The following is a 554,861-nucleotide window of genomic DNA, read 5'->3' as shown; positions in this document are numbered from 1 at the left end:
TGTTAGCCATTATGACTCTCCTCCCCTTCCTCGCCTTCATCAGGGATGTCTGGCAGCTGGCAGGAAGCAGGGCGAGAGCCCTTAGCAGGCAAGGACTCTGTTTTACTCATGTCTATAGCCCAAGGCTTAGCACAGGACATGGCACACAGTTGTTGCCCAATAAATGTTTGCTGAGTCAGTGATTAAATGAAAGATGTCACATAAAAGAGTGGTGTGGCAGGGAGTGTTTCTCGTCAAGGTTTTGCATGAACCTGCTATATGACTCTAGGAGAGTCTCTTCTCCTTTCTGGGCTGCCTTTTCTCACCCATAAAATGAGGGGTTGAACTGGTTGTTCTCTAAAGGCTCTGCCAACACCAGTATGCTAGGGCTTTGGGGACACCTGTGTTACGTACGATCTTTAGTCAGGACCCTTGTCCTTCATACCCAAGAGCACTGTCTTAGGGCCAAACCCAGTTCTGTCACCTACAAGCTGTGTCCTCAGACAAGTTACTCCACCTCTATGAGCTTCAATCTCCTTATCTGTAAAGTGAGGTAATAGCATCTATATCACATTTTGATGCCAGAATGAGCATATACACCTACTCTTGCTTCCTCCCAAAGGAATTTTTTTAAAAGGAGAACCTACAGGGATGGGGAGAACAGGAGAGGAAACAAAAGCCTCACATTTTGGAAGCTGGAAAACAAGTGAGCAAATAGTAAAAGACTTAGCAGGGGGAAAAAAGTCTTCTTAAGATGGCCTTGGGATAGACCAAAACTATTTGATTTATAAGACAATTTCTAAAGTTCATGAATTAGTGGCCTTCATCACCTCTGGAAGTGGGGTAAAAGGGGGCTGAATAAAGAGAATTGTTTGAAAAATCTGTTTAAAAAGCAGGCAGGTCTCCTCCCAGCTCCATGCTCCTGAGTGACTGTCCCTTCCATGCCCTGGTCCAAGACTGGAGGTTTGTTCTCTGGAGAGGGTAAGACAGAGGGTCTCTGGATGGAGGACAGCAGGCACAGTTGAAGAGGGACACCACCATGAAAGCAGGGGAGTAAATAGGCACAGTACAGGCTGATACCCTTCCCCACACCAACCATCTTCCCCAAGGCTCCCTGACACCAGGAACCAGACCATCTTCCTCAAAGCAGAAGACCAGAAGAGCCTGCTCGGGGAACACTGACTAGAGGTCCCAGAGGAAAGACTTAAAGATACTAGCATTGAAGGTCCCCAACAAAATAGCCCAGCTAGACCATCCTCAGAGGAGCTACGATGGCGCTCAAGTTGCCAAGTCATACCCATGGGCACAGAGTTTCCAAACAGCTTCATGGTCCCCCGCTCTTAAATATAAGTAGATAGCCAAGGATTACCAGACATGTGAGTGAAACCATGATCATGAAAGAGACCAAAGCAAACAAATGGAAAAAATGAACAAACAAAAACCTAAGAGGAAACAGAAATGATTCAGAGAAAAGAAAACTTCACACCAAAGTATCATTACTATCTTGAGAAATAAGTGAAGATAGTATACTCATGAAACAAGAACATAATGCTACAAAAAAGGAGATCTTACTTCAAGAGGACAGCCAAACATTGCATACGTCTTGAAGGAAGGACACACTACCATGACGAAGTAGTCTTGCCACCCACCCCCCCAATCAAACTTTAATCTGATCAAGTCTCTAGATCCAACCACCAATTTATAGGAAATACTTAAATTCGGACACCAAGAAGCAAAATCATCAAAATCCTGACTATGGAAGATTCTACATGACAAATAAATTACAAGAGAAAAAAAGAAGATAGAAAGGGAACATCTAGATTAAAAGAGACTTAAAAGAACCACCAACCCAAATTTATAGATCTTATTTAGATTTTCACTTAAATGAACAAATTCTATTTTACAATACTTTTCTGCCCTAGCCGGTTTGGCTCAGTGGTTAGAGTTTCGGCCCACAGACTGAAGGGTCCAGGGTCTGATTCTGGCCAAAGGCACGTACCTCGGTTGCCGGCTCGATCCCTGGCCCTGGACAGTGTGCGAATGGGAGGCAACCAATCGATGTGTCTCTCTCCCATCAATATTTCTCTCTCTTTCCCTTCCACTCTCTATGAAAAGCAATGGAAAAAATATCCTCAAGTGAGGACTTAAAAAAAATAATAAAATAAAATATTTTTCTGACATCTATGAGACTATCAGAAATTTGAACACGAAGTGCATATTATATTAAGAAGTTACTAATTTTTCTGGTGTAATAATGGTACTATGGGTACTTTTTAAAGCCCTATCTTTTGGAGGTACATACTAAAATATTTATAGATGATGTAGTAGGTTGAATGATGCCCCTCCCCTAAATATACCCCTAAAATATGGCCATCTAAAAGCTGGGAATGTATGATTGTCCAAGTCCAGCTCTCAGGTCAGTTGGAAGTCACGTCTTCTCGGGGTCCTCCTCTGACACTGTGATCGCTGCTTATGCTCAGAGATGACCTATCTGTGGAATTCCTGGATACCGTTCATACATTGTGGGAGGCCATGCTGGCCAAAGGCGAGTTCAGAGTGAAGGAAATGCCTACAGTCTTATTGTGTTCCATTCTTTATCGTCACACAATCTCTGCTTCTGCTTCTATCACATCATCAAAATTTAGGTAAGAAGAAGAGACACCATCAGCTCCTGTAACTACCAGTGGCCTGAGTTCCCACTACCTGAGTTATCAAGTTGAAGGGAAGTCTTCAGTGTGGCAAAAGGCCCCAGGGGGCCTGGCCCCTGCTCCTCCCTCCAGCTTCATTCACAGTTATACGGCAGCTGGAAGAGTGGAAGCAGCCATCTGTGTACCCACAGTACTCCAAGAAGTCCACCGAGATTCCCAGTTTGTCCACTCCTTCTCCAATCTTCCATCTCTCCCTCAAGAGTGCCGTGAAGCCCCCTGAGGAGCCCTAACCTGCAGCTCCCCTGTCATCTTGCTCTAGTAAAGTGGTGCCACGTAGGTGATCTCTTGCATGTCAGTCATTTTTACAAAATCTGATAAAATGTCTGCTTCTTATCCAAGAGAACAAATGTTGTCTCCTACACAGACCAAATAAATATATGAAACTAAAACAGGTGTCAAAATTACATCTTTAAGTGTTCATACAGTTGCTAAAAATGACCTCTCCCTAAAATCTCTGTGTATGAATAACAACTAAAGCCATAGGTAACCTAAATAAATATCTAAGCTTTTTGTTAAATAAATAAGTAAAACCTGTGAGTCTGACTTTACTTGCAAAAAAAGGTCCTTGTAGATATCATTTAAAATCTCAAGATGAGCTCAGTCTGGATTATGATGGGTTCTAAATCAAATGACAAGTGTCCTTATAAGAGAAATGGAGGAGACACAAAGAGGAGAAGGCGAAGCGATGACAGAGGCAGAGACCGGAGTGATGTGCCTGCAAGCCAGGAACACCAAGGATTGCCGGCAGCCAAGCGGAAGCGGGGAGAGAGGCATGAAGAGACTCTCCCTCAGATCCTCCAGAAGGAACAAACCCAGCTCACACCTTGATTTTGAACTCCTGGCCTCCAGAACTGTGAGAAAATAAATTTCTGTTGTGTTCAGCCACCAAAATTGTGGTAATTCATTATGGCAACCATAAGAAATTACAGATGAAATGACATGATGTCCAGAATTTGCTTCAAAATAATAAGGGAGGAAGTGGGTGAAGTAGAGATGAAACAAGTTTGATTCGCTATGAGCTGAAGCTGACTGATGGGCATAGGGAAGTCCAGCACACTATTCTGTCTGCTTTGGGTATGTTTAAAATTCTCCATAATAGAACATTTTTTATTAAAAAAAAAAAATCCTTAGGGCTCAAAAAATCTAGGAAATTATATATTTTAGCAGAAATTAAAAATCTGGTAGAAGGATCAGAAGATAAAATTGAGACACTCTCCCAAAAAGTAGAACAAAACTAAAGCCTTGGAAAATAGGAAAGGGTTTTAAAGGCTAGGAGACCAGTCCAGGAGGTCCAGAAAGAAGAGAAAAAACATGCTACCATTAGAATATCAGCTCCATGAGGGAAGGGACTGGTTTTTATTCCCTGCTGTATCCCCAGTGCCTAGAACAGTGGCATGCGGCTTCAAAAATATTTGTTGAATGAAATAGGAGGAAAGAGCTCAAGAAAACTTCTTAGAACTGAAGGAACTAAATTTCCAGGCTGAAGGGGCAAAATGAATGTCCAGCACAATAAATGAAAAAAAGAAAAGAAAAAAAAAAAGAGTAAATAAATAGAGTCTCACCAAAGCACAATATTGTGAAGTTTCAGAACAGCCAGGGACAAAGAACAGACCCTGCAAGATTCCAGTGAAGAAAAACTAGGTGACTTTCAAAGAGTTAGGGATCAGAATAGCTTTGGACTTCTCAACAGCAGCCCTGGAAGCTAGAAGAACATAGAGCAAGCCTTCAAAGTTGTTAAGGGAGATTCTAGTCTCGACTTACATGTACCTACCCATACTGTCAAATGTGGAAGTAGAATAAAGACATTTTCAGACATTCAAGGCCTCAAAAGATTTTACAGCCATGCATCCCTATCCAGGAATCTACAGAGACTATCCCCCACTAAAATAAGAGAAAAAAGAAGCCATGAGATGCAAGAAATATGAGATCATCACAAGAAAGAGGCAAAGGGAATGCCTGGAATGAGGAGGAAGGGAGATTCCAGGATGGCAGCGGTGCCCGAATGTAGGGGCCCTCCAGTCCAGACTGCAGCAGACAGGACGGAGCTCCAGGAAGATGAAACTGTTAGAACTCCTAACTGCCTGTCTTCAGAAGAGATTCAGATAATTGAGTAAGAGTTTGAGGCTGGCTGCTCTGTCTGTGGAGGAGCCACTCTGTCTCACTGCTTCACTAATAAACTCTCTTTTCCTTAAAAAAAAAAAGAAAAAAATTTGAGGTTAAATTAAAGACAAGAGCTTAGAAAATAAAGCAAGCAAAGAAACATCAAAATAATTACTAACCCCAGGGAAAATAAAAAATTATGCAAAGGGGAAAGTAATCAGGGCTCACTACTTGGCTGATCTGTGAATAATAAGACTCTTAATATAAATATTGATCTAACCAAAATTGCTATAAAACTGTGGGAAGATGAGAGTTAGGTGCGCTGGTGTGTTGGTAAGGCAGCTCTGGAGCAAGGGGTGGGGGAGCCCTGATTTGTAGTGCTCATTGATTCCCGTGGTTTATACTCCCACATGGTTGATTTCGAGTTACCAATGTAATATCATTGGACACAAATTTGGAAAGAGATGTGCAAAGAGAGTCCTTGCTGGTTGCTGTAAGCCAGCTTCAGCACACCACTGGGTATGGGAACACAGTTAAATCCTCACTTCCTAGAATGGGAATGCAACAGATACTGCCTGAAACTGAAACATCGAGACGTAACAATAAAAGTATATTATTTAGAGATTTGGAGATAAATACCAAAAGAATCAATTGAAAGAATTGAAGCTGGTTTGCTCTAGGAAGGGAAATAGAGCTGTTTTTGTAACTAATCATGTAAACCTATATGATTTTTTAAATGGTGTGCATATACAACTCTGATTAAAAAACAAAGTTAAATAAGAAATGCAGGTGAAGATGCCCAACACAGTCCTTGGCACAGCCCATGCTCCCTTGTTTCCTCAGTGAGATACCAGGTATTTGGCGTGTACTTAGCTGGGGTAGAAGGGGCTGCTCTATGTGTAGGATGGGGCTGGACACCTGTGGAATGTGGGCAGCTGGACCAGGTGTATATCTGAGCAGAAAGGACTGGTGGTGGTCAAGAGGAGAATTGACATTTATTATGTCATGATAGGTACTTTGGTAAGTGCATTATGTGTGTGTCTCTGTGGCAGAGATGGGGCTTTGGTCAGTATGGGGGCTGTTACTCACGCTGCCTGGTCGAGGACTGATATCATCAGGGACCTCATGAGTAGTCCATCGTGAAGTCTCTTTGTTCAATGCCTTGTACTTGCCCTCAAAGACACGGTTGATGTCCTTGAGAGAGAAGGCACAGACGGCTGAGCTCCTGGTCCCGCTGATTTGCCTGGAGACAGCCAGAGGGGGCATTGTCTGTGATCTCAGCTATATGGGGAAGCTCTCCCTCAGCTGGTGAGAAACCCCAGGAGGGCAGGAATGTGGAGGGCTGGGCCAGCCTCTAGCCGCCTCTCCTTCCCCTAGTTGTGGTGATAAGGGCTGGGAGGGCCCCTAGCTCTGGCCCCAGCCTCTAGCCACTTTGAAGCCCTCCTCCTTAGGCCCCATGGTTTCCTGGTCCTCAGAGAATGAACCAGAGGCTGGATACAGACTATTTTTATTCCTTCAGCCCTGGTCCGTGGAGACAGGTCTGTCTTTCTTGTTCTCTTTAACTTGACTGTGGCACACATCGTGTTCTAAGTTCTGGATGCCATAGATACCAGGCCCTGCTTACACCAGACATCTCTGGTCCCGGACACACTGTCAGCAGATATTTAAAACACTGTGGGACCAGCCCACAATGCATCGCTTAACCTTTCTTAGCCTCCAAGCAGTGGCTGGTGGTGCTTCCCTCCTTGCTCTGGCCATTAGGAAGCTCAGAGCTGTTATGTGACTGGCATCCGGGGACTGTATAAATGCCAAACATTTGTAATGTGTTGATACTATCCTTGGCTTCTCTTATTCTCCTTTTATTCCCATTTCCTTATTGGATATTTTAGTTTAGTTTAGTTTAGTTTAGTTTAGTTTAGTTGATTTTTTGGAACCAGCCAGGATATAAGCTAATAAGAACCTCTGGGAGCTTTATTCTCCCCATCTACATGAAGGGCATAAATCAAATTTCTGGGAGGTGGGTGACGATCTGCACTCGGCTCACGTCAGTTCCTACCCCCCACCCCCACCCCCACCCCCCGCCGGAGAGCCCCGACGTTGCGCCCCGGGCTCACCACTGAGAGGTGAAGACTGCGTAGACCTGGAGATCGGTGGGGAAATTGCCCGGCAGCAGGACGGCGTGGCGGATGACGTTGAAGGGCAGCTGCCCGGGCTGGGCACAGAGCAGCGGGGCCTTCAGGAACGTGGTCCACTTCTTCTGCAGCACCTTTTCACCGCCCACGTCGTTCTAGGGACAGGGCCGGATAAGGGGCGCCCCTTGCCCCACGTGTCTCCGCCCCTGGCCCGCCTTTCCCCTCTCCCATTGGGCTCTGGGCCCTCAGTCCCCGCCTCTGCCGCCTCCCCATTGGCTCGTCCACGGCAGCCCCGCCTCCCGCCCAGGCAGACCTTGCAGACTCTGGCCACTCGGGACGTGTTGAGCTTGTGAAAGAATTCAAACTCGCTGGCTGTCTCCTCGAAGAAGAAGTAGACGACCTGAGTAGAAGGGATGGCTGCCACAAAGGAGGCGTCCGCTGCGGCAGGGGCGGGGGGGAGAGGGAGGGGAGGCAGATAGGCTTAGGGATGAGCCCTGGAGGCCCTGGGATCCCCGTGGAGAAAACCCTGGGATGGGCTCGGGGGGCCAGGGGACTGGATGCCTCGGGCCCCATGGCTGACCGAGGGTAGCCACAGGGGCGGAAGGGAGGCCTGCTGCTTCTTTCTTTATGTAGGATGAACGCTTCATGAGGCCCGGAGCTTTGTCTCCTTCCTGCTGTACCCCCAGCACCTAACAGTACTGCCTTGAACGTCGTATGCCCTCAACAAATGAGAGCTGAGGGAATCGCCAGGTCTCCGGGACTCGGGGGAAGGGGACCAGGCCTGTGCTGAGTGGGGCTCAGGTTCTTACGTTGCAGCCAACGGAGGAAATTGTCCGTCTTGAGTACAGGCTGGGGTCCCAGCGTTCGGATCAGGATGGGCTCACTGCCTAGGAAGTTGTTCATGGTGCCCGAATAGAGCATCCCGTCTGGGGGGGGGGGGAGGCATTATTAGTTTGAAGGTGTCCTGCCCCTTCAGACCTGCCTCTGTCTGGGGCCAGCGTTCACATCAGTGTCATTCGTTCAACACCTTGCTGTGGAGCCCCAGCTCCAGCTCACAGCCCCCCCCCCCCCATGAGCACCTTCTTAGATCCTTCTGACCATAGGAAATGGCCAACTCTGTTGGCCTTCTGTGTTTTGGCACTTTCCCAGGCTTTTTCCTGCTACTCCCCAACACACCCAGCTAAACCACCTGCCAAGTAGGATCACTCATTGTTCCCAGAAGGTGGCTGTGTTCTCTGCTTCCACACCTTGTGTCCTGCCCTTCTCTTCCTGGAACACCTTCCCCACCCATCTACCTATCATTCAAGGTCCCACTCAAAAGCCAAAGGCCACCTCCTCCAAGAAGCCAGGTTGGGAAGTCTGTAATGGTTTGTGTCTGGCAGGGCACAGAGCCATGATTTCTTCTCTGAAACCCCTATAGTTGTTAGCACAATGCCTGGCACACCAGAGGAGGTGTTCACACAGTGCCTATTTGTTGAACAATTGACTGAATCTCAGACCTTCCTTCCTCTACTTATCTCTCCTCAATCATCTTTCTTCACTTCCTTTGTAGCAGCTTCAGCAGGAGCTGGCGGTTGGGGTGCCCAATTCTCCCTCTGATCTTGTGCTTTCTCTCCCTCTGTCCCCTGCCTGTCAGATTCCATATGTCACAGAGTGGCCTGGGGAAGCAGATGTTGGGATGGACCAAAGAACCTGACACTCACCTACAAAGACAGCTGTGTGCTTATGGGCAGGGTCAAAGGGGCTTTGCCCTTTCCCCTCCATAACCTTGTCCTCCAAGATGGGCTTCAGGTAGGAATTTTGGTGTTCCTAGAGAGGGGGAGAGGATGGGAGACTGGAATGCCAGAGACTCACATCTGGAAAATGAGGGATGTGACGGAGGAACGGAAAGGGACAGAGAGGGAAATTGGTGTGGGGCCAGGGAGCTCATGAGGGTTCTGATCTGGAAGACCAGAGGTTTCCAGAGGCACAGAGGATGGGAGTAGATGTGAGGAGATAGGCTTGGGGCCTGAGAGGTGGGTGCCAGGTAACTCACAATGAAGGTACAGGCAGGACTGAAGGCGAAGGTGCCGCAGGCGTAGAGGTGGGTGGCATTGAAAGAGACCAGGACACGAATAAAGTTGAAACACTCTGTCTGGAGGAGATAGAGAATTCAGGCCTCCAGGACATTTGCCCCAAACTCCTGGGCCCCCGAACTCCAATGCTCCCTCACTTCCTAGTGGGGAGAAGGGCTGGGCAATGCCGAAGCAGTTTGTGTGTGTCTTCATAGGCCATGATGCAGGCAATAATATGCAAACAAGCAGCCTCTGCTGCCTGCCCCACCCGAGATGATGATCTAGGGACACTTGGGTTCTCTACTCCGAGCCCCTATAATCCCATCTCTGCTTACCTCATTGCTCTTCCTCTTAAAGACACAATCACTCTTCTTTCTGTCACTGGCTGGCCAGGATATCTGAAGTGGGGAGTTGGGAGGGGGGAGGTGAAGGGACATGAGATATTCATTTCTAGCTTTGACTTGTCACCCCCTCCTTGGCTCTGGTGTGACATCACCAGCAGGCATGGTGGTTAGTGACCTGCTGGCGGGCTATAATAACATCGGTTGGTGACCAGAACTATTACCCTGAAGATGCTGCTATGCATTAGGATACAGCTCCATGCTAGACCACGGCCTGCGGAATCAGACCTGAGTTTGAATCTAGGCCCAGCCATTTACTGGTCGAGTGATCTTGGTCAATTTCACAGGCTTCCGGAGGGCACAACTAGGTGGCATATGCAAAGCCCCTAAGACAATGTGTGATGTACAGAGCAGCAGTTGTGAAACCACACATTTCCTAGGGAAACTGTTTAAAGTGTCAGTTCCTAGGTCACACCTTAGAAAATCTGCATTTTTAAATCTGCATGTGTGCAGTGACCTACAGACCACTCTAAGGAACACAAACCATGGAGATGCTCCATAATTGCTAGCTCCCTCCTCCCCTTCCTCCCTCCTTCTCCTTTTCTCCTTCACATTATTGCCATTAGTAGGGTGACTAAAATTTAACACAGAGGCACGCTCTCCCTCCCCCTGGGAGTACTCCCATGCCTTTCTTCCCTCTCAGGTGTGTATCTCCTAAACTCTAAGGTCCCCAGGAGACTTGCAACCGGGGGAGCAGTGGGCAGCAGCAGCTTGTCCCAGGCTAACCCCCTGAACCTGTCCCTAAGGCCTCCTTTTCTCTGACTTCCCAGAGATCCAAAGCAGCCCTGCCAGGCTCTCCTGTTGCTTCTTCTATCCTAAGCCCTTAATTGTGTCACTGTTCTCAGCTTCAATAAACATACTCTCAAAAAAAAAATTTAACACAGAAGCTTCAGTGATTTCTAACAATGGGTGAATAACACGTTATTGATACAGTCTGAGTCAGTGTTTCTCTCGTGTGTCAATGATTTCCATCTCAGCCATTTTAGCAATTAATATTATTCAACCAGTAATTACGATACCAATAAGTAGTGAGGCCACTATAGTATTTCTTGTCTGTGGTACAGACCAGATATACGTAACAAGAGTTGCTGATTATTACTGAGTACAGTAGACCCTTGAACAACACGGGGTTAGGAGCACCAACCCCTTACACAGTAGAAAGTCTTCATGTAAGTTTTGACTCCCCAAAACTTAACTACAGTAGTCTCTTGGTATCCATGGGGGGTTGGTTCCAGGACCCTCATGGATGCTCAAGTTCCTTATATAAAATGGGGTAGAACAATGCATACAGTGCATTCTCCACATCCATGGATTCCCAACCACAGATCAAAAATGCTGGTTGAGCCTGGCTGAGCATGGCTCACCTATTGAGCATCGACCTAGGATCCAGGAGATCGTGGTTTGATTCCCGGTCAGGGCACATGCCCGGGTTGTGGGCTCAATCCCCAGTCGGGGGCGTGCAGGAGACAGCTGATCAATGACTCTCTCATCATTGATGTTTCTGTCTCTCTCCCTCTCCCTTCCTCTCTCTGAAATCAATAAAGATATATTAAAAAACAAAAAACAAAAACGCTGGTTGAATTCACCGATGGGAAATCCGAGGATACAGAGGGCCAATTGTACATTTATTGAAAAATATCTGCATATAAGTGGGCCTGCATAGTTCAAACCCATCTTGTTCAAAGGTCAACTGTATAGATAGAAGAAATTGGGTGATTATCACCCATAGACCTGGCAGGCACAGAGCAGCTGCTGGCCCCCTCCTCACCCCTGGCCCACACCCTTTATCCCTGGCCTCCTCACCATGTTCTTTAGCTTTGGCACACCAGGATCTTGGATATTCAAGGCCAGAATGGCCTCTCGGGCTCCCACATAGAGAGTGTCTCCATCACCACTCAAGAGCAGAGTGTCAAAATCCCGGAGGTTCTTCTGGTGGAAGAGGCTAAGAACCCTGCGTCCGTCCCCTGTTAGGAGGTGGTGAGAAGGGTGATGAGTGATGAGGAGCTGGTGGACACGCAGCTGATTGCTGAGATAAAAGTGGGGGGGGTTGGCAGAGCATGCTCCCCAGGCCTTGGCAGCTGGACCCATTCTTCATCAGCAGCTCCCCCCTCTTTACCCCACCCTGCTGGCAGCCGTAGGAACTTTGTGTGTTGAGTCCACAACAGAGAGGAGAGGAAGCCAAAGGCTGGGTAATGACAGCCTTGGACTAGGAGAGAGTGGCCCACACCAAGAGACAGACAAAGGGACAGGAAATAAAGTGAGGCACAAGGATTGCTCTTCCAGGCCCTGGGGGCTGCAGTGGGAGAGGACACATTGCCCTCACTGGCAGGGGGAGCAGAAGGCAGATAAACAGACAGGAAGGTGTTGGCAGCCACAGGCAGGAAGCTAGACATAGACAGGACTGTGTGTCAGAGTAGCTACGGGTTGTTGGGTCCCACTCACCAACCCCATTTCCTTCTCCTCTACTGCAGGAAATTTCCACCACTAGAATGACTGCCATAGGCTGAACAGAAAGAAAACATCTTTCTTCAAAGGTCCCATGGGCATGCCTGAATGTCACCTGGACAGGGGAGGTGAGCCGAGGTGGCTCATCTAGGTCTTCTCTATCGCCTTGATGTAGTGATGGGGTATGTGTGTTCCTGTCCCACTGGCCATCAGCAAGGGGAAGGAGCTCCTCAAGTCCTCTCTCATGGGCACATTTGCACTTTTGCATTAGTTAGAGGACTGACTAGCTAATTGCTACCTTTAAAGGCTCAGAGTCTCAGACAGGACCAATAGGAGGAGTTGGGGAATAGTGCGTGGCAAGGTGCTGGAAGGGCTGGCCTCCATCAGAACCAGACAAACCCCTCCCCCTCCGTTACAGAACTGATCGCCCTGTAGCGTGGCTGGCTGCTCATTTGCTTCCCCTTGGGAATAGAGCACCTTGAGGGCAGGGGCTGAGTCTTGTTTATGCTGTTAATCCCAGCACCCAACACAGAGGAGGCCCTTCCATTAATGAGCAACATGCATTTTCTTTACTACATCGCCCCACAAAGACGCTAAGTGCCCAGAATCCCCTACCCCTACTATTTCTACAGGACCCATGTCCTTCCCTGAATCTTCTCCCTGGAGGTGAGAGTGCCAGCAGCCCCACAGCCTCAGTAAGAAAGCAGCCAAGCTGTGCCTCCAGGGTTCCAGGGCCTGTACCCCAGCTGGGCCACCCTAAATGCTCGTATCCCTGGTGTCCATGGTACTAGACACGCCATAGTCCAGCCTGGTCTGTGTGGTTGGCATGGGCCTGAAGTATCCTGAGTCACCAGGATGGGCCTTGGCTTTGGGGGTAACTGGGGATGTGAAAGCAGTTTTGGGTTTGAGGTGCCCAGCTTGAGGATGGGGATATTTAAGGAGGGAAAGAAAAATAACCAGTTTTGCAGAACCCGAAGGAGTGATTCCCCAGCCACCTGACCATTCTCTTTCCTCAGTCTTCACCCCACAGACAGAAGTGAGAGATGGTTTCATCTCACTTCTGTCTCAATCTGAATTTCTAGTTCGGCTCTCAGTTTCTCTCTGAGGCCCTCTGTCTCTCCCTGGCATATCTCTCTCTGTCTCTCTGTGTCTGTTTTTCTCCCCCTCCCTCCACTCCCCTCTCCTTCCTCCAGGCCCCTCCAGTTCTCTGGGCCATCCCCACACTCCCTGGTCCCTGGCCGTCAAACTCTTACCTGCATAGTATTTGACCCTGGGCACGGGATCCTGCCCACTGCTCCCCGTAGTCGTTGTGGGCAGCAGCAGCAGGAGCAGCTGGAAGAGGAAAAGGCCCAGGAGGCTCCATGGGTCCAGGCCCAGGGCTGGTAGGGCCATGCTCAGCCACAGGGCGTCACCAGATGGCTCTGGGGAAACAGGCACAGGGCACTCTCTGGGTTAGCAGTCCTCACCACATCCCCCCCAGGGGGCCAATCAGAGAGCCCCAGGCAGCAGAAGTGTGTGTGGGGGGGGTTAGGGGAGGGGACAGTTCCAGAGGGCCCTCAGGGAGTCTCACTTCCATCACCCTCACAGGCCTCGGCCTGCTGCCTCACTCTGCCCTCTGGATAGGAGTCCAGTTGTTCCCCATCCTGCCCTTCTGATCTCTTTTCACCAACAGCCTCCCTCTGGGTTTTCTCACCTTACTCTCAGGGAAGTCCTTCTTGCTATCTACTCTTTGCCTTCCTCCCTCCCATAGCCCAGAGCCCAAGCCATTGCCTTGCTCCAGGCAGGGGACATTTGGGGAACAGATTCCTATGCTCAATAAAAATTCCTCAGACCTTCCTCCTTGGCTCTTTCAGGTCTGGTGATGCCCCGTCTCTGAGACTTACCCCTGCCCTCTGATGACCCAAGTGGAGAGACTAGGTCTGAATCAGCTGCTCTGACCTGCCCCAGCCCCAGCTCCCTGGGCCTCCCCTTGCAGGGTGGCAATGAGAGTACATACAGCGCAGCGGGCTGGCTCACAGCATTTCCAGGCTAGAGGCCCGAGGCAGGAAGTGGCTGCCTGTCTCCTGCCTCTGCAGCCGCCCACCCCCTCCGGAGACTGTGCCGCCGTCTGTCTCCCCGGGTCTCCGCGCAAACTCCTCCTCAGGACCGCCAACCCCTAGCCACCCACCTCATCGCACCTACCCTTGAGCCAGCCACAGTGTAGACCCCAGGTGTCTGGACTCTCGGGTGGAGGTGCCATCCAAAAGAAAGGCGGCAAGCGGGGGTTCCAGGCCCGAGAGGCAGGGGGCAGAGGCTCAGCCCGGCTGGGCCGGGACTGAGACCCTCCAGGTATACATCACGCCAAAGCCAGCACTGGCTGCTCTGGGCAAGGGAAACCAGAATTTCTACCTCTCGAGTTGTGACAGATCCCAGGCTTGGGCGGAAGTTGGTGGATTGGGAGGGAAATAAAAGGAGACACACCTCTCTCTTTCCCCCTCCTCTCGCCTCCGTCTATCCAGAAAGTTTAAAAGACCAGAAAGTTTCTAGATCATTTCAGCCATCTTCTTGTCCCTCTGTCACATCACATCTAGTCTAAACAATCTAGCAGTGGTTTCTCCTCTTGCTCAAGATTTCCGAGGTAGGAGACATGACTCGGTCTTTCATATTCCTTTTTTCACCTACCCACAAGACGGGGTCTCTCCCCGCCCACCTACTGGGAAGTCCCTGCGGTGGTCTGAACTTTAAACTTCCCACTTCCAGCTGAGCCAGGTCATCTTTTTAAAATAAGGCAATTGCATTCGGCTCTTATTCTTGTGGCTTTGCTGAGGGAATCCCTCCTGAAGTCTAATTTGCATCACTCTTAGGGCAGCAGCAGGTCAGTGGGAGGCCCAGAAAATTTCCTATCTGAGCTCATACTTCTGGAACACACTGCCGAGGCACCCAGCCCCCCACGGTGGCTGCTCAGTCTTCCCTGATGGCTCCAGGGGGAACCTCATAATGCTGGGCTAATGAGGCATCCAGCACCAAGAGCTCCGTGACCTACAAAGGGGGTAGTTTCCTGCCCACTCAGCCCGAGACTGCTGGTTATAAAGCGTACAGCCATCCCAGGGCAAATCTGACTCCAATAAACAGCCCACCTTCCTCTTAAGTGCTCATTCCTCGCTGTCAGGGAGTCCTTCCAGCACCAGCCTGCAGGGCAATTGTACAGCCCGAGCTATTCCTTAGAAGAATTCCTTGTCAAAGGCTGCTCAGCCTTCTTTCCTTCTCCCTCTGCTCCCATTTTCCCTCAATTTTCCTGAGGGTTGGTCTTAGCCAGACCCCTCCTGACACCTGTTTCTGTCAAGACTTGCCTAAGACTCCCTCAGGCTCTCATGGAGGCTGGTTGCCAGGTTCTTGGGAGAAGCCATGGACCAAGCCCCCCAGAGAAAGTCTTCCTGACACTCAGAATCAAGGGAAACTCCCAACCCCAGCTCAAATTTGGGAACCTACCCTGCCCCTGGGCCTCTCTGCTTGAACAAATTGGTTTATCTGGGTCGCTGGGAGGAGTTCTGTTGGGGGGGGAGTAAAGTAGGGGGAAAGTTCCAGCCCCACCCCTCCCAGCTTGATGCCCTGTTCTGGCCTCTCTAGGTGTGTTAGATTAATGCCCTGCCCCTAGTTCCTTCTCCAGAGACCTAGGAATTCTCCTTCTAGCCCCAGGCCTTTTCCCCAGCCCCTCTAGCCAATATGATTCAGGCCATAGCCTACCCAACATCTTTAGCAGATAGGTACCCCCAGGATCCCATTTTACAGATGAAGAAGGTGATTCAGGAAGGTTATACAGCTAAAAGCCAAGTTAAATAACCCACGGACACAGACAATAGTATGGGGAAGGCCTGGGGGGGTGGTGGATGCGGGGTGGAGGGGATCAATGGGGGGGAGGGAAAGGGGACATCTGTAATACTTTCAACAATAAAGATAAATTTTTAAAAAAACATTAACTGAAAAAAATAAAATAAAATCCCCATAGGATAATAAATAAATGAGCCAAGTTAAACTCAGATAGGCCTCATTCAAAGCTAATCCCTTAGCTACACTGTTTCTCTGGAGTCCTACTCCTGCCCTAGTCCAGGAAACTCAGCCTCTTGGATGGAGGAGGCAAGTGGGTGGGGGTGGCAAGCTCTAGCTCCTTTAGGATAAGAAACAGTATCTCTGGGGTGATTCCTGAAACCTCTGTGAAGAAAGGCCATCAGGTACTACTTCCTGCCTCCACAGGGCCTCCTGGTCCAGCTCCACGGAAGAGTCTGAGGGAGAGGCAGGACCACCTGCCCCCTGCCCACTGTCCCTCTTGCACTAGAGCCTCTGGAGTCAGATTCAAAGCCACACTGTCTGTCTTGTTGCAGTTGGCAGAGCCCACAGCCAGGGTTGGTTTCATAGACACATGACCTGAGCCAGTCATACAGGGCCCCAAGCTCAGAAGGGCCCATGCTTCATTGAATGCTCTACTGCAGCTGTCTTGAAAGTCTTGATCATTTCTGAACAGGAGGCCTCACATTTTTATTTTGCACTGGACACCACAAATGATGTGGAGGTCCTGCCTACAGTATCAAAGAAGCTCTGAGCTGACAGGGTCCCACCCCCTCACTACACAAATGAGGAAACCAAGGCCAGGGAGCAGAAGTGTCTTGGCTGGATTGGAGTCATTGTGCTAAAAAAAGGTCAGATGTTCAGGAACCACTCTGAAGGGACCATGCCATTTCAGAGCCCTAATGTGGGGTTCTCCAGCTCCTTCCTCCCCAAGCCCTGGAGCCCAGCATGGGGACCCTCATGACAACAATGCCAAATTCAACCCCACCCCCTTACCCCAGGGTCCAGCTTTTCCAGGGACTCCTCCTCCACAGCCCCTAGGCCGTATCAAACAGTGGGCCCTTCCTGCCAGGTTTCTGGCCCAGGGTAGAGATCCAGATGTATGGGTGGGGGTGAGGGTGGGAGGGGAGATAGCGATGTCACGCCTCACCCCTACCCCATGCTCACCCCAGGGCTCTGTCTCTTCTGTACCCCTGGAGCACGGGTACCTCACTGGGTGGGGTATCAGGAGAAAAGCCACTGGGGGCTTCACCCAGCAGGCCCAGTGCCCCCTACCCCCTTCTTCCTTCCAGCCTCTGGGGCAGACCCAGAAGAGTAGGCTCCTAGTAGGGAGCTCCCTGGCTCCCTTTCCTTAGCCCCCCTGCCTCACCCCCTCGCTGCCCTCCTTTTATTAAACAAGCAAGTCAAAGCAACTTACACTTATTAAGCGCCTACCGTGCGAAAAGCACTAGGGATGTCCCTAAGCCTCTACTCTCCCAGGATCCCCCCACCTCTTCCCCCCCCCCCCCCCCCCCCGCTGTCTCGCAGCTTTCTTGCCACCTGCCCAGCCCAATCCCGCCAACCCCTTACCCAGCGCCTCCTAGGCTCCCTCCTCCTCCAGCCTGACTAATGCTGGAAGGCTGAGCTGAAGATCGCAGACAATGGCCGGACCCCCTCTGTCTGCCCCCTGCTCAGGGCACAGCCCCAGACAATGGCCCACCGGCTCCTTTCAGAGCTGCCAGCTCCCCTGCTTCCTTACCTGGCGCTGGAGGCTGCTGCTGCGTCTCCCTCCCCCTGGAATGCCTGGCTCTCCGTCTCCCAGAGCTTAGTCCTGCCACACCCCCGCCCCCCATCCCCAACCCCATCCCACCTCTCTGGTCCTCAGTCACCATGGCGACCGCATCTCTAAGTGGGAGGGACTAGAATCTCCCCATATTCTTCCTCCTCCTACCCGTGTCCCCCTGCACCCCACCTTCTGCGGCTCCTGGATCCACATGTAGAGGAGGCAGGCTTCCAGATGTGGCGGGAGGGGGCACACTAGGCCCTGGGGGTCACTGTTCAGCTCCCTTGCTCACTGTCAGGCAGGCACCGGCAGCACAGATGTCCCCAGGCTGGGTTCAGGGTCAGCTGGGGCCAATTCTCCTCCCTTACGGCCGGCCCCTCTGGGCTTCCCTCTTCCTGCTGTGTATATGCAAGGTGCTCACACTTGGATGCCAGCCAGCCTGACCCCATGCAAACTGAGTTTGCCAATCAGGAAGCAAATAAACACCCAAATATCTATGCAAACAAGCCAAGAGATGGGGTCTCTCCTCTGTCAAGAAGCCTAAGAAGCCTAAAAAGCCCTGGCCCGGTGGCTCAGTTGGTTGGCTCTTCCTCCCATACACCAAAAGGTTGTGGGTTCTATTCCCAGTCAGGTTACACACCAGGTTTTGGGTTCCATCCCCCCTCAGGGTGGGTACAGAGGCAGCCCATCGATGCCTCTCTCTCTCTCTCCCCCACCCTCTCTCTTCTCAAATCAACAAAAAACAAACAAAAGGAAACCTAAGAAGCCCTCTTCTATTAATATTGTCCTGCCTTCTGTGGGAAGGGGGCCACCTCCAGGTTCTGGGCCTGCCATTCTTCCTCCGCCACCTTATCAAGATGACTTCTCCAGAAGTCTTGACTAACCCCTGAGACCTATTGGAAGGGGAAGGTTTGTGCTGTAAGAAGAGGGATGGAGGACATACTTCAGAATGGACTTTCCAAAGGTCTAGACCAGATAGGAATAAAAAACAGAGAAGCCTGAGCTAGGTCCTTTCCCATCTGTGAAGGAGCAGAGGCAAGCAGGGGTCCGGGTGGGAGCTTGGGAAGCTGCACCTTGTGTCTGCCCCCACTCCTGGTCCCAAGCAACCCTAGTTAACAGAGACCTCTCCTATCTTCACTGGACTTCTTCATTGGGAACACGAGGAACTGAAAAAAAAAATCGTTTCAGATTGACCTATCTCAGCTGCGGGAAGACTGAAAGAGGCACTATGGGGCTGGGGAGCAAGAGCCCTGGGTCCCAGGCCTGACTGCCTCTTACCTGCTGTGTGATCCTGGGCAGGGGGCTTGCCCTCTCTGATTTACATGGGTAAAATAATGGCTTTGCAGCCTTCCTGAGAAAAGCTTGGCTCATTTCTAGACTTAATAGTATTTTTCTAAGAAGAAGGAAGTGAACATGCTGGTGCCCCCCCTGGGCAGAGGGTTTTTCAGGCCATGTCTGGTTCCCTTTTAGGTCTGGGTTGGGTAGGGGGTGAGCATTTCTGCCTGGGACGGGGAGGACATGGCATGTTTTGAAAGCAGAAGTGAACTCTAAGCAGAGCTGCTGTCACGGCCCCCACCACTCCTGACTCCATCCTTGCTGCCCTCAGCTCACAGGCCTTGGGGACTCAGGGGGTACCTGCTTGTTTAGGCTCTTCTCCCCCAGGCCTGGGACACGTAGTGGGAGGGGAAGAAATCATTTGGAGTCAAGGTGGCAGGGACTAGATGAAACTGAACTACTGTTGTAACAGGAAGGAAGACATCACACCCAGGGGATGTTCTTGGGTCCCTGCCCCCAACCCTGTCTCCTTCCCTTTTGGGGAATTGAACCCAGTCTCTGTGGCAAGATTGGAAGGGGCCACATTTCTGAATAACCCCAGGGAGGAAAGTAAGGGGCCTACAAACTTCCCCTGGCTACCCTTCAGCCCAGGTCACCCAGCTGTGCCTCGGGGAGCCTCTCCTGGCCCTGGCATATGGAAATCAAAACCTCCAGAAAGGTGTTAAGTTGTCCTGATGAGGCAGCAGAGACCTAGTCTAGGTAGTGGCCATGGCTGTAGTTGGGAACTTGCTGGGGTAAGCTGGACACCCAGGTCCCCTGTGTCTGGTTCTCTGGGGTGGAGCCGGAGGGAGAAACTTTCCACAATCTAATCCCCGTTTCTCCTCTGCCTCACACATAGTTCCATTTCCCTTGGTTTGCTGAGCCTCAGTTTCCCCACCTGTGGGAAGATGGGGTGTCAGGGCCCTATGTCTTTTATTGCAGGAGAGACAGGGAGTGGCTGATGGAGTTTAGTTAACGAGAGTCCTGGGAAATGAGATGGGGAGTGGAGGGTGAGGAGACCCTCACATCCTGCCCCCTGGGCTCTGCCCCTCCAGATCCTCCGCCCTTCCCCCAGCCTGAGGCCAGAGGACCACCCAGCCAGGGCCCCCCACGTTATCCACTGAAGTTGGCACACAGACACTCCATGTCCACAGAGCTAGGAAACTGGCATCCCACACCCCCATCCCAGCCCAGGGACCACGGTCCCCCTTCCCCATCACTTTCAAACCTTACCCCCAGCCCAGAAGTGGAGACCCTAACCCAGGCGTCCAAGACTTCCAGCAGAGTCTCTACCAGTCAGGGGGAGGAGCAACGGCGGGCATGGCAGGGTAAGCAGTGGGGGCCCTGCCAGCCCCCTCCGGTGCCCCAGTTCCCAGGCAGCTCTTAAAGGGACCAAGACAAATTAGCTAGGGGGAGCTTAAGGAGGTAGGTGCAGAGGGGTGGGTGGTGGGAGATGATTAGGTTTTCCAGGGGCAGGAGGGCCAGAGTGGGGGGCCTGACACCTCCTCTACTCCCCTGGAAGCCCTCAGACTCCTCAGTCTAGCCTTTCCCTCATCCCATGTGGCCCCCAAGTTGGCCACCCAGCTTCTGACGGCCACCTCCTCTCCATCCTGGTCCCTTGGGCCCCTGCCCACTTCCCCCGCCTCCCCCATATTCGTGCCACCTCAGCCTCCAGCGAGAGCTGCCAGCTGGCACTGACTGGTACTAAGCATGGAGAATCAGCCCAAGGATTGTAAGGGTCTGAAGCCTGGCCCCAGAGCAGGAGGGGAGGCCAGCACCTCAGAGTCACTCAAGGGGAGTAAGAGCAAGAGGAACCTTCCTTTCCCAAGTGCCTTCCAAGTCTTGTTTTCTCTGCTCCTCCAGGGACAGAAAAAGGGTGGCACTGAGGCGCTGGGGCGGCTAAGAGACACAGGGTCCTGGCTCATATCCTCCCTCACCTACACCCTGATAGGTCGTCAGGGTAGTGACATGGAAAAGAAAAATAACTTAGCCAGTGCTCAGCCGGCGTGGCTCAGAGGTTGAGCATTGACCTATGATCCAGGTGATCACGGCTCGACTCCCCGGCAGGCCACATGCTAGGGTTGCAGGCTCCATCCCCAGTAGGCGGCCTGTAGGAGGCAGCGGATCAATGATTCATCATTGATGTTTCTGTCTCTCTCCCTCACCCTTCTCTCTGAAATCCATAAAGACATATTAAAAAAAACAAAAATTTAAAAAAAAACGACTTAGTAACTGCTGGCCATGGAGGGGCCGAGGACAGCCAAGAGAAATACACAGAAAAAGAGAGCAACAAAGAAATGGAAACTGAAAGACAGCAGATGGTCAGATAGTGAGCCAGCATGAAGCTTCAGTTCTCATGTAACTCCTTTGCTCAAAATCCCCCCTGGCTCCCAGTGCCCAGGGCATTCATTTAAACTCCTTGGCTGGTGTTCTTGGCCCCTCCCATCTCCTCAGTGTGAAAGGGTCTCCTGCAGTCCACCTGGACCCTGCTGTTCTCAAGTTTCAGTTTATAGTGTATCTCCTACCTGGAATGTGGCAATGTGGAAATACCTGGACTTTCTTCTCATTTCTACCTAGTAGAATTCTTCCCATTCTCCCATGCCTACCCCAAAAGAACCCCTTCCTCCGTAAAGCCCTCCCTTCCTGGCAGTCAGGAGGCCCGGGCTCCCCAGCAGCACACTCTGCTCCCTGGGTGTCAGTCGCCTCCCTTGGAGTGGGACTAGGGTGCAGATAGTCTGCCCACTAGTGGTGAGGGTGAGAATCGGTTCCATCTCTTCGGAAGCAGTTTGGCCGCAGGTCCCAGGTTCCATTTCTGAGGCTATGCTTTTACAATACTCATAAAGTCCCCACTATGTTGTCAGGTACTGCACTAGGTCCTTGGGACTCAACATGAATCAAACAGACAAAAATACAGCGGTACCTCGGTTTTCGAACGTCTCCGTTGACGACCATTTCCGGTTACGAAGGCCGGAAACCCGGCAGGAAATGCTTCCGTTTCCGAACCCGCCTGGAAGTGCAACATGGCCCGGCTTCCGCTGAGGGCACGATCCTGAGCCCCGCTGTCGGCTGTGGACCCCTCGGTTTTCCAACGTTTCAGAACTCGAAGGGGCTTCGGGAAACGGGTCACGTTCGAAAACCGAGGTGCCACCGAACCTGCCTCAGCCCTCGCTGGATAGCTCAGTTGGTGAGAGCGTTGTCCCCATATGTCCAGGTTGTGGGTTCGATCCCCGGTCATAACATATACAAGAATCAACCAATGAATGCATAAATAAGTGGAACAACAAATCGATCTTTCTCTCTCTCTTTCCCTTCCCCCCTCTCTAAAATCAACTAATCGATAAAGAAACCTGTCCTCAGTTGTATGTATTTTGGTACGGAGGACAAAGTGAACAAACACACAAATGAAATACGTGCAGTGGTAGTAAGTGCCCTGGAGAACAGCAAAGCAGGGAGGGTGGCTTGAGAGTGACAAGCCTCAGGGTGGGGAGGAGCATGCTATTTCCTAGCATTTGGTTGGGGAAGGCTTTTGGATAGAGACCTGACGAAAATGAGGGAACAAGCATGTAGATATTTGATGGGAAAAGTGGTCCAGGCAGAGGGAAGCACGAGTGCAAGTGTCCTGAGGCAGGTCTGTGCTCTGTATGCTCTGGGAATACTAAGGCGGTTGCCGGGGGTTGAGTGAGCGTGAGTGAGAGCGCTGAGACACGAGGTGAAGGGATGGATCGTCACGTCTGGCTTTGCCTGGCATTGTGAGGACTTCGGCTTTTACATTGAGGGCTTTGGGAAGGTTCTGGAAGGTTTTGAGCAGGAAAAAACAAGCTATCACAGGATCACTCTGCTGCTGTGTGGAGAATAAACTGCATGGAGCGAGAGCAGGAAGGAGACCACTTTGGAAACTAGTGCCATAATCCAGACAGGAGATGGCGGCGGTGGCGGTGGTGGTGGTAGGCATTCTTACTGGATTCCAGATATATTTTAAAGATGGAGCCGACAGGATTTGCTAATGGGGTGAATGTAGGGTGCGAGAGGACGAGAGGAGTTTAGGATGAACTGCAGGTCCTTTTGCCTGAACAGCTGGAAGGAAGGATGGTCACCAGCTGAGATGGGGAAGACTGTGGCCTAGCACATGGGGTGGGGGGAAGGGGGGGACGTGGGTAGACCTCAGGATATCAGTTTGGGGCGTGTTAACTTTGAGATGCCATTAGACCATGGAATGGATATTCATGACTGGAATTTAGGGCAAAGGAATGGGATAAACTGTAAACTTGGGAGTCACCAGTCATGAGGCTGGAGGGAGTCTCTTGGGGCCTAGCATAGGCAGAGAGGAGAAGAATTGAGCCCTGGGGCATGCCCTCTGTCAGAGGTCAGAGGTCAGAGGTCAGGGAGAAGAAGAACCAGCAGCGTAAGCTGAGGAGGACCAGAGAGTGATCATCGTGACAAAGAAGTTCAAGGCAGATGAGGACTGAGAAGTCACCACGGGGCAAGCAATGTGCAGGGCATGGGGACCTTGACAAGAGCAGTCTTTTTGGAAGAAAGAAGGAAACAGGTCAGCAGCTGAGAGTGAGGAGGGGAAGTTGGAAGAGAGAGGACCTGGAGAAAGGGGACACTGGGCTAGGGACAGGAGCAACGGGGGAGGCAGTACAGGGGGTGGGGGGTGGTCACAAATTTAGACCAGTCATCAGGGGAGTCATTAGGATTCCATCCTAAGAAATTACCTGAAATATTTATTTATTTATTTATTTATTTATTTATTTATTTATTTATTTATTTAAAATATATCTTTATCGATTTCAGAGAGAGGAAAGGAGAGGGAGAGAGAGAAATATCAATGATGACAGAGTCATTGATCGGCTGCCTCCTGCACGCCCCCGACTGGGGATCAAGCCCACAACCCGGGCATGTGCCCTGACCGGGAATCGATCCTTGATCTCCTAGATCATAGGCTGATGCTCAACCACTGAGCCATGCCAGCGGGGCACCTGAAATATTTAAAGAAAAAGCATTCGCTGTAGCATTCTTTACAATATAAAACTGGGAATTAATGAAATGTCCAGAGGGGAATTAAATGAAGTGTTGTATAAACATTGAAAAAGTCTGTTTATATAATAAACACCCTTTATAAAATATTTTCAAAACATGTAATCTTAAAAATCAACATGAAAAAGATAATCTTGGCAATAAAAAATTAAAAATGAGCAAAGGGTTTGGCTGGGCAGTTCAGTTAGTTAGAGCATCGTCCTGATACTCCCAGGTTTTGGGTTTGATCCCTGGGTCAGAGCACATACAAGAGTCAACGAATGATGCATAAAGAAGCGGAACAGCAAATCAATGTTTCTTTCTCTCTTTACAATCAATACATAAAAAGAAAAAAATGAGTAAAAGGTATAGAAACATGTTACACCAGAAGAAATGCAAGTAACCCATACATATTAATAAAAAAATTTCAACTTCTTTTCAAACAAATGTGATTTGAAACAATAATGAAAAATAATTGTTTTCCTATCAAGTTAGCAAAAATTAAAACTGACAAAACTTGTGGTGTTGGGGGGAGTATGAGGGGAAGTAAGCTCCGCTGCAGGTGAGAATGACAAAGGTCTAGTTTCTCTGGGTGACACTTGGAAATATTATCAATGGCCTTTATAATGTGGACACCTCTGAGTTAGCCAGTCTCCTTCTTGGAACTTATTTCATGGAAATTCCTAGAGATATGTGCAAAGATATACATTCCAGGAAGCATTATTTATAACAGCCAGTAAAAAAATTGTAAATGTTGTGTCTATTTCAAAATTGAAAAATAAAATGAAATAAAATGCTCAACGTCCTCCCACCATAATGTTCATGATGGTTTTGCTGAGATGATTTTTTTTCTCTTGCTCCTTTTCTGTCCTCTCTGCAATGGCAAAGTGTTACATGAAACAGACAGAAAAAGAATCAGTTATTTAAAAATAATGTTTATAAACTTTGAAAGTACATTGGAAATTGCTTATGCATTTTAACTGAGAAAAGAGCAGAATCGAATTTTAAGCCACAGTGAGATCTTAACTGTGTAAAGTACATGCTCAGGAAAAAACATCTTGAAGGAGATCCATCAGTGGTTGCCTCTGGGTGATTGAAAAGGGATGATTCCCCCCCCCCTTCTTCTTTGTACTTATCTGTGTTTTCAGTTTTACTACAGGTTATGTGTTACATTCTAACAACAACAAATATATATATATATAATGTATAATTACATGTGGCCTGCTGAGTGTTGTGTCCTGTCATGTGAGGTGACCAGCTTGCAGCAGTTTTCGCTGACTTGCCTTATCCCCTCAGCCCTCTGGCCTGCTGGTTCTGGTGTTCCCCAGCCCACAGTGTCCCCACAGCCCCTATAATTCAGAGCCAGATCCATCCACCAGGCTCAACTGAGCCCAAGGTGAGTGGACCCCTTGTTGGCCATGGGTGGGGCTCTGGCGCCCCCAGGTGCCCAGACTTGGAAGTGCATGTAGGCGCCCTCAGAGATGGGCCTCCTTCACTGATGTCCAAGGCCCACCAGGGCCCCTGGGGCCTTAGCCCAGGGCTGGGAGAGGGGTTTCCTTCTTTGAATTTGCCCACATGAGGCAGGGACCTCATTCTCTCAGAAGCCCTTTCAAAGCCCGTGGGGAAACAGGGGTTTCCAGAATGAATTCAGAGGCTCATTTCATTTTGCTTTTTCCAATGTTTTCTCATAATCCCACACATGCTTTTTCTCACTAATTTTTTTTAATATGTTTTAAAAAATTGATTTCAGAGAGAAGAAGGGAGAGGGAGAGAGAGAGATAGAAACATCAATGAGAAACTCATTGATCAGCTGCCTCCTGCACGCCCCCCACTTGGGGTTGAGCCCACAACCCATGTACATGCCCTGACTGGGAATCGAACCCCGATCTCCTGGATCCTAGGTTGATGCTCAACCGCTGAGCTATGCTGGCCAGGCTCTCACTGATTTGAAAGCAGGCTTAACTATTCTGCCCAGGGGATGTAAACGTATATTTTATCATCAGTATTTTTTGTTCAGATGGGGAGTATGATGTCACAGGAGCAAGGGTCTGCAGCCAGAGCCCTTGGCTGCAGAGCCCTTGGCTACTTGCCTAAAGCTGTGTGGCCTTGAGTCCCCATTTCTAGGGGCAAAGGGGACAATAACTACCTTTTGAGACAGTAAGAGGGTCAAATGAGACGGTGCAGAGATGCTTTAGGTTGTACAAAAAGCCACAGAAAGGCCGGTCACCATGACTCACTTTCCTATTTTGAGGTCCTTTCCATTAGTCTGGGTTCCTCATGCCTCCAGATTATAAAACCACCTCCCTCTCTGAGGCTCCTGCTCTGCCTGACACACCCCTTTGTCCTCAGCAATCCATGTTTCTTGACTATTGCTGGAGTGTAAGTTCCCTGAGGGCACTGAATTTGTTGCCTTATTTATTTCCTCTCCCCAAGCTGAGCAGAGTAAGGCATAAAGGGACATTATCTGTGTGTTTGCAGTCAGTCTACTACTTTCCTGTGGCCCTCACTTGCTTCTACTCCCTGAGATGTCACTACCCTGAGACTGGGTCCATATGTAGAAGGTCCCCAGTATGTAGAAGGTACTGGGTAAGTGCTGGTGGGGTGAAGGGAGAGCCCCCTGAGTGTTGCTTATGTCACAGCCTCTGCCCACAGCCACCACAAATGTGCACCTGGGGTGCTCTGAGGACTGCATCTTGCCCCCCCACCTAGAGCAGGGGTGAGGCTGGGCAACAGTGAGCATGAGGACGCTGGTGACAGTGCAACATTTGTGTGTCTGCCCCTCAGAACACACGGTGACGCCCACCAACAAAGACACCACAGCAGACAGGAATAGAAACAGCTAGTGTATTGACACAGGGAGGAGAGAAGGGGTGCAGATGGGGAATGGGGAGCCAAGGGGATCCTTAGTGTTTGTCAAAAACCACTGCCACACACCCTCCACCCCTTCTCGCCTTCCTCCTGGGGTGGGGCCCCACAGGCTCTCACCCTTTCTAGTAAGCCTCCTTTCCTGTCTCCCCTGTACCCACTTGACCTCGATCTCCAGTGACCGGGCAGACCCTGCTCCTGCTCTAAAGCTGGGTGAAAGCAGGTCCACACTGACCTTTCTTCCCCTTCCTTTACCGCTCACCTCATTCCCATCTCTTGTCTACATAAAATACAAAAAAGCAAGCGAAGCTAGTACGTGGGAGAATCATCACCCTGGGGCTAGGGACAGGGGTGGGACTGGGGGCGGGCAGGAAGAGGAGCCTCAGCCAGGTACACTGGACCGATGGGGGCCAGCCCAGCCCTCCTCCCTGGGAAGGTGGCAGAGAAGACTGCACCTGCCTCTCAGGCACCATGTTCATGGGGTCCCGGGGTGGGGCTGCAGGCAGGGCAGAAAAGCAGGAACTCAGCTCTGTAAAAGCACCCCCATCCCTTGGCTCCTAGAGGAGCTCTCTTTGGTTTTAAGGCAGATATGGAGTTTCCTGAAAGCTGGGGAAATGAAGGACAAACTGAGATATATGCTTTTTTTTTTTTTGCTTGTGTTCTTCCTTCAGTATAAAACCACTGTAGAAAATAATTTCTCTTAGAAAAAAACACATAGAAGAAAAAAACCAAAGGGGCATTTTTCTTTGGCTTCAAGCCCCATCCCATGAGGTGCAGGGATGGGATGGCCATGAGGTGAGGAGGAAGCAGGAGGCCTGCGTCCCCACCTCTGCCTGGCAGGTCCCAGATTACATGATGCTGCAGTTCTGGGGGTTCTAAGAGAGAAGAGAGAAGGAGAGAGGTATGAGGGCAGTGCCTGGCCCCCTACCCGCCCTCCCAACCCTCAGCCCTGCCCCTGCCCTCCAGTCTGGGGCTCAGACAGGAGGGGCAGAATGCAGGAGTGAACTGTCTAGGATCTTGGGTGGCAGTGGGGAGGCTCCCGCTCCCCCGGGCTGCGGGAGAGAAGGCTCTCCCCTCACAGGGCCACCTTGCTCTAACCCTTAAGGACCAGGGTCCTCTGCCTGTGGGGTGTGGAGGTAAAAAAACAACTCACCTGGGTTCGGCGACTGGAGTTGCCCAGGAGGTAGGAGCGGGTGACCAGGTTGTCCCCGAAGCTGCCACCCCCACTGCCCCCCACACTGCGGTAGCTGCGAGTGACTGTGACACTGGAGGCAGAAGAGCCAGAGGAGATGGATCCGCCCACCTGGGCTCCTGAGCCGCTGGCAGACGCCTTATCGGCGGGCTGCCCGCAAGTCCCGCACAGCACAGTGCGAGAGCGCAGGTTGTACTCAGCTGGGTCCCCCGAGCTGCTGCAGTGGGATCCCTGAGGAGGGAGACAAGGCTCAGGCGGGACGGCGAGTTTGGGACTGACTGCTTAGGCCTAACAGCCAGCTCCACGCTCCTGCAGGCTCCCCGCCATCACGCAGGTAGGTGGGGTTCTGTCCTCAAGGGACCAGAGCGCAGGCAATAGGGCTTGAGAGGCTGGGCTGGGAGGAGGGGGAGGGGAGATGTGAAAGGGAGAAGGGTCAGGAAGACTTGGGGACAGGGAATGGAGTTGTGGCTCTGACTCTGTCCTAGCTACCCTAAGCTTAAGTGGGGGGAGAGAGTGAGTAGGCTTGTAGGGCAGCAGGCATGCAAAATAAATCAGAGAGGGTGGGAATGAGAGAAGGATCTTGCAGGAAAATGGGGAAGAAAGGACATGCATGCAACAGAAATGGGGGGAGAGAGGCAGGGCTGGATGCCCCACGTCTGTCCTCCCGTCCCCTTCCCAGGAGACAAATCCGGACCCTTGTCCACTGCTCCCATGGGAATATTCCATGGCATCAGAGAGTTCCCACTCCCTTCCTTACCAGAGTAGGGCGCCCAGACACCTGGGTTCCCTGTTCAAGGTATAGGGAGGAGAGAGAAGAAAAGCCAGGGCAGCAAGTGAAGTTCCAAAACGTTCTTTAATGAAACGATTTTTGGCATGGGGAGGCCAGGGAGAGGCTGCCCCCAGTCCCGGCTGGCTGCCCAGTGTGGGCTCGGCCTCAGCGGCGGCTGCCACTCACGTGGTGGTGATGGATCAGGTCATCTCCGTCCTCATCGTCATCGTCATCGACCACAGTCACTGAGCGCACCAGCTTGCGCATGGCTACCTCCTGTCAGGGACATGGGACCAGGCCCAAGGGTTAGGGGTCAGGGCCAGGGAAGGGGTGCGCAGTGTAGCCACCCACAGTGACCACCTAAGAACCGTTCTTGTGGTCTGCCCTTTGTCCAGCCTGCTTCTTACTTGTCCTCCATGGAGCTGGAGCTAAGGAACTGGTTTCTACCCCAGAGGAACACTGTCAAACTGTCTGGGTAGGAGTGTGATTCTGCCTTTAACACTCGGCGCTGTCTAACTTCCACCACCCAGGCTGACGGAGGAGGCATCTTTTGGTTTGCCCACTGGGTGGAGAGTTTAGGGCCCAGGACTGCACCACAGAGATAAGTGGCCCTGAATTGGCTTCCTTGGGTTGGGGCAGCTGGCTCTCAACTGCCCCCAGGGGAGTCCCCTGGATTGTGGTCACTAGGGGAGCCTTGCCCAGGAAGAGGCCAGCCTGCAGCATACTCACCTCCCCAGTGGAGTTGATGAGAGCCGTGCGCAGGCTGTTTCCACAGCCCCAGGTGTTCTGTGCCTTCCAAACCAAGTCGGTAGGGGGGCTATGGGTGGCCCCCGCTCCTGCAGCCCAGATCTAGAGAGAGAGGATTAGGGAAGGGCGCTCACTCCAGCGCACCCGTCCTTAGGCCAGCCAGTCCCCACCCAATTCCAAACACCCTGCCACTCACCGTCACCACCTGCCCAGCCTTCAGGGTGAACTTTGGTGGGAAGCGGTAGGTCAGCAGGGGATCATCTCCATTCTGGCGCTTGATCTGCCAGTTGCCCATGGACTGGTCCTGCCAGGGAGGGGAGGGGAAGGTGGAGATGCTCATCAGGTTCCTGGATTTATAGCGCTCAAGGGCCCAGCAGGCACAATTGGAGGCCTCTCCCTCCATCCCTCCACCCACTACCCTACCCCTCAAGGGTAACAGCTGCGACCTGCGGGCACTTAGGCTATACCACACTCGATACTTTCACCTCCACAACTCAAAGAGTTAGGGACTACTGTTCATCCCCATTTTACACATGAGGAAACTGACGCTCGTGGGTTAAACAACTTGCCTAAGGCCTTATAGCCAACGATGAGTCCTGGAGCCAGGCCAGAACCAGAGTGTGGGGAGACACACACACTCACCGGGGCTGCCTCTCTCCGGACGTGGCCCCTTCGCCTTTCCGGGCCTGCCCTCACCCAGCGTATTCCCCCAGCCGGCCTGGCCGCCTACCTCATTGGACTTGTTGCGCAGCCGCACGAACTTGCCTTCCTCATCGACCTCCTCCACGGCCACGCGCCCGCTGGTGCGAGCGTGCTGCGAGAAGCTGCTGCGGCTCTCCGACGACTCCAGCTTGCGCTTCTTGGTGATGCTGCCCCCGCCCTGTGTCTGGGACGAGTGCGAGGAGGCGCGGCCGCGGCTGCGCTGCGAGGTGGGGCTGGGGGACAGGCGTAGCCTGGGGAGGGGGAGACAGAGTGGAGAGCCTTGTCAAGGCCAGTCACAGGCGAGGGCAGCTGCGAGCGCCTCCCAGCTCCTCCCCGACGCACCTCTCCTCCTCGCCCTCCAGGAGTTTGCGGTAGGCGTGGATCTCCATGTCCAGCGCCAGCTTGATGTCCAGCAGCTCCTGGTACTCGTCCAGCTGCTGCTGCATCCTTGCCCGCATATCTGCCATCTCCCGCTCCTTCTCGGCCAGTAGCCGCCGGCTGGTGTCCCGCTCACGGGACAGTGAATCCTCCAGGTCCCGCAGCTTCGCTTCCTTAGCTGTCAGCTGGGTGAGCAAGGCAGGGAGCCGGTGAGGTCCCAAGGACTCCGAGTTCAGATAGGTAAGGGGTGGGGGACACCCAGCCACACTCCCCAGGAACTCCAGGCTCCCACCAGAGACTATCATGGGCTCTAACATGGCCTGGGCTGGCGAGCCCGAAGCCCTTCCCAATATCTAACTGAAATCTCTCGTTCTGAGGCTAGAACCTACTTCCTCCTGTCACAAATGGCACAGCCAGCTAGAATAATATTGATGCTTTTAACACCTCACAGAATCTCCTGGCAGATCTGTAAGTTTGGGAAGGTAAGAATGATCTCCATTCTTATGGAGTGAAGGTCATACAGGTGAGATAAGAGGTAGTCCAGGTCATCTCACTCCAAATCCCAGGCCCTTTCTCAGTCTGTGGTCCTGGGAGCATGTTCTGTCCCTTACCTCTACCCCCTCCTTAGGAAGCCCCCCTGGACTTCCACCCTACATCCTGCCCAGACTATTGGCCTCTGGGGTAAGGGGTGAGGTGGGGGCATTACCTGCTTCTGCAGCTGGCTGAGCTGAGCTGAGAGGCTGTCGATGCGAATTCGGGACTGCTGCAGCTCCTCATGCGCGGCCCCCACCAGGTTGCTGTTCCTCTCGGCTGATTGCCTGGCATTATCCAGCTGGAAGGGAGGGAACAGGGTTAGGGCTACAGGGCATGGGAGGGAGAGAGGACCTGAGAAGGGCACTACTGCTGCAATCACAGGTCTGGGGCACCCTGAGCTTCCTGATCCCCTGTGGAACACTCCGGGGTGGGCAGGGGAGGGCTGCTGGGGCAGAGGAAGTACCTTAGCAGAATAGGTCTTCTCCAGCTCCTTCTTGTACTGTTCCACCTGGTCCTCATGTTGGGCCCGCAGCTCCTGCAGGGCATCTGACAGCCGGCTCTCAAACTCTCGCTGCTTCCCGTTATCAATCTCCACCAGCCGGGTCTCATGGCGGCGCTTGGTCTCACGCAGCTCCTGGAAGGGTTGGACACAGAAATCAAAATGAGAACTAGGTCCTTAGAGGCTAAGACCCAGGTGGCCAAGCTCCCTGCCTAATCCTAACCCCATGGGCCATTGTTAGCCCCACTTTAACCTGGGAGGTAGGTGCTGGTCACTCCCCGACCCCCACCCCATCCACTAGTGCAAGGGAGTCAAGCAGTTGAGCTCTGTACACAGCTGATTCTCCAGCCCCAACCCTGGTGTCTGAACCACCCAGCCCTGGTCCTCTGGCCTGCAAGGCACAGTGCCCACCTCGCTGTAGATATTCTTCTGGAAGTCCAGTTCCTCCTTCAGGGTCTGCAGCCTGTTCTCAGCATCTACCCGCCGCAGCATCTCATCCTGAAGTTGTTTCTTGGCCTCACCTAGGGCTGCCTCCAGCTGAGAGGAAGGGGGCAGAGGTCAGGGAGAGAGGTCACAGAATATCAGAGCTGGAAGGAGGCTGAGGGCTGGGCTGTTCCCAGTGCATCCCTTTATGTGTGTGAAACAGGTCCAGGGGAGTGAGAGCCTTGAAGGTTCACGGAGGTAATGATATATCCTGACTCAGAGTAACTACTCTGGGTAGGTACTTGCTAAGAAATAAGAGATAGCAACTACCGTCTCTCGCACAACACAGAAATTGCTATAAAAGAGGGATGCCCAAAGTCCAGCGGGAACACAAGAAAAGGAACCAAAGTGTGCCTGGGGTGGTAGACGAGGTCTGGGAAGGGCTCCAAGAGTCTGAGACCTGAAGGACAGGTTAGTGGAACATGGGGAGGGATGCTGCTGGACTGGAGAGCAGAGAAGAGCATGTACAAAGGCACAGGGGTATGAAGGTACACTTGCCTTCAGGATCTTCAGGAGGGTCAGTACTACTGAGCCTGAAGGATGGGGGTCAAGGGTGGAATGATGGAAGAGGTGGCTGAGCTGGAAGTTTGAGCAGGAAAGCACCTTTCTTAGATTTTCATCTCAGAAAGCACAGGCTGTCCAGTGCAGCTGGGAAGGGCTAGGGGGCAGGGTAGAGCTGGAAGCAAGAGACCCGGGAGGAGAACGGCCCAGGCTTGGTTTTGTAGTCAACCAGCATCTCCTGGTCTCTCCTTAGTGTATTTTGGTAGTAGGGCCTGGGAGGGGAGAGAGTCCAGGATAGAACCTTGGCAATTGACTAGTCCTAGCCTTGCTCTGAGCAGATGAGGCTGTGAAATTGAGAACAAGTCAGCTTTTTAAATTGTTTCCTAGCTTGAGAGATTAGAGGATGGGATAGACAGTGAAGTGTTTTGAAAGTAAAGACCACCAGCCCTGACCAGGTAGCTCAGTTGGTTAGAGCATTGTCTCGATACACCAAGGTTGCAGGTTCAATCCCTAGTCAGGGCACATACAAGAAACAACCAATGCCCGGCGTAGCTCAGCAGTTGAGCATTGACCTAGGATCCAGGAGATCGAGGTTCGATTCCTGGTCAGGGCACATGCCCGAGTTGCGGGCTCGATCCCCAGTTCGGGGGGGTGCAGGAGATCAATGACTCTCATCATTGATGTTTCTATCTCTCTCCCCCTCTCCCTGAAATCAATAAAGGTATATTTAACAACAACAAAAAAAGAAACAACCAATGAATACATAAATAAGCAGAATAACAAATCAATGTCGTTTGTTTTCTCTCTCTCTCTCTCAAATCAATAAATCAGAATTTTAAAAAAAAAAGTAGACCACCATATACACATGCCAATCATTAAGAACATGCATCCCATATGTGATTAACCATCAGCTCCCAACTATGAGTTCTCTCCTGTCTCTCAGAGAGGTTGCAACTCTCTATAAGAGGGCCAAAGCAGGAGGGAATCCAAGGCCAAGCACAGTTCATTGCAACATTAAACGGAAATGGCTTATGGATTATTTTAAATTCACTGTGCTAGACACCATGGGCAGTGAAGAAAGATGAAATATGGTCTGGATGGGGTGAAATGACGCTAGGACAGGTGAATGGCCCTGAGGCTGGGGGATAGGTCAGATCAGGCATCTCCTGAGAGCAACTGGGGTAGAAGAATGAGTGTTCATTTGTTTGGGGTGGGTGAAAGGCAGGTGGGTGTGTGGGGGGTGGTTCATGGGCAGGTGCTGGAGGGTGGTCTCACCTTGGCCACTTGACCCCGCAGGTCGTGCAGCTCACCCTCCAGCGTGCGCTTCTCACTGAGAGCAGTGCTCAGTGCAGCCTCTTTGGAGTTGAGCAGAGCCTCCAGGTCCTTGAGCCGGGCCTGGGCAGCCATCAAGTCTCCTTCCTTTTTGGTATTGCTAAAGAAGAAAGGAAGAATGGGTTTAAGGGGAGGAGTCTGTGTCCCTAGAGAGAGCCAGGTTCCCTAAGGAGAGAAGTCACTTCCCCAGAGGTCAGCTGTGGGGCCTGGTTCTGCTGTCCCTCCAATTGCCAGGAGAGGGCATGCTGGGATTTGGTTTCTTGGCATCTGCCAGCCCCCCAAACCCCTTTCCTGCTTCTCCACCCTTCCCATGACTCAGTGCTCAGGAACGTGCCTGGGGCCAAGGGCAAAGCTTGATCCCGTGAGATGAATGCTTATGTTTTTCCCCTCCCATGCCTTCCCAAAGAGACAGGGCCACCTTTGTCTCCCACCCCTTCCCACACCGGGGCTTAGCTTTCTCCTCCCTGACTCCACCCACCTTTCATTCAGCCAAGCCTTCCCTGCTGCAGGGACCCAGACAGCCAGACTCCCAGGCCTGAGTTCTATGCATCCCTAATGCTTCTCAGTTTGAGCCCTAAAGGTATTGGTCACCTCCTCTAGTCCCTTTTATACTCTGGGGACTGTGGATTGAGAAAGTCTGGATAGAACTTAGGAAGACCTGGGAGGATAACCAGGCGTGGTATGGACCATTCCCTCTCTCAGACACAGTCTGGGTCCCATGATCTGGGCAGAGCACGGGGTTTCCAGCTCCCTCCCTCTGGGCCTCCTCAGAGCCTGAGAGAATGCTGATCCCTATGTATCGATCATAAGCCTCAGCATCGGGCTCCAGATATGGCCTCCAGGCCCATCTGGGCTCCAGCCTTTAACTTCCCCACTCCTCAAACCAGGCAAAGCTTTAGCTAGAACCAAGCAAGCAGGGGTTGCCTCTGCTACTCCTCCCCTTTCTGGGCCCGTGATTATTTTTTGCTGGATAGTGAACTGGAGAAATAGAGGGGTCCTATTTTCTTAAAAAGCTCTGGGGAATCCAAGAACTCTACAGATGTTACGATCCTTTCACCAGTGTCTGGTGAACTGGTTAGACCCGGGGGGTGGGGGAGAGCCAAAGGGCCTGGTCCCAGCTGCCATCTGTAACACATCAGTCCTTCAGCACAAACCCACCACAGCAGATGGAGAAAAGGAAAACCAAACGTAGGAGGGGGAAAATATTCTATCCTGGAAAGGAAAAAAGTGGCCCTGCCAACATTTTTCTCCTGCCACAAAAGCGCTAAGCTCCAAGAGACCCAACAATTCACTGTGAAGCAGGAAGGAGAGGACAGACTTGAGGACACTCTGAGGGAGAGGCCAAGACTGAGGCAGTGTTCTGCCACCTTAGCAGATTCAAACAGGAGTCACTTCCACTTCAACTGGGCTCCGCCCGGAGGGGGACAGAGTGACGTCCAGACAGGCCCGGGAAGGATGTGAACAATTGGAGGGAGCACCCCCAACCTGCATGCTTGCTCCTGTTCAGCCTCTGGCCACACCTCAAAACAAGCTGTTTAATGCAACAGTGTCTGTCTCCTGTGAAAAGAGGCCCTTCCAGAACTGGAGGAGGTCTCCCCTCCTCCGTCTCAGCCTGAAAAGCTAAAAATAAAGTCAAAACCCAGCTCAGGTTTTGGCTGCCGTCCGGCCCAGCCCCTGGCTGGGAGCACAGCCCCAACTTTCCATGACTTCAGAACTTTTCCGAAGCTGAGGCAGCTGCAGGGGAGGAGGGAGGAAGAAGAAAAACCGCTGGTAAAGTGAAGACGCGGCAGGCATAGGCTCCGAGGGCCTTGAGTCGACTCCAAGGCTGGCGAGGGCTTCCCAGAAGCGGCTGCTCTACGCTGTAGGCCAACAGCCGCAGCTGGCAGCTGGCCGTACTGGGAGGCTCTTGGAATTTAGAGAACGAGAAGGAGCTTAGAGTGGGTTCAGCTCAACCCCCTCGTTTTACGGATAAGGAAACTGAGGCACAGAGGAGGAAGGTAAAGGGGCCCAGTGTCATGCTCTGCAAGCAGCAGCAGGAACAGGGTCACAGGACTGCTGCTCCTCCACCTCACTGCTTTCTAAGCCATAGGTCTAGAGAGCGTGGAGAGCTAACAGGAGGGGGAGGGCTCACGGCCCAGCTAGCCTGAGCTGGGAGAAGCAGGAAAGAACGATGCTTTCAGAAGACATCTCAAAGGCATCTCTTCCCTAGTCCTGCTCTCTGACCTCCTCAGACTCCAGAATAGGAACTCTAGGAGTTCTTGGAAATACCCTGCCTGTGGCACACCCTGACCCAGGAACACAGAGACACACAGTCCCTGCCCTCTGGCAGCTTACAGGTGGACAACTACAGGAATTTCCCCTTCAGTCTAACCTCTTCACTTCCTACTGCTCCCAAAGATGGGCTGGTTATAGTAACAATAATATAGTAACAGCGAACACATATAGGGCTGGTTATATACCAGGTGCTGCTCTAAATATCACACTGTTAACTCAATCTTTGCAGCTTCCCTATAAGAAAGATGCTATTACTATGTAACTGAGGAAACTGAGGCACAGAAAGCAGAGTCCAGGGTCCTGCAGCACATCCCGTCCGTGCACAGCTGATGGCTGTGCTGCTTTAGCATCTGCCAGGAGATAATGGCTCCAAAGAAATTAAGGGGCTATTTTCCTTTCCCCCTGGAGGCTTAGATTATTGCCTGAAAGATGCCACGAAAGGACTAAGACACAGCCTGCAGATGAGGAAAACCATGAGCAGAGGGGGAAGTGAGGAAGCGCCTTTGCGGTTTTCTCAGCCAGGCTTGGGGAGCTCCCATCTGTGGGGAAGAAGCCACTATCACTCATGGCTCGTGACTCAGACCTCGGGAGATCTGCGGCCAGGGAGCCACACGCACATGGCTCTCTTCCCTCCTACCTCCTCCCCAGGCTTGCCCACGCACCAGCCCCCAAAGCCACTTCCTAGCTAGTTGGGGTCTCCCAACCTAGCTCAAACCCCGAAGAGACACTGCCCAGGGGCTCAGCTCCAGAGCAGTGGTGCTACCTGTGCTGGAGTCCACTGGGGGGTGGCAGTGAGAAAACTGGGCACGTGTTGAATGTTGTCCCACACTGGGTTGGCAGGGGGGACAGGGTGGGGCAGGCAAGGGGAGCTGGGAAGGGTGGGAACCAGGGGCTCTGCAGCTGACTCATCCTCAGGCAGACAATACCCGGGCAGGGGTCGGGAAATCCTCTAGTGCTCACAGGGGAGACCCTGGTTTTGTCTGCGTCCTGCCCCAGGCCCCATGCCATGCCAGTGGAGGGGTGAGTCCCTCGCATCTGCCAGGTTCCTCAAGCACAGGAATGGCTCCATCCCAGGGGCCTCCTGAGGCAAGAAGGGCTGGGCAGCCTGTTGCTAACCCTTCCCACAGCTGGCAAATCTGGTCTCTGAAGGAGGGAACAGATGGGTGGAGAAGGGCAGAGGAACAGCGAGGAAAAGAAGGCAGAAAGGATGGCAGGGGGCTGGCTGGCCTGGCGCAAGGCTTGGGGCCTGCTAGGCTGAGGCTGGCCAGATGGGGAGCCCAGCTCCAGGCCTCTGCAGGTCAGGACTCTGGGACTGCTTTTGGGGAAGAAAGGCGCCCAGCATAGCAAAGGGGCTGGGTGGGCATGGGGCCCAGTGCTGACCCACCTGCTGAGTCACCCTCTTCAGCCCAGTTTGGATGCCAGATATGGAAGCCAGGGCCTGCTGCAGGCCTCTGTGGGCCTGGTTGCTGGGAGCAACTTGCTAGGCCCTGAGGAAGGACCCCTATTTCCTCCCCTGGGCTGAGGAAGAGACAAGGGGAGCAGAGACATGGGCTGGGCTAAAATAAGAAGTGGGAGGGAAACTGGGCAAGAGGGCTCCCTCACACCCACTCCAGGCCCCTTGTAGGCCCTATCTCAGCCCCTCAGCCTCACCAGCCAATGGAGTTCCCCATGGTTGAAGGGAGACCCTGGAGAAGTGGGGAGGGGAGAGGAAGGGTAGGAGAGCAAAGGTCTCTGAGCCCCTGGGCATTTCCTGCCTCCCACGAAAGAGCGCCCCCTGTGGCTGGGCAGGGCTGGGCAGAGAGTGCTGGCCCTCCTGGCTTAGGAACTGCTCTTTCCTGTCCTCCCAGGTGTCTAAACCCGTGGCCAGGCTGACTTCCTGCCAGTGATGGGGCAGCTCCTAGGGCCACCCCAAGCCTGCCTGCAGGTCCCTACTACTCCTCCCTTTGTTCCAGCAACCCCTCCCACTGCAGTATATTCCCCTTCCCCTCCTCCCTCCATCTATCCAAATCCACCCCAACCTTGAGCCCCACCTTAGCCCTGCACTCCAACCCCCCTCCTCTTCCCAAACGTGTTCAGTGTTGTTTAACCCACTGGTTTATTCTCTCTCCACTTACACCGAATCTCTGGGGCTTTTTTCTGTATGTCCCCTGATGCCTTGACACTAGGAGGATCATACATATGCTCAAGGCTTCTAGAGGGACCTCCTCCTGCGCTTTTACAGATGCAGAAACTAAGGCCTGGAAAAGGGTAGGCTCAGACACTAAAAACCTGTCCACCGGGTCACCTAAGGACACTAATAGCAGACAGGACAGAACACAGACAATGACACGATGCATGCAGGGGGCACTGAGAGTGGCACAGAGATACCCAGGAAGAGAATGCGGGAGACACCCTGGACAGAGAGGGATACAGAAGCCTAGTGAAACGGCCCTCAGACATCACACTCCCACACTGTGTGCAAGCCGAGGTTTGGCATCCTCCGTCTCCAGAAGGAACCACTGCTTGGTTTCTTGGCTGGTCTGTGGGTTTGGCCTCACTTTCAGGTAATGGCAGGGTGTGGGGAGGCTGGGACATCTGGCCTCCCCACTCTGGAGAGTAAAGAGAGGAACTGAGGGGGAGGTGTTCCAGGGTCCCTGTGAGTTCGAAATGTCTTTTAAACCCAGAAAGTATATGGTAGGCCCTCCAGGACGGACCCCCTCACTCCTGACCTCCCCATACAGGCACATGCACCCACAGCAGGCATAGCTCTGCTTCCACATGCCTCTCTCTTGGGTGTGACACCCGCCACACATGCTAAGTGTCTGAGGCCCATCAGATCTTCTTCCAGAGCCACCAGGATCTCAGCTGTCCTGCCCCCAAACAAAGCTGGATCTTAATTCCAAAGGGATGGCTGGGATGGGGGAACTAGTGCTGAGAAGGGGGACAGGAGGCCTGCTGACATGTTCAGACACTGGGCCTGGCAGGGGGCCCAGACTGAGTCACAGCTGCTGAGTATATCAACGTGGCATTGTACAGAGGCGAGAGAAGCCTGCAGCCACAGGCCAGGGCACTGGGGTCCTGGACAACAGGAGGCTGGCTTCCTAACTAACCGCTCCCTCAAGGTCCCCTGCCAAACTCCACTTTCCTTTCTTCCTGGCCTTTTTCTACAGAAATCATTCCTGTGTTATCACAAAAATGCAGAAGTGAGGCCTGGGAACAGACCAGAAGTGGAGGCATGGGGGAGAAAGGATGCCTAGGAAGAGATAGAACATCTTGTAGAGTGAGAGAGAGGCCACTGGCCAAAGGAAGGGACAGTTAGGAGATCCCCACAGGAAGGTGACTCAGCAGTCCCTTTTTAGGACATATTAACCCTCCACCTGCCCTGGCCGATTTGGTTTAGTTGGTTGGAGAGTCATCCAGTACATCGAAAGGTTGCTGGTTTGATTCCTGGTCAGGGCACATACCCAGGTTGTGGTTTGAACTCAGGTCAGGGCTCATACGGGAGGCAACCGATTGATGTTTCTCTCTTGTTTTTGTCTCACATTGATGTTTCTCTCTCTCTTCCCCTCTCATTCTCCCTAAAATCAATAAAAACATATCCTCAGGTGAGAATTTAAAAAATCCAAAAACCCTCCATCTGGTGGCTCATGGTTATTAACCCTGACAACAGTGGGAGGGGGTAGAAGCCACACCCCAAGATCAAGAAAGGAGATGGGGTAGGACCTAGGAGTTCTGGTCACACTGCATTCCAGCTCCAGTCTAGGGAGATGCAGCTCTCTCTCCATCCAGCAGAGGGTGGCAGCGTTAGTGCTTCCAGAGGAAGGGGGGACCTGGCAACCCTAAACTGCCTCCTCTCAACTTCCCAGAGCTGGGCCCCTCCAAAGGAAGGGTCTCTTGCTCCCCTGAGCCAGCCTGAAAAGAACTCATAGGTCCTGTTCCCTTCCATGTGTCTCTCTCATCTGATTCAGACTCACCCTTCTTGCTGCCACTCAGCAAAAACACCCATGGTAGTTCTCAAAAAAGGCTGTCCCTCAGCCTTTTTGACTGGAGAAGCTCAGGGTCTCCTGTCTACTCTCTACTCTGCCCTTTACTGTGACTCAGCTCCTATGCTGGGCCTGGGATCCCAGCCAGAATTATTCTTGGCTTCCATTGGCGGGATTCAGGCCTCCTCTCCCACTAAGGGACGGGGAGCACCCCCTTGAGCCTTGCCTCCTTCCCAAACTATACCTTCCCTTGAAGGATTGTTTAGGGCCAAGGCCTCACAGCCCAGCCTCAGGTTGGGGGAGCCAAAAATGGGTGCAGGAAAGGTAGAAGGTGGGCATCTCAAGGTCACCCTGCACCTCCCTCCAGCTCCAGACACACAATGTCTAATCCTGGCCAGCTCTAAGGTAACAGTCCTGCCTTTCCCAGGGCCACCCTCCTACCACCAACACAGGTCAATGGGGCTCTCCCTCTCCTTCTACATGATACAGCCCTTTCCACTGTCCTGAATGGAGAGGCACTGAAAACAAAGTATCCTTTCCTACTAGCAATAAAAACAAAGCATAAGCCAAGAGTGTAATGCCACAATTAAGTTTCTAACAAACTTTCTTTGAGAAAGAGAGTGTTAATACTTTTAATTTCACAGCTTGTAGGAAATATTTCTATTGAGAATAGCACTGGCTATGAATTATATAAATCACATTAATTATATTTGATTTTAATATTTAGCTTGCTATTTAGAAGGCTGTTTTCTCACTTTGTGGGTCATTGTACTACTTTGAAACCTGAGTGATCTCTGGAGACCTGCTCTAACCCCTTTCTTTTATAGCTAAGGAAATCCAGAGAAGGGAGGTGATTTACTCAAGGTCACACCGCAATTTAGTGCCAGGGGTAAGCCTAGAACTAAGAGCACCAAGGGCCAGGGCTGCTTCAACTCCCTCACACAATCTGTCATTTTGCTGGTGGACCACCATGCCTCTTGTGGTGAGACTGCAACCTCCCCAAAGATAGCTCCAAGAGTATCAGAGCTCAGCCTGCGTCGCCTTCAGTACACTGGGGTCCCAAGGAGGTAGGAATTGGATAAACTGCCCTAGTGTGTGGGCCTCTGAACCAGACCTGGTCTTGGCTGCTACAGCTGCTGGAGGTGGTAAGGGGCTGAGGAGGAGGGGTGTCAGGGGGAGGAGAGCAGAGAGCACAGTTGGTAGATGAGGTATCTCCTACCAGTTGTCCCCCAGCTGTCTCTGGCTTCAGCCCTGACACAGCTACTGAAACACTGGGGGTGGGACTGGGAGTGGGGACAATGGGCACATCCCAAACAAGACTAGGTCTGACTCCTGAAGGACAGGGGAAGTGCCAATCAAAGGCATCGATTGTAGAAAGGCGATCAGGGGCCCTAGTAGGGATTACTGTCTCTTGTTTTTCTTGGGCTCCTTAAGTACTGCTCAGCCCCAAGGTTTAGCTGTGCCGTCTTCTTTTCCTTTGAATCAGATGTGGACCAGAATGGGGGAGGGGCAGAAATAACATCAGGAGGCTCCCTCAAGTGAAGACTGGGGCCCAGGTATCCTCAAAGGCCTCCATGCAAAGGGCATATCCTTCTTTAGATCCAGGTAGTCCCAAGACAGCAATCACCAGCCTCCTGATCCATGGCCTGGCAGGGTTCTGGGTCTTTCGGGCTGGGGCAAAGGATGTTATTAAGTGTTAACAGGCCCTGGCAGAATAGCAAAGTATTGAAGTATCACTGGTCCCAGAGCAAAATCTCCAGACTCCACCCCATTCCACCCTCCTGACTCTCCAACCTGTTCCCTAAACTAGAGGAGTAAGGTGTAATGGTATAATCACTCAACTAGAAGTCAGAGCTGGACCTTGCTGTGTGACATGGAACCTCTCTGGCCTTTGCTGTTCTTATCCTGATGAGGGTTTGGATGAAACCCAGGCCTGCACCTCCCTGCCTGGTCCCCACCTGAGGCTGCATTAGGTGGGCAATCCAGGAAGTTGTCGAGTGCACAGGCTTCGTCCGGAGGGAAGAGGCGCTTCTGCTTTGTGGGTCTGGGATCTCCCCACTTCTGACTCAGCCTTCCTCTTCCAGTTCCGCTTGGGAAGGCACAGACCCTGACACTGTCCTGCAGCCCAAGCTGACTCTGGCCTCAACTCTAGAACCACTTGTGTACCCTGCCTGTCTGGAGCCCTGGTTCCAGACCACCACCAGAGGTCCTAAGGAAAAAGGCAAGAAAGGATCCCAGGATGTTGTAGGGAGTAGGGAGCAGAAGGTTGGAATGGAAATGCAGACAGTCGGGTCCCCATCCCTTCCTTTAAGACATCTGCTGTCTCCACCGTGTCTCCTGCTGTCTCTTGTAAAGCCACCAGGGTGGGAGGGAGGGGGGGCAGCCTATGAGTCATCTACCCAGCTGTCCTGCATGGGGTGGGGCCCAGCTCCAAGCCTGGACCCCAGGCAGGCCTTTCCTGGTGCTTTCAATTCTCCCTGCACTTAGGCTCCAGAATAGAAAGAATGTGTGTGCGACTCCGGCCGGGTGTGGCTCAGCAGTTGAGCGTTGACCTAGGATCCAGGCGATCGGGGTTCGATTCCTGGTCAGGGCACATGCCCGGGTTGCGGGCTAGGCAGCCGATCAATTACTCTCTCATCATTGATGTTTCTATCTCTCTCTCCCCCTCTCCTTTCCTCTCTCTGAAATCAATAAAGATATATATAAAAGAATGTGTATTCTAGTTGGAGGGGAAAGAGGGAGGCAGTGTTTCCGCTTGGAGCCTATAACCCAACTCAACAAGAGAGCCCCAAACCCCTGGGTGTGGTCCACAGGATCTTATGGGCAGCTCTGCATCCCAACCCAAAGCCTGGCCCTGAACTCTGAGCTCTAATTAAACATTAAACTAGACAGCACCTTCTCTTTAGGTTTTAGTGGGAGGAGTTAGGACAACGTTTTTCCTCCTCTCCCAAATTCATTCTACTCTTCTCCGCCTCACCCCGAGTACAGCACACGCAAAAGGGAGCACCAAATCCTAGCTCCTCCCACTGGGGACATAGAAAGGGATTGTCACCCCAGTCTGAACCCTCTTTGTCTCCACCCTGCTGTCCATCAGCCTGGGATCCAGATGTGCAAACCCACCTCCCTCTTCCGGAAGCCCAACCAGGATCAGTGGGGGAGAAGACAGTCAGGTGGCTAAATATAACAAGTACACACACCACCCCCACCCTTGCCCCACGTGTGCACACCCCCCTCTGGTGTCCCAGACCTGGACAGCTGCATCAGGAGGCAGAGGAAACAGACTGGTGTGGCTGGGTTAGCATGAGACCATAAGCCCCACTTGTCCCATTTCTTGATCAGTGTCTACCCCAGAAAAAGATTTGCTAAGAATGCCCTTCACAGGGGTCTGCAACAGGGGCTTTGGTGGTTGAGGGGACGAGTTTAGAACACTAACATTCCTGGGACTCCTCTAGCTTGCCTCTTGTCTGTCCTGCTAACTAAACTGTTCAAATCTCTAGTGAAAAAGACAGGAGTGATCCCTTCAACAGAAGTCAGCCTATCTTCCCACACAACTTCCATGTACTCTTCACAAGGGGATGGATCTGTCATACTCACCATGCCTGGGGCTGGGGCTAGTGAAGGGGTGGAAAGAATGCAGAATGGGCAGAAATTCTAAGAGCAAAAGTTTGGAGAAGATGCAGAGGGAGAGAAAGAGGGGAACTCAAACCATAGTCCCCCTTACCCCCCATGCCCAGGGATCTTCAAGCACCTTTAGAGCTCTTTTATTTTTTTAAAAAGATTTTTTAGAGAGAGAGGGAGGGAGAGGGAGAGAGAAACATCTATGTGAGAGGGAAACATCAATCAGCTGCCTCCTGCACACAGCCTACTAGGGATCGAGCCCACAACTCCGGCATGTGCCCTGATGGGGAATCTAACCTGCAACCTTTCAGTGCGCAGGACAACGCCCAACTAACTGAACCACACCGGCCAGGGCTCGTTAAAGCTCTTTAGCTTGGGTCTTTGTAGAGAAAGGGGCAATAGAGGAGGAAACCAAATTCTTGAGGGCTAAAAGAAGGCCCAAACTTCCAGGCTCCAAAGGCCTTTTTTGAAAAGAGGGTGGAGTCAAGTAGGGTGGGGTAGGGTAGGGCAGGGATGGGTAAGGTAGGAGTGGCCTAAAGCTTCCAACGGCTGGATTTCAAAAATGTCACTGTATTCCAGCAATTTATTACAGCAAAGATCAAAAAAGGCAGTGGCTGAAAGGCCTGGCCAGAGCAAAGACCGCTCGGCTTGGCTGGGAAAATGAAAGTGGCTCACTCCGAGGAGGGAAGCAGAGAGGGACACAGCCTTAAACCCTCCAAGACAGCAAGCAGAGAGGGTCCTGGAAGGTTGAGGGAGCCACCAGACCTAGGCATAACACAACTTCCTGAGGTGGAGCCTCTGCCCTCTGTCTCCCTCCCTCCCTTGCATTCCTGGGCCAAGCAGGCCAAGGGCTGTGGGAGCTGCGGGGGAGCCGCTCTCCTAGAGCTGTTTGGTGGGCCTGCCAGGGCCCAGGGAAGGTCCCAGATATTCATGGAGTGGATAGCTTCCCAGTTCTTAGAAAGAACCCCAGAAAGGGTCACACCAAGAGAGTCACCCTACGTGCCCCTGCAGGCAGAAAAGGGGTCCCTCTGCCTTGGTGACCTCTCCCCAGCACCACCGGACATCTGCCAGCTTGGGAGCTCTGTCTTAATAGACATCATGTGTTCAGAGCCAGTCTGGGCTAAATTGGCACTGTGCCAAGTCTGCGAAGAAAGTTATTACAGGACCCTTTCACCCACCCCAATGTGTCCTGGGGTGCCCAAATTTCTTAGAACAGGTAGGGTTAGTTCTGCTTTGCTCAAGCCCCTACCCCAGGCTCCAAATGGCTGGCATACCTTACCACGACCTAATGTGGGCCAGCCACCAGTCCCTACTTGGCCCTGAGGCCCCTACCATTCCTTACATACCCCACCCTCTCCCAGAGACCTCTCCCTTATCTGTCCTATCCAGATGATTTCCCTTGGTACTGCCAGTCACCCGCTGGGGGCAGTTCCGGGGAGGGAGGAGACTATATGGCAAAGTTAGTTATCAGGCGCCTGGGGCCGGGCAGGGGTGACCAGTCGGCCGCACGCCGCCACCTGGGCACGTCGCCACCTGGGCGCACTCACCGCGCTTTGAGCTCCTTAAACTCTTCTCGCACTTTGCTCAGCTCCAGCTGCAGGCGGGCACGCTCCTTGGCCACCGAGTCGAGGGTTTTGCGGGCATCGCCGAGCTCGGCCTCATAGGCGGCCTTGATGCCGGACACCTCGCGGCTGACCACCTCCTCAGACTCGGTGATGCGAAGGCGCAGACCTGCGTTCTCCGTCTCCAGCGAGCGCACCCGGTCGATGTAGACTGCCAAGCGGTCATTGAGCTCCTGCAGGTCCTCCTTCTCCTGCAGCCGGGTGATTCGGGTGGGCGACAGCGGAGTGGAGCTGGTCTGCGCCCCGCTGCGGGTGGCGCGCCGCTGGGACGGGGTCTCCATGGCCGGCAGGGTGGCAGCGCTGCCCGCAGGGCAGGGGTCCCGGGAAGGGCACGGAGCTCGGGCCGAAGGATAGAGACGGCGCGGGGTTGGAGCGCGCCGGCCCGCAGGCTCTCGGCTCGCTCCTGGCAGGCGTGGGGACCGCGGCCGGGCGCTGTCGGACCTGGGATCCGGGTTGGCTGGACAGGCTGCGGCGCTCCCGCGAACACTGAGTCACCGGCGTCCGGGGAAAGGCTCTAATAGGTCCTGGGAATGGGAGGAGGGGCCACTGCTCTTAAAGGGGCCGTCACAACCTAGAGGGGCGGGGGGGTGAACGGGAGAGAGGACCGCCCAGCCTCGGCGGAGTCGGGCCCCACCCTCTCCCTCGCACCCCACTCTGCCCGGAGCTTCGCTGTAGCTCCCATCTTGGTTCCTAGCAGCTCAGCCTTCCTACTCTCTCAGGCCTTAGGGGTAGAGGGCAGAGCCAAGGGGGGAGAGTGGGTGGGTGAAGGGCAGGGGGGAGAGGGAAAGTGGGTGTCAAGCAAAGGAGGGCGCCAGGCAGGCAGATCCAGGAAGGGGGGGAGGGGGACAGAGGCTGGTGCCCACCAGGGTGACTCATTCTTCTTCCACCACCGCTCCCCATAGTAATAGTGAGTCACCCCTCCCTCCCCCCCCCCCACGTGGGCAGTCCATTCAAAGCAGCATCTCAATATGCCAGGCTGGGGTGGAGAAGGAATGCCTGGGGGGAGTTGGGGAAAGCTGAACAAAGTTCTAGATTCTGAGTTCCTTTTACACCCTCAGTTTTGGGGTGGGGACCAGGAGTTTGGGGTCCCTCTTTTCCTATTTTCTGCCCCAATTAACCTCCAAAACCAACCACTTGGGTCTTAGACCTAAGTGACAAGCCACAGAACCCCCCTCCCCCCAAGGCGAAGAATAGGACCCAGGCACTGCCCCCTCCACCCCCTGCCCCTTTCCTTTGAATCCAAGCAATTGGAGAAAGAGGCTGCCTAGGTTCTTTCCCCCCTTCAGTCCCTTCCTACTGCTTACCCCACCCTGCCAACTGCAGGACTATACTGATTTTTTTCCCCCTAGGATTGTACTTATTTTAATGGATAATTTAAAACAGATACCAAAGCTGTGTGCACACTCATCATGTTGCCAGGACACCAGGGCCCAGATTTTTGTGATTCCCAAAGAGGCCTGAAATGGGGAGCAGGGCAGGGAGCTGGATAGCCCATGATAGGTCTCCATCCTGGCTGCATCCAGAAAGGGGTAGTGGGAGGCAGGGTCAGCAAAGCCCCCACTGCACTTATCTTTACATCCCTCCCTGGCCAGGCCTGCTTTGCAGCTGGCTCTGGGGAGGGGCCAGGCCCTCTCACAAAACAGGATTGTCCAGGTCCCCAGGCTTCCCACCGCAGGCTCTAGAGCCTCACCAAGGACCCCTTTGATCAGTCTTTCCACTCCTGTCCCCTAATTCTGGCCCTGGCCCCACCAGCCACCTCTTCTCTAAGAGATGGTAGAGCTAGGGATCTGGAACCCATGGGTGCCCTGCCTCTGCGCCTCCCACAGCTTCTTCTGATGAGGAACTTGAGAAATTAAATTATGTTGTTAACTCCCACAGCTCCAGGACATCAGGGTTTCTGTAATATGCAAGGGAAGCAAAGCTGGACAGACCCTCTGTCTTAGGTTCTGGAGCTGGCCTCAGATGGATAAGGGGTTGGAATGGGATTAAGGCGGGAGTGGGGCTAAGGGAGGGACTCTCTCGGTGCTCAGAGAGGAGCACCTGGGAGGTAGTAGCTTGGGTTCCCATCTCTAGGAGGGTACTGGGCAGTGTGGTGAACATCCAGGATGCATCCAGGTGAGGGACCCAGTATATGGCTTCCCCTCCCTGCAGCCCTCTCCTCCAGGGCTTCCCAGAGAAAACAAAAAGCCTTGTTCTGCTTCTCCCTCTTCTGTTCTCCAAACCAGGAGCAGAGAAGGGGTGGTGAGCTCGTGAAACATGAGGGACAGGGCTCCTGCTGTTCCCACTGCCTCAGCAGCCCCTGCCCCCCCACACCACACCACACCCAGTCCAGCCTGGTCCGCTTCTCCTCCTGGCTGGGGAAGCAAAATCACACTTAACTCTTCCTATCCTGGACCTCCCTAACTTTAGGGAAAGAGGCAGGAGAAAGGAGGGGGGAAATCTCACACCAAATTTCTTTATAGGCTCTTTCCGAAGAGTTCCCTGTTTTACCACCACCAAAATGGCCTCAATCTTAATCTGAACTTCAAAGTGGGTCTTCATCCTAAATATCCAATCCTAACTCTGGACACCAAGTGCCATCAGTCTGCTCTCCTCCTACCAGGGCATAGATCCCCAATCTCAGAAGAAGCAGGAGAAAGCAGGGGGGGCCAGCGGGTCCAGAGGAACAGAACCTGCTGGGGATGAGGGTGGTGGAAGTTGTGACTGGGTGGAGACCAGGTTCTAGTCCTGCCTCTCACTTGCTGTATGATGATAGATCTACTGAATTATCTGGGCTTCAGTTTCCTCATCTGAGCAGAGTGGCTATCAAGACATGGGGATTGAGCCCTGGCCAGGTGGCTCAGTTGGTTGCAGCATTGTCCCGTGTACCAAAAGGCTGCGGGTTCAGTTCCTGGCCAGGGCACACACCTAGGCTGCAGGTTCAATCCCCGGTCAGGGAGCATATGGGAGGCAATGGATCAATGTTTCTCTCTCACATCAGTGTTTCTACCTCTCTCTCTCTTTCCTTTCCATATCTTCAAGTGAGAATTAAAAGAAAAAAAAAGATATGGGGATTGAGCTACTATGCTTTCTCTCAAGGGAGCTGCTGACTGGTAGAGAAAATAGAGGGAGAAGCAAAACCAAGCACAGTGGTTAAAGAACAGCATAGGACCCTGAACTGGATGCATTCCAAATGGATTCCAGAAGCCTGGGAACAGGAGCATTAATGAGTGATATAAAAATATAGCGGTTATGTTTTATTTTTTGGTTGTATTGAAATATAATCATGTTCTGTTTTTAAAAAAAAAAGAAAGAAAGAAAGAAAGAATATAGTGGTTGAATCCAAGGGGTAGCTTGGGCAGTGAAAAGGCACCTGTCTTGAAGACCAGTGATTTTGGAGGGTTTGGGGGTGGGCCCTCCTCTGTTCCCATAGCATCCTGGGCCTCCCTCTATGACCCTTCCCCCACAAGTGCTGTGGGGGACAGGTAGGACCAAGTCTTGGTTATCTATGCTCCTAACACCAGGTCCAGTGCATGGCATACAGGAAGTGTTCAGTGTTTTAAAATGAACAAATATATCTGGCCCTGCCTCTTTCAGGTGAGTGACTGGGCAAGTTTCCTTACCTGTAAAATGGGGATGCTGCAGTGATTGAGTTACAAGCATTTGAAGGGAGGCTTCTTGGAGGAAGGAGAGTTAGGAGCTTTACAGAAGTGCCTTATACATAGGTAGTTAATTCACTCATCCAACAAATATTTATTAAACACCTACTATGTGCCAGGCACTGCTCTAGATACTAAGGATACAGCAGTGAATAAAATACAAAAACCTCTCCTCTACCCTCATGGAGCTGACATTCTAGTGGAGGGAGACAGTCAATAAATAAAAGGCAAAATTATAGCTTGTTGGAAGGTGGTAAATACTATGAAAATAAAAATATAGTGGAACACTCAACAAACTGAATAACTTACACTTTTAAGCTCTTTACAGTTGTATGTTTTCACCCACATTCTCAACTTGGTCCACAAAACCACCTCATGGGTTGGAGATTATTTCCCTTTCTCAAAACTGGAGAGTAAGTAATAGTCAAGCTCAGACTTGGACCAGGCATCCTGGTCCAAATCCAAGATGTGCTTCACTATCTTATGCCACTTTGGCTGGAGGTGTGGGAGTTGTTGGGGTAGACTGGGGCCAGGAGGAAGTCTGTGCAGAGGGAGCAGCCACCAGAGGTGAGGTGGGGAAAGTGTGGAAGGGGGAGCAGGCTGGGAGAAGTGGGAGAGGAGGCAGGAGCTGGTGCTGGGATGGGATCTGAGGGAGAGGATTCTGGCCGTTTGATAAGGCTGGGGTCAAGAAGGAGAGAAGGGAGGCATGGAGACCAGCAAGGAAGGAGTCAGAGGCACTGGCCTGGCAAGAGGCAAGCCAAACAGAGTGGGCTTAGCAGAAACATGAAACCAGGAGGGATTCCAGAGGCAGGCTAATAATGACTTGTATAGGGAGTATTCATGAGGACCTACTGTTATTAGGCACTAGGTGTTCACATTATCTTGTTGAACCTAGACAATGGCTCTATAAGGTAGATACTAATATTAGCCCTATTTTACAGATGAGAAAACAAAGCCCAGGGAGGTTAAGGCATTCATTTAAGGCAGGGTGTTTCTACTTTGGCTTTATTGACATTTTGGGCCAGATCATTCTTTGTTGTGGGGGGAAGGTCTGTGCATTGTGGGATGTTTTGCAGCATCCCTGGCCTTTACCCTCTAAATGCCAGTAACATCTCTGCCCCTAGGTTGTGACAATCCAAAAAGTCTTCACACATTGCCAAGTGTTCCCCGTGAGGCAAAATCTCCCCCAGTTGAGAACCACTCATCTAAGGTCACAGGGTTAATAGCAGAACTGGAATTTTAATACAGGCTGGCCTGACTGAATGCGAAGATCTTACCACCAGGCTATAATCCTGGACAGGTGGGGATGCGAGAGAGAAGTCAAATGCATCCTAGGCCATTGGGGAGACAGTTATACTCCCATAGGGGTGGGAAGGGATGACTCTTTGGAGGAGGGTCTAGGAAGTGGGGGTGATTTGGAGAGTCAAGGCCATGGCTTGGGAATCCCTTTTCAGTGAGTTCTTGAGGGAGGGTCCCTGTCTTGTTCATCCTCTGATCACAGGATCTGGTACTAAACAACTGTTAAACTGTTGAGTCAGTCATGCCTCAAGCACAGGTGATTGTTATAACCTTGAGAGGGTAAGGAGTTGCCTATTCTTTTAGTGGTTGTCATGTACTAGACAATGAGCTAGGGGCTGTCTGGAGGTCATCAGATTTAATCTTCACCTCAGCCTTATGAGGTAGGATTATCTGCATTTTGTGTGTCAAGAACCCAAAACTCCGAGAGGTTGGGTAATTGGCTTAAGGTAGCACAGCTGAGTAGACTGCCTTCTTTTTACCCATACTCAGCAAGGATAGAAATAATGCAGAAATAATTAAGAAATAAATTAGCTTAATTTAGTGGAGAAGGCTCTAAGGAGTGGTTGACAGCCATTTGTAAAGCCAGAGAACCCCTCATTTGAATGAATCTCACCCATAAAGCCCCATATACTAAATGACAGAGGCAAAGTCTCTCTAATAGGTTTGGGGGACCTTGCCTAGTGATCTTTTACCCTTCACCTAGGACACTCCCAGGACTCTGGGGATAAACCCTTCCCTCTTTTTACAAGTGAACTTCTGAGGCCAGAGGAGGAAAGATTTGCCTAAGGTCACACAGCCAGAACCCCCCAAATAGTGCTTTGACCCCATTCTCATGCTCCCACAAGAGACAGGACATCACTCTGGACAGATCTGAAAGAGCTAAATCATCGTGAGGGACCGGCATTAATGTTATGATGTGGGGAGGCTGGCTGCTCAGCCAGACCTGGCAGTCGTCCCTCACTGTTCCAGCCAGGCCGGAAATAGCTGGATAACACCTCACACCTGGGCAGGTCTCCCTGGCGACAGCCCTTTCACAATCAGGATCATTACCAGTCCTCTGCAGTGTCTTTGAGGTGCACAGAGCAAGCGCCATTACCCGGTCATCCAGATAGGAGGTCCACGTTCGGTCAGGTTAACTGATTAGCTCAAGGCCACACAGCTAAGTGACAGAAACAGGCCCCAAACTCCAGAATAACTACACCGCACCTCTCTCGCCGCCCAAGGAGACCAATCCAATAGCCAAACCCTGGAGTCTGCCCCAGGGCTCCTTCCCAACGTCCCAAACCACCTCCCGCATCCGCAGTTACTAGGTAATCGGTACCGCATCACGGGTTTGGGTCAAGACGGCGCCCTGCCCCCCCCACGCCTCGCAGGCCCGGAACTGTCACAGTGCACAGCACCGCCACCAGGCACACCCGGCTAGAGCCTGGAGAACAGAAACTCAGCAGTGACACCCCCCCGCTCCCCTTTCCATTCCCCAGCTTTGGCCCCGCCGCACCTGGGGGGGGGAGGGGAAGGAGCGGGGCCGCCGAGAGGTGGGCGTGGCCGTGCGGACAGCCCCGCCCCCGGCTCCTTAGGAGGAGTGAACTTCGGCCCGCAGCCGGGCGGGGTGGCCCCGCCCCCTCCAGCCGGGCGGGTGGCCCCGCCCCGCCCCCAAGGCGGAGGCCGCGGGTGGTGACGCAGGCGCCTGCGCGTGGGCGGCGGCCGGCGGGAGCCTGTGTGTCTGTGTGTGCGTGGTTGCTGGGGCCTCCCCGGCCTCCTAAATAGGGATTTCCTCTCCCTGTTGCCAAGGAAACAAACAGAAGCGCCACAACTCTAGGAAAGGGGCTGAAGGACCCGGCCCCCAAGTCCCACGCACCTGCACCCTTCCAGGAAGTGAGGCAGAGAGCGATTCCCTCCCCCCGCACCCCCCCCATCCAGATGCCGGCCCAGTTCTGTGGGCCTGAGACTGGAGCTGCCATCTGTCTCGGTTTGCTAGGTTTCAGCGCTAAAACCCGGACAATCCCTGGCAAACTAGCAGTTGGGCTCCCTACATGTTCTTCCAATTTTTGTGGGATGTCCCTCTTTGAAATATATGAGAATAGGCCTGGGCGGTGTGACTCAGTGGTTAGAGCGTCAGCCTGTGCACCGGAGGGTGGCGGGTTCGATTCCCCATCAAGGGCACACACCTGGGTTGGAGGTTCAATCCCCACTCCAGACCTGGCACCTGCAGGAGGCAACCAATTGATGTGTCTCTCTCACATCAATGTTTCTCTCTCTCTCCCCCTCCCTCCCTCCCTCCCTTCCACTCTCTCAAAATCAAGGGGGGGGGGAATATCCTCAGGTGAGGATTAACAACAAAAAAAATATGAGAATATCTTTTTACAAATTTTACATGGATATGTGACCACGTGGAAACACAGGCAGGCTCCTCAAGGTCTTGGAAGGGCCTGTGCAACTGAGGGGCTCTGAAGCTTTCCCTATGTTAGCTTCATGATAAACCTACCCGTCCCCAGCCCCTGCAGCCCCCAAGCTCCTCAGAGTCCCCCGGCACTCAGACCACTGAAGTCAACGGGGAATGTAAACTCTCACAAGGATGGTGAGAGTTTGTTGAACAGGTTAATCAACAAATGTCCAGATGGATGGGGTGGAGCAAGGGGCACTTTCTGGAGAAGTGGCAGGGGATGCCAGGTGGGGCAGGTAGATGGGCAGGGTCTCTGCCAGATCCGGAGCTCCTGGAGGGAGAGCCTGTGGGACAGGGGAGAAGGAACTGCCTTGGGCCAACGCTTCATCATCAACTGCCTAGAAGCCAGAACTTCAGAGCTAGGAGGAGACTTAGGGCATCATGCAGGCCCCTTCATTTCTAAACCTGCCTCGGTCTAACTCCCCAGATTCCTCTGTACCACTATCCCTAAGCCAGTCCGAAGACCTGCCCCAAAGCAGCACCCCATTAGCTATCTTTACCAAATAAGTCCAAAGCTTACAGGGCACCCAGAGAACCCACCTTACTTTAGCCCTCCACCCCTCAGGGGCTCTTCATCACAGTAACAGGTAATGGGGAAGCCACTGCAGGAGGGTGGGTCAGTGGGGGCCTGGCTGGGAGGTACAGGATGCACAGGCTGAGGCTGGCGGCTCTCAGGCTGCCCAGGGAGGGGCCAAGGGGGCATCTGTTTCCTCTTGGCCATGTTTCCCTCAATTCTAGCCCCAGAGGAGGGGAAAATGGTGCTGGCTTCCTGAGGCAGAGCTTCCTGGCCTGGGGATGGAGGATGGATAGGGTGTCCATCAAAACATCCCACATCCCCTCACCTCTCTCCCCCTGGAGCTTCAGGGAGCTGACTTAAAGCTTAGGTGGTTTTAATAGAGAGGTGAGGTCCTGGGGCTCACTGAGTACCAATGATTATCAAAAGCAATAGCCAAGCTGGGCTCCCCGTGGGATGTGGTCTGGAAGAGGTAGGGGGACCTGTCTGGCTCAGGAGTGGGGTCTCACTCAGGCAATTTAGTGGATCAGAGGTGGAAGATGGACCCAAAAGAGTTGAGTAAATTGGCACTGGGCAGGTAGCCCAGTTGGTTAGAGTGTCATCCTGATACGCCAAGGTGTCGGGTTGGATCCCCGGTCAGGGCACATACAAGAAACAACCAATGAATGCAGGAATAAGTGGAACAACAAAGCGATGTTTCTCTCTCTCTCTTTCTCTAAAATCAATAAATTTTAAAAAAGAAAGAAATTATTGAGCAAAAAGGGTTAAGAGGGGATGAAGGGAGAGATGAGTAGGTAAAGGGAGGACATTGGGGAGAAAGTCTACCATGAGGGAAGAACTGAGTTGGGAAGTGAGGGGGGTGGGAATCACATCTGGAGCTGAGGCCAGGGGGCCAGGGAGTGGGGAGCAGGGCAGAGGAGAGGCCCAGGAATTGAGGAGAGGGGCAGCTGCCTAGGCTGACGCCACAGCTTCAGCCCCAGGTCCTGGTGGGGCAAATATTTACCCAGCAACGGTTGCTAAGCAGGGAGGAAGGTGGAGGGAGGCCAGTAGCCAGAGGGCCTTTGAGGCTCCACCCCATCCCTCACAAAAGACTGCTTAGGGAGAATGAGCCACACAGTTCCCCCGCCCAGAAGGCTCAGCTCTATCCCTTCATGCACACATATCGTGGGGTCACCTCTACCCACCCCCAACCCCAACCTGGCAACAGGCCAGAGGGTCCAACTGGGGGAATTTCATTCCTGGGCTGCCAGGCCTTCCCCCCATTCCAGGACAGCTCTGGGGACTCAAATCTTACAAAATGCCCCCTTCCCAACCTGCTGTTCAGCGGGGGTTGGAAAGGAGGGGGGTCCAAGGAGTCAGGATACAGTGAGGAAAGAGATGCTGAAGGATGGAGACAGGATGTCCAGGGGATGGAGACTGGAAGAGAGAACAAGGACACTGACAAGAGGGAAAGGAGTAACTCCACTAGAGGCTGTGAAAGGGCAGGTGGGGGGTTGTTGATGGGCCCAGAGAAGAGGAATCCTCAGGGGCACTCCCAGCTCTAGCCCCTGGGCAGAGGAGAGGGAGGGACAGAAGACGGGAGGGTGTGCCCAAATGGAGCCAGATGTGGTCCATGTGATGTGGGCTGTCACTGGCATGGGCACAGTAGCCTGGGGAATTGCAACTGTTGCCAGGAAGGATTAGACAGAAGCTGGGAGGGGGCAGGGGAGAGGAACAGCGAGTCCAGGACCCCCAAGGAAGCAGATGGGACTTTGGGGGAGGGTAGAAAGGCTCACAGCCTGTGAGGAGGAGCCAGCTGGGGCGAGGGCTGCCCTCTTCGTCCCCTCCGCCATCCTGAAGGTTCCCATCCATTACCCTGACTGAGACTCAGCTTCTGTATGCAGAATGACACCCCTTCCCAGGGCCCAAGATGTGTCCAGCACGCAGGAGGGAGCTCTCTTTCTTACCTACCCCCTCAGGGTGAGGGCTTTGCTCTGCAGGGCATCTCCCTGGGGGTTGATAGGTTCTCACCCTCTGCCACAGGTCCTCTGGAATTGGGGTACAGAAATGGGAGGGAAGGGCACAGAGAGGAAGCTGCTGGAGCAGAAAGGAGGTTCCTGGAGTCCAGGCTCCCTGGTGCTGATGGAGGTTCTCAAAGTTTGAAGGGCTGGCCAGAGTGGCTGCAGGCCCCATGGGTCCACCCTGAAATGGGGGTAGATGGAGGGCTGTCACTGTGAAATGACCCCAGAGGAAAGACTGAAACTCTACCCCAGGAGGGAATTATCTAGGCCCCTACAATAGCGTGAGCTGGTCCAGACGGGTAGGGGATCCCAGGAAGCAAAGCAGACCTGAAGGGTGGGCCAGGATGCAGCAGTTAGGGCAAGACCTCCAGAAACAGGACAAGGGACCCCTGAAGAGCCAGGTCCAAGCTGGCAACAAAAAGGGTGTTGTTTTCCAAACTCCCATCGGAAAGTTTGAAAAATACACATGGAAACATGACTCACTGCCCCCTCCCCATGGCCCCCCTTTCCTGGTTTCTGTGATTTTTCTCCCAAGAGTTAATTCAAATCACATTCTCACAGAAACCAAGCTTAATGAGGGAGGGCAAAGAGCAGGGGAAGGAGGCAAGGAGGCGCCGAGGGAGGGGCTGGAGAAGTGCTGGGCTGGCCAGTCGAGGCTTCAGTGATTGTCTGCTGTGGTTACCTTAGGGGTGAGGGGGTTCATCACACCAGCACCCCTGAAACTGTGGTGTGGCCATCACACCCTGTTGCCCTGTGTACCCCAAGACCAGAGAGCTTGGCTTCTGGCCTCCTCTTTGGAACCCACCCCAGAGCCACAACTGAGACCAGAGGCTGGGAGGTGGGGAGGGGCTCCCTGAACTCACCTGTCTCCATTGCTCCTTCCCCCTGAAACGTGTCCTGGAGCAGGCAAGAGCACATCCCTCCCTTTGGGCTGGGGAGGGTTCCACCCTTGACAGGGTGCCTCTGAGCCTGTCCCAAAGATGGGGAGCCTGGAACTGGGCCAAGGGTGAGTGGCCCTTCCACTCCAGAGTTCTTGGAAGAGGACTCCAAGCATTCCCAGGTCAGGGGTGATCCCAGAACTCGCATACTTGCCATCCCTTCTTGGATGTCCCAGATGGAGTTCTCCACGTCTTCTCAACACCCCCAGCCCCACTCTGCTCTCCCTCCATTTCCCTTTGCCAGTGAGTCCCCAAGCCCTAAGGATCTTACCTCCAGAATCTGTCTCCATTCTGTGCACTGACCTCCTGCTCCCCATCCTGATCACCATCACCCCTGGCCTGGGAAACTGCAGGAGCCTCCCAGCCGACCTCCCTGCCTCCACCCTTGCCTCTGCTCTGATCCTTTCTCCTCCCTGAACCGCAGCCATCTTTCCAAAATGTCAACCTCGGCATGTTTCCACTAGACTTCAAACTAACCACGCATCCCACTGTGTTTGGGATAAAGTACAAATTCCTTGAGCGGGCTTATAAAGTTCTCCGTGACCCAGTTCTGCCTGTATCTCCAGCCTCCTCGTTTGCACTCTCAATTCCAATAATCCCGACCTCTCTTCTTACATCTAAGATAACCTGCTTGAACTTGACACATGCTTAGCCCTCTGACCAACTCCTACTCAACCTCCAGCTACCAGTGCCACTAAGACTGAGCTAGGTGTCACCACTAAGCTCCCAACATCTCTTGTCGTACACTAGTGACTGTCTGCATGCCACTGTCTTCCCCCATTAGGGGAAATCCTAGAGGGCAGAGGCCGGGGGAGCCTGGCCCTCTCCTGTGTTCCCAGCCTTCAGCATAGCGCCTGGAACATGGAAAGGCTCTTTTCGTGTTTGAGCTGACAGCTTCACCATACTTCCATCATGAACCAGCACCCTCAAAGTGCTCAACTCCTCCGTCTACTTTTCCCACACACCCCACTCTTCAATACCTAATTCTGGTCTCACCTTCCTCCCCCGGACCCCTTACTGCCTTCCTTCCTCGGGGCTCCATGCGTGCTCTGCACCTAGGCCTCTCTGCACACTAAGTCTGGAGCATAGTCACAATACCACCTGCAGTAATAAGAGCTGCTGTTTATAGAGCACTCACTATGTGTCAGGGCCTGTTCTAGGTTCTTTCCATCCATTGACTCATTTGATACCCAGATGGAGCTAAAAAAAAAAAAAAGCTGGCTCGAGAACTTGACTTGCCTGATGGGTCAAGACAGATCTCTCCAGGAGCTTATAACTCAATAGTCACCATGTGTAAAGGAGATAGGGTATATGCTAGACCCTTAATAAGTGTTTGTTGAGGGACGGAACACTATAATTGCCTAACGTTTATAGCAGGTCCTATCACTACGGAAACATTATCTCCAGGCAGCCCTGGGAGGTGAGCTTAGCAAGGTCATTACTCATTCTATAGAGGAAGACTCAGTCCAGGTGAGTGAGGAGGGACCTGCTTCTGGCCACATAGGTAGCACCTCCAGGGCAGTGCAGAGTCCAATGTGATACAGGACAGGGAGCCACTGTGCCGGGCGGGGGTGGCTTATTGGAGAGTTTTCAGGGGTCAGGGCTGGGGGAGCCTTGGAGACCACACATCCAGTGTTCTCAACCCTCAGTGGGTATCAAAATGGCTTGGGGGAGGGGTTTTCAAAACTGCCAATGCCCAAAGTCTCAGATATCTTGATTCATTAATTGGCCTGAGGTGGGACCTCAGCATTTTTCAGCATACACCCCTTCAATTTGTCACTTTTCAGATGAAAAAGCTGAGGTTTGGAGTGGGAATTTTAATAACAGCTAATACTTACTGAGTGCTTATGATGCCAGACACTGTTCTAAATAGTGCAGGTGTGATAGCCACCTGATCCATCCCACCATAACCCTGCACAGAAGGCACTGTTATTTACTTATTTTTATTATGTACTGATTTTAGAGAGAGAGGAAGGAGGGGAGAGAGAGAAACATCAATTTGTTGTTCTACTTACTTATGCATTCATTGGTTGAATCTTATATATGCCCTGTGGGGAGACTGAACCCGCAGCCTTGGTGTATTGGGACGATACTCTAAAGGAGCTACCCTGCCAGGGTGAAGGGACGGTAATTATAAGCTCCCTTTTGCAGTGAGAAAACAAAGCACAATGGAGCCAAGGTCACACAACCAATAAATGGTAGAGCTGGCTTTGAGGGCACACTCTCAACCTTGACCCCACAGCTGTCAACTCCAAAGTTGCAAAGAAGCCCATGGAAGAGCCAGGCCCAGATCCCACAAGTCTGGGCAGAAAAGTCTGGAAACGGGTGAAAGTGGATAAACCGAGGCCAGAAAAGCCACAGTCCAGGTGGAAGCTCCTGAAGCGGCTGAGCGGTGAGGGGCTGGGCAGCAGGGCAACTTCTCTATGGGGCCGCCCTCTACCTGCCTGCCTCCCCTCCTGAAGGGGAGCACTGACCAGCCCCAACTGTGCTGTCACCCTGCCTGTGCTAATTGATGCAGCCTCCTAATTGCTGATCTCAAGGAGGCAATGAAGTCCAGTTAGGGAGGGAGAGCTAATTAGTGTTCAGCTTCCCTGGCCTTTGGGCAGCCCCCTCCTCTCTGTTGAAAACTGCTGCCCACCTTCCCCACCCCAGGGGGAGAGGATTGTTGCTTATATCGAGCATGTCAGAAGTTCACATTCCTTCCCTGCTCTCCCAGAGATCAAGGGTCAAGCACTTTGGTCTGTTCCCACCTCTGCACTGCAAGACAGCTCTGTCTCCCAGTTTCACTAGACAAGGACATTGATGTCAACCCATAATTCACAAGCACTTGCCCACCACCCCAGCTCTCCTCTCCAAAACCCTGGAGATAGAATACCCCGCATTATCACTGGGGCTCAGAGGGGGTAAGTGATTTGCCAGGATCACACAGTCCGCTTTAGCCCAGATCTCATACCCCTGATGTACATATGAATAAGTCTTTCCGATGATCTCACCCCCATTATTCCTGATGTAACATGGCAGACAGGTGGAACATGAATTGCGAGCCTTCTTCCCACTGCTACACTATGCTAGGTTACCCCATTTGATTTGATTTTCTGTCTCCCTGTGTTCATTTGTCTGACTGTTCCCAATTACCCAGTGCCAAATTCCAGAGTCAGGACACAGGGATCAGTTCTCTCTTCCACCCATTCACCCTATAACCTTGGAGAAATTTTCCTTCTATGGGCCTCAGTTTCTTCACCTACAAAACAAGTAGACTGACCTGGAAGATTTCCAAGGCCCTCCATCCCTCCACTGCAGGGGAAGAGATGGTAAAGGGCTGGACTTCCCTCTCACAGGCCATCGGGGTCCAGGGGTGGGATGGGGATACCTCTTTCACACTGAAATTGGGGGGGCCACAACCAAACAAGAACGAAACTGTCCTGAAGGCAACTGAGGGAGGCTGGGAACTCCCAGGCTCCAAAAGGGACTGGGAGTGGGGAGCGTGTTGGGGGAGGTATACAGCAGACACAATGATCACATACACATGTGCACGCGCGCGCGCGCACACACACACACACACACACACACACACACACTCTTGTCCCCAGGGCCAGAACTGGAGGAGACGCCCTGGCTGGTGTGACTAAGTGGTTAGAGTGTCGCCTGCACACCTGAGGATTGAGAGTTCGATTCCTGGTCAAGAGCACGTACCTAGGTTGGATGTTCGATCCCCAGCACTGTCGGGGAAATATGCAGGAGGCAAGCAATCAATGTGTCTCCCTCACATCGATGTTTCTCTCTCTCCCCTTCTCTCCCTCCTTTCCACTCTTTCTAAAAATCAATGGAAAAAATATCCTTGGGTGGGGATTAAGCAAAAAAAAAAAAAAAAAGGAGAAGAGTGAGAAGCAGGGTGGGCCACATTTCCTGGCACACATCAGGCCGTGCATTTTACCAGCCTCCCTCCCAATCTGTGTTGGGCACATAGGTTAGGGCAGGCAGGGAGGCTGGGGAGATGGAGGGCCCCTTCCCATCTCCTCCAAAGTCTTAGCCACACTCTAACTTCCATGCCCCTGTTCTTACTTTGCTGCTTTCTGGGTCTTCACAAGCATAGTTAGAGTCAGACTAGCCTGGGTTCTAATTCTGGCTCTGACACTCATGTCCTATCCTATCTGTGTCATCCTGGGCAAGGGTGAAAGTTTCCTTTTCTATCAAATGGGGTAACATTAATTCCGCAAGGCTGCTGTGAGCAATAGTGAGATGTGCATGTACAGTGAGCAGAGAGCTCAGTTCCCCTCTTCGTATCTGGTAGAGCACAGGCCCAGGGGCTGAGGTTGGAGCGCATGCTGAGCACTGCGGAGAAGCCACAGGGCATCCGGTCCCCAGCACCCAGTCCCCCCACAACCTCCCCTTTCCTGTGGTGAATCACGATTCACAAGCCTTGGGGACCCAGGAGTCCCCAGCTTGCCACAAACACTACCATTGCCATAGAAACCGGGCCTCCCCTTCCTTTCTCGCTGATTGATTTCACCACATTGTCCCCCACGCTGTGTCTGGTTCCTAGATCTCAGCTTTTGACTCATTGATTCAACTACCTCTCATTTCATGTCCCCAAGATACTGTCAACCTACCCCCACTGCACCGTCTGTGCCCCCAGCCCCTCAGCCAGGGCCTTCTCCCAGTGGCCTCCCCACTCCCTTTCCTGCCAAGTTAGCTGTGCACTCGCTGGGAAACACCTGTCCATGAGCGGTGAGCGCGCATCAGCCCCTGCTGCCTGGGGCCTGGAGCCCCATCAGGCCTCAGGACTCCAGCTCTCTGGCCCAGTTGCTGCCTCAGCTGTGAGATGTGAGATCAGCAAGGGCAAGGGAGGTGGCCACCGGCTGAGACCAACAGGCACTGGCGCCATCTGCTGTCCTGGAGGGACCAGCCCCACCTTCTTATGGGTGGCTGTGTCCAGGCTAGTCCTGAGTGGCAGAAGGCCCTGGCTCTCTACCGTCTCAGGGGAGACAGTCATCCACACCATTTGTTCATTCATCCGCTCACAGATATTTACCATCTCATGGGCTCACAGATATTTACCATCTGTGTGCCCAAAATGGTTCTCGTCCTCATGGAGAAGCAATTAAATTACGATGAGTGCCTCAAAAGGAGCAGCTCAGGAGGCTAGGGGGCAGAGACCAGACACCGAACCCAGGCTCGGTGGTTTTGGAGCAGGCCTCCCTGAGAAAGGGATGACTAAGTCCTGAGTAATAAAAACAACATTTATTAAGCACCCTCTAGATGCTACATAGGTACTTTACATGCCTCTTTCTGCTAATCACACAACAATCCCATGAGGTAATTGCTACTATTATCTTCATTTTATTAATGGGAAAACAGGTTCAAGCATTAAGTAATTTGCACAGGCAGTAGGCAGCAGCTCCACCCGCCCACCGGTAGCCCAGGTTTGGAGGACATCCACACTGCTGCAGACAGGCAAAAGAAAGCATGTTCCAGGCAGAGTGAACTACAGGCCTGGGAACCACTGGCCATGTGGACAGAGACGGGCCGAGGAGACTGAAAAGGGGCACCCAGGGAGGTAGAAGAAATGCCGAGGGAATAGTTTAGAGAAGGAGGGTGGGACCAGCAGGGTCAGAGGTTAGAGGTCAAGAAAGATAAAAATTGAGACTGGACACAGCCCCTGCTCTGAAGAGCCCTGGTCAGTGTGGGAAGGAGAGGCAAAGAAACACAGGGAATAGTTAGTCCCTCTGCGCAGGTCTGATGTCAGGGCTTGGGCCAACCAATGGGCCTTTAGTAATCTGCGAAGGCTGCCTGGAAGAGATGTGTAGAGTTACCCACCTGGAAGAGCATGGAAGTACTTCTAGAAAATTGGCAATAAGGGGCACTGGGCAGCCAGGGCACCAGGCAGCCTGGTATACAGAGTTCCTCCTGTCCCTAGCATCTTCAATGCTCCTCCTGAGTCTGCTGTGGCATCCAGTACTTACCTTTTGCAAGTACTTAGACCACAGTGCTGTCAAAGCCAGTTTACATGTTCTGCAAGCTACACCAGACTGGAAGCTCCCCCAGGACAGGGGGAGTGTCTCTCCAAAACCTATCATAGGGGAGGCACTCAATAAATATTTTTGAGTGGATGATTAACTGAATAAATGAAAGGAAGAAAATGACTGTGTGATACTGAACAAGTCACTCCACATCTTTGGGCCTCAGTTTCCTCTTCTGTAAAGTGGGGGCGGGAGAGTGTACAACAGTGGCGTGCTTGTGCATGTTTAATAACCAGTGGGGGAAAGCCCTGATTTATGGCAATTGCCAATTGTCATGGTGTAAATTCTCTCACCATGGCTGATTTCAAGTTGAACAAGGGGGCTCTCACCAGCAGGTGCAAGGCACCTCCAGCTCACCACTGCGTGTGGGGTAGCTTGGGCCATAGGGCCTCCAGGGCACTTTCTAACTCCAGCATCCTTGCACAAGGCCCCTTCCCCAGAGCCTGAGGGTCAGAGGTTAGGCTTCTCCCCGCTCATCATCTCCCTAGCACCTCCAATTATCTCTTGTATCCAGTTCCAGGACCTGGTGCCCTTTATTCTCATGTTGTGCTCAAAGCACTGAAAGAAGATCCACGTGGCTGGAGTGGAGAATGGGAGGGAGGGCAGGGTCAGCTGGACAGCTGTGCAGGGGCCAGAACATGAAGGACGTTCTAAACCACACGAAGGCCCTGGCCAGGTAGCTCAGTAGGTTAGAGCATCGTCTAGATATGCCAAGTTTGCAGGTTTGATCCCTGGCAAGGGCACATGCAAGAATCAACCAATGAATGCATAAATAAGTAGAGGAGCAAATCGGTTTCTCTCTGTGTATCTCTCTCTCTCCCTTTCTCTCTAAAATTAATAAATAAAAAATAAATTTAAAAAAACCATGAAGGAGTTGGTCTTGCATCTAATGGCAATGGAGAGCTAATACAAGGTTTTAAAGAAGAGTTTCATGATCTCATATATATATATATATATATATATATATATATATATTTATTTAATGTATCTTTATTGATTTCAGAGAGAAGGGAGAGGGAGAGAGAGAGAGGGAAACATCAATGATGAGAGTCATTAATTGGCTGCCTCCTGCACACTCTCGACTGGGGACCGAGCCCACAACCTGGGCATGTGCTCTGACCGGGAATCGAACCACGATCACCTGGATCCTAGGTCAATGCTCAACCGCTGAGCCACGCCTGGCCAGGCTATTTATATTTTTTAATCCTCACCCAAGGATACTCTTCCCATTGCTTTTCAGAGAGAGTGGAAAGGAGAATGAAAGGGAGAGAAACATCGATGTGACAGAGACACATCAACTGGTTGCCTCCCGCACGCGCCCCCACCAGGGCTGGGGATCAAGCCTGAAACCGAGGTATGTGCCTTTGGCCAGAATTGAACCTGGGACCCTTCAGTCTGGCTCCAACCACTGAGCCAAACTGGCTAGGGCTCATGATCATATTTTTTTTAAAAAGTGATCTCTCTGCCAGTGTGTGGAGAATGGATTGGAGGGAGCAGAGGAGACAAGAGCAAAGGAGAGAGACCAGTTAGAGGCTACTGTAGGAAGGAGATGATGGTAGCTTGGATCAGGAGGGTAGCAGTGGAGGTGAAAGTTGATGGGTTTGGGAAATGTTTGAGGTGGAGTTAAGAGGACTGATTGATGGACTGGATGGGAAGAAGTTTGGGAAAAGGCAGGAATCACAGATGGCTCCAGATTTCTGGCCTGAGCAACCATGTGGATGCTGGTCCTTTACTGGAAGCAGAGAAAGCTGGGGGAGGAGACATCTGGACTGTTATGGTAGTGCCAGGACTAAAAACTCAGGGCTCCTGGTTCCAAGCCAGGAAAATGGAAGCACCTGCTTTTCCTGTCCCTTTGGGCCAAAGGGACAAAACATGGAGAAAATTGGGGAACATGGCAATGGAGAGGGGCAGAAGCCAAGGGCACAAAATAATAGTGACAATAGCCAACACAATGCCAAGCACTGTGCTTTATATATGTCCAGTTAAATTCTCACAATATGACCATCCTTTCTAAATTCATCACTTTATACCTTTCTATTCCCATACCCTGCTTTATTTTTCTTCAGAGCAATCACCACTACCAGAAATTACATGATCAATTCTTTACTGTCATCTGTCTCCCCTCCCCTCCCAGACTACCAGCTCTGGGACAGTAAAGACTTTATCTGTCTTGTTCAATGGTGTTATGTGCAGTGCTTAGAACAGTGCCTGACGCAGCAAGTGATCGATATAGGGTGTCACACAAAAATGCATACACACACTTTGAGTAATTATAAAGGCAGTATTTATTAAACTACATTTCATTTTCAAAATTGAGCTATCAGCTGTTATAGTGTGTATACATTTTTGGGGGTACACCCTGTATTTAACTGCTTATTAGGTATTATTATCATTCCCCTTCCAGACCCAAGTCAGTTGGACTCAGTGCTTGTTTCCTTAGCCTGTACCCTGAATAGTGTCTCCCCTGGATGTGAAGCCGATCTTAAGCAGCTGGAGAGGAATCAGGATAACCTGGACCATGGAGACAATCAGGTCTTAGCCACGTGACTCAAGAATAGACTGGTAGCCTCTTGCTCTCTCCCATGTGTTGGATACCCTTCCAGAAAAGGGCAAGGTGGGAGCTTCAGATGACACCTGAGGCAGGGCTGGGCATGGAGACGGAGCTGGACAGGAAAGAAACACCTGGTCCCTAGTGTCACAGCCCGGACTGGAGCCACTCCCAGTAGTTGGCCTGCAACGCCACCTTGTGGCCAAGATTCAAAAGTGCTTTTCCTCCCACTGTCCCCTGCCCCTCAGGATCCAGGCAAGCTGGCCACCTGCCCAACCAGCAAGTTTCCCTGGGAACCTCTGGCCCTAACTTCTAGCCATCCCTCCAATCCTTTCCCTTCCAATTAACTTCATTCATCCTTCAGGGACTCCAGATCTACTTCATCCAGGAGGCCTCTCCAAACTGCTCCAGCTTTAGTGATCACTCCCTTCTCGGCCTCCAGAAACTCGCTGGGTGTCACTGTTTACTTCTGGGGCCCTAGGCTCTGGGTCAGACAGATCTGGCTTTGAACACTGGAGTGTCCACTTACCAGCTGTGTGACCTGAGCAAGTTACTTAATCTTTTTGAGCTGTAGGTCCTCGAATGTTAAGCAGAGATGGCAATTCCAGCCTCACAGAGTTGTGAATAGGATCAAATGAAATCAAGTCTGTAAAGGCCAAGAGAGCCTCGAAATAAACAGGCACTCAGGAAATGGCAAGTCCCTCCCATCCCTCTCTCTGGTTTCCTCTTTCTTTTCCTGAAAAAGGAAACATGATGGAATAGGAGGCACAAGAGAGTCACAGGACCTGGGTTCTCTGGGCCTCAGTCTCCTCTGTAAAAAAAGGCCATTAGATAATTGATGAAATCATTCATTCACTCATTCAATTGCAGTTCCACCTATGAGTCTATACTTAATTCATCTGTGCCAGATTGTGTCTCATGTTTGAGTATCCCGTTAGTATCTAGCACAGTGCCTGGCCCACAGAGGGCACTGGAAAAATCCCTCAACAACCTACCAAGGGGATGTTTACTGCTTCCCCCTCCCTGCCCCAAGAGAGTACTCAGCCCTAGCTGGCACCAGGAACCCCCACCCCCACCCTAGCTCGAAACCAGAGCTGGCGCCACTGGGTGAGGAATCTGGGGACCAACTGTCACAGCTCCGGTATCACCCGCCTCCTGGACGCCTGGGTCCAGCCTGAGTCCCAGAGGGGCCCTGTCAGCCAGCTGTCCCTGGGGGAACCCCAGTTCTGCCCCAACCCCTCTGAGCTGCTCTCCCTGGGGAAATCAGAGAAGGCAGAAGACCTGGTAGGGGGAATGTTGGAGTGGTGGTCCCAGCAGAGGAGTGGAGGTGTTTTTCTGTCCAGGTCCAAACCTCAGGCTGGGCTTCAAAGCCCTTGGAGATCAGGTCCACAAAAACAGAAGGACCTACAGTGACCTCATTTCTCCTCCAATCCTGTAGCCCTCCAAGTCCCAAATACTGTTTTGCCCTCACATTTACTCGTATTTGTCCATGTTAACTGGGTCATGCAGACTAGTTTCTGTGTCCTGCTGAGGGCAGAGATCAAGTTTGATGTTTCTTTTGTATGTCCTGCAGGATTTTCCCCAATACATTCTCATTGATTGAAACTAATGAGTCGAGTGTATTCCAGCAACAGAGAGAAAACTGGCTGCATTCTGGCTGCATTCTCAGCAGGAAGGATGGTGTTTAGATAACAAGGTGGACTTCCCATAAGGGAGGGGCATTTAAAAAAAGAAAACAGAAGCCCCATAGGAGAAGAGGCCCACCTGACTAGGACAGATGGAGAAGGCATTCTGAGAAGACTACAGAGATGGGTGAGATAACTTCTATAAGGGCTAGCTAGCTAGGTGGGGCAGCCTTGCTAGGTAGGGAGGGAGGGAGTGGGTGTCTCCCTCCCTCGAGGCTTTGAGAATAGGATAGGGAGGGGCAGGTGTTAGGTGTGTGCCCCCTTCCCTTGGGACTTGGTGTGTAGACAGTGATAACAGGTGCCCAGGTTTGCTCAGAAAAAAAAGAGACACAGATCTATACACAGACAAGCACTCTTAATCACCCACCCAACCCCTGTCCTCCAGCCTCCTCATGAACCGTGGGTCACCCACTCTCAACTAGGTCACCTTTCCTGCCCTGCAGCCAGGCCTATCTACACATGCACACACACACACACACACACACACACACACACACACACACTTGCACGTGAACACACACTGCACATACAACCAACTCAACAGCTCCCACAGGGTTCTTTGTCCTCCGGCCTGAGGCCAGGAGCCTGGGGTGTGTGTGTGTGTGTGTGTTAGAGACAGAGTTCCCCTGCATTCCAGTGCTCAACAGAAAAAAATATTTTTGGAATTATCTGCTCTTTGGGATGATCTTATTTTTGCAAGTCTAGATCTAGAACTGACTTCAAGTGACTCTTGGTGGGTCAGGATCTCCTCCAGTGCCTGGCACATCCTAAGAGTTCATTAGGAAGTAGTTAGCTGAATAAATGAATTAATGAAGACCACAGTCTAGCCAAAGTCAACTGCAAGGGGAAAACATCTAGGAAACTAATACTGATTGAACACCTAAGAGGAGCCAGGCACTATGCAAGAAATTTGGCTTATTATTTCTATTTTAGAGATGAGGAAATTGAGGTTCAGCGGTAAATAAATGTCCAAAGGGTAGAACTAAGAGGCAACAGTTTGGCTCCAGAGGCCTGCTCCTTTCTCTTACACCATGAAGCTTCCAATATGCAGTTATACTCAACACACTCTTACTGAGCTTCTTCTGCTCTAGGCAGGGCCCTGAGCTGGCTGGGCACTGGGGGGCCAGGAGGGCTGACAATGACAAAGATAAGACACACAGTCCTATTCTCCAAGGTCCTGAAGGGGAGAGATATGCCACCTACACACCTTTCTGGTCATAAGGCAGAGTGTGAGGGTTGGGGTGGGTAAAGCCATCTATTTCCAAGCAAAATTGTTTAAGTAAGGCCTGGGGCCCTAATCGTCATAATTCTACGTTGGGCAGGCAGGGGGAAGGAGGAAAAGGAGGGCCTCAGAGAGAAACTTAGCTTGGCCAACAGTGTCAGTGGAGGAGGAGAGTCCCCTGAACAAAGGAGGCCACCAGCCTCTGGGAGCAAGGGAAGGACTCATCAAAACCCAGTCCTGGAGCTTGGCTCAAGGTGCCCACCCTCAGGCTCCTCTGCTTTGTGGACACTCTGGTGGTCCCCAGTGTGGATGGACATGCCCCATACCATCTGCAGGCACATGCTCGCTCCCATGTGTGTGCCCCTGCCACAGACCTAAGTGCATTCACACATGTCCTACCCTCCAGGGGCCAGGTTTACAATTGTCTCTCCCACCTTGGATAACTGCCTGGAGTCTCCAAAGGACACCCAAGCGTGGCCATATGGAGCATTAAAGCATCCAGGGGGTTGATTTGTCCTTGTTGGACTAGTGAGGTGGGTCCAGCAGGGACCACCGCCTCCCCTACCCCACCCCTTTATCTACCCTTTCCCATCCAGCAGCTGTACCCCTCCTCATTCATACACACAAGTTTCTGTCCTTTGTTTTCCTCCCTGGCCAAATCCCCAAGGCTTCTTTGGTCATTAACCTCCTGCTTTAATTAGCTTAGTGGGGAGGAAAGTGGAAGCAGGGCCAATTCAATAGTGGGTGTCTAGGGGGAAATCTCATTTGGGTGGGGACAGGAAGGCTCAGACCAGCTGGTGACAAAAATGCCTGGCACATAATAAGTCCTATGCAACTGTTTGCTATTCTATTAATGTGAAAAACAGTCACCTGGTCCACAGAGTAGGAACCTTCCACCCAATGAAAGCCCTATGGTCCCCAGTACCACTGCTCCTCCAATCCAGGGTCCTGGGGCAGAAAGAGAGGGGACAAGAGTAGAGAACAGCCAACTCCCACAGGGTCTTGTCTCTGCATTTCTTCCTCTCCCACTCTTTCTTGGAGGTGGTGGCACCCAATCCCTCAATAAGGTATGTTGTTAATTTATGTTAAGTGCCTGATCCAGGGGGCACCCCTCCCCAACTCCACGGTTTTCCAGTGGTTCCTGAGTCATGGCTCCCCTTCCAGAATCTTCTGCCTAGCAAAGAAGCAAGAGCCCCACAGAGTGCCAAACCCTAACCCCTCCAGAGATCCTCCAGTCTGACCCCCACCCTCTATTGGTGTGCAAATGTACTCTTTCCAAGAATCAATTTAGGGAACTGGGTTTGGCAGCTCAGCCCTCTCTCATGGCCTCATAGTACCAGGTCTATGAGGTCACTCATCTGTCCCCCAGCCTCCAGCAGGACTTTACCTCACAAACTAGCTCGGACTTTGGTTTCCAAGGCGCTCCAAAAAAAGACACCTTACTACTGTAGCTCACCCACCCATTCTTATCAAACACTTTTGGGAAGTTCTACTTAAAGTCTGACTTCAAGCTCTCATGCTGCAGGAGGTCTTTCCTTTGAGAAAGACCAGGCATAAAAAGAATGACAAAAGACATGCTGATGGTGTAGGGTAAGGGGAGAAGAGAAGATTGCATTATACTTCAACTTCCCCAAACTCGCTCTAAAAGTGCCCAAGTGCCCAATTCATGCCTTAAAAACTTATTTTTACTTTCACCAAATTTCGAGAGTCAAAGGAACTGAATTAATGAATTTTCAATGCGGGAGAGAGGGGTAGAGTGATGGTGGAGGGTAGCGAACAGATCTCCAAGCTGTATGCATGGCCAGGCCTGAAGGAAGTCTGGGTCCCCATTTCGGTAGCGTCTCTCCTCCCTCCTTCTGTGGCACCCAGAGCTCACGGCTCTCACCTGGAACTGTTCAGTCACACACCATGCCTTTAATACTACCTCTGCCTCCCACTCTCTGCCCCCCCCCCGTCTCTCCTCCCCTCCACCCCCTCAAGCTCCTCACCTCACTCCAAAGCCCTCCAGGCTCCCCTCCAATGAACAGAAGGCAGTGAACTAACTCACCTCCCAGTCGGTGCCCCTCAGATCTCCGAGACTGGGGGGCGGTTGGGTATGAGGGGAGATGGCTTGCCGCTTGGGAATGAGGGGACCCCGTCTTTTTCCTGGGGGTCCCACACTCCAGCCAGACACCCCATCCTGGCCCCCACTGCGCGCAGAGCCGGGCTCTCCCCGCATCGCGGCTGCGGGCTTTGTCTGCTCTGCGGAGAACCTCTCCCCGCGGCCCAGAGCTGGATCGACTCTGGCGGAGCGGGAGGGGGGCGGAGAGGGCGCGCGGCTGGGAGGAGTAGAGGGGAGAGGGAGGGAAAGCCGCAGTGACCTAGCCGGGACCGCTCCCCGCCCTCTCGTCCCCCCCACTCATTACCATGAGAAAGAGGGACCTGAGACCTGCTGGGACCGCGTGGGAGCCAATCTTGGGAGGGGGGCTCGCTCCATTAGCCTCTTTTCAACCGTTCCGTTTCTGTACACTGGCTCTTTTCCTCTTGCCCGCGAAAAAATTAGGGACTTCGACTTTCATCCCACCCCCAGCTTTGCCTCCGAGACGTGGGTAGACCCAAGGCACATCCCGATCCTCCTTGGGTCAAGGAATTCGTCCCTGCGCCCCCAAGGGTGGGAAACTACAACTCCCGGCATGCCCCCGGCGCCCCCGGCGCGCCCCCCTCCCGTCAGTTCCATGCTGCTCCATCCAGTTCATTTAAAACAAAAGAGTTTGAGCGCTGGAAGGGGCTGGTCTCTATTGGGGGCCACTGAGTGCTACTCCTGGACTGGGGCTCGGTGCGGGAGCCTAAGGGGGGCGTTTGGACGGCTGGGTCTAGAGACTCCGGGTCCGAGGAGGGAGGGGTAGGGGCAGAGATCCCGCAGCCCCCGGTCCCCCGTCACCCCGGGAGAGGAGAGGAGATCTGCTTTCTTGGTTTTGTTTCTCTTTCCCCCCACCCCCACCCCGGGGGCTGGGGCGAGGGGAGTCGGGTTACAGGGTGTTTGGGGAGGGGGGCTTAGGGGGAGGGTCTATCTTTCTATCTCGCCGTCTTTCCCCCTCCCCAGTTCTTTGTTCCCCCCTCCCCACACACCCCCTCCTCTCCTCTCCCCTCCCCTCCTCTCTCCTCTTTTCCCTTCCACCACCTCTCTCTCTCCCTCTCTCTCTCCCCCAGCTTTTGTTTCGCCATGCCTAGTCTAGTGGTATCTGGAATAATGGAAAGAAATGGGGGCTTTGGAGAACTAGGATGTTTCGGGGGAAGCGCTAAGGACCGAGGGCTGCTGGAAGACGAGCGCGCCCTTCAGCTGGCTCTTGATCAACTCTGCCTCCTGGGTTTGGGGGAGCCCCCCGCCCCCACGGCGGGCGAGGACGGGGGAGGTGGGGGGGGCGGCGCCCCTGCACAGCCGGCCGCTCCCCCGCAGCCGGCCCAGCCGCCGCCGCCCGCGGCGCCCCCAGCCGCCCCGACGGCGGCCCCCGCGGCGCAGACGCCTCAGCCCCCCACCGCCCCCAAAGGGGCCAGCGACGCCAAGCTCTGCGCTCTCTACAAAGAGGCCGAGCTGCGCCTGAAGGGCAGCAGCAACACCACCGAGTGTGTACCCGTGCCCACCTCGGAGCACGTGGCCGAGATCGTGGGCAGGCAAGGTAAGCGGGCGCCCGGATCGCGGAGAGAGACTGGATGGGGGGCACCCCATCCCTAGCGCGGAAAGTTCATTTCCTCTCTCGTCCACCTTTGGCTCTGTCCCTTCCCCACAAAGAGGGACCCTCCCCCTACCCTGATTTCCAAGTGCCACAAAGTTCCCTGCTACCCCAGTCGGGACTGTTCTCCAGATCCTTCCTCCCCCTGGGCCCTGCCCTTAGACAAAGAAATATCCTCTCTTGAGAGAGGGAAAAGGGAGGGGGATTGGTTTCCCAATCTAGAGAGGCTGTCTGTCCTGAGGGGGTGTCCACTCAAAGCCAGAAAAACTGGCAGAATGTGCAAAGAGTTACTCAGAAACCTCTACTCTGGTATCTGTTAGTGGATTGGGGAGGGGGTACTCCTGGGACCCCCAGCCGCCTGGAGTTACAGACTTTGGGGGAGACCTGGCCTGGGGAGCCAGTCTGAGTATCTGTCTCTTTGTTGGGCTGAGTGTTGGAATGGAAGGGGGTGTGGCTCATGGGAGGGTCCCAGCCTGGGGGAGAGATGGGGAGGGGGGCTCCTGGGAGGAGGGAGGCCTGTGGTCACCCACACACCAAAGTTGAACAGTCTGTGGGGTTTTGGAAGGGGCGCCTCCAAGGAAGTGCCACATCCTGGTGTGGACCTCTCTTCCTCCCTCTCAGGCTTTTGTTCTGGGCTGGCCAAGGCCAGGGGCCAGAGGCCTGGATAGGGGTCTCTGGTAGTGAAAGAGTAGGATAGGGTAGGAGGGGACATGCTGGGGGTTGGGGTGGTGAGAAAGCTTCACCTGGAGATTCGGTGCAGGGAGTGTGTCTGGGTGTGTTGGGGGAGGGATGTAGAATTAATACAGTGTAGTCTGTCTGATACCACACCCTCCTCCACTCCAGCATCCCTGGACGGGTGGGGGTCGGAGTGTTGGTGACTGTCCAGATTGAGCAGACGGGATCTTGGGGACCCTTCCCTCTCCTGGTTTCCCAAAGGGGAGTGTGTGTTTGGGGGGGGATTTGGAAATTGTAAGGCTGGGCTGGGGAGGTGGGGGTGGGGAAGGAGCAGGGGAGGAGCTGTCCCACAGTACGGAACAATAGAGGAGCTGCATTCCGGCTGGGGAGTGAGGGAGGAGGCCGGCTGCTGGCGGGGGGAGAGGGGAGGCGAAGCCAGGGGGCCTCCTCCTCATCCCACCTCATCCCCCTGTAACGCTGGGGGTTGGGGGGATTTTGCTGGGAGATCCAGAATGGAGGAGGGGAAGATGCCACTGGCCTGCACAACCCTCATTTCCACCCATCCCACTCCATCACTTGAGATTTCTGGTTTAAAAAGTTGGATTTCCTCTTGTCAGAAACAAGGGACCCAGAGCCCTGGAATTGGGTGGGGACATTAGTATCTTTTCTTGTGTGTGGGGGTGGTCTTGGGAGGCCCCGGAATTTTATGGAGTCATTCTTTCCTCTTCTGCCTCCGCATCAGATGGAGCTGTCTCTCATAAAAGTAGGGGGGATTTCTCTCTTCTCCCTCATTCCTTAAGTATATGGAAGTCCTCCTTCTTGTCTTACCTCCCTTCTCCTGCTGCAGTGTCAGTGCTCCTATAGTTGACCTTTAGGAAGGTGAAGCCCAGTGGGTCTTCCCTTCAAGAGATGCTTCTTGAGGCTTGCAAAACCTAGGGTCAGGTCCACCACCAGTTCTGCAACTCCAGGCCACTAGCTTTTCTACTTTTATGCCCAGGCCTGTCCTCCTCACCCCACCCCCAACCCCCAAAGCTCTCACTTAGCTCTCACTTAAGTTTATGGACCCAAAAGTTAGAGCCAGAACCCGGGTGCCTATCAGACACCATATGAGTAGACATAGAGAGGGGATGTCACTGTTCCTCCACACACCAGGCCTAGCAAATAGAACAATCATTTATTGGCATTAAAGCAGCAAGGATGTGAGCTTGACAACAGGTAGGACTTCTCAATTGCCAAGAGGTCTGAAGACAAACAGGGAGGGGCAAATTCTCCTTTCTAAGGTCTCTTGAAGGTAAGGAGAGCTGCCCCAACCCACTCTTTCTGCTAGGACTGGAGAAGCCATATGGAGTGGAGGAATGAGACAGAATAACAATAATAAGCTCACCTCAGGCCTGTGGATGGAGAGTTGGGGCAGAGAGAAAACTAGAACTACTAGTGTTGGTTTTGGGGGGATAGGTAGTGTGGTGGGAGTGAGAAAGGGAGCGGTGAATATTTACCCGAAGAGGGGCATGAATGTGTCTACGTGTGAGTGGGGTGAAAGTTGTAGGCGTCCGTAGGAATGTGCCGTTTGTCCTGGGATGATAGGGATGGAGGAAAGGCTGAGACAGGGAACCCCTGTGAGTGTGAAGGTGTATGAAAGTGCCCTTCCAGTATTGTTTACAGAAAGGCACCTAGTGCATCACGGCTCTCAGGTCCCTGTGTGTGCAAACTCACACATGTGGCATGTGTGCTTCGAGAAAGGATGAGTCTTTCTGAAGCTCGGTGCAGAGAGAGGGAACGCGGGAGAGGAGAGAGAGGCTTGTCCAGCCAGCCATTGAGGTCTAAAACCTTTTAGAGCCGGCGTTGCCATCCCACCCTCCCTCACTCTTCTCTTTCCACTTCTCCCTCTTTGTCTCTTTGTCTCCGATTTCTTCTTTCTCTTCCTGCCTCTCTTCCCAACCTCCCAGCTTTAACCCACTCCTACTTCAAAGTGGGAATATAGGTCCAGAATAGCTTCTCCCTCACCCTACTCATCCCCTCCCCCCACCTCAGCTCACCTGCTCCCAGGGGACAGGGTAGCAGGAATGTCCTTGGGGTCCAGTGCTGTCCCTCACATGTCATTATTTTTATCTTCATAGTCTTTTTTTCTCTCTTGAAACTGATTCTCAGACCCTTCCCAGTCTCCCACACTCCACTAGTTGCTGCAAACTTGCTATGAATTGGAGAAACTGAGAGACACTAATGGGTGGACGCATGGGGGGAGGGAATCATAGAACAGTGGTCCCTGAGTATACTGCTGGACACTTATAATTAATGGAAGTCAAGTGAGGAGTGGATTGTGGGGTTACTGAGTGCATTGGGGTTCTGTGGGAAGATCAGCCAGTGACAGATTTGGGGGTGGGGGGCAGTGTGATTAAGTGATTTGAAAGTTTGTGAGTAGCCAGGAATCAGCAGAGAAGTTGAGAGAACAGTACATGGTTGTGGAGGGATTAGTATGTACATCTAAGGTTAGCAGCTTGTCTGGGAGGGTCAGTAGTTATTTCAGGGTTTCAAGGAGTAAATGAATCGGAAGGGTCCTGAATGGAATTCGAGGGAAAGTTGTTACATTTTGAAAAATGTTGTGCCCTGCTTGTGTTACTTAGTGGTTGAGCATCGACCTATATGATCCAGGAGATTGCGGGCAAGGTCAGAGTTGCAGGCTCAGCCCCCAGTGGCAGGGGTGCAGGAGGCAGTTACTTTCATCACTGATGTTTCGTCTCTCTCTCTCTCTCTCTCTCTCTCTCTCTTCCTCTCCCTTCCTCTCTCTAAAAAAACAATAAAGACATACTTTTTAAAAAATGTGATTGATAGAGACTTTGGGTAGATCTCAGGTGAGTGGATTGTTCAAGTCAGGGTGGTTTGGAGGGCAGGGTTCAAAGGGTAGATTGAAAGGTTCCTGGGGACGGGGTATCTGAATAAGGATCTGGAGCTTATTGGTCCCAGCGCAAATATTCTTGACCAGTGAGTTTCTCTCTCTCTCCCCTTCCCTAACTATCCCAGGCTGCAAGATTAAGGCTCTGAGGGCCAAGACCAACACCTACATCAAGACCCCCGTGAGGGGCGAGGAGCCCGTGTTCATGGTGACTGGGCGGCGGGAGGACGTGGCCACAGCCCGAAGGGAAATCATTTCAGCAGCCGAACACTTCTCCATGATCCGAGCGTCACGCAACAAGTCGGGTGCTGCCTTTGGCGTGGCGCCTGCCCTGCCTGGCCAGGTGACCATTCGCGTGCGGGTGCCCTACCGCGTGGTGGGGCTGGTGGTGGGCCCCAAAGGGGCAACCATCAAGCGCATCCAGCAGCAGACCAACACGTACATTATCACGCCAAGCCGCGACCGCGACCCGGTGTTCGAGATTACGGGGGCCCCAGGCAACGTGGAGCGCGCGCGCGAGGAGATCGAGACGCACATCGCGGTGCGCACGGGCAAGATCCTCGAGTACAACAATGAGAATGACTTCCTGGCGGGGAGCCCCGACGCCGCGCTGGACAGCCGCTATTCCGAGGCCTGGCGGGTGCACCCGCCCGCCTGCAAGCCCCTCTCCACCTTCCGGCAGAACAGCCTGGGCTGCATCGGCGAGTGCGCCGTGGACTCCGGCTTTGAGACCCCACGCCTGGGTGAGCAGGGCGGGGACTTTGGCTACGGCGGGTACCTCTTTCCTGGCTACGGTGTGGGCAAGCAGGATGTGTACTATGGGGTGGCAGAGACCAGCCCCCCGCTATGGGCGGGCCAGGAGAATGCCACGCCCTCCTCGGTGCTCTTCTCTTCCGCCTCCTCCTCTTCCTCCTCTTCTGCCAAGACACGCGCTGGTCCCCCAGGAGTGCACCGCTCTCCTGCCCCCTCCTCAGAGCTGGCAGGACTCCCAAGACGCCCGCCTGGAGAGCCGCTTCAGGGCTTCTCCAAACTTGGGGGGGGAGGCCTGCGGAGCCCCGGTGGCGGGCGGGATTGCATGGTGTGCTTTGAGAGTGAGGTGACTGCCGCCCTGGTGCCCTGCGGACACAACCTGTTCTGCATGGAGTGTGCAGTACGCATCTGTGAGAGGACGGACCCCGAGTGTCCTGTCTGCCACATCACAGCCACGCAAGCCATCAGAATATTCTCCTAAGCCCCCTCCCCCGCCCCGCACCTCCTGGGGCCACTCCCCAGGGGCCTGCCCCTGGAGCTGTTTTCCACCAGAGCCTTTTGGAAATCAGTAATTTGAGGGGCAAGGTGATTAGAGATACCGGCTGGGGAGGGGGGAAGGGAGGTGATGGTGGCTGGAGGGTGGGCCACTTTTAGACCCTCTGGTCACCCTATCCTTGAAAGGTTGGGAGGGGGCCAGACCGGAATTTTACTAGAGTTACAACTCTGATACCTCAACACACCCTTCAATCTGAAAGCAGCTAAGAGAAACTTTTGTTTTGCCAGAGGTGGCAGCTAAGGCATCCTGACCCCCTTTGCCCACCTCCCCCTGTGTGTCACACAACCCCTTCCGCTATGGAGGGGAGGGGAAGGGAGAGGGAGAATTACCATCTGTACATAGAGGTGCTCTCTCCCATCCCCAAGTCCTCTGGTCCTGACCTCCGACCTCCTGACATGACCCTTTGGACCCTCCACTGCCATATCCTTTTTGGGAATCTGTTCCTGGGTTTCCAACGATGGGAGGGGCTTGGGGCCCTTTCAGAAATCTGCATAGATTGTAAGGGGTGGGGGGCATGTCAATCAATTAGGGCCTCAGACCTGCCTGTCCCCACAAAGCTGGGCTAGAAGAATCTAGATGAGGCTCCCTCTGCCCCCTTCAGCTCTTCCCTCCTCTCCACCCGCATTTCCTCCCCTTGGGTTCTCCTTTCTTCTTTGCTCTTTCCCCAGCACCTCTCTTTACTTCCTCTTGGGGGCTGTCACTCCCACCCTGTCTTGCTCATTCTGTTTCTTCCCTTTTTCCCCCTCCCTCCTGCCCCTTCTAGCCCAGCTTTGGGGAATACCATCCCCCTGGGGAGAAGTTGGGGGAAGGACATTTTGGTGGTTCCCCCTAATTCCTCTTCTGGCATCTAGAGGCCCTCTTTTCCCACTCCTCCAAAGAAGCACCTCAAATTCTCGATGGAATGTATCCCCATTCTCAGTGAAAATTTGAGGAGGGGACTAATACTGGGGTACTTAAAGGGCCAACCCTCTACCCTTATCATCTTTGGGCATTACATTTAGAGAGCAGTTCTTGGACTGGATTTCATGGCAGTGGTAGGAGCAGAGCCAGGTAGTGGGTCTGCTGTTTCAAGGAGCAGCAGAGGCTGCTCCTCTTCCCCTGCGGTACCCCCACTCCCTGTGCCCCTCTCTGGACCTCACACCAACCCTTATTAGGGAGCAAATCATTATGTCACTGTCCTACCCACTGTGGTTGAGAAGTCAGGTCTCTAGAGAGGGTCAGTCCAGGGCTAAGCAGGATTGGGGTGCGGATGTTCTGAATCATGTTACAGGCCTCACACCCCCTTTGCTGCTTCCCTACTGCTCACTTGGGGCTGCCACCAGCCTCCCACCCTCCTGGTTCCGCTGGCCGGGCCAGGAGAGGATGGGGGATTGGAGTCCCTGGGGGTCCCAGGAGATTCTTGTATATAGTGGGGTGGGACTATTGTAAGTGATCTCTGAGCACTTAAGCTCTGGAGTCCCATTCCTGGATGGAGAGAGGGTGCAGGGATGGAGGTACAGAGGGGATTTCCTCCTCTCCTTCCTCCTGTTGTGAATTAACTCGCCTCTCCTCAGCCTTCCCCTCCAGATCACCAGCCAGGGAGGGGAGAGGAAGGAGGTCACAGCCAGGAAAACTGGTCTGTGACAACTTCCCTCCTTCTAGCCAATGTGAGCCATCCTGAGATGTCTGTACAATAGAAACCAAACCAAATGGGTTGCCCAGGGGAGGCGGGGGCCAAGATGGGATGTCTGTCTGTCGATCCCCCTCCCCCTCTCCACTCCTTACCCATAAAGGCAGAAGACTGTTACACTAGGGGGCTCGGAAAATTCAATCCCACCCTTACTAATTGAGCCAAACCTAGAAACAAACGCAGAACACACATAGTGAGAGACAAAATAGAGGTGAGAAAGAGAGCGTGAGAGGGAGCGAGATAGGCGACCAACACAGAGAGAAAACAAAAATAGCAAAAAAAAAAAAAAGCAGTTCTTTATAATTTAATATTCTATTTTAATAAAGGCGTTTATTACCGTATAAATGTAGCAAAGAACCTGGGCTAATATGAAAAAAAAAAAGACTTTTTATTAGGTAATTTATTATATGAAAAGGATATTTTATTTTATGATAAAGTGATCCTTAAAAAAATAAAAAAAACTTTAGAAGGTTTAGAATATATGTAGGGAGAGAAGAAAAAAATACATTTGTATTCAGAGTTAAATCTTAAAAAAGTGTTTTTAATATATGTTCAGGTTTACGTTCCTTTTTCCCCCGCTTTTTTTTGGGGAGGAATGTCACTTGCTTTGGGGGAGGAGGAGCATCCTGGAATGGATGGTGGCTAGGGGAACCTGGTCCCTCTGGGGCCCTGCAAGTGGATTGGATTTCATTCCATGGGCTCCCTTCTCCTCTCCCCCTCCCCCTCGGGGGAGCTGGCAGAGCCAAACAAAGAAAGGAATTAACAAGAAAGGAAGGAGCTGGAGGATTGAGGATCCTGGGGTGCTCCCCTTCCCCTGCCCTGTCCCAGGGGCAAGTGAGGAGGGGAAGTCCAGAATTTAGGCTTAGCAGGCCTATGGGACCCTCAGAGAGGTGTGAGATTTAAGAGAAATAGTTTTTGTTTTTGTTTTTAACCAAAAATGAGAGAGAAGAAAAAGAGACTGAGGGGTTTAAAAGAAAATACTACAAAATAATAATTATTAATAATAATTCAAATTTATTTCATATAATCCTAGAGAAAAAGAGAATTACTAGTTACTTAGTAGACTATTCAGATAGCTTAAAGTTTAGTAGCATTGCGGGCCCCTGGGTCCAGTAGAATGTATAAAAGTCGTAACAAAAGGAAAATAGAGGAGGGAACTGGCAGAGTCACCCATCTTCAGATATCAGGGTGGAAGCAAATTGCTAGTTAAGGTTGGGAGCTTCTAGTCTGCTGGGGTTGATTCTGAGAATCCTTGGATTTTTAACTTGTAGGACAAATTGATGAGGGGCTCAGTTCCTAGTCTTTAAAAAGGATGGACATTGATCATTTCAACCAGGAGGGGGCAGCAGAGGAGGGCAGCACCCCTGCTCTGCATCCCAGCACCTGGGGGCCTGCCATCCTGGTCATTCCGTCTCTGTTGGGTAGTCCTTACTCCAAAGTGATTATGTCCATTCTTGGGGCTCTCAGTTAGGCTCCCAGGGCTAACTGAGGAAGTCCTTGAAGTGGAACCTCAAGTGGTACAGATTGATTCAAGAGCCTGGTAGGTCATTCCACAAACATGCATATGCACATACTTCTCACCTCAGCTTCAGGGGACTGAGGGGGTCCATACACCACCCCTGTTCCTACCCAATCTTCCACTTAGTTTTTGGCAGCAGAGGGAATAAGTCTCAGCTGTTCTTTAAAGCTGCACTGTGCTTTACAGGTTTGCAAAATGTTTGATTGTCCCATAGAAGTTAGATTCCAAGGACTTACCCACTGGAGTGGAGTGGAGTGGAGACACTGTCTTTGAAGGCCTGGGAAAAGGGGCTCCCAAAGGTGCAGAGTCAGGGGGTGGGAAGTAGAGACTTTGGGTGACCTTGACCCTAACCCTCTGCTCCAATCCACCTCCATCTGTCAAGAGTTCAGGTAGGGGTCATCTGCTGTGCTCTGGCCTGGGAGCACATCACCCTCCCCACTGAAAATTGGGGAGCTTGGCTTTTGCATGTGAGAAATCAATTTTTTAAGCACTTGCCTTCCATCAACCCCAGCTTGCGATCAGGTGAGGCCCCTTCCTCCAGGCTACCCAAGAGGGTGTGGGGGTCCCTTGGTTCTTTTGGCAAGAAGAGCCTGCTCCATTACACCAATGACTCTGTCATGACCCTCCTGGCCCTAGACCCCAAACATATCTCCCTCTCCCCAATTTACTCTTCTCGCCCCATCTAGGGACAGGTTACCCCCTGCTCTTTTTGTCCTAGAAACCCCCATAGTTTGGGAAGGTAGTGTCTGGGGTGGGGAAGGCTTCCTTCCCCCACCCAAGGGTGCGGGTAGGGTAGGGTGGGTGGGTGAAGACAGCCCTGGGGCAGGGGGGATGGTCTCTCCACTGTAGAAAGTAGAGTAGGATTGTGGTCAGACTTAATTTGAGGCATCTAGTGAGGACACATACAAATCCACCAAGGAAAATAGTTCAAAAGCAAAATAAAAGGCGGGAAACAAAACGGACCCATGAATAATTGAGTCAAAGTGATGTTGCACAAAACGCAGAGAAACCAAGAAGGGGGAGGGTTAATGTATTAAATGTGCTATTAAGAAGTTAATTTTATTAAAAGTATTATTACTTAAAGCTCTGGCTGCTTTCTCTGTGTGTGGGTCTGAACTACCTCGGGGTATGTGCCAAGGGGACCACTGTGGGGGCTGTAGCTGAGGGTTTTCTTTAGTGTAACTCTGGGTGCCCCTCCCTGCTCACCTTTGGGAAGTGAATGGCTCCTGTCTTCTCTCCACAGCTCCCAACTCCAGTGTCCAAGCACTCAATCCCCTCTTGTCTACCCATTTTACCCCTCCTGTTCCTTGGGGGTACAGTCAGAAGAGAAGACTAGAGGCTGCTTAGGCATCCAGCTCCTGGGCTGATGGAGACGGCAGAGAGCTGAGAGACCCTCCCCGCTAGACTCCACCTGTCCCTGTATACCACACCCCGTCTTCCCTGGGGTCAGGCAGAAAACTGGATGGAAAATGGACCTTCTACCTCCCAGTCTTAAGCCCCTTTCCCCAGCACACAGGGACAGGCTGGCCTGACTCCTCCTCCTTGCTAATATCCCCCCTGCCTCCTCCGTTCACCCCTGGCATTGGAGTGACCTCAGTTCTTGGCACCAGGGCCCTGGGCACCAGATGGTACCCGCCGATGGTCTCCTTTGTCTTGCCTTCCATGTACCCCCTCTCCTCCATGCTGTCCTCCCTCCCCCCTCCTGCCCTGGAGGTTAGCAGAGGGAAGGGTGGGCATCTCTCACCCCCTTGGCACTGTCCCCAGACCACAGGACTGCAGAGGCAGCTGGCCCTGGGGGGCAGTGGGGAGAATGGAGGGAGGGGGAAGGGAAGGGGAACAGGGACTCGGAGGAGGAGCCAGAGTGGAAGGGGAGGCAGCAGGATAGCCAGGCATTGATATAAAATAGCTTTATTTGATAGCTCTAGTCTGCGAGGGGGTAGCAGATAATAGAGATATTGGGGGGGGGTGAAGACCTTAGAGCTCTGCGAGGCTGTGAACAGGGAACAGGCCACTCTGACATGCGCAGCCACGGGGCAGGGAAAGGTCCTGGAGCGTGGGGTGGGGGAGCACCAGGGCAGGGTTGGTGCTGGCTAAGGTCAGAGGCTGATGCAACAGGCTTTCTTCTCACCAGGGCCAGGCTCCTGCCCAGCCTGGGCACTGCCCAGGGTGATGGCATTGGTCCGGGTACTGTTCTGCCTCTGCTTGGACACCTTTGCGAAAATCTCTGAGAGGGCAGAGGATAGTGGTCAGGTCAGAAGAAGCCCACGCTCCCCGTACTCACACCGTGTACCCTTTTCTGAGCACTGGGGGTGGTCGCACTCGCAGGAGGCTTCGCTGGAAGGAAGTGGAGTTCCTGGCCCTTCTACTTACCTGAGGACTAAGGCTCAGCTCCCTGAGAAGTGTGGCCTCTGGTTCCTTCCCAAGCTCCAGGCTGAGTGGGGAGTGGGGCAACACTAGGGAATGTCCAAGGGGGGTGGTGGGAGGCTCTGAGGTGCCTGGGGTCCCACAGAGGGGCTGAGGGACCAGCTGGGGTGGAGGGGGCTGGGTGTCTGCATTCCTATGGCTGCCCATGGTAGCCTCAGGGTTGGAATGGGGTGTCAGTTAGAGGCAGGGGCTCTAACCTTTGAGGACAGTCTCAAAGGCCAGCTCCACATTGGTAGAATCCAGGGCTGAGGTCTCCAGGAATAGCAGCCCATTGTTTTCTGACAGGAAAGAAAACACACCATTAATTGTGGGGTCAAAGGCAATAGTAACAATATTTACTTAATGTTTACTATGTGCTAAACCCTTGGCATGTGTAGCTCATTTAATTCTTAAAACAACCTGTGAGGTAGGTTTGAATACTCTCCCATTTTATAGAAGAGGAAACTGAAACCCAGAAACACAGAGAGAGTGAAAGAAAGTGTTCAGTGTCCCACATATAGTAACTGGTCAAGAGCCGTCAGGCTGGGCGGCTGGAACTCCTGAGCCTGCACTTTTAAACACTATATCTTGCTGCCTTTAAACCCGAGAACTGGGGAAAGTGAGACTGGAGATAGTCAAGGGGAGCCCACCCGCTACACTTAGGATCTTTGAGAACTGCAAGGCGAGGCTGTCTTAAAATCAACGGAAATAATTGCCCATAAAGACAAATCTCAGGGCAAGTGGTGGGACACCATGAGAAACACAGGGTGACAAGGGGGAAGGGATGGTCCTGAGGAAGAGGGGATGGAGGTAGGGGGCCCTGGGATGGGAGCAGTGTCTGGAACAGCGTGGGTGGGCAGAGGGGTCAGACTAGGTCTTGGTAGGCTCTTACCAGCGAACATGCGGGCCTCGTCACTGGGCACCTCCCGGGCCTGGCTGAGGTCACTCTTGTTGCCCACAAGCATGACGACGATAGTGGCCTCGGCATGGTCATAGAGCTCCTTCAGCCAACGCTCCACCACGGCATAGGTCTGGTGCTTGGTTAGGTCAAACACCAGTAGGGCTCCCACTGCACCACGATAGTACCTGGGTGGGGGTAGAAGGGGTGGACAGAGAGGCAAAGGTCAAGGTGATCAGGCCCAGCCTCAGAGCAGAGTCTCAAGCCAAAAAGCCAGAGATGAGTCCCAGCGATTGGGAAATATGAAAACTGGAGTCCAGGGACACAAACCCAAACAGAGCAGCCCAAAGCCCTGATGCCTGACACTGAGAGCCTTCAGGAATACTGGTCATGGAGCCTCTGAAGACTCCCCTCCCTGCTCTAAAACCACTGGCTCCCTCCTTCCTTCATAGCCCCTCTGCTTCCCCAGGTCCTTTGTTCTGATTTCAGCCCCTCCTATCTACCAGCGCATTCCTGGGCCCTGATCAAGTCTGTCTCCTGGGTGCCCCACCTCTGAGAGGTCTTCCTCACATGTCTCCTAGACCCACAACACCCTCTTCTCTCTTATGGCCATCTTTCTAGGACCAGCTAAATGTCCACCCCATCCAGCAGTCCCCGAGTTGACTATCTGATGCATCCTTGCAAGCATTTAGCCTTACTCCTGGTGCTGCTTCAGACTGGTGATCTATAACTACTCCCATTTTATTGATGAATCAACTGAGGCTCACGAGAGGTCAGGTGACCAGTCCAAGAGTGAAGAGTGTGTGTAACCAAAGCCCTTGCCTCCCACTTCCTGCCCCTGGCGGGTGCTGGCCCCCACCACACACACATAGACCACCTTTCTCACATGTGGCCTGACACTGTCTGGGAAACCCTCTGCTTGTGGTGTCTTCAGAGTCTTTGTAAAATGTAGTTGAGGGGTCCAGCCCTTCACCTTTGGGGTTAGACCGTAAAGGTTGCCACACACAAAGCACTGTGCAGAAGTGAGGGGCGCTCTCAGTCCTGGAGCCTGCCCCCATTCCCAGCTCTGCCTTGACTTCACGTCCTTGAGCCTCAAGCTTGTATTTAAACAGGGATTGAGGATAGCACCTCACTCGTATGGTACCTTGGAGATTGAACAAAATGCCCAATGTAAAGCGCCTGTACCTTCTTGGGCACACAGCAACTGGGACCCCTTAGAAAGTGGTGACAATGACTCCCGATTTCAGTCCTCATAGTCTGTATCACTTTATCCTGTCTCAGACTGTGTGTGGCTCATAGCATTTCTGTCTCCTCAACCGGGCCATGGCATCCTGTGATCCCACTAGGAAGCACACTCCTCCCCAGCTCCATCTCTACTCCAGAGGTGTTCCCTGACTTCCCCAGCACCCCCACACCCCAGCAATCCCCCAGCCCCGGGCTCACGCTGAGGTGATGGCTCGGTACCGCTCCAGGCCAGCCGTGTCCCAGATCTGAGCCTTGACAGCAGCGGTGCCCAGCATGACAGTGCGGGTGGAGAACTCCACGCCGATGGTGGTACGGCTATCGTGGCTGAATTCATTGCGCGTGAATCGGGACAGCAGATTGGTCTTCCCCACACCTGACTCACCGATCAGCACCACTGAAGGAGCGGAGAGATAAGGGATGAGCTGGGCAGAGCAGCCCCAGCCTACCTGAGCCTACTGCTGCTCATTAGCAAAAGGGAGCTGATCTCAGAAAACTGAGGAGCTGGGGCTCCTGGCAGAGACTGGGGTCTGCAGCTCCACATGCTGCGTTCATCCGGGGCAGAGGGGCCAAAAGCTGGACTCAGCTATGGGGCTTTAACGGTTCCTGGTCTGGTCTGATGAGAGAGGCCTGCAGAGTCAGCCTGCGGTTCTGGGGATGGGTGACGCCTGTGAGCTGCTCAGGGGCTGTGGGGAGAGGTCAGCAGGGGTGTGAACGTGGACAGAGATGGCAGGAGGTCTTGGGGAGGTGCACATTCCTGGAGTAGGGAATATGAGCACTGAGTTGGGAGGACAAGTGGAAGGGGTGGTGTGTTTGCACAGGAGCAGAGATGTGAATAGAAGTGTGGGTGCGGAGAAAGTTTGGCAGATGGCAGGTCTGGGGCAGTGACAGATACAGAGGGGTGTGTGTGTATGTGTAAGAAGTTAGGATCCAGTTGTCCCCAAGGAGGGTCAGTCTTGCATGGGGCTGGGAGTTAGACCCCCGTGTGTCCTCAGCAAGTTATTAACTTCTCTGACCTTTTTTTCACACAAAAAATGGGAGTAACACATAGTAACTCATTTAATCCTCACAACAGTACCATGAAGCAATTACCATTATTATTATCATCACATTTTTACAGATAAAGAAAGGAGGCACTTGGGGGGTTAAATAACTTGAGCAAGATAACACCACTAGTGTGGTAAACACAGGTGTGCTGCCCAGATGTGCCTTCGAGAGGACTTGCCCCTGCTACAGGGAGTGCAGTCAGCAGGCTGCAGCTGTCTGCTCCGTTAGCATCTGCCTCTGGTGCGGAGAGCAGGTTCACCTGAGGTCATGCCTCTCCTGGGCAGTCTGTATCCGGGGCCCAAACAAGGTGAGGGTATCACAGAGCTCCCCCCTTTGGCCAAAGCTTGGTGATCTTGCCTTGCAGTTTAACTTCTTTCTCTGTCCAATCCTGTTTCCTCCCCCTTCCTTCCAATGGTGTTGATACATAATAAATATCTTGCAGGGCAAACTTCTCAGTGTCTGCTTCTGAAGTCCCCAACCTGCAATAAGTAGTAAGTGGCAGGGCAGAGATCTGAATTCTCCGCCTGGCATCTGACCATTAAGCTTTCAAAATGAAAGAACTTTTTGGGGTTGTTATGGTGGTAAGCTAGTGGCTGGCACATAGTAAGGGCTAAATAAATGGTAGTTACTAGTAGTATTAGTGTCCCAAACTATTGCTAGCTCTCACCTGGTCTCCCCTTCCTGGGAAAGATGCTGGGAGTACAGGTTTCCCAACTGCTGGGAAAGAGGAAGCCTGGGAAAGACTCAGAAAGAGGCCAACAGAGGCAGTCCCTCCTTTTTGTTTGTTGTTTTTAAATCTCTTACCAGGACCCCCTAGCTCTTACCTAGTCTCCTTTTCCTGGAAAGATGCTGGGAATACAGGTTCACCTGAGTCCCAAGTGAGGGTGGGGCCGAGGCTAGGAGGGGCAGTAGGGTGGGGTGGCTGGACATGGAATCATTGCTCTGCCAGTTCACCCTGCCCAGAAGGAGGTAAGGTGAGGGTGGGGGTGGGGGTGGGGGACGTACAATAAGGGGGTCAAACACAGGAGTTTAGAATAAAGAACAGGAAAGATACTTGCACACTTCCAGGGATAGCCAAGTTGGACTCAGTGCCTGGTATTTGGGGCCACGGGGTCTGCCTGCCAAGGGACAGACAGAAGGCTATGGCCTTAGGAGCCCTCTGAGTCCTATTAGACCCTGCTCCCAACTCATTACATCTTCCCTATATCTTCACCCAGCCCTATGACAGGATAGATCTCTCCTCTCTCCTTTTCTGTACATCTGCCCAGAAAAATGACTTTTTTCCTCTTAGGTCTGCCTGTTTCTCCCTCCTCCCAGGAGGGAAGCCCTCTCAGAAGTCTGACCTCTATCTCTCATGCTGCAGCGGCTGACTATTCTTTGGGATTTGGCCTGCCATTAGGAATGGGGCAGAGGAGCTTAACTGGGCACTATTAGAGAGAGAGCAGCACCATTCATTATTTACAACAGCAGAGTATTCTGGCAGCCCCAAGACTTTTGCTTCAGTTACCAGACCCTCCCCCATCCTTGCAGCATTCTTTCTTATACAAAGGAATGATGCGCCCTAGGGGGTCCTGGTTAGAGATTAAAAAACATCAACAAACAGGAGGGGTTACCTCTGTTGGTCTCTTTCTGGGTCCTTCCCAGGTTTCTTCTTTCTCTATGAACCCCAACTTACCCTTGAAGACAAAGTTATAATCTTCCTCGGTTCTGTTCCCCATCTTGGCTCCGCATGGAGGGTGCAAGTGTCTTCGGGGACAGAGGTAACGGGTCTATGTGTTGGCTCAATGCTCCTAACCCTCAGCTCTTAAGAGACCTGGATCTACCCCTTCTCTCATTGGGGGTAACGAAACTTCTGCAACCAGAGGGACTGAGGGCCGGCTTAAGGCTAGACAAGGCCTGGGGAGGCTCACCTGTAGCAGGTGGAGGTGCTGTAAGGAAGCTGAGGACGGAACAGGAAGAGCAGGTCGGCTGGAGACCTGGGGCCCAGGTGGGTGGAGACGATGACGTCAGACAGGTTAGACAGGTTGGGTGTCTGCTCTCAGCCTGGACTCCCACAATTAGGTGAGCAGGCTCCAGAAGGTGATAGTGGGGGAAGCTGGGACAGGGTCTTCGGAGAGCCAGCTGACTGAGTGCATGTTGTTAGGCTTCTGGGACCTGTGGCCAAGATAGGCCCAGCTGCCAGTGAGAATCAGTCCTTCAGGGAGCAGAAACCTACTTGGCCTTCTGCTTTGCCTTTAGAGCCTCTGGTGGTAGTGGTGGGGTAACTGGGGGCACCAGAGGAAAGGCTGACAGGATGGTGATCACCCTGCTGCAGTGCAGAGCTCTGAGAGTTGCATCTTGGGTACAGCAATTTCTGCCCCTCCCTAACAGCCCAGGACCTGGGAGGGGCAGCATTTCTTACTCTGGGTGGAGCTGGAACTTGCAATCTATCCACTTTCCTAGGATGGGTCCCTTCCTAGAGCACTGGGAGAGGGGCAGGTAGCTCCTTGCCCAGACCTGCTCTAAGGATACTGGGTAGGGGAAGACCTGGGGCAGAAACAGCCAGATGGGGTGAGGGGTCTGAGAATAGGAGCAGAATCTGAAGATGAAAGCCTCTGAAAGGTCTTCTGAGTTTCTTCAGATCACTGCCCAGGAACTTTGGCCTCAAAGCAAAGCCATCCTATCTGCAAAGGGCTTTAGGATCTGGAGGTCTGGGTAAGCATGTGAGTGCCTGGGAGAAGAGAAACAGGATGGCCCCTCCCAACCCAAAGAGTAGAAAAGGCATCCCACCAGTCGGGACTGAAGGACACTGAACTCCTAGGCCCCATATTATTTTTGTTCAACATGACTCCCACTAGCCCCCTGCTTCTTGGAGCTCACTTCCAAGGTTTTGCCAATCAGGTAGGTGAAATTCTGCTCTGAGTGGTGGGGGCCAAGTGCGGTCACTCCACTGGAGCCGAGGTGCCACTGTCCAAAACCACTTGGCTGCGGGATGAGCAGGTGGAAATCTGTTCTTGCAGGACATGAAGAATGGTGTAAGCCGTCCCTGCTCCTTCTCATCTCCTCTGACTCCTCCCAGCCAAGAAAGCAGCCAAGATCCACACACCAAGGGGTCGCTGGTTCAATTCCTGGTCAGGGCATATGGCCAGGTTGCAGGTTCGATCCCCCAGTAGGGAACAGTGAAGGGAGACAACCAATCAGTGTTTTTCTTTCATCTATGTTTCTATCTCTCTCGCCCTCTGTCTCTAAAATCAATAAAAACATATTTTTTAAAAAAGACACAAGACAGGAGTGAAATTTATTCTTTGAAAAAACAAAGTCCCACCCTCCCCGTACAGTCCCGGAAGGGTTCCCCAGGGGGCCTTGCCCCTCCAAATGGTCATCTCTCTTGTCTGACCCCTACTTCCACCAGTGCCCATTATGATGCTGCTACTTGGGTGAGGGGCTCCTCCAGGTACTGCACCAAGGCCTGGGCCTGCGAGAAGGAGAAGAGAAATCAGTGACACACATGGCCTGCCATGAGAGGGACCCCAAATCTAGGTGGACTCCCAATGCTGAGCACCTAGCCTCGGGCCCCACCAGACATGGACTGGGTGACATGAGGACTCCAGGAAGGTGGGGATGGGAGTGGACAGAGGAATGAGCATATACACACCTTTGCCTTGAGCATTCCGAAGCCAACAGTCTCCTTGGCATACATACACAGCAGAAGGTTGGCCACTCGGGTGATGGCTACACGGCCCTCCTGGTGGGGTGATATCATAGACTGTTACCTTCTGCTTGGTACCCTTAGCTCCCTCTTTCCTCAAGGAGTCCTCTTGAGAAGGCTATATCTTCCCTCCATGCCCTGAGCATGGCAGGAGCTTCAGCTGGGGAGCTATGGCTATAGCCCTGGACATGGGGTCCTTATGCCCAGATTCTAGTCTCAGCACAGCTACCTACTAACCACGTTACCCTGGGAAAGTCAATCTCCCAGAAACTTAGTTTCTCTTTCTGTAACCTGTATCTCACCCCAGCTGGTGAGGGTATAGGTACACAGGAAGGAGTTTTGTATCTGCAAAGGGCTATCCAAATGGGTGATATTATTATTATGGGTTCCCCCAAAGACACCGTAAAGGGCTTGAGAGCAGTAACCCAACTTTTTCCCCCTCTTTTCTCATGGTAATGATTTTCCAACTGCAGGTTTGAGCCCAGGGTTACATCAGTTAAGAAGATTGATTAATATTAAAAGAAAAAGGAAATAAGAGAAATGAGGTGCATTGTATGTAGTAAGGGAAGTACTGTTTCACGAAACTTGTTTTTGTGGGCATATGTGTGTAGTGGGCTCTGACTTAAAATGTGTTTCTTATGGGCGGGCTGCGGTCAAAGTTTAAAAGCTCTTGCCTTATAGCACCAGCTCTAGGACGGGTACCCAGTAGGAGTCATTAGTTGAACTGAAATGTACCCTTGGTTGGGCAGAGGGTGAGAAAGAGGCAGGCAACTGCGTTACAGTGGAAATCTTTCACTCTTGGGGCCTTTTCAATTTGGTTCAGCAAACTTTCACTAGGTATCCACTGTGTGCTGGAAACCAGGTGCTGCACCCCCCTGCCTCTCAGGCTTCATCTCCTAATAACCTCTCCCACTCTCACACCACTCCACCCACATCAATCTTGTTGATCCTTGACCAGGCACCATTTTGCCTCGGGGCTTTTTCACCTGCTGTTCTATGAGAAATGTTTTCACCCGTCACCTATCTTGCAACTTCCTTCAATCTGTGATAAAATGTCACCTTGTCAGTGAGGTTGTCCCTGGCACATGCCCTCCTCTATCTCACTTCCTTGCTTCATTTTTCTCCATAGTATTTTCAATAACTAATGTACTATTTTTTAAACTTATATATTTTACAAAACATACATATTTTTCTTATTTTAAGACATGCAAGACTGTAAATTTCATTAGGGCTGCAGTTTTGTCTGTCCTGTTTGCTACTTTTCCCCCAGTCCTGAGAACACTGCAGGGACCTAAATATTTGTTGACTGAACCAAAGTGATTGACAGTTTCTGTTTCCAAGAAGTTTACAACCTAATGCCACTTCCCTTTTCTGAACTTCATCTCCTTTCTCTGTAAAATGAAAGATTTAGACAAGGGTTTGGAGACTGTCATGGTTCTGTAAGTCAATGAATCTGGGATGCCAACACTTTGTGCGAACCTCACTCTACAGTTTCTATTTACTCTTTTGTTTAATCTTCATAACAACTCTGTGGGGGAGGGAGGGCAATTATTGTTTACACCTGAGTTGAGATAAGGCCGCTCAGAGAGGTTAAGTAACTTATGCAAGGTTCCACAGATGGTAAGTGGGTGGCTGAGACCAGAACCCCAGGTAGATGCTGGATCCAGGGCTCTTTCCTCACCACCACTTGATGCATAAGATCCTGCCTATTGTAAATGCTGCTGTGGGCCAACTCTTAGCAATCTTCCATAGATCCCAACCATCCATGACAGGGTACAGGTCACTCCCTGGGGATCCCCTTTGGAGACAGAGGAAGTGGCTCCTCTCTTCATACCATGCAGTCCATGAGGATGAATTTGAGATTGTCTTCATTAAACGCTTGGTTCCCGTTCCTGTCGTAAGCGGCCCAGATGTTACTGGCGATGGCTGCGGTGACCCGGGCGTCTGTATCCCCGTAACCAGAGTAGGCCAGCAGCGATCCCTCGTTATTCAGCAGCCTGGCGAGGGACAGGGCAGAATAGCGACGTGCTCAGTAAGGGGAGTAAAAGGCTTGGGTTCCCATCACAGGCCCCGCCACTGACGCTTCTACAAAGCAAGGGTCTGGGCTGTGTCCTGGAAAGTGACCTGAGCACCCAGAACGTCAATTTCCCTTTTCCAAAGGGTCTCTCCATGCCGGTTGCCCCAGCTGCTGTCCCCTCCCTTCCCGGAGATCCTTCCCCACCCTTCCCTCAGAAAGCCACGCGCTGTCCCACTCCTGTGCTCGCCGCTCGGGTCCTCGGTCCGCACTCACAAGGTGCTCTGGACACCTCCAGTGTTGGCTTGGCTTAGCACCTGGGTCAAAGCCTTGGGACGCAGCATGCCTGCGAATCCTAACCCTAGGCTTTTGCACCCAGACCCTGGAATTGCTTCTTGCTCTGGATCCTCCAGCCACTTCCGGTGCTGCCTGCTCCGGGGCGCTCTGGGAATTGTAGTTTCTCCGGTCTGACTTTATAGTTCTGACTCAACCCTTCTCCTTCGCGGTGGCCACTGGGAATTGTAGTTCCTCGCGAGGCACCCTGGGAACTATAGTTCGCCTTTCCACTAAGGCCAAGCGGTTATGGGGGCGGGGTAGGGCGAGCGAGAGCGGGAGTAAAAGTACAGTGGCGGTGTGGGAAGAGCATTTAATTCCTTCATGGAGAGAAAAGTTATCATGTCCGTTTAACAATCCACGATTCAGTAATTTAAAAAAAAATCCCTGTATTTGTCAGACACACCTTTGGTTAACAGTAATTTTCTACATTACGCACAATTCTGTGAGATGGGATAGATGCTATTGAGGAAATCAAGGCTCGGGAAAGCCACGCAGGCAAAACCCACGTCTCTGAAACCGAACTTCGTGGAGTTCACTCAGGCCACGACCCTGAGGGAAGGAAGTCAATCCTAGAGATGAGATTTTAGATGGACGTCCCGAAGTGGAGAAGTTCAACCTCCCAGTAGGCAGAGGCCCCAGGCCTAGAGAGGATTTCGATTTCCAGAGAAAGACGAGCTATCGCAGGGAACAGAGAGAAAGTGGCGACACAGAGAATCCTTTGTCCCGCAGCGGGAGTGACCTGCGGAGGGGGCAGGGCCAGCTTTGGGCCGGAGGGGAAATCGGCTTTGCTCGGGCCCTCTCGGATGGGCCCTGGTCTCCCGCCGGGAGCTCGCCCCCCGCCCCACCAGAGAGCGACGCGTCCCGCCCCCTCCCGGAGCCCCCCAGGGGCCACCGCCCAGCTAGGCCCTGTCCGGACCGCGGGACCCCGGACTCGGCCCTGGGCGGACTCTGCTGCAGTGGTCCCCCCAGTCCGCCCGGGGCGCTGTGGCTGCGTCTGGTTCAAGGCGGGTGGCGAAGTCTTGGGCAGGGGAGGGGAGAGGGGAGTGTTGGAGGCGCCCGAGCCGAGCCAGGTCAGCCGGGCGGGCGGGGAGGAGGAGGAGCCGGGGCGTGCTGGCGGGCGGCCGGGTGGCGGCGGCGGCATGGCGGAGCCGAGTGGGGCCGAAACGAGGCCCCCCATTCGGGTCACCGTTAAGACCCCCAAGGACAAGGAGGAAATTGTGATCAGCGATAGAGCCTCGGTCAAGGAGGTAGTACGGGTGGGGGTGGGGCGGAGAGGAGGGGTCCACGAAGAGAGGGGGTGGTTCTGGACTGTCGGGCGTACGGGAGGGCCTGAGAGAGGAGGGCGGGGGCCCAGCGCGCACTCGGAGGAGCGGGAGCGGAGGAGAGGCGGGTAGGGGGCGTTCTGCGAGGGTAATTTGGGGGAGCGTAGCGCGTGTTGGAGAAGGGAGACCTAGGTTTGCCTTGTGGCCTGGACTGGGGGCGTGGTGGAGGGTGGGGTGGGGACACCTTGCGCAGGGAAAGGGGAAGTGTTTGAGGGGAGTGTGCGCCCCAGTTACTGGTAGGGGTTCGAGGCGCCGAGGCAGAGTGGGGGCCGGGCAAGGTCCCGAGCCCCGAGAGCGGGCGGGGGGCGCAGGGGAGAGCTCGCGGCCCCCGCCGGGCGCCGCTTTGAGAACGCCCAGCGTGCTCCGCCGCGGGGCCGGGGGAGGATTTCCCTCTGCCCAGGTCTTTCTTGCTGTTTCAAGTCCAGGCGGTTATGCTTGGTTCTCGGCCCCTTCGGGACTTACGCAGTGTGCAGTAGGTGTTCAATAAAATCGTATTGAATGAGGGAGTATTGCCTGTGCTCGCCACCTCCCTGTGGCTGCTCCAGAATTCACATAGGCGGGGCTTAAGAAAGGCCTTCGGGATGGAAGGGAGGATCTGGAAGCTGCCTTTGCTTAGCTAGTGCACTGTTTTTACTTAGAGTGTATGTTTGGTTTGGTTTGGTTTGTGAGGTGATAGATTTTGGAGTCTTAATTTCCCAAACCAGTCTTTAATATCATCACTGCCCCCCCCCCCTTATAAAAATGACTACTTTCCAGAATTTAAATCTTTTCCCCTGCAAAGCTGGATTGGAAATTGGCTCCAATTGAGAGGCAGTGTTTTGGTTAAAAGCCTGGGCTTTGGTCTGAAGACCTGAGTCCAGTCTGCCCTGGCAAGTTTCCTAACCACTCTGATCTCTTTTTTCTCATCTTTAAAATGGAGATAATTAATGTGTATCTCGTGGGACTTACTCTTAGCTCATGAATAGTTAGTGCCATTATAAATAGCTGGGATCTGTGTGTTGTAGTTGTCACAAGCACGCTGGATATAAAGAGGGGATAGAAACTTGGGGTCTGAGAAGAGAATGCTAAGGGAGACAGGGCCTGGGTCCAAGGCTGTTGAAGAAGCTGAGATGGAGAGTGATGTCCAGGCAGTAGCCTCACAGGGAACTGGGCAGAGGGACTGAAGAGGGAGGAGCAGATAGCAGCAAGGGCTTCCTGGGATGGGAGACCCTGGAGTAGAGTTGAGAGAGGAGCCTCTCATTGGTCCATCTCCTTGGTTAAGAAAGGAGCTGCTTATTGCAGCTGGAGTGATGGAGTCAAGACTCCAGACGGGAAGTCTCACAACTAGAGGTGGGAGCAAAAGAATGCAGAGGCTGTTGAATAAGAGTCCCTGGTGGATGGAGTCCAGGCAACATTTGCAGTGATCTCTGCCTTTCAATCACAGTTCAAAGAGGAAATCTCCCGGCGGTTTAAGGCTCAGCAGGATCAGCTGGTCCTGATCTTCGCAGGCAAGATCCTCAAGGATGGGGACACACTGAACCAGCATGGAATCAAGGATGGGCTTACTGTCCATCTGGTTATCAAGACCCCTCAGAAGTAAGTTCAGGAAAAAAGCTTCTGATTGGACCACTTTTCCCCATCTGATACTTTCTCACCCATCACTCAACTACACCTGGAGGGCCTGTGCCAAGACCCAGGAAAGTGGCTCTTGAATGGGTTGCTAGACAGGCTTATGATCTCACCTGCAGGGAAAGGGATCCTGACTTACGTCTCCAAGAACGCCCTAAAGACAGATGATACTAGCTCCTCCTTCCCTCTCTGATTTACTAACTACCTCTAGCATCACCCCTCCCCAGCCTCAGTGTTGCTTAGGATGCAGCCTGAGTTGGGACAATAGCTGCATAGCAAACATGGAGATGGTTGTCTCCCCTCTTCTTGTGTTCACATAAACTAGGATTTTCTTTCTCTGTCCTCAGGACTCAAGATCCGACTGCTGCCACTGCTTCTTCCCCATCTACTCCAGACCCTGCCTCAGCACCCTCCACCATGCCTGCTTCACCTGCCACCCCTGCCCAGCCCTCTACCTCTGGCAGTGCCACTTCGGATGCTGGCAGTGGAAGCCGGAGGAGCAGTGGGGGGGGTCCCTCCCCAGGGGCTGGGGAGGGCCCTCCCAATGCTACCACATCCATACTCTGTAAGCCCTTAGGGATTGGGGGTTGGGGGAGAGTCAAGAAAAGGGAGAAACTTGGTCCCCATTCATGGTCTGACGGGGATAGGGCACCCCTGGACGTAGGACTTCCCAGATAAGGGGAGCATGGGCAGATTTTACAGTGAGGGGGAAAATGGGGCTGGAGACATGGGGAACCCTGAGTGAGGATATTGTAGGTAGGGGCAAAAGTGGGTCCAACAGTAGCCAGCTGGGGAATATTGATTTACTCATTCACCAGGCCATCAGTGGTTGCCCTCTCTGTCCTCAGGACTGTGCCTAGCTCCCAGCCTCTACCACCGAAGGGCTTAGTCTAGCAGGCTGACATCTCTGTCAGCAGTGGATCAGGGCTGAGGCTGCGGGAATAACTGGAGAAGAGAGATGCGGGAAGCAGAGGGGGCCCATCCTGGACACCTGAACCTAGTGGCTCTGACCAGGTTGGGGAAAGGCGCCTGCAGCAGACTGTGACTCTGCCCCCTCCCCGCAGCTGGCTTTGGGGGCATCCTAGGCCTGGGCAGCCTGGGTCTGGGCTCTGCCAACTTCATGGAGCTGCAACAACAGATGCAGAGGCAGCTGATGTCCAATCCCGAGATGCTGTCGCAGATCATGGAGAACCCCCTGGTTCAGGACATGATGTCTAACCCTGACCTGATGCGCCACATGATCATGGCCAACCCCCAGATGCAGCAGCTGATGGAGCGGAACCCTGAGATCAGCCACATGCTCAACAACCCCGAGCTCATGAGGCAGGTGGGTGTGAGAGAGGTTGGGGCGGGGATGTGGAAGACACCTGGCAGCAACTGAGCCTGCCTGGCCTTTCCCCACCTTGTCCTACCTTGATTTGTTCATTCATTTGTTCAGCAGCTATGTTTTGCACACTTAGGGTATGGTGATGAAAAGACACATGCCTAGCTTTTCAGGAACTCCTGGTCTTAAAGGGAAATGGGACAAGTAAGCAGGAGATTATAATACAGTGTGGTCAGTACTATTCATACAGCTGGTTACAGGATCCCCCAGGAGCACAGAGGGTAGGTCTTGACCCTATCCTGGGACTCCAAGGAGGCCTCCTAGAGGAAATGTCACCCAAGCTGAGATCCAAGGGAGGAAGCATGAACTAGAAGGAAAAGAGAAGAGTGTTCAGGGCCGAGGGACAGCAAATGCAAAGGCCTGGGAGTAAAAGATAGTAGGATATTCGGAGAGCGTTGAGGCTGGGCGGGGCCAGGTGGGTAAGGGAGGCCCAGGTGAGGCAGTTTTTTGTTGGTCTCTGGGAGCTCCACCTCGTGGCCCATCTACCAGGGGACAAGGAAAGACGACCTCAGCAGAGCTGTGGACACCAGTGCTAGACTCACCAGAAGATAAGTTTTGTTAGGACAAGGATTTTTAAGTGTTTTGTTCACTGTCTAGAATTGTGCCTGATATATAGTAGTCACTCAGTAGGTACTAACTGAATTATGGGATAAGAGATCAGAGTCATGTCTTAGACATAAGGGTGTCTTAGAAGCAGCAAGAGTGGAGCAAATTTGGGAAAGACAGGCAAGGCATTGGATGGGAACTAGAAGTAGTCATACTCATTTTTTCTATCATGTACTGCTGTCACCTCAAGTTGACACAGGCTCCCCCTTATTGAGAGTGAGCCACTGGCTCTAAAGAGAAAGCCCCCATCCTGTTTCTCAAATTTAGTCAGGCCAGAGACCTGGGGATGGGGGTTAAAGGGGGTTGGTCACATTGTCCCAGCTTCAATCCTTTCCCTTGTCAACATATCATTTACCAGGAAGCAGAGTTTGGTGTTGGTCAGACAGACTAACCTGGCCTTGACACCTGATTTCACCACTAACTGGCTGTGTGTCCCCAGACAGTGAGTCTCTGAGCCTGTTTTTCCTTCTGCAAAAAGGGACAGAATTACCTGCTTGGGACTATTATTGTGGGGATTAAATGACTTGAATTCTATAAATTACTGAGTCCAGTGTCTGTATATAGTAGGTGCTCGATAGATGCTAATTTTCTCTTCTGCCTCCTCCCCTTTCTCATGTCCATTCTTACTCAATTTCCTTGTTCTCCCTGATCCCTGACACTTCTGTGGACCCCCTGAACCTGAGGGAGGGAAGCTGCTGCCCTCACTGCTTCTGAGATCATTGTACCTCACTAGAAAAAGCCAACCAGAATGCCCACAGGGAAGCATGGTTGGAACCAAGATAGCAGTACAGGAAGGAAGTCTAGTTTACCCTACTCTCTACCACGGTAGGGCAGATCCTGGACTCTGGACCCTGGTCCTGATGCAGGCCTTCTCCTCAGGGCCCACCCTTTGCCAGGCTTGGTGCTCCCCTGGTTCTAGGGCCCATTCTGTCTCTCTCCCTTCTCCACCAGACGATGGAGCTTGCTCGGAATCCAGCCATGATGCAGGAGATGATGCGGAACCAGGACCGGGCCCTTAGCAACCTGGAGAGCATCCCTGGAGGGTATAATGCCCTCCGCCGCATGTACACTGACATCCAGGAGCCCATGTTCAGTGCTGCCCGGGAACAGGTGGGGCCAGGGCCAGGGGCAGGGGCAGTGGGTGGGTTTTCTGGGCCAGAGATTCCCTACCTCCAGACCCAGGTGAGCCTAGGGTGCTGTCTGCTCCTCTTTCCAGCCTTGGCTTGAAAATGGTTTTCAGAGTGCATAGTCAGGGATGGTCCAGCTTGGCATGGGACTGAGGCACGAGGGCAGAATGTAGCAGAGTTCCCCAGGAAAGTAGGTGAGGTGTTGAGTCTCAGGGGTTTGACTTTCTGACAAACTTCTTGTACCAGGGGCTCAAAGGTTGTGGGGCAGGCCTGGGGTCAAACAGCTGATCCCAGCACAGTGTCTCAAGTATGGTCCATAGATTACCTATGGCAGAATCACCTGGGGATCTTGTTAATGGTGAGATTCCTGGTTCCCACCTTTGAGCTACTTATTGACTCAATCTCTGGAATCAGCCTCTGGGAATATGCACTTTTTAAAATGCTTTGAATTCTTTCCAAATATACGACAAATATAGATAAAAATAGAGCATTCTGTTGTATCCATGTTGCCCTAACATGTTACCATATATAGTTTCAGTGCCTTTTTTGGTTCTCTTTTTAAAGTTTAATTTGCATTAAATACATTACATATTTACATGTTTCAAAATTCAAAAGGTACACAAAATAAACAAAAGGGTTTTTAAAAAGCATGGAAAGGAATTTAAGCTCAATATGCAAAAGGGATCCTTCTATTTTCTTCTCCCAACCACTTCTTTCCTACTCCAGGTTAACGAAAGTTGTTAATATTTTGTATATTTTCCTATACATATTTAATATTTGCAAATAAGACCTCACAGATAGAATAGCAGCCTTCTCTTATGGCTTTCTTTCCTTCTCCAGAGCTAACTACCACCCTGAAGTTGGTGTTTGTCACTATAATTCTTTCATTACCTATATATGTATCCATAAATACTCTATAGTTTTGTTTTGCATACTTTTCAACCTTCTAGAAGTGGTGTCATGCTGTTCATATAATTTTTAACTTGCCTTTTAAACATTTAAAAAATGTTTTATTTAAGGACAGCATAGTGACAGAAAGGTGCATGTAAGGGTACAGCTTGATGGATTTTCATAAACTGAACACACATACAGCCCCCCAACCAGTGCTCAGGTGGTGGTGGGGGGTGTCTCACATTATTTTTTTCCTTGTGGAAAGGAAAAAGCACCCTATCCTGAGTGGCCCGTGATATCCCAACGGATTTCTTGTTCAGGCTGCCTCTGTCCTACACCAAGGCTCCACAAATGAGTGTATGTCTTTCTGACTCTACTTAGTTGCACTGGTCTGTCTGTCTGTCCCTGCAGTGATACCACATCGTCTTACTTAAGTCTGGGCCTCTGGTGGAGTGGAGCCCCCACCTAATTCAGCATCATCTTGGTTTATTTTGGGGATTGCTCCTTCAAATTTTAGAGACTGCTTGAGGGATCAACTGTGAATTTTTAAAGGAATTTGTTGATTTTAAATTTTAGTTAAGTATTTAATTTAAAATGTATATCAAAGTAATGCATTCACCTAGTAAAAAAAACCCAAGTAGTTGAGAAAGGCTTATAACAAACACTCCAGCTAATTCTGATGCACACTAAGGTGTGAGAGCCACTGGTTTAGCTAAAAGAACATAGCTTTTGGCACCAACAAACCTGGGTTCAAATACCTGCTTCACCATTTTCTAGTGATGTGATTTTGAGTTTCCTAACCTCTTGAAGCTTTAGCATCCTTATTTTCAAAATGGAAGCAATTATTATAGCAGTGGCTCTCAGTCATTTTAGTCTCAGGATCCCTATATACTCTTAAAAATTATTGAGGCCCTAGCCGGTTTGGCTCAGTGGTTATCGGCCCTCGGACTGAAGGGTATCGGGTTCGATTCTGGCCAGGGGCATGTACCTCTGTTGCAGGCTCTATCTCAGCCTGTCCGGCAAGTGCAGGAGGCAACCAATTGATGTATCTGTCTCACATTGATGTTTCTCTCTCTCTCCCTCTTTTTTTTTTCTCCCTCTCCTTCTCCCTCTCCCTCTCCCCCCCTCTCTCCCCCTCTCCCCCTCCCCCTTTCACCCTCTGAAAAGCAATGGAAAAAATATCCTTAGGTGAGGATTAAAAAAAAAAATTATTGAGGATCCCACAAAGCTTCTGTTTTCAAGGCTTAGACCTACTGATATTCACTGTATGTAAAATTAAAGCTAAGAAATTTAAAAAATACTAATTCATTTAAAAATAACAATAAATTCATTACACATTAACATAAATAGCATATTTTTTTGAAAACAACTTTTTATTTTCCAAATCAAAACTTTAGAGGAAAGAGTGGCCTTGTTTTACTTTTTTTTCTTTTTTAAAACAACGTGGTGGATTTGGGGTGGGGTTGTTTTTTGGTTCATTCCTGTATGTGCCCTGACTGGGGATCGAACCCAAAACCTTGGCATATTGGGATGATGCTCTAAGCAACTGTGCTATCTGGCCAGGGCCTTGTTTTACATTTTTACAGATGTCTTTAATGTCTGGCTACAAGACAGCTGGATTCTCAGATCTGCTTCTGCATTTGGTCCACTGTAGTGTCACATATTATGTATGTAGCCCTTGGAAAACTCCAATCAGTACTCACAAGAGAATGAAAATGAAAAATGCAAATAACACCCTGGAATTATAAAAATAGTTTTGAGCCTTGCAGGGGTCCTAGGACCACACTTTGAGAACTGGCGTATTGGAGGGATATTGTAAACATTACCATAAACGTAGGAAGCACATCGTAGGTGCTCAATAAATGGCAGCTGTTACCACTATAGGGAGTTCAGGAAAAGAGATTCCATCCTTAGGGTGTACCAGGAAGAACAAAGCAGGGCCCAGAACTAGGTGCAGTTGGGTGCTAGGCAAATTGCCAGAACAGGAAATCTGAAACGGACAGAGACTGAAACCATGGTGCACAAACTCTGGCCTGCAAGCCCTGTTATCTGAACAGGCATCTGGTAAGGTGAAGGAACCACAGCTCAGAGCAGGAGAGTCCTTGGTCAGCCCTGGTCCCCATGACCCACTTTGAATAAACAGGGTGACTGGATGTGAAACCACATGGTGGGGAGGGCCTGAGGCTGCTCAGAGATCTGCTTAGGTCAGGACTGCCTAGGAACTCAGGACACAGGCTGAGCAAGGGAGCGAGGGCCTGGGACTTCCTCAGCAAGCACACCCTTTGGACAGAGCTCTTCCCTAGGTGCTGGCGGGTCCAGAGGGAGGAGATTCAGGTGCGCCCTTGGGCAGCACACCATATGGTGGGTCCAGACCCTGAGATGATCCTGAGTGACATAGTGGGAGCCTGGTGCTGGGGGGGATTGTTGAGCTGAAGCAGCTGGTCTGAGGAGGTAGGTTGGGGAGGTGGAGGAGGGGAGATTGAGAACCTAGGGAGTATGTGCTGAGCCAGAGATGTGCTCCATTGTGGTGCACCTGGAGGGACAGAACCCACTTAGGGGACCCAGACAGTGAGGGAGAAGGCTCTGGGGGGTTAGTATTGGGCTAAGGTGGTCAGAAAGTGGAAGCAGGAGGCAAATCAGCATTGAAGTAAAAGTTAACAGTTACTTATTGAGCACCTACGAGTGTCAGGAACAAGGTGCGAAGGTGAGTCCAGTGTCTCTGCACTTGAGGAGCTAAGGAAAAGTGTCTCGCTGTACACTGGGAACGGTGTGTGTAAAGTACTGTGGAACACAGAGGAGACTTGAGACCAAATATTTAGAGCCACCAGGAGAGATGGGAAGTTTGCAGTTATCTGAGAGGTTCAGTTATCCAGTCACTAGCATCAGCCAGCTCCTACCCTGCAGGATGGGGGTGGAACTGCCCATTGTGGGGCTAAAAGTTGAGCTGAGAACTTTTAAGGTCTTAGAGCTCTCTCCCTTTCCTGGGGAAGGGGAGGCTACTAGGTGATAGGGAAGAAAGGGTGTAGCCCTTGTCCCTGATTTGTTTCAGTCCTTAACCCGAAACCTTTCCCTCCTCCCAGTTTGGCAACAATCCCTTCTCTTCCCTGGCCGGGAACTCCGACAGCTCGTCTTCCCAGCCTCTGCGGACTGAGAATCGAGAGCCCCTCCCTAATCCCTGGAGCCCCTCGCCCCCCACCTCCCAGGCCCCCGGGTCCGGTGGGGAGGGCACCGGAGGATCGGGGACCAGCCAGGTGCACCCGACAGTCTCGAACCCCTTTGGGATCAATGCGGCTAGCCTGGGGTCAGGTATGTCCTAGGGTGGAAGGAGCTTAGTGGGGTCACCAGGGCAGTTCCTCTGGCCCAGGACTGAATGGGGTTCATACTGTTCCAGAATATTGAAGACAGAGGTGAGACTATTGAAGCCACAGGGGGGGCTCTGCAGCCTGAGGTCATGGCTCCACCCCTCAGAGAGTGAGGGTTGGTTCTGACCATGCCCTGATATCACTGGGAGTCACCTAAGTGATGGCTCATGAATGAACCAAGCCCCACCTTCTAAGCTCTTTCAGCACGTGTGGTACTGTCCAATGTACATGGGTCAGACGGGGGCTGGGGGTGTGGGAGAGGAATCAGGGCAGACCTGGGGACAGGCAGGTGCGAGGCTGGGGAGAGGGATGTGCAGAGCTACCACACAGAGGTGCAGGTTGTGCACTGCACAGCCCTGGGGGTGCCCCATTTACCTGGACTCTGACTGCATATGACCCAGGGGATGTCGTTGGTAGATGCCCTGATTTTTCTGTACCCTGGGACCATCTTGATTGGGAAAGTCCCTTTCCCTCTATGTGTGCTTCAGCTCCCTTATTTATAAAATAAGGGACTTGAACCTGATTCATGGTTTTTAAAGTATGCTCCTGAATCCTGGGGGTTCTGGGCCATCTCTAGGATGAGGAAGGACCAAAGGGGAGAGGCTCCAGGCCTCCTGCTCCAGCACCAACCAGACTATTGACATGCTTGGTTTCTATGCGAGACTTGGTTTCAGGAAAGGTCTCTGCTGCTAAGACAAGTTTGAAAACCATTGATCTAGGTGATGTTTAGTCAAATCCTTTCCAACTCTGGCATTATCTGAGCTTGTGGAAGGAACAGGGCATGAATCAGACCCAGTTTCCAACCGGCTTGTCCTTAGCAGAGTGGATGGGAAAGGGGCCAGGCCAAAGCAGGAGTCAGGAGAGACTTGGACCACGCCCCAGTAACTGGGTGCCCATTTTACTGTTGCCATTCTGAGTTTTGTAACCACTCAGTGTCTAAAGTAAGGTGGATTGGTGTGAAACATCTGGTTTCCATCTGGACCCCTTTTCTCCTGTTTGGTTTTTTTTCCCCCCTCCTTACCTTAGGGATGTTCAACAGCCCGGAGATGCAGGCCCTGCTCCAGCAGATCTCAGAGAACCCCCAGCTGATGCAGAACGTGATCTCTGCCCCCTACATGCGTAGCATGATGCAGACGCTTGCCCAGAACCCTGACTTTGCCGCTCAGGTATGGAACTGGTTCCAGGGGAGTGCACTGGGGGCAGTTTCTTGCGGTCAAAACACTCTGGAGCCAGACTGCCTGGGTTTGCATCTCAAGCTTCACCACTTCCTAGCTGTGTAAGTTAAACAAGTAGTTTAACCTCCCGGTTTCCTCATCTGTACATGTAATAACAATAGTTCCTCATGACTTGTGAGGATTAAATGAGTTAATGCATATGAAGTGCTTTGAACTTGGCATGGCACACTGTGGGCACTGTGTAGGGAGTGTGAGCTCTCGTCAGCATCAGACGTAGGGCTGAGCAGCCTGGCTTCTGATACTCGTCACTGCCCGGGAGTATAGTTCCATTTCCTCTCACTGTCCCACTTAGGCCTTCAGGATACTTTGAGATCCTTGGAAAAGCTGGCCAGATTTCCTGCAGTGGTAGGGGTGCCGAGGGACACTGTGGCTGTGGGGGAATTCTTAGGATGGGTAGGCCCAGGCCTCCTCCTACTACCTTGACCCTGGCAGATGATGGTGAACGTGCCGCTCTTCGCGGGGAACCCCCAGCTTCAGGAGCAGCTCCGCCTGCAGCTCCCAGTCTTCCTGCAGCAGGTGAGTGAGAAGCCCAGAGAGGTGGAAGTTGGCAGGGGTTGGACCGTGAAGGCCAAGAGGTGGAACTTCAGGGACGGGCAGAGCTTGGCCCTGAACTTTGAGTTTAGGCTGCTTCCTGTCTCCTGCCACCTCCCATTGCCTTTCTCTGCTCATTTCCCACCAGATGCAGAACCCAGAGTCACTCTCCATCCTTACCAATCCCCGCGCCATGCAGGCGCTGCTGCAGATCCAGCAGGGATTGCAGACCTTGCAGACTGAAGCCCCCGGGCTGATACCCAGGTGAGGGGGGCCCAGGTGGACAGCAAGGTTCTGGCTACTTCTCCCCTTAGCCCGTCCCCCTGCCACTCTGAGCAGCCATTATGACTCTCAGTCTATTTTCCTGTTTCCTCCAATTGCTTTTCCTTCTGAATCTCATGTTCCCATCTCTTTCTCAGAGGCCCTCTCCCACCTTTTGGTCTCTCCTCTCTGCAGCCTTGGATCCTTTGGGATGTCCCGGACCCTTGCACCATCAGCAAGCAGCAACACCAGGCCTGCGCCCGAGGCCCCTGCCTCCTCACCAGCCCCACCAGCCACTTCTCCAACTGGGGCTTCCAATGCTCAGCAGCAGCTCATGCAGCAGATGATCCAGCTTTTGGCAGGAAGTGGAAACTCACAGGTACATGGGGCAGCGTGGCTGGGGCTGGAACCACCACTCCATGCTGGTGGTGTTAGGGGTCACAGTAGAATGAGACAGCAGAGCAGGCTTTGGAGTCAGTGAGACCTGGCTTTAGACCCTGGTCTGCCACTTTTTAGCCTTGGGCAAGTTACTGATCTTCCCTAAGTTCTGTTTCCACAGCTGTAAAATGGAGATGAGAATAGAATAGCACTTACCATGTGCTCCATACTGTTCCAAGTGCCTCATTTAATTTATTCCTCACAACAGCCTTGTGAGGGAGCTATTATTGTAATTTCTGTGTTACAAAAGGAGAAAACTGAAGCCCAGAGAGATTAAGTGGCTTGCTTAGTCAAAAGCTAGTAAGTAATGGAGCCAAGATTCAAACCGAGGCATGCTGGCTCTAGGATTTACACTTTAACTGTTGTCTTATACCACTTCTACTTATATCATGGGATTCTTTTGATGGTAAAAGCAGTCCTCCATCTCTTGAGACCTGAGAAGAGGATTATGGGAGGTGAGGTAACTAAAGCCCTGGGTTACAAAGTCAAGGCTAGGGGTTTAGGGCAGTGGGGATGACCTTAGGTAAGTCCATTAACCTTTCTCTGGCCTTTGTGACTCATCTGGGAAAAGCCTTTCAACAGAAATGTAAGTATGCCCAGCTTGGTGCAAAAGCTGAACCAAGTGATCGCCAAGGTTCAGCCCAGCTTAAATGCTGTGGATGGCATGCAGCACTGGACGGGGCTTTTGCACAGCAGCCAGGTGGCCTGTGATTGCTGGGTTTCTTCCAGCTCTGAGAGTCTTCTATTCATGATCTAGGCTAGTGCTTCTTAAACATTCCCTGGGAAAACACTTCCAGGAGATGTTTATGGGAGTGTCAAATATACAAAGCCTTCTCTTTTGTAAATAAGTGTGTTTGTTGATTGGTTAAAATTAAACAGGTTCTTTCTTCCCTGAGGTGATTCGCTGGCCTTTAATATGGCTGTATGTGTGATGGTGGCTAGGAGGGAGTTTAGAGGTGGTGTTTATCACGCATCTTACGGACCACAGAGCGTTTGGCATCTGGAGTACCTATTAACATCTCTAGACTGTTGATGGAAAGCAGTTAGGAATATAAGCTGACCAAAGCCTATCTGTTACTTTGAAATTTTAAGAAAGACCCCTCTACACACCTTATTATTACACAGTTGTTTAGTGGCTTGGGACCCAGGCTCCTTGGCCCCCATTTGCAGCTCACTGCACCCTGCTCCATTGGTTGATTCTGACGATGTTTGAGAAGACCTACAGGTTGTCTTCTCGTCATTATAAACCTCCAGCTTCTGAAGTTGGTCCTGTGCCCACTTCACAAGGCCTGTCCCCTGTAGGTGCAGACGCCGGAAGTGAGATTCCAGCAACAGCTAGAGCAGCTCAACGCCATGGGCTTCATCAACCGCGAGGCTAACCTGCAGGCCCTGATTGCCACAGGAGGGGACATCAATGCGGCTATTGAGAGACTCCTGGGATCTCAGCTCTCCTAATCCTGTGGCCTGTGTCTCCTGCTTCTCCCTTCCCTGGATACCAGCCTTTGGATCCTGTCAGCTCCTTTCCTCTGCAACTTGTCATCCCTCCTGTCTCCTTCCTGTCCTCTCCAGACAGCAGGGTGGCTTTAGAGGCATGGACCCCAACCCTGTAGCTCTGTCTGAGAATTTTGGTTCTACTTCTATGTCTCTTACAGAATCTTCTCTCCTGGTCCTGCTTGAGCAGAACTATTTAAACGGTTTTCACAGTTTTGCTGATGGGCCCCACAACCACCTTTGCAATCTTCAAATTTCTCAGTGGCAGTACAGAGTTGAAGGAGGAACCAACTCTCTGGTTTATTGAAACATGGTCTTTCACCTGTACCACTAGGGTTTTGCTTGTTTTTATGTTTGCTTTTGGTAACTCTCATCTTCTTTCTTTCCCCATCCCCTCTCACCTCCACCCTCACCAATGCTAAAACTTCACACTCTAAAGGAGAGGCGGGTGAAGCAGGCTGAGATTCTCCTTGCCTTCTAGTCCGGACACTTTATCCAGGACTTTTTAATGGGGTCTGTTGGGACGTCCAGGGGGAGGAAGATGCCTGTTCTTCCTGTCTGAAGGGGGAGATAAGACACAGCCCTCTGAACAAGGAATTAACAAGCCCTGGACCAACCCAATGGAGATTGGTGCCCGGGAGGAGGGCATGAGATTTTTAGAGGAAGGGAATGGGCAAAACAGCCTGAATAAAAGGCTTGGAAGTTGGAATTGACAGAGAAGTGGAAGCACTAATTACTCTTTTAGGCAGGGGAGTCCTGGCTCAGGCCTGGCAGAGGAGACTTAGAGATGCTAATAGAACTTGAGTTGAAAGGGGCTCAGTGGAGCTAAGCGATATGGCTCACAAGGGGCCATATTGGCTCCATTTCCTCAAATACACATGCTTATGTACACATACACACATTTCTGTGAACCCAGGACCTGCTTGTGTCCCCAGGTACCAGTGATTTGAGCCCCCCTCAAAAGACAGGAAGTGGATTGGGGTCTGCTTTAGCAGTGGGGGTGTGGGGGAGCTGGTGCGTGTGGATTGAGTAGAAGGTTGGATTCTTTGCTGATTTCTGGTTCAGAGCACCCCCCACCAGAGAAGGAGGCAAAAAGGGCTAGTCTAGGGCAGGAATACACACAGCCCAGGGAGCCAGGTCTCTTGGGCCTCTGGATGCTGGGTAGCCCCAGGGCAGTGTGGATACCCCTTCTGAAGCTCCCAGGGTTGTGAGCAGCACCCTTACACTCCTAATTGCTTTCAGGGAATGGTAGAGGGGTCCTTCCACCTAGAGCCCCTGCCCTTTGACTTCTCTGTTCCCTCCGGGCCAGAAAGTTCTGTTTGAGAAAGGAAAGGAGGGGTGCCACTGCTGCCTTTGATCTGGAAATGGACATTACTCGATTGGAGCACAGAGGAGGCTCACCTCAGCTCCTTTCTCTGCTATTTAGCCTGGCTGCTTGGGGGACCCATGGCTGAAAACATAGAGGCATGAGAAACAGAATCTTCTCCAAGTGGGAAAGGGTCCCAGGCAATCCAGAGAGGATGTGTGCGTGGCTTCCCTCCGTCCTTTCCTCAGCTCCCACACTGGCCTTTGTAAATAAATGGTGTGTGGTCTTTGTTGTGAGTGTGTCTTGGTGTTTGTTTTCTGCGGGGGAGGAGGCTAGCTGAAGACAACTTCTTGGTTTTAGAGGGTTTTTATAAAGTGGATCTAGAGGAATTTGAAGTTGGGTTCAGTTACCACAGATGTTAAGAAACATTGAAGGTTAAGGGTAACTGGTCTTGGGGAATATCTATAATCCATGGTTTAGGAATGGGAAAGATTGCATTCTTCCATTAACCATCCCCAGGAGAGGAATGTATGAAAGTGTTTGGAAGGTGGCTAGGTCATTACTTCTATCTGATCTTTTTGGCAAGACTGCTCTCTCCTTACCTCAGGTAAAAAGGTCAAAACAAAACAAACCCTTGCATCCAGATCTTATGCAGGTGGAGTTTAGTAGTTCTTAGTCTTGAGCTCTGAGACTAGACCTGGCTCTACTACTAATTGCGTGGACTTAAGTCTTTCCATGTCTGTGAGGATTTATCTTGTATAGTGAGGTTATAGCCCAGAGTTCTGTGATATATGAATGATCATGGTGAGAGGTTCCACTTCTGATCATGGTAGTCTGGATGTTTCAGACCAGTAGTGGGGTTTGATCCCTGGTCGAGGCACATACGGGAGGAAACCGATGATGTTTCTCACATTGATGTTTCTCTCTCTAAAAAATCAATAAAAAAAACTATCCTCTGGTAAGGATTAAAAAAGAGCAATGTAGTCTGGCAAAGCTGAGGAAGGCTAATCCGAGAGGATGGGGGTGGGTGGGATTTGCATAAGGAAAGAGGCATTTCAGGGAAGCCACACACAGAGACTTGGAGAAAAAGCACATGGTTATGTGTAGAGAAGTTGTTTTTCATACCTGGAGTACTTCTGTGTGCTCGGTCGTGACACTACGCAATGGAAAACAGACAACCTGTCGTCAGGGAGCTCTGGTCTGGGAGGTGGGGAATGGAGGGATTCCTAAAACAAATACAGGTGATAGGTATTACTGCACAAGATTGTAGCTCCCAGAAAGTAGAAATCCTATCCGTCATGCTCATGACTGTATCCTCAGTACCTAGAACAGTGCCAGGCACAAATTAGGTGCTCAATAAATTCAGATTGAATGAAGGACTGCTACAATGAAGATATTGAATAATAGTAATATTGATAGTTACCATTTATTGAGCACACACATGTCAGACAATATGCTAAAAGTTTTACATACATTATCCTTCAACATTTTGAGAGTATTATAATGATCTCATATTAAATATTTGGGAACCGAGACTTTATAGAAGTAACACTTTCAAGGTTACCTAATCATCAAGTGACAGACAGAGCTGGAACTTGATTTCATGACTGCCTAACTTCACATTCCAACCTCTGCACCCGGAGTCTCTTGTTCAAAATGCTATTTGGGAAAGTTTGTCTGATAGCTTATTGAAAAGTGCAGGGAAAGACCTAAGATAGGGAGACTACTGCAGTAAAAACAGCATGCAGTAACGGGTATGAACTAAAGTTACAGGGCGAATGGAGAAGAAAGAATTTACTTCCCTAGCACCTCAAAGGGCTTCTAAATAAAGCTCAGGGCTTGGTTACTTACTGGATGTAGGGGACGACTGAGTGTCTTGCCTGGAATTAGAAAGAATGCTGGTAACCCTCGGAGAAAGAGGTTTTCTCTAATTCCTAGTTCAACAGTATGTACATTCGACATTCTAGATATATGATCAAAACCTCTAGGTGCGGCAGTTCCACAAAGCACCTGATCAGGCGCTGGGCACGTACGGTAAGGGCTTGAAAAGCCACTGAACAGGGCAGAATAAGAAAAGCATGGTGTCCGCACAAGCGGACCCGCCTTTCTGAGGGGCCCGGCGTCGCCCAGATCCGCGGGCACTACAAAGGGAAAGGCGGGGCTTGTCGCGAGAACTGCAACTCCCAGAAGGCTTCGCAAGGAGCACTGGGGCTTCCGGTCCAATCTTATTTCCGGTCTTTCGGGTGCTGACGCTCTCTTCCGGTATTGGTCCCCCCTCTTCCCCCAAAGGCTTTCGTGGGGCGCACGGTGAGTCCCCGGCGGGAGCGCGAGCAGGACGGGGAGAGTCCCGTGTGCGCACCTCACCAGCGGCTGGGGGAGGGGCAGGGGCGAGGGCGCGCGGCCGGAGGACGTGTAATCTTGGCGAGAGTGGGGAGGGCGCAGAGCGGACTGAGCCCCTGGAGGCACCCACGAAAGGATGTGGGGCGAGGAGAATGGGATCTCGGGGGAAGGATGGAGGGTAGGATGCAGGGGTGGGTGGGAGGACCCCGCGAACGCGCAGTGGTCTCAGCGGAGCTGGGCGGTGGAGAGAGGGGCTGAGGGGCCTCATGTGTAAGGGAAAGCTGGAAGGCGCCGCAGGTCTGAGATCGGCCGAAATCGGGCACCCCAAGGAAAGCCCTGTTCTAGCCACAAGGTGTCATCTCAGAAGACCCTACCAGTTGGGAAGCACCCTGGGCCCCCGACAGAAAGAGGGTGGTGGATATGCTGGTGCTTAGACCGAGGGCTTGCAGGGCGGAGATGGCGGGAGAGTCGCGAATAAGTCAGTTCCAGTGGTTTATAGACTGCTCTGTGGAAAGGGCTGCTGCTTTGGTAAGGTCAAAGGGCTTTGATAGGCTTTGTCATGGAGGACTGCCAGTCAGATTTTGGTGATTTTACATGCTTGGGTTGACTGCTCACTTAGTCTCTTTTTCCACAGATGAGGCTGCTGGCATTTGTCGTGTTGGCTCTATCTGCTGCCACTCAAGCAGAGGAAGGAGCCAGGCTTTTGGCCTCTAAATCACTGCTGAACAGATATGCCGTGGAGGGGAGAGACCTGACCTTACAGTACAACATCTACAATGTTGGCTCAAGGTAAGGAGGCTCCGGAGCTGCAGGTTGGGCCCTTTTCAGGCTTTTTAGATTTCCCTGCTGGGAACAGGGACTAGTGGTGATTTATCTTTGGGAGACCTACAGCAACAGATGTTGTGAGTGAATGAATACACTGCTGGACCTGATTTTGGAAGAGGAGGACATTCTTACCTAAGCTGCAAAAAACCACCCCCACTTTTTTGATTTGGAAGAGTTTTAGAGTGGGAAAGAAGCAAGAATTGTGAAACAGGGAGAAGCAAATGAGAAAGCATAAAATGTATCATTCCTTCTCGCCTCAGGGCTTTAAAGTTTCAGCTTCCTTTGTTTCATTAGCCTACGTGCATTTTTGTTGCCTTTTTTTATTTTGTTCCCTTTAATTTGATCTTCCATAAGAGTCTTAAGAGCTCTTCTCCCCAACGCACACCCTTGGAGAAATTGAGGCAAGAAGGGGTTTGGGCCCATTCTTCCCAGATACTTGAGTATTTTGGTGCTTCTGAGCCACAGAATCCAGCCGTTGACCTGGATTCTTCAGTGCAACAAACCCAAGTTACTATATAGGTCAGTCGTATGTGTCTATTGTAGTTCTTAATTTTTAGGACAAGCAGGCAGATTTGATCACTGATTGCTTTAATTTTCATACTCATGACTTCCAAACCTTTTTTGTTGCCTCTGTTTTCTAGTGCTGCATTAGATGTGGAATTATCTGATGATTCCTTCCCTCCAGAAGACTTTGGCATTGTCTCTGGAATGCTCAACGTCAAATGGGACCGGATTGCCCCGTATCCTCTTGACACTGGGTGATGAAGGCTGGCGGTGAGGGTTGGGGGAACGTTGCTAGCAAAGCAGTCAGGTTACTTCAAACAGTCCAGGTGTGCATGGCCATTCTTCTGTCACCTCTCTGGATGATATGGGGCAAGAGATACTGGTGACAGTTATGTGAGTGTGATTTATGGTAGACCTGAGATTCTGAAGTTCAGGTTAGAAGGCCCTAAAACATACTCTGTGGGGAAGATGTAGCCACTTAAATGTTTGTGGCCCAGCAAAGATGAATAAGGTGCTTTTAAAAGAAATTCAGTTGGATGCTAACATGGAGGACCTGGGTGACTTTTCAAAGACTCTTCTTAGTTCAGTGAGTCTCTTATTCTGATCTACCAGTTATTTCCTGAGTGTTGTGAATTGGATTTCCCCCCCTTGTGAATTAAAGTATGTTTAGGTTTTCTGATGAGGATTAGTGTTCTCTTTGTGGTTTTTGTTTGTTTGTTTTTATTTCATCTTTTCAAGAACTTCCTTCAGTTATAGTCAATGAAAGATTTTTCTGTGAGCTTAAGTGACTAATATTTCATCCATAACATATATTGCTTTGAAAGTTTACTTCAAAAACCTCCATATTGAGTACATCCATATAGACTTAAAACTTGGCTAAAAAGGTATCATAGTATAACACACTTTAGGCTTACAAAAAGTGCATGTTCATTATTACTGCAGAGTATTGCAAGCATGAAATCAGCATGTGTTGGCATCCTTTTTTGTGAATGGGGCATTCAGTCCACAAGTTGAAAGGTTGTGAGAACTTTAGCTTCATCTTTTCCCTTCCTTAACTCTTGGGCCAGTGCCAGCAACGTCTCCCATACTGTTGTCCTGCGCCCTCTCAAGGCTGGTTATTTCAACTTCACCTCAGCGACCATTACTTACCTGGCCCAGGAGGATGGGCCCGTTGTGGTGAGTTTCCCAAACTCTTAGCTGGATGGGGCTTAAATCTGCTTTTGAAAACCCTTGCAGAAAATTTTCAAAGCAGCCACTAAATTCTGAGAAGGATAAGAAGGACCAGAAGTTTGGGATATTGTCCTTAGGAGGCGTGTTTCAAATTGTCAGGTTCCAGAATAAAGCAACTGAAGTGGGTGGGAGGGGAGCACCATGGCATTTCTTGCCTCACCATTCCTTCTGCTTGGCTTTTAATCCGAATGTGTCACTTTCTGCCCAGTGTATTGCTGTGCTTGCCCTTCCTATTCATCTTCTGTGCCGCTGTCAGATTGTTCCCTGTCTTCACGGTTTCTCCATCTTTCCCTTGCTGAGGGCGCTCCTGCGTGTCATAGCAAGGTCAGGCTTTTCTGCCTCTCATGGCTGTTCTCTGCCTCTCCAGCTTCTCTCTCGCTCAACCCACAAAGACCCTCCGTCCTAGTTAGGCCAGGCTTCTCCGTACATTCCCTTCTCCTCTCAGTGCTACTTTTTCCACATTGCCCTTCTCGGGTTGAAGTACTCTCTCCTCCACTTCATTATCCGAAGCTTTCCCAAGACCCAGCTTTGAGCCACGAGTCCTTGTTTCTGTCTTCTGCTTTTACAGTTCGCATTGCTCTTCCCTACTTATTCTTTCAATAAACATTCATTGACTGCAACTAAACATCTGTAGCTCTTGTGTTGTGTGCCATTTGGACATTTAATTATTTATTGTCTTCAGTAGTTCTCTTTCTTATGTGTAGGACCCACACACACACACTTCCCAATTTAATATAAACTCCTTGAAGCCAGGGACTTTGTCTTAGATTTCTCTCTGTTTCCCATATATAATAGAAACACAGTAGTAAACAATCTTTGATTGATTGGTGTAAAGGTCAACGGACATTTATTGAGCCCCTGCAATGTGCTAGACTCTAGGGACTCCCAAGAAGATTAAGACACTGTCCCAGCCCTCAAAAAGCTTAGGTCATGAATTTATAAAGGCCTCTGATAGGACCGTGTGGATAGGCTATTGGCTACTTAGTGCACAGTAGGGATGGGACTTTGTACGGAGACAATCATAGAACTAAAAGAAATCCAAGATTCTCTAAAATGCACTTTCTGAGTTTTTTGTTTCTTATAAACCATGCGGAACCCTATTTTTATAATCCTATTTACATTTTCACATCTTGTGTCATTTCTGCTTTCAGACCAACTTTAGAAATAGTCCTGGGGATGTAAAGTACAGCACAGGGAATATAGTCAATAGTATTGTAATAACTGTGTATGGTGCCAGGTGGGTACTGGAAATATCAGGGGGAACACTTTGTAAAGTATATGATTGTCTAATCACTATGCTGTCCACCTGAAACTAATATAAAATAATATTGAATGTAAACTATAATTGAAAAGAAATTAAAAATAACCCAGCCAGAGTTGTTCAGTTGATTGAGCGTCATCCTGTGCATCGAAAGGTTGTGGGTCCGATTCCTGGTCAGGGCACATACCTGGGTTGCAGTTTTGATCCCCACTCAGGGAGTGTGCGGAAGGCAACCGATTGATCTCTCTCACATCGATGCTTCTCCTTCTCTTCCTCTCCCTCTCTCTAAGCATGTCCTTGAGCGAGGATTAAAAACAACAAAAATCATAATAAGATACTACTTCACACCTATTATGATGGTTATAATAAAAAATAAAGATAGTAACAGATGTTGCAAGGATGTGAAAAAATAGAACGCTAGAACACAGCTGGTGAGAACAAAAAATGGCTGTTGCCACTTTGGGAAAACAGTTTGGCAGCTCCTCAAAAGAAAAATAAAATAAATAACCAACTTGAGGACTCTTTGGTTCTACCTGGCATTTGATGGGTTAAAAGACACAAAACCAAAGGCGCAGCTGCCAGTTTAGAACAAAGTTGTTTGCAGTGTGCTCCAAAGTCTTGGCCTCCTCTCCAAGACAGAGGAATGCACATTTGGGTAGGGCTGTATACTCCCAGCACCCTTCTCATTTCACCTGAGCCTCACGGCCCCCTGAGGTACAGAGAGGTATTTCCACTGGAGGAATAAGGAATGATTGGCAAGGGCAAGTCACTTCGTTACATGCTTGGCCCTGAGAGGGGCCAGTAGTGGTGAGCCGCTTGCTCCAGAGTCTGAGACAGATAGAAGGATTTGGTTTGAACTTCAGCTGCATACCCAACCTACTTATTTATTAAATGCTCATCATGTGTTTCTCAGTTCTCTTGGCTCCTAATTTACCCCTCTTTACAACACAGTAAGAATCATCCAGCTCTCTCTAGTTCAAAAGCTTTACCCCGACATGAAGCTCTGAGAATCTGACACTTAGAAGTAGGTTGGTTGGGACTGCCCTTTCTCAGGTGAGAAAGTGGAGGGCCTGCCTTAATGCCCTTCTTTTATTTTCAGATTGGCTTTACCAGTGCACCTGGACAGGGAGGAATCCTTGCTCAGCGGGAGTTTGATAGAAGATTCTCACCTCACTTTGTAAGCTGTACAGTGTTGTCTGGGATGAGACCACCCTTTTGGTACTGGGACCCCTTAGCCTCCTTAGGAGATTTGTTAAATTGGTTTGTTTTTGCCATACCTATTTTTTGGTGTCTGATGCAGCTGTCAAATATCCTGATTTAATCATGATTAGAGAGTTTTGGTAATGAGATCACAATAGTCAGAACCACAAAACTGCCCCTTTGCTCTACTCAGCCTTGAGTTGAAGTCCGGAGTCTGTTTTGAGATTTAAAAAGAGTATCTGCTTAGGTTCAAAGAGTTGTAGAGTGTTGAGACGGTGAAGTGGGAACTTAGCTGTGGTCTATTGGAGGAGAGAATTTTTTGAAGATTTGCGTAAAGTACTGGCTGAAGAAATTCATTTACTCATTTACTCAGTGGATAATTATGAAGTTCCTAATTATGTGCTCAGTTCGGTACTTTGCTATGGGAAACAATGGTGACCAAGAAACAGTCCCTTTCATAAAGATTTTAGGGACTCCTAGGGGACTCAGAACAAGTCACTGCGGGGGAAATGCTTTGATAGAGATTATAGACAAGTGCTGGAGGAGCAGGCAGCGGGAACATCAAACTTAGTCTCTCAGAGTCAGAGAGGGTTTTCTGGAGGAGGTGACGTTTAACCAGTCAGAGAGGGGGTTAGGAAGGATGGGCATCCTAGGAAGAGGGAGCAGCTCAGAGTGAGAAAGTGTGTGGTGCAGTCCAGGTGTGGCAGGTAGTCTAGCGAGGCTGGAGAGCAGACTGAGGCAGAGGAATAGGGGAGGGCCTGGAGACAAAGTGGGATTAGGTCACAGGAGGCTTGACTGTCAGGGCAATACCTGGCCATCTCCCTCCTCAGAGATTGTCTGGAAGAGAAAAGCTCTTCCAGTCTGGGTTGGGTCAGGTGAGGCTTTGGCTTCACAGCTTGAAAGATAGACTAGTCTTCAGAGAGCCATTTTCTATCAGGAGTGCTCAGAGAGGAGCCTTCTGCCAAGGTTCCGCTTAAAATTTGGGCTGGGCTGCTCCCTCTCATTGATCCCCTCCTTCCCAGTCCTCTCCTGCGCCCTGCTCCATATTTCTAAGCAAGGCCTGTGTTGTCTTCCACAGCTGGACTGGGCAGCCTTCGGGGTCATGACGCTCCCCTCCATCGGGATCCCCCTGCTGCTGTGGTACTCCAGCAAGAGGAAATACGACACTCCCAAAACCAAGAAGAATTGAGTGGGGTTTTCACAGCCCTCCCTTCCCAAGAAATCCAGGTGCTCTCCAGACTCCAAAGGGTATCTCAAATGCAGTCTCCTCCCTTAGCCTTGGCCACGGTCTCCTGGATCCTGCCCTGCTCTCAACCAGAGTGAAGGACTAGGCCGAGGAGTCGATGAGAGCCTCCTTGGTTCCCTCTTGAAGCCATACAAACAAGAATGCCTTGAGCCTAGAGGTGCTGTAGGGTATACTGCTGTGGTGGGAACTCTCAGAGGTGTGGGAGGGGGCATTTGGAGACTGCATGACACCACCCCCATCTCTTGCTCTCCCCTCGCAGAAGAGGACAGGAGATAACAGTGAAAACTATGGGACTCTTGGAGGTTCCCCAGCCCCTGTTCTGGGTTAGGGAAGTGCTTACTGAATGGGTTTTCTAATAAAAACAAATGCCACACTGACTTGTCCATTTTCTTATCAGCTGGGTGGTGCAGGTTGTTGAAGTTTAGGCCCTCGGGCCAAGGCTCCTAGGCAGGTGAGCTGAATCCTTGCCTCATTGCTGTGGGGGTTGTGGGTCCTGTTCCCATGGAGCTATCTGTCCCCTTTTGAGCACCTTTGCTTCCATCTCTTATTTCCCTCTCTGTTCTCACATCACCACATATTCCACTAAACCTTTCTTGACTGTTAGCTCCTCTCCATAGCTCAAGGAGAGGATGGGGAAGCTGTTCTCATGCCCAGGAGACATTCTGGTCTCATTTACTGACTTCTTGAAAAGCTATTTTTTTTTTTTTTTTAATATATATTTATTGATTTCAGAGAGAGGAAAGGAGAGGGAGAGAGACAGAAACATCAATGATGAGAGAGTCATTGATCGGCTGCAGCCTGCAACCCGGGCATGTGCCCTGACCGGGAATCGAACCTCGATCGCCTGTATCCTAGGTTGATGCTCAACCGCTGAGCCACGCCCGACTGGGCGAAAAGCTATTTCTTATACCTGCTTCTAGTCCTTCCTCTGTTTAAGAAATAGCGTTTCTTAAGCTGGAATTTACTTGTAATGCCTGCGCTTTGAGCTCTGGCCAGGCAGAAGCACCTGGATGCCCTGCGTTGTTCCCGAAGCATGGCCCATGGAAAGGCAGCGGTTTTTGCTGCAGCAGCAGTGGGGAGACTCCACTCTGAGCTGACTCTGTCCAACCCAGGAATGCCGTGGTCCGAGAGCAGCCTCCCAGGCAGGGGAGCAGCCCAACAAACACCCGCTTTGTTCCTGCCACCAAGTTTCCCAGTTTAGATTGTGTTGGGGATGGAGGGGGGGGTTGCTGCCCAACCGGTTTAACCTTTCCTCAGCCCAGTAGTGGAGCCTCGGCCCGGAAGGATGAAAAGGACATGGAGACAACGGGAAGCTCCAAATGGAGTAGCCCTCCATCAGCTCACAGCCCTCCTTCACGCGCTGTGGCTCGGACACCCCAGGCCTGGCCAGGTGAGAGGCAAAGGGTATATTTGCTGTTCCCGTTGTGTTCCTGGTGGGGACCTGGGACTTGCTCAGGAGAAAGGGGGAGAAAGCAATGGGTCAGCAGTTTGGGGTTGAGAACAGTGTGGGGAAGGAAAGGGAGCTAGTTTGATGCGTGGCATCTTGCTCTCAAGGACTATGAAGTATTACTAGTCTTTGGAGGAGGGAGCACACTGTTCCATCTGTGTGGTTGCCACTGGAAACAATGAGTTAGCCTGGAGGAGGAGGAGGTGTTCTGCTTTAGAGGTTGGGCGAAGCTTCACAACTGGAAGGCGATAGAAGAGCTTTCTTCCTCAGCCTCACTCAGGTGCTCCTTTCCCAAAAGCCGGGGCAATCTTCACCTTTCCCTGCAGAACTCAGCACTTTGTGTCCTGGCCCTTGTTAGGACGGAGGAGACTGGGGTTGGGTTGGGGGGGCTGACAGATAACAAGAGAAGCATTGTGAAGGCAGCTAGTGTCACAGGCACCTTGAAAAGGGGCCAAAACCCAGAAACTTCCTCTGAAGAGATCCGCTTCCACTGGAGTCGGATGGAATTTGAGCCTCCTGTAGTAGTGGGCTTGGAAAATGGAAGAGCCCCTAAAATCTATAGATAGACTTTTACCTGGAATAGTTGGCTCTGTGATCGAACCCTGTTAACTTCTTGAGGTAATTGAATGGGAGGAGTGGCAGACAGCAGTCCTTTGCTCTCATGGAAACCACCCTAGGAAGGTGGGAACCCTGATCTCTGGATTGCCTGCAGGTCTGCATGGGAGAGGGAAAGTAAGCCTCCTTCCTGGAGGTTGGATGTGGGGCTCCTTCCTAAAAGGCAATATAGAGAGTAATGTTGCCACCAACATGTTCCAGATCCCACCCTGGAAACTAGCCGTCTATTCCTCCCATGTCCAAACTTTCAGCAGGCACCTGCTCACCCACACACCCAGCCCTGGTACCAGGAGGAAACAGGTGCCTGGATTTCCACCTCCTTCACATACTAGGCTTGGGGACTCTACCTGAAGAAAGTCAATGGGAAACAGGTGTAAGAATTTCCAAGAAACGGAGTAATGCAGCAGCTGGAGTGGTGGAAGCAGGACTGGCCTCAGATGGGCAGCAGTGCTGGGCATCCCCCCACTGCCGTCCACCACTTGCTGGCTGCCTGACCTCAGGTAAATCACGTCTCTCCCGGAGCCTGTGTTCTCATCTGAACAACCATGCGACTGTTTAATTAGAGGATTTCTGAGGACCTCACACCAGTAAAATGAGGCAGGTGTTTCCCCTGTGTCCTTGTGAAGTGAGAAGCTATCCCTGTCGCCCATCATGTGGTTTGGGGCCGAGCCAGGTAGGAAACGGGGCAAAGTTTCCACATCTGGCAGCTACTGCTCTCTTCCTTTCATCCAGAGTAAGGATTTTAGAGCAAGCATAGACCATGGATCACGTAATTTAACCCTCTTATTTAATGGGTCAGGGAAGGCACAGGCAGAGTGAAGTGGGTTATCCGAGGTCACACAGAAAGTGGCAGCTAGCTTATTTATTGAATAACTAGGGTGGGCCCAGCATTTGTGTGTCAATATTTGCACATATCTCATTTAACACCCCCATTTTACAGGCTAACAGGCAACCACTTTTTCAAGGCCCCATAACTACTGAGTTGGCAGAGCCAGCTAAGGTCTTCCGACTCCAGCAGGGCCTTCCAGAGGAGGGCTCCACCTTACCTCAGGAAGCCCAATGCCTGCCCACGCTATCCTCTGCCCCAGGGAAGAAGTGAGGGTGAGTCAGGCCCCCCAAGCTGTTATCAGGGAAGAGGGTAGGGGAGCTGCTCAGATATCCTGCGCCTGGTATCCACAACAATGCGGGAGGGAACAGGAGCCAGGTGTATGCTGAGCTGCCTGGTCACCATGTTCCTGTGAGCTGAAGGGAGGGCCCTCCTCAGAGGTAGCTGCCCCTGTTAAGGCTCCTCCCTTCTCACAGAAAATGCAATCTTTCCTCCTCTACCCACTGCATAAACCTGCCTCTTAAAGGGACCAACAAGCAGGGGTTTTTTGTTATTATTTTTTTTAATGTATCTTTACTGATTTTTTAGACAAAGGAAGGGAGAGGGAGAGAGAGAGAGAGAAACATCAATGATGAGAGAGAGTCATTGATCAGCTGCCTCCTGCATGCCCCCAAATGGGGATGGAGCCCCAGCCAGGGCATGTGCTCTGACCAGGAATTGAACCGAGATCTCCTGGGTCCTAGGTCGATGCTCACCCACTGAGCCACGCCTGGCTGGGCCCAACAAACAGTTTTGAAGCCAAATTTGAGAGTGGGCAAAGGACCTCCCTGACCCCAATAGGACCTCACTATTAAGTAAGTTTCCAGCTGTGAGTCCTTCCTGAGATGTCCACTTTCTTCCCTTAGCTTCACCCTGTCCCCACTGGAGGGAGGGTGAAGGTTCCTTAGGATGTCAGGTTCCCATATACTCTCCCCTCAGGACGACCCCAACTTGGTTCCCTCTACCTGCTTCCACATGAACCTGAGATCCTGTGGCTGCCCTTTGTCCAGGGAATGCTGACGATGGGAGACCCAGGAATCCTCATGACCAGCAACAGCACCCAAGGGGTTAAAGGTCTGCACACAGCACTGTTTAGGGTGTTTGAATAGGGCGGGGAAGGAAAGTGCTAGAGTGACTGAAGAGGCAGCTGGTCTGGGCTGAAATGAGTGCCCCCCGTCTCCTATGCAAACGCCTGGATCATGAGCCCTTCCTTTAAAAGGACCAAGAGAGAGGCGCTTCCATTAAGGTGCTGGACTGGATTCTTAGAGAGGCAACCTGAAGCAGGACTTTTTCCTGTATTGAAGTCACCAACTGAGGGCAGGAACAGGTCCCCCATCTCTGGGATATCTCCCACGTCCGGTGAGTTTCCCTCTTCCCCCTTGCTGGGTCCTTCCCCGGGAGCAGAGATCTTCAAGCCCACCCTGCACTCCTGGAAGGGGCAGAACAGTTTGTAGCTTCTCTACCAGCCCCCTGCACTCAGCTCCCATTTTTAATTACGGGCAGTGTGTGTGTGTGTGTATGTGTGTGTGTGTGCGTGCACAAAAGGGAATCACAATTATGGCCAACGGTTAACACTTAACTACTTGTGTGACAAGTGATGCTAAACTCGTATATACATTCTTAATCTTCACAATGCTATGGGTTTTAAAACCTTGATCAGATTACGGGTTCCCTGCTCTGCCCACTACTTTTAGCTGTCTCCTGGGATCTGATGGGTTAATTCCCTAGGACGCAGAGTGGCCAAAGTCTTCTCAGGTGTGTCCCTCTGAACCTCAGACCCTCTCTTGCCCCACCTTCCTGGCACAGTGCCCATAACACATGCCAAGGAACTGGCAGGAGGAGGTAGGAGAGGATTGGTTCATCTCTCCCTCTCTTCCGTAGCCCCCACATGTCATGGGCTACCCTGGGTCCCGATAATCATTAAGGCCCAGCAGAAAGAAAGAAGGTGATTTTGTAGACCTAAATTTGGTTTATAAGCCAATTGGAAAAAAAAAAGTGGTCACACTTGGAAGCCCAAAGCAACAACGTTCCTGACTGGTTTGTGAGCCTAGTTTATCAAAGAGGTGGGGGTTATTTAGGGTGGTTGTTTGAGATGCCTGATTGCTGACTTAGTAGGAGGTGTTGTTAGGTCAGGGGCCTGGGGCTGCCTGACTTTAGCTTTGAACTTAGGAGTTAAGTAGCAACAGTAAAATCAATAGCTCTGCCCTGTGGGCCCTGGGAGCAGGTGTGTGCCTCTCAGAAGCCAACTTGGAAGCTGATGGGCATATGGCTTTAGCCTATAGTTACCCTGTCCCACTCAGAGATGGAACACGAGTCCCACCATTGTATTTGTACATAGACCCTTCTGGGTCCTCTTTTCCCTGCCTGACACCTGAATGAATGAATCCCTTCTCTCTATACCCTTTGCCTTTCCTTTGATTTTTGGCAGTTGACAGGAAAGTCAGAGAAGGGGAGTGAGTTCCAGGACACCAGTCTTCAGCTCATGTCAAAATCTCATGTGCCTCACACTGAGAAATAGAGTAGTGATGTGACCAAATCAGGGTGAGGAGAGGAGATATCAGAGACTCGGGTGCTATGACCTGCCATAGAATGGGGTTTCGGGGTGCAGGGTGGGAAGGAACTGTGGTTACTGGGGCCTTCTTTATCTGAGGCTAAGAGAAGCCCTGCTTTAGCCTCTTTGCAGACACTGTTGGATTAATGGATTAATGGTTTACTTTCTACAAGAGAAGATGCAGGTAGGTTAAATTTTGAACCATCAAAGGGTTTTCTGTGACCCTGTCCCCCCAGGCCTAGGAGATCTGAAGGAGAGCCAGCAGGCCTCTCCCTCCCATTCTTTATTATCTGCATCTTTGGGTCTTCCACATGAGTGCCCCCCTTCAGGAGATTTAGGACCTGAGAGCCAGACCCAGGAAGCCCCCCAGGTTTCGGAAGGGCTGTGTGGTTGCCGGCAGCAGTTACTATCCCCAGTGTTTGCTGGCAGCAAACATAGGCAGAGCCCTGCCTGCCCCCATAGCCTCATTCAGATTTCTAAGATAACAGAGGGAGTAGAAAGGACAAATTTAGCTTCTTTGGAGCCCCCATCTAAATTCTTTAGAAGTTTCTTTGACTGGGGTGGGGGTGGGGTGGGAATGGGGCACAACAATATTGCCAGATTCTTTCAAAGGTAGCCCCTTGCTCTCAGGTTGCATCTCTTCTGGTTTCAGAAAAGAGCTCAGGCCCTGGAGTGTGATGGATTTGCTTTGAAAACTCAGCTCCACCTCCTACAGCCCTGTGACCCTGAGCCAGTTATTTTACCCTTCTGTGTTTCCATTTCTTCAAATAGAAAATAGGGATAAAGTTGTATTGCAAGAAATGGCGAGGTTCTCAGAAGGTGATGCAGGCGCTCATGGGTTAACTTTCTTCCCCGTCTAGGCTCCAGAGGCGCTTTAGGAAACTATGTTGGGGTCTTCAGCATCCCTCCTCTCCCCAGCTTGGTGCAGAATGATTGGTCAGAGTGCAGTGAGCCTGGAGATCTTCCTTGGATCTCTTTTCCTCCCTCCTAAGATTTTGAGACCCAGTTGCTCTAAATCAGAAGTCGGCAAACTTTTTCTGTAAAGACCCAGATGATAAATGTGTTAGGCTTTGTGGGCCACGTGGTCTCTGCTGCAACTACCACTTTTGCTGTTGTAATGCAAAGACAGCGATAGACCATATATAAATGAACAAGGAGGGCTGTTTTCCAAAAAAACTTTATGACCACTGAAATTTTAATTTAATATAATTTTAATGTGTCACAAAGTAGTATTCTTCTTTTGATTTCCCCCCCAACCATTTAAAAAAAGATAGCAGGACAGATTTGGCCCACAGGCTACAGTTTGCCCACGCCTGCTTTCAAGTACAGGGGCCACTCTGTCCCCTCCCTCCTCTTTGAAGAGGACAGCTTCTTCAGGGTTCATCAGGGGTCCAAGGGACAGAAAGGCTATTTCTTGCTGTTCCTTCTTGTTCTGGTTGTGGACACTCGATTCCATCAGAAGTCATTTATGATAACTAGTCCCCACCACAATTGTGACTCATTGCCCATGGGTTATTTATTCTCTCTCTTTTTAAAAAGTTTTTTTTTAAATATATATGTTTTATTTACTTTAGAAAGAGAGGAAGGGAGAGAGAGAGAGATCCATCGATCAGCTGCCTCCTGAATGTCCCCCACCAGGGATCAAGCCTGCAACCTAGGCATATGTCTGGGCCTGGAATCGAACTGGCGACCTCGGTGCATGGGTCAATGCTCAACCAACTGAGCCACACTGGCCAGGGCTATTCTCTCTCTTTTTTTAAGAGAGGATGGTGGGGTAACCATCATATAATACCTGTTCTGCTTCTGTGTCGGGCCTTCCTCTCTCCAGCTCTCCATTTTTCTATGCCCTACCTTCTCTCTCTGCCTCTACATAATAAAAGCAACAACAATAATAGTAGCATTTATTAAGCACCTGAATATGGTCCAAGCACAATGTTAGTTGCATTACATACATTACCATTCAAGTCCGTCAACATTCTTACAACCTAGGTATTATCGTTCCCATTTTACAGATGATTCTGAAGCTCAAAAACACTAAGCAAGTTCCCAAGGTCCTATGGCTTTTGAAGGTGTCAGAACTAGTGAATCTGATAGACTGTAACTCCACTATAACACCGTAAATAAATTATGGTCTCCGAGTTTTGCATAATAGATGTGTCTATTAAAACATTATATGCTCTCATCTCACCACCCAGAATCACTGATGGCTAGTGCAATCCGTGGAGGTTACACACTCAGAGGAGGGGCAGGAGACACTGATGGTCTGTGCTGGTAGGAAAGCCATCTAATCCAGGAGCAGGAAGATAACTAAAACGACTTCCCAGAGCCCTTCTTGCTTTCCTCCCCTGCCCCCATCTCAGGCTTCTGATCTCAGATCTATTTCAGCATCTCCTATCTCTCTGCTCAGCAGAAGCAATGATGTGACATGATGTGATCACATCCGGGAGCTAAATAAAGCCATTGTGTGAGACCCAGCCCTGGCGACTCCCTTGCACCATTTCCTGAGCCTGGGAGGCTAGCATGGCTGGGGGAGAGCCAACAGGAGAGGGGGGAGGCGAACACAGCCATGGGGACCCCAGCTTGAATTTCAGAAAATGGAGGTGGGAATATCTCTGGGAGGGGGTTGAGAAAACCTAATTATTGCATGGATGGGTGGAATTTAGGAAACAGGAAAGACTTTCTGAGAGATGGAATGAAGATATGAAGAAGGAGCTCATTGGATTCCATTTTCCCGGAGGGCAGAGACCATGAATGAAATGACAGAGACGCTGGGGAAAGGGTAGATCCTTCAGAAGAGGTCAGAATCCAGTTGTTTGGAGGTAGAGGAAGAAGGATGAGATTTCAGGACATAAAAATCTCAGGATGCGATCTTCTTCCACCAGGCCAGGGTGATAGGGCACCATCTCCAGCAGGTGGCCTCTCCAGGAGTGGAGGGAGAGGAAAGGGCTCCTGTCCATTGCATTTCATTAATCTTGCCAAATCCAGCCTTTTGGGCAGAACTGGGGCAAGGATAGCAGATAGAGGCTGGGTACAGGGGGTGTACCTCAAGCAGTGTTTCCCCTTTCATGAGGTCACTGAACGTCAGATCCAAGATTCTCACAGTGCCCACTCAGTCCCCCTCAATTTCTGTCCTGTTCCCAGTCCCCATTCCTCTCTTCCTAGTGAGCACCTCCAGTTCCTACTCTTCCCTCCAGTCCTGCTTCTCACAATACTTTTTGTGAACCGCCCTCACCCCTAAATCTTAGATTTGGGAACCACTGGTTGGCAGGGTCTGTGCCCTGGCCCTTAGGCCCTGTCCTGCGCCCTGCAGATCTGCCCATCCTGTTTGCAGCAGCACATCCGATGGCAGGAGGCCCAAGTCTGTTAACAAGGAGAGAGGATCTCTCCCAGTGGCTGCGGAGGGGAGCCCTCTGCATTGCTTTTCAGATGTCATGATCATGGACGGCCACAAGGGTTTCCTAGGCCTCTCCTTTTTTCTTTTTTTTTCAGTCCTCACCCGAGGGTATTTTTCCATTGCTTTTCAGAGAGAGTGGAAGGGAGAGAAGAGAGAGTGAAACATTGATGTGAGAGAGACACATCGATTGGTTGCCTCCTTCATGGAGCCGGGGATCAAGCCTGCAACCGAGGTATGTGCCCTTGGCCAGAATCATACCCAGGACCCTTCAGTCTGTGGCCCAACGCTCTAAACACTGAGCCAAATAGGCTAGGGCTAGGCCTCTCCTTTTTTGTCCTTAGACCTACCCATCAGGGCAGCAGAATGCCACTGCAGGGGCCTGAGCACTTGTGGCCTTCCTTCCCTGTGGTAGACAGGCAGAAGTGCGTTCTCAGCGGTCCTGGAGAGTGTGGGGGCAGTGACGAGGTTGAAGTGAAAATTGTTGAAGGAACAATTTTCCAACAACTTTGACTCTCCTGGGTGGGGTAATCAGATAACTTGGAGTAGGCTTGACTCCCTCACAGAAAGCCTGGGAGGAACTTTCTGACTCACTGCTTCCTGGTCCTCCTGGGTACTCCCTGCACTTCAGTAGCTGGGGGTGGCCCTGGGAGAGGGGGAGCCTGGGAGACTCATTCTAGCAGGAGGTCCAAAGATACTAGGCCTGGAAGCGAGGTGTTCAGAGGTATGCAGTCAATGTGAGTTCCCTCCCTACCCCTTCACCACCTTGGTACTCTGGTATTTGGTACTTCTTCCTGGAATGGGCTTATCGTTTTCAACTTTAAGAACACCTGAGGGTTCTTATCTCTGAGACACACCGAGGCAAGCCCTGGTGGCAGCCAGAAGTGTTGGGCAGTGAGAGGAATGCCTACCTGGGAGAGAAAAGGAAATGCCACATGGTTGAGCCTGGAGCCCTTCTCTCTGCTCCGTGGGAGAGGTCATAATGGTGTTTTTCTCCCCATATGACCAGCCTTAGAAGAAATCATAACACTTTCTCACTCATGAACCTTTCCTCCCTGCAGCTTATCTGCCTAGACCCCTTCCTCTCCAACTTGGCCAAATCCTAACCATTTCACTCCTCCAGGCCCATCTCAAAGGCTACCTACTTCCTTCCATTTGCCTATTTTTTTGAGCCCCCTAATTGGTTATATGCACTCATTCCTTTGATAGCACAAAGCCTTTTGTTGAAACTTCTCTTGTGGCATTTAGCATGCTCTGGCCAGTTAGTTATCTGTGATTTGCGTTTTTGTCTATGTACATATACACGCACATGTGCACATGTGTCACTCACTAGATTGTAAATTCCTTGAGGACAAGAATAGTATCTGTTTCTCTTTGCTTGGCTTGGTTTCCTGCCACGTAGGTGCTCACTAAATGGAATAGCAATGAGTGACTGAGGTTGTCATTATGAACTGGAAAGAACACTGGACTGGGAGTCAGAACACCCAAGTCCTAGACTTGGCTCTGCGGTTAATTACTCGTGTGATCCTAAGCCAGCCATTCTCCAATTCTGTGCCTCAGTAAAGGGAGGGGTGACTCACTGCTTTAGGCCTGGCTGACTGTGACACCTTTCTAGTTCCAAGGCTCCAGAGTTCTAGAACTCTGCTCACCTTTCTCTGTCTTCTTGACTCAGACTGGCCTGCGTGTGCCTTCCATGAACAGAGACGGCCCAGAGGTGTCCCTCACAGGTGGAGACCTGGTGCCCCAAGACCACGCTCCCGGCTGCCTGTCTGCGGTGGAATCCAGAGAGCAGCTGGAGGAAGGGGAGGAAGAGGAGGGGAAAAAGAAGGAGAGAGATGGCTTCCACGCTGTACCCCTCCGAAGATCGAGGGCTTTCCGTGCCCAGAGCCACAGCTACGACCCCTTCAAAAGACATAGTTGGGGGCCAGACAGGGAGCACCAGGATCCACTGAACAGGTAGATCCCCAGGGGGCGTCCTGTCCCTACTTCCCTTAAGTCCTAGACCTGGTTCAAAAGGAATGACGGGAGTTAAAGAGACCTGGGTCCCTAGTTCCTTCTCTGGAGGGTTAGAACCCAGGTCTGTGGTGAGCCCTTGGGGAAGATGGGTCCTGCCTTTTAAGATGTGGCCCTCCCTAGTGTTTCTAGCTCTGCCTTTCTACCTGGTCTCAAAGGCAGGTGGGGGTGGGAATAGAGAAGGGGAAGAATGGAGTTGGGGCGAGTATCAGGACACTTGGGTCTTGTTGCTCTGCCTGCTTTGAGATTCAAAGAACCATGCAATGGTTCAGTGCTGGAAGGACTCAGGGATCATATGGTCCAATCTCTTCCTTTTACAGATGAGGAAACGGAGGCCCAGAGAACTGTGGGAGGTTTCTTGAAAGAAGTGGTCCTAGGTTGGGGCACTGAGCCAGCCCCTTTCCCAAACTGCTGCCTACTTGCTGGTTCCAGGCTGAGGCAGACCTGCGATGTCTTAGACATCATAGTGCAGGCCTGCAATGAGGGGAGAGGGGCTCTTGCTCAGACGTCTGCACATGCTTGGCAGACCAGATGAGAGGGACTCATCTCCCCCCTCTCCTGGAAAATCCCTGACCACTTCCCCAAAGACAGAGGAAGTCAGAAAGAGAAGCCCAGGGGTCAGCATGAAGAGTTCAGTGTGAGTGGTCATTGTGAGGACCTGCTAGCCATGGAAGGGCCCTGTCTCTCTGCTTTGGCAATGGTTCCCTTGCCCAAGTTCTCTTAGCTCCGGTGAGTAGACCAACCTCTTCTAGCTCTTGGGCAGCTGGCTGAACGAATGAGGGGAGAGGATCCTGTGCCTTGTCCATGAACTGGCTTGGGCCAGAACTTGAGTGAGAAGCTTTGCCCGCAGGGCTCATGGCACCTTCCTAAGAGCAGCCTGTTGAAGGCAGAGATGCTGTGGGTACCCCTTATGTGATGCCAGCTGTACCTCAGGTCTTCCAGGTGTCACCTTTCACTATCAGGCATTAATTCTGCCCCTGGAGTAGAGGGAGAAGGGATCTCTGGACATATCATTTAGATGAGTAGCGACAAAAGTTGTCTTTAGAAAGCAGGCAAGGAGTGAGAATCCAGCTTGCTCTTTGCCATGAACACTGGCTTTCTTCTGCAGGGCATTACTATCTTTTGACCACCAGGGGCCACCCTTGCCTGCAGCTAGCTCTGCAGCTCTGCCAAAGCACAGTTCCAAAGGGAGGGAGGCCAGTTTGAGTCTGGGCTGCTCCTAAGCCAACAGGAAGGGCTGGGCTGGGCTGGGCAGGGCTGGGGGCAAGCAACAGTGCTGGGCTGAGGCGGTGTTCCTCCCTTGTGCCAGTCACTGGCCATTGGATACAGAGGGCAGTGGTGGCAATGTGTGTTTCAGGAGCAAATTGCAGGCACTGGGATGCACGGGTCCCCAGGAGGCTCCCTTACTGCAGAGCCAAGAGGACCTGGACACATTTTTGGAACTGCAGCACCAAGGTGGCCAACCTTCCAGTGTGGTATGGATGGACAAATCCCCCGGGAGTCCTCCCCTCCTCCCCTTCCTGCCCCCTTGCCTTTCCAGCCATCACTCTGTGCCTCTTCTGTTCTGCCAGCTGCTGGGTCTCTCTTCTATGCCCAGGCATCACTCTGACTCCATCTGACTGAATCTGAATCTATTGTCTCTACCCCTCTGTCTGCTCCCTGGGTCTGCATGCTGAGTCCCCCACTCTTGGTCTCCTGCCTCTATCTTTTTTCTCTAAGACTCTGTTCCTTCCTTTCTGGGTCTGGGTCTCTGTGTTGATGCAGGAATCTCTGTTCCTCTCTCATTAAAAGACTCCTGTTTCCCTAATTGTTATAACCACTTCTCAGATTTGAAGCTGAACTTATTTATTTATTTATTTACTTACTTATTTTAAGTATGTCTTTATTGGTTTCAGAGAGAGGAAGGGAGAGGGAGAGAGAAAGATAGAAACATCAATGATGGGAGAGTCATCATTGATCGGTGCCTCCTGCACGCCCCCAACTGGGGATCAAGCTGCAACCCGGGCACGTGCCCTGACCAGGAATCGAACTGAGATCTCCTGGATCCTAGGTCGATGTTCAGCCACTGAGCCACACCCTGCCAGGCTGAACTTATTATTTGTGAGATGAGACTAGGTATTTGGTATCCTGAAAGAAAATAATTCCCTAGCAAGATAATCAGAGGATTATTAAATAAGAAATATAGAGATTGCCCAGCCTTCTGGCTTAAGGGAACACAACTGGGGGATCTCAAACCAGGACTCATGGACCACTGAGGGTACACGAGGGCTTTAGAGACACCACTTGGTTGGCCAGCTAAGAACCCCTTGGTACACAGAAATGTCTCAAGCCCCATGACTAAAAGGCTGCCTCCCTTGCAGCTCTTCCTCTAGCTCGCCAAGGGAACCTGCCCCAGCCTCATTTTCCTGGTGCCTGTGTTTGGGAGAGGGGCTGAGAGAAAGGGGCTATCACATATTACAGCCTGTCAGGGGAGCAGCAGGACCCATCTTACCTCTCACCCACTTTTCTCCATCAGCATCTCTGCATGTCTCCCTTACCCCCATTTCAGTGTGATATGATAGAAAGAACAGGATTTCAGAATCAAACTGACTCCTAGATCCTTCCTTCATTCACCAGCTGAACAATTTATTTCATCTTTCTGAAAATCAGGATAATAGTAACGATCTTTTAAAGTTGTGATTCTTGGCCCGGCCAGTGTGGCTCAATGGTTAGGGCAGGGGCCCTTGCACCAAAGGCTTGCAGGTTCATCCCCTGGCCAGGGTGTGTGCTGGAGGCAAGCAGTCAATGTGTCTTTCTCACATAGAAGTTTCTCTCTCCCTCCCTCTCTCTCTCCCTTTCACTCTCTCTGAAAAGCAATGGAAAAAATATCCTCAGGTGAGAATTTAAAAATGATAATAATAAATAAAAAATTAAAAAATCCAAATGCTGGCACTGTCCAGAAAAACTTAACAGGCTTATTTATAATTGTTATAAAGTTGAACTGCTGAAACTTGCTCACTGAAACATCCTGACTTGCATTAATGCTTTATGTCCCTGCATTTATATTTTTAAAATTCATGCAGAAATGAAAATGGAAAAACATCCAATACCTGATTTCTGTCCCCTATTTTCCACTTGTAATCATACACTTAGGAAACTTTGACCCCATGGGGAAAAATTTTTAACGTTCAAAACTACCAATAACGGGAAGAAGAGAAAAAAAAGTTTTAGAAAATGAAATGTTTCCCATCATAGTGGATTTTTAAAAAATCCTCATCTGAGAATATGCTTATTGATTTGCGAGAGAGACACTGATTGGCTGCCTCCCATAGATGTCCCAATGGGGGATCGAACTTGAAACCCAGGTATGTGGCCCAACTAGGAATCAAACCCACAATCCTTTTGTGTGTATGTGCACGTGAGGACACTCCAACCAACTGAGCCACCAGGGGCCCATTAAAATGGATTCTTAAGCACGTTTTCCATGTATGCAGGGTGCTAGCTGGATGTCTTTTGGCATAACTGTTACATGTTTGTCATGGGTAGCACACAGGTTGGTGTCTTCAAAAAGGCCAACCAGATAGGCCTCACTTGCCTCCTGCAAAGCACCAGTAGCTGCATTCTTGCAGCGCGGATCTGTTTTGAAGTCCTGAGCAATGTCTCGCACCAGAGGCTGGAAGGGAAGTTTGCAAAGCAGAAGTTCAGTTGTTTTCTGATAATGCCTAATTTCACCAAGTGCGATGGAACCAGGCCTGTAAGGATGAGGTTTCTTCGCCCCTCCAGTAGAGGGCGCTCTCTTTCGGGCAGCTTTGGTAGCCAGTTGCTTTCTTGGTGCTTTACTACCGGTTGGTCAATTTTGGTGAGCAGTCGTCTGTGTAGGAGCCATGGTATAGAGACCTCTTTACTTACCCCCTTCTTCCCTGGAAGTCCGTGGGCTAGGAGAGCCACAGCTATGAACATTTGCTTGTCTTTTTCTTATTAATTCTTAAAAGTTCTTTATATATGCAGGATTGGAGTCCTTTGTCAGATATGTGTATTGTGAATATTTTCCCCCCAGTCTTTGACTTGCATTTTTACTTTAATAGTGTATTTTGATAAGCATGAGTTTTTATTTAGATAAAGCCCAGTTTATCCATTTTTTTCATGGTTAGTGCTTTTGGCCATGTTTAAGAAATCTTGCCTGCCCTGGCTGGTTTGGCTCAGTGGTTAGAGTGTTGGCCGCAGACCAAAGGGCCCCAGGTTCAGTTCCAGCCAAGGACAGGTACCTCAGTTGCAGGCTCCATCCCCAGCCCTGGTAGGGGAGTGTGTGGGAGGCAACCAATCAGTGTGTCTCTCTCACATGGTATTTCTGTCTCTCTCTCCCTCTCTCCCTTCCACTCTCTCTGAAAAGCAATGGAAAAAATATCCTCGGGTAAGGATTAAAAGAAAAAAAGGAAATAGACTCCTTCATGATGGGAGGAGCTGCAAACAATGTGGCCATTTAAAATCTATTACAGCCCGGCTGGCTTGGCTCAGTGGTTGTGCATCGACCTAGGATCCACGAGATGGCAGTTCAATTCCTGCCAGGGCACATGCCCGGGTTCAGGGCTCAACCCTCAGTAAGGGGCGTGCAGAAGGCAGCTGATCAATAACTCTCTCTCATCATTGATGTTTCTATCTCCCTCTCCCTCTCCCTTCCTCTCTCTGAAAAAAGAAAAAATAAATAAATAAATAAATAAATAAATAAATAAATAAATAAATAAATAAATAAAATCTATTACGGTTTTCTATGAGCTATTTGTTATTTTGTTTGGGATTTTTGTGCTTATGTTCATAAGAGAGATTGGCCCATAATTTTCCTTTGTCATATTGTCTGTGTGTAGTTTAAGAATCAAGATTATACTCACCTTGAAGAGTTTTTGTTTTCTAGTTCTTGGAAGAGTTTGTATAAGATTTCAGTGACCTATTCCTTGAAAGATCTGTCCCTTGCCTATAAAAACTGTTCTGACCTGGTATGTTTTGTTTTATTTATAGAAATATTAACTACTGATTCCATTTCTTTAATAGGACCATTCAGACTTTCTATTTCATATATATGTGTGTGTATATATATCTATGTATCTATATATATCGTAAAGATTTTATCTTGTTTGCATTTTCAAAATCACTGGCATTAAGTTGGAGGTAGTGTTCGCTTATCTTTCTAATCACTGCTCTTTCTGGGGTGAGCGCCACTTCCATTTTACTTTTGTTTGCCTGCTCTCTCTTTATCATTCTTATCAGAAGTTTGTCTATTTTACTGGCCTAAAAAACAACTGGGCTCGCCTGGCCGGGCGTGGCTCAGCGGTTGAGCATCGACCTAGGATCCAGGCTATTGGGGTTCGATTCCCGGTCAGGGCACATGCCCGGGTTGCAGGCTCGATCAACGACTCTCTCATCATTGATGTTTCTATCTCTCTCTCTCTCTCAAATCAATAAAGATATATTTAAAAAAAAAAGAGAGAGAGAAAGCTTATTTAAAAAAATAACAACAACAACTGGGCTTTATTAATCCTATTTTATCTGTTTACTACTTCACTGATTTCTGCTTTTATCTTTATCATATCCATTCTTCTGTTTTCTTTGGGTTTGTCTTGTGTTATTTTTCTAACCTTTTAAGTTGGTATAGCTCATTAATTTCCAGCTTAAAAAATTTTTCATTATAAGCATTTTAAGGCTACAGATTACCCATGAAATACCACTTTGGCTATCTCCCACAAGTTTTGTTCTGTAGTATTTTCATTATTGTTGTTATGAAGTACCTTTAAATTTCCATTATGATTTCTTTGACCAGTAAGTTTACTTAAAATAAAAGGGTGTTTAAAAATTTCTAAATCATAGAAATTTTTTCAAAACTCAAAAATTTTTTGAAATGTTACACATATAAAGCATATAAAACTTATTCATTATATGTACAATGTAATGACTAATGAGGAAGCAAACACCCATGTAATCACCAGGTTTAAAAAAAAAAGAGTAACCCTCTTTATATAACCCTTTCTCCTGGCAGAGATGATCATTTTTTTTACTTTTGAGATAGATTTTTCTTGTAGATTTACCACCTTTTTATGCACCTCTCAACAATATCAATTAGTTTTGCCTGTTTTAATCTTTTGTGTTTTGATTCTTTCTCTCAGCATTATGTTGGTGAGATTCATTCATATTGTTGGGTGAGCTGTGGTTGGTTCATTTTTATTGTTGAATAGCATTTCAATGTATAAATTTATCACAGATTCATTATCTACTGGAAAGGGCCTTCTGGGTTGTTTCCTATGATCTCTATGACACAGATTATTTGAAATTAAAATTTGCCTTATGGCCTGATATTTGGTCAGTTTTATGATGTTCCAAGTAGGCTTGGAAAAAAGGTATTTTCTAATGGTTGGGTGTGTGGTTTATAAATATATATATGTATATATATATTTAAATATATCTTTATTGATTTCAGAGAGAGGGAGAGGGAGAGAGTTGAAATATCAATGATGAGAGAGTCATTGACGACTGCCTCCTGCACGCCCCCAACTGGGGATCGAGTCTGCAACCCGAGCATGTGCCCTGACCAGGAATCTAACCCCGATCTCCTGGGTCCTAAGTTGATGCTCAACCACTGATCCATGCCTGGCCAGGCAGTTTATAAATATTTTTATTCCTTATTGTCTTAAACCCAGAACACCTCAGTTTGTTTGTTTTTTTCGTTACCTGTCTGGCCTCCATAGGTTGAGTTGTCATCTCTGGAAACCACTCAGGGTAAATCTTTCTTAAGATGTTTTCTATATTAAAGAAGCCTGGGCTTGAATTGCACAGAGTGTTGACCGGTAACTAGCAGGAAGAACTTCCCAGCTGTTTCAAGTGGAATATCTCAGATATGGGTTGTGTTGGGGGTGGTGGTGAAAGGCCTGAGACCCTGAAGAAGGGCCATGCTATGTGGGGAAGTGAAGACCATGGGGATGGGGGAGATGGATGAAACCTAATCTTTGTGTGAGAATTCTTGACCTGATTCTAGGGTCAGGGTTCCTGTCATCCAGCTGCTGGCCCTTTGGACCACTCAACCACTGGCATGCTTTCGAAGTCTGTATCCATGAGTGGCATCAATTGCATCTTGGGTGGCTCGGATCCAGCTGGTGAGTCAAAGTGGGGAGCAAAGTAGTGGTAGCCACTTCCCCTGTCTGTCTTACCACCACTCCTCAGGGCGAGCTGTTTAGGGTTCAGATATATCTTGGGAAACCCCAAACTGCTTTTATTTGAATGAGAAATATGAATTCAGGACTGGCATTCTGACACTCTCCTACCAATGAATGAGAACATAGGACAGCCTGAGACTCTCCAGCTTCCCATATCACCAGAGATAGAGGGTAGTTAACTGCAATGTACCTTGTCCTCAAGATGAGGCACTGGGAGCTCACTGTGAAACCTCTGCCCTCCCCATTCACCAGAAACAGAACTGAGACACTGGGTCCCCAGCCCCCTTCTCTACATAACCCTGGTGCTCTGTTTCCCTGGCTCCCAAGTTCTTTAGCTCTGCTCAGACCCCGCCCTCCCTCCCTACTCCCCAGAGCTCGCCCTCCGGAATGGCGTCACATGCACCTGCAGCTTGGGAACCTGATCCAGGTGGAGGGGGTGGGGGAGGCAGCCCTGGACGCCTTTGTCTGGCTTCAGCTGGATACTTCTCGTCTCCTTTTGTGTTGGCAGGAAATTTATCCCAGTCCTCTGTTGCCAACTTCAGCCAAAGGTAAGTTTGGGGGGATTTGGAGTCCTTCAAAGGCCTAGATGGGGGAGGGGCAATGCTTTCTAAAACACTGATCCCCTTAACGTTTCTGATCAAAGACCTCCAAATATCCTTCTCCCTGAGCTGCATAGAATTGACCCTCTGGTCATTGGCCAGGGAGGGCTCTGGAAGGTTCCTGGTAGCCCATGGGATGGGGAGGAAATTAAAGAGAGAAAAGGAGTATTCAGACCCCAGGGTGTCAGTTAAATAAAAGAGAGTAGGAGCTGCTTGTTGTTGTCAGTGCTAGAAAGGTGAGCAGGCCGTTGGGCTGTTGGACAATCTTAAGGAGAGACAGTGACCAAGGACGGGGATCAGCTTTGGATGGCTCCGGTAATTGACCAATGGCGAGTGGCTCTAAGGAGAGCTGGGCAGCAGCCCTGAGGAGAACCCCAAGGGGAGAGGGCAGGGGCTGAAGGCATAGTTCAGGAATCTGGGTGGAGGCTGGGAGATTTCAATAACTATGTCAATAAGCATGCAAAATCAGCACCTGTTTATTTGGCTTCTACAGCCAAAGCCTGATTGGAATGGGTCAGCCCTCTAAGACAGTGTAGGCGTGGGAGCTACTAATGGGCCCTTTAAGATATCAGGCTCTGATTTGCAGTCCTGAAAATCTCTAGCTGACACATACTCCTGGCTCTGGCTTTGGGATTAGCTCATGGGATGGGGCTGATGAAATCCCAGGAAATTCAGTCCTATTGGCTTTAGGCCCAGAGGCCCTTTCCAAACAGCAGAGGGGGTCGTAACAAGGCTCTTGTTTTAGGAGGGGAAAATGTCACCCCAGAGAGCCCCCATCCCATATCACTTCCGTTGGGAGCAGCCTGAGAGAGGAGATTGGGCCTGCATTAAGTAGGAGGGGTGGGTCTGCATTTATCTGGGAGGAGCCTGGAGTTTTTCTCATAAATAGAGGGGCCTGGGAAACTGTAGTGTCCACATCTAGGAAGTCTGAGGAGGTGGGGGCTGGACTATTTTTGTCTGAGTCCTTTCTCTCTCTTCCTCACCCTTTCTCTGAATCTTTCCCCTTATATCTCTCCTCTCTCTCCTTATCGCGGCAGCTTCATCCACCATCTCTCCCTTCTCTTTCTGCAGCTGTAGCCAACTGGAACAGGGTTCAGCGACCTGGGTAGGCTCCTCCCTGCGAAGGACCTTCAGCTTCCTCTTGGGCATGACCGGAAAGGCCAAGGTAGGAGTCGGCTGGGGAAGGAGGAGGCCTGGGACCCACTGCCTCTCCAGTTCCTTTCCTCCTCACCCCACCGTCTGCTCCCTCTCCAGCTTCCCCTGGTAGACAGAGACTCAGGGCAATATTCAAGTTTTAAGGGAATACATGCTATCTCTCCCAGCCTTCCTCCCTATATTGCAGTAAATCACCTTTCCCCAGCTTTCCCCATGCTTGCAGCTTAGCAGCCGGCTGTGGACAGCTGGAAGAGACAGCTGGGAGCTTCAGTAGCTATAAGGTGGACTAGCCCTCCCTTTTCTTTAGACTTCACATAGTTGAGAGGTGAGCAGCAGCAGAAATCATACCCATACTTTTTACTTCTTCATAGAGTATTAGGGTTTATAAAATGCTTTTACGCTTATGATTTTATGGGTGGATACAGCAGCCACAGGAGTTGAAATTAGACTATAGGCAGAGTGGCAGCCAGGAACGTAGATGATTAGGAAGCACATGCATGTCGCCTGTGCAAGGCCATGTGCAGTTCGAACCCTGGGCAGGTGAAGGCATATTGCTCTCTTCCTTATGACCAACCCTGGGCTCTGGTGAAACTGGGAGCACTGCTTGCTGCTCAAATTCATATCCACTTTCTTCATTTACTGGCAGAACGAGCCACTCTCACCTTTTCCTCTGGTGGTCTCCCCGATTATGCATATACTTTCCAACCCAGGGCAGCTCCTGAGCATTGAGAGACAACCCAGAGCATCATCATTCACCTGGAAGAATCATGGGAGTCTCAGCCAGGAAGGTTGTCCAGGCTCCTCCTGGCCCCACCCACAGTGCCAGGGCTCTCTCCACTGCCAGCCTTTTAGCCGAGATTCCTCTTCCTCTGGGTGGACAGGAAAGGCAGAGATAGCACCTTCTCACTACAGGCCAAGGTGGGCAGTTGAGGCCTGAGACCAAGTAGCCTGAGAAGAGGAGGAGCAGCTGGAAAATCCTAAAACTGGAGGTAGCAGAGGGCAGATGGGGCAGTGAGGCCTCCCCTCTCTCATGGGGGAGCAGAGCTCTCTAAAGAACAAAGGAAACATGAGGACTTGGGTCTGAGTCCCAGCTCCCCACAGGCTTTCTGGCTCAGTTCAGGGTGGTAGAGTCTGTTGGCAGAATCACACTCTTTTCCTGCAGTGGAGATGTTAGGGGACCATACGGGTTATTTGCCCACCCTTGGCTTAACAGTTTGGTGAGGGGCTGAGTAACCCGGTAAGGAGGAATGCGGGCAGAGACCTTGGAGCCCAGACAGGCAGCAGGAAAGCTCCAGAGTAAGTCAGGACATTGACCCATTCAGCCTTTTCGCACCAGGGTCTCTGTCTTGTCTTCCTGTTCCCCCTTCCGTCACCTCCTGGTCCATTTTCCTTCCACCCTCAGGAATGTGTTCTCCCGCCTCACCAAATCTCTTCTTCCCCTTCCTCCCAGTGTAAGCAGGTAACTCAGGGGTGGGGCTGGAGAGAAGCCCAGTCAAGCAGTGAGAAGGAAGTGGCGTATTCCTTCCTATTTGACTAGCATTGTAGAGTTGACAAAAACACTTTTCCAGAGGTCATCTTATCTAATTCTTATAACACCCGGGGAAAGATAAATATTTTAATTTCCATTTTTAAGACAAGATAACTTAGAGGCTAAATTACTTGCCCAAGAACCCATAGTAAGAGGTGGAGCTGTATTGCAAACCTAGAGCTTTAACTATATAATGTTGCCTCTGCAGGTCAGTAAAGCTAACATAACAGTTTATCCCCCTCTTCCCTTCTTCCACCATCTTCTGATGGATGGCCACCAGAGTCAATTATGTCTTAATCATCTGCTCCCAGAATACATAAGGTCCAGAGTAATAAGAAAAGCAAGCTTCTTCCTGGGCCCAGGTATCCCTGTGGCTCCATCTGTTTACTTACTGTCCATGACTCTGATTCTAACAACCAGGTTCTTCTCTGGAATGGTCTCCCCACCCCTGAAATGTGGGGGACATATGTGTTAAGTTAAATGAGCTTAAGAAGATGGTGGACAGCAGGTAGGATGGAAAGTAGACTGAAGACTGAGGTGGGAGACAGGAAAGGGTTGGAGGGTTAGGTCCTCTTCTTTCACAGAGACTTCTTTTTTTTTTTTTTTTAAATATATCTTTATTGATTTCAGAGAGAGGAAGGAAGGGAGAGAGAGATAGAAACATAAATGATGAGAAAGTCGTCATTGATCGGCTGCCTCCTGCACGCCCCTGACTGGGAATCGAACCTCGATCTCCTAGATCCTAGTTCGATGCTCAACCGCTGAGCCACACCCGGCAGGGCTCATAGAAATCTTTTAAGTTGAGTTTGAGGACTGAGAGATCCCTCAGCAAACTTTGGGATTCAGGTCTCAGGTTTACTGGGTTCTCAGGCCAGAGTTTGGCCCTTGAAGATTTCATCCTTAGCTTGCAGAACCCTCCCACTGCAGGCCTGGGAGAAAAGCTGAGGTCCCGGCCCACTTCTTGTCCCTGGGCCTCTAGTGGGAGGAGCCATGAGGTCAGGGTCCTGACTTCTCGCTGTTTTTAAATTTAGTACATTCTTCAGCCTTGGCTGCTCACTGGGGTGGGGGGGTGCAAATAGGTAAATCTGGGATTCTGAGCCTGGGAGCCGCCTCTAGACCCACGGTTTGGGGGAGTTCTCAGGGCCTTCCAGGAGGCCTCTCCTGTGGGTGCACTCCTGGAGGAATCAGCATTTCTCATGGCCCTGGAAGAGCCCTTTCTGCATTCTGCTTTCCATTCAGCCTAGAACAAGCATGGTTCTTTCCTCTCCTTTTTTCTGGTCTTTGCTATATAAGGATCCTGACAGGGAAATGGGTGAAGGAGGAGGTGAAGGGGTTGCTACGCAGGAGGGGAAGCCAGAGGAGCAGCATGGGGGTGGTGCTGTGGGTGAGGAGCCCAACCAGCTCAGCCAGTGGTGAAGCAGTGGGGCCCAAAATAGTGGCAGAAGCTAAAATTGGCACCTACAAGAGTGTTGAGTTGGGCTTGAAACCTGCAGCCTGGCCCTGCTGCCCCACCAGCTGGGCGAGGGAGCCACTAGATCTGGGTTAGGGTTCCCCCCTCCTTCCTCTACACCTTTTGGGACCAGAATGGGGCAGGACTCAGCAAACATGCTCCGCGTCTCAGGGCATTCCATGCTTCTGGTTTCTCCAGAGAAATGGGAGACCCTAGAAGGCAGAAATGAGCTGCAGTGTGAGTGGGTATAGCTAGCCAGTGGAGGAAGAATTTTCCCAGTAGCAGGAAGCTGGCCAAAGCTGGAGGTGGCCTCGGGGCTGAGGCACAGGGTCCAGAAAGAGCAGCCTTCCTGCGGAGAGACTGACTGGCCTACCCCAGCCGCCCTGACTGGTGCAGGCTGGTTTCTGGTCTTTCAGTTCTGGCTTAACTTACAGAGAGAACTAGAGTTAGACACAAGAAAGGACTTCCTCAGCTCCTAAGCTTTCGTTAACGGTGGCAAATTCCTCCCCACCCCGCAGGTATTTGGCAGAGGCTGAGATAGGAGAGGTGACTGGACAGAGTGCGGTCGGAAGGTCCCCGAGGGGTGGGGCTGGCGGGAGAATTCTCTCCCCCTCCCGGTGTCGTCTGGAAGTGACTCCTGTCCTTCAGGCCTTCTAAAGACCCAGCCCTTAGCTCCCCTTTGGCTTCCCGCCCTGTGCCCACCCCTGCCCCGTCTAAAAGGAGTCTGTCATCTGCCGCCAGCTTCGACGGGCCCGAGGGCCAGGAAGGAACTGGCTGCGGGTTCCCTCGAGAACCGGGGGTGGCTGGAGCCCTCCGGCCAGCGGGTCTTTAAGTCCTGCCGACTGGGGGGGCGGCGGGAGGGGGACCTGGGGTGGGGTGAGGGCTGCGGGTCTGGGCAGGGGTGGCTTTCAGAAAGTCGAGAGCTCAGAGGCAGGTCCCCGGGGCTCAGGGAGGTTCCAGGCGCTGGAGGGGCCCTCAACCAGTCCACGACCCCGCTCACTCCTCCGAGCTGCCCCTGCCCAGCCCCAGCAGTCGGTCGGCTGGCACCCGCCCTGCTCCGCCCCGCCTCCCCTTCCTGCGCCGGGCGGGGGTGGAGACTCGGGTTTGAGGAACTGGCGCGGGTGCAGCGAGGGGAGTCCGACTTCCTGTCCCCCGAGCTACGCGTGCGGGGCAGCCCGTCCCCCACCGTCCCCACAATAGCTGGACGCCGGGGTCCCACAGCGTCCCTGCGGCTTCCCCCCATTGGGGGATTATGTCTCGGATCGAATCCCTCACGCGGGCGCGGATCGAGCGGAGCAAAGAGCTGGCGAGCAAGGTGGGCTTTCCAACCCCCCTCCCGCGTCCCCAGGGTGCCCTTCGACTCCCGCCCGCAGGCGCACCCCTCCCCCCAGTGTCCCCGCACCAAAACCCGGGGAGCATCCGCTGGGCGGGAGGCGGGCGGGGTGGGTGGGGACCGCGAGTACTTGGGGAGGGGGAGGGGGACGGTAGAGGGACCCACGCTCCAGCCCCACCTCCACCTCCACCTCCACCTCCTCGCTGGGGTCTGGGGGAGAGCGGACCTGGCGTTGGTGGCCTCCGATCCAGCGGCACCGGGTGTTTGGGGCCCTACGAAAGAAAGTTGCTCGGGTAAGGGACAGCGGGAGGGAGGGGAGTGTATCAGGGTGGGGGTGGCGACGGCTCTGTGGCACCCCCTTCGCCTGGCTCCCACCGCCTTGCCCTCAGCTGCGTCCCCACACCCCAGTCGCTGGCTCGGTTGTTCCCCCTTTGTCCCCGCCATCCGGAGGAGGGGGCGGGAGGGGGTAGTTTCCCGGCTTCCTCCCACCATCACCTCCAACGCCTCCCAGACAAAAGTCAGCCCCTCCTCGCAAATGGACTTTCCAGCTGTGATTCAGTTCTCCTCTCTGGTGGGAGGGTGATGGGGTCAGGGCCGGCTTAGTTGTCCCCTAGCAGTCACCCTCAGGTGGAGGGAGCAGAGGTCTTTGTGTAGCTGGGATCCTTTCCTCCATCCTTAGCGTCCCTGAGCACCCCTGTTCCTGCAACACAGGGTCCCCCATCCCTGTCCGCCTGGCCAGTTTCCAAACTCATTCTCACAACCTGAAACCCTTACTCTGACCCACTGGGCACTGTGCCTCCTCTGTCACTCCTCCCCGTCTCCCAGCTCCCTTATTTCTTCGTCTGGGGATGTTCACCTACCATTTTAAGAGTCTGGGTGTATAATTATCCTCTCCCCACTCGCATCATGACGTCTTGGCTACTCCTTTCCAAGTATCCTTTATCTCCCTGTCTTTGTACTCAGGCCCGCTCCCCAAAGGCCGAGACCTCTCCACAGCCAGACCCCAGGAAGTGGTGAAGCTGGTTTGTAGATGAATAAGTGAGGGCTTGGAGGAAGGTGGTGCATGCAGACAGCACCTCCCAGTCACTCGGGGTATACCCACACTGGAGCCATTCTCAGGGAGGCCAGGACGCAGCCCATAACTGGCTTAATCACTGGCTTCTCTCTCACCCCAAAACCCCAGTGCCCTGCCCCAGGCTCCCACCCTATGCTGATGACTACCACCATCTTCAGGCCAGGGAGCAGTACCCTTTCGGAGCCCTCAAGGATGGCCGAAATCCACCCACCCACTCCTAGTTCCTAGCCTACCTACCTGTCTTGGGGTTAACTTGGGAAAGATTCCATCCTGGAGCTTTTCCTTAACGGGTTGGGATAAGATTCTGCTAACAGGAAAACAACTGGGGATTTGAGTAGGGCCTAAGACAAACTGAGGGCTGGGAGAGGTGGCTGAAGTGTGGTGAAACAGTGGGGTGGCAGGAAGGCTCTTCTCAGCCCTGTGCCAGGCCAGGCTCCAGCTCTAAAAGTCTGTTTATTTTTCAACAGTTTGAGCTGAGACCCTGGAGTAGAGCCAAGGGGGGTGGAGAGGTTTTTGAAACCACGGAAATTTGGTTCCACCCTAAAAAGGAAAGCAATGGGAGAGGCAGTGGGGGGCAGACCTGGAGAGGGGGTATAGAGAGGAGTTCTGGGAGGGTAGATACTTGGGGTCCTTTTTGCATTATTGGGAGGAGCTAGGGGGTCAGATACCTGGGTTTGATGGTTTGTTTGTTTGTTTTTTGGTAGTGGGGAACTGGGAATCTAGACTCTTGGCTCTTTCAGTCCTGGGGTGGCCATGGTGGGGGTAGGTGTTGGGAATCTGGCTGGAAGGTGGGGGCTGAGTGGGTAGATTTTTGACGGCAAAGAGGCCACTGGAGGTTGTCAGTTTGGGCTGGTCGGAAGAGGAGGGCCACCTCCGGAAAGCTGTGGTTACAGAAGGGGGGAGTTGGTTCTTAGCCAACAAACCCTGGATCCCCTCTTCCCCCCTCCCCCAAGCACACCAGCTGTCTCTTTTCTTTTTATACTGTGGTGGGAAGTAGAGAGGGGCCTGTGGAAATGAGATTATTGGAGGAAGATGGTCTCTCTTGCTACCTATTGGGGGGATGGCTCAGAGCTAAGCCCTGACCCCCACCCCCCATTCCTTCCCTTACTTCCCAGGACCTCCTTGTAGAGGGAGAAATTTAAGTCAAACCTGCCCTTTTCGCTCTTCATCCTCATAGAGTCTTTCTGTGTGGCTTTCCCTCCCCATGCTTTTTTTTCCCCTTTTCAGTCCATTTTTGTTCTCTCAGGCTGTCTTCAGTCCTCCACCCCCTCAATTCTCTCTGCTCTACTTCCTACCTTCACGGGCCCCACACCCAGAGGTCCCCTTTCTCTCCTTAGCGCCCTCTTCTTCCCTTTCTGCTCCCCCAAACCCTGAGCTTTATACCTTCACGCCTCTCACAGAACAAAGGGTCTTTTCCTGCCTAGGAGCAAGCAGGGTCCAGGGGTGGCTGTAGAGGCTGGGGGGTCTCCTTGGAATCTCTAGGACCCCAGCATTGGAGTGTGAAGGGCAGGTGGGGTGGGGAGAAGGGAGAAAGGCTGTTTCTTTGTCCTGAATAATGGAGGGGTGGCTGGCTTTGTGTGCAGGACGTGGAATGGAGCCGCAGAGTAAGGGTGGGTGAGCCCAGGAGGCAGCTGAGAAGGGTGGCAGCTGGGGGGAAAAGTTGGGGAGTTGGGTCCCCAGGAGGTGGAAGCTTTTGGGGGCATAGGTAAAGATCCTAGGAGTCATGGAGGTTAGGGAAAGAGCTGAGGGGGAGGGGAGAAGCGAGGATGGGGGAAGGGAGCCAAAAGCTTAGGGAAGTCACTGAGTGACTGCAGAGGAATTGGATGAGCCTAGAGAAGAACCCGCTGGGGCTGACCTGAGGATTTAAGAGGCTCTGATCTCAGTCCCTCTCACTTCCCTGGATCCCTGACTTTGGAATCAGGGAAGGGACAGATCTGAATGTATGAGTTCTGTCCATGCACATGACCTGTGTTGGGGTATATGTATACATGTCTGTCTGACTGTCCCCAGATGCTCTGCGTTACTGCTTTAAATGGTGGTCACCAAAGTAGGAGGCTCGTACTCTGGACATGAGGAAGCTATTCCATTCTTAGCTTCAGTCTCTGGTTTGAAGTACCCTCCAAGAGCCTGAGAGAGCAGATTGGTCAGGGTTCATAGAGCCGATAAGAGAAATGACAGAGAGGAGCTGGCTGGACCTTTCTGGGTTTGTTTATATCTCCTTGGGGGAGGGGGCCTGCAGGCAGCAGCTGCCCCCTTCCCAGCTCCACCAGCCTGCCCTGTGCCAGGAGGGCAGGGAGTCCTGGCGCAGCTATTGTTCGCTTGCACAAATGCCCGTCTGTCTGCATCACTCCCCACTCCCTCTGCTGGTTTCTCTCTCTGACCCGACAGGTGTGGCCGGTTGGGGAGCAGGCTGGGGTCCAGGATGCCTGGGTCTCAGCCTGATTTTATTCCCGATGACCCTTAGCACCCCTCTTCTGCTCACCAGTGTGCCCACCCCCATTGTCCGATGTTTGAGCCTCTTCATCAAGCAAGCATTTATTAAGTGCCTTTGTGTACTCAGTGATATCTTTTTGTGTTATGTGTCCAGCTTTGGTGTTTCGATTGGCTGCCTTTTCTTCAGCCTCCTTTAGCTTGTCCCTGGAAGCTCATAAAGGGACAGAGCCCAACAGAGACCATCCCCAAACCCCCTTCTCAGTCTCATGGCCAGGAACCCTCTGTCTCATTTCCCAGCCCTATAGCTCATCCCCATGACTCAGTGTCCTTTGCAGCCTATGACTCTGTACCCCTGCTGGCCAGGGACTGAGCCCCAGATGACTAGAATCCTAGTGGCACCCTCCAGGGTCTTCTGGTCACCATACAGAGGGCCTGGAGAGAGGTCTCACCATCTTGAGGAGGGGGCTGCTGCCAGTTGCAGCTGGAGCAGAGGTGATTCCGAGTACCATGTGACTCCCCTAGAGCTCTTGGTTTGGATATACCTGACAGAGGAGCAGGGACATGAGAGCTTAGGCTTTGCCTTGGAGAGGCTCTGACTCCTGGATAAGCTCTGCCAGCCCCTGCTGCCCGCTGGGAGCACAGGAAGCCAAGGTCCAGGCTTTGACATTGCCTTGTCCTTCATGTATGTTACTGTTTTCCTCTTCTTTCAGCCCAGGAGACAAAGCCAGAGAAGTGGGGAGACAGCCTCTGCCTTTGAGTTTTTGGCCCTCCAGCCACAATGCCCCCTGCTATTCACCCCATCTTTTCCCCCCCAAAAAGTGACCAAGGTCTGGGATGACATTGAAGGAAGGTTTGGGTTGGCTTTCTGGCCTCCAGGTCTAAGCTCAAAGGAAGTAAGAGGAGAGAAGAGCTGGGAGCCCTCCAGGAGGAGAGAGAAAAGGAGAAATGAAGAGAGGGGACTGAATGCTCTGAATCTAAGAAATGAGGGCCCCTAGAGCAGGGGTGAGGGTGCTTCTGGGACCCTTTGTTTTGGTGTCCATCCATCCATCCATCCATTCACCTATTTTTGCTTGCTTCCTTTCCTTCTTTCCAAACATCTATTGAGTGCCTGTTGTATACAAACCATTGTGCTGGGTGCTTTCTTTGCTTTACCCTTGGTTTAGCAATGGTGTAGATGAAGGCTGTGCAGAAAGAGAGACTTCCCGTGAGGCTTTATGAGAAAGAATGACTCTAGACACTGGGCAGCAGAGTATTGAATCAAGCAGGAAGGGCCTCTGCGTGTTGGTGGTGGGTGCTGTAGATTGTGGAGGAATGGGCCCTTTTCTTGGTGGAGAGATTGGGGTGTGGAGGTGAAGGTTTGTCCTGCTGGTGGGTGGGTAAATGGGAGACCAATGTGATTATCTTAAGAATACCTGGAAAAGAGTAGGACAAAGAACCAAACAAACCCATTCACTGCTTTTCTGGAGCAGGCACCCCTGGTGAGCAGGCCCTGTGTTCTCCTGTTCACCAGCCTAAACCCTGGGGCGGGCATGGTCTGCCTCCAGGACAATAGCACTAGGCAGTGCCAGGGCTGCTTGCTGCTTGGCAGTGCCCGTGTTGGGATGTGCTGTTGCTGCGGCTGCTGCCCACTGCTGGCCCACCTAGAGAGGGGGTCACTTGGAGAGAGGGTGAGTATTAGGAGGTTGAGAAGCCTGGGAACAGAGTACCTGGGTGGTCTATGGGCCATTGATGCCAGAGAGGGTGGGCCACTAGAGACCCCATTCTCTGGCAGCCCCAGTCCTCTCTCTCCTTCCACCTTCTTCCCAGGTGCGTGCAGAGGTCTGGTTAGGGGGGGAGAGTGGTAGCGTCATTAGGGCAGATCTGTAGCATGGCCCATTCTGGAGTTGACCTTGATTTAGACATGTTGCTCTTTTTAATATGATTATTATATTAATATTCATGGTTTTGTTTGCTTGCTTTTGTATTTTAAAAAAATTTTCAATTATAATTGACATTCAATATTATTTGCTTGCTTTCAAGTCAAACATAATAAATGCTCTGACTTTGTGTCATAGAGAAGGCTGGGAGGGCGGGAGAGGAGGAGAGAACAGAGTGTGTATGGCAGTGAGAAAGAAATACTTGGACTTGGTCTTTGAGGTCCTATAAGGTTATTATTCAGAGCAGGATTTGATCTTCCAAAGAGCAAGACAGATGGAGGTTAGACCAAAGGGGGAATTTTCTAGTGGTCCAGTAGGTGGGCACTGGAACATTGGCGGCTAGAGTTAGAGGCTGGTCAGCTTCCTTAACCAGGCCTAGGTGGAGGAGGTGGGACGGAGAGGCCACGGTGAGAAAGGGGTGAGAAAGGGAAGGCAGAGGTGGAAGGTGGAAGGGTAGAGGAGGTAGGGAGTGACCTTAAGGCCTCTGGTCTCTGCTTATCACCATCAAACCTGGGACCTGTGAGCCGAGGCAGGAGAGAAAAGGATCCTGGGCCACCAGGAAGTCGTCTGGAGACATGTTAGGGCATTGTGACCCAGTGCCCTCTGGCCCCTGTAGTGTTGACTCAGCCCCTCCACACTTCCCTTTTCTACCCTAAGCACCAGACCTGTGTGTCTCTGCTCCTCCCCCACCTCTTAACTATTAGTGTGGCCGGAGCTGAGGGTCAGGGCTCGGCCCTAAGGTCCAGGGCTCTCCCCTGAGTTCTAATTCTCTGTCTCAGGGCCCCAGCCATTGTCCTCCAACTTGGGGTTCATACCCTCAGCTTCAGCAATTTGAGGCACTCCTTGGTTCTGAGAGGCTGGGAAACCTTAGAGGGTGGTCTTGTCGGCTCCCGCTCCTGCTTTCCTTCCTCTAAGAGTGGAGGGAAAATCCAGGATCTGAGGTGACCACTGCAAAAGGTCCTGGAATGGGTGGGAAGGATGGTATCCCACCTTCTCACCTTCTCCGGCTTTCAGGGAAGCCCAGGGGCTTGAGGAGGGACAGAAAAGAGGTAAAGAGGTTCAGAGGTCAGAGGGGAGCAGGAGAAGAGAGCAGAGACGGGAACAGCCAGCGTCTGAGGTTTTGAGGAAGGACACACAATATGCCCCATTTCAAGGGAGAGCAGAGCTGGAAGAATTGATGTTAGGGCTGGAGGATGGAAGGTAGATGTCAGAAGGGACTTCCTAGGGTGGGAGAGACTAATTGTGTGAGGAGGAATAGAGGGAGCTATCCTAGGCCTTGGAGGGTTGTTTGAGAGGGATAAAAGTTAGGTTGCAGGAGAGACTTCCTGCCAGGAATGACACCTAGCCAGCTGAGTTTCCTTCCTTAAAGAGCAAGAAGAGCGACCCAAGACCAAAACCAGGCTCCTCCTCCTTCAGGGTTAGTGGACAGTCCCTTTGTCCCTTGGCTGAGTGTGTGTAGAAGAGTCAGAAGTTTGGGATCCTGACTCTGGGTTGGGGGTGCCAATGGAGGCATTCTGCCCCCTTCAGCCAATCTAATAAGGGGATCTTCCCCTACCCCCCACTGTGACTGCCACAGAGACAGCGACTCCAGCACTGGTTGTCATGGTTATAAGAGGAGCTCACTCCCATAGATCTGAAAGCGCTGGTGAGCTGGCACCCTCTGCTTCGCCTGCTCTCCCCTCCTCTCTGCGCATATTCCTCTGGCACAGAGAGGAGAGCACAGCAGCTTGGGGGTGAGCAGAACTAGGGCTGGGAGGTGGAGTGAGGACGCCGAGGTCTAGAGCCGGGGAGATGAGTGGCAACCGGAGGCAGCCCAGCCGCAGAGGCCAGGTAGGTCAGGGGCCAGCTGGGTCCTCAGGGCTGGCCTGGTCATTCCTGGAGAGCTACGGCAGGCTCTGCGTTAGGCAGTGGGGTCTTTCCGGCATCCCTAGGCGGACATTCCTCCCTGGCCTGTCTCTCGGGACTCTCCAGGCACTCTGGCATTTTCCAGCCTCACTTACTGTTTCACCCCTTCCACAGGCCCGGGAAAAGGAGAAGATGAAGGAAGCCAAGGATGCCCGCTATACCAACGGGCACCTCTTCACCACCATCTCCGTGTCGGGCATGACCATGTGCTATGCCTGTAACAAGAGCATCACAGCCAAGGAGGCCCTTATCTGCCCAAGTAAGTTGGACCCTGAATGTCACTCTGACTCTAATCTTTCCATCTGCCCTTTCTGCACGGGGTCCATAGGAGTCACCCTCCACTCAGAGCCCCAGCTGGGTCCAAATGCCAAGGCCAGATGCTTGATCCCTTGCTCCCTTCCCTCCCGCCGAGGGGTGGTGGCAGTCGGAATATGGCATAAGCAGGACTAGCTGGGAATGTGGGGGAGGGGAGACTAGGATGGCTCCCAGTGCAGCTGTCGTCCTCTGGGTGTCCCTGGCTCCTGAACAGCTGGGGAACTGATTGGAGGAGCAGGAATGCATGTGAGGGCAGGTGCAGGGAGGATAGGGGAGCTGGGTGGCAAGCTCATGAACTCGCAGCTGACTCTGCCTATCTTCTGGGCAGAACTGGACATTCAGGCCTTCAGGGGCCCTTTGCTGCTCCCTTTCTATTGACTGTGGGTGGGGCTTGAAATCTCTCCATCTCTGCAGCTTGAAGCAGAAGATGTGTTTAGGACCCTCGGTCTCACGTTCTAGTCTGACTGGCTACACAATGGAAAGAGGGATCATAGCAAGGATGTGTGTGTTTTGGGGGGTGAGGTGTAGAACTCCTGACCTTGACCTGCATCTGCGGGTTGCCCAGTATTTAAGAAGTACAGTTCTTCTTTCTCCAAATGTCTATGTGCCTATTCAGAGGGCTCCTGCCCTGTCCCATACCCCCACCCACAATTTATGGCCAGCAGTTGCTTGTGATTAGAGCAGGCCTGAGGCATTGTGACCTGCTGCTGAATAGTGGGAGGACAGCCCTAGCCTCTAAATCCCTAAGGACCTGCAGAAGGAACCCCCAGGAAGAACCAGTGAGGGCTCCCTACTTCCTCGCTGCTTATCTTAGAGTTATGAGAATGAGGAGGGAACCCCAATCTAGATCCCTCTAGAGACCTGACAAAATTCCTAATCCAGAGCTTGTTGCCAGGGGAACTGGTGAGGCGGGCAGCCAGCAAGTGCTATTTTGAGAGCAGGTGGAAAGCGGAGGTTCACTCCAGAGACAAGGGGTGCTAGGGGTAGGAGAAGGGAGCTCCAGGAGGGTGGGGGCAGCTCCTGCCCTCACTTCTGTCTGCCCCTCTGCCCCACCCTACTTGCCTTGTATTTGTGGAAGTGAGCATGGTGCTGGGTATTGTCTGAAGGAGTTGGCAGAATTTCCGGTGTTATTGGATGGGGGAGGGGAAGCTGGAGAGGAACAAGGGCCGAGGACAAGTCAGGGGAAAGGGACAGCCAGTGGTTCCAGTGCCTAGGCTTGGCTCCTCTTCCTTTCCTCTCCTTCTACCCAATGGCAAGGTGTGTGGGGCGGGTGATGGGGGAGAAGCAGATGGAGTGTAAGTGCTGTAGGTTTGCCTTAGTTGGGGAACAGGACTCCGAGGCCTGGAAGAGACAAGGCAGGTTGACTGGAGGCAGAGCGAGCATAGCTGAGCAGGGCTGAAGGCAAGCAGTGGAGGGGAGGGGCAGGGCTGGGCCTGTCCCCACTCTACCCCTGGGCCCATCAGCCTTCACACTGCTTAGGCCCTGCTAGAGTTCATGGGCAGACGCGTGGTTCAATGGAAAGAGCACAGCCTTTGGGTTCAGGCGCTCCTGAGGTGAAATCCCAGCTCTGCCTCTAGCTGTGTGACCTCTGGCAGATAACCTAACCTCTCTAGGGCAGGTTCCCTATCTGTGAACCGAGGATAACTGAATCTACCTCAAAGGGTTGTTAGGACCAAGTAAATGTGGACCGTTTACTAGGTGCTCTGGGAATGTTAATTCCCCCCTCAGCCCCTAGTCCCCATCTCAGCTGCTCCTGTGCCATCTTCTGTTCTGTGGGCGTCTTCTCTTCCATCTGTCATTCTCAACCACCTTTGTGCTTCTTGAGCTCATCTCTGGCAGCCAGTAACCCATTCTTCCCTCCAGTCCACCCCTCAGGTCACCTTTGAGTCAGGATTGCCCACTGCCCTGATTGCTTAATTGCAGTCAACACCTGTACCCCCTAAATTTCTTTCCTGCTTGAAGGAAGGGGGAGGTGGGAGGAGAGGGGCTGGGGTGTGGTGATGGTTGAGAAGTCTGGGAAGGGGGGACAGTCTCTGAGACTGTGTGGCCAGGGGGAGATGGGTGCACCCTGTCCTGTACCATCCGGCCCTCCCTTCACCCTCTTTACCCCACCCTCCCAGCCTGCAATGTGACTATCCACAACCGCTGTAAAGACACCCTCGCCAACTGTACCAAGGTCAAGCAGAAGGTGAGATGGCAGGGAGGGCAGAGGGCTGGGGGAGAGGGTAGTGAGTGTGCGGTACCCTCATACCTTCTTCATTCACTCCCTACCCTGTGTTCCTTAATCCCTCTCCTGACCGTGGGCCAGCCCAGACCTGCAACCCTACTCAGGCCCCACGGGGGCCAGCCTGTTGCTATAGACCTATGTCACCAGCACTGGGCTCAGCCACCCTGATGTTTTTAGCCATCACGCCAGCTTTCTCCTGAGGGGGCCAGCTGCCCAGCTCTTGCCCTGTGCCTATGGGGTCACTCTTGGGTGACAGCTCTTCTTGGTATCTCTCTTGCTCTCTGTCTCACAGCAACAGAAAGCTGCGCTGCTGAAGAACAACACTGCCTTGCAGTCGGTTTCACTCCGCAGTAAGAGTGAGTAGTGAGGGAGTGCAGCCCCCTGGGCCCCTGGGCCCCAGGCCTTTCAGCCCATGGGCTCTGCTGCCCCCCCCCCCCGAAGTTGTTCCCTGGCACAGTTCCTTTCTCCCCTTAATTGGAAACAGGTGGTGAGATGTCCAGTCTCTCGGGCTTAGAGGCAGGACAGGGGACTCCAAGGGGTATGAGGACTTGGGATGGCTGGTCATCTGAGCCTGGCCACACCCTGTATTATTATTGTTATTTACACTGCACTTGGGTGTTGGCGGCAGCTGTCGAGTGTCAGTTCAGACAGCTTTGGTGGAACCGGAAGAGCACGGTGCTTAGTCAAATCTGAGTCCCTGCTCAGCCACTGGCTGAGTCACCCCAGACAAGTGTTGTCACCTTTTTGATCTTTAGTTTGCTCATAGGCATGTTGAGGTGAAAAGATAAGACAAAAGCTTTTAGTATATTAAAAGTGTTGCACAAATGTAAGGTAGCATTACTATTATCATCTTTCTTTGACTAGAGTGAGCTAAGGGGGGGGTGGGAGAGTATATTAAAAGTGTTGCACAAATGTAAGGTAGCATTACTATTATCATCTTTCTTTGACTAGAGTGAGCTAAGGGGGGGGTGGGAGAGGAGGCCTCACTTTTAGTCGAGGAGCCTAGGAGGCCTGACTCCTGGGAAGGCACCAGGGTTGACGTTTGCCTGCTCGGTCCCCCTCCACAGACACCATTCGGGAGCGGCCCAGCTCCGCCATCTACCCTTCCGACAGCTTCCGGCAGTCCCTGCTTGGCTCCCGCCGTGGCCGCTCCTCCTTGTCTTTGTCCAAGAGTGTTTCCACCACCAACATTGCTGGGTGAGCCTCTGCCGGGGGAAGGGAGAGCCAGGTAGACAGAGAATGTGGCAGTGGAGACCGGGGGCTGAGAGGTCCATGCTGTCCCTGGGTTCAGAACTATAGACAGACAGGTAAGGAGAACTTGGAGTGACTGCCTCTCGGATCCAGGCCTTGGTTCCGCACCTGGGACGGGCTCTCTTGCCAGAGTAGGGTGATGCAGCCGACCTCCACTTCCCTCAGACACTTCAATGATGAGTCTCCACTGGGGCTGCGCCGGATCCTCTCCCAGTCCACAGACTCCCTCAACGTGCGGAACCGAACCCTATCGGTGGAGTCCCTTATCGACGAAGGTGACCGTGCGCAGCCTGGGGGAGACCTGGAGATGATGGGCTGGTGGGCAGGCCTGGGAATGGTAGAGCCAGAAGGGGTCTAGAGAAGGACCCAGGACCTAGGGAATTGGCCCTGAGTTGTTTCCCTCACTGATGTCCAGGTGCAGAGGTGATCTACAATGAGCTGATGAGTGACTTTGAGATGGATGAGAAGGACTTTGCGGCTGATTCCTGGAGCCTTGCTGTGGATAGCAGCTTCCTGCAGCAGCATAAAAAGGAGGTGATGAAGCAACAGGATGTCATCTATGGTGAGCCAAGGCCACCCACCCCAAGACTTCTCTTCCTTCACTAACTAGGTCCTGTCTATTGGTGTCTTTTCTGTGCCAGCCCCCACCTCTAAGACTCTTCTGTCTTACCCCACTGGTCTCCAAGACCCTGCCTGGCATCCCACAAATTGCCACTGGGCCCCTGTCTTTTGGGACTGTGGTCTCTAAGGCTGTTTTTATCCCTTCATTCTAGTCAATTCTTAGTTTTTACTCTGTGCCTGTTTCATGCCCAACACCATGCTAGGGAAACCTAGACATGTAGGGGACACATGGTTCTTGTCCTAAAACAGCTTACAGCTTGAGATGACAATCATAAAGATAAAAAATGATTAGAAAATGCTCTAAGGTCATAATAATGCAGAATGTTAACCTGGCAGGGACCTTGAAAACCTCAAATAAAGCTCTGAGGTCCCCAGCCTACGTCCTACCAATTGTGGCCAAGCCAGGGTAGAGGCCAAATGTCCCATTGTCCACACAGAGCTGATCCAGACAGAGCTGCACCATGTGCGGACGTTGAAGATCATGACCCGCCTCTTCCGCACGGGAATGCTGGAAGAGCTGCAGCTGGAGCCGGGAGTGGTCCAGGGCCTGTTCCCCTGTGTGGACGAGCTCAGCGACATCCATACGCGCTTCCTCAGCCAGCTGTTGGAACGCCGACGTCAGGCCCTGTGCCCTGGCAGCACCCGGAACTTCATCATCCCTCGCTTGGGTGACCTGCTCATTAGCCAGGTGAGAAAAGGCAGTGTGACTGGAGTGGGCATTTCTTTTTTTAAAAAATATGTTTTTATTGATTTTAGAGAGAGAGGAAGGGAGAGGGAGGGAGATACATTGATGGGAGAGAGAAACATTGATCTGCTGCCTCCTGTACACACCCCAGCTGGGGATCAAACCCACAGCCTGGGTATGTGCCCTGACCAGGAATCCAAACATCAACCTTTCGGTGTGCAGGATGATGCTGAACCAACTGAGCCACACTGGCCAGGGCTAGGGTGGGTATTTCTTGCCTCCAAACTCTAGGGGCTGGAGCCAGGCAGAGCTGGAGATGCAGGAAGCCAGCCTGTTTGGCTGGATGCCAGAGGGTAGACAAGGGGTAAGGTGTGGCTTTGGGGGATATGTTGACCCAGCCTTGCTCCCCCGACTTATAGTTTTCAGGTCCCAGTGGTGAGCAGATGCGGAAGACCTATGCGGAGTTCTGTAGCCGCCACATTAAGGCCTTAAAGCTCTACAAGGAGCTATATGCCCGAGACAAACGCTTCCAGCAGTTCATCCGGGTGAGTGAACCTCTCCAGGACCCACACTCAGCCCCCTCTAGTGGCCCAAACCCAGCCTCCCCCATTCATGAGTGCATGTGTGTACTCCAGCCATGTGGAGATCAGGTGTTCCCCAGCCCTCATGGACCATCTTCCACTGGAGCCCCTCATGGAAAGCAAGAGCTTTCCCTGTTTGGTTTGATTGTCTTCACAGTAAATCCTCATTTTTCAGATGCACCCACCTAAGTCAGCCTGAGGTCAATGGCCAAGTTAGGGCCAACACCGGAGCATAGGCTCCAAGTCCAGTGTTCTCTGTGTTGCCCTCCCCTCTGGTCCCACTCTTGCCCTGAGCCCTGCCTCTGCCCTTGTAGAAAGTGACCCGCTTGGCTGTGCTGAAGCGGCATGGGGTACAGGAGTGCATCCTGCTGGTGACCCAGCGCATCACCAAGTACCCAGTGCTCATTGACCGGATCCTGCAGCATTCCCACGGTGAGAGGGAGGGCCCAGGGAGAGGAGGAGGGTGAGGCTTATCTGGGGTAACAAAAAGCTTGGGATAGGGTCAGGCTCTAAAAGTGGGATCAAGACTCGATGGGAATTGAGGCTGGGGTGAAGCTGGCTGAGCCATCCCTCATGCTGACCCCGGTGCCAGGGATTGAGGAGGAGCGCCAGGACCTGACAACAGCTCTGGGGATGGTGAAGGAGTTGCTGTCCAATGTGGACCAGGATGTGCATGAGCTGGAGAAGGGGGCCCGCCTGCAGGAGATCTACAACCGAATGGACCCTCGGGCCCAGACACCAGTGCCTGGCAAAGGCCCCTTTGGCCGAGAGGAGCTTCTGCGGCGCAAGCTTATCCATGATGGTTGCCTGCTCTGGAAGACAGCGACTGGCCGTTTCAAAGGTCAGTGGTCACCTTGGCAGACCAAGCAAGAGTTTGAAGTCAGAGATTGACACGGAGAAGCATCCAGCCCTTAGATCTCTATGCAGCCTTACACCCAGGAGTAAGTGGGAGGAATAAGCATGGTCTCTGTTGCAGCAAAAGTCTGCATCCTGGATCTAACTTTATGGACCACTCAGGGACTTCCTTATCAGTGTTTATTCATTTCTTTGGTCCTTGCATGCCAGAGAGCTTCCAATTTTGATGAGGAAGACAGAGAAACTCCAGGACCATAGGATAAGCTTGGGGCAGTTGGGTCTGCTCACCTCTACCCAGTGGAGTCCCAGCTACCAGGACAGGATCTTTGGGAACACAGCTGGGAAGGCCCACAGGTGGGGACTGAGACCAGCAAAGGATGGGCAGACTGGATACGACAGAAAAGAGCTGAGGGGCCGTTTTGGGGGTGGGGGCACACTCCCAGGCTCTCTTCCCAAACTGTACCCACCAAATCTAGTCTTTCCTACCTAAATCAGGGGAAGAGAGTAGCAGGCCTTGGCTTGGGGCAAGGAACAAGAGAGACAAGTAAGTTGTGCTGCCTGAGGCCAGAGCCTGGCTGAACCTCTGTCCATGTCAGAATCCTCATGCACTTGGGGATTGCAGTCTTCACCAGCCACTTTCCTTCATTCCTTTCTCTCCTTCCCATCCCTCCCACACAGCAGCTAAGAATATAGGCCATGGAGGGGGGTGGGGGAGAACTAGAAAGATGAGATCTTTATTTGTGAAGCATTTAGCAAAAGCCCTCCCCTTGTGTGTGCCCACAGTTCAGTAAGATCTCCAAGGGAAAAGGGTGAGTGTATGTTTTCTTGACCGTGACATCTGAGTTTTATGGACTTGACCTTTGTTTCCTCTGCAGTCTTAAAGTACAGGACTTCATAGGATCTGGGGGCCTGGAAGGCGGGGCAGACAAGGAGAGTGAAGGGAGGGGCTGCTGGGGTGGAAGGAGATGGCATTGTTCAACTGAGAGAGATGGATAAGGAACCCAACTTTCCCCCTCCTACCCAGCACAAAACGAGAAGTGGGAATATGCTGGGCACGGGGAATTTAGGTCCAATATCCCAAAAGGTCTTATGTTATTAGGTGTTAGACACAGAGCTGAAAGATTGAAAAAAGGTGGCCCCCTCCTGCTTTGGGAATCCTTTTCATTCTCACAAAACTTCTGGATCCTTTCACCCAGAAAAATACATGTTATATTAATATGCAAAGTTGCTTATGCAACCTCAGAGGGTTTGCAGATGGGTGAAGAAGGGTTTCTTCAAAGGCCTTGGGGAATCCCTTATGGTCTCTTCTAGCCCAATATGCTGTTTTACTTGATAGCACATGCATTTTCCCCCCCTCGCATTTCTGAGCTGTAAGAATGGGGAGGTGCTAGGTCTGCACAGGTGGAGGGAGCAACCACAGGGAAGAGAGTCCAGGAAGAGGGAGATCAAGAGCTCTAATGAGATGGGGTCAGCCTGGCCCTTGGGAAAGAGGAAACCGCTGCTAAGATCCTCTCATGCTGACTGCTCTCCTGCCTTTGTCCCCCTGCCAGATATGCTGATGCTGCTGATGACAGATGTGCTAGTGTTTCTCCAAGAGAAGGACCAGAAGTACATCTTTCCTACCCTGGTGAGACTTCCTCCACCTTTCTCAGCACAGACTAATGTTTGAGGCCCTTTTTGCTTTCCTGCCTGAGTCCAAAAGAACCCTGGAATCCTCTGGAGTCCTATGGCTATAATATAACCATTACCGCAATAAAATAAGAAGAAATAGGAATAACTAACATGTTACTGTGTGCACGCACTTTTACAATTGTGAGGAAGGCCCATTAATATCCCCTTTTTGTAGATGAGGAAAGTAAAGCTTTTAAAGTTAATTAAATTGCCAAGAGTCACATGTGCTACTAGGTCCTCTCTGGCTGGCACCAAAGCCAGGGCTCTTGACTTGTACTGTAGGGGGACTCTTCTATCCTTTGGCTATTCCGTGAGGGCTGAAGAGCATCCAAATATCCAAGGGTCAGGATTCCCAGGCTTAACCCTTCCTTTCCCTGACTGACAGGACAAGCCCTCGGTGGTATCACTGCAGAATCTCATTGTTCGGGACATTGCCAACCAGGAGAAAGGGATGTTTCTGATCAGTGCGGCGCCCCCTGAGATGTATGAGGTCCACACGGCATCCCGGGATGATCGGAGCACCTGGATCCGAGTCATTCAGCAGAGTGTGCGCAAGTGAGTGTGTGTGTGGCCTCAGGGTTCCTGCAGCTTCAGTGCCTCGTGCTTGCACCTAGGCCACAGCACTCGCTAGGATCAGAACCCAGGGTTCGGAGGCGGAGGCAGAGGCTGGGGGGAGACAAGATGGCCCAAGGCAGGAAAGGTCATCTTATGTTTTCAAATATGATGACAACCCTGATCACCTGTCAAATGCAACATGGCAGAGTACCTGCCAGCCTGACAGTCCAATTTCAGCTGCTTTAACATCTTGGTCTATTGGTAGTGGGCCATTATTTGGATTGGATTACATTTTACCTTTATTTTCTAAAGGGGAATGACAAAGAAGATAATAAAAGCATTGATAGTGGAGATAAGAAAAGCGAGTCTCATGAACCCCATACAATAGAGGCGAGAAGGAAATTGTTCGTGTGCTAAAGCAGCAAATATTTAGCCTCTGTTGGACACACATTAGATTTGAGGCAGTTGGTCGACTTTATGTCTGTTGTGACAAAAAAATGTCAAAGTGCATGTAAAGTGATGAAAATGGATTCTTGAAGATTATACTCAATGAGGATGTTTCTAATTTTTCTTTAGCTTTCAGAGAATGGATTCTTCTCCACTTTATAATATGTAAACCTACTTTTTTATTGTTGACACTATTACAGATGTCTCCCATTTCCCCACCCCTTTGTCCCCCCCAGCCCCCGCCCCCCTGTAAACCTATTTTTTTAACTTCTGCAATTTAGACTTTTGAACTAACTTTTTAGAAATGAATACAAAACTACGAGATTGCCTATTTTAGCAAAACAATGCAAAATTGACAGTAAATCCACAGTGGCCTCTTTATTAATAGTATTAATATTTACAATTGTGGAAAATTATAATTAATATTACTCATTGTAATTTATTTAGCCTTTGCCATTGTTAAAGCACTGTTACATTATTGCATTTAATCCTAATGAAAACCTATAAGGAAAATAGTATCCCCATTTTTCAGGATGTGGAAATAGAAAATTGATCACCTGGTAAATAGTGGAGCCAGGACTTGAGCCCAGTTTACTTGATGCCAAAGCGTATAGTTGTCCCTCTGCACTGTGCCGCCTCTCCAGGTGATCTTAGGGGAGGTATATACATACCACTAAATGCAGATGATCAGTGCTAAGAAAAGGGAAGGGTCAAGAGCGAAGAAAGCCAGGGCATGCAGCTGATGGGTTGGTCTTAACGTGGGAAGCATAGAATGTGTTTGAGGAGGAGGGGGAGTGAGTCCTGGTCTGTAGCCCAGCTTCCTCCCCTACCTTCACCGAACTGTTACCCTTCCAGATGCCCATCTAGGGAGGACTTCCCCCTGATTGAGACAGAGGATGAGGCTTATCTACGGCGAATCAAGAGTAAGTCCACCCACAGAATTCATTAAATAATTTATGATATGGTCAGTCACACAGTGGAATACTATGCAACTATTTTAAAAAAAGAGATGGCTGTCTGAGAGCTGATATAGATCCATAACTAAAGTGTATTGTTAAGTGAAAAGAGCAAGGTTTAAAACAATGTAAAGTGTATGCTACCATTGGGGTAAAAATAATGGGGATAAATATATGTCATGTATTGTTGAGACACTAACTTTTTTACTATAGGGCTTTATTTTAGTTAGGGTATGATCTGCATCCCAGCTAGCAGGGAGGAGTAAAGGAACAAGGAGACTTTACATCCATTTCTTTTTTAAAAAATACACTTTTATTGATGTTAGAGAGAGGAAGGGAGAGGGAAGAGAGAAATTTTAATCGGTTGCCTCCTGCTTGCACCCTGACCAGGGATCGAACCCACAGCCTGGGTATGTGCTCTGACTGGGAATGGAACCAGCAACTTTTTGGTGCACGGGATGATACTCAAGTAACTGAACCACACTGGCCAGGGAATATATCATTTCTTTTGAGGGCATATCCGGAAGACACGCCCGTGGGCCAGAACTTAGTCACGTGGCAATATCTAGCTGCAAATCAGGCTGGGAGATGCAGTCTAACTGGGCAGCAAGCGCCCAGATGAAACTTGAACACATTCTCTACCTAAAGCAGGATGGTGAGAGTGAAAACTTGGTGGACAACCTGCAGTCCTCCCACAAACCAGTTTTACTTTAAAAAATTTTTTTCTTAAATTTATTGATTTTAGAGAGAGAGGAAAGGGGAAAGGGAGAGAGAGGAGGGGCTGGAGAGAGAGGAAGAGAGGAAGAGAGAGCGAAACATTGGTTTGTTGTTCCACTTATTTGTGCATTCACTGGTTAATTCTTATATGTGCCCTGACCAGGGAACAAACCCAAAACCTTGGCAATTAGGACTATGTTCTAACCGACTGAGCTACCTGGCCAGGGCTATTACTTTTGTTTTTAAAACAAAAGTGAGTGTATTCCCCTGCCCCTCCCCAAAAAAGGTGGTTTGTGGGTTTTTTTCTTTTTCGTAAATGCCAAAAATCAAAATTAAGTCCTGCTACTCTGCCCATCCCTGACCCCTAATCCCTAGGGCGGCCCCTGGGAGGGCTGCCCCTCCACTACTGGCTCTTCTGGGTGCCCTCTAGGCCCTCCAGCGTGTTCACCTCTTCTTTATCCACAGTGGAGCTGCAGCAGAAAGACCGGGCACTGGTGGAGCTGTTGCAGGAGAAGGTCGGGCTTTTTGCAGAGATGACGCATTTCCAGGTGGAAGAAGATGGCACTGGGATGCCCATGCCCACCCTGCCCAGGGGCCTCTTCCGTTCTGAGTCCCTTGAGTCCCCTCGGGGCGAGCGGCTGCTGCAGGATGCCATCCGTGAGGGTGAGGGAGCGCCTAGGGGAGAGGCTGGGCTTGTCCACTCACTGGCACAGAATGTGGACACGTGGCTAGACCTGGACGCATGCAGACAAACGGGATGTTGGCCCCACAGCCCATCGACTCCCTTGAGTGTCTGCTATGTGCCAGGTGCCGGGAAAGGCAGGGGAAGAGATGTGCTTACTACTGTTGGACATCTGTCGCCCTGCGTACACTGGTGCTGCCCTTGGGCATCTGTAATGAACTTTGCCTTGTACGCGTGGTGTGAGGGCCCGCACGTGCGGGGCATTCCCCTAGGTGCCTGCGTAGGCCACGTGTATTGGGTAAGTAGCATCGCCTCCCATTCCTCACCTCCTCTTCTTCCCCTTCAGTGGAGGGCCTGAGAGACCTGCTGGTGGGGCCTGGAGTGGAGCTGCTCTTGATGCCCCGGGAACCAGCCCTGCCCATGGAAGCAGAAAGTGGTAACACAAGTCCTGGAATCACTGCCAGTGAGTGCCAGGGCAGGGGACCAGGGTGGTGGGTGGGAGGGCTTAAAGAGAATGGGGTGGTACCGTGGACCAAGTGCTGTCAGGGTCCTGGGGAAGTGAGCTCAGCCCATCCTTTCCTCCTCAGCAGATGGTGAGGCTAGAATCTTCAATGGCTCCATTGAGCTCTGCAGAGCCGACTCAGACTCCAGCCACAAGGTGAGTCCTCAGATGTCAGGACTTGGCTAGAGGATGGGAAGGGGACAGCTGGCCTATAGATTCTTGACATGGGACAGGCACCAGGGACTTGTGTGCTTGGTGACTCCCTATCTTTGCCCATTTCTGCAGGACCGAAATGGAAATCAGCTGAGATCTCCCCAGGAGGTGAGATGGGAATTTGATGGTATAGGAGACTGAAGGGAGGGTATTCTTAGTCTGAGAAATTGGAGCCCAGTTTGGAGGGGTGTGGGGCAGTGTACACCTCAAAGTTATCTGGAGTCTTACTGTCCCCATACCCATACCTATTCAACTTCTGGGCAGTTCTCCCATCCTGAAGCTTGAGCCTTGTTCCCACCCTCTCCTCTGTCCTCAGGAAGCGTTGCAGCGATTGGTCAATCTTTATGGACTACTGCATGGCCTACAGGTCAGTGGGCAAGGGCAGGAATGGGGAAGGGGAGGGCCCAGAGCAGAGCTGCCCATTTAGGTGAACAAAGTCATTCTAATAGGCCTTTTTTTTAAAAAAAATTTTTTTATTGATTTTAGAGAGAGGAAGGGAGAGGGGGAGGGAGAGAGAGAAACATTGATGAGAGAGAAACATTAATTGGTTGCCTCCCACACGCACCCCGACTGGGGATTGAATTCAAAACCTGGGTAAGTGCCCTGGCTGGGAATCGAACTGGCAACCCGTCAGCGCACAGGACGATACTCAATCAACTGAGCCACACTAGCCAGGGCCTACTAGGCCTTTCTAAGCCTTTTCCCAGTTGTAGCCCTCCAGGAATCCTGACCTGGCTCCTGGGGGTGAGAGCAAGGGGTAGAAGAAGCGGGGGGTTCTGATATACCCATCTGTTCCTATTCCACCCCAGGCGGCTGTGGCCCAGCAGGATACTCTGATGGAAGCCCGATTCCCTGAGGGCCCGGAGCGGCGGGAGAAGCTGACCCGAGCCAACTCTAGGGATGGGGAGGCTGGCAGAGCTGGGGCTACCCCTGCGGCTTCTGAAAAGCAGGCCACGGAACTGGCGTTACTGCAGCGGCAACACGCGCTGCTGCAGGAAGAGCTGCGGCGCTGCCGGCGCCTCGGTGAAGAGCGGGCGACAGAGGCCGGCAGCCTGGAAGCCCGGCTGCGGGAGAGCGAGCAGGCCCGCGCGCTGCTGGAGCGGGAGGCTGAAGAGGCGCGCAGGCAGCTGGCCGCCCTGGGCCAGGCCGACCCCATCCCCCCGGAGGCTCCCTGGGTCCGCAGGCCTCTGGATCCTCGGCGGCGGAGCCTCCCTGCAGGCGATGCCCTGTACTTGAGCTTCATCCCCCCACAGGTAAGGAAGCTTGGAGTAGGGAGCCGACCAGAGGTGGGCATTAGGGTCCATGGGAGAACCTGAAAGGAATTGGGGATTTGAGCCCAAATGAAATTGGGCAACAGGCTTTAAGGATATTAGGCTGTTAGGGAACTGAACACTTCAGGTGGGTGCAGAAAGAAATCAGTCAGTGGTGGATGTACTGAGAGAATTGAGTCTTGGGGCCTACGAGGGCCCAGTGCCCCCAGCTGAGCAGGGCCTGCAGTCTTCACACTGCTCATTCCCTGACCTGCTGCTTTTCCTACCCGCGGTCCATAGCCCAACCGAGGCCATGACCGCCTGGATTTGCCTGTGACTGTTCGCTCTGTCCATCGACCCTTTGAGGATCGAGAGAGGCAGGAACTGGGCAGCCCTGAGGAGCAGCTACAAGATAGCAGTGACCCTGACACTGGCAGCGAGGAGGAAGGTAGCAGCCGTCTGTCTCCGCCCCATAGTCCACGAGGTGAGATCCTGGCAGAGACATGGAATAGAAGTGGGGTACAACCTGGGTTCAGATCCTTGGGCTGTGCTTTCCAAATGGAGTCTGTGTCCTGGAGCACAGGAACATTAAGGAAGGTCCCTAACCACTGAGGTCCACAGTAACTCTTGGGAGGGACACAAGGATTTCCTGTTTTGTCAGATGGTGAATGAGTGGCGAAACTAGAAAGCAAAGAATATAGGGGCCACTCCTCCAGTAAGCCAGTGATTCCCAACCTTTTCAAGTAGAAATATATATATTTTTTAGAGAGAGAGAGAGGAGGAAGGGAGAGAGAAACATCCACTTACTTATGCATTCATTGGTTAATTCTTGTATGTGCCCTGACCGGGGATTGAGCCAGCAACCTTGGCGTTATCAGGACAACACTCTAACCAACTGAGCTACCCGGCCAGAGCTAGAAATAGACTTTTTAAAGTAAAAAAATGTCAAAGACCTCCAGGTTCCTATAGTTGGTTCAGGAAATACAAAATAACCAAAAGCTACTATAACTTAGTATCTTAAAATATTTTCTGTCTTATTAATCAAATTGTATCTTCATATACTTACCAGTATACAAAGTACCTAAGTGTGGGCACATTATTTATTTTGTTGTCGGAAGTTTTTCCCTCACCCAAGGATTCACGGACATTGGTCATCCCTCACAGCCCTCAGATGGGGAGACGTTAGTGTAGGGGTGCTCATGGAGCCTCTGCTCACTCACCAACTTTGTCCTGTCCCCTTCAGATTTCACCCGAATGCAGGATATACCAGAGGAGACCGAGAGCCGTGATGGGGAGCCTGTAGCTTCAGAAAGCTAAGGGGGCCCCTCCCTCCTTCCTGTGCCCCCTGAAGAACATTACTGAGGGAGGCAAACCTTGGGGACTCCAACCTGCCAATGACCAGGGAACACTTGAACTGCTGATTGTCCTTGCCAGCTCTTGGGATCCTTGGATACCTGGGGCCATTTAGGAAGCTGGGGGGAATTATACCACAGTGCCCCCTGGTGGCATCCAGAAGCTACACCACAGATGCCAATTTTTCATGCCTTCTTCCCTCTACTTTAGGAAAATTTATTTATTTATTATTAGTTATGGAGGGAGAGGGGAGTTTTAGAGGACCAGGGACATGGGAACCAAGCCATAGGGATAAAGGGGCCTTGTCCTTTAACACTACTGGGGTTTGTTCAGACTTAACCATGCAGCTGCTGGGTTCTAGCCCCAACACCCTCCCAGGAATACCGTCTTTGAGGAGAGGCTGCAGCTGTAGGACCCAACTGCCCCTTCAATAACGGCTGTGGGCAGGGCCATATCCCTCTCCCCTCAGCCTCTTACTGCTGTTCTCGCTTCTCTCTGTCCTCAGTGGAACCCCAGGGAGACAACCTGGCTTCCTAGAGTTGATGGAATAGAGGTTGAGGTGGCCATATGGTCTGTTGGGGGTGAGGGAAAAACCCACAGGGACCAGAATGTCTTTTTGTTGCTGTTTTATTTTTTTTGTACCAAAGCCAACTGCACGTGTTTTATATTTTTAAGAGAAGATTGTAGGCAATTAGAAATTGCAGCCTTCTATCTCCCCATTTCTGAAGAACTTGAGGGATGGGGGAAACAATGACTTTACTCCTCATCTGTAGTAACGGGGGACCTAGTCTGATCTCTTCCCCAGCCATTTGGAAACAAAGTTCTAGGATGAGCTGGGAAATCTCTATGAACCCTGACCTTATCCCCCACCTCACCAACCATGACCTGAAACCTCAGCCTGAATTGGGGGGGGATTTTCAATAGACCCTCAGTGCTCACCAGCCCCAGCCATTTTTCTGCCAATTTGGTTGTAAAAAAAAAAAAAGAAAAGAAAATTAAAGACCTGGAACCCCATGAAGTCCTGTGTCCAAATGTCTGCCGGTTCCAGTGGTGCTGTTGATGGGGAGCCAGGCAGTGACCTATGTTCCTCCGAAAGGGGTCTTTTTCACTCACAGGAAGGGCAAGATGGCCTCACTGAAGACAGGGGACCCTAACAAAAGAAACTACCAACTTTTTTTGTTATTGTTGATATTCACAAACACCAGGTTAGGTTCCAGAGGCTCTTGGGGATTCCAATATTAGAAAACTTGTTTTCATCTCATTTGCGTGCTGTGCTCAGAAACTGCACCAGTCTCTTGCCCTCTTCCCTCTCTTTTTGCACAGTTCCTCTGAGCCTTTCCTGGGTGTCATTTGTTTTCAGATTCAGCCACCACTCTGCCTTGGTTCTTCAGTGTCAGAGCCCTGGGGTAACCTCTTCAAGATGGTTCCCCTCAGGGGAGCTGCTCCTTCGCTCTTAAGCAGTGAGAGATTAGGTTAATTTCAGTTCTCATTTTCATGAACTTTACTTCCTGTTTCTGGTTAATGCCCTACTTGGGGGCTGTGGGGGAGGCTAGTCTAGAGTTGCAGAAATGCTGGCATATGTGCACCTATCTCTGGGAGCCAGTGGGGTGAGACGAGAACAGGGCTCAAGGCCTCAGAAAGAGGAATTGGAATCCCACCTTGGGGGCGGGCTTGGGGGAGCAGCCAGCACCCTCCACTCCTGTGATTCTCACCCACCAGTATCAGGCCTTTACAAGGTACTTGCTCATCTGTTACAGAATCTCAGGGCACCAGAGGCCACAGTGCTGGGCAGTGGAGCCAGCCAAGTGCCAGAATGGCAGGGGACACCTGGAGCTCTTAGCAGGAGGCTCCAGACCTCAGAGGGCAGGGGCTGTGGATGGGACAACCCACCCCATCCTTGTTCGTGGTGATTGGTGGTGGGTGGCGCAGGGTGAGAGAGGGCCGGACATTTGGTGTGTATGTGTGGTATGTGTTGGAAGGGCTCTCTGCAGTAGAGAGGGAAGAGGGAGGGGAATTACCCCATGAACAGCAGCCCCAAGTCTCCATCCCAGAAAGAGAAACAGAGATACCCCTTCTCAGGCATGACAGGAGCCACACTGCAGCCCCTCTTCCTACAAGTGTGCAGGGGCCCCCTTCTCTGCAGAAAATGTTCCCTTAGGGCCTGGGGGAAGGGGCCTGGGAGGGGGCATATGGCAGGGAATCAGAATGGGTGTCAGAGAGAGAAGAGGTTCTGCAGTCTCACTGGTATGACTTTGGGTGAGTTACTTTACTCCCCTAAGCCTCAGTTTTCTTGCTTGAAATTTTCAGATAACTCCCCTAAGCCTCAGTTTTCTTGCTTGAAATTTTCAGATAACTCCCCTAAGCCTCAGTTTTCTTGCTTGAAATTTTCAGATAAATGTCTGCTTCACAAGATTGGTGTGATAAATGAGATAATACATGTTAAAAACAAAGCACTTGGCATGTTGCTATTTGCCTGAATGATTACTATTTTAAAAGAAAAGTTTGGGGTATTTGTGGCAGAAGGGAGCAGGGTACTGAGCAATTATCACCAAGCCCAGGGAACAAGTGCCAACTAAAACAGGTTTAATTCACTGCAGCAGCAAGTGACCTTGAGGCTAAGGGCAGGGAGGGAAAGGGGAGAAGTCACAGCTTCCTGCTCCCTCCTTACTGGGAACAGAGCCAGAGAGGACCTGAATGGGCCTGGGCATGCCCTTACTTCTGTTCCTGCTCCTGAGTATTAAGTAGTCCCGCTAACCTCTATCACTCCACGGCTTTTGCACCTTTCCTGCTCTAGTCTATGCAGTCAGAAGTCCACAGCAGCCCCTCCTCTTCTCCAATCCCCAGACCCTATTTCAAGAGTTATGGATCCAGCCCGGCCGGGTGTGGCTCAGCGGTTAAGCATCAACCTAGGATCCAGGCGATCAGGGTTCGATTCCCGGTCAGGGCACATGCCCAGGTTGTGGGCTGCAGCTGATCAATGACTCTCTCATCATTGATGTTTCTAGCTCTCTCTCCCTCTCCTTTCCTCTCTCTGAAATCAATAAAGATATATTTAAAAAAAAAAAAAAAGAGTTACGGATCCTGAGATACACTCTCACCACACCTCATCCTGTCTCCCCATGATCTCAGTCCTAACAGGAAAAAATGCTTCATTGGGTCCTCCCCTTTTATGCCCATATCCCTACCCTTTGCAGAATTTGCTGTGATGGGGAAACAGGTGGGAGGTGGGTAAATAGAAGAGTGAGGTTTTTCAAGGATTCCAAAATAGTCAACACCTTCCTGCCCTCTGCCAACTAATTACAATGTTTGATGTTCAGTTTGCTTGAAGTGCTGGGGGAAGGGGTCCTTCAGGACAATAAGTCAGCAGTGGGTTTAACGAACCCTATAGAAGAGAGCCAGAGGTAAAGAGATCCAGACTGGGTGCCAGGATATTTGGGTTTTTCACAAGGAATGGGTGTGAAGGGGGTGGTAAAAGGGAATTGCCCAGCCCAAGTTCTGATGAGTCCCACGGGTTCCCTCCTGGCCTCACAAACTGACCATGTTTACTTTCCCACCCATCCAAGTGTCACCTTGCCAATCTAGCAGTGAAAGTGTCTGCTTAATGCATTAGACTTATTTTCCCTTGGCTTGGAGAAAAGAAGCTGGGTCAGAATTCTAGGGTTCTGCTATCCCATTTATAATATCTGGTCCTCTGATCAATTCTTTACCTTTATTCATTTCTAATCTAAATCCTTTTCCTTGCTCTAGCAATACTCCCTTGTGGATATGTAGAGAAATGATGCCACCAGCTGGCTGAGTCTAAGAACTTCACTTGGGGCCCTTTCACTTTTCTAGAATTTTGTTGGTTGATCCTTTCCTCCTTCCCTCCCTCCCTCCCTCCCTCCCTCCCTCCCTCCCTCCCTCCCTCCCTCCCTCCCTCCCTCCCTCCCTCCCTTCCTCTGCATTATTAATTCATTCATGCACTAATCACAGCATTTCCAAAGCTGTTACTATGTGCTAGGCACTGTGCTAGATGCTGGGAAGATAAAAATTAATAAAATAAGGTCCCTCACCTCTTAAAATATAATAAACTTTTTGAGATGGATGGGATCTTTAAGATAATCTAGTTCAATTTATCATTTTATAGGGAGTGGAAGTGACTTGCCCAAGGCCACCAAGGAGTGGTGGCAGAGCCAGAATTTGAGATAAAAGTCTTAACTCTTAGAATCTGGCTCTTTCCATTACATCACAAAACAATACCCTTTAGGTATTTATTTCCACCTATAATCTCATCCCCCTTTCTGTGTGCCAGAAGCACCAGTCCCTGCCCTTGGGAAGCTTCTAGGCTGCAGATGAAAACAGATGTGAACAAAGGGACAGTGACAGCTCCTCTCTAGATGTCCATCATTCACAGCTGCTGGGAGATGAGGAAGAAAGGGATTCAACAAGAATGACGTCACTGTCCCTCGAGTTCATATACTTTATCAGCCCCATTTTCTATCTCAGTAGAGTGCGAGGACCTGTAATGGTAGATTGTAGTGTCTGCCTGACATAAAAAGGACTTCTAATGACCAGGCCTTCCTTCGTCACTGAATATTTACTCCTCCCTCGGCCCACAAATCTCTCTACCCCACGTCCCTGTCCCTTCATTCCAGAGCCTAGGCAAAGAGGGTGAGGGGTGGGGAGGCAGGAGGGTCTGAGTTATCTTTCCACAGAACCAAAAGAGAAAAGCTCTGCATTTGTGGCAAAGGAGACAGAGACTAGCTGCTTGGGCAACTACAAGAGGCAGGAGTAGGAGAACTGCCCCTAACCCAAATCCCCAACCTCACATGAACCCCTCAGCCACCATTTCATACACCTTCACGTGTCTGATGAGATCTACCAAAGAAAATCCTCCAGTCCTGGTAAGGGAAAGGGCAGCTCCAATGCTCTAAGTAAATCTATCTCTGTCTTTCCCCTTTCCTCCCAATCTCTATCCCTCCCTCCCTCCTTTTCCCTCTCCCCTACTCTCAACTTTATATTTTGGAATACTTTTAGATTTACAGAAAAATTGCAAAGGCAATGAAAGTGATCACCTCTTATTTTCCATATTAAAATGGGCAGAGCATCAAAAATAAAAACCTTAGGATAAATCTGACAAAAGGTGTGCATTATTGGCACACTGAAAACCACAAAGCATTACTGAGAGAAAGAAGACTTAAATAAATGGAGAGGCATACAGTGTTCATGGGTTGGAAGACCCAATAACATGTCAATTTTCTCCATAATGGGCCTGTAGACTCAATGCAATCCTAATCAAAATTCTAGCAGACTTTTTTAAAAATAGAGATTGACAAGCTGATTCTGAAAATTCAGATGGAAATGCAAATAGCCAAACAATTTAGTAAAAAAGATAAACTTTGGCCCAGCCGGCATGGCTCAGTGGTTAAGCATCGACCTATGAACCAGGAGATCATGGTTGGATTCCTGGTCAGGGCACATGCCCGGGGTGTGGGCTCCATCCCTAGTTGTGGGGGTGCAGGAGGCAGCCAGTCAATCACAACTCATCATTGATATTTCTCTCCCCTCCCTTCCTCTCTCTGAAATCAATAAAGATATATTTAAAAAAAAAAAAAAGACATAGGGTAGCAGAGTGGATAAGAAACAAGACCAGGGGAGCATCTGGGCAGATAAATGGAAGTGTTGGTGATGGTCTGAGATATCACCTCCAAGCTGGGAACTGGGGAGATGGCCGAGACTGACCCCAAGACCATGCAAGATCTCACCTCAGTGGTGCAGACACCCCTGCAACAGATGCAAGATAAATTTCAGACCATGTCCGTGACCAGATCTTTGGAAGAACTGATGACATGAGTCACATTGATGACCTGGAGAAAACATTGTAGACCTCATGTCACAGGCTGGAAGAACTGGAAGGTGAAAACAAGATACCTGCTACACAGAAGAGTTGAAGATACCCCGTTACACTGGAATATGAAACATTGTTTTTACAAGCCAAGAGAAGACTGAATGGCTTTTTGCAACTAATTACTATGTGTAGAGAGGTTTTTGTTGTAAAGTGTGCATTCTTCTTATCACATACTATATAGTTAGTTGATAGAGTGATTCCCCCAGCCCCAGTTTCTTGAACATGGTAACTTCACATCTTAGATCGTAGTCAGTTGTGCTATTAAATATTAAACACTAAAATTTGGCAGTTCCTAAAAAAAAAAAAAAAGAAAAGAAAAGAAAAAGAAAACAAGACCAGCCTTGGCCAGTGTGACTGGGTTGGAGCATCATCCCGTACACCAAGGGGTGGCGGGTTCAATTCCTAGTCAGGGCACATACCCAGGTTGCAGGTTCAATCTCCAGTTGGGGTGAGTGCAGGAGGCAGCCAATGGTTTCTTTCTCACATCAATGTTTCTCTCTCTCTCTCTCCTTCCCTTCCTCTCCCTAAAATCAATTTAAAAAACAAGAAAGCAAGACCCATATATATGCTGTCTACAAGAGACCCACCTCAGAATGAAAGATACACACAGACTAAAAGTAAAGGGATGGAAAAAGATATTTCATGCAAATGGAAATTTTAAAAAAGCTGGGGTAGCAATGGTCATACCTGACAAAATAGTGTTTATTTTATTTTTTAAATATATTTTTATTGATTTCAGAGGAAGGAAGAGGGAGAGAGAGAAAGAAACATCAATGATGAGAGTCATTGATCAGCTGTCTGCCAAATGACCCCCACTGGGGATCAAGCCCACAACCTGAGCATGTGCCGTGAACCAGGAATGGCAATCTGGATCCTAGGTGGAGGCTCAACCGCTGAGCTACACCGGTCGGGCCTAACAAAATAGTTTTTAAAACAAAGGCTATAGTAAGAGACAAGGAAGGATACTACATAATAATAAAAGGAACAATCCAACAAGAGGATATAACTGGTAAACATTTATGCAGAGCACCTAAATATGTAAAGCAAATCTTGATGGACTTAAAGGGAGAGATAAACAGTAACAGGGGATTTTAACACCCCATTGACATCAATAAATCTTCCAGACAGAAAAGCCAATAGATGTGTCTCTCTCACATCGATGTTTCTTTCTCTCTCCCACCTTCACCCTTCCTTCTACTCTCTCTAAAAATCTATGGGAAAAAATATCCTCACTGCTTGGATGAGGACTGTAATAAAAACACTATAGCAAAACAGTAGATCAATGCAACAGAAAATGCATAAATATATATATTTCATTTATGATATAGGCGGCATTTGTGTGGAGGGGATATTTATCCAATGCTGAAGGGGAAACACTATAAATTTGACTTTCAAATGCATTGGTATTCTATTAGTCCTATCAGAATGTAAACTTATTTGAAAAATAGTGCTGTATTATATTTATTTGAGCTAGAGACTCCTTGTGGCTCCAAGAAACCCCAAATGTTGGGAATCTGGTTTCCAAAATCAACTCAGACTTCTCAGCGGGCATTCAAGGCCTTTCATGATCTGGCCCCACACTCCAGCCAGTTCAACGTCACGTACTAGATCGCAGAACAGGATTTCCTAACCTATGCTGGATCACTTCTCCGCGCTCGCTCAGATGTTCAGCTTCCGTTTCTTTCAAATACCTAAGTGTAAGTCCTACCAAGCTGAGCATTTCCTTGTCTTCGTCACTGCTCATGTCTTCCACAACCTTCCTATATGCGTCTGCCTGCATGCCCACCCCGCCACAATGTGACTACTAGGAAGGCAGGCCCCGTATCTTATTCATCTTTACGTCTTTATATACGTCCTCCTCTTAAAACACTGCTTGGCGCCCAGTCATGGAAAAAAAAACCCTAAACCATAAAAGGGGACGAGTCATTTTCCTTTTCCTAAATAGGTAACTGAAGCGTGAAACGGGCAAAAGTCGCGAGAAAGCTCTCTCCCCGCGTAGGGGCTGGGATTCCACGCGAGTACAGCTCGACGTGGGGAGAAACCCGCTGAACTCCGACTCATGCGCATCATCACGCAGGTTAGGAACTCGCCCGCAACAAAGACGGAGTCTCCCCGCCCCAATTTCGCTTTCACTGGAGGAGTAGTAACCATCTTTCTCAGGGGCAAGGCCCGAGCAGGAAGGTCGCACCCTACCGGCCTCAGACAACGCCAGACGCCTTGAAATCGACGAGAGTCCAATCGGAATAGACGTTTAACCGGAACCTCTTTGCCTCACGACCGGAAGAGGCTGTGCGTAAAGGCGTTGGGGGCGGAAGTGACGGGAAGGTGGTTGTGGGATAGTTGGCGGGTGGTTGAGCAGAGCCCGTCGCCATGTCCGCGGGGAGCGCGACACATCCTGGAGCGGGCGGGTAAAGCTCCGCGGGCGAGGGAATGGCGGCGAGCAGGGGGCCCAGGAGAGGCGGAGGGACCATGGGGAGCTGCGGACGGGGAGAGGGGCCCTTCGGTGGGAAGAGTAGTGTTGGAGGGCCGGGTTGTTGAGAAGGCTGCCGAGCAGGCCTGGGGCCCCTGGAAAAGGCCGGCGAGGACCGGAGCCGGGAGGAAAGCGGGGACTTTTGGAAGTACGAGCCAAGGGGAAGGCGAAAACGAGGTCATGTGGGACAGAGTGAAGTCTTTTGACAGGGATGACGGAAGAGAAAGGAAGCAGATTCTGGGAAAGGTTTGAAAGAAGTGAGGATTTGGGGAAATGCTACAGTAATTGTCTGTGTAAGATGGTAATTTTAAGCTCCGATAGGAGGTTGGAAGGTGTAAAAGGAACATGGTAGAGGGAAAGTGGGGTGCTAAGGCATAGTAAGGGGACAACTGTAAATGAAAGCTTTGAGGGGCCTGTTATTTTTCTTTTATTTATTGTAGGCGCCGCAGCAAATGGGACCAACCAGCTCCAGCCCCCCTTCTCTTCCTCCCGCCGGCGGCCCCCGGTGGGGAGGTTACCAGCAGTGGGGGGAGCCCTGGGGGTACCACAGCTGCTCCCTCTGGAGCCTTAGATGCTGCTGCTGCTGTGGCTGCCAAGATCAATGCCATGCTCATGGCCAAAGGGAAGCTGAAACCAACTCAGAATGCTGCTGAGAAGGTATTTGAAGTTGAAGGGACTCTACTAATTGCAGTTTCAATAGGGGTTATTTTGTAATCCTGTTATCTCACAATTGTATTAACAAAGGAGAAAACGGGCACAGTAATTTAAAGATCTTTTAGTTTTGGAATGTATCACATATTTTGTCATTTGTTTTTACGAGGCAGTTTTGATTGGATTGATTACATTTATGGACCAAATAGCTTGTTTTGTCCATGTTGATTAAGTTCAGCTTAAGTTTATATAATCATGTAAAGCGGTGATGTAATATGTTTTTTGATATGTGCATATTCCCCAAAGCCAAAAGAGTTCAAATCAAGTGAGCTTTCAAATGTCTCTAATTATATTCTATAGATTCAACTTTTTTTAAATTCTATTTTTCATTTATTGATTTTAGAGAGAGAGGAAGGGGGAGAGAGAGAAACATGTTGTTCCACCTACTTATGCACTCATTGGTTGATTCTTGTATGTGCCCTGACCCGGATGGAACCCACAATCTTAGCGTATCGCGATAGAGTCAACTTTTTAATGACTGCCTAACCAAAGTGCAATTTATGGATGGTTTTGTTGTTTTCACACAGATTGAGGAAATTCTTTGGTCATTTTATAAAATCCCTGCTATAATTGGAATCTTACAGCTAGAATGGATCTGAACTTAGAAACCTTTAACCTAATTGCATCTTCCTATAGGGTGATGAGTATATAGTGACTGTATTGCCAGAATGCATGCTTTGCACTTTAAAAAAAAAAATTCTTATAACAATTCTATTGAATAAATTATTGTCACCAGTTTACAGATGAGGAAAATTAGGCTCATGAATGTAAAGTAACTTGTTCAGAGTCTGTAAATGGTAGGCACAGATGTCTATTTCAGAGTCACCTCAGGCAATTGGATGAAAGCCTCTAGAGTTGTAGAGTTCAATGTGTTCCAAGGCAGCCCACTCCATTGTAATTATAATTTTAAAAAATTATTTTGGCTTAAACTTGCCATCCTTGATACCTGTGAAGAGATGAGTTCTGTATTTGAAAATGCAATGAATGTGAGGTGATGGATGTGTTAATTAGCATGTTTGTGGTGACTATTTCACAATGTATACATATAGTAAAACATCAAGTTGTACATCTTAAATATATGCAAGTTTTATTTTTTTAATTATACCTCAATAAAGCTGGTAAAAAATAAAATGATATTCTTTGTTAGCCTTCTAATTTATCAGTAGATAACATCAACAGAATGTTTATCAGTAGGCCATAACCTGCTGGATACTTAAATATTCAAGTTCTGCAGAATTGGTGAGAACCTTTAGTGACTTGGAAGTTTACCACCCATTGTATATTTATGGTTTGCAAAGATTATGTGAGTCAATTGTCCATTTCTGAGGTCTACAAGGAAATATTAAAAGGACACTGATGAAGAAATACTCCTTGAATATTAAAACTCTAAATACTGATATTAATCATTTAGACTCATTTTTTTCTCTAAAAAGTGATTTTTAAAATGGTAAATGAACTCAGCAGGAGGCAGCATGGTGCATGAATACTGGATTTGGAATCAGAATACCTAGGTTTAAAACCCAGAATCCCCAGTTACTGGTTGGGTGGCTTTGACAAATGCGCCTCAGTTTCCTCATCTGTAATGGGGTTGGTCATATATACCCATGCAGTCCAGTCCCATAGTCACTAGCCTCATGTGGCTATATAAATTAAAAATTGAATTAAAAATAAAATTTAAAGTTTAGTTTCTTGGTCACATTAGCCACATTTCAAGTGCTCAGTAGACATGTGGCTAGTGGCACCCATATTGGACTGCCAGGCAGGAAACACATCATCACAGAAAGTTCTGTTGGACAACACTGATATGTACCTTTAAAGGAGGCCATAAAGATTCAGTGAGATAAGATGTACTGAAGGGGACTAAACAAAGGTAAGGAGATACTGTGTCCATTTAGTTTGCTTTCAGATTTAATAAATGTATCTACTACACAAAGAAATAAACTGTATTTTACCTTCCTTGAACAGATTTGCTAGACATTGATCCAGGGCAGCTAAGGTTGGGGAAGGCTATCCTGATAATAAAATTTTTTCAAATAACACTCAAATCGCACCTATCTGGAGTTGCCTGTAATATAAATTGAGAGAAACCAGCTCAGATTTTAGGATCTTACTTGGCTTGTCACCCATTCTCTTTGTTCTTAAGAGAGAGTAATGGGGTAGAATGTGAATTAGATATAATTTAAGGGTGTGTGTTTTTTAAATTTATTTTAGGGAGAGGAAGGGAAAGAGAAACATTGATCGGTTGCCTCCTGCACTTGCCCTGGCCAGGGATTGAACCTACAATCTGGGTATGTTCCCTGACTGGGAATTGAACCCACGACCTTTTGGAGTTTGGGACAATGCTCCAACCAAATGAGCCACACCGACCAGGGCCAATTGAAGGGTTTTGACATTGCAAGGATGGAATTAGTTGACTTTGATATGTTGTGACTATAGTGTTGGCACAAAGGCAACTTCCCATTACACAGATGAGATGTATGAGTTATTGTGCTTTGTGGGTTAAGCTCTACCATGTATTTTACTACATGCATAGCTAGCTAATTGAGCTGTAAAGCATCATGACTTAGCCCTTTAGTTTTTCTTTTGGAGGTACCAGCTTCTAGTCCATAGAGTTTCTGTAATTATGTGGTCATAAAAATGCACACGTGGCCAAGGTAGAGAAATCTGATGGCAGCCTTCAAGTAAATTGATTGTACTTGGTATCATTTTAGTGAGGTTTTTTTTTTTTTTTGTTTCATTTATGAAGAATGACCAAGGAGTGTTTCCAAGTATGTTTGCAGGCAGGTAAAGGGAACCGTAAGGAGGTGGAGGGACTTGGGAAGATGTACTTGGAAATTGGGCATTGAAAAGATACTATTTTGTCATATAAACATTTAAATCTGATTTCTCTTTTTGTAGCTTCAGACCCCTGGAAAAGGCCTAACTAGCAGTAAAAGCAAGGATGACCTGGTGGTAGCTGAAGTAGAGATCAATGATGTGCCTCTCACATGTAGGAACTTGCTGACTCGAGGACAAACTCAAGACGAGGTGTGGAGATGTTGGACTTTGGGGAAGGTGGCGGGTGGGTGTGATTTCAGACAAATAAGACTGCTAAATACAGACAGACATGAGTCAGATACTCATTAGTGGATTTGGGTCATAGTCTCCAAAATCAGAGTTGGGTTTGACTTAACTGCAGAGTGACTTAGTGAAGGTAAAGAAAAAGGTAAGCATGTATTCCCTGGGTTGGTCTGAGGAAGAAACAATGGAACTAGATTTTCAGATATCAGAGAGAATTCATTTCTCCCTTATTGGTGGAATGGGTGGATGGGGAAAATCCTGCTGTCATTGAAATCTATCAATTGCCACATTTTAACAGAAAGTTTCCTTTTTAGATCAGCCGACTTAGTGGGGCTGCAGTGTCAACTCGAGGGAGGTTCATGACTACTGAGGAGAAGGCCAAAGTGGGACCAGGGTGTGTATGCATGTCCTGTACTTTGGGGAGGGGCTGGGTATACGACTCACACTAGCTTCATGTTTTTTATTCTTAGGGAGTATGTGTGTTTGATTAGTAGCTTATGCAGTAGCTACTTGGGCTAATAGATGTACATGTATGTATATGTATATATGCTTATTGTGAATTTGGGACATCTCCAACAGATAGAAGTGTTGCAGTTACTCTCTTTCCTATTGTGCTTTGACTTTTTTATTTCACAATGTTCCATGTTTTCTTAATCCTCACCTGAAGATATTTTTCCACTGCTTTTCAGAGAGAGTGAAGTGGGGGGAGAGAGAAACATTGATGTGAGAGAGACACATTGATTGGTTGCCTCCTGGATGCACCCTGACTGGTACTGGGGATTGAGCCTGCAACCGAGGTGCGTGCCCTTGGCCGGAATTGAACCCAGGACCCCTTAGTCCACGAGCTGACATTAACCACTGAGCCAAGCCAGCTAGGGCAATAAAAATGTATTTTAAAAAAATAAATAATTGTAGTTATTTTTTCACCTACAGCTTTTTATTAACTGTATGGTTATTAATCACTTTCTGCATTATTATAATCAAAATCTGAATCTAAGCCACTTTTACATTTGTAATCTAAAGAGTCTTGGTGTAGGCCTTCAAAGAAATTTATATATATGCCACCATAACTTTGTCCCCATTTAATTTGGATAGCCAAGAGCACATTTGCTTATAACCTATTAGACATCTTAACAGAAAGGAATTCTTTTCTCAAACATTGGGTTATCTCAATTACTGGATACTAATATTTATGAGCCCATTAGAACAGATTTGACCCCTATGTGAGCCAGTTAACTTTAAGCAACCAGAAAAGTTTAATCATTCCTCCACTGTTGAACCATGCTCTTAGAAATTAGCAATAGCCATTTCCATGTACTATGTATTACCTTTCACTTATTTGGAAGCTTTAAACGTTACAAATTAGTTTTGGTGACTCATTTAGCTCCTTTGGTTATGATCAGTTTGGTATCATCATTTTATATTTCTCTTTATAGGGATCGTCCATTATATCTTCATGTTCAGGGCCAGACACGGGAATTAGTGGACAGTAAGTACTATTTTTGGCTCATGTGTCACTTTTTGTGAAAGACAAAGTACAGGGCTAGTATAATTTATGAACTGCTCATGAATAGACATAGGGGTTTAGAGAGGTTGGGAACCAAACACTTGGGTCACCTATAAAATGGATTGATATGTTTATCACTGAGTACTAGTCAGTTCATTCACTTCTTTGGTATAGTATCTTACTCTCTGTGTTTTTCCCTAGGAGCTGTAAACCGAATCAAAGAAATTATTACCAATGGGGTGGTGAAGGCTGCCACAGGGACAAGTCCAACTTTTAATGGTGCGACTGTCACTGTCTATCATCAACCAGCGCCTATTACGCAGCTGTCTCCAGCTGTTAACCAGAAGCCTCCCTTCCAGTCAGGGGTATGTTTTGTGGAGAGATCATTAACAGCTTTATCATTTCTATAAAAATGATATATGCCAAATAATACAGAAAGTATGAAGAAACAAAATCCTGAAATTCCATCCTGTAAGTTACCCACTATTGATATCCTATTAATGGACCATTTAGGTTTTCAAGATGTAGTGAACATTTGAGCACACAGTTCTTCCAATGTATTCTAGAAAGGGGATTTTGGTAGCTCAAAGAGTGTGCGCGTTGTACATTTGAAGTTAGGGGTTTGAATTTATATTTGTAAACTTGATGGCGACTGGAGGACTAAGAAGGCTGAGTCCGGTGAAGTAGGACTCTGCTGATACAATCCTCCTAGAAAAAAGGGTTGGAGAGAGCAGCCCTTACTGGAGAACATCTCAGGGCTGACTGTACCACCCAACATTCTACTCCAGTTTTACAGGAAACTCTCTTTGCTATAGTTTCTTAACATTTATCAGTCAAGAGGAAGTGGGTATGCTTACTCAGTATTAGATTTTGGGTTTCCACCTCTTAGATAGATGTTGCTGAACAGAGAGGCATTCGTGTTGTAAGTAGGTATGTGGACTGTGGTTCTCATTTAAATTAAGCTACTTGATAGGGTTTACTTTTATGGCCTCTTGATAGAAATTATAGGGGATCCTTATTCTGGAAGTAATTAGAAGTATCTGGAGAATTAAATATTTTATATAATGATTTCCAAGATTAGGGTTTAATTCTCTATTCTCTGTTTAACCAGAGGTATTCTGTTCTTTTACAGATGCATTATGTTCAAGATAAATTATTCGTGGGTCTAGAACATGCTGTGCCCACTTTTAATGTCAAAGAGAAAGTGGAAGGTCCAGGCTGCTCTTACTTGCAGCACATTCAGATTGAAACGGGTGCCAAAGTCTTCCTACGAGGCAAGGGTTCGGGCTGCATTGAGCCAGCATCTGGCCGAGAAGCTTTTGAACCTATGTATATATACATCAGGTATGGATGGAGTCGAGAACGTTTGAGTCCTTGTCAGCTTAGCAGTACAGACAGCAGTGATTCAGAAGGAGTGAAAGAAAAATGGCCTTAATAAGTAGTAACATGAGGAACATAGGTAAACACTGGGAGTAATCACTTTATGGTTAGTTATAAAAAGTTTTAGATTAGGAGGTAGATAACCTTTATATTCAAATCCTTGAGTTTTATACAAGTCTGTAATCCTAAAATGAGCTGTTATGAGCCTACAATAATTTTGACTTAAACCTATCACAATATTTTTAAATATCTTTTCTTTATATCAAGAAGTGCTATTACTGAGAGAAAGACCAATGAAATAATACTATTTATACCTTAAAGGGCTTATAACATTATTTTGTGTCCCTATTTTGTGGTTTTCAGAAGCTTAGATTTGTGCTACATTGAATATATTAGGTTTAGAAAGCATCCTTTATTTTTCTTCCCTTTGAACCCTTGGTTCTTAATTCTTTGCAGTCATCCCAAACCAGAAGGCCTCGCTGCTGCCAAGAAGCTATGTGAGAATCTCTTGCAAACAGTGAGTTATATTTGTCTGATACTCAGAACAGCTACTGCTATTTTGGACTGTGTTTTAGCTGTTTTTCCTACCTGTATTAGTTTCCTAGGCTGCCACACAAAATTACCACAAACTGGGTGACTTAAAACAGCAGAAATTTATTCTCTTACAGTTCAGGAAGCCAGAAGTCCAGAATCAAGGTGTGGGCAGGGTTGGTTCCTTCTGAAAGTTCTGTGGGAGGATCCATCCCACGCCTGTCTCCTAGCTTCTTGTCATTGCTCATGTCCTTGGCTTGTTTGCCTTGTGTCAGCATACTCCAGTCTGTCTTGATCTTCACCTGACCTTTTTGCCTGTATCTCTGTGTCTATCTCTTCTTCTAAGGGTGTCAGTCTTTGGATTTAGGACCCAGTCTAGTCCAGTTTGACCTCATCTTAACCTACAAACAAAGACCTTATTTCCAAATAAAGCCATATTCTGAGGTTCCAGGCAGACATGAATTTGGGGGTGGGAGGAGCACTATTCAAACCACTACACCATTGTAGCAACTAACATTGTCTTTGAAGAAGTTACATTCCCATAGCCAGGGGCACAATTGTCATGGAGCTATTTCAGGAGCTATTTCAGTATGGAATTTTGAAATCCATAGTACATTGGTACCATAAAGCATCAGTGTTGTCAGTTATTTAGATTAATACTTTTAATTCCATTCAAGTAATTAGGATAAGCATTCCAAATTCTTCTTTTTTAAAAATTTATTTTAGATAGAAAAAAAACCACGTCGATTTGTTGTTCCACTTATTTATACATTCATTGGTTGCTGCTTGTATGTGCCCTGACCTCTGATCAAACCCACAACCTTGGCATATTGGAACAACGCTCTAGCCAGCTGGGCCATTACCAGGCCAGGGCCCCAAATTCTTTTTAATATTAGATTTAGCTAAAGTAAGTGTAGAGCTATAATAGTTTAAAACCATTAGCAATGCCTTTTGGATAATTGCTTATTTGATTATCTATTCTTTTTTTTTTTTTTAAATTTATCTTTATTGTTGAAAGTATTACAAATGTCCCTTTTTTCTCTCAATTCTTTCTATTTTGTAAACAAATAACCAAAAGTTAAACCATAGGGCTGTTTTTATAGCGCCTAAAAGAAATTAGGTTTGGGGGTTGAATATATTCAACCTTGTGTTATTTCATGTTTAAGGGTGCTCTTTGGGATGCTATTGTTTTCTTTGCCTTTGTGAAGTAACCTGACTGACCAATCCTGTTCCAGAGAACTTCCCTGACCATTCCCCTTATTTTTTCTTTGTTGTTACTTGAAGTTATGGACTTTAGTAAGATGCTTATAGTGAAAAACTGGAGGGAGGAAGTACTAAACATTTATTAAACATAAGCTCCTTGGGGACAGAGTCATTCACTCAGTAAATAAAAGAATAAAGAAGTCAAAATTTGATTGAAATATCAGTGGGAACACTTTAATTCCTAATTGTTTTGGTTTTCAAATTGTATAATTAGACCCCTTATAATAGTCAATAAATTAGGACTGTCCCATCTGTGTTTTTCCTTCTCTTACAGGTTCATGCTGAATACTCTAGATTTGTGAATCAGATTAATACTGCTGTACCTTTACCAGGTGTGTATGTCTTAAAGTGTTTAAAAAATACTTTGCTAGTGATATTTATGAATAAAATAATGATACTTGAGGCTAGACTGTGCCAGGGCACTAATAGTGTTCCCTTCAACTTGGTAATTTGGAAAGCCATTTGAAGCTCAGTAGTTTTCTTCCCTAGAGATTAAGTTTAATATTCAGCTAAAATGTCTCATTCTGCTGCAGCTGATTAAACACTTTTTTTCTTCCCCTTCAGGCTATACACAACCCTCTGCTATAAGTAGTGTCCCTCCTCAACCACCATATTATCCATCCAATGGCTATCAGTCTGGTTACCCTGTTGTTCCCCCTCCTCAGCAGCCAATTCAGCCTCCCTATGGAGTTCCAAGCATAGTGCCACCAGCTGTTTCATTGGCACCGGGAGTTTTGCCAGCATTACCTACTGGAGTCCCACCTGTGCCAACACAATACCCGATAACACAAGTGCAGCCTCCAGCTAGCACTGGACAGGTAAGATGCCAGAATATGAAACATGATACCATTGAATTAGGAAAAATGGGCCAGTGAAGGGGTGGAAAGATGGTGGTTTTATTTAGAAAATCATATGTAATGTGGGATACTGTTTTCCTGTTATCTTTTAAATTTTTTAAATTGATTTAGAGAGAGAGAAACATTGATCTTGTTGGTTGATTTTTTATTTTTATTTTTAATCTTTATTGATTTCAGAGAGAGGAAGGGGGGGCGATAGAAACATCAATGATGAGAAAGTCATCATTGATCACCTGCCTCCTGCATGCCCCCAACTGGGGATCGACCCTGCAACCTGGGCATGTGCCCTGACTGGGAATCGAACCTCGATCTCCTGGATCCTAGTTCGATGCTCAACTGATGAGCCATGCCCAGCCAGGCACATTGGTTGATTCTTGTATGTGCCTTAACCGGGGATCAAATCCACAACCTTGGCATATCGGGACAACACTCTAACCAATTCAGCTACCTGGCCAGGGCCCTGTTATCTTCTTGCCAACAAACTACCTGAATGCTTTTGAATAGTGTGTATGTGTGTGGATTCATCCTGAAGTTCACAGTTTCATGAATCTTGCCACTTTATAGTTGTTTAGAGCAGGAGTTGGCAAACTTTCTACAAAGGGCCTGATGGTAAATATATCTTAGGTTTTGTAGGCTAGTGGTCTCTGTCACAACTACTGCAACCCTGCTATTGTAGCTCAAAAGCAGCTGCAGACAATACCAAACAAACACACATGTAAACATGCATGTCTGTGTGCCAGTCACACCTAATTGACAAAAATAGGTAGCAGGCCAGAATCATAGTGTGCCATATTGTGGGCCATCATGTGCCTGCACCTGGCTTTACAGTGTTTAAAAAAGTCCAAGGAACAGGGGGCTGGCCTGTACTACACCTCTACATGATAGGAATGGGATTACTAACCTAAGAAATATACCACATACAGGTCTTTGTAAACCAAGATATATTCCGAACCTAAGGATTATAAGTGCTGATATCTATTTCTCAAACTGTAAGAAACCAGAATTTTAGGAAATGAGTAGGCAGCTAGCTAATTTAGATAAATTATATACAATCCTCCTTAAAGGCAGGGGAAAGACTAATGAGAGAGCATGGTATTGGATTTATGGTGGGCCCTTCTCTGTGGGCCCCTCATAGTGTACCCATGCTAGAGTAAATTGCTGCCTCGAACCATTGCCCAGCCTCCTTACCTGTGAGCTGGTAGCACTGAAGGGGGTTGTACAGTATGAGACAAAAAAGGACTTCTGGACTAAATTCTGTTGTGGTCCCTAGTCATAATTATTTTACTTTTTGTATTTAGGCAGGGAGAGCTTTATAGTTCTCCATCAGAAATAGGCAGGATTCATCATGCTTTCCCATTTTTGAGCTGTGTGATATTGGGATATAATATAACCTATCCAGGCTTTGGTTTTCTTTCTGTATAGAATGGGCATAGCTCTGGCCTGTGTGGCTCAGTTGGTTGGAGTGTCGTCCTGTGCACCAAAAGGTAGTTGGTGTGATTCCCAGTCAGGGTTCCTACGAGAGGCAGCCAATCAATGTTTCTCACATCGATGTTTCTTTCTCCCTCTCCCTTCCTCTCTCGCTTAAAAAGAAAATCAATAAAAATGAGCATAATGATAATATCTCGGGGGGGGGGGCAAGGATTAAGTAAGATGCTCCAAGCAGTCAGTAAATATTAGCCATTTGTTATTCATAAGTGTTTTCCTCTGATAAGTTCTTATTTAACATATACTATCTTTTGACGACACCTTAATCCTTTTTGGAACAGTCTCTCAAAAGATTAGACAGACTTGATCTGGACATAACAACAAATAAATGAAGTTGCCTTTGCCACAAGCATTAGCAAAATTTATGATCCAGAAAGAACTAGTCACATTGATCGAAGGGCTTTAAGTAAGAGTGTTCTTGCTTAATAACTTCTAAAACTAAGTAAATGGCTGGAGTCTTTTGTTTGTTAATTGTCCTGTTTGCTACTGATAGCTCAAATGCACAACAGGTTTTTCCTGAGAGTTCAAAGCTGTAGAGATGATCAATTTCATGTTTCCTTACCAGGAAGGTGGGAAGGCTAGGTGATACTAATTTGTTAGCAAATTATACGTGAAGGAAAGGAAACTAAAGACCAGAAGGTGAACGATTCATGTGCTACATATTGATCATTAAAGTATAGTTATTGTTTCATTGTTGGCTTCTTCATTAGTTGGGGATTCTCACACTTTTCCCCCTTGGTTTGTTTTGGTCCCAGAGTCCGATGAGTGGACCTTTTATTCCTGCTACTCCTGTCAAAACTGCCTTGCCTGCTGGGCCCCAGCCCCCACCCCAGCCCCAACCCCAGCCCCAGCCCCAGCCCCCACTCCCAACTCAACCCCAGGCACAGAAGAGGAGATTCACAGAGGAGCTGCCGGATGAACGAGAATCTGGACTTCTTGGATACCAGGTTAAATAAAATACCCTGTCTTACTTTCCTCATCTTACTCTATATTCTCCCTTTAAATAAAGATAAATTCACATCTATATCAACTGTCCTCCCAGTACTAGGATTTCTGCTTTCTGGAATCTATTTAGATTAGGTTTTTATCCTTGGGGGATTAATTTAAAGCAAGAGTGATTCCTTCTGAGTGGGTTTTGTTTTGGGGCATACAAAGCTTTCCACCTAGGGAGGTCTCTAAATAGCATCTGGAAGGAGTTCTGTAGATTTGTGGACTTCTCCTATTCATACTCTTGGAAGCCTCTGGTAGTTCTTACTTCCCTGTACATCTCACTGAGAGCTCATTCTACCAATATGTGGTTTATATTTAAAACCTTGGCTTTTGGTTTAGGATTCCCTTTTCCTCCCCCTAAAAAAGAAGATGATTTTTTTTCTCTCCAGTGCCCCCCCCAAAAAGTGTCAGAAATGCAGTGAATCTGTGCATACACATAATTATGAAGTCACTCACTAAAGAGGGTTTTTTTAAAGATTATTAAAATATGTGGTTTGGGTACATTTTTGTTTTATCAGGAGAAGCACCTTTACTTTTTGCCAGGATTCTTGAAGCATTCTTTTGAAACAAACTTTGAAGTATTTTTATAGTTTATAACTAGGTTTATACAAAGCAGTTAAGTTATGGATAGTTGAAAACAGACATAGCATAATGAACATAATGTCCCTGACCGGCCATTCCAACAGAGACAAATCTCTGCTTTGACTATAGTTATGCTCCAAATCCCAAGGAGCTTTGTAGTGCAGCTTACTGCAATTTATCAGAAAGATGAGGCACTTGACAGTTACATTAAGGAGCTAAAGTCAATACAGCAGTTGTAGATTTGCTAATGCCACTGTATTTTTCTGCTCATAGCATGGACCCATTCATATGACTAATTTAGGTACAGGCTTCTCCAGTCAGAATGAGATTGAAGGTGCAGGATCGAAGCCGGCAAGTTCCTCAGGCAAAGAGCGAGAGAGGGACAGGTAAGTTAGTTGGTAGTACGTAATTATATTAATATATTCATGTCATTTGTACCGTTAGTGTAAATAATGATCATTGCTACGAGCTTCCATGTTCTAAAACTGGAATTAGCCCGGCCAGGCGTGGCTCAGCAGTTGAGTGTTGACCTAGGATCTAGGCGATCGGGGTACGATTTCCGGTCTGGACACATGCCTGGGTTGCGGGCTCGATCCCCAGTCGGGGGCGTGCAGGGGCCAGCCGATCAATGACTCTCTCATTATTGATGTTTCTGTGTCTCTCTTTCCTTTCCTCTCTCTGAAATCAATAAAGATATATTTAAAAAACAAAACAAAACTGGAATTAAACCACTTGGATAAACAAGCTTCATGGAGAGTACAATGATATGACTTCCCCAATCTTAGTAGCAGTGGTACTTAGCTTTGAATAACTCAGTGCTTGCCTATTCAGGCATCTTCCTTTACTTTCATTGTCTGCATCTTACTGTTTTTTTTAAGAGGAGGCAGTAGTTATGTAGTCAAGCCATTTTTTCTACTTAAAATCATAGAGTACCATGGATGGAGGAACTTGAACCTGGGGCCCAGCCTGCTGTCCAGTGCTTGAATTCTCCCTATAATAATAATAATATAGGAGAAAGCTCACTTCCCACTACAGTTCCTTCTGTTTTTGGCATGGCCTGGCTATGTAGACAAAGCCTCATAATCGTACAACTTGAAAATAGCTTAAAGCTTGAAATTAATGGTGAATATGAACTTGAAAGATTATCTGCAGACTATATTGTTATTCCACTTACCTACTGGAGAATTTAAAATTGATTGTCTAAAAGAGTGTTTCTGTTTATTTAACAGGCAGTTGATGCCTCCACCAGCCTTTCCAGTGACTGGAATAAAAACGGAGTCTGATGAAAGGAATGGATCTGGGACCTTAACAGGGAGCCATGGTGAGTAAGGTATAACTGGGGGACTAAGGGAGTGGTTAAGACTGGTCTTGAGCTATTAGTTTTCTAACCTGATATTCATTCAGGTGTGATACATTTAGGTGTTTTATCCAGCCTCTATAATCTAATGAGAATACTTTTTTTTTTTATTCATACGGACAGCATATAGTTACACAACCTTTTATTTTCAACCGACGTGTGTCTAGAAAAAAAGAGTCAGTCGACTTATATTTTATACATAACATCAGTGACATTAAAACCCTAGGAAATACTAATGATTGGTAGGTCATTTCAAAATTTTGTTGCCTTATTGTCTTAAATACTTGGAGATAATCTGATACAGACTTAATTAAAGATTGATACTTTTTTGTTGGGAACTGAGCCGTCTCCCCTCTTAGCTCTGTTGGTTGGGAATGATCAGCCTGTGGCTGTTATAAAAAATGTTGCTTCTTAGTATCCCAGAACTCTCTAACTCCTGCAGAGGTACATGGGATCATTTTTGTTTCTTGCCTGTAGTCATCATAAAAATGAACAGAAGAAAATAAATTTTCTTCTTTTCTTCTTTTCTTTAAACTCTTTAAAAGGTGAAATGTCAGCCTCCAGAGACTCACTTGCTAACTCCTTTTTTCTTTTCTTTTTTTTTCTTTTTTTTTTTTGTGTGTGTGTGTTTCTTTTTTCTTTCTCTGTTTTCTTACATGGTTCTGGTGGATTCACATTTGCTGCTGCTGGTGCTGTTTTTCGTGTGACCTTCAACGCTTTTGGGTGACCACCGACCCTGTGACTTCAAAATGGTGTCCAACTAACCACTTAAAATTAACATCTTTTTTTTTTAATTAACGAATTTATGGTATTATCTTTTTTTCTTGTCGGGGAACGGGGTTTGGGTGGTTCTTCTCTGTTCTAGACTATCCAGCCAAGAAGATGAAAACTACGGAGAAGGGGTTCGGCCTAGTGGCTTACGCTGCAGATTCGTCGGATGAAGAGGAGGAACACGGAGGTCATAAAAATGCAAGTAGTTTTCCACAGGGCTGGAGTTTGGGATATCAATACCCATCATCGCAACCTCGAGCTAAACAACAGATGCCGTTCTGGATGGCCCCGTAGGAAACAGTGGAACAGAGTTTTGACCCTCGGTGACTCTTCTTTAGCAATAATGCATGCATTTGATTTAACAAGACTTTGGCCTGTACTGGGAACCATCATGGACCTTTGCAGAAGTTAGAGGTGCAGCATCTCCTTTCTTAAAAGGGTTTCATTCTTTTTTAAAATACCCTTTTTTCTTCAGTGGCATAGCATCTGTTAAAATTTACGTAGGATCACAAATTTGTCTCAGACCCTTTTTTTTAAACACTTGGTGAAATGTGCATCCCATTGGGGTCATTCCAGTGTACATTTGACCTGGTCTGGCCTTTCCAAATGAATAGCCCCTATTTGGACGTAGACAGTTTTATTTATATTTTACTACTGTTTGGTCAATTTTGATAATAACTTGTTACAAACCAAGCCTTACTGTTTATTAGTGGGAAAATGATTTTAAGACCATCCTTTCCTTTCAGTACTACATTTACGAATTCCTAATCCCTATTCCATTTTTGGATTCTTTCTGTTTTGGAAAGTGCGATTTTACTAATTTAAAATTGTAAGATATAGCTGGATCCTGGGTAGGAAAATGAAGTTATTTTTTTCATTGTGTCTTTTTTGGGGGATGATCCAAAGCTGGCACCTTCAGGCACACTTGTCTCAGATAGCCATTGCTGTTTTTATTGCTCTTCTAAGCTCTTGTCTTCAACTGGGTCAGAGAAAACTCATTGATCAAAAGCTGGTGCGAATTTATCATAGAAATGAAACACAGTGGTCTGTCTCTCTCAGAACTGGTTGCAGCTAAAATAGAGAGATTTGACTGCTCACAATAGGATGGTGGACTTAGTGACTGAAATTACAGCTGTCCTTTTTCTTGGCATTACAGGTTTTGCCAAAAGAACTTTTTTGTATCAAATACTGATGTGTGAAAGTGAAGGAGCTAGTCTGCTGAATCAGTAGTTTGAGATACTGAACTGTCATTTTTGCACATTTGAATACGTTGCAGGCTGGCTTTGTATAAACTTATCCTCTGGTTTCCTATATGTTGTAAATACTTAGACCATAATGTCATTATAAATAAATGTATAAATATTGTGCTTGTGGTTTCTCTGTTCTTTATTCCACAACCCATCCATACATTAAAATTCATAAACTTAACAACTCATAGCACAATGACATTCTAACCCCTCCAGAAAAATACATACATGGACCCAAAAGTTTGCATACAGTTCTATGAATTTTATGACTTTCCAAAGTAAACCCTTAGGAGTCCAGATGAAAATGTAAAGGGCTATATGCTGAATGTTTTTCATTTTCATATTTTAGCCCTCCTTTATTAAACCTGGTTAAAGGGACCGAGTGAATGAAACACTTTTTTATTTTTTTATTTTTATTGATTTCAGAGAGAGAGGAAGGGAGAAGGAAAGAGAGAGAGAAACATAAATGATGCCCGGCCGGGTGTGGCTCAGCGGTTGAGCATCGACCTAGGATCCAGGCGATAAGGGTTCGATTCCTGGTCAGGGCACATGCCCAGGTTGTGGGCTTGATCAATGACTCTCTCATCATTGATGTTTCTACCTCTCTCTCTCCCTCTCCTTTCCTCTCTCTGAACAGTCAATAAAGATATATTTTAAAAAAAAAGAAAAGAAGAAACATCAATGATGAGAGTCATTGATTGGCTGCCTCCCTGCGTCCCCCTGCTGATGATGGAGCCCTCAACCCAGGCATGTGCCCTAACCAGGAATTGAACCTCAATCTTTTGGACCTTAGTGCTGAACCCCTGAGCCAGGCTGGCCAGGCTGAATGAAACACTTTTAAAGAAAATGCAAATTATTCTTGGAAAAACACTAAAAAAGGAAGTAGGGTGAGCAGCAGTTTCAACAGAAAGATTTCCTGGTGCGAAGTTTCTCCAGTACCTGTACCTGAAGAGTATTAATGTCATTTATTTCCATATTCAATTCAAGGCGACCTGAAAATTCAAATTTGACTTCCTATTGGAGGGTAGTTCATTTGTTTAAACAAAAATTATTTTAATAGGTTTCATTTACATATGTAAATCCAGGAGATTGAGGTTTGATTCCCGATCAGGGCATATGCCTGGGTTGCAGGCTCGAGCCCCAGTAGGGGGTGTGCAGGAGGTGGCTGACCAATGACTCATCATTCATGTTTCTACCTCCGTCTCTCTTTGAAATCAATAGATATATTTAAAATGTGTGTGTGTAGAACTCAGGCCCTGGCCAGGTAGCTCAGTTACTTAGAATGTCCAGACATGCCAAGGTTGTGGATTCAACCTCCAGTCAGGGCACATACAAGAATCAACCAATGAATGCATAAATAAGTGAAACAATAAATCGACATTTCTCTATGTCCCTCTAAAATCAAAATACAGAACTCCAGCAATTGTCAACTGGTGTGCTAGTGTGCGGCAAGAATTTTTAAAACATGCAATAGCTCACTAATCAGAGGCACTGACCTCTTTTGCCTTAGATTGTCAAAATGGCAACAGCTAAGAATAGCCATGTGATGTGAACTTATCAAAATTAATACATATTTTGTCATTAGCAAAAATAGTTTTTGGTGTGCCGCAGAATTTCAGTAATTTAAGTGTGCCATGAGCTGAAAATTGCTTGAGTAGAACATCTGGTCTTTAAGACTTGATGCACTGTTTTCTGGAGCGAAAATCAGTTATTCCTCTGGGGAAATTTGCTTTTTCTGCTCTTACAGGGTAAGCTTGATCTCTGTTTCGGGGGAGGATTTGGTGGATGTCCATTTCCTGATAACCCTTACATTTGGCCAAACTAGTTTATCACAAGCAGCAGACAGCCCCTAATAGTTACTCACTTTAGAGGTCGTCTATGTGTCCCTTATCACGTCCAATATCCTTTTTTTCCTTCCTATGTGTGTGTTGATTGATTTTAGAGAAACAGATGAGAACCATCCATCAGCTGCCTCCTGCCCGCCCCCTACTGGGGGTCGAGCGCGCAACCCTCCATCTTCCTGGGACTTGCGTGAACTATTGTAAGCTTTTGTAGGTCCGTGCTTGATACTCTAGCCGGGGGCGCTGCGTCGCGGGATCTGGGTTAGAGACCCGAGGGCGCTCGTCCCTCCCCCGAGGGGGCGGGCCGCGGTGCGTCACGGGGCAGGGCCGTCCCTCTCCCACCCTCTGGCCGGTGGCGCCATCTTCCCGGGCTGTGGGAGGGGTCACAGGTCAGCGCCGGAGCGCAGCTGCGAGGGAAGGAAGACGGAAGGGTGGCTGGACCCGGGCGGCCTTCGCGACCTGAACGGTACCAGCGGCTGGGGTCCCGGAGTAGCGGAGCGGTGGGGGACGTGGTCGCGGCGGGGGGGGGGCGCCGTCCCCGAGAAGGACGCGTACGGAGCCGGGGAGGGGGCGGGCCCGGGGCCGGGCGGGGGGCCGGCGGGCGCGCGAGGCCCCCCGCGCCCGAGCCGCGCTGTGCCCGCGGCCCCCGGGCCGAGCCTCAGCGCTCAGCTCCGCCTCCCTCCCGCACGTTCCCCAGACCGGGAAGATTCTGAATTCCTTTGTGTGTTTTCTTTTTCCCTTTCTCTTGGAAAACCCGTGGTGGTCCTGGGACTGAACCGTCCTGGAGGGAAGGTGAGGGTGTGGGCTTTCCTGGGGCCCCCAGGGCGCTCCAGCAGGCGGCTGGAGTCACGGCCCAGAGTATGCCCGGGAAGGCCAGGCGCTGGCGGCGGCACTGTGGTCACGGTGTCGCCATCCTGGATTAACTGTTGTCTTCCTTCTCTGTAGGTGCCTTTTCCTTGGGGCAGCCAGGAGCCTCCAGGAAGTCGATGGATCCTGGAACCCGCCCAGTTGGGAGCTGCTGTAGCAGCCCTGCAGGGCTCTCTCGGGAATACAAACTAGTGATGCTGGGTGCTGGCGGCGTAGGGAAGAGTGGTAGGTGACATTTTCTTTCCATTATATAAAAACTAAGCTTGAAAATTTCGTAAAACGAGTGACTTCCACTCAAACTGAATGGGAGACTGGCTGTCACGCAGTTAACACAATTCTTTCTCTGTATCAGTCACCTTTGTGTGGGTTTTAACTTTCATTTCTTGTTTTGAAGCCATGACCATGCAGTTCATCAGCCACCGATTCCCAGAAGATCATGACCCCACCATCGGTAAGTCAGATTATCACTTAGATTTCTAAATAAACCCATAAAAGTGTCTTGGTGTCAATTTTTAAAACCGGGTTTTAACTGTTTATATTTTGAGCCTCTTTTGGTGTCCAATTCAGATTTATTTAACAAGAGTATCAGAGCAATTGGTAAGCAAATGAATTTTTCTTTTCCTCACTTAACTCTATTTGAACATAAGCCATCTTTAAGTTCTGTCTTTTATTCAGCATTAATGGGACACTTTCTTTGTCATATTTTTATGGTTATACTATATTGCTAGATTAAAGGAAAAGTTTAAAGGCCAATTAACAGGAACCTTTTGCTGTCACTTCTCTAAGGGTCTGACTTGAGGCTGACTGTAACTGTGAGTCAGCTGGTTTGAACTTCCACAAAAGGAAGCAGAAAAACAAGTAGAGCCAGCCTGCTGAACTCTTACAATCCAGATATCTAGAGCCTGGCCTTCCCCTCGAAAGCTCTTCATTTACTTCCTTATAGCTCAAGTTCACTAAATAGTAAGGTCTTCCTTCATTTCTTTTATAATCCTTAATGCTCTGTTGTTGGCAAAATGCTATAGAGTAAAAAAATAACTTCATTTTGCCCTTTAAAAAAAACTTGCCTTTCTTTACAAAGACTAAGAATATTACTGTCATTCCTAAACCATAAGGAAGCAGGTTTGATTCTAAGGGGTTATATCTCAGGATAAAAGGGGTAGGACTAGGGGAGAGCACAGGTCTGCCATAGTAATGGTATTCTCAGGATGTGATACTTCGTCATGGTCCTGGGTCTCTAGGAAGGACTTGCATTGAGTCAGGCCTCTGCTGCTCTGTTCTCCACAAAGCCAGTGAATGTGCTCACCCAGCTTTGGATGTGGTCATTTCATACAGAAGCTGTTGTGGACGGGGGGAAAGGGAGAAATAGGAAAAGTGTTTGCTTTTTCATGCACTCTGTTAAATTTAGAACATTGTTCAGAGATTCACACTCTGGTGGAAATTCAAGGAATAAAACCAAGTTAGGAATTAGGAGAATTTACTTAGAATTCCAAAAATATCTCTTTTTTTTCATTGAGTTCCCCCACCCCCCTCCAATCAGCTACTCTCCTGACAATATTAACTGATTCACCAGCAAATTCTTATGTTACTTGAGTTCCTATTATGTCCCAGCACTATGGTAGGCCCTGGAACTAGAGTGGTGAGCAAAAGGATGTGATGTCTGTTCCCATTGAGTTTATAAGTTAGTGCATTTTGTTTTAAACTTTGGCTGCTAACTCTAAGAAGAAAAAGTTTACCTCATAACTAGTACACATATGCACATGTAATTAAAATGTCATGAAACTGTACTTGCCTCACTATCTGTGGTGCACTCGGTATTTTCTCTTTTATTTAGAGTTTCTGCTTGTTTATTTTAATGCTGGTCCCAACTCTAATACTAAATTCATTCACAACTCACTGATTGTAATGGATCATGTCCTGCAGTTTGAGAAACATTGATTTAGGGGGCTCTTCACCTTTGAAGAAGAGTCAGAAGCAGGGGTTCGAGATAAAAATTTTTATATGAAAATACATCAAGATGTAAGCAGCAATTGTTTGAATGATGGACATGTCAAGTGGGTTTTTTCCTCTTCTTTTTTACTCTCCTGTATTTTCCAAGGTTACTATAATAATATGCATAAAGAAATTTGCTTTCATAAAGGAGAAATTATGACAATATGGATTATTTACAAAATAGTAAAGTTAGTTATGATTTTTTTTCTCTCTTTTCTATAGTATTAAGTGAGGAAGAACTATAACATATGGTTAAGTATATGGCTTTTGAGTCCAGCAGCCCTAGGTTTTAATTCTGGTTATATCATTAATTAATGTATAATGTGGGAAGATTTAATTTTTAGAGTTTAACTTTTTTTTTTTTAATATATCTTTATTGACTTCAGAGAGAGGAAAGGAGAGGGAGAGAGAGAGATAGAAACATCATTGATGAGTCATTGATTGAGCCCACAACCCCGGGCATGTGCCCTGACCGGGAATCGAACCCCGATCCCCTGGATCCTAGGTCGACTCTCAACTGCTGAGCCACGTCCAGCCGGGCTAGAGTTTAACTTTTTAAATATGTAAAATGGAGATAACAGTACCCCATATTATTATTGAGTTAATGTATATAAATTATTTAATGTAATGCCTGCATCTAATAACTATTTAATAGGTGGTAAAGTTACTTGTTGGCTTAATATGTTTTTAAAAAATGATCCCAGAACCCTTTTTAGCTTAGAAATGTAGGTGAAGTCCTATAAAGTGAGGCAATGAATAAACTTACATCATTGCTTAAGTGAAAAAACAACAACTTAGTTTATGTATTTCAGTGGATTTCGCGTACTTCCTAAGAAAATGTGGGAACTTAAAGAACTTGCATAATCTGCTTTTCCATAAGATGGATTTTAAAGTAGGGTTGCATATCCCTGCGTTTATGGGTTCATAGTACACCTTTCTTCCTTCCTGTAGAAGATGCTTACAAAATCCGGATCCGTATTGATGATGAGCCTGCCAATCTGGACATTTTGGATACTGCTGGACAGGTATCAAATCCCAGAATGATATGAACACAGACATTTTCACTCTAGTAAAGGGGAGGGGGAAGGCATATGCAGAGAATATCACTAGTTCATGTCTTTTAATCTTTCATGCACTCTGACTCAGGATAGCAGGTAATTGACATATCTCTTCTTTAATCTGAAATAAATAGCTATTACATATGTAGTTCTAGGTTGCATCATTACATTAATGACCCTTGTTTCCCTCTAGGCAGAGTTTACAGCCATGCGAGATCAGTATATGAGGGCAGGAGAAGGGTTTATCATCTGTTACTCTATCACCGACCGTCGAAGTTTTCATGAAGTTCGGGAGTTTAAACAGCTTATTTATAGAGTTCGACGTACTGATGATACACCTGTGGTTCTTGTAGGAAACAAGTCTGATCTAAAGCAACTAAGGCAGGTGAGGAGGGAGTTGAAGATGCTGTCTATAATTTAGAGGGATTAATCATTTTTGTTTTTCTGTTTACAGATTCCTCTGTCTGAAAGTAAAAATTCAAAATTATCTTCTCCTTGACCTTGAAAATTGCCTGGTATATTACTAATTTGCTGTCATTTGGGATAAAAATCTGGATTTTAGGAATCAATTTATAGGACAAAATCCACAGTATAGTAATCAGATGACACATAGACTATGCATTAATTAAAAGATCATGGAATGTTCAATTCCTAAAATATGGATATAAATCTGTTTATGCTGCATTAGGAGAAACTGAAATTCGACTTGAAGGTATACTTCCTGATGGTGAGGATTATGAGCCTGGGAAGGGAAGAATAAGAGAAATTGTAAAGGATTTTAGAATAAGTGATACCTTTCAAGTTAGCAATGATATTTATTATTATTATTTTATTTTTAAAAATATGTCTATTGATTTCAGAGAGAGGAAGGGAGAGAAAGAGATAGAAACATTAATGATGAGAGAGTCATTGATCGGCTGCTGCCTGCACGCTCCCACTGGGGATCGAGCCTGCAACCTCAGCATTTGCCCTGACGGGGAATCAAACCCTGATCACCTGGATCATAGGCCGATGATCAACCGCTGAGCCACGCCAGCCTGGTGGCAATGATGTTTAAAATTTTGCTCTTTGGTATAGAGTTTCTGGAGGTGTAGCGAAATGGGCGCACTCATGAGTACTACTGGAAGCAATGAATGGTCACACTACTTTTGGAAGTAGTTTCACTTTGAAAAATCTATTCAGGAATTTATATATAAAATGTTTATTGCCAAGCTATTTATGGTAGCGAAAAATTAGAAAAAGTCTAAATATCCAAAAGTAGGAGAAATGATAGTGTATCTACAATTGGATAGATCAATTTTGGGTTCCTTATAGTTTTCAGTATTGTAGTTTAAGTATACATCTGCTTGCCTCTTGTTTTACTTTTTTTAAATGAAAAGTATGAAGAAAATGCAGATTGCATGTTTGATATCTATAACTGTTCCCTGTTCCAAAAAGTTATTTTTAAAATAGAGTAGATACAGTTTTCACATAATTTGAAGGCAGAAGGAATCTTAGAACTCATGTAATTCAGCCTCCCAGCATTACAGAGATCACTGCACTCTGCTTGAACACCTCCGGAGTTGAGGAGCTCTCTTCCTGTTAAGGTAGCCCCTTCACTTTGGGGGTAGTTGTAATTGTTTTCCACTGCTACCATTATAAATTTTCTTGGTTTACATTTTTAAAGGTCACCAAGGAGGAAGGATTGGCTTTGGCCCGAGAATTCAGCTGTCCCTTTTTTGAGACATCTGCTGCATACCGCTACTACATTGATGATGTATTCCATGCCCTTGTCCGGGAAATCCGTAAGAAAGAAAAGGAGGCAGTACTGGCCATGGAGAAAAAGTCTAAACCCAAAAACAGTGTATGGAAGAGGCTAAAGTCACCATTCCGGAAGAAGAAAGATTCAGTAACTTGAAGTGGAGGAGGGTTTGTGTGTGAACTGCAGTGCTTGATCAGAGCAGTCCAGTAACCTGCATTAGTGAGCACGGTGCTTGCTCTTTCTCCCGTTATGACCGTTATTTTAAAAGTAACTGATGAAGGGGACACGCCTACTAGGAGTTTTCAATGATGTGGTATTTAATATATTATCTTTTAGCTAATTCTGATTTATTAACCCAGTGGAGCACTTTCTTCTTTTAAATTGTCACATTTGAATTTGATCTGCCATAGTTTTGGGTTCTGTTGCTGATTGATTAGTTCATGTAAATTGTTTCTTTCCGGGGGAATATGTATACTATGTATGTTTGACTAAGCTCATAAGAGGAATTTTTTGCCATGCACTACTCCACGTTATCTTCAGCTCCCTGGGACTGTCCCAGAGAGGGACCTCGGTCTTCTCTGTTCACACTGTGCTTCCTAGAGACAGAGCAAAAATCATATAGGGAAACCAGTGCTAAAGAGATTAATGCTGAAGTTCAGCAAATAGTTGTGGAACTGACTCCTGTTGCAGATTATGGAGTGGTGAGATTTGGGGAAATCTGGCCATATGTTGACAGGAACTAGGCCAGAAAAACGGTAGGGTCAGAACAGTGTTCCCAGTATGCACCTGGCTTTTCTAAGAAATGTACTGGGATGGGTGAGAACAAATGGAAGCATATAAAAGGTAATGAAGGGTTTCCCTTGAGGTTCTTTTACTCTTTCTTTCAGGGTTTGGACTTTCTTTACCTTCAGAGGTAATACTTTGGGAACCAATACTAGATTACTAAACTCTAATCTAAATCCTTAGTTGGGATAGCCGTTGCCTTGTTGAGGTTTATTTTTTCCCCCAGAGATGCACTCATCAATACATTTACATTAATTGTTTCCTAGTGTTTTCCCTTAGCTTCCCTGTGCTCTTTAGAAGATCCAGACTTGGCAAAATGTTTTTTGGCCCTTTGTCAGACTGACTGCATTTTCCATACAGAAGAGACATGAGTTTGAGTAAAATTGTGTATGTGCCTCCTTGACATTGACAATCATTAGACTCAGTGCTCTAAGAAAGCCTGTGGTATTTCTGTTGAATGAGCCAGTCTTGAAGCTTTAAAATTCCCATACGTTGAGTTTCTTATTGAAGATTTCTTTGCAAGGACTTTGCTAAGTTCAACTCAGGATGTCTGAGCCTTGACAAAGCTTAAGAGAATACCACTTTGATAATCTATTGTCCTGGGAAGAAGCAGCTTTAAATATTGGTGGAATTCTCGCTCAGAATCAGGATTATTTTGATAATCTGAACTGGTTATGTGTTGAGATTAAGTGCAAAAGTGCTAAGAGTAATGTAGCAAATATTGAACATTACATACCACAAACAGTGTTCCTGTCCCCTTCATATGCAGAACAGGACTTTGTGTAGTGCCTCTTAAACACACAGCTCCACTTCTGTGTCCTTTTCAATTACAGACAGGACAGGGTTGTTGTGTTTTTCCTTCTAATCAATGCTGTATGTCCTCAGTTTAAAGAAAAATGATGGTTGTAACTTTTTTAGCTGAGTAGTGGTTCCTTTTGAAACTCCTGGAAATGTTCTTGCTACCAAATAAGTCATGTTTTATGATACTCAAGCCATTCAAAGGTAGAAGACCCAGAATTTGAATTTTGCAGGACAATCTTACAGGAACCATAGAATGGTTCATGGAGAAGCATGAAGGTAGAAAATACAGACAGTGCAATTCTGTTTTAACAGTATTTCACCACATTTAAACTAGCCTAGAGCCTTTTAAGTTTAATGCCTTAGCTCTCATTACTAATGACCTAGGGAACTGTCAGTAGCATCAACTAAGAAGTTGGCAGGTATATAATTATTTGGGATAGACAAGGTAGCAGAGAACATTGCAATAAAGAAAGATCTGTACCACAGGAGGGAATTTGAGTTGTATAAAAGAAAAGTAACAAATTAGTGTTTTTAATACTATCATTGTCAGGGCTTTCCTTCTTGGGAGCACGCCCACACCTTTCCTCTCAGGCGTGCATCTCTTAAACTCTAAGAGTCCCCATGGGACTTGCAGCCAGGGGAGCAATGGGCAGCTGGAGCTTATCCCAGGCTAATCCAAACCTGTCTCCAAGGCCCCTTTTTCCCTGACTTCAATAAGCCAACAGCTCCTCCTTGGCTCAGTTCTGTCACTGTGACTTTTACTTCCCAGTGAGCCAACAGCAGCCCCGCCTTGGCTTCTTTTCTATAAAGTCTTGAGAGAGCCAAAGCAGCCTCGCCTAGGCTCTACCCTGTTGCTTCTATCCTAAGCCCTTCCTTGTTTCACTGTCCCCAGCTTTAATAAACATATTCTCAAAATAAAAATCAAAAAAGACTATCACTGTCATATATTTCATTGTTGGATTCATTAGCCCATCAATTAGTATTAAGAATTCTCTTCATGGTGCTAAGTAGTTTGAGGGACATAATACATGTAAGTCATTATCTCTCTTCTAAGTGATCATAGAGTATATGTAATTTATAAGATCTAAGTAGTCAGCTTTATCCAATTTGAGGGCATTAAAATCAATTACTGCCTGGAACTTTGAGGAGAGAAAAATTCAGGGACAAGTTGAAAAGCACTGGAACTATTCATGTCCATACCAGATTGGTAGGTTACAAAATTTAGAAGCTAGTGTCTAGAATTAACTGTTTAGAATTCAGAAAGAGATATATGTTTTAACTTCATCATATATTAGCAAAAATTGGTCTGCTGTGATGTTTGGGGAAAAGGGGGAGTCATTTTCCACTTATGCCCTTGTATACGAAGACAGTTTGTATGACACAAGACAAAAATTGTAAACAACGTATTGGGCTGTTCCTTTACGTACCTATGTATGGGTAGAAATGTTTGGAATCTTTGCAATGGGTCATTTTAAGAAAAAACTTAATGCTATGAGATTTTATATTCTGGAAAATATTGATTAAAAGAAATTTTAGTGCTCACCATGTACAGAACACCTGTGCCATGGAATGCTCCTTCATTCAGATTACCTCTTGGGTGGGGAGAAAGGAAAAACACATTGAAAGGGATAGCACCTTTGCCACCTGATCAAGGGTTAAAGTTGTTTCAAGTATGTATACTAAATGTGAGAGAACAAGAAATAAATTTTCATGTGAAGGCCACTGCTTTTATCTTGTCGAAATGGGCGTTAGTGTTGGTAGAGAGGATTTAGTTTGAACGTTAAAGGAATGAATTGAGATGGGTAATGACGGCACAGCATTCATTTTCTAATGCAAGGTCTGTTGGGAAAGGCAGTGGAATTACAGAGTATGTATAAGCCTCTTCTGTGCACTGCGCACTGTCCTAAGAGCTGTGAGGCCTCTTCCCCAGACATTTTAAATCCAGCTCCAAACAACGCCTGGCAGCACCGATCGCACGCCAGCCCCCCAGCGGCAACTCCGCCACCATGGAGGATGTGAATTGGTACAGCAACAGAGGGATTCGCAGAGGGGTCCAAGGTCAACGTGAGCAAGGTGACTGTCAAATGTTTATTGGAGGCTTAAGCTGAGATACAAGCAAGAAAGATCTGACTGAAGATTCGTCTCCATTTGGGGAAGTTGGAGACTGCACAATTAAAGCATCCAGTCACCAGACGATCAAGAGGATTTGAATTTGTGCTTTTCAAAGATGCTGCTAGTGTTGATAAGGTTTTGGAACTGAAGGAAGACAGACTGGATGGCAAATTGATAGATTCCCCCCAAAGGGCCAAAGCTTTAAAAGGGAAGGAGCCCCCCAAAAAAGGTTTTTGTGGGTGGATTGAGCCCAGATACTTCTTAAGAACAAATTAATATTTTGGAGCATTTGGAGAGATTGAAAATATTGAACTTCCCATGGATACAAAAACATGAAAAGAGTAGTTTTTGTTTTATCACATAATACAGATGAGCCAGTAAAGAAATTGTTAGAAAGCAGGTATCAAATTGGTTCTGGGAGCTGAAAGGTTAAAGTCAGTGGTGCGCAGGCAGGCTAAGTAGCAATCTCAGACAGTGAATAAAGACAAATTGCATTTATTTAAAGAAAAGGGGCTGGGGAATGGGGATGTCCAAAGGGTATTGCGTCCATGATGGCAGCAAAAATCTACTTAGGATGGTGAAACAAGGAAGGTGCATAGAAGAAATAACAGGAGAGCCTAGGCTGGGCTGCTCTGGTTCACCGAGAAGTCAGAGAGAAGAGGACCTTGGAGACAGGTTCGGGGGGGGGTTAGCCTGGGACGAGCTGCTGCTGCCCGTTGCTCCCCTGGTTGCAAGTCTCATGGGCTCCCTTAGAGGTTAGGAGTATGTTCTTGGGGGGGGGAAGGAGAAGGGGAAGGGAATGGCAGAGGCATATACCCGGGAGGGAGAGCTTGCATTGGGTCTTTATTTTTCTCTTACAGGTGGAAATCTGAGGGAGATCTCACAGGAGTGTCCCAGTAGAATATTCATCAGCTTCCCAGGTGTGCTCTTTCAGGATTGTGGTCTCCACTGATTGGTTGGTGCCAAGGGCTGTCATTAGTCAATGTAGCTGGTCCCGAGGCAGCCACAGCATCACTTGTCTGGTTTTGCTGCTTTTCTGGGCCTGGAGTTGAGATACACCTGAGGCCTAGATGTTATCTTTAGGGTAGAGAGGAGAAGGTCAGGGGGTCCAAACTTCATGACCAGCCATATGCTAGGGGAGGATAGGTTACCCTGGGGACAAGGTTCTTACTTTCCCAATTTTGCCCCTTGCTAGATACCCAGGGCTTTCTGCCCTGGAGGGTTTCTGTATCTGGCCTATCGCCCTGGCTCTGCTCATGTCTGTCTAACAGGAACTGTGAAAATCAAAGTTGTCCAACTCAAAGAGATATATAGACAGCAATAGCAACAACAAAAAGTGGAAGATGTGCTGCAGCTGATACGCAGGGTGATACTAGGGGGTCGGGGCGAGGCCAGCAGAGCCCTTAAGGCAAGCCTCTGGGGGAATGGCAATCACCTAAACGATGATCAGCCGTGCTAAAGGAGGACCTTGGACGGAGATTGCTCAAGTAACCCACCTGGCAGGACGACACTGAAGATGGATCTTCTGTTGCTCTAAGACTACCGGGGCTGGGGATTGACCCTGTAACGGAGGTACATGCCCTTGGCCGGAATCAAACCCAGGCCCCTTCCGTCTGCGGGCTGATGCTCTATGCACTGAGCCAAGTTGGCTAGGGCAATAAAAACATATTTTAAAAAGAATAAGAATAGTTTATTAAAACACACACAATACGTTGAAAGATCTAGGATTAAGTTGGTAGGTGGAGTTCGACCAGATTTCTTGAAGGGAGGAAAAGTGACTTGGAACAACAGAGAAGTCAAGAATTGTGTATATAGGACAACTCCAATGCAGAATTTTAGACTGTGTCATGTTACACACAGAATGGGCATCAAGAAGCATGTTTGGGGTTAAAGGGTAAGAGCTGGGATATAGCAAGAGACCAATAAGGCAAGGATAACTGGGTAGAAAGTCATGACCGGTCCGAAGTGTGCATGGGTCCCAAATACCTGGTTATTCTGGATCAGTAACAGCTAGAGAGCTGTTTGGGTTTTTTCTCGTTTTCTCAGCTTAGCCTCTGGAAATTTTGATTTGATTGATCTCTGATAGGACCCAGGAATCTATATTAAAACAAAAACATGATTTCAGCCATGCAGCCATTCCTAGATTAGGAATCACTGAGCTGGATGATGCGGAACTGTCTTGGAGGATCATTGGGGGACTGTAAAGCAGTGACAGGTTGTAGTTAACAGGTGTGGAAAATTTCAGTGAGTATATTTTACAGAATGGTGCAGTGGATGGGGAGCAGCTGGCAATAAGTCACCAGAAAGATGCTTTAATAGTTCACAGGTAGGGAAACAAGCAAGAGGACAAGCAAGAAAACTAAACTCATACGTTGTTATGAAGGAAACTACTGGATTGAACAAAGGACTGGTAGGTCTTCATGTTTGGGGTATTCTGAAATTTCTAATCAACTTTTCAACATGAGTTGGCCTTGACACAAAATTACTGAAAAATTTCAGCTTTGTCTAATAGTCCTCGCTTAAAACAAAACAACCCCAAAATCCCTGTTGAGCAGCTTTTGGTTCAGTGTGTACATTCCCCAGCACACATGATCATATCATTAACTCACCCAGTTTTTTTAACAAAAGCTGCTGGGGTGGGGACATGTGTCATTTCCTGCCCTTCCCAGAGCTGGGTACTGATAGAGTTTATTACAGTTTGCTCTGAGCCAGGAGAAAGTCTTTAGCTCCAGAAACATCCTCCACCAGATGCTTTCCTTGGTTTCCTTGCAGAGGAGCGTGCAGGTGAAGGAGTGGAGGCAGAAAAACTTAATGTTTTGCATGAAGGTCAGTGCAAATATGTGCTCAATTATAGGATAATCCAACATAAAATCTGCTGGCCGGGGAGGGATGCGTGAACATCGATTTAGTCGGAAATTACTTACACAGGCCCTGGCCAGGTAGCTCAGTTGTTTAGAGCATCGTCCCGATACTCCAAGGTTGCAGGTTTGATCCCCAGTCAGGGCACATACAAGAATCAACCAATGAATGCATGAGTAAGTGGAACAGCAAATGGATGTTTCTCTCTCAAAATCAATGAATTAAAAAAAAATTATAACTTACACAGTCCCAGCCAAAATTGTGGCTACTCTTCCTTTCATATCCTTAGACTCCTCAAGAGAATATGTGGGTCTAATTATAACTAATATACACTCACCACCAACAACAACAAAATAAACATTTATTTATTTTCGAGTTTGCTGTACGTCTGCCTCCAGGCCAGTGTTGTGTTGCCTGCCTGTCTGCTTGCATTCAACAAACCTTTAGTGAGTGCCTGCTGCCTGCCGGGCGTTGTGCTGGGTGTGGGGAACTTAACAGTGAATTAAAAACAAGCACCCAGTTCTTGGAGTCTCAGTTCTGTTCTTTGGGCACCTCTAATTAAATGTGCAAAATCTCATGTGTGGCATTTGGACCAAATGGTGGAAGAGGGAGAAGGGGTTAGGCACAAGTAGGAAATTCAGCTGCTTGGTAAAGAATAATTCAGTGTTAACTTGGAACTCGGCGTGAATGAGTGTACATCATGTAAATGTCCAGTTTCATACTGCCGCAGGTGACTCTCTAAAACATTCCTGAGGACATTGGCGTTAAGATCACGAGCATGTTCTAATCTTTGAGGCTCTTTTTTTAAAAAAAATATATCTTTATTGATTTCAGGGAGAGGAAAAGAGAGGGAGAGGAAGATAGAAACATCAATGATGAGAGAGAGTCATTGATCGGCTGCCTCCTGCACGCCCCCCACTGGGGATTGAGCCCACAACCCGGGCACGTGCCCTGACCGGGAATCGAATTCCGATCTCCTGGATCCTAGGTCGATGCTCAACTGCTGAGCCTCACCCGGCCAGGCAAGGCTCTTTTTGCATCTTTCTTTGAAGTCTCTCCATCACCAGTCCAGCAGTGATGGTAATAAAATACAGGTTCTGGCCCTGGCCGGTTTGGCTCAATCGTTAGAGCATCAGCCCGGGGACTGAAGGGTCCTGGGTTCGATTTCGGCCAAGGGAGCGCTTGATTGCAGGCTCAATCCCTGGCCCCGGTTGGGGCGAGTGCAGGGGGCAACCAATCGACGTGTCTCTCTCACATGATGTTTCTGTCTCTCTCTCTCTGCCTTCACTCTCTCTGAAAAAGCAATGAGAAAAATATCCTCGGGGGCAGATTAAAAAAAAAAAAGAAAAAAACAGGTTCTGGAGTCAGACTAAAACAGTGTCAATCCAGGCTCCATTTCTCATAATGAGCTGTGTAATTTGGAACAAGTTATTTAAAGTGTGGACTTCAGTTTTGACACCTGTTTGGAATAATAGCACATATCCAACAAGGTTGTTGGAAGGACTAAATGAATTTTAAATGTATAAAGTGCTTAAAACAGCCCCAGTATTGGTAAACATTCAATCATGTTAGCTATTTTTGCTCTTATTACTAGAGTCACTGTTTTATGGTTCTGTCAGAGCTTTTCAATTAGATTGAGGTTTAATGTAACTTTTAAGGTGAATTAGCAGCTTCCCAGGCTTGAACACAAAAGCAGTTAATGAGTTTCCAGGCTTTTATCCAGATTTTCCTGTTAGCACATCTATTCCCGGGCCTGTGCAGCCACAAGACCTCCTCTAGGAGTTTGTTCTCGAACACCAAGCAGAGTTTTGAGCATTTCTTAGAGGCGCTCAGAAGGCGGTGTTTAGCCTGTGGTATTAGGCAATTGGCATGCTCTCCAGTTTACTATCTTATAAAAGCTATAATGATTAAGAATAATGTTCTCAGCTTTCTTGAAAAATTTGCCCTATGGCCGAACTTATGTTGCTCTTGAATTATTTAAAGAGGACTCCAAGCAGCAGGCTGTTTGTCTTTTCAAACCACAAGGTATGGGGGGGTGGATAAAATTAATACGTGAGGCACTTAGTAGGCTGGCAACTCTTAGTGAGTTTGTTGTGACAGCGATTTTCAACTGTCGCACCGCAAGAGTTTGTAAACATGCGCTACCTGACTATCTAGTCAGGGCCACTGGCCTCTTTCCCCTCAGATTGTCAAATTTTAAAAAATGACAGCAGCCAACAAAATAATAGCCGTCCAGTGGGAATGAATCAAAATTATACCTATTTTTTTTGTCAGATCGGCAAAAAATATATTTTGGTGTGCCACAGAATCTTAGTAATTAGTTGATGTGTGCCATGAGATGAAAAGGGTGAAAACTGCTGTGTTATGAGATCACAGCAGAGAATACTTGGAGTGAGAGGTCCAACAGAATATGATGTGGTTGCCCACCCGAAATCCATTCCCCCTACCAAAGAAAATGACATTTTATTCAAGAATCCACCCATCTTCCATACTCAGATCCAGGGTAGCCCTAAAACAGCCTGCAGATAACCTCACCCCCCCTTGCCTGTGATTAGTTCAGAAACGCCCATGTGACACATATTGAACTGGCAAGACTAGAGGAAAGAATAGCCAGAGGTGTCCTATTTATATACATGCCACGACTGCAATTATCAGAGAGTTCAAACAAATAGAGAAGAGGTGTGCCAGAACAGTAATGTTTGTGTGTAGGTAGATTTTTTCCTATTTCTATCAACTTATACTTTATTTTACATGTTTTCTATTATGATCCTGAGTGATGTTATCAGAGAAAAAATGCACAGGAAATAAGACTGGAAGACAAGCCCTGGCTGGTTTGGCTCAGTGGTTAGAGCGTCGGCCTGTGGACTGAAGGGTTCCGGGTTCGATTCCAGCCAAGAGCATGTACCTCGGTTGTAGGCTCAATCCCAGGTCAGGGCACATGCCGGAGGCAACCAATCGATGTGTCCCTCTGACTTGGATGTCCCTCTCTCTCTCTCTCTCTCTCTCTCCCTGTCTCTCCCTCTCTCTTTCCCTCCCCCTTCCACTCTCTCTGAAAAGCAATGGAAAAAATATCCTCAGGTGAGGATTAAAAAGAAAAAAAGACTGGAAGACAAAATGGTTGTTAAGGTTTTGGGATCAATTGATTTTTTTCTCTCTTATTTTTCAATATTCTTATCATATGCTTATTATATTAGTTTTGTAATTTGAAAACTTTTTTAGTTCCTTCACTGAAACTTCAGAAGAGCAGGGACTTTCTCTCCTGCTTCCTTTCTCTCTCCCCCAAGCTTGTACACAGCGAGGATCACTTACACAGAACAGAAAATATGAAAACTGAATCATTCCAGACTTTAAGGCCAGCACAGAATCCACAAAGCTCACTTGTCGGGGTCATAGCACCCCAGTACATGACCCCAGAGTGCTGCGTTAACCTGTATTCTTTTTCTTTCAGAGCGTTTCTGTTTGTATTTGTACATTTATTCTTGTGATTATTTGGTTAATGTTTGTCCTCTGCTAAGCTCCACAAGAGTAGGACTCTTGCTTATCAATGTATTGTTTCCTCAGCACGTGGCATATGGTAGACACTCAATAAATAAATAGCCATTGATAATGAATGAGTGAACCGAATCGGTCAGTGTAGGTATTGCTTTTGGAATAAATCTTCCCAATGAAAGGGGCAGACTAATTCTCAGCACTCAAAACCAGCATCTCTCCCTCTGGTGGTTGTGGTCTTAGGAACTACATTTTGAAGGGAAAACAGAAAGAACAGCAAAAGAACTAAAACAAACAGCAAACCAAGTCACCTACTAAATGAGAGTCTCTAGGGCAGAAGCCTGGAATCTGCATTTTTTAACAAATGCCCCAGATGATTCTGAATCAGGTGGTCTGAGGCCCAGACTTTGAAAACATGCCCTAGAAAGTCCTAGTAGAGTCTGAGTGTTAACTTCATTCATAGTCACCCGGCTTCCAAGAGAATCATGCCGACGTCACTGTTTCTATTTAATGGGAATCAGTTTTTATTTTGCACTTGTGCGGTGCATTAACAAATTCAACATACAAGATAGCATTACATATTGTAAGTTAGCGTTACAGCATTATGCAATTTCACACAATTCATGTTAGCTTTTTCAGATTTTTCTTTTTTTTTTTTAATTTGACACGTTTATTTTATTCTTGAGTTTCATTTTTACAAGAGAAGACACAAGGTAAAGAAAGACAACCACACTGGAGAAGGATCATGGTGAGGGAAATGTCACTATCATGGCCATAATAAAGTCTTCCAAGAAAAAGGACTTGCATCGCTCCCTCTCCTGAGCAAGCTGCCCGTGTCCCACAAACCAGTTCTGTCTGTTTTCCTATCTAGAGCACTTGTTCATAAACACATACCTCTTGGCTGTGCTCCACTGAGAACCGAAAGAAAGAATAACTCATAAAGGGACTTTTATTATTAAGAAAAACTCTTGTCTTCCCAAAGGAATCAAGATATCAGCAGAGAAGGACTGACTCTTGGAAAATCAGAAGTGACCATTCCCTAACCTATTCCTGCCCATGAGTGCCTTGTGCAAAAGCTAGGATGTGACTCTCTTGTATTTCCACTGACTCTTAGGAGGAGGCATATTCCTTTTCCACCCTTATCAGTGAGCTCTGGGAGGAACAAATGTGAAAGCCAAATCCAGCTAAGAAACTTTGGGACAGCAAAGTCAAGGGCAGGATGGATCAGGCCTGAGGTAGGAGGGAGGAACCCTGTACCGCCTCTTGGCCTTTTTCTGAGAAAGACACCGAGGCAGCTCATAGGCTAAAGAACTCCTGGTTCCTCCCCTGTCACCTCACTACCCACTACTCAGTAGACCCAAAGAATGCAAGGACTAAAGCTACAAGGAGATGGGAAAGAGAAGAGTGGGGCGAGGCTGTTTTCCCAGACTTATGTCAGGAGGAGCTACAGAGGCACACACAGCAGGGCAAAGACCAGACTATCTCCACCTGTCGCTTTGCATTGTTTCCAAGAAGGAAACAAAAGTGGATTGCTCAGCAGTTTCTGATCTTTAGACATTAAGGCGATGAAGAGGAATCATTTAAATTTTTTCCTAATGGGGTTTCAGAATGCTCCTGGCAGATTTACATTAAACTATCTCAGAATGCCATTTTTAGAAAACAAAAATTATTTTCTTCTACGTATGATACAGTATTTACATTCCATGGAGTGTAGGACAGAGACGGGTGGTGTGAACCCAACTGATGGTGAGAGAGTGAGTCAGGGTGGGGGGTGGGGGTGGGAGCTGACAGGGACAAGAAGAGAAAGAGTGGGCTTTGTGCCTGCTCAGCAGTGCTCTGCCTTGTCAAGAATCCAGGTTTAAAAAAACAACTAAAGGACTGGGGAGGAGCAGACTGGTTTCAAATGCACAAGAGCTAAGGGACCATCAAAGGCAATATCGCCACTCTCCATGGAGACTCAGCTTTTTAACTCCCTTCTCAGAAGCAAGTTAGAAAGTGATGCTCCTGCATGGAGGTAGACCTTCAATTTTAGCTGATCCCTCAGGCCTTGCTTCAAGCTGCTGCTTATTAGAGTCCCTCTTCAGGCTGGCAAAAATACCTACTGCCTATCCAAGCATACTTATTGTCAGAGAAGCCTCTGCCACCTGAGAAGTCTCAACATTAGAAACGTGGCTGGACTAGGAGTAAGGAGACTTGAATTCTAATCCCAGCAGGATGCTGAATGTCTTTCAACCTGTTGCCCTCTGGCACAAGGAGGACTGAATTCTGTGGTTCCCCTCACCCCTCCACCTTGTGAGACTCATAAGTTCCAAGAATCAAGCACTTTGTTTTGAGGGAAAAGATACCCCAAGGAATCCAAGTTACCTTTATGACTCAGTCACACTGTTATTTTTAAGAGTCATCACTGAAAAATTTAAGGAGGCCCTTTGCCTTATGAAATAAAACTAACCACATCTAAGCTACTTGAGAAGACTCTACAGCTTCTCAAGGGCCAGCATTTCTGGAAAAACAAAGGCCAGTTTAATCCTTCAAACCTCTGATGATTTCTAACCCTTCAAGCAAGAAATGGCTGTCGCTTCCATATAGAGCTGCAAAGGGGGGTCACAGTCATCTCTCTCTCCTCTCCCTGTCCTCATGCCTAAGAACAGTGTTTGGGATCAGCAGGACGTGTTCACTGGTACCATCCTATAGCTGAATTTGAAGTCTCCAAAGCTGTTTTTAGAGACGCCACCTTGTTTTGTAAAGCCAGTTCTGCCTCATGAGTCGGATGTGTCCATGTGCTTCATCACAATCTAACCGTAGGCCGCCGCCTGCCCCTTCAGAGCAGGCGCACTGACAGCAAGAACACTCCACTTCTCAAGGAGTCTTCCTCCTGCAAACCTAGCTTAATCCACTCCACCTTTGTTTCTTGGCTTACTGCAGACCTCTGGACCTTGAGCTCAGTAAAAGAGCAGAGATGTAAGAGGTAATAGGAAGAATACAGGGGAATAATGGAAATAGATTTTGCAAGAGCAAAATATTCTTTGCAGAGGTGGGGAGAGTAACTGTCCAGAGAAGCCCAATAAAAAGAGGCCAATTTCAGGTAGTCAGCAAATACAGTTCGGCACAAAACACAATTTTCATGGATTAAAATCTGTAACTTGATATTGGCAGCTAGGCTAATTTCTTCAGTTTGTATTAGACATGCAAGTATAAGGTTACATTGTTATATATAAACTTGTAGAGGTCTTTCCCTCTCTCTTTTCCCCCATTTAAAAAAAAAAAAAGAGAGAGAGAATTTCTAAGTGCCTTGCAAAGGAGGAAAATCATCATCCCTAAGAACTGATCTGCAGCTGTGGTCATGTGGGGTGTTCTTTGTGGGGTTGATTTTGTAAGAAATTTTCTTCTACAACTAAAATGAGGTTTTTGAGTCCGCTTCTCTCTGTCACCTCTCTCCCCACCACGTCCCTGCCCAGCCCAGCCCTGGGGTGAGAGGTGAGGAGCGTGGGATTAGTACTCGCTCAGACTGTGCCACTTGGCCACAGGCTTGCGGGGGCTCTCGCACACCTCTCGCCAGTGTTCGGCACCACTGGCTGTGACACTGTGCGCCCCCAGGATCAGCCTCCCCACCACCTCGTTCTTGGTGGTGCGATCAAAGTCGATGACGAGGAACTCGATGCTGATGTCGGGCAGGAGGTCAGTGGGGATGTCGTAGATGAAAGACTCGTTGAAGACTGGGTTCAAAGTGCACTTCTTCACGTGGGTTTTCTTCTTGGCGATGCGCTTTCTGCCGTAGTAGACGTTCACCTTGACGTAAGGATCTGGGGCCCCCAGAGAGACAAGAAAAAGGGAGACAGGCCTATGACACAGTTCTCTCCTACATAATGGCGGTTTCATGCTGGGAGGGAGGGGGTTCTGTGGGCCCTTCTTTGGGGCCACCCCTACGTGGTCTTTAGTGATGACACGATGAATGCATCCTGACTGTACTTGAGCCTGCCTGCCTGCACCGGGGGCAAGGAAACCAAGCAGGAGAGAACAGGACAACTCCTCTCCGAAGAAACCCAATGACACCAAGAAGCGTTACGGGGCACAGACTAACAACGCCTGCAGTCTTTGTGACAGTCTCACCTGGAGCAAGCACTCAGCACCTGGCACCCCCCCCATACACTAGGGGACCTTGCCAAAGGTAAAGACCCCATTTGCTCACCCAAAGCACCTCCCCGGCTAGGAAAACCTACAACCTAGATATTCACCAGGGAGAGAAGGTGGACACAGAGAGGAACGGATGCAAAGTGACAGGTGTGAGGGTCCTGACGTGTGTGTGTGGGGGGGGTCTGGGTCACAGGCAAGAAGAGGGGGGTGTCATTCAGACATTTAGAAACAGGTTGAGCCTGGCTGGCGTGGCTCAGCGGTTGAGCATCGACTTAGGATCCAGGAGATCGGGGTTCGATTCCCAGATCAGGGCACATGCCCGGGTTCAGGGCTCAATTCGCCAGCAGAGGGTGTGCAGGAGGCAGCCGATCAATGACTCTCATCATTGATGTTTCTATCTCCCTCCCTCTCCCTTCCTCTCTCTGAAATCAATAAAAACATATTTAAAAAAACAGACATAGGTTGAAGTAAATAGCTGCTACCTGAGAGACCGGTGATATCCATCTTCGGCAAGTGTCTGGCTTTGAGGACCACCACTGTCATTCTCTGTGCCACAGGCTGATATGACAGAGATACCTGGAGCTCCCCTCTGCTAATGCACTTCTGTGAAGAAAAAACAGCTGATGAGAATCCCGGCAGGGGGGCAGGGTGTGGCACAGAAAGAGTGCAGAGGAGAGGGGAGAGGGGCGGGGAGGAAGCTCAGGAGGAGAGGGCTACCTGGAGGTGCCCATCCCCTGAAAAGATCTTACTGTCACATTGAACAGGGCAGGGGGAAAGGAACTCTTCTAATTATAATCCTGATACTAAGTAAAATCACTTGCATGGAGAGGCAGCACAGCCTAGTACTGAACTTAAGAGCCCAGACTCTGAAGCCAGCCTGGCCTGGATTCAAATCCTGACCGCTGCTTCTCATTGGGATGACCTGGGACCACCTACTTGGCATCTCTGCAGTACTCCAGTTTCCTCATCTATAAAATGGAGATAGAAACAGCACCTAATTCAGAGGATTATTAAAAGGATTAGATAATTAAATTTTGTAAAACGCCACAGTGCCTGGAGTATATTGTGCGCTATGGAAGTGTATCCTCTCATTTGGTTCTTGTGATAAAAATGTACAGTGGGAGGTAGGAAATTTGGGTTCGAGCCTTCACTTTGCCACTTAATCACTACCTGGCCTTGGGCAAGCCCCTGACCTTTCTGGAGCCTGTTCCTCCATATCGCAGGGTGAATATCCACGGCTGCTCCGCCTGCCTCAGTTGTGCACTTTTGAGTGTCTTCTCCAGCCAAGTCAGCTTTCTCCCCTGTGCCCACATCTTTATTTCCTCATCTTTTAAGTCTATTCTAGGCTCTGTTCTGAGCTTGGGCAAAAACCCTCTAGTCCTCCAAGAGCATTTTACACACATTTGGATACTCACTACATGCCAAGTGCTGGGGATACACAGCTGACAGGACTCAGTGGCTCCCAAGGAGCTTACCATGTAGTAGAAGAGACAGAGCTAGAAGTAAAGATGTACTTGTCAGAGAAGTAAGAAGCCTGTTCAAGTGCTGCTGCGAGATTCGGGAAGGCTTTGCCAGCTGACATTGGGCTGAGTTTCTGAAGGGGGAGTAAGAGGCCGTGAGACAATGGGCAGACGGCAGCTCACGTCAGGCAGAGTGGCAGGAGCGCCGTACAAAGGCATTGGGCCCTGAAAGGGGACATCTGTGTTCAGAGAATGGCGAGAGGCGCGCGTGCCTGCTGTTGGGGTGCCTGGCAGGAGGGATGAGTCAGGAACCTGGAGAGGTGGGTGAGGTGAGGGTAAGGAGCAGTGGGCACGCTAAACCAACAGCAGAGTCACCACTAGGCAGATGAGGGCTGTAAGTATAGGAGCGACAATGTTATTATGGTTGCTGTTAATATTTTATTAATAATATTATTATTCTGGTGAAAGCTGGACAATGAACTAAAGTGGAGAAAGACCAAAGTCAGAAAGCTCAGTTAAGGGGCTGCTGCAATAGGCTCAGGAGGAAATGAGGAGGCCTGGAAGCAGGGCTCTAGCAGAGGGCATGGACGTGGGGGTAAGAGATGCCTCGGGAAGAACTGTCAGGATTTTCCAGGTGTAGGTAGCTAACTGGATGTAAATGTAGGGGAGAGGGAAGAGATGGAGAAATATTTCCTTTTGCTTGTTGGTTTTTTCTTGTTGGAGGACTATTTCTTAAGTTTCTAGCTTAGAAAGTGGGGCTGAGGCCGAGATGAAAACAAAAGAAGGTAGAAGTTGAGGAATTTAAGACACTGGGCCCTGGTCAGGTAGTTCAGTTGGTTAGGGCGTCATCCCAATATGCCAAAGTTGCAAGCTCTATCTCCGGTAAGAACACATACAAGAAGCAACCAATGAATGCATAAATAAGTGAAACAACAAAATGGATGTTCCTCTCTCCAAAAATCAATCAAAAAACAACAACAACCCACTAAGTTCAAGATTATGGTTTAGGTTTCCTGATTATTTGTTTAAAACTGTTTCCTAAATCATTCATTATAGAAAATCTTCCTAATCTAAACCCCCAGGTCCCTTCCCTAGTTCTTTGAGAAAGTGGACAACTGCTGGTTACCCTTTTAATACTTTTCTCCCCTAAAATGACTCCTCAGGCAACCGTTTTCCTTCTGGCCCCCTTCACCTTTGGCATTTTACATGGGCCGAATGCCTGTCCCCATTCAGCTGTCCCTTTGTGTACCCAAGTCTGCTGCCACACCACCACCTGAATGCCATTCCCTTCTGCATTGAAGAATAGAGTTTCATGTCCCCTCACTCCCCTCCCCTTCTTTTGCCACCCAATCCCATTCCAAGTAGCACTGCCAAGGGCTCTTTCTCAAAGGCTCTTTGTCAAGGGCTGGGAGCGAGCTGTTTCCCAGTCCCTTGGCTTAATGAGGCAAAGACCCTGTTGTGGGGCAGACAAGCAGAAGGGCAAGGGGGAGGAAGGGTTTTATCCATGCCTGACCGAGCTGGGAGGCTTTGCCCGCCCTCAGTGGGAAAAGAGGAACAGGAGCATTGGTCCTAAAGAGGGCATCCAGACAAGGGACCACTCAGCCAAGGGAGAAGTCTATTTTCTCTAATTAGCAGCGCCCCTTCCAGAGTGATTTTCTAGCTGCAGAGTCATTGCTTTAGGTGGACCCACACATCCTCAATAAACCTTTATTGGGGTTGGAAGTGCCACCTCCACATAAATCACAGTCATGGGAAAACAAAAGAAACAAAAACCTTAATGTTCAACCACATCGCGGCCCCTTTTAACCTCCTCAAAACACACACAGCAACCTTCTTTATTGTTCCTGGAAAACTGGCATTCCTTTTTCTTTCTCTCTTTTCAGTCCCTTTGGCTAGAATGGGTGACCTCTAAGGTCCCTTGTGAATTTGAGATTTTAAGAATCCTTTTGTTAAGTGACCACTGTCCCAGGACATCAATACCAGATGGGACAATGGAAAGACAGGAAACGGTTTAGAAAACAATGACCTGAAGAAATTAGGAGCCTAAGAACTCTCTATTATCTACTTTGTAAATCTCTTCTTTCCCACGTCTCTTTTTTATTCCCCAGCCGGCTCTGTACTGCCTCCCTTCTCTTGGTGGGGAAGTTCTTATGGGAATGTAAATCCACTTTAATTTCTGTCTGGATAAAATACTAGGAAGAAAAGCTGCCTGCCACTAAAAAAAAAAAAAAAAAAATCGAGTCCCAAAATCCAATGCAGAGATTTTGAGTTTATACTGATCTTTCACTAATAGTCAAGAGTTATGTTTTCATGCTTCTTATATCTTTTTGCATATTCATGAGAGCCAAGAGTGCTCTCACAAAGTGGTCCCAGTGCCGTCACGATCCAGTCTAGAGGGAGACTGAGGCCCAGAGAGGATGACTACTTGCCCAGAGTAAGGTAGTGAAATGGAGAGCGTAAAAAATGATGACCAGACCTGTTTTTTTTCCAACTGGACTGCACTATATAATGGAAAGGACAAGAGATGAATTTTCTGCTAAAGGCCAGGAAATGCAGTTAATAGTGCGGAGTTACATAGAGAAATGCAATTCTCACCAGTTTCCGCCCAGGAATCTTTGGAGGAAGACAATTTGGCCCCATCTTACTGTGTAAGGCTTTGTAATATAGGTCCGAAGCCTCTGTGTAAGGCTTTCTCAGCAGAGAAAGCTCTTTACAGACAGTGTGGAATCACCCAGAGTGGCTCTAACTGATGGGCTAAGGGAAAATCCAGGAAGGACAGACCCCTGGCTACAGAGGTGACGTGACGGTCACGACTCAGGATGGAACACAGCCCTGCTCATAGGAATGGGTTGGGGAAAACACTCTTAGGAAGCCAGGAGGCTGGAAGGCTCTGGTGTGGGGCTGTGTACGCTCTGGGTGTCCTGTCTGAGACCTCTCCCAGGGAATGTGTTACTAAGAATCCCAGCCCTGGCTTATCCCTCCTGAGGAGAGTTAATAAAATAGAAATTTGGCTCATGCCAAGAGCCCCTGGCAGTTTAGCAAATGCTCCCTGCCCAGTGTCCTGGATTCGAGGCTAATTTGTCCCTACCCCGAATCAGTTGCTTTCCTTGCCAGTCTCTTCCCAGCTGCAGCTTGGCACAGAACCATCCTCCACTCTCAGCCTTGGGCTGCGAGTGCATTAGCTACCTGGAGGAATCCAGCTAGTTGGCGGCTTTACCAAAGCTGGGGCTACAGGGAAAGCTGAGCTGGAAAGGATCCTCCGGCGAAAAGAGCCGGATGAAGGCAGGCAGTGGAGCACTGCAGCTCTATAAAGGGGAGTCAGGACATGGGGAGGGGTTGGCAGAGCCTTGTGGAAAAGAGATGGCAGAAGAGGGAAAGGGACAGGAGGGGGATTAAACAGGAGAGGGGCTGCACCACACCCCCTGACTCCAGCTTCTGAGGCTATGAGAACCCCTGCTATGCTAAAATCTAAGCTATCTCATTAGGCCCGGCATTGGACATGTTTATGTCCTGACCAAAAGCCTTTATTATTATTCAAAATGTTTGGTCTTCTCTGGCCCTTATGAGGTAGGCTGAGTGTGCCATGTGGCAGCAGCAGTTCTTTGGGCAATTGCTTGACTGGGCTGGCTGCGGTGGGACAGACCAATGTTACACAGTGCAGAAGATAAAAACACCTCCGGGGGACTGCTCCCTGCCCCCAACCAGCTTGATGCAGGGCCCTCCTTCAGCCTACAAACCTTGTTCCCAGAAGCTCACTGCACATTCAGCTCCTGCTGGCCTGGAAGCCTCTTTTGTCCAATCCTGAGCCTCCTGCCTCCCCACTGAGTCCAGTGTGGGCTTGCAGGTGGAAAAGACATCAAGAGATAAGTGTGGCCCCTATTGCCAGGGCTCTTCCTGAGATGTGCAGTTTTTTATAAGTGACCCTGATATCCTTTCTAGACCTTCTACCTGTTTCTCCACTGATGCAAGTCTCCCTTTGTCAAAACAAAATACAAACATTTCCAAACCACATATATCTCCCAGGGACCAAACTTTATTAATAAAAGAAACAATAATAATAGCGGTTACAATTTATTGAAGGTTTACTATGTGCTAGGGACGATGTAAATCCATCACTTTACCTAATACCTATAAGAAACTGGGCTAAGCAGCTTGCCCAAGGTCAGTTGGCTGATGGCACTTGGATGAAAATTCAGGTCTGATTTCAAAGTCCTTGCTATTAACCACTTATATTTTATCCTGAAAAAAGAATGAAACTCTGAATTTAAAATAACAACTTCTTTCAAAGCTCCTACCACACTCACTGTATGGTAATTGCCAAGATTGTTTGTCTTTCCTCCACTAAAGTAAAAGCTCCTCCAGGGCACTAACATGCCAGGGGTATGATCTCATTTGCACCTCATAGCGCTGTAAGGAAGGTAATATCAGCTCCATTTTACATCTGAGGAAAGAGAAACTTAGAAGGGTTACTCACCCATGTCACACAGCTGGAAAAGGGTGAGCTGGAACATGAGCTCAGACAGTCCAACTCCAGAGCCTGAGGGCTTAACCATAGAACTACATTGCCTCCCCAATCATGGAAGAAATGAGTGAACTAACGGACGACAGGGGGCACATTTCTTGTACCCCTGAAATTACAACTCAGGTGGGAGAGAAGGCTCTCACTCCTCTTCTATTGCAAATAGAGAGGAGGAAGAGAGAGAGAAAGACCTGTGGCAAAGGTTTGGGCCTGGCTAAGGGGTTCAAAGGTGAAGCAATTCATTAAATTGCATTTATAAAATGGTTATTAAAAGGCATGATACTATTTACACCCCTAGGTTTGGGCTGGGAAAGGAAAGCTGAGGGGAAAATTACTGAACTACTTTCGTAGTTTCTTAGCTGTGAGAAATCAGTTCACTAGAGGAAGATCACACATTATTTCAAAGAAAAAACTTAGCCCCTAGATCCCAGCAGGCTAGGAAGTTGCTTCCTAGAGGAGACCCAGCCTGCCAGGCCCTCGGTCTTACTTGGATCACCGCTTGTTCTTGACAGCTGGGAGCTCCCCCCAGGCCTTCTTTGCCACCCATTTCATCTCCTTCCCCTCCCATTTGTCCTCTAAGATCTCGACTCCCCCAACCCACCATCCCTCCCCAACGCACACGTCCTCCTCACCTGGATGTTCCTTTTGATGATGTCCCTAGTCAGCTGTACCTTGCCTGTGCTGGGGTCCACCCCAGCCAGTGGCACCATGACCTCCCCAATCACGTCGTCCCGAGAGAAGCGGTCAAAGCTGAGAACGAGAAAGTGCAGCACCAGGTCCTGGAGCTGGCTGTAGGGGATGCCGTAGAAGGTGAAGGTCTCGTCAAACACAGGGTCCAGGGTCTTCCGCAGCACCCTGGTCTTCACCCGGTGCCGCTTGTCGGGAAGGATGGTCATTTTGATGTAGGGGTCAGAGCCCTGGGTCTGGTCATCCATCACGGGCAGCCCATGGGCCTCCTGGATTGTCACCACCAGGGCTTTTTTGGGGAAGTTATAGTCCACTGAGAAGGTGAGGGATCCCAGCATGACGTCCTCCTCTGGAGATGATGGAGAAGTAGTTTTGCTCTCCCCAGGGGTTAGGCTTGCAATGGGGCTTCTCAGCTCTTCCCCATAGTTCACTTTGATGGGTAACTGGTCTATACAAGACCCAGAGCTAGGTGCCCTGGGACTCTTGTCTCGGCCCAGCAGGCCAGCCTCTGCTGCGTCCACCAACAGGTTCCCATGTCCACCTTCCCTCCCAGGGCCATCTTTGTCTCTTCGCACTTTGATGATTTTCTTCTTGTTGCTGAGGGTCTCTGGGTATATACTGATGCCTTTGAGCATATGAATAAACTTGTATGGTGGGGTCTTGTGCTTCTTCTCTGCTTGCTGGTGGCAGCATGTCCAGACAAAGACGGTCACCGAGATGGACACCACCAGTAGAGAAGCCCCAATAAGGCCTGCCACCACTGGCGATACATCTGAAGGTGGAGACCAGAGATGCGATTATTATGTCCTTGCCAGGCATTGCGCTAAAGCTCTCTCTCTCTAAATGAAAGAACTCATTAAATAGGTACCATTAATATACTCACTTTACCATTGGGAAACCTGTGGACTCAAATCTGCCCTAGGCCAAGTGTAGCAAATGGCAGTGATGGGATTTTAACCCTGCTTTGCCTGATACCAAAGTGTTGCTGCATTATGGATAATCAGGACAGTAAAAGATCTGGAAACCATAGCTAGTGAAGGAAAATGGAAGGAACTGAAGGAGCTGAGGGGTCTAGGAATAATAACTTTCTTCAATTATTGAAGGCACTGTGATGGAAGAAGGTGTGATTTGACTTTACTTTGGAGGGCAAGTCCAGTACCAGCGCACACAGGCTACAGGAGGACAGATCTGACTCAATGAAAGGAGTCAAATTATTACTAGAACTGCCTCACAATGGCCCAGATTGCTTCATAAAGCAGTGAATCTACAACTGAAAACTTTTGGAGGTTGAATCGCCATTGTCAGGGATATTCTAAAAGGGATTTCTTCCACGGAGATTGCGTTAAATCTCTCTGAAGTTTTTCCTACTTCAAATGTCCCATGGTTCTATGAAAGTTGGGACCAGGTAAGAAAAGAAGGGGTCAACCCTGGCCGCGTAGCTCAGTTGGTTAGGGTGTCGTCCCGATACACCAAGGTTGTGGGTTTGATCCCTGGTCAGGGCACATACAGGAAGCAACCAGTGAGTGCAGAAATAAGTGGAGCAGCAAAATTGATGTTTCTCTCTCTCTTCTTCTCTCTCAAATCAATAAAAATAAAATTTTTTAAAGAAAAAGAGGGGTTACATTTTAAAATAATATAGATGAGGAATAAGGCCACTAACAAAATAAATCAAGGCGACCGTGTCCATACTGAATAATAGCAGCATTTATTCTCAGAGCAGTAAGTGAAATAATAGTTCTTATGGAGTTTTCACAAAATGGGGGCAGCCTGTGTTCAGCTCATTGAGAGCAAGCAAAAGTAACGTCCTGCTCACCTTTGAATGTCTGAGTCTCTTGCATCTAATACAAGTTCAGTGAATACTTATTTGAACAATTGATTGGTTTCAACTGTCAATCAAAATAAGCTGAAAAAATGGCTCTCTACTCACCAATCAGGGACTCTCCTGAAAATTGCTTGCTACTCATTAGTGAAACTGAACATTGATTGTCTCTGTGAGAAGAGGAAAGCAGGGAACCACCAAGACAGGTATATTTTTGAGAATGATTTGAAAGAGAGATCTAAAGGGCCATGTTGGGAGACATCTGGGTGACCCTTTTGGCTCTACCATAAATTTACTCTGTGATCTTGAGGGAACCCACTGCTGCTTACCATGCCTCAACATTTACTATTAGAAAATGCAGGTGGTGTGGGTAAGAGAGAAGATGAAGGATTCTTATCTTTTGGGAGGACAGAGAAGGAAGAGAAACAAAGTAATCCATTTATGAATCACCTAGGTGCTTTTCTCCACCTTATTTCCCACCTTTGCCCTGCTTTCTTCTTCATTGAGTATTTATTAACCTCTGCCTCTCCCCCCCATATTCAAGGCAGTTAACTAGAAAAATCAGAGATGTTGAAACTCAGAACCCTCTGTCTAGCTTTAGTCAAAAGGTTGGTGAGAAAAGGATGTTGGAACTAATATCTGAAATGAGTGTTTTATAGTAATTGTAAATTGCAGTCACCCATGCTGCTTGCTCCTTCTGTCCTCCAAGGTCATGGATAATTGAATGTTGGTTTGGTGTATCTCCCAAGGACTAAGGCATTTGAAATGCAGTACTCTATGAGACATGAAAAAGTCAGAAGTAACAGTTCTCTAAGTAGGAAACCCTCTGTAAGGGTTGAAAGACCTGCAAGACACATCTGGGCTATGCTCAACTCTGTCAGTCCCTGGTCAGATCTGCTTAGTGACCTCTTTTACTAAAACAGCTTTTCCCTGTCAAGTAGACCAGTGTGATACAGAAATGAGAATAAACTTCAGCATCAACTGGACATTGGCACTGCCCTCACTAGTTTGTGTAACTTTTATCTACTTTATCTCCCTGAGCCTCAGTTTCCTCATCTGGAAAATATATATAATAATTCCTACACCAGAGGGTATTTGTAAGGATTAAATAAAATGTAGTATGTAAAAGGCTGATAAAATTTCTTTTCTCTTTTCCACTAATATTCCTTCTAAAGGAAATCACTACATTATACTCCACACCATCTCATTTTCCAAGGAATCGGGAACTGCAGTTAGAAAAAAGAATATGTTGAAAAGAAGGCATAAGAAGAAAAAGAAAGAGCAGAAGAAAATCATAGGGTGCTCATGCAATCATCAAAGGGACATCTATTTTGGAAATTTAGGACTCAAAGAATAGCTATGCAGAAGGTGAAGTGGAAGAAAAAAATATCAAGATTTAGATTTGGGAATCAGTGGGAACCGTAGTTAATGGGTGTGATCTGTTGTCTGGGTACTTTCCCTGATCCTATGTCTTCTGATATTGAGAGAATGGAGTACATTGATTTCTGCTCATTCCCATAAACCTCTTACTGGGGAGAAAAGCCATTTCCTAGTTGGATTGTGGCCCCACCCTAAACATTGGATGCTCAAACCTTCTGGATTGTCTGAGGGTTAGGACCTCTTAAGGAATATGAAGGAAGCCTAGACTGACAGCAAGTCTCACTGGCTTCTACTATCCAAACTGGGGTTAAGTAGAACTGAGGGAGAAGCAGGGCAATTCTTTTTTTTTAATTTTTGCACCAGCAAAGCACAGCACAGGTAGTCTGTTACCCTAGTATATTTTGCAGGAATTCCCTAGGAGGAAAAAGCATCCTTCTTGAGCTTTTATTTTCCGTCTTTCCTATTTTCCACTCCACTCTCTGCTCCAAGTAATGTAACAGATCTTGGAGCCTCGCCGAGATGACGTAATGCTTTCTCTGGTACACAAAGCGGCCTCCCCCGGGCTTGGCCTCTCTCGCCCCTCCCCCTCCGGCCTGGATCGGGCCCCCACCAGCTCCACATCAGCGCAGACGAGTCCCCCTGTTTGAAAAGCCAGCCCAGGGAACGCGGAACAAAAGGCCTGGGAGCAAGCGCCTAGGCGCTGCCAGGAGGCCCAGAAATAGACATCACGTCATCCCCTAGCCCAGCAGCACCAAGCGCCATTTGGTAGCATCGGACGGACCCCACCATTACGATGCAGAATAGAACTTGCGGGGCTCACGTTTCCTCCTAGCTCCAGCATCCAGCTGACCGGCTTAAGGAGTGGCTTCCTTTTTGCTCCCCACCCCCGCACCTCTCTCCCCAGAGGCCGCTGCCTCCCTGGCTGCCAGCCACACAGCCCACGGTCTCCAAACTGCCATCTTGGTGCCCCATCCCCCTTGCCACCTCCCTCCCCCGCAGCCCTGAGGAGTAGGAGGGGGAGGAAGGGGCACCGCCCTGCGTGCCCCAAGGGGGAGGGCTCGGCCTACTTCACCTCTCCTCCCCCAGAAGGAGGGGTTCACATCCTCCGCAAGCTCGCCGTTTCTCACCTCCAGCGATGCTGACGATGCACCACACAAGGTTTTAGCATCCTGGACCTCCCAGCCCGTGTGTCTCTAGCCTTCCCAGTCTCTGCAGCTTAAGTTCAGGCTCTGTCCACTACCCGGTACCCACCACCCCAGGCCCGATTCTAGCGGGGCTGCCACTTAAAGACCCTGGTCTGGGCTTCATTCCCTGTGCAGCCTCTGGGTTCCCCTAGCTTTAGCAACGTTTTCAACTACCGCAGGCTTAGTTTGACGGATTGTACTTACCAACGGCAGGTCGGATATTGATGAACTCGTCCATGTCGTAATCAGAGGCTATTGCTATAAATGCTTTTTCAATGGCCAGACAATTCTGGGGACCCCGAACCAGAACCGAAGCTGCCGCTGTACAGCGCTAGGTCAGGGGAGGGGGAAGGTATCTGGCGGATGTCTCCTGCGACGGTCTGGTCCCTGGTTGCCAGCTGCGGTCGCCTCTTAAGATGCTCCAGGGATGCTCTGAGCTAAGGATGCAGGTGCAGCCAGACTGGTCCTGATGCGAGGGAGGCCCCGCCTTCTTCCGAGCGGCCCTCGGCAGGAGACTCCGCCTCTGCCCGAAGAGTTCCGGAAGGCAGTCCCCGCCCCTTTCCGGAAGACCTCTGGGAGGCTCCCCATCGCCGGGATTTCCCGAGAATGAGACCCCGCCCACTGGCGGGCTGTTTGTCTAAAGGAGAAAACCCAGGATGGAGTAAGAAGTGTAGGTATATTATCATATGAGAAGCTATAGATCCTGTGATTCGGGTTCCCTGAGCTTAATATAGCAGCAGAATATTCTGGGTGAGAGGGGGCCTAGGATTTTGGAAAAACAACATTCTATACTGCCTGCATTTCAGTATCAATTTGCCGTTATTGTTATGCATTTCTGAGCCCATTAAAGGTTATTGTGGAAACTTTTTTTTTTAAAACCTCACCCCGAGGGTATTTTTCCATTAATTTTCAGAGAGAGTGGAAGGGGGAGAGTGAGAAACATCAATGTGAGAGAGACACATTGACTGGTTGTCTTCTGCATGTGCCCTGACCTGCGCCCCAGATGGAGCCTGCAACCTAGGTGCATGCCCTTAGCCAGAATTGAACCCGGGCCCCTTCAGTCCTCAGGCCGAGGTTCTAACCACTGAGCCAAACCGGACAGGATGGAAACTTTGTTTTTTTAATTTTTTTTTCTTTTAATCCTCATCTGAGGATATTTTTCCCCATTGCTTTTCAGAGAGAATGGAAGCGAGAGAGAGAGAGAGAGAGAGAGAGAGAGAGAGGGAGAGAGAGAGGGAAAAACATCAATGTGAAAGAGACACATTGACTGGTTGCCTCGTGCATGCACCCTGACCAGGGCCAGGGATCAAGCCTGCAAACAATGTGCCCTTGGTTGGAATAGAACTGGGACCCTTCTGTCTGCTGGCTGACGCTCTGACCACTGAGCCAAACCAGCTAGGTATGGGAACTTTCTTAAACTTCAGAACTCTATAACTCTAATTAAAGATCCAACCTTGTGTTGGTTGTGTGACTGAAAATTTACTTATATTTTAATTATACAAGTAAAATGGATGAATTTTGTGGTGTGTAAATTAAAGCTGTTTTTATAAAAAGACTAATGAAGAATGCCAAAGTTAATCAGTGCTGCATATTTATTTTCTAAAAGTGTCAAATGCTTAGGCTGCTTAAGAGAGAGCATACGCAAACCAACAGATGACCAGACAGGTTCTGATATTTGAAACCCTGTGAGCAACAAAACTTTTCCTTCCAAAATGCAAGATAAGACTGAAAGCCAGTGCCCCAGGGAAGTACTCATATTCTGCAGGTTCAAAAGCCGGGCACAAATGAAACCCCAAGTTTCTAGAGACTTCCTTGGCATTTGGGAGAGTTAGGGTGATCCAGATTAGAGTGAGATTGCAGTTATGTCCATGACAGCATCAATTTCATTCTTCGTTTTGGCTGTAGATACTTCATCCTATTGGAGTTTGTTTACAGACAAGATCAGGTCAAATAGATTCTTTAAAGGCATAAATATTTGTTGGCAGTTCACTTGTAAAATGAGAGAGTTGAATGTATTTTTCCAGCTTTAACATTCCTTCTAGAAAAGTGGAAAGAACATGGTTCGAGGAGTCATTCATTTATTCAAAACACAGGTATTGAATCAACTATGCTTTCTGGACATTGGATCAATGCATTAGAGGCTAGAGTTAAGGATACCTTATTCCCCTTGATAGCTGTATATCTTTGTGAAATCACCTATCCAGCTGAGCCAGAAATTTGTTGTGTGTAAACTTGAAAGTATAATAACATACATTGTTCTACAGGATTTATCGTGAAGATCAAATCACCTATGATAACGTAAGTGAAAGAACTTTGAAAAATGGCAGAGTACTATACGGATATGAATAATTACTATGGAGTGAGTCCATGACTCACTATTACAAATAACTGCACACTATTAGTAACCCAGGGATTCCTTTCTGAAATTTTCTAAATTCTCCATTTCCGTGGTCCCGTATTCCAGGTGTCACGAGGCGAGAAGGATTAGTTTTCCGGTTAAACTACTGCATCTCAATCGCGGCATGTTTTGAGTAGGATAGCCCCAAGAACCGAGAAAGAGAGGTTATTTCCTTAAAATATTTTTGCCCACAACTGACGCGCTAGCCTTGCGGCTTCACCCGCCCTAAAATAGGACGGCGCCTCGTGGTTGGACCGTGCTCCTTGACGTCCTGACGCTACGCGCCGCGACTTGGCGGCGCGGACGTAAGTTGCTGCCGCTGGCTGACTTCCGGTGGCACGGACGCCGAGTTTCCGCGGGATCGGGCGCTGGTGAGGGGACTGTCGAGTGCCGTGAGGCGGGAAGTGGCGAGTGGGAGCTGGACGTTCGGGCGGAGGATGTCCAGGCTGAGGGGGCCGGGGGTGAGGGCAGGCGCGGGGTGTGTGACAGAAGGTAGAGGTGTGAGGGTGTCTAGCCGGGGGTGGGGTCTTGGGCCGGTCTTCGGCGGCCCCTAGGTAAACAGCGCAGTGAGGACCCCTTTTTGAAATTTTTTCCCAGGAGGGGCTCGCGCTGGGGCTACCCCCGGAGCTGCGCGCTTTCACCCTGTTGGTCTCACTCCAGTTCCTAAAAGGTGAGCGACTTTAGAACTGCTGTATTATAAGTGCCTGGAGCTTATCCCTGTACGCCGCTGGCTTTAAATGGCAGCTGTGTTTCTTAATTTTTTTTTTTTCCTTTTCTGGATCTCAGTAATTAGTGTGTGAAATACAGGACTCACCTAAGCTACTCCCACTCCTCTTAACCCACTCACCACCCTCCCTGTCAACGGGATCTTCACGTGTTTGTTGAGTTTTAATTAGCAAGATACGGGCGTTGGTAAATTGGAGGGTGGGGGAGATCTCTCCTAGTGACCTGTGGAAACTAAATTAGGGAAGTTTAAAACTAACTTTATAGTTCAAGCTCATAAGAGTTAGAACTTTGCCCTGGCCAGTTAGCTCAGTTGGTTAGAGCGTCCTCTGGATACACCAAAGTTGTGGGTTTGATCCCCCGATAGGGCACATAGAAGAATCAACCAATGATGCATAAATAAGTGGAACAACAAATCTCTCTCAGTCACTCTCACTCTCTCAAAGCAATAAATAGGGGAAAGAATTTTTAAAGGAAAAGGAGGCGGGGAAAGAGTTAGAACTTTTATTTTTCATTCCTCTAGTCCAAGCTTTCATCTAGTGCCCTGGTAGGTGGGCATTCAGACCTTGAACATTGTCAGTGATGAAGAACTCACTGTAACACAAGGCAGCTTATTTTATTCTTGTACCTGTTTTATTGAGTAAAGTTCTTTGGGTAGAAAGTTTCGATATAATGCTTAACTCTTGGTCCAAGTGCTGCATAAGATGAGCACAGAGTAGGAAGTTCACACTTTTTTTTTTTTTTAAATATGCTTTTATTGATTTTTTTAGAGAGAGAGAGAGGATGGGAGAGAGTGAAACATTGATGAGAGAGAGAAACATTCATCTGCTGCGTCTTAGGGGATCGATCCCAAAACCTGGCCATGTGCCCTGACAGGGAATGGAACCGGTGACCTTTCGGTGCATGGGAGGACACTCAGCCAACTGAGCCACACTGGCCAGGGCCATGCCCTCTTTCATTCATTCGTTTCTTCAGGGAACATTCATTGAGTGTCTTCAATAGGGCAGATATTTCCCGGTACTAGGGGTACTAGTTGAAAGAGTTATTTTCCTGAAAAAGCACATAGTTTTTGTGGAGGGAGATGGGAAGGAGACAGACACGAGGCAATCACAAAAGTGATAATTACTATAAAAGAGGTTTGTAAACAGGTGCTATAAGAACATAAGATACCCTCCAGTTTAGATTAGTGTTGCCCTTAAATGTGATAACTGGAATTGAAAGCAAGAATTTAGAAGTAACATAGTGCAGAGGACAGTAGGAATCTCTCTTATTTACAACACAAAATTTCTGTTAATATGGCCTAACCTATTTATTTCTTTATTTGTTAATCCTCACCCAAGGATATTTTCCCCCCCATTGATTTTTAGAGAGAGTAGAAGGGAGGGAGGGATGGGGGAGAGAGAGGAGAAGAGAGAGAAAAACATTGATGTGAGAGAGACACATCCCCATTGGTTGCCTCCTGCACATACCCGGACTGAGGTAAAAAATGGAACTTGCAACCCAGGTACTTTCCCTTGACTGGGAATCGAACTGGAGACCCTTCGGTGTGTTGGCTAACACTCTGACCAGTCAGGGCAAGGCCAACCTCTTTAGACAACCATACTTTGCTTTTGGATTGTTTCTGTTAATGCAAACAACAGTAGAAAACACTTATTGATCTAATAAATTACTATCTACTCATGTAGGTGCTATTTTTATTTCACTTTATAACTGAAGAAACTGAGATTTAGATTAAGTAATTTATACAGGGTTACAAAGCTGGAGAGAATCAGACCTGGGAGACAAATCCAGACAGTTTGACTCGGGATGGTCTCAGCATCATGCTATTTTACCCTCCTGATGGTAATAATAATAACTGACACTAATCACTTACTATGTAGTTCTTTTTTTTCTTTTTTTAAATATATCTTTATTGATTTCAGAGAGAGGAAAGGAGAGGGAGAGAGATAGAAACGTCAATGATGAGAGAGTCATTGATCGAGCCCGCAACCGGGGCATGTGCCCTAACCAGGAATTGAACCCCGATCGCCTGGATCCCAGGTCAATGCTCAACTGCTGAGCCACTCCTGGCCGGGTGCTATGTAGTTCTTATAACAACTCTATGAGGTAAAAACAATTTTTTTTACAGTTGAGGAAACTGAAGTTTAGAGAGGTTAAGTCACTCAGCCAGGATAACTTACTAATCAATGGTAGAGTTAGGATTTCAACTCAGGCACTCTACCCACTGTCTGTCTACTTCCACCTAATGGGAGATTGTGTATTTGATATAAAGTACTGTGCTTATGATTGAAATGAGTAAGTGAAAAGGTATTTGAGGAAGTATTATCATAATTAATATGAGGTGATGAGAGCTTGCTTTTTTCCTTTCAGGATGGGACAAAAGTAGGACTTTTAAAATGTTGTCCAGTAAGAAGAGAAGAACTGCAGTGACTGAACTCCCACAGCATCAGGGCAACCAGGAGGAAGATGACTTAGACCTAGAGTCAGCTGTTAAACTAGAATCTGACCAGGTTGAAGACTTGGGGTCAGTGTCACTGTCCTGGGGTCAAAGTCATGATAGAGCAGCTGACCTCGAAGTTGAATCTGTGCAGGATGCAGGAAATCAGCTTGGTATAGAGGACCCATCTTTGAGCTCCAGGGTACTTATCCAGGACACAAATGCACCAGCTCTAGAAGCTGTTGATGTGGCCATCTCTAAGGGAATCACCCTACCTTCCTTGGAGTCTTCCCAGCCCCTTAACGTACATGTTGATAAAGAAAAACTCCATGCCACTGGCTCAAGGAGAGGGAAGAAAATAACACTCAGGCCTAGGCCAGTTACCCAAGAAGACAGAGGTGATGATCATCCTATCACAAAGGAGCCTTTTTCAGGAGAGCCTAGTGAAGAAGTTAAGGAAGACGGAGGTAAGATATGCAAGGTCTTTAGGCTACATTTTCCTTGTAAATAACATTTTGGCATTGCTTTTGCCTTTGCTACTTCACTCTTGGCGGTGCCTTTACAAAATTTAGTTTTTCTAAAAGGGGATCCTGATTTGGTATGGAATTGGAACTGCAGAGCTCCTAAGGTCAGCGGTGTACTTTATGAATTGGTGGATACTTTCTTCTTTCTTCCCATTCTTTAAATCTTCTTCTGTGTTCTTTCCTTTCTCTATCCTTTCATGTCTGGAGGTATGTACTGTGTACCGCTTTTTGTGATTTGATGGGTATCCATGAAGTGGGCCTTGTGGAGGAGTGAGCTGTCGTGGTTGAAGAGGGAGAGACTACTGCCTGGGACATTGGGAAGGACTTTACAGAGATGACATAACCCTTGGGACTTGAAGGATGAGTTGCACTTTTACAGAATGATGGCATGGGGTTTCATAGGCCAACAATAGTCTGCTCAGAGGTCAGAGGCAGAAGAGGACGGTGACATTGTTGCTTGGAAGAAGTGGTGAGAGGTGACGTCAGAGTGGTAGATTGTGTTTAGATTGCGAAGGGCTTTGTTTTTCATGCCCATCTACCAGGGCGCTAGATGAAACCTTGGACTAGAGGACTGCAAAGTAAAGTTCTAATTTAGGCAGATTTCAGCTTTTAATTAGTTGGTTTCTACAGTTCTCAGGTAATTATCTTCATGTTATCATTTACATTTCTTATGCTGGCAGTAAACAATTTATATATATGCTCTGAATAGGGCTTTTTCTTCTCTATCTCTCTTTTACCCGCCTTGACTTCTCTCTAAGGTCTTCTCTCTAAGGTCTTTCAGCATCTAGCACATTGATAGAAAAAAGGAAGAGTGGGGTCCTAAGAGGTTTTTTGAGAGAGGAATTAAATTGAGATAGGCCTGGCTGTGTGGATCAATGGTTAGAGCATTGATCCATGCACTGAAGGGTCATGGGTTTGATTCTGGTCAAGGGCATGTACCTGGGTTGCAGGTTCGATCCCTGCCCCAGTCATGGTGTGTTCTGGTGCCTGTGGGAGAAAACAGTTGACCGCGTCTCTCTCACATTGATGTTTTTCTTTCCCTTCCTCCCTCCCATGCTCTGAAAAGCAGTGGAAAAAATATCTTCAGGTGAGGATTAACAACAACAAAAAAGTCAAAAAAGTTTAGATGGGTTCAGAGAAAAAAAAGGTTGCAGAGAAAAGGAACATTTTCTCTATGTGAAGTATGGTGCAGCGGATAAATGTAGGAATAGTTTTAGAGTAGTTCCAAATGTATTTTAGGTTGCAAAAATATAAATGGAAGCTCTACCTACCAAAGTGAGCGTCTGTATTTTGCTTTAGATGTAAAGACTCTAGAATGTTTGTTTAAAAAGTCATTTGTATCAGTTCAGTTTTAAAATGTTAGACATTGTTAATTCTACAGATTATTATAGATTGTTGAATAATGAGACCGCTCTTCTATGCTACTGATAGAAGTACCGTTTTTTAAAAAATAATTTTTAAAAATTGATTTTAGAGAGGGAGAGGAAAGGGGGGGAAGAGAGAGAAGAAACATTCATTTTTTGTTCTTTATTTATGCATTCATTGGTTAATTGTTGTATGTGCCCTGACTGGGTTTCGAACCCGCTACTTTGGTGTATTGGGCCAGTGCTCTAACCACTTTTCCATACCAGCCAGGGCAGAATTTCCCTTTATGAGAAATTTGGCTACGAGGAACTTTTGATTTGATGGATTTAGGATTCAACTCCTTGTACAGTCCATATTAAAGCCAAAGCCTTTAGGCTTTTTGACTTTGTGATGTTGTCATGGGCTCCAGAAGTAACAGAAGTAAAATTGAAGGTAAATACTATTAAGGATTGATTCATATTTTATTTCAAAATAAAGGCTTTTTTTCTTTGTTGGTGGGGAGGGTCCTCCAGTTTAAAATCATACTTAACGCCAGTTGAAATTGCTAATATTGATGAGATAGTAGTTCACAAAAGTACAGAATAGGCTGTCAATTTTGAATGGAGCTGAGTGACAAATAACGTGATCCGTTTTTGAAAACAATCTTTTTGACTGTAATACACACATGGAAAAAAATTTCATAAATACAGAAAGCACACAGTGAAAAATGAGGCACTCTTTCACTCTGTCCTCTTCCTCAAGTTGTCTTCTCAATAGCAATCACTGTTTAATAATTCCTTGTGTATATTTTATAGATATTCTGTGTATTCTTTTTATTTATTTAATGTGTATTCTTTTCCCATGGCAAATTTATTCTGTTTACTTCTGATACTGCATGAATGTTTCTTTGCTTTTTTAAAAACTACCCCCAAAAAGAAAAATAGCACTCTTTTAGAGTTGAGGTGAGAAAGGAGAAAGTTGTCTAATGAACTGTAAAATGATATGTTGATAATTTTTAGTGATTTTTACTCTAATACTCTGTAAAATTGATTTGCAATGTCAGTTCAGGATATTGTTTATAGTTAATTAAGTGTGGTGTTAATAGTCACCTATATAAAATGTCCCTCTGTCGTCAGGAGTATAACCTACCCCCCCCAAGTACTAATCTGATTTTTCTGTAGGAAAAAAGTGCTTAGCTCACAGTGTTAGAGAGCTAGAAAGACCTTAGCAATTATCTACTTCAACTCCCTGACATTACAGATGAGTAAACTGGATGTGAGCATATTTCAATATTTTTCTTAGAACACTGTCTTTAAGAGAGAGGAATGCCTCTATAGTATATGCATCATTAATGAAGTTATCTACCTAAAAAGGACTTTATAACAAGATCCTGATTTCTACAACAGAGTATGACTGAGAATGGTGAAAGTGTGAAGCATTGTTTGTGATTCTTCTAGGGAAACCTCAGATGCATTCTGGAGGAGAGATGCCTTTACTGCCATCAGGCAACCACTCTGTAAAACCAGGAGCCCAGCCTAGAAAATCATCTCAGCCAGATGTCTGTGCTTCTCCTCAAGGAAAGCCACCCAGGACTTCAGATCACCAAGCTGAGGAAGAGATAGAGGATGATGGACTCTTTATTCCAATGGGTAGGCTTTCTTTTTTTTACTTTAAAAGAATAAAAAAAAAAGAACTTTCTTTATTGAAGTGTAATGTGAAAAAGAGTGTACATATCCTAAGATATACAAGTTTATTGAATTTTCAGAGTTTTTAATACACCTATGTAACCAGCAACCAGATCAAGAAACAGAATATTATTGCTCTGGCTGGGTGTCTCGGTTGGAGTGTTGTACCATACACCAAATGTTACGGGTTCAATTCCTGGTCAGGGCAAATGCCTGAGTTGCAGGTTTAGTCCTCAGTTGGGGCACATACAGGAGATGGCTAATCAGTATTTCTCTAACATCTATGTTGTGGTGTTGTTTTTCTCTCTCTCTCTCCCTCCCTTCCCCTCTCTGAACATATCCTCAAGTGAGGATTATAAAAAAATCAGTGAACATATCCTCAGGATTGAAAAAAAAAAACACAGAATATTACCAGTACCCAAAAGTAGTACTCCCTTTCAGTTATTACCAGCACCCTACCCATGAGTAACCATTATCCTGACTTCTGGCAGTGTAGATTGGTTCATCTGTTTTATACTTTATATGAATGGAATATTTATGCATGTTTTGTGACTGCCTTTTTTCACTCAACAATATGTTTATGAAATTGGTCCACATTGTTGCGTGTACTTGTAGGTTGTTCATTTTCACTGCTATGTAGTTGGAATATTCTACATTTTCTTTATGCATTCAACTCTTGCCCTGGCCAGTATGGCTCAGTTGGTTGGAGCATTGTCCTGTACACTGAAGGGTCGTGGGTTGGATTCCTAGTCAGGACACATACCCAGGTTGTGGGGTCTATCCCCAGTTGGGTGGGTACAGACTGCAACTAACTGATCGATGTTTCTTTCTCTCACTGATGTTTTTCTCTCTCTCTCCCCTTCTCCCTTCTCTCTATAAAACAAAAAAAACCAAAAATGAGAAACTCATAATGGGCATTCAGATCATTTCCAGTTGTAGGCTACTCTGAATGGTGCTGCTGTGAACATTGTACTATAGATCTCTTGGTGAACATATGTACTTTATTTTTGTTAAGTGGAATTAGTAGGATTAGACCTTTTTAAAAATTCTTTGAACAATATTTTTTATTGTGAAATATAACACATACAAGTAAATAGACTTCTTTATTCAACTTAAAATGCTTTTAAGGTGAACCTCAGTGGTTTTATTTTATTTCTTTGTTCCAAATTACTATGTAGTTTAGAAGTGGTGATAGTGGATATCCATGTCTCATTTTTGAAGTTGGGGGAAGGTGTTCAGTATTCCTTCATTATGTATGATAATAGTTTTAGGCTTTTTATTATTTGAACTTTTAAATTTTATTTTGTTAGAGAGAGGAAGGGGGTGCAGAGAGAGAAAAGAGAAACATTGATTTGTTGTTTTACTTATTTATGCATTCATTGATTGATTCTTGCATGGGCCCTGACCAGAGATCAAACCTGCAACCGTGTGGTATTGAAACAGCTCTCTAAACAACTGAGTTACCTGGCCAGGGCAGTTGTAGGCTTTTTATATATTGTATGAGATTAAGAAAATTTTCTTTGCCCTGGCCGGTGTGGTTCAGTGATTAGAGCATCAGCCTGTGTACTGAAGCATCGCAAGTTCAATTCCCAGTCAAGGGAACATACCTCTGTTGCAGGTTCAGTCCCTGGCCCCGGTTGGGGTGAGTGCGTGAGGCAACCAATTGATCTGCCTCTCTCACATCGATGTCTCTCTCTCCTTTTCCGCCTCTCTTACACTCTCTCTAAAAATCAGTGGAAAAAATATCCTCGGGTGAGGATTACAACAACAAAATTGTATTTGTATAATGTTTCATTGGTTATACAGCACTTTGATATATATTATTTAACTTAATCTACATGGCATCCTTGATGGGCAAATACCTCTATTTTAAATATGTTTTTATTGATTTTTAGAGAGAGAGGAAGGGAAAAGGAGAGAGAGACATTGATGAGAGAGAAACATAAGTTGGCTGCCTCCTGCACGTTCCCTACTGGGGATCAAGCCTGTAACCTGGGCATGTGCCCTGATTGGGAATCGTACCTTTGACCTGTTGGTGCATGGGTTGACACGCAACCACTGACTCACACTGGCTGGGCAAATATCTGTATTTTATAAGAGAAAAAAATGAGACTATTACCAAGGGTACCCTGCTAAGTTATAGAACTGGGCCACAAACCAAGGCCCAGTAGTATAGAGCACTAAGTAAGGCTGCTGAGGGTCTAGAGCTAGAGTGCTTTGGCTAAAAAATATGGTCTCTCATTACTAGCTCTTGGAAAAGTTTCTTATCTTTTTGCCTCAGTTTCTTCATCTGTATAGTGGGGAAAAGAATAGTCTACCTCATAATGTCTTTATGAAGAGTAAATGAATTAATATATATAAAGTGTGTAGAAGACTGTGACAAAATAAATAATCAGTGAAAGTTAGGTATTATTACTATAACAGTTCTACCACCTCCACCATTACCACCACTACCATATCATAGTCTTTGATTTCCAGGGCTAGATGGCTGGCAGCTTGTTTTTCTTTTACAAGGTTGCCTTTTGGGGTTAAGTTCCAGGAGCAATTATTTTAGAGATTCTGGTGATGTTCTTGGTTGATTTGCAGAAGAGCAAGACAGTGAAGAAAGTGAAAAAAGGCAGAAAAAGAAAAAGGGAACTAAGAGGAAACGAGATGGAAGGGATCAAGAAGAAGGGACTTTGGCTTATGACCCGAAACTGGATGATATGCTTGACCGTACCTTAGAGGATGGCGCCAAGCAGCACAATCTGACAGCAGTCAATGTGCGAAACATTCTTCATGTGAGTAAAACTGGGACAGCTATGTAATTGGAATGGAAATTTTTCATGGAAAGCAAATAAATGTACTCAGGAAATTCTTGACTCTTGGTATGTGAATTAACTAATTTTGTGTTACCTATGGCAAAACATTTTACATTTCTTTCTTTTTTAAAAATATATTTATATTGATTTCAGAGAGGAAGGGAGAGGAAGAGAGATAGAAACATCAATGATGAGGGAGTTGTCATTGTTCGGCTGCCTCCTGCGCACCCCTGACTGGGCATTGAGCCCGCAACCGGGTATCAAACTTCAACTCCTGGATCCTAAGTCGATGCTCAATTGCTGAGCCACTCCCGGCCAGGCAAAACATTTTACATTTCAAGATAGAGTTCTCTTTGCACTCAGCACATGTTTGAAATCAGAACACATGTTAAAGAAGAGCTTAACTGGAAAGATAAACTGTTCCTCTACTTCCTTCCACTGATTTGTTTATTGTATTATTTATCATAGTTTAAGATGATAATGTTTATACTGGATTTACTCTTTTGTGGGTTAATATGCCTGAAAAGATGCCCAGTTAACAGTTTACAGTACTTTGCACATATGCAAATACTGTTCTTTGATATGTAGCAGCACAGCTATTTACAAAGCCTTTGTTGTTTATTACTGTTTCTCTTAAGCGTATAGTTACCTCAGAATCTCTTTTTATGTAAGCCATTCCTGTTCCCTGTAGCAGCTAATAAAATCACCTTGCTGACCGGTCAGGGGATAACTTGTGTCTGCACTTACATTAATTTAAGTAATTTTATACACCTTGCTGACCGAAGTAGCTGGCCTCACAGGTGAGTTCTGGTTCAAAACAGCCTGTCAGCAAGGTGATAAGATGGTCCATTTGCTGTTACATTGCTTGGAGCTGAGTGTTTTTGTCCAAAACTTGCTTCTTTGCTTTTAGTTGCCTTTCATTACCCCAATCTGAAGCTGTTTGAGTATCTAGCTCCCATTTGTCTCTACACATGTCTAGCAGAATTAGAGAGATGAATATTATTTAGATGATACATCTTTGTTGCATAATGTGCAATTTCATCTTTCTCCAGGAAGTAATCACAAATGAACATGTGGTAGCAATGATGAAAGCAGCCATTAGTGAGACCGAAGATATGCCAATGTTTGTGAGTAGTTGATTGTCATTTTTTAATGTCATGGAACAGAGCTACCTGTAAACTGGCTAAGTGTAGGAGGTCACTTCAGAGTCTACAGTTTGACAATTGGGGGCAAAGCATCTCAAAATCGAAGAATTACACAATGATTTTTATTGATTCTTCTTCTCATTTTCCCCTCTTTAGGAGCCCAAAATGACACGCTCTAAACTTAAGGAAGTGGTGGAAAAAGGAGTGGTGCGTGTTTTGTTTTTTCTTTATTGTATATTTTGGTTGGTAAATAAGATCTAATTTCAGGTTATTTGTAGGGAAAAAATATAGAGAAAATTTATTGTGGTCTAGGTTTCCCTTTTTTTTAATATATCTTTATTGATTTCAGAGAGAGGAAAGGAGAGGGAGAGAGAGAGATAGAAACATCAATGATGGGAGAGCCATTGATGGGGCCTGCAACCCGGGCATGTGCCCTGACTAGGAATCAAACCCGAATTGCCTGTATCCCAGGTTGATGCTCAACCGCTGAGCCATGCCTGGCTGGGCTGGGTTTCCCTTCTTAACAAAAGAGTTGTAAAAGACAAGTAAAGGTAGAATATATGAAGTCATCGTCATAGTTTATTTTTATTTTAGTTGATGTGGTGCAATTTTGGAAGTGCTAGGTAACCATTTAGAATTGTTGAAAGCAATGAGAGGTCAGTTCTATTCATGTTGTATGTGGTAGTGTATAGAGTAGTGTTTTTCATAGTGTGTCCCAGGGACCACTTGCATGAAGATCACCCTGGTGTGTGTTCCCTCAGGAGTTCTTTTTTTTTTTTTTAAATATATATATATTTTTTAATATTAATTTCAGAGAGAGAGAGGGAGAGGGAGGGAGGGAGAGAGAGAGAGAGAGAGAAACATCAATGATGAGAGTCATTGATTCGCTGCCTCCTGCATGCCCCCTACTGGTGATTAAACCCATAGCCAGGCGTGTGCCCTGACCAGGAATCGAACCAGGAATCAAACTATGACGTCCTGGTTCATAGGTGGACATTCAGCCAGTGAGCCACACTGGCTGTTCCCTTAGGAGTTCTTATTAAAAATGCACGTTCTTGGGCTCACCTCAGACCTAGAAAGCAGGACCCATGGGTAGGGCCTGGGTATATGTATTGTTGAAAACACACTAGTTCGTTCTTTTGCACACTAAAGTATGAGAACCACTTAAAGACTTCTGAAGTATTCTGGTACAGCAGGGTCTTTGATGCTTGGAATGATGTTACATCCTGCTTAACAGACACTTGTCCATTTTGTGCTTACCTTCTGTGACTAGGCAGGTGGTAGGTGGTTCAGAGGGAGTCCATTCTATCTCTGATAGTAAGGAAGATGGATCCAGAGTGCATATTGTAGTTTTTATTTGTCCAGTTCTGTTCCTTGCAGCCCTAGAGAAGAAAAGTCTGTTCTTCTTCCACATGAATTTTTCTCTAGTTAAACAACCATGTCTTCTTGTAACATTCTTTTCTTGTTAAACATCTCCCAATTTTTTTTATTGGTCTTCATGTGACAAGGCTTTGAGTACTTTCACCAGTCACCCTTTTCTTCTGAATGTGTCTAGTTTGTCTATATCCTTTTAAAAGGATGCCAAAAGTGGAATCTACTGATCCAGATGTGTTTTAACTAGTACAGATTAAAGTTAGATTATCCCCTCAATGTTCCAGATACCATATTTCTCTTAATGCAGCCTGAGGTTGCATTGGCTATTTTTTTTTGACAGCCACATCATATTTTTTAGTTTAATCAACTAACCCTGGTTGCATTAAATGAAATGTCATTTTTCTCCAGGAAGTACACAAATGAACATGTGGTAGCTATGATGAAAGCAGCCATCAGTGAGACAAGTTATATGAAGTCTGCCTGACATATAGAGTGTAATTAACATTAATTCCACCTTTGATTTTGAATAAAAGGCCAGTGAGATCCAAATTAGGCTCTGGATTATGTTTACCAACCCACAAACAGGTACAGAGAAGTTGAACAACCCAAGACTATAGTTTATGTGGGAGAGCAGAATTAGAGTTCCTCTTGCTTCTTAATGCTTAATAGAATGACTCCAGTACACTTCCACATGCTGCTTTGCCTTCCTGATGGATTTGGCAATAGGGAAACTGATTGGTTCAGAAACAAACATGAATGTGTGGACCTGAATTACATCATCCCCTTTACATTTTGTATGGGCCTAGCTACAGAGCTAGATACATGGCCAGAATGTGGCAGGGCTGAGATGTGGAAAACCTGAGGCTCCTTGTAGAGGCAGAACCTAGTGGCCTATTGGATTTTGTTCATAAAATGATTTTGATTGGGTCACAAGTAAATGGTCAAGAAATTATCCACTTCAATGGCATTTTGTCAGCACTATGTAGGAGATTTTAAAAATTCTTTTAAAAAATTTCCTCCAAACTCTATTGTTTTAAAACATGAAAAAAGTTGAATGAATTTTAGTGAATCCATATTTCATTTAGATTTAACAATTGTAAAATTTTGACATATTTGTTTTGTAACTCTTATCTATTGTTTTTTCCTGTACTATATGGAAATAAGTTGTGGACAACTTGACATTTCACCCATAAATCCTTTCCTAAGAACTTTTTGTGGCTGGGTTTTTTGGAGGCATACTTATGGTAGATTTATGTAATTGACTAAAAAATCACTGATGTCAAAAGGCTACTATCACCTATAGTATTTTAGTTTATAAATAGCTTTCACATTCATTATTCTGTGTGAACCTAAGCTGTGATATAAAGTAGACAAGACAGGTACAGAGTCTTACTAGGTGTAGGGCAGAAATGCTAATGATGGAAATAGATTTCTCACCTTTTCTCCTGTCAAGTATACCCTCAGGGATGACCAATACCCCTAGCTCAGGGCAGCTCTATGGTAGGTAGATGGCTTTTTGTAATAGTAAAGAGGAAGTAAAAATGAAAAAACCTATTTCAGTTAAGAGAACTTAATTACTTATATTCTTTGTTGGTAGGTAATTCCAACATGGAATATTTCACCAATTAAGAAGGCCAATGAAATTAAGGTAAACTTGGAAGAGGTAATTCTTATACTTTTCCAGAAAGACTTCATCAGTTTTGAAACCTAAGTACTTTCTATTTGTTAATATTTTTGGGACTTTTAACTTAAAACATCCAAAATTCCAGCTTTAAGTTTTCTATTCTGTTATTCCTAGGTTTGACTGTCTTGGTAGGAGTCTCTTTAACCCCTGCTTCTTGTTACTTGCTTTAGCTCATTGTGCTTTTAGGATGTTTTTTTCCTGCTCTGCCTTTTCCTCCTTATTTTCCAAATACATATGACTTATATTTCTTATTTACTTCATTTCTTTCTGTAATTGTACTTATGAAGCCTCCTCAGTTTGTGGATATCAATCTTGAAGAAGATGATTCCTCAGATGAAGAGTACCAGCCAGATGATGAAGAAGAAGATGAGACTGCTGAAGAGGTCAGTAGTGACCCTGTGAGTGTTAGTTGATAATATAGAAAAAATTTGGGTTCAGTAAGGCAGAGTATATTTTCTTCCTTCATAATGTCACCTGTTATGTAGAGAGGATTGAGGCATAGTTCTTTTTTCTGCTCACTTTGCATAAATCTAAGACTCTGAGGTGTTTTCATACTCTTAATTTTTTCACGTCTTGTATTATGAAATATAACACATACGTAACATACAGAACTGTACATACAATAAAAATTTACATCTTAATTATAAAGCTCATTCTCATGAAAATTCTCCAAAGTCTTTGCCAGGATACCTTTTATTTGCCCTTCATGATCATAATCATTTCTCTTCCCCTAAAGAAAACCACTGTCCTGACTTTTTGGTAATGACTTCCTTGTTTTTCTTTATAGTTATATCACCTAAATGTGCAGCTCTACACACTGTAGTTCAGTTACTGTTTTTAAACCTTATATTAATGGGCCCTTAGTGTATGTATTCTTTTGTGTCTGACTTTCTTTTTTGTTCAACATTAATCCTTTGAGATTCATCTATACTGTTGCTTATAGCTATAGTTAATTTTTATCTCTGTGTAATGTTCTAGTAATGTATTCTTTGACTTGTTTATAAAAGGATTTTTAGTGAATGCCTTACAGTTTTACTAAGTTTGCATTGCTGATGAGCATATTGATCTGATCATCCCTGTTCCCACCTTCAGAATATTAAGCTTCTATTTAAAAGTATTTTCCGTTACTCTGACTAATTGAGTGATTGATAGTTTGTGATTCATTCTCTTGAGATACTTCAAACTCAGTGGAATAAGGTAGAGGCATAAATGTAAAAGTGAATGGATTTGTTTTGTAGAGTTTATTGGAAAGTGATGTTGAAAGCACTGCTTCATCTCCACGTGGGGCAAAGAAATCCAGACTGAGACAGTCTTCTGAGATGACTGAAACAGATGAAGAGAGTGGCATATTATCGGAGGTAAAACTGTATCATAAAAAAGAGATAAGTTATAACTGTATAAATTCTCAGCAATTACCCTTTGTTAAACATGAATCAAGATCATTAATCATGTCAGGATCTTCCTGGAATTTTCAACTGATTATAACTGTTTAGATTTCAAAGTGTCTTAAATCAATGAACATTTAAGAGAAAACTGAACTCAGTGATTTCTCATTAATGGGCCAAATATGAGTGATTAGCAGAGTTTCTTCTTTTCTACCCTTCTCTTTTTCATACCTATTTTCTAATATTGTCCTAAAGCTGTTGTATTAGATTTCCCACTTTTGGTAACCTAAGTAGTATCCTGTTGACTTCATTGGAAATAGCATGAAGCCTGATTAGATTCATATACTTGACAGAGCCTTTGTTTTTATCTAGATGGGACAAGAAAGATCACTGGCAAATGAAAGATGTGCCTCTTTCCTGCTTCTGTCCCCCACCCCCCACCTTCCATTTATTTTTTAATGTGCTTGCATCTTTTAATCAGGCTGAGAAAGTTATCACACCTGCCATCAGGCACATCAGTGCTGAGGTAGTACCCATGGGGCCTCCGCCCCCGCCAAAGCCCAAACAGACCAGGGATAGTACTTTCATGGAGAAATTGCATGCTGTGGATGAGGAACTGGCTTCCAGTCCGGTCTGCATGGATTCTTTCCAGGTGAATGTAATTCTAAATCGCTGAGAGCCCTGGCTGATGTGGTTCAGTGGTTAGAGTGTCACCCCACGCACCCAAGGGTCTTGGGTTCCATTCCTGATCAAGGGCATGTACCTGGGTTACCGGTCCTGGTTGGGGCACATGCAGCATCATATTGATGTCTCTCTCACATCAATGTCTGTCTGTTTTTCTCCCTTTCTCCCTCTCCCCCTCTCCTCTCCTTCTTTCTCCCCACTTCCTGCCTTCCTTCCACTCTCTCTAAATATCAGTGGAAAAATAATCCTCATGTGAGGATTAACAACAACAAAAATGTGTAAAAATGTGTTCATGAATGTTCATAACAGCATTAATTATAATAGCCCCAAGTAGAAACAACTGAAATTTTCAACTGATTAATGAATAAACCAGAAGCTGTATATCCATATAATGGAATATTATTGTGCAATAAAGAGGGGCAGAGTACTGATACATTCTACAAAATGGATGAACTTTGAAAACATTATGCTAAGTAAAAGAGGCCAGAGGCAGAAGGCTACAGTATGGTTCCATTTATATGAAATATCCAGTATAAGCAAATCTTTTGAGACAGTAGATTAGTGGTTAACAGAGACTGGGTGCAGATAAGAATGGAGTGGGGAGTGACTCCTAATGGGAATTGGATTTCTTTCTTTCTTTTTTTTTTTTTAATATATCTTTATTGACTTCAGAGAGAGGTAAGGAAGGGGAGAGAGAGAGAGAAACAGCAACGATGAGAGAGCCAGTGATGGAGCCCGCAACCCGGGCATGTGCCCTGACTGGGAATCGAACCCCGATCGCCTGGATCCTAGGTCGACGCTCAACCGCTGAGCCACGCCTGGCCGAGCCGGGAATTGGATTTCTTTTGGGGGTGATGAAAATGTTCTGTAATTAGATAGTGTTGATCACATAACTCTGTGAATAAAATCCACTCAATTTTATACCTTTAAATTGAATTTTATGACATGTAAATTATAGCTTAATAAAGCTGTCATAAATGTCCCTGAAATGTTGGTTTTAAGACTGATGTCATTGTCCTTAAAGTTTCTCAGACAAAGACTAATAAACCCAAATTGTTTAGGGGAGAGACTTTGTTGTTCTAGCTAAGAAGAGAAGCACACAGGATATGATGAAGTTTGGAGAATTTGGAAGCATTAGACATTCAGTGACATGTTTTTATTTTCTTCTCCATTGACTAGCCAATGGATGACAGTCTCATTGCATTCCGAACTCGCTCTAAGATGCCTCTGAAAGATGTTCCCCTGGGACAACTAGAGGCAGAGCTTCAAGCTCCAGACATCACCCCAGACATGTATGACCCCAATACAGCAGATGATGAGGACTGGAAGATGTGGCTTGGGGGACTCATGAATGATGATGTGGGGAATGAAGGTAAGTAGTTTTGTTTGCATTTATTATCTACTCTGTCCATTTTCTCTGCGGTAAAATTTTCATTAGTTAGAAGCTTAAAGAAGGTGTTCTTGGTTAATTGAATTTTGTATTTCCCCAACAATTTACTTTAAATCAGCAGTTAAAGTCCCCCCTTCCCCTTTTTTTGGTTAAGAATCTTTGGGAATCTTTTGAATGCTAAGAATCCTCTCCTAAAACATAAATGCACACATAATTTTATATACCATTTTATTGGAGTACATTGACTCACTCAACTATTGTGTTAAGGTTCTTTATGATGCAAGTGAAAGAATCCAAACTCCCACTTGCAAGATCATCAAATGAAACCAAACTTTGCTGAAGGGCAGAAAAACTGCAGTAGAGTTGAGGCCTTATTAAGGTCCTCCTTCCTTCTCTATAGCCTCATCTCTTCTTCTTTTTGTGAGTCAACTTCATTGTCAAACTTGTTTTATTTTATAAGGCTGGAATCATGGTCATAAGCACACCATTTACTTCTTGCTTTGTCCTCATATCAGAAGGACTCTCTCCTACAGAATCCAGTTGTAAAATCCAGGGGAACAACTCAGATTGGCTTGGTTTGATCACATGCTCATTCTCTTAGTGTTGCATGGGATTGATAGGGACATTGTTTCATCATGGAGTTCTGTGATTGGCAGCATCTCATAGAATAATGTGGTTGGAGTACTCAGTTACTCAAAAGAAGTGTTTCCAGTAGTGAGGAAGGAGTATTGATCAGACAAAAACAATGTTGACTCCAGTTATACATTGTGTAAGAATCCCTACCATAACCCTTATTTTAGAATATAAGTAAAAGTTCTTACTTCAATACTGGGAAATAAACATTATTAAGTTTGTCTTTGGTGATTTTAAAAAAGTGTACTGTAGTGGAAGTCAGGCGTCACTTAATCGTTTTGTGCAATAAATTTTTGTAGGTTTAGAAGATACCAGATTGACTTCATTTGTAGTGTCTCTCTCACATCGATGTTTCTCTCTCTGTCTCTCTGTCTCTCCTCCTCCCCTCCACTCTTTAAAAATCAATGGGAAAAATATCTTCACTCCTTGGGTGAGGATTAAAATAAATAAATATATAAGTAAATAAGTAAATAAATAAATAAAATTTCCCCAGGAAAAATATTACCTTAATATAATAGTAATTTGATGACTGCTTCAAAATTTTTATTGAGGAATGGGAAAGACATCATAGTATCAACAATAGAGAAATTATGAGGGAGAAGAACAACCATATTCTGTGCCCTAACATAACAAATGCTTTATTTTTGTGTATTTTTAGTTATTTTTGATTCCATTGTAGGTATATAATTTTTAAAACTTAATGATTATATGTTATTATATTGTGTTGTTTTTTGTCATGTACGTATTAAACATTTATAGAATGTTGCACGTTTGCATTTTGTATTGTAGTCATTCCCTAATTTGGGGGAATTAGAATCATTCCTTTTTTTCGCTATCAATACCTTCGTATTGTTTTACAAAGGTATTATTTTCATAGGATGCACTAAAAGTGGGATTCCTGAGATAAATTATATGTTTAGTTTTCTGACTTTTGCTGCATTTTGAGAGATTTAAGTCTTGTTTGAAGGAAAAAAGGAATTTAGCTTATTGGAGAGGACAGGTGAGATGAATCAGCTGTGGGAAGTGATCTGTGCAAAGGCGAGGAGGAAGAGAAAAATTATTTTAAAGCTTAAGAATAAATGCTTTAGCCCGGCCGGGCGTGGCTCAGTGGTTGAGCGTCGACCTAGGATCCAGGCGATCGGGGTTCGATTCCTGGTCAGGGCACATGCCTAGGTTGCAGGCTAGGCAGCTGGTCAATGACTCTGTCATCATTGATGTTTCTATCTCTCTCTCTCCCTCTCCTTTCCTCTCTCTGAAATCAATAAAAATATATTTTTTAATAAAAAAAAAAAGAATAAATGCTTTATTGGAACAGATTCTTATAGTGCTGAATATCTTAAATTGTCACTGAAGATAATAGTTTAGAGTTGGAAATAAGTGTCTGAAACTTTTTTTATTTCTTAGATGAGGCAGACGATGATGACGATCCAGAGTATAATTTCCTGGAAGACCGTGATGAACCAGACACAGAGGATTTCCGCACCGACCGGGCAGTGAGAATCACCAGTGAGCCTGTGTTTACTATGAGTCCTGCTCTTGACTGTGCCCCATCTACAATTGTTTACTTTGTATATTTTTGAGGGTAAAGTTTGCAGTCCATTCAAGCTAAGACATTTAAGCTTCCTCTATCCCATTTCTATAAATCTTTAAATTTAGGTATATATTCAGAAAGCCTATTAGTTGTCCTTTTACATATCCACAGTCCTGTATTGAATCCAGTATTTGGCAGGGATTGTACTTAGGATACCATAATGAATAAGACATGGCCTGTGTTTTATAGGATGATAGGTTAGTAGGGAATACAAACAGAAAAAGTTATAATACAAAGTAATAGGTACAATAGTAGATTGTGTATAAATATACTTACTAGAGGCTAAAAGAGGGTGTAACCTAGTATATGGTATGAAGTTAGTGTAGATGGACTTAGGGAAGGATTCACAAGATGAGATGTTTTATCATAGTTTTGAAGGAGGAATAGGAAATTTTTGGTAAATGGGGGCAGAGAGGGATATTGCAAATGTAAGAACATCTACAAATAGCAAAATTATAAAACAACAATGTGTGTTTGGAAAATAGTAGTTGGTATAGTTGTTTGAGTGAATAGTGGTAGAAAAGGTAAGCAATATTCAGACCTTGAATTTGAGAACCTTGAACTTGAGTTTTGATCTATCAAAAAGGAGAACTCAAAGAGTTTTAAGCAGAAAATCAATAGGAACTTGATTTCACACTGCTGGAGACTTCTCTCTTGACTTCAGTTGGATGGGTCTATAAATTTAATTTATTTTGTAAAATCATCTAGCTCACATTTTATGTATGCCTTACCACTAGAATTTAAATGTCACAAAAATAAGACTATTTAGTTCTGTCATCTATCCCAAGTATCTAGAACAGTGTTTGAGGCATAGTTGGTGTTCAGTAAATGTTTTTGAATGAACGAATGTTAGATATATATGAGGATTTTGTCAATTGCCTTGCTGAAAATACATTGTCTTCTTGGAATTCCTGCTTATGAAACTAACTTGTGCCAACAACATACTGTTTGGCTTTTTTGCAGAAAAGGAAGTGAATGGATTGATGGAAGAGCTGTTTGAAACTGTAAGTAATGATCCTTGAGTAAGCATTCTGAATGATAAAAGTGGATTCTTCAGCAAGCTCTGTCCTTTGGTCCTAGGTCTACCTGCCTCCAGAATGGTGTTCAGACAAAGCCAATACGCCCTTTAGTCCACCCAGGAGAGAATATAATGGCAGGAGAATTTTGCTAACTAATAAACTTTGATTGTCTATATGTAGATAATTCTTAGTAAACTTCCCTTGCAAACTTTGGATGGCCTTCCCATCTGTCATTTTGTGCATCCTTAAAGATTGCAAACTAGTTTTAGATTATTCTAAGCACAATTAACTTTCTCATAAATTTGTCCCTTGAAAGATACTTATGATCATTGTGAGTTATCCATGCTCCGTCCTTAGCATTACAAGTTCACCAGTTGAGAGATTTTTTTCCTGAGTTAATAGTCTAGTTCATCCCATTTGCAGGACTGTGGAAGCCCTGAAGTGAGAAGACTATTCTGATGAAGCTCTTTCTGGGTGCCAGCACTATTAAAGTCCTGTGAACTGTAGTGTTGACTTCCCCTTCTCCCTGCTGCACTGACTTTCATGTGCCTGTTCCCCAGGAAAACCCCTCTTTTCCTTCTCCTCAGTTCCAAGATGAGATGGGGTTTCCCAACATGGAGGATGACGGCCCAGAGGAGGAGGAACGTGTGGCTGAGCCTCGACCTAACTTTAATACTCCCCAAGCCCTACGGTAAGCCTGACAAAGACCTTGAAACTTAGAATGGAGAAAAAGTATATTCTGTAAAGATTTCCAGAAATTTCTGTTAATTCCCCATCCCTAGGGGAGTGTTAGGTGTCAAGTGAATAAGTCTCCTTACAATGGGGCAGTGCAGCTATAGACCAAGCTGTATCTGTTTGGGAAGGGAGATAAAACAGTAGCTGGCATCCACAGCAGCTTCTCCAGGTGAGCAGTGCTGGAGAGGTATGTAGGACTCTGTGGCCAGCCACAAAAACTACCCCAGATTGTTGTACCCAGCATGTCCCTTTTGTTCTCTTCATTTGCCGTTAACATCTGGTAAATGTTAATGAAACTTTGTTAATCACCTAGGCATTAATTGAGCCCGAGTCTAAAATATATGTACTGCCCTCTTCGCATAAAATTGGCACTTCCGTTGCCCCACCCAGGAAGTAGAGGCCTTAACTTTTCCTCTTGGTTTTGTGATGGGTTTGCATGATCTGTCTGTACTTTGTTGTACCCCATTCTGAGTAGAAGCAGGGGCCAGGGTGTGGTTTATTCCATGAGTGGAGCAAAGCAAAGCTAAGAGATCCACAGTCCTGTGTTTTAACCAAACAGCATTACCTAACTAGAGAGCTTGGGATCCAGCTGAAAGCTAGACTTTCAGGGAACTTGCAACCTAGTGAAAAAGACAAGGTATACTAACCAGTGTATAAAAGCTAGAAATATTAGTAATACTCCATTACAATAAATACCATAATGTAACTATAACAAATATCTCAGGATTTCCCCTTTTGGCTTTATTGAGGTGTTATTGACAAAGTTGTAAGATATTGAAAGCGTACAATGTGATAGTTTGATACAGATATAGATTGTGAAAGGCTTTCCCCCATTGATTTAATTAACACGTCTTATCACCTCATGTACGTACTTTTTTTAAGAGAACATTTTCAAGATTTCTAAGAGTGTATTTGACCCACTTACTTCAAGTCGTAAAGCAAAAGGTATATAATAAAATTCTGGTCTAGCAGAATGGAACCATTCCTCCTGGGAACTTGTTATAAAATAGGATTTGATCTGTAAACCTATTTCAGTTCCACTAATCAACTCTGTAAACAAATATTTTAAATTTGGGAATTATATAGCTACTTTAAAATCCTTGTTCAGATTCAGTTACCTTCTAGTGTTCAGTTGATCTGTTTGGGCTGCTGCAGCTTCTCTTTCAGTTGGAATTGCAAACCTGATTTAATCTTGATTCAATAAAATATCATGGGGAAGGTGAGTTATCTGTGCTCCCCTTACCAGCTATCCAAGAAATACTTATTAAAATCAGGTGCAGCCTGTTTTTGCATTACTACTTTTTCTCATGTGTCTGTTCTTCTGTTATGCTGCTAGTCGTGCACATAATCAAGTGTTTTCAGTTCTCAGTAGAGGCTGTTAAGAACAAGTCCCAGATTAGTGTGGATATCAGTATGATACTAGAATGATGAGTTTCCATTAGCTCCTTGACTGCTTTGTTATCCTGATTTTCTCTGCTCTTAGATTTTTATTTAATTTCCCTTTTATTTGTATATTACTTAGAGGACCAATTGTAGAAAAATGGGGAGGGATTACAATTCAGAACCATCTTATTTGAATCTGTATTAACAACTTTGGGAAAAGATTTGGCTAGACTACGAGTTTTGCTTGGTTAACATGGGATTGAGGAATTACCAGTAGATGGATGTGTTGTTCAAATGCAGTTATCTCCCTATTGGGGATAGGTTTGAGGAACCACTAGCCAACTTGCTAAATGAGCAACATCGTACAATGAAGGAGCTACTTGAACAGCTGAAGTTGAAGAAATCTTCAGCCAGACAGCAGCAGGAAGTAGAGAAGGTTAAGCCCCAGAGTGAGAAAGTTCCTCAGACTCTGATTCTAGACCCAGCACAGAGGAAGAGGCTCCAGCAGCAGATGCAGCAGGTAAGACTCTTCTTCATAATGTTAAAATTGGGTCATTCCATGGCTTGACCTGAAGCCAAAAGTTAGCAGCTTTTTAAAAGTCAGAAATAGGTGTCTTGACACTCTTTGAAACCATAAGACCACAGGATCTTCCCATCAGCTGGATCCTTGAAAACTTATGTTCATGAATCATTATAGCTCAGGCAAGAATGCATATAAGGACCCTGATAATATTCAGAATTATAGATTTCAAAGAATCCTTAGTAATCTATTCTGAATTTAACAGCCTCATTGCCAGAGTAGTTTTTTCTTCTTTCTAGCCTCAGTTTTTCTGGTTTGGGGTTAAATTTCCTATCATTTTGCTCAAGGGGAACATATCTGCGAAATTCATACCAAGATACTGTATTGTTCTCATAGTCTCTCCAGAAAGCAAAAGGTATATACTAAAGTTGCAAATATCTTGGTAAGATCTTCTGGGTTCCTGAAATGACATCATAACGTGTCACTTTTATTATTTTCTTTCCCTCCTCAGCATGTTCAGCTCTTGACGCAAATTCACCTTCTCTCCACCTCCAACCCCAATCTCAACTCGGAGGCCAGTACTACCAGGATATTTCTTGTAAGGTTCCAAATATCCCTAACTCTATAAATAAAGACTTGAGTATATAGTTAGCTTGGCAAGTCATTTCTCACAGATATTCACCCATTTCTTCTCTGCTGCATGTTTTGGTAGCTATTCCTATAGCTTCCTGTGTTTGCTGAGAGAACATAAACCACTGATTTTCATGAAAGGACAGAGTGTATTCAGTGTTTGTAAGGATATTGCTTTGACTTGCAGTCTTAAAGAGGTAATGTTAATTATGGAAGACTTTAGGATGATTTTTACCTGTTTTTATTCTGTAAGAGGAAGGATAGTTTCTCACACAGAGGCTAAGGGCTATTGGTAATAGTTGTCTGGAACTTGAATCTCCTATGTCCTGTTTTTCCAGGAAGAGCTGGGAACCTTTGCTCAAAGCTCCATTGCCCTCCACCATCAGTTCAACCCCAAGTTTCAGACCTTGTTCCAACCCTGTAACCTGATGGGAGCCATGAAGCTCATTGAAGATTTCAGCACACATGTCAGCATTGACTGGAGTCCTCGTAAAACTGTCAAGACGGGTAGGGAATAGATGTGTCCACTTCAAGTTTTTACCTGCAATGAGAAGTGAGAGTCTTATCCCATAGATAATCTCCTAGGGATGGAGGAAACAGGATATTTGTAATTTCTTCCTTTACTCTTTTAGCCTCCCTTGTACTCATTAAGTTCTAGAATTACATGGTATATTTGGGCTTAAGTAAGGGAATGAGTAGGTAGACAAGTTTATGAGGGGTAGAGATTTAGGACTCATTGCTAAGAATTGGACTTAGATATGAGGATAAGCTTTAGGAGTGACATCAAAACAGACAGATCTGGGAAAGATGGAAGTCAAGTGGTAAAGATGGGTCATGTTTAGGTTTTACTCTGTCCTTTATTAGGATCATTTTCTTTCCTATAACGATTGTAGTGGTATCTCCATTTTGAATGAATGTTGATTTGGGACAGGGCACAGAGTAGAAATATCCGTTTGCCATGTTTAATATTTTAAAGAAATTTGCATTATTTTAGTATTTTTTGAAAAAATACTTGCTCTTCCCTTAAACTAAATATTTGCTGCTTTATTTTTTATTTTTCAATTATAGTTTACTTGCAGTATTACTTTGTGTTGGTTTCAGGTATACAGTATAGTAGTTAGACACTCATATACTTTTTTAAAAACTTTTAATTTTTTTACTGGCTTAATTCCTTTATTTTTCTTGTATAAAATTATGTGGTAGCCACATCTAGAGCCTGGGTTCTCTACACCGAAACTGGTGTGGGTCTTTACAAGATGGTCAGTGAATTGCTGATAGTTAAACTTGGTGAACACAGTCTCTTTTCAGAGATTGAGAGTGAGATAGTTGTAGGTCTTAGAGATGGAATCAAAGGTGGCCTTGGAGAAGTTGCTTAGGGTGGCAGTGCAGCTCCTGGCTGAGGTGTAGCAGTTGTCGATTCCTGGCCATCAGCAGCAGCTTCCTGGGCATGGGCTGAGACAATGCTATTGCCCCTGGTGGTGGGGATGAGGTGCACCAGCACAGAGCCACAGCAGCCAGTCACTTTGCAAGGGATGATATGGGGCTTGCCATTCTTGTTCCCCCAGTATCCTCACCAGGACATTAGAGAGCTTGGCCGCTATGATGGCCCCATGGGTGACAATGACTACTACCTTTGAGTACTTAACACCCAGACCAATATGTCCTTTGTAGTCCCCAGTGGCAACAAACACCTTGAGCTGGGTCCTCTGGCCAGCACGTGTCTGATTTTGCACAGGCATGATCTTCAAAACTTTGTCCTTGCTGAAAGCCCCCAGAAAAAAATCAGTGAGCTCAGATTCCTTGAGGGCAGGGAGAAGAGATAGATCTCATCCAGGGACTTGGTCTTCATGTCCTTGACCAGGCGGCCCAGGTTGGTGATGGGGGTCCACTCCTTTTTCTCGGCCTTGCCTCTCTGAACTCCATGGCCTCTGCCCCAGCCTGGCCCCGGCCCTGACCTTGACCCTGGCCGTGACCTTGGTCCTGGATGCCACTGCCAAATCCTCCACAGAAGCCATTGTGGCCACCCATTCCAGGGCCCCCAGGGGCCTCCGGGCCCTCCCACAGCACCAGTGTCAGCTGCCATTTGAAAAGAATCAACACCCATACACTTTATAAATAGTTGCTTCTGATTTGTTTCCTGGTTTGGCAAATTAATTGTGGTTTGCTCTGGATTTGGGTTTGTTTTCAGATTTGATTTTAAATCCCTGACTCTTAAAGTAAGTTGAATATAGTTGAATTTAAGTGTATTAGGTCATAGGCACTGATCTCAACCTACTTTATTAGCTGTATGTTGGTACTGAAAACTTAATTTAACACCAAACTACAGTAATAACATACACATATAGTGTCCTTTGTTTTTCTTCCGTTGTCATAAAAACACTTAAGGAGAAGTATGGCTACAGTAGTACTTACCTCTGGAAAGGCAGAAGTGCCGGGAATTGAGAGGCTTAGACTGCAAAACAAATGAATGAGACTGTATTGTCATTCCCTTTATGATTTTTTTAATTCCCAGCCTCAGGAGAAATCTGGGAGAACTTAATGAAAATTAAGTAAGAATGAAATAAATTTGGAATACCAGATTTGTGAGGGACATTAAGAACTTGGAATCTTATCCTGAAAGAAAGCATGTTGAAGCTCACTTATCTTTCAAGGATTTAAAGGGGGAAGGAGGTAAAAATATTTTGAGCATACACTGTGTGCGAGGTATTATTACTAGGTACTTTCTAAGTGTTTATGTTACTTAGTGTGTTAAGTGTTCCACATAGAAAATAATAAGAAAAGCAACTTTTAATGACATTGAATAGGACTCCCGGGAGGTGTATGTTAGGCTTAGAAACTTGTGGAAACTTTTGTGGGGGAGGTTGTATGGGTTGGGAGGGCATCAAGTTAGGTAGGGGCAGTTCTATGTAAATGCAAAACTGCATTCAGAAGTTTTTGTGAAGCCCTCTTTGTTCTAGAATTTAACTTATTAGGGATTTTTTTTTTTTTTTTCTTACAGCCTGTAAATTTCCCTGTTTGCCAAAGCAAGTGGCTTGGATCCTGGCTACAAGCAAGGTTTTCATGTATCCAGAGCTACTTCCAGTGTGTTCTCTGAAGGCAAAGAATCCCCAGGATAAGAATTCATTCACCAAGGCTGAGGACAAGTAAGGGTTTATTGTGGGGGTTAGCACAAAATATCCCAAAGAGAAGGCCTAATTCCTTTTTATTGTGGAGCCTAGGGAAATAAGGCATGTATAAGACATGCATACAGTAGGTAAATAAACGCAACGTTGTTGGGTATAAGGTTCTATAGTTTGTGCTTGTTTCAGCATTGCCAAATACTATTCTTTTTGGGGAATGACATGCACATTTTTCAAACATTTTAAATTGTATTTTGTCTTTTGTTTATTGTAAAAAACAATCTTGTAATATGTACTATTAGAGGAAATTTTCCAGAGGAAAACATTTTTTTATCCACTGTTCTAACCACTCCAAGATAATGATTTTTCTCATAATTATTGGCAATTTAAATATATATATATTTTTGCTTTTTTAAAATCTAACATTGTTTTGAAATTGTTTCTCTATTTGCTGTAACATTGTCCTTTTGCGTTGTTTCTGTATATTGTCTTTTAAAGCAGTATTTAACGGCCCTGTGATATTTCTTTTATTTGCTACTTTCCCACTCTGCTATTTTGCAGTTGTGAGTGAGGCTTCACCAAGGATCTTTGTACATAGAGCTTTTTTCTTAATGATCTGAGGACATGCTTGGAGAGAGAGAAAAAAACCACATTGATGTGATAGAGAAACATCAATTGGTTGCCAGTTGCCTTCCATACATGCCCTGATGGGATTGAACCTGCAACCCAGGTATGTGCCCTGTCCTGAATCGAACTGGCAGTCTTTTGGTGCACAGGACAACGCTCAACCAACTGAGCCACTCCAGCTGGGCTGTACATAGCACTTTTAAAAATCTTTGCAGTGTATGCCTTTAGGTAAATACCCAAGAGTGAGATTATTCAATAAAGGTTATGAACATATTTTATGGTTTTTTATATGCATTGCCCCATTGCTATTAGTAAGTATGTGCATAGGTAACCATAATAGATTGTTATGATGGAAGGTAGTATTGGTATTGATTTCATATGCCTAACATGGTGCCCATTGTTCATTTTATACTTGTTTTATTAGATCCATCCTCCTTTCTTTGAATATGAACTTCAGAGGAATACAAAGTATGAAAGCTAACATGACCTGACATTTATTAGTGATTTATGCTTAGGTTTTCCCCTTCCCGTCTGATTGTGAACTCCTGATTCTTATTCATAATACTTATTTGCACTTAGTAAATATCTGAATTTTCCGTTAGTAGCTATTAACTTACACAAGAATTGGATGTAGAAAAATTGGATTGTAAAATGTGGCGTTAGTCTGGGGAGGCTTTTTAGAAGAATGGACTGTGAAGTAAGATTTCATGTCATTGTTTGTTCTCAGTTTGTTAGTGTTAGGACTGAAGCACTTTGAAGGGACTGAGTTTCCTAAGCCTCTAATCAGCAAGTACCTTCTAACTTGCAAGACTGCCCACCAACTGACAGTGAGAATCAAGAACCGCAGCATGAACAGAGCTCCTGACAACATCTTCAAAGTAAGTATTTCCTGCACAATCCACCTGGGAACCTCTTATAAGCAACCATTCTTTTTTCCTTAGTCTTGACGAAGAGAGGGATCTGTTATCCACAGCAAATTCCTTACACCTTTGTACTAGATTAATCACCCTCTTGCCTTTACAGGTACATTGATCTATATTTTCCTCTGGAGTATCATCTTCTTTCTCTGTTATAGATATTATTTCTCCTAAAATAAAATTGTTAAGTCTTAAAATATTTCTTGAATTCATGTTTCCCTCTAGCCATTAATTTTCTCTTTTACTCTAACCTTTTGAAAAGAAGGGCGGACAGCACTCCACTTATTCTTTCTCTTTAACACTTTGTATTCAGATATTTACATCAAAATTGTAAAGGATATACTTTAAAGAGGCAAGTACATAATTTAAATGGTTTTAAGAGTCAAATAGTTACATGAAGTTTGTTATGAAAAACAATATTTTTCTCCCTATATCCTGCTAACCGTGGTTTTTTGGGGGGTGCGTTCACCTTCATGTCTAGGTAACGTGCTTATAATTGCAACCACTTGATGATTTGGATTTAGGCCTTACTTACAAGACTTTAAACTCTGAAGGATGAAGTCTTCGCTTTCTCTGCACTCCTGCAGTCTTGCAATAAACATGTGTATCTTGTGTCTTCCTGTTTTCTTACTATAATTATATCACAGTTTTGATTAGATGATATTCAGGGTTTACATTATAAGTACTATGTAAATGCTCCTCACAGCTGAGCTTGTAGTTTATCATGATTACTTTGCTGCTCCTACTGAACATTTTGTTTCTCCTGGAGTTAATAATTGCATTTTGGTGGGGTGAGTGGTGCTTGGTTTTAGTATGTATTTATTACCAGTTCAACACTAAAGCTTACTTCAGTTTTATAAATCTGTCAGTGTGTCCAAACATTTTAGGTGTCCTATCATTTTCATCTTCCTGAAGAACTCTTTTCCTGAACTGATGCTATTCTACTCTAAACGGGTTGCTTTTTCAGCTTGCTGCAGTAATGTCTTCTTGGGCTTTGTCTTTACCATCATGCTGGGCATTCCCCCCCCCCCCTTATGTTAGATCCTCTTATTTCCTGAATCCCACATCTTTTTTGCTTTACTTCCGTAACTTTTGTTACAATGTAACATAAGATCTTACCATTGGGGGAAACTAGGTAAAGGGTACGTAAGACCTCTCTGTACTATTTTTGTAATTTCTTGTGAATCTATAATTATTCAAAATAAAATGTTTAAAAATATTTTTCTATTCTCTCCTCCTTTAGTGCTCCATTTTCTTCTGGTTTCTAGTGCTGTTGATTTAGAAATTTGATGCTATTTCGACTCTTGAATCTTTGTGTGATACCTGTTTTTGCCCCCTCTATGGCAGTATGTAGGATTTTCCCTCTTCTTTACTGTTTTGAAATTTCATGGTAGTATTCCTTAGTATGGGTCTACTTTCATTAATTATGTGAGACACTTGGTAAACCTTAGTCAGGAAACTCGTGTTTTAGTATTGGGAAGCTTTCTCGAATTATGTATGGATGGTTTCCTCCCCATCATTTGGCCTATTCTTTCCACAGCGCCCAGTAGTCAGATGTTAGGCCTCTCAGGCTGGCCCTCTCATCTTGTCTTTCTTCTTTTTCCCCATCACTTTGTCTTCATGTTGTACTTTCTGGGATACTCAGCTTTTTCTTCTAACCCTTATGCCAAGTTGAGTTCTTTATTTCTTCTCACATTTTAAATTTCCAATAGCCTTTTTGGTTCATTGAATATTATAAAATAGTGAATGGCAGAGGCACGGTGGGAAAGCAGGAGAGGAAGAAGGCTGGAATTTCTGTATTTAGCATAGTACTCCAACCCTCAGTTATGCCTGATAGCCTCGGACCACAGATCTTCATTTCCGGAAATGCTCCTGCCAGGGCAGGGGAGAGGCTTTCACCTGGCTACACCAAATGGGAGAGGGTATTGGGGGTCTGGCTGCCTCCTCAACAGATTTAATCTTCATCTGTTTTTAGTTCTAACTTTTCCTCCACTTCTAGAAGTATCTGGTGTCTTATCCTGTTGCCTGACTCTGACATAAATTTTGTTGGTCGTTAACTTTCCTCCACATGGGATTTGGTTTTCTTCATTTTTCTATGTGAATTACCATTCATCCATCTGCTTTTTAGCTTTGAAAATTTTGTTGCTGTTACCTTTTTCTCTCATTCTCTTTCTCCTTGTAGGCTCTTACCTTTAAAAAATGCCTTTCTGTTTTCATGGGGTTTCAAGAGGGAAGAAAGACAAATTGATGGTTTAAATTGCATGTTTTAACAGTAAGTTTCTTCTTAACTTTTAACCTGTGAATGTGTGGATATTATCCTTGCAAAGATCTTCAATTATCTTCCAGTTGGCTATCCAGTGGATACTTTTCTGCTCTTGTCCTGTTAAACCTTGCAGATGATACTGTTGTTCAGTCATGCCTTCTTTATGTGATACCAGGACTCTTACTTTAGGAAAGAAATGTAACTCATGCTTTATTTCTTCATGCTCAGTTTTATAAGAAGACCAAACAGCTGCCCATATTAGGGAAGTGCTGTGAAGAGATCCAGCCACATCAGTGGAAGCCACCTGTAGAGAGGGAGGAACACCGGCTTCCATTCTGGTTAAAGGTAAGTCCTTCTCCTCAAAGGAGACCAGAGGCAGAAGGTCACTAAAAACCTGGCAGAAGCACCAGTGCTACTTTACACCTCTAATGCTTTAATTGTAGAGCTAAGACTTAAGAAATCTTCCTCATTTATCCTTCTTCTCTTCCTCCTCTCCCCTCCCTCCAGGTGGGTAAAATGATAGTTTCCTGTAGGGAATTCAGAGAAGAGTTTCTGAAGTATGCAATAGGAATGTAGTTTTCGTAGAAATTTGGTATTTTGCAGAAAAATCCTTCTTGAAAAGATTACCTTGAGACTGTCCTGTCAAGGTCCTTAAAATCTATAAAATCCTATTTTATTTTTTTACCAAATTCTGACATATGCTGGATCAGAGTGTTCTTGTTCCCAATAGGCCAGTCTGCCATCCATCCAGGAGGAACTGCAGCACATAGCTGATGGTGCCAGAGAGGTAGGAAATGTTACTGGAACCACTGAGATCAAGCCGGACCCAGACCTAGGAAAAAGCAGCTCAGAATTGGGGAGTGAGACTCAGTACCCACTGCTATTGCCTAAGGGTGTAGTCCTGAAACTGAAGCCAGTTGCCAACTGTTTTTCCAGGAGGGGCTGGAGACAGAAGCGGTCATCAGCCCTGAAGCCCCTCCTTATCAGACCCAGTCCCTCTCTCCAGCCTAGCTCCAGTTCTGGGAAAATACCACCTAGGTCAACTCAGTCAGAAGCCCCTCCGAGCAAAATGGTGGTCCGGATTCCTCACACGATCCAGCCAGCCACTGTCTTACAGACAGTGCCAGCTGTCTCTCCACTGGGGGTCACTGGTGGTGATAGTTTTGAGTCCTCAACAGTATTGCCTACTATACACCCTGAGGCCAGGACCAGCTTCCCTCTGTCTGAGCCCCAGACCCTGCTCTCCTCTGCTCCTGTGCCCAAGGTAATGCTGCCCTCACTTGCCCCTTCTAAGTTTCGAAAGCCGTATGTGAAACGGAGAGGCCCAAAGAGAAAGGGGGCCAAGACCTCTCTCTGTCTGAAGTCTGTCCCCCTCATCAACTCTGCACCTGTTATTTTCACTGTTCCTGCCACCACTGTGAAGGTTGTGAGCCTTGGTAGTGGCTGCAACATGATTCAGCCTGTCAATGCAACTGTGGCCCAGAGTTCTCAGACCCTTCCCATCACCACACTCCTGGTTAACCCTACTTCCTTCCCGTGTCCATTGAACCAGCCCATTGTGGCCTCTTCCATCCCACCCTTAATTGTTTCCGGCAACTCTATGAATCTTCCTGTACAGTCCACCTCTGAAGATAAGGCCCAAGTGAACATGGACATTGGTTGTCCTTTGGATGAAGGGAAAAATGCCTTTCAAGGACTGGTACCCAAATTAGAACCCCAGGAACTATCTCCTCTCTGTGCTACTGTCTTCCCCAAAAAGGAGCAGAGCCCAGGACCTCTACCATCAAATAGAGTGGGCCAGGAAGAATTGTCAGAAAACAGTGCCTATATCTGGACTGTTGTGAAAACAGAGGAGGGGAGGCAAGTTGTGGAACCACTGCCTCAGGGCTTCCAAGAATCTTTAAGCGCTCCTCCTGGAGATTTAGAGAAAATTGTCAAGATGGAACCTAACGATCCTGGGGAGGAAGTCTCCAGTGGATCCCCAGTGGATCCTCCAGTGGAGCAGACTGTTCATGATGAAATCAAAGAAGAATACTCTGTGGAATTGGACAGTGGCTTCCCAAGTGAGGACTCAAGTGGTGCAAGAGAAGCAAAGAAACAGACAGTCTTACAAAAGGAGGAGAGAAGTCAATTAGCTAAAACCCCTTCAGCTTCTCAAGATCCCTCTGATGGAGGAAATTCAGGAAATGTGAGTAGAGACTTTCCAAAAAATGCTTCCTCCTCCACTGACCCTGAAATGGTGCTTAGCAGCCCCCCAGGGAAACCTGAAGACTTACTTGGCATTGATGGTCAGTTAGCAGGGACCTCAGCTAGGCCAGAAACTGGGGGAGAGAAGGATGGGCCCGAGGAAGAGGAAGAAGAGGACTTTGACGACCTTACTCAAGATGAGGAAGATGAGATGTCCTCGGCTTCTGAGGAATCCGTGCTCTCTGTCCCAGAACTCCAGGTGAGAATTAGGGAATGTTCTCAAATATTTGGTGGACTCAGTAAAATCGATAGATCACCTGCTTGCTTGCTGCACTATAGATATTTTTAAAATCATTTTGATTTGACGTTTGAAGTAAAATTTTGGGTTTGTGGTGAGAGGAGAGGGAAAAGGGTAAAATTTGACTTACTATATTTAACTTAAATGCATTTAAATGTTGAACTGAATCACCTAAGCACAATTTAAATGCTTAAAAAATAGATCATAAGGACTATAGCAAAGGAAAGAGGGGACCTTTCCAAACACATCCTCTTCCCCCTCCTGCTGTCAGGCAGCCTTCCCAGCTACATCTGTGACTCCACAACTCAGAGAACCCCGCTCTGATAGTTGTGGCAACTGCCCCTCCGCACACACACTCCGCCACACCCACACACCGATTGATTAACCTCATTTCCTCTTGAAAAAGTCAGCCCTTGGTGAGCCATTACCAGCCCTTATGAACACTCTTTGGGGGTGGGAGTTGCAGGAAACAATGGAGAAACTGACTTGGCTCGCATCTGAAAGGCGCCTCAGTCAGGAGGGTGAGTCTGAGGAGGAGAACTCTCAGGAGGAGAACTCCGAGCCTGAAGAGGAGGAGGAGGAGGAAGCAGAAGCAGAAGGAATGGAGAGCCTGCAGAAAGAGGACGAGATGACCGACGAGGCCACTGGAGACCCTGCTGAGAAGCCTCCCGCCACCTGCGCCTCGCCCCAGGCTGCTCCAGAGGCGGCCAGCAGGACCCCACCAGGTGAGTTTGGCAGGCCTGTATGAGGGCACATCTCAGTTGGACTCCTTGTGTGAAGGACATTGCAGAGTGGCCAGCTTGTAAACCAGGTGGCAGGCTTTCAGAAAAACTCCTCTGGATCGCCCCTGCAACTGCCCTTCCCCAAAAGAGACGTTTAACTTGGTGTCTTTACAGAGAAGAGGTGCTCAGAAGTTTTAAATTTTATCCTCATCAGCTGCTGGATTTGTATCAGGTTTATCCAAGTTTTTACACTGGTTCTTAATTCATCTGTCACGCATGGGGCTAAAAGCTCTTTATTTCAGAAAGCCCTGCTTATTCCCTGCCAGGCCATAGTCCCTTGAGAGTCCAACATAAGGCCATACTCACTCTTGAGACTGCTGACTCTGCATAGTGCTGACTTGAGAGAGAGAGACAGGCCTCTCTTACCATTTTCCCAGCAGCTTTTCTCCTGAATTGTTCGATACCAGTGAAGGGGTTTGCATGGGGTGGGTGCATGTGGTGGGATGGGGAGAGTAGGGGTTGCAGAGATGAAGAAATCGTGTTTTTCACGTGTACTCTTAAGGAGAGAGCATCAAAGCTTCTGGAAAGGGCCGGAGCAATCATCGAGCTCGCAATAAGAGGGGCAGTCGGGCCCGGGCCAGCAAGGATACTTCCAAGCTGCTGTTGCTGTATGATGAGAACATTCTCGAGCGGGATCCACTCAGGGAGCAGAAGGATTTGGCCTTTGCCCAGGCTTATCTGACCAGGGTAGGCAAATGCTACTTCCTATTACTGCCATTCCCTCTGAGTGAGGCTACTCCTTAAGGGGGGTTGTTTTTAAAATGAAGTCTGCTTTTCACTCTCCACTACAGTCTTCTATGCTTCTGCCTTTACACTCCTGGAATTACCTAAAGATCTGTGTGAGAGAACCATAAGACAATTCAATCATAAGCAGATTTATTGTTAGTACCTTAGCATCACCTCTCTGTTGCCCAGAAATTGGGGAAAGATGGTACCACCATCATCAGTAAGAGGTTGTGACTTCACTGGGTAGGCTAAAATAAGGACCTTTAATGAGTCCTTGGCTTGTGGAGGAAGACCTTTGGTATACTGCTAGAGAGTGGATCTCAGGGAAGCACCTTGATCTTTAGAGAGATGAACCAACGTGTTCCTTAAAGTTGTCCGGGGTAGCTGTCCCATTCTTTTGCTAACCACCTGGTTCCTTTATTCCCCAAGCAAAGTGGACTACTAGTAGTAATAGTCATAACTTTTTTTTGTCTCCTAATATTTTACCAACAATCCTAACTTTTATATTATTTACCCTCAGATGATACCATACTAAAATATATGTACAGAATACTCCTTGTCTATTTCAATATGGAGTTGAAATCAGAAAGGAGAGGTTAGGGCTGTGAGCTAGAAAAAAGCTTCCCTGTTTTTGTGGGGAGGGCTGTGGTCCCTGGAAAAGAAAGGCTTTTCAGTTGCCCACTACCAGAAAAGGACCTGTACCTTGCTCATTGTCTTCCATTAACGGTCAGATCTTAGGACCTGTCAGAGGAAGGACAATTCTTAGAGCTCTCTAACACAACTCCTCATCCATTCTTGGTACTGCTAGGTTTTTTTGCAACCCAAAGAAAGGGTACTGATGATTGAGTCTTCCTGTACAGGTACGAGAAGCCCTGCAACATATCCCTGGCAGGTATGAGGACTTCCTTCAGGTTATCTATGAATTTGAGTCAAGTACTCAGAGGCAGACAGCTGTGGATCTCTACAAAAGCCTGCAAATTCTGCTCCAAGACTGGCCTCAGCTGTTAAAGGACTTTGCTGCTTTCCTGTTACCTGAGCAAGCTCTGGCCTGTGGATTAGTGAGTAGATGGGCAAAGACAGCACATTGGGATCCCTGGTTCAGAGCAAGATTGGGTTTGAACAGAGTTGATTAACACTGTTCCAGTCTCCCGACTGCTTTCATTCAGATAGCCTTCTCCTAGCACAAGGTGATAAGAGCCTCCTTCTTTTCAAAGTATGATCTTCCCAACTCCATTCTCCCATTTTTGTTACTTGAGGGAGTGTGTGGGAGGGGTTACTTTCAGTTGCCAGTAAAGACCTTAGTTAAATCATATGCCCCTTGCTCCTCATTGTAAAACAGGCATTCATTGAACAAATATTTAATGAGTGCCTACTGTGTGTCAGGCAAAGTCCTAGGTACTAGGAGTATTGTAATTATAAAAGACTAAAGTACTTGCCCTCGTGGAGTTAACATTCTCATGGGGAAAGTCAGATGATAAACAGTGTTATGCAAAGGGCTGAGGTCTGAGAAAACCTCAGGGTATTGTTTGTGGATTCAGAAGAAATAACCTGGAGGACTGGCTGTGAAAGACACAGGATTATTAGGACTTAAGTGCACACTGGTGGCAGCCAACTGGTGAGGTTTACTGCCACACCAGCTGCCACCTGTGAAATTTTCCATCAAGTCCCATCCAGACTGTGGACGGATGGCATCAGGGGCGGCCAGTCTATGCTATTGTTTAGCCGCCACCCAGACTTTCCCAACACAAGGTTTTATAATAGAGTACAGAAAACAAAACAGGGCATGCAGGGGGAGGTGTCTTGTCCATGCACAAGTTGTGTGAGATCAAAACGCTAGCTGTTTACAATCCAGGCTCACCTCTAGAAGCAGTTTCTCTTTTGCCTTAGTCAGTTGCTGGCCAGGCTCCCAAGCTCTCGTAGTCCACTTACAGATGGCCTTCTCTATATTCCCACAGGGTGGGAGTGGGGGCTGGAGCATGGGAAGGGGCCCATGTTCCCATTTATTATAGAAACAGTAAAATAGATTATTGTAAATACATATACAGGGTGTGGCAAAAGTAGGTTTATAGTTGTGAGTATGCAAAACACAGTTTGTTCTTGTATTGTTTATTTGTTAATTGTATTATTTTCCATATGAACAACTGTAAACCTACTTTTGTCCCACCCTGTATATTATAAAATTATAAAAGATAGGAATAGTATATAGTATATAATGCTTTATAGTAATAATGCTCTATAGAAAAATAAAGTATAGGCAAGGGGAATAGAATAGTAGGTAAAATGGGGGCCGGGGGAGGGTTGCAGTTTTAACTTGGAGGGTTGAGAGGGTCACTGTGATAAGTGACCTTATTTTTCAACATTCTGACATTCGAAATGTTGGAGAATAAACATAAGGGATGTCTTGGTAGTTTTGGGTTTTTTGTCATGACTGGCAAACACAGGAATAAAGGATGTAATGAGAATTTTCTGATAGTCTTAAGGCAGTTAAATGAAAATGGAATGATTATGCATATCATCCCAGTCTTTTCTTTCTGTATTATTATGAGAATCAAATGAGTGTACATGTGAAAATTCTTTGTAAGCTGTGAACGCTACATCAGTTTGAGTGCCTGATTTCACAATCCATGAAACAATAAACAACTTGAATTTTTCCTTCATATCACAGTTATCTTGGGTCGGTAGACTCCAGTAACCCAAGTTGGGTAGATACTAGAGGTCTTAGGAAAGATCACACAGTTGCAAACTAGAGCCTCGTCATCCCCAATCCCCCAGCCCATTTTTCTTGGTTCTTATGCTTAGAACCCTCAGGTCCTGCTCTAACTCTATAGGTGACTCCTCTTTCGCTCTCTTTTCACTCTGGTAGTTTGAGGAGCAGCAGGCTTTTGAGAAGAGTCGCAAGTTTCTTCGGCAGCTTGAAATCTGCTTTGCAGAGAATCCCTCACACCACCAGAAGATTATCAAGGTCCTCCAAAGTTGTGCAGACTGCCTGCCCCAGGAAATTACTGAGGTATCTTTTCCTGTCCTGCTTGCTTTCCACTTCCATCTGGGCCTGAGGCCCTTCCCTTCTCCCTTTCCCTAACCTAGCCTATATCCTTTTGCTCCTGGGGTACCATAACTTACAGAGGGGATGAAGGCGGCAAGGATTTTTTAGGCTTGCCTATAGCATAATACACAGGAATAGGGGGTGTTTGCGACCTGAAACCAGATCCTGACTGATCTTCACAGGCTCAGGAATGCCATTAGTGCACTGAAAGGGAGAATATCAAGGAAGGAGGTGATGGGATCTAGGAGAGGCTTGGTTTATTGCTCTGCTTGGGTTAATGCCTTAGCTGGAGATCAGTAGGACAAGGTAGAGAGTATTGTTATTAGGAATCAAACCTGTTGTTAAAACTCCTGTGTAGGCAGGCAAGGAGGGAGAGGAGGTTTAAGAGCTCTTAGCTGTCAAAGAGAGGCTTCTGCGTGTCTCCCAGTTGATGAGGAAAGTAGAACTTGGAAGTATATGGGATTGGTTTGGAATATGGCCTACAGAGGCTCTGGACACTTCCTTTTTTCCTCTATAACTCTTCCTAGCTCAAGACACAGATGTGGCATCTCCTCAAGGGCCATGACCACCTACAGGATGAGTTTTCCATCTTCTTTGATCATCTGCGGCCAGCAGCTAGCCGGATGGGTGACTTTGAAGAGATCAATTGGACTGAAGAGAAGGAGTATGAGGTACAGGCCCTGAGGCTGCAGTAGGGTTGCGAAGGGAGAAGGCCTTGTGTAGGAGGGATAATCTTCCCAGAGTCAATGTTGAGTTGCCCCAACTTCTCCCCAGTTTGATGGCTTTGAAGAAGTGGCACTGCCTGATGTGGAGGAGGAAGAGGAACCTCCCAAGATACCCACAGCCTCAAAGAACAAAAGAAGAAAGGAGATTGGGGTCCAAAATCATGATAAGGTATACCAGGTTGTTGGAGATTGTTCATTTTTCATGAATCAAGACTTGAGTTTCTGCCTAAGTGTTTCTCTAAGTGTGGTGCAAAGCCCCGGGATCTGAGGCTGCCATGGACATGCAGAGCCCATGGGAAGAACAGTGCAATTGCTGAAGAGGCCCCACTCTTGAATGCCTCATTAGAAGGATCTGTATCTGTTTTCTTTCTAGCTTAGAGCTATTTCTCTTTTCCTTGGGTCTTAACTTTTTCTTTTTTGTTCATGTGAAAAGTAGAACCAAGATGCTCCATTTTAATAATAATGATAATGGCTAGTATTTAGGTGTGTTACAAAACATCATGCTTCCCTTGGAAGTATATTCTGTGGATTATTCACTCATTTAATTTTCAAAATAATCCTATGAAGAGATTGCTCTTATTTGCATTTTACAGAAGAGGAGACTGAAGTGCAGAGAGAGGCCATTGCCAGGGTCTCATATTTAGTAAGTGGCAGTGCTAGGATATGAACCCCAGGTAATCTGGCTCCAGAGTCTGCCCATACTCACTGATGTCTGATGCTCTTCAGGAAGTAGTCTTTTTAATCCATGTCCCTGTACTCCATGTCTTTTACTATTTCTTAGGGAAAAACTACTTCTTAGTAGCTGAATGATCTTGGGCAGTTTAATTTCTTTGTTTCAGTTTTTTCATCATCAGTGGGGATAATGGTACCTATGTCTTGGGTTTATTAAACAGAGCATTGAGTGGGCCTTCCATATGTACAAAGCCCTCTCTCAAGGGGATTGGAAGTGAGGGGAGAGCTCAAGGCACAGGGAGACAGAAATAAAGATGAGTGAATAGGTCATATCTCATGATGGAGCTCTCCAGTTACTTTTCCTCAGATTATATTTGATTTAAATATTTCTTGAAACATCTAGGCAACTGGGATATGTCAGTTTTGGGGTCATTTAAGGATTGTTTTACAGATTCATAATAGACTTTAATCGAGTTTGGGCATTGATTTCCTCATGCATTGTAAAGAGATGTGCATAATAAAAGAGAAAGGGTGGGGTTCCTGGGGGCAAACTGATCTTTCTTTCTTACTACCAAAATGCTTGGCAGCTAACCAAGCCCAGATATCTTCTAGGAGACTGAGTGGCCAGATGGCGCCAAGGACTGTGCCTGTGCATGCCATGAAGGAGGTCCTGATTCCAAACTGAAGAAGAACAAAAGGAGGAATTGTAGCCACTGCAGCAGCAAGGTGAGAGGGGGGGACTGGTACCAAGAGGTATGAGAGCTGCCTACCTAAGTCAGCCTCCAGTTGCCTTTACTGTTTACTACCACACATGTGAACCTTGTATGCACACATAGAATACAAATAGGAGCTTTTAAAAATATATTGTGGATTTTGCTTTTTAAAGAGAATCCTGTGGGTAAAGCTTTTGGAGTTGGGAAAAATTTAACTAGTTCAAATATTTCCTTCTTAGATAAATGAAATAAACCTGTGTCAAAAATACAGACCCTAAAGGCATTGCTGGTTCTCTAGAGTAGGGTTGGTTGGCAGCAAAAATACAGTCTTTAGTTAGAGGAATGGTTGAGGTACTCTATTCTGTGCATTTAAAGTCCTTGAAGCAGGCATGCATCTTGATTGACTTGTTGAGCATCACAGCAGGGCCTCTTCATTTTGTTGGCCCCTAAGACAAAGGAGATCGGGAGATCCTTGACCCACAAGGCCATTCCTGCAGGTCTATGACAGCAAATCCTACAAGAGCAAGGAGCCCCATGAATTGGCGGGTGGCAGCCCCCACCGAGAAGCCAGTCCTATGCCTGGTGCTAAGGAAGCTGGGCAGGGCAAGGACGTGATGGAGGAGGAAGCCCCAGAGGAACGAGAAACCCAGAGCAGGACTGGCAAGAGTACCAGAAAGGGAGAGATACCTATTCCAGGTGAGTGATACAGCCGCCAGTCCAGCCTTTCTCCATTTATTTCTGTCTTATTTCACATACTTAAGCAAAAACGTATTTGAACCTGGATAAATAACAGTCTTTTCAGGGATGGACAATCACCTCTTTTACTAATAAACCAATAGGAAACCCTTCTCTGGTTCAGCCTGAATTTTCTCTCCTGTGGCCTCAGTACCCTTGTAGAACTAAGTGCTACAAAATCAGCCTGACTCAGCCTTCTCTTATATTCCCACTTTTGAATCCCTTCTCTTTATTTCCAGATCCTCTGTGATCTGCGTTCTAAAAATTCATGCATTCTGAGCTTTGGCAGACAGATGTTATTTCTTATTTTTTATTAATTTTTAGAGAGAGAGAGAGGAATGGGGAGAGGGAGAGGGAGAGAGAGAGACATCAATTTGTTGCTCCACTTATTTATGCATTGATTGGTTGCTTCTTATATGTGCCCTGATTGGGGATTGAACCCACAACCTTGGTGTATCAGAATGATGCTCTAACCAACTGAGCTACTTGACCAGAGTGGCAGATACTATTCCTTTTCTTTTTAATATGTTTTTTAAATTGATTTTTAGAGAGAGAATGAGAGGGAGAGAGAACCGTCGATCAGCTGCCTCCTACATGACCCCCACTGGGGATCAAGCCCACAACCTGGGCATGTGCCCCCAGCTGGGAGCTGAACCATGATCTCTCCATGTGTGGGATGATGCTCAACCGAGCCACACCGACCAGGGCTTATTTCTTTATATAAGTGATTTTAGCCCTGACCCCACCTCACTCTTTGGGATTAGAATTTTGTCACTGTAGCTCACCAAAGTGACCCTGTGGTAATTTGTAGTCAGTCCTTAGGTGCATCTCGATACTGTCCATATTCTTAGATCTTTGTTTTCCTCCTAAGCAGGATTGGCAGTGGGGAGCACTTTGCTGTCCCCTCAAGAACTGATTCTTAAAGAACAGCAACGTCTCCTGGATGGCCCACCACCTTGCTCACCAGAGATTCCTCAGCTTCCCTCCAAAACTGGAGTTGTTCTAGACACCACCAGTACAAACCAAGTTGGACCTGAGGTTTCCTCCTGCCCTGAGGCATCCCCCAGGCTTCAGAATGAGGGGGAGGACCATAAGGCAGCAGGTGACTCAGAGTCTTCCATGCTTGTCTGCGCTGCTTCAGAAACTCAGAAATGGCCTGGAACTCTTGAACCCCCTGCTTCTTTTCTGAGTTCTGTTTCCTCAAGGACCAGAGACTTAGGGAGAAGACAGGTGTCTGGGAAATCAGCTACTCAAGAGAGCTGGCTACCTTCAAGCAGAACTGGGGTAAAGACATCAGACAAGAAGTCCCTTGTCCATGAATCATCAGGAATTGACACCTCAGAGACTTCTCTCAAAGCCCCTAAAGTAGGTTTGGCTAAAGACAGTGGAATACAGGGCAAGGGTCCAGAAGGGGAGCAGCAGCCTAAGGCCACAGAAGTCACAGTATGTGCGAACAACAGCAAGGTCAGCTCCACTGGGGAAAAGGTGGTCCTGTGGACAAGGTAGGTAGGGATGGGTGTGTGTGTGTAGAAAGCACATAGACCATATCCATGTTACTAATTTAGGACTAATCACGATACATGGGTTACAGGGAAGCTGACCGCGTGATTCTCACCATGTGCCAGGAGCAAGGAGCACAGCCCCAGACTTTTCGCATCATCTCCCAGCAGCTAGGAAATAAGACTCCTACTGAGGTAAGGGGGGAGCCCTGCTAAAGCTTCAAACCAAGGAGAGAGTCTGGCAAGAAGAGGACAGGTTGGCCAACTAAGAGCAGATAAGACATCAACTGGTCATTGTAAAGGTCTGCCCTGAGGAAGGGCTTGAGTTGTCAGGGTGTTCGATAGTGGTTCCAGGGAGAGGTCACTGGATTTTGAGGTGGAAGCCCCAGAGGTTCCATTCTAGTTTTGTTTTTAGGAGAGTGACTTTGGGCAAAATATTTAGCCACTTAACCTGAGCTTCCATATCTACAAGGAGGACATAGCCCTCCCAACCTTACTGCGTGGAAGAAATAAGATTAACTTGATATATAATGCTTAATGTTAAAATGTTACTTAGGAACAGGGAACAGACCTTCGCCTCTCCTCCTAGGTTTCCCACCGTTTCCGAGAGCTCATGCAGCTCTTCCACACGGCCTGCGAGGCCAGCTCTGAGGAGGAGGATGATGCTACCAGCACCAGCAATGCGGACCAGCTCTCTGACCATGGCGACCTTCTGTCTGAGGAGGAGCTGGATGAGTGAGACTCCAGGAGCGTGTGGGTGTCACCTGCATTGGATCGAACCCACAGGCACCCTGATGAGGGAGAGGGTGCTTGTATCTTGCTTGTATACCCCTTGAGCTCAGTATACAGAGCTGGAGGAGCAGGGGCCAGGGCCAAGGACAAAGGGATGCTGAGGGTTTTCATGGCTCTGACATCCTCTGCCTCACTCAATGTCTGTTAGGAAGTCTTTAGAAATTACTTTGTAAACAGTGTTGAGGAAGAGGGGCTCAGCTCCTTTTCTACTCTTTTACTTTTTTGTCCTGATGGTTCACATTTATTGTAATCTAAGGCACAGTGTTTCTGAATGTAGTAAGTGGATATGTTGGTGTAGCCAGTCCTAAGACACTGAGCTCCTGCATCCAGCACTTTTTATTGAAAACTAGTCCTTTCCTTTTCTTGGAACTTTAGTCCATAAGGCTGTCAGCACTCTGATAGCACTGGGCCAGACTGTGCAGCTCCTGCAGCAGCTCCTCTAGGTCATCCTGTTCTACTCCAGCGTCCATGAAGCTGGCCCAGCGCCGCAGGTTGAGTTTGGTGAGTTCCTGGGCCAAGTCTCCCAGGGTCCGGCTCAAGGATGAAGAGGAGCAGAGGGCCCCGAGCACAGGGATGCTCTCCACTGCTGCCGAGGGGAAGAAAAGGGAGGCCTGTAACTGCATCGTTCGTCTACCCCGAGACTCCTATAGACAAGGAGGTCTGGGTCTTTAGCTGACTTGACTGTAAAGTAAACTCAGTAATTTTGTGTACTGTCCCCTTAGTATACCAGTACTCCGGAGGAAGAACACTGCTCTTCAGGAACCATCAAATGAATAAAGAAATGTCTGACTGTGACTTTTTTAAGTACCTTTATCCAGGAAGCGGTAAAGTAAAACCTCTCCTGTGTTTGAAGTCTTGGTTTTCTTGACCTACATACCTGCCCCGGTTGGGGGAGTATCTGGAACCGAACCATGCTGGCTGAGGCTTGAGAAGAGGCAGGGATATGGAGGAACCACCTTGCAGGGAGTGAGCAGCAGATGGGAAGAACTGGGGACAAGAGAATAGCAGCTGAGTGAGAAAGGGTCAGGGGAGGTCAGGTCTGGGAGGAGTAGGAGCAAGTATTTTACTGACCTCCTGGCTCTAGGCTGCTGCTGTTGGAAGTACTGGGCCAAGACTTCTTCCCCAGTGGTGCAGGCATGGAGTAGGGAGGGCAGAGGTGTCCCTGGAGTAAGCTGACTGCGAGAATAAAGTCAAAATCACCTTTAATCTGGGGCAGCATGAATAAGAAACTAAGAAGAATTTTTTATTTTTTAATCCTCACTTGAGGATATCTTTTCCATTGATTTTTAGAGAATGGAAAGGAGGGGAGGAGGCGGAGGAGAGGACAGGGAGAAACCATGATGTGAGAGACACACATCAATTGGTTGCCTCCTCCATACATCCTGACCTGGAGCAGGGAAAGAACCTGCAACCCAGGTACATGCCCTTGACCAGTAATTGAACCCGCGACCCTCAGGTGTGCCAGCCAACACTGTAACCACTGAGCAACACCAGCCAGGGCGAAACTAAGAATTGTGTTCTCAAGCCGTCAGCTGAATCAGGATGCTCAGTCTTCTTTTAAAGTAGTGCAGAGGGAAGAAGAGAGGGCAACACCATGAGAATGTCGAGGTATCAGAAAAGGACATGAAACAGAAGTCTTGATGGGCTTCTAAGGACCACCAGTCCTCACCTGGTGTGGCATGCTTTGTCTAGGCCTCTCAGCACCACTGATTGGGCAAAGCAGTGTGTTCCAGAAGGGTCCCCACATGCAGACAGGGGAGTCCAAGGGGTGGCCCCTCCAAGCTGCATCAGGGTATCGGGAAGGGACTGGCTTGGAACCAAAGGGAAGGGGATAGTCGCTCCTGCTGTCACCACCTTAAAATTAAGGATGAGATCAAGTTACACAGCTTTTTTCCTAGTTCTGACCAAACCCCTCACAAAGCTTCATACCTTTTTCCCAGAGAAGTTCAGCATATCAGCCAGATGAACCATGGAAACTGGTGAGGAATGTAGGCGATAAGGAACAGTGACTGTGTCCAGGGCTGTAGCCAGGATGGCACTGCAGTGGAAGGGCAGAGTGGCCTATAAAGAGGGTACCAAGAAGAACACTCGGTCTTTTGGCTCTGGAGAAGAGAGTGTGGAGGCAGACTAGTAATGGCAGGGAGATCGAGGGCTTTGAGGTAAATCAGGGTGTGATTGGCCTAAGGCCAGACAAACAGGACAGTGTGATCTAAGAGGCCACATCATAGCTGAGTTCAAGCTGAGGCTTCAAGAATAGAGCCAATAACAGGCTGACTTGGTGAATGGGAGAGTCCCGGATACTAACAGAACAAGAGCATTGAGCCTTACATCATAACGCAGGTGAGGGAAGCTGACGGGTGGCTCAGGTCTCAGCCCCAGGCTCCCACCCAAGGATAAGGGGCAGACCAGAGAGCTGTGAGCAGACAGGTGCACCAGACCAAAAGCTGTGTTTAACAGACGATAGATGTTTTTCTGGGGCTCCTGCTGAAAGAAAGTGGTTTAACTTTCTCACTGGGCTATCATTCCCTCATTTTCCCTCCATAACCTGTGTGTTTTTCCTTCCAAGTTCTACTCACCCCAAGACTGTAGGGACCAGGCAGCAGGCCCCAGGTCATTATCGCTCGCCCTGAATACTCATCTTGTAGCAACTCTGCGGCCTTAGCACCTACCCCAGAGAAGCCATCGTGCAGGTCACACAGGATCTGGAAGCCCTGGAGAGGTGAATGATGAAAAACAGGATGAGCCCCAGTAGGCTGTTGTGGCTTGGTTGGGCATCATCCCGGGCACCAAAAGGTTGCCAATTCGATTCCTGGTCAGGGCACATGCTTGGATATCGGGCTCAATCCCTGTAGGGGCGTACAGGAGGCAGCCGATCTGTGTGTCACTCTCACGTCAATATTTCTCTCTCCCTCTCCCCTTCCTCTCTCAAAATCAATTTAAAAATCTTAAAAAACAACACAGGAGGATGAAAAGAGTTTCTACCCAGTGCCCACCATGCCACACGGCTACCTGCAGGTAGTCACATTCCTCCACGTAGAAGTGTAGCCGGTCCTCCAGCTCATCCAGGTACCTGGGTTCCTTCAGGATACTCTCCCCTTGGCCAAAAGCCTCCAGGCGACCTGCTTCACTATCATGGGTAAACACAATCCAGGACTTACAGGGTTCCCTCCCCACCCCCAAGATCTCTTGTTTTCGGGAGGGCAGGAAAGATGGCCTCAAGACCCTCATCCAACATTGGTAGGGACCCAGTTTCTTGCCTCAGCCTCTGGGGCCCCCCATACCCATCATGGTTGTACTTCTGAATCATACAGATGCTCCGGGGATGGAGATGCACTCTGAGGAAGTCTGACCAGACTCTGATGCTGCCCTGTGGGGGGGTAAGTGGCTCTGGAGTGGTAGCAGTGGTGAGTGGTGTGGGACCTGAAGAAAAAGCAGAGGAAGCGTACCTTTCTCCATGTTTCTGCTCTGCCCATTTCCCCATCCTGCAGTATCTGGACAACTCTCACCTTTGCCATTGGGACTGGATTTGACCCTCCAGATACCATCACTACTCAGTACCCCCTGGGAGGGATGAGAAAAGTCTACATTTAGTTCCAGGCAGTCTAAAGGCAAAAGATTTATTCTCCCTGGTTTTGCTGCCTACACCCTAGAGCCTCCTTTCTGTTCATGTAGTCACAGTCCTTGAGGAAGAAAAGTGCTTCTTCCCAAAATACTACTATAAGGCATTCAAGATGACTGAAACCCTCTAGTTCTCTGACCCACTGGAGGCGCTCTGGCTGTAGCACTGGGTTTAAAAGTTCAGAGCAATCTCTGTCCTCTCTGTCTGTCTCTCCCTCTCTCCCCAGAACACACCCACTCAAATCTTCTTTTCCAATGTACTTTCCTAAACCTTTCTTTTGCCTCTGTAACTTGTTTCCTTGGCCCATTTCTTCTGTGGCTCACTTTTACTACCTGTAACTTTCTAAACTTTCTCTTATAACTTGAAAAAAAAAAGAGTTTGGGACAGAGATGCTCACCTCTACACTCAGAAGATCCTGGAGATAAGGGTTCTTGGAATAGAGTTCCTCTTTGTGTGTGGTGAGCTTCCCTTGCCTTAAAGAAAGTGGAGACTGATCATAGTCAGTTGCCCTCTGTTTTCCAGCTTCCTGTGCACATCTCCCACTCTTCTCCAAACGACAAATACCATGCTATTGCAGCGTCTAGCTGTTTGTCCCTGTAGAGTCCACTTTCTTGTTTTAGGGAGCTCAAACTACCTGCACAAAAATAACAGGCAATATTAGACCAAAGCCTAGACCCTTCCAGGTTTCAGCTAACCTTCCTCTGATCACCTGACAACCTGCTGTCACCGTCCCTCCAGCACTTGGCACTCCCAAGCTTTCTTGAATATACGTGAGTTGGGGGGGGGGGGGGGGGCGGGGCTTGCCTAGGAGACTCTAGATTCCATCCTTTCCTTAGCTGTGGGGCCTGGGGCAAAGACCGTACCCATTGGTCTTAAAGGAGGGCCGTATCACTGTCTCCAGGGACAAGCAGCCCATTCCAGAGATGGCTCTTGAACGAAATCAAGCTTTGCCATCTTGCGTCCCTCGGGTATTTGTGCATAGAGGTTAGATCCTCCTAGGCAACTCATCTCTGCCCTTCAGCTTAGTGTGGTCGGAGGATCCTGAAGCGAACAGATGCTAGAGACACCGCACCCTTAGGAGAAAATGGGCACTGGCTGACCCCTGCCACCGCCTCACCCTTCAGATCCATGAGGATGAGTCTCGGTGTGTACGTCTCCTGGCCGTGCAGCGTTCGGCCAGTTCGGTACAGGACATCGGGGCACAGCTCCCCTGGCGGGTCCTTGGCATCAGTCCGTTCGCGCAGCGCAGCATCCTGGAAAGGCACAAAAGGAGGACTGGACTCCGGGTGGCAAGATGGGCAAGCCGGAAGTAAGGGCTGGAGATCCCGAAAGGCTCCGCTGGGGCAGCCGCCCAGAGACCTCACCTGCTGGTTCCACCAGTGCGCTCCCACGAAGCCGGCAAAATGCCCCAACTGCAACGTGAGCACCTCCCGGGCCCCGCCCGCCATGCCGTGCGGCTCGCCTAGGTCGCACAGCCGGCGCCTGCCCACTAGCTGCTCCCAGCCGATTGGCTCGGCAGGCTTGTAGGCGGGGCCTCATCCTCTGAGTCCTATTGGTCCACAGACCCATCTTTTCCCAGAGGATAAACGATTCATTGGGCTTTACAGACACCGCCCATCATTCCCGCCTCTTCCTATCGTGGACCAGTGTTGCCTCCTCGTGGTTGTCAAGGGGTGGGGCCTACGCCGGAACTTGCGGACGCTCTAGCATCCGCGCCCGCTGGAGCGTTCTTAGTGCTGTTGTCTTTGCATCGCAGGTGGGGGTCCCCGACAGTGCTCACCGTCCTTCTTACTGCTCTTGCAGCCTTTGTCTCTTCTCTCACGCGATACTTCTGCTTCAGGCAAAATTAAAACCTTACTGGGGAAATCGATGCTCCCCTAAAGCTTCCCACTCACCTTCCTTCCGCTCCAAAAGTCACAGCCTTCCTGATTTCTAACCCTGTGTACTGTTTTTATGTGTCTCTCCAGCACATTACGTAAATAAATCGGAGCACATATTCTTTTGCGTCTGCCTTTGGCTCGGTATATTTTGTGAAGTCTTCCCTGTTCTATGTACTTACAGTTCATTTTCTTTGCTTCAGAATAGTCGATTGTATGAATATACCCCAGATGATTTATTCCAATGATAATAGACTTTGGGATTGTTTCCAGTTTTTGGCTACTAGGTGCTACAATTAACATTCTTGTGCATGTATCTGCCTGTGCATACATTTCAGTTGGGTATATACCTAGGATTGTAATTGCTAGGTCATAATATTGGATATGTTTGAATTTGGTAAAAAACACCAAACTTTCCTAAATTTCTTTACCAATTTACAATTCCACCACCAGTGTAGGGGAATTTTCAGTTGATGTTTCAAAATCTTGCCAACATTTTAAAATTTTAGTCGTTATCACTAGTTTTAATTTTCCTGATTGCCAAAGAGGTTGAGAGCACCTTCTGATGTTTATCAACCATTTGACTATCCACTTTTGTGACTCACAGGCACATCAGAAAAGTATTTCTTTTCTTTTTTTAAAAAAAATATATCTTTATTGATTTCAGAGACAGGAAGGGAGAGGGAGAGAGATAGAAAGAAACATCAATGATGAGTCATTGATCGGCTGCAGCCCGCAACCCGGGCATGTGCCCTGACAGGGAATCGAACCCCGATCGCCTGGATCCTAGGTCGACGCTCAACTGCTGAGCCATGCCTGACTGGGCCAGAAAAGTATTTCTTAATTTCCAAACATGGGGGCCCTGGCTGGGAAGCTCAGTTGGTTAGAACATACTCCCAATACGCCAGGGCTGAGGGTTCAATCCCCAGTCAGGGCACATACAAAAATCACCCAATGAATGCATAAAAAAGTGGAAGAGCAAATCGGTTTCTTTCTCTCCCTTCCTCTCTAAATTTAAAAAAAATTTTTAAAAAACATGCAATTTCCAAACAGATGGGGATTTTCTATGTATTATTTTGTTCTTGATTTCTAGCTAAAATTGCATTGGGATTAGAGGACATGGTTTGTTTGATTTAGATTCCTTGAAATTTGTTGACTTCTTTTATGGTCCAGTGATAATTTTTGAATGGTTGTTTGTGTGCTTAAAAAGAAAGTATATTCAGACGTTTTGGGTTTAAAAACATACTTTCATTAGGACAATATGTTAATCATACTAGTCAATTCAAGTTTATTAATCATACTAGTCAAATATTCTTACCTATTCTTTTGTCTCCAGTTATTGAAGTATATTGTCTCTCCCACTATGATTGTCTGTATCTCCTAGTAATTTTGCAAGTTTTTATTTTCTTAGGCTATGTTATTAGTGTATACTACTTTACAATTGTGTTATCTTACTGGTTAATTGAACCTTCTACCATTATAAAATAACTTTTTAATAATACTATTTACCTTAATGTCTACTTTGTTTGATAGCCATGTAAATGAACCAGCTTTCTTTTGGTTAGTGTTTGTGAGGTATATAATTTTTCACTTTTTACTTTCAAATTTAGATTTGTCTCTTGAAGACAGCTTATAACAGAAGCAAACATCAAAATGGGATGCTGCATGCAAGTGTTCATCAGGGGAAATGCCTGTGAGGGAACACTGGGAGGAAACCAGAGGCGGCCGGGAAAGCCTTCAGACCACGAAGGTATGAACCCTTGAAGGGTAGAAGGAAGAAAGACTGACTGGAGTTTTTAACACCCTTATTGAGGTTAATTCTTTCGGGAACCTGTACAAAGGGGCTGTACCGTACAAAGCTGCCAGGTTAGGTGGAGTTTCAGTAAGGTTCTCAGGGACCACTGATAAAAGTATAAATAAGAAGAGAGTGGTAAGTGTCTGCAAGGGAGAAGTTAAGCTGTGAATCTCAATCTCCTGAACTGAATAAAGTCTGGAAAACTGCTACTGGAAATTTCTGTGGAATTTAGCCTCTTTAGACACCCAGCAAGCAGAATGCCAGAGAATTCAATTTGGCCCATCTGAAGACTTTTCCCATCTTAAATATTTAACACAACACTTTAAGAAAGATAATTTAATTTTTAAGGAAAAGATGCATGATTAATTAAAATGTGAAAACCACATGTAATAAACTGATACTAGTTTCAGGAACAAGAGAATGTCTGATTGCCGTTATAGTCACTTTACAAGGAAGCCATTTCAATGAAGGGTGGGATCTGACTGCAGTCCTGTCCAGTCCATGAGCTCTTCGTGTGTACTGTGGGAATCCCCATCTGATTGGGTCTGTTAGTGTCCACTGTCTTCCCCGTGTGCTGCGGCTTAGAGATAGGCACAGAGCCGCTCCAGCTGCCCAGGGTTTGCATTACTTAGGAACAGGAGCTCCTTCTTCCCTTCTTCTGTATGAGCTAAAATGGAGTCAAACACAGATAATTGGCAGTTTTCTCCTGCAGCATTTATGTTACACCCAGAAAATTCTGTAGTTAAGAGGCTACATTATCTAGATTATATTTTTATGTCATTAGCACTCCCAAGAGACCTCACTTCTAGATCCTTTATCCTAATAATTGTATTTTCTATGCATAATTTCCCTTTCTGTCTTTGTTCTTCTAATCCAGCATCTCTCTCTTCCTCTGTTCCAAGAGTATCTTCTGGACTTTAGGACTCTGTCAGATCTCCCGACCCCTCAGAAATCTCCATTGTGCTTCCCAACCCATCATGCCGCAGCTGCTTTATCCTCTTTCCTTTCTTCCTTTATGCTCCATTCCAATCATAGCTAATTCTCTATTTCCTAGTGACAGAACAGCCTTTACCTTCCCCTGCACACCCCCCCCCCCCAGCTGCGGGCAGGGGTAAAAGGAACAGCTGGATGCTTTCATGCACAAAGACTGCGACAGGTACAGCAAGGGGTTGCTTGCTGCGGGGGTGGCCTCTCACACACTGTCAACTATTCTGTGGGCGTCCTAGCATACGAGTCAATCGAAGTTTGCTGAATGATGAATAAATGCAACGATGAACAAAAAAGATTAAAAAAACAGAAACAAGAAAGAAAAAATGTAACAATGAGTGTGTGGCAGCAACCCAAACCAAGTGACTGGACGTGGTGGCCTCCTCTCTTAGCATGAACATCTTATTTAGACCACTAGGACAATTTAGGGAGAGATATAACGTCTTTTGTAAATTAAACCTTACACCCCCCCACACACACCTTTCTGTATCATCTGATCAGCCAGAAAGAAAATAAGATAAAGGGAAAAAACATGAAATACAAATTACAGCCTGCTGCTGAGGGAAGAAGAGATCGAGGCTGATAGTGGGAGTCTCCCTGAAAGCATAAAACCCTTATAGGAAAACGTTAAACAACTGACCTTTCTCATGTTGAAGCCAACTGTTTTCCAAATAATATTGAATGCAACTTTCAAATTCTTTTGGGTTATAGTTGGAAACCAGGATAGGAATAAAGGGATCCAGGGCATCAAATCCTTCCTGGAGAAGAGATAGGATAAAGATACAGTAATTGCTAAGTGACAAATCCACAGAGAAATCCATTTTATTCAAACACTTTGAGGGCAAGGTCTTTGCTTTCTTCTGTTCCACTCACTCCTCACCCTCTGGCTATCCTGCCTTATTCGGGGCTCTACACATAGCTGGCTACTGTCACTCTCCAGGGCTACAAGTATTGGATTTAAAAAAGGAGGGAAGATGTCACTTGTTTGAGTGTATATGCACATAAACACACATTCATTTCTTACAGTTCTGACTTCAACAGTTGACAACTGTTTTGACGGTTCATATATTCAAAACAGAAAATAAAGCTAACAAGGATGTGGATGTGGAAAGACCCTAAGTGGAACACACACTGAAACAAACTGCAGTAGTCCCCTTTATCCATGGGGGCGACACTCTAAGACCCCCAGAGGGCCCCTGCAACCGGGGATTACTGAACCCTACGTATACTATGTCTTCTCCTATACATACTTACCTTTTCTCTTAAAGGAAGCACTTTACATTTCTTTCGCATATCTGAATTGCCAGCATCACTACACTTGTGTTTTGGGGCATTAAGTAAAACACTTGAATATAAGCACTGCATACTGCGACAGCCGCTAGTAACCGTGACTGCTGAGTGACTAATGGACAGACAGCATGGATATTCTAGACAAAGGGACGACTCATGACCTAGGCGGAGTGGAGTGTGAGCTTTTATCACGATACTCAGAATGGTGTGCAACTGAAAACTTACGAGTTATTTATTTCTGGAATTTTTTACTTAATATTTTCAGACCACAATTAGCCATGGGTGACTGAAATTGCGGAAAGCAGAACCACGTATAAGGGGGGACTACTGTGTCTCACATTTCAAACGTAACACTGCAGGGATAAGGGAAACTAATTCAAGTTAACTTTTTTAAAATTTTATTTTAGGTGTATACAAAGTTAACTTCTGAACAGAGTATTGGGACTAAAGATCCTGAGGCTAAAGACAAAAATTACATAAATACTGCATTCTCTATGTCATAGCTTCTATTTAGAACTTCTGAAACTATTTTACTAGAGTCTAAGACTGAGCTAATAATTAAATATACTGTGGATAGTAACAGCAGATTCTTATTGTTGGAGATGAGGCTTATAAATATGGAAAGGGGAAAGGATACTGTGAATGCTGTGATACTTGCCTGGAACTGGAACTGTCAGTATGAACTCAAAGTTTATATGTTTGTTTATGTATTTTTTGTGGATTCTTTTTGGTGTTTTTGTTTTTCTTGCCTTTTTTTTTCTTTTTTAAAAATTTTCTTTTTTTTGGTTTGAACTCATGGTGTGTTTTTTTTAACACAAAGGAACAGATATAGATATGTGTGGATGTGTACATATAAACGCATATATACACACAGTACATATACACCCAAATATTACATGTATCTATTTACCAACTCTGCTGGAGGGCTTAGAAGTGACACCCCAGTAGCAATAAGTACGCCCAGCACTCTCGGTTTCTAAATACCATTCTCCTCTAAAACAAATCAAGGCTCCTTGGAGAAATGGCTGGCTTTAGGACTAGGGCATGAACAGTACAAGATAAGCTTGAAACATATTTTTGTGCCAAAAAGTAAAGTAGTAGAGAAAGAATGATGGGTACATGTTAAAAGGATATAGAAGCCAGCTTCAAGGGGTACCTCCTGGCCAAATCTGTGATAATTTAAGCACCGAAATAGATGATGATAGTAAAGATTAAGAATCCGCATGTCTGCACTGAAACCAATACATAAAGGAGAAAGGAAAGTTCTTGCGTATAATAGAAAGCCGACTGATACATCTAGAGGAAACGATGGAACTAGAAGATATCTATTTTGCAATTATCATAACTGATTTAGGAAGAATCACCAATGGATACTAGTAAGGAGAAATTTGAGGAGTAACAGGATATTTACCTAGTCTCAAAGTATATACCCACAAGGTACTTATTCATTATAAAAGTAAAATAGTATCTTTACTGAGGAGAAACCAGATGGATACCACCTTAACTAAGTGTTCAAAGTTAACACTGCTAGTAGTGGGAGAAATAGGTTTCATGTGCCTCCTAATACTATGCACTAAAAACAAACATCCCTTCTAATATCACATATAATCAGGAGAAAACATCAGACAACCTCATGAAATAACTCATAAGATAATTGGCACGTATTCTTCAAAAATAAAAATATAAATGTTAAGATTATAAAATACAAAGACTGAGGAACTGTTCCAGATTAAGGAGACTAAAGAGACTAAATGCAATACATGGTTCAGGACTTTCTTTTTTCTGTAAAGAATATTGGGATAACTGGCAAAATCAGAATAAGTTCTATAGATTAGGTAACGGCATTATATCGATATCAACTTCGTGATTTTGATAATTGTACTTTGGTTATATGTTAGGATAGTTTTGATTTTAGGAAGTACAAATGATTATGAGATAAAGACGCATCCTCAGGTTTCTGTCACATATTCAGAAAACACTGAATGGAGAGAGAGAAGACAGCAAATATGGTAAAGCGTTAACATTTCAGGAATCTGGGTGAAGTCAGTCAAGAATAGAATTTTTCTCCAAGTCTGAAATTATGTTTAAAAAAAAAGAAAAAAAAAAGATGTCTTTAGATAGAATGACTATCTAAGGGAAACAAATTTTCCAATGATTTGACCTTTCCCAGCAGTTCCTGGGGCAGATAGGCTTTCCGGGGCTTAAAAAGAGACCCAGTCTGGCTCAAAGTCAACACAATGGCGCCTCCATTCTGAAAGAAAGGAGAAAAAGCCAATTAGAAAAAGCTGAAAAAGATAGAAGATATAAAAAACATTTTGAATAATTGCAAGCAAAGTAATTACACCAATATTTAAATAAAATGGTTTTGAATAAGTTTACTCAAGGTAAGTGGAAAGATTAGAAACCAAAGGCATAGATTTTAAACTTGGTACAGTTATGGGAATTATTAAGATATAAGAACTTGCTGTCCATAAAATTAGAGACTGGAAAGTACTAGCAATGAAGTAGTCGAAGATCTTTAAAATGAAAATACATTTCTTTCTGAAATGTATTAGGCATCATATGCACTCACCCAATCATTTTTCACCATTTTCCTCAGGTTGTAGATAAGTGCTAGCTCCTCTGGGGCAATCTGCACATTGGCCAATGTGTGACCGGGAGAAAGGGAATGGGAGCAGAAAGAAGAGGCCATTACTTGCTTTGCCTGGATGCTTCCCTGAGACAAACGAATTGACAACTAAAAAATCCTCAACTACTATGTAACCATAGTACCTGAAGGTATAGCCTCTGAGATTAAGCTTCATAGCTGCTGGCCCTAAACCTACCCTGCTTCTGGAGGTTAAAAACAGTCCCCAAGGGAGAAGACAGCCACCGCCCCAGAACACCCCCTTCCTTGATGCTTCTGATCTTATCTTTTTAGACCACACAGCCACATTTTGAAGAGAATAGAAAAAATCAACAAAGAAAGAAAACGTAGCTTCTGCTGCCCTGCTCTTTTCAAAATACTCTCCCTTAGTTTTCAATGGATAGTGGAACTTGGTATCACCTTTTTTTAAAAATTGAGTTTTAAAGAGAGGAGGGGGGGGGAGGGAGGAGAAAGAGAGACACATCAATCTGTTGTCTCTCATACGCGCCCCAACTGGGGATCAAATCCCAAACCTGGGTATGTGCCTGACTGGGAATCGAACCTGCCACCTTTCAGTGTACAGGGCGGCACTCTAATCCACTGAGCCACACCGGCCAGGATGTATCACCTCCTTTTGAAGCTATTTTCACTATACATCTTAATTCAAATACTCCTAGGGCAAGAAAATACATCTCACGTCTACTATGCCCCAGCCTACATATAATATGGCACCAGAAATCAGAGAAACCAGAATAGAAAACTGTTTTCCTACTGGGCTTTTATCTTCTCTTTTCAGCGTGGTCCTTCCCCAGAGAGCATTGACTCCATCCACTGCCACCAGGAGGTGAAAAATACCCAAAGAACTTTGCCTCTTTAGCTCTTTGAGCACAATGCCAACCGCATCTGTGGCATTCCTCACCCGTGTTATACCCTGTAGCAAAAGGGAGACGGTGGCTTACAGTCATATCTGTAAGAGGCCTTCTCTAGTTATGGCACAATACACAGTGTCATTTTTTTATACCTGTTCAACTACTTCTCCCAGAGAACTGCCTTTCTCAGAGCTTTCTCGCTTATTCCAGATATACTTCTCTTGAATTTTTATCTAAAACAAAACAAAAAGTTGCATTGTTAGGAATCAGTTTAAATCTATTTTTCAAGCCCTATAAGAGATCTCAGTATGAAAGTGAATGCTATCTGGCCAATTTCTGCCTGGAGCTTAAACACACACACACATGATTCTGACTAAAAAGGTCCAGGATAAGGCATTGGCACCTACATTTTTAATAAGCTCCTAGATGATTCTAAATATCTAGAGTTGAAAACCCCTGGCCTAGAGATCATATTCAAAAATTACTAGAGTAAAGAGTAATTTTACTAATACATTTCTGGTTCCAAAAGTGATCTTATCTGGAGAACATTATGTAGTTGAAAATATGCTTTAGAGGATTTAAGGCTGTGACCTTGGAAAAGTCAATGAATTAATCTGCACTTCCATTTGCTACCCACAAGCTGAGAACAGCCTACTGCTGCCTCTATTTCACATGGATAAATGAGTTTCAGATGGTGAGCTCACTGTGAGTAAAATACTGTATATGCAACAAATAGAAAATGGTATAGTTATCTGAACCACAATATAAGTTCTCCACAGTCTACTGGTAGTTGGGGCACAAAGAAGATAAAACCTATTTAAAGAATATCCAGCACCAAACTTCTGGGAATCTAGTTACCTGACTCAAGAAACGCTCATTTGTAGTTTTGAAATTCTTCAGCCAGATTGAAGCCTCTAAAGGTTGATCAAAGCGCTGTTTGTTGTAGGTGGAGGGCAGAAGATCCCGGCAGTTTTTCACCCAAAGATGAGCTTAAAAAAAAAAAAAGGCACAGAAAAACTAGGCAGGAACTGACTGTATTCAACTCAAAATACTCTGATTCTTTAAGTTATGGGAAATGACTTTACATTCCTATATATTTCTTAAAGCCTTCTTGTTTCCAAGGTTTATTTTTGTCTGGTCCATCTTAGATTAAACATTATTACTACACTCAACACACAAGGCATACCAAGTGAATTCATGGTCACCTCAGTTTCCTGGTAGTTTCTAAAGATAGTCATAAAATGTGGATGTACGCATACAGCAAGGAAGGATATGTACAAAGTATGAGAGTTTAAGTTTTTAAACTCTAGAAAGCTGATAGCCAGTACCATGTCAAAGTCTCTCTAGATACTCAAAATTGTTGACTGATGGCAGTAATGCCTATGATGCCCTCTAAGGTGAGAGTTTATGCTCTTGGGCATTACATATCAAAATGAGCACTGCTGGGCCAAAATACTTCATTTTTAAAAGGCTTCACAAAGGTTTTAGCTGAATTTCTTCTTTTTAAAAATATGTTCTTGATGATTTTAGAGAGAGAGAAAGGGAGAGGGAGAGAGAGATAGAAATATCAATGAGACAGAAACATCAACTTGGATCGGTTGCCTCCTGCAGGCTCCCTGCTGGGGATCGAGCCAGGAACCTGGGCATGTGACCTCCTGGTGCATGAGTCAAGGCCCAACCACTGAGCCACACTGGCCAGGAAGCTGAATTTCTTCTCATTGCATTTACTTCACCTTGCAACCCGCTTGTCAGTGATATGGAGAAATTATGATTAACTAGTTCAGACCACTCTGCATCTGGAGCAAAGGCCTCTCCTGTAGCCATCAGAGCGCCCTGGCAGAAAATGAAAGCCACAATGCTACCAGGGTAACAGGATAACACATCCCAGCATAGTGAAGACAGGAAGTTCTTACCGTCTGGAATATGCAGTATCAGCCAGTCCTGTTTTGCACAGAAATGAATAATATGGCAAAGACTGAGTGTTTTTCCTGTTCCCTTCTCCCCATCTAAAGCACCTGCTGTTAAAGAAAACATTACCAGAAGGAACACTTCTACTGCTGGCAGACTACTCTTGCATTTCTTCTTTTCTTACATTTGAGGGAGGAAAGCGCTGGCTCAAAACAGCCCACGCAGGCAGGAAAGGATATAGAGAACGTATCGTACAGCTGGATGAGCAAAATTGGTGTTTTTCAGGTAATGCAGGAGCTCTAGGGCTGGTTTCCTTACCATTAGGCAAGCTTCATTGAATGTCTTCATCTAACAAAACAGGGAAAGAGAAAGGAGGGAGTGGGTGTGGAACTTCTAGCCAGTTCTTAGTATACACACTGAGCCTAATATAGCAACGAATTGCCTATTTTTCATTTTTGCAGTTAGGAGAAGTTGGGTTAGTTCTGAATTTGAAAATATATCCATATAATTTAGCTAAAAACTGAAACACATTATCTTACACCAAATAACATGAGTCAGCATTTGATTATATCTATTAATGAAGCACAGATAATGCATCAGTTAAGTGAAATCTACAAATAATACAGATATCTCATAACTATACCATTTAGGGTTGATGTAAATATTAAAAGCATATAAGAAAGTACCTGACATATGGTAAGCACTGAATAAAAGTTAATTCCTTTAAATTGATTTTTAGCTAATTCTTATTACTATGACCATCTAGACATTTCTCTAGAACTATACACATAGCAGCTCAGGAGCAGGTGTGACCAACCAGCTGCCCCACAGCTTTGAGGCCATACCTGGCACCACCAATATACAGACAAACCAGAAACTGACATGTCAAGTTCATTTCCTTTTTGCTATCAGGATTATTTTGGTGGAAAAATTTGGGAAGCATCGATATGTGAAAGTCATTTGCAAATAAAGCATTTAAGAATGTCTATTGATAAGAAAACTATCTAACAAATACTATTTGCAAGTATATTAGATAAGATTAAAATAGTGTTGGTATTTTTAAAAAGAAATCCTAAGCAAACAATTAGATTACAGAGAAGGACTTGACGGGTAAGTGCAAACTTAATGAAAAGTGAAACCTTAAAAAACTTGATACAGATATTAAAACAAAAATGCCCTTTTAGGCAATATGACAGTACTAAAATACACAAACAATGGTGAGGGTGTTGACCTTCACATAAATGGTTAAAGTTAGGTCCTCACAACCCGAAGATGAAGATTGTACTATGAATGTCCCAGAATAGTTTAAAGTGACATTACTGAGGATTCCTTCCAGTTATGTCCTATTTCCAAACTTAACAAAAGTTTAGATGACAAAGCTGTTTAGTCTAGCATTAGCTCCTTTACTGGAGTCACATCTAGTTTTTTGAAATAAAGCACACTAAAGAAATGACATCTTTTTGCTCCTTAGCTAAAAATCATCTGCACAGTCAAGTTTGATATTTTATTAAGAAGGAATAATTTCTGCCCTGGCCAGTGTGGTTCAGTGCTTAGTGTTGGCCCGCACACCAAAGGGGCATGGACTTGATTCCTGGTCAAGGGCACGTACCTGGGTTGCAGGTTCAATCCCTGGCCCTGGTTGGGATGTGTGTAGGAGGCAACCGATTGATGTGTCTCTCTCACGTCGATGTCTCCCTCTGGCCCCCTCCACCCTCTAATCCTTGGGTGAGGATTCACAAAAAACACCAAAAAAGAATAATTTCTGAGACTGAAAATAATTCAGCAGGAGTTAGTCAAAAGAACTGATTATGCCAATAAAATATGCTTGCAGTTAATCATGAGTTCTTTTTTTAAAATTTATCTTTATTGTTGAAAGTATTACAGATGTCCCCTTTCTTCCGCCCCAATGATCTCCTCTACCCTGGGTTTAATGGCTATCAAACAACCCAAGCAACTCTTCAGGTTGAAGTTATGACTACAAAACTAGAATTTTCTGAAAATCTGTGAGACTGAAGAACAATGATGCATCTAATCCAAATATAATTTCTTTATGGTCCAGGAATACATTATAATTTTGTTTTTCTCTAGCATATTAATTACTTTCATAATACTTCTCTAAGAAAAATATTAAATTTATTTTTTTAAAAATATATCTTTATTGGTTTTAGAGAGAGGAAGGTGGGGGAGAGAGAGAGAGAAACATTAACGATGAGAGTCACTGATCGGCTGCCTCCTGCACGCCCCCTGCTGGGGATCGAGCCCGCAACCTGGGCATGTGCTCTGACTGGGAATCGAACCTCGATCTCCTGGATCATATGTCGATGCTCAACCGCTGAGCGCCTGCCAGGCTTCAATTCATTTTGTAATAACTATTTGAATGCTAAAGTTTCCAGAAATTGGTTGGGTAAGGAAAATAGTAGAATATTGTTTATTTAAGAATATTTTGCCTGGCTCCAAAAAGGATTTTAAGTGGTTAAACAGAGATAAACATTGTCTTAAAGTAATTACAATAATAGCACTATTCACAAAAGATAAATTTACCTGTTATTTTAAGATTCAAATTTCATTTTTTATAGTTTGCTACTCATTTAATCCCATCCCTTTTCTATCAACAGCTTGTGTTTTGGGGCTCCCTCCAATTCCCTCCCGTTTTGAGCACCTGCATTACAAATCGAGGCGGCAGGCCGTGGGGGAATATAGTCTTCGTATCCTGGAGGGGTAGGTTGTAGTGCTGACCCTCATGCTGCTCCTCATGCTTGGCCTATGAAATAAAAATGCAAACAGGTATAATGGGGGCCACAGATGAAGTGACAAAGACTTTGAAAAAGTGGAAAGAGCCTAATAGACCATACTGAGGAAACATGCATCTCTCATAACTGAAAAGCATATCTTTCCTTTCTTAATTTTCGATAAAAAAATTGCTAGTTGTCCCCAAATCCACAGTGGGTATATAAAGCTGGCGTTAGCCTCAATGATGAAGCCAGTTGCCCAGCAACGTAAACCCTAGATGTGGAGGTAGCAGCAATAATTCTTGCCATCTGGATTCTTCTGTGCTGTGTATAGAGATGCTCCAATCATGTGACAAGATCATCTGCATGCTGCTGTTTCCATAGAAACTCTAGAGGAATTGGCAGATAAAGAGACTATATTCATAGGGAAAGCAGAAACACACTTTGATGACTTCATTCACTTATTCTATTTCACTTTGTGCTTGTGAAAGTAGGTGAACACAGGAGATATAAATAAAACACACCCTGCTGAGATGGTGTTTTGGGTGATAAATTATTTTGTTCTCTCCCACATGCACAGCAGCGTATGTTAAGATGGGGAAACCCAGAGAGAGGGAATACAAACAAAAAGAAAAAAGCTATTGGTCTCCTTCATATTGGAGTGCAGCCTCACATCTAACTTCATGTCCAAGAGGCAGCAGTAATGCTGGGAAGGAAGAAAAATCAACACCTAGTCTAATGGGATTTGAAGTAGAAAATACAACACTGGATACCACTGGAATCCTAGCTTCTCCTGACAAATCTCACCTTAAATGTGGCTCTTCTCAACAAATCAAGTTAGTTCCCTTCCCAAACTAGGAAATCCACTTAAGTAGATACAAAATAGTCCCAGATTGGTTATTAGGAAAATCAGGTTCTGTAACTGCTCTGCTGTAATCTTGGGCAAGTTAAGTTGATTTCTTTAGGATTTTCCATACAATAGTCTATAAACTATGGCTGACCACTGTTTTTGTAAATAAAGTTTTATTGGAACACAGACATACCTATTTGTTTATGACAGAGCTAAACAGTTGTGACAGAGACCACTTTGGCTCATACGCTTAAAATTTTACTATCTGGTCCTTTAAGGAAAAGTTTGTCAACCCATCATACATTATGATCAATAATAACTGCTAAAATGAACTTCTAGGGAATTGACTTAATAAGTATTTACTACGTACCTGCTCTATGCCCAGCAAAATCCTTGGCATGAGATGAATTCAATGGTAGGGATTAAATCAGAACAAATGTGGACTGACCTGCCTGAGTGTTTTATGTTACCACAGTATCAGACAGGGATGGGAAAGATCTGGGTTCCAGAATGCTGTTTTGGGTGCATTGTCTGACTGTGTGTACATTTTCTTGATATGTATAACAGCAACACAAATTATAAGCCCTGAAAAAAAATCCATATACACATTAGCAACTCACCGGGTCATTCTCACTGGTGCAGGAAACAGCTCTAGGACTCTCAAATGAAACCTGATTATCCAAGTGAGCAGCAAGGCTTTGGGATGCCTCGGTTGCCATGCCCAAAAAATGTCCAGGGTCCAACTAGAAAAGAAACCATTTTAGTGTTTTGGAATTATAAGGCTTTTTATGCTTGCTACAACAACGAGGTTTTAACTAATGTCTGCAATAGGGAAAAATGCCACTAACATACATTTTAGTTATATGTAAAATGAGGGTCCTTATTGTTATTTACAATTTTCTAAGTCGAATTCATGCTCTCAATCTGTTCCAGTTTATATTGCTATGTCAGGGCTCTGTCCCAAATAGAAACAATTTCATTATGGACTGTTCAGGAACATAGTACAGCCATTAACCTAAAGCAGGAAACTTCTTTTAATGCTCTTGCCCACAGTGATGAATGTGGCCAGTACTGTACAATTCTCAGCTGTCCAGTAATCACAGTCACTTCAGGTATTAGGGGATTAGTGCAATGTTCCTATTGGACAGGTACAACTATACTCCCCACAACAATTTTCTTGCAAGCTGTGCCCTGGAATAAAGAATCTTTATTGATAAAAGAATGAGGGAGTATGTAAAACATCTAGCTAAGTGAAAATATAATGCTCAATTCAGTGAACTGCACATGGAAATCTCTGAATCAGGAAGGGATGGGAGGTGCAGAGAGAGGATGACTCAGGAGACAAATCAGACAAAATGCTAACTGGAAAACTCCTAAACTGAGTTTGAGGATAACAGTCTTATCTAGAAGTGAAAAGATGCCAGTTACAAGGGAAAGATTAGGATATGAAAGCAGCAGAAGCAGATGTGAGAGACAGCTATAATAAGGAAGTTGCCTGATAAATCAATAGGCAACATGAAAGCTGCCTGTATTTATATTTAGTCTCACCAAGCAGCTTCATGAGTGCAGAAAATGTGTATTATTTTGTACCACCCCTCATAATAGTTATATCCATTAAAAAAGACCTTAAACTCCATAACAGCTTTCTAACTGGTTACTTTTACCTCTAAATCTTTGACTCATCTTTCATAGTGCAAAAGATTTGTCCTCCCAAATAATAAGTTTAACATCCTTTTAATCAAAAAGCTTGGATGGTTTCCTATTGATGTCAGAATAAGCCCCTAAATCCTTAGCATGGTAATCAAGGCCATGACTTAACTGACCTCTCCAGTCTCATTCCTGTATGAACTCCACATTCCAGCCATGTGACCATGTGAAAATATGTTCTTCGCTTTTATACCTCTATCCTTCTGCTCGTTCTACTTCAGCCTCCCCCTTCTCCATACTTAAGTCTTCCTCCTCCTTTAAGGCTTATCTCAAATGTCACATCCTCTGTGAAGATTTTCCAGACACCTCCAGTGAAAAGTAATTATTTTCCCCTCTCTGCTGATAGCACTGTCATTGTCTTGCATGACTTTTTCTTTTTAAGTTTTTTTTAGAATATTTATTAAAGCTGCGGACATAAAACAAAAAGGGCTTAGTATGGAAGGAGTGACAGGAGAGCCTAGGCTGGGCTGCCTTAGCTCTGTGGGAAGTCAGAGAAAAGGGGCCTTGGGAACAGGTTCAGGGGACTAGCCTGCAACAAGCTGCCACTCCCCACTGCTCCCCAGGTTGCAAGTCTCATGGGGTCCTTTAGGGTTTAGGAGATGCATGCCTGTGGGGAAAAAGTGGGGGAAGGAGAGAGGAAAGGAAATGGTGCAGGGGGCGGAGGGTGCTCCCCAGAGGGAGAGCACAAATAGTTGTGTGTTTTTTAAAATAAATAGTTTTATTGATTTTGAGAGAGAAGGGGAGAGGGAGGAAGAGAAACATCAATGTGAGAGTGGAACATCAATCAATTGCCCCCTGCACGTCCCCCACTGGGGATCAAGCCCAAATCCCGGGCATGTGCCCTCACTGAAAATTGAACCAGCAACCCCTCAGTGCATGGGAAGACACACAACCAACTGAGCCAAACTGGCCAGGGCTTGCATGGCATTTTTACTCTGCCTTGAACTGCATTCATGGCTTTTGATAATTGAGTACCTATTAGATGCTAGGCAACAGAGTTTTAAATGCATTTCTGAGCCAAGAATCCTACAAGATAGGTAGAATGTTATCGTGCTTGTTTTATGAAGAGGGAAACCAAGGTTCAGGCAAATTAAGTAATTTTGCCTAAGGTCACAGGGTTGGTAGGTGGTGAAGCCAGAATTCAAATTCAAGTCTGTCTGACTCCAAAATCTCTCTTCTTTTATTACATCATGTTACCTTATGTAAAAGTTTGCCTCCCATTCTAGGGCACATGCCTGGAAGGGAATGGGCCAGATTTTATTCTCTTTTGTTTTCCCTTCTCTGAGTGCCTAACACACCACAAATACTTACTATTTGTGCCCTGGAATAAAGACTCTTTTATTTAGAGGCATATAATGGAGTGTATAAAGCACCTAGCTGAGTGAAAGCAAATTGCACTAATTCAACTCAATGAACTGCACACAGAAGCCTCTGAACCAGAACCTGTAGATTTAATATAAAGCAAGAGACTTGTTCCACGTCTGTCGGAGAATGGCAGACACCAATGTTTATTAAATATCCAAATTCTCTACATTTTCCAGCCTCCTGTGCAGATAGATTGGGGTTATTTGATTAGTTCAAGTTAATCAGCTCTAAGTGAATATAATTTGTGTCTTTTCTAATCAGTCAACTTAGAGTGGATATAAATTCTCTTTTTCCCCCCTGCGGTGGCAACCTACATGCTAAGGTGGCATCCCAAGAGGAACCTTCATTCCTATGTCAAGCCTTTCCCACAAGTGCCTGTAAACCACTTTGGAAATACAGCAACAGCAAAAACAAAACAAAACATGCACATATCATAAACAATATCATTTGCTGCATTAAGCCAATGAGAATTCAGGGCTGTTACTGCAGTTCAGCAATCTGAATAGTATGCCCTACTACTGATAGGACAGTGTACTCAATTCTACTAAAAAAAGGTAGTAGTGAAGTGGAAAATTAAAGATATTAGAGGGCCACAAGGTGGTGCTATTTCTACAAGAATCCTATGACTTTAGTTCACTGCTTTTTGAAGCAAATTAGGAGCTAGCAAAATGGATTCCTTACTTATTACAGCATTATACATAGCATCACCCAGCTAGTCTAGTTTCCAGGGAAAACAACAATAAGTACAATAGCCTCTACACAGTTCCACAATGAACATCATGCAGTTAAGAACAGTATTCATGAGCCAACCAGACAGTCACTCTAAACCGATCTACGAGCAGCACAAAATTCTTTAGACATCTCTGCATTTTGGACTTAAGTCTTTCTTGTCTATTAAAGAAGAAGAAATTTTAGCTTTAAATGTAATCAGTTGAGACCAGACTCCTTCTCTCTATTGATCCTTGCTTTTATTTTCATTTCATAATAATGGGTTATTTTATGTATATAAGTTTATCATGAACTCCTCAAAAAAAGATGAATTCTATAGGAGGAAGGGCTGCTTTTCTAGGAAATTTAATCTGTAATTAAACAATAAGATGGAAATGACTAAGCCCTTCTGGCTCAGTTCTCATCTTTTAGGATATAGCTCTCGGAGGATTTCGTCTGGATCCTACTAATCCAGATTAGGTGCTCCTACTGGGTGCTGAAACAGCACAATACTATAATAACCATTTATACATGATTCAACTACTGACTTTGAGGTACTAGAAAACATGGACCGTAACATGCAATATAGCACAGTAGTAAGGCCACGGGCTTTGAAGTCAGACAGACCTGGTACCTAGTCTGGGCTCCGCAACTTCACAGCCTGTTACCTTAGGTAAGTTACTTAGCCTTTCTAATCCTCAATTTCTACATCTGTGAAACAAAGTTATTATTTAAATTTACTTCATGAGTTAGTTATGAAGATTAAAGAAGTAAAGCACTTAGTCCCAGTGCCTGGGATATAATGAATGCCCAACAAATAGTAACCATTAGTAAAATGAGTCATCTTAAAATCCTGAGTACTTGCCATTATGGAAAGTACTAGAAACTATTTGCTAAGTAAGTAAAAGAATGAAGTAAAGCAACAGATTTTTTTTTTTTCATATATGGTTTATTTTATTCAACAATCAGATACTTAAGGTCTAAATTGACAACATATTTTTCTTTTAAGTACTTCATTAAGAGATGATAATTAATCCAACTAGAGAATATTAATAAAAATTCATAACGAACTGCAATCAAGCTTTTTAAAAAAATATTAATTCTCCTATGACATGGTAAATTCTCAAGCAGAACGATTCTATGGAGACCTTGTTACTTGAAGATTTTTAGGGCAGCTGGGAGGGAAGTGAATGGACAGAGAAATGGGATTGTAACTGTTCTTTTGAGTGTGAACTTGTAAATTAAAGTCAGCTGAAGTATTCTAGCGCATTTAATTCTGGATATAATAAATCCATATATAAACAAGAAATCCACCTAAAGACAGTCTGTACAAAGCACTTAGGTCAGTTAGGACTCACCTTATGGACCCTGGAGACAAGTCTAGTCACTCCTTTTAGCATTGTCCCCGCACTCTTAAAAAAAAGTGGTAAGGTCAGCCAGAGCTGGGAAAAGATATTTGCACAATGGATTAGTATCCAGAATATATAAAGAAGGTCTACAAATTGACAAAAAAAATGAGAAGACACAAACAGACACTTCACAGAAAAGTTTATACAGATGGCTAGCAAACCCATGAAAATTCTCATTACAAATCAGGGAAATATATATTAAAACCAGTACAATGAGACCATTCACAACCACCCTATTGGGAAAAATGAAAAGGGGCTGTGAAGGAAGCACTGGGAACTTTCAGACACTGTCAATGAGAGTGTAAATACAAATACCTTAACAGAACAAATTTGGCATTATCTTGGAAAGTTGAAAATGTACAGGTCTAAGACCCACAGATATTCTATTCCTTGGTATTTACTCTACAAAAATACTTACACATGTACACTGGAAAATATGTATATAACAATGTTCATAGTTGAAGCAAATGAATGATAAAAACTGTAAAAAGTGTCCAAGTGTCCATTGGTAGAAGAGTGGATAAACATATTATGGTCATACAATGGAATACCATACAGAAATAAAAAGAATAAGTTGCAGTTACATGCATGACATGTATGAATCTCAAAAACTAATACTGAACCCTGGACAAGTGGCTCAGTGATTGGAGCACTGTCCCACATATCAAAAAGGTTGTGGGTTTTGGGTGCAAGCAGGAGGCAACCGATTAATATTTCTCTCTCTCCCTCTCTCTCTCAAAATCATAAAAACATATTTTAAAAATAATATCCTTTAAAAAATTTAGACTAGTAGAACTGCAAGTATAGTATAGACTTCCTTACACCTTTCATCTAGCTTCTCTTAATGTTACCATTTTATGTAACCATAGTACAATTATCAAAATTATGAAATTAACATTGTTACAATACTATAAACTATATACCTTATTTGGATTTCCCCTACTTTTCTGTAATGTCCTCTTTTTGTTATAGTATCCAATCCAGGATCCCACATATGGAGATCTGTTTTTCTAAATCCATCACATACATATTATCTACCCTTTAAATTTTTTGTGTGAAAATTACAAATTTGAAAAACATATCTTAAGCGATCACATTCAAATAACGATTCAACACGATACAATTACCTGAAGAGTTGTGCAGCATAGCCTAGATAAGCAGCTTTCTCAATTATGGCTGCACATTAGAAATATCTGGGTATAATTAAAACTTCTGATGCCCAGACTATATCTCAGACCAATTAAATCACAAATCTTTGGTAGTGAGACCTGACATCAGTAATTTTTAAAGTTTCCCAACTGATTCCAATGTGCAGCCAAGAGTGAGAACCACAGCACAGATGTCAATGGTTAAGGGAATTTCAACCTATTTAACTAACATGTAGTCTTTTGGGTACAGTTATACCAATTAAATATTCAGTACATATTTCTCCAAAAAGCTATAATGAGACTGTCACATGTCTTACTTTAATGAAGACATGATATACATAATGGCACTAATCTGATTTACCATTCTAGGAATTCTGACAAAAAGGATGTATTAGTCTGCCATGACTTTTCTCTACTGATATGATTTCCCGATGATCAGTGATTCTTTTTCTAAATTGGTGATTCTCATTTGGAAGCATTTTTAGTTGTCACAACTTGGGGGAGTGTTGCTACTGGCATCTAGTGAATAGAGGTCAGGGATTCTGGTAAACATCCTGCAATGCACAGGAGAGGCTCCTACGTCACAGAATTAGCCAGCCCCAAATGTCAATAGTGCTGAAGATGGTATTGTTTTTGTTTCCATAAAATAAAAAAAAATGTCTTTATTGATTTCAGAGAGAGGAGAGGGAGACAGAGAGATAGAAACATCAATGATGAGAGTCATTGATTGGCTGCCTCCTGCACGTCCCCCACTGGGGGTCGAGGCTGCAACCTGGGCATGTGCCCTGACTGGGAACTAAACGGCCATCTCCTGGCTCAACCGCTTAGCCACGCTAGCTGCCAGTTGGGCGGGATTGTCCTAAATCCTGAGTCCCACAGAAAAAATTTGGTTCATGGAAACTATTCTCACTGCTTTCATAATTTCAGTTAGAAAAAAGAGAGCCCGGCCAGGCGTGGCTTAGCAGTTGAGCGTCGACCTGGAATCCAGGCGATCAGGGTTTGATTCCCAGTCAGGGCACATGCCTGGGTTATGGGCTTGATCCCCAGTCGGGGGCTTGCAGGAGGCAGCCGATCAATGACTCTCTCTCATCATTGATGATTCTCTTCCCCCCCTCCCCCTCCCCTTCCTCTCTCTGAAATTAATAAAGATATTAAAAAAAAAGAAAAGAAGAAAAAACAACTCTAGAAGCTCTCTGGGTGCTTATGAGGAAAAATTTCAAATATATATTAAGTGAAGGGAAAAAAAGCATGGACAATATATACAGCAAGCTATTATTTGTGTAAAAAGGAGAAAATATATCCAATTTGTAAAAAGGTAAATAGTATTTAGAATATACAAAAACTGGTTGCCTTCAGAGAGAGAAAAAGGGTTCCTTTGGAGGCAAGAAAAGAGGGAGAGTGGTGTCTTTTGTACTTTTTGAATTCTGAACCAGGTTGCTATTACCTAGGCAAAGAGTAAATTTTCAAGAATTAAATCAACAAGTCCCTAGTGACTCTTATAAAGCTAACAAGTAATTATTCTGTATGAATATTTCCATATGAATTATTCTGCATTTTTCTCTACACAGGAAACCCTGATGCATCAAACTGTGTTATAGTGGGTCCCCATTTCCAACAATATATCTAAATCTACCTTCAGAATGTTTGAGAAACCCTTTGGTTTCTCAGGTGAGTACGTTTCACGAAACATTTTCTACAAGAAAAGATAACATTGTTTAAAGCTTGTAAAAGTCTTTTTTCTCTCTAAGCTCAAGTCTCCTATCTGTAAAACAAGGGCATAAACTAATGTTTTCCAGACATTTTCCCTCCCTGGTAATAGAACTTTTACCAAGCTAAGAGCAATTTATAATACTAACAGAAAAGAGATAAAAGGCTTGTGGTGGTAAAGGCAGGAGTAAGGACAATATGCTTCAAAGTTCCCTTTCCTCCAGCTACTAAAGTACATCAGAAAAAAATCTAGGTCTCCAAAAAACTCAAGTAACCACGACAGCAATAGTTAACATTTACTAACACTTTCTGTATGTCAGGCAGTGTTCAAAGTACTTTATTTGAAAGAACTCATTTTATCGGCACAACGATCCTCCGATGCAGGCAACATCATCTCTAGTTTACAGATAAGGAAAGAGAGTGGCAAGTATAGTAAAATGTTTAAAAGCATGGACTTCACAATCTAATTGCTGGGATTCGAAACCTGGCTCTCCTACTTCATAGTTATATAACCTTGAGCAAGTTATTTAAACTATGTGTGTCTGTTTCCTTATTTCTAAATTGAAGATAAAGCATAAGTTTAAAATCTTGGTACACCAGACTGGGTGGCATGGCTCACTGGTTTAGCATTGACCTATGAACGTGAAGTGAAGATCACGGTTTGATTCCCATGTTCCGGTTGGAGCTCAATCCCCAGTAGGGGGCCTGCAGGAAGCAGCTGATCAATGAATCTCTCTCATCATTAATGATTCTCTCTCCTTCTCCTATCCTCTCTCTGAAATCAATAAAAACATATTTTTAAAAATCTTGGTACACCAACAAAAATTTCAGTTTTCCTTCGTTAAATAGGAAATTATTCACAGACTATTATGCTTATATAGCATTTACCCATAACTTGTCAAATGTAAAGTCAATCCTGGTGATATTCCAGGAGGTTTTACCTTTAAAAATGTCTGAAACTTTAAAAAAAAACAAACACATATTGATTGTCCAGGCCTGTGTGGCTCAGTGGTTAGAGGGTCAGCCCACACACTGAAGAGTCTTGGGTTCAATTCCCAGTCAAGGGCACATACCTGGGTTTCAGGTTCAATCCCGGCCCCAGTCAGGGCAACTGTGAGAAGCAACCAATCAATATATCTCTCTCACATCAGTGTCTCTCTCTTTCTCTCTCCCCCCTTCCCTCCTACTCTCTCTAAAAATCAATGGAAAAAGTGTCCTCAGCTGAGGATTAAGAAACAAAAGCATATTTATTGATTTGAGAGAGAAACAGACAACTATTTGTTGTTCCACTTATTTATGCATTCATTAGTTGCTTCTTGCATGTGTCCTGATGAGGGATCAAATCTGAAACCTTGGCATATCAGGATGATGCTCTAACCAACTGAGTTACCCAGCCAGGGCTTTAAAAATTTCTTTTAACACCTGAAACCTTATTTTAAAAGTTTATATTGAAGAGCTTTTCCTATTTATCTATATTGCATTTAGACAACATCCCAGCAAGGAAGCACCATGAGATAAATGTTTAATTGCTTCTATTCCAGTGGGGAAGTCTAAGAGCAGCTTAGCTAAGGTCATATAGTCCACATATACAGCTTGAGGACTGATGCGAGGACAAGCAGAGCAATAGGGAAGTACAGGCAGACCTTAGAATATTGGGAATCTCTGTGCCTCTTGAACTTCTGTGACTTTTTCCTTCACCAGGTTAGGGAAGTTTTCTGCCATTATTTCTTCAAACAGGTTCTCTATCACTTGCTCACTTTCTTCACCTTCTGGTACTCCTATGATGCAAATATTGTTTCACACTGTCCTATAGCTTCCTTATACTGTCCTGTTTTTGAATTTTTTTTCTTTTTGGTTTTCTGCTTGAGTTATTTTTTTCCACCGTCTTCCAATTCGCTGACCCAATCTTCAGCTTCTCCTTATCTGCTGTTTATTTCTTCCAATGTATTTTTTATTTCTGTGACATTCTTAATTTCTTCATAGTTTCCATATCTTTTCTCATACGGTTGAGCATCCTTACAATCATTATTCTGAAGTCTATATCTGATAAGATTGCTTACCTCCATTTCATTTCTCTCTTCTTCTGGAGAATTCTCTTATTCTTTGATTTGGGGCTTGTCTCCCCATTTTGGCTGTCTGTGTTTGTTTCTATGTATTAGGTATATCTGTTAGGACTCCCAGTCTTTTTGGATGGTCTCCAGTGCAGGCCAGTGTCAGATGGTTTGTGACGGGCTCTGAGTACCCCCTTTGAGCTACTCAGCTTGTGGCTCCCTCTGCTGAGGCTGGGTGTGTTTGGAAAGGACCACAGTGCCCACAAAGGTCTGCTTTTCCAAGCCCTGAGTCCAGAAGCAGATCAGGCAAAGACTCAAAGCAACTAGAGATCCACCTTTGCCTGCAGGCTGCTTGTTTGTTATTCTCAGTCTCTTAATGAGGCTCAGTCTGTAGACCACAGCAAGGTGCAAATTCCTCCTGATTTATTCTCCTTTACCCTTTGGGTGAAACTAAAAACTACTAGATTAGATAAACTTTGGGGTTATCTGTGTATTTCAACAGTCCACAGTTCTCCTAAATTTAATCATTAAGAGTATATCTTGGTACAGAGTTTGAGAAATAAGTATTAGTAGCCACAGAAATCTGATGGGCCTAGTTTTGCATTGTTTTATCAATGATTTGGAAGAATAAGACACAACTACCAATTACACCCACAAACCTTATCAACATCAACAGTACTCTGAACAATAATATAACACTGCTCTTTCCCTGTGCCTAGGAGCTAATTCTACTTTACATGAACTACGTTATCTAATATGCAACTAGGAAAACTTTTTGAAGGACACACAAGACATGGAAGATCGAGTTCAGAGCTGAACTAGAAAGACATGGTTTCTTTATCCTCTAACATCAGGCTGAAAATGTATCATCCATCCATGAGGAATGAGTAGTGCACAAAAAGATAGTGGTGTGATATTCCAGAAATCTAAGCTGGGTTTAGAAAGAAAGACGACCACCGCTCCAGTCTTCCCTTGGGTCCCAAGTTCACAACACCGAGCCCAGAAAGAAGTCCCCTAGGAGGGTCCTCGGCTCTACTTAGCCTCACTTCCTACCTCCTGGAAGTCCGGAGGCCCGCTCCCTTCCCTCAAGGGTACAACCCCTGTGCTGGTTCATTCGCTCACCGGGAGTCGAGGACCAGTCCTCCTGACGACGTGAACAGCGAACCTTGGCTTGCTCCACAGATCTCGTCCCACAGCAGAGGAGCAAGCTGGGCTCGTACAGCAGGAAACTACTCAACGCGCAGCCGCCGCGGCCTCCAACCACCGCCCAGCGGAGGGGCGCCAGCCGCCCCCAACCCGCTCGCCGGGGCCCGGAGGCGGAGGGGAAGAGCGACCCGGGCCGCCGCGGTGCCGCGGCCAGGAAGGTAAGTAGTTATAGATCGCGGTCCGCCACTTGAGTAGGTCCAGTCATAACGGCCTGCTCTGCCCGTTTCGGCAGCCCTCTTCTCCCCCGCTCCTGCAGCCAACAGAATGGAACAGGCCCGCGGGGGGGATTCTGGGAGATGCACGCGCGAGGGGCGGAGGGAATGTGGGGGGGGCGGGGGAGGAGGCGGCGGCGGCCGCGGGGGCTGTTGGTGGCAGTGGGGGCGGGGAAGGGGGGGGGAGGAAAGAAGAGGAGGTGGAGGAGGAGGCTTGGGCTCGCGCCGCTGGAGGTACGCGTGAGGGCCCGCGCCAGAGCGGGTTATACTGGGCCGAGGGGAAGCGGGGGACGGTGCGAGGAGGCGCCCTTGAGCGAGCGCGCAGGCTGGCGGGCGCGCAGGGCGACCAAAGGCGGTGGTTGGTGGGAGCAGCGCGCGGCGAGCCCAGCTACACTCTGGCGCGTGTGGGCGGGCGTGCGCGCTCAGCCGCCGGAGTCGGGTGAGGGGGGGGAGGGCAGAGGGGGAGAAAGCGAAGAGGGAGGAGTGGGAGGTGGGGGGGCACGAGGCGCCCTTCGCTCCCTCCCTCCGGAGGAGCTGCCGCCGCCGCTCTGCCGCCGCCGCTCCGCCGCCATTTTGGGTTCGCTTTGCGGAGGGGGAGACGATCCCCGTCTCGGTTGCGGGACCCACCTCCCTTCAGTTTCCCCAGCTTAGCTCCACGCCTTTCCCTTCTCCTCTCTCGAATTTCCGGCAGTCCGCTCACCCGCTGGCCGCCTCTTGACAAGCGAGAGGGATCCGCTGTGGACCAAGGGAAGCGGAGGAGCTTGGTGGCGGCCGTCCCCTCTTCCCCACTTCCCTGCACTCTCATCTCTCTCGGCCTCGGCCTGTGACACGGTGAGTAGAACCGCCTGGAGAGACCTTTGGGCCTAAGTAATTCCTCAGCTACTCAATCCTTGGCTTCCTGGGCGCTCCTGTCATCTCCCGGACCTGTACCTCCGGGAGAGCGGTGGTAAGAATGGGGGAGGGGAAAGTAGGGAAGGGGATCCTGAGCTTATCGGGAAGTCCCTCCTGGCGGGGGTGAAGGGGTGTCCCTTACTGGCGGGCTCCTGGCTTGGGGGAGGGGGCGGGAAAGTAAGCAAGTGGAGGCGGAGTCGTCTGTGTCCCTGACAGGTTTATTTTGTGTGTTGTGTAGGGCAAGATTGGAGCATCCCCCGAGGTCCAGATTGTGTCTGTTACGCGGGTAAGAGTGGCAGGAGAGGTGATCTTTTGAGGGTAGTTTATGTGAATGATCAGGTCTGTTCTATCCCTGACACGCTGAACTATATGTAGGAACGACAGAATAATCTCAGTGTTGTAAGTTTAATAAGTGTTACTGGTTAGTTTGTACAAGGAAACACATGTTTTTGGTCTAGAAGACAGAATGCCTGTTGGTGTATAGCGGCTGTTTGTGTGTGTGTGTGTAAGGAAGGAAAGTGTTCCGGAAGAGTTTGCTTGTATTTGTATAAGGCTAATGGAGTTCCCCTTATAAGTTAATTATTTTTAAAATAAAACTTGGGATGTTCCCTGCTGGTTGATATATGTGTGTATTTTAGGGCTCGGGAGCACGTTATTATTTGCTGAGAAAGAGCAGTCATGGCAGTAGTATTTTAGACATACTATATACCTGTATGTGTGGGGTCAGGGATGGGAGAAACTTGTCAGAGCCAGTTGTGGTCTTACGAATAGTTTGTTTTTCTGAATAAAGTGAATTGTGTAGAGTGAAGGCCCAGATCATCTTTAACAGAACAATTATTGTGAGGGTATAAAGAATGCATGGCCTTTTTGTGGACCGAGTTTATATCAACACTCTATGATAGAAATAAAGCATTTGTATTTTTCAGACTGTACTTTCAGTTTTTTTGTGATCCTAAATCCCTGTGAAAATCGTAGAAGAGATGTTTCCTCCCATTTTACAAAATAGGAAATCCAGACTTAAAGAGAGAATTTTTCCAGGGTCACATGTTAAATTGGGCACAAAGTTGGGACTAAACTCAGATATTTTGACCACGAGTCCAGTAGTATGTTCATCATACAACAGAGCCTCAGGAGGTCTTTGTCAGGCAAATTTGAGTTTATTGGAAAGATAGGGGCATATGTGACTAGTTGGGTAATATATTTGATACAGATCAGTTGTGTCAGACATGTATATCGAATGTAGGTTGTCCTTGCCTGGGTTGGCCTGTATGAAAATGTGTATCCATGACTATATTATTTTTTGTTTATGGGGGAAGCAGATAATTTCTCACACTGAGACTTGTGTGTTTGAGAGAGGGATCTTTTTCATAGCTTAACTTGTACCAGAGCAGCTGCGTGGGGGCTGACAACTTAACTTTTATTTTATTTTCACAGCTTAACTTTAAATCTGTGGGAGGAAGGATCTTTCATTCAGTAAACAAATATTTATTGAATAACTACTTAGTAATTGGTCCTGCCTTGGGCTGAGGATAATCAAGGTGACTCCTTTGAAACGGCCTGAGTAGATATGAAGGGAGACTTGTCTTGACAGTGATGTATATTAATGCCTGTGAGGCAGTGTGGAATTGAAACTAGAATACCTTCCTAAAAAATCTATTCAGTTTGGAGGGAATTTAGATCTCCCATACATTTTAATATGGAAGGATACAAGTGTACATAAGACTCTTAACAAGGTAGCCAAGTTGTGATAGACTGTGTCTTGTTTTGTTGTTGTTGTTTTTTGGCATTTATGAGTAAACTGTTTTGGGGATCTGGGAATTCTTATATGTGCCTGTGGATATTGAAACATTGGCTAGGCTGAAGAAATTCTTCGAAAGACTGATTTTATAGTAAGGATCCTCTCTATGAATATGAGGGAAGGAGGCTTGAGCAAAGCCAACTTTATTTCTCTGGAAAATGGAATGTTTTTGATGTGCTAGATTAGTGGTTCTTAAAGTTTTTTTGGGACACATCCTCCTGAGAATCTGGTGAAAGACCGTTGCTCACTAGAAAATGAGTAATCACACAAATTATGCATACAATTTCAGGAACTTAAATTGTAATGGAATAGAACCAATTTATATTCAGGTCTCATTTGAAAGCCGTTTTTTTTTTGTTTGTTTTTTTGTTTTCTAGTTTTGTTTGGGGGTGAGGATGCTGGTATGCGTTTAAGATGAAATATTCTGTGATCTTATTTGAGCATGGTGACAGGAAGGAGAACTTGAAGATTCATGTTTTTAAATTATTTTTATTTCTTTGCATACTTATTTCCGCAGTGTTAGCATGTGATTCTGAATTAGGTGATAAGAGAATATAATATAGCACAAATGTTTATAGATTTATTTTTTTGTTATCTTTTTCTTTTCAAACTTCTATCTTTCCAGTTTTGTGTGGGAATGAGGTGTTTTGAAGCTCATTTCCTGAAGTTTATCTTAGCTATAACAAATATTATGAGTTAATTCTATGCAGGGGATACAAAGTTGAATAATATATGGCCTCTGCCCATGAAGGCATTCTAACCCAACTGAAGCTATGAATTATATGATGGTAGGGACTTTCAAAAGGGCAAGGAGGAGGGAAGCATATTCCTGGGAGTTAAGGTTTCATGACTTAATTGCAGAGTTTTTGCCACTACTTAGGAAGCAATAAAGTCTTCATACTCTATATGCAACTTTGTAGCTAAAAAATGTGCTTTGATATGGAATGATTGATCATTTGATGTTTTTGGATTGAGGAACTCTGGTTTGAAAGGAGGCAGGCATTGGTTGCATTCCTTATCTTGTTTTGGATGTATTTCTATAGTAAGTTTATGTAAAAAAGGTCTTAATGTCATTTTTGGATATGCATCTAGAAAACCCTTCTCGGGTAAAATCCAATAATTATTTCACAGACTACTCATGAATTTAGTACTGGAAATTAAAAATAATTACTGCATTTTTAAAAGAACAAGAAATTCAGAAAGGTGTTTCAATAGGACAGATTACAGGATTCAGCAAGATAATGGAGAGATCTTAAGAAAAATGGTCTGATTGTCTCCTCTTTATTGTCATGGCCTCTGTGTAAGAATATCATGTAATTTTATGAAAAGTTTGATATTTTCCCTAATTTTTTTTTTTAATCCTCACTCAAGAATAATTTTTCCAATGCTTTTCAGAGAGAGTAGAAGGGGGAGAGAGAGAGATAGAGAGAAACATCATTGATGTGAGAGAGACTCATTGACTGGTTGCCTCCCGCAGGTTCCCCGGCCAGGTCAGGGATCAAGCCTGCAACCAAAATATGTGCCCTTGACCAGAATTGAACCCAAGACCTTTCAGTCCTTGGGCTGACACTCTAATCACTGAGCAAAACTGGCTAGGGCATAATTTCTCTAATTTTTAACTTGGGTAGTAGGTTCATGGCATTTTAAAAACATATGTTGTGTATGTGTATACAGGGTGGCCCAAAACACTTCGAATGATTATGAAGTCAGTGTTTGTTAACATAAGTTCATTTTCAAAATTTAAAAGAATCTACAGAAATAAATAAATTTTTTGATCAATGTCTGTTTTCAAACTGATGACTGTTCTGGTCCATGCACTACTGATAATGCGAAGCAGTGGAATTGCAAACGTCAAGAATCATTATATTCGGTATTTGTGTGCCTTCAATTCGTTGATTGTTGCTGGGATTTGTACCATAAACTTTATCTTTTATGTATCCCCTTAAAAAGAAGTCTAGTGGCACTTTAGGATGAATTTTGTTTGTTCAAAGCTTAGTCTGGCTTCGCCCATTATTTCAAATTAGCTAAACCCCTGAAAAGGAGTGAAAATTTAAGTGAGTTATCAACTGTTAAAATGTATATACATTTTGGGGGGCACCCTGTATATCTGTGCATATAGGTACATATGTATATAGTTTCTTCTATGTATGAGATACTTCACAAAAAATAATGCTTATAATAAAAATCCTTCAGAGTCTTTAAGAATCAAGAATGGAAAGCAATTTTTCTGTTCTATTCTTGAATTGTATTCTAAAGTACACAACATAACTTCCCTATGTCTTTTTTTTAAAATGAATTTATTGGGGTGACACTTGCTAACAAAATTATACAGGCTTCTGGTGCACAGTTATACAACACATTATCTGTACACTATATTGTGTGTTCACCACCTCAAGTCAGTTCTCTGTCCATCATAACTTCCTGTATCTTGCTAGGGTCTGTGTCTTTACAGAATTAGCAGTACTATTTGAGGCTTTATTCTAAGTCTTATTCTGTACCTTGTGAATAAAGAATTGGCCACATTCAATCCTGCCCAAAATCATCTGCCTACAAACAGTACAGAAGTTTTATCGTATGTGTAGGTGGTATGTTTCCAGTTAAATAATTTCTTATTACTATTTAGGTTACATGTGTTGGTCTAAACCTTTTAAAGGTAGTATACAGCCTTACTGAAATCCATTGTGAGGTCTACTTTGTGTCTGTCTTTTCAGAGCATGGCTGCCATAAGAGGGAAATGAGATCAGTTTTTGTTTTGTTTTGAGCTATATTGTAGTGTGTGTTTTTTTTCCCTTTAAATTATGTATAGTGTGGCTTTTTGTTTATATTCTTTTGTGTGTAGAGGTTAGATTTTCATACTTATGACTTGTCATCTTAGTTAATAACTTTCAATCTTACATTTCATGTTTTAGAAATCACTTTTTTAGTGACTGCCTCATTGGGGGTCTTAATGTTGTGTGATATTGAAGCAACATAAGTTGTGGCTTCAAGTAATGACAGAAATTTAAGTAATGAACTTACTGCTTTTTCAGAGTTGAATAACTTATTTAAGTTTGAATAATATAAAATTTTATTTTTAGCATTAATTGCTTTTGCCTTTTATAGTTTTTAGTCATTTGCTCTCAGACATATCCAAGTTGATGACAGGTTCGTATACTTTTCCCATTGTGTTGATTTTTTTAAATGTGGAAAATTTCAAACATATATGGAGATAAAGAGAATAGTGTAAGAAGTTGTCATGTATTCAACATCCAGCTTGAATAGTTATCAACACCCAGTTATCACACTATATCCGCATCTACTAGCCTCTCTCTTTTTTCCCCTCTTTGATTATTTGAAACAAATCTTCCAGACATATTTCATTCATAAATACTTTAGCGTACATTCATTTCGCTCTTAAATGGGAACTTATTTCTCCATAGTTAGTTTTATATGACTTCAAAAATAAAGTATCCAATGACAGTTGGAACTAAACTACTTATACCAAAAATTTCTAATTTATATTACCTGTCAATAGGGATTTCCTATGCAAACTAAGAAGAAATGAGCTGAATAGAAATTCACCTCACTGCATTTAGATGTTTACACAGAAAAATGCAAGTTAATTCCTGTGTTTGCCCTCAAAGCTTATAATTTTTTACAGTTTTTTTGTTCTTTTTTTCATCAGAATGAAAGGTACTAAAAATATTTTCTAATTCCTCTTAGTTTCTCTTGATTTTCTAACTGCATACAGTTACTACAAATAAATCAGTTGATACTAGTGGTGTTGAACAGGAGCCGAAACTTGTCTAAAATCAACCTGATATTTAGAATAAAATACACATTATTTTGAATTTTGAAATTCTAATTGAGGACATTAGAAAATACAAACCATTTCTCTCTTTTTAACCCTCAAAATTCCCTTCTAATGAATTTTTTAGACACACATTGGTTGCCTCCTGCACTTGACCCAAGTGGGGTCCTGGGATCAAACCTGCAACCCAGGTATGTGCCCTTGACCTGGTATTGAACCCGAGACCCTTTTGTGTGCGGGTCACTGCTCTAACCACTTAACCACACCAGCTAGGGCAATACTTCCCATTCAATTTTTTTTTTTTTTTTTTTTTAAATCCTCATCCCAGGATATTTTTTCCATCGCTTTTCAGAGAGAGTGGAATGGGGGGGGGGGGAGAAACATCAAGTAAGAGAGACACATTGATTGGTTTCCTCCTGCATGTGCCCCAGCCAAGGCTGGGGCTCGAGCCTGCAACCAAGGTACGTGCCCTTGGCTGGAATCAAACCCAGGACCCTTCAGTCCGCAGGCTGACACTCTAACCACTGAGCCAAACTGGCTAAGGCCCCATTCAATTTTATTTGTCCTAAGACCACCGGTGAACAGTGTGTCAGATTATAAAGTAGCCATATCATGGCTTCTTGGTGTAAATGACATTATTTAGAATGTGGAGGAGATATTCCTTATGATAAGGTTTCTTAATTTCAGCACTGCTGAAAATGAAAGCTCCAGAGTTTAAATACTTACTAATGTAGGCCTAACTGGGTTGAATGGAGAGAATGTAAAAGATTGCCTTTGAAAGAATAATCTGCTAGCTTTAACATATGAGAAAATGGGGGAGTGACTCAATCATGTATAATTATTTATAGTATAAAGGTTTTCAAAGAGGATTGGAGGATATAAATCTCAAGTAAGTAGAGATTCCATTAAGCTAAATGGTAACAGATTGGAAAGCTAAAGTTTATGTAGAAGCATATCAAAGAATAAAGAGCCATCACCTTGAAACTGCAATGAATTAAAGATTTAAGTTAATTTTATTTGTGTGTGTGTGTGTACGTGCTTAACTTTAAGGAAGAAACCTTGAATGAATGTAGAACAAGATTTTAATTTGGTGTAACAAGTATTTCTTCGGTTCATTTGTTTATTCATTTATTCATCATTCAGCCAACTAACATTTTTTTCCAGTGTTTAGTCCATTCCCATTTATGTGCTTAGGTGTTGGGAAAGAAAACTTTTTTTTTTGCCTTACAGAGTTGCCAGTCTAGTAAGAGAAACTTCTTGTTAGCAAACATATTATAATATGCAGTGTAACACATTTCTCCCAGACAGAAAGGAGAGAAAGTTACTAAGTCTGTAGAGAAGGGAAAGGATAGGGATGCCTTCCTACAGATGGGAAGAGCCAGGCTTTAAAGGATAAATATGAGTTATTCAGTAAGACTTAGGGCATTCTAGGTAGAGGATGATCATCTGCAGAGGTATGAGAATGAATATAACATAACAGAATGAGTTCAGGGTACTGTAATTTGGATCAGTATGCTTTCCACCCATTCTCCTTGCTGTCTTCAGTGCTATATAAGATTGGCCTTTGTACTTAGAGATCATCAACAAAATAAAGATGGAACTGTGTTCCATACGCTCTACTTAGACAAAATAGTATATTGTTACTTAAATGTAGTTTCTAATAAAGATTAAAATCAAGAAAATAATTAGTTATGTTTTAGTTACTCTGAAAATTTTTACTAGAATACACCCCACTCCTTCAGCATTTTAATTAATCAAGCCTTGATTATAATAGGTAACCAGCCAAATACAAAATTGTATAATTGTTTTTCATAATAATGAACAAATCTCCCAGCCTCCACATTGGTTTATTTTTCCTCAATTAGTTGAAAATCACAAACAGATTAAGATCATGGATTCTGAAATCAGATTGACTAGGCTTAGATCCCAGTTTTGCTACTTACTGGCGGCATAATCTTTAGCAAATATTTATGATTTTCGGTTTCCTTGACTGTAAAATGATAATGCTGATAGAGTTGTTCGAGGATTATATGAGTTAATATGTGTAAAGTGCTTAACATAATGTATGTCATATAGCAAGTGCATAATACAGATTTGCTATTATTAGTTATTTCTCCTCTTTAGTTCCTGAAAAGATTATTTTTTTTTTTAGCAAAGCAAATGACCTCCTTTACATATATTTCTTATGGGAGGTAAGAATATGCAGAATACATTTTTTAAAGTATATATAAACAACTTTACATGTGTACATAGTTTTTCTAATTATTTTTTGGTTAATCCTCAACAGGATATTTTTTCCATTGATTTTTTTTTTTTAATATATCTTTATTGATTTCAGAGAGAGGAAAGGAGAAGGAGAGAGAGAGAGAAACATCAATGATGAGAGACTCATTGATCGGCTGCCTCCTGCACGCCCCCAACTGAGGATCGAGCCCGCAACCCGGGCATGTGCCCTGACGGGGAATTGAGCCCCGATCACCTGGATCCTAGGTCAATGCTCAACAGCTGAGCCATGCCTGGCAGGGCTGATTTTTTTTTTTTTAGAGAGAGTAGAGGGAGGGATGGGGAGGTAGGGAGGGTGGAGGAGAAAGAGAAACATCTATTGATTGCTCCCCCCCCGCCCCCACATGTGCCCCAACCAGGGCCTGGAAATGAACCTGCAACCAGGACACATGCCCTTGACCAGAAATCGAACCCACAACCCTTTGGTGCGCATGCCGATGCTCTATCATTGAGTCATACTGGCCGGGGCTCTAATTCGCCTCACATATGAATCCTACTTTTGTATTTTCCCACTAACTAGGCTAGGCTTTTGTTTGGCTTCATTTTACCTTCTTACAAAATCAAGGATTTTTCTCCCAAAATGAACAAGCATGTATCTTCCTGTGGGAGAGACACATCCATTGGTTGCCTCCTGCATGCCCTCAGTCGGGGTGGGGATGGAACCTGCAACCCAGGTACATACCCTGGACTGGAAATCGAACCCGCCACCTTTCAGTGTGCTGGCTGACTCTCTAACCACTGAGAGACACTGGCCAGGGCAAGTTAACTGTTTTTCTAAGATATTTTCCCTGTCCCTCCAAGTTCCCTTGATATACTACTTTGTGTAGTAGTACCTTCATTTCTTATGTTAAAGTTACTATTTATGCCATTAGTCATTTGTCTGCCTACTCCTCTAAAATTTAAAGTTCGTAGGACCAAGAACCATATTTCTATTACTTATGGCTGTACTACAGTGGCTGTCAGAATTCTCAAAACATTTTAAGGCTCTTGGAATATTTTTTAAATGAATGGATAGATAAAGAACGATGAATTCATAAAGGAAATGATGGAATGGTTAGAAAGGTAGTTGGAGAATCCAGTAGACTGTATCATCATAGAAGCCAAGTGAGAGTTTCAAATAGCAAATATGCCAACTGTAGCAGGGAAGAGTAATAAGATCAGAACTCAAATTGATCAATGGGAGGCAGAATAACAGTATTTAAGAGGAGCCAGACAGACCTGGGCTTTATCTTTTATTGGCTGTTAACCTGTTTTTCATCTCTAGAAAGGGAATAATAATAGTAACTACGTCATGGTGATTGTGAGGCTTAAATAAGATAATCTATATAAAACACTTAGCATAGAACTTTGCACATATTATTAACCAATGTCATCCAATAAATTTAATTTTTAAAAAAGGAGCTCAGTAAATTTTAGGTATTTTTATTACTTTTAACCCACTGTAAGGACTCATTATTTGTAGTACTTAAAAATATGTAGTTGATTTTATATTACCTTGCTGAACAAGTATTCTATCAAAGCATGTCTATACCCTTCCCACCCCTTATGATAGATAGGGTATCTACACAAAATGGTCTCCAAATATGGTTGAAGTGTTTTCCAGAGTGGTTTGGTATCTCACAGACCAGAGCACTATATTAACAGTGAATTTGTTCATTGTTATCAGATCCATTGTTTGTCACTGGGATGGATGTGAGATTAGTATGGGAGGTGTGGGGTAGGTAGTGGGCTTCACTTTATAAGAGAAATAGGGTATGGAGGTGTAAACAAGTTTGAGCAATTTCTGTTTAAAAGTTCCATATTTGTATATTGCTTGCTAGGTATTTAGTGGCATATTGCAGAGTATATAGCGAGTGGCAGTCATAAATCACTATGAATTGTGTTTTATTTTGTAAGTTTATAGGTAGTATCTAACATGTTGTTAGATCACACTTTGTGTTGATGTAATATATATTCTATTAATATAATTAGTAGTTTCCTAAAAAGTTTGTTCACAGCTAAAATGATCTAAGCTAAAGGGCTTCATGCTATAGATTTAGCTAGTTTCCCTTGAATTTGGACCAGGCTGTTCCAGATTGTTGTAGTGATTTGAAAACATACTGTAAATCCCAAAGTTGCAAGTGAAATAAACATTGGATTTTGCCTCTGAGCAAAGAGACTCTTGCAGAGTCTTAATTCTGTGTTTCTCCTTGGAACTGTGTTTTAAGTTGAATATATTGTGGTAGGAACCAGAATAAGTTGTGTAACAACATGGCATCCTTGCTCCTGGATGGAAAACCTAGATCTTTCTAAAAGCTGAAAGAATATTATTTATTCACAGAGAACATTGCTTTGAAAGTTCAAAACAGTATTCTGGCAGCTGCTGTAGAGACGGCTTTTCAAGAAGTTTACATTTAGCAGGTAAAAAGGATTCTTTGTTGTGAAGTATCTTCAGAATTTGGATTTATCTTTAACTAGAAACACTTAAATTTGGTATGTAGGGTTTGCCAGTCATGATTTTCCAGTCCCGTTGCCTAAATGGATTCACAAAATATGCCCTTAGGCATACTGGGGTTTTTTCTCCTTGATCAAGCTAGGGAACCATAGTATTTTCTTATTTTTTATTATTATTAAATATATATATTTAAACATATCTTTATTGATTTCATAGAGAGGAAGGGAGAGGGGGAGAGAGAGAGAGAAACATCAGTGATGGAAGAGTTGTCATTGATTGGCTGCCACCTGCTTGCCCCCGACTGGGAATCGAGCCTGTTACCTGGGTATGTGCCCTGACCGGGAATTGAACCTCAATCTTCTGGATCCTAGGTCGATGCTCAACAGCTGAGCCATGCCCAGCCGGGCTGTTCTCCTATTCTTAAATACATATTTAGGGTAGTGATCAATCTTTCCAAATTCCTTTTCAGCTTGTTGATACTCTGTTTTATAATAATGCTTGTGACTTGGATTCAGTTTTTTCCTTTTTTTAAATGAAGAGAATCATGCATTCCCAAACCCTTTTATGGAATGTTTTGAAAGTAAATAAGTACTGGGGGAAAAAATACTCTTGAGTTCTTTGTAAAAATACTGAAATTCTACTTTACATTTATAAATATAAAGTCTTCTGGAATTCTTTTATTATGAAAAACAAAAATTATAGGGAAATTTTAAAATTGTGTACTTGTGTGTAGTGAATATAAAAGTAGTTGTTTTGTGTAAATTATTTATTTTTATTCCAGAATTGATTTGTTTTTAATAACCTGAAAGATATATGGCAGGTCCATGACTTCATTAGTAACATGAAATCCATGATGGGCATTAGAAATTAAGAAACAAGGAAGAGGAGGAGGAAGAAAAACTAGAAAAGGAACAATAAGATATAGCCCACATAAAACATGGAATTAATTCAAATATTTATTGAACACTTCCTATGTGCCAGGTACTCTTCTAAGTACATTGAATTAAACTGATAAAAAAGAATTCATTTTCTGGTGGACTGTACATTCCAATGGAAAGATGTAGACAATAAATAAATATACACCTTTCAAAAAGTTTTGTTATAAAGGTACAGAAATGGAAAGCTGGTGGAGAATATGAGGTGAAGAGGAATTTTCTTAGATGAGAAATACTATAGTATGTTTTTGTGTTGATTGCATTATCCAGAGAAAAGGTGAGAAATAGATGATGTCAGGGAGAAAAAGGATACTTGCCTGAATATTGCCTTTGAGAAGACAACAGGGATAGGATTTAGTCCTCAAGTGGTGGGATTGGTAGTAGAAACAATTTATATATTATGGTAAGGAAAGCAGATACAGGCAGGTGTGGGAGCTTGTGGTAGTTTTCTTCTGATTGTTTTTACTGCCATCATCAGATTGGAAGCAAAATCAGTGAGTGTGGAGATGATATGAAATAGCTGTCTAGGAGAGTGGTGGTGGAGTGAATAGATTAGGGGAATGTATTACAGCTCTAAGAGCCACTTGAGATTAGAGGTCAGGAATAGATAAAGTGAAATTAGTGAACATTGTTTTTCTTAGACCAGTTGATGGTATAGATATAGAAGAGATATAAGATATGATTTGGAAGCTATTACTAGTGCAATTAAGATATTTTAGTAAGTTTACAGAAAACCACTTGTATGAAATGTAGTCAAAAGACAATAAATCTTATATGTAGGTTTCTCATTTCTAACACAAAATGAAGTCATGTAAAAAAAAAAAAGGGGGGGGGAGAAACATTTTCTACATGCCAAACATTATATTAGAAGCTATAGGGGCCTTAAAATTCCTTCCTTCCTTTCCACTACTTATTGGGTACTAAAATATGTGATGTTCATTTTTCCAGGTCCTGGGGATGTAGTGAACAAGCTAGAAAAGTGTCCTACCTGCATCAAGCTTACATTTTAATTATAGTCTATTTGGAAGGCAGCTGATAAATGTGGAGCAAGAATAAAAAATTACCCAGGTTGTGAGCCTATATGGATAATAGGCATTCGGGGAAGAATCAGATCAGTGCAGGCTTAAATATAGATCTGAGAACATAGGTCACAATTCATTATCCAAGTTTCTTTGATGCTTTTAGAAAGATACAATGTAGATTAGGTTACTTCACTTCCACTGTGGTGTTTAGAGTATCACTCCTCAGTCAAACACATTAATATTTCACCATTGAAATGTATAACTTTTCACAGAAATTGTGGTAATTAAGACAAAAATGGATCCAGGTCAGGTCATGTCAGGTTTTGTTACTAGTGAATTATGAAAATACTTTTGGTTTTCAGACTTTTGAGTTTCTGGATTGTGAACCCGTCTTGGTGAAGACAGGACTTTGTATATTTAAAGGGAAAGAAAACACATTTCATAGAAGTAGGAATGAACATGATTTGTTAGGGACAGTAAAGAAAGCTGAATCAATTAAACCATAGAGATTGTATGTTGGGAAATAAGGATAAACAAATTTAAATAGTTAGAGCCATACTATGAAAAGCCTTGAATGCCACTGTGAAATATTAATATATGAAGTGGTAGACAGCAAGAATTGCCAGAGTGAATTGATTGGAAAGTTACTTTCAGCTGTTTGTGTGAGTGAGTAGAGTGGGAACAAACTAAAAGTTTTAGTCAATTGGCCAATGTTTGTTGAGTAACTACTTTAAAAGCTGCTGCTACTACTATTAATAGAATACCTTTTATTGAGCCATGCTATGTGCCAGTCATTTGGGCTATACATTTTACTTACATTCCTTATAGAAGTTACAAAACAATTATATGGTCTTTGGCCTTGAGAATCTTATAATCTTGTTGGAAAGAAAAGTCTTAGGGCACAAAGTTTAAACTATAAAATATTCTACTTAGTACATGGGACTTTCTATGTGTTTGTATTTGTAAAATTATGTCAACTCCTGGATCTTGTTTTGGACATATGCTTGAAATAAAGACTAGCCTATCAATCCTCAAGAATAGTAAAGTGCTTTATTTTGGTTTTATATGTACTCGTCAGTCTTCTGATTATAATATGGTAATCTGGTTTCTTGAAGATCTCTATGAGAAGGGGCTTACCCTGTGTAGATTATTCAGATTATCAAGTAGGGTGTACCACCCACTACTGCAAAATAAATTGGCATGCTAGTTTAAAAATATTTTATGAATTTGGGGAATTGAAGCATGACAACTATTTGCTATTAGGAAAACTTATAAAAATAAATTTCTGGTTTTCAAAGTTTTTGTAACAGTTGTTATAAATAATGTGTGATTAGTTGCTTAACTTTTGTCTTTCTTACTGGAGTATAAGGCTTGTTTAAGAACTGGGTCTGTTTTGTTGAATACTGTATTTCTAAGGTATTGCACAATGCCTTGCACAAGATAGATGCTCAGAAATATTTTTGAATGAATTCAGAGTTGAATTGTACAACAGATAATTTTAGCCTAAGGGTCCGAACATAAAAAGCCTGACAACCTCTTATTAAAAAAGGTTGGCGCACTGAAACTAGCCAAAAATATGATTCTTATCTTAGGCTTGTGTTTATAGAAACTTTTTTGTTGAGTTATAGCAGTGGTTCTTAAACATTGATTTGCACTATACCAATCAGCTTGTTTATGATATTTGTAGAATAATACTCTGAAAATTTAAATCTAATCATAGCTAAATGAATTTAAATTCATTTTGAACTACATTTTTATTTTAACTGTGATTTTGTGTTCTTTCTGACTTCCTTGTTCCCTTCCCCCATACCCATTTCTCATGTTACTTCTATTCTTACACATTTTTGTTATGGTCTATCCTGCAGAGAAAGAGATGCTGGTTGCAAGTTTTGGAGATTCCTGTTTTTTATGGAACACAGTTCTGTAAAATATTCATAGGATTCCTTGGCAATAACATACACTTGTGATGGACCCTAGAAATACTGCTATGTTAGGATTGGGTTCTGATTCCGAAGGATTTTCAAGAAAGAGTCCCTCTGCCGTCAGTACTGGAACACTGGTCAGCAATAGAGAAGTAGAGCTAGAAAACAACACAAAGGAGGAAGAGGGCCTTCGAAAGTGGAGTCGGGAAAGAAACACTGAATCAGGGAAAGATGATGGTTTGACTGATGCACAGCAACAGTTTTCAGTGAAAGAAACAAACTTTTCAGAGGGAAATTTAAAATTGAAAATTGGCCTTCAGGCTAAGAGAACTAAAAAACCTCCAAAGAACTTGGAGAACTATGTATGTCGACCTGCCATAAAAACAACCATCAAGCACCCAAGGAAAGCACTTAAAAGTGCGAAGATGACAGATGAAAAAAATGAACATTGTCCTTCAAAACGAGTAAGTTGAATTCCCAAAAATATGTGGTAACAATATTCAGATTTCTTGATTAATTTTTATCTAACCTACATACATATTTTATGAAGTTTGACTTTAATTTTTATGTTATTTCAAAATAGTCTGTTTTGTAAGCCTGAAATAGACTTTATGGCTTGTCAGATACGTGAATGCTAGTATTACCATGTATGTATTTGTATTTGTAAAACTCTTTCAGATATTTTAAATGGAGTATACCCAGATTCCTGCTTCTAGTGGCATAGTGGAAAGAATACTGGATTTGTTTAGGAAATCCAGACTTTTACCTTCCTTCCTATTTACCAACAATGTGACTACAAATAAATCAACAGAGAAGAAACTGAGGCTCAAAGGTCTTAAATGATAATAATACACCTACCTTTTAGGATGGTTGTAAGGATCCAGTTCACTAATATATGTTGAGAGCTTTTGTTAAATAAATTGTTTTATACAAGTATTAACTCCTGTTGTTCATCATAACAGAAATTAGTCCAGGTTGCCAGTTCGATTCCCGGTCAGGGCACATGCATGGGTTGTGGGCTTGATCCCTGGTAGGTGGCATGCAGGAGGCAGCCGATCGATGTTTCCCTCTCACACTGATGTTTCTCTCCTCCCTCTCCCTTCCTCTCTCTAAAAATCAATTTTAAAACCCCTAAAAAACAAAAGTTTTCCCCTCTTTCTCACCAGCTATCCAAATATAATTGTCTTAACTCTTTTTACTCTGTCTAGTACAGATACTAGATGTGTTTTCGATAACGTGTGAACTACAAGTTTTAGTTACTCTATACAATATCTAATTTTAGGCTGTAGGCACCATATGTGCCTACACACAGATTTTAGTTGTATACATAAGTAAAACAATGGATTTAGGCAGAAAGAACTGACATTTTGACTGAAATTTTGGAATATTCCTGACTGTGTGAAATAACTTGATTTTTACTGTTATTTCCTTAACATCAAATTCATATGCTTTCTGCATGTTACCAGAAACCATAATGATGCAGGCTCTTTGTTCTTCAAATTGCTATGGCATCCAGAAATTTTAATAGTTGTCATTCTGCACAAGATCATAGAAATGTATTGTGGCTTGGGAAGTTTTATTGATAAAATCACCTGTGAATGAGATTATAAATCAGGAATAAATGGGTATTATACCAATTCATGAAAAAAATTAACTGGACAAATCTTAGCTAAGTTGATTCATCTACCCTGAGCCTTATTTTCCTCATCTCTGACCTCAAGAATTTTCAGAAGATTGATTGAAAAAAGATTTTTATATAGATCTCTTGACTTAAAACAATGTTATAGTTTATTTGTATAGCTAACTTGTAAAGGGCTCTAGGATGGTCGTCTTTAGTCATCTTTATACAGTATTTTAAAAAATACTCAGTACAGCCCCACTGCCGTGGCTTAGCAGTTAAGCATCATCCTATGATCCAGAGATCCTGGTTCAATTCCCAGTCAGGGCACATGCCCAGGTTTGCATGCAGGAGGCAGCCAATTTCATCATCATTGATGTTTCTATCTCTCCCTCTCCCTCCCTGTCTCTGAAATCAATAAAGACATTTAAAAAGAAAAAAATTATGCTAAATTTGTGAGGTTTTGTACTGAAAAGATTTCACCCACATACGAACTAACAATATAAGTTGTTTATATTGCACATACCTTGTTTATAGTAGAATACAACCTGTGGTTTCTGAGGGAAGGTATCTGTATACTTGCAAAACTAGTGAATGATGATGCAGTGAACAGTGTCATACAAATATCTGTTCAAATACTTGCTTTCAATTCCTTTGGGTATATACCTAGGAGTGAAATTGCTGGATCATATGGTAAGTCTGTGTTTAGCTTTTTATTGTTGTTGTTAATCCTTCACCCAAGGTTATTTTTTTCCATTGCCTTTTTCCCCCCTATTGCTTTTCAGAGAGGGAGGGAAGGAGGAAGGGAGGGAGAGAGAAATAGAAACATCATTGTGAGAGAGACGTATCAATTGGTTGCTTTCCGCATGTTCCCCTGGGGACAAGCCTGCAACCGAGGTACGTGCCCTTTGCCTGGATCAAATACCCGGGACCCTTCATTCCCCGGGGCCAATGCTCTAACCACTGAGCAACTGGCTAGGGCAGTAAGTAGAATATTTAATTATATCATTAACATTTTGTTCACAGTGGAATGAGATTTAGGAACAAGTTTTCAATAAAATGTTTTCTTGAACATGGAAACTTGGGTAAATCTCAAAAAATTTTGTTACCAACTACTGAAAATGATTGGCAGTCTGTATAAACACTTCAAAAAGTTTATTCGGATTTTGGGCCTCATGAATTATATCCATAAATACCTCTTAAAGCATTTGATGTTTTTGTATTGAGTGAAAACAACTCTTGTTTTGGACATTTGGTTTTCCTTTGACATTTTCTCCTTTTTTTATACTACTCCTTATGTCCAGATCAAAGTTGATTTCTTATGGGTTAAAGATTATTTATTTTAGAATTTCCCTCTTGAAAATTTGAGCTAAGTTAACGTCTTGCTTTTAAGTAATTTTTACACAATGTGAAGAATTCCCAAATAGGAATTTTTCTTGACTCTGAAAGATTAAAGAGAGTAAAATATTTCGCTTAAAAGTTAATATGTTTAATGTTATTTAGCTTAGGGTACTAAAGTTCTAGGAAGATTATGATTATATAAATGCTGTTCTTTATTGTCTTATGATTATTTAAATTTTATTAGCATTTATTTTATTTAATCTTAAAATAATATTCACACTGATTTAGATAACATACTCTTAATATTTATATTGTCGGTCTGTTTTCTTGTTTACTTAACTGTTTGATAGTTCTTGCTTTAGAACATGAAATTAGTAACATTTATGATCATAACTGTTTCAGCATTTCACTTTTGCAATAATACATATACCTCAGCTTATTTATTAAATGTTAATACATTTTGGCCCTAGCCAGTTTGGCTCAGTGGTTAGAACGTTGCCCTGCAGACTAAAGGGCCCCGGGTTCGATTTTGGCCAAGGGCACATACGTTGGCTCCAGGCTCTACCCTCGGCCCCAGTTGGGGTGGGTGAGGGAGGCACCCAGTTGATGTGTCTCTCTCACATTGATGTTTCTCTCTCTCTCTCCCCCTTCCAATCTCTCTGAAAAGCAATGGAAAAAAATATCCTGGGGTGAGATGAGTGAAGGAAGGAAGGAAGGAATGTTAACACATTATGCCCATAAGGAAATTATTCACTCCATGTTTCAGCTAGAATGCTTACCTTTAATAGAAAGTGAATATGCAAATAATACCATAAATCTGAGTGTCATATCTTGGTTTTATTACTGACAATGTTAAACTGATTATAATTTGTAGTAATCTATTCTATCATGTTGATTACTCACAGGTTTTGTGATACCAGAAATGGAAGTAAACATTTAGTTGTTTGGCTTTCCTGAGACTAAGCCAAACTTGGCAAAAATCTACCTCTAAGTATTTATAATATCTTTTAAAAGGAGTTATTTAAAAATATTTTTGTAGCTTTAATCTTTTCCTGTCTCCCTGTTTGTACCTTGCTCTTTAATTATATTCTGTGAATATATTTATAGAGGTATCATTTACTTATTCTCCTGTACTACTTGGCACTCGTCCTAATAATGGCAAAATACAGAGTGTCCCTCAAAAATGTATACACCTTTGAATGATTATAAAGTCAGTGTTTATTAACGTAAGTTCATTTTCAAAATTTAAAAGAATCTACAGAAATGAGTAATTTTTTTTTGTCAACACCTGTTTTCAAACTGGTGACTCTTCTGGTCCAGGCACTGCTAATAACACAAAGCAGCGGAATTGCAAACATCAAGAATCATTTTGTTCAGTATTTGTGCGCCCCCAATTCATCAACTGTTGTTTGTTTTGTAACGTAAACTTTATCTTTTATGTATCCCCATAAAAAAGAATAGTGGATAAAGCTTAGTCTGGCTTTGCCCATTATTTCAAATGAGTTAAACCTGAAAAGGAGTGAAAATTAAGTGAGTTATCAGCTGGTTAAAGTGTATATACATTTGGGGGGGCACTCTGTATCCCAAAAAAATGAATACAGAATTTGAATAATTATAAAGGCAATGTTCGTACTTCAACTGCATTTTCAAACTTCCAGTAGTATTTTAGGATGAACTTCCTTTGTTCAAAGCTTAGTCTGGCAGAAAAGAAAGAAACAGCAATTGAGCTATCAGCTATTAAAGTGTGTATACATGTTTTGGAGATACCCTGTGTGAAATCCCTAATTTGAACATATGTTTCTTCCCTTAGTGTAGTGAGTTTGAACATTTTTTTCCTTTTTTTCTTTTTCTATTTAATTCTCTGCTTTGAATGGTCTGTGCATATCTTTGTTCATATTTATTTTGAGTTCATTGGCTTTTTTCTTTTTGTTATTTTAAAAAGCGACATCTCAGTCTTTTCATATATATAATTTCTTTTTACCTTTTTCCCAGAAAAAAATCGTTCTATCCAGAGAATTTACAATTTACCTACATTTTATTTTAAGCCCACTCAAGGTAGGGAGTTGGAACTGTTTTTTTTTAGGGTCTGTACCCTCAGTTAAACACCTCTTAGAGAAGCTCAGAATAAAAAATAAATAAATAAAAGAGTTACCATGAGCAGCAGCAATCAGCAGACACAATTAACAGCAGGATTAGGTTCTAGAAGAACTTTAGATAATCAGTTGTATAAAGAATATTAAGTAACTGTATTAGAAATGATTATAAGACTTAAAGGAGTAATAAGCAAGGGATAACAATTAGCCTTTTAAAAATGACCAAATTTTCAAAAGAAGCTAATGAAATATATTTTCTCTATGAAAATTATATTTTCTTGATGAAAAATGCATTTGTTGACATTTACCTAGAATGTAGCAGAGCCAGAGATATCAAATATGGTAGAAAGAATAAGAGAAGATAAAAGATGGTACTAGGAAATCCAGTATATTATTATTGGCATCCTGTAGAAAAATTGAAGAGATGTAATATTTGAAGGATAATTTTCTAGAATTGATTAGTATTGATTAATTCTGAGAAGTATTGATAAAGCTATGTCTTTACTGAGATACATTTTAGTGAATCTGTAGAATATCAAAGACAGGAAATCTAAAAGAAACAATACGGATTAGACAAAGGAATGCCAGTTAAACAAAATCAGGCCTTTAAGTATCAACTAAAGAAAGTTAGGAAATAAAAGAATTAACTGTCAGTTCAAAACAGAGCTTTCCTAACTGACATGTTTAGCCGAATAGATTGCAGATGTAGCAAGGATACTGCTTCCAGATATTTTGCTGGGAATTAAAAAAAATTTAAAGTCACCTTCACAAAAAGGATGAAGAATGAAACAGTAATAAGAGAACACAGAAAACAGATGAGATATCTGAAGGCCCCCTAGGAGACAAGGAGAAGAATAAAATTAGTTATATGAAAGTGAAATTAGCACATGTGAAAACTGTGGAAAAGAAAGAACAAAATGGAAGTGAACAAAGTTCAAAAGGATGGAGAGGTGTGATATATATGGGAAAGGGGGGGAAGAAGTACAACATATGCGTAATTGGTATCTTCAAAGATGAAGGTACGAATTTTGATTTAGATTAATTTTTAATAGCATAAGGACATTTTTAGAAACAATAGAAAATTTCAATATATATAGAGTAAAAGTACTTGTTAGATTTCATATAAAGTTGATATAGGATGTTTGTCATGGAAACAATAGTTGCGTTATTAGACTTTATCAGGATAAACCATGAAATGATTCGGTAAATTCCATTAGAACCTGGGTAGCTGTCTAGGAGATATTATACATAGACAAATACACATATGCATTAAACTTCAGGAGTGTGTGGCTTTTCATTTCTTTTTTCACTGCTGTATTTCCTTTGAAAATTTAAAAGATGCCATCGTTTTCCACATTTAAAAACTATGATTCCACTTTCTCTTCTAGCTCTGATTCCCATTTCTCTGTTTCCCTGCTGTTCTTTACATGGTTTTAGATTTCCCTCTGCCCATTCTCTTTTAAACACATTCCAAATCAGGTTTTTGCTCTTGCACTTTACAGAAACTGCTGTTACATGGTTACCAATGCTTAAGTCCAACAAACAAATATATGCTCTCATTTTTTTTTGATCTGTCAATCGACACTCTTGGAAGTATGTCTATCCTTCACTTAAGTTTCAAGGTATCACACACTCATTCACTGTATGTTTTATTTTACTTTTCCTTGTTAACCCTCTGATTCCGCAGTCTTTGCTGGTTCTTCTTCATCTTCCTGATCTTTTTTTTTAATGTTGCAGTGCCCTTCAAAGTTAGTCTTTAGTCTTGTACTCTTTTGTGTTCACCCTCACCTGATTGTATCAACCAGTCTCAAGGTTTAAAATGTCTGTATGCTGTTGTCTTCCTAATTTGAATCTTCCTGTTCAGACTTCCTTTATTTGGATGATTAGAAGGCATTTCAGACAGAATCTGTCTAAAACTGAGCTTCTGATAGTCATTTTTAATCTTCCTCCTACCACAGTCTCTGTTATGTTCTAATCACTTGCACTGTTTTTACCATAGTCCAAGTCACCATCATCTCTTGTCAAGATTACTGTAGCTTGCTAACAAGACTTTATTCTATTACCTTTGAATCCCTATAGCTTTATGAAGCGAGCAGCTAGAGGTGTTGCGGGTGGAAATAGGGCTGTTCTGCGGAGTCACGAGAAAAGCATTTAGGACCCACACATAGGAGGATGAAGTGTAGTGGTAAGATTTATTGAAGCAAAAATAAAGACTGTCCCCAGTTGCTGGGTGTCTTATCCAAAACCATATGGCTAAGCTCCTTCTAGCTGTGGGGGAAGCCCCGGAGGACCAGGGCCCAGAAATTCTGTGCCATTGTCCTCTCATCAGCAGGGTACCCGTAGTGCAGCTCAGTACATTCCAAACTTTAGTCCAGCTCAGTCTGTCTCCATCCAACCAGTTTAGTCTCTGTGCCTGGCTGTGCTCTGGTTGGCATTGCACTGCGGCGCCCAGGTCCATGCTTGGAGTTATGCTGCTGCCAGACCCACTCGGCTCCTATGGGGAGAGAGTGAACAAACCAATGGGTGAACATGTGCTACCCAGACAACCTTTGTTAAGCCTTGATTATATTACTCAGGTTTGGGGGAGAGCAAGCTTCCTTTCAAACTAACTAATCTAGTTCCTAATCCTTCTGTGAGCTTGTGCTGTACCTCCAGCTAATCAATTTGGTCTTTTTCTCAGGTTTTCCAGACTAGACTCCACCCCTTTATGTTGCCATTTTGGCTCCTACTGTGCATGCCCCAAAGTTTTGCTGCTTCATCTGGTTTCTACTGCATGTGTGCTTACCTCCCCCTGCGCCATCTTGGCTCCTACTGTGCGTACACCTAGCAAAGGAATTTCCCCTGCTGTTTTTATTCTTCCCTCAGTAATCCCGGCTCATCACCCTTAGCTGATTCTTCTTGCCCGGTTTGGAGATTAAGTCACCTCAGCAGAGGATGCAGCTGTCCCCTGGGAAGCCTGTGAAATCTGTGGCTTCCTAGTGAATCAGGCTTAGTGTCGGATTCATTTCCCTAGTTTATTGGCCTTAATGTCTGATTCCATTTGCTCCCTTCCTTTGTTAATAACTAGCTACTTACCTACCTAACAGAGGGAGGGACTGTTTAAGGATGCAAGTGAAATTATGTCACTCTTCTTAAAAACTTTTAGTGCTTCCCCATTTCATTCAGAGTAAAAGCACAAGCCATTATAATGGCCTAAAGACCCTCCATGATCTAACTAGCCCTCTCTGATTACATATTGTTATGTTAGTCTCCCCAGTCAAGTGCTTAAGTTCTGCTACAGTAGCATTATTGATGTTTCTATTAACTTCCTCACTTGCCTTTGCTGATCGGTGAGGCCTAGCCCAGTCACTGAATTCAAGTTTTACATTCTCTCTTATAACACTCTCAATTGCCTCCTGTTTTTCTCATAGCAATTACCACCTTCTAACAAAAAATATTTTTTAAATTTACTGTTTTTCTTTATTGTGTTTCTCTCCCTCTAAAATGTAAGCTTCGTGAGAACAGAGATTTTTGTCCTTATTTTTCTTGGTTGTATTTCCAGCAATGAGTAGTCGCCCAATACTTGTTGAATGAAGAATTAGGTCACACACCTTTTCTGCATAAAACGTTCCAACAGCTTCCCCTCTCTTAGACTAAAAAACATCTGTTCCCCTACCTCTTGTCTGACTACTCTTCCCTTGATTACTCTAGCAAACCTGGAATCCTCGAATATGCTAGACAAGCTCCTGCCTGAGAGCCTTTGGTCTTTCTGTTTCCTGTGTTTGGTATTGTTCTTTTCTCAGTAGCTACTTAGATCCCTCTTTTACCTCCTTTGGATTTCTCTGTAAATGTAATCTTTTGGCAACCTATTCTAAAATTGCAAATCCTTTTTAACCCTAGTCTTCCGCCGCCCCCCCCATTTATTGACCTCAAATAAATACAAAGTATTCTGGGTTCCATGTGCAACATGGTCAGAAAGAGCTCCTATCCAGCCATTGGAAAATACTATAAATTATATTTAAGGCTTCTTTTATTCAGTCAGAGCCAAAACCATCTGATTAGTTCTCTACCAACCCTAGTTTTTGTCTCTCCTTTTTTCAGGCTCTGACTTTCTTCATAGCATATTTCACTTGTCTTTTAATACCTCTACCCCTCTCATGCATTAGAATGAAATCTTCATGGTGAAAGGGATTTTTTTGCACTGCTGTTATTCTTAGCACTTAAATAGTAGGTGCTTAATACCTATTTGCTGAAAAAATGAATTCCTGATAGAGGAAGGATTTAAGATTATGAAGTAAATAAAATTAGGCCCTGGCTGAGTGGCTCAGTTGAATGGAGAGTCATTCCATATACCTAAAAAGGTTGTGGGTTTGATTTCTGGTCAGGGCACATACCTAGGTTGCAGGTTTGATCCCTGTTTGGGGCACGTATGGGAAGCAACTGATCAATGTTTCTCTCTTACATTTATGGTTCTCCCTCTCTCTCTGTGTCCTTTTCTCTCTAAAAATCAATAAAATATATCCTCGAGTGAGGACTAAAAAATAATAATTAAAATTAAATCAGTAGTGTTCTTTTTTTTTTTTAATTTTAAATATATCTTTATTGATTTCAGAGAGAGGAAAGGAGAGGGAGAGAAAGAGAGAAACATCAATGATGAGAGAGTCATTGATCGAGCCCACAACACGGGCATGTGCCCTGACCGGGAATCGAACCCCGATTGCCTGGATCCTAGGTCGACACTCAACCGCTGAGCCACGCCCGGCCGGGCAGTAGTGTTCTTGAATATCATCAGTTTATAGAGCTAGAAAATATAACCAAAAAATTTATTCACAAAAGTAACAACAGTATTTATGAGATATTTAGAAATAAACTTGACTGCAAATATTTAGGATCTATATGAATAAAATTACAAATATCCAATAACACCAAAAAGCTTGACTAAGTAAATAAATTTACTTTGTTATTGTGGAGCTAAAGTTGATGTTGAGATTTTTTTTTTTCCTATATTAATAATACAAAGTTAAAACCATTTAGAGTTTTTTTTAAAAAAACTTTCAGATGGAGCTCGAAGTCATCTGGAAGTATACATATGCAAAAATAACTAGGGAGCCTTATAAAATTATTGGTGATGGTTGTGCTACCATTGTTAGCTAGGTAGTGAATAGGAAAAGAGCAAAGGGGAGGCCAGACATTATAAGCATAGTCAGCTGGGCAGCTTCACCAGGAAATTACAGCTTCACGAATCACCAGTTCATTCCCTACAGATCACTGGGGGAAGGGATCGAACAAAGGGGAAGATGGGCACATGCACAGTGAAGTTGGGGTGCCACAGGGAAGGTGCTTGCTTGTCGTTCTAGCCTGGGGAACAATGGATTGGCTAGAGAGTTGACCCCATTGGAAGCACAGGAAATCTTGGAATGTTAAAATCCCCAGACAAAGGAGCTTTCTTGTTCTCTGGCTCTTGTTCATGCTTGCTCTTCTGCTCTTGTTCTCTTGATCCGTGACCCACACTCACGTGGCCCACATATACTCACCTGGTCTCTCTCCATAGCCATGTGGCCTTAAAGCAGCTGCATGGCCCATAGTCATGCAGACTCCATATGTAGGATGCTGGACTGGACTGGCTTTAATATGGAACAGAAACTATGGGCAGTGGCCTTTATTCTGGCCCTGCTGAAGACAAGATTGGACTTCTTCCATGGTGAGACACACAGAGATGGGACCTTGGAGGGGAACCCCCTTAATTATACATCATCAATAAAGCTTTCCATGAAACCCCATCCTCCCGTGGGGGTCTGAGGAAATTATTTTCCTTGTGGCACCCCAAGAACTCTACTTCCACCAATAATAGTTGCACAGCTCTGTGAATATACTAAAAATTACTTAATTTGTGCTTTAAAAAGGTAAATTTTATGCTATGTGAATTGTATCTCAGTAATGTTCTTCTAAATAAAATAACCAAGGGAAAAAATTAGTCTTTTCAAGTATGAAACATTATAAGGTTCAAGCATCATATGTTCCTTTTTTCCCCATGTGTCTGTCCATGTATCATGTATCTAAAGAGACTATCGTTTCTCCATTGTATATCCTGCCTCCTTTGTTGTAGATTAATTGACCATCTACATGTGGATTCGTTTCTGGGCTCTGTATTCTGTTTAATTGATTTATGTGTCTGTTTTTGTGCAAGTACCATACTTTTTTATTATTGTTAGGTTTGTAATATTAGTTTGAAATCAGGGAGTGTGATATCTTCAACTTTGTTCTTTTTTCTCAAGAGTGCTTTGGCTACTCGTGGTCTTTTGTGATTCTATATAAATTTTAGGATTACTTATTCTAGTTCAGTTAGATTTTCTTTAAAAGGACTATTGCCTGTCTTATATCTGACATGTGATCAATAAGTTTGTTCGATTATAATACTAAATTGAAGTGATAGAAAGTTTATCCTCTCTGAAACCTTTTTCTTGTTCAAATTTTAGGACCCTTCAAAGTTGTACAAGAAATCAGGTGATGTTTCAGCCATTCAATGCCAATCTGAAGAAAGCATCCATCTTCATTCACAGGGAGAAAACAATTCTTTGTCTAAGAAGCTTTCTCCAGTACACTCAGAAATGACAGATTACATTAATGCAACATCATCTACTCTTGTTGGTAGCCGGGATCCTGACTTAAAGAACAAAACATTACTTAACGGAGGAACAAGTGTAACAGAAAAGTTGGCACAGCTTATTGCAACTTGTCCCCCCTCCAAGTCTTCCAAGACAAAACCGAAGAAGTTAGCAACTGGTACTACTATTTCAGGATTGGTTAGCAAGGATTTGATCAGGAAAGCAAGTGTTGGCTCTGTAGCTGGCATAATACATAAGGACTTAATAAAAAAACCAGCTATCAGCACGGCAGTTGGATTGGTAACTAAAGATTCTGGGAAAAAGCCAGTGTTTAATGCAACAGTAGGATTGGTCAATAAGGACTCTGTGAAAAAACTAGGAACTGGCACTACAGCGGTATTCATTAATAAAGACTTAGGCAAAAAGCCAGGGACTATCACTACAGTAGGACTGCTGAGCAAGGATTCAGGAAAGAAGCTAGGAATTGGTATTGTTCCAGGTTTAGTGAATAAGGAATCTGGAAAGAAGTTAGGATTTGGCACTGTGGTTGGACTGGTTAATAAAGACTTGGGAAAGAAGTTGGGTTCTACTGTTGGCCTAGTGGCCAAGGACTGTGCAAAGAAGATTGTAGCAAATTCAACAATGGGATTAGTTAATAAGGACATTGGAAAGAAACTAGTGAGTTGTCCTATGGCAGGACTAGTCAGTAAAGATGCCCTAAACCTTAAAGCTGAAGCATTGCTCTCCACTCAGGAATCACTTAAGGCTTCTTGTAGTACAAACATCAAGAGTCATGAAAGTCAGGAACTTTCTGAATCCCTGAAAGACAGTGCCACCAGCAAAACTTTTGAGAAGAATGTTATAAGACAAAGTAAAGAAAGCATATTGGAAAAGTTCTCAGTTCGAAAAGAAATCATGAATTTGGAGAAAGAAATGTTTAATGAAGGAACATGCATTCAGCAAGATAGTTTCTCATCCAGTGAAAGGGGGTCATATGAAACCTCAAAGCATGAAAAGCAACCTCCCGTATATTGCACTTCTCCAGACTTTCAAATGGGAGGTGCTTCTGATGCATCTACAGCTAAATCCCCTTTTAGTGCAGTAGGAGAAAGCACTCTCCCTTCCCCGTCACCTACTGTATCTGTTAATCCTTTAACCAGAAGTCCCCCTGAAACTTCACTACATTTGGCTCCTAATTCATTACTTTTAAGTCCTTCCACAGAACTAATGGAAGAAATTTCTGAATCTGGTGGAAAGAACCAATTTACTTCTGAAAGTACCCACTTGAACGTTGGTCACAGGTCTGTGGGTCATAGCATGAATATTGAATGTAAAGGGATTGATAAAGAGCTAAATGATTCAAAAACTACACATATAGATATTCCAAGAATAAGCTCTTCTCTGGGAAAAAAGCCAAGTTTGACTTCTGAATCCAGTATTCATACAATTACCCCTTCAATTGTTAACTTCACTAGTTTATTTAGTAACAAGCCCTTTCTAAAACTTGGTGCAGTAACTGCCTCTGACAAACACTGCCAAGTTGCTGACAGCCTAAGCACTAGTTTGCAGTCCAAACCATTAAAAAAAAGGAAAGGAAGAAAACCTCGGTGGACTAAAGTGGTGGCAAGAAGCACATGCCGGTCCCCAAAAGGGCTAGAATTAGAAAGAGCAGAGCTTTTTAAAAATGTTTCATGTAGCTCACTATCAAATAGTAATTCTGAGCCAGCCAAGTTTATGAAAAGTATTGGACCATCTTCATTTGTAGATCATGATTTCCTGAAACGCCGATTGCCAAAGTTGAGCAAATCTACAACTCCATCTCTTGCTCTCTTAACTGACAGTGAAAAACCATCTCATAAGTCTTTTGCTACTCACAAACTATCCTCCAGTATGTGTGTCTCTAGTGACCTTTTGTCTGATATTTATAAGCCCAAAAGAGGAAGACCTAAATCTAAAGAGATGCCTCAACTGGAAGGTCCACCTAAGAGGACTTTAAAAATCCCTGCCTCTAAAGTTTTTTCTTTGCAGTCTAAGGAAGAACAAGAACCCCCAATTTTACAACCAGAAATTGAAATTCCTTCCTTCAAACAAAGTCTGTCTGTGTCTCCTTTCCCGAAAAAGAGAGGCAGACCTAAGAGGCAAATGAGGTCACCAGTCAAAATGAAGCCACCTGTACTATCAGTGGCTCCATTTGTTGCCACTGAAAGTCCAAGCAAACTAGAGTCTGAAAGTGACAACCATAGAAGTAGCAGTGATTTCTTTGAGAGTGAGGATCAACTTCAGGATCCAGATGACCTAGATGACAGTCATAGGCCAACTGTCTGTGGTATGAATGACCTTGAGATGGAACCAGATAAAACAATTATCAAGAGAAACAATGGACAATTAATGAAAACAATTATCCGCAAAATAAATAAAATGAAGACTTTAAAAAGAAAGAAACTGTTGAATCAGATTCTTTCAAGTTCCGTAGAATCAAGTAATAAAGGGAAAGTGCAATCCAAAATCCATAATACCGTGTCAAGTCTTGCTGCCACATTTGGTTCTAAATTGGGCCAACAGATAAATGTCAGCAAGAAAGGAACCATTTACATAGGAAAGAGGAGGGGTCGAAAACCAAAAACTGTCTTAAATGGCATTCTTTCTGGTAGCCCTACCAGCCTTGCTGTTCTTGAGCAAACAGCTCAGCAGGCAGCTGGATCAGCATTAGGACAGATCCTTCCCCCTTTACTGCCTTCATCTGCTAGTAGTTCTGAGATTCTTCCATCACCTATTTGCTCTCAGTCTTCTGGTACTAGTGGAGGTCAGAGCCCTGTAAGTAGTGATGCAGGCTTTGTTGAACCCAGTTCAGTGCCATATTTGCATTTACACTCCAGACAGGGCAGTATGATTCAGACTCTTGCAATGAAGAAAGCCTCAAAGGGAAGGAGGCGATTATCTCCTCCTACTTTGTTGCCCAATTCTCCTTCACATTTGAGTGAACTCACATCTCTGAAAGAAGCTACTCCTTCTCCCATTAGTGAGTCTCATAGTGATGAGACCATTCCCAGTGATAGTGGAATTGGAACAGATAATAACAGCACATCAGACAGGGCAGAGAAATTTTGTGGGCAGAAAAAGAGGAGGCATTCCTTTGAGCATGTTTCTCTGATTCCCCCTGAAACCTCTACAGTTCTGAGCAGTCTTAAAGAAAAACATAAACATAAATGTAAGCGCAGGAATCATGATTACCTCAGCTACGACAAGTTGAAAAGGCAGAAACGAAAACGGAAAAAGAAATATCCCCAACTCCGAAATAGACAGGATCCAGACTTTATTGCAGATCTGGAGGAATTAATAAGTCGTCTAAGTGAAATTCGAATCACCCATCGAAGTCATCATTTTATCCCCCGAGACCTCCTGCCAACTATTTTTCGAATCAACTTTAATAGTTTTTATACACATCCTTCTTTCCCGTTAGATCCTTTGCACTACATTCGAAAACCTGACTTAAAAAAGAAGAGAGGGAGACCCCCTAAGATGAGAGAGGCAATGGCTGAAATGCCTTTTATGCATAGCCTTAGTTTTCCTCTTTCTAGTACTGGATTCTATCCCTCTTATGGCATGCCTTACTCTCCCTCACCCCTTACAGCTGCTCCCATAGGACTAGGTTACTATGGAAGGTATCCCCCCACTCTTTATCCACCTCCTCCATCTCCTTCTTTCACCACTCCACTCCCACCTCCTTCCTATATGCATGCTGGTCATTTACTACTCAATCCCACCAAATACCATAAGAAAAAGCATAAGCTGCTTCGACAGGAGGCCTTTCTTACAACCAGCAGGACTCCCCTCCTTTCCATGAGTACCTACCCTAGTGTCCCTCCTGAGATGGCCTATGGTTGGATGGTTGAGCACAAACACAGGCACCGCCACAAACACAGAGAACACCGTTCTGAGCAACCCCAGGTTTCCATGGACACTGGGTCTTCCAGATCCGTCCTGGAGACTTTGAAGCGCTATCGATTTGGAAAGGATACTGTTGGAGAACGATATAAACATAAGGAAAAGCACCGGTGTCATATGTCCTGCCCTCATCTTTCTCCTTCAAAAAGCTTAATAAACAGGGAAGAACAGTGGATCCACCGAGAGCCTTCAGAATCTAGTCCATTGGCCTTGGGATTGCAGACACCTTTACAGATTGACTGTTCAGAAAGTTCTCCAAGTTTATCCCTTGGAGGATTCACTCCCAACTCTGATCCAGCCAGCAGTGATGAACATACAAACCTTTTCACGAGTGCAATAGGCAGCTGCAGAGTTTCCAACCCTAACTCCAGTGGCCGGAAGAAATTAACTGACAGCCCTGGACTGTTTTCTGCACAGGACACTTCACTAAATCGGCCTCACAGAAAGGAGCCACTGCCTTCCAGTGAAAGGGCAATACAGACCTTGACAGGTAAGAGGGTCATTTTGTTGCCTGTTAACTTGTGTTAGAGAAATAGATTATTAATTTTTAAAGAGAGAAAGAGAAACACCAATGTGAGAGCAATACATCAACTGGCTACCTTCTGCATGCCCCGTAACTAGGGTTTGAGCCTGCAACCCAGGCATGTGCCCTGATCGAGAATCAAACCATTCACCCTTTGGTGCATGGGATGACCCTCAACCAACTGAGCTGCACCAGCCAGGGCCATGTACATGAACTTTTAATAGATCTACTGGTTTTTGTTTCTATAAATGTATTTTGAAATGCTATCTTCAAAGTTCTGTTTTTCTTTTTTAAAAAATTTTTTTTTATTGACTTAGAAAAGGAGAGAGAAATACCAATCGGTTGCTTCCTATATGCACTCCATCCAGAGATCAAACCCACAACCTGGGCATGTACCCTGACCAGGAATCAAACCAGTGACCCTTTGTTGCATGGGACAATGCTCAACCAACTGAGCCACACTGGCCAAGGCGAAGTTCTCATTTTTAATAGCTGTAAGAAACAAGATAAGGCTTGTCTTTGCATTAATTTTGAGTTTTGAGAAGAGAGATCATTATCAAAACAAGAAATAATCATCTTTTGGAAACCAAGAAAAATGATATATTTTTCTTATGCAAGTAGGCTATTACAGTTTCTTTAGTGAGAAATGGTTCACAGATATCTGTTAGTAGCTATGCAGAATATTTTGTATACACTAATCCAATAATTATAAATGCTTCTATGTTATAGGAAGAGTATTTATCCTTTATGTCTCAATAAAAATCTAAGCATTCAAATAATTGATAACTCAAATTATCAACTTCATAAAATTTAAATATTCAGAGGAACTTCATTTTGCAGAGTACCTTTAAGTATCTATGCAAACAGCTTCAAATGGATATAAAATGACATGAAACAAATTTAAATAATGCATTTGTAATGTCTAGAATGTATCTTTTAAGAATTGAAAAGATAGAAATTAAGAAAGAGGAATTATTGCCTGTTTATATGGAACAGCCATTTTCAACCTTTTTCATCTTATGGCACACATAAAAATACTGTATTTTGCCAGTCTGACCAAAAAAAATAGGTATAATTTTTATTCATTCACACTGGATGGCTATTATTGTGTTGGGTAAAAAGTCAGTGCCTCTGACTAAATAATCGGGTATTGCATGTTTTAAAAATTCTTGCGGCACACCAGTGTGCCTCTTGCAGCACATAAGTTGAAAATCGTAGATATCTAACTCAGGAGGTTTTTTTTAATCAAAGATTTCAACCCTGAGTGTTTGTAAATAACTCTAGGAAGTCCATGAGAACCTCTGATGTAAGTAAAGTGTGTATTGTTCCAGGAGAAAATCCATACATTTCATCAAATTCTCCAAGTAAACTTTTTAAGCTTCAATATCACTTCCTATAAAATGGGATTAGTATGGTTATTATAAGGAGTGTTTTTCAAAGTGACTTACACATAGTAAGCACACAGATGTTAATTAGTATTATTCACCCAAAAGATTAAAAACTTGTGCATTTCAGGAAATGATAAAGCCCTCAAAAACAAGTTTTTGTTCCTGATTTTCATTATTCATGAACTTTTGAAAAATAAACGCTGCCTTGGTAGAAAAGCTGAGTATTCTTTAGTTTTTAACAGTGTAATAAAGAGAAAAAAAATCTTAAACTTTAATTGGGTTCATTCAACAAAAATGTTGTTTACATCTTTAAAGTTTGTTTAATGATAGAGAGCTAGGCAATCTGAGACCTTTTAGTAAAGTATTTAATTATAATACTCTTGGAGAAGGTAAGATGTGTACTGCTAAACTTACTAGATTTTGTTTATTTTTAAATTTTATTTTTAATTACAGTTGACATACAGTATTGTATTAGTTTCAGGTGTACAACATAGTGATTCAACATTTACATACCTTACAAAGCCATCACCACAATGAGTCTAGTAATCATCTCAGTGAATTTTTGACAAATATTTAATCAACAGTTTTTGAATATTTACTATCTGCTAGACATTCTACTTTGTAGGTACTTGTGATATAATAGGTTTATTGTTCTCATGGAACTTATAGTGGAGGAGATGGGTAATAAACAAAATAATTACACATTAAATGTCATTAAAATTTTTATAAGCGGTGTGTGTGTGTATATATGTATGTTTGTTTATTTATTTATTTATTTATTTATTTATTTATTTTTAAAGTACAGGGTTCTATGAGAGCATGAAATGGGGTCCTAACTCAGCAAGGCTGCCCTGAAAAGGGGACCTAAACTGTTACCTGAAGGATGAGCAGCAGTAAATAGAATTCCACTTATTTATTTTCATTCATTGACTCATTTATTTATTTATTGAATCTCAAAACATCTAGCATTCTTCTAATCACTGGCATATAGAAGAGAGAATAGACATGATATCTGGCCTCATTAACTTTCAGCTTAGTGAAGAAAGATAACACAGTGGTAAGCATGTAAATAATGGCATAATTGAGAAAAATACTGTTAAGTTACTATAACATTGTTAGGGTGAATAATTGGGGTGAAAATGGTATCTATTTAGATAAGAATTATTAGCTATTGCTTGAGATAAAAAGTTGAAACTTGAAAGATGAGAAGCCACCATTGTGGTAGAAGAGGGACTACAAAGAAAAAGATGGTGAGAGAGTTGTGGTGAAAGAAAGAAACCAGAAACCATATGTTAAAGATTTTGGATTTTTATACTAACAGCAAGAGGCAGAGGAATATTGATTTTAAAGATCATTCTGGCTCATGTGCGAACATTGAATTGTAGAGGATAGAAATAGTTACAGCAGGCAACTGCAGTAGTCTAGATGAAATGATGTTACTTAGATGAGGGCAGACTCTATGTGGACATTTGGGAGATTGTGGTGCTTTGCCTTAATACAGAGAAGACAGGAAGAGCAGATTTAGGGAGAGCACAGTTTGCTTTTTAGTTTGTATAAACTTTGTGATGCCTTTAGAACATTCAAGTGAAGGTGTCGAGCAGGCAGTTGGGTATCTAGTTCTGGAGCTCAATAGAGATGTTTGGGCTGGAGATATGGGCATTTCACTATGAGTTTTTAAAAAACTTGTTTGGCAGAATCATTCACTAAAAATTAAATGGCTTCTGAGAAAGATAGAGTTGGGAGGAGATTCTCAAAACCTATGCAACTTTGTAACCAGAGCACCAAGAAAAAGAATAATTCTAAAATATACCAGCTGTAGTTAAAAATATGTGTTAAATTGTTTAATAAATTAAAAAAATATTATAGTAAACAGAGGACTTAACTTTTTAGGAAAATAGGAAGGTAGCTTGATAGAAAGGGCTATAAAGAAGGTATGAAGCTGCTCAGTTGTAGGCGCAAAAGTGTATCATTGGCAGATAAATGAAGTGATGCCAGGTATAGCTGGTTCTGGTTTATTTTCCTGGTTTGTTTCTTTTGTGTGAAGATTGGTGAAAACCACAAAATTAGCTCTTGTAGGTAAGTTTGTGACCAGTTGAAGCCATAAGGAAGAATGTGGGATGCATTGCCATTCCGAACAAAACTGCTTTGCTTCATGGTTTACTGCATTTAGTTTTTGTTAGTGTATTCTTTGCTCTGCTGCTAACTTGGTGCTTCAAAACATTAATGTGCTTTGAAAAATCATTTATGAATTCACACAACTTCCATATTATACTGGTATTCTTCTCAATTGATTTTTAGAGAGAGAGAAACATTGATATGAGAGAGAAACATCAATTGGTTGCCTCCCGTACACACCCTTACTGGGGATCAAGCCCACAACCTGGGTATGTGCTCTGACTGGAAATCGAACCGGCAGCCTTTCGGCACATAGGATGATGCTCAGCCAACTGAGCCACAGCGGCTAGGGCTCCCTACAGTTTTTAAAACGTTAATTGCTGAAATGTGAAAATTGGGAACATCTGATAACAATCAACATATTCTGGATTACATTAATGGCTGGGTCTCATAGTGGCATCCATCACCAGCCCCCTTTAGTTGGGGCATGCATTCTTCAGTTTGCCACAGTCCATCAGTTTCCTGTTGTGTGTTATATATGGCCCAATTCAGCTATTTAAGAGGTTGTGTCTAGCACTAAAGAGCATTTGAGTTTGAGGCCCCTAATTTAAGGGTTGTGAGAAGAAGCTTGTAAGAGTTGGAGAAACTGAGGTTAAGGTGAGGTGAGATGACAGGTTAAGTAGTTGAATGTACATGTACATGGCCATTAAAGGCACCCAAGAGGCCATATAAATGAGTCGGAGTGAGTATGAATGTGAGGCTGGATTTCAGGGTCCTCAGGGAATGTGAGAGGGAAATTTATCCAATGCAAAAATATCAGCTTTAAAAACAAGAACTTGCCCTTTTTGCCCTTCTCTTTTAAAAAAATAACACAAAAACATTGAGACCTCTCTGAAGTCACTGTTCTGACACCAGTTCTCTGTCACCAGTCTTCATTTCTTTTCTGATACTACCTGCAGTTAGGGAAGACCTCACAACTTAAGAGAAAAATCCTTTGATGACTGCCTCCACTTAAGATGCCAGCCGAAAATTTCATCATCCCCAGTTCCCTCACACTTCTGCCCAGCAAGCTACAAATTTGGGGCTTCCTGCAATCCTTCAGTTTTGATAATTTGGTAGAACTAATCATAGAACTTACTGAAACCACTTATGATTACAGTTTTATTATTAAGGATATCGATTAGGAATTGAAGAGATGCATGGGGCATTGTCTGGGCAGTAAGGGGGACACAGAGCTTCCATGCCCTCTCTTTGTGGATGTGTTGCCCTCCTAGCACATCATTATATTCATCAATCAGGAAGCTCCAGTAGGCCTGTGTGTCCAGAGTTTTGATTGGGGCTTCATTATATAGGCATGAATGGGCCATGTACTTGAACTCAGTCTGTAACTCCCCTCCATCCACTGTAGATTGGGCTGGCCCAAAGTTTCACCCCTCTAATCATGTGGTTGGTTTTTCTAGTGGCCAACCCCCATTCTGAGGCTATCTCATAATCTACCTTAAGTTACCTCTTTGTTATAACAAGGACACTTCTATACTCAGGGAATTCCAAGGGTTTTTGAAACTATGCTGGGAATCAGAGACCAAGAACAGATATACAGGTGTGGGCAAAAAGTAGGCTTACGGTTGTGAGTCCTGAAACAGTTTATTTTTGTGTTATTTATTAATTATTGTACTATTTTCCATATAAACAACTGTAAACCTGTTGCCCACCCCTGTATTATTTATTATATCACAAGTTTAAATTCTTCTGTTAATTGGTCTGTATCATGGAATCTCTCCTCTTCACAATTGTTGATAAGTGGATATTAGTGGGGCTTGTTTTCTAATAGGAATTTTATTTCAGGTACACATGAAAATTGGCTTACCTATCTGCTTAAAACCAGTTGAGAACAAGATTTTTAGTTAAGGACAATAAGTTAAAAGTACTAAATAAATCATGAGGTATCTTCTATTTGGATCACTTTGAATATAAGAACTTGTTTTATTTAGGCAAAGCCTTATATATTAGATTTTTCAACCTTAACTATTTTGATAGTAGCTGTTGCTTCAGCAATTATTCTGTATCTGTTGTTTTCCAAGTGCAAAAAATACATACATGAATAAGATACAATTTCTGCTCTCAAGGAATTTATAGTTTATCAGAAAACATAGACATGTATACAAATAATTGTTGATAGCTGCTAAAGTTGAGATATTCACAACATGTTTTGGGGAGCACAAAAGAGAGGGACTTACGTAAAAGGAGCTAGGAAAATGTTTTGATTCATTATGCAAGGAATAGAAGGTGAAGACTGTATTTCATAAATAAGCTTCTCTGGGTCTGATACTGTGTTTAGGTAACTGTAAATAGTCTGATCTGGGACCCAGGAGATCAGGCTGGAAAGATAGGCAAAGGTAGATCATAAAGCCTCTTGTTTATATAAGATGCCAAGGAGTTTGGGGCTTACGCTATAGGCAATGGGAAGTTACGGATTTTAAAGCAGAACAACAATTTTTCTGAGTTTATATTGATCACTGTATGATAGATGGATTAGAGAAAGATCAGGTGGACCAGTTTGCAAATTGTCCCACCCAGATATTATAGGGGCTTTAACTTAGTAATAGTGAAGACATTCAGCAGTAGATTTACAAAAAGGGAAGGAAAGGGGGAAAGATTTTAGAATGTATTCAAGATACCCCTCTTGGGCAGTTGGTTGGTGATGTAATTAAATGAAAGGAGGTAGGTATGCAAAAGGTGAAAGTTGGAGATAGACATAGGATGTGGGTTTATGCTGTTCAGTGAGATGAAAGGATCTGTTGTTCAAAGGAAAAATCAAACCTGAACATACAAGTTTTAGATGTGATTGTTGAAGCCATGAGGAGCCATGAGTGATATTTAGGGTGAACACACTGGGTTTCCTAAGGGAGCTAGTGTCAAGAGTGCCAGGTGCTACAGACATCAGTTAGATAAGAACTAAAAGTAGACAGTTTGCTTTGGCAGATTACCTTTTGTGATCTAAGAGCCGTTGCCATAGTGTCAGATGTTAGATTTCTGGGGGTTAAGGAATGAAAGAGAAATGAGGAAATGCAGATAATTGAAATAATTACAGCTTTAAATTTTGTAGTAATTCTGACTAGTTTATTATTTACTTTTTCCTTGTAATGTCAGGGAAATAATTGCATTTTTCCAATCTGTGACTATGTCAGTGTCACACAGTTTTTCTTCTTAAATAAAAAGAGCATAACTAGCCCAGCTGGGCATGGCTCAGCAGTTGAGCTTTGACCTAGGACCCAGGAGGTGGCAGTTGGATTCCCTGTCAGGGCACATGCCCGGGTTGCGGGCTTGATCCCCAGTCAGGGGCGTGCAAGAGGCAGCCAATCAATGACTCTCATCATTGATGTTTCTATCTCTCTCCCTCTCCTTTCCTCTCTCTGAAATCAATAAAGATATATTTTTTAAAAAGAGCGTAACTAAACATCATGTTATTTTTAATTGACCTTGGTCTTCAGTTGATATTTTTTCCATACATGACTTGAAGATATATTCATTATATATTAATTGATATCCTGTTACAGTGTCCAAAAAAACTACTTACTATATGGTGTATTACAAAATTGTCAGTTACCTTCATGAGATTGTTATCCTAAAACAGCTCTCAAGGGCCAAAGCTGGAACAATTTAAGCAACAAAATAAGTAGGAGTATTGGATTTTAACCTAAAGAATAAGGTAAATATCGATGAGTCCATGCCAATGCCATTAAATGATTAAATAAATGGAGGAACTGGAGAAATCTTCCTTATAACATGTAAACTACTCCCTTCAAGGAGGTAGAACTTAATTCCCTTATTGTTAATTATGGGCTGGGTTTAGTGACCTAGTTCCAAAGAACAGACTATGGAAAGGAAAAAAATAGTAAGTAACCTTATAGTAAAGAGACCTAATAGCACCTTAACCAAGTACAAGGCTAACTTCACCAATAGTAAGTCATCGTGGTGACTTAATATGATTAAGTGGTGATATAATATGATTAGAAGGGAACTTCACGATGCTGGTATTCTTTCCAAAAATCCATAACATAAGAAAACATATAAGAAAACATTTTTTTAAAAAGGACATCGTACAAAATATCTGACCAGTACTCAAATGTATCAAGGACCTAAAAAAACAAGGAAAAATTGAGGAACTGTCACAGATCAGAGAAGATTAAGGAGACATGAGAACTAAAGACAATGTGATATCCTAAATTGGACTCTGGAACAGTAAAAGGAAATAAGTCAAAAAATTATATCAATGTTAATTTCATAGTTTTGACAAATGTACCATAATTATGTAAAATGTTAAAATTAGGGGAAGTTGGATAAAGGAAGAGAATTCTTGCTCTGTACTGTCTTTACAACTTTTCTATAAATTTAAAATGATTTCAAAGCCAGTTTTTTTTAAAGAGTGGACTACCAGCAACTTTCAGTCAAGATGGAGAAGTAAACACTATGCTCACCTCCTCCCATGACTACATCAAAATTGCAACTAAATTATAGAACCACCACCCTTGAGAACCACCTGAAGAATAGGTGAACAGAACGCCTGTAACTAAGGATATAAAGAAGAAGCCACAATAAGATTGGTAGGAGGGATGGAGACTCAAAATGGGCTGAGCCTTCCCCACATGTAGTGGTTAAGTATCAAGATGGGTATCTCCGTTGCGGAGGTCCTCTCTGAGCAGGAAGGATTCCCAGCCCCATAGCAGGCTCCCCAGCCCAGAGCACCAGTACTGGGAAGAGGAATCCTCTCAATGTGTGTCTGTGAAAATCAGTGGGTATTCCATCCGGGTGAGGCAGATGGCTATCGTAAACCCAGTAGTCCTCTTAAAGGGCCCAAGCACAGACTCCACTCATCCTAAGTTCCAGAGAAAGGACAGAAGCTTGAAAAGCTCCGGGGGCTTGCGGGGAGAAACTGAATTGTCTGGCTTCAGGGCAAGGGCTGGAGGGGCAGCTCTCTCCCCGACAGAAGTCCTGGCAGGCACCGCTGTTCCTTTGTTGAGCTCTCTCCCAACAGCCATCAGGTGCAGGTGAGTGCCATATCTGAGTTCATCTACTTAGTTAACACCACTGGTTCCACTCTGGTGATTCCTGGAGTCTTGCCCCATCCTGAACTTCTTTTAGCAGCTGTTTCTTACAAGCACCCAGCCTCTGCCGACACTATGGACTTAAAATCTCTCAAAAGATTTGCAGACCCCAAACTGCCGCTAACTTCTGCGTGCCCTTTACCTCTTCCTAAGTGGCCCCTGGCACTAGTGGCATCTAGCCTCTTCAGGGCACCTCCAAGCCCAGCATAGACAACTACCAACCACAGATCACTTTGTAGCTCCTACCAGGTGGCCCTGGGTCAGATATAGGCAGTGACTTCCCTGGGCCTATATCAGAACAACTCCCAAGAGGTCCAGAACCAGCACATCTGGTGGCCAGCTTCAGACAACACCAGACCACGATCTAATTAGCTCCACAAATGACACACCCAAAGGGTGGACTCTGCAAGCATGAGAGCCCCACCAAAGCAAATCCCACTCTGTGGGGTCAGCTGCTGAACAACAGCTGATGTGCTGTTGTCATGTACAATTCTCACAGCCAGTCAGCCTGAGGGTCAGTCCCACCAACTGAAATGCCAGCAACAATCAAGGCTCAACAACAGGAGGGCACACAACACCCACACAAGGGACACCCTTGGAGCACTCAGCTCAGGTGGCCTGAGAGTCTGCCACTGGACCTGTACAAGACACCTACTACATAAGGCCACCCTGTGAAGGCTGAGAGACATAGCAGGTCTACCTAATACATAGAAAGAGGTGCAGGGAGGCTGCCAAAATGAGACAGACAAATGAAAGAACAGGACAAAACTGCAGAAAAAGAACATAAAAATGGAGACAATCTACCAGATACAGAGTTCAAAAACACTGTTTGTAAGGATGCTTAGTGAGTTTAGGGGAAGAACAGATAACTCAGAACTTACAGAAAGAGAGAGAAACCATAAAAAATAACCTGTCCAGAAGTGAAGAATACAGTAACTGAAATGAAGACTACATTAGATGGAATCAACAGCAGATTACAATAAGCAGAGAATTGAATCAGCAATTTGTAATGCAAGGTAGTAAAAAATACCCAATTGGAACAGCAAAAGGGAAAAAAACCTTATTTTTTAATGAGGATAATTTAAGTGACCTCTGGACATTTACATCATAGGGGTAAGTGACCAGAAGGAGGAGAGAACAAGTGATGGGGAACATATTTGAAGCAATAATGACTGAAAACTTTCCTAACCTGGTGAAAGAGGTAGACATACAAGTCCAGGAAGTGCAAAGAGACCCAAACAAGATGAACCCAAAGAGGCCCAAACCAAGACACATCATGATTAAAATGCCAGAAAGAGAATCTTAAAAGCAGCATGAGAAAAGCAGTGAGTTACATACAAGGGAGCTCCAATAAGACTGTCAGCTGATTTATCAAGAGAGAGCTTTCATACCAGAAGGGATTAGAAACAAAGTGATGAAAACAAGGACCTACAACCAAGATTATCCTGAAAGACTATTACTTAGAATCCAAGGAGAAATGAAGAGCTAACCAGACAAGAAAAGCTAAAGGAATTCATCAGTCAACTAGCATTACAAGAACAGTTAAAGGGACTTCTTTAAGAAGATGAAAGGGGAAAATTAAAAATATGAAAAATAAAATAGGAATAATTACATTAAGTGTAGTTATGATTATGTAAATGTAAGTGGATTAAATACTCCAATCCAAAGACATACAGAGTGCCCGGCCAGAGTGGCTCGCTCACTTGGTTGAGCATCATCCTGTGCACCGAAATGTTAACTGGTTTGATTCCTGGTCAGTGCACATATCTGGGTTTTGGGTTCAATTCCTGTTCTGGCACGTACAGAAAGCAACTGATCCATCTTTCCCTCTTACATCGATGTTTCTCTCTCTCTTCCCTCCCCCATCCAATTCCTCTCTAAGCATGCCCTTGGGTAGGGATTAAAAAAAGAAGAGCCCAGCCGGGCATGTCTCAGAGGTTGAGTGTAGACCTAGGGTCCAGGAGATCGCGGTTAGATTCCCCGCCAGGGCACATGCCCAGGTTGTGGGCTCAATCCCCAGTCGGGGGCGTGCAGGAGGCAGCCGATCAGTAACTCATCATTGATGTTTATATATCTCCCTCTCCCTCTCTCTGAGATCAATAAAGACATTAAAAAAAAAAAAAAAGAAATCTTACTATTTGCAACAAACAACGTGGATGAACTTATGGGGTATTATGGTAAGTGAAGTAAGTCAGACAAAGACAAATGCCATTTTATTTATATGTGGATTCTAACAAACAAATGAACAATCAAAACAGAAACAAACTCATACAGAGAACAAATTGATGGTTGCCATTTGATAGGTCAGAGGACCGGGGTGAAAAAGGTGAAGGGATTAAGAAGTACAAATTGGTGATCACAGGGATATAAAGTACAGCACAGGCAATATAGTCAGTACTGTAATAACCATGTATGGTGCCCGGAGAGTACTAGAGTTATTGGGAGAATAACTGTGTTAGTTGGAATAAAACAGACATATTTGATATGTTGATGTAATTGAGGAAAATTAAATGAAATCAGATCAGTGACACAGGCAGGAATGATAGTCCTTCCTATGTAGTCTGGAGCAAGGCATTTAACCTTTTTAATAGTTAGGCACTCAGACTGAATCACTCAAGCAGTTTGGGACTAAGCAAATTAAATCTCATAAAGCTTTAAAAAGAGTAACAGGCCTAATTGTTTAAATGATGTGCATGTGGTGGTTAAGTGTTTTTCTTAAGTTACATAGTCTTCTATACTAACTTATCTACTAACATTCTAAAATCAGCTTGTTGCAAATGAAATTGTAACGAAATTATACACTTTAAGTGAGCCCAGGTTTCACCCGATCCTGGTAACTAATTCTATTTAGTAAGTATCTGTGTTAGGTAGACATGAACTAGGCCTAATGAGAAAGAGTTTGTGACCTGAAGTGTCAGGTATTCCATTCCTGTTTTCTAGCATTTCAACTCATAGCTGGCAGTATATGCCAGAACCTGCAACCTGATTTTAAAAATGGGGTGAGCACTATCATGTAGTATTTTTGCATTTATAGATTACAAATTATAGAAAAAGCATACAGTGGGAAATTATTGTAGCTGTTGATAACTATCCACTAAGAATAAATTAGGGGTAAATTTTTTTGTTCAGAAAAAGTGTATTCACTGTAAAAGCATAATGGTTGAAGCAAAGTATACTGAGCTTTGTTTTCTTTTTAACTGAAGAACGTAAGCATTGGTCAGAAATTTCTGATTTATAACACCCATAAGTGAAGTGTGAACATGTGGAGATGAAATCAGAAAATTGATTGTGGTGGTTAGTGCAGTTTGGGGAATTTCCAGAGGAATTTCATTTCAGTGAACTGTTTTGGACATGAGAAAAGCCTAATTAGAAGGAGAAAAACCCAAAAGCAAAAAAACAGAAGAGAGAAAAAATAAAATGGAGAAAAACAGACTTTTTAGCTTAAAAATCGCCAGCATAGGCTCTGAATCATTCCCTCTCAGTACATTTAATTGGTGAGTCAGATAAAATGTATTACTTTCAGTAAGTGTATTTCTCAAAATTGGAATCAGCTGTTTTTATTGTGGAACCAACTCTTATCTCAGCAGTCACCTCATTCAAAAGAAACTTCCAGGGCTACTATGAACTGTGAAACAGCAAAGGATTCAAAACTTGAAACAAAAAAACTTGATCAGATGTTTTTGAATAGTTTGGTATTTTATGCTCATATGCTTTTACTATGGTATCCATTTTTATTATCAGTTTTGATTTGGTCATTGTTTAATGAACATTGCTGATAGCCTTGACTTATAAATGATAAAAGAAGAGGAATTTCTTTCTTAAAATTTTGCAACTATTTTAGTTTCGGTGGAAAGGAGTGATTTAAAAATTAGAAATTTGTTTCAAATATGTTACTTTACAATAAATTTTTCTCATCTTTGAACTGACTATTGCACAGTATCCTTTCAAATCTAGCATACTTAACTCTGTTTTACCCTAGTTTACTCAAAGGTATTTCTTTCTAGCATTAGAAACATCAAAGAACCTAACCTGCTCATTCAAACCATTGTGTAGTTACTTGGATCTTTAGAGTTGGACTCCCAACAGTGCATGACCAAAAGTCATGTTTTATTAAGTTATGAAAGTTTTAATAATGGATTTAAACTAAAGAAATACACATTTTATCCAACTGTTGGCTTCATTCACTGTGGGGTTTTTTTGCTAATTTACATTTGTAAATTCCTCATTTTGTTGTCTAGGATACTCAGGGCTTCAGTGAATTAGTTTGAACCTTTATTCCAGTGTTTTCTTTGTGATGCCTTTCCCCATCCCCACAGACACTATTATCAGTGGGAATTTTCTCTATTTATGCCGATATCTTTGCCCATTTGACTCTATCGTTACACCCAGGCGTCTGTAAATGTAGCATTCCTTTTTTTATCTTAGATTTGTTTCATTTCCTCCTGTGTAAGCATCAATCAAGATGTCCTATGACAGATCAACTTTAGAACATCATCTTGGTTTCCACTTGTCATGTATAATGTGAAGATTTCCAGATTCTTATCCCTTTAAAATGCAGTTATGTTCTTTTTTATTGTTTCAACTTTCTGGCATTCTTATCCATGGTTTCATCTTAAGGTTTTGCTATATAAAAGTACCATCTTTCCCCTTTTTGTCTAATTTGACATAGAACCTGTCTTAATCTTTAAAAGCTCATTGAGTAGTGGCCAAATAAAATTTAGAGATCCTACTATCAAAACAACTTCCAGGGCTCCGTCACATTTCCAAGTTTGTTTTTAATTCTTAATTCCTTTTCTATTATCCCAGTTTATGATATTCTCTTTTCAATTTCCCTCCTTACTAGTAGTCTGCCTACTTTTTTTTACATGAAGGCTTCTATTTTTCTAATTGAAATTTTTTTGTGTGTGTAGTAATCAGCTTACATTTATGTTGAAGTCCAATTTTATTTAGTGCTTAATCTATATTTTCTGCTTCATTTATGCGTGTAGAATTTCTAAACCTATTTCTGAAGCTGTTTAAGTGATGGGACACTCAGTAGTGTTTCTACCTAATAGTTTTGTGAATTGAGGAATTCCCATTTATATTCATTGTTTACGTCTAAAGTACTTAATTATTTGGCTTTACACTATACTGAAATGAAAAATTATGGAACACTCTGGTATCTAAAATTAAAATTACATGTGTTCATCGTGTGTATTATCTGAGGAAGTATCTGATTTTCTTGAACTGAAATACAGACAAACTTCTTGCCCTGTTAATAATGGAGAGTCTTCACATATCCCTCTAGGACGATATAAAATGACCAGTTATGAGATACGAATAAACATTTGTCACATGGTAGAGACAGCAACAAAGCAGTAACTCCCCTGAGGAATGAACCATGATTTAGAAGAACCAAAGAGCCAAATAGGAAAAACAGAAAACTACTTACTTCCCTGGTATAGAGCTGAATAGAAAGCCAGACACTTTCAGGTTGTGACTCATTATTTGGGCACATCTGGTTTTACTGATGTAATCCAGAACATAATCCCAACCCTGGAGAAGCTACAGGGAAAAATCTGAATTAGAAGATTCACTTAATAGGAGCTTCTTCCAACCTCACAGTTACCTACCAGCCTTGGAGGTAGCTATCTAGTACTTATTAAATGGAGGTACTTATTTTACTAGTACTTCTTATTTAAGAGAAATGCTTGATATTTTAAATTAGTTCCAGTTCCTAATTGAGCATAATGTGAGTTAGAGTGCTTTAATAATCCAACCTTCAAATATGTTTACTTGCCTACATCTTATAGTTTAATTTGTAGCAGAGCCAGGAATCAAGCTCACCATGCCTTACTCCATAGTCCATGTACGTAAGACTATACTACACTCAGTTGTGCATTGCATTCTGTTTTAGGTTTTGAAGCATAGGTACGTTGGTCTCCTTTGAAATGAACATGCTTGTTCTCTTTGGGTATTATCTTGCTGTTCCCCAGCCACCCAATTGCATGATGGCGCTTATAAAACAGTATACTTCTGGCAGTTTGGGAGATAATGTTTTCAGATTTCATATGATTAGGCCAGTTTTGACCTGCTTTTGAACGTCTTTTATAGGTTGCTGCCTCTTGCACATAAGTTTACATCATCATTTTCCAGTCTTAAACCTGGTTGCTTTACATCCTTAGGTAATATTTTTTTCAGGTATCCTCATTCTCTCACTGCTTAAGCAATGTTTTAAAATGAAGTAAGGGTCCAGATCTGATGATTACCAAGCCCTAGAGGTCTGTGTCTCAGGAATACAACTTGATTCCCCTCAAATATGGAATATTGTCAAGAACAGTTCTGTCTGAACAGGGAATTCAAACAGACTTAAAAATGAAAATGAGAACCTTCCTGAATGAAGTTTTATTCTAATCTCCTATTAAATCCTAAGAATAGGCTGCTGGCCTCCATTACTTTCAGGAAATGAAAAATGGCTCAGAAGCTAAGTAAGCTAAGCCATCTCTTTCTCAATTGTTTCAGTTTCTCAGGAATTGCTGTACAATGCTGCCAATAACGATCTCCGGGGATCTGACCCCCATTCCACCTCCCACTGCCTCCTCTGCAGCTCCAGATGCCACCAAAAGAAGGAGCTTTGAAGAAAGTGCCTGTACCCTCTTTTACCCTGAGGTGGGTGAGGCCAGGCAGGGTGATTCTCAGGATATCCTGATGATCAAAGGTATAGTTGAAGCCTTCATCAAGAATTTCTTGAAGATGACCAAGGAATTTGGGAAATGTTACCAAATAGCATAGAAACTGAAGACGGAGCTCAAGAGTGGATGGCACAAATGCCACCTGAAATGTAATACATGCTGACATACATGACCCTAAATAAGCTCCTTGAGGACAGACTGTTTTTATATCTATCCCCCAACCTCTACAAGGTCTGGCATAGTACCAAGCATATAAACTATATTCAATAAATGTTAGTTTGTGATTGAGAGAAAAGACTCTATAGAAAGTGCTCTCCAACCTTTCTTTCCTTAGCACTTAATGTAGGATTGTTTTCCCATTCATCAAGAGAAGAGTAATAAAGGGAGTTCAGTTATGTCTCAAGCTTCTTGGCCGCTTTTGTCTTCTGTCTGGCTCTGTGTCTGAGTAGGAAATATTTATCTGTCCATTATATAAATTTTCCAGTATTAATACTCAAATATATGTCTTCATTGATATCTGGGCTTTTACTTCTTAGGTATTTTACTGTATTTAGCTATGTGATGGAAATCTTATCTGAACCACAGTCTAGGGGTTTTTAAATCCCTTTGTATCTATTTTTAAGATTCGATAATAAACAACCTTGCTTCTTGATTAGATCTTGCCTTAATTATCACTGTGTTTCAGAAGTAGGATGTACTATCACAACATCAATTTCCCAGAAATCTAACTTGTTAATCTTGAAAGGCAATCCATAGTCTCATATCTCACCTGAGCAATCCTAAGAGTCTGCTAAAAGAGTATTTGCAGTGATGTGATTGAAGATATTATGTAATTAAAATAAAGCTCACAGTTTACTTTTTCTTGTAGAGAAAGGGAGATACTAGAAACTTAGCTGCACTCAGTTCTTCAGTTTGTCCTTCACTTCTTCATTAAGGAATTTGTCCTTCACTTCTTCATTAAGGAGTTAACTCTTATTAGGGGCAGATCGTAAAAATCTCATCTTCAAGTATTAGATTTCTTGTACCTTTTGTGCCTCCAGTTATATGTAAGGCTTTTTATTTGTAACTTTTTTCAAATTAAAAGTGCACATTTCAGAGCGCTACTAGTTTTTTGACAAACATGAGATGGACATTCCTTATGTATTCTCAACAGCTAGCTTTTTAAGTTATAAGGAATCCAGTCAGAACCAAGTATATTTTATTCAGGAAGATAGTCTTTCCTGAATGACATACTTAAAACTCCAGTAAGAGATGTGTTAAGTTATGCTGCATTGACTTGGGGTTTTGGAGAACTATGAAACTTTTTGAAAGGAAATTGAGTTTCTTTGTCTTCATGAGCTTTTATGTTTATAACCAAAGAACCTTAAATGTACAGCTTTAAAGGGGGGTTATTCTACTTCATGGATACAGTAGTCACGTTTAGAATATGCTGCAGAGGAAAAACATAGAATATGAAAATGACCTCTGTCGATTAGATAAAGCATGTGGATTTTAGGTCTAACCCTTCAATTTTCATCTCTGATTCTATTGAATGAAACAGTCAGGTTGCATTGTAAGTTTTGTTTTTCAGTTTATATGGTGAATTGGAATTAATAATCAGGAACATATTTGGTTAGGATATTGTTAGTGATTTTTATCAATATCTCAACTATATATTTCACAGTAATACATAAAAACTAAATTACTCTGTTTGTTCTTCCACTAAAACTAGGTGTTCCTCGGTTAATCTAACAGGAGAAATTATGTGTATGAAACCTGTGAAATTCTGTCGGCAACATCTAGTGTGGTTTGTCCCTGCTTATTTTCCTCTTATTGTCAGCTTAAAAATCGTATTATTACAGGGAATGGCAGTGGCAACAACTAAAATGTTACAGTGCTAACACAGAATGGTTTAACATTATTTTTAGACTTGAATTTTCCTATGATTTCTATCTTTTCGTGTTTCTCCAGGTTCCCAAACAACCTCAGATAAGTCTTCCCAGCGACCATCAGAGAGTATGAACTGTAGCCCTACCCGGAAGAGGTCTTCATCTGAAAGTACTACTTCAACAGGCAAGTGCTGTTTGTTTTACCAGACTTTGAAGATAATTTCCCATGTGTTACTTGTGAATAGACTTAAATTATAATATTGTACACTTGCCCGGCTGGGCGTGGCTCAGCGGTTGAGCGTTGACCTAGGATCCAGGCAATCAGGGTTTGATTCCCAGTCAGGGCACATGCCCGGTTGCGGGCTTGATCAATCACTCTCTCATCGTTGAAGTTTCTATCTCTCTCTCCCTCTTCTTTCCTCTCTCTGAAATTAATAAAGATATATTTAAATACATATATATATTGTACACTTGCAATAAAAATTATAATTTGTATTGACTTATAATATATTGTATAAAAAAAGTCACTCTGGGATGTGAAAATCAGTAATAATGTACATTAAAACAATATAATAGTTTTCCTCTTTTACCTCTTTGTGTCCAGCTAGTCATACAGTAGTCCTCCCTTATCCACGGGGGATCTGTTCCAAGACCCCCAGTGAATGCCAATAATCACAGATATTACTGAATCATATATGTTTTCTGTTCATGTCTCTACCCACAAATTTAATGCCTTTTTCATTTTTTATCACTCACCATGGTCATAACTTCCGCAGTTTGAGATGTGACAACAAAACTGGCATGAATTTCTTTTTCCTCCTCCGTAGTTTCTCAGATAGAAAATTCATTCTTACTGCAGATTTCTATAACCTCAGCATATGATTTTTTTTTCTTTCCCTATTAAGAACTTAAGAACTTTCACCTTTTCATTTAAAGGAAGTACTTTACAGCTTCTTTTTGACATATCCCAATTGCCAGCATCACAACTCTTGCAATTTGAGGCTGTTATTAAGTAAAATAATAACACTTAATTGAACACAAGCACTGCTATATGGAAACAGTTATAACCTGATAACATAGAACGCTACTAACTAACGAGGTGGATAGCATGTACAGCTGGATATGTTAAACAAAGGGATGATTCCTCCCATGTGGGACAGAGAGGGACTACATGAGATTCATGACACTGCTCACAATAGTGCAACATTTTAAACTTATAAATTGCTTATTTCTGGAGAGAGAGTCATTGATCAGCTGCCTCCTGCACGCCCCCTGCTGGGGATCGAGCCCACAACCCAGGCATGTGCCCTGACCGGGAATCAAACTGAGATCTCCTGGATCATAGGCTGATGCTTAACCACTAAGCCACCCTGGCCCGGCGAGAAGATTTCTGTTTTGTTGTTCATTTAGTTGTTTTTTGTTTTGGTGTTTTTTTTTTTGTTTTTCAGATTTCCCAATTAAGTGACATCATATGGTATTTGTCTTTCTCTGACTTTCACTTAGCGTAATACCCTCTAGGTCCATTCATGTTATCACAAATGGTTAAATTTCATTCTTTTTATGGCCAAGTAATATTCCATTGTAAATATGTACCACATCGTCTTTATCAATGGGAACTTAGGTTGCTTCCATATCTTGGACATTGTAAATAAAGATTCAGTGAACATAGGGATGCAGATATCTTTTTGAATTGTTTTGGATTTTGTTGGTTAAATACCTAGGAGTAGCTGGGTCATATGGTAATTCTATTTTTAATTTTTTGAGGAACCTCCATACTGTTTTCATAGTTGCTGTACCAATTAACAATCCCACCGACAGTGTACAAGGGTTCCCTTTTCTCTCTGTCCTTGCCACCACTTGTTTGTTTATTTATTGATGCTGGCCATTCTGATAAACTTAAGGTGATAAATAAGTTTTAATTTACATTTCTCTGATGAATAGTGACACTGAGCATCTCTTCATATGTCTATTGGCCGTCTGTATGTCTTTGGAGAAATGTCTATTCAGATACTCTGCCCATTTTTTTATTGGCTTGTTTGCGGGGTTTTTGGTGTTAAGTTGTATGTGTTTATTTTGGATATTAACTCCTTATTGGATGTATCATTGGTGAATATCTTCTCCCATTTAGTACGTTGTCTTTTCGTTTTGTTGATGGTTTCCTTTGCTGTGTAAAATCTTTTTAGTTTGATGTAGTCCCATTCATTTATTTTTCCTTTTGTATCCCTCGGCTGAGGAGACATGTCAAAAAAATATGACTAAGAGTGATGTCAAAGAATTTATTGCCTATGTTTTCTTCTAGGAGTTTTATGGTTTTAGGTCTTACACTTAAGTCTTTAATCTGTTTTGAGTTTATTCTTGTATATGGTGTAAGAAACTGGTTTCTTTTTTTTTTCTTCACATGTATCTGTCCAGTTTTTCCAACACCATTTATTGAAGAAACTGTCTTTACCCATTGTATACTCTTGCCTCTTATGTCATTCACCATATGGGTGTGGGTTTATAGTCTGGGCTCTCTGTTCTGTTCCATTGGTCTATTTGTCTGTTTTTATGCTAGTTCATGCTGTTTTAATTACTATAGCCTTGTAAGTATAGAAAGAACTTTGTTCTTTCTCAAGATTGCTTTGCTATTTGGGTCTTATGTGGTTTCATATAAATTTTAAAACCATTTATTGTAGTTCTGTGAAAAATGCCATTGATATTTTAGTAGGGATTGCATTGAATATGTAGATTGCTTTGGGTAGTACGAATATTTTAATTATGTTAATTCTTATCCATGAGCACGATACATTCCTCCGTGTATTTGTATCTTCTTCAGTTTCTTTCTCCATTGTCTTATATATCCAGGTATATATTTTTTGATGCAGTTATAAATGGGATTGTTTTCTCTTTTTTAATCCTCACCAAGGATAATTTTTCCATTGATTTTTTTAAGAGAGAGTAGAAGAGAGGGAGGGAGAGAAGGAGGCGGGGAGAGAGAGAGACAAAAGAGAGAGAAACATTGATTTGTTGTTGCATTTATTTACACATTCATTGGTTGATTTTTGTATGTGCCCTGCCCTGGAATCGAACCTCCAACCTGGCATATTGGTAGGACACTCACCAACTGAGCTACCTGGCCAGAGCTGTATAGATTTTTTTATTATAATTTTAAAGCTTTATCTAAGAAAAGAGCTTCACTTCTATTCCTTTGCACTTGTGACATTGGCAGAAAAAGTACTGAACTAGCAATATTATCTGTATTTAAAGTTTAGGTCTTTATCCAAAAGCCAGTATTCCTTTCACTGTCGTGTCCTTTATTTTTTGGACCTTGATTTTTGAAGAAATTAATTCTTTCTTCTTTCTGTTCCTCATCTCAAAGAGTGAGAATTGTTGTGTTTTAACCTACATATCATTAAGGAAATATGGGCCAATTTTGAATTTATTATGGTTACTGTAATGTATCTATTCATGAAGGTATGCTATCAGCTTGCCTGTGAAAGACTAATGCATATGATATTATGATGTTTAATCTTGCTGTGAAAAATAGAGCAGTATTTCTTGTCTTTTGTCCTATATAAAGAGATAGTTAAATAATTAGCTGTGTTCAGTTTTTATATGTGTGTGGTTTGTCATCTTATTTAGTGAATGGAGTTCCCTCTCGAAGTCCAAGATTGGTTTCTTCTGGGGATGACTCTGTGGATAGTCTGCTGCAACGGATGGTACAACATGAGGACCAAGAGCCCCTGGAGAAAAATATTGATGCTATGATTGCATCTGCCTCTGTGCCACCTTCCTCCAGTCCAGGCCATAGCCATAGCAAGGAGCGAACCCTGGGAAAACCAGACAGCCTTCTAGTGCCTGCAGTCCCCAGTGACTCCTGCAGTAATAGCATTTCACTCCTTTCTGAAAAGTTGCCAAGCAGCTGTTCCCCTCATCATATAAAGAGAAGTGTAGTGGAAGCTATGCAGCGCCAAGCTCGGAAAATGTGCAATTATGACAAAATCTTGGCCACCAAGAAAAATCTGGACCATGTCAATAAAATTTTAAAAGCCAAAAAACTTCAAAGACAGGCCAGGACAGGAAATAACTTTGTGAAACGCAGACCAGGTCGACCTCGGAAATGTCCCCTCCAGGCGGTGGTATCAATGCAAGCATTCCAGGCTACCCAGTTTGTCAGCCCAGAATTGAATGAAGGCGAAGAAGGAACAGCACTACACCTTGGTCCTGATACAGTTACAGATGTCATTGAAGCTGTTGTTCAGAGTATAAACCTGAATTCAGAACATAAGAAGGGGTTGAAGAGGAAAAGTTGGCTTTTGGAAGAACAGGCCAAGAAAAAACAGAAGCCATTTCCAGAACAAGAAGAACAAGAGCATACTAAATGGTAATTCCTTGTTTAACATTTTATCTGAGTAAACTAGCTTTTATACAAGTGTAACATATCCGTGCAGCTGCATAATTCAGTTAATGTTAAAATCTTTTATTATATAAGACCTACTCTTCTCTGTTCAATTTAAAGTGTTCTTATTCATGGCTTTCCAAAATTACAAATAATTAAGAAGCAAAGGGGATGTAATAAGCGAGTTCAAGACCCTCACTTTACAGATGGGGAAATCTAGGCCCAGAGAGATTATATATTTTATTGAGTATATAGTTATGTAAGTAGAATTATTTTTACTATCACACTTTTATCTTTACTGTGTTCTAAACTTTTCATCCTGTCATCAAATAATTTTTAAATCTTCCTGCATGTTAGATTTATTTTCTTCATAGTTTCCTTTTTATATTTTTACTTTTTTCTTAAAGGTATAGAGTAGAAAGCCAAAAATAACCAAAAAAAACACACAAAACCATTTAATCCTTTTGTTTTCTATCCAACCATTTCTTTACCTGAAGGTTTATTTGATACTTTTAAATGAATCAGTACTATATTCACCATTTGCAAATGGCTTTAGCTTTACTAAATGCATCATGCTCGGTCTCATTCACATTACAGCCCTTGTTCACAGTGAGAGAAATACAGATTGAAACTGCTAGGTACATTTTAAGTCTTTTAACATATATTTTCAAATTACCCTCTTGAAAGCCACACCTGTTTATACCTTTACTAACATTACACAGTAATAGTTGTATACTATTTACCCCACCTTATCTACCCTGAAAATTGTCTTTTTTAAGTAATTTTTTTATGTTTTTATTTTTTAATCCTCACTGGAGGATACTTTTTCCATTGCTTTTCAGAGAGAGTGGAAGGGGGGCAGACAGAGAAAAGGTGATATAAGAGAGACACATCAATTGGTTGCCTCCCTCATGTGCCCCGACCAGGGCCAGGGATTGAGCCTGCAACCGAAGAATGTGCCCTTGGCCAGAGTTGAACCAGGACCCTTCAGTCTGCAGCCGACACTCTAACTAACCATTGAGCCAAACCAACTAGGGCAAAAATTATGTTTTCAAAAATCATTATCAACCTGATACAGGTGAAATGTACTTCCTTAATGTTACTTCCTACTTGTTTCAATTCGCACTTATTTGTGTGTAGAAGATTAGTATTTGTTTATATTCCTTACTTGTTTTTTCTTTAATTTTTTAAGTGCTCATACAGTCAGACTATTAATTCTTCATGTTTGTTCTTTGACATTCGGTTTTCTTTATATTTTCTCGCCATACATCAGCAGAACAGTTAATCAGCCTTTTTCTCTTATCACTTGCCTTGGTGAATCCTATTTGTTGGGAGGTTTTTCATACCTCTCTATGCATACATCTGTGAAAACTCTTGTTTTTTTCTAGAGAATGTATGGGATTTCAGTGTTTTTCATGAGTAATACATGCTTATAAGTAAATCAGTGAAACTAGAAATTTACTGATTCAAAAGTTAAAATTCTTTTTTCATGTGATCTCATCCTCCCAGACCTGTTCTTCTCATGGGTAAAAGTGTTAAACAGGATATTATGTATCCTTTGATGCCTTTTCTTATGCATTTATAAATATGAACATATGCAGAGCTGTTGTTTCATGTAATTAGTATCATACTATACCTAATTTTTTAACTTAACTTTTTTTCTTTATGTATCTTGGAGATCTTGCCATTAGTACATACAATTATCCTACTCCATGCTAAGAATATATCATAATTTATTTAATTATTCTCCTTCGGTAGATTGCATATTACTTTTTTAGATGTAGGACCTTAAATCAGTTGAAATTTACTTTCATGTAAGGTATGGGTTAATGTTATATTTATGGCCAGTCATTATCAAGGTCACAAATTTGTAAGCATGGCTATTTTTATGTTGCAGGTAATTATATTTGTATTCCCAGTGGATTTTAGTAGTGTTTTTCTTTTGTTTTATTTCAGCTCTTTTAGAAAGGCAAAAGAAAAATTTAATTTAAAAAGAGATTTACTGTTTTCAAATTTTTATGTGATGATCTTACCACTATTATTTTTTATCATCTCCCTACTTATTTGAAATGACACCTTTATTGTATACTAAATTCTTATATCTCTTTGGCTCTTAGGGTCTTTTTTTCAGATTTTTATATGCTCTTCCCACCAGTCTGTTTCAGTATCACTGTTATTCTGTTTTAATTACTGAAGCTTTAAAATCCTTCTACAAAGCGAATGATTTCTGCTTTCACTGTACTTAGAAAGTGACAGTTCATAACATCTTGATCATTCACTTTAGGAAGGCTCATCTTAGAAATGTGCTTCAAAGAGAAAAGGCTTTATTTCACGTAAGCTTTTTTTGTCCCAATTAATTCTAGTGTCATTGTCAGCAATATTAAACACAGTTATTTTCCACAAAACTATATTCTGAAATGTGATGAGATTATGAAGAGAAAGATACAGTTTCTACGCTAAAGAGATTGTGCAGGAAGGGACATGACACAGTGAGTTCCCAGAGACAGCAGTTTTTCACCTTTCTCTAACTGGAACCTACTATAATACTTGTTATGTAGCAGGAGTTTATTCATTTCTTTCTTTAATAAGTATTTATTGCAAAATTATTTATTCCATGTGCTGAAGATAGATAAAATATATGTAATTATAGATATATTCCCTTTCCTCATGGATCTTAAAGTCTAAGTGCTATTATGAAAAGTTATTCAGCCCAATCGGTGTGGCTCAGCAGTTGAGTATCAACCTATGATCCAGGAGATCCCAGTTCGATTCCCAGTCAGGGCACATGCCTGTGTTTCAGGCTTGATCCCCAGCAGGGGGCGTGCATGAGGCAGCCAATCAATGACTCTCATCATTGATGTTTCTATCTCTCTCCCTCTCCTTTCCTCTCTCTGAAATCAGTAAAGACATATTTAAAACCAAAAAAAAGTTATTTAGGTTTATGAGGATATATCATAGAGGTAATTGATTTATTTTTCCTGTGAAAGTAATAATGAGTATGCCACAATCTTAAGAATACACATTATATGTTATTTAAAGGAACAAAGCTAGAGCAAACGTTATAGGCTGATAAGTGTGAAAATGCATGGGATGTTTAGAGAAGTTGAAAAAAGCTTTTGCAGCCAAAACAAAGTGAATTAGAGTAGTATAGTGTTAAATGAGTGTAGGGGAAAGGTTGTGGGGACCAGATCATTCAGAAAGCCTGTATGCCATGTTAAAGAGCTTGGTCACTATTTGTGATTAATAACAAACCAGAATGCAAAAGAAGGGTATGATGGTTATGAGCTGAGTTCTACACTGGATTCAGCTTCTGGTTCTAAAAGGAAAAAAGATAAGTTTTCAAAACTTGGGTAGCCCTGGCGAGTGTGGATCAGTTGGTTGGGTGTCATCCCATACACTGAGAAGTTGCTGGTTCCATTCCAGTGAGGGCACGTGCCTGGGTTTCAGGATTGATCCCCGTTGGAGGGTATGCAGGCGGCAGCCGATCAGTGTTTCTCTCTCTGTCCTTCTCCCTTCCTTTCTCTCTAAAAATCAATTAAAAATCTTTAAAAAAGGGGGGAGGGGTAAAAAATAAATCATAATAAAAATATTTAGAACTAAATACTGTGCTACATAGTGAAACTTATGGCTTATATCTAAAGCGGTATGTAGTGGGAGGTTCACAGGCTTTAATGCTTATATCATTTTAAATGCTTAAAAATTTATGAACTAGGTAACTAATTAATAAATTAGTTAAACAAAATAAGTCCCCAAATGGTGAAGAAAGTTAATAAAACATATATATTGAATTAACAAAATAAAAGTATAATAGAGAAAATCACTGAAAACCAAAGTTCCTTGAAAACTAAGAAATATACAAACTTTGACCCCAGCCAGGTACCTCAGTTGGTTATAGAGTATCATCCCGATTTGCCAAGATTGTGAGTTTGATCTCCTATCAGGGCACATACAAGAATCAACCAAAGAATGCATAAATAAGTGGAACAACAAATGGGTGTTTCCCTTCCTCTCTCTCTAAAATTAAAAAATAAATATACAAACTTCTGGTAATTAATAAAGAGAAAGTGAATAATAAAATTAGGAATTAAAAAGGAGAGCTATATATGAGAGATTAAAAAATGACTACTAGCCTGGCTGGTGTGACTCAGTTGGTTGAGAGTCGTCCCATGCACCAGATTATTACCGGTTAGAATCCTGGTCAGGACACATGCCTGGGTTGCTGGCTTGATCCCCAGTAGGGGGCGTGCAGGAGGCAGCCAATCTATGCTTCTTTCTCATAAATGTTTCTCTCTCTCCCTCTCCCTTCCTTTCTCTCTCAAAATCAATTTTTTAAAAAAAATTTAAAGTGACTACTATAAGAACTTTATGTCCAACAGATTGGAAAATTCAGTTGAAATGTATGTATTTCTAGGGGGAAAAAACCTACCCCAGAAGACATAGCCTGAGTGCTCCTGTTATGTAAATTGATTCTATAATTTTAAATTGTGCCACAAAGAAAGCACCAGGACCATACAGTTCAAAAGAGAGTTCTACCACACTTTAAAGAAAAATATCAGCCCTGCTGGGCGTGGCTCAGCAGTTGAGCGTCGACGTAGGATCCAGGCGGTTGGGGTTCGATTCCCCTGTCAGGGCACATGCCCAGGTTATGGGCTCGATCCCCAGTCGGGGGCGTGCGGAAGGCAGCCGATCAATGACTCTCTCATCATTGATGTTTCTCTCTCTCTCTCTCCCTCTCCTTTCCTCTCTCTGAAATCAATAAAGATATATTTAAATATATATATTTAAGTCTGCTTAATACACTTTAGACAATATGAGGGGAGTGAGGAAGATATACACATACAGAAAATATATAAATATAAGTAATCCATTTGTTTTTTTTAATTATTGATTGATTTTAGAGAGAAAAAGAGAGAAACATCCATTTGTTGTTCCACTTATTTTTGCATCCACTGGTCTTGTTTGTGCCCTGACCAGAAATCAAACCCACAGCCGTGGAATATCAGGTCGACTCTCTAACCAGCTGAGTTAGCTGCTCAGCCAGAGCAAGTCATCAGTTTCAAAATTTTTTAATAAAGTTAACACACATGTAGATATAAAACGGAAGATTATATAGAACGTTGCTAGCACCCCATGATCCTTCCCAATCATAAACTGCTTCCTTACCAGTAGATATAGTCAGTCTCCTAACTTTTAAGGACACCGCATCTTTACCTTTTTTATACCATTTAAGTATGTAACCATAGACCATGTAGTTTAGTTTATCCTTCCTGAACTTCATTGAAATGGAATTCACAAGGCATACGCTTTTGTGTGTCACATTTTTTGCTCAACATACACATGTTAAACTATCTTTGTTGTTGCATGTTGCTGTAGTTACCTTTGTTTTGTTACTGTATAGCAATCCATTGTTTGTCTATAATACAGTTTTTCCATTTTAATGTTGGGTTATTTCCAGTTTGAGGCTATTATCTAAAAATGCTGCTCTTAATATTACTCTAATGTCCATTGTGGATTTGGGCACTAATTTCTCTAAGGTATATCCCTAAGGATGGAATTAACTGAATAAAACGATGATTTTGTCCCAAGACTTAATTTCAAGATATGGTATATTAAGCTAGTATGGAACTGTATGGGTAAGAGAAGCAAATCCATGCATGTATGCAAGCTTGCTGTATGACAGAGTTGACACTGCATACTAATGGGGAAAGAAAACAATATTCAATACCTTGTGCCCCAAAATTTGGTATTGTGCAGGAATGGAAATGAAATTAGATTTTGTCTTATCCCATACAGAAAAATTAATTCCCAATTGATTAAATACATAAATGTAAAAGCAAAACTTTAAACTTTTAAAGGCTAATATGGAAGGAGAAAAACTTCATGACCTTGTCAGAAAGGATTTCATAAACAGAAGTCAAAAGCAGTAACCATACAGGTAAAAATTAGTATACTGAATTATATTATAACTAAGAATTTCTGTTCATCACACATCACATGTAAAGACCTGCTATAAACTGGGAGAGGAAATTTATAATATGTAATGTTTACATTTTGGTATTTGTAACAAAATGTTACAAATCAACACTATATAATCTAGCAATTCCCTTTTAGATAGCCTAGAACTGGAATCACCTTAATTTTTAAAGATGGTTTTTATTTATTTTGAATTCTTAATGAATTTAGAGGCCTTTCCCACCCCCCTCCTTTTTAGTACTATAGATGTTATTTCATTGCCTTCTGGCTTGCATTGTTTGTACATGAAAGCTGCATTCATTCTTAATTTTGTACTCCTGTATATATCGTGCGTTTTTTCTCTGGCCTTTTATTTTCTTCATCAAATAGTTTTCAGCAAGTTTATTATGATATCCCTTACTTGTTTTATTTCAATTTATTTTCTTTATGGTTTGTTTAGCTTCTTGGAACTTTGAGTTTATACTTTTTATCAAATTTGGAAAATTTTTGACCATTACTCTTTAAATTTTTTTTTCATTATGAATTTTTTTACATTGTTAATGTCGCATTATTGTGTCTGGTTTTTGTTTTTTTTGTAGTATTTAATTTATTTTGGTAGGCAGTTAAGTTACTTGTAGATCAGCTTGGATTCTTTTGAAGTTTGTTTTTAAGCTCCATTAGGGCCTGCCTTTAGTCCAGGGATAGTTAAGCTGTACAAAAATGGATACTATTACCCTCTGGGATCTCTATTGAATGTCCCTGGTATTGGGCAATGTCTTTCTGCTCTGCCTAGTGGAATCTGATTATCTATCATCATGTATGAGCTCTGGGAATTGTTCAGGTTAAAGTACTCTGGTAGTTCTTTGACTGGCCATGTAGAATTTCACCCTGCACATGCACAACTTAGTATTTAGCAGTATACTAAAGGAGATCCATATGCAGGTTTCCAGTTCTTTTTCTCCTTAACTTCCTTCACTCCAATACTCTGCCCCTGATTTCCAGCGGCCTCACCTCTCTGTACTCTGATCGTTCTCTCTTTTCAACTGTTCTACTTCCTCTACCAGAGTCCTCGTAAAGGCAAAGTTTTTATAGGACTCATCCGCCCCCCCATTTGTTTTGTTTGTTTTTCAGTTTTTCTCAGGGATCACAGTGCTGCACTAACTGTCGTGTGATATCTGATGATTGTTTCATAAATATTATCAAAGTCTATAGTAGTTTACTGTATTTCTGTTAGTTTCTGTCAGGAGGACAAGTCTGGTATCTGTTACTTCAGCATGGCCAGATGAGGAAGATTCCATATCTCCTTTTTAAAATTGCTGTTATTTTTTAAAAATAGAAAATCATTTGCAGGAAAATAGTTTTTTCACCATAAAATTATCTTTAAACTTCTTTTTATAGCTTTACTGAAGCAGCAGTTGAAATTCCCAGTCCTCCTGAAACCCCAGCCAAACCTCTTGAACCTGAAAGTACCTTGCAGCCTGTGCTTTCTCTCATCCCAAGAGAAAAGAAGGCCCCACGCCCCCCAAAGAAGAAGTATCAGAAAGCAGGGCTGTATTCTGATGTTTACAAAACTACAGAGTAAGTAATAGTACCTGTCAGCTGACATCCTTTAAAGACCTTTTATTCGTCCATGTTTGAAAAAACACTTTGACACAATCATAAAACACAATACAAATATAATATGTATTCTAATGGTGCTTTTTTTGTTAATTAAAAATAGTGGCATTATGCATGTACCTAAAATAATCTTGATGATTTTTCTACATTCATTCCTCATTGATTGAATGTTTTCTTTGTTCCAAGCACTTTGTAAACTATACCTTACTTTAAAAAACTTAATATTTCCTTGGGAAAGTACAGCTTGATAAGCACTAACTGAGAAGTTTTAAAGCCCCCAAAGGGATATCAACTAACTGTCATTGAATAAGAAGTATTTTATAGCCCTGGCTGGATAGGTCAGTTGGTTAGAGCGTCATCCTGATGTGCAAAGGCTGTGGGCTTGCCCGGCCAGGCCTGGCTCAGCTGTTGAGCATCGACCTAGGATCCAGGAGATCGAGGTTCATTTCCTGGTCAGGGCACATGCCCAGGCTGCAGGCTCGATCCCCAATGACTCTCTTGTCATTGATATTTCTGTCTCTCTCCCCCTCTCCTTTCCTCTCTCTGAAATCAATAAAGATATATATATATTTTTTTTTAATTTATTAAAAAAAAAAGGTTGCAGGCTTTATCCCCAGTCAGGGCACATATAAGAATCAACCATAGAGTGCATAAATAAATGGAACAACAAATCGATGTTTCTCTCTCTCCTCCCTCCCTCCCTCCCTCTCTCTCCCTTCCTCTTTCTCTCTAAAATCAATAAAAAAATTAAAACATAGAATATAGTTGAGTTGGGTTATGGAGGTTTCATAGTAGTTTTCTGGGTGGAGAGGAGCATTGTGCAAAGACACGTACTAGGTTGTAAAGCTTTTTCATATGTTAGAACGACTCAACACTGACACTTTTCTGAAGTGCAGTGGGTGTTGTGGACAATAAGCGTTTCTCAGAATCCCAGCTGATCTCTAGGCAACTTAACTGCCGACCAGAACAAACTGAACACTGAGCAACCACAAACCATGGACAGACTGACTGTAAGGTATTTATCCCATTAAGCTAAAGGAAATTGAAAATGGTATTTTTAGGAAAGGAAGTAAAAATATAAGTTTGTGTTTTAGGATGATAAGTCTGGCAACATAGTAGAATGTGAACTGAATGAGAGAGTTACTAACGGCAGAAACTCACTATCCATCAAAAGGTCATGAGGGTTGCCCTGGCCTGTTTGGCTCAGTGGTTAGAGCATCAGCCTGCAGACTGAAAGGTCCCAGGTTCAGTTCTGGTCAAGGGCTCATACCTCAGTTTGAGGCTCAATCCCCAGCCCCCAGTCAGGGTGCATGCGAGAGGCAACCAGTTGGTGTGTATCTCTTACATCAGTGTTTGTCTCTGTCTCTCTCTCCCTTCCACTCTCTGAAAAGCAATGGAAAAAATATTCTGGGGTGAGGATTAAAGAAGAAAAAAAGGTGATGAGGGTCTGAATTTAGTCAAGAAAGTGACATTGAAGGATGAGTTTAGACTTTAGAGATACATCTGACTTGTGGTTTGAGTGATCAACATGTAAATCACAACACTTTATTTTGCACTGAAAAGGTTTTTCATTGACTCGCCACTGAAGTAGATAGCACATAAACTCTATAAATTCTATTCCTCCTTCTTGGTCATGAACATGTTTCATTACACTTAGTTTCAGCTTCCAGTAATAGGAAATCCTCAAATAACCAAGACTTAAACGATAGACATTTATTTTCCTCTAATGTAAAAGAAGTTGTGAAGTACACAGTTCAAGGTTAATACGGTATCTTCCCGGTGTCTTCAGGAACCTAGGGTCCTTTTTTTCTCTTCTTTCATTTCAGCACCAGGCTTGCATTCCTGTCGTTATATCTTGTCCTCTTGTTTCAGCATAGCTGCTAGAGCCCAGCCATAAGGCCTGCATTACAGAGAGCAGAAAAGGAAGTAAAAACATGCACTTTTTTGGTAAGGAAACACCACAACTGAGTATGTCCCCCCTCAGAAGTCATGCTGAATCCCTAATCCCCAGAGTGTTGGTATTTGAACGTAAGGCCTTTGGGAGGTCATTAGGGGATAAAGATGGAGCTCTCCTGAATAGGATTAGTCCTATTAGAAGAAGAGACGCTGAGAGAGAGAATTTTTCTCTGCTATGTGAGGACACAACAGGAAGGCGGTATCTGCAAACCAGGAAGAGGGCTCTCACCAAAACCTAATCCTGATCTTGGACTTGCCAGCCTCCAGAAAAGTGAGAAATAAATGTTTGTTGTTTAAGCCACTTTGTGGTAATTTGTTATAGCAGCCCAAAATGACTAAGAAAGGAAAATTCAAAACCTAATTATAGCCACTGGCCAGAACATAGTCATGTAACCACACTTCAGCCACAGGGAAGACTGGAAAATTATGGTCATTATTCCATATAATAATGTCTGAAAAAAATTAGCATTCTGTCACTACAAATGAGAAAATGGAATGCATTTTAGAAAGATCTAATACAGGTACAATTTTAAAGCAATATTTTTGCTGAGTAGAGAAAGCAAAAATATGTTGATCAAGTTTTCTGCTTAAAAAAAATATGGTTCAAGTTTTACTTCTGTGCTTACTGATGTGTTTTTTCTGGGTTAAACCCCTAAAAATGAGAGATTAATAATAAAATCAAACTGTGCATCAAAAGATCAATATCATCAATTACATCAGTATTTTTTTTAATTGAATAATATTTTATTTTTCAGTTACAGTTGACGGATAATATTATCTTAGTTTCATGTGTACAGCCCAGTGATTAGACATTTATATAACCCTGTAGTTGACGTTAGGGGTCACTCTTGGTGTTGTACATTCTGTAGGTTTTGATAAATGTATAATGACATGTATTCACCGCTAGAGTATCATATCATACAGAATAGTTTCACCGTCCTGAAATTCCTCCATGCTCTGCCTATTTGTTTTTTGAGCTACAGAATGTTACAAATAAATTGCAAGGTTACTCTTTTTTTTTTTCAATTACAGTTTACATTCATTATTCTGTATTAGTTTCAGAGGTACGGCACAGTGGCTAGACAATCACGTGCTTTACAGAGTGGTCCCCTGATATTTCAAGTACCCACCTGGCCCCATGCATAGTTATTACAACATTATTGACTATATTCCCTATGCTGTACTTTGCATCCCCAGACTATTTTGTGACTACCATTTTGTAGTTCTTTATCCCTTCACCATTTTCACCCTGCTCTCCAACCCCCTTTCCCTTGGCAACCATTAGACTGTTTTCGGTATTTATGAGTCTATTTTTTTTGTTTTGTTCTTTAGAGTCCACATATTAGTAAGGTTTCCCTTTTGTATCTAAATCATTAAAGGTCTTAAAAAGCTATGAGTGGTGTCCCTAACCTGGGTAGAGTTGCACTGGTTTTTGTGGTCATATCTGCCAGGAACAAAGTAGCTCCTTGCTTATCCCATGTTGCCTTTTAGTCTGTGCCTGTGCCTGGTTCATGCCCTGATACATGGGGAGGGGGTGGTGGAAACAGCTATAAAGGCAGACTGTGATTCAACCAAAATTGCATCAAGATGCAACAACAGTATTGGTATGGAAGATGAATTAGATGAGAAAATATTAGAAGTTAGAAGACCAGTTAGAAAGCAGGACACCTTTGAGGTTTTTCAGGATAGAAGTAATGTCATGAAGTAAGGTGATAAATAGTGACTGGATGTTGGAAAGCATGGACTCTTTAAATTTCTTTCTTTTCTTTTTTATACGTTTTATTTTTATTCTCAACACCCACACTTGTTCTTTGTTGATTTATTGATGGTATCTATTCTGGCAGGCATGAGGTGATATCTCATTGTGGTTTTAATTTGCATCTCTGATGATTAGTGACTTTGAAGATTTTTTCATGTGTCTATTGGCCATCTGTATGTCCTCTTTGGAGAAGTGTCTATTCAGGTCCTTTGTCCATTTTTAATTGGATTATTTGTCTTTCACTGCCATCATTCTTGATTAAATTTTTCTAGGTGTCCCTGATGAACATAGATGTCAAAATCCTCAACAAAATATTAGCAAATCAGATTCAACAATACATTAAAAAGATCATACACCATGACAAAGTGGAATCTATTCACCTATTGATGATACTTGGCTTGTTTCTACTTTTTGGCAACTGAATAATCCTGCACTGGATATTGACATACATATATCTATTCAGGTCCCTGTTTTCAATCTTTTACACACACACACACACAGGAGTGGTGAAATTGCTAGAACATATGATAATTTTATGTTTAGCTTTTTAAAGAACCACCAAATTTTCCACAGTGGCTGTACAATTGACTGTTTATTGTGCTGTTAAGTTATTGATTTGAGATCTGTTTTAATGTGTGTTTTTACTTCTTAATTTCCCTCTAAGCACTGTTGTATTTTCATTTTCATTCACTTCTAGGTATTTTCCAGTATCCCTTGTGATTTTTTATTTGACTTATAGTTTAATAGTATATTGTTTTCCACACATTTGTGAATTTTCTAGTTTTCTTTGTGATTCATGTCTAATTTCAATCCTTTGTGATCAGAAAAGATATTCTGTATATCAGTCTTTTTTTTAAAAAAAATGTTTTTGTTGATTTCATAGAGAGGGAGGGGGAGGGAGAGAGAAATAGAAACGTAAGTGATGAGAGAGACTCATGGATCAGCTGCCTCCTGCACACCCCCTACTGGGGATCAAGCCCCCAACCCGGGCATGTGTCCTGATCAGGAATCGAACCATGACCTCCTGGTTCATGGGTCAATACTCAACCGCTGAGCCATACTGGCCAGGCTGGTTTCAGTCTTTATATTAAGACTTGTTTTATGGCCTAACATATGGTCTGTCCTGGAGAATTTTCCATGTGCATTTGACTAAACTATATAATCTGCTGTTTTGGGGTGGTGGTCTTTATATTTCATTATTGATATGTATGGTTGTTCTAAACCATTATTGAAATTGGTATATTGAAGTCTCCGACTATTATTACTGTACTACTGTCTTTTTCTCCCTTCAATTCTGTCACTGTGTTCTTCACATATTTTAGGGGTTCTCTTTGGTGAATATATGTTTATAATTGTTATATCTTCTTGGTAGATGGACTTTTGTCAATATTTAATGTTCTTCTTTGTCTCTTGTAACATTTTGTTAAAAAATATTTTTATTAATTTCAGAGAGAGGAAGGGAAAGGGGGGGGGAGAGAGAGAGAGAGAGAGAAACAGCAGTGATGAGAGAGAGTAATTGATCTGCTTCCCCCTGCACGCCTCCTGCTGGGGATCAAGCCCACAACCTGGACATGTCCTCTGACCAGGAATCGAACCTTGATCTCCTGGATCATAGGTTAATACCTGGTTGTCTATTATTAGTATAACCTCCCAGCCTCTCTTTTGGTTACTATTTGCATGGAATAGTAACTAAAGGCAACCTGTTTGTGCTTTAGATCTATAGTAAATTTCTTGTAAACAGCATGGTTGGATCATATTTTTTATCCATTTTTCTCCTCTTTGCGTTTTGATTGGGTAGTTTCAACCATTTACATTTAAAGTAATTATCAATAAGGAAGGACTTAATACGTTCCATTTTGTTACATAATGGTACTTTTTTTTTTTTAAATCAATAATGAAAACATTACTTTCCATTTCTTAGAGCTTTTTGTTCCTCATTTCCTCCATTACTGCCATCTTTTGAACTTAGTTGTTTTTGTAGTGACATTTTGATTCCTTTATTTTTTATGTATATATTATATAGCTATTTACTCTGTGGTTACCATGGAGATTATATATAACTTCCTAAAGATATAACTGTAATTTGAATTGACACCAACTTCAATCACATACCAAAACCACTTCTAGAAAGCTACACACCCCCTCTCTTAAGTTATTGATTGATGTTACAAATTACATTTTTTTTTTTAATCCTCACTAGAGGATATTTTTTCCATTGCTTTTCAGAGAGAGTGGAAGGGAAAGAGAGAGAGAAACATCGATGTGAGAGAGATACATCAGTTGGCTGCCTCCTGCACACAAGGCAGAGCCTGCAACCAAGGTACGTGCCCTTGGCCGTAATCAAACCTGGGACCCTTCAGTCTGAGGGCTGACGCTCTAACCACTGAGTCAAATCAGCCAGGACCAAATTACATCTTTATTTGAATACATACATTTATAATTATGTCTTTTAAATCCTGTTTTCTATCTTTTCTCTGCAGTCACCATCATTATTAATCTATGAAGAGCCTCTTTTGTCTTTTTTCCTAGGAAAAAATCATTTTGACAATTATAAATAATATATGTGGTTGTCAACAACCACATTCAGAAGTTGCTTGTTTTTATAAAAAGAGCAAATAAGATTGCATTAACAGAGATGATTAAAGAGCTCTCCACATGTGATTTGGCTCCTAATGTGGAGTAGAACATATTAGACCTTCCCTGTTTATATTCTCAGGAATTATACATCATCAATTATGAAAGCTCAGTATGCCACTTAGGAATGGAAAAGGGTTGAGAGGGAGTTCATAATCACATTTACATTCTTTTCTATTTTTTATAGAGGCTTGGCTATGTCCAGTTTTATGGCTAAGGAAAATGTGTTAGTAGCTAGCCTTGAATAGGCAGCAGCTGTGTTGCTCTAGCCCCCTCTAGTGATATTAAAGTGTTTTAAATATTTTTTTATTTTTCAATTACAATTGACATACAATATTAGTTTCAGATGTATAACCCAGTTATTAGGCATTTATATAACTTCTGAAGTGATCAGCACAATAAATCTAATACCTATCTGACACCATACTACTAATAAAAATATTATTAACTATATTCCTTGTTTTACATACTTTGCATGCCCATGACTATTCTGTAACTACCAATTTGTACTTCTAATTTTTTAAAATCATTGAATTCATTTCACTTATTTACATTCAGTTTTATTTGTTTATTTCTCTTGTTCCTTAGATTCCACATACAAGTAAAATCATATGGTTTATATTTTTTTTAATATATCTTTATTGATTTCAGAGAGAGGAAGGGGGGGAGAGAGAAACATTAATGATGAGAGAGAATCATTGATCAGCTGCCTCCTGCATGCCCCCTGCTGGGGATCAAGCCCAAAACCTGGGTATGTGCCCTGACCTGGAATCAAACTGGTGACCTTGCAATGCATGGGACGACGTTCAACCAAGTGAGCCACACTGGCCAGGGCCAATTTGTACTTTTTTATTTTTTATTTGATTGGTTGATTTTAGAAAGGGAGGAAGTGGGGGGCGAGAGAGAAGCATTGATTTGCTGTTCCACTTATTTGTGCACTCATTGGTTGATTCTTGCATGTGCCCTAAGTGGGAATCGAATCTGCTTCCTTGTTGTATAAGGACAATGCTCTAACCAACTGAACTACCCAGCCAGCGCCCCATTTGTACTTCTCAATCCCTTCACCTTTTTCACCCATTCCCCCAAATCCCCTTCCCTCTGGCGGCCATCTGTCTATTCTCTGTATCTCTGAGTCTGTTTCTGTTTTGTTTGTTTATTTCTCTTGTTCCTTAGATTCCACATACAAGTAAAATCATATGGTATTTGTCTTTCTCTGACTGACTTATTTTACTTAGCATAATATTCCCTAGGCCTATCTATGCTGTTGCAAATGGTAAGATTTTGTTCTTTTTATGGCTGAGTACAATTCCATTTTGTGTGTGTGTGTGTGTGTGTGTGTGTGTGTGTGTGTATACACACACACACACACATATATATATATATATATATATATATATATACCACTTTTTTATCCATTCATATATTGATGGGCACTTGGGTTACTTTCATAGCTTGGCTATTATAAATAATGCTGCAGTGAACATAGGGGTGCATATATTCTTTCAAATTAGTGTTTTGGGTTTCTTCAGCTGTATACCCAGAGGTGGAATCACTGGGTCATAGGCAGTTCCATGAGAAATCTCCATACTATTCTCGATAGGTAGCTGCACCAATCTGCATTCTCTCTAACAATGCATGAGGGTTCCCTTTTCTCCAATCCTTGCCAGCACTTGTTTGTTGTTTTATTGATGATAGCCTTTCCGACAGGTATGAGGTGGTATCTCATTGTGATTTTAATTTGCATTTCTAGGATGATTAGTCACTTTGAGCATCTTTTCATATGTCTATTGGCCACCTATATGTACTCTTTGGAGAAGTGTCCATTTTTTAATTAGATTGTTTGTTTTTATGTTGAGTTCTTTATAAATTTTGGGTATTTACTCCTTTCAGAGGTATTATTGGCGAATATATTTTCCCATTCAGTGGGTTATCTTTTCATTTTGTTGTTTACTTTGGCTGTGCAAAAGCTTTTTAGTTTGATATAGTCTCATCTGTTTTGTTTTGTTTTTTCTTTTGTTTCCCTTGCCTGAGGAAATATATCAGGGAAAATAATACTGAGAGAAACGTCTGAGATTTTACTCCCTATGTTTTCTTCTAGGAGTTTTATGATTTTGAGTTTTACATTTAAGTCTTTAATCCATTTTGAGTTTATTCTAGTATATGGTGTAAGAATAGAAGACATCTTAATAGTTTTATTCTTTTGAGATTGGGTCCTACATTATAGGTTACTAGGTTACAAAATTTGAAAATAAGGTGGCAAATGCCTAAAGCCAAGAAATTATTATAGATAATACTTAAAATAAACTGAATAGCACTTAACAATGATTATTAGAAAACCTAGCTTTTTCCCCCCATAAATATTTGTATACTGTTTCTCTTATTTGGTCATGGATTTGCCTGTATTAATTAGATATTGCGTCCAAATGATATAAATTAGTAAAACCACTAATCTACCAACAGAAGAGAAAGCTAGCCACAAATACTGAATGGGTTACATTTATAAATGGAATATAAAAGACAGATTACCTTCTTTTTATAAGAAAAGCAAAGGATTTTTAAAATTCACACCCATATACATAGAACTAGTGCGTCAGAGGAATGGCAGCCGTGAGAGATCACCTTTGTATCTCCCCCTGAAACTTTAATAAACTGATAGACTATAATTCAAAGGATTTTCTGCTCAATATAGAGACATGCCTGAGAGACCCGCTCATTGAAGCATCTAAAGGTAGGCAAACAATAACAAATGGGGAGGCATGGCAAGAGGAGAGCTCAGATGGTCACAGACACAGCCCTGTAGCTGGTAGTTCACAGCCAGGTCAGCCAAAGAGAGGAGGAAGCCGATGGTAACTGGTGCATCCTTCAGCCAGGAGGGACAGTCTCAGTGGTCACTCCATGCAGGGTGAGCAGTGCAAACAGCTGCTGAGCAAACGAAGAGACTGGGACAAGAACACAGCACAGAGGTTCTGCCACAGCTGACCACTGTTGGGTGGTTGGTGTTTCAGACAAAGAAATGGGACAGAGCCCTGCCACCCCTTGGACTCCCAAAACTTGACTTCCATCACCCTTGGTGTCAGGTCAAGGAACACATTGATCTACAAACCGAGAGCTATTACAGCAGAATCACTGTTTCCCTCTGTGACTGATCCCCAGTTGGGGCGTGTCAGAGGAGACCCCACAGAGATCCAGTGTCACTATTTCCAAGAAGGCAAAATAAATCCCACCCCTAAACAGCGGGGCTATACTGTTTGACAGCAGCCACAGAGGTAGCTATAAGATTTCACAGATTAAAAAATATATACTGTGATTGTGCACTACCTACTGAGAAATAGTAGAAAGACCTCTTCAGAGAAACTGCTAGAGAAGAGCCAATAATACATAAATGCCTAGACAAAGCAGACCAGCAAATATCACGAGTAACCATGGTAGTGAGGCAGCTCAGAAAGAAAATGAAAAACCTCCAGATAGCAAACTAGAACATGTGGAAATGTGTGATATAAATGATGGAAAATTCAAGATTGCATTTAGGAAAATACTCAATGAGATGTGAGAAAATACAGACAGGCAATTTAATGCACTCAGAAAACAAATTAATGAAGAAAACAAGTACCTTACCAAAGAGATTGAAACTTTAAAAAAGAACCAAGCAGAAATCCTGGAAATGAAGCATTCAATTAAGGAGATTAGGAGTGAACTACTGAGCATAGGGAAAGAACCAACCAGATGGAGTAAATTATTAGTGATTTCAAAGATAGGAATCTAGAAATGACAGAGAGGGAAGAAGACAGGGACCTGAGCATAAAAAAACACACAACTCAATGAGAACTATCTGACTCCATCAAAAAAGCAGTATAAGAATAATAGGTATACCGGGAGAAGGGAACAGAGCGCCTATTCAAATAAATAGTGGATGAGAAGTTCCCAAACCTATGGAAAAAACTAGGCCCTCAAATCCAAGAAGCAAACAGAACACCTAGTTACCTCAATCCAAAGAGGCCCCGTTCCAAGACTTTGTATTAAAACTGTCAAAAATTAATGACAGAGAGCCTGGGCCGGTGTTCATCAATGGTTAGAGCATTGGCCTGCACACCAAAGGTCACGGGTTTGCTTCCCAGTCAAGGGCACGTATGTGGGTAGCAGTTTTGATCCCCAGTCCTGGTCAGGGTGGGTGTAGAAGGCAACCAATTGATGTGTCTCTCTCACATCGATGTCTCTCACTCTCTCCCCCTCTTCCTCCCTCCCTCCTTCTCCCTCCCCACCTTCTACTCAGTCTAAAAATCGACAGAAAAAATATCCTTGGGGTAAGGATTAACAACAAAAAAAAGAACACTACAGACCAACATCTCTGATGAATACAGATGCAAAAAATACTAGCAAGTCAAATACAACAGTACTTCCAAAAAATGATGAACAAAATACTAGCAAGTCAAATACAACAGTACTTCCAAAAAATAATGTATCACGGATTAAGGAGGGGTTCGTCCCAGGGGCACAAGGAGGGTTCAGCATACGCAAATCAATCAGTGTAACCCACCACATAACAAAAGAAAAGAAAAAATCATACAATCTTATCAATAGATGCAGAAAAACATTTGATAAGATAAAACACCCATTTATGATTAAAACACTTGATAAAATAGGACTAGAAGGAAAGTACCTCAACATAATAATGGCCCTACATGCCAAATCCTCAACCAATATTATACTCAATGGTGAAAAACTGAAAGCTTTTTCTCTAAAATCAGGAACAAAACAAGAGTGCCCACTCTCACCACTCTTATTCAACATAGTTCTGCAAGGCCTAGCCAGAGCATTAAGGCAAGAGAAAGAAAGAAAGCGAGGGAAGGAAGGAAGGAAGAAAGGAAGAAAGAAAAAGAAAAGGCATCCAAATGGGGAAGAAGTAAACGTGTCATTTTTTGCAATGACATGATTCTGTACATAGAAAACCCTAAAGACTCCACCAAACTATTAGAAACAATAAACAAATACAGTAAAGTCGCAGGTACAAAATCAATGTACAAAAATCCATTGCCTTCCTTTATACTAACAATGAAACTTCAGAAAAAGAAGTGAAAAAAAAATTCCTTTTGCAATTGCAGCCCAAAGAATAAAATACCTAGGAATAAACTTAACAAAGAACATGAAAGATGTGTTCACTGAAAATTACAAAGCATTATTAAGAGATTGAAAAAGACACAACAAAATGGAAAAGTAAACAACAAAGGATGTGAAAGACTTATATACTGAAAACTACAAAGCATGGTATTGGCAGAAAAACACACACACAGATCGATGGAACAGAATTGAGAGCCCAGATATAAAACCACACGTATATGGACAGGTAATTTTCGACAAAGGATCCAGAAACACACAATGGAGAATAGAAAACCTCTTCAATAAATGGTGCTGGAAAAATTGCAAAACCACATGCAAAAGAATGAAACTAGATTACAGTTTGTCCCCAGGTACAAAAATTAACTCAAAATGGGTCAAAGATCTAACTGTAAGATCTGAAACAATAAATTACATAGAAGAAAACATAGGTACTAAACTTATGGACCTTGGTCGGAGAGAACATTTTACGAACTTGACCCCAAAGGCAAGGAAAGTAAAGGCAAAAATGAATGGGGTGGTATCAAACTAAAAAGCTTCTGTACAACAAAAGAAACAGCAAAAGAAAGGCAAACGAGCTCTGACAAAGGGTTAATATCCAAAATATATAAAGAATTCATAAAACTCAACACCAAACAACCAACCCAATTTTTAAAATGGGCAGAGGACTTAGACACCTTTCCTAAGAAGACTAACAAACGGCCAACAGATATATGAAAAGATGTTCAACCTCACTAACAATTAGGGAAATGCAAATGGAAGCTACAATGAGAAGCCACCTCACACCTGTAAGAATGGCTATTATCAGCAAGACAAGTAATTACAAGTTGGAGAGGTTGTAGAGAAAAGAGAAGCCTCATTTACTGCTGGTGGGAGTGTAGACTGGTATAGCCACTATGGAAAACAGTCCAGCAATTCCTCTCCTGAGTATTTTCTTGAAAACATGTATTTGCAAAGATATATGCACCCCTATGTTCATTGCAGCATTTTTCACGGTGGTGAAGACATGGATATAAACCAGTGTCCTGCCATAGCGGACTGGATAAAGAAGATGTTGTACATATACACAATGGAATACTACTAAGCCATGAGAAAAGATGAAATACTGCCATTTGCAACAACATGGATGGACCTTGAGAATATTATACTAAGTGAAATAGGTCAGTAGGAGAAAGCTAAGAACTGTATTATTTCACTCATATGTTGGATATAAATCCGAAACTCATGGACACAAACAGTAGTGTGGTGGTTGCCAGAGGGGGAAAGGGATGGGGGAGTGAAGGGGGCCTAATAATGGTGACAGAAGATGATTTGACATTGGCTGTTGGGCACACAGTGCAATATATAGATCTTGTATAATAGAAACCTTGAAACCTATATGATCCTGTTAACCAGTGTCACCCCAATAAATTAAATAAAGATAAAAATTAATCTTTTAAAAATCTACTAGTCTCATTTTTGCAACTTAAGCCATAGGTCAAAAGTAAAACCTATCACAAAAATTTACTGTTTAATTTACTATTAAGTTATGGCAGTTTTATATCTGAAGTGGCTAGTCTTCATTCCTACAGGTATAAAGGTTTTTCTCCTGGGTGATTAGAACTAAGTATCGTACAAACAAATGAATGTCACAGAAAATGCTAGGAGTGTTCAGAATCTCCAAGACAAACTGACAAAGACAACCTAATTCTCTTAATCTGCTGCTATGCAGAGCTCAAAACAGAACCAAGAATTTAAAAAGTAATAGAAAGTCCCTTCTAGTTATCACCAACAGAAAAATAAGCAGCCATGCCTAAATTAGAACCAAACCAGACTTGGCCAAGAACTAGGAAAACAGTTTTTGACATGATTATCATGTATTTTAGACATCAGCATTGCAATGTCAGGGATAAAATTGTTTTTGTTAGGGAGCCATTCAGTGCTTGAGATGTATTCAAGGTTTCATTCATTTGGGGGACTAGAACTATACAGGTTACCCTTGTTGTTTTTTTGTAGTACTGTATGTTCGTTCGCTTTAGGGTGCCAAATATTTTCATCCCTGACTGCTATCTGTTTGCTTGCTTACCCTAATGGTAGCAGGGTAAAATGCCTGTTTTGCTTCCATTCCTGTTTTAGCTAAATTAAAACTTTTATATTCTCTGTTTAATCAGTTTGTATAAATCTTGAATGTAATGAAGCGTAGACCAAATTTTCTTTAATACAGAGTGCTTGTTTGTAAACACAGTAGTTTTCTTGATCTACATATTTGACTTTTATGATGAAAAAATATGCCTTTTATTTGGCTTTAAAAATTAATCTTTCTGTGCACAATCATTTGGGTAAGTAGAACAACCTAGCATCTTTCCTTTCTTCCTTTGTAACTGTTTCCCAAACTCTTTACCACTGCTTTAAAAACTTTATGCGACCTAGTTTCTGATTCCATCTGGACTGCTACAACCACATTTCATTTTTTCTCGTTCTCCAATCTCATTCTGACTTTGATCTTACACCAGCTATTTCCTCTGCCTGATCTTTTTCCACTTCCCAGATCCTCTCATAACTGATACCTCAGGAACATTTACATCTTAGCTTAATGTCATGTCCTTAGAAAACACTTTCCATATTATTTTCTATCACATTTTAATTGTTTGCCTAGCATTTATTATTTGCTAATTTTTTTTTCCTGTTTTCTTATTTCCTTGTCTTTCTATCCAAGTAGAATGTAAAGTGTCTTACCACTGTTTCTTAGCACTTAGAACAGGACCTGGACTTGATGAGTGCTCAGTAGCTGTTGAGTAAACAAATGAATGGTCCACTAAAAAGAACCAGTATTCAAATTTAAGAACTTCAGAGCATGTAAATAACTAACTTTTTGGGGCCTCAGTTTTCTCATTTGCAAAATTTGCATTAGTTTACCTACTTGTTACATAATAGAGTAGACTTGTTTTTTAAAAGGTAATATGTTGTCATTCGTAGAGAAAAGAAATATATCAGCCTTGCTTTATTTATTGGAACTTTAAGACAAAATCATAGTCGACTAAACAAGGCTCTCCTAGAGCCCTTTTTTCCTCTTTTATTTTTCTTTTTTCCCCCCTTTTTTTCTCTTCCTGTTACATGTTTGTGAAATCTCTTGAGATTGATCTCATACCAAACATTAGGAGCACAAACCAGTAAGATACATGGAAGAGGTAAGCCTATAAGAACATTGTGGAATGAAATAAAGAGAATAGTAAGTAAATGGAGTTGAGCAAGAAACTGAGATTTTATCCTTGCCCGTGTAGCTCAGTGGTTAAGTCGGCCCAGACACCAAAGGAGTGTGGTTTCGATTCTAGGTCAAGGGCTCGTACTGAGGTTTTCATCTTAAATCTCCATACCAGTTAATAAAATTAAGACAAGTCACCTAATCTCATAAGCATCTGTTTTCAAAATCTGTAAACTAGAGTTAACATTTCCTCTTGCCTACTTCAGAGGATTGATATAAATGATAATATGTGAAAGTACTTTATAAACTATAAATTGTTAGTGAAATATATGGTAATCATTACGATCAGATCTGAAATTGAGGTTTCTTCTGCAGAACTGTTAGAGAATGCTAACAATTCTTCTTCCTCATGTATAATTCCTAAAAGGCTATTCCAGAAATGTAGATTTTAAAAATATATGAAGGTACTTCATATATGAAGGCACTAGCCCTCCAAAAATATGCATTTAAGGTTTAAGCCAGTGTTGGCACTGGCCAGGTATCTCAGGGCATCGTCCTGATAGACTAAGGTTACAGATTCAGTCCCCTGTCAGGGCACATTCAAGAATCAACCAGTGAATGCATAAATAAGTGAAATAAATCAATCTCTCTCCCTCTCTCCCCCCATCTTCCTCTCTTTAAAATAAAAAAATTTAAAAGAAGATTTAAGCCACTATTAAAGCAAATACTCTTGATAGAACGATCTGTTTTCTATATATGAGCACAGGAGAAAATGTTACCGCCTCTAACTATGTGTGTTTTTTTAATCATAGCCCAAAGAGCCGATTGATTCAATTAAAGAAAGAAAAGCTGGAATACTCTCCAGGAGAGCATGAATATGGATTATTTCCAGCCCCCATTCATGTTGGTGAGTATACATAATATGTTGCTGAGAAAAAATGATATTTCTTGAGTTTGGGTGAAATGTTATGTTCTTGTTATTTATTATTTCTGTATCTCTAGTGGGGTTAAGCTCTTTTTCTACCATTTAATTTATACTCACTCTAAAGAATTCTGCAGACTCTTTGCTGTCTAGGAGTCAAAATGACATAATTCTTACTCCCTGGAGTTTCAGTAAACAACACTGTATCTGTAGCATTTGATTTTCTGAGTATATCATCTAGAAAAACCCAACTTTTCATCATTTCGATTTCATATGTTTTCTGTGTTCAAAAGAAAAAGGCCCCCTGCTTTTCCTGATTTAATCATTTATCTGCTTGAAAATCTAGCAAGATTTTTCTTTCTTTCTTTCTTTTTTCTTTTTTTTTTTTTTTTTTGAGAAAATGTCAAGGCTTTGTTTCACATTTGGATAACAGTACCTTCTAGGATCCTACTGTGAAGCTTACCAACTAAGTAAAAAGCACCTAAAAGTCATCCTAAATTCCTCCCATTTTTTTCATTGCCTTATCCAGTCCATCTCCCAAGTTTTATTATTTCCATACTCTCTTCAAATTCCATTGCTATCACCCAAGTCCATGCCACTATGCAATAGCCTTCTAACAGCTCTGTCCACTTCCATTGTTGTTCCACGCCACTCGCCACACAGAAAAAGAGAAATGGTTTTATAACTTGAACAGATCATACTTAAAATCTTTTAGTGGCTTACCATTGGAGTAAATTACAGACCCCTTATTCTGACTTAGGAGTGATGTGGCCCTGACTGCCCCATTATTTCCCATGTACCTATTTCTGTCTTTCCCTTAGTCACTGTATTTGGTCATGCTGGTCATCTTTCCAACCCTAGAGTATACCAAACTCTTTCCCACAAAAGGATTGTTATTATTATTCCCATTGCCTGAAAATCTCTTCAGACTCTTCTCATGATTGGTTTCCTCTCATCCTTCAAGAATGAGCTTAATGTCAAAATCATATTAAATATTATTTTCTTTAAAATTACTTTCATGGCCCGGCCGGGCGTGGCTCAGCGGTTGAGCATCGACCTAGGATCCAGGAGATTGGGGTTCGATTCCCGGTCAGGGCACATGCCCGGGTTGCGGGCTAGGCAGCCGATCAATGACTCTCATCATTGATGTTTCTATCTCTCTCTCTCCCCCTCCTTTCCTCTCTCTGAAATCAATAAAGATATGTTTATAATTAATTAATTAATTAAAATAAAATAACTTTCATGGCCCTGGCCAGTGTGGCTCGGTTGGGCATCATCCAGTGCAACAACAGGTTTCGGCTTCGATTCCCAGTCAGGGCACATGCCCAGGTTTCAGGCTCTGTCCCTAGTAGGAGGCATGCAGGAGGCAGCTGATCAATGTCTTGCTTTCACATGGATGCTGCTTTCTCTCTCTCCTCCCTTCCTCTCTCTCCAAAAATCAGTTTTAAAAATCTTTAAAAAATAATAATAAATAATTAAAATTGTTTTCATGATTGTCCCACTAAAAAGTTCTAACCTTTGTTCTGCATCACAGGACCCTGTTTTTCTTTTCATATCTATAATTACTGTATTTGCTCGTTCTTTTTGTTATCTGACTCCCTTATTATGTAATAAGTTCCAGCAGTACAGGATCATTTGTCTTTCTTACTCTCCTTTGATTTCTCAGTGCCTAATACTTAAGAGAAGTTTAACAGTTGTTTGTTGTATAAATGAAAGAAAAGAAGGAGAAATTAGGATAAATTGCAAAATGTAGAAGACAGTTTTTCCTCAGGAACAGCTTATTTGTGTAGCAGATGTTGATCCTATACATTATAATGCTCTCTTCAGCTGTGACTCTCTTGCCCCTTTTGACTATGGGGTTCTTTGGGTTATGATTATTGAATCCCCTTTTTCTTCCTAGAGGGCCCAGCACCAGGAAGGTATTTAAAGCAGCAGGTTTAAACAAGTTTTGCAATAAAGATGAGTTATTGTGTATTGAGTGGCTGGTGAATGGTATAACTACAACATAGTCACAAGGCTTAATTCTCAGCTGGGTAACTATGCTAGTGCTTGCTTAATGAAGATAAGAGTTAGGTTCCATATTCTCTAGGCATAATGCCAACGTTCTCTTGAAAGACCTTTTGTTTTTATTAGTGATTCCATAGAAGTGGAAGCCGATTCTTAGCAGATTTAGCTTTTTCCTAGAACCTGCTAATGATAAATAGGCTTTGAAAATAGGAAGTAATTTACAAGTCCTGTTTAAAGGAAAACAGCCATTTTGGTCTTACTGGTTTTGTCTTGTTTGGGAAATTAGCTTAGAGCTTAGATGAAGCTCTAACTATTCACGGAGATGAATGAATCGGTTAATTCCAAGGAAAAAAAGGAGAATAATGGGTAGACCAGTATTTCCTTCCTGCCTCTGGCATGAATAGTGGTTAAGAGGTCCAGAGTGGAAATGCCTTAGTTTAAAGAAAGATTTTATCTTTGTGTCCCCACTTTAGCTCTACTAAAACTAATTTGTACTCAGTGGTTTACAAAGTGAATAAATAATAGAAAAACATATCCAAATAGTGGCTCTTTTCTCTTGTGATATAGAACTTTATCTTTTTTTAAAATCCTTACCTGAGGATATGTTTTTACTGATTTTAGAGAGAGAGAAAGGAAGCGAGAGAAACATAGATATGAAAGCAAGAGCGATTGGTTGCCTCCTATATGTGCCTCAACCTGGGATCAGGACTTTAAATCAGACTGTTGCAGGATGGAATTTTTTTTCTGGACCAGTGCTATTTTGTTTTTCAAATAATCCTTTATGGTAGGATAGGGAGGGTAGATATTCTGTTGTTTTAAACAGGTCACTTCCAATATCATCTAAACAAAGAGCATGACTGAGTCAGCCAGACCTGGGTTTATCTCTATCTTTGCCATATTAGTTATATGAATAAAATAGATATATAAACAAAATTAAATGCATCTTACCATTGATGGAGTCAGATTCAATAAATGGAAAATAATATTTATTTTTAAATGTTTAATGAAATCAGGTTTCTTTATCTCATTAGAGAAATACATTTTAATCCTCACCTGAGGATATGTTTTTATTGATTTTATTTTTAGAAAGAAAGAAACATATATTGGTTGCCTCCCATATACACCCGGCCAGGGATTGAACCTGTAACCTAGGTATGTGCCCTGACCAGGAATGGAACCCTCACAACCTTTTGGTGTACGGGTCGATGCTCCAACCAAATGAGCCACCTGGCCAGGGCTAGAAAAATATTTTTTAAATAAAATTTTACTTTTATGATATACATACACTTATTTATCAAAATGTTATACTCTTAAATTTATGATCAACTGATTTTTGACAGAGTGCCACAACGGTTCAATGAGGAAAACATGATCTTTTCAACAGATGGTTCTGTGATAATTGGATATACTCATACAAAAGGATGAAGTTGGGCTCCTGCATCACACCATATAAAAAAATTAACTCAAAGTAGATCATCAACCTAAATACAAGAGCTAAAACTATAAAACTCTTAGAAGAAAATGTAGGAGTAAATCTTTGACCTTGGATTAGGCAGTAATTTCTTAGTAATTTCAATGATGTGCAACAAAAGAAAAAAGAGACAAATTGGACTTTATCAATATTTAAAGCTTTTCATGCTTCAGAGAACACCATCAAGAAACTGAAACAATCACCCACAGAATGGGAGAAACATTTGCAAATCATATAGCAAGTAAGAGACTTATATATAAAAACCCATACATATAAAGAACTCTTGTAGCTCACTAATAAAAAGATAACTTTGAAAGGGTAAACTATTTGAATACACAAATGGCCAATAAGCACATGAAAAGATGCTCAGGATCATTAGTCAGTAGGGAAATGGAAATCAAAACTGTAATGAGATTCCACTTCACACCCACTAGATAGCTTTAATTAAAGGACTGACAAGGACGTGAAGAAATTGGTACCCTCATACACTGCTGGTGAGAATGTGAAGTGGGTAAATCTATTTGGAAAACATTTTGGAAGGTCCTCAAAATGTTAAACATAGAGTTATCATATGACCCAGCAATTCTGCTGTTAGATATATACCCCAGAGAATTGAAAACATATGTCCACACATAAGCTTATACATAAATGCTCATTGCAGCAATATTCATAACAGCCAAAAGGTGGAAGCAACCCAAATTTCTATCAGTAGATGAAAGGATAAACAAAATGTGTTATATCCATACAATGGAATGTTATTTGGCAGGAGCAAGAAGTACTGAGACTTTGCAACAACATGGGTGAACCATAAATACATTATTTTGTGTGAAAGAAGACAGTCACAAAATGACACATTTTTTAAAAAGTTAATTTTTTTTAGAGAGAGGAAGGAAGAGAGACAAACATCAATTTTGTTGCCCAGTCAAGTTGACATAGAAACTTAACCATCGCAAGTAGTCTCTAGGGGCAAGCTAAAGTGAGTAGGAGGAATTCATGAAGGCTGTGGCTTCCTTATTCGTTGATTGGGTCATTCTGAAACATTCAGCTGCTCCTCAACAGCAACAAAAACTACCTTCTTCAGATTGGCTTCCCTAGCTCTGGCAGCCATGGCTCCGTGGTTAGAGAGTTGGCACACACACCAAAGGGTCCCAGTTTCCATTCCTGGTCAAGGGCACAAACCTGCCACTGAAGGTTCAATTCCTAGCCCCTGTTGGGGCACGTGCAGGAGGCAACCAATCGCTATGTTTCTCACACTGATGTTTCTTTCTCTCTCCCCTCTCCCTTCCACTCTCTCTAAAAATCAATGGAAAAGATCTCCTCAGGTGAGGATTAGCAAAACAAAAACAATAACAAAAATTGACTTCCCTACAGTTGGCATAACAGATTCAAATATTTGGCTCATGTTTACTGTTTTGCATTTTCTGTTTTTGTTTCCAGTGAACTGTTTTATTATTATTTTAATTTGTGGATTTGTGCATTCTTATTTTCTTTTTCAAAGAGTTATAAATATGAAGGTTGGAGGGGATCTCACAAAATATCTAGTGGGATTATCTAGTCCTATCATCCTATCCCCAGCCTTTCCTACTTATTTTATAAGTAAGCATATTGACTTCAGCTTGGTCAGATTTGAGAATTTTTTTAGAGCTACAAATTTCAAATAAGAAATACTCAGGTATCTAAATGGAATAAATTGATCAACAAAATGTGATTTTATAAATATGGCAATTTTAATATTTAAAGCTAAGTTTCCATCATGACATTACATGCCCTTGAAGTTGGTATATTGTACATCATTTTCTTCTTTCACACTCTCAGACTGAATGCAAAGTAGCACAGACAATATTGTGTAGTAATTTTACTAAAGTAATTTGGTATGGCCCTTATTTAAACATGTGTAAATATATGCTGAACTGTAAGGACTATTGATATTTTGTGCTATTGAAAGTTTGCATTTAGTTATTTAGATCAAGAAATCTCAGAGGTTAAGGTTAGAAAACAACAAAATTTTAGTGTAACTCTCAACTACTTCATTAAGATATAGAAAGATATTGCAAAACATCTTTATTGAAACACAGCAAAGTACTCTTATCACACTTTTTAAAATACTTAAACTTATGATTTTAACTGACTATTAAACTTAAACATTATATATATTTTTAACTTTGAATAGTTGTTACTGTTCCATGGGTTTTTCTCTATCAGTATAGGAAATTGATTTGGTACAAGTGAATGATAGATGTGATTTTTAAATTTTCTCTATTGGTTTGTTATATTTTTGAGAAATTGCTTTTAAACCATAAACATGTATTATATGTAATCATTTACATCTATTCTCTCAATTGAGCAATAAAATATTGAACAATATTCCTTAAACACACAGAAGGGTCATATAGAGTAAGGAAATTGAGGAAGCCTCTTTAAGGTAGAAAGGGGGCTTTGAAATTGGCTTTAAAAAGTAGTAGTATTTTAATTTTTAAAAAAGTTAATCATGAATTCCCATGTAAACATTATTGAGTTATTTAAATTCAAGGAATCCTATTTTTGTTTATTTAATCCTCACTTGAGGGTATATTTTCCCATTGATTTTCAGAAAGAGTGAGAGGGAGGGAGAAAGGGGAGAGACAGAGAGAGAAAAAAATCTATGTGAGAGAGAGACATAGATTGGTTGCCTCCCACATACACCCGGACCTAAGCCAGGGATCAAACCTGCAACTGAGTGAAGTACATGCCCTTGACCAGGAATTGAACCCAAGACCCTTCTGTCCATGGGCTGACACTCTAACCACTGAGCCAAACTAGCCAGGGCCAGGGAATCCTATTTTTAAAAACTCTTATACTTCCCCCTTTTATAATCAGCTTTACATTATGCATAATAATGAAGGAGGCCCGACTGGGCGTGGCTCAGTGGTTGAGTGTTGACCTAGGATCCAATAAAGATATATTTTAAAAATAAAAATAAAATAAAATAATGAAGGAGAATAGGTGCCAGGTGCTCTAGTTAGTAATTTTAATAATCAAGCAATTCTTAGTATTTTGTTTGCTTCATAATGTCTTGTTTATTTTTGGTAGTAAACTTGCTATGTTAGTTGTTTTATATAGACTACTGTTAAAATATGTCTTTAGCCTATACTACATGGTGAAAAAAGTAGATAAAACTAAAAATCAGTGATGGAAAAATCCATAAAGTTAAAAATTAGATTTTTGTTTTTCTAGTCAGTGCATATTAGATCTTATGGTTATTTGGCCCTTTGTATGAATAGATGTTGAAATTGATAATATTTTTTTGTTGTTGTTTCAGGAAAGTATCTAAGGCAAAAGAGAATTGACTTCCAGCTTCCTTATGACATCCTTTGGCAGTGGAAACATAATCAGGTACAATGAGCCTATCTTACTGGGTTTCATTCTGAAGTGGTAAGGCGTGGCAGGGAGGGCATGCAAGTCTTTTTCTCTGCCTCCTTGTTATGCTCTCATTTTAGGAAATATAAAGTGTCCCCGTGAAGGTGAGAGACTAAAAAAATGAATTTGCATCCATATTTAATGTGACCTATTTGCCTTTACTCATAATTCAAAATAACAGTAAATTCCTACTTTCCTGGGCGACCTTCTGTTATTATTCTGGACTTTTATTTTGGTAGCATAGATTCTGTTCTATAAGAATCCTGTTTGATGCAAGTCTCCAGAGAATTTAGATGTACTGGCAGCAGCACTAAGAGTTTCGGGCTTTATTTTTGTTGTCTCCTTCCCATCAGTTTGGAATTTATTTTTCACATACAAAAGAAATGCTTCTACCAAAGGAAACTGAAAATGTTCAACACTCTTGTACTTTTAAAAGATCTTCAAATATATTAGGAACTAAAAATAGGAAGTGCTATTTTTCTCTCTTGCTTCCCTAATTGAAAAATTTCCCTCAATAATTTTTTTTATTGATTGATTTGAGAAAGAGAGAAACGTCGATTTGTTGTTCCACTTATTTATGCATTCATTGGTTGATACTTATATGCGCCCTGGCTAGGGATCAAATCTGCAACCTTGGTGTATTGGGATGATGCTCTAACCAACTGAGCTACCCAGCCAGAGCAGTCCCCAATAATTTTTGTATTAAGCCATAGGCCCCAGACTCCATACTGAGAACAACCATTGGGTAATAAAAATAGTCATACGAATAAGCTCTTGAGTTTTGCCAAAACTCCACCAAACTTTAATTTTGGAAAGCCAAAAGCAATGGACATTTCCCTCTGCATTCTCTTTTCTGTTGGCCTTCCTTGAATTCTGAGAGGATCAGTATGTTAGATGTTTGTCGCAGAGAGTTTATAACATTGAAGGAAAGTCAGTGCTTTGATATTATACCCACTGAAAAATGATAGTGGGATTCTTAGACCAAGTTGCTATTTTTTGTACTGTCCTCTATGGTAAAGCAGCCAGCTGACTGCCTCTATACTAATACATTGTTGTTGGGTTTTTGATGCATTCTTTTTTTTAATCCTCACCAGAGGATATTTTTTTCCATTGCTTTTCAGAGAGAGTTGAATGGGGAGAGAGAGAGAAACATCTATTGATTGCCTCCAGTACGTGCCTCGACCAGGACCAGGGATCAAGCCTGCAACTGAGGTACGTGCTCTTGACCGGAATTGAACTCGAGACCCTTCAGTGCATGGGCTGACCCTCTAACCACCGAGCCAAACCAGCCAGGACTCTGATGCATTCTTGATTACAGTGTGAGAGCTCCATTTTCCTGCTTGCCCTATCCTTTTTATTCACTAAATAATGGCCTTAATTAAGATGTGAAATATGTTTTCCTACACTACCCACCCTGAAAGGCCAGGGTACTCATTTTTTTTAATTTCAGATTCTTATCCAGATCATATAAACAGTCCCTAGGCAAGTTTTCCTCTTTTTTCATAGAGTCCAATAGATTCTTCGTTTATCCAAATGAATTGCTTTCATCTACAGTGTGTGGTTTTCATTTAAGCCTATCCAACAGCATGCCAGAGAAACATTGTTCAGCCTTGGCCGGTGTCATTCAGTGGTTAGAGTGTCAGTCAGTGTACTGAAGGGTCATGGATTCGATTCCCAGTGAAGAGCATGTACCTGGGTTGCAGGTTCAGTCCTCAGCCCCTGTCAGGGTGCATGCGGGAGGCAACCAATTGATGTCTGTCTGTCTGTCTGCCTCTCTCTCTCCCTCTCCCCCTCCTCATCCCTTCTACTCTCACTAAAAAAAATCAGTGGGAAAAACGTCCTCAGGTAAGCATTAACAAAAAGCCTGGCCGGCATGGTTCAGCAGTTGAGCATCGACCTATGTTTCAGGAGATCGTGGTTCAATTCCAGGTCAATTCCCATGCCCCAGTTGCGGGCTCGATTCCTAGTGGGGGGCATGCAGGAGGCAGCCAGTCAATGACTCTCTCATCATTGATGTTTCTATCCTCTCTCTCCCCCCTCACTTCCTCGATTTGAAATCAATAAAGACATATTTTGAAAGAAAGGGAGGGAGGGAGGGAGGGAGGGAGGGAGGGAGGGAGGGAGGGAGGGAGGGAGGGAGGGAGGGAGGGAGGGAGGGAGGGAGGGAGGGAGGGAGGGATTCAAAATGCACTTTCTTTAAACCATTTTATATTTATATTCTGTTGAACCTAGTTCTCTCACATTGATCTAGTAAGTCATCATCTGTTTTGGGGTAAAAAGTGATCACACCAAGAGTTTCCCTCAAATGTATCTAGCCCAAAAATCTTGTAAATATTTCCATATGGGCAGAGCACATGGATAATTTCCTGTATTTTTAGTGATTAATGCTGCTGTCTGGCATTTGAAGTTAAATGTTATATCAAGATTTTTTTTCTTTCTAGCTATACAAAAAGCCAGATGTCCCACTATATAAGAAAATCCGTTCAAGTGAGTAACTTGGGAGCTGTTTTTTCTGTCTCTATATCATCAATGTTCTTCTTAGTTTGCCACTTAAAAAAATTATCCTGTAGGTTCACAAACTATTATTTACTGTCTTTTTTCAAGATGTCTACGTTGATGTCAAACCCCTTTCTGGTTACGAGGCTACCACCTGTAACTGTAAGAAACCGGATGATGACACCAGGAAGGGCTGTGTGGATGACTGCCTCAATAGGTACTGTACTAAACAGATTGCTCTAAAAGCATAGGCTTTAAGACCTTTTTGATACTTACTTCATTTGGAGGGAAAAGTTAAATATGCTCTTTGATTTTTCCTCAAGGAGTTGCACAAAGATATATAAGACATAATTAACTGGAAGTTTAGTTGGCTGTGGCTGTTATAACAAAATACCATAGACTGGGTAGCTTAAAGAACAGAAATTTACTGCCCGGCTGGGCGTGGCTCAGCGGTTGAGCATCCACCTAGGATCCAGGCGATCGGGGTTCGATTCCTGGTCAGGGCACATGCCCGGGTTTCGGGCTCGATCAATGACTCTCTCATCATTGATGTTTCTGTCTCTCTCTCCCTCTCCCTTCCTCTGTCTGAAATCGATAAAGATCTATTTAAAAAAAACAACAAAACAAAACAAAAAAAACAAACAGAAATTTACTTCCCACAGTTTAGGAGGCTATGAAGTCCAGGGTCAAGATGCCAATAGATTCAGTGTCTGGCTACTTCCTGGCTTATAGACTGCTGCCTTCTCCCTGCGTGCTTGCATGGCCTTTCCTCAGTGTATGCTCATGTACAACTAGTGCCTTCTGACAAGGGCGCTAATCCCATCATGAGGTACCTACCCTTATAACCTAATATAAACCTGTTTTCCTCCCAAAGGCACTGTTTCCAAATACCATCACATTGGGGGTAGGGCTTGAACTGTGTATTTTGGGGCCACAGAAACATTAAGCTCATACGTGGGATGAATGCAGTAACAAAAAGAATGAGATTTAGAGTCATACATACCCAGGTTTAAACCCTCTTGTTATTTATGAGACCTGAGGAAAGTTATTTAACCCCTCTAATAAAAATAATACCTTCTTTGCCCTGCCCTGGGAGCAGCTCCTCTCACCCCCTGAAAGTGTACGCCCGCACCAAGTTTGTCTCCACCTCCTCCTTGGTCAGGAGCACCTCTCAGCTGAGCCTGTCACTCTCTGGTGCTGAAACGACCAGAGACACTGACAGATGAGAGCCTCAGCAGATTGGCAGCCTCTCGTCCCCTGACCTCGCTTATTTCTAGCCACAGCATCCAAACCAGCACCATTTCAAGGGACATCAACACAGCAGCGAAGTTCATTGGGGCTGGGGCTGCCACAATAGGGGTGGCAGGCTCTGGGGCTGAAGTTGGGACTGTGGGAGCCTCATCATTGGTTATGCCAGGAACCCTTCTCTGACGCAACAGCTCTTCTGTGCCATTCTGGGCTTTTCCCTCTCAGAGGCCATGGGGCTCTTTTGCCTGATGGTGGCCTTTCTCATCCTCTTCGCCATGTGAAGGAGCTGTCTCCACCTCCCATAGTTCGTTTTCCTGTGTTTTGTCTGCCCTCTGTGTCCCTTTTCCTGTACCTCCCCAGGCAGCCTGGGGAAAGTGGTTGGCTTAGGGTTTGACAGAAGGAAGACAAATACTGTATTAATAAGAAAAAAAAATGCCTTTTTATGGGGAGTTTGTGTGGATTGTATGAGTCAGTGTTCATAAAGTATAAAGCACAGTTCTAGAAACCTTCCTAGATCTCAGTATATGGTAGCCATAATGGAGGAGTAAAGTAGGATGGTGGCAGTGAGAGATAAGAAGGGCATGGTATATTTGGTAGGGAATGTAGGTTAATAAACTGTTAGCATAGAGCAGATACACATGGGAACTGACTCAATGATACCAGCAAGAAATGGCAATGCTATTAAAATAATAATATTAAAATAAGAGAGAAAGTATGGAATCTGACTAGTTTGGAGAAAAAAATTATGATTTTCATTTTGGACCATTGAGTTTAAAACAATGAGATTTCAAAATGGAAATGTCTAATAGAGGCAAAGGGATGAAAATAAAGTTTGTTGGTTTTAGTAACATAAGCAAATTTATAGCAAAAAAGAACGAATGAAATTCACATCAATACTTTCTGTTTATGTAGTTTTCCTGGGCAAAGGCAACTGCTTTCCTGGTCTCTAGTCGAACTGTTCTCATGGCTGGGGGAAATCTGTTTTAGTACCTACCTCTTGCTTCAGCATGCCAATTATAAAATTGTACCTTATCTACATCACTGTAAATTTCAAAGTCTTCACATCTTAGTTTGTAGCATCTACTTTCAGATTTTGGTAAATTTACAGGGGGTTTTTTTTCTGAGCACAATGTATAGAAATGTTTTACTTTTTATAAAATTAAAGGGCTTATCTTGGTTATTTATCAAAACAAATGAAATATCAGTGCTTTCCAACTCTAGAAACCACAAATTTTTAGCAACCTCTGAATGATTGTTCTTCAGTAAAAATTTTTTTAAATTAAAGGATCTTTCCTCTCAACACTATTATATTTATATTTTAGTTATTTTGTCCACCTAAACTGTATTGTTGTGTATGTTATGAAATATGATGAAAATAGAGGTGTAGGGTATTATGAACAGGGGGTTATCATTGAAACCACAAAAATAAATGAGCCTTCTAAAGAAAAGATGAACAAGGAATGTGTCATGGAAGGCACCCAGGGAAAAAGGCTTCCTGTATAAGTAGAAAGGCAGAAATTGTTATTGCAAGAGAGGTGGGAAATCCATTATCATAAAAGATCGAGAGAGCCCACAAAAGGGGCGTTCTCGGGAGAAGTGTTCAGCAGTATTCTTGCAGCAAAGAAGTCAGCAAAAGAAAGAACAAAGGTGGTAAATTTGACCAGTAGGCAGTGTCTTTTTCACAAGTTACATTGATTGCCTTAAGCTGAAGAGTAACCCAGTGGGTACTTTCTCTGCTTACTGCTCATTTGTGTGGTTTGGCACTGTACTGTTTGCCCTGTAGATGAGGGTAATATTTTTCTGAGGAATAATCAAATGGCTCTGAAAGTGCTTTAAATTGTAAAGTGGTAAATACTCTCGGTACAAGATTTGCAAGTTATGATTATAACCGTAATATGATATTTTGATTTACTATTATATTCTTGGTCCTCCCTTGTTCATGCTAAATAACTGTACTGGAATTCCAAGCTATAAAACAACACTAAATGGCTTCTATTAAAGATCTAGAAATTTAAAAAAGAAAGCAGTGAGAGGACATATGCATGACAACTTGCATCTACTGTGTTCAAAAATGTTTACTTGTTCACTCCAAATTTTAGGTTTAGCTAGTTATATGGACTGCAAATGTTATTTCCAATATGGAAATGTCATTTGCACTAATGAAATATGAATTCCTATTTTAAAAAAACAATAATGTGGATATACTCACCTTTACAATTAAAAATGGTTATGGTGGTAAATTTTGTGTGGGTTCCAGTTCATTTATTCATAGCTCAGAACTAAATAAGATAACTTTTACCCAGGACACTAAGTGGACAATTAGCTTAATAATTTACCAGGAGCATTCAGTGTTTGCAACTTGATTTGGAAATTTTAAGTGTTATTAATTTTGGAAGTTATATATTACTACCTTGTTAAACTTGTTAGCCAATCTAACCTTGTTAAAATAATTTGGTGTATTCATTTTAAGAATTACTATAAAACATAAAATGCGTTTATGAAGGCATATATAATGTTAATTGACATACAATTTTTTCTTTCTAGAATGATCTTTGCTGAGTGTTCCCCCAATACTTGCCCCTGTGGTGAGCAGTGCTGTAACCAGAGGATACAGAGGCATGAGTGGGTGCAATGTCTAGAACGATTTCGAGCTGAGGAAAAAGGTTGGGGAATCAGAACCAAAGAACCCCTAAAAGCTGGGCAGTTCATCATTGAATACCTAGGAGAGGTTGTCAGTGAACAGGAGTTCAGGTAATTATTGATACTCAGTAAAATGCTAAAGGTATCAGATTAGAATGGAAAATGAAAGATTTGAAATTTACTTTCGGTTTAACCATTAAGTGACTTTCAATCATCTTTCTCCTCTTCAGGAACAGGATGATTGAGCAGTATCATAATCACAGTGACCACTATTGTCTGAATCTGGATAGTGGGATGGTGATTGATAGTTATCGCATGGGAAATGAGGCTCGATTCATCAACCACAGCTGTGACCCAAACTGTGAAATGCAGAAATGGTAAGGAAGCAGGGAAGGTGAAACCAGGAATCCCACAGAGTAGAAGGCATTGAGCGTATCCAGAGACTGATCTTTCCACAGTGTCAGTCAGCTTGCAGAAAGCAGCTCAGGCATTTCCCTGTTATACCAGGTCCTCCAGGCTGAGAGTAAGCTTCTGCTATTTCACTTCATCCTAACTACCACCTCCCAGAAAATTTTCTACAAATATACATATAATATATGGTATTTATTTACTGCTTACTGTGTCCTAGGTACTGTGTTACATGGGTCATCTCATATCAGTTCATTAAGCATATGCCCACTGGATTTGTCACCATGAGGTATAAAAACAAGTGAAAGATTAGAATCCAATTGAGAAGGAAGAATTACATCTAAAAAACATTAAAGAGAGTAGGATAGGAGAGAATTCTGGGAAGATGGTGGAGTATGAAGCACCCGAAATCTATCTTCCCTTAGACAATTGTACTAGCAGAATCTATTTGATATAATGATTTTGGAATTCTGGAGTATGTTGAAGGCTTGCATCTTCGAGGGAAAGGCTTAGATGGTAAATCGCAATTTGAGCTCTTAGAACAATAGCAGCTACCCATCCTCCACCCCCAGCCATATGGCAGGCAGCTGTACAAGCGTTCCTGGAACAGCTTGCACACAGCTTGCAGAAGCTTGAGTGGGTGAAAAGGATACTGTCCTCCAAATAGTGGGGATGTGTGCTCTGATTGTTGATTGCTACTTCTGATCACAAGTGCAAAAGAGGCATGCAACCATTGTTGCACCTCCCAGCACTGATGCAAACCTCTCTCCCTCAGCTGAAGTGACTTCCAGGAAATTTAAAGGGCCAGTGCCCTCTCTCCTTCCTTTCATTTTTTACTTTTTCTGTTTTGGGAGCCAGACATAAAAACTAAGACATTTGAAATGCAAACTGCACATATCTAAGGAGAGTTTCAAAAAAGACATAACAAGACACTGAGTTTATACCTCAGGCTGATCTTTGACACAGAGATAGGCAACAGTAAAAAAGCAAACAAAAAACAGGCCTACCTGGTTTGCTTAGTGGTTAGAGCATTGGCCCTCAGACTAAAGGGTCCTGGGTTCAATTTCTGCCAAGGGCACTTACTTCAGTTGCAGGCTCAGTCCCCAGTCCTGGTGTGGGAGGCAACCAATTGATGTGTGTCTCTCACATCCATGTTCCTCCCTCCCTCGCTCTCTCTCTCTCTCTCGCTTGCTCTCCCCCCATCCCTCCCTCCCTCCCATTCTCTCTAAAAATCAGTGGAAAAAATATCTTCAGGTGAGGATTAACAATAAGAAAAGAAGGAGTATCTCTACCTTTAACTTTTTTCCTTTCTCTATAGGTCTGTTAATGGAGTATACCGGATTGGACTATATGCTCTTAAAGATATGCCAGCTGGTACAGAACTCACTTACGATTACAACTTTCATTCCTTTAATGTTGAAAAACAGGTAAGAATAGTAAATCCAAGAGGGAGGTTGAACTTTATTACAATGCTCTGTATAGCATAGGCCTTCAGTAAACATTGCTGAGTTGTAGCCATTGCGAATACATGAGTCTATGTTACTCTTTCAGAACTCTGTAGAAAGTTCTGAAAGAACCAATCACTTTTGGTCTCCAATCAGTTTTTAACTATTCTGGTGAAGTTTTTGCAACATTTAATCTTTCCTTTCAACTATAGTGGAAACCCACTTACATTTATTTTATTCTCAGTTAGTTGTTTTCCTCTGTATGAAAATTTCTTGATTCAAACTTATTGTTGGGTGTCCAGATGCTCTGGCATCCTATTTGAACTTATAAATGAAATGGCAGGCTAAAAGCATCATTCTCTTTCCTTTCAAAGCAACTGTGTAAGTGTGGCTTTGAAAAATGTCGAGGAATCATCGGTGGCAAGAGTCAACGTATGAATGGACTCACCAGCAGCAAAAGCAGCCAGCCTATGACCACACATAAAAAGTCTGGACGGTCAAAAGAAAAGAGGAAGTCTAAGCACAAGCTGAAAAAAAGGGTGAGTAATGATCTCCTGGCTTTCTTCAAATAGTTGCTCAGAGGTGATTACCGAAATAAGGGAAATACAAAAGGTGGTATCTTTAGAGTGGTTTTAATATTCTTTGAGGTTACTTCTGAGTGATCTTTTTTCCTGCATTCTGATCCATTTTTTTCAGAGAGGCCATCTCTCTGAGGAACCCAGTGAAAATATCAACACTCCGACAAGATTGGCTCCCCAGTTACAAATGAAGCCCATGTCCAATCGAGAGAGGTAAAAAGCAGATTTTCTTACCTGAGCTCTCTAAATTACGTGATTTGCTTCTCAGCTTATTGAACATCTTTATAGTTGAGCCATTTCTTTTGTGTGGAATGTCTTTAAATGAGTATTCAAGGGATCTGTGTACTTGGATGGGGAGAAAATTGTGTCTTTATTTTCCCTAATTACTAACTGAAATTTAGTATGACTTTTAAATGTGACTGTAGGCAAAAAGAAAACAAAATGTGTGTGTGTGTGTGTGTGTGTGTGTGTGTTTGTATAGTATTTCCAGCTCCCTTGGATTTGGTCAGCAGTCTTTACATTTTCATATTATGTATGTGGGTGTTACAGATATCTCAAGATATCACTCATGTTCATCTCTACTTCAGAATTACTATGGTTGTTAAACCTACAGCTAGATTTTGTCATGTGTTAAAAATCAATGTTTAAATATTCTGAAAACTGTATTTCAGCATATTTAGTTTCCTCTTAACACTATGTATTAAAAGTACTTAAATATAATATATATTTTTAATTTAAAAATACCTTTAAAACATTGTTCAGAGAAGGGTTATATGGGCTTCATCAATCTGCCAGAGGAATCCATGCTTTGTTGATATATTAACATCAATAAAAAGGATCTTTAGGCCCAGCCAAACGTGGTTCAGCGGTTGAACTTCGACCCAGGATTCAGGAGATCACGGTTCAACTCCAGGTCAGGGCACATGCCCAGGTTGCGGGCTCAATCCCCATCAGGGGGGCAGCTGATCAGTGACTCTTGTCATTGATGTTTCTGTCTGTCTCTCTCCCTTCCTCTCTCTGAAATCAATAAAGATATATTTAAAAGTAAATCTTTTTTAAATTTAAAAAAAAATGGATCTTTAGTGGTCATTTTTGCTCTTCCTTGTATTCACATTTGTTCATGTCAGAGGTGAGCAAAGTAAATATGTCATATTTTTCAAAATATTCTATATTTCCCCTGACTACACACTTCAGTATCTTAAAAAGTTTATCCTTATTTATAACTTTACTATAATTTCAGCCTCTTTTATTCTATTTCACTTTATCATAGAAATTTTAAACTTCAGTGAAACAGAGATGATCTAAACCAGTGGCTCTGTACGTTAGCTGCATATTAGCCTAGGGAACTTTTAAAAACTTCTGATGGCCTTGGCCAGTGTGGCTCAGTTAGTAGGAGCATCATCGTGTGCACCGGAAGGTCAATGGCACATACCTGGGTTGCAGGTTCTATGCCGGGTCGGGTGCTTTCAGAAGCGTCCAATTGATATGTCTCTCTCTCACATCAATATGTGTGTGTGTGTGTGTCTCTCTCTCTTCCCCTTCCTCCCTCTCTAAAATCAATTAAAAAAAAAAAAAACTCTTGGTGCCCAGTACCACTTAAACCAGAATTTTCAGAGGTGGAACCCAGGCATCAATAGTTTATAAAGCTCCCCAAGTGACTTCAATGTGCAGCCAAAGTCAGGAACTATAAAATTAGTCTAATCTTCATTTACTGAGGCCCATAGTTTGAGATTTATTCTAGGTCACATCTCTTTATATGTGTGCTAGGATGAAAATCAAATTATGGAATCATCAAAGTTGTGTGTAGGGTTAATCAAGATAAACGTAACTCATTTAAATTTAGAGGTCCGTGTGGAAGCACTGCTCCTAATATCATTTGCCCAGTGCATATCCATCCTAAATATCTTTGCCTTTATCTGCCAGTTCATTTCTCCTTGTCATACCTAATTCTAAGCTTGTACTTCATCTGGACAACTTCCTCTAGAATTTGTAGAAATACTTCAGAAGTTCTGCCTTTGAAACATATTGCTTCAGTTGCCAAAATTTTTGTAGCTTTTAGGTTATATTTGCCAGATATTTGTAAATAATATAGGGAAATGTTTTATGTTATGTGAAAAAAAATCATGATGCAAAACTGAGTGTTTCCCCATATATATTCTTTTTATAACTGCTGAATTTACTGATAAGTATTCATTTATAACATCTTTTGTTGTGTTTTTTTAAATAATGTCTTTATTGATATCAAAGAGAGGAAGGGAAAGGGAGGGAGAGAGAGAGATAGAAAATCAATGATGAGAGTCATTTATCGGCTTCCTCCTGCATGCCCCCTACTGGGGATCGAGCCCACAACCCGGGCATGTGCCCTGACTGGGAATCGAACTGCAATCTCCTGGATCACAGGTGGATACTCAACTGCTGAGCCACTCCAGCCAGGCTTTTTATAACATCTTAACAGTGGCTTACGTAGAATAGACATGTAATAAATGCTTATTGAATTCATGAATAAAGGAACTACTTTTTTCCTTCCTTGCAGGAACTTTGTATTAAAGCATCATGTGTTCTTAGTCCGAAACTGGGAGAAGATTCGGCAGAAACAGGAAGAAGTAAAGCACACCAGTGATAATATTCACTCGGCATCATTATATACCCGCTGGAATGGCATCTGCCGAGATGATGGGAACATCAAGTCTGGTAAGGACTGGGAAAGTTTCTACTAATTCCAAAAGGTTATCTCAAAGTGATTATATTAGTTACTTTTAAACAAGCAATCTATTTAAAGATTCCTTTTACTCTGTTTTTAAAAAGTAAAGATCCAAGCATAGAAACACCCATCAGCAATAACCTATCCCTCCCATCTCTCCAACTTCCTTGTTTCTACTTGGGAGCATAGGAAGAAACCCCCTCCCACCAACCTCCCAAACATCATCTACAGCCTGAAAGTCACTAGACGTGAGGAAGGTAGTGGGTCCTCTGTCCTCTTTCCTGCCTGGGAAATGCCTTGCAGACGATAAATAGTGATAACAAATGCAAAGGAAAGTGATACCAGTGTTAATTTGAAGACTTTTTGCCCCCCACACTTAGATCAGCGTTATACCCACAGGCCATCCGATTTCCTTTTTCTGACCTTCATGAGTGAGTAACGTAACCGCTCCCAATGCAGGTTTGTTACCCAGAACACATTCAAAGCAGAGAAACTGGCATGTCAAAATGCCCTTTCCAACTGAAAAGAAAGAGTTCAAAGGCTCGTACTCTTATTATTTTCTTTCCTTCAAAAAGTACAGGCGTTCTGCATTGTACATGAGGGAATATGCTGAGCAGAGACTAGATAGGCTTGGAAATTTGCCCAAACTCTTCTGTCCTCTTAGTGATTTGATTGGCATAAATTCTCTGAATTTACAATTCAGTTAGTTCAAATCTTCTGGTATTAACGTCGTTATTTCCTAAAGCTTTATTATAGGTCAGCATTGAGCTAAACACATTATAAAGATTATCTTATTTAATCTGCACAATTACCTCATGAGGGAAATACTACCCCTATTCCCATTTTACAGTTAAGAAGCTGAACACAGAAAGTTTAAGTAACTTGCCCAAGATCATACAGGTCATAAGTAGGGAAGCCACAGTAAAAACACAGACAGACTCATTTTGAAGCCTAGGCTTGCAACTACTACACTACATAGCATTTCGCCACTAAAATAAGTTCCCTATGCCCAGCTGACATGGCTTAGTGGTTGAACATCAACCTATGAACCAGGAGGTGAGTGTTTGACTCCCGGTCAGGGCACATGCGCAGGTTTCAGGCTCCATACCCAGTTCTGGGCACGCAGGAGGCAGCCAATCAATGACTCTCTCATCATTGATATTTCTCTCTCTCTCCCTCTCCCTTTCTTTGAAATCAATAAAGATGTATTTTTTTAAAAAAAATTTGAGCAAAGAGCAGGAATCCATTGGGGAAGAAATAGAGCTACTCTTTTCCTGAAACTAATTTTCACTTTTTCCTTCCAGACGTCTTCATGACCCAGTTCTCCGCCCTGCAAACAGCCCGATCTGTTCGAACTAGACGGTTGGCAGCTGCAGAGGAAAACATTGAAGTGGCTCGAGCAGCCCGCCTAGCCCAGATCTTCAAAGAGATCTGTGATGGTATCATCTCTTATAAAGGTGACCATATCTTCCCCAAATTCATTTCTCCTAGCTTTTTAAAAAACTCCTATCACTTACCCTCACTTGCGACATCCAAGACCAAGAACCAGTGACAGTTTAGGATTAGGAATTTAGGAGGTATATTTAGCTCTTCCTTTTGTCAGAGTATAGAATTTTAGAACTGAGTATAGTCTTTGGGAATTGTTGTTTTTAAATCCCTAGATATTTATATTGATTATTTATTTATTAGATTTACCATAGTTAAATACTGTACTTAGAAATCACATTTTTAAACTATGGGATAGAAAGAAGCAGGTCTCTGACTTGGATATAATTTTCCTGAATGAAGCAGTGAAATAGCAATTTAAGAAAAAAGTGTTATGAACGTATGACATCAGTGGTTCTTAACCTTTTTTGATTGACACATATTTGTAAGAATCTTATAAAAGCTGTATACTCTTTCCCTAGAAAAATGCATGTACATAATTTTGCATATATTTTGGAAGGATCACAGGCCCTACATTCGGGAAAAGGACCCAAAGTTGCAAAAAAATTACTTCAAAAGTGTTTTCATGCAAATACCTTTACCCTACTTTCAAGACACATCTTTTGGATGTGTGTTAGGGGTGAGGGTGGGGAAGGAGAGAGGTTTTAATTCGGGGTAGGTAGTTTGGTAATGTACACGACTTTTTATGACCAGGAAATTTGGAGATATTTAAAAGATTTTAACAAATAATTGCAGCTTTTTGCTGTCAGTTTTGGCTGGTTTTCTCTTCCTTAAATTCTGAGGAACTTTTTTTCTCTTTTCTTTCTGTATTTTTCTTTGTATTTTAGTAGCTTTTTACAGTTTTTTTAACCTAAGGTAATAGAGAAGGAAGCGGGGACCAACCTGTCCTACAATGTAAAGTTTTGTGGCACCTATACCCTTCATTCCAAAAAGTCACAACTATCATTTTCAACCAGTCCCCGTCTGGTCTAATGTTAAACTGCAGTACGTATGTCTACATGTCCACTACATTCTGGGTATGAAACAATAGGCTTTTTTCTATATATAGTAAGTTGCTAGAAAGGAAATAAGGTAGCAAGTGAGAAGCAGCCCCACAGCATAAATTCTATTTTTATAATACAAAGTAACTATATGTGCTAAAGGATTCCAGAAAAATATTTACAATACTAAATTACTCATCTGAAATTTAATTGAATCCAAACCAGCAGAGTAATATTAGCGAGAACTGGAAAACATTTTTGGATGAAATGATCTTTGCTGTAATATTACTTGTTGAGCTGAAATTTGCCTAGCTACCTAAATAAGTTCCCATCTCTCATTCTTCATAGAAAGTTCTCATTACCCGTCTAACTGTGTTACATTTCAAGCATATATACTACATATTTTATATTTCAGGTAGTTCTGAAAGTATATTCTGATCCCTGCTTTTACCCACATTTCTAAAAAATTCTTGCATTTGTCATAGTCAGGCCTCAAAAAAACACTTACTTTTTTTTTTCTAACTTTTAATTTTGAGGATTCCACTTTTTCATTTCAGAGTTAATACTTGTGTTCCTTGTATCATTTAGTCCTTCTAAACCATGTATTCTTTTGCAGACTCTTCCCGACAGGCACTGGCAGCACCACTTTTGAATCTCCCCCCAAAGAAAAAGTAAGTTCATTTAAGCAGGAATCATCTGAATTTTTTTTTTAAGTACTAAGTGTACCAGATTGACGCCCTGACTTTATGTTCCAGGAATGCTGATTATTATGAGAAGATCTCTGATCCCCTAGATCTTTCTACCATAGAGAAGCAGATCCTTATTGGTTATTACAAAACAGTGGAAGCTTTTGATGCTGACATGCTCAAGGTCTTTCGGAATGCTGAGGTATTTCTCACCGACTTCAAACACACATTTAAGAAGTTTGTTCTGAAGAGAACTGTTCTAGGAGTTTTAATATTTTTACCCTCTTCTGTGAACCTTCATATTTCTTTTTTTCTTTTTACTTTTTTAATATATTTTTATTGATTTCAGAGAGAGGAAGGGAGAGAGAGAGGGAGAGAGAGGAACATCAATGATGAGAAATGGTCATTGACCAGCTGCCTCCTGCACTCCCCTGACTGGGGATCGAGCCTACAGCCTGAGCATGTGCCCTGACGGGGAATCGAACCTCGCTCTCCTGGATCCTAGGTTGATGCTCAACCGCTGAGCCACGCCCGGCCGGGCAACCTTCGTATTTCTGGTTAAGAAAGGCAGTGATATTTTTTTAGTACCCTTAGCATAAAGATTACATTGTACTAAATATTATAGAATCTTGTATAATAAAGACATTGATATGATTGAAATGGAAAGTTAAATCATACTTCCAAAAAAGTTTTTGTAAAAACCTAACTTAAGTATTACACCTTTATATGTACATAATACATTTTACTACATTTAAATCATATCCGCAGTTTTTTCCTTGAGACGATAAGTTTATGTGAAATACACAGAAGTATTTTAGGTAAATAGTTATAAATATATCTTAGGAGTAGAACTGAGGGGTATTGTATGAATCGGTTTTTGAATAGGTGAAGCTTCGGAGGCTGGGTGGAGGGGTCAAAGGGGGGAATGGGGGGTGTCTGTAATACTGTCAGCAATAAGAAAAAAGAAAGAATAGGTGAAGCTTATTAGAGAGAAGGTGGTTTTGCACTTATTTAAAGAAGAGGATGGAATATTGTAAGATGCACAGAAGAGAGGAAATTATTCAGTGATTTTGAAACACCTTGGAGAGGTGCTTGAAGGAGAAAAGAGGCTACTTGATGAAGAATTGAGGTGGAAGACAAGGAATGAGAGAAGACAAACCAGTGGGAGAAAAAGTAAAGCAGTCCTTAATGATCACATGCTTTTTACTGAAACCCAGCTTTCATATATAGTTAAAGCTTGTAGCTTTGTCCCTAATATCTGCAAGAGAAAGGTAAATGAAGAGCTTCTCCACATTATTCTTGTGACTTGAATTCATATTTCATGGTCACTTTATTTTATCAAGTGGACAGTAAGACCTGTGGAAGGAGTTGAAAGAGCAATAGAGCAAATGGAAAAATTACCATGCACATTCTGATGTCAATACATTTTAGCTCAGTTTAAGCTGTTTTCAAATGCCTGGCACTATATTTGATGGTATTGAAAGTCTGTTAACCAAACTGGGTGGATAAAAAACATCCTGCTCCCTCTTCAGGTATATTCCTAAACCATATTGAGAAGACCAACATGATTTCTTTCTTCTGCTTTCTTTAGAAGTACTACGGGCGTAAATCCCCAATTGGAAGAGATGTCTGCCGCCTGCGAAAGGCCTATTATAACGCCCGGCATGAGGCATCAGCCCAAATTGATGAGATTGTGGGAGAGACCGCAAGTGAGGCAGACAGCAGTGAGACCTCAGTCTCTGAGAAGGAGAGCGGGCACGAGAAGGATGATGATGTTATCCGCTGTATCTGTGGCCTCTACAAGGATGAAGGCCTCATGATCCAGTGTGACAAGTGCATGGTGAGGGTCAGGAGGTGAAGCAGACCCCAAGTCCTGAGGAGCATAGCGACCTCTTCTGGCTTGGCTCGAGGGCTTTTTATGAATTTGAACTTTGCCTTGGTTTCTGTTATCCCTCATCGTTCACTGTATAGCCTTTCTGCTTTTTTATATCCGTCTCTTTCATTTTACCCTTCCCTTCTTTTCCTACCTCCCGTTCTTTCTGCCCACTTCCCACTGCACATGTCTTAGATAATCTAGATCAAGAAAAATGATGTATTTAGGATAGTACTTTACCTTGAAAAACATTAGAGGTACTACCCTCTGTATAGCATTGATACAGATGGAGTGTGGTTTAGAGCTCCCCGACGAAGGAGTCAAGGCCTGGATTTGGACTTTAGTATCCCCATTGACTGAACTTGTTATCTTATGTGGAAAATGGAGCTAGTAACACATAGATAGGATTGTTGGGTGAATATAATTAGATAAAGTAAAAACATTTTGTAACTGTAAAGCCTTTCACAATAACCGAATCATTGATGTATGTTATATAGTAAATAGTAGTTGGTATTATAGTCATTCATTCTCCCATTCTTTCTCCATCTTCCCATTTTATTTGCCCAGATCTCTATATTGTGAACCAGTCTGTATACTTGTGTTCAGACAAGTCCTTATTCTTTTTTCCCCCTATTTTATCATCTCTCATTTTTTACACACCCACTTATCCCTTAGTTCATTCCTGTTTTACTTTATCCTCTCCTGTTGCTAATTTTTTTACTTCTATGCCCCAGGACTTCTCTCAGTAAGTCTAAGGCACCCCTTGTTCCCCCCTGCACTTTTTTCCCTACAGGTGTGGCAGCACTGTGACTGCATGGGAGTGAACTCAGATGTGGAGCACTACCTGTGTGAGCAGTGTGACCCAAGGCCCGTGGACAGAGTAAGCTGCACTCTTCTAACACTCTGATCTTGAAGTAGGAGATTAGTACATGATATCTTACCTGCCCTGCCTCTGATGTACTGAAGTTCCTTTGATAAGTCACTCAGCCACTCTGGACCTCAGTTTCTTATGCTTTACATTGAGGGTGATAATTCTGCCCTTCCTTTTCTCAGGAGTGGGATCAAAGGGAAAATAAAATACCTAGAAATCTATGAAAGGAATGGTGTTATAGAAAACTATGGTTTTTATAAACACTATCAACTATTTATAAAAGAAGTAGCTTATAAAGTCTAGAACTTGAGTACTCTACCACTTATATTAAGCAGTGTTTAAATGAAAAGAGCACTGTACTCAGAGTCAACAAAGGTCAGCCTTAGCCACACACTCCAGGAGAGACTCTAGGTTGGGTAATTTGCCAAAGTTATTAAATGGGTTTTTGGTTATGGCTCTGCCATATTTATGTGTGTGATATTAAGCAAGTCACATCTATAAAAATTATTTAGGCAGTATTTTTTAACAGTAGTGCTGGGGTCATTTTGAGTGAACAGTTCTTTGTTGTGAGGAATGCATTGCAAGATATTTGGCTTCCCTGGCACCACTAAATACTAGTAGCCTCCCCCAGTTGTTGTGACCAAGTTCCCATCCACACATTTTCAAGTGCCCTCTGGAAGGCACAGAACAGCCACAGTCATTGCCCCATAGCATGCACTTGGGGCGCTGGCCTGCTCATTTTGTCGTCCGCCTTCATTTTCCTGCTCGCTTCCAGGTTTTGTTCTGTATCTGCGGTGTGTTGAAGTGACTAAACAGTAAGTCTGTCTTGGTCAGGGATTCTTGGTTTAGGTCTCTTCCTCTTGTATAGAGACAACAGGCCGGATGTAGTAGTCCCAGCCCTTACCCATTGGCTTTCTGCTCTTGTCAGGAGGTGCCCATGATCCCTCGGCCTCACTATGCCCAGCCTGGCTGTGTCTACTTCATCTGTTTGCTCCGAGACGACTTGCTGCTTCGTCAAGGTGCGTGCACAACCCTAGTTGTCAAAGCTGACCTTTCTGAATAGTAGGAGGTGTCTGTGTCTGCATAATAGTCACTCTCTCCATATGACCATTAGTAGCAGTAGAATAAAGGTTTTTATATCCTTCAGTCCTTACTTAGGCTTACATGCATTTCCCCTCCACCAAATAAAACTAATATGGAGACAACAGGGTGTTATAAAGCTAATTTTAAGACTAAGGGGGATATATAGGATCATGTCATTCTCATAGTCTAGAGTTGATTATCATTACCATTGGACTGCTGGATGAATTGATTGTTTTAGATTTTAAGTTCTTTCTATGTAGACCTTGGGCCAGACCAATGGGTGCCTAACAGAATTCATGCAGGAATCATTTTAACCTTCCCATGTTCTGTCCCCTTCCTAGGTGACTGTGTATATTTGATGAGGGACAGTCGCCGCACCCCTGATGGCCACCCAGTCCGTCAGTCCTATCGACTGTTATCTCACATTAACAGAGATAAACTTGACATCTTCCGCATTGAGAAGCTTTGGAAGAATGAAAAGTAAGTGTGGAGGTCCCTATGTGCACAGAGCTGAATATTCACTAGGATCTTGCTAACCAGCTAAACCTCTCCATTTTTTTTTCCTTTTTTTAGAGAGGAACGATTTGCCTTTGGACACCATTACTTCCGTCCCCACGAAACCCATCATTCTCCCTCCCGTCGGTTCTATCACAATGAACTATTTCGGGTGCCACTGTATGAGATTATTCCCTTGGAGGCTGTAGTGGGGACCTGCTGTGTACTGGATCTTTATACATACTGTAAAGGTAAGTAATCTGGGCTACTTAAGAAATGACCTCCTATCCCCTGGTCATTGAGCTACAATTGCCCACTGCATTCTTACTGTCTCTATTTCATAACGGGTTGTCCAAGGCTAGTCAGAGAGCTATACTATATTTTTTCCTTTCTTTTACCTAGTGCTTGCTACTTAATAATGTTAATTCTCTCTTTTTTTTATATTTTTATTTTAATACTGTATAGTTAGCACAGTGTTAGTATTTGTGAGAATATAATGTTCCTTCACCCACCCTTTCCAAAATCCTTAGGCCATCATCAACTCTGTACATTAAACAAACAAAGCACAATAGTTTTATAAGTTTCAGGTTGACAGTGAAGGCTATGGAGTCAGACTACCTTATTTCATACTCTAGCTCCACCAGTTTTCACCTATGTGCCCTTGAGCCAAGTTACTTAACCTTTTGAAAATATGGATTAGTATCTGTTTTAGAGAGTTTTGTAAAGATTAAATAATCTACAAAAGCACTTAGTTCGGTTTATGGTTCACAGTAAAAAAGTTCAGTTGCGTAGCTCTTTCTTAGTATCATACTTAGTATCGTAGTAAAGTAGTCCAGAAGAATATATATTCCATTCAAAAACTGACTGCTTGGAGGCTCTCCCTCTTGCGAGCACGTCAGCACCTCCCTTCCCTTCCCTTCCCACTCCCCACCCCCACCCCTCACAATAGTATTAGCATTAGCATTAGCATTACCTTCCTCACTCCCAAGCTCCAAAGGCCCTTTCCTTAACCTCTATAATTTGTTTCTTAAGCCCATTTCTTCTAGGAATTCCATTTCTTCTAGGAATTACTTTTTCCACCTCTGTAATTTTACCAAATAAATGTTCTCTTGGGAGAGAAAAAAGAGTGCTTGGAGCTTCATGATACTGATGGCCCCTCCATCCCCCCCAGATACAAAGTGTTCATTTCCAAATGTGCTTTCCTTATTTATATTGCCCTTTTCTCATAACTCCCCCTTATTCTGCTCTGTTTTTCCCTCAGAAGTCCCTGTAGCACTCAGATAATCTACATTCCTGGTCTCTTTCCATCCTTTAGTAAGCCCTGGACTCCTAGACACCCTTTTTCTTTTTTGTTGCTAGTGTCTGAGGATTCTCTTTTCTTCTGCAGTCACCAAATGCTTGGAAATGGCTGCAATATTTCCCTCTTAAGGGGTCTGGCTGCTCTCCCAGTGGTGTGTAGTAGTCTCTGGGAAGCTTGGGGAAAGAAGGGAAAATAGGGTTATTTAACAGTGTTTGGACCCATAGGGAGACCCAAAGGAGTGAAGGAGCAAGATGTGTACATCTGTGATTATCGGCTTGACAAGTCAGCACACCTGTTTTACAAGATCCACCGGAACCGCTATCCTGTCTGCACCAAGCCCTATGCCTTTGATCACTTCCCCAAGAAGCTCACTCCCAAAAGAGATTTCTCAGTAAGTCTCCTTTCTCTCCTAATTGTACGCGTCAGGATAATCTAGTTTATACATGGAATTCATAGAACAAGAATTCTCAAGTGGCTCTCTGCTTCTGCATCCTGTCTCCATCCCAAACTCTGGAAATCTTTATCTCTGTTTGGGATGTTTGAACAGCATAAACACATTTATTCTGCATTTCCTGGTATGAGCTGTGTCTCAGGAGATTTTTTATTTCCTAATTACACTTTAGTCAGATTTTTCTCTTTTTTTCTCTCTCACCTCTAATCTTTGCCCTTGAGCCCCGTATTGTAGTTTTCTGTTTTGTTTTTCACACCCCTAATTTTAAGAAGCAAGTAGAATCAAGAACCTGAGAAACCCTTGGTGAAAATAATTCAGTGCTTTTTCTTTTTACTCCTGTATTTAAAATGTAAGGCATCATTATATAAAATTTTAAAAGTACAAAGAATTAAGAAGAAAAATTGTAAGCCCTGATTAGAGCGTCATCACAATATCCCAAGGTTGCAGGTTCAATCTCCGGTCAGGGCACACGCAAGAAGGAACTAATGATTGCATAGATAAGTGGAACAACAAACTGATGTTTCTCTCTCTCTCTCTCTCCCACTTCCTTTCTCTCTTATCAATCAGTCAGTAAATAAATTTTTTAATTGTATACAGTCATGCGCTGCATAACGATGATGGTCCCATAAGATTATAATGGAGCTGAAAAATTCCTGTCACCTAGTGATACTGTAACATTGTAGCCCAGTGTATTGCTCAGGTGTTTGTGGTGATGTTGGTGTAAACAAACCTACTGTGCTGCCATTCATATAAAAATATAGCACATACAATTGTGTACAGTACTTAATACTTGATAATAAATGACTGTTACTGGTTTATGTGTTTATTATACTACACTTTTATAATTATTTTAAAGTGTTCTCTTTCTGCTTATTAAAAAAAAAGTTTGCTGTAAACAGTATGTCGTGTTACACCAACAGCAGCCTCACACATTTCATGTTTACCATAGTTTTGATTGCATCATTTCTCTTGTGTTCTTTTATAAGCTTGGTATAGCCTAAGTGTAAAGTGTAGTATTTATAAAGTCTGCAATAGTTTAAAATAATGTTCTAGGCCTTCATATTCACTCACCACTCACTGACTCACCCAGAGCAACTTCCAATCCTGCAGCCTCTATTCATGGTAAGTGCACTATTCAGGTGTACCATTTTTTAATATTTTATACTGTACTGTACTATACCTTTTCTATGTTTAGATACACAGATACTTACCATTGTGTTACAGTTGCCCACAGTATTCAGTACAGTAACATGCTATACAGACTGTAAGCCTAGGTGTGTAATAGGCTATACCATCTAGGTTTGTGTAAGGGCACTCTGATGTTCACACAACAAAAAAATCACCTAACTGTGCATTTCCCATCATTAAGTGGCACATGACTGTATTATCCCACTATCCAGAAAATAACCACTGTTCACATTTTTATTATCAGCCTTTTTCCTATTATATTTTTTCTTTCAAATTATTGTGAGCATATCCTCTGGTTATTTTGTGCCATTCATCATGCCATAAAGGTTTTGGCACCTCGTCCATCTATTTGCTATAACGAAACCCTGGGTGAAGCTTTTCTCATCCTTGTGGCTTCTTTTAAGTGGGCCTGTCAGATTCCTAGCTGTAATCCTGGAATGCCTAGAAATAGTCCAACCAGAAAGCAAACCTTTATGTCCCTATGTCCCTATTTTTCCTATAATTATTTCAACTTTCTCTAAACAGTATTTATTTTATATTCTTTCTACCCACCACCAAGCCCTGCCTTCCATCTAGATTTCTCTGGTCTTGCTTGCTCAGTCAACAGCTCAGTGATTAGCTTTGAAATCAACCTTAACTACTTAAAAGTTGGAACGGGGCAAAAAGAATTGTGAGCCTAATCTCTTACTGTCCTTTGGCCTACACATTAATAGAAATACTGAACTTCTGACTTTAAAATATAGTCACCCAGCTTGTAAGGGCTTTCATCCTATTTTTTTCTTCCTTTACCTCCCCACCTCCCCATCCTGAGTTGGTCCAGATCATGTGATCCAGCTTTGCCAGCTTCTACAGTACACTCACCACTTCCTTTTCTTCTCTGCAGCCTCATTATGTCCCAGACAACTACAAGAGGAACGGAGGGCGGTGAGTCCCATGGGGATGTGAAGAGCCTAAGGGGTTCACCAACAACCCCTAAGATTGGGGGTTCTCTGACAGAGTAGCCCAATGGAGTGCCAACAGTAAGGGCAGGGAGAGAGATTTTGTAAGGATTACAGGTAGTGAAGAGAATTTGGAACAGAACTCCATACAGCTTCAGAAAAGTCTTCATTAGATTTCTGCAAGCTTTTCCCATTACTCCAAGGTTTATCAGCTCTTGGGACCTTTGTCAAGGAACAAAAGTAGCTAGAAATGCACAGTTTTAGCTGAGCAGCTTGAGTTGTAGTTTTTATTTGTGTCTGTTTTGTATATAATGAGTATTCTTGGAGAAAGAGCACTGAAGTCTTTTCTTCAATTTCTTTTTCTGTTGAATGGTGGCATAACAACTGCTTTACCTACTTCAGTAGCTTACCATAAGGGGAAAGTATTGGATAATAGATGTGAAAGAGATTTAGGAAAAGTGAAAACTCCATTTAAATACAGTTGGACTATTGGTATTACAAAGTTGTGCCAGACTTCTCCATACTCATGAAGCAGTCAGAACTAGCTAAGCAATTGTACCAGCTCTGGTATCTTTTATTAATTTGTTGAATTTCTGAAAGACAAGAATAATTAAACTTTACAAATAGAAATTAAATTTCAGAGAAAGGTAGTGGTTTGTTCAAATAATAATAAAGTGAAAACCAGAGCCAAGTTTCTTACCTATTGAGCCAGGGTCCTAACAGCTAGGCTTCAGGGTCTCAAGCTACCCTGAGGTCATTTCCCTTTATGCCCCCTCCATCCCCAGGTGCCCTTCTCAGCCTTATTCTAAGTTCACATATCCTTCTGGCAGGTCATCCTGGAAGTCTGAGCGCTCAAAGCCACCACTAAAAGACTTGGGCCAGGAGGACGATGCACTGCCCTTGATTGAAGAGGTTCTGGCCAGTCAGGAGCAAGCAGCCAATGAAATGCCCAGCCTGGAGGAGCCAGAACAGGAGGGGGCCACTCCCGAAGTGAGTGAGGGTGAAAAAAAAACAGAGGAGAATAGTCAGGAAGCGCAATCACCCTGTACGCCTGAGGAACGACGGCATAACCAACGGGAACGACTCAACCAGATCTTGCTCAATCTCCTTGACAAAATCCCTGGAAAAAATGGTAAGAAGAATCAGGCTAATATCTAGGCTTTAAGATAAATAGAAAATTAGGGGAGATGGGATGAAAAAGAACAACTTCTAATTACTGGTCCAGATGGAATGTATTCTAAGAAAATGGTATAGTTCTTTCGTGGGCCTGCTTTTAGTTATATCTTGGGAATGAAACTGGAAGATGAGAGGATCTCCTTCCTAGAGGACAACTTTTTTATCCAGCTGGAGGAAGGCCTAAATTGCTTATAGGTTAGAAAAGCAATCATTGAACTCCTCTGATCTGGGGTAAGGAGTAGGCCGGTGGTATTTGATCAGCCTCCTTGGTTCTGTTTTCAGCCATTGATGTGACCTACTTGCTGGAGGAAGGATCGGGCAGGAAACTGCGAAGGCGTACTCTGTTTATCCCAGAAAACAGCTTTCGGAAGTGAACCTCAAAGAATGAGAATCTCAAGCATCTGGGATCCAGTGGAGCTAACAGTCCTGCCTCCTGTTCTCTGAGTGTAGACAGGGGTGGGAAGGGTCCGTCCAGCAAGGGGAATGGGGCCATGTTGTTAACATTAGGTACTTAATAAAACCTTGGAGCTAGTAGAGAGGAAGAGGAAGGGGATCTGTCTAACCAGTTCAATTTAACTTGTTTTCCTCTCAATTGCTTCATCCAGAAGGTTAATAATAATGTAGGGAGGAAGGTAGAGCACATTAAGGATGACCAAACCTTTTGGTACTTTACAACACCTGCCTCTCCCCCAGCTTGGGTTTTTCTGTCATCCTCTGATCCCACAGGCACTGCTAAGAAGCTGCTTCCTTTACCTGGGTGTAACTCAAAATCCAACGGGATAGGGCCAGGAGCCCCACCCACCCCTACCCCATCTGTTTTCTGTAGGCTCCAAGAGCTATCCCAGAGACCTAAGACAGGAACAGTAGCTGGGGCCTCTTTCCAGATCCCTGATTAGGAAAGTTTCTCTCTCCTTTCTTGCCCAGCCAGGTGAAAGTAAAACATGAGTTGATAACTCAAAGCACTTGTAACTGCTGCTCCTCTCCTTAACTCTACTCCCCAAAACAGAATCATGGAGTAGGCAAGGCCCCCATGGGGTCAGAGGGCACAGTACTTGTTATAATTATCTTTGTTTGAACCTGCCGCACGTATTTTTTTCTAACGAGAAGGCCAGGCCTCCCCCCAGCACATGTACAGTTTATGCACTGTGGTTTGTGTGTGTCTGCTGTGCTGTGCGAATGGAGATTCATTTCAAAATAAAATCATTTTAAAACCTATATAAAAATGAACTCTAACCCCCACAAAACTAAAGTCACTACATAAACTGTTGAACAGTATTCACCTATCAGAGTATTTGTTTTGAGTATAGATTATCAATTGAAAACACTACTCTTGTTTTCTTAATTGTACAGTTTTCAATTTCCATCTCTTAAAGAGACAGTGTGTTCTCCCTACCCCAATAGTTCCATCTTCCCTCCACCCTCCTGGTCATCAGGAGGGATATCCAGGGTGTTTCCTTCCTTCCCATCCATTCTCTGGCCAGAAGTTACTAGACAGTACTGTCTCTTTAAAAATAAAATTTAAAAAGCTTTGCTTTGTTGTCTTCTCAGACATACATATGCATATACGTTTTAGATGTTCTTATAAGAGAAAAGATTGTTTTTAAATGTGCCAAGTTGTATGTGTATATATATATGTGTGTGTGAATATATATATATATATATGTGTGTGTGTGTGTGTGTGTATATATATATATATATCTGCTGCGTGATTAGTAAGCAATACAATAGTAAACCAGTCCCCATTACTTTTTTCTAATATTGGACCAATGCTGTCCTGATTGTACATTTTCCCTTATGATGACGACACTCTGACTTGTTTAGGTAGAAACATTGACCACCTTCCATTCCATTGAATCTTTTTTCCTTTTTCTTCTTTCTATGTCAATCTTGAGGAGTAAACAAAAGAGACCGGGGATGCCAAAGATCCCCTTGAGCAGAGAAAAAGCAGAATAAATATTTTATTAAAGAAAAAAGAGAATTAAGAAAATAATTTGGAGTATTTTCTTACTGTAGAGAAGCACTGTACATTACTGAGAGACCTGGGTATAAGATACTCACGTGTGGAGCTGGAAAAATCGCATGTCCAAGCCCATTGGAGTGGTTTCTTTTGATTTCCATTTCAGGGAGCCGGGTGGGAGGGAGGTGGGGACAGGGGCACTTTGGGAGTCTCCTTTTAGTCAGAAGCAGGAAAGTGACAAGAAAGAGTTTAAATTCAATATTTCTTTTAATAGTGTTAAACACTAAAATTTTAAAAAAGAAAAAAAAGAAAAAACTTTGTAAAATGTGTGAACAGAAGCAAAAGACACTACGCTCTGTCGTTTTATCTTTCTTTTGTTGAAAGACTAAAAACTGAAATGTTTTTTAGACAATCAAATGTTAGGTAAGTGCAAAAACTTGTTTTTTCTTACTGGTGTAGAAATTAATGCCTTTTTTTATTTTTCAGTTATTTTATAATAACGAAATAAAAAGATTCCCCCTAGCTGCCAGGCGGGTTTTGGTGTTTGAAATGCGGGGCAAAGCACTACATCACTGCAAATAGATACAGTTAGTCTGCATGTCTGTAGGCTGTGTGATTGCGGAAAATATAAATGCTGCTAATATATTTCCTTTTTACAAAAGCATATCTAAATAGATGATTGTTTTGATGTTAATCTTTGTAAATTATGTATTACCAATTTTAACATTGGATGTAATTGCATAAAAAGCTTGCATCTCAATCCTTAAAAGTCTAGTATTAAATGGAAAAAACTTTTCCTAACTACAGAGTGGTGAGCCTGCTATTTTTTCTCTTTCCTATCCTCTATCTTCTAGGATCTTCTCCATCCTGTTTCCAGAGAGATCTTTTTAAAACCACATCATCAGGCCCTGGCTGGGTGGCTCAGTTGACTGGAGCATCATCCTAGATACAGAATAGGTTTTAGGTTAGATTCCTGGTCGGGCACATACCTAGGTTGAGTTCAATCCCTGATCGGGGCACGTACGGGAGGCAACCAGTCGATCTTTCTCTCCTTCTCTCTTTCTCTCCCTTCCTCTCTCTCTAAAATCAATGAAAAACATATCAACAGCATCCTGCATGTGAGCATACCACTGTTGACTATTGGATAAAGTCATTTCCTCAATACTAGGATCTTTTTGGTCTGAGCCTAGCCTAACCAATCAATATAATAATCATCTATACCTCTATCCCTTGCACACATACACACCATCTATACATCATCTCTTTTAATACTCATTAACAACCTCCAATGTTGTCAATAACTTAAGGCCACATTTTTTGAACTACAATGTCAAGACTATTTTCATTGTAAGCAGTTTACATTCATTTATTTATTTAATCTTCACAACAGCCTTTTTAGTTAGGTACCAAACCCAATTTTATAGATGTGGAAACTGAGGCAACAGAGAGGTTAACTAATTTGCTCAAGGTCATATAGCTAGTCATTCAGTCCTTCTAATAGCCCTCTGTAGTTATTCCCATTTTGTATAAGAAAAACTGAAACTCAGGAAGATTAAGTAAATTGCCAGAGATCACCAACTAGAGTTAGAATGACAACTCCAAAATCTTTATGCTCATCGCAAATAGAAAAGTGTCAGAAATAGCCAAAGTGGGACTCTCCTAAGGAAGATTAATCCACTCATGCCAACAACTGAAAGACCTAACAGAATGTTGTCACGTCTGACATTTAGGCTTTGAGTTCAGCTAGAACACAGCTGCTCAGAGCATCCAGTTGACTGCAAGAGCTCAGTCTCTACTTCTACAAGGGCTAGGGGTTTACCCCACAGACAGTCTCTTCATGACTACAAAAACAAACATACTAGTTAATTTTAATTCTTATCTTTATTTTTTTAACCTTTGGTATCTACTATAGTTGTTCTATATAATATATAATAGTATAAAACTAAATTTCGTATCAATGTTTATTTCATGATGTTCTGCAAGGAGGTCCCACTGTTCTATTACCACCCGCTCTAACAGTACTCAGCTTGGAGCTCTTACTAGGATTACTGTAAAACTACATGGGGATAGGAGTCAGAAAAAGGAGTGGGCAGGCTGAATCCTGGCAAATAAAAGCTCTGTAGCAGTATGAGATTTCTGAAACTTTAGAAGTCATGGACCTCCCCCAAGGTTACTCTGAAGACCTCACTTTGAGAAACATTGGTTCCAAAATCAAAGTAGTCTTCCACATATACTGTTTTATAACTTCAAACATTGTAAAAATAAAATTACTTTTACAGTGGTAATTTGCATAAGCTTGTACTACTGAGAATACAACTAGGAATCCCCAGAGGCTCTCAGAATCCAGTTGGTGGAACATCACCCTAGAAAACATCTGAAATGCAAACTGAGGTCGAAATTGCAAGGGCAGCCAAACACAAATGCAAATTTAAAGCAATGAGCAGATAAATATGAATTGGCCGGAAATGGGGTATAAGAATAAGTCTTTGAAAATGGCAGAAGTATGAGACATTTGAGGCTATCTAAAGCCTGCTACAAGTATTCACAAAGCTTTGGGTTTGTTTTTATCTCCCCTCTCCTATCACGTGCCCATTGTCCTCTCCAACAAAGTTCCCAAAGATGAAGGAAAACCCAGACACCTTTCCCATTTCACTTCATAGCTTTTGACTTCCCCTAACTTTCCTGTTGCCTGGTTATGATGATAGCTTTCCATTCTTGTAACCTTCTGCTGACTTTCCTCTAGGCAATCTATAGTGATTTCTGACCCCATCCTCAAGGCTCCAGAGCATCTGAACTATTCTCATTTCAAAAGACTGAAATGAACTCCTAATGAAGTTATAGATACCAAATTATTGTGCTTTCTGAAATTATATTACCGCAGAATGGTGATGTTAAATAGAAGAAAAATGCGTCGCTTCTTGCAACCCTTTAATCCCTCACCTCAGATACAGATCTAATGAGTACAATTTCAAGGGCTACGTCTTTCCTACACTCCCATTATTTTACTCAGGCACCTACCTATCAGTCTCACAAAACAAAGCAATCAAGTCTCAAATACAGAGAAGCACTCCCCTCCCTTCCCCCACAGCCTATGTCCTGAAACCCAGTGACACACACACATTCAATTCCCACACTTTATTGGGATAAAGGAGGAGGGAGACAGACCAACACCACAGGCCCACCCACCGGGGGTGTCCAGACTTCAACACCTGGTACAACATGAGTACATAATAAATACAGGCAACATGGGATGGATGAAGATTCATACATAGGAGACTAGAGCCCCTCTAGTCTTGGGAACTGAGGAATATACTGTACTATAGTAGGCAAGAGTCTACTTACACATGAAGGTAGTTGGGGGCTAAATCTCCATTTTGCAGATAGAAAGGGAGATGTTTCCTTATGCAGATGGGGAAGAGGAGAGACTCCATGGAGGGAAACTGCTTTGTATATATTTGGAAGAAGAGCAGATTTCAACTTACAGATGGATATGGGAGAAAAGGAAGATTTATTTTACATATTAGCAGAAAGGGATATTGGAGGAAAGTATCATTTTGCAGACAGGGTAAATGCTTCTGGGAAAATCATTTTTCAAGGGTTAGTGCTCACAGGCCATTCCATTCCCAGGTGACAGGAGGGAGAGACACACGCAGGAAAGGAAAAGGTCCGAGGCCTAGAGAACAAGAGAGGTATAGCCCACAGGCACCAGCCCCTCCTCGCCATCCCTCCCACAACGGAGCCAGTCCTCGTCCACAGTGTCGATGACACGCAGCACTTCCCCACGCTGGAAGCTCAACTGGTCAGGTCCTGCAGCGGTGTGGTCACAGAGAGCACGGACTGCCCTGTGGGGAGCCAGAGGGAGATGCTGGGATAAGTGAGGTGGGGGTGCCCAGCTGTCCCAGGCCTCACCTTCCCACTGCGTGGTGCGTCCCTTTGGTTCAGTTCAGTGAACATGGACTGGGCTCCTGTCTGCCAATGTGTGGGTTCTCTGTGGGGCCCCAGCCCTCTCCTGAGCTTCAAACCCACTCCAACTACTTACTTGACATGATTTGCACTTCTCAACTCAAATTCAACATGTGCATATTAAATGACTCATCTTAATCCTGTAAACTGGTCCCTCCTCTTGTGTCCCCTATACTGCTAAATAGCACCACCTTCCACCCAGTTGCTCCCAGCAAAAACCAGGGTCTCTCATTTCTCATATCTAATCAATGACCAAAATTAGCTTGGCGTTTGTATCTCCCACTACTCCATCCGTCTTTCTCATCAATTCCACTGCCCCCACCCTAGTTTAGCTCTCTGTCCTCTCTCTGAACCACTGCCTATAATCTAATTGGTATCCCTTAATCTCTCCTGGCCTCCCCCCCAGCTCCATTCTCCACACAGCAGTCAGAGATCCTTCAAAAACAGGCACGCACATCATTCCCCGCTTAAGAGCCTTCAATGGCTCCCACTGCCTCACAGTGAGGCCTAGGCCCTATAACTGGCCTACTGAAGCCTCTAGCCTCTTGTCACTGCTGCCAGCATCCTCCACTCCGGCCACAACCGATCATGTACCCACAGTTCCTCACAGCACGTGGACCTCTCTACCTTTACATCCTGTTCCTTCTGACACTCGCACACCCTACACCATCACTGGGCCTTCCGAGTCCGCATACCTGGGGAAGAAGCCCCGTCTATATGGCCCTGAAGGACTCAGTCTTCCTTTCCTACAATCTTTTCCATACAGAATTTTTTTAGTATGTTTTTATTGATTTTTTAAAGTTTTTTTTTTAGAAAGAGAGAGGAAAGGAGAAGGAGAGAGGGGTAGAAACATCGATGAGAGAGAAACATCGATCGGCTGCCTCCTGCCCACCTCCTACTGGGTTCAAGCTGGCAACCCAGGTATGTACCCTGAGCAGGAATTGAACCAGTGACCTCTAGGTGCATGGGACGACGCTCAACCAACTGAGCCACACTGGCCAGGCTCCACATAGAATTTTAACCACTAGTGTATTCATTGGAATCTCCACTGGACTACAAGCTCCTTGAAGGCAGGGGCTCCAATATGTTTACCTTTGTGTTCCCTTCCCTAGCATAACGCTGGGCGCATAGTAAGTACTTGGAAAACATTGAATGAATGAAAAAGCAAGAAGCCTAATTAAGTGAACTGAGAAACCAAAGGAAGCCAGACCCCAAAGTAGAAGCAACCCCTGGTGCCAAATTAGAAGACCCCGTGAAAGGGAAGCACAACCCTCGTGCACATGGGCACATCCAGGTACATACTTATCACTGACTAGGCACCTCCTCTGTGCCAAATGCTCTTATAAAATTATGTTTAGTCTCTATAACAACTATAATGGTATAAATTATCGTCTCCTTACAGAGAAACGAAAGCTCAGAGAGATGAGTTCACACCAACAATAGATAGCAGAGACGTAATGCAAACTAAGCACTGTCTCACTTTACAGCCCCATGGCCTTTCAAACTACCTCCCCTCCACTCTGTGAGGACAGAAATGCACACACACACATAACACACGTGCACATCAATGCATTCTTCCCGATCCTTCTTACCTATGGGTCTGCACCATGCTGGGTGCTGAGGCCTCAAGCTCCTCAGGAGAACAGGAAGTCTCGTGAGGTGCCACCCTCTTCACCAGAGCCAACACACTCACTGTAGGAGGCAGCCAGCTGGATGGTCTCCTGGAGGAAGGGACATGGGGGACATAGAGGTCACCCCACCTCCAGGAAAAAACAAAAAACAAGAACCCAGGGCTCTGGAGAGAGAAAAGGCTGAGCAGCCTGACTGTTTCAAAAGAGGTCAGGAGCTGATCACAGCTAAGGGCAGAGAATTTGTTAGGGTGATTAGGGAGGTGAAAACCAAGGTCTATACAGCCAATGTCACCAAAAGACCTATGGAACCAGTACACTCAGAGAGATCCCGAGACCACAAGAGTGCCTGAAGCCATTAAAGAGCCACCCATAGTCAAACCCCAGAGCAGAGCTCAGCAAATGTTTCCTTTAGAAAATTTTCTAAAAGGCCAGATAGTAAATATTTTTGGTGTTGAGAGCCAAGAGGCAAAATGGAGAACATTATATAGGTACTTATATAACCATTAAAAATGTAACCTCTTAAGAATGTAACCATTTTTAGCTCATGGCTATAGAAAAACAGACTGCCAACTTCTGACCTAGAGGATCACTACAGTTTCATATCTGGGTGACTGGGGGCTCTAGGATGGGGTCAGAGATCATGGAGAGGACCAGGTACCCCATTACCTGGACTTTAGAGTTCCACTTTCAGTTTCTGTGAGGCCCCCAGGCACTCCAAACAGTCTCCCCAGCCACACGCCTCTGCCTGGTGTCGCGTCCTCTGTGGGCAATGATTTCTCCTGTGCTTCCTCAGCCACAGTCCCGTGATGCCTGGATCCCCACCGACGAAGGGAAAAGCCCTCGGTGCCCCCAGAGGCGTAGACCCGGGAGGCCTGGGTCAGCTGCTCCCACCAGCTGCCTGGTTTGGGAGGGCTTGAGGGGGCTGGAGGGGTCTCCCCAGAAGCCCCACGAAGGCTCTGAGCCAGCCGACCCCCCCAGTGCAGCATGGCTTGCACAGTCTGCTGCAGGGCTGGAGGTGAGCCTGGGGGGGCAGGAGCCTGAGGTGGGCCCAGGGGCAGGTGGTGGTGATGCTCAAAGAGCAGGTCCAAGTGGAAGGTGAGCACCGACAATGGCTGCAGCAGGAGCAGCAGCTCTGTGGACAGGGAGGGGCAGCCACTCCGGGCCATGGAGAAGAATCCAGTGGGCAGGTACAGGAGGGACAGCAGGCCTGGAAAAGAGCAGGCTAACATCAGCCCCTGCCCTGGGCCTAGTCCTGGCAACAAACACCGCCCCAGGCCTCATTCTCTGCCCTGCAGGGCGCTGGGGCAGAGAAGGAAGAACAAGGCGGGGACCAGGGCTGACACATCCCTGCCCATGAAGAGCCATGGCGGAGAGAGGGAACAAGTGGTGACAAAAAACAGTAACAGAAAGGAGGACTGGACCATGGGAGCAAAATGGGGGTGGGAGTTAGCCTAGTCTGAGGGCAGGGGTGAAGCCTCACTGTAGGACCCAAAGGATGAATGAAAGTTAATGAGGAGGGGCAGGAAGGCCTATTCCAAGTGGGGGGAAGAATCAGAAAGGAGGACTGTCAAAGAACCAGGGAAAGCCCCAGACTTAAAGGCAGGGGAAGAAGGCAGAGGCCAAATAATCAAGACTGGAGGTTACAGTGAGGATTTGGGTCTTTCCCCCCCCTGTGGGCTGTGGGACTTCTTGAAAGAGTTTTAAGCAGAAGAGTCATAAGATCGGAGAAAAGATTTAAGATCATTCTGGCATTAGTGGGAACCAGCAAAACAGATCACTTTCCCTCCTTCCCGCATAGCCTAGCAACCCCATCCTCTCCCATCCTCTGACCTGCATCTTCCTGGAGACTGGAAAACCACAGCTCCAACTGCTTAGTGCTGGGGGAGAAAAGAGGGAACAGAAGTTCAGGGAGGTGGAGGACTCTAGCCCCCTCTGGGTAGGGGATGGGAGATGAGATTGGAACAGGAGAGGTTTTTCTCTGGGAACATGGGAAATCACTACTGTGTCCCACCTGAGATACCCCTGCAGTCCCCAGGCCATGGGAGGGGCACCAGTATGAATGCCACTCACTTGAGAAGGCCCAGGATGAAGGCGTGGAAGCGGCTTCTACTACTGCTCAGTGGGGCTAGACGGCTGACCTGGCTATACAGGGTTCCAAAGGACCTGGTGCTGGAGCCTGAGGACAACCCCAGCTGTCAGCCAAGCCCAGGCCCTAGCCCTGCCCCCTTCAGTCCCAGCCTGGGCTGAGTCCCACACTTCACCTGGCTTCACTGATGCCTCCACCACACTCCAGGGGTTGCTCCTGCGCTGCCCAGTGATGAGGTCCTTTCGGAAAGGCTTCAGCCCGTCAGCCACCAGGGCATGGAGAGCTGGACAGAGGGTGGTCAGCACCAGGTGCCCCACATCTGGGCTCAGCCGGCTATCCCCCAACTGGGCCTAGAGGCAGCGCAGTGGGCATGGGTCCAGAGATACCAACAGCACCCTTCCTGCCAACTGTTCTATGCCCGCAGACCTACATTCATCTCCATACCCCCTACCCCCCTCCCCAACTTCACCTTCTGAACCAAGTTTCGGGCTGCCCCAAAGTGCGAGATGATTTTATCCACTGAGGCGCTGACCGCTATCAGGAGACCTGGGAGGGGAGGGGAGAGAAGCATGAAAGCCCCCCTCTCTTCAGCGTACCCTACGGACTTGGAGAGGGCTGGTTTATGCAACCTGACCCTGAGAGGGGAGCGCTGCAGTGAGGGGCAGTTGATTCTGAAGCCGGGGTTAGGGTGTCCTACCTTTTTTCTGCTCCTGCAGCTGGCCAGTCCCACTCTGGGCTTCTGCCATCCACAGTCGCTGGGCCCCGGGGACACCGGCGAAGGACCAGGAACTGCGGACTGCGGGAAGGAAAGAAGAACGTGGTGACACCTACCAAGGGTTACCCCAGGACTCCGAGCTTTGGCACAGGTCACCACCTGCAGGTCCACAACGCCCCAGCTCCAGACTAGTTTTGGGAGAGGGGACGCAAAGCTGGGTACAGCACGGGGCAGCTCGACCCCGGACTCCGGAGTGAAATTCTGCTCAGATCTCAGCACTCGCGGCCCCTCTCCACCCCCACTCCCCGTTTCCATTTCCTTCTCCAGGGCCCAGCACCCACCTCCTCGATCCCGGAAGTCCCAGCGCGGGGACAGCCGCGCCCCACCCCCGCCCGCTGGGCCTATGGGGCAGTAGATTACAGGGCGAGGGGAGGGAGGGGCACCTTGGCCCTGCTGCCCGCGAAGACCCGAGAGCACGTGGGGAGCCCGGACCAATGGAAAGACAGACAAACGAGAATGGGGGAGAGAGGGAAGGAAAGGAGATCCAAGGAGTGGGAGGCGAGAAGGCGCCGGAAAGGGGAAAACCAGGTCCCGCGCCAGCATATCAGCGGGAGGGCGCCCCCGGGCCCACGTGAGGCTGGTCTGGGGAGGAAGCGTGACCAGGACCTCTCTCTTCAGCCTGGGGGTTGGGGAGCTTCACCTTGCACGTTTCCCACGTAAGGGGCTGGTCAGGCCCGAACTGCACTGGCCAGGGAATTCCAGAGGGTGTAACCCAAGGTCCCTAACAATGAACTCCCTGGGACCCCCTTAAACTGAGTACGGAAGCTGGACGAGCCAGCGTCCAAGACGCCGGGCCCCAGCACAGGAGCCGGGCCTGACTCCGAAGAACCAGAACCGATGAACTCGCTAGGAATCGGCCCCAGGTCTAAGGGCCGGGCGGGGCCGGGTACCCCGGAAAAAGCTAAAGCGGAGGTGTGAGCGGAGCTGAGTGGGCGGGGCGGCCGCCTGGGGCGTGGCCTGCGGGGCGGCCCCGTCCGTCTTACGTAGCCTGAGTGGAGGCGGTAGGCTCCGGGTCCAACGAGGGGCCTTCGGCGGACGAGGTGACGGTGGCAGCGGGGGGGCGGGTACCTGGCGGGGTGGGGGAGCCGTGGCAGGGAAGGTGCTACTTCTGGGAAAGAGCGGGGAGAGCAGCAGTGCCAGCTCGGGGCTGGCCAGGCAGGACAGGGCCCCCCGAGCCGGAGGCGAATAGGCTCCCACGGGGGACAGGCGGACAGGCAGAAGCTGCTCCTCTGAGGGACTAGGTGCCCCCAGCAACCGCAGCCCCGCACCAGGCCAGCCCCCCAGAGGCGCCAGGAGCAGAGACCCAGCTGTGCCCGCACCCCCACCCTCCAACAGGGGGCGCCCGTCGGCCGAGAACCGGAAAACCAGGGGCCGAGGGAGTAGGAGGGGACGGGCTGCAGGCGGGATTGGCGGGGCAGGTGCGGAGGGAAAGGAGGGCAGCGGGACGGGCAGCCAGGCAAGGAAGGGCGGGAGAAAGAGGGAGCAAAAAGTTAGTCCTGTAACCCAACGACCCACCCAGTTTCCCATTCCCGGAGCGCTCCCTGGTAGAAGGGGCCGGGGAGGATGGGTGACACAGAAAGGGGGTCGGGAGAATACAGGGGGACGGGCTGTAGGCTTTGGAGGCTTGGGCAAGGCCGAAGCCCTGCCCTCCTCCCGCTTCCTCCTGCGGCCTCTTACCCTCAAGACCGGCCTGCGCGCCGGGCTCCTCGGGCTCCTTCGCGGCTGGGGTCTTCTCGCCGGGCCTGCCCGCCCTGCCCTCCCCGGGCTGCCCCTCCGCTATAGGCTGCAGCCCGGCTCGGTTCTTCTTCCTCCGGGGAGGGACAGGTGGGGGTGGGGGTCGGGGCGGGACCAAGGCCCAGCCAGCTGGGGGGTCTCGGGGAGGGACTGGCGGGGGCGGGGCCCGGCTTCGGGACCGAAGTTCCTTGAAGGTGGTGACTTCCCTGGGAGCCGCCGGGGAGCAGCCCAGCGACCCGGTGGGGGGCTGTTCGGTGTCGGGCGAGAAGACTATAAGCCAGTCACTGCGGTCTTTCTTGGCCTGCGTCACGAGGGGCAGCCCCGGGCCCCGCTTGCGCTTCTGGGCCAGCTCATGGAAGGACGTGATTGTCCGGTGGGGCACCGGCTCCTCGCTGACGTCACTTTTCCATCCTCCATCACTTTTCCCTGCATCTGCTTTCAAGTCAGAATCAGTTATTCCTGTGTTGGTTTTCCAGCTGGAGTCGAATTTTCCAGGTTCAGCTTTCCAACTAGAGTTAGTATTCCCATTGATTTTCCAACCAGAGTTATTGTTCTCAGTGATTTTCCAGCCAGCTTCAGTTTTCTCTGTGTCGATTTTCCAAATGGGGTTAATTTTCCAACTGGGTTCGGCTTTGCCAGTGTCGATCTTCCCGTCATCCGCCTCCGGGAGCTCGGAGGTCAGGAGGGCCTGCTCCCCACCCTCGATTTCCTCCTCCAGCCCTGGGTAAGGGAGGTCCTGGCCGGTGGTCAGGGAATTGCAGTTGGAGTCCAGGCCAGGGCCGGGAGGGGAGGACGCTCCAGAGCAGGAATCAGGAGAACAGCAGAAGCTGTCGGGAGAGCAGGCGCCAGGGCCTATGGAGACCAGAGGGGAGCCCTGCTCCAGGGGGATGATGCTAGGCTGAGGGTGGACATCTTCGTTACCAGGGAGGTCCCGCGAGTAGACTGAGATGGGGGACTCATCAGGGCTAATATCTGAGCAGGAGCTGAGAGAGGAGGAGCAGCCCGGGTCCGAGGGAGAGGCTGCCCCCTCTTCCTCCTGTGCTGGGTCCTGCCGGGTTTCTAGGCCTGGCCCGTGCTCCTGGCAGCATCGGCAGGGCACAGCTGGGCTGTTGGAATTGGCGTCCACCAGGGTCCCGCTGCAGGGGCCCCGGCTCTCCTTGCCCCCGGTGTCGCCTGGGGGAAAGGATGTGCTCAAGGGCCCCTCCCGTAGCTCAGGACGGCGCGACAAGTGCAGGCCCAGAGAGACATGCTGGAGGTGGATGTGGTTGAGGTTGCAGAGTAAAGCCCTCTGAGGGGACAGCATAGTGCCAGCGGCAACGGGATGGCCTCTAGAGAATCAGGAAGACCAGGCCTCGCACATCCACCTACCTGGCAACCGCAGATGCTGACCTAGAAGACAGGGATGGTGAAACCCAGCCAGTGAGGGTGCCGACCGCGAGAAGGACACCGAGGTGACTGACAGCAGGAGCAGGCCTGGGAAGGCTCTGGCTGGCTGCTTAAGACAATATTCAAATGAGATGCTAATGGCCATCCGCTGGCCTTTAGTTTCCTCTGCAGTGTTTGCAGGTGGAGTCGAATGTAACCCCCCGGGAATGGGGCGGGGGAGATCAGAGAATGCGCGGCTGCGCTCTGGATCCTCGAGGAGGTGCCGGGGCTTGAAAAAGGATGCGGCCCGAATGGCCCCCGAGTCCAATGCTGCGATCACTCGCAGAGTAAGGGGCCAAGGGAGGCCCTGCCAGATGCTCCGAAATGAGGGGCGGGGGGCGGGGGGAGGTGCGTCTGGCTGGTAAATGCAGGACATGGGGGGAGGGGGAGGGGGAGAAGGATGGGGCAGCAGTCTGCCGGTCAAGCGGGCCGCACAGACCCCGCAGGGCTTCAGCATACGGCCGGTACCTCCGCCCTGCTAGAAACCCGGGGTTTCTGTCCATTCTCTCCATACTTGTCTATCACCCAGCCACCACCCCACCCCTATTCATTTATACTCCCTCTCCTGCCCCACCCCGCATGCCCGATACATCCATCCACACCCCCAGGCTGAGCCCTCCTCACCACGGTGCTCCCGCAGCCGCTCCAGGCGTTGGACTCCTCCGCGGCTCCCACAGTCCCCGCACAGACTGGAGGGGCGGGGCGGGGAGTGGAGCTACGACAGCCCTGCGCAGCCGCCCCCTTCACGCATGGGCGTGGCGTGGCTCAGACCCAGCCCCTGCACTTGACGTCCTACACTTGACTAGCCTGTGTCACCCACCAAGGCCTGTCTCGCAGGGGGCCTTTTGTTTGTTTTTATTGATTTCAGGGAGAGATAGAAACATCAATGATGAGAATCATTGACCGCTGCCTCCTGCATGCCCCCTACTGGGGATCAAGCCTGCACCTTGGCCTTGTGCCCTGACCAGGAATACAACAGCGACCTCCTGGTTCATGGACGGACACTCAGCCACTGCGCCACACGGGCTGGGCATGTCTGGCAGTTTTTGATGTCCTAGGCTTTTAGTGCAAAGGGGTCCAGAAGTCAAGACTGGCAGTCCTGGGTTCCGTGGAACGACCCCACCCACCCTGCCCATTCTGGCCAGAGCTGCACCCCTGGCTGGTACAAGAGCAGAACCACAAGGTTACAGTGCAGCAGGTCCTGGAATAATATAATTTTATTCACCCTCTTTTCTTTATAGGGTTAAGAAAAGAAAATCGATTCCAGGCAGGTCCACGGTGTGGAGCTTGCATGTTCTTCCCTTTGAATTTTCTTCTGGACTCCGGTTTCCTCCCACAACCCACATATGCAGGTGAAGTGAATTGGTGTGTCTAAATTACCTGAGTGGTTGTGGGTATGAGTGGGCTTGGAATAGAAGGGCCTCCTGTCCAGGGTTGGCTCCCACTTTGAGCTGCCCAGATAAGCTCCCTATTCTCTAGGTAAGAGCTCCCACAACCCTTAACTAGAAAGGTTGGAAAATAACCTTACCTGCTTTTAGTCATTCCTTAAATGTGTATATAGCTCACATTTATTTCAATGTTTAATATCAGAAGTGTTTGATGGTTTGTTTTAATATATTTTCTTGATTTTATTTTTAAATATGTCTATTGACTTCAGAGAGAGAGAGGGAAAGAGATAGAAACATCAATGATGAGAGAGTCATTGATCAGCTGCCTCCTGCATGTCCCCCACCAGGGGTCGAGCCCGCAACCCAGACATGGGCCCTGAGCTGGAATCAAACCACCATCTCCTAGATCATAGGTCAGTGCTCAACCTCTGAGCGCGCCAGCCAGGAAATGTTTTAAATTCTTTTTTTTTTTTTAGAGAAGGAGTTAGAGAAACATCAGTGTGACAGAGATACATCAATTGGCTGCCTCCCATACACACCCCGACTAGGCATCAGACCCACAACCTTGGTATGTGCCCTGACTGGGAATCAAACCGATGACCTCCCAGTGCACAGGATGACCCTCCACCCAACCAAGCCACACTGACCAGGGCTGGTGATGTTTTTGTGACTAGAAATATGCCATAGGAACGTAACTCGTCTATATCAATTAGCTTATGGCAAAATTTTGTCACAGTATCCAAGAACCTATGAACATTAAATGAGGATTTACTGTAATTTATTGAGAGCCTCCCCTCCCCACCCTGGCAGTCTCTAGGTCACTTTTTCCGCTTGTAGATCTTGTGTGCTAGCCTCAGGAAGATGGCTGGGGGCAGGGGCGAAGAGTACTGCTCGATGAGATCCAGAAGGTGTCTGTAACTCTCTTCCTCATACTGCAGGAACACAGCCTGCAGATTCAGCGCCTCGTAGAGTGCCTTCACCCGGGCCACCTTCTCAGCGTCTTTCTGCCCATAATTCTCCTAGAAGGGGTTGAAGGCAGGAAAATAGGTTTCCTTTCCTCTAGTGCTCCCAGGTCCTCTCCACAGTCCTCATCCATATATTCCAGAACATCTCCAATGCCATTCACTTGATTCCTGTCTCCAATTTCAAATGTCTCTGAGTGTATAAGATTGTCTAAGATGTTAAGCTTTCCCTTTCCCATTCCAAATGTTCAGATATTGGCTCAGCCCTCAGCTTCCTCTACCACAGGGTTTCTCAGCTTTGGCACTGTTGAAATTTGGCGCCAGATAATTCTTTGTTGTGGGAAACTGTTGTGTGCATTGTAACATGTATGGAAGCATTCCTGGCCTCTACCCACTAGATACCTTAGCACATCTACACATACCAAGTTATGACAACAAAAATTGTATGCTGCTGTTGCCATGTCTCCTGGGGTACAAAACTGCCCCACTTGAAAACCACTGCTCTATGCCCTTTCTTATCAGCTCAGGGATCTACAACCCTCTCTTGGGCACCTGCAGGATCTGGCGCTGTTCCGGAGAGGCCCGTTGCAGACACTGAACTACCAGCCAGCTGCATTTGTTGTCCTGGATGTCAGTGCCAATCTTGCCCGTCACACTGGGGTCCCCAAAGAGGTCAAGGTAATCATCCTGGGCAGGGAAGCAGAAAAGGAAAAATGAAGAGGCTCCAAGACAGGGAAGGAGGAAAGTTGGAGCCTGTTCTCTGCCAGTGCCTCAGGCTTCCTACCTGAATCTGAAAGAGCTCTCCTATCTCCAGCAGGATCTTCTTGGCATTGGTGTGTTCCTTCTCCCCGTCAATGCCCGCCTACAGTGAGAACGGGATTAATAAGCCAGACACCAGAGGTGCCTTTCCTGGCTGCTTCTTCCCATAGGGTCTTGCCAAACTTTAGTCCCAAAATCTCTCCTCTCCTTTCAGACATCCCTGGATTCCCTGATCTAGGAAGTCCTGACTGGTGGTCCAACCTCTATCCCACTTAATTTTAGCTAGGCCTTCCTGCAGGCAGAGATTAATCCATTCTGGAGGCCCTCAGACTCTTATTTCACAAGGATCCATGGGTCACTGATGCTTCTTCCTAATCTTTTTGCCATTTCCAGCTTCTTTCAGGATGAAAAGGAAACCTGGAGAGGCAAGGTCAGAGTAGGTAGGCAACAATCCCACTCACTGCCTGTAACTCCAGTCTTCTCAGCCTGATCATCTCCTCCCCATTCCTATCCATACTCAGATGGAAGATTTCTTGTTCCTCTATGATGTGGACCAACCACTTTCATATCACTTGCCTCACTTAATTTCTACAACAATCCTGTGAGGTGGGGATTTTATCCTCATGTTACAACTGACGAAATAGAGTCAGAGAGAATACATAACTTGCTCACAGTCACACAGCCATTAAGTGGGGGATACCAGATTGTCCAAAAGCCAACATTAGTGGGCAGCAGAGGTGTGGGGAGGCTCACTCACCATATACATGGCAGCAGCTACGGGAAGGTAGAAGGAGTAGAAAGCTGTCTTATATTTGACAATAGATTTGTACCTAAGTAGGAGAAGAAGATAAATTCCTCAAAAAGGCAGTGCCCACCTGAAGCCCTCCCTCACTGTCCAGATATGGTTCCCACTGTCCCTCACCTCTTTTCAGTGAATCTGCCAAGATCTACGTTGCCCTGCGGGCCTGCGATGAGGTCCAAGGTCTGTCCAATCTCAGTCTGATAGGAAATCTAAGGTGGAAGATGGCCCATTAGCTGGGCTTTCTCCAGGACTGGGGAACCCTGAAATCCTGGGCCCCATATCCCATACCAGTTAACAACTGGGTAGAGTCAAAAAGGCAGCAAGAGGGAGAGAGGCACCAAAACTCAAGGCCCATACACACACACACACAGTCCTTTATCACTCCTTCCAATCACACAGGGACAGAGAACCCTCCTTGCCATTATTACTACCCTTCCCAACTCCCTCGCTTTATTCCTCTTTCACTAAAACCTAGGTATTTCCTAGGCCGTGAAACCAGCTAGATGAGAATGTCCTGGAGAGGCCAAGGCTACTGCGGGCAGCCTCTGGGCATTGAGTCCCGGTCTGCCGCACACCTCCAGGAAGAGTTCCATCAGGTTCAGGTAATAGGGCTGCTCCCGGCAGTAGAGCTTCAGCAGTCGGAAGATACATGCTTCTAGAAGGAGAGCATCATTGACCGCATCCAAACCTACGCCTGGCTGTCAGGGGAACAGAGAAAAACAAGCAATCAGTCTCTGGCCTAGACTCATACCAAGAACCTGTCACCCCGAACACCTCAAAAGGCTCTACAGAACCACCTCCCTCTGGCCTGTTTCCATGCCCACTTACCTTCTTATACCAGCAGATCTGTCCCCGTCGGGTGAGGGATGAATCCATAATGTCGTCTGCCACCAGAAAGAAAGCTTGGAGCTAGGAAGAGATGGAAGAGTGGAATAAGACCCCCAGGGCTCCTTATTACTGTCCCTTCCACCAGCAACAGAGCTGCTTTTTTGAGAATCACTATGAGCTGAGAAGGCTGGGGTAGGGAGGCTAAGAGCTTGTTCTGTGCTGTGGAACTCTGGCAAGTTATATGACTTCTTCGGCTCAGGCTTTATTTGTTCATTTGAATTCTCACCAGAGGATATTTTTTTATTGATTTTAGAGACAGGGGAAAGGGAAGAGGAAGAGAGAGACAGAGAGGAAGAGAGAGAAACAGTGATGTGAGAGAAACATTGAAAGGCTGCCTCCCATATGCACCCTGACCAAGGATCGAACGCGCAACCTAAGTATGTGCCCTGACCAGGAGTTGAACCCACTGCCTTTTGGTTTATAGGACAATGCTCCAACCCAGTGAGCCACACCGGCAAGGGCAAAACACCCCTGTTTTCAGAGTAAGAGACTGCAACAGATGCCTGACATCTCCAAATAAGCAACCCTAGACAATGCCCTGCTATCAGGGAGATGATGAAACACATTCCAGTGATCAAGAACAAAGCTCCACCTCAGAAAGCTCAGTTGGGGGTGCAGGTATAATCGGACAGAACTGAAGTCTGACTCCTGGTAACTTGCACCCACAGATCTTAAACATCTTTAAACATTCTTAAATATCAGCAAAGAGCTAACTCTTCTCAGTGCCAGCCTACTTGAAGGAACCTAAATGTGGTTTTCCCACTAGACTGTGAACTCCTTGGAGGCAGGGATGATGTTTGCCCTCTTGGCATTCCCAGAACCTAGCACAGCACTAGACCCAGAGTGGGTGTCTCATAAATGCTTATCTAAGCATGAAACACCATAATGTTCCCCATGGTACTTCTTGCCATCAGGTAACACATTCTGGTTCCTTAAAACGGCTTTCCAAGGCAGAGTTTTTAAATCTTCACCTCCTACTGATCTGTATGTGTGCTTTAGTGGATCAGCATTGCTCAGAGGAAGCAACCAACACTGCTCACCGGCTTAGGTGTAGACAGTACAAAACTGGCCATGACAGTCACTGCTCTTGTTCTGGGCCAAGTCCTTGGGGAAGAAGGCATTCATCTGCACCTTAACCTCTGACCTCATCTAGAGGTGGGTCTGGGCTTTCCCCATTGGAGGCACATATTTTATTTACATCATGTTTATTTGGAGTGGCATGGTTCCCCTGAAGCCACCAGTCTACTGCCTCTTCCAAGAGTGATTGCAAGGGCCACCTGGTTTCAACCAGTACCACTCAACCAGGATTGTCTCCAAAGGATTTTTACACTGTGGCCTCCCTCAATCGTTTCTGCCCCTCAGTAATGATTCTGACCCAACTGCGCTTTGTATTTAAATTTTTTTAACTGATTTCAGAGAGAGGAAGGGAAAGGGAGAGAGAGATAGAAACATCAATGATAAGAGAGTCATTGATGCACTGCCTCCTGCATGGCCCCTACTGGGCATCGAGGCCACAACCCACGTATGTGCCTTGACCAGGAATTGAACCACAACCCCTTGGATCACAGGTGGATGCTCAACCCCTGAGCCATGCCAGTTGGGCATGCACTTTCTGTTTATTAGAGGGAAACTTTAAAAAATACCAGTGCCAGCCCTGGCCGCTGTGACTCAATAGTTGGAACATTGTCCCATGTTCCACAGGGTCTCGGGCCTGATTTCCAGCCAAGGGCACGTACCTGGGTTGCAGATTTGATCCCTGGCCCGTCAGGGTGAGTGCAGGAGGCAAGAAATTGATGGATCTCTCTCACATCAATGTGTTTCTCTCACTCCTTCTCTCTCTTCCACTCGCTCTAAAAATCAATGGAAAAAATATCCTAGGGTGAGGATTAACAACAACAAAAAATACCATTGCTACCCCTAGCCGGTGTGGCTCAGTTGGTGGCACATTATCCTATGCACCCAAAGGCTGCCAGTTGGATTCCCATTCAGGGCACATGCCTGGGTAGGGTTGCAGGCTCAAACCCCAGCAGGAGGCAGCAGACTGATGTTTCTCTTTCATCAAAGTTTCTCTTTCATCCACGTTTCTCTCTCCCTCTCCCTCTCCCTCTCTCTAAAATCAATGAAAACATTCTTTTTAAAAGGTCAATGATAATGGAGAGACTATTCTAGATTAAAGATTGAAGAAAAACTACCAAATACAATGAATCTTGACTAGATCCTGGATGTTAAAAAAACTTAAAATATACATTTTAGGGAGCATTAGGAATATTTCAATATGTACTATACATTAGATATATAATATATAATATTATAGTATAGTAATATTAGCAGTGTTAAATATCTTGGATGTTGCTATGATCTGGGTGTATCTCCCAAAATTTATATGTTGAAATCCTAACCCTCGAAGATGATGGTACTAGCAGGTGGGACCTCTGGGAGGTGATTAGGTCTTGAGAATGGTGCCCTCATGAATGGGACTAGTACCCTTATAAAAGAGACCCCCCAGAGTCCCTAGCCACATCCACCATGAGAATATGGCAAAGAGGTGCCATCCATGAACCAAGAAGCAGGCCCTCCCTCATCATGCTGGTGCCTTGATCTTGGGCTTCCCAGCCTCCAGAACTACGAGAAATACATTTCTGTTATTTATAAACTACCCAATCTCTGGTATTGTTGTAGCAGCCCAAACAAAGACATATGTGATAATGGTATTGTAATTATATAGGCAAATGTCCTTGTTTTTAGACAGTAAATGCTGAAATAGAAAAATAAGAGATTGACGGAGATGAGGTAGAAATAGAAAGATAGAAGCAGAAATTATAACTAAAATCATCCAAGTAAAAATAATGGTGCACAGCTCAAATGGCTTCTTAGAGAAGTGACAGCATTTCAATAAGAACTGATTCCACAGGTGAGCTGCTGGGCCTCAAGTTCTCACCTCCCATGGCCGACAGCTCAGCTACTCTTCTTTGCCCTGGTCCTCCTGCCCTTCCTTCCTACCTTCCTTGCCTGTTGCCTCCAAGTTTATGGGCTCCTCAGCCCCTCCTGATCCCTACAGCAATACCTCTGTCACCCAGGGCCCTGTCCTTCAATACTGCCATTGTCCCTTTACCTCCTTGAAGGCAAATCCCCATTCTCTGGCCCTGTCTTCCGAGCCCCAGTCTAGAATTTCAACACCCACAGGACAGACAGCTCTACCTGCTCAGCCAGTACCAAGATTTCAGAGTGGCTGACTCTGAGCTTATCACTACTCCCAAGCCAGGTGCTCCCTTCCTCAGGCCAGGAGCCTCAGCATAATCGCTTATCTACCAAGTCCTTAGCATCTTCCCTTCTGGTCTCACTGCACCCCACCCAGCATCCAGTCCTCCTGTCACTGTTTAGGCCAGGCCTGCAAACCATACACCTTCAAGGGCCAAGTGAGCTGGGCATAAGAGACAAGGAAACATGAGAAGTGCAGCAAAGCAGAGAGAGACAGACCCACACAAGAGAGCCAATGCTCCGTCTTGGGGAAGTGACCTCAGTTCAACTTTGGCCAATTGTTGCAATAGGGAATCTTGACCCAGATCTAGCAATTTTCCAAGTGACACTAGAAATTTGGGTTTTTATGTGCAACCTCTTCTTTGTTAAATTTAGGAGACTTAATTTTAAAATATTTTCAAAAAACTATCAGTGGGGTGCCACTTTTCAATCTCTGCTTTAGAATAATCTTCCGGAAGAACTATGTCACTACTCAGAATTGACACCTCTATGCCCAGTTCCAAGGGCATAGGTAATCTACCTGGCCCACAGGTAGTCTACAGGTGAAATGCGTACCTACTGTCTGGCCAGTCATGGCTCAACAGTTGAGCATCAACCTAGGATCCAGGAGATCGCAGTCTGATTCCTGGTAAGGGCACATGCCCGAGTTGCAGGCTCGATCCCCAGTCAGGGGATGTGCAGGAGGCAGCGAATCAATGACTCTCATCATTGATGTTTCTAACTCTCTCTCCCTCTCCCTTCCTCTCTCTGAAATCAATAAAGATATATTTGAGAGGGGGAAAAAAAAACGTACCTACTGGCAAAAGAGGTTCCCCACATTTGTTAACCCATGGAGTAATTCACTGTCTAAATTTGGCTGTGGCACACTAGAGGCACAGAAAAACAAATAACCAAGAAACGAGTTGCAAGCCCATCTCTCCCCTTCCCACCCAAGGCACCCCCCACATTCTAGTGAACCTCTTCTCCTGCCCTTCTCACCAGTTCCACACACCAGCCCACAATCATGGCCCGCTGGAGACTCTCAGCATCCTGCTTCGCTGGTTCCACCAGATCCTGGAATGTTATCAGCACCGTCATACCCCGTTGGTGCTTCCCTCCAATGACATTGTACTCCAGGACCTGGGAGGGCAAAGCCAGAGGGACAAGGTATCAGGATCCACAGATCAGCTACTCTGAGATTTCTTGTTGCCCTCTCCTATTTCCATCCACAATCTAACTTTAAAATCCTCCTTAACCCTGACTCCTCCTCCTCCAGGGAGCCTCTGGAATTGCTACTCTCTTGGTCATTTCCCCTAAGTCCTGGAACACAGAAGAGTTCCCCAGTCCCCAGGCTCTCTCTACATTATATTTAAATTTAACAGTGCAGATTAAAATCTGCTCCCAAGCCCCGGGAAAACTCTGTTCATGTTATAGGAATGACTGGCATGCTCAGGTCTCTCTTTTTCAGGTTCTAGCTCCATCCCACCTCTCCTAGACTACCCTCACAATTCATACCTCCTATCCCAGCCACTTTCTCCTACCCACAATTTAACCTATCTGTAAATGAAAAGCCTCTCACTGTTTTTGAAGACAAGCCCCACCCCTCAAAGTTGGTCAGAGGAGAGCTTGGAGAAGACCCAGGCTGGGGGACCCATCCCCCAATCCTGCACTGGTCTCTTCCGGCTCATTTTGCCTTCTGCCACCTGCTGACAACCACATCTAATTCAGTGGAAAGCCTTCCCTTTCAATCTCCATCCCAGTGTAGACAAACCTTCTCTTCTTTGGTTCCCCTCAGACAAATGAAACAGCATTTACAAAAGAATTACTAAATACTCCAAAAGAATAAAAGAATTAGGCACCATAAGTATCCCAGCAATAGTTCCTGTCCTAGGGCAGAGGCTTCTGACGATATACAGTACAAGCTTCACTCAGGCCTGCCTCAGACTGCCTTCCTCCCTGATCCCTTTAAAGGTAGCACCTTAAGATTTCTGGACACCTACTTTCCTTTCTCAACAAAATCAAAGACTTATCAGGTTCAAGGCCTTCACCCTCAGGGGCCTATACCCATGCAAAGCATTTTGGCCAGCCTACCAGAACCACAAGGCAGAACTGATGTGATAAGGAAGCATACCTATCCAGGCACAGGCCCCGCAGAGCTGGAGTCACTGAGGTGAAAACCTGCCCCCACACCTGTCAAAAATCCCCAAACACATTGCTGGATCCCACACATACACAGAGTGGCAAAAAATTCACTCCTTCAAGTTGCAAATCCCTCACCTCCTTGAGCCGGGCAATAGCATCTCCTGCATCTGGGTAACCCGTGTCATCCTCAGTCAGCACCTTGATGATCTGGGAGAAGTGCTGCATGAAATTCTGCTTTTTTTGGTCACAAACATCCAATTTCTGGTCTCCATTCATTCTATGTGAGGAATAAAGTACTCTAAAGAGAGGGAGGACAAGTCAGAAACCTGATCAGCTGCTTCCCTCCCCAAAGACCTTCACCCCCACCACACTCACCGAGGCTCCTCTGTCCACACTTGGCACCAGCAGCGGGCACTGTGCCATGTCCCCAGGACTGAGCCCCGGTGCACCAGGGAGAGCTGCCGTAGGGGACCCAGCCACCTCTCCAGTGGCACCCAGCAGGGGACTGGTAGCAAGAAGACCCCCATAGATCTCAGCCAGCGAGACGGGGGCATCATGGGGACAGGGATGGCATTGTGAGGAGGCACCAAGCACTCCCTGCAGGGACAAGCACCAAAGCGAGATGCATGGTGGCAGCTCCCCAGGTCACCCCTACCACCCCCAACTTTTTACCTCCAGGCCCTGGGCCTGCCCTCTTCTGGGCAGAGCTTGGGCATTTACAAAAGAAAGAAAATTAGGTAACAAAAAGTATGACCGAGTGGCTGAGACTCAACTGATCATACTTAAGATGGCAAGAACTTAATGCCACCTAACTTCATTCTTCTCAACAATCAACTACTCCAGGAAGCCTCTGGAATTGTTACTCTCTTGGCTTCCCCCAAATCCTGGAGTACAGCTGGAAGCGTCCAGAGTAAAGTTCCTCAGGACTAGGGGCCGCAAAGACCCTTCAAACACCCTATTTCACAAAGGTCAAACTGAGGCTCTAGGAAGTAGGAAGATACATAGGCAGTGGCTGCGCCAAATCTAGGACCCAGGTCTCCCCAGGTAGGCGGGGAGAAGGGTGTGGATTTTCTGAGATGCCCCAAGAAGAGGAGCCGGAACCCCTGCGTGCTACGGCCAAGTGGTCTGGGGCTCTGAGTCCAGGCGTCCCAGTACCCACAGGGAGCGCTGGGACTGCGGAGACCCGAGGAGCAACACTGGGCTAGTGAGGAGGTTTCGCAGAGAGAAGCAAACCTGGTTCGGGTATATTGGGGAGGTGCCAGGAAAGCACATGACAGAGCTCGGGAGCTTCCTCACCCCCCAAACGCGAGAACACCGTCGCTACAGACCCGGACTCCTGTGCCTCAAAGTATCGGTCCAGAGATAAGGCCGAGTCTCTACACCCTGCCCTCGGTCCCAGCCCGCAACCACTTACCTGTTCCACAATGCCGGTTCCTGGCCCGGATTGTCGGTGGGGTACGTCTTAAAGTTATACCCGCTCCACACTCAGTTCTCTGGGTCTAGTAGTTCTCGATCTTCTTTCACGAAGGACAGAAATGCACTATTAGACTACAGTTCCCGGCATGCCGCGGGAGGGACGGCGACAACGCAATCTAGCGCGAGCTGAGTGGGCGGGAACGAGTCGTCCTGATTGGCTGCTTCCCCTCGTCTGAGCGTGGCGCTGTAACCGAGAGCCAATGGGAGGGCTGCGCCCAAGGACCAAACATTAAAGGAGTGGGAGGTAGAGGCAGGTGTGAGGGGTGGGATGGCCTAGGAGGCGGCAGTGGCAGATGTGAAACCGGGTGGGAATGCCTGCAAGTCTGGCTCCTAGTTATCGCCTTTACTGTACGTTTCAACTTTCGTTATTTTCTTGGGCAACTGAATGACAGACCAGCTTTGTCACATGTTGGTTCTCTAACTTAGGCAAATCATTTAACTCTCTGATCCTCAGTTAGCTTCTTTGAAACTGGCTTTCCTCATCTGTTTAAGCGGGCAATACTATGAGGTAATGTATAGAAAGTACTTTAAGGGCTGAAGAAAAATAAGACACAGAGCAGAAGCTAGAAGCCTCACCGACCCTACACTCGCCATAGCTTGACCCAGTTGTCTCCCAAAAGTCAGTAACTTGACCCATGAGGTCAAGATGCCTGAGCCCCAGCGGGTGTGGCTCAGCTGGTTGGGCATCGCCCCTTGCAGGGTAAGGTTGCTGGTTCAATTCCTGGTCAGGGCACATGTCGGGGTTGTGGGCTGATCCCCAGTAGGCGGCGTGCAGGAGGCTATCTATGACCGATGTTTCACTCTCATATTGATGTGTTTCTCGCTATCCCTTCCTCTCTCTCTAAAAATCGGGTTTAAAAAAAAAAAAAATGCCTGAAACTCCAAACCATCTAGGACATAAATGAATTTTGTCATTATGGAACAAAAATAATTGTGCAAAAAATATATATATATATTATTATTATGCAAGGATTTCACCTGATTTCACCACTGCTATTTCAACATTTACTGGAAGTTCTAATCAGAGCTACTAGACAACAAAAAGAAATAAAAAAGTCAAATTGAAAAAGAAGTAAAAACATCTGTATTGCACAGACAATATTATTCTGAATATAGAAAAGCCTCAAGCCCTAGCCAGTCTGTTCAGTGGTTAGGGCGTCGGCCAGCAGACTGAAGGGGCTCGAGTTCAATTCCAGTCAAGGGCAGGTACCTGGGTTGCAGGCTCAGAAGGCAACCATTCGATGTGTCTCTCTCATATCAATGTTTCCCTTTCTCTCCCCATCCCTTCCACTCTGTCTGAAAAGCAATGGAAAAAATATCCTCGGGTGAGGATTTGAAAAAAGAAAGAAAGAAAAAGAAAATCCTCAAGAAAGCTACTAGAGCTAATAAACAAATTCAGCAAAATTGCAGGTTCAAAAACAACATGCAGAAAGCAGTTGTGTCTCTACAATCTCAAAAAGGAAATGAAAGAAGCAATATTATATACATTAGCATCTAAAATAATAAAATACCTAAGAATAAAATTTAACCAAGGAGGTGAAAGACTTGTACACTGAAAACTAGAAAACATTGCTGAAAAACCTTAAAGACCTAAGTAACTGGAAAACATCCCACATTAATATGTCAATAGCATCCAAAGCAATCTACAGATTCAATACAATCCCTATCAAAATTTCAGTAGAATTTTTTGATAAAAAAATTGGAAAAGCCAATCCTCAGATTCATATGAAATTGCAAGGGGCCATGAATAGCTAAAATAATCTTGATAAAGAAGAACAAGATTGAAAGACTCACATGTCCCAATTTTGAAACTTAGCTCAAAATTATAGTAATCAAAACCATGTGGTCCTAGCATAAGGATAGACATATATACCAATAGAACAGAATTGAGAGTCCAGAAATAAACTCATACATTTATGGCAAATAGATATTTGACAAAGATAATACTAAGTCCACTCAATGGGTAAAGGATAGTCTCTTCAACAAATAGTACTGGAAAAAACTGGATTTCCATATACAAAAGAATAAAGTTGGACCAGTACCTCACATCATAGTCAAAAATTAACTCAAAATGGATTAAAACCTAAATATAAAAGCTAAAACCATCAAAGTCTTAGAAGAAAACATGAGTAAGTCTTTATGCCTTGGATTTGGCAATAGATTCTTAAGTATGACCCCAAAAACATAAGCAACAAAAGAAAAAATAGATCAATTGAACTTCATCAAAATTTAAAAACTTTTGTGCATCAAAGGACACTATCAAAAGAGTGAAGAGATCTGGCATCACACCTTTTACAGTGAGCTGCGTGTGGCCCCTGAGGAGCACCCTGTCCTGCTCACCAAAGCTCCACTGAACCCCAAGGCCAACCGTGATAAGATAACCCAGATCATGTTCGAAACCTCCAACACCCCAGCCATGTACTTGGCCATCCAGGCCATGATGTCCGTTTTCACCTCTGGCCATACCACTGGCATTGAGATGGACTCTGGTGACAGGGTCACCCACACTGTGCCCATCTCTGAAGGGTATACCCTCCTCCATCCCATCCTGTGTCTGGACCTGGTTGTTCAGGACCTGACAGACTACCTCATGAAGATCCTTACAGAGCATGGCTACAGCTTCACCACCACAGCCGAGAGGGAAATCACGTGTGACATCAAGGAGAAGCTGTGCTACGTCCCCCTGGACTTCGAGCAGGAGATGGCCACTGCAGCCTCCAGCTCCTCCCTGGAGAAGAGCTGTGAGCTGCCCCAACATCAGGCCATCACCATTGGCAACAAGCGGTTCCACTGCCCCAGGCCCTCTTCCAGCCTTGCTTCCTGGGAGTGGAATCCTATGGCATCCATGAAGTGTAATGTCAACATCTGTAAGGACCTTTATACCCGTACAGTGCTGTCTGGTGTGACCACCATGTGCCCAGGGCATCAGCGACAGGATGCAAAAGGAGATCACCATCCTGGCTCCCAGCACGGTGAAGATCAAGATCATTGCACCCCCTGAGCGCAAGTATAGTAAGTACTCTGCGTGGATCAGTGGCTCCGTCCTGGCCTCGCTGTCCACCTTCCAGAAGATGTGGGTCAGCAAGCAAGAGTGTGATGAGTTCCGCCCCTTCACCCTTTCTTGGCAAAACCTAACTTGTGCAGAAAATGAGAAGAGATTGGCATGGCTTTATTTGTTTTGTCTGATTGTTTGTTTCAAAAAAATATTTTTTGTGCTTGAGTCAGGATTTTTAAACTGGAACAGTGAAGGTGACAGCAGTCTGTTGGAGGGAGCATCCCCAAAGTTCTACAATGTGGCTGAGGACTTTGGTTGCACATTGTTCTTTTTTAAAATAGTCCTTACAAATATCATGAGATGCATTGTTACAGGAAACCCCTTGCCTGCCCAAAAGTCACCCACTTCTCCCTAAGAAGGGCCAATCCTCACCCTTAAAAAGGAAGACAATTCTGATACATGCTACAATAGAACCTTGAAAACATTGTGCTAAGTGAAATAAGCCAGTCACAAAGAGACAATGCTGTGTGATTCCACTTACATGAGGTACCCAGAGCAGACAAGTTTAGAGAGACAAGAAGTAAGACAGAGGCTACCAGGGACTGAGGGTGGGGTGAGGAACGGGAAGCTGATGTATAAAGGGTAGAGTTTCTGATTGGGTTGATGAAAAAGTTTTGGAAACTGATAGTGGTGATGGTTGCTCAACAGTGTGAATGTACTTGATGCCACTGAACTGTACACCTAAAAGTGGTTAAAATGGTAAATTTTATCTTATTTATATTTTACCACAAAAATTTTTTTTAGAAATTTTTAAAAAATATTCTTATTGATTTTTAAAGAGAGAAAAAAGAAGAGGGAGAGAAAAAAGAGAGAGGAAGGGAGAGGGAGAGAGAAAGAGAAACATCAATAGAAGCTGCGTCCTGCACGCCCTGCACCCCCGCACCAGGGACAGGGGAGGGGGTACCCGAGCATGTGCTCTGATCCGGAATCAAACCAGCAACCTTTCAGTGCACCAGATGACGCTCCACAAACTGACCCACACTGGCCAAGGCTATTTTACCACAATTTTTTCTAAAAAGGAAAAGAAACTTGTATGGTTTCCCCATGCAAGTTAGGGTTCAGTTCAGGAAATCCACTGCAAAAGCTGTGAGCAAAATAAAGGCCACTCTTCATAAGCAAGGAGTCTGGGACCTAAGTGGGGGGAAAAGTGTAAACTGGACTATATAGTGCCATGCTGCCATTTGCACTAACAAGGGAAAGATCATATATTGTTTATTCCTGCATTATCTATTTCTGGGAGAACACAAAATTCTGATAACTTGCTGGGGGGAGCTGAGCGTTGGGGAAGGGGATGAAGCTGGGAAGGGAGAAACGCTTCACCTGCACCCTGAACCTCTGAATTGTGTATATTGTGCAAAAGTCCATTCGAATAAGTGTAAATGCATTTCGAACAAATTCTACGTAACTTTTGGAAACAGACGCAGGGCCTCGCAGGGCCCCGCAGGCGATTACTGAGGCAGGGGCTACACCCAGCGTGCCAGGGAGCAAGCACAGCAAGCCCGCCGACAGTGTCGCACTGCTCCCTCCCCTAGGATTCTTATCTCGGTTTGCAGATGACGAAACTGAAGCTCAGAATCTCTCCACCCAGGTCGGCGTCACAGCGGGGCGTGGGCGCGGCCGAGTCGCCTCGGAGGCCCAGGAGCCCGGGCCTCGCCCCGCCCCGCGGCCGCTCTCGGCTCTCGGGCGCCCCTTGCAGGCGGCCGGCCGGAGGCCCTTTCCCTGGGCGAGGCTGGGCCGGCACAGGATGGTTTGCAGAACAAAAGTCGCCTTAGGCTGGAGGACCTAGCCTGGACTTTGTGTGCCTGTGTGAGAACACGAGCATGCATGTGCATGCATGTGTATGTCTCTGTGAGAAAAAGTGTGGGAGGTTCTGGTGAGTCTGTGTGATTGTGAGTGTGTTGTATGAACTTGTGCTTGAGGTGTATAGACTGTGTGTGTTAGATGTGTGTGCGTGGATGGAATGGGAGTGTTTGAGTGTGCGCACGTGTATGCGTACATGCATGTGCATGTGTCCCTAGTTGGGCATGCCCTGTCCTTGACTTTGTTCAGCTCTGGTGTCACCTCCTCTGCGAAGCCACCCTGATCTCCCCTTCACTCACAAGGCACATTTTTTCCTAGTGCTCCTCTGTGTCCTGAACACAACTCTATCACCCCATCGAACACACTTTATGAAACCTAACTGCTAGCATTCCTGTCTCTCCCCAGTCTGGGCAGGAACCTGACGTTGGTGACCTCATACCCTCAGAGTCTGCCATTGGACAGGGCATGTGGTGGGAGCTGGCTCCATGCTTGTGTCTGTGCCTATGTGTGTTTAATGTCACGTTGGCGATCACATGAGTATGTGTCTGAGAATGTCACAGTACCTGCGTTTGGGAGTGGGAGTGGGGAGAGATCTTACCTGAAAAGCTGAATTCACCCATTCTGTTTGGAGGCCTGTTGTCTTCCTCCCTGTTTTTTCACCCACATGCCTCCCGTTCAGGGCTGCCTGACCCTGGGACAAAGTGCAGATTATCTCACATGGTCACTTGTGGACCCAGGGTCAGCCAGACTGCTTCCCCTGTTTGACCTGATTTCAGTCAAAGCTTCTGTCCCTCTGCTGGACAGGATAAGGGATGCTTTGGGACACCAACCCCTATTTCCTGTTGGCAACTTGGGACTTGAATCTCTGGGATTCTTGTCCTCCCAACTGTCCTAGAATCAGTTTAAAATTGCCAGGCCAAGATCCCATGTCCCTCTCCAGTCCCTGAAGTCTATCATGTTCCCTCTGGCTACAACTTTTGTTCATCTTTATTTGTTCTGTTTTCTGTATACAAAGCCTAGGATCCCAAGCTCATTCCCTCTATGGGAAGTCCTTCCTTTTATCTAACCTATTTCTTCTTCAACCAGAGTCTGAGGTTTCTCCCCGTCTCCTCCAATGAAATAGTCCTGAGAGGGAAGGAATGGAGCTCAGTGGTTACAGCCCAGGCTCTGGACCACACTTTCTGGGCCCGAATCCCAGCTCCACCACTGACAAGATTTTTAGCCCTAGACAAGTGTGGCAGGCAGGGTTCCATCAGGAAACTAAGGGCTCTCTCAAATTAGATAATTTGATGAGTATTTTATAACAGGATTATATGCAAAGGTGGGCGCAGGGCTTGGGTAAAACGTGAGGGATAGTACATTACCTCAGATGGGCTTAGTTACCACCCTCAGGGTCCAAGAATGGTTTCTTGGACATAGAAAGAGAGGGACACTGCTAGGAGCTGTGACCTACAGCAACCTTGCAGGGGTGGGAGAGGGTAAATGCCCAGATTCCCTGTCCTCTGTCTCATCTCCTGTTGGTGCCCTTCTCCATTAGTCAAGCCCCACAGAAGCCACAGGGCAAGGCCTTCAGCCTCCTGGTTCCAGGGCAGAGTGGAGAAGAGTAGAGAAAGGATCTGGAATGGCAGCAGAAGATGCCCAGCTCACCCTGCTCGCCTCAGTTCGCTCATCTGAAAGTCAGGCTGCTAATCCTATCTTCCAAGTTGTCATGATGATAAGGGAGAGGGTGTACAAGAGGCATTGGTGGACAGATCCAACTGTCTGCCTGTGGATTTTAATGATGAACTGACATCTCAAACTTAGTCTGTGTAAAACTGAAGCCTTGAATATTTTCCCCCGCAAGCCTATTCCTTCCCTAGTCTTAGTGAGTGGCAGAACCATGTACCCAACTACTCATGCCAGGCCCCTCAGCACCATTCTTTAGGAGACGAAAGCCTGTCTCCCTCTCTCAGCATCACTGTCACCCACCATGAATACACCTCATATCTCTTTCCCTTCTTCATCTCCATTGCCACTGCCCTAGTCCATCACCTCCCACCTAGATTACTCCTAAAACCCTCACTGGTCTCTATGTGCCTACTTTCTATGCTCCACCCATCAGCCAGAGGGATCTAGAGCATTAGTTGGGTCATGTCACTCCCCTGGGTAAACCCAGTGCCCTCCAAGGCCCTGTTTAGTTCTCCAAACAGGGACTATGTTTCACCAGAGACTATGCCCCTCCACTCCAGACATATGGCCTCATTTCAGCTTTCCCTCTCCTTTGCAACAGGCTTTTTCCTTCCTCAGAACCTTGGCATTTTTATTTCCAACCCCACAGAAAACTCTTTGCTCCAGATTGTCCCCACTCGTTCCTTCTCATCATTCAAATTTCTGCTTAAACACTTCAAAGAGGCCTTCCCTGACCAAGTAATCTAAAATACACCCCCGTCCCTCCTCCCATTGTCTTATGTGTTCCAGCATCCTGGTCGACTCCATCATAGCACTTATGCAGTTTGTAGTTATAGATTTACTTGTCCGATACTTGTTTATAGTCTGTCTCCCCACCATATTGTAGATTCCATAGAAAGACAAGGCCCTGTCTGTTTTGCTCAACACTGTATCCTCAGGCCCTGGCACAGAGTAGGTGCTCAATGAATACTGGAGGGTGGTCAGTGAGCAAATGGTAGGCAGTGTTAGCATGCTACCAGAGGCCTTCCCACCACTCTGTCACAGGGCTTCCTATTTCCCATCCCCTCTCCTCAGGCTCCAGTCCTTACCCTAAATCCCCTGCTTCCCAGGGGCCATATCACTGGCCAAAAAAATCTCCATTCAGGTTGATGACGAGTGAATGGATTGAAAATTTATCAGGAAATATGGATGAGAGAAGGGAAATGCCAGAAGACAAGGGAAGAGAGCCAGTAGGTCTAGGGGAGGGACTCTGTAGGGGGGCAGGGGGGCCTACAGGGTGTGTCCCTTTTCTTCTCTCTGGCTCCCCTAGATAAGACCAACAGTTCTGTCACCCTCTCCCCCTCTCTCTGCACACGCTTTGGAAGCCCCGGCCCACACTTTGGAAGCATGTCGATCCAGGAGGATGAAAACACACAGCAGCTTTGGTCCTGGATCTCTAGGTCCCAAAGGGACTTAGCAAAGTCCATCCTGCTTGGGGCTCCAAGAGGTACAAGGGTCAACAGAAGACAGTGAAAAGAGGGGGAAGATGAGGGTAGACATCAAGAGTGGGGGTGGAGGGTGCAAACGATGGGTATCTGCTGCTCTTTAGGAGGGTTTTTGGGATGGTCTGTGTTTATCGGGTCTCCCCTGTGTTAAGATGGGGACCCTGGTCTGGGCCTCTTCTCCCAGCCCCTAGAAGGAAGGCAGAGTGGAGCCTGCAGCATGGGAGCCATGGCACACTCCCACAGTTCCTGGACTCTGACTCCTGGTGCACAGGGCTTCCAGTGACGGGGGAAACACTGGTGACACTTTAACCAGTAGGCAGAGCTGCTCCCCAGCACAGCTGGGCCTCATACCTCTGACAGCCTGACAGCATGGAGAAGATCACCAGAGACCGGCAGGCGCGCGCGGCCGTGGAGGGTACCGCCGGACTGGCCCCCTGGCCCCAGTCAAGCTACAGGGACCTCAAGGCCCGATTAGCATGGCAGGGGCCGAGGAAACTCAGAGGGGATGGAGGAGCCAGCAGCTGGAAGACAACAGGGACCTTAGAAAAGGGAACTGGGTGATTCTGGGCCTGGATAATGAAGGGCTACTGTGAACTAGATACCTGGGGGGAGGGGGGAGCTGGAGCTGAGGGAAGTCAGCAGCTGAGGGGCAAGAAGTTGGGAGTTTCAAGGTTTCGGATAGCTGGACTTGAGCCTGGAGTTAGTCAGACCTGGATGTGAATCCCATCTCTGTTACTTAGAAGTTATATGCTACTGGGCAATTTATTTAATCTTTCTCAGCCTTACCTGTAAAATGGGGATCATTGTATTTAATGGTGCCTGCTTGGTAGGATCCTTGTGACTATGTAAGATAATGTACGTATAATGCCCAGCTCATAAGAAGGGCCCCACAAAAACTTGAGAGGTGAGGGAAGGAAGAGAGGGTGTGCTGAGATGAAAGGGAGGAGAGGTAGGTGCTCATGCAGCCCCCTTCTACTGCAGGGCCAGCGGCGTTCCTACGGCTGGCCAGCGTGGCCCAACTGACCCAGGAGCTGGGCACTGCCTTCTTCCAGAGGCAGCAGCTGTCAGCTGCGATGGCAGACACCTTCCTGGAACACCTCTGCCTCCTGGACATCGACTCAGAGCCTTTGGCTGCTCGCAGTACCAGCATCATTGCCACCATTGGTAAGCACCCTCCATCCCCCGTAGTATCACAGGGCTCCTTGGGTGTTTTTCAAGGTGCTTCCACATCCTTTGTCTCCTTTGAGACTTGACAGAGGTATTCATTTAGCAAATATATGCTGAGCAGTTGGTAGATAAGGTTTTGGGCCCTGGGAGTTGATCAGTGAAATAAATAGACAAAGATCTGTGTTGTCAACTACCCTTGAGGAGCTGACAGTCTAGCTGGGTGAGACAGTTAATGACAAATACAATAATTTATTTAGTATGTTAGAAAGTTATCAATACTATAGAAAAAAGAACAATAGGGCATGGTGAGGGGACCAGAGATGCCAGGCAGGCTGCTGTCCTAAAGAGAAAGTCAGAGGAGCCATTATTTTGAAAATGAGACCTGAGCAAAAATACTTGAAGGAGATGAGAGAATGAGCCATGAGGATGTATGGGGAAGAGAGTTCCAAGCAGAGGAAACAGCGGTCAGCTGACCCCAAGTCAAGGAGGCTGGATCAAGTCAAGGAAACCATCAAAGGGGAAGAGTAGCAGAAATAAAGGGATTGCAGGGGAGGGGAAGATCATGTAGGGCTTAGTAGAATTTTTAGAATTTTAATTGAATTTTCCTCTGAGTAAAATGGGAAACTACTGCAGAGTTTTGAGCAGGGAAATGACATACTCTTAATTATGTTTTAATAGAACCACCCTGGCTGCTGTATTGAAAATAGATTGGAGGTGGGGTGGAGGCTGCTCCTGCAGCATTTCTGAGTCAGACCAGGTGGTGGCAATGGAGGTGGTGAGAAGTGATCAGATTCTATTGAATGTAAACTGTAATTGAAAAATAAAATTTGCCCTGGCCAATGTGGCCTAGTGGTTAGAACATCAGCCCATGCACCCACCAAAGGGTTGAGGGTTCAATTTCCAGTCAAGTGCATGTACCTAAGTTGCAGGTTTGATCCCTGGCCCTCGTCCAGGTGCATGCAGGAGGCAACCAATTGATGTCTCTCTCACATCGATCTCTCTCTCTCTCCCCCTCCCTCCCTCTCTCTCTAAAAATCAATGGAAAAAATATCCTCAGGTGAGGATTAACAACAAAAAAAAAGAAAGAGAGAAAATTTAAATTAAAAAAACAAGTGATCAGATTCTGAATGCATTTTGAAGGATTTCCGGATGGGTTGGATGTGGGAGGGAATGAAGATGAAAACAGGAGTCAAGGATGACTCCAGGTTTTCTGGTGTGAGGAACTAGAAGGATGCATTCATTGTCAACTACCAGGAAAGACTGTGGTAGAGAGGCTTGGGGGGAGGAGATCAAGTGTTCAGTTGGGGGAAAGTTGAGTCTGAGAGGCATATTAGACATTCAAGTGTGATACAGAGTAGACAGTCAGATATATGCGACTCTGAGTTTGGGAGAGAGGTCTGAATTGGAGATATAAATTTCGATACGAAATTGGAGATATAAATTGTCAGCATATAGATGGTATTTAAGACCGCAAAACTAGTTGAGACCACCAAGGGAGTGAAGGTGAAATGATCAAGAAGAGAATGAGACATCTACTGTTAAGGGAAGGAAGAGCAAGTGAGTCTGAGAAGTCTTTGAGCAGGTGAGCAGGAGGAGACCTCATGCCCAAGTGGAAGAACTGGCTTCAGGCAGGGGCTGGAGAGCTTGGCCAGCTGACTCAGTTACACAGCTCCAGTCAGCAGAGCAGAAATGGGGTAGAACTCGATTCTCCTCAATAAAAATGAGGCCTGTCAGCTTTACAGCCCCATACCCCAAAGGCCCTCACCTGGCACCCATCCCCTGCTGTACCCCCCTCATAGCTGGGGTTACACCCACGCTGCAGCACTTACACAACTGCAGACGTGGTTACCCTCAGGCCTGGCTGCGGATACTCCCCTCCGAGCCCCCCCCCCCCCCCCAGTGCTGACTCCCCGAAGTGTTGGCTGGAGAGGGGGGAACGGAGTTCTGACTTGTGAGCAGAGGTCGATGAGGGAATAAAGATCAGGTAACAAGACTTCTGTGGCGCGCAGCGTCTCTGGGCGGGGGGGCGTTGGGTTGTCTCTCGGGTTTGGGGAGAGAGTTGTCTGAGCGGGATCTCCGGTTCCAGGGCCGGCGTCTCGCTCTGTGGAGCGCCTCAAGGAGATGATAAAGGCCGGGATGAACATTGCGCGACTCAACTTCTCCCACGGCTCACACGAGGTTCGGGAAGGGGTCGCGGGAGGCGGCGGGGCTAGAGGTTGCCCCCGGGCCCTGGCCGCCGCCGCCTGAAATCCCCACTCGGTTCTGTCCCCAGTACCACGCTGAGTCCATCGCCAACATCCGGGAGGCGGTGGAGAGCTTTGCATCTTCCCCGCTCAGCTACCGCCCGGTGGCCATTGCTCTGGATACCAAAGGACCGGAGATTCGCACTGGGATCCTGCAGGGGGTGAGAGGCGCTGGCGGTGGGGCGCGGAGGCCTGGCCTAGGGGGCGGTGCGCGGCGCACGGCGCGCGGCGGGGGGCGGGCTCAGGACTCGTGGCTCCGCCCCCAGGGCCCGGAAGCGGAAGTGGAGCTAGTCAAGGGCTCCCAGGTGCTGGTGACCGTGGACCCGGCGTTCCGGACGCGGGGGGACGCGAACACCGTGTGGGTGGACTACCCCAACATCGTCAGGGTCGTGCCGGTGGGGGGCCACATCTACATTGACGACGGGCTCATCTCCCTAAAGGTCGAGAAAATCGGTGCGGACGCGCCTCCCGCCCCTCCGCGCGGAGCCGGGCGCGCTCCCGTTCAGCTCCCGCGTTTGCCCTGTGCACCCCCTTCCCCGGCGGCGTCCTCCCCACCCGTTCCAGGAGCCCCCAGCATCCAGACTCCTGGACTCACCCTGGCTTGGGGCTGGACTGGCGGGGTAGTCGTTTCTTCCACAGACGTCCACCCGGTGCCTATTCGGTGGCGAGCCCAGGCCGGGGGCGGACGGACAGATAGAACAGGACTGGTTCCCAGTTTCGTGAGGGGTCCAAGCCCCTGTTCCGTAGGCCGTGACTCTGCCCCGGCCTCACCCCTGACCCAGGCTGGCTCTTTCCATGCCCGCAGGCCCGGAGGGGCTGGAGACCAAGGTGGAGAATGGCGGCGTCCTGGGCAGCAGGAAGGGCGTGAACTTGCCGGGCGCCCAGGTGGACTTGCCCGGGCTGTCTGAGCAAGATGCCCGGGACCTGCGCTTCGGGGTGGAGCATGGCGTAGACATCGTCTTTGCCTCATTTGTGCGGAAAGCCAGCGACGTGGCTGCAGTGAGGGCTGCTCTGGGGCCCGAAGGACAGGCCATCAAGATCATTAGCAAAATCGAGAACCACGAAGGCGTGAAGAAGTGAGGCTTGGCCTTTGTCCCTGTCAGGCCCTTAACCAGCCCCGTAGCTCTTCTCCTCTCCCATCTCCTCTCCCTGGCATCTCCTGGCTCTTCCCCAGCCCTGACTCCCCCAACCGCCCAGGTTTGATGAAATCCTGGAGGTGAGCGACGGCATCATGGTGGCACGGGGTGACCTGGGCATCGAGATCCCAGCTGAGAAGGTTTTCCTGGCTCAGAAGATGATGATTGGACGTTGCAACTTGGCGGGCAAACCAGTTGTCTGTGCCACGCAGGTCTGGAGTGAGCCTGAGAGGGCTGGGGCATTCTGTGGGTTTGGGGACCCCTGAGGGTGAATACCGGCACCTTAAGTCTATACTACGGTTTGCTGTCCAGTGTTTCATCCTCAAACAATGAAGTCAGGAAGAGATACTGTGACCTCCATTTTCAGAGAAGGAGTCTTAACTGCCAGGATCACACAGTCTGTGACTGTGACCCTGAGAGTGTGGATGTCAGAGAAGTAGCTTCCCTGATCAGAGTGTGACTCCTACAGCTCTGACATCCAGATGTCCCCCAGATGCTGGAGAGCATGATTAGTAAGCCCCGGCCAACCCGGGCAGAGACGAGCGACGTGGCCAACGCTGTGCTGGATGGTGCAGACTGCATCATGCTGTCGGGGGAAACTGCCAAAGGCAGCTTTCCTGTGGAGGCTGTAATGATGCAGCACGCGGTAGGAGCTCATAATGCAAGGCAGATGGGCTGGACAGCCAAATCCCTGCCAGACCCCAGTGCCCCTGCCCAGCCTGACCTCCTGATGCCTGCAGATTGCCAGGGAGGCAGAGGCTGCAGTGTACCACCGGCAGCTGTTCGAGGAGCTGCGCCGGGCAGCACCACTGAGCCGTGATCCCACTGAAGTCACTGCCATTGGTGCTGTGGAAGCTTCCTTCAAGTGCTGTGCTGCTGCCATCATTGTGCTGACCACAACTGGCCGGTAAGGGGAACACTGAGAACACCAAGACAAGCCTTTGGGTCAGGGACAGGCTGGGATGGGCCACAGGCTTGGGTTTTGTCGTGTCGTCAGAGATGAAGAGTATCATTCTGGGGCAAGAGAAGAGGTAGCTATGAGATCTGGAGGCCAGGAGAGGCAGTTCTTAGAGCACACCAGGAATTGTGCCAGTGAGCTCCAGGGGCCTTGAGGGAGAGGTGGCATCACTGAGCATTGATTTCCAGGCCATTTGGTCTCCTAGGGCTCAGAAGCAAGTCCTTTGCATTTAGCCCACAAAGCCTTACACTGCTGGGGTGTTGCAGAAGGGCCCAGAATATCTGAGTTCAAGTCTTTGCTCTGAAATGACACCTTGGATAAGTAACCCAGGTTCTATAAGCCTCAGTTTCCTCAGGGGCTTGTGACGATTAACCAGAGACATTTGCAAATTAAGTACTATACTATAAAGGTATCTTCTCAGAAGGGTTTTGTTTTTTAAAGAGGCTTTTCCTTACTATTTCATTTGATGTGTCCTTTATTATTTCATATCTTCCTTGTGTGGTAAGAAGGGCAGGCATTCTTATACCCACTTTACAGGTGAGAAAAACCAAGGCCCAGAGAAATAGGACTTATAGCTTGTTGGTAACACCTGGAACCAGAACCCAAACTCTAGTTTCCTGATTCAGCACTCTCACGTTCTGGGCTGACCTTCTCTGTTTCCTTCAGCTCTGCCCACCTTCTGTCTCGGTACCGACCTCGGGCAGCGGTCATTGCTGTTACCCGCTCCGCCCAGGCTGCCCGACAGGCCCACCTATGCCGAGGAGTCTTCCCCTTGCTCTACCGTGAACCTAAAGAGGCCATCTGGGCAGATGATGTGGATCGCCGGGTTCAATTTGGCATTGAAAGTGGTAAGTCATCTAGACTTCTTCCCCACCCACCCCTGGATTTGTGTCATGAGCCCCCCAACCCCACTTCCCACACCCAAACAGCCTTGCCTCTATCCTCTTGTCCTAGATTTACTCTGTGAGGTTCACTAAGACTCAGAGATGTTTTGGCCTCCATGGGAGATGCTGGGGGAAGAGGGCAGAGGGAGAGAGGTCAGGGCCTTCCCTAAAAAGTCAACCCAGCTGTTGCCTGCATCAAGTGGCCAGAGCCTGGTGTGATATAAGGAGAGGTGAGAGGAGAAAGGGGACCCAGTCCCCTGCAGCTGGTACTAAAATCTAATTTAAAACTGGTTATACCCGGCCAGGCGTGGCTCAGTGGTTGAGCATTGACCTAGGATCCAGGAGATCAAGGTTTGATTCCTGGTCAGGGCACATGCCCGTGTTGTGGGCTCGATCCCCAGTCGGGGGGCGTGCAGGAGGCAGCCAATCAATGACTCTCTCATCATTGATGTTTCTGTCTCTCTCTCTCTCCCGACTTCTCTCTGAAATCAATAAAGATATATTTAAAAACAAACAAAAAACCCAAAATCTGGTTATGATCATACCCCACCTCTTCTTATTGGCATAGCAACACAGGTGGACAGACTTGCTGCTTAGCAACATTCCCCATGCCATCCATGGACACACCTGCAGTTCTAATATACTGCAGCGATCGTATTTCTTGTGATGCTACCTGTGGCACATACTGTACAGTTTGCCTCAGGCCTCTCAGTCTCTACTGGGTAGCCTTGATGAGGTAGAAGGTGGTGGCTGGTTCTCATTACAGGGCTGACCTGGGTCCCTCAGTGGCTGATTGTCATCTTCCCCTCCCCTAGGAAAGCTCCGTGGCTTCCTCCGTATTGGGGACCTGGTGATCGTGGTGACAGGCTGGCGACCTGGTTCGGGCTATACCAACATCATGCGGGTGCTAAGCATATCCTGAGATGCCTGTTCCTTCTGACTCAGCCAGCTCTGGACCCCTTCCCTCCTCTTGTTTCCTCTATTCCATGACCCCCTCGCCCTTCATCTGTCTTCTCTACTCCCAGTCCTTCCTACCTGAGGCCACATCTACCATCTAGCCTCATTCCAGGGTCCCTTCTCCCTCTCCATTTCATGCAGGCCCTGAAAGTCTGTCTAATTAAGCACTGGCCATCAGGCAGCACCAGTCATACAATGCCTGCACCCAGTGCTCTCAGCTGGACCCTAAGATGCTCTGAGACTTTAATCCTAGCTAAACCAGTTAATTGTATTTCCCCAGGCTTCCCACGCCCGGAGGTAGGGGAGAAGGGAACAGGACAGTCACATCTGATCTCCACAAAATCATCATTTTAGAAATATTTCATATCCACGCAGCCTGCTGTTCTCATATGTGGCCTTATGGTAACCTGATTATCTTCTGAGAAGAGTGCTACCTCTTCATTGTAACTAATAGTACTATCAAAGCACCACTCTTTGGGGGAGCTTGGGTAGATGGATGCTGGGGAGCACATCTTATCACTGTCTTCACAACCACTTCTGGGAATGCAGACCACTCCCTGGCTGCTCTCAGGGCCATCTCATGCCTTGCAGGGTGAGTTGCCTTCTGCATGCAGAAATTCCTTCAGGCCCACTTTGTTCCCACACACAAACCAGGAGCCAAAATGAGTGTCTCTATTTTCTTTTTTAAACCCAGCTGTTTTGAAGCAATTATAACATTTCTCCACATACCCAGTACCCCAGAACTACTCACCCAAGGGTAAAGATTTGGGGTTCTTGCCCCACATTCTTTGATGCTGTAGGCATGGAGACACATGGGTGGGGTAAGGGATTTCTCTTGTCCCTGAGAAGGCAGAGGTGCTGGCGAGCCTGCCCTTCCCCAGCTCAGATACCTTGAACCCTCCCCTTACTCTTGCACCAACAGCAAACTCAGTAGGGGGAAAAAACTAAAAAGAACAGTCCCCCCTCCTTCCACCTCAGGTGACCCTTCTGCCCCTTCTAGATAGGGAGAGTGCTCCAGTATTGCTGCCAGTGGAGTTGGCATGGGGGGGGGAGGTGCTGCCACATCCTGTCTTCCTACCAGGAGGGGATGGGAGGGCTAGATAAAGACATGGGTGAATAAAATGAATTGATAATAAAATTAGCAAATGAATAAATATATTAGCAAATGAATTAAATAATTGAATAAATAACAAAGGGAAGAAGGAAAGAAAAAATGCCATCTCAGGATTCAGCCACTTGCCCCTCACCTGGGGGATCTAGGCTAGTACACTAAATAAGGAGGTGCCAAACATCCCTTAGCTTCAAGGGGGACACCACTGGGGCAGGGACACAGGGAGGAGGTGGCTCCCAGTTTACAAAGAGACAGTTCTACTACAGAGAGAGAGCGCAGGGAACTTGGCAGGAGATGTGTCCCCACTCAGGGGTGTAGATAGGGAGGTCCTCCTACACATGGCAGTGAAGGTGGATCCCCACATTGGGGACCCAAAACATTTGTTGACAGCAATGGGGCCACAGGTAATTGGCCAGCTATGCTAGGAGACAGGAAGATAACCACTCCAGGTAGAACCTGTAGGTCATGGGCAGGGAAACAGACATCTAGTTACTTGACAGTGATGGCAGTGACAAGTACTTGTGCTTAATAAGGTGGGATCATGGCCCTGGGCCTTCACCTGGCAGGACCATGGCTGGGAGAATACCTTTGTCAGAGGGCTTGGAGTCACTTCTATTTGGCAGTGGAGACACAGTGCCTGGAACATGGTAGGCGCTCAGTACATTTGGTGACTGGGTGAATGGATTAGGAGGCTGCAGGGTGCCAGAGCTGAGGACAGAAACTATCTTTTTGGCAGTAAGGGGAGATATTCCCGTGGGGCAGTGTTTCAGGTCCCCGGGCACACACTACTACACCTGAGAGCTTACCTAAGGGCTTCACATGTTGGCAGAGAGCTGGGGGCCTCTAGGGGTGGCTGGCTCAGGCACCGGTGGCCTGGGGAGCTGGGCTGTCCCTGGAGGCTTGGACAGGAGCCCTGAGGGTGCCAGGCGTTCACTTCCTGAGCCCTTACGCCCAGAAGCGCCATCACCAGCTGCCCGCTGAGGCAGAGAGGGTTGGGATGCTGAGAGGGGGCGGCCCCATGGTCCTAGTCGACGGCCACCTCCTCCTGGAGGGGGGCCCAGCAGGGACACCTGGGAGCGCACAGCCTGGGATAGGCTGGTGTGAAGGGTTCGGGCAGGTGGGACAGGCAGGCGGGAGGTGGATGCCCATGGCCCCCGTGCCAGCAGCGGGCCAGCTCGCCCAGGTACCAGCGGGGAGGCTGGGGAGCCTGATGAGCGAGCAAGGAGGGTGGCTGGAGAGTCAGGAGAGAGGGTCAGGGGTTCCCGCTGGTGAGTCAGGGCAATGGCCACACTGGAGGTCACGGCTGCTGCCTGCAGAGGCGCATGCACCAGTGGCTCCCACAGCACTGGTTTTCCACTGAGCTGAGCTCCTGTGCCTGGGGCCAGGCCTTGAACACCCCGAGCCATGTCCCTGTCATGTTGCACCAAGTGCTGCTCCATGATGCCCCCACTGCTGCCGGGACTTGGCTCGGAGCGTTTCCGCTGCAGTACGGAATTCTTCTTACCTAGAAGTTGTCCCGAGAGGGAGGAGTGAAGGATAGGGAAGAAATCCAGGATAAAGGTTGAATATCAAAGAGAATGTCAAAAAGTGGAGGAAGAGGGTTAGGGGGTGAGCGTAAGTGTCAGAGATGGTGGGGGTCAGGGACTCAGGGAAGGAGGGCTCGGGATGGGAACTTAGGGCAATATCTCGAGGGGTAGGAGATGCTGAGTGACAAGGACAGTGAGCCGCAGTGTTGAAAGGCCTATGGGGACATTTGCTGGGACTGGGGTGGGCTGGGGTATGACACTGGAGCGCTAAAGCCTGGGCCCTGGGACCATGGGGGTTTCTAACTATGGAGAGGGGGAGGGCCCAGGCTGGACCCAGAGAAGACACAGTGCACAGGCCTCACCAATGCGGCGCAGCCGATCCATGGCCACAGTCTCGAAGGCCCGGCGCATCATCGGGAACTCCTCGAGCACAGCATTGAAATGGTCCACGCTGAGTGAGTAGAGGCGGCAGTAGGTGTCGGCCCGCACGCTGGCTGTGCGCCGGCCCCGAGTCAGCAGACAGATCTCTGCCAAATTTGGGAGGAGGTCTTCAGAACCACTGTCCCCAGAACTTGTTCTCACTGGGCCTGCAGCAGTTAACCCAGCTCCCTCAGGCTTCTCCCCACATGGGAGAAATTAGTGATTAATCACCCGCCCCAGGATCCCTAAATGCTTCAAGCACTCTCTCCAAACTAAAGCTGACAATCAGACAGGTCTTGCTGGCCCCCACACTCCTAGTTACTCCACTTTAATTCTCAACACCCCCCCCCCCACTGCACTATCCCAAAGGGTGGGTCTGAGGAAGGACCCCTTCAAATGAACACCAAAGATAGCCCAGAAGGAGAAAAGCAGTGCCAAGGGCAAAGGGCAAAACGATAGAAATGCTAGAGGGGGGTTTGGAGACTCAGAGGTTGTATGAGCTTCAAGTCAGTTCGGGCAACAGCTGGCAGAACTACCTCCACTGCCACAGGCTGGATCGCACCACCAGGGAGCCACCAAGCTCAAGCCCCTGAGACAGCACTGCTTTATTCCTCTCTGTCGCTCATCTCATAGGATCCTCAGATTTCACCAGTTACGGGTTCTAAAAGGCCTACTGGCCCAGAAATGTTCAACCTGGCTTTGCATTGGAATCTCTTAAGAAGCTTCTTAAAAATACAGAGCTCCAGGCCCCAGGACCAGATATTCTGATTAAGTAGGACTGGGGAGGGGCTGGAACTCTGTGATCCTGCAACATGGCTAGGCAGGGACCCTGATCCAGGGGAGCAGTGGCCCTCTGTTCTCTGTTCCAGTCCCCCCACCCTCCCTGAGGCCTGCTGACCCCCAAAGTAGGATCCATCTGTGAGGCGGGTGTCCTGGGCGCCACGTGCCAGCACACTGAGCAGCCCATGCTGGATGAAGTACATCTTCCTGCCCATGGAGCCCTCACGCACCACAAGGTCCCCTGGCTGGAAGACCTCAAAGCGCAGCTTGGTGAGTACCGCCGTGACGAAGCTGGGGTCGGCATGGGCAAACAGTGGCATGTGGGCCACCAGGCCCCTGCAGGTGAAGTTAATGATCTCCTGGGAAGGGGAGGGGCCTGTCAGGCAAGCTGTGCCCCCTGTCCCATGCCCTGGGGTCATGATCTGCAAGGATGGGGATGCTTCAGTGGGACTATCCTTAAGCTCCGACCTTCAGAGCTCTCCCATGTGCCCCCAAAGGACCATCTCCCCCAAAACAGAGATCCCTGCCATCCCTCCCCATGTACACTTCAGCCCGATACAGACTTCAAGAAAGACCCTGAACCCCCCCCCCCAAAAGGCCTGGCTTCCCATGTGGCCCTCTGATGACCAATAGTCCCTACCCCAGATGGCATCCTAGAAGCCCAGGTCCTTGAAGAGCCCCCTCCAAGGCCCTGCCCGGTCCTACCTCCCGAAGGGGCTCGCTCAGCTCGCCTAGGATGTTCTCCTCATCGAACATCTTGCCCTGATAGCGGTGCTCATAGTACTCATGGATGCGCTGCCGTGTGTCGGCTGGCAGCTTGTGGAAGGACATGTACTGCTCCACCTGCTTGTACTGGAGGGCCAGCCAGGGGCCAGCAGGAAAGAGCACACAGAGACAGACATGGGGCCAGAACAGTGGAGGGGGGTGTATGTGGAGGAAGGTCACAAACATGGACCACACCCAGAGAAGTGAAACATGGAGACAGAAGGGGACACAGAAGGCCACATGGATAATGGTGGATACAGGGAGGCACAAAGCACAGTCACAGGAAAACCCAGACAGGTGGAGGAGGGGTCCAAGGATGGGGCATAGGTCCAAACAAGGAAAAGGTACACATAGAGGCATGGGACAAATGGACATGGGGCAAGGAAGGACACAGAAAACCAACAGGGGAATGCATCAAAACGGGCTTCAAGTTCAGCTACCCAGCCTCCAGCACCCCTCCACGCCCACCCCTCCCTCCTCCTGTCCCCGCTAACCTTCTCTTGGTACTGACGCCGGGAGGAGTCCAGGGACTGGATGAGGGCGGTGGCGTGGCCAATGAACATGGCATAGCAGGTGGCGCCCACTATCATGCTGAGCATGGTGAGCCAGACGTCGGGCATGCCTACCGGGGCCTGCTGCCCATAGCCAATGCACAGCATGTGGCTCATGGCCTTGAACAGGGCGTGGGAATACTGGCGGCCCCACGAGTGGTTCTGGGGAACAAAGTATTGCACAGCTGGGCAGAGGGCCCTCAGAGCCTCAGTCTCCTCCTGGACCCTTTCTCTCTTTTGGTCCTTTGCCTGTACCATTCATTTCAGATCTGCCTCCTAAAGGGCACTTAAGTTTGGTTCTAGGGAGCCCCGAGGCAGAAGGAGCCTCTTTTGCAGTTTGGGGGCCTCAGTTTTGGTCTAGGTTTCCTTCCCTGTCTGCTCCCTCCGACATGTCAGCACTTCCTCTGGGTCTCTTTCCCCCTCCTCTCACTTCCCCACCTCCTCACTCCTGTCTTCCCTCTGGTCATCTCTCCATCATCTCCCACCTCTTGCCCCCTGTGGTCATCCCACTACTCAGGCAGACAAGCCCAGGAGAAGCAGAGCTGTGGGGAGATCTCACCACCATATGGTTGATGAAGACCCAGCAGTCGGGAGGAAAGTCCTGCAGCATGGGGACCAGGAACTGCAGACAGCCATCCCAGTGACATAGCAGCAGCATCATCCCGATGAGGTTGAAGATGCGAACCACAGCACTGGCCAGGTCATAGGTCATGTGAAAGATCTGAGGATTCCGAGGAGGGGCCACTGTGGACAGGAACCCTTCCTCACAGATTCCTCCATTCCCAGCCTTGCAAATTCTCTTTGAACCTCTCTCTAGCCCCAGCGCCATGATTTTTAAAAATGTGGCCATTATTTGTACAGAGCTGTACAGCACACATATAGCTAATGCAAAGTAGGCTGTGTTACTACTCTCATCTTACAGATAGGAAAACTGCTGCCAATCTTGTGCCCAGAATCACACAGTGTCACAGTGTCACTGCTACACAAGCTGCCTAGGTGTGGCCTGGAAAAGAGGAGAGAGGGCATTTCATGGTGTAATGTCACCAGGGCATGTGTGTAAGGATTAATGCCGGCAGCTCTCTTCCTCTCCAAGAATAATAGGTCATTTGCTGAGAATTTACTATGGGCCAGCACCATTCTAAGAGCTTTAATCCTATAACCTTAACATATGTAAGTATATTTAACATTCTCATTTTATAGGAGAGAAAAATCAAACCAAGCCGTATAGTAAAACTGGGATCTGACCACAGGCAATGAGATTGCAGAGCCCACACTCTGAACCAGTAAACTCTGCTGCCCTGAAGCTGAAACTCCAGCCTCTTGCACACCCTGTACTGACTAGCTCTCCTCCCACATCTTCCTCCCAGAGTCCAACTAACCCTGGAGTATTTGTCCAGCAGCTGTGCCCCACCCTCCTGCACCCCCATCCTCATCTGGGGGCCCCATGCCCTGAACTCCCATTCTGTTTCTGCTCTTCCCTCACCGACTTTGGAGAGGGCCCGCGTCGGAAGCTCCTCACATGTACCCACCCCATAACACCACCAGGAGTCCCACCCAGAGCCCTGCCTCGGAGAAGTGTGGGAGCCCCTGCCCACCGCCCCGCCCCACCTCCTCCCACTGGTGTATGTAGCGGATCAGGCGGGAGAGGCGGAGCAGCCGCAGGAGGCTGAGGATCTTGGTGAAGCGCACGATGCGTAGGGCCCGCGCTGTTTTGTAGACCTCAGCGTCCAGCCGGGACTCCAGCTCCACCACCAGGAAGATGTAATCCACGGGGATGGAGGAGATGAGGTCCACCAGGAACCAGGTGCGCAGGTAGCGGGCGCGGATGGCCTGCGGGGCCAGCAGGATCTCAGCGCCTTCCTCCACCACGATGCCCGTGCGGAAGTTAAGCGCCAGGTCCAGCAGGAAGAAAGTGTCGGAGAGGACGTTGAAGACGATCCAGGGCGGCGAGTTCTCCTCCTTGAAGAAGGTGATGCCCACCGGCAGCACAATGAGGTTTCCCACCATCAGCAGGAGCATGATTAGGTCCCAGTAAAACCTGAGGCGGGGGCGGGACAGGGAGGAAGACGCAAAGCTGTTTCAGCGCCACCCAGCCCGAGCTGTGGCCTGACCCGGCCGGGAGTGAGACGGTACAGGACAACCGACCATTTACAGCCGCTGGGAGTGTAAACTGGGACCACCACTTAGGAAAATGGTTTGGCATTATCTAGTAAAGTTAAACACCCCATAGAGACACTTGAGATATATCTAGGAATGGCAGTTTTAAGTCTGGGAACAACCCAGATGTCCAACAGTAGAAAAATGTAGATAAATAAGAGAAATACGCTGCGATATAGTTCTGCCCTGTGAGACTACACAATGGTGAACTCATCCAACTGCAGCTACGTTCCGCAGTATGAATGAATCTCGCACAAAAATCTTTTTAATCCTCACCTGAGGATATGTTTTTTATTGATTTTTTAGAGAGAGAGGAAGGGAGAGAGAGAGAAACATCGATTAGTTGCTTCCCTTACGTGCCCCAATCAGGACCTAACCTGAACCTAGGTATGTGCCTTGACGGACATCGAATCCCAAAACGTCTGCTGTACTGGATGATGCTCCAACCACCTGAGCCACCCGGCCAGGGCCGGGTCTCACAGATTTAATGCTGAGTAAAAGAAGCAAGATACAGAAGTATACACGCTGGCTGACTGCACTTGTACAAAGTTCAAAACCAGCCATACTAAACTGCATCATTTAAGGATTCACAGAAAATGGCGATACCATAAAGAAAATAAGACAATGAGTACTGTAAAAGTCACAATAGTGGCTTTGAGAAAGGAACGGGAGAGCGGGAGGGAGGCTTCTGGGCTGCCAGCAGTGTAGTCTCTCTTGACCTAGATAGTTGTTCCATGGGAGTGTGCTTTAGAATTACTTTCAAATACATACATGGATATATACATACACTATATAGTAAACTACTCTATATATCTACTGTATAGTTATACACAGTGTTTACTATATATCCCTATTACATATACGTATATCCCTATGTGTACATATATGTCTTTTTTAAAAATGTCTTTATTAATTTCAGAGAGAGGAAAGGAGAAGGAGAGAGAGAAACATCAATGATGAGAGTCACTGACTGGCCGCCTCCCGCACGCCCCCTGCTGGGGATGGAGCCCACAACCCGGGCATGTGCCCTGATCCGGAATCGAACCACTATCTCCTGGAACTTCGCTTGGTGCTCAACTGCTGAGACACGCTGGCCAGGCAACATTAAAATTTTTTAATAATAAAAAAAAATACAGGGTGGGGCAAAAGCAGTTTTACACTTGTTTGTATGGGAAATAATGCAGTAATTAATAAATAATAATATAAGAATAAACTCTGGCCCTAGCCAGTTTTGCTCAGGGGGTAGAGCATTGGCCCTCGGACTGAAGGGTCCAGGTTCGATTCTGGCCAAGGGCATGTACCTCAGTTGCAGGCTCGATCCCCAGCCCTGGTCGGGGAGCATGTGGGAGGCAACCAGTCGATGTGTCTCTATCACACTGATGTTTCTCTCTCTTTCTCTCTTCCTTCCACTCTCTCTGAAAAAGCAATGGAAAAAATATCCTTGAGTGAGGATTAAAAAAAAACCCAATAAACTCTATTTTGTGTATTCACAACTGTAAACCTACTTTTGCCCCACCCTCTATATGATATATATGTAATATCCTTACTATATATATGACCTACGTCACTATTAAAAATATTTTAAATTTATTTTATTTTATTGATTTTAGAGTAAGAGAGAGAGAGAGAAACATCAATTTGTTGTTCCACTTACTTATGTACCCACAGGTTGATTCTTGTATGTGCTCTGACCAGAGATCAAACCTGAAACCTTGGTATAGGGACGACATTCCAACCAAATGAGCTATCCAGCCAGGGCCTCATATAAACTTAAAAATAAAGTACCCTGTGCTAATCTCACAGGGTTGAAGAAAAAATAGGCACTGAGACAATGGATGTGACAGTGCTATACAAGCACTAGTTGGTGTTATGACTCACCACTCTTTCTTTTTTAGTTTTATCTATTGATTTGAGAGATGAGGGAGAGAGTAACGTCGATTTGCTGTTCCACTTATTTATGCACTCATTGCATTCATTGGTTGATTCATTTTTTAAAAAATTGTTTTACTTTCTTTTACTCCTCATTAAGGACATATTGATCTTCAGAGAGAGGGGAAGGAAGAGAGAGAGATGGGGGTGTGTGTGGCTGCACAAACAGAGAAGCTCCATAGGAGATCCCTGAGGAAACAGGCTTGAAGCTCTGCACTCCTTTCCTCCCCTAATCTCCCTGTGCCAACTGAGATTCTGGCTGAGCCCAGGCAAGGGCATGGGCAGGGGAGAGTCACACTGCTGTGGTGAAGCTGCGAGAAGAAGAGGTCAGGAGGAAGTGAGGTGAAGCCCTCATTCAGAAAAAAAATCACTGGACAATCTGAGGGTCCTAATTAGCAATGATGGTTTTAATTCCAGGACACCTCTAATTACAGCATCAACCCAGGACCCAGGCCCTTCTGGCTCTGACTGCAAAATCAATTATTTCAGCCCCTGAAAGAAGCTTGGTGGTCCCCAAGTCCAGGTCTCCAGGCAGCCCCTTAGACTGTGTGCTTTAGATCAACAACAAACCCTCGAGCCCCTCTTCCTCTCCCTCCTGGGCCACTGGAGAAATCCTATACCTATACCGTGAAGTGGGAGAGGAGAGAGAAGGAGAGTTCGCCTAGACATAGAGCAACCTCACTGCCTGACTCACAGGCAGTCACAAGCCTGGCAGGTGATGCAGTAGAGGGGACAGAGAAGAAACACAATAATAAGAGGGAGACACGGCTTCTGGGGATACATCTGAGGGTGAAATGGGGGAAGGGAGGGAGGTCTGTAGAAGACTAGAAAAGGTGCATGGTGGGTTGGGAATGAGGCAGTAAAGAAGATGGGAGTGGAAGACACAATAGGAGAAAGGAACAGTTAGGGAATGTGTATGAATGTGCGTTCAAGATGATGTCTAGGTCTCCAATTGTGTTTCCAGACTCCTGATGCACACCTCATGCTTTCAGCTCGTTTCGCTCCCCAGGTTAGGTGCTTTGCACACATCCTCACCTCATCCAATAGCTGTCCTTCATTTCCCCCAAGGACAGGGCTGCCCTCCTCCCCTAGCGCCCTTGATGAAAAGGTACTGCCAGATGGGGACTTGAAATGGCTCCGCCTCCACCCTCGGTCCTTTCTCTCTGGTGGTGGCCGTGCCCCTGTGTTGCTGCCTCAGTTCGCTGTGTTTCCCAGCCCTGCTCCGCCGCATCCCGCCTTCAGCACCAGGGACAGCTACCAGGACAGCGGTCGGAACACCCCCGCCACCCCTCCCCCAGCGTCCCTATTTTCCCGGGTAGCCTGCCCGGCTGAACTAGGCAGGTGCTGGGGGTGGGAGCGTGGGACCGGGGTAAGATAGCGGAGCTCGGTTTCTCTCTCAGGCTGCCCCTGAGTCTTGGAATATGACATAATTTCCCAGATCACCAGTAAGCAGTAGTGGAGGAGGCAAGAATCCCTAACTCCAGTAGTCCCTGTGGTCCAGGTGGGGTGTTGGGGTCCTGAAACGGAAAATCCAGATTTCTTGCATCTGCTTGTCTCTTCCGGCGCCCCCAGCCTGAGAAGTCCTTGAGAATTCCCAGGCTAGGTTGGTGGAAGTGACTCTCTCGACCCACCCGGGGACCCCTGGGCGGGAAATGAAGTGACCACGGAGGGTGGGGCGCGCCCAGTGCCCGTGTCCTGGCTGTGGGAATGGGATCTGTGTCCCCCACCCTCCTGCGGAGCCCCCAGTACCGGAAGTCGCTGTAGGGGTGGATGATCCAGGCCCCCGCAGACTTGACCCGTTCCTGCTCGATTTCCACTGCTTTGTGGCTGCCGAACACGCGAAGGGAGAACTTGTTGACCGTGGGCTGAAGCAGCGTCCCGAGTTGCCTCCTCTTGGGCTCGGGTCCGAATGTGAACCCGGGGATCTGACCAGAGGTGGAAGTCGCAGGCGCCGGGGCAGCAGGAGGCACCGCCTCCAGCCCAGGGGTCGCCCATTCTCCAGACCCCGTCGTCGGCCGCGGCTCCGCCTCCATGATGGCCCGCGGCTTACACTCTTAGCCACCTATACCCTGCGGCGGCCATCCGGAACCCGCGGCCCCTCTCGGGGTCGGAGCGGGCGCAGCCCGGCAGGCTCGGCACGCGGGGCAGAAGGGGTGTGTGGCACAGACTCTCCCGCCAGCTGCGGGCAGGTTGCGCTGCGCCCCCTGGCGAGGTCCGCGCGAAAGCTGGGCAGGGCAGGCGTGGGCGGGGCCGTCCGAGAGCCATCCCCGGAGGGGGCGGAGCCAGCGAAGTCGGTGTCCCAGAGGGTTCCGAGATGGGCGTGGCTTAGCGAATAGGGGCGGTTCTCCAAGTGTAGGAAGAGGAAGGAAAACGGCAGGAGCCATGGAGAGGGCGTGGCCTAGAGTTGACGCGCTTTTATTCACTGAGTGCCAGGGAGGAGGAGCCGCCTGCATGTGGCGGGAAAACCAGACGTGAGACGAAGCTGGTGAGACTAAGGAGGGCGAGAGATTGGGGACCAATGGTTCGGTGGGGAATGGCTTTTGATATTCCTTTTTCCCACTCTCGCTCATGAACTTCCTGTATTCCACTTTCTTTCTCTCAGCACCCTCTAGGCATGTTCTTTTCTTCTGTTCTCCCTTCTGGTCACCCTGGTATTTCACTTTCTGAGTTTTTTCTACCAACCTTTACCAAATGTGACTCTGCCCACTGAGTGGATCCTTCACTGAGTGGATGTTGAGAATACAACAGTTGGTTCAGATATCATCTCCTCTAGGAAACCTAGAGACATATTTCCAAATTTCCTTTCCCCAGGTAGTAGGTCTAGTCTAGAGCTTTCCAACAGTGTCCAAGGCACCACTGTTTAGGCATCACTCTTGTCACAAGGCTGCCATTATCTGTTTACTAGTCTTTCTTTCCCATTAGACTGTGAAGCTCTGAAGAATCTGGCACAGTGCTGGACACCTAGTGGACACTCAGTAAATGCTTGTTGAATGAACGATCTGGAAGTGTCCTTGGAGGAGGAAGTGAATTTGCCATTCTGTCCTCTCAGCCCCTCATTATCCTTCCTCTTCTATTTTAGGGAACTTTTCCTAAACCATTTCTGGCTAACTGATCTAATCTCGATCTGACAGTCCTCCATTCCAGCTCCCCTCTGATATTCTGACTTCAATGTAGTTATTCTCAGGTTCTTTTTCATTTCTCTTTCTATTTCTCAATTCCTTCTGCAGCGTCTGTAACCGCCCAGTTTGTCTCAAGCTCTCCTTCTCCCCCCCCTTTTTAAAAAAAATTCAGTAAACTTACACTTCTCATATTATGTGTAAGTACATAACTTAATACAGTTCTCAAGTGATTTTCCTCCTTTTCGGCACCCGATTCTCCACTTCTCAAACCGTTCCTCCACAGCCATGCTCCCGACTGCACATGTGCATAGTTTTTGTTTAGGACAAAAGGTGGGAGTCTGTCTTTGCTGTAGTTAGGTAGCCGAGCTGCTTTAAGAACTGGATATTTGCAGGCTATGTTGGAGAATCAGACCTCACCGCCAAACCTCAAAAGGTTTGAGGAGCTGCGACACTCCCTAAATAACAATCCTTTCTTTTAAATCTCCAAGCCTAATTAAGTCAGCGAAGTCTCATGAAAGGGGCAAAAGATTGAAGAGGGATAGGAAGTACATGAGGAGGACAAGAGCTGGCCTGCCAGCGACTCCCTCACTGTGTCCAGCAGGCGGACGCCCGCGAGCTAGGCGGGGACGCGGTGGCGTGCGCGACCTGGGGGCGGAGCCCAGGGGTAACTGGGAAGCGACGCAGAACGTGCGTGCGTACGTGCTCGCTCACGGTGGCAGCGGCGGATCGGAGAGGCCAGAGCCGAAGACCCAGCTGGGATCGGGCCCCGGGCGGGGGCGGTGCGAGCGGCCCCCAGCGGATCCTCGGGGCGGGGACGGAGCCGGGGCGGGCGGGACTGGAACAGAGCCCGGGAACAAGGCGGGAGGTCCCAGGGTCTCGGGTTGGGGGGGGGTGGAGCCGCACTTCGTCGCCGCGGGGGTGCCGGGACTCCCGGCCGCAGTGCCGCCGCCATCACGGACTTCCTGTGGGACAAGCGCACGGGCCTCGCCGCCAGAACGGTGAGCGCGCGGGCCGGCGGGCCGCGGGGCCGCGCGGAAAGATGGCGACCGCGGGATGGGAGGGGTAGGGTTGTATTGGGGGCAAGATTGGGAGACGGAGAGGGTTGAGACCTGCGAAGCGGCAGAGGAGGAGTAGAGAGTTCAGGTGGAAGATCAGCTTGCCTTAGGTGTACCCAGGAAGACCTATAGGAAACTTGGGAGGGACCAAAGTACAAGAAGGTGATGGAGTAGGGATAGGAGTGGTTCCAGAGATGAGAAACAGCAGAATGTCAAAATTGAACCAAGGCTGGAAAGAGGAAAGACACCATCGTGTCACTTGGAGGATACGGAAAGAGTTTGACTCCAGAAATTAGTTCTAGATTTTCTGAGTGAGAAAGGGAAAATAAAGACTTAGAAGTCTGGAAAGGTTGTAGGCTGGAGATGCTTTATAGGAGAAGGCCCATAAGGAACTTTGGTGGCAGTGTCTGTGGTGAGATGACATTTATGTGGCTAAGCAATGTTGGATTACTTGGAAGAATCTTGTGCTTGCATCTTCTTGGCTTCCTTTAAGCCCTGTTAAGCCAGGAATGAATTAAATGTCCCCCTTCTCCTCAGTTTGAAGACATTAGGCAGAGGTAGCCCAGAGTGGGAGCCAGATTTTGGAGTCATTGGCCTTTCCACATCTAGTCCTTCCCCCCACCAAGACTTCTGTCCCCAGTCATGTTTCACTTCATTGTGCCCTCCTATTCTCATCTTCCTGGATTGTGACAGTGATTTCTCATTCTTTCCCTGTAGGAAATAAAAGGGTTTGTGTACCATTCCATTGCAATTCCAATAACTGGAATGGAACTGGTTCTTAGCTAAGTAGTGCTGATACTAATTAAAAACTAGTTATTCTGTACTTCCTAAGCAAAGAGGGGAGAGGCCAGATGGTACGCTGACTGAAGCTTGGAGCCTCCTGTATTAAAACCTCTCAACGGCTGTTTGGCCAGAGGTGCAAGAGTTGGTTAAGACAGTTCAAGGGGCCAGACCCAGATCCTTAGAACTTGTTTATATTTGGTATACACTTCTGTATGTAGAAACCTGGTAAACGGGATTCCTGCCCTCAGAACACAGATGATCTAGTTTGTGAGATGAGATAAACTCTGAGTAACTGTAAAACACTTATAATAATGTATAGTAAAACTTTATCCTGTTGAGTTGTGAGGAGCTCAGCATGACACAGATCTTTCTTAGATCTCCACCAAGGAGGAACTGGGAGTCTCCATCAGTTACACCGTCTCACCTGCAATGAGCTGTGGCCCAGACCTGAAGGTTGTCATGGAGCCATGTTTGTGAAAAATCAGAGTAGAGCAATATACTGAGTGGGGCGTAATTAAGGGGTTGAGAGGGTTAGGGGAAGGCTTCCTAGAGTTTTCAGCCAGAGCTAGTAAGTGAATACTGTTACACTCCATTAAGGAGGAATTGAGCACGGAGGGTAGTCAAAAGAGATAGAAATAAAAGAGAAGAAAGCAGCTAGGCACCTCTAGAGCAGCCAGTCCTTGAAAGGGACTTCTGAAAACTCAGAGCTTTCCCCACTATTTCTGCTTTTTCTTCTCTTTCAGATGCCTCATCCCCGAAGGTACCACTCCTCAGAACGAGGTAGTCGGGGGAGTTACCATGAACACTATCGAAGCCGAAAGCATAAGAGACGAAGAAGCCGCTCTTGGTCAAGTAGCAGTGACCGGACACGACGGCATCGACGGGAAGACAGCTATCATGTTCGTTCCCGGAGGTGAGACCTCGTACTCAAGTTCACTCCTCCATTCATTCATTCAACAAAGATTTATTGGTTATATGCTAAGCACCTGGGTGAACGTGATACTCACGATGGATGACAAAATAAGGCATTTGCATTGTGATGTGAAGAATGTTATCACAGAGGAAGTAGGCAGTAAAGGGCTAAGGAAGCATCTAGAAGGTTTGGTTGGAGTGAGACAGGATGTGTAGTTCATGGAAAATGTCCCACAGAGTGTGACATCTAAGCTCATCTGAAATATAAGGGTGAAGTATCCCAGGCTGGGGAAAGCAAATGCAAAAGACTAGGGAAGTTGCTAATGAGCTGATAGATAAGACAGAGTTAGGTTTGCATGGTTTTAATAACTTAGCGTCACATTCAGCAGGAGGGATGGGTTAGGGATAGTTTGGAGTAAAGTTGGATGTCAGGAAAGCCTTGAAAAAGACATGGCTCTTTGTTCCATTAAATCATTGGAGGGGAGGAGATGGCCCCCAGAAGATGTCTTTTCAGAGGTCTTGGCGACATCCAGGTGCTGAGTCTTCCTCTGCACTTAGTTACTTCAGTTCTCTGGTCCTCAGTCCTCTCAGAGATTTGATGAGTGTCTGAGAGCCATTTTTCCAACAGTACTCTTGGTCCTCACTGAGGGAAGTACTTGTCATATGGTGTGGCAAGTAATATGGCCTGAACAGGTGCACCAAATGGGTGTTTATTAACCAACAGCAGCTATGATGACCGTTCCTCTGACCGGAGAGCATATGACCGGCGATACTGTGGCAGCTACAGACGCAATGACTATAGCCGGGATCGGGGAGATGGCTACTATGACACAGACTACCGGCATTCCTACGAATATCACCGGGAGAACAGCAGTTACCGCAGCCAGCGCAGCAGCCGGAGGAAGCACAGACGGCGGAGGCGGCGCAGTCGGACATTCAGCCGCTCATCTTCGGTGAGTGCCAGCCCAGGCTTTTCCTCTCCCCACTCCTCTTCAGCCCTCTGGGACCCTGGTAAGTGAGAAGTATCCTTGTTCTCAGCTGATCCTTGGGGCATGAACACTGAGGTGGGCACTGAGTCTGTCTACTCTCTTGAACACTCTTCGACTCTTGGAGGGCCCCAGAATCTCCTTTGGAGATGGATGGGCACAGAGCATTTGTGAACCCCAGTGTCCTCTCTGGCATGCTGGCCTTACTGTGTTGGGAGCAGCTCCTCCATCCCAGAGGCCTGCACTCTCTATTGGGGACCTTGCTTGTGAACTGCCTTTCTCCCTCAAGCCCTGGGCTCCATGGCCCCCTTAGTAGGTGGGCTTGGGTGGGGGAAAAGGGAGGTTTGTGTCCGCCTGGAAGGGCATTGTGTAGAGCATGGGGTTGTGGGTGACATTGGCAACGACACCACTTCTCTACTCTGCCCGTGCCTCTCCTTGTTCCCATTTTGGGTTTGGGACTTGGGGTTATGCGCCGCTCTCTCTTCTCACCCGGATCCGCCTTACTGCATCTGACGTGTTCCCTTCCACTGTCCCCCATCATCGTCTGTCCCCCCTGGCTGGGCGCCTGTGACCGGTGGCCCCTCCACCACCCACCCCGCCTCCCTCCGGCCCCCGCTCCGACACCTGGCTTGCTCCGACCCCCCCCGCCCCCCGACAGCAGCACAGCAGCCGGAGAGCCAAGAGTGTAGAGGACGACGCTGAGGGCCACCTCATCTACCACGTCGGGGACTGGCTACAAGAGCGATGTACAAGCCAAATCGTAACAATCCTATAGCCTGTAATGGTCCCATAGCCATTCTAACGTCCCGAGCCAACCCAAGTCACAGTCTCTTTTGCCTTTTCTCAGTGGTGTTGTTTATCTGGGTGGTTTGAGTTGCTGTTGAGAATTGACCTCTGCTGTCCACTCCCAGCTCTCATGGCCCCTGGGTTAAAGGTGGTGGGAATCACACAGGGGTTTTCTTCCCCTGTGACCATCTGTATCTGTTCCCCATCCTTCATTTCACCCCAGATTGCTGTACCCTTTTTCCTTCCAACTCAGCTCATTCCCCATCTTCTCTCCCTCCCTCTCCCCGACCCTGCTTTTTTTCATTTCAGATGAAATTGTAAGCACCTTGGGAGAGGGAACCTTTGGCAGAGTTGTACAATGTGTCGACCATCGCAGGTAACTGTCAGCCCCCCCCCCCCATACCTGGTAGGCATAAAGAGGTACAGTGAGGGTTATTGGGGGCCTATTTGCTGATTAGCCAAGGGTAGGATTTCTTTATGCCCAGACAGCCCCATTCAATTTGAGATGTTTCCGAGAACCTAGCAAAAGCCTCTTCTGCCAACCTACAGGGGTGGGGCCCGAGTTGCCTTGAAGATCATTAAGAATGTGGAAAAGTATAAGGAAGCTGCTCGACTTGAAATCAACGTTCTGGAGAAAATCAATGAGAAGGATCCTGACAACAAGAAGTAAGCAAGCAAAGGAGTATGTGGGGAGCCTGAGAGGCTCCACCCCTATACAGGAAAATCTTCCCAACCTAGGTTAGGCACGCAGGGGAGTCCTAGACCTTCTCATTCATTCATTTTTTGTTCATCATCTTAGAGTAGAACATTAGAGTAGAAAGGGAGGGTCTGTGATATTCTCTAATTCATTTCCCTTATTTTCAGGGCAGTTAGATTGCTGTGCAGTTTGGCTCCATCCCAGGGTGGCCTCTGTACGGATCTGCCCTGGAAATCACCCTGAGACTGAGAATTAACATATTATTTAAAAAAATAATTAATTGAGCTTTTAATACCTAGAACTACACTGATGAGGCTACAGACATTTATGTGTAATATTCTGTTCACACACATTCCATAAGCCAAACATATAAGAGAGTTAAGTGAAGACATAAAAAGACAGTAGTTATAAACATGTGCCTAGTAGTAGCTGATAGTGAATTTCAGGAATGGGTGGTGGGGTTTGAATTTAAGAGTGACAGTTTCACATTTCAGGGTCAACACTAGAGCCTGGCACTCAACAGCTCTTCAGCAAATAGACTTTTTTTTCAACTATTTAAAACTTTGTAGGAAAATGGTCTGAATCTTGCCAGGTAGTACCTCTCCTCTTGAGTCTGCCAGAAAGACCATTCCCTAGCTGAACTGAATTTTGTTGGTAATACTAGCTGGCATGTTTTTACACAAGTGTGTGGAATCAACAACTATGCAGTCCCTCCTTGTTGGTGGGGTGGTGGGCAGATGGGAGCTCATCAGACATTCCCCTTCCCTCATCTCTCTTCCCAGCCTCTGTGTCCAGATGTTTGACTGGTTTGACTACCATGGCCACATGTGTATCTCCTTTGAGCTTCTGGGCCTTAGCACCTTCGATTTCCTCAAAGACAACAACTACCTGCCCTACCCCATCCACCAAGTGCGCCACATGGCCTTCCAGCTGTGCCAGGCCGTCAAGTGTGAGTGGGGTGGGCCGAGGTGGACTCTGGGACAGCCCCTTCCTCCATTGGACCTCTTCTATCTCAGTTGTGCACTGGTGAAGCCCCGAAATAGTCAACTTGATTATCTACTCTTCTGTTATTCACTGTCACGTTGACATCTCCTCCTTTTCTGACTTAAATCCTTGACTGATGTCCTCACCGTCACTGATTGCTCTTACTCCACATCTAACCAAGCAGGAGCTGGAAGACAAAGCCTTTGAAATCAAAGCACTTAAATACCTCTTTTCCTTCATTCCCTTCCTTGGGAAGTGTAAGTCAAACAGCAAGCACAGAGAGACAAAAGGATGACTCAGGCTAGAGGTTTACACGGGTCTAAGCTGAGGTGCTTCTCGTTCTCAGCAAAGCAGATGGAAGCAGGGAGTAGCGCAGCCAAGGGGCCGAGTAGGGTATGCCAACTAGTACTAGTAGGGAATTAGAATCTAGACTAATTCCTCTTTTTTTATATATTTATCTTTATTGATTTCAGAGAGAAGAGGGGGGGGAGAGAGAGAGAGAGATAGAAACGTCAATGATGAGAGTCATTGATCGGTTGCCCCCTGCACACCCTTGACTGGGGATCGAGCCTGCAACCCGGGCATGTTCCCTGACCAGGAATCAAACCACAGTCTCCTGGATCCTAGGTTGATGCTCAACCGTTGAGCCACGCCTGGCCAGGCTAGACTAGTTCCTCTTGAGTGTTCATAACAATACAGCTTTGCAGAGTTGAATTCATGCAATGTCAGATACACATATGTTAGAGTCAGTACAAAAATACAAGCCATTGAAAACTCTTTATGCTTTGAGAATTACTTATATTCTGATATTAATAAGCATAGGGCATCTTAGACCAGGCATTTCATTTGGATGTGAGCAGAAAGCAGCCTAGTGATTCTTGACCTGCCTCCTCACCAGCTTGGAGCTAGGTGACGAAGCCTGGGGTCAGCTGGTGCCAGTTAGCCCTGGCCACCGGGACCAACCGTGACCTGGCCTTTTCCCCTGCAGTCCTCCATGATAACAAGCTGACACATACGGACCTCAAGCCTGAAAATATTTTGTTTGTGAATTCAGACTACGAGCTCACCTATAACCTAGAGAAGGTAAGATGGGTGCAGTCTCTCCCTTGGCCAATGAGGGCAGGCACCTTTGCCAGTTTGCCTTTCTCTTAGCTTTTTATGGCCTCCTTTTACTTTTTTCTCCCACATTTTCTCTTGGTCTGGCTCTGACTAAGTAAAACCAGAGTACCAGAATAGGTTGAAAGGGAGAGATTTAAGAAGACTTGAATTGGAAGAGAATTTGGAAGAAGGACCCTAGATAACTTTCCAATCTAGTGGAAATGCTTTTAAGCCTCCTGTTTTGGACTTCTTTCCCTTTTTCTTAAGGAAAGCTCAGCTCCCTGACTGACTAGAGTTCATGGAGATCTCACCAAAGGAAGCTCTCCCTCCCTGTGCAACCCATTACATGTTTTCAGAAAACCACCAGTCACTTGGGTGTAGTCTTCCGATGCACAGAGACTGGCGTGCTGTTCCGTAATTGTCCCTTGATCCCCTTCTTCCTCAGCCCCTGAAGTACTCTGCTAGGTATGGGGGAGGCTGTAACGAAGAGACTGGCATGTGGGGGGGACAGGCAGGCAGGTCAAAATTGCTTTTTGAGGCACAGAAGCACTTAAGAGAATAGTAATTGAATCTCAATCTGTAGTGCAGTGTTTCATTCTTTTCCTGTTTTGCTCCTAGAAGCGAGATGAGCGTAGCGTGAAGAGCACAGCTGTGCGGGTGGTAGACTTTGGTAGTGCCACCTTTGACCATGAACACCATAGTACCATTGTCTCCACTCGCCATTACCGAGCACCAGAGGTCATCCTCGGTGAGTGGGAAGGACAAGGTTGTCCAAGTGTGTAAGTGGGTGTGGTGGGGGTAGTATCCCCTAAACCTCATAACACCTTTTCCTTCCAATTTCTACCCAGAGTTGGGCTGGTCACAGCCTTGTGATGTGTGGAGCATAGGCTGCATCATCTTTGAGTACTATGTTGGCTTCACCCTTTTCCAAGTAAGTGATTATATGACCACCTGGCATTCTCACCCCTGATTTCCTTGTCTGCTGAGGACCTGCCTGCTTACACTTCCACATTGCTTATCTCCCTGGTAGCTGGTCCTCAGCGTACCCTTCCCAGTCCCATGCTCAGTTCTGGCTTTCTTTCCCAGACCCATGACAACAGAGAGCATCTAGCCATGATGGAAAGGATCTTGGGTCCTATCCCTTCCCGGATGACCCGAAAAACAAGGTGAACTTTGAGTGGGAAGGGCTTAACCCTTTTCCTTTTCTCCCTACAGATGGTCAATATCACATTTTCTCTTTTCTTTGACACCTCCCCTCCCCCAGCTACTCAGATGGGGGAATAAGGGAATTATCCCACAATAAGAGGAACCTCCTGATTCCTCAACCTCCCCTTCCCCTCTAGGAAGCAGAAATATTTTTATCGGGGTCGCCTGGATTGGGATGAGAACACATCAGCTGGGCGCTACGTTCGAGAAAACTGCAAACCACTGCGGGTGAGCCAGGCTGGGGATCAGTAGTGCCCACCACCCAGAGGTCACTTCTTTCTTAAGATGTTTTGCTTCTGGAAAGCATTTCACAAGCAGAGGGTTAGGAAAGAAGGGGAGGAATACTGAAAGAAGACAATTTTGGTTAATAGAAGAGAAGAGAATGGTGTTGTGGAGGGAAGGAGGTTAGACAGCCGTGTCCTTGAACCAATCAGAGATCAAAGCAATGTCCTGGATTCCTTGGGTCAGACAAAAGAATAAACTACCATTGAAGAGCTTAAATTTTAATGTGGAGCTAAAGAAAGAAGATTCACGAAGTTGACAAGGATATACAAGTAGAACTTTCAGAGTTATGTGAAGCAGTAATTGTGCTTGTAGGATGGTAGGTTAAGCTGTAATATCAGAAACGGTCACAGTGTGGTCATGTGAAGGTAGTATTCATAATGGCTGTAAGCAGAGCCTTGGTCCTCCAAGATTAAAAGCTAGGGCTGTGAAGATGGCAGGGTTTGTAAGGCATTGTGCCTCACCTTTTTCCTGCCCTCCACCACCAGCGGTATCTGACCTCAGAGGCAGAGGAACACCACCAGCTCTTCGATTTGATTGAAAGCATGCTAGAGTATGAACCTGATAAGCGTCTGACCTTGGGTGAAGCCCTTCAGCATCCATTCTTCACCCGCCTTCGGGCTGAACCACCCAATGCCAAGTTGTGGGACTCCAGTCGGGATATCAGTCGGTGACGATCAGACCCTGGGCCCCCCTGCATCTGTAGCAGCAGTGGGTGTCCAGTTCAGGACACTGGTGCTTTTTTATACAAGAAAACAGAACTGGAGCCCACTCCTTCCTGGCTCCCTATATACCTGTGAATATGTGAAATAGTGTAAATATGAAAAAGCTTGTACCCTGCCTTGTACATAATGCTCCTCCATTCTACACTCTTCTCACCCTCACTTGCCCCTTGCCAGTTGAGTTGGATGGGGGCAAAATGAAGTAACCAGGTGGCATCCATCCCACGTTTTATAAGGAATTTTGTATAGTCTTTGTGAAATAAAATGACGTGCTTCATCTGACCTCCATCCCCGGAGTTTGAGGTTTGGGGATGCTGGGGTGGCGGGATGAAAAGATTGGCAACCTTTCTGAGTTTGGGTATGAAGGAAATCCCATCTTACCCTCTAAAATTAGTCAGGCCTCCAGTTTATCTAGTTTGTCTCAGGGGAGGGTAATGATGAGTGGGATAACAGTTCTTGCACATTAGAATGGAGAGGGATTATAAGGTGGCACCTCTTTGATCAGGAATAATTAAGTTTGCAAGGAGGTCCAGCTACTAGAACCATTAAGAAAGGACCCCGCCATAGAGCCAGAAACCCAGGTTTTTAAAAAATTGGCTCAATTGGGTTCCTGCGAGGCTGCCACCACTGGTGGGGAGACTCCCATCATACATCTCGGGAGAGAGACGGACTCGGGTTCTCACGCGAGGTCTGCTGGGAGGTGTAGTTCGTTAGGGGAGGGGCTTTACGTAGGGAAAGGGACGGCACTTGCTAGAGGGACTGGATTAGCCGTGTCACGTGGGGCACTTCCGGCTTTGCCTTTAGCCAGGACGCAGGCGTAACCCGCTACAGCTGCGGGATCCTTGTGACTCTTCCGGTCGGTACAGCCAATCGGTGCACAGAGAAGCGGGGCGGACGGGAGAGAAGCGGAGGGAACACTGAGAGTCGCTGCAGCCTCCAGTGCCGCCCCAGGGGCGTGGAGGGCAGGGGGCGGCCTAGTCCCCGGTTGCAACTATGGCTCAAAGCAGAGACGGTGGGAACCTGTTCGCCGAAGGCGGCGAACTTGCCAACCCTTTTCAGGTGACTTGCGCCGGCCTCATTTGGGCAATTGGATTGACTTCTCGGTTCTGGAGGATTGGGCTAACTCGTATTCCCATTTGTGACATTTTATCTGTGGAAGGGCCGCCACGTGGGGGTGACGGCGACTCCACACGAGTGAGCACCCTGGGGGGCGGGCCCTGCCCCTGTAAGAAACTGGTAATGGCAGTGTGCGGTGAAGGATTTGGAAAAAATGTTAGGACAACAGCGTGGCCCCCAAGGTGCAGTCCCTAGAGCCACAGGCAATTGAAGAGACCCCTGTGAGTTCCTTGTGAGGTATCAGGTGCCAGCTGAGCCCCAGGTCTCTGCCCACAGGACCCAGCCGTGATCCAGCACCGACCTAGCCCGCAGTATGCCACGCTTGACGTCTACAACCCTTTTGAGATTCCAGAGGTGAGATTCCGAAGAGCACAGGACAGCAAGGAAGGGGAGAGTATGCCAATAAGCCCACTCTGTTGGGGTACAGGGGATTTTTAAATTATTTTTTTGCATGCAAAGGAAGGAAGAAGCACCATGATCTTAGCTCCCTGTGAGAGAGGCCAGTCTGCCATGGGATGCCTAATTCTGGAGACATCAGGGCCAACAGTCCATCCAGTTGGAGCTCTAAATGTTGGTTCTGGAAGGACCTAGAGCTTGATGGGGCCATAACCAAGGCTCTGTCTGGGGAGGTTTCTTTGAAGAAAATAAAGTATGTAGCTGGTTGGAGTTGAGAAAACAGACTCTGCTTAGGTGTGCAATTAGAAGGCAAAGAATGAGGAGGACTGGACATATCTGTCTCACTGGAAATAGAGTTTTAAAAAGTTAGGGAAGTAGATGTTGTAGATGAGTGCTTTGAGTTCTGGCTAAGGAATTTGATATGAGGGGTAATGAAGGCTGCTGCAGATTGTAAAGGAGCTCTCATATAAACATAAGAACTAGCTTTCTAACAACTGGGGGAGGGGCTGCTACCTTTGGGAGTGAGTTCTGGATCTAAAAGTATTCAGGCAGACTCTAGATTCCTATGTTATGAGGGACTAGGTGATCTGTAAGATCTTTTTTAAACCCAACAGCCACCACAGTCCTATGAGCCTCCTGCCCCCGCCCCATTGCCTCCACACTCAGCTCCTTCACAGTCTTCGAGAAAGCTCAGCCCCACAGAACCCAAGAACTATGGCTCCTACAGCACCCAGGTAAATGAGGTGTGTAGGTGGTAGTTGGGAAGTCAGGCCAGCCTTAGGGCCCAGGACTCACATCTTCCTCTGCTCATATTGGGCAGGCTTCAGCAGCAGCAGCCACAGCAGAACTGTTAAAGAAGCAGGAGGAGCTCAATAGGAAGGCAGAGGAGTTGGACCGGAGAGAGCGAGAGCTGCAGCATGCTGCCCTGGGGGGCACAGCTAGTAAGTGGATCCTTGATAGGGTGGGGAAGGAACCTGACAGTTTCTAAGGAGCAAAAAAAACTAAGAGCATGGGCACCTGAGCCAAATTGCTGAGTCTGAATTTTGGTGCCATCACTTATTAGTAATACTGAGCTCTTAGGCAAGTTACTTAATGTTGAGTGCCTCAGTTTCCATATTTGTAAAATGAGACTAATGTTTGTACCTGTTTGACAGGATTGTTGTGGGGGTTAAACAAGGTAATGTTATACAAAGTGCTTGGCACAGTGCTTAAAAGTTATAAATAATAATACTCAATATTATTTTTATCCCTCTCCATTTCCTTGGACCCCAAATTGGAGTTAGAAGAGGGCCTAGGGTGGAAGGGGGAGTGATTCCTTTATTGGTCTCTGCCGCACTTCCTACTCTCTTTGTGCCTTACAGCTCGACAGAACAACTGGCCCCCTCTGCCTTCTTTTTGCCCGGTTCAGCCCTGCTTTTTCCAGGACATCTCCATGGAGATCCCACAAGAATTTCAGAAGACAGTATCCACCATGTACTATCTCTGGATGTGTGAGTAGTAAGAAGCCTTTTTGGAGGAAGAGTACAGGTAGTAACTTCTACATCATTCCTGCCCTGGAGCCCACTCACCTAGAACTAGGGACTTTACTTCTCCTTAACATTTGAGTTTAAGGCTAATTTTTCTAGGATCTTCCTGGGTTACTCCTTTTATGCAATTTAGAACTTATTCTCCAGTCTTCTAGCAAACGTGTTTTTGCCCTCTCCCCCTCCCTTGTCCTCATGCATGAACATATTCTGAATCCTTTAAATGTCTTTCAGAGGGGATTACACATGGTTGAGATTTGAGCATTCTGTCTCCCCTATTGAGCTGAGGATTCTGTAAAGGCAGAATCCTCCTTTCCTTACTCTGCCACATTTGGTGAGGGTTATTGAGTGGCCTTACATGGGAAGGAGCTTTCATTGCAATCCAGAAGGAGCCATCATGCTGTCCCTCCATTTGTTAGGCAGCACTCTGGCTCTTCTCCTGAATTTCCTCGCCTGCCTTGCCAGCTTCTGTGTGGAGACCAGCAATGGCTCAGGCTTCGGGCTCTCTATTCTCTGGGTCCTCCTTTTTACTCCCTGCTCCTTCGTCTGCTGGTACCGCCCCATGTATAAAGCTTTCCGGTAAGTTGGGGGGCTGGGGTGATGGGGAAGTTTGAATGGACCCCCACAATCTGCTCCTCCAGTCCTAATTCTCCCGCTCTCCCCACTTTTTCTCCTTGCAGGAGCGATAGTTCTTTCAATTTCTTCGTTTTCTTCTTCATTTTCTTCGCCCAGGATGTGCTCTTTGTCCTCCAGGCCATTGGCATCCCAGGTTGGGGCTTCAGGTCCGTGAGCCTGCTACCTACCCTCATCCTTCCTCCCACTCCTCTAGACCAAGTCAGGGAACTGGGGTGGGAGTTGTTCAGCAAAAAGGAATGTGGTTTTTACCCTTGGGAAGTGCTAGTTTACCAAGAGAGACAGGACATACTTCCAGGATAGAGAGCCCAGACAGAACTCTAAACAGACATAGATTGAGGGTAAGGTCAATCTGAGAAGGCTTTCTGGAGGAGGTATATGTAGTCATGGTTGAAGAGGAGAGGAAGAATCTTCAACAGAAGGGTTTACTTAGAGTGAGAATGTCTGGAAGAGCTTGGAGAGCTAGGAGCTAATGGTTCAGAAGCTGGGTCTAAACTATGAAGAGAGTAGATGTAGTTTGGGAATGTGGTGCGTGGAAAGCTGCCAGACTGATAGGGGAGTGACCCTCAATAGGAAAGGTGGGAATAGGGCATGTTTGCGACCTGTAGAGAAATTGGGAAGACAGAGACCCAGCTATGAGCAGCCCCTCTTCACTGCCACATGCTTGTCTCCTTACAGTGGCTGGATCTCTGCCCTGGTGGTGCTGAAGACCAACACAGCTGTAGCTGTGCTTATGCTATTGGTTGCCCTGTTCTTCACCGGCATCGCTGTGTTGGGAATTGTGATGCTAAAGCGGGTGAGGGGCTGTGTTGAAGGTGGGGCCAGGAGAGTGAGATCATGTGTCCCTAGGGGCCTGGATGGAATATTCAGGAGGAGCTGGGGAGGCCCAGGCTGATGGGCGTGTTCTGAGATAATGGACCTTTGGGGTAGGGGAGTGTTTTTGTGGGGTGTGTGTTGGAGGGGATCCAGGAAGGAAAAGCTAGAGCAGCAGGCTGGGGAGTGGTGGTGGCAGCGGCGGTGTTATTCACAGTGGCTGGAATGTGCTGTGATGTCTCTGTCCTCTACTTGCAGATCCACTCCTTGTACCGCCGCACAGGTGCCAGCTTTCAGAAGGCCCAGCAAGAATTTGCTGCTGGTGTTTTCTCCAACCCTGCGGTGCGGACTGCAGCTGCCAATGCAGCCACTGGGGCTGCTGAAAATGCCTTCCGGGCCCCGTGACGCCTGATGGGATGCCCTGGCCCTGCCACTTAAGGGGGCTGACTTAGCCCCTATCCCTGAGGTCTCTGGGACTTGGTGAGACATTACTACTTGATGTCTCCTGTATAGTGCCCCCAACCTCACAGCTGTGACTGCTGAACCTGACTTAAGGGTGCGGGAAGCCCACTGTGACCCAGTCACTGCTCTGCCTACACCCCACAGCCCAATCAAGCCACACTGCTGCCACCCCTTACACATCCCAACCCAGCTTCCCTCTGCTGTGCCAAGGCTGTTGCTTCGATTATTTAAATAAAAAGAAAGTGGAACTGGAACTCAAATTCCTGTTTCTGGAATTTTTACTGGGAACTATGACTTACGAAACAGGAAACAGAAAGAGTGAGGAGGGAACTGGAATGGAAGCAGAATTCTAATTCCAGAGGGAAGGTCAGGCCTGGCTTTAGGGTGAATTGCGAGCTGTCCAGGGTGGGGCACCAGAGCCGGGTGACTGGGTGGCTGGCGCAGGAAGAGGGAGGAAGTCCACGATTGGGCGTGGGATCTCGGTTGGGCGTGGAATTGCGGAGTGGCCAGGGAGCCCGGCTCCCAACCCTCCATTAATGACCTGGAAAAAGCCACTGCCTCTGCTGGGAACGCAGTGGGACCAGGGGCCTGAGAGGCTGCGTGGGGCTCGAGTGGGCCCCCAAAGAGTTGTTGGCTCAGGCCTCGGTCCGGGTAGAGGCAGGGACTGGAGAGCGCTTACCTTGCCGCCAGACCCGCCTGCCTGCTCCGTGGCCAGCTCCTGCCCTCCCCCTCCTGCGGGATCTCTGGCCCCGACTACAACTCCCGGGGAGCACCGCGCAGCCACGCTCCTCCTCTCGCACCATCCCGTCCCCATCCCCCTGCCTCCAAAGCCACTGCAGCCCGAGCTCGGGGAGCGGAGCGTGGTGGGGAGGGGAGCGGGGCAGGCGACTCAGGAGACAGCAGCACCCTGCCCTATCCCCACCAACCAGCCTTGGATCCCACTGGACACTCCGGGGGCACATCGACCACCCCTCTAGAGTCACCTACGCCGACCCTTCCCCTCTTCTCTAGAATTCTTTTCCATCCTCAGGACTTCACCCTCCCCATCCTTTCCTGGGTTCCCAACCTCCGTCCTCTCCTCCACGCCCTCTCCTCACTCCTGGACCGGCCCTTCTCGGCGCCCTTTTCCCTAGGGAGATGCGATGAGCCTGTGTCCCAGCGCCCTCATCGCCATCCCGGGCACGGTGCCCGTCCAGTGCCCGTGGTGGGGAGGGAGCACTCCGCGGCCCCTCTGTGACTTCCCTCTCTTGGCCCCCCCTCCAGCTGGAGTCCCTGGGCCATGCCCCAGGGGACCCAGCCAGTGGGTGGGCTCTAGAGCGAGTTGGGTGGAGAGGCGGAAGGACGGGGCCTTGGGCTCCTCTGAGATGCTCCCAAGTGCCAGGGGGGGCCGAGCGAGGCGCAGGCAACCGGGCGGCAGGCATGATGCCCTCGCCTAGTGACTCCAGCCGCTCGCTTACCAGTCGGCCCAGTACCCGGGGCCTTACCCACCTCCGCCTCCACCGACCCTGGCTGCAGGCTCTCCTCACGCTGGGGCTGGCCCAGATGCTTCTGGGCATCCTGGTGGTCACCTTCAGCATGGTGGCCTCCTCCGTCACCACCACTGAGAGCATCAAGAGGTCCTGCCCGTCTTGGGCTGGATTCTCGGTGAGTTGGGTGCACAGCTGTTGGGTGGGGGCGGCTCCTTGGGCCCCACTCCTCCACACCAGCTGCCAGTTCAAGTCCTGGCCTCTCCTCCCTCTCCTGGTCCTCTACCTCCTTCCAGGGCTGGGTGCACCCTGTGGTGAGGGGCTCACTCAGGTGCCTCCCCTGCCAGGCTGAGCCTGTGCCCGCTCTGTCCCCAGCTGGCGTTCTCCGGGGTAGTTGGCATTGTGTCCTGGAAGCGGCCATTCACTTTAGTGGTAGGTGCCAGGGTCTGGTGCCCACTGGGAGGCAGGTGCCCAGCACCTGAGGGGATCCCCATTTATGCCCTCGAGAAGGGAACTGGCTCTCCAGTTCGTGTCACTCAGGCACAAAAGAGTGTGGCTTCTCCTTGGTAGTCCTCTACTCCTGAGCGTCCCAGCCCTGAATCTGCACCCTGTTTTTCCCAGATCTCCTTCTTCTCCTTGCTTTCGGTGCTGTGTGTCATGCTCAGCATGGCTGGCTCTGTTCTCTCCTGTAAGAATGCTCAGGTGGCTCGAGACTTCCGACACTGCTCCATGGTGAGATTTGAGGAGGGTGAGCCAGAGAGAACTGGTTGGGGGAGATGTGAGGGACACCTGACTCAGTCTGCCTCACCCTCCCCACTCCCACCCAGGAAGGAAAGGTCTGTGTGTGCTGCCCCTCCGTCCCCCTCCTCCGGCCCTGTCCAGAGTCAGGGCAGGAACTAAAAGTTGCCCCTAACTCCACCTGTGATGAAGCCCGAGGGGCCCTCAAGGTGAGCATGCACCCCCCCAGCTCTACCATTCCTTCCTCCCGCACCATGCCTCCCCTCCTGGGATCCTCACAGGCCCAGAATATGTGGGATTTTCCCCTCCCCAGTTCCCTCTTACCTCCCTCTTTCTCTCTTTTTCCCCCAGAACCTGCTCTTCAGTGTCTGTGGACTTACCATTTGTGCCGCCATAATCTGTACCCTCTCAGCTATTGTCTGCTGCATCCAAATATTCTCCCTTGACCTCATGCACACGGTGAGGGAGGAGCCTGGGTCAAGGCCAAGCAGGTGTAATGGGGGGCAGTGTGTGTGTGCTGGAACTGAGGTTGAGGGGGTGGTGACTTCAGCAATGGCTTCTGAGCACCAGGGGCTGTAGATCACCTATTAGTAATGTCTATTATTGTAGGGACGTTTAGGGGGCCCAAGGGTGTGTGTGTGAGGAAGGGAATGACAGGGAGTAAGAGAAATATGTGATGCCAGTCTGGGGCCAGTAGAGGGGGCATTAGAGTGGGATTAGAAATTGGGTGGAGTCAAGAAGGTCCTTAATTCGGGTGAGGGTGAAGGGTTGATGTTCTGGTGAAGACTAAGCGTAGGCGGTGATTCTGGATGCAGATGGGGTCATAAAGAGGAGGAATTTTTAGATGGGCAGGGTCAGACCTGGAGGTCCTGGGTGGGGGCAGGATTAGAGGAGGAGCTGGTTCTAGCTGAGGGAGGGGCCAGAGCTGAGCAGTTTTGAGGGGGCGGGGCCAGAAAAATGTAGATAAGGCCGGGAGTTTGGGAGCCTAGGGGCTGTATTCCTAGAAACCAGGCTTGCTGACCTGCTTGCTCCCCAGCAGCTGGCCCCTGAGCGCTCAGTCTCAGGTCCCCTGGGGCCTCTGGGCTGCACGTCCTCGCCCCCAGCCCCTCTCCTACACACCATGCTGGATTTGGAGGAATTTATACCGCCTGTGCCCCCACCTCCCTACTATCCCCCAGAGTACACCTGCAGCTCAGAAACAGATGCACAGAGGTGAGGCCTGGTGGACTCCTGGGTGTGGGGGGTGGATTAAGTAAGAGGAGGGGGATTTGTCTGTGGCCTTGATTGGTGGGGAGGGTCTTTGTGCAGTAGTTCTTCTCCAGGCTTTGACCCTCTCCCTCTTCCCGCCAGCATCACCTACAATGGCTCCATGGACAGCCCAGTGCCCTTATACCCTACTGATTGCCCCCCTTCTTATGAGGCCGTCATGGGGCTACGAGGAGACAGCCAGGTGAGAGCAAGGCTTGGTGAGGGCCACAGAGCCAGGGCTAGAGCGTGAAAAGCTGAGTGAGCTGTAGTCACTGGATAAACATAATAATAGTTCCCATAATCTTATAGCAGTAGCACATCCACTGTCATCTTTGATCATCCCTAGAGCCTGGTGAGGTGGGTGGGGTAGGAACCATTATTTCTATTTCACAGATACGGAAACAGAGGCCCACATAAGTGACTTGTACAAAGTGACATAGCTGGACCGGAACCTAGGTCTCCAGAGTTCTGTCCAGCATATGGGGGTGGCCGTATCAATGTGTAGAGCTGGACCTTTGACTTTTGTGTCTTCTTTAGGCCACTCTGTTTGATCCTCAGCTTCATGATGGCTCCTGCATCTGCGAGCGAGTGGCCTCCATTGTAGATGGTGAGCAGAAAGTGGGGAGGGTGGACAAGGGCCGGCTGCCTGGGATAGCAAAGCTGGGTGGGAGCAAAGAAGGGGGAGAGAAGGCTGAGTTGGTGGCGTGTGGACAAGCGAGGGCGGTGGCTTCTTGGAATCCTGGACTTAACTCTCTCCTTTGAGATAAAACGAGGAGGAGTTGTCCCCCTAGAGGCTGGGCCTGAGGAAAAAAGAACAGCCTAGGCCGGGTCGGGCTGGAGCTACCGGGCGCCCCCTGCTGCCCACAGTGTCCATGGACAGCGGGTCTCTGGTGCTGTCCGCCATCGGCGATCTCCCGGGGGGCTCCAGCCCGTCGGAGGACTCGTGCCTGCTGGAGCTCCAGGGCTCCGTCCGCTCCGTGGACTACGTGCTGTTCCGTTCCATCCAGCGCAGCCGCGCGGGCTACTGCCTCAGCCTGGACTGCGGCCTTCGCGGCCCCTTTGAGGACAGCCCGCTGCCCCGGCGGCCGCCTCGGGCCGCCCGCTCCTATTCCTGCTCCGCCCCGGACGCCCCGCCTCCCCTGGGCGCCCCCACAGCTGCCCGCAGCTGTCACCGGCTGGAGGGCTGGCCGCCCTGGGTGGCACCCTGCTTCCCGGAGCTGAGGCGGCGGGTCCCCAGGGGAGGCCCCCGGCCAGCTGCAGCTCCTCCCACAAGAGCCCCCACTCGCCGCTTCAGCGATAGCTCAGGTTCCCTCACCCCCCCGGGGCACCGGCCTCCTCATCCGGCTCCCCAGCCGCCGCTGCTGCTGCCACGGTCCCACAGCGACCCAGGCATCACCACCTCCAGCAACACCGGTGAGCCCACCGCCACCACCAAGGTTCAGGGAAGGGTGGGCACTGGCAGCTAGAGGGCCAGTGACAACCAGGCTCTGGGACATTGTGGAGGTCCCTGAAGAGGGCGACAGGGTGAGTTCACTCCTGCGGTAGACAGTTCTTGAGTGCTCACCTCCTAGAAACACAACATCAATAGCTTTGTGGCTAAAGGAGGAAGATTTGTTTTTTGAAACCCAATTCCACAGCTCCCGGCTTGGGCCAGTTACCAAGCCTCAGTGTCTCACCTATAAAACAGGTACAACAATAGTAGCTCCACCATAAATATTATAGAGTTACTGAGAAATGAGGTAACGCAAGTAACATGCTTAGCACAAAAAGTTCTCATTATCACCAGTATGTGCCAGGTGCTGGGGAGGATGCCGCTGTGAACAATACTGCCTTAGTCTCTGTCTTGTGAATTGTATCATCGTTGGGCAGAGACGATGCTCCCTTGGTTGGGGATGGGGTGTGGGAGCTATGAAAGACCCTCTGGGCTTGAATTCTCACAGGAGGGTGGTAGTATGGGTAGGTGTGTCCATTGAGCACCCCCACTCAGTCCCTGTCTGGCTCTCCTCTGCAGCTGACTTCAGGGACCTTTATACCAAAGTGTTTGAGGAAGAAGCTGCTTCTGTTTCCTCTGCAGATACAGGTCAGGCGTGTGGTTAGTGCCCAGGGCGTGGGGGCTGGGGGAGTGCTGCCTGGCCCTCTCTGCACCTCCCATTCCATGCACTGTATCTCTCTCTGTCTCTCTCTCCAGGGCTCTGCTCTGAAGCCTGCCTCTTCCATCTAGCCCGCTGCCCTTCCCCCAAGTTGCTACGTGCTCATTCAGCCGAGAAACGGCGCCCTGTTCCCACCTACCAGAAGGTCCCCTTGCCCTCGGGCCCTACACCGGCCCACTCCCTGGGGGACCTGAAGGGCAGCTGGCCCGGCCGAGGCTTGGTCACTCGTTTTCTCCAGATGTCCAGGAAAGCCCCGGGCTCCAGTGGGAATGGAGCCCATAAGCAGGTAGGCATTAGGGGAGCCTGGGAAGATACTCAGGAAAGCCCGGAGCTTCAGGTTGGGCCACATTGATGTCCTCTCCTGTGTCCCCCTTCAGGTGCCCCGGAGCCTGTGGGGACGGCCTGGCCGAGAGAGCCTTCATCTTCGAAGCTGCGGGGATCTGAGTTCTGGCTCCTCCCTGCGGCGCCTCCTGTCTGGCCGAAGGCTAGAGCGTGGTACCCGCCCCCACAGCCTCAGCCTCAATGGGGGCAGCCGGGAGACTGGGCTCTGATGTGGGCTTCTTGCTACATTGAACAGATCCAGATGAATGCTGGGGGCCACAGGCACCAGCTGGTTGAGACCAGCAGCCTCCAGCATTCCCTTGCACTGGCTAACACAAAAAGAAACTCGCTGTATACCCCAAAGTTACCCCTTTCCCTTCTCCCTCTGGGGCTCCTGCTGCTTGCCTCTGCTCCTCTGGTCTGGGAGAGCTTCTGTCCTGTACTGCATGGGTATTCAGGCTGTGGGGAGATACCCTGCTTACAGCACCGGAGGAAGAAAATAATTAAGTCCCACTCCCCCAGCATGAGAGTAGCTCTCTCTGATTTGCCAGGGGCACTATGGCCAGGGCAAGGCATGTCCCGGGTGTTTAAGCATAAGGGGCTATATGCCTGTACAACTGGGTGGTGAAGCATGAAGAGTCATAAAAATCTGGGTGGTCTCTCAGCTCTGCCACCTCTAGCTGCATGACCTTGGGCAAGTTATTTAACCTCAATTTCCGGACCTGTAAAACATTGTGAGGACAAATGTTTATAAAACTCTTAACACACTATGTAAGCCTTCAATAAATTTCAGTTTTCCCCTTCTCTTCTGGATTATTTTTTTTTATCATCAATGAAGTTTGTTCTAGCATCTCTTATAGATAAGAAAACTCTCTCTCAAGACTTACATTCCTTTCCAGCTGCCACACTGTATCTCTGCTCCTTTTCATAGCAGACTGTTTTCTCCTCCTTCCCTGCATTTCCTCACTACCTCTTCCCAGGCACTGCTCTTTTTTTTTTTTTTAATATGTTTTTATTGATTTCAGAGAAAGGAAGGGAGAGGGAGAGAGAGATAGAAACATCAGTGATGAGAGAGAATCATCGATCGGCTGCCTCCTGCACGCCCTGCACCACGGATCAAGCCTGCAACCCAGGCAGCTGTCCTGACCTTGAATGGAACCGTGACTTCCTGGTTCATGGGCCAATGCTCAACCACTGAGCAACACCAACCAGGCCCAGCACTGCTCTTGATAAAGTTTTCAGCAACCAAAAGGTGACCATTTCTCCGCCTGCATCTCAGTCTCTAAGGAGCTCTTACCCAGAAAATCAGCATCTTTCCTCTTGACTTTTTCCCTTTTGAAGACAGCACGTTCTCCTATTTTTCCTCCTACTTTACCCTCTCAGTATCCTTTGCAGCTTTTACACCTCTGCTGGACTACTTAACACCGGAAGGCCCCAGGGCTCTCCCCTCATCCCTTTTCTACTTTCACTCTGTCTGTAGATGGCTCTACCAAGACCTATAGCTTAAATACCATCTATGTGTTCGTGGATAACTCCCTCCTTGACCTCTCCATGGGCTCAAACCTCCAACTTGACATCTCTGCTTAGATGTCTAAGGGGTGTCTCAGCCTCAACATGGCCACAGCTGAACTCTTGATTCCCACCCCTAGCACCTGTTCCACTTCCACTGTTCCATCTCAACAAGGGCACCACCACCCGGCTGCATATTCCAAAAACTTGGGACTCAGCCTGATTTCTTCTTTTCCCTCATCCATCACCTTTTCATTGAGCAACCTGTCATTTTATCACATTGCCACGTTGTTTTGAGCATTTATACCTATCTAAAATTACCTTGTTTTTGTCTGTCTTGTCCCATAGAATGTAAGCTCCTGAGAGCAGGGACTTGCTCATTGCACTGGGCCTAACAGTAGGTCCTCAACAAACTCAAGTTTGGCAGAATGGGACCTTGAAAGCAGCTTCGGGACCCTATGATTTTGGGGATAGACGCGGTGCCTTACTGGGAAGGAAGGGAGGCACTGTCCACAGATGGCATCAGGACGCAAGGCTTCTTGAATAATTCACCATCATAACAACTCCGCCTCAGGGAGGGCTGGGGTGCGGCCAGGACGACAAAATAAGGTAGCAGGGGGTGGAGATCAGAGTTCCCAATGGGGCGGTTTGGGGGCACTGAATGTTCCCTATCCTGAGGCTCCCAGAGGAGGAAGCTCAAGAATCTTGCTTAGCCTTCAGGGCTCAGACTCACCGAGGAAATGCAATCTCCTTCCCCCCACCCCACCCCCTCACTTTGTACGGCGTGCGGGCCTGTGTAGGCCGAGGCGCATGCGCGCTCACGACTCCCTCGCCCTCTCTCCAAGAAGACTCCAAAATACGCTTGCGCTCCGTCTGGGTCACAGCTGGTTGGAGAGAGCCGTCGGTCCCGGGAAGATCAATGAGGAGTGCGGAAGGGGCCTGCGTCCCGCCTCCCGGCCATTAGAGGCGCACCTTCCCGGCCAGGCCCCGCCTCCTCCCGGCCCCGCCCCGCCCCGCCCCTCGGACCCTGAGCGCGCAGCGGCTGCGCGTCGTGGGGCGCATCCCCGCTGAGACCCGCACGCTGCGGAGCCTCCTCCAGCCCCGCCCACCCAGCTGTTGCAGGATGCTGTGGGGTTTCCTTTCGCTTGCGGTTGGGGCTGCTGTTTTACTTCGCCCACGGTAGGCGTGATGGATGTGGCACCGTTTGGCTCTTAACTCTCCCCTCCAGGCGTTTGCAACTTCACTTTTTAATCGTCGTTGTTGTTATTTGTAGGGATGGTCGTCATTTACTAATGAAGAAGAGAAGATACAGTCTTCGAATTCTCTATCCACTTGTTTTTTGAGGGGTGGAGTAGGAGGAAGGTCTGTGTAATTTATCTATTCTTCAGTCATTCAACAAACGTTCGCTGAGCACCAGACTAGCGCCAGGCGCTATGCTATACATTGGGGTACGGCCTTTGGAGATAGGAAGGGAGCGTGGACAGACTTGTCCATAGCCTGCTGGGCTTACGCACTGACCGATCAACAGGCAAACGAGTTAGCAGGCCACTGGACGCTATGACCGACATGAAGCCACTTGTACAATTAATTGGGATACCAGCTACAAAGGAGATGTAAGGGCTATGAACTTGAGTTACAGGAGGGCTGCGTGTGGAGGGAGAGAATTTTTGGAGAAAACGATGCCTGATGTTCTGAAAGATGAATAGGCATTAACTAGGCCAAATGCTGTGTACTGAAGGACAGCCTTTGCAAGGACTCGGAAGTACAATGGATATAGAACAAGGGGCAAGTCCCTGACAGGCTGTAATTGGCGGCTGGACTCCCTGTCTTGGCACCCTCCCCTACCATTTGATTTCTACACAGCAGCCAAAATGATCTTAAAAATCTAAATCTGATCTTGTCATTTTCCTGCACCAAACTCTCCAGTGAATTTCCATCTTAGAACAAAATTCTAAACTCCTTATGTGGCCACCAAGGCCTACAGAATCTGGCCCCAAACTTTCTTTTCTAAACTCATTTCTAACAATTGTCCCCATCACTGGCTCTATCCAGAACTCCCTGCCCCTTTAGTTTCCTTCATAGTTCTCACGGCCATGTGAAATTATGTTTGTTATCTACCAGCCACTAGGACAGGAACTTTATCATCTTACTTATTGCTGTATCCCCAGGATTAGAACAGTGCCTGGCACATAGTAGATGCTCAATTATTATTTGTTGAATGTGTGAATTGGGGAGCACTTAGCCCAGGTGCCTAACCCAGTCAGTCAGGGGTGTCAGTAAAATGGTACTGATGGCGGTGATACTAAGGCTGAGGCCTTAATGATAAAAAAAAAGGAGAGTTATTCATTTTCTTCCAGAAAAGAGAAGAAAGTACTCATGGCAGGGAGGAGAGCAGAGGCAAGATGGAATGCAGAGGAAATGGGACTGGGAAAATGGTGCAAGGGGAGAGGTGAGAAATGAGGGTGGAACAAAGATCCCATAAGCCCTCTTAAAGGCAATGTGGTGCCATTAAAGGATTTGAGGAGGGAGAGTGGTAGCTTCAGAATTTATATTTTAGTTTCATCATCCAGTTCTCAGAGAATGGGTTGGAGGAGAAAAGTGGAGGTTATGACACCAAGAGAGAGATGTTCCTATAGTCTAGGAGAGAAAAAAATGGAGAGAAGGGTACGGGGAGAGGACAGAGCCAAGAATGAGCCCCATCAGGATGGGATGTAAGGCTAGAATAAAATAAACAAAAGTTTGTCAAGTTAAAAAAAAAAAAAAAAGAGCCCCAGGTTCTGGGAGGAAGGGGTTCCATTTATGGGGAAAGAGAGCCCAGGGGAACAGGTTTGGCTGGGGAGATGATCTCATGATGGTCCTGCTGAGGTGTCCATGAGACATCCAGAGGAAAGGTCTAGAGGTCAGAGCATTTCACAGAGTCAATCCCAGGAGGATTGTAGGTGGATTTTTTTTTTTTTAATATGTCTTTATTGATTTCAGAGAGAGGAATGGAGAGGGAGAGAGAGATATAGAAACATCAATGATGAGAGTCCTCATTGATCGGCTGCCTCCTGCGCACCCCTGACTAGGGATGGAGCCCGCAACCTGGGCATGTGCCCTGACTGGGAATTGAACTGCGATCTCTTGGATCCTAGTTCGATGCTCAACTGCTGAGCCATGCCCAACTGGGCCGTAGGTGGATTTTTAAAAAAATTTGTTTTTATTGATTTCAGAGAGAGGAAGGGAGAGGGAAAGAGAGAGATAGAAGCATCACTGATGAGAGAATCATTGATTCCCTGCCTCCTGCATGTCCCCTACTAGGGATTGAGCCCAAAACTGAGCCTGCAACTCGGGCATGTGCCCTGACCGAGAATCAAACTGTGATCTCTTGGTTCATGGGTCGATGCTCAACCACTGAGCCGTGCCGGCTGGGCTGGAGGCAGGTTTTTTTTTTCTTAATCCTCACCCAAGGATATTTTTCCATTGCTTTTCAGAGAGAGTGGAAGGGAGAGAGAGAGGGGGGGGGGGAGAGAGAGAGAGAGAAACACCGATGTGAGAGATACATTGATTGGTTTCCTCTGGGACATGGCCCACCAGGCCAGGGATCGAGCCTGCAACCCAGGTACATGCCCTTGGCTGGAGTTGAACCTGGGACCCTTCAGTCCTCAGGCCGATGCTCTAACCACTGAGCAAAACCGGCCAGGACAAGTAAGTATTTTTTGAGCACCTACTCTCTGCTGTGAACAGAATGACAAAGTCTCTTTGACTTGACCATGGAGGTAACAGTGGAACTTGGAGGGGGTGACCTCCTTGGGGACTCAGTCTGAGGCCTAAAGAGCAAGGAGCCTATGACATGGTACTTGCCAGTCTCCAGGGCAGGAGTTTGCTATTTGAGCCAAGCCTACACCCTGGCAGAGTGCTAGCAGAGTGGGATCAGAACTCTGCTGCTGGGTCAGCCAAACTATTTTTATACTCCTGCTTTTGCTTATATTTATTTCCCAATTGTCCTCCCTTGGTGTTTAGCTAAGTCGTTTAAAAGTGTGCAACAGACCGAGGAATGTGGCCACCTAATACACCCTTAGTAGCCGCTGCAGTAAGGCCTAGGTGTTTGAGGCAACTCCCTAGGGCAGTGGTTCTCAGTCGCCCCCTAGGGGACATTTTGGAAACTTGTGTCTTTAGTGGAGACCAGGATAGGAGACACTTTGAGGATTAGATGGACGAAGGACAGGAAAGGTAGACATTCTATAACATGCACAAGAAAGAATTCTCTCATTCTACTTGACTTTGGAAATTTCTGCTCAACAACATATGCAAATATAAAATAAAAAACAAAACAAATCAGCAAGACTTTATTATATAATAATTTAGAAGGTCATTATAGAGAAGGAAGCTTAAATAAAATACATTTCCTACTATGTAATATATTTAGTTGAAAAGAGTTTCTATGCAGTAATACCGTTCCTGCAGAAGCAATGAACTGACTGCAAATATGTAATAAAAATTTTTCACTAGCTTAATTGAGGTGTAATTTATATACTATAAAAGTTCTCTCCTTTTAAGTGTACAGTTCAATGGTTTTTAATAAATTTACTGAGTTGTGCAACAGTTAATCCCTATTCCCACCACAACTTTGAGCAACTACTAATCTATTTTCTGTCTATAGCTCCACCTATTCTAGAATTTCATATAAATGGAATCATGCAGTATGTGATCTTCTGGACCTGGCTTCTTTCACTTAGCATAATGTTTTTGAGGTTTATTCAAGTCCTAGCATGTATCAGTATTTTAGCTCTTTTTATTGCTGAATAGCATTCCATTGTATGGAAATACCACAATTTGTTTACTCACCAATTGATGGGCAGTTAGGTTGTTTCCATAGTTAATGCTGCTATAAACATTCACAAGCAAGTCGTTGTGTGGACATCTTTTCAGTTCTTTTATGTAGTACCTAGAAGTGGAATTGCTGGGTCATATGTAACATTTTGAGGAACTGCCAAACTATTTTTCATAGTTTTTCATAGTGGCTGCCCCGTTTTACATTTCCACCAGCAACATGCAAGTGGTCCAATTTCTCCATGTCCCTGTTCACACTTGTCATTGTCCATTTTTTGTATTATAGCCATCCTAGTGCATGTGAAGTGGTATCTCTTAGTGGTTTGGATTTGCATTTCCTTAATGACTAATGTTGTGGAGCATCTTTTCATGTGCTACTTGGCCATTTGTATATTATTTTTGAAGAAATGTCTATTCAAATCTCGTGCCGATTTATTTATTTATTTTATTTATTTATCCTCACCTGAGGATATTTTTTCCATTGCTTTTAGAGAGAGTAGAGGAGAGAGAGAATGAAACATCGATGTGAGAGAGACACACTGATTGGCTGCCTCCCGCATGTACCCCGATGGGGGCAGGGGATTGAGCCTACAGCTGAGCCTGACTTTGGCCAGAATCAAACCCGGGACCCTTCAGTCCAAGGGCCAACACTCAAACCAGCTAGGGCTCTCTTGCCCATTTTCAATTGGGTTATCTTTTTATATTGAGTTGTAAGAGTTCTTTATATATTTTGGATACTAGAGAATGAAATGAGAGTGAAGTGAGGGTCTAATGCATGCAAAGTAGCATAGAATAAGTGCTCAACAAACATTAGCCCTTATTATAACCAACTTTATTTAGAAAATAAAATAGAAAAGTTCAAGGGCAGCCCTTGCTGGTTTGGCTCAGTGGTTAGAGCTTCAGCCCATATACCTGAAGGGTCATGTGTTTGATTTCTGGTGAAGGACAGTATCTGGGTTGCAGGTTTGAATCTCAACCCTGGTCAGGGGGCATCTGGGAGGCAACCAATGGATGTGTCTCTCTCACGTTAATGTTTCTCTCTCTCCCTCCCTCTCTCTCTCTCCCTCCTCCTCCCTCCTTTCCATTCTCCTTAAAAAAATCAACGGAAAAAATATCCTTGGGTGAGGTTAACAACAACAACAACAACAACAAAAGTTCAAGGGCAAATCACATTGTGAGAGAAATCTGTAAGACGAGGTGGTGTCAGCCCAGGCCAGGTAGCTCAGTTGGTTAGAGCGTCACCCTGAGATTCGGCCAGGGCACACACAAGAAGTAACCCGTGAATGCATAAATAAGTGGAACAACAAACTGATGTTTCTCTCTCTAAAAATTAATAAATAAAATTAAGAAAAAAAGATGAGGTGGTATCAACTCTGGAAGATTTTTAAACTGAATGATAAAAAGAAGAAATAAGAGCCCTGGCCACTGTGGCGCTTATTGGTTAGAATCTTTGCCAGAGCACCAAAGGGTCGTGTGTTCGATTCCCGTTCAAGGGCATGGACCTGGCTTTCTGGTTCAATCCCTGGCCCCATCGGGGCATGTGTGGGGAACAACCAATCGCCGTGTCTCTCTCACATCAATGTTTCTCTCTTTCTCTCTCTCTCTCCCCACTCCCTCCCTCCACTCTCAGTGGAAAAAATATCCTCAGGTGAGGATTCACGAAAAAAAAAGAAGAAACATGAGCCTCTGTTCCTACAGAGTGAAACAGGGAGGGGAGGGGGGCCCTAAACTCAACAGAGCAAACAGGGGCAAATATAGTATGTGCTTAATAAATATTTGTGGGATGAATGAACTAGAGGAAAGTAAGGCCTAGGTATCACCTGTCCTCCTCCCAAGAATGAGCCCTGCACAACATTTCCTTGAAAAGCAGGAAGTTTGGATGGAGCAGATACTGACCTAGTGATGATGGTTTAATGCATTTCAACAACTTGGCACCTACCCACTCTGTGTCAGGACAACTACAGAGACTGAGTAAGACATTCCTTTACTGAACTCCGCAAAGACTTAACTTATTGCAACATTTGGTGCCCAGCAGAGTGCTATACACATACATTATGGTTCTTAAACCTCACAGCAATTCTGTGAGCTAGGAGCTGTCACTCCCCTTTTATAGATGAGAAACAGAGGCTTAGAGTGATTAAGTCCTTTACTGAAGGTCAAACAGCCAGTAAATGGTGGAGCCAAGTTTCAAACCCAGCTGGTCTCACTGAAACTATACTGAAGTGCTATAGGAACCCAAAACAAGAGAAGATCAGTTTTGCTTGGTGTGTGTCTAGAAAGACTTCACTGAGATCATTTTAAAAACACACAACAGCTTGGCCGGAGTGGCTCAGCGGTTGAGCATCTACCTATGATCCAAGAGATCGCGGTTTGATTCCTGGTCAGTGCTCATGTCTGGGTTGTGGGCTTGATCCCCAGCAGGGTGCGTGCAGGAGGCAGCTGATCAATGACTCTCTCATCGTTGATGCCTCTATCTCTCTCTCCCTCTCCCTTCCTCTCTCTGAAATCAATAAAAAATATATATTTTTAAAAAGACACAAACAAACAAGCGGTTAGTGAGCACCTCCTATGTGCCAGGCCCGTGCTTATTTCACTGATTCCAGTAATAACCCTGAAAGGTTGTGGTGTGGCCTCCATTTTACCAGTTAGAAAACAGGCTCGGAGGACTGGAGTTGGTCAGGTCATCATTGTGTGTGTCACTCCCACTAAGTCATTTGTGTTGTGGTCCATGTGTGATGTGGTTGCAACCCCCTTCTCACATCCACTGAGGATATAGCTTGTACAGCACTTTCCAGTTTTTGAACCTCCCTGTCCTGTGAGAAAGGAAAAGCAGTTAATACAACCTGTACCTGATGACGAAACAAGGGATGCCTGGAGAGGTGAAGTGTTGAGGACTCCCTCCCTTCAATCATGCCATTCCTCTGCCCAGGGCCCATCCTCCCTGCACTTCTCTGGTGAATGATCCCCGCCCTTTCTCCTCCAGGAAGCCTTCCAGGATAGCTCCTCCCCGTGGAGTGTCCCTCCATGCATACCTGTTACCGGTTTGTCTTTATCTGTCACTATCTGTGTACGTGTCTAAATCCCCTGCTTCACAAGCCTCTATAGGGCAAAGACTGCCTTAATCATCTCTCAGCGTTTTAGCAACCCTATTTTGCACAGCGAACCTTTTATTAGTATCAACTTTATTAGTATTACTTTAACATTTTTTTTCTCAAGAAAGCAATGTGCCTACTATGGTTCCCCTCGTCTGGGACTCGGGGGCCTCCACTCAGTCCTCCACTCAGATCTCTGATCTAGATTCTTCCTAAAGCTGTCGCCCACACACGCCTCCCAGAATTTCACAGGGTGTGTCATCACCGGCAGCCTGGAGGAGCCACTCACCCTTTACAAGTATGGTTGCAGTTGCCTCACTTCCTGTGTCATGTGACTCTCCCGCCGTCATCACATGACCCATTCGCTCCATTATGCCGGGATTAACCCAGTGCCCGTCTGTGGCTGCCCAAGTGCCTGCATCCCTATTTTTAGTCGGGGGACTCTCTGGCCTCTCCGGGGCCTGGGGATGCTGCAGGCGCCTCACCTGGTGATGGAGCTTTCACGTCCTTCCCGAGAGGTGAGCGGGCCGGGGCTCCCACTTCACCTTGTTTGCTTCTGGGATCCTGGCCACCCAGGTTCTGGAATTCGATGAATGACAGACTCTCCTCGAACTCAGGTCATCATGGCATTTTTATGGAAGGACAGGTCCCTGGAGAAATGGGTGGGAAAGGGGAGGAGGAGGGTCCCGGTTGGGGTGGGCAGGGACTGTCGCTAACAGAGGGCTTGGAGGGGGCGCTGTCACTAGCAGAGGGCCGGTTCCATCCCTCTTAAAGGTGGGAGACTAGGCTGTGGGTGCCCATAGGTAGCAGAGCGCTGCCCAGGAGGGTAGCTGAGGGGTGGAGAGGGGCTTGCCTTCCTGCCACTATCATTCTGTTCTCAGGGATGTCCCAAGGCCCTGGGCAGGGTAGGCACCATGGCTGCCAGTCTCGTGGGATTGCTTCTACTTCAGGCAGCTTCTTGGGCATCAGGTAAGTCAAGGTGGAGGGAGTTAGCCCCAGAGCTCCCTTGTGCCATGTGGTTCTTTGGTAGTTTTCTGGCACACTGGTGGTGGACTTCAGTAGGTGCTCAACAAACGCTTTTGAGTGACCGAAACCAGCCTTGGGGTGAGAGGACAGCAAGAGGATTTTAATCCTCACCCAAGGATATTTTGTTTCTATTCTTTTTTGTTTTTTTTTTTAAGAGAGAGAGAGAAACATTGATATGGGAGAGATACATCAGCTGGTTGCCTCCAGGACATGTTCTGACCTGGGCCAGGGATTGAACCTGCAACCCAGGTATGTGCCCTTGATGCAAGGGAATCAAACCCTTGACCCTTCCGTGAGGGGGGGGGGACGATGCTCTAGCCGCTGAGCCATGCTGGCCAGGCTGTGAGGATTTTAGAAACCGGTGTTCAATCTCTCCTGACCAGTGTGGCTTCTCCCAGCTTTATCCTTCAGCCTTTGCCTCTCCCTCGCTCCCAGGTGCCCACCCCTGCAGCCCTAAAAGCTTTGGATATAGCTCAGTGGTCTGTGTCTGCAATGCCACGTATTGTGACTCTCTTGATCCCCTGACCCTGCCTGCTCCTGGCACCTTCACACGTTATGAGAGCACACGCAGTGGGCGACGAATGGAGCTGAGTCTGGGGACCATCCAGGCCAACCGAACAGGCACAGGTACCACTACACCCTTCACCACTAAGCCAGGCCGGGAACCTCTGGAGCGCAATCATGTCACGATCGCATGGGGTTTCTCCCCTGTGCACTGACACCTTGATTCCCTGCATATGTTCTCAGGGCTGTTACTGACCCTGCAGCCCAATCAGAAGTACCAGAAAGTGAAAGGATTTGGAGGGGCCATGACAGATGCTGCTGCTCTCAATATCCTTGCCCTGTCACCCCCTGCCCGGAATTTGCTGCTCAAATCGTACTTCTCTGAAGAAGGTGAGGAGGCGGGGGACAAGATGACATAGTGCAACTGACCTTGATATTTCCTTTGACCCTGACTTCTACCCATCCTGACAGTCTCTTAAGGCCCAAATATATAAGATTGTCCTACCCATCTTCCACTGAGTGCTTGGGGACTCTCAGGCTCAGAAGACCTGTGTTTCACCCAGGTGCCTGGCTCCACAGGCCCTAACCCAGGAGCCCAGACACAATTTAGGACTGGCGAGTAGTAGGCCAGGTTGCACATCTTCTATTGACTCAGACTCCCATCGCGGTCTTTTTCTGCAGGAATTGAATACAACATCATTCGGGTACCCATGGCCAGCTGTGACTTCTCCATCCGCACCTACACCTATGCCGACACCCCTGATGACTTCCAGTTGCACAACTTCAGCCTCCCAGATGAAGATGTCAAGCTCAAGGTGGGCACTCTGGCTTCCTTAGGCTCTGGTAGCATTGATGCCCAGTATTTGAAAAGCCTCAGGCTAGAGAAGTCTACAGAGAGACAGAACCCAGCCCCTCTTCGCTCTGTTTTGTCCTGGGGGAGCGAGGGCGGGGGCTGATGGCTAGGCCTGACACACTGGTTGGGCCAGTCTGTCTATGTTCTAACTCTGGTTGTCTCTCTCCTCACTATCTTTGTTTCTAGATACCCCTGATTCACCAAGCCCTAGAGATGGCCCAGCGCCCTGTCTCACTCTTCGCCAGTCCCTGGACATCACCTACCTGGCTCAAGACCAATGGGGCAGTGAATGGGAAGGGGTCGCTCAAGGGTCAGCCCGGGGACCTCTACCACCAGACTTGGGCCAGATATTTTGTCAAGTAAGGGAGCAGCAAGGCCATGGGGTCTGGAGAAGCCTGGTCTATGCCCCAACCTGGTTTCACCTCTAGATATGACTCTCCTCATCTCACCTTCCTACCTTCTGGGCCTTTCAGACTTGGGCCCCCAGTTTTCCCCACCTCATTGAGTCTCCTATTCCTCAGGGTCTTGGTCCACTTTCTTGGTCATGGTCACTATACCCTTCCCCTGCCAGGTTCCTGGATGCCTATGCTGAGCACAAGTTACAGTTCTGGGCAGTAACAGCTGAGAATGAGCCTTCTGCAGGGCTATTTAGCGGATACCCCTTCCAGTGCCTGGGCTTCACCCCTGAACACCAGCGAGACTTCATTGCCCGTGACCTGGGTCCCACCCTGGCCAACAGTACACACCGCAATGTCCGTCTGCTTATGCTGGATGACCAACGCTTGCTGCTGCCCCGCTGGGCCCAGGTGGTAAGGCCCAGTACCGCCATGGGTACACTAGTGACCCTCAAATCCAGGATCCAAATGACTGGCTCCCAAACAAAGTGCCTTCCCTGCCCCAACTCTTGATTCTTAGAGAACCCTAGGCTGGAGCCAGGTGCCCAGGTGGTATACCCTGGAATGCTGAGGTAGTAGTCACCCCTTTTGGATCTCCAGGGCCCCATGGATCCCCATGGTTGCATTAATCTCACTGCCCATTTCTCTGGTCTCCTGGTGCCTCTTCCAGAACCCTCCATACAAGGGCTAGGTTCAGTGGTTCCCTTTTCCCACTAGTCCTTCCTCTCTCCTGTACAGGTGCTGGCAGACCCAGAGGCAGCTAAGTATGTTCATGGCATTGCTGTACATTGGTACCTGGACTTTATAGCTCCAGCAAAAGCCACCCTGGGGGAGACACACCGCCTGTTTCCCAACACCATGCTCTTTGCCTCAGAGGCCTGTGTGGGCTCCAAGTTCTGGGAGCAGAGTGTACGGCTGGGCTCCTGGGATCGAGGGATGCAGTACAGCCACAGCATCATCACGGTGAGCCACCTGCATCCCTTTTCACAAAGCAGGCCACCTTGACCCCTTCCTAGCCTCACCAAAGACTGATGATAGGCCCTCCTTTCCAATTTTTCCCCAGCTGGCTTGCTCTTGGGGGCACATTTGGGGTATCACAACTCCCTATTTGCCTTCCCTTCACAGATCTGCCTTCCCATCACCCTTTTTCCAAATGCTTGGGTCTCGAGCAGTTAGAGCTGCTTCCGGTTTCTCAGCTTCTCTTGTGACATCTTCATTCTCAGTCTTCTTAGATATTAAGGATTAGAGCCCTCCTCACAGGGCTGAGGCACCGTAGCCAGTTTACCTCATTAACTACATTATCTGGGGACCCAGTGTGGAGCCTTTGTCTCTCTGCCCTGTTCCTGCCCTAGAACCTCCTCTACCATGTGGTTGGCTGGACTGACTGGAACCTCGCTCTGAACCCTGAAGGGGGACCCAATTGGGTGCGCAACTTTGTTGACAGTCCCATAATTGTGGACATCGCCAAGGACACGTTTTACAAACAGCCCATGTTCTACCACCTTGGCCACTTCAGGTGAGTGGTGGGCAGGCACCCCCACTCCACGCCAGGCCTAGTATTTCCTGCACTGGGCTTTCATCACCCCACATGAGCAGGAAGGTGTTTAGGGTGGGAACCTTGGGAGAGCCACACCTGTCCCTCTTGCGCCATCTGGACAGGAAGTGACTTGATGTCATCAGACACAGACAACCCCTGACTGCTGATGCTGGAGCTGGCAGGCAGGAAGGAGGGCATGCCAGCAGCATGGCTCAAGACCTAGAGAATTAGGGCAGAGCCTTGGCAAGGGTTGTAGGGGATGACTTCTCGGGTTACGAGTTGATGGGAGCTACCCTCAGGGCCAGAGGGGCTGGGCTGGGGTCCCTGACGATGCCTGTTCCCATTTCAGCAAGTTCATTCCTGAGGGCTCCCAGAGAGTGGGGCTAGTTGCTAGTGAGAAGAACGACTTGGACACCGTGGCACTGGTGCATCCCGATGGCTCTGCAGTTGTGGTGGTGCTAAACCGGTAAGAGCAGTAGCAGGGTCTGGGACCTGGGCTGAGGACAGAACTGTGGGTTTGGCAGGATCACATACTCAGCTTCTCCCTCCCCCCCCCCCCCCCCAGCTCCTCTAAGGATGTGCCTCTCACCATCAAGGATCCTGCTGTGGGCTTCCTGGAGACTATCTCACCTGCCTACTCCATTCACACCTATTTGTGGCGTCGCCAGTGATGGAGCAGATACCCAAGCAGAAGCCTGAGCTAAACATGGGCATTAAAGGGACAGAGTCAGCTCACATGCTGTCTGTGACTAAAGAGGGTACAGCAGGGCTGCGGTGAGCTTAAGTGACGTAAGCCCAGGAGCAGTGGTTTGGGTAACTCATTCTCCCCTCTAGCTGGAGCCAGGGGCTGGAGGCCCCTCAGGAAAGGATTGGAAAGCCCCAGTTGCCCCCCCACCCCGAAGCTTGTGTGAGTGTGTGCTCTGTGCTGATTGTCTGTGGAAACTGGGCCCAGGCCCAGGGTGAGCTCACTGTCTGTACAAACACAAGATGGGGGTGGGGAGAGGGTAAGAAAAGGAAGAACTGGGGACTGTTTGTCTTTCCTGGAGATGCAGAACTGGGCACTTGCAGGAGCAATGTCAGCATCAAGGCACAGGCAGCTAAGAAGCCAAGCACCAGTGAGGGCTAAGGCACCCAGATGGCCCCTTGGCGCCAGCTAGGAAAAACGGTGGCCCCTTAAAGGACAGAATGTCTGATTCCAGTCAGTGTGAGCAGGTTTATTCTGTGGGGGACATCCCATTTCTGGCTGTACTGACAACAGGGAAACACAGGGACCTCTGGAATGCATGAGAGTAGAAAAATGAGTCCTGGGAGCATGAGGACAAATCATTCCTCTTCCTCCTCTTCAGCCATGCCCAGGGCCCGCGTGCCTGGGGTCCGGGCAGGTGTTGCCCGCTGGATAGAGACAATGCCACTGAGCAAGGCATAGCCCACCATGGCTGCCAGCCCCGCCAACACGGATAGGATCTGGTTCCGGCGCCTGTACGGCTCCTCCTCGGTCTCTGGGCCCGTTGGTGTCTGGTGTGGAGGTGGCACCTCAGCTGAGGGATAAGGAAGGAAGGTGGGCAGGGGGCCTAGTTCCTGGATCTCTGTCCAATCTCCCCGGGGCGAGCACCCACCCCGCACCCATCTGCCCCTTACCTCCATCCCAGGGGAAGTAGAGGCTGAGGATGTGGGTGCAGTAGGCACAGAGGTTATGCAGCCCCCGCAGGTGGGCCTGCAGTTTCCCACTGGGCAGCTTTACCTGCAGCAGCAGGGCCAGGTAGCTGAAGACAAAGGCATCCAGGGAGGCAGGGCTGAAGCAGAGAGGGGGATGTGATGGAGGACAACTTTGGCAGAGAAAGTAGAGACGGAGTCAGAGGAAGATTTGGCCCTGGGAGGTGGGCTCTGGACAGCAGGTGCCACCAGGGTAGGAGAGGACACATCTTTCTGAGCCTTGTGTGGGGAGGGCCCCTAGGTGGCGCCAGCCTGGCTGTGAATGGGACTCTATCCCAGGGCTGCATAAAGAATATATTGAGTGCCTCACAGCCCTGCAGGCCCCTCCTGTGCCTGGCGGCCCTCCCACCCTCCTGTACCACTGAGGCAACTCCAGCCCTACACACAGCCCCACTGTCACCAGACCCAGCATCTGTCCCGAGGACCTCTTGTCCGGAGCTGAGCCACCCCAGCCCCTGCAGCTACATCTGAACCCGCATCTTCTTCCAAGCCATCTCTTATTCCCCTGGAGTCAGACTCACGCATCTCCAAAGAAGAATTTCTGAGATCCCAGGCGCTGAGAGAGGAGTGTCAGGCATTCCCGAGCCCCTTGGTACAGCTACAGGGAGGACACAGGTAGGCTTGAGGCTGCGGGCACTGTGCCACCTCCCCTCGTAGGCACTCCCACTCCTGGCCATCAGCCCTGGGGCTTCTCTTACAATAGCTCCCTATCCCAGAGATACCTCCTTTTCCAGTTCTTCCTCACTCTCAGGCCTATGCTCCCCACACAACAGCTGTAGCCGCTCCATGTGCTGCCGCTGCATGCGGCCAGGTAGGAAGAAGTTGAGGGGAAAGGGCATAGCCTCTGCATACCACTTTCGGGTCACTTCCACATAGTTCTTGGCGTCTATCCAAAAAGTATGTATCTGAATTTGGTACATAGGAAGGAAAAGGTAGGTCTGAGCCAGTGTACCTGCCTGACTCAGGGTGGGCTTCTGATCCCCATGCTGCTCCAAGGCTGGGGGGTGGGGGTGAGGGGTAGGGTGTGTGTGTCCCTGGCCCCCTTCCCCACTGGCCATAAACACTGGGAGTTCTGGGCACACTCACCAGCACTGGGAGCAGCTTCTCCTCTAGCAGAGACATGAAGGCCAAGGTGTCTGCCCCTTGTCGGGCAGACAGGTCATAATCAGCATTGTACTTCTGTGGAGGAAATGACTACCATGAGGTGGATGCTGGGGGACTCCAGGGCACTTCTCGGGGGCATCCTGTCTGGTACCACCCTCACTGGCCTCTGAGTGTAGCAGAGGTAGAGTAAGGAGATTTTCCTGCTGAGGCCCTGTGGCCTAGGTACAGCCAGTAGCCTGTTGCTGTTGGCGGACAGCCTGGTCCTTGGAGCCTGCTGGCCGTCAAGATCCCATGCCCATTGGGGAAGGAAAGAAGGCCCAGCCGCAAACCAGGAGCAGCTCCCAGAGTTTCCACGGAAAGGTGGCAACATGCCTGCTGACAGCAACTTCCTAACAGCAACTTCTCCAATCCAGGCACCACAAACCTAGCAGAGTGGAGCTCAGAGGCAGGTTGGGCCTCCATCCATGCCTCAGGAACTTGGGAATGCCATCCTCATGCTCCTGGGACCCCTGGCTTGTTCTCTCAATGCCCAGCTCTTGGCTATTGCCTCTACTTCATTCCATGGCCCAGGCGCCACCACCACCACCACCACCACACACACATTCCAACCGTACCCCCAGGTCTCAGGCTGCCTCATCTTCCTAGGTCCAGTGTCTGTTGCTTAGCAACCCCCCCACATCCTGAGTAAGCTTTGTCCTCAAATAACCTCTTGAGCATGATCCTTAAATCTCTCTGAGCCTCATTTTCTCCCCTGCGGAATGGGGGTACTAATCTCTTTCAATGTGGCTGTGTTAGGGAAAAACTCTAGAAACTGGAAAAGTTGTGCTCATACATAAGGAAACATGGCAGTGGCCCAGTCCCTGCAGGAACTTTGGCTTTTACCAGGATCCCCTGTCTACAGTCCTCTCGAGCCTCCATCAATTCCCCAGCTCCTTAATCTTTGGGAAAGTAGAAATGAAAAAGAGGGCCCCACTTCTGACAGTGTGTTCCCTTTTGGAATCACCATGAAAACTAAAAGAACCCTTGGACAGCATCCTGGCTCAGCCCCTAGTTTTACAAATAAAGAGCTTAAGGCTCTGAGACGTTAAGCGACTTGCCAAAGGTCACACCGTCAAGAAGAGAGTGAAGAGCATAACCTAGGCCTCCCTCCCCCTTCTTCTTATAATGCTCTTCCAACTTCCCCACTCTGGCTCTAAGCCTTGTCCATCCTCATCCCCATATCCCACCTGAACTAGTCCTTGAAAAAGGGCCCTTAGAAGTCCCTCTCTGGTCCCACTTTCAGAGGTCTCATCTGAGCTAACTGCTCTTCTACTCTCCTTACCCTTCTTTGTGTTATCAACCTGTTCATCTCTCCCTCACTGCCCAGCAGGCAGAAGGCACTGTGCCTCCGGATACCCTCAAAGTGCCTGAGCTTAATCTCTGGCCTACTGTTTACTGCATTATTACCAACAATGTGTGTGCCCTCCGCCCCCATCACACTGTGTTCCTTGAAGCTCTGGGTCACCTGCATCTAGCTTGGCATATACTTGGTGCTCAATAAATGTATGTTGCACTGAATTGACTGAACTTTTTTCACTAGTCCCCCAAACCAAGCCACCTACCTCTTTTCGAAGGTGGGTGATGATCTTGTGTGGTACTGAGATGACCTCTCCATGACTGGTCCGAAGGGCAGGCAAAGTTCCTGACATTGAGAAAGAAGTACGCCCACCAGACCTTAGTTGTCTATCCATACACATTTGGTACACAGTCCTGTTTGTCTCCTGATTCTCCCCTTCCTCGCACCCCCCCCCCCCCGGGACATTGGGTACCTGAAGGGCTCCGCCAGGGGTTGGTGATCTTGTGCACCTTGAGTGGGGCACCAGTAAATCTGGCATAGGTCTGCAGGGAAGGAAGCAGAAGGCAGAGGCCGGGGACATGGCCCCCCACAGGGGAATCAAGGAGAGAAATAACATTTATTGAATACCTTTTGTGCTACAATCTATGCTTAGTACTTGACACACATATACAAAGAGGTGAACATTACTGTGCCCACTTTGCAATGGGCAACACAGGGCTCAGAGATAATGGATATCTCCATGATTACAAGTCAGCTAGGAAAATCCTTCCATCTCCTCTCCTACCATCTACCTGGTGAACATTGATCCTCAGAAGTTTTTTCTTAACAGTATATCCCTTTTCTTGGAAAAACTGACCATGCCCTTTTTTGGCAGTCGCTGTGGTCTGTTCCTACTTATACCTTAGTACCTGAACATTTTTTATTACATTTATTTGCTGACATGTCTGCCTTTCTGAAAACAACGCCAAGGGAGGGACCAAATCTTATTTAGTTTTGCAGCCAATGTTTGGTATTTAGAAGAGGCCTAATGCTTATTAAATGAAGGAGTGAACGAGAGAAATGAACTAGTCTGACTCCAAAGCTTTTTTACAGAGCCTGGCTGTGGGCCTTTTGATTCAATAAACAATAAGCTCAGTAAATGCTGTTTAGTGAGGAGGAAGAAGAAAGGAAGGAGAAAAAGAGGCTGAAAAGATAGGAATGCCAAGCCTAAGAACCCTGAGATTGTTCAGCTTTAGTAAAGACGGATATGAAGAAACAGCACCCAGAGAGGAGAAGTGATCGCCCCAAGGTCACACAGTCAGCAAACAGATGAGTGAGGACTAAAACCCATTTCCTGAACCCATGGCCAAGGCCTCTTTATATGGTTACACAAAACCTAGGCTGCTAAGGCAGGCATGGGGCACTGAGCCCATAACGGCCTGGCACGCTCTTTGATTGCCTCAGTTTCTCCCACTTCGCCCGTGGTGTGGAGCCCTGGCAAAATTCGGATGATCGGCTAGTTGGAGATCCCTCCCTAGTCCTCCAAGGCGCAGCACACGGCGCCGGCACCACCCCTCACCAGTACCGCCAGGCTGTCCAGGTCCACTGACGGCAGCCCCCAGCCCCCCGACCAGCAGAACAGCTCCATGGGCGCCGCCATCTTGCCCGCCCTCTGTCCCGGAAGCACCTCCCCCCGTGCTTCTGCCCGCCCCTGCGCGGACCCGCCCCCCCGCCGCCGCTACTAGGGTCGCTGGAGGCCGAGGGCTGAGGGAGGCTCCGGGGGAGGTGCGGCTTCTCGTGGCCCGGGCGGCGGGGGCGGAGTTGAGGGCCTCTGGGGAAGGCGGCCGCCGCCAGATCTAGAGGCGGCTCCCAAAGTTGGGGGAAGGGCTCTCGACCTGGCGCCTCTTCGGAGAGTCGGGACGCCTCGGCCAAGGGGATCCCAGAGCCCCCAAGGAGTGGCCGGCCTGGGAGAAAGGGGTCTCGCGCCCCTGAGCCGACCCTGCGGGGTCTCGCAAATCTACACGTGGCCTGGACTGCTCTAGGGCCCCTCAGGCTCGGCCCTGAGCCGGGGCTGCGGGGGGGATCCCCCGAGGTGCATGTTTTCCACAGCGCGTTATGCTTGGAGCCGGCCCCGCGCCTCCTGTCGCCAAGGAAACAAAACAGGGGCGGTGGCGGCCGCGGGAGCAAGGCCCGGCTAGGGCCTGGGTGGGGGGAGGGGAGGTGGGTCTTTGAGCTGTTGCCTTGGTAACGGAACTGAGGCGCCCGTCTGCTTCATCCGGGTCGCGGCCTGCCAGCCAGGACCCCTGGTGTTCCCAGTCTGGCCCCCTTTTCCTGGTCTACACTCTCTGATGGCCCTTCCCTCTTTCCTGATTTCTTCACTCCGACCTCACTGAACACTGTTTTAGACTTTTCCCTCCAGTTCCCATTGGACGCTTCCAGGTTTTCCTAGGAGTGAGGGAAAATGGAGGTACAGGCACATGTCAGGGGACCCTCACCCTAATAAAGAGCACTTGCGTGTTAGAGCAGCACACTTCATGCCCTGTGGGCATCCCCTGGGCACTAGAGCGAGCTCGTTTCCACCACTCCCTTGGCTTCCTTTTATGCCAGCTGTGGAATAATGCCCACTGTGGGGTACTGTTCTGCCAGGGGTTTCTGCCTTCCCCAACTGTGACTTCCAGAAAACAGTAGCATTTGGTAGTGGCCCCCAACGAGGAGATGCCAGGAGAGAGGGAAGCAGCAAGCAGGATGAGAGGACCATTAAGGAGAGGAGGCAGTAGGCAGGGAGGCCTCCAGGGCTCTTCCCCAGTGCCCCGGTTTCTGGAGCTGGGGATGCCTCCAGGGTGATTGGCAGCTCTTTGTTTCAGCCCCCCCTTCACCCTCCTGCTGCCCCCCCTTCAACTCCCCCTTCCAGTCCCCCCGCCCCCCCGCCGCGCTCTCCCCGCCTAGCCTTTTCCCCTCCCAGCCGCCTGCCTGCCAGGGATAGTGAGCCGGCTGAGCGGCATGGAGACACAGGAACTTCGGGGGGCCCTGGCTCTTCTCCTCCTTTGCACTTTTGCATCTGCCAGTCAGGACCTGCAGGGTAAGCCTGTCTCCATCCTCTTCCATTTTCTGCCCCTCCCCATTTGCCCTCAGCTTAGTATCAGGGAACATGTGGGCAAGGGGAGAAGGGGAGAGTCCTGAAATTGAGCCAGAGTGAAGAAACGGTGTATTTTGGCTCTATGGGAAGGAGTGAACACCAGAAGGTGGTAGGTGAGTGGGAACTGGCCAGAGTCAGCATGAGGCCAGGGCAGAGGACTCAGGAGCAAGATGCTAGGGCTGCCTGGCTGGGTCAGTGTCTGAGCATCCCCAGGCACCCCAAAATCTGGGAGAGCAGCGTGAAGGTGGGTGCACTGTATAGTCCCCTCAGCCTCTTCGTCCCCTAGGCTGCTGGTTGCCCAAGGACAGGGTGGGGGTTGGGACCGAGAGGTCTGGGCTCTCCCGGAGGTCTGGTGGTGGGATGGGCCTGTGGGTATGGGAGAGGTAGTTGAAGCAGATGACACAGGCACAGATTCTTTACTGGCTGGAAGGGAAACCACAGATTGGCCAGAACAGGGAGGCAAAGGAGCTGGGTCCTACATTCCCGAGGGAGAGAGCCAGACAGTGGGAGGGTTGGAGCCCTCAGTGGGCAGCTGTTCTCATCCAGAATGAGTGTGCTGAGCCCCTAGGATGGGAGGAGGGGCATTAGGGTGTAGAATGAGCCAAAGCCAGCAGTGTAAGAGAAACTGCCTTCCAATTTTTGTGCTGTGGGCACCAGGTGCTACTCCTGCCTGGAATCAGCAGTGACTCCCTTGCGCCACCTGGTGGGCACATCTCAAGTTTGTGGGGCACTGTTTCTGTGTTTTCAAATGAGCCTCAGGCCTGTGGATTCCCAGAGGCTGACAGTAGGCAGTGCTGAGGGGAAGAAAGGCATAATACCTATCCTCTGATAGCAGCAAGGGTTGCATTTTGAGGTGGATTAACACTATCTGGTGGGGAGGTGGACGGAGTGATGAAAGATGCCCCACCCCTGAGGGCTCAGGGACATGGGCAGGCCTTAGCATCTAACACCATTCTCTGACCTTGATAATTCCTGCCTGGCCAGTGATTGACCTGCTGACTGTGGGCGAGTCCCGGCAGATGGTAGCTGTGGCAGAGAAGCTCCGGACAGCTCTGCTCACTGCTGGGGACATCTACCTCTTATCCACCTTCCGCCTGCCTCCTAAGCAGGGTGGTGTCCTCTTTGGCCTCTACTCTCGCCAAGACAACACACGATGGCTGGAGGCCTCTGTTGTGGGCAAGATAAACAAAGGTGACTGGTGGGCATCTCCTTTCCTGCAGCAGTGACCCCCTTGAGCACTCTCCCTTATCCCCACTCCCACATCCCTCTTAATTTTCCTTGGGTTCCACTGGGGACCATGGACCTATCAGGCTGTGCCCAGGCACCAGGACCACCTGGTATGGGGTGCTTAGAAGGTACCTCAGAAGACCAGGTACCCAAACAATAGGGTGAGGCCTGGTATTTGTAGGGATAGAATATTGTACTTGGGTTGCCTGTGGGGAGGGGGAAGGTATGACACTGTGCCCCAGCAGGGGTATAGAGAGGTCCTTCACATCCTTGGGACAGTTCAGTGGGTATAGAGCCAGCTGCCACCTCGCAGGGGATAGAGTGATGTGATGCCACTGATGACTAAGAAACCCCTAGTCTTTGAACCAATTTAAAAAACATATATTGTGTACCCATTACATGCAAGGTGTTGAGAGATACATAGCTAAGTAAGAGTAGCCCTAGAGATGTGGCATCCAGAAGAGTTGATCCAAGGCTCAACTGGGAGACAGGGGATGGGGGACAGTGCCCATACTGACCTCCCCTCCTGGGCAGTGCTGGTGCGGTACCAGCGGGAGGATGGCAAAGTCCATGCAGTGAACCTACAGCAAGCAGGCCTGGCTGACGGGCGCACACACACGGCTCTCCTGCGACTTCGAGGCCCATCCCTCCCCAGCCCTGCTCTGCAGCTCTATGTGGACTGTAAACTGGGTGATCAGCATGCTGGTCTTCCGGCATTGGCCCCCATTCCTCCAGCGGAGGTCAATGGGCTGGAGATTAGGACTGGACAAAAGGCTTATTTGAGGATGCAGGTGAGCAGGAAGGGAGGACACTGGAGTTTCTGTGGAAACAGTTTGTACCAGTGTGAGGAGTTGGTAGGTCCTCCCACCCTATTCTGCTCCTATCCTTCCAGGGCTTCGTGGAATCTATGAAAATGATTCTAGGCGGGTCCATGGCCCGGGTTGGAGCCCTGAGTGAGTGTCCATTCCAGGGCGACGAGTCCATCCACACTGCAGGTAACAGAGACTTCCATTAGCTGACATCCTGGACCCCAGATCACATTCTGTGGTCTTTGGTGACTCACATCCTTTTGACCTCCCGCTAACACTCATTCCTTTGGTTCACCTATTCCTGGGGCTCTGACCCTGTTACCCCAAATCTCCACCTCTGACTCTGATCTCCAAACAATAAAGCCATCTCAAAAGGTGTGGGCCAAAAAATCTCCCTGTTCAGGTCATCCTGCCTACCAGGGTAGCCAGAAAAATAAAGCGATCCAAGAGAAGAACAGAACTCTGAAGAACTCTGGAGTGAGGATGTTAACTACTTGGTCTTGGTTTTGACTGAAATAAGGGTCTTGAGTCTTTTTTAGCTCCCATTGGTGACTGTCACATACCAGAAGTTTCTCTGAGCATTGACCATCTGCCTGTCTCTGACAGGGATGTTCAGAGGCTCTTACCTAAATAAAACACCCACTTCTTCCACATATTTCAAAGAAAGCGCTCTTGAGGTAGATAGAAGCTTGGGAGGGAGGAAATGGAATGTATTGTAGCCCCGCTTTGGGTTTCCTCACTCGGATCCCTTCTGCCGCTACCATGCCTGGGAATCAGAGGGATTTGGGTTCTGAGGCAACTCCCTTAGAGGGTCTCTCACCCTGTGGAAAGAGCTCGTGTTGCTTGCCTGTCACTCTGACCACCTACCATCCAATACCCCATATCTTTATTCCGAGGCTCCAGCCTTTGTTTCCATCAGTCTCTTCCTTCTTCCTCTTCACCAGCCAGGCCCCTCTTCACAGCTTTACCCTTTTATTGTGTTTTCTTCTCTCTAGTGGCCAATGCACTCCACTCCATCCTAGGTGAGTAGGCCACGGTGAGGTGGAAGGGGCATGAGGGTGGGGAGGGGGTCCCAGGCTTTGGCAGCTGCCTGAGACTAAGTCCTCTTCAGCTAGGAATAGGGTGGAGTTTAAAGGTGGGGGTGGGTGGGTAGCAGTGGCAGGAACTGGCTTATTACCCAAAGAGGGGCCAGGGCTGGTGTCCTAGGTCTGAGCCTCTCTGCTCCCTGGGCCCTGACAGGGGAGCAAACCAAGGCACTGGTCACCCAACTCACCCTCTTCAACCAGATCCTGGTGGAGCTGCGGGATGATATCCGAGACCAGGTTGGAGTGGGTCAACAAGGGAGTAGACTCGGGTGGGATGGCAAATGCTGAGAGCTGACTCCTCCCCATCCTTATATCTACCAGGTGAAGGAAATGTCCCTGATCCGAAACACCATCATGGAGTGTCAGGTGTGCGGTGAGTGGGAGAGCAGGGGAGGGCTCCAGGTGGAATCACTATGCTTCCTACCCCATGGGTTAGGCCTTCAGTTCCGGTGATTTGAATGGTGACCTCTTGGTGGCTCTCACTGTGCCCTTCCCCAGGCTTCCATGAGCAACGTTCCCACTGCAGCCCCAACCCCTGCTTCCGAGGCGTGGACTGCATGGAAGTGTACGAGTACCCTGGCTACCGCTGTGGACCCTGCCCCCCTGGCCTGCAGGGAAATGGCACTCACTGCACTGACATCAATGAGGTGGGGAAGGGCAGATCTGGTAGGGCACAGAAAGCTGGGGGGAGGTAGTTAGGAGAGGCCTAAGAAGGTGGGGTAAATGTTGGTCTGAAACAGAGGAACCTAGGGTTTAGGAGAGGTTGGAGACAAGAAGTGTGAGAAGGGAGGGAGACCAAAGGCCTGAGGCAAAGACTGAAGCACTACATAGGGAAGGTGTTGGGGGAGTGGCAGGGGCATTTTGAGATGGCTATTCAGCAGGGAACCCAGAGGGAGGCTGGAGTTGGGGCTCAGAGCACAGGGATGTTGGGTGGGAAGGGCTGCAAATGGGATACCAGGACCAGTGGTCCTAGGATCATAGGCAGGGGCCTGACTTCTTCCTTCTCATCTGGTCCCCAGTGTGCTCACGCTGACCCTTGTTTCCCGGGCTCAAGCTGCATCAATACTATGCCTGGCTTCCACTGTGAGGCCTGTCCTCAAGGCTACAAAGGCACACGGGTGTCTGGTGTGGGCATCGACTATGCCCGAGCCAGTAAACAGGTCAGGTTGGGTAGAGTGTGTGGACGAGAGCTTGGCCTTGCAGGGGCCAGCGGTTTCTGGGTTGGCCTTGGGGTCCTTGTGATAAATAGGATGAGGCTGCTGACTCATCTGCTGGCTTTGCATTGGTTTTGGGTCTGGGCTTCATGTCAATGTTCACAGATAAGGCCACACCAGTGCCCTCTCCTGTATCTGAGGAGACCTGCCACGGGTCTGGTTCTACCCAAAGTCTGCCCCTTCAGGTCTGCAGCGATGTTGATGAATGCAGTGATGGGAGCAATGGTGGCTGTGACCCAAACTCCATCTGCACCAACACAGTGGTGAGCTGAATACCCTGAGTGTGTCTGGGGTGGTGGGAATGGGCAACCCCCTCTTCAAACTTCCTGCTTCCCCTCTTCTTTCCCCAGGGCACTACACATAGTAGGTGTTTCATATGGACCTGGTTTGGAATTCTGGTTTTGCCCCTTACTAGCTGTGATCTGTAGCAAGCTGTTTAGCTTTTCTGAGCTTCACATTCCTGCTTGAAAAATAGGACTACTATCTACTTAGAAAAGTTTTCAGTAGAACCTGAAAGAGATAATTGATAGACCTGACATATAGCTGAATGCCCATCCTATATCCCTCAGGTGGGATGGTACTTGTCCTGGGTGCTTGCTAGGCTCGCCCACCTTCCTGAGACAGTTTCCCTACTCTTAGGGCTCTTTCAAGTGTGGTCCCTGTCGCCTGGGCTTCCTGGGCAACCAAAGCCAGGGTTGCCTCCCAGCTCGGACTTGCCACAGCCCAGCCCACAGCCCCTGCCATGTCCATGCGCACTGCCTGTTTGAACGCAATGGTGCAGTGTCCTGCTCGGTGAGCTAGGCCTGGGGCTTGGAAGGAAAAGGGAGGATCTGGGGATGGAGAAGGGCTAGTGAACATGTTTAGGGATTGGGATGACGGTCTTCATGGGAAAGGGAAATTGGCCTGGGCCCAGGAACTGGGTGATGAGAATAGACCTTGAAGCAGGGAAAAGGGTGGAGTGGGGGGAGCCAGCCCCGACTGCTAACTCCCACCCTTTGTGTTGCCCCAGTGTAATGTGGGCTGGGCCGGGAACGGGAACGTGTGTGGGCCTGACACAGACATCGATGGCTACCCGGATCAGGCGCTGCCCTGCATGGACAACAACAAGCACTGCAAGCAGGTGCGGCTGCAGGTGGGCGCATGAGCAGGGTGGGGCCCCATGCTGGGGCAGGCCAGAACTCAGCCATCCATCTCCTCCCCTGACCTTCAGGACAACTGCCTTTTGACACCTAACTCTGGGCAGGAAGATGCTGATAATGATGGTGTGGGGGACCAGTGTGATGATGATGCTGATGGGGACGGGATCAAGAACGTTGAGGTGGCTCCCACACATCGTGCTCCTAGCTCCTGTGCTTTCCTCCCTGTCTCTGTTGCCTGCTCCCATAACCCTGCTCCCCCTACCTCTGGCCCCTGGCAGCTCTACAGTAACGGCTCCAGTACTATAAACTAGGGAGGAATCAGCCTGGTGCGTAGGACAAGGTGGACTACCTGGAGGTTGGGTGGGTGGGAGTGCGCCAAGCAGGTGGACCATCACAGAATTGGTGATCGTAGACAACGTAAGGGACAAGGTGGGTGCTAGACAGCCAGTGGTTTGAGGGAGGCCTGACTCTTTCCCTCCCACCCCAGGACAACTGCCGGCTGTTCCCCAACAAGGACCAGCAAAACTCAGATACAGATTCATTTGGTGACGCCTGTGACAACTGCCCCAACGTGCCCAATAATGACCAGAAGGACACAGATGGAAATGGGGAAGGGGATGCCTGTGACAACGACGTGGATGGGGATGGTGCAGGCCTGGGCTGAGGGGGTGGGAGACCTATAAGACTTTGGATACAGTGGGAATGAAACAGAGAGGCTCGGAAGTCTGAGAATTGGGGAGGGTGCTCTTATAGAAGTCAGCCTGGGTGAGAGATTCCCGGTGGCATGTGTCAATGAGAATGTAAGGAAGGGAGAGAGCAGGCAAAAGGGTGAGACAACGTACAGGTGGATTTCCTGAATAGCTATCCTCTGGATGGGAGAGAAAGCTCAGGGCCTTCACCAGCCTTGGAGAGAGTGTGACAACCTTTTCCTATCCCCCTGTTCTAGGCATCCCCAATGGACTGGACAATTGCCCTAAAGTCCCCAACCCCCTACAGACAGACAGGGATGAGGATGGGGTGGGAGATGCTTGTGACAGCTGCCCTGAGATGAGTAATCCTACCCAGGTACAGGGGAATGGAGAAGGCGGGGAGGGGCGGGGGAACTGATGCGTGCCAGAAAGTGGTCAGGTCACCCTCTTCAATTATCAAGAGGAGATGCTGAGAACGGTTCCCTCTCTCTTAGACAGATGCAGACAGCGACCTGGTGGGGGATGTCTGTGACACCAATGAAGACAGGTAGGGCTTTGGCCAAGAGATAGAAGGTCTTACAGGGAATACTTCACTTTTCTCTGGTATATTCTCAATCCCCTCTAAGGTTTAGCCTTAATTCTCCACTACAGTTGAACAGGAAGTTATTCCCATAGTCTACCCTGTATTTCTACTGGTGGACCTTCACCTCATCTGACTGACTGTAAGGGGCCTGGTTGAATGGAGGGTATATCTCAGAGAGACTCCTAAGCAGGAGGCAAGGGAAGTATGTGGTACCTTCAGAACTTTTATTTGGTGCCTGCTCTTCTGGGCAGTGATGGAGATGGACATCAGGACACCAAGGACAACTGCCCACAGCTACCCAATAGTTCCCAGCTGGACTCAGACAATGACGGACTTGGAGATGAGTGTGATGGGGACGATGACAATGATGGTGTCCCAGATTATGTGCCTCCTGGTCCTGATAACTGTCGCCTGGTACCCAATCCCAATCAGAAGGATTCAGATGGTAAGGCTGGGTCCCAGAGGATTAGACTGGTATGGGCTATGCTCATGGAGAAGTGGCAGGCTTGCTGGGGCATTAGAAAGGGAAGGTGGGGAGAGAGGTCAGGAATGCAAGGCCCAAGAGGTGGTGGTGTTAGCTAGTGGCAGTGGCCAGGGCCTTCCTGAGTGCCTAGTCCCATTCTTCCCAGGCAATGGCATTGGTGATGTGTGTGAGGATGACTTTGACAATGATGCGGTGGTTGATCCCCTGGATGTGTGCCCTGAAAGTGCAGAGGTAACCCTCACGGATTTTCGGGCCTATCAGACCGTCGTCCTGGACCCTGAGGGGGATGCTCAAATTGACCCAAACTGGGTCGTGCTCAACCAGGTACTAGGGCAGTGGGCTGGGTGGGTGCTGTCAGACCAGACTCCCAGGCAGGGCCTAAGTAGGGTAGTGCACCTGGATCAGGTCTTTCTTCTTTATTGCCCATCACCAGGGCATGGAAATCGTTCAGACCATGAACAGTGACCCCGGCCTGGCAGTTGGTATGTGAGAGATATCTAATTCAATAATTTCCAAACAGGAATCTGACAGGGGCAGAGGGTAGGGGACAAGCTGGCCACACATACAGCAGGCATCCCTTCCTACCCCCACAGCACAATGGGCCACTAGTAGCTTTGCTGCCCTGACCTTGATCCCATATACCTACCCACCCCAGGATATACAGCTTTCAATGGTGTGGACTTTGAAGGCACCTTCCATGTGAACACAGTGACTGATGATGACTACGCAGGCTTCCTCTTCAGCTACCAGGACAGTGGCCGTTTCTACGTGGTCATGTGGAAGCAGACAGAGCAGACCTACTGGCAGGCCACACCTTTCCGGGCTGTTGCCCAGCCTGGGCTGCAGCTCAAGGTCCCACAGCTGCCCAGATTCCCCAATTCAGGACCCTTTCCCAAAATCTCTTCCCCTACCTAAATGGGAACCCTCTTACTCAGACGTTGGGTCTGGAGGTTGGCTCCCTGGGGCCCCAGAACATTCTCCTGACCACCTTGACTTCCTTTCCCACCTGTACTTACCAGCCTATTGTCTCCCCTCATTTGGGTCCTATGGTTGACCCAATGTCTTTGCCAATGCCCCTCAGGCAGTGACATCAGTGTCTGGCCCAGGTGAGCACCTCCGGAATGCCCTATGGCATACTGGCCACACCCCTGATCAGGTACGACTGCTGTGGACTGACCCACGAAATGTGGGCTGGCGTGACAAGACCTCCTACCGCTGGCAGCTGCTGCACCGGCCTCAAGTTGGCTACATTCGGTGAGGGGAGGGGCTGAGCCCTCCTGAGGGACCCCAGGCCCAGCCTTTCCTTCCCCTTTAGCTGAGACTCACCAGTGACCCCTGTACTCAGTGCCTTGGTGCCATGGACCCAGATTGGGACCACTTCTCTCCATCTCCTCTCTCATCACAGACACGCCGCCTCAGCCCTGCTTTCCTCCTAGCATCAGGCAGCTTGGGCTGGTGCTGAGGGCACATAGGCAATGTTGGGCAAGTTCTTCCTTTTCTGTGTTCCATTTTCCCCTCTGTACAACAAGGGCATCTCTGGGAGCCTCCAAAGCCCAGGCCAGTCTGTGGAGAGGCACATCACATCCAGCCCCTTCACTGGTACAGCCCTGTACCTGCCTCCTCAAGGTGTCTGACCTGGAAGGAACCATCATTTACAGAAGTGCAAACCAAGCCCGACTTCACAGCTCTTTGCAGCAGAGCTGAGGCCTTTCAGTTTAGCACTTTGTCCACAACTTTGCATTTCCTAGTTGATGGGGATCACAGGGAAGGGAGGGAAAATGGCTAAGAGCCCAGAGTCCAGGCACTTGGGTTGGTTCCCCTTTAAGGTGCCTGGGGCTGTGGGGCGCCAGGGCAGGGGATAAGGGAGGGGTGGACAAGAGCCTGGGAAGCGGGTGACTTCACCCCCCAGCCCATTGTGTTCATCGCCATGGCAACCCAATCCTTGCTTGGAATGCGGCTGGTGCTTTGAGATGCAAAGGGGGCTGGACAAAGAGCCAGGGGCCCCAGGCCTGAGAAAAGCACCCCCTTCCCTCCCCTTTCCTTCCTTCTGTGCTCTCTTGGGCCTGGTGAGCTAAGGGGGGTTGGGGATGAGCAGGGCCCTGGCATAGTGGCACAGTGCCCAGTGGTACCCTGGCACCAATGGAAACCCCTATCCTGGACAGAGTGAAGCTCTATGAGGGTCCCCAGCTAGTGGCGGATTCTGGGGTGATCATTGACACATCCATGCGAGGGGGGCGTCTTGGTGTATTCTGCTTCTCCCAAGAAAACATCATTTGGTCCAATCTCCAGTACCGGTGCAATGGTGAGGCTCTATACCCAGGTCAGCCTGACCTCTCATGCCCTCGTGGGAAAGTCACATCTTTGACTTTAATCGTTTCTCCTTCCTCAGACACAGTTCCCGAGGACTTTGAGCCATTCCGGAGGCAGCTGCTCCTGGGAAGAGTGTGAAGAGGTGGCTACCAGATCAAAATCCTGATTTTAGACCCTTTGGCCTTGAGGTCCATCCTGGAGGCCCTGGGGTCTAATCTACAGCCCCTCAGCCAAACACACACCCTCCTCCGGGACCAACCAGTTCAGCCCCGGGGGCGTGGGGGTGGGTGGGTGACTGTTGAGATGGGAAGTTTTCAAGGGGCATTTCTCAGGCGCTAACCCCAGGAAAGATAATAGCATATTGCCATAAAGTTCCAGTTGTTTTCTAAGCCAGTGCAGTTGCTTATTTTAGGGACCTTTCCCGGGTAGTGTGGGAGCAAAAAGGAACCTGAAAAGGGCAAGGGAGAGGGCTGGCAGGATGGAAGTTAGAGATCTAGAGTAAGTTTGGCTGAGTTTGAGGCACGATGAGGTAGGTGCTGGATGAGGGTTAGGTGAAGGATGGGGGGGTGTTAGGTGAAGGCACGAGGTGCTGGTCGGAGGATGGTTCAAGTTCTCCCAGCCCCACTTACTCACGATGGCAGCAGCGACACTCCAGTCGATCTTAGATCAGCCGGGATCGAGAGCCAGGAGGGCTGGGGCTGCCCCGCTCGGGGTGAGCGGGGCGGGGGGCCGAGGGGGCCGGAGGCCGGGACGAGTGCAATATTGGCGGGGGAAAGAACAACACTGCACCGCGTCCCGTCCCTCCCGCCCGCCCGGGGCCCGGGATCCCGCTCCCCGCCGCTTGAAGCGGGACCAGCCCAAGGACCCGGAGCGCTCTGGGAAGTTGGGTTCACCTGGGAGGCCAGAGAGACCTGGCGCCCGGAAGAGGGAGGAGGGGGTGGTGAAGGAGGAGCGGGGAGAGGCGGAAGGGCCGACTTCGGTGTCCCGAAGGCCGCTTCTGACGCCCGGGCGTTGCGCGCGCTCGCTCCTTAAATACGCCGGCTGCGCGGCGCGGAGCCGCGGCCCTGGTAACGCGTATCCCAGCAACAGGACTAAGGGCTGCTGCCCGGCAACGCCAGGGGTTGAAGTTTTGAGACCGCCCACCTAGATACTCGCGGGTTCTCAAGCCGGCGGGCCCAGGGCTTCCCCGCCTCTCCCGCTGGCGCGCGGGGGAGCCGACGTCACGCCCCGTACCCCGCGCCCGCTGGGCGCCGCACAAAGCCGGCCAACTAGGTGGAGCGGCGCTCCCGGGGGCCGCGGCCCCAGGCTTCCCGCCGCACCGAAGTGTGTTTAAAGTTAATTTTTCAATCTGTATTCGTTGGGGCTAGGAACTGTTTTCCTAACGCGGATGTAACTGCTTCCCTCGGCCAAGACCGCAACCCAGGACCTCCGGATGAGGCTCTGTACCCTACATTCCACGTGTCTCTGTGACCCCATATACCTCTCTGGTCCCAAATATTTCTGCCCTTTAAAATATCTCTCGGTTCCCCAAAGTTACGCACCCTCATACAGTTTTGCCCGACCACTATCATGTGCTTACCTGCCCCAAATGCAACTCTGCTCCCAAAGATAGTTCAGTGCTCCCCAATACCATTCTGTCGCCCTACCTATTCTGACTCCTAAATACGTAACCTGTCCCACCGCCCCGACATTCCGATGTAGTTTCCTACACACCTCCCCCCTCCAAGTACCTGAGGATCTCACCCACTTAGCGCCACTTCCTTCAGACCTCGCCCCGCGTGCCTCGCCTCGCCCCAGATTCCTTCCTAAAGTTCCCAGCCTCTGCGTCGATGGCTCAGTGCGTTTCTCCCTTTCTCGGTCCAAGCCGCTCGCTCTTCTCGCTGGGGCGCCGCCCTCCCTCGCCTCCCTCGGCCCCAGTTGGGCAGCGCCGTCCAGCCTCCCCTCTCCCCGCGGGGCAGCCTCCCACGCGCCCCGGCGGGCGCCGTGAGGCTCCGGTGGCCACCAGAGGGCAGGAGAGCCCGGCGGCCCGGCGGCGGACGGAACGAAAGACCCTGGAGTTCGGCAGAGCCCAGGTTTCGTCCTTTAAGTGGAAATTTCTCCCCCCTGTCCCTTCCCGGGAGAAAGCCAAGGAAGGAACTCAGGCTGCTGGGGAGTCGGCAGGGGCGGGGGCTGTGTTTCGGGGTACGGCTGCGTGCAGAACTGGACAGGGAGCCGCTAGCCAGGTGGGGCCGTTCCGGGAAGTGGGGGGCGGGCCAAAACTATCACCCAGTCCGCTCCTGGTCAAGCCTTCCCGTGTCTCATCAGCCTCCACCCCAGAGTGGCTCCAAGGGCCTCGGAGGAGTGGGTGACCCTCCCCGCCTTAACCTAGCCCACTTTCTCTGTTACTTTTCTAACCTTGGCTGTTGCCCTGGGGCTAAAACTAAGGCCTTGGGGACCCAGGTCACAGACCCCCCCCCCCCTTTTCCCCACACACACCGCCTTCTGGAGCCAGGGAGTGGTTGGTGAAAAGGGGAGGCCAACTGGAGAACAAACAGGTTGTCAGAGGGTTGAGTGATTGGAGCCCATGTGCCCTACCTGAGGGGACAGGAATGGTTGGGCGGGAGGAGGAAGAGATAGGAGGTAGAGAATGGGGGCGGGGGCGGGGTTTTGTCACCTGTCGCCTGCTTTGGCGGGCGGGGCAGGGGGGACCAGTATAAAGCAGCTGGCGCCTGTGCCCGCGCCACCTCACACGCAGTACCTGCCTGAATCTGTTCTGCCCCCTCCCCACCCGGCTCGCCACCACCATGACACCGGGCATCCAGGCCCTTTTCCTCCTGCTGCTACTAGTCCCAGTGCTTACAGGTGAGGGGCACAAGGTGGGGAAGGGGCTGCTCTGCACAGCCATTCTGTGGGTTTTGTTTCCTGGCGGATGGCACCCCAGGAGGCAGAAGTTGCTGACGGGTGGCCTAGTGTGTGCCAGAATAAAGGAGACAGGCTAAGAAGAGACGACCCCCCAGGAGAGTGGGTGCCAGGGACAGGCGAGCTTCCTGAAGAGAAGTCCGGAGGGTGGGGGTGGGGGTGGGAGCCGCGGGAGGTAAATCTTAGGAGTGGAGAGTGGCCAAATCAGGAGCAGAGGGGTGAGGGAAGAGGGAGGCTGCCTGCTGGGAAGGAGGAGGAGGGCTGACTTGGGCCTGCTCCTCAAGTCCTCTGAGCATTATGTCTCCAAATGCTACAGGATGTATTTTCTCCTTGTGCTGATTTATCCCAGAACCTCATTCTCAACTTCTTACAGCTACTGCCACCCCTACCTCCAAAATGGTTTCTCAAACCTCTGGCCACACAAGCCTCAGCGGAAATACACAGACTATGACTGCCCAAAGCAGCCCAACATCCAAGTTCACTGACAGAAGTTCTGTGAACACAGCCAGCAGCTCTGCCACAGGTCCAGTCCCCCATGCTGCCTCTTCCCTGGCCACCAGCCCTGCCTCAAGCTCAGCCACTGCTCCAGTCCACGGTGCCACCACTTCCTCAAACACTGCTCCAGTTCATGGTGCCACACCATCCCCAGCCACCAGCCCTGCCTCAAGCTCAGCCACTGCTCCAGTCCACGGTGCCACCACTTCCCCGACCACTGCTCTAGTTCATGGTGCCACCCCATCCCCAGCCACCAGCCCTGTCTCAAGCTCAGCCACTGCTCCAGTCCATGGTGCCACCCCATCCCCAGCCACCAGCCCTGTCTCAAGCTCAGCCACTGCTCCAGTCCATGGTGCCACCCCATCCCCAGCCACCAGCCTTGTCTCAAGCTCGGCCACTGCTCCAGTTCATGGTGCCACCCCATCCCCAGCCACCAGCCCTGTCTCAAGCTCAGCCACTGCTCCAGTCCATGGTGCCACCACTTCTCCAACCACTGCTCCAGTTCATGGTGCCACCCCATCCCCAGCCACCAGCCCTGTCTCAAGCTCGGCCACTGCTCCAGTCCATGGTGCCACCCCATCCCCAGCCACCAGCCCTGTCTCAAGCTCGGCCACTGCTCCAGTTCATGGTGCTACCACTTCCCCGACCACCAGCCGTGCCTCAAGCTCAACCACTGCTCCAGTCCATGGTGCCACCACTTCTCCAACCACTGCTCCAGTTCATGGTGCCACCACTTCCCCAACCACCAGCCATGCGTCAAGCTCGGCCCCTGCTCCAGTTCATGGTGCCACCACTTCCCCGACCACCAGCCGTGCCTCAAGCTCGGCCACTGCTCCAGTTCATGGTGCCACCACTTCCCCGACCACCAGCCGTGCCTCAAGCTCGACCACTGTTCCAGTCCACAGTGCCACCACTTCCCCGACCACCAGCCGTGCCTCAAGCTCGGCCACTGTTCCAGTCCACAGTGCCACCACTTCCCCGACCACCAGCCGTGCCTCAAGCTCGGCCACTGTTCCAGTCCACAGTGCCACCACTTCCCCGACCACCAGCCGTGCCTCAAGCTCGGCCACTGTTCCAGTCCACAGTGCCACCACTTCCCCGACCACCAGCCGTGCCTCAAGCTCGGCCACTGCTCCAGTTCATGGTGCCACCAGCCATGCCTCAAGCTCAGCTGTCACTCCAGCACACAAGGGCACCTCTGCCAAGGCTACCACCACCCCAGTTGGCAAGGGGACTCCATCCTCAGTTCCCAGTCACCACTCTGATACTCCCACCACTCCTGCCAGCCACAGAACCAGGACTACAGCCAGTAGCACTAATGGTAGCACAGTACCCTTCACCTCTTCCAGTTATAGGATTTCCTTGTTCCTCCTGTCCTTTCATATTTTGAACCTCCAATTTAACTCTTCCCTGGAAGATCCAAGCACTAACTACTACCAGGAACTGCAGAGAAACATTACTGAATTGGTAAGTATCTACCTTTCCTCCATGTGCTCCCTTGCAGCAGCCTTCAGAACTGCTCAGACCCACTCACCAAACCTTAGTGCTTTTTTCCCTCTCACCCCAGTTTTTGCAGATTTATAAACAGGAGAATTATCTGGGCTTCTCTAATGTAAAGTTCAGGTACAGTTGTGGGTATGGACTGTGTCTGGGGTGGGTAGATGTTGTCATGACTGTGGGGGAGGGACTGGTACACTTGGGGTTGGGGGGAAGTGCCCAGAAACTGGAATCTGCAGCTGAATCGCTCATTTCCCTGTGAGCAGGCCAGGATCTGTGGTGGTGGAATCAACTCTGGCCTTCCGAGAGGGCACCACCAATGCCAACAACGTAGAGGCACAGTTTGCTCAACATAAATCAGAAGCAGCCAATTACAACCTGGTCATCTCAAGAATCCATGGTGAGGCCACTTCCCTTGGCTTTGGGCCAGCACCATGCTTACAGGCCCCTCTCTCCAGCACCTGGATTCCTGCTTCCTCTGGGTGTTAGTAGGGGGAGGGTCACCTCCTCGGGAGACTGCCCTGATCACTGCTTTCCCTTTTAGTGGATGGTGTGTCATTTCCTTCCTCTGCTCAGTCTGGGTCTGGGGTACCTGGCTGGGGCATTGCCCTGCTGGTGCTGGTCTGTGTTCTGGTTGCGCTCACCATCATCTATCTCATTGGCCTGGTAAGTGCTCCGTCTTCAGCCCTAACCAGAGTCCCCCTGCTAGAAGGAACTCCATGGCCCCCCATAACCTCCTATCTTCCCAGGCTGTGTGTCAATGCCGCCGAAAGAACTGTGGGCAGCTGGACATCTTCCCAACCCGAGACACCTACCATCCTATGAGCGAGTACCCCACCTACCACACCCATGGGCGCTATGTGCCCCCTGGAGGTACCAAGCGTAGCCCTTATGAGGAGGTGAGGATGGGCCCCACGGGTGGAAGGAGACAGAGGCTTTGGCTGGGGAGGGGTTCTGAAGGGGTATTTGGAAAATCCAAAGAACTTAGAAGAGGTGAGGGGTCACATGAAGTAAGCAGTGGAAGGTCTGGCGAGGAGGAGGGTGGAGGTCAGAAGAGTTCTAGGGGAAAGGTCTGGGGAGGAGACCACGGAAGAAAGGGGACCTCAAGAGAGAGTGTCCCCACTGCCAGCATTTCCAGAAGAGCATTCACTGTCCAGCTGAACAAGTGCCACTGCTATGGCTGGGATGCCCAGAGGTGAAATGGGTGGGCACCCTTCATGGGTGGGCAAAACTTACAAGGAGCGAGCACCTGTGCCCCCACCCTTTTCCTAAGAATGGAGGGTAGATTGAGAAATGTTGGGGGGGATCTCTGATTCTGAGGAAGAAGTCTCACCAAGCCAGGTGAGCCTGGGTGGGGTTCTTAGAAGTCTCAAGGAAACAAGGACCCTCTCCTCCCTCTTTCCTCTCCTGGCCCTTCTCTGTTGGAACTAGTAAATAATTACTTTGGTCACCTGGGGCTGGAACTCCAGGTGGGGGAGGGGGACTTTCCTTTTCTTGACCCGGGTTTCCCTCTCCTTGGACTTCCTTCTCCCAGTTTTACACAGATGAGCACACACACCTTCTTGGGCTGGGAGAGCAGAGAATGGAGGGAGACAGGGGCAGGAGGGGAGAGCAAGGGGGCTGATTAGAACCAAGGGGAGGCAGTGAAGGGGAGCAGAGGGAGGAGGAAAGGCCCTGTTTACAGTCACCTGGCTGCTGGTGGTACCTGGCAGGTGCTCTCTCCAAATTAACCCTTTGAGAGCTAGTCAGGCTCCTGGACCTATTACCCCAGCCTGGGGTGCCATCCAGGGGCCCTAGGGTGGTAGCTTCTCCCAGGAAAGCTCTGCCCCTCAGCCTGGCTCCCTTCTCCCCTCACCTAGGTTTCTGCAGGCAATGGTGGCAACAGCCTCTCTTACACGAACCCAGCAGCCACTTCTGCCAACTTGTAGGGGCACGTTGCCTGCTGAGTATCCAGCCAGTGCCAGCCAGTTGCCTCCTCATGGTCTTCACTACCATTGTTCCCCTCCTCCTCTTTCTGGACTGGTGAGCTGGGAGTTCAGATGGGCTGCTCACAGCCTCCCTCACAAGCCCCACCAAGTCCCCTAACCCATCTTAGCCCTGATGAGACCCATCAGAGCTCCCGGGGATATGCCTGGGGCAGTGGCTCCCAGGACTGGCCCCGAAAGCCCCCAGATGGGAATGGGAACCTGTACGTGGATGAATAAAATGTGGGCCTCCTCTGCTCTGACTGCCAACTTCTGATCTGTCATCTGTGACCCTCAGATAGAAGGGGTGGTCAGAATGTATGTGGGGGGGGGGGTCTGGAAGGGGTCTTTTGGGGAGGAGACAAGGAGGAAAGAAGGCACAGAGCAGGGTTCATTTGAGCAGCAGGGGGCATGGAGAGATGACATTGGGCTGCAGGAGTGGCTGGTGGAAGAATTTGAGTCACCTCTCCCCCATCGCTGGAGGCACAAGAGGAAGGAGGAAATGAAACCTAGGTGGCTGGGCTCTGGCCTGCACACCCGCCGCTCGGCCCGCACCCCATGGCTCACCCCTGGTTTCACCCTGGCTGGGGGGTGGCAGGCCCGCACCCTCCTCTCTCCTTGGCATGATGCCCTCAGGCAGTTCTATTCTGAGCTGCTGGGGTGTGAAGTAAGTCCTCGGGGCAGCGATAACAGCCTCAGAGTCAACACGACCTCAGTAAGTGTTAGATCCGGGGCTGGCGCCAAGCCCGGTCCCCTCCCTGGCCGCGGGCCGCCCCATCCGCCACTGGCTTTGGGGTCTGCTCCCTGCAGCCTGGGAATGGGGAAGTCGTTCTGGTTCCCTGCCCCTTTGAGCCCAGGCGCGGTGCCTGACCCCTCAACCACATTCCTTCAGGGTCTGGGAGCCACAGCAGGCTGCCTTGTTGGGGAAATGACTCTGGAGGTCACCAGAGCGATGCACCCCCTGGTGGCCATGGTGGGCTCAGGCTTGGGCGTCTGTGGGCAGGAGGCTCTGGTGCCTGGCTTGGGAACCTTCTTCCGTCAGGCGCCATATCCATCAGGCAGCCCTGCCCTGAGCAATGGCCACACCCAGCACAGAAACTAAGAGGAATGGTCAGGCTCAGGGAAGGCAGAGATGTGCCTGGCATCACAGTTTATTGTTTATAAACCATGAAAATGACAGCTGTTGCTTGGCACAGGCCTAGCAGTCCCTACCACAAGGGGGCAGCAGTGGGCACCGGAGGTCTTGCCTGGCCCAACCTAATGGGGACATCCAACCTCCACTCTGGCTCCAAAGGGAGACTTGGCACGTTGGCATAGGTGCGGGGCAAGTAAAGCATGCAAGAGGGAGAAGAGGGGTGTAAGAGGCATGCGGCTGAAGGGTATGGGGACCCACATAAACAAAGGATAGGGTCCTCTTCCCCTCACCAAGGAGTGCCTGGGCAGTGTCCGACCAAAGAGCCTGTCCACTCTAAGGCTATAATTCAGCATCAGTGGGGCAGGGAGCTTGGCAGGGCAGAGGGCAGAGCTGGGGATCATGCCCAGTGTTCCAGGAGCCTTCCCTGTCAATTGGCCTGAGTGCTGGGGAGAAAGGGGCAGGGATGGGGGAAGGGGCTCTCTCCATGACTCAGTTAAGATGCCAAGGGCAGAGTATGGAGCAGAAACTTGGTGGGGGTCTGGATTAACAGGCAATGGAGAAAATGGGGTACATCCAGAGAGGTGAGCAGAGGAGTGTCCCTTGGTCAAGAGATGCTCCTGGAAAGACACAGACACGGGTAAAGGACAGGATTACATGGTAGGAAGAGTTTGAGGGAAAAGCTGCCGGAGGAATCACCCGGCTCCAGGAAGCTTGGAGGGCCAGGGCCCAGGAAGGGCTCAGAATGTCAGTCCAGCTTGGCGAAGCCTCCAATGGTGACCTTCCTCTCAGGCTTAGTGCCCACAGGCTCCTGTAGCTGTACAGCACCCCCACCAATGAAGCAAAAGGCAGGGCACACAGGCCCCGAGCAGTCCAGGGGGCACTCCAGGAGCCCACGGAAGGACACAGCATCCAGGAAGGAAACCCGACCCTGCTCGTAGTCCAGGCAGATACCCAGGCGGGGTGGCAGGGGCACTGTGCAGCCGGCTGCTGGGCCATCCCTCCCAGTCAGCCCTGCATTTGAGCTGGCCCCGGATCCCAGCAGGATCTTGCCCATGCCAATGGTGAGGAAAGCAAAGGGTGGCGACGCTTCCACTGTGGCATCCTCGGCCCCACTGTCATGTCCACTGTCTGGGTCATACCTGCAGGAGAGGGCATTGGGTAAGAGGATGTTGGGGCGTGGAATAAGGGAGTGGGGAATGGGGTACCAGAGGGCTGAGATGTCGGATGTCTGGAATATTGGTTGAGAAGATGAATTTGGGATATTGAGAAAACATTTGAAGAGACAGGGTTTAGATTGTAGGGTTGGGGTTTTGGTTTGGCAGAAAAAGGGTATTGAAAGGAAACACACTGGCAAGAGAGGTATTGGGGCAAAGGAAAGACAAGGTATTGGTAAAGCACACTGAAGAAACACAGCCTTATCGAGGAAAGGAGGCCGTGAGAAATATGGTTTTGGGGACAGCATGCTGGGAGAGGGCTCTGAGGGTTACAGGATGCTGGAAAATGAGGAGTTAGTGACTAAGGTACTGGGTGAGAGGACAGGCAGAGGAAGGACGTTGGGAAGGTGAAGTGTGGGGAGGATGATGAGGGCAGACTGGTGTCACAGATGAGCAATGTCAGAAAGATGTGGGGTTGGGGATGGAACTGCAACTGGACAGAAAGGATTTTGAAGAAATGGGGTCCTGGGGGACAGAGTGCTGGGGAGAAAGGGTTTAGGGAGAAAAGCATGGGTGGGAGGGTGTTACGTAGAATGTTAAGCATATAAGGGTTTGGAGATGGAAAGTTAAAGAAAGAATTTCAGGGTGTTAAGAAAAGATATGGTTGCAAAAGGTGTGAAAGAGAAAAGGTTTTGTGGGGAAAGGATGTTGGAAATGGGGTATTAGGGAGAAAGACATGGAGGCTCAGAGAGATGGTATATTAGTCCTGAGTGACAGATGGAAGGAAGTGGAGATGGTTCCCTCCCCTATCATCTCCTTCCCCAGCCACGCACTCCAAAAATCAGTCCTCAAAATTCTCCACTGATCCCTCCCACATTTCCCCTGGCCACAGGCCCCCCCCCCCCCCCCCCCCCGTCCTGGCTTCTATTATCTTACTGCTTCCTCCTAGTCTCCTCCAAGCTCCACCCCAGCAAGTCTGTGCTCCCCTTGCCACCCCTACCCTGTCCCCAGCTCCCCTACCCAAGGCCCCCGCACCCTATCCCTGCCAGAGTGGCCTAACCTGGGGCTGATCACATCAGAGGCACCCTGGAAGCTTTCCTGAAGTTTGCTCTCCAGCCCAACGCCCACCTTGACCAAGTAGGAGGCTGGGTCTACAGCGCAGGCCCAGTAGCTGCGGCCCTGGGTCACGGCCACATCGCCCAGGACCACGTCCACACTCAGATGGCAGCCGGTGAGCAGCCGCTCAGCAGCCAACAGCAGGGGCAGCCCTGGAACACTCCGCACCGCTCGCTGGTCCTTGCTGATGGCCAGCCTCTCTCGGCTTGTGCCCCAGCGGCCATCGAGGAAGAAGTGAAGGACTGGAGTGGGGGAAGGTTGAGACAAAAGGAAGGACTTCAGGGACAAACACTGGCACTGGGGACTGTGAGATGTTAGCACAAGACACTGGGAGATTTCAGAACATGAAACAAGTTGCCAAAGGGTGGGCAGGAAGCTCTGGGAACAGGCTGGGGAACTGGAGTGAGAGGCATAGAAAAAAAGAAGGGGATATTCCAAATGGGCATGGACCCCAAGAAGAGTTTTAGTGATGACCAGTGGACACAGAAACTGGTCTTCCAGACCCAGTTGACTCACGGATGCTTCCTCTGACCCCTTTCCCATGGCTGTTCCATTCCATGTGGAATTCCCACCACCACCTGCCTACACCTTCCAGCCTGCACTCTGGTGCTCATATCTGGTCCTTACATCCAACCCCTACCTTTCTGCCCCTATGTGGGTGGTGATGCTCCTTTATGATGCCTATGTGCCAGGGTCCACACTCTTCTGGAGAGTCATTTTACTACCATTTATTGAGCCCTTACACGAGGTGAAAACTCTGCAAAGATTTTACATGTATCAATTTAATTTTCACAACAACCCTATGAGCTAAGTATTGTAAATACCTTGAACTTGAAGTTCAGAGAGGGGGAATAACTTGCCCAAAGCTATACAGTTGGCAAGAGGCAGAGCTGGGATTTGAACCCAGGAAGTCTAGTTTCAGAGTTAGTGAGCGTGACTCAATGTATCATACCGTCTCTCCAGTGCTCACCCAGCCCCAGCTGTTAGTGCCTGGGTCCCAGCATACCCTGTGCCCTTCCTGTGCCACACTGTGCCCATCCATCTGCCCACTCACCGGGCGCTGGGGGTGTGTGCAGGTGCACATCTTCACTGTACTCGCCATAGCCAGCCTTGTTGCAGCCTCGGACACGCAGCACGTACACAGAGCCTGTGTCAGGGTTCTCCAGCAGGGCGCTGGTGCCCCTCACCTCCTCCCGCCGCTGCCAGTGGGTGGGGCCTGGCTGGGCAGGCACGTCTGTGCGCCGGAACTCAATGGTGTAGTGCCAGGCAGGTGGTGAGTGGGGGGGCAGCCGCCAGCACAGGAAGATCTGGTCATAGGCAAAGGTGCGCTGGGTGTCAATGACTGGAGCCTCAGGCACTGTTGGAAGAGACAGTAGGGTCAGTCAGGGCCTGGCCACTGGCCGGGCATGGAGGGTAGGCAGGAAAAGGGAAAGCAGCGGGAGCCGGGGGGGTGAGTGTGGGTGAGAGGGACCTGGGGAAGTGACCCGTCTGGGCATTGGGCAGGGGATGGGCAGGCAGAGCCCAAGGGAGAAGGAGAGAGGCAGGTGCTCCCTGGGCAGGCAGGAGGCCTGGGTGTTAGTCTTGTCTGCCACACTGGCCTTAGGTCAATTATTTCCCCTTTTCTGGGCCTCAGTTTCCTCCTCTGTCAAATGAGGGCATCAGACCAGATGGAGACCCTTCTTTCTATGACCCTTTTATGAATAAAGAGGAGCCCCAGGGAAAGGCCACTGGAACCCAGGCAAGAGGGCACTGAAGAGGAAGGAGGGGACAGAGTGGGAGGGAGATAGATATGAGTCATCAAGACAGAAGGTGGGGACAACAGAGGGCAAGCAAAAGCTTGATGGCAAGGGACAAAGGCCAAGGAAAAGAGAAGAAAAGTCCAGAGGAAAAGGGTCACAAGGCCGAAAGGTCAGAAGGGCCAGGATTAGGCAAACACCTAAGGAAAGCAGAAGAGAGACAGGGCACTGGTCTGGAGGGGGACTGAGAGTCTGGTTAAGGCAGAGAAGAAAGCAAAGAGTGGTGGCTGAGCTGCATGGGGGCTGCGGGGTGGAGCAGGGGGCCCGGGCCGCTGACTTGCCTGGGGTGCTCCGGAGCAGAGTCCGCGGTGGCCACAGCCTACAAACAAAGAGAGGGAGAAGGAGCGCTGAGCGCGGTGGGCCCGTGCGGCCGGTGGGCTAGGTGGGAGGGGCGGCTGGCCAGGCTGGGCAGTAGGCTGGGAGGTCCCCGGTGGGCACTGCCCCCCGGGCCCGCTGCTGGGGAAGAAGGGAGGAAGGCTCTAATTGGACATGGGGCCTGGCCATCTCCTTACCTCGAAGGAAGTTAAGCTCTGTCAGCAGCTTCATCTCACGCCCCACGTCCAGCTGGCAATGGCGGAAGGAGGAGCTGGCAGCTGGCCGAAACGTCTGGAGGGCCTCTGTAGCTCGAGCAATCCTGGGATGGAGGCACCCAAGGGTCAGGCACTGCCATCTGGGCAGCCACCCTTCTCCTTGATTCTGCCTGCCTGCCCCTAGAGCCCTGGCATCTGCTTTGGGTGTCTTCCCTGTCCCTTCAGGCAAGCTGGATATTGGTTCGGCCTGGTGAGAATCCTCAGGGCCCAGCTCTCCATCGGATGGTACTGACATTGTCTTGGACATCGACTACACCCGTGATGCCCCTGCCCCCCCGTGAGCCCATGTCCCTGAGCTGTGCCCTGAAGTACCTGTTATGTAACTGCTTGGCTGCTTGCACAAAGCAAGGCTGGTCTGTTTCCTTAAGGACCTCCTGGGCGTAGCCCACCAGACCTGAGCCATCCAGCAGGCTCCGGTGCTCTTGGAGCTGGGCGCTGAGACGGGCCAGGCGCTCCTGCTGGCATTCCTCTATGGCCTGAAGCAGCGATGCCCTCTTCTCCTCCAGCACAGCCCCTAGCCCCCGCACCAGCTGGGACACCTCTTCCTTGGCCTGCTGACCACTCACCTGCCCAGAGAGCAACACTTACTATCTTCTTGAAGGCAGTGCCTGTGCCAGCCTCTTGGGGCACCACACCATGGGTAGGATCATAAAGGATCTGGGGAAATCGTACCCACCCATTTTAACAGGGCCAGGCTTATGGTTCCAAAGGCACCTATATACCCAGATGGGCTCAATTCCTGACCATTTGTGCTAAACTTCCTGGCACCCACACCATAGTCTCTAAGGACTCCCCCAAATAAAAGGGATCACGAGTGCACTAATGCCTATCTGGGCTGCACCAACATCACCGGGATCTGTGCTATCCTTATTGCCCATGCCCATGTCAGCTGATTCATGCAATCTGGAAGAAGGTATCAGAGCCATGGCCTTACCCTAGATCCAGGGATATATGCCATCCTCAGCAGGATTCTGAGCCTGAGGGCATCTGAGCTACATCCCTGGGGCTTTTCAAACTCTCCCAGTCCTGGGAGATAGCCACCCTGTCCCCACTGTAGTTCCAGATACATCCTGGCCTGGGGCACTGATGTTCCTGCCAACTTGCTTTAACCAGAACCTCGACACATCCATGGACCCCACACTTCATGAGTTTGCAACCAGGTGATTGGGCCGTGCCTGTCCATACCCTCTTGCTGCTTCCATGCCCAGGTAGGGCCAAGGGCCACCTCTATGCCCTCCCTCACCTCAGTGTGCCTCACGGTCTCCTCCAGCTCACAGATCTGGGTCTGTACTGTGTCCTGGTTTCCTAGGATGTATGTCAGGCTCTTTGTCAGTTTGTCCTAAGAGGGAAGAAAGAGGTGGGCATCATACCTGGCTCAGCAGAAGCCAGCAGAGGAGGTGTGAGAGGATGTGAGTAGGTTAGCACTGGGGTTGAGTTGGTGGGGGTCTTCACCTTAAGGGCCTGGTAGGCACTGAGCACCGGTGTGATCTTGTGCCCGCTGTGGGTGCGCCTCACTCGGCAGAGTTGGCATACCAGACGTTGGCATGTCTTGCAGTAGTGGGTCACCTCTTCCTTGTGGTCTGGGCACATTAGACCCTAGGGGCAGAAAGAGCAATGGCATAGTCAGCCAGTGGTCTGTGTAAGGGTGCTGACCTACCACAGGAGCAGTTTGGTGCCGTCCCTCCACCGGCCAGATGGGGGTGAAGAGGAGCTCGGCTTAGGGTGCTCCACAGTGCCGCCTGGTGGTACAAACTAGCATCAAAGAGAGCCTTTCCTGCACCCTCCAGGCACCAGCATTGCTCCTCCCTTCATCTATCTACCTCAGCAGAGGTGTGGTGATAACAATAAAGATGACAATTAATCTTATCCTTGTGGTTAATAATTAACCTTGTCCATCTTGTTCTCTGTCATATCCCAATGCCTAGAATAGCGCTAGGCACATAGATGCTTGATACATATTTGTTCAATGAATAAGTGCATACAGGCCTTTAATGTACAGATAAATTTCACAAATATTATCTCATGTGACCCTCTGAACAGCCCTGAGGATGTGGATATTGCAGGACAGATATCAGCCTCATTCAGCAGATAGGATGAAGGCTCAAAGATGTTCAGAGATTTGTCCAGTGCCTTTTTTGTTGTTACAGAAAAAGGAGCTTGGCAATGGCAAACCCCTACCCACCTCCTTTTGGAGGCTCACAATGCCAGGCATCCCCACCCATCCAGTTCTACCATGCTCCTCCCTTCCCGGGGCCTGCAAGGGCTAGCTCACCTTGGGGCGGAAGGAGAGGGTGGGCAGAGTGGGCTCATGCTGGGCCTTCTGGGTACCCCAGGGGTGGAAGAGCTTGAAGCACTCGTTGCAAAAGGTGGCACGGCACTCGGTGCAGCCCTTGGTGGCCTCTAGCGGTGGGGGCTTGCACAGTTGGCACAGGATGGAGCCACCCACACTCACACTCTGGCGGTACCGCTCCACCACACGCTCCAGGGTCAGGTTCCGGAACAGGCCTGCCAGGCCCCGCTCCCCCAGCTCCACATCACCCTGGCAGGCTGGGCACGGGAACATGAACACCTGGGGGTGCAAAGCACCTCGCTTCCGCCCGGGGTATGTCCCAAAGCCTGTGGATGGGCCGGGGAGGCAGGGAGGTGAAAATTACAGCTGGTTGGGGGTGGGGGAAGTCTGTTCAATTAAAAACTTAAATTTTATTATGCTAGATCTCAGCTGAGCCTAACTGAGCAAAATCTCCACTCCTGAAAGCCAGACAGATACCCCTGATCAGGGATGACCCCTTCTATCTTCCTGATGGACATCCCAGCATCCTCAACCCCACCCCGCAAGCCCCCCAGCCCCACCTGACTTAAGCAGCCGGTCCAGGCGTTCTGGCTTGGGGAGAGTTCTTCGGGACAGGCGGGGACTGCGGGTGGAAGGGGTGGAGGCAGGAGAGGTGGGCTCAGAGCTGGGGTCCCCACCATGGCCTACATAGCCCTGCTGGCCCAGCACCTCACGGGCACAGGCTTGGCACACATTGTGGGTACAGGGCAGCACCAGTGGCTGCTTGTACATCTCTTGGCACACTGGACACAGCAGTTCCTTCTCCATGTTCTTCATGCTCGTCTGTGGAGGGACCAGGAGGTTAGGTCAGAGCTTGGACACTTGGGCATATTTTGACAGGCCCCTCAGTTGCCCTTAGGGACCCAAGGGGTCTCAGGAAGGTGCAAGACAAACTGCCTATGGCTTTTCCCCAGTATGAGCCTAGGCCTGGCTCACAGACCTTCCCAGCTCTGTCTCCTGCCTCTATGTCTCTCAGGCAGAGCTAAAGGCCTACGCAGGAGGAGGGATGGTTGGAGATCGTGCCGCCCCCAGTCTCAAGCTCCACCCCCTTCGTTCCCCGGCTCAGTCGGATCTGCGGCCCCTCGCACCTGGCCTTTGCCCCCTCCCCCATCTCTGCTCCTGCCCGCGGCACTTCTCTCAAGGACACCGCCCATTGGACACGTAGGTGCGGACCCCCGCCCCCTTCTCCCGCACACCCCGCGCCCCCTCCCACGCGTGACTGCTCCCTATAGGCAGGCGCAGCTCTCTCCATCCTCCGGCTCACTACGCCTGTCTTCCCGCTGCGGCTCCGGCCTGCGGCCTCCCAGCCTCCATCCACCATCCTTCACTTCCCCAGCCGTCTCCTCCAGTCCCCGAAACCGACCCATTCTCCTCCGCCCCCCACCATCCGGACCCCCGCTCCTTCCCCCGGAGCAGCCGGGCTAGCCGCAAACCCTTCCCCAAGCGAGGGGGGAACCCGGGCCTCTCCCGCTCGCCCCCTCCCCACCGGAAGTACCCCTCCCTTTCTTAGTGGCGGGGGTCCTCAAGCTATGCCCCACCCCCTCACCTCACCTTGGTCCCCCTCTTTGCAGCCATCCCTGTCAGGGGCGCAGCTGACACAAAGGAGGGAGGGACAAGTAGGGAGGGGGGAGGAAGTGGTGGTGGGGGGAGCAAGGTTGGCACCGCCCCTGGGAGAGCCGGGCATGGGTTGCCATGACAACCGCAGGAGGCTGGGAGGCAGCGGGGAGTGGGGGTGCCGTGGGGTGGGGTCTCCTGGAACTGTCCAGATTGGGAACTACACCCTGGGGCGGCTCTTTCATCGCCCCCACCTGTCCTCAGGAAATTTTCTTGGACAATTTCCAAGCTCACCCCCACCCCCTCCGCAACAGTAAAGCCCCATTGCCCTGCAGCCCCAGCCCCGGGGCACAGTTGGCGGCTGCCCCAGCGCGCCCGCTGCGTCCGGGCAGCTCCCTGTTCCTCACACCCCAGCAGATGGACACCTTCGCGGCACCCACCTCCGGGTTGTCCCCGGATTACCATCTCATGCCTGCATCCCGACCCTCCCAGTCCTTTCTGCCATCACCAGCCCCCCGTCTGCATCCCAGCATCTTGCCGGATCCCCACCTGTTCGAGGTCCCGGCCGGCCCGGACCCTGTACTCCCCCTCCCCTCCCCCTCGACCCCGCCTTAACTCACACTGATGCGGACCAGTGCATCCATGATAGAGGTGAAGGTCTGCAGGTCCTCGCCCTCAGCCATGGCCCTACCCCGCCCGGCCGCCCCCGGGTGCCCGATCCCGGCAGCGCCTGAGAACCCGGGGCTTAGAGCAGGAGCCCGGTGGGGGTGTGGGGAGGGGTGGGGGTAAAATATCACTGCGCATGCTCCAGGGACAGCCTCGAACAGCGCCAGCCGGGATGGGAGGTGGGAAATAGTTTTCCCCACGTGGTTCTCAGGAGGCGGCGGCGGTGGGGTAACATGGGATGGTGTTTGAAGGGGGAACCGTTTCTTATGTTCGCATTCTTCATTGGCTCCTAGTCATACTCACATAAAGCGGAAGGATAGTTTTAGAGAAAGATGGGCTCCAGGATGGCAGGACTAGATTTTGGTTTGGCCAAGAGTCTACGGGAGGTGATGGAAGATGGTTTGACTTTGGGTGGTGGGCACGCAGTGCAATGTACGGATTTTGTATCATAGAAACGTACACTTGAGCCCTGGCCAGTGTGACTCAGTTGGTTGAGCGTCCTCCCATGCGCCGGAGGGTCGCCGGTTGGATTCCTAGTCAGGGCACACGCCCAGGTTGTGAGTTCCATGCCCGGTGGGGTGCGTGGGGCAGACAATCAACTGATGTTTCCCTCTCTCTCTCCTCTCTTCCTCTCTCTCTCTAAAAAAATCAATAAAAACATTTTTTAAAAAAACAATGAAAAAATGTACACTTGAAACCTATATGATCATATTTAACCGGTGTCACCCCAATAAATTTTTAAAGAAGAATCTACAGGGAATGTCGAGGCACTGATCATGGAGGGGGCAGGTTTGAGGAACAGGCATTAGAGGTGACATAATGACAAAGAAGCTAGAGGTTATGGGCCGTAGTCCCAGTGACTTGAAGAGTTAAGCGCAGCTTGCGTTGAAAGGCAGCAGTTGCTCCGGGTGCGGGTGAGCGCGGAGGACTAGGGCGGTGGCCGAAGATGCTCTTTGACGCAATATTTCCTCCCTGCCGGAAGAGGGCGCCACATAAGGCGCCGAGAGGGAGAAAGAGGCAGACTTGGGGGAAGCGAGTCCGCGCCGGTGCTGACGCACGCGCACAGGCAACGGCACCGGTCCGTCTCCACTTTCTTGGCCCGAGGAGTCTCTTGGACCCAGCGGCAGGGCGTGATGGGTAACGGGACCGGCGGGATACCCCGGCCGAACTAGTGGGGGTCGGAGTTGGCGCGGACCAGCTTTCCCGGTCCTCTCCCCGCAGAGCTGACGTGTCCTGGGTTCCAGGGGGCGGGCCGGTTTGCACGGGGCGGGGGGGTGCCGGGCGTCCCGGGCCGAGGTATTCGGGGGTCGTCGTGGTGTAGTGCGGGGAGCTGGGGAATATGGCTGCAGGCCCGGGAGCGCTTGGAAGTGGTCGGGCCCTCGAACTCGCGGACCTGCCGAATCTGCCTGCGGCTCCTGGAGGGAGGCCGGGCCCGCCTGACTGCCCGTCTCTTCTCTCATCCCCTCCAGTGGTGGGTACGGGCACTTCGCTGGCGCTGTCCTCCCTCCTGTCCCTGCTGCTCTTCGCTGGGATGCAGATGTACAGCCGCCAGCTGGCCTCCACCGAGTGGCTCACCATCCAGGGGGGCCTGCTTGGCTCCGGCCTTTTCGTCTTCTCTCTCACTGTATCCTTCTGCGGTGGAGGGGGGCGAGGTGTTTGAGGGTAGGAAGGGTGGAGGGCTACGCAGGCTTGTGCCCATCCCATTACCCACACAGCTCTGCCCTACTCCTTAATTCCCTCAACCCAGGCCTTCAATAATCTGGAGAATCTTGTCTTTGGCAAAGGATTCCAAGCAAAGATCTTTCCCGAGAGTAAGTGAAAAGTGGGGCTTGAGAATTTGAACCCTCTCCTCAAACCTCCCCCAACCTGAATTTCCAGGCGCTTAGAAGGCAAAGGTTGTTTAGGAGAAGGAAATAGGTTAATAAGACTGTCTGGAGACAGATCACACTTTTGGATCCAGCACTTTAGCTCACTCCTGGAACTGGAGCTGGAAGAGAAGGCCTCTGAAAGCAAGAAACTCAGTTGTCTTATGGCTAGTTCCCAGGGAATGTTTGAGGGGAACAGGCGAGTTTGGACCTGTTTTGTATACATCCACGAGGAGGTGTGCCTTGTTCCCACCAGAAGCAGCAGAAGGAAGGACCAAGTTCCTTGAGGGGTTCTGATGTGAAATTGACCCAATATTAGTGAATTCTATTTGAGATGATTGTGAAGAGCTTAAGTATTAGATACACCAAGTTTCTGTCAGCAGGAATCCTGACCAAATTAGAATAACTTAGACTGTTTCTTGTTTGAAATGATCCTTGTTATTGCTCATGAAATTGAGATTTGATGATTTAGTTATTTATGGAGAATTAAGTTCATAAAGCAAATTAGGCATCAAGGCCAGATCACACCAAGAATGCCATATGTTCAAAAATTGACAACCGAGGCCCCTCCCCTTCCTGTGCAGTGGAGATGCCCTGGGCATTGGGGGGGGGGGGCGGGTCCTTCTCACACTTTCACTGCCAGGCTGCTGTCAGGCTGCAGCACCTTAGCTTGCCAACCTGCTGGTTGCTTTTTCTCTGCCCTCACTGCTTCATGAAGCCGCTGGTCTTATTCGTCCTCAGTGGCCCCCGTGCTGGCAAAGAGACCCAGTGTGCCCGTATCGTGGAGAAATATGGCTACATACACCTTTCTGTAGGAGAACTTCTTAATTAAAAGAAAAATTCAGATTCATAGTTTGGTGAACTCATTGAAAAGTCATTAAAGATGAAAAGATTGTGCTAGTTGAGATAACCATCAATTTTTTTTTTTTTTAAATATCTTTATTGATTTCAGTGAGAGGAAGGGAGAGGGAGAGAGAAACATCAGTGATGAGAGAGTCGTCATTGATCAGCTGCCTCCTGCACACCCCCAATTGGGGATCGAGCCCGCAACCAGGACATGTGCGCTGACTGAGAACCGAACAGTGATCTCCTGGATCCTAGGTTGATGCTCAACCACTGAGCCATGTCTGGCTGGGCTCAACCATCAATTTTTTAGAGGGAAATGGATTAGACAATGCCTGCCAATGCTCAGAAGAATAAATTCTTGATTGATGGGTTTCCAAGAAATCAAGACAACCTTCAAGGTTGGGACAAGACTATGGATGGGAAGGCAGATTTATTTTATTACTTTATTTAAAAAATTTTTAAATTTATTGATTTTAGAGAGAGGAGAAAGGAGAGGGAGAGACAGAAACATCGATTTGTTCCACTTATTTATACATTCATTAATTGATTCTAGTGTGTGCCCTGACCAGACTCAAACCCTTGGGGTATCTGGATGACTCTCTAACCAACTGAGCTACCCCACCAAGGTGGAAGGCAGATTTATTTAAGATTTAAACACTACTGTACTTTGGTCAGAACAACAATATATCTTATAAATGTTTTTTTAAAAATTGACAGCAGATGCCATCTCATGTAAAGCCCTGCTCTAGGCCTTGCTCTTTACACCTAGCCCTGTTGCAAGCTTCTGGAGCTCCTTCTATGAAGCAGCCCCAGGATTTCTCTTTGTTAGATTTTGTTTGCATGTGAATTTTCTTCATTTACTTGTGAAAGAAACCTTTGTTGTGGGGCAGGGTTCCTGACCCTCTTTGCTTGTCTTGCTCTTCCCAAGGGACAGGTGGGGTTTGCCTTTGCTTTCTGCCCTCCCACCTTGTCGTCATGCCACATCCCTTCAAGCAGTTTCTTGGAAGGCCCCAGATTTCTCCTAGACTTCACATCTGAATGCCTGGTATTTCCATTCTGACCTCTATCCTCCTTGTCCCCTCTTGCCTCCCCAGTTCTTTTCTGCCTCCTGTTGGCTCTTTTTGCATCTGGCCTCATCCATCGAGTCTGTGTCACCACCTGGTAAGTGCCTGACAGCTGGGTAAGGGGTCAGTATCCTGTCCTTTGGCCCTGGATCCTCCTTTGATGGTTCCATCCTTCCCCATACCCCCTTCCCCCCTCTTCTCCCTTTCTCCCCCTTTCCCATTTTCCTAAACCTGAGCCTGTATTCTTTCCCTGATGCTGGTATCCGTCCTGAGAGGCACCAGGCTTACAAAGCATACCCACCAATTCCATGACCTTTTTGTCTTCTCCCTGTAGCTTCATCTTCTCCATGGTTGGTCTGTACTACATCAACAAGATCTCCTCCACTCTGTATCAGGCAACAACTCCAGTCCTCACACCAGCCAAGGTCACTGGCAAGAGCAAAAAGAGAAACTGACCCTGAATAAAGTTGATTCTTTGTAGCTCTGTGAGCTGTGATAAGCTGCGGCCCTCTTTTGCCAATGCGTGCATGGGTGTTATGGGTGTACAGAGTGTTAGGACACATGGGTACCTTCTTCTTTCAGACCTTAGGGATGGTGCAGCTTTCCTTCCACTGAGGTTCATTTTTGCCAGATATTTATAGAGTGCCATCAGTGGCCAGGTACTTTGCCCGGCACTGGAGTGACATATGTTTATGTCTCATCATGGAAGAAAAATGCACCAGTGATCTGTAGTCTTGACCTTTGGGAAAAGGGATAAAGGCTGCAGTGCAGGAAGGCCTGTCAGAACTGGACTAGATCTTGGAACAGAAGAATAAGGGAAGGGAAGGCTACTCACCCCTACACCTCCCCGGGGGGTTTCATTTATACCTTTGTTACTCTTAGTGTCCCACTTCAGCAAACAAGCCCTTGCCCCTTCTGCTCCAAGTCTGTGGGTGGGATTCCTACTGATGTGGTCCACCCAAACCCATGTCTTCTACCCCAGCATGGAAATATACCTGTGTTTAGAAAGACTCCCAAGGTTGATCACTGCCCCATTCCCTTTCTGGTGCCTTCATTTTTCATCTCTGTCTAGTAGCCAAGAGATTAGAAACATCCTAAGTTTTAGCAAAGTATATAAAATGACAGGGACAAGGCCATCCACCTTGGAGCCAGCCTTGATAGAAATGAAAGACGTGGCTTCTCAGGTTCTACTTTGTCCGGCTCTGTCATGAGGAACATCTCTGTCCAGAGTACCTGCCCTTTGGGGCACGTAGGCACCCTGCCTCCTGCTGGGTGGTGTGGGCTTTAGGGTGTGCACAGTGCCTTGGTCAGTTTTGTGTTCTCTGTAGCGCCTGATAATGGGCAGTAAAAACTAGTGGGCTGGTTGAAAGAACCTGCCCTTCTAGAACAGAAAACCCTGTTACATGGATGTGCCTAAGTGAGGGAAGAAGCCCCAGTGAAGATGACGTAAGTCAGAGGAGTTCAGTTCCAGGATTAGAGCCCTCACTCCCATCCTCTAATTAGAGGCCCACTTGGACACACCCCCATTGGCTGGAATCCCAAACCCTTTCTCCAGTCCCTAGGCTGAGGGAATGCTGTGCAGTTTACTCAGGATACCTGCAGAGGGCGCCATGAGCTCAGCGCCGGGAGACTAGCAACAATCCCCCTTGCAAGCCTCACGGGGAGGGTTGGGGTGGATTGCTGCTGGGTGTCCAGTGGAAGCCAAACTTGGAGGACCCAAAAGACTAGCTCACTTGGGAGGGCTGAAGCTTGGATCAGTCTCCTTGCTCCTTTAGGCTGGGAGGGGAGGCAAAGAACTCAGTGGAGGCCAGAGCCTCCCTGAGGAAATGGCGGCTCTAGGCTCCAACTTACCTAGTTATGGTTGGGGGGTTGCAGTATGCGGGACCCTCTGGGAAGGAGGAGAGGTTGTCCAAAATGGGCCCTGGACCTACGAGGTGGCTGGGTTGCATCTGGGTCTCACTCCGTCAAACCTTGTCTTTGTCCTAACCTGGGTGGGATCAGTGGGCAGAGGGCCAAGTCCCAGGCCAGGTGAGCATAGACACAGCTGGGGGTATCTGGCCACCCGAGGGCACCTTGCCTCCCAAGATGAGAGCTTGGGTGGGGCCAGGCGAGGGGAGGGGAGGGAGGAGCTGGAGAGCAGGTGCCAGGGCACCCACTGCGTAGGCACCAGGGACAGCAGGTGGCCCAGAAATAATGACCCCTTCCTCAGGGAATGCATTTACAAGGCAGGTTGGCGCCAACCTCCGCCCTCCACTCAGCCTGTCTCTGGGTTTCCTAGTTGCAAGCTGCCTGCACCTGACCTACCAATTAACCCTGACAAGGGTATCCCAGCCACCTATCACCATCATTAAGTAAGGGGGTGAGAGGCCATCGTGGCTTCTGGAGACCTGAAGGTGAGAAGGGCAAAGGTGCTAACCTCTTGGCCCCTGGACTCCTGGGGCTCTGCTTCACCCTGTGGCTGGAGGCCTGGGAGAGAGAGGGGCTCTCACACCCCTGGAGGGCAAAGGGAAGCCAGATGTTTCCTCTGCCTCCTGCTCCCTCACATGTGGTCCCGACACCCGTGCCTGCTCCCGGAAACAGGAGTAAATAATACAGGGGAGGGGATGTGAATGGGGACTCTGGCGCAATAGGGTGCTCCTTGGGACAGGAGGTGATTCCACCACCAAGAAGGCAGTGTGAATGTGAGACAGAGCAAGAAGGCTCCCCAACCCTGCAGAGGCTGGACTCCCCGCTGGCATGAGGGGGCACCTGGCACATAGGGTGCGCTAGAGGGTCAGGGCAGAGTGGGGGTGCTCAGGCAGGGAGGGAGAGTCTGAGTCAGGCCAGCCCTTTCCGGCCCTTATTGTCCTTGGTGAGAACAGGACGTAGTCTCGTAGTCTGGTTCCCACTGCCTGTTCCCCCCAACCCCCAGCTCTGCTCCCCAGGGGATTGGGAAGGATATTGTGAAACAGGAGTGAGCCAGAGACTCTTAGAGACAGAGATGCTGAGAGATACAGAGACAGATACAAAGGGGAGCATTCAAGTTCATTGTGAGCCCAGCAGGCCCTGGGCACTGTGGGAACCACAAAAGAATGGGAAACTGGAGGCCCTGCCCTCAGGGACCTCCGGGCTGGCCTGCCCTGTGCACACTCCTCCTTGACTTAGGTCACCCACAGAGCAGCCTCTTAAGCAAACAATGGCCTGAACCCTTGGAACCCTTGTGCACGAGGTTGGTGGCACTTTAATTGCTCCACTTCAGATACATTTCTTTGCCTCCCTCCCAGCAAACTGGCAGTTCCTCAGGGGGCAGGGCCAAGATCCCAAATACCACCTGGATAGGTGACAGCTGACAGACAGTGCTGAGAGCAGGCTGGCCAAACAGAGGTTGCACTGCAATGCTGTTCGCTGAGTTTCTGCAGAGGCAGGGAGAGAGCCCCCTAGTTGGCCCTGGAATTAGGCACCCGCATCACCTGCTGCAGGCTTGCCCTCTGGCACAGTGTGGAGCTCTCCCTCTGCGGTGTAGTCCGCTGTTCCCACCCCAGGCTCTGCAACATGGGATGTGGGGAAAGGGAGAGGCTGACACCCTTCCAAGTCTCTTCTACCTGGGCCCACAGTGCTTAGCAACTGCTCCCTGGAGAGAGGCACTCCAAAAGATCCAGAGGTCCAGCTCCCTTCAACTATTGAGGCTCCAGATACACTTTATTTTATTAAAAAAATTTTTATTTATTGATTTAGAGAGAGAGAGAAAAACATCAACTTGTTGTTCCACTTATGCATTCATTGGTTGTTTCTTGTATGTGCCCTGACTGGGGATTGAACCTGCAACGTTGGTGTATTAGGACGATCCTTTAACCAACAGAGCTACCCGGACAGGGCCAGATATGCTTTAAAATGAAGAAAAGCTTGCCCAGCGGGCATGGATCAGCAGTTGAGCATCAACCTATGATCCAGAAGATCGCGGTTCAATTCCGGATCAGGGCACATGCCCGGGTTGCAGGCTCGATCCCCAGTCGGGGGATTGTAGGAGGCAGCTGATCAATGACTCTCTCCCATCATTGATGTTTCTATGTCTCTCTCTCCCTCTCCCTTCCTCCCTCTGAAATCAATAAAGATATATATTTAAAATAAAATAAAAAGGTACATTAAAAAAATTTAAAAATAATAAAATGAAGAAAAGCTTGAAGGTTTGGGGTGGGGGTACAGGGGTGGGGTGGAGGAGATCAATGGAGGAAAAAAGACATTTGTAATACTTTCAACAATAAAGATAAATTTAAAAAAATAAAATGAAAAGCTGAGGCATGTTTGAAATGTTTACATCCAACAAATTAACACTTTTTAATACAAAATCATAATACAATATAATGATCTTGCTCATTACAGGATTTTTAGAAATTTTTCTTCACAGGGAACTACAGGCCCTATTTTATAAAGTCCTATGATAATGGGCATATCAGGTTCACTGTATGATTCTTTCTGCTTTTGTATACATTTGAAAATTCCATAGTAAAAGCTAAGTCACTTGTATGGTAAGTCCCTCCTTTCTGTTCTATGAGAGAGTAGCAGTGTGATGTTTTGTAACCATACTTGGAGATAACATCAGAAATCTAAGTTTGAGGCTCTGTGTGACAATAAGGCCTGAGCCAAATGTACCTCAAGGCCTGTGAGGAGCCCTTTTTGTAAAACTACCCTCACTCCAAATAAGCTAGAAGAGCAGGGGAAGATTCCCCTACCCGTTCCAGGCTGAGGGCTGCACTGTCAAGAGGTACTGAAGATCCTGTGAGCACAGGCCAGGATCTCCCAGAAAAAACCTTCCACACACCCCCTTCTGGGCCAAGAGTTGCTATGAGGGCTGACCTGGGGCTGCTTTGAGGGGATTTCTGGGACTGAGGTGTGTGTGCGCACCTGTGTGGTAGGTACTAGGAGTAATCTGGCAGTGAGACCCCTCCCCTTCCTGCTCTCAGTCTCCAGCCCCCATTTCCAGCCTCTGTGACCAGGGCCTTCTTCTGATTCAGATAAATGGAGGGTTCTAGGCAGTATGTGGGGTAGTGGGAAAAACCTGGGTCTTGAAATCAGACAGACCTGAGTTCTAGATTGCCCTCTGAACCTTACCAGGTGAGGGTCCTTGGGCAAGTTGAGTGACTCCTTGGTACTTTAATTTCCTCAACTGTAAAATGGGAGTAATAGCCCTGGCCGGTGTGGCTCAGTTGGTTGAGTGTTGTCCTGTGCACCAAAAGGTCGCTGGTTTGGTTCCTGGTCAAGGCACATGTCCTGGTTGCAGGCTTGATCCCTGGTAGGGGGCGTGCAGGGGGCAACCACTCTAACATTGATGTTTCTCTTTCTCCCTCCCTCCCTCCCTCCCCCTTCTTTTCTCTCTAAAAAAAATCAATACCAAAAAAAATATATATATAATATATTTTTATTGATTTCAGAGAGAGGAAGGGAGAGGGAAAGAGAGAGAGAAACATCAATGATGAGAGTCATTGATCAGCTGCCTCCCGCATGTGCCCTGACCAGGAATCGAACCGTGATCTCCTGGATCCTAGGTCGACGCTCAACTGCTGAGCCACGCCTGGCTGGGCCAAAATATTTTTTAAAAGAATGGGAATAATAATACCTATGTCAGATTGTGGTAAGGAAGATTTGAATTAAATAACAATGTGGAAGAGCCTAGCCAGCATAGTGCTTGACCCACCAGGTATTTGACAAATATTAGTTTCCTTAAAAATTTTTTTAAATTTATTTTAGAGAGAGAGAGAAAGGGAGAGGGAGAGAGAGAGAAACATCAAGGATAGAGAACCCAAAACCCAGGCATGTGCCCTGAGGGGGAATGGAACCAGGGACCTCTCAGTGCATGGGACCATGATCAGCCAACTGAGCCACACAAACTAGGGTGACAAATGCCATTTTTCCCTATGTGATGACAACACCACCACCTTTAATTGAACATTTACCACTTGCCAGTCAATGTACTTAGTGCCTTACAGATAGTCTCAATTTCAATCCTCACTTCACCCTCATTGCTGTTCTTATTCCATGACATGGTTAATTTTATGTCTCAACTTGGCTGGGCCATGGTGCCCAGATAGTAGGTCAAATATTATTCTGGATGTTTCTGTGAGGGTGTTTTTGAGTGGGATTTACATTTAAAATACAATACAAGCCCAGCCGGGCGTGCCTCAGAGGTTGAGCATCGACCTAGGATCCAGGAGATTGAGGTTCGATTCCGGGTCAGGGCGCATGCCTGGGTTGCGGGCTCGATCCCCAGCAGGGGGCGTGCAGGAGGCAGCCGATCAATGACGACTCTCTCATCATTGATGTTTCTATCTCTCCTTCTCCCTTCCTCTCTCGCTAAAATCAATAACGATATATTAAAAATGATAATAATAAAATAAAATGAAAGTAAAACAAATTGACCTCCACAGTATGGTCGGGCCTTATCGAATCCACTGAAGGCCTACATTGAACAAACGACTGACCTCCTCAGAGCAGGGGGGAATTCAGCAGCAAGAAGTCTTTGGACTTGAACTACAACACTTCTCCCTCCTTCACTTCATTCAGGTTTCCTTGCAAATGTCTCCTTCTCAGTGGGGCCTTTCTGGCTGTGCTATATAACAGCATATTCTGTCGCCCTATTTAGCCCTTTACCTGGCTGTATTTTTCTTCATGGCTCTTCTCGTTACTTTATATATTAAATATTTATTTGATTGTTTCTTCTCTGACCCCCACCACTTCACTGAAAGCAGGGAATTTGTCTGTTTTATTCACTAGAACACTGCTTGAGGTCTCAATGTATGTGGGTGTTCAATACATATTTGTTAAAGGAAGAGACAAGGACCCTAATAGCAGCCCACCACTGTCACACTTTGAGCTCTTTTCTGAAACTCAATTTCCACCCTGCCTCAGTTCCAAACTGCTGAATCCCCAGAATCAGCCAGATGTTTCCCTCAGCTGCCAGGCCTGTTCCTGGTCCCTCCTCCCATAGGCTATCTTCTTGTCCCACCTTGGTCTCTAGCTCTTCTCTAGGAAACCCTGACTCACCCTGCCCCCTCTCCAATCAGCAACGGGATCTCTGATCTACCTGCCATTTCCTCCTAAAGCCTGGCTGTAATTTTGTAAGTATGTGTTCTTATTGATTGCATGTGTGTTCTGCCTGTCTCCCCAGAGGAACTGTGGGTGCCCTGAGGACAGGGATGGAGTGAACACAGCCTGACCACCTGGAAGCTTTGCCAAGGACCAGTAATCACCTTGGCACCTGTGGGCACACAGAAGCCCTCCTGCCTGACATTGTACACACAGGCACGCGTGGGGGTCACCCACTCCTCTGAGGTGCGAAGCTGCTGACCTGAGGGACAGACCCTGCCCCCCAACACAAATACTTTCAAGGGGTCTTTAATAGCCTGGCCTGCTTTTCCAGCCTCTTCTCCTGCCACTCCCCCAGGAAGTTGTCTTTGTCCCAGAAACAGCCACAGAGGATTATTCACCATGGATTCTCATGCCTTTACGCCTTTGTTCAGACGTTCCCTTGGCCTCTCATGCCCCACGCCCCTGCCTGAACAACTCTTACTCATTTTTCCAGTACCAACTCCAGTGCCAGGGCCTCTAGGAAGCCTTCCTCCCGTCAATTCCTTCCTCTATTTTGTATGTAATTTTGTACATTTCCCATCTTCCATGCACTTTAGCATGAAGGCTCCCAGATTTGGAATTTCTCTCCCTCTGAAATCAAAGCTCGAAAGAACAGAAGAACCTCACGAACATGAGTTTATCCATCTGCGGAAGTAACTTACCTCAGAAGATGGTTTGGGAATGATGGGAGGGAGACTGGGGGGCCAAGCCCTGAGATGTAACTAATGACAGCTATTCATAACAGCAACAAGAGTAACTGACACCCATTATGTCTTTCCAAATTCCATAAGCAGGTTTAAGTACCCTACCTAGATTAGCTCCTTTAATCTTAGAGCAACCCCACAAGGGAGGATCAATTAATCATTGATTCCATTGTACAGCCGAGAAAACTGAGGTCCAGAGAAGTTAAGTTACTTGCCCAAGATCACATAGCTAAGTAAAATAAAGAGCCAGGACCCACATTTTCTTGTGACATAGGATTTCACTTTTCACATTAATTTTTTTAATGCACTGGGAATGAATTTTGGTATGAGGTGTGAGGCTGACCTCTAACTTCATTTACTTTTACAAATGGTAAGCTAGTTGCCAATGGTTTTCAAGCAATTCACCCTTTCTCACTTGCTTGAGATGCCATATCTATCATATGCTAAATTGGTATATATTTGATCTAATTTTTTGCTTTTTATTCTGTTCAGTGGATCTTGGGAGGAAGGTACTATATTGTAGTGGCAAACTCTGCAGGCTCTGAAGTCAGATCATTTGGGGTGTGCCTCAGTTCCCTCACTTGTGAGATGTAGATAACACTAACACCTACTTCTTGTGATGGCTGTGAAGGTGGAATGAGATAATGCACATAAAGTACTCATTACGGCGCCTGGCACAGTGTAATCAACCAATGAACATCAGTTGGTGTGATGATCCCTATCTGCCCGTTCCTGGACCATAACCCACGAGGGTGGAATTACTAAGCACATAGCTTTGAGCTGATGGGACAGCTCTGCTCCTTACTCTCTGCATGTCCTTGGGCAAGTTACTTACCTTCTGAAAAAAAATTTAAAAACAACAACAACTTTATTTGACAATCAGCAGTTAGCTCCTGTCCACATTAAGTGTTTCTAGATTTTTGGAAGTGGTGACAGGTACGCAGGTGACCAGCACATAGAGCTTGTCTGGCGAATCTTCATCCCCCTCCGTCCTCTGGACAAGTGCACCCTGATCGACGCGGGACACTCCTTAGTCCTTCGGCCCAGGCAGCTTTGGTGAGCCGGGTGTCAGTGCGGACATCTGGAGTCCCAGCTCCTTCGTGGCAAGTTTCCGGATCTCCTTGAGTGCCCGAGAGGCCCGCTTCTTGACCCCACTCTGGTCACCGCCTCGTCGATGGCAGAACGGCCCGTCTTACTCCCGCCGCCCTTTGTGGGAGCCACGACGCCGGCCCAAGTTGGAAAGAACTTACCTTCCACTGTCTCTCTGCTCTGGTTTCCTCGCTCACAGTGGGGACACACAAGCATCTACGACAGCAGCCTGAACGTTAACCACGACCCTTCAGTGAATGTTTATTCTGCTGCTGATTATTATGTTATAATTTATTATCTGTCTTTGTGTATTGTAGCCCCTTCTCATCTTTCCCTCCAAAATTTTATGGGGAGTGGCAGTCATTCACAGCCAGCTCTACTGGGGGTGAATAAAATAGAATTTCTGGATCTGCAGAGTTGATGCCTGGCCTTGACCTGCCCTGAAAGTCATTGTGACCAGTGAGGTCTCGAGTGAGCCAATAAGTAGGATTTGGGGGGTGGGGTGCAGAATGGGGAAGGGACAGGGTGTGTGTGTGTGGAGTTTTGAAGTTCATATAGCAGGTTTTAAAAAATGTTTTTATTCTGTCTTAATTCTTATTTTAACAAAGAAATTTGCATAGTTTAAAAAGCCAACTAGTTCTACAAGGCATTTAATGAAAACTAACAGTCCCTGTCCCACTCTTCCACATGACACACACACTCCTACATAAACCACTCTCAAGTTTATTGGCTACTTCTTTTGGCACTTGCCTTTATATTTCTAAATAACATGCTTATATTGTTATTTCTTTTTTATATTTATTTATTTTTTTAATCCTCACCCGAGGATATTTTTTCCATTGCTTTTCATGGTGGGGGGGACATCAGTGTGAGAGAGACACACCAATTGGTTGCCTCTGGCACATGCCCTGCCCTGGGCCAGGGATGGAGCCTGCAACCGAGATACTTGCCCTTGGTCGGATTCACACCCAGGACCCTTCAGCCCACAGGCGGACGTTCTAACCGCTGAGCCAAATCAGCCAGGGCTTCTTTTTCATATTTTAGATATAATCAGTATACTGCCTGTGGTGGAAGATGAAGATATAGTTCTCTCTAATCCTAACTCTCCTAATATGCTTCCTACCCCCACACTCTCAGTTAAAATATATTTAAACTTTTAGTTAAATCAATATTCACTCAGTGTTTACATTATTACGCTGTGAAAATATTCTTCACAGCTGAGTTACGTAGTGTTTGTACTAAGACTGTAAATCTGTAAAAACTGCTTTCGTTAATTAACATGAAGACATGGGGCTGAGAAACTTCCTTCTCTAGAATCGTAGCCACAAGTTTTGCTACTTGAAATCAGTCAGTGAGAATGGAACACGCCACCCTTGCCTGGAAGTCTGAGCCATGTGGATTACTTTGACACAAAGAAGCAGCCTTGAATTCCAGCCTAGATGCAAAGCCTCAGATAATGGGATTTTGGACACAACTGTAGATTTATCTTAATTATGTAGTTGTCTATTACATAATTATCTAAAATTAATTATCTTAATTTTGTAGTTTCCAAGTGAATCCTCAGTCCACTTCTCAGCCCAGGCTTGCTGTTGATTCCCTCACTTATATCGGTGCTTACCTTGAACCTATCAAAACACTGCTTTATTTAAATCCACCTTTACCATAGCCTATAATGACCCTGTTTTCCTTTGATGAGCCACTCCATATAGTTCCTCTGGTGTGTGTTCTTTTTTGAGCAGTGATAAATTTAACTCTGTCCAACATACAGTTATGTTCCTACTGGTCTTTATCAAGCAGGCCTTTTATCAATTCTCTTTCCTTCCTTTTATAGCTCTTTATTTTCCCTGAAGTTGATAATTGCTTGACCTTTTCTTTTTTTATCTTTGTTGTTGAAAGTATTACAGGTGTCCCACCCTCTCCCCCACCAATGACCCCTTCCACCCCTCTCCTACCCCCTTCCCTAGACCTTCACATTATTGTCTGTGTCCATGGGTTATGCATATATTCATATAAATTCTTTGGTTAACCTCTTCCCACTCTCCACCCTCACCCCCTTCCCTCTCCCCTCTGAAATACAATAGTCTGTTGCATGCTTCAATGTCTCTGGGTCTATTTTGTTTGTCAGTTTATTTTGTTCATCTGACCTTTTCTTTTACTTGTTTTTTTATATACATATTATGAATTCATTCCCCATACCCTCTGAAAGATGTATACACCTTCTCTCAATACCTTAAGCATATCAGACAATTCTTCTGTTCTACACTTTTCCCCCTTAAAGACACCCTCCTGGGGCCCTTCTTCCCCTGGCTCCAAGCTGTACTGATTTCTCCTCTGCTTTTCTTTTTAAAAATATGACAATCTTTGTTTTAACACCTATCTCAAAGCATCATGGTTACTTGCCAATGCATCCGTTTTACTGACTCCTCTTTTCCCCCTCCACCCCAGGAGGGACCATATGTCTTGGTATTTCTGTTTCTCCAAAGTTTATCATGGCGCTCAAGAAACATTCGAATGGTTAGGGACAGAGATGTTGCTCATGTTCTGTTGACCTTGAGTGTTAGCTATAGTTATAAGAAACATTAATTATGTTCTGTTAACTGTGATTGTTCTGTTCTAATTAGAAAATGCATTTTCTACCCTGGCTGGGAGTTGTAGACCCGGGACATGGGGATTACCCTTGGAATGGGTTCCATTCTCCTTTTCCGAGAACTGCCTATCATCAAGGTAAGATTAACAGCCTTGTTCTCCAAACAATGGAATCCAGGAGGCACCCGTCCTTTGCGACCCCCAGCCCACATTGCTTGTAACCTGTTAGCATTATACTTTGCCTACTTCCCCACGCCTGTAATTCCTACTTTCCCACCTGATCTTTGTCCTTCTACCCATTATAAGCAGCTGACTTATGGGGGGCGAGGGGCAGCAGAGCAGATTTTCATGGGTGACCCTTACTGCTCTCCCTTATTGCCTGCAATATTGGAATAAACCTCATATGATTCAACCCTGTCTCTGCTTAGTTGGCTCAAATGGTGACAGGCTGCCCAGACCTATTTTTGTCCGGTTTCAGAAGGAATGACTGAACGAATGGAATTTGTATGCATAAATGAAGTTTAAGGAGAATGATATTCCAAGGTGCCCTCGGGCTTTTTTTCTTTCTTTCCTTTTTATTGAATTTATTGGGGTGACACTGGTTAACAAAATCATACAGCTTTCAGGCGCACAATGGCCTCAGGCTTTCCGCAGCCCCACGCCAGCTTGGAGCGGGATTCTCCGGGAGAGAAGCAGCACCGAAGCCCCTCCAGCACCCAAGCGGTAGCCTCCGGAGCAGGGACGGCTGAACTCAGTAAAGGGGAAGACGGCGGCCGCTAGGCTTTCAGGCGTCGCCATGAGGACTACAACTCCCAGAAGGCGGTGCGAAGGCGAGGGCGAGCCACGGAGCGTCCCGCACGCTGACGTCAGACCTTTATGGAACTGGGAAGCGCGCGGCCGAGGTACGTGTGGGCCGCGGCCTGAATGGAGAGGGCGAGGAGGGTGAGAGCGGGGGGGCGGGGGGGGGCAGAGCGGCCTGAGGGTAGGTGAGACGCAGGGGCCTGGTGAGGGAGAAGGACAGATGGATCTCAGATGACGCGGGGGTCGCGACGCGGAAAGATCTCGAGCTCTGCTTGCTCTTCCCGCAGCGACCATGACGAAATTAGCACAGTGGCTTTGGGCATTGGCGCTCCTGGGCTCTGCCTGGGCGGCCCTGACCACGGGGGCCCTGGGCCTGGATTTGCCTTCGTCCTGCCGGGAGGTCCTCTGGCCACTACCCGCATACTTGCTGGTATCTGCTGGCTGCTTTGCCCTGGGCACTGTGGGCTATCGCGTGGCCACTTTTCATGACTGCGAGGACGCCGCCCTCGAGCTGCAGAGCCAGATCCGGGAGGCCAGAGCCGACTTGTCCCGCAGGGGGATGCGCTTCTGACACCTGAACCCCATTTGCGATTGGACAGCCCTCCCCCCCCCACCATTAAAGAACAAGTTTACTTTCTAACTTTGTTTAGTATGGAGAATGGGAATTGGGGATTGTGTGTGTACCAAGTGTCGAGAAGTAAGAGACAGACAAGCCACCTTCCTGAGGTCATCCGAGCCTTTATCTTTGCATTCTGCTGGTGTTCCTCCTTTTTGCTCCAAAGGAAGCAAAGACTCCTTCTCAAGATCGCTCAGGATGGAAATGTTTCACTTTTCTAGTGCTTTTGACCCTGTCAGGAAGTACTTCTTGAAGCGTAACCTACATTCTTCATAACATCCAAGCTCTGTCCTTTTGAAGGAGTCCCTAGGTCTTTCCTAGGTTGCTCTGGTTCTTTTAGATACCTTTTCTGAGCTAACCCTACTAGCCCAAGAATAACTGAATTAGACAGTACACCTCTACCCTTCACCAAACCAGGCAGGTTGATAATCACTGAATAGAGAATGAGCCTTGATGGGCAGGGGTAGGGAACAGTTTATTTTAAGGCACATTCTAAAGATTTCACCCCAATCTCCAAAATTAAAAAATATAATATCTAAAAAATAAGTGCTTCATCTCCCAGGTCCCACCCTCTAAGTAAAGCTCTTTGGTCCCCAGATTTTCAAAGTTGTTTCTTTCCCATAACCCATGGCACACATGAAACTGGTCAGCAGGAACAGCTGAAACAGGTTGGTTTGAACCTCTTTGGTAATAGGTTGGCATTAAGGTGTCCTGTGGTCAGGTTTGTAGGAGTTGATAGTTCCTGTCTTGCTCCTGAGGGTACTTCCAGAAAAGCCAGAGGCGAATGAAGCTGGTGAGGATTCCTGGAAGGTTGGGCACCTGAAATCACAAGGGCTACTATGAGGAGAGGAGTTGATTTTCCACCTTGTACACCTGTTGCCCCATGCCTGTGCTGCTTACCATGATGTAGGGATCTCTGAGTTGAAACCCATAGAGAGTCCAGGAGGCAGAGGTGAGAAGGGTGGCAATGGTCAGTGAGAAAGAGAGACGTTGGGTTGATTTGGTCTGAATAACTTTGGCCTGTGGGAAAGGATGAAAGATACTCCTAGCCCAGACACACAGTAAAGCTCCCACCTTGCCTAATAATTTCCTCAGAAAATAGGTCAAATATCCTCCCTGATCTTCTGTTACCCAACTTTTCCCTCCTGCCTTCCACTTACCCACCTCTACTGCCCTGACTTTCCAGGATTTGAATTTTCCCTTCCCCTGGAGTGTACACTACAGTCTCTGGCTATGGAAGCCTGACCCTTCTTATCTCCCCCACCTCCATGGACACTCCCACTCCCACTCCCACTCACCAAGTCAGTCAATGGTGAGAGGTACATACTGATGGTGAAGACACTGCAGAAGAGGCCCAGCTGCTGAAGCCTGGCCTCAATGTTTGGCACCAGTAGCCAAAAGTAACCAAAACCCAGGAGAAGGACCCCCAGCAGGGTTGCAGTCTGTAAGAGCACAGTACCCTGCAGGAGAGAGAATAGCTTTACTTCTAGGTGTGCCAGGAGCCTTTTCTGACTCCCCCACTGGAAGTAATTCATCCTGCCTTTTCCCATGCTCCAGTGGGGGAGCCAACCTTTGTCTAGGCCTCCAGTATTGCACTTGTCACAGCCTTTCCCCCACCAGTAACTTGACTCACCCACAACACTGGAGATTTCTAGGGGAAGGAAACATATCTTTTTTGTGTGAGTTTGGTACACAAAAGAGGAGCTTAATAAATTCTTGTATGATTGAATGGGGAAACAGCTAATCATCTCATTCTCAGCCACTGGCCCTGGTTCTGAAGCCCTTTCCCTGTTTGTTGGGCAGTAAGGCACTATCCGGTTAGGCAGAGCTACCAGCCTTGCCAGAATAGGGGGCGGTGTATGAGTATCAAGGCAGACTTTATGAAGGAAGCAGGATTGCAATGCTGGAGGGGCCTTCCAGGAAAGGGTGGCAGTGCCAGCTTGTTAGAGTCTTCCAGGAAGCACTGTTCCTGCCAGCAAGGCAGGGCATGCAGCAGAGAGGTGGGTGCGAGGGAGGGCCTCTACCTTCCGAGGGCAGTAGTGCAGATACACCAAGATATATATGGTCTGAAGCACAGCGCCCACGGCGTTGACGACGATTAGGGTCCCGTCTCCCTTCAAGGCCCCATAACTCAGCCAGCTCAGGTTGCTGTAGGATGGAGGGGATGGACATTTGCCGCGGGGTTGAATGTGGGAGGGGACCCGAGGGGCCTCTTCCACAGTCCTCACCCCATCCCACCCTCCCTCAGACAGTCTTTCCCGCTGCAGCTGTCATCCCTCTCACTTGACATCCGTGGTGAGAAAGGGCAGGAACTGGACATTGTCCACTCTCCGGGTCATCCACATGTGTCTGAGGTCCGAGCTGTAATAGTGCCCCGAAGGCAGGGGTGAGGGGAAGGGAGAACCAGGCTGCTGGGGAGTGGAGATCCCCAAAGGCCTGTCATCCTCCCCTGAAAACTTCAGACCCCCGGTTCCGCCCCTCAGCTCCCTGGCTTTCTTCGGGTCAAGTGACCAGCCTCGCCCTGGTACCCCGGTCCCCTCGACCCGATTCCACTTTGACCCCAGGTTCCGGACGCAGCCTGGGGCTGCAGCCACGTCTCCGTCCCCTCTCGCTCCTTTCCTGGCTTCCTGGTCCTGCCCCAACCCCGACCGGCCGCGCTCTCACAGGCCGGTGGAGAACATGCCGAGGGTGAAGAGCACGCAAGCTCCGGAAAGGAGCGTGTCCGCCACGCCGCCCGCCTCCATCCTAGTAAAGTCCGCTTCTGCGCGCAGCGCCGCGGGCAGGCCAGCTGGTGCGGGGCTCGCGACGTCGGGCCCCGCCTCTCCGCGTCCTCCGCGGTCCCCCGGAAACTTTACGGCCTAGGACGTAAAGCGGGAACTCAGGCCCCGCCCCCGCGCCGGCCGCAGGCTCGCGAGGTTCCGGGACCTGACGTCGCCCTCCCGGTCTCGGTCCGCCGCTTCCTAGGGCTCCGCGGGCCGTCCCGGCACCCGTCGCTCCCCCCACCGTGTACCCCTGGGATCACCCACACACCGGCCTCTACTCTCCCACGGGCCCTCGAGCCTACGTGGTAGGCGTCAAAGTCGTGCTGGACCCAACCGGACTTCAGCGTGATTCCCACTCAGAGCTCCAGAGCAGAATCTCAGTGGCCCAGGGTTTGGGAGGTTTTTCCCAGTTTGCTGAAGCCTCTTCCCAGTCTTTCCCCTAAGTAACAGGGGTTGCCAGGAATCACCAGTTCTGTCAGGTGCCCTCTCCTCTCAGCCACACCACCAACTTGGCAGGTGACTAAAGCGCATATCATTCTGACCCCCTAGTCCAAGCCGACTGCTGCTGGGAACTTTCCCTCCCAGATTCCCACAAGTCTCTGTTGGTGGGGCTCCTGAGTGGGGCGCCTGCCTCAGCTGGTGTTCTCTTGAGGGCTGCCCTGACTCACTCAACAGTATGACTATTTGCGTGGTATGCCAAAGCCCAGAGCCCAGCGCTGCAAGGGTGGAAATGAGGCAGAGGAAGAACTTCCAGAGTGGGTTCAGCCTAGAGCCTGAGATACTGTGGGGAGCACTCCTGTCCCCAACAACCCTGAAGAGGGAACCCCCCACTCTGGGGCTGGTGAGGGGAATGTGTTCTTTCCAGAGAGGGGGAAAAAATTCAAACCCAATTGCTACTGGTATCCTCCATAGCAGAGACTCAACGGTTCATGTTAGTATGGAGGGGCAGAAAAGCCACTCCAAAACAACAACAAAAAAAAACACAGCTTTATTTTGAGACAACATTGTATAAAAAAATTCCAGTTGTAGAAATCACCACAGACACACAGCAAGTTTATATACAGATCCTGTACATGTGGGCCCTGCCCTTCAGGCTACACTCTAGGCACAGACTCTGGGCACATGGGCACTGCCCTTACAGCTACATTCTAGGAAAAGGTTGGCACAGCCCCCCGCTGGCTCAGCTTTGAGGAGTGCTACCCCAGGATAGGAGAGAGTGCAGTGGCTGGCTGCAAACCTCTCCACAGCAGCTCTACAGATGGGAGATCCTGGGTCTGCCCAAGCATACTGCCTCTCCTGTCTGGCTACCAGGCAGGAAACTGTCTCTTGCCTTTCCTTCAGTCAGTTCATCTTGGCATCCTGGCTCTCTGTGGGAGGGGCATCTCTGCCAAACTCAGTGTCTACCCACATAATCCCAGACCCCTTCCAGCTCAGCTCCCACAGTACCCTTCTTAAGAGTCCATGTCTGCACAGCTTGTTGTTTTGGTTTAAGGGCAGGAATTGCAGGGGGAAGGACTGTCCTGTTTTTTTGTCCATCCCTCTGAGGTGGAGGCAGGGATGGCACTACCAAGCATGCTGACCTCCTATGGGTTGAAACCCTTAATACTGACCCGTTTTGAAGCTGCTGGGTGGCAGCTTGTGCATGTGGTGGGAGTGGTTCCCAGCACTGGGGCTTTGGGAGGGGCCCCAGGATAGGTGAGGGTGCCTGCTTCTGTCTTCACAGCACAGTTCTAGTCCTTAGGCCAGATGTGGCATACAACTTCACAGGGTTTGTAGCAGCAGGAATGGCAGGAGCAGCACAGTCCAGGCAAGTGGGAAGAGGCGGGGGGCAGCACTGTGACCGATGCTATGTAAAACCTTCACCTCTGGGTCATCTGCAAGGTGGGAGGGCAAAGGCTCTCAGGTGAGCAGTCTCACTATTGGCCCTGGCCCTCTGCCCAACAAGGTTTCTCCAGTCCCTGCCTGGTAAAGGAGCTACCTCCTGTACCCAGCCTCCTCAAACAGACACCCTTGTTTGCCCCAGGCCCAATTTACTCCAGCTACCTACCTGCTGGAAGTCCCTTCTCCTGTGAATTGGCATGGGCTTGAGGACTGTGAGCTAAAACACAGGGATGGCCATAGATTAGTTACTATACGAGGGAGACAGAGGAATGGGAATGCTGGGTGGGCTGGCCAGTGGAACTTCCCACCATCCCAGGTCATTAGGCCAGGTCTAGCAGAGGAATGGAGGAAAGAGGTTCACATGGCCCTGACACTCACTGATTTTGCCATTGACGGTCACCTTCAACCTCAAGCACTGGTCTTCTGTGTGGTGGATGGGTTTGGCTGCAAGATAAACCCACACAAAGTTAAGGAAGGGGAAGGAACCTTTGTTGGGAGAAAAAAGAAGTGCGAATGCCTCTGGCCCTGCTTTCTCAGTCCCTGCTCATTTGAACCCCTTTCTTTCCTCTAAGCTTTGATTCTTTAGGTTTTGCCCACTTTTTGCCCCATGTTCAGTCCAACTGCCCTTCTTTGGAATAACCCTTGGCTTTGGAGATGGTGGTGAAAAGAACATAGACACTGTCCCCTCCCCACAGTCCATCCTTCAGGAGTCCCAGCTGGAAGCTGGGTGAGGTCTGCACAGCATGCTCCCCTTACCCAGATATTTTGTACTCCTTCTGCCTAGGCACCACTGAAAGGGTGAGGCCTGGATGCATTTTAAAAAGCCGATCTTATCACTATTAAAATCTGCCAGTGGCTCTCTACTGCCCTCAGGATAAACTTCTTAGCATTTCTTAGGTCCCTGTGATCTGCCCTGTCCATCTCTCCAAGCTCATATTTTCCTACTTTGAAGTGTACCTCCTACTCTAATCCAGGCTGACCATATGGAGTTCCCTGAAGATGGTCATGTTGCTTTTGCACATGTCGCCTCATTTACGGTCAACTCCTCTGCTTGTCCTAAGCTCTGGGAAACCAGGAAGTCTTCTCTGAGCCCCCCTAACCTGGAAGGTACCCAGGTCATTACTCCAGGGCCCCTGTGCTCATGCCTACCATATCATACTGTTCTAATGGTTAACCTATGTGTGTCTCTTCCCAGCTTCCTTGAGGACAGGGAACCTATAGTGTTTTATTTATCTTTGTGACCGCAGTACCAAGCGCAGTAGAAGCTCACTCCACATTTGTAATGTGAATGAATGAAAACAGAATCCAGGACTGGAGAGGCCCTCTGCTGCTTGACTCCCCACTAAGCCTGTACTCAGGCATATGCATCATGCCAGCTGTGGCCCCCAGTATGTGCACCTTCCTGCATGCCTCCCAGGCACTCACAGATGTAGTAGTAGCTGTGTCCCTCTTTGAACTCCTTGCCCAGGGTAAAGGGTGTGAAGCGCAGGAACTTCTCAGACAGCTTCTCTGGGCCATGCCTGGCACTGGGGTGGTTGCACTGCCAGCGGACCTGTTCCTTGGATTGAGGTTGACACAGCTGGTACTGCTCGAGCTCCACCAGGTACAGTGTATACTGCTCCATGGCAGCAGCTGCCACAGAGTCATCCTCATAATGGGGACAGATGATGTCCAGGTAGTCATTCAGCTGTACATGTACTGTGTAGTCCTCATTCCGGAACCTGGGTATGCGCAGAGGGGAAGGAAGCAAGCAGTCACTACGAAGCCAGACCAGAGCCTTGAGTCTCCAAATGTTTTCATGACCCCTCACATTTCACACTGGACCCCCACACATGTTTTGACAATCTCAATTCCCAATATTTACTGATCTTGATCTCTTAAATATCTTTCCACTATCTCCAAACATCCCTGTACCATCATTGTGTCCCCTAATCCAATAAATAGCATCCACTTAGTATCTTTCAGGCAACGAAGCACTTCCCATAACCCCCCTGATATTTACCCAAGGATGGGCTTCTAAATATTTCCTTAGCTCACTCATTATTCTCTTCTACCTATAAATATTTCCCCAAATTTATTCTACCAGGTGCTCCTTTAAATGCTGTCAGACCTCAGTCTGAGACCCTACTGGCCCATTCTGCCATCAGGACCCAAGTAACCCTTCTCTTTACCAGGCTAGCATTCAGCCTCAGCACATTTATGTCTTCACTCCTCTTACTCTATCCATCCTCCCCTCCCACTGAGTATATCTCACATTTCTCAGCTTCATTTCCCCCCAAGCCCCCAGTATACCCATGCCTACAGATAATGCCTGAATCCTTTAAGTTAAATCACTTTAATCAAATCATTCATTCTCCTCAAATCTCCCCTTTGAGCTACTCAAAATGATGCTCAGGTCTCCTTGTCCCTTTACTCAAAGCACCGAAACATCATTGTCCTTTTATCTCCAAAAGCCACACAATCAGCTGTGAGGTGAGCTCCAGAAATGCTGGAGTTCTCAGATCTGAAGCAGCCACTCTCCTCCCAAGGTGGAGCGGGCTCCCCTCCCCCAGCCCACTCCCTCCAGGCTCCTCAGGCTCCAGCCAGACTGCCCACCAGGCCCTCCCCCCAGCTCCAGACACCTGGCTCCAGTCTGGGTGGGGTCCTAGTAGGGGGAAAAGTGCCTCCTCACCTCCCTCTCCAAGCTGGTCAGCTTCTCTGAATTCCCCTAAGCACTGTCAGCTAGACACTCAGCAGAGTTGGCTGCCAACTTACGACAAACCAAAGCCCTGGGCATGGATGGTGGGAGGAGTGGCAGGAATTAGGCCAAGGCCTTGGAGGTGGGCACCCACTGCCCAGTCAACATGACCCCTAGGAGGCCTGGCCTTGCAGCAGGACGTCAGTTCTCAAACTAGGCTTACCAGGGCCCCCTCCCCCACCCTGGGGAAGAGAGGGAGAGGGAGAGAGGCAGGGAGGGAGGCAGGAGGCAGAGAGAGAGAGAGAGAAGCAGAGAGAGGCTTTTAAAATTCCTCTCTGGAGAGATAAACATAGAAGCCATTTCAGAACAGGTATTTCAGCTCTGGGCCTGGCATCTTTCCCCCATTCCAGTGAAGGGCACTGACTCATTCCTCATCCACCTCTGCCACCCGCCCCGAATTCATGAGAGTCTGTGAAATTTACCTTGTCAAATGTGAAGAGCCCCTAGGACCCCAGGATGGCACAGTGGCCACTTGCCCTGGGCACTCTCCTCCAGGCAAAGGGAGCTGGAAGGTCTGAATGGGCAGGGTACCTGCCCCTCCAGTACCAAGGAGGCCAGTGCCCAGCTCCCAGTGGCACCACCCTTCATCCCACGCTACCCCCCCTGCAAGATCCCAGGGCAGATGCTCACTTCCCTGAGTCACCCATGCCAACCTCACACCCACCCAGCTCATTGCCACCTCATCTTTGCCCCTGAGCTGGGCCCAGCTTGGCTGCTTGTGGGCTCCACTCTGGGCTGGCTTCTCTTTAGTTCTGGGTATGGTAGGTGTGTGTGTGGCCAGATGAATAGGGCAGACGCTCTGCTTGATGGGGGCACCCATCACCCCCTTCCTGGGGTACAATCTGCTCCACTTAGGGCCCTTTTGACTCTTGGTCTGCATTTGAGAAAGGGGGGCAGTGGCGTCAGGGAAGGCGGGGAAAGGGGCAAGGAAGAGGCTCCTTCCTGAAAGAAAGGAAAGCTGGGAGCTTGGGAACGGAAAAGGCCAGGGTCACCCCCTCCCTACACACAGTTTCCTGTCCCCTCCTCCTCCTTCAGCCAACACCTGGCATGGGCATAAACAGGGACTTTGCTCTCTCCCACTAGGACAAGATTTGGTCAAGGAAGCAAAGAGCAGGCAGCAAGGAGTGGGGTGGGGGAGGGCTGTCTGGGCCACCCCTTATGAACCAAGAGCAAGAGGGCACTACCCTCTGGGGTTGGCAGCTAGCTGTTCTCTCCCCACCCAACATGCCACAGACACAGACCCCCTCACCAGGCAGTGCTGCTGCAGGATCAGAGGAAGCTGGCACAATACATTTCTCAAGGGGAGTGTGGGGCAGGCGCACCGGGCCTGGGGGTAGCCGGCTGCGTGTAATGTTTTCCTGGCCCCAAGCTGTCCACCCCTCCTCTCCTGTTTTTCTATAAATATTGTTCCCGTAACTTCAGAAAACTCAAGGGCAAAAACAAAGGGTCCCATGGAGCTTCTTCAGTCCAGTACCATTTGCCTCACAGCCCTAACACTGCCTAGAAGAAATTAACTCCTTTCTGCCCAGAGCCCTTTGTAACCTTTTAACCCCTTCCATCCCTTCTGAACCTTTCCCAGGACCTCCCTCCCCCAATCTCTTCAGTTTTACTACTTGAACCTTGTAAACAGACGACTACCTTAGCCCTGCTCATACACAGCATGTGCCTCACATGTCACCTCAAAAGATCCCTTGGTGGGGGACTTTCCACAGTCATCTTAAATACAGAATGAATGCTCAATGGATGCAGCCCAGTTCCCTCCTGAGAGGCCCTTCTAGGATCACAGTGAGCATTCTGCTTACTCCTGATTGCTTACTCCTGATGTCATAGCAGATACCTGTCAGTGTGGGCAGATGCCCAAGTGACAGACAAGGAGAGGCATACAGGCTGTCGTGGTGGAAGGACCTACAAGAGCCCTGGTGGCCACAGAGGGTGGTCCACGCGGGAGGCAGGAACTGTTCAGCATAGGTTCCTCACTTCGGAGAAATAGAGGTGCCAGAGGGAAGGAAAGGGGGAGCAGAAATAGTGGCCACTCAAGCAGACACGGGCAGGTTCCTACCCTGGGGTAGCCTACTCTCAGTTATGGGGGAGAAGAGAGGGGAAGAACATCTACGGAATCCCTCCCGCCTTCGGTCACCACCCCAAGACTCCAGTCGGGAGCTAGCTGGGACAGTTAAGCTGGGGTGGGGAGGCAGTGCCAACCAGACGCCCTTGCCGGCCGTCGTCGGCCCAGGACTCGGGGCTTACTTGGGGTTTGAACTGTTCCAGAAGACGGTGTGGCGGTCGGCAGCGGCCAGGCTGTAGAAGAGACCCAAGAGAGGCGCCCAGAAGAACTCCATAGCTCGGGGCCTGGCCAGGCCGGGCGCGAACGAGGGGCTCGTCAGGGTCTGGGTTCTCGCTGGCTTTCTCCGAGGCGCAGTCGGCACAACGCTCTCAGATCTGGCTCCTGCGCCTCCGGACTCCGCCTTTTGGGCCAGCGCAGCCCGACACCCCGCCCCGCCCCCCGCCCCGCCCGGCGCGCGGCTGCCCTGGGGCTTGGGGACTGGGGAGGTGGAGGAGGGGAGCGCCTGCGAGGGGCGGCGAGCGCTCCGCTCAGCCCGGGCGGATCCGCAACGCGCTGCGTGTGCGCTCACTCGGCGGTCTGTGTGCTGCTTTCTGGGCCTGTGCGGGGTGGTAGGTCTGTGTCCCCCGGCAAAGTCGCGTGCGGGAGAGGACAACCAACTCCACCAGCAGCTCTGCGAACATGCGGGGTAGAGACCCGGCTTTCCCTCGCGGCGCGCGGGTCTTGCAGGGTGCAAGGTTGTTGATGGGTCCGGCACCCATCCCTAGCCTCGAACTCCCAGGCTCCCCGCGGCGTTCCCACACTCTCCTCGCCACCGCCCCCCCCTTCCCGGACTCTGCTCTCAGCTGCCCCTCCTCAAATATACAGCTGTTTGTTTTTGTTGGGTTTGTCAATGTTGTCTTTGTTCGGGAGATTGTGTCATCGCCCAGATGCCAGGAATAAAGTGTTACTCTGAGTGATCAAGTGTGTAACCTGTGTGGCCGAGGCTAAGGGCGCACCTCGGTGCCTGAGAGAGGGAGAGACACTGGGGATCTGGGGCCCTCGAGAGGGTTCGCTCCTGTTTCTAGTGCGCCAAAGGGCGCTAATGACCTGTGTGTGTGTGTGTGTGTGTGTGTGTGTGTGTACACACACGTGTGTAGCGTGCGAATGGGATTTGAATATGGACTGTGAGAATCTGAGCATGAAGAGTGACAAACTAACCGCACATGTGCATCTGGCTTGTGCAGATACGTGTGATGGCGCGCGAGGGTGAAAGCATTTGAGGACTATCACAGCCGCGTGTAGGGTGGGGAAGCGTGTGAAACTTTGACGTGTGTATGCTAATGTTTGTGTGAAGAGGAAGGGAAGCGTGCACAGGCCTGCAGATTATGTGAGGCAGGGGGCAGGAGTGTCTGTGCGGCGTCCCGGGGTTGGGCAGCTAGCTGGGTCTCGCAGTCCTCAGGTCCCAGAACCCAGCTCTGCCCCCTCTCCCGCGCCCTGTAAACAAACCCACTGGAATTCGCTCTGGGGGGGCCCTCCTCGCGGGGTCTTCTGTGGTTTGCAGGGGGGGCTGGCGGGTGGGAGCCTGCCCCCCAGGTCCCGGGGGCGAGCGGGCGGGCAGGTGTTTGATTGGGCTGGAGTGTCTGGCGCGGGAGGGTCGAGCGCCGCGTGCCCGGGTGTCTGGTGCTTGTGTGTGTGATCGCGTGTCTGTCTGCGCGCGCCTCCGGTAGGTGTAGGAGCGTGTGCGCACCCCTGGCCAGCCCCGCACGCGGCTGCGCGCGCAGGAAGCCGCAGCCTCCGGGCCCAGGGCCGGCGCGGGCCCAGCTTCCCGGGTTCCCAGGCCGTTTCATCCTGCTCTTTTACGGCCAGGACTGGCGGCAGCCCCTGTAATTACGCGGGCCGGACGCCACGGCTAGTCCGGAGCTGACCCGGTGGGGAGGAGCCTGGGCGGAGGAGGGCCCAGGCCGGCCCCCACCCCCGGGGCGCAAGTTGCTTGAAGTCCGACGTGCTGCGCGGGCCGTAAATATTTACCTAGCGCCTGCCTACTAGGGCCCAGGCCAGGCTTGGCGCGCCGCCCCCACCCGGCTCACCCTCTGGCTCGCACCTGCCCCAGGCGACGTGCCCAGCCCAACGTTTTGCCCGACCTGCAGCCAGCTCCTCCCGCAGGGGCCGAAGTCTACCCGCCGACCAGCTCCAGGGCGGCGCCTCACGCGCTTTTTACTCACCTGGGAGGACACCTGGGTGTCGGCCCCCCACGTGCCCCCCACGAGATTATCCCGTCCCTGCGCCTGTGTCCCATAGAATCAAAGCTCCACGAGGGTTCTCTGCTGTACTGACAATGCCTGGCACAGCACTTAGCACACGCAGTAGCTGGTCAGTAAATATTTGTTGAGTGGGTGACATCACTGTTTAGTTAAGGTGCTTAACTTGTACCCACTTACTGCTCTGAAAAGAAGCGGGAGAGGGGTTAGGGAGGGGAGGGTGGTGGTAGCTCTAAAGAGAGGGTGGCCCCGGTGGCCCAGGGTTGCCCCCTGGAGGAGACGGTTTGGGGTACGTCCCCCTTTTTCTCTGGCTGCTGGGACTGCAGGGCGGTAACATGTAGGGAGCCTGCGCCGCTGGGGTCGGGCAGGTCCAGGCTCGCTCCGCCCAACCCGTCGGGGCCACGTCCGTTCCCGCCCTGCCGGCGTCTAGGTCTGGGGCAAGCCGGGTGGAAAGAAGGTGTGTGGGGGGGAATGAGAGGCACAAACGGAACACGGAGCCCTCCTTCCCCGGCTTGGCGCTGTCCCCAACATTCTCACTTCAGGCTTTGATCTCATTACTCTTCTATGCATATATTTGTGCGTTTAGGGGTCGTTCTTCTGACCTAATGGGGCACCCCTAGGGGCCCGGTGTTGGGATTAGCAACGAAGGTAAGGGTGCAACGAAGGTAAAATCCCTGCCCTTGGGGAGCATGCATACCAGTAGGGGAAACAGACAAACCACTATTTATACAACAAACTCGCCTTTAAGTGTCATAGCACAGACTGCAGATCCATACTCTTGAGAGCCACTAGGAGGCCTGCTGGAGAGTTGCAGGCATTGTGTGATCCAGACAGACAGAAGTAAACTCAGAGACTGGACCTGAAGACCAACTCAGTCCCCATCCCGTCCCCTCCCCAGCCCAGGCCCCCAGCCTGCCCAGGCGAGTCTGTCTTGGCTCTGGCATTGGGCTACCCCTCACCCCAAACTGGTGCACTTGTGAAGGCTCTCAACAGCCACCCGCAGGCAAACATCTGTGCTTAGTGGCGGGCACTGTCTGAGGTGTCTGTCTGTCTGCTTGTCTGGGAAATTCCCCACGGGAGCCTTTTCCGTGAATTCCTGAGAGACAGGATTAACCCTCTGAGTGCCTTGGAGGAGGCTGGACCTCTGGAGGAGTGCTGTCCACCTGTGGGGGCACTGTCACCCTGGAGGTGCCATTTCCAGTCTGGAACAAACAGAGCTACTTGATTGCTACTCCTTTACTGAGCACCCTGTAGTTTGGGGTGGCAGAGCCACAAGGTCCTGGGGCACCTGCTGACCTGGCCCAGCCCCTGAGGGGATCTCTTGACAGTGGGGTGGAGGTGGGAAGCCTGAGCCTGGAGCCGCCTCTGTTCCACTCCCTCAATGTCATATTAAGAAATAAAGTGTATGTTTCCCACTTTGTTAAGTAATGTGTGTGTATATTTCACACTTTATTAATAACATATGTAAAGCTGGAAAAGAGCCGTGGGAGAATAAAGGGAAGGAGGAGCCACCAGCCGCTGTTAACATCTCCATGCCGTCCCTGCCAGCTTTTTGTTTGTGAGGTTTTTTTGAGGGGTGGGGCTGCTTGCTTTTACATAGTGTGATAAATATCACCCATTTCTATTGTACTTATATTTTCTCCTTTAACTTTATGACAGAAGACATTTTTTTCATGTTGCAAACTCTTTGTAAACAATATATTTTTAGCACTTTTCTTTTAAATCCTCACCTGAGGGTACATTTTTATTGATTTTTAGAGAGAGAAGAAGGGAGGGAAAGAGAGAGAGAGAGAGAGAGAAACATCAATGAGTTGTCTCCCATACACACTTGACTGGGGATTGAACCCTAAACTTTTTGGTGTAGGGGATGACATTCCAACCAACTGAGCCACCCAGCCAGGGCTGTAAACAATGTTTTTAATGGAAGCATAATGTTCCATTGAGTGCTTCAGAGTTTGTCGTTGTAATGAGGCAGGGTAGATAAAAATAAACACACGCACACACACTCAGGCTATCCTTAGCTGCTGAGCACTTGAGTTGGCTGGTTCTTAGAATTTAGAAGTAAACCTGAGATTGACTTTCATTGAACAAGTATTTATGGAGCACCCAGTGTGGACTGGACTCTGAATGGGGGCTGAGGGCTTAGTGGAGGTCTATAGGAGAGGGTCTGGCTCTCATGGAGCTTATGTTTTAGATGAAATCTGGGCATTTGCTTTTCTAGATTTTGGAGAATTTCACAATGTGGGAAAATGCTTTTGGTGTTACCAAGCTAAAGCCAGATTCTTTTGACTACTAACTAGTCCAGATCTTTTACTGAGGGCCAAAGTGATCAGAATCTAATGGATCTGTCCCCACCCATACACATCCAACTCACAAAGGGGCTGGGCTCCATAGGAGAAGGTGGAATTCTTCCCCTAGGAGTCCCCTGCAGGGAAGAGGGGTTTGGGCAGGATGGGAAGTGAGAGGGAGACGGGAGGGGCCGTGGTAAGGAGGATGGGACTGTGTTCCAGGCGGTGTTTTGCATTGCTGCCTCTTCCACCAAAGACTGACTAATTACTCACGTTAAACACTATACCGGGAGGCGCTGGGGACTCTGAAATATATCCTTGCCCTAAAGGAATCTAGTCTATTGGCAAATATATAATTAGAATATAAGATAAGAATTATAATAGACATATAAGTGGAACAACAGGCTATGGGCTCCCAGAGGGAGGAATGTTTATTTGTGGTGAGGAGGGCTTCACAGAAGAGGAAACATTTGCAATGAGTTTTGGAGGATACGGAGGCATTCACATTCAAGGATTAGGGAACAAAGAACAAAGGTATAGGGGTGAGAGTTTGTGCAGTGAATACTCTGATGTAGCTGGGGGAGTGGCAGGAGATAAGAGCAGAAGGTGGTTTGGGGCCATGTTGCCAAGGGCCTTGAATGCCATGCTCAGGGTTTTGAATATTATTCTACAGAATAATAGATGCTTTAATCAGAAACATAATCAGATTTGTATTTTAGAAAAATCATTGTGGGTAATAGAATGTGGGTAGAGGAGGGAGCTCAGAGGTAGGGGGACTGGTTAGGCCTGAGCTGCGGGAGTTCTGGTGGGAGTGAGGAGGGCCTGAAGCTGAGGAGTGGCAGAGGTGGGGAGAGCAGAGGAAAAATTAAACAGAGTTGGATGAAACCTGAGCCATGGGCAAGAAGCAGGGAAGAGTGTGGAATGGCTTGGTGGGCAGAAGTGCCACTTATAGACAGGCAGTGGAGGAGAGGAACAGACTTGGGAAGGAGAAATGAGTATAATTTTGGTCATTGTATTAAATTATAATGATTTTGGCTGCAAGTAGTAGAATACTCAATGGTTAGCAGTTGAAACAAGGTTTTCCTTTCCCCCATAGCAAAGCATTCTGGAAGTGGAACAGCAGCTCCATAGAGTTTTCAAAGACCCAGTGCTCTTAGTCAGCCTCTCTGTTCTGTGCCCTCGTGACCCAGGTTAACTGAGTCACAGAAAGAAGGGGTGCGAGCACAAGGTCTTTTCATAAGGCTTTTTATCTGGTAAGGAAAATCTTTTCTAGCAGCTTCCTAGCCAACTTACCCTCAGGGCACAGACCTGACTCAGTGTCCATTGCTACACCCACATCTGTGAAGGAGAAGACAGGACTGATCCTGACTGGGGCTAGGGCCAACCATCCCCAAACAGGATCTGCTCTGCTCCCCAAAGAACTGGTGTCTGTTAGCCTGGGAGCAAGGGTGAGCCCTGAACAGTGCCTGCCACAGACATGTTGCATTTGAAGGGCCAGTGGAACTTCCAGGAGGAGGTGTCCCGGGGCAGCTGGAGATGGGGGTCTGGAGCTCAGGAAGGTGGGAAGCTCAGCACACTTGTCCCTTTGGATATCAGGGTGAACCTCAGGGCTTAAAGGGAGGACTTGCTCTGGACTATATACTTTAGGCAGGGAAGAGGAGCGTGGTGGATGTAGGACCAGGAATCCCCTTCCTATGGTTTTCACTGGAGAGAAATCCCTCCTTCCTTGTTTCCAAGCTTTGCAGGTAGAAAAGCTGGGCGAGGGTGAGGGTGGGCCAGAGGACATTCACTCCCAGTGCAGCCAATAAACCTCTTTTCTATTACTGGCTAGACTTTCACTATAACATAGTATAAAAGCAGGAGTTTAAATACTTTTATTTCAGAAGCATTCCTTTTATATAACTTTTTTTTCTGATTACAGAAGAAATAAATGATCAGTGCAGAAAACTAGAAGCACAAATGAAGAAAAAAAAATCACCCCCAAGAGCAAGCACACTTCTTGATTCTTTCCCCAGGGCTCTGTAATTTTTTATGGTAAATATCTTTGAGAGGTTACAGTTTAATGCCCATGTTACGGTCGGCTCGGAATCCCTTACAGTTGTGTAACATTTTATGATCTTCCAGGTTTTTCAGCTGTGTATTTTATCATGTACTATTTCATCTTTATAGACTCCTGTACATTTCGAGGTGGGCAAAGGCAGGGATTAAGCTGCCCCCTCTCCTTATGCCTGACTAGGTGAGGAAACCGAGGCTCAGAAAGGTGGTGGTGTTCAGAACACAGATGGGTACTTTCGATTAGTCTGGGGGCCACACTGTGTCATTCCTTCTACACCTTGCTGTCCACTGTCCTGGGTATAAAGAAAAGGCTGGGCACAAAGTGCTGAATTTGCGGTGGGCAAACGGAGGGAGTGTGTATAGAGAAGGGACAGGAAGGGGCTGGGGAGGAGGCAGCTCCTTCCAGCACCAGAGCCCATGAGTAGGGGAAGGAGAGAGGACAGGGAGCTGGGTGGGTCCTAAAAGGGACCTGAGGGGGTTTGTGGGACAGGCTCCTGAGATGCAGTCCTCCCTGGAGGGCATAAGCCTGCTCTCTCCTGTCCCTACAGGCAGATGTCCAGAAAGTGGCTTACTTTCCACCTCACCAAACTCTCCCTGAGGTCGGCTTATTTGTGTATTAGGCGCCCCTCCAGGTACTGCAGGATATGCCAGATAAGGCCACCTATGAGCAGGGAGAAAATGCAGAAGAGATCTGGGTTTGAGTCCCAGCTGTGGGAATTTGAGAAAGTTATTTAACCACTCTGAGCCTCCCCTGCCTTTTTTTTTTTTTTTTTCCATCTGTAGGATGGAGGCAAGATGACTTTCTTCATGGAATTATTATAGGGATCCAATGAAATGACATCTGTGAGGGCCTGGTGCTAAGCCTAGGGAGTAGGCTGGCATTGAGCACTGGTGTGTATTTCTCTTTACATGGCTCGGCCCTCCTG

The 554,861-nt window shown here is 46.7% G+C and overlaps 30 protein-coding genes and 5 pseudogenes across 111 annotated transcripts in view; 19 read left to right on the top strand and 16 right to left on the bottom strand.

Moving 5' to 3' along the window:
• SEMA4A (semaphorin 4A) overlaps positions 1-21,260 on the bottom strand; it is a 26,077-nt gene extending 4,817 nt beyond the window's left edge. Inside the window, exons 1-10 of one of the 7 annotated variants that reach the window (XM_081120742.1) lie at positions 21,243-21,260; positions 13,073-13,240; positions 11,178-11,338; positions 9,309-9,371; positions 8,955-9,053; positions 8,623-8,728; positions 7,729-7,845; positions 7,233-7,357; positions 6,902-7,074; positions 5,877-6,030 (exon numbers count right to left, since the gene is read on the bottom strand). In XM_081120742.1, coding sequence (XP_080976868.1) covers positions 5,877-6,030; positions 6,902-7,074; positions 7,233-7,357; positions 7,729-7,845; positions 8,623-8,728; positions 8,955-9,053; positions 9,309-9,371; positions 11,178-11,338; positions 13,073-13,211 — 1,137 coding nt within the window. In that variant the 5' untranslated portion in view covers positions 13,212-13,240; positions 21,243-21,260. Of the gene's footprint in view, positions 1-5,876; positions 6,031-6,901; positions 7,075-7,232; positions 7,358-7,728; positions 7,846-8,622; positions 8,729-8,954; positions 9,054-9,308; positions 9,372-11,177; positions 11,339-13,072; positions 13,241-13,702; positions 13,885-14,000; positions 14,240-14,279; positions 14,332-17,379; positions 17,472-17,592; positions 17,802-18,681; positions 18,699-21,242 lie in introns of those variants that run through there. The other 6 variants (XM_081120741.1, XM_081120737.1, XM_081120738.1 and 3 more) reach the window with 6 other exon arrangements.
• A 5,303-nt stretch (positions 21,261-26,563) lies between these two features.
• On the bottom strand, positions 26,564-69,810 carry LMNA (lamin A/C). The gene is made up of 13 exons (XM_081120640.1): positions 69,566-69,810; positions 45,137-45,735; positions 33,679-33,835; positions 31,831-31,956; positions 31,384-31,554; positions 31,093-31,218; positions 30,351-30,571; positions 30,037-30,259; positions 29,503-29,610; positions 29,289-29,408; positions 28,746-28,835; positions 27,752-28,021; positions 26,564-27,473 (listed from the first exon to the last, which is right to left on the bottom strand). The coding sequence occupies exons 2-13, from the start codon at positions 45,490-45,492 to the stop codon at positions 27,447-27,449; spliced, it is 1,995 nt and encodes a 664-aa protein (XP_080976766.1). The 5' UTR covers positions 45,493-45,735; positions 69,566-69,810; the 3' UTR covers positions 26,564-27,446.
• Positions 69,811-70,594: 784 nt separating this feature from the next.
• On the top strand, positions 70,595-76,111 carry MEX3A (mex-3 RNA binding family member A). Its single transcript, XM_081120641.1, has 2 exons — positions 70,595-71,174; positions 74,922-76,111. The coding sequence occupies exons 1-2, from the start codon at positions 70,721-70,723 to the stop codon at positions 76,022-76,024; spliced, it is 1,557 nt and encodes a 518-aa protein (XP_080976767.1). The 5' UTR covers positions 70,595-70,720; the 3' UTR covers positions 76,025-76,111.
• Positions 76,112-81,181: 5,070 nt separating this feature from the next.
• On the bottom strand, positions 81,182-86,979 carry RAB25 (RAB25, member RAS oncogene family). The gene is made up of 5 exons (XM_081121057.1): positions 86,553-86,979; positions 84,032-84,227; positions 82,583-82,776; positions 81,909-81,989; positions 81,182-81,511 (listed from the first exon to the last, which is right to left on the bottom strand). The coding sequence occupies exons 1-5, from the start codon at positions 86,593-86,595 to the stop codon at positions 81,384-81,386; spliced, it is 642 nt and encodes a 213-aa protein (XP_080977183.1). The 5' UTR covers positions 86,596-86,979; the 3' UTR covers positions 81,182-81,383.
• Positions 86,980-88,135: 1,156 nt separating this feature from the next.
• Positions 88,136-91,090, bottom strand: LAMTOR2 (late endosomal/lysosomal adaptor, MAPK and MTOR activator 2). Its single transcript, XM_081120797.1, has 4 exons — positions 90,856-91,090; positions 90,400-90,562; positions 88,512-88,601; positions 88,136-88,331 (listed from the first exon to the last, which is right to left on the bottom strand). The coding sequence occupies exons 1-4, from the start codon at positions 90,921-90,923 to the stop codon at positions 88,275-88,277; spliced, it is 378 nt and encodes a 125-aa protein (XP_080976923.1). The 5' UTR covers positions 90,924-91,090; the 3' UTR covers positions 88,136-88,274.
• Positions 91,091-91,950: 860 nt separating this feature from the next.
• UBQLN4 (ubiquilin 4) lies at positions 91,951-106,773 on the top strand. 4 transcript variants are annotated; one of them, XR_013997680.1, is made up of 11 exons: positions 91,951-92,162; positions 93,661-93,812; positions 94,193-94,410; positions 94,910-95,172; positions 96,787-96,945; positions 100,934-101,159; positions 102,242-102,491; positions 102,743-102,966; positions 103,130-103,245; positions 103,438-103,621; positions 104,983-106,773. XR_013997680.1 is itself a non-coding variant. In XM_081121004.1 (11 exons), exons 3-11 carry the CDS (start codon positions 94,263-94,265, stop codon positions 105,133-105,135), a joined length of 1,473 nt encoding a protein of 490 aa, XP_080977130.1. In that variant the 5' UTR covers positions 91,951-91,985; positions 93,661-93,812; positions 94,193-94,262; the 3' UTR covers positions 105,136-106,773. The 4 variants fall into 4 exon arrangements, 3 of the variants coding, with proteins under 3 accessions (XP_080977130.1, XP_080977129.1, XP_080977131.1); XM_081121004.1 differs by having other exon boundaries at positions 91,951-91,985; positions 102,242-102,381; positions 102,883-102,966; XM_081121003.1 differs by having other exon boundaries at positions 102,242-102,381; positions 102,883-102,966.
• Positions 106,774-108,701: 1,928 nt separating this feature from the next.
• SSR2 (signal sequence receptor subunit 2) lies at positions 108,702-115,460 on the top strand. Of its 3 annotated transcripts, none has more exons than XM_081121001.1 (6): positions 108,702-108,784; positions 109,452-109,606; positions 110,284-110,382; positions 111,214-111,322; positions 113,737-113,814; positions 114,916-115,460. In XM_081121001.1, the coding sequence occupies exons 2-6, from the start codon at positions 109,452-109,454 to the stop codon at positions 115,024-115,026; spliced, it is 552 nt and encodes a 183-aa protein (XP_080977127.1). In that variant the 5' UTR covers positions 108,702-108,784; the 3' UTR covers positions 115,027-115,460. The 3 variants fall into 3 exon arrangements, with proteins under 3 accessions (XP_080977127.1, XP_080977126.1, XP_080977128.1); XM_081121000.1 differs by lacking the exon at positions 108,702-108,784 and adding an exon at positions 108,787-108,995; XM_081121002.1 differs by lacking the exon at positions 108,702-108,784 and adding an exon at positions 108,793-108,889.
• A 3,675-nt stretch (positions 115,461-119,135) lies between these two features.
• On the top strand, positions 119,136-162,436 carry ARHGEF2 (Rho/Rac guanine nucleotide exchange factor 2). 13 transcript variants are annotated; one of them, XM_081120721.1, is made up of 27 exons: positions 119,136-119,369; positions 125,625-125,908; positions 127,323-127,440; positions 132,966-133,083; positions 133,652-133,691; positions 134,814-134,907; positions 146,652-146,796; positions 148,973-149,040; positions 149,372-149,435; positions 150,147-150,276; positions 150,496-150,605; positions 150,746-150,892; positions 151,389-151,639; positions 152,056-152,181; positions 152,532-152,649; positions 152,810-153,058; positions 154,623-154,699; positions 155,129-155,298; positions 156,601-156,668; positions 157,884-158,081; positions 158,447-158,563; positions 158,688-158,758; positions 158,888-158,923; positions 159,132-159,182; positions 159,625-160,068; positions 160,366-160,549; positions 161,309-162,436. In XM_081120721.1, the coding sequence occupies exons 2-27, from the start codon at positions 125,646-125,648 to the stop codon at positions 161,380-161,382; spliced, it is 3,531 nt and encodes a 1,176-aa protein (XP_080976847.1). In that variant the 5' UTR covers positions 119,136-119,369; positions 125,625-125,645; the 3' UTR covers positions 161,383-162,436. The 13 variants fall into 13 exon arrangements, with proteins under 13 accessions (XP_080976847.1, XP_080976852.1, XP_080976854.1 ...); XM_081120726.1 differs by having other exon boundaries at positions 119,140-119,369; positions 158,691-158,758; XM_081120728.1 differs by having other exon boundaries at positions 119,144-119,369; positions 158,691-158,758; positions 160,432-160,549.
• On the bottom strand, positions 129,414-129,830 carry LOC308548731 (histone H3.3A pseudogene; annotated as a pseudogene). Its single transcript has one exon. The product of its transcript is annotated as a histone H3.3A pseudogene (transcript).
• Positions 162,437-167,038: 4,602 nt separating the features above from the next.
• On the top strand, positions 167,039-167,402 carry LOC308548732 (heat shock factor-binding protein 1 pseudogene; annotated as a pseudogene). The gene has a single exon. The product of its transcript is annotated as a heat shock factor-binding protein 1 pseudogene (transcript).
• Positions 167,403-169,311: 1,909 nt separating this feature from the next.
• KHDC4 (KH domain containing 4, pre-mRNA splicing factor) lies at positions 169,312-185,636 on the top strand. 3 transcript variants are annotated; one of them, XM_081120735.1, is made up of 14 exons: positions 169,312-169,594; positions 170,216-170,432; positions 173,385-173,513; positions 173,861-173,940; positions 174,983-175,035; positions 175,255-175,418; positions 176,186-176,397; positions 176,890-176,950; positions 178,502-178,559; positions 178,792-179,045; positions 181,325-181,516; positions 182,415-182,527; positions 183,371-183,462; positions 184,364-185,636. In XM_081120735.1, exons 2-14 carry the CDS (start codon positions 170,382-170,384, stop codon positions 184,561-184,563), a joined length of 1,659 nt encoding a protein of 552 aa, XP_080976861.1. In that variant the 5' UTR covers positions 169,312-169,594; positions 170,216-170,381; the 3' UTR covers positions 184,564-185,636. The 3 variants fall into 3 exon arrangements, 2 of the variants coding, with proteins under 2 accessions (XP_080976861.1, XP_080976860.1); XR_013997655.1 differs by lacking the exon at positions 169,312-169,594 and adding an exon at positions 169,616-169,713 and having other exon boundaries at positions 182,443-182,527; XM_081120734.1 differs by lacking the exon at positions 169,312-169,594 and adding an exon at positions 169,616-169,713.
• A 2,080-nt stretch (positions 185,637-187,716) lies between these two features.
• On the top strand, positions 187,717-196,318 carry RIT1 (Ras like without CAAX 1). Of its 2 annotated transcripts, none has more exons than XM_081121663.1 (6): positions 187,717-187,823; positions 188,303-188,449; positions 188,619-188,675; positions 191,165-191,238; positions 191,465-191,656; positions 192,938-196,318. In XM_081121663.1, the coding sequence occupies exons 2-6, from the start codon at positions 188,344-188,346 to the stop codon at positions 193,166-193,168; spliced, it is 660 nt and encodes a 219-aa protein (XP_080977789.1). In that variant the 5' UTR covers positions 187,717-187,823; positions 188,303-188,343; the 3' UTR covers positions 193,169-196,318. The 2 variants fall into 2 exon arrangements, with proteins under 2 accessions (XP_080977789.1, XP_080977788.1); XM_081121662.1 differs by lacking the exon at positions 187,717-187,823 and adding an exon at positions 188,053-188,149.
• A 7,247-nt stretch (positions 196,319-203,565) lies between these two features.
• On the bottom strand, positions 203,566-218,761 carry SYT11 (synaptotagmin 11). Of its 2 annotated transcripts, none has more exons than XM_081121325.1 (4): positions 218,441-218,761; positions 213,799-214,625; positions 207,667-207,790; positions 203,566-206,856 (listed from the first exon to the last, which is right to left on the bottom strand). In XM_081121325.1, exons 1-4 carry the CDS (start codon positions 218,472-218,474, stop codon positions 206,546-206,548), a joined length of 1,296 nt encoding a protein of 431 aa, XP_080977451.1. In that variant the 5' UTR covers positions 218,475-218,761; the 3' UTR covers positions 203,566-206,545. The 2 variants fall into 2 exon arrangements, with proteins under 2 accessions (XP_080977451.1, XP_080977452.1); XM_081121326.1 differs by having other exon boundaries at positions 203,572-206,856; positions 207,670-207,790; positions 218,441-218,735.
• A 2,169-nt stretch (positions 218,762-220,930) lies between these two features.
• GON4L (gon-4 like) lies at positions 220,931-264,271 on the top strand. Of its 5 annotated transcripts, XM_081121320.1 has the most exons (33): positions 220,931-221,005; positions 221,232-221,304; positions 223,728-224,261; positions 227,120-227,311; positions 229,934-230,127; positions 231,201-231,275; positions 231,450-231,500; positions 234,265-234,315; positions 234,639-234,734; positions 235,590-235,709; positions 236,218-236,388; positions 237,600-237,792; positions 239,848-239,949; positions 240,998-241,038; positions 241,641-241,744; positions 243,493-243,691; positions 244,203-244,289; positions 244,660-244,828; positions 247,320-247,464; positions 248,795-248,945; positions 251,476-251,592; positions 251,978-253,693; positions 254,199-254,457; positions 255,017-255,201; positions 256,101-256,298; positions 258,104-258,247; positions 258,811-258,954; positions 259,058-259,177; positions 260,293-260,406; positions 260,891-261,089; positions 262,003-262,630; positions 262,720-262,822; positions 263,217-264,271. In XM_081121320.1, exons 3-33 carry the CDS (start codon positions 223,754-223,756, stop codon positions 263,364-263,366), a joined length of 6,726 nt encoding a protein of 2,241 aa, XP_080977446.1. In that variant the 5' UTR covers positions 220,931-221,005; positions 221,232-221,304; positions 223,728-223,753; the 3' UTR covers positions 263,367-264,271. The 5 variants fall into 5 exon arrangements, 4 of the variants coding, with proteins under 4 accessions (XP_080977446.1, XP_080977445.1, XP_080977444.1 ...); XM_081121319.1 differs by lacking the exon at positions 234,265-234,315 and having other exon boundaries at positions 220,937-221,005; XM_081121318.1 differs by lacking the exon at positions 221,232-221,304 and having other exon boundaries at positions 220,966-221,005.
• On the bottom strand, positions 245,514-246,404 carry LOC308549047 (small ribosomal subunit protein uS5 pseudogene; annotated as a pseudogene). Its single transcript has one exon. The product of its transcript is annotated as a small ribosomal subunit protein uS5 pseudogene (transcript).
• MSTO1 (misato mitochondrial distribution and morphology regulator 1) lies at positions 263,738-268,537 on the bottom strand. Of its 3 annotated transcripts, none has more exons than XM_081121322.1 (14): positions 268,403-268,537; positions 268,156-268,291; positions 267,603-267,672; positions 267,436-267,511; positions 266,926-266,980; positions 266,701-266,839; positions 266,429-266,546; positions 265,996-266,130; positions 265,748-265,903; positions 265,349-265,480; positions 265,089-265,273; positions 264,491-264,595; positions 264,297-264,406; positions 263,738-264,005 (listed from the first exon to the last, which is right to left on the bottom strand). In XM_081121322.1, the coding sequence occupies exons 1-14, from the start codon at positions 268,484-268,486 to the stop codon at positions 263,791-263,793; spliced, it is 1,716 nt and encodes a 571-aa protein (XP_080977448.1). In that variant the 5' UTR covers positions 268,487-268,537; the 3' UTR covers positions 263,738-263,790. The 3 variants fall into 3 exon arrangements, with proteins under 3 accessions (XP_080977448.1, XP_080977449.1, XP_080977450.1); XM_081121323.1 differs by having other exon boundaries at positions 265,748-265,900; XM_081121324.1 differs by lacking the exons at positions 267,436-267,511; positions 267,603-267,672; positions 268,156-268,291; positions 268,403-268,537 and having other exon boundaries at positions 265,748-265,900; positions 266,701-266,786; positions 266,866-266,980.
• Positions 268,538-271,031: 2,494 nt separating this feature from the next.
• On the bottom strand, positions 271,032-293,271 carry DAP3 (death associated protein 3). 2 transcript variants are annotated; one of them, XM_081122273.1, is made up of 13 exons: positions 293,187-293,271; positions 287,108-287,161; positions 282,590-282,712; positions 281,050-281,151; positions 278,630-278,738; positions 278,396-278,488; positions 277,341-277,471; positions 276,635-276,715; positions 276,386-276,544; positions 275,560-275,619; positions 275,149-275,238; positions 272,338-272,455; positions 271,032-271,377 (listed from the first exon to the last, which is right to left on the bottom strand). In XM_081122273.1, the coding sequence occupies exons 2-13, from the start codon at positions 287,147-287,149 to the stop codon at positions 271,292-271,294; spliced, it is 1,194 nt and encodes a 397-aa protein (XP_080978399.1). In that variant the 5' UTR covers positions 287,150-287,161; positions 293,187-293,271; the 3' UTR covers positions 271,032-271,291. The 2 variants fall into 2 exon arrangements, with proteins under 2 accessions (XP_080978399.1, XP_080978398.1); XM_081122272.1 differs by having other exon boundaries at positions 287,108-287,191; positions 293,187-293,265.
• A 372-nt stretch (positions 293,272-293,643) lies between these two features.
• Positions 293,644-402,957, top strand: ASH1L (ASH1 like histone lysine methyltransferase). Of its 5 annotated transcripts, none has more exons than XM_081122248.1 (30): positions 293,644-293,716; positions 294,174-294,313; positions 294,612-294,659; positions 308,501-309,021; positions 320,065-324,628; positions 341,891-341,992; positions 345,430-346,171; positions 353,537-353,716; positions 369,210-369,304; positions 376,096-376,169; positions 378,635-378,680; positions 378,798-378,906; positions 382,482-382,688; positions 382,808-382,954; positions 384,304-384,412; positions 384,805-384,969; positions 385,127-385,221; positions 387,542-387,699; positions 389,014-389,166; positions 390,752-390,806; positions 390,891-391,023; positions 392,413-392,661; positions 393,488-393,574; positions 394,494-394,584; positions 394,990-395,128; positions 395,222-395,394; positions 396,668-396,834; positions 398,966-399,006; positions 399,851-400,152; positions 400,479-402,957. In XM_081122248.1, exons 4-30 carry the CDS (start codon positions 308,602-308,604, stop codon positions 400,568-400,570), a joined length of 8,895 nt encoding a protein of 2,964 aa, XP_080978374.1. In that variant the 5' UTR covers positions 293,644-293,716; positions 294,174-294,313; positions 294,612-294,659; positions 308,501-308,601; the 3' UTR covers positions 400,571-402,957. The 5 variants fall into 5 exon arrangements, with proteins under 5 accessions (XP_080978374.1, XP_080978373.1, XP_080978377.1 ...); XM_081122249.1 differs by having other exon boundaries at positions 293,679-293,716; positions 294,174-294,428; XM_081122247.1 differs by lacking the exon at positions 294,612-294,659.
• LOC308549301 (ATP synthase F(0) complex subunit C2, mitochondrial pseudogene) lies at positions 379,718-380,222 on the top strand (annotated as a pseudogene). Its single transcript has one exon. The product of its transcript is annotated as an ATP synthase F(0) complex subunit C2, mitochondrial pseudogene (transcript).
• A 60-nt stretch (positions 402,958-403,017) lies between the features above and the next one.
• RUSC1 (RUN and SH3 domain containing 1) lies at positions 403,018-414,460 on the bottom strand. 8 transcript variants are annotated; one of them, XR_013997761.1, is made up of 12 exons: positions 414,392-414,460; positions 412,286-413,731; positions 411,592-412,002; positions 410,531-410,629; positions 410,303-410,379; positions 410,009-410,183; positions 409,818-409,923; positions 409,578-409,624; positions 408,414-408,954; positions 407,709-407,837; positions 405,496-405,995; positions 403,018-403,095 (listed from the first exon to the last, which is right to left on the bottom strand). XR_013997761.1 is itself a non-coding variant. In XM_081122252.1 (11 exons), exons 2-11 carry the CDS (start codon positions 413,643-413,645, stop codon positions 405,827-405,829), a joined length of 3,114 nt encoding a protein of 1,037 aa, XP_080978378.1. In that variant the 5' UTR covers positions 413,646-413,731; positions 414,392-414,460; the 3' UTR covers positions 405,274-405,826. The 8 variants fall into 8 exon arrangements, 7 of the variants coding, with proteins under 7 accessions (XP_080978378.1, XP_080978380.1, XP_080978379.1 ...); XM_081122252.1 differs by lacking the exon at positions 403,018-403,095 and having other exon boundaries at positions 405,274-405,995; XM_081122254.1 differs by lacking the exons at positions 403,018-403,095; positions 411,592-412,002 and having other exon boundaries at positions 405,274-405,995.
• A 1,456-nt stretch (positions 414,461-415,916) lies between these two features.
• FDPS (farnesyl diphosphate synthase) lies at positions 415,917-430,969 on the bottom strand. 9 transcript variants are annotated; one of them, XM_081122265.1, is made up of 12 exons: positions 430,875-430,969; positions 425,360-425,630; positions 424,321-424,542; positions 424,081-424,243; positions 422,803-422,943; positions 418,507-418,587; positions 418,254-418,376; positions 417,799-417,887; positions 417,634-417,706; positions 416,902-416,979; positions 416,670-416,804; positions 415,917-416,174 (listed from the first exon to the last, which is right to left on the bottom strand). In XM_081122265.1, the coding sequence occupies exons 3-12, from the start codon at positions 424,500-424,502 to the stop codon at positions 415,974-415,976; spliced, it is 1,266 nt and encodes a 421-aa protein (XP_080978391.1). In that variant the 5' UTR covers positions 424,503-424,542; positions 425,360-425,630; positions 430,875-430,969; the 3' UTR covers positions 415,917-415,973. The 9 variants fall into 9 exon arrangements, with proteins under 9 accessions (XP_080978391.1, XP_080978390.1, XP_080978394.1 ...); XM_081122264.1 differs by having other exon boundaries at positions 425,360-425,605; positions 430,875-430,947; XM_081122268.1 differs by lacking the exon at positions 424,321-424,542 and having other exon boundaries at positions 425,360-425,605; positions 430,875-430,949.
• LOC308549347 (actin, cytoplasmic 2 pseudogene) lies at positions 427,811-431,883 on the top strand (annotated as a pseudogene). The gene is made up of 2 exons: positions 427,811-428,545; positions 431,814-431,883. The product of its transcript is annotated as an actin, cytoplasmic 2 pseudogene (transcript).
• A 1,410-nt stretch (positions 431,884-433,293) lies between these two features.
• On the top strand, positions 433,294-441,972 carry PKLR (pyruvate kinase L/R). Of its 3 annotated transcripts, none has more exons than XM_081122260.1 (11): positions 433,294-433,430; positions 434,410-434,592; positions 436,682-436,773; positions 436,868-436,999; positions 437,105-437,291; positions 437,644-437,914; positions 438,036-438,186; positions 438,468-438,620; positions 438,715-438,881; positions 439,599-439,780; positions 440,632-441,972. In XM_081122260.1, exons 1-11 carry the CDS (start codon positions 433,331-433,333, stop codon positions 440,736-440,738), a joined length of 1,725 nt encoding a protein of 574 aa, XP_080978386.1. In that variant the 5' UTR covers positions 433,294-433,330; the 3' UTR covers positions 440,739-441,972. The 3 variants fall into 3 exon arrangements, with proteins under 3 accessions (XP_080978386.1, XP_080978387.1, XP_080978388.1); XM_081122261.1 differs by lacking the exon at positions 433,294-433,430 and adding an exon at positions 433,726-433,843; XM_081122262.1 differs by lacking the exon at positions 433,294-433,430 and adding an exon at positions 433,864-433,985.
• Positions 441,438-452,045, bottom strand: HCN3 (hyperpolarization activated cyclic nucleotide gated potassium channel 3; the record flags this gene model as incomplete). Its single annotated transcript, XM_081122259.1, has 8 exons — positions 441,438-443,388; positions 443,773-443,937; positions 444,729-444,969; positions 445,316-445,462; positions 445,870-446,088; positions 446,486-446,647; positions 447,535-447,964; positions 451,762-452,045. The coding sequence occupies 8 exons, from the start codon at positions 452,043-452,045 to the stop codon at positions 442,700-442,702; spliced, it is 2,337 nt and encodes a 778-aa protein (XP_080978385.1). The 3' UTR covers positions 441,438-442,699.
• A 1,785-nt stretch (positions 452,046-453,830) lies between these two features.
• Positions 453,831-467,842, top strand: LOC308548811 (dual specificity protein kinase CLK2). 7 transcript variants are annotated; one of them, XM_081120908.1, is made up of 20 exons: positions 453,831-454,129; positions 455,713-455,882; positions 456,606-456,834; positions 457,526-457,613; positions 457,963-458,029; positions 458,203-458,319; positions 459,133-459,299; positions 460,323-460,417; positions 461,051-461,180; positions 461,281-461,363; positions 461,519-461,598; positions 461,776-461,866; positions 464,035-464,112; positions 464,769-464,888; positions 464,975-465,095; positions 465,516-465,644; positions 466,097-466,256; positions 466,358-466,459; positions 466,989-467,106; positions 467,382-467,842. In XM_081120908.1, exons 2-20 carry the CDS (start codon positions 455,713-455,715, stop codon positions 467,526-467,528), a joined length of 2,292 nt encoding a protein of 763 aa, XP_080977034.1. In that variant the 5' UTR covers positions 453,831-454,129; the 3' UTR covers positions 467,529-467,842. The 7 variants fall into 7 exon arrangements, with proteins under 7 accessions (XP_080977034.1, XP_080977028.1, XP_080977033.1 ...); XM_081120902.1 differs by lacking the exons at positions 464,035-464,112; positions 464,769-464,888; positions 464,975-465,095; ... (3 more) ...; positions 466,989-467,106; positions 467,382-467,842 and adding an exon at positions 462,409-462,929; XM_081120903.1 differs by lacking the exons at positions 464,035-464,112; positions 464,769-464,888; positions 464,975-465,095; ... (3 more) ...; positions 466,989-467,106; positions 467,382-467,842 and adding an exon at positions 462,409-462,929 and having other exon boundaries at positions 453,965-454,129; positions 457,529-457,613.
• Positions 467,843-468,405: 563 nt separating this feature from the next.
• ENTREP3 (endosomal transmembrane epsin interactor 3) lies at positions 468,406-474,312 on the top strand. Of its 9 annotated transcripts, none has more exons than XM_081120889.1 (12): positions 468,406-469,229; positions 469,427-469,483; positions 469,673-469,783; positions 469,879-469,998; positions 470,141-470,248; positions 470,826-471,001; positions 471,140-471,239; positions 471,575-471,644; positions 471,905-472,450; positions 473,049-473,117; positions 473,226-473,473; positions 473,565-474,312. In XM_081120889.1, exons 1-12 carry the CDS (start codon positions 469,005-469,007, stop codon positions 473,736-473,738), a joined length of 2,004 nt encoding a protein of 667 aa, XP_080977015.1. In that variant the 5' UTR covers positions 468,406-469,004; the 3' UTR covers positions 473,739-474,312. The 9 variants fall into 9 exon arrangements, with proteins under 9 accessions (XP_080977015.1, XP_080977019.1, XP_080977016.1 ...); XM_081120890.1 differs by having other exon boundaries at positions 468,418-469,229; positions 470,829-471,001; XM_081120893.1 differs by lacking the exon at positions 473,049-473,117.
• Positions 474,313-476,039: 1,727 nt separating this feature from the next.
• On the top strand, positions 476,040-491,610 carry GBA1 (glucosylceramidase beta 1). Its single transcript, XM_081122376.1, has 13 exons — positions 476,040-476,196; positions 476,291-476,379; positions 483,164-483,439; positions 483,803-483,890; positions 484,383-484,574; positions 484,695-484,841; positions 485,133-485,266; positions 485,491-485,663; positions 485,876-486,113; positions 486,438-486,662; positions 487,052-487,215; positions 487,586-487,702; positions 487,802-491,610. The coding sequence occupies exons 3-13, from the start codon at positions 483,275-483,277 to the stop codon at positions 487,905-487,907; spliced, it is 1,749 nt and encodes a 582-aa protein (XP_080978502.1). The 5' UTR covers positions 476,040-476,196; positions 476,291-476,379; positions 483,164-483,274; the 3' UTR covers positions 487,908-491,610.
• Positions 488,436-493,065, bottom strand: MTX1 (metaxin 1). Of its 2 annotated transcripts, none has more exons than XM_081122377.1 (8): positions 492,948-493,065; positions 491,862-491,931; positions 491,655-491,734; positions 490,036-490,128; positions 489,672-489,854; positions 489,471-489,547; positions 488,875-489,029; positions 488,436-488,774 (listed from the first exon to the last, which is right to left on the bottom strand). In XM_081122377.1, the coding sequence occupies exons 1-8, from the start codon at positions 493,026-493,028 to the stop codon at positions 488,560-488,562; spliced, it is 954 nt and encodes a 317-aa protein (XP_080978503.1). In that variant the 5' UTR covers positions 493,029-493,065; the 3' UTR covers positions 488,436-488,559. The 2 variants fall into 2 exon arrangements, with proteins under 2 accessions (XP_080978503.1, XP_080978504.1); XM_081122378.1 differs by having other exon boundaries at positions 492,954-493,059.
• A 1,268-nt stretch (positions 493,066-494,333) lies between these two features.
• THBS3 (thrombospondin 3) lies at positions 494,334-504,431 on the top strand. Of its 2 annotated transcripts, XM_081122374.1 has the most exons (23): positions 494,334-494,447; positions 495,489-495,695; positions 496,266-496,522; positions 496,624-496,726; positions 497,536-497,562; positions 497,780-497,862; positions 497,947-497,998; positions 498,124-498,272; positions 498,645-498,785; positions 499,025-499,102; positions 499,479-499,631; positions 499,849-499,959; positions 500,050-500,157; positions 500,466-500,625; positions 500,925-501,043; positions 501,162-501,214; positions 501,502-501,695; positions 501,880-502,058; positions 502,168-502,216; positions 502,390-502,586; positions 502,816-502,988; positions 503,897-504,036; positions 504,124-504,431. In XM_081122374.1, exons 1-23 carry the CDS (start codon positions 494,369-494,371, stop codon positions 504,180-504,182), a joined length of 2,871 nt encoding a protein of 956 aa, XP_080978500.1. In that variant the 5' UTR covers positions 494,334-494,368; the 3' UTR covers positions 504,183-504,431. The 2 variants fall into 2 exon arrangements, with proteins under 2 accessions (XP_080978500.1, XP_080978501.1); XM_081122375.1 differs by lacking the exon at positions 497,780-497,862 and having other exon boundaries at positions 497,947-497,991.
• A 1,631-nt stretch (positions 504,432-506,062) lies between these two features.
• On the top strand, positions 506,063-511,166 carry MUC1 (mucin 1, cell surface associated). The gene is made up of 7 exons (XM_081121036.1): positions 506,063-506,885; positions 507,316-508,904; positions 509,005-509,060; positions 509,201-509,334; positions 509,479-509,600; positions 509,684-509,833; positions 510,794-511,166. The coding sequence occupies exons 1-7, from the start codon at positions 506,828-506,830 to the stop codon at positions 510,860-510,862; spliced, it is 2,178 nt and encodes a 725-aa protein (XP_080977162.1). The 5' UTR covers positions 506,063-506,827; the 3' UTR covers positions 510,863-511,166.
• An 850-nt stretch (positions 511,167-512,016) lies between these two features.
• On the bottom strand, positions 512,017-521,270 carry TRIM46 (tripartite motif containing 46). Of its 2 annotated transcripts, none has more exons than XM_081121658.1 (10): positions 521,193-521,270; positions 519,540-519,801; positions 518,962-519,305; positions 518,142-518,285; positions 517,933-518,028; positions 517,002-517,255; positions 516,612-516,733; positions 515,358-515,660; positions 514,248-514,545; positions 512,017-513,172 (listed from the first exon to the last, which is right to left on the bottom strand). In XM_081121658.1, the coding sequence occupies exons 1-10, from the start codon at positions 521,253-521,255 to the stop codon at positions 512,779-512,781; spliced, it is 2,280 nt and encodes a 759-aa protein (XP_080977784.1). In that variant the 5' UTR covers positions 521,256-521,270; the 3' UTR covers positions 512,017-512,778. The 2 variants fall into 2 exon arrangements, with proteins under 2 accessions (XP_080977784.1, XP_080977783.1); XM_081121657.1 differs by lacking the exon at positions 521,193-521,270 and adding an exon at positions 520,570-520,641.
• Positions 520,089-525,493, top strand: KRTCAP2 (keratinocyte associated protein 2). Of its 3 annotated transcripts, none has more exons than XM_081121661.1 (5): positions 520,089-520,183; positions 522,708-522,862; positions 522,986-523,049; positions 525,044-525,110; positions 525,348-525,493. In XM_081121661.1, exons 2-5 carry the CDS (start codon positions 522,770-522,772, stop codon positions 525,466-525,468), a joined length of 345 nt encoding a protein of 114 aa, XP_080977787.1. In that variant the 5' UTR covers positions 520,089-520,183; positions 522,708-522,769; the 3' UTR covers positions 525,469-525,493. The 3 variants fall into 3 exon arrangements, with proteins under 3 accessions (XP_080977787.1, XP_080977785.1, XP_080977786.1); XM_081121659.1 differs by lacking the exon at positions 520,089-520,183 and adding an exon at positions 522,235-522,375; XM_081121660.1 differs by lacking the exon at positions 520,089-520,183 and adding an exon at positions 522,273-522,444.
• Positions 525,494-537,308: 11,815 nt separating this feature from the next.
• Positions 537,309-537,934, top strand: DPM3 (dolichyl-phosphate mannosyltransferase subunit 3, regulatory). The gene is made up of 2 exons (XM_081121541.1): positions 537,309-537,395; positions 537,582-537,934. Exon 2 carries the CDS (start codon positions 537,587-537,589, stop codon positions 537,863-537,865), a length of 279 nt encoding a protein of 92 aa, XP_080977667.1. The 5' UTR covers positions 537,309-537,395; positions 537,582-537,586; the 3' UTR covers positions 537,866-537,934.
• Positions 537,935-538,017: 83 nt separating this feature from the next.
• SLC50A1 (solute carrier family 50 member 1) lies at positions 538,018-540,740 on the bottom strand. 3 transcript variants are annotated; one of them, XM_081121538.1, is made up of 6 exons: positions 540,575-540,740; positions 540,194-540,271; positions 539,935-540,058; positions 539,209-539,370; positions 538,811-538,930; positions 538,018-538,729 (listed from the first exon to the last, which is right to left on the bottom strand). In XM_081121538.1, exons 1-6 carry the CDS (start codon positions 540,652-540,654, stop codon positions 538,628-538,630), a joined length of 666 nt encoding a protein of 221 aa, XP_080977664.1. In that variant the 5' UTR covers positions 540,655-540,740; the 3' UTR covers positions 538,018-538,627. The 3 variants fall into 3 exon arrangements, with proteins under 3 accessions (XP_080977664.1, XP_080977663.1, XP_080977665.1); XM_081121537.1 differs by having other exon boundaries at positions 538,363-538,729; positions 539,238-539,370; XM_081121539.1 differs by having other exon boundaries at positions 538,363-538,729; positions 540,594-540,735.
• A 904-nt stretch (positions 540,741-541,644) lies between these two features.
• EFNA1 (ephrin A1) lies at positions 541,645-547,747 on the bottom strand. The gene is made up of 5 exons (XM_081121540.1): positions 547,538-547,747; positions 543,979-544,274; positions 542,932-542,997; positions 542,720-542,770; positions 541,645-542,546 (listed from the first exon to the last, which is right to left on the bottom strand). The coding sequence occupies exons 1-5, from the start codon at positions 547,627-547,629 to the stop codon at positions 542,434-542,436; spliced, it is 618 nt and encodes a 205-aa protein (XP_080977666.1). The 5' UTR covers positions 547,630-547,747; the 3' UTR covers positions 541,645-542,433.
• Between the last annotated feature and the right edge of the window lie 7,114 nt (positions 547,748-554,861).

This window comes from Miniopterus schreibersii, assembly GCF_964146895.1.
Source record: "Miniopterus schreibersii genome assembly, chromosome: 19".
NCBI classification, from domain to species: domain Eukaryota; kingdom Metazoa; phylum Chordata; class Mammalia; order Chiroptera; family Miniopteridae; genus Miniopterus; species Miniopterus schreibersii.
Note: the sequence above shows the minus strand (reverse complement) of the source record. Positions and strands in the feature narration are given on the sequence as shown.

Coding starts and splice junctions, on each gene's coding strand:
- EFNA1 (XM_081121540.1), bottom strand. CDS start 547,629: ATGGAGTTCTTCTGGGCGCCTCTCTTGGGTCTCTTCTACAGCCTGGCC. Junction 544,275..547,537: donor TGGAACAGTTCAAACCCCAA/GTAAGCCCCGAG, acceptor GCGCATACCCAG/GTTCCGGAATGAGGACTACA. Junction 542,547..542,719: donor GGAGAAGGGACTTCCAGCAG/GTAGGTAGCTGG, acceptor CCCACCTTGCAG/ATGACCCAGAGGTGAAGGTT.
- DPM3 (XM_081121541.1), top strand. CDS start 537,587: ATGACGAAATTAGCACAGTGGCTTTGGGCATTGGCGCTCCTGGGCTCT.
- MUC1 (XM_081121036.1), top strand. CDS start 506,828: ATGACACCGGGCATCCAGGCCCTTTTCCTCCTGCTGCTACTAGTCCCA. Junction 506,886..507,315: donor ACTAGTCCCAGTGCTTACAG/GTGAGGGGCACA, acceptor AACTTCTTACAG/CTACTGCCACCCCTACCTCC. Junction 508,905..509,004: donor AGAGAAACATTACTGAATTG/GTAAGTATCTAC, acceptor CTCTCACCCCAG/TTTTTGCAGATTTATAAACA.
- MSTO1 (XM_081121322.1), bottom strand. CDS start 268,486: ATGGCGGGCGGGGCCCGGGAGGTGCTCACGTTGCAGTTGGGGCATTTT. Junction 267,673..268,155: donor CATCCTCATGGATCTGAAGG/GTGAGGCGGTGG, acceptor ATTTTTGTGCAG/GTAGTTTGAGCTCCCTAAAA. Junction 265,904..265,995: donor CTGGTCCCTACAGTCTTGGG/GTGAGTAGAACT, acceptor ACTTTCTTTCAG/CAGGAGCCCCAGAAAAACAT.
- TRIM46 (XM_081121658.1), bottom strand. CDS start 521,255: ATGGCTGAGGGCGAGGACCTGCAGACCTTCACCTCTATCATGGATGCA. Junction 519,802..521,192: donor ATGCACTGGTCCGCATCAGT/GTGAGTTAAGGC, acceptor GTCCCTCCACAG/ACGAGCATGAAGAACATGGA. Junction 515,661..516,611: donor AGAGCTTAACTTCCTTCGAG/GTAAGGAGATGG, acceptor CTCTTCCAACAG/TGCCTGAGGCTCCAGTCATT.
- ENTREP3 (XM_081120889.1), top strand. CDS start 469,005: ATGATGCCCTCGCCTAGTGACTCCAGCCGCTCGCTTACCAGTCGGCCC. Junction 469,999..470,140: donor AAGCCCGAGGGGCCCTCAAG/GTGAGCATGCAC, acceptor TTTTTCCCCCAG/AACCTGCTCTTCAGTGTCTG. Junction 473,474..473,564: donor GGAATGGAGCCCATAAGCAG/GTAGGCATTAGG, acceptor GTCCCCCTTCAG/GTGCCCCGGAGCCTGTGGGG.
- GBA1 (XM_081122376.1), top strand. CDS start 483,275: ATGACCCATTCGCTCCATTATGCCGGGATTAACCCAGTGCCCGTCTGT. Junction 483,891..484,382: donor GGCAGCTTCTTGGGCATCAG/GTAAGTCAAGGT, acceptor CCTCGCTCCCAG/GTGCCCACCCCTGCAGCCCT. Junction 485,267..485,490: donor ATGAAGATGTCAAGCTCAAG/GTGGGCACTCTG, acceptor CTTTGTTTCTAG/ATACCCCTGATTCACCAAGC.
- MTX1 (XM_081122377.1), bottom strand. CDS start 493,028: ATGGCGGCGCCCATGGAGCTGTTCTGCTGGTCGGGGGGCTGGGGGCTG. Junction 489,855..490,035: donor AGAAGCTGCTCCCAGTGCTG/GTGAGTGTGCCC, acceptor TACCAAATTCAG/ATACATACTTTTTGGATAGA. Junction 489,030..489,470: donor AAATTCTTCTTTGGAGATGC/GTGAGTCTGACT, acceptor TCTCTGCTTCAG/CCCTGCCTCCCTGGATGCCT.
- RAB25 (XM_081121057.1), bottom strand. CDS start 86,595: ATGGGGAACAGAACCGAGGAAGATTATAACTTTGTCTTCAAGG. Junction 82,777..84,031: donor TACCGAGCCATCACCTCAGC/GTGAGCCCGGGG, acceptor ACCCCCACCCAG/GTACTATCGTGGTGCAGTGG. Junction 81,512..81,908: donor CTTTGAGACTGTCCTCAAAG/GTTAGAGCCCCT, acceptor CTGCCCTCTCAG/AGATTTTCGCAAAGGTGTCC.
- RUSC1 (XM_081122252.1), bottom strand. CDS start 413,645: ATGCTGTCCCCTCAGAGGGCTTTACTCTGCAACCTCAACCACATCCAC. Junction 409,924..410,008: donor GGAGGCATCAGTGAAGCCAG/GTGAAGTGTGGG, acceptor GGTTGTCCTCAG/GCTCCAGCACCAGGTCCTTT. Junction 408,955..409,577: donor CAGTCTCCAGGAAGATGCAG/GTCAGAGGATGG, acceptor GCTCTTTTCCAG/GCCTGCTGTCCCTCCTGTAC.
- THBS3 (XM_081122374.1), top strand. CDS start 494,369: ATGGAGACACAGGAACTTCGGGGGGCCCTGGCTCTTCTCCTCCTTTGC. Junction 496,523..496,623: donor AGGCTTATTTGAGGATGCAG/GTGAGCAGGAAG, acceptor CTATCCTTCCAG/GGCTTCGTGGAATCTATGAA. Junction 502,217..502,389: donor TGACCCCGGCCTGGCAGTTG/GTATGTGAGAGA, acceptor TACCCACCCCAG/GATATACAGCTTTCAATGGT.
- SSR2 (XM_081121000.1), top strand. CDS start 108,954: ATGTGGGGCGAGGAGAATGGGATCTCGGGGGAAGGATGGAGG. Junction 108,996..109,451: donor TCTCGGGGGAAGGATGGAGG/GTAGGATGCAGG, acceptor CTTTTTCCACAG/ATGAGGCTGCTGGCATTTGT. Junction 109,607..110,283: donor ATCTACAATGTTGGCTCAAG/GTAAGGAGGCTC, acceptor TCTGTTTTCTAG/TGCTGCATTAGATGTGGAAT.
- SYT11 (XM_081121325.1), bottom strand. CDS start 218,474: ATGGACGAGTTCATCAATATCCGACCTGCCGTTG. Junction 207,791..213,798: donor TCATCAAAAGGAACATCCAG/GTGAGGAGGACG, acceptor TTTTCTTCACAG/AAGTGCATTAGCAGAGGGGA. Junction 206,857..207,666: donor TATCACCGGTCTCTCAGGTA/GCAGCTATTTAC, acceptor TGGGGGCCCCAG/ATCCTTACGTCAAGGTGAAC.
- MEX3A (XM_081120641.1), top strand. CDS start 70,721: ATGCCTAGTCTAGTGGTATCTGGAATAATGGAAAGAAATGGGGGCTTT. Junction 71,175..74,921: donor CGAGATCGTGGGCAGGCAAG/GTAAGCGGGCGC, acceptor TAACTATCCCAG/GCTGCAAGATTAAGGCTCTG.
- FDPS (XM_081122265.1), bottom strand. CDS start 424,502: ATGATGCCCCCGTCTCGCTGGCTGAGATCTATGGGGGTCTTCTTGCTA. Junction 416,980..417,633: donor TAGCTGCTGCCATGTATATG/GTGAGTGAGCCT, acceptor TTCTCACTGTAG/GCGGGCATTGACGGGGAGAA. Junction 416,175..416,669: donor AACAGCGCCAGATCCTGCAG/GTGCCCAAGAGA, acceptor AACCCCTTCTAG/GAGAATTATGGGCAGAAAGA.
- KHDC4 (XM_081120734.1), top strand. CDS start 169,676: ATGTCCGCGGGGAGCGCGACACATCCTGGAGCGGGCGG. Junction 178,560..178,791: donor TACTGCTGTACCTTTACCAG/GTGTGTATGTCT, acceptor CTTCCCCTTCAG/GCTATACACAACCCTCTGCT. Junction 181,517..182,414: donor CTGGACTTCTTGGATACCAG/GTTAAATAAAAT, acceptor TTCTGCTCATAG/CATGGACCCATTCATATGAC.
- KRTCAP2 (XM_081121659.1), top strand. Junction 522,863..522,985: donor TTTTCGTCTTCTCTCTCACT/GTATCCTTCTGC, acceptor CCCTCAACCCAG/GCCTTCAATAATCTGGAGAA. Junction 525,111..525,347: donor CGAGTCTGTGTCACCACCTG/GTAAGTGCCTGA, acceptor TTCTCCCTGTAG/CTTCATCTTCTCCATGGTTG.
- RIT1 (XM_081121663.1), top strand. CDS start 188,344: ATGGATCCTGGAACCCGCCCAGTTGGGAGCTGCTGTAGCAGCCCTGCA. Junction 188,676..191,164: donor AGATCATGACCCCACCATCG/GTAAGTCAGATT, acceptor TCCTTCCTGTAG/AAGATGCTTACAAAATCCGG. Junction 191,239..191,464: donor TTTTGGATACTGCTGGACAG/GTATCAAATCCC, acceptor GTTTCCCTCTAG/GCAGAGTTTACAGCCATGCG.
- LMNA (XM_081120640.1), bottom strand. CDS start 45,492: ATGGAGACCCCGTCCCAGCGGCGCGCCACCCGCAGCGGGGCGCAGACC. Junction 33,836..45,136: donor TTTAAGGAGCTCAAAGCGCG/GTGAGTGCGCCC, acceptor TTTCTTCTTTAG/CAATACCAAAAAGGAAGGAG. Junction 31,219..31,383: donor AGAAGACCTATTCTGCTAAG/GTACTTCCTCTG, acceptor CCTCCCTTCCAG/CTGGATAATGCCAGGCAATC.
- LOC308548811 (XM_081120908.1), top strand. CDS start 455,713: ATGCCTCATCCCCGAAGGTACCACTCCTCAGAACGAGGTAGTCGGGGG. Junction 459,300..460,322: donor GCTGTGCCAGGCCGTCAAGT/GTGAGTGGGGTG, acceptor TTTCCCCTGCAG/TCCTCCATGATAACAAGCTG. Junction 464,113..464,768: donor ACCCTTTTGAGATTCCAGAG/GTGAGATTCCGA, acceptor TAAACCCAACAG/CCACCACAGTCCTATGAGCC.
- ARHGEF2 (XM_081120721.1), top strand. CDS start 125,646: ATGAACAGAGACGGCCCAGAGGTGTCCCTCACAGGTGGAGACCTGGTG. Junction 133,692..134,813: donor GTTGCCAACTTCAGCCAAAG/GTAAGTTTGGGG, acceptor CTCTTTCTGCAG/CTGTAGCCAACTGGAACAGG. Junction 158,759..158,887: donor ACTCAGACTCCAGCCACAAG/GTGAGTCCTCAG, acceptor CCATTTCTGCAG/GACCGAAATGGAAATCAGCT.
- DAP3 (XM_081122273.1), bottom strand. CDS start 287,149: ATGCTAAAAGGAGTGACTAGACTTGTCTCCAGGGTCCATAAG. Junction 276,545..276,634: donor TGGGAGAAGTAGTTGAACAG/GTATAAAAAAAT, acceptor CTTTTGCTACAG/GGTATAACACGGGTGAGGAA. Junction 275,620..276,385: donor AAAGAGAAGATAAAAGCCCA/GTAGGAAAACAG, acceptor GCCAATGTGCAG/ATTGCCCCAGAGGAGCTAGC.
- ASH1L (XM_081122247.1), top strand. CDS start 308,602: ATGGACCCTAGAAATACTGCTATGTTAGGATTGGGTTCTGATTCCGAA. Junction 382,955..384,303: donor AACTGTGAAATGCAGAAATG/GTAAGGAAGCAG, acceptor CTTTCTCTATAG/GTCTGTTAATGGAGTATACC. Junction 395,129..395,221: donor AAGCTTTGGAAGAATGAAAA/GTAAGTGTGGAG, acceptor TCCTTTTTTTAG/AGAGGAACGATTTGCCTTTG.
- UBQLN4 (XM_081121003.1), top strand. CDS start 92,055: ATGGCGGAGCCGAGTGGGGCCGAAACGAGGCCCCCCATTCGGGTCACC. Junction 95,173..96,786: donor ACCCCGAGCTCATGAGGCAG/GTGGGTGTGAGA, acceptor CTTCTCCACCAG/ACGATGGAGCTTGCTCGGAA. Junction 103,622..104,982: donor CAGGAAGTGGAAACTCACAG/GTACATGGGGCA, acceptor TGTCCCCTGTAG/GTGCAGACGCCGGAAGTGAG.
- PKLR (XM_081122260.1), top strand. CDS start 433,331: ATGTCGATCCAGGAGGATGAAAACACACAGCAGCTTTGGTCCTGGATC. Junction 433,431..434,409: donor CCTGCTTGGGGCTCCAAGAG/GTACAAGGGTCA, acceptor CTTCTACTGCAG/GGCCAGCGGCGTTCCTACGG. Junction 437,915..438,035: donor AACCACGAAGGCGTGAAGAA/GTGAGGCTTGGC, acceptor CCAACCGCCCAG/GTTTGATGAAATCCTGGAGG.
- GON4L (XM_081121320.1), top strand. CDS start 223,754: ATGTTGTCCAGTAAGAAGAGAAGAACTGCAGTGACTGAACTCCCACAG. Junction 241,039..241,640: donor TGGAAGAGCTGTTTGAAACT/GTAAGTAATGAT, acceptor CCTTCTCCTCAG/TTCCAAGATGAGATGGGGTT. Junction 258,955..259,057: donor CTGAAGAGAAGGAGTATGAG/GTACAGGCCCTG, acceptor ACTTCTCCCCAG/TTTGATGGCTTTGAAGAAGT.
- SLC50A1 (XM_081121537.1), bottom strand. CDS start 540,654: ATGGAGGCGGGCGGCGTGGCGGACACGCTCCTTTCCGGAGCTTGCGTG. Junction 540,272..540,574: donor GGCATGTTCTCCACCGGCCT/GTGAGAGCGCGG, acceptor GCACTATTACAG/CTCGGACCTCAGACACATGT. Junction 538,730..538,810: donor TCAGAGATCCCTACATCATG/GTAAGCAGCACA, acceptor TTGTGATTTCAG/GTGCCCAACCTTCCAGGAAT.
- LAMTOR2 (XM_081120797.1), bottom strand. CDS start 90,923: ATGCTGCGTCCCAAGGCTTTGACCCAGGTGCTAAGCCAAGCCAACACT. Junction 90,563..90,855: donor GGAGGTGTCCAGAGCACCTT/GTGAGTGCGGAC, acceptor GTCCCTCGCCAG/GCTGCTGAATAACGAGGGAT. Junction 88,602..90,399: donor TCATCCTCATGGACTGCATG/GTATGAAGAGAG, acceptor TCACCCCACCAG/GAGGGCCGTGTAGCCATCAC.